At 42.9% G+C, this 544380-nt stretch overlaps 3 protein-coding genes and 2 long non-coding RNA genes across 7 annotated transcripts; 1 reads left to right on the top strand and 4 right to left on the bottom strand.

Annotated features, from left to right (window-relative positions):
- Nucleotides 1-13779: 13779 nt before the first annotated feature.
- Nucleotides 13780-59953, bottom strand: MAPK12 (mitogen-activated protein kinase 12). Its single transcript, XM_081927874.1, has 12 exons — nucleotides 59719-59953; nucleotides 53417-53546; nucleotides 47489-47547; nucleotides 42177-42288; nucleotides 30930-30959; nucleotides 30165-30212; nucleotides 23102-23216; nucleotides 18911-18982; nucleotides 17756-17835; nucleotides 16726-16804; nucleotides 15447-15620; nucleotides 13780-13970 (listed from the first exon to the last, which is right to left on the bottom strand). Exons 1-12 carry the CDS (start codon nucleotides 59832-59834, stop codon nucleotides 13900-13902), a joined length of 1086 nt encoding a protein of 361 aa, XP_081784000.1. The 5' UTR covers nucleotides 59835-59953; the 3' UTR covers nucleotides 13780-13899.
- A 5394-nt stretch (nucleotides 59954-65347) lies between these two features.
- On the bottom strand, nucleotides 65348-117416 carry MAPK11 (mitogen-activated protein kinase 11). The gene is made up of 12 exons (XM_081927873.1): nucleotides 117186-117416; nucleotides 88065-88194; nucleotides 87771-87829; nucleotides 85643-85754; nucleotides 84960-84989; nucleotides 84774-84821; nucleotides 79137-79251; nucleotides 78774-78845; nucleotides 76850-76929; nucleotides 72055-72133; nucleotides 69587-69760; nucleotides 65348-66252 (listed from the first exon to the last, which is right to left on the bottom strand). The coding sequence occupies exons 1-12, from the start codon at nucleotides 117296-117298 to the stop codon at nucleotides 66179-66181; spliced, it is 1086 nt and encodes a 361-aa protein (XP_081783999.1). The 5' UTR covers nucleotides 117299-117416; the 3' UTR covers nucleotides 65348-66178.
- LOC309379077 lies at nucleotides 66673-69580 on the bottom strand. Its single transcript, XR_014172350.1, has 2 exons — nucleotides 68761-69580; nucleotides 66673-68724 (listed from the first exon to the last, which is right to left on the bottom strand). It is a non-coding gene; the product is annotated as an uncharacterized lncRNA (long non-coding RNA).
- Nucleotides 76958-77992, top strand: LOC309379080. Its single transcript, XR_014172353.1, has 2 exons — nucleotides 76958-77625; nucleotides 77714-77992. It is a non-coding gene; the product is annotated as an uncharacterized lncRNA (long non-coding RNA).
- Nucleotides 117417-192265: 74849 nt separating the features above from the next.
- PLXNB2 (plexin B2) lies at nucleotides 192266-542523 on the bottom strand. Of its 3 annotated transcripts, none has more exons than XM_081927589.1 (38): nucleotides 542234-542523; nucleotides 437933-438103; nucleotides 359931-359997; nucleotides 299621-300737; nucleotides 297428-297610; nucleotides 295497-295619; nucleotides 288841-288941; nucleotides 278869-278995; nucleotides 274159-274309; nucleotides 271880-271991; nucleotides 267943-268045; nucleotides 267165-267266; nucleotides 261669-261761; nucleotides 260634-260712; nucleotides 252731-252885; nucleotides 249664-249812; nucleotides 248242-248350; nucleotides 240922-241058; nucleotides 237931-238101; nucleotides 237379-237514; nucleotides 234345-234557; nucleotides 233528-233704; nucleotides 230084-230220; nucleotides 228501-228601; nucleotides 224001-224230; nucleotides 222337-222518; nucleotides 220487-220553; nucleotides 219102-219248; nucleotides 214771-214927; nucleotides 213898-213998; nucleotides 212543-212627; nucleotides 207305-207459; nucleotides 205562-205722; nucleotides 203807-203954; nucleotides 202082-202146; nucleotides 200190-200265; nucleotides 198980-199054; nucleotides 192266-194716 (listed from the first exon to the last, which is right to left on the bottom strand). In XM_081927589.1, the coding sequence occupies exons 4-38, from the start codon at nucleotides 300722-300724 to the stop codon at nucleotides 194612-194614; spliced, it is 5517 nt and encodes a 1838-aa protein (XP_081783715.1). In that variant the 5' UTR covers nucleotides 300725-300737; nucleotides 359931-359997; nucleotides 437933-438103; nucleotides 542234-542523; the 3' UTR covers nucleotides 192266-194611. The 3 variants fall into 3 exon arrangements, with proteins under 3 accessions (XP_081783715.1, XP_081783713.1, XP_081783714.1); XM_081927587.1 differs by having other exon boundaries at nucleotides 359931-359999; nucleotides 437936-438103; XM_081927588.1 differs by lacking the exon at nucleotides 542234-542523 and adding an exon at nucleotides 541722-542018 and having other exon boundaries at nucleotides 359931-359999; nucleotides 437936-438103.
- Between the last annotated feature and the right edge of the window lie 1857 nt (nucleotides 542524-544380).

The following is a 544380-nucleotide window of genomic DNA, read 5'->3' as shown; positions in this document are numbered from 1 at the left end:
ACAAAAGTTTGATGCTGTGAAAAGAGCTGAAATTGGATTTAGGAGCTCCTTCCCCTGCAAAGCATTGATCAGCAATCTTCCCATCATAGAATCATAGAATCATAGAGTTGGAAGAGACCACAAGGGCCATCGAGTCCAACCCCCTGCCAAGCAGGAAACTTGTGATAAGGCCATGAGACAAGGCGATGTGTGCTCTGGGCAAAGACTAAAACTTCACATTCTTCATCAAGGTACGCTCATTACAAAATGACACAGAATTTAAATAAATATAGACAGATAGAAAATTCCCCATTACAAGTCTTCAGACAACCCTGCTAGTGATGTTAACTGCTTACAATAATCTTTCAGATATCGTATGAATTTACTCCAATCCTTTTGGAATACTTGATCGTGCTGGTTTTGGATTTTTCCTGCCAGTTCTGCAAAGTCCATCATCTTCATCTGCCACTCTTCTTTTGTTGGTACTTCTTCTTGTTTCCATTTTTGGGCTAAGAGAATTCTTGCCGCAGTTGTTGCTTACATAAACTGTCTTTTATCTTCCCTTGGTATCTCTTCACCCACAATACCCATTAAAAAGGCTTCTGGTTTTTTAAACAAAAGTGTTTTTAAACATTTTCTTTAACTCATTATATACCATTTCCCAGAAAGCCTTTACAAGGTAAGTATTTAGATTCAGGTAGGTAGCCGTGTTGGTCTGACACAGTCAAAATAAATAAATAAAATTGTCCAGTAGGCTTACCATACCCATTGAGTCAATCACCCATCTCCTACTACCCTTCTGAGACAAACCCCACTGTACCCTCCCACTGTATATAAGGGTCTGGTGATTTCTGTTTCAGTGTATCTGAAGAAGTGTGCATGCACACAAAAGCTTATACCCAGAACAAACTTAGTTGGTCTCTAAGGTGCAACTTTAAGGTGCAACTCTGGGAAGTGATTTAAAATAAGCAAGCATAGCACTGGGCTGCCCAGATGTGTTTTCTGAATTCTGTTAAGAAGGCTTAGCAAAAAAGAAGTATGACTTCTCTCAAGGAAAGTACGGTCTCTTTTAAAGCAGCAGTAATATAAATATAAGGAATGCGGGTGGCGCTGTGGGTTAAACTACAGAGCCTAGGACTTGCCGATCAGAAGGTCAGTGGTTCGAATCCCTGCGACAGGGTGAGCTCCCGTTGCTCGGTCCCTGCTCCTGCCAACCTAGCAGTTTGAAAGCACTTCAAAGTGCAAGTAGATAAATAGGTACCTCTCCGGTGGGAAGGTAAACGGCGTTTCCATGTGCTGCTCTGGTTCACCAGAAGCGGCTTAGTCATGCTGGCCACATGACCCGGGAGCTGTACGCCGGCTCCCTTGGCTAGTAAAGCGAGATGAGTGCCACAACCCCAGAGTCAGCTACGACTGGACCTAATGGTCAGGGGTCCCTTTAGGTTTACCTTTAAGGTACAACTTAACTTTTATTTATTTATTTATTTATTTTACGTATTTCTATGTGTGGAAAGCTCGGTCCTTTTACCCATGCAAATGACACAAATTAAATCCAATGTAGTGGTTTCTCTTAATTGGCAAGTGTCAATTCTACAGGTGTTTTCAATTTCCTACCCCATAGTTTTTGATCAGAGTGATGGGGTTGTGGGGGAACTGCGTGCTCTCTGCCCCATGACTTAAATCTTCCCTGCAAAGCTGTCATTAGCCTACATTGTTTTCCTTTAGAAATACTGTACTTGAATGATTGGATCTCAGAAGAAAGTCCAGCTTGCTCCATTAGTCCATGGCTCTATTTTTATTGCTCATAAATATGAGAGCCAGTTGGCTGCTAGATGCTGATAAATTGATTAGATCTTGGGGCCTAGTCTTTCCTTATCCACACACCCCCCTTCCTTTGACAGCTGTTTAAGAGACTGGCAGAGATTAACCAGGAGCCACAAATTACCATCCCATTGTAACCAAGGGACTGGGATTTTCTTCAAAGAAATTCAGGAATTTGCTTCAGCAATGGAACCTTAGAATGCCTTACATTCTAAGTAGAATGTTAGACAGCTGCGTTTATTTATTGGACAAGGAAAAAACCGTTTAGACAATTCTTAAAACAGGTGTAGGAAGGTAGCTCCTTCAACTTGTGTCTACCTGTAAAAACCCTATTGAGAAAAGTAAGGGAATTCAAATCAGATATACCAGATAACCCCTTTTCCTGCAATTCCTGAAATCCAAGCAGATGTGAATATAACAATATATTCCAGGCCAATCAATCAAGTTCATTATAGAAAATTATAATACAAATGAACAAAATCACATAGCGATTTCAATTGTTAATTCAACAATTCATTGTGCTAAGTTCAGTTAAGAGATCAGTAGAGAAAATGTTTCCCAATACTTCTAGCAAAACAACAAGCAGTTTCTTCAGTGCTTCTCAATCTTGACCAGTTTTTTTCTTGCCTAGCAACTGAAATCAAGGAAACCTGGAGTGCTTTTTTAAGGTTGGATGGTGCCCCTAATCACGATCATCTTAATTAAAATTACCATCATTGCATCCTCGCACGTTTCACCATCTGTCATCATAAATCTTTAAGTATTTGGAGCACACTAACAAATATGTAGGAACCGTTTTCCAAGTAAACAAGATAGGATCCTGCTACCTGTCAAGGCATATTTTGCAGGTGAGCACCAGTATGTACGTGAAAAAACAGGCACTAAAATGGGCTGCCCTGGACTCCTTTAGGAATATAAATCTAAATAAAATTGGTGTCTGTTCAATAAAGGGGAATCACTCTTGTAACCAGATTGCGAAAAATACTGGACAGGAGTTTAGAGATGTGATTTATCGGATAGCAAATGTTTCTACAATTTGATATTTGTATAGAATTGGAATCCATGAAATTTTTGCTATCATAAACAAACGGTGTGAGCTGTTCTTTTTTTAAAAAAATATATTTATTGCAATTTTCAAACAATACAACAAAGCTCACATTCAAAGCCAAAATAAAAAAACACACGACTAAAATAAAAAGAAAAACAAAAACACCATCACAATCAATCAGTCAATCAAAAACAGAAAAATACAGCAAAAAAACATAGAAAACAAAAAAAGAGTAAACCTAAAAGAAAAAAGAAAAATCATATATATCCAGTTTCCATTATTTTCATATCCTTCTTTCCTGACTTCCTCACATCTCCTTTTTCTGTGTTCCCTTTTTACACTATCATATTCAGCAATGCCTAACCTTTTTTGCAGATCTTCTTCTATATTGTACCTTTCATCTATTATGTCTCTAATTTTTCCCCTTATACCCTCTTACATAAGTTTGACATAATGACATTCTAACTTTTCAACCTTATTTCTCATGAAACGTTTTTACATATTCCTTTGAACTATGTCACTAATGCCACATTATCTTTATATCCTGCATCGCTTTAACATTCAAATATTTTGCAATGTTTTTGCAGATAGTCTTTAAATTTCTTCCAATCCTCTTCCGTTTGCTCTTCTCCCGTGTCTCGGATTCTGCCAGTCATTTCTGCCAATTCCATGTAGTCTATCAATTGCATCTGCCATTCTTCCAGAGTGGGCAAATCTTGTGTCTTCCAGTACTTTGCGATAAGTATTCTTGCTGCTGTTGTTGCATACATAAAGAAAATTCTATCCTTCTTTGGCACCATCTGGCCGACAATGCCCAGGAGGAAGGCCTCTGGTGCGAGCTGTTCAACCACGTAGCAGGCTGCCTTGGAAGGTGATGTTTAAGATGGATTGGTGGTTAGATGGCCATCACTGATGCTGTAGTAGTAGACTTCTTGCGTGGGCTAGGTGATATTTAGGGATACTTCCGACATTGGAGTAATATCCAATATGAGGCAGACTCATTGAAATCAATAGACATGAGTCCATTGACTTCAGTGGTCTACTCTGAGTACAACTTAGCTGGATATCACTGAGATATCACTGAATACTTGCTCTGTTCATATATGTATATGTACAGCATATATAAGCTATAAGTTATGGGGCAGCATACAGATTCTGAAAATAAATACAAAATACTGCATCCTGAAGAAGAGAGGATATCCCTGCCATGAGAGGATGGAGGGAAACAAGGCTGCTATTTCTGTTAAATCGACTGCAGGAGGATGATAACTTTTTACTTCCCTTTTCGTTAGGCCTAATATCTAATGACATCCCCAGAGATAAAAAAAATGTATTCCTCTACACAACTGCAGTGGCCAGAATATTGATCACTAAGAACTGGAAGCGGGAGAAAATCCTATCATTATTAGAATGGCAAAACAAACTGCGAATTTGTAGAAATGGCAAAATTGAAGGCAATTATTAGAGGCCACTCAAATCAGAGAATAATCAAAGAGTGGGATGGAGTGAAGGAATACATGAAAAAATACTGTTCCGGAATTGAAATATTAATAGATAATGCAAAAAACGTGCAGGGGTAAGCAAGAAAATAACAATAGAAACAATAGAATAATTATTAAATTATAACCACACAAGATGGAAGAAATAAAATATTGAGATCACACATGGGTGAAGGGGAGTGGGGGGCATGTGGGAATCTATAATATTATTTATAATATAAATTTCCTAACTGCGATGTAATTACATACAGCAAAGGGAAGCCTAGAGTAATCATGTATATTTTAATTCAGGTAATCTATGTAAGAGGCTTATGTTAGAAAACGAATATGGATTTTGAATTTTATGCTTGTATTTTGTTTCTTTTTGGTTTTGAAATAAAATTTAAAAAAGCAAAAATGTTTGACCTCCCTTACAGAAAACGAGTCACTTTATCAAATGCTTGTGTTTGTCATATCTTTGATATGCTTTGAAAAATAATGCAAACACTGCGTAGTTTGTGCAGAACAATAACAGCAATTAAAAGTGAAAACCTGTATATTCACAGCTGGAGTGTTATCCTCTCTAAGGCACCTTCTGTAGTCAGCCAGATGATTCGGAGAGATGTCAATTAGGGTTGAAGGGAGAAGTGGCTGGGCCTGCCAGAATACAGTCTGTGTTCGCTGGGGAGTTTGACTTTCATACTGATTGAGTTTGCTCTCATATCAGCCGGAGGCCAGACAGGATTGTCAGCTCTTGATGTGTGCGTGCCCTTCCTTATCCCAATCATCAGAAGCTGGCCTCAAACGGGCAGACAAAGAAAGCGCTGGGAGGCAGACAAGATGACCCTGTTGACTTTCTCAATGGACCACAAAGAGCCTGCATGCCTTTCTTGTTTACTTTCATCCAAATAAGTTGTTCCTTGGCCTTGGCACTTGTGAAGCAACTCGAGGCGTTTGTAATTCGCCACGGACTTCACAAAGCACACAAATTCAGTACGATGGGACTGTCTGGTTCTCAGCCAGATTATGGTTTAGCAAGACCGTAGGAACGTGCAGATTTCCTGAAAGGGGCTTGCAAACACTTTGCTCCTTTCCCAGTTCTTTTTCACTTTTCACTATGTTCACAAGGGGGCATGTTGTTGTTGTTGTTGTTTAGTCGTGTCTGACTCTTTGTGACCCCATGGACCAGAGCATGCCAGGCACTTCTGTCTTCCACTGCCTCCCGCAGTTTGGTCAAACTCATGTTAGTAGCTTCGAGAACACTGTCCAACCATCTCGTCCTCTGTCATCCCCTTCTCCTTGTGCCCTCCATCTTTCCCAACATCAGGGTCTTTTCCAGGGAGTCTTCTCTTCTCATGAGGTGGCCAAAGTATTGGAGCCTCAGCTTCAGGATCTGTCCTTCCAGTGAGTACTCAGGACTGATTTCCTTCAGAATGGAGAGGTTTGATCTTCTTGCAGTCCATGGGACTCTCAAGAGTCTCCTCTATCTAGCACCATCATTCAAAAACAAGGGGTGTCATAGGACTTGAATTTCTAAACAGCCCCTCCCCACCAATGCAGTGTGACAGATCACTTTTGAAACTGAAAAGAGTCTCCAAAGTGGTTTGCAATAGCCTGAGGTGGGGGCTTCGGAGGTCAAATGGAAATTCAAAGAAAGAAGTCAAAAGTCCCATTAGCTGTGCAGGATTTTTGTTAGGGGATGCAAGCCTTTTGTTAAGGGGGGAGCAGAACCTATGTTAACTATGTATTTTTTATTGGTTTTTTTGGGGGGGGAAGCTGCCCCTCCCCGGCTACACCCCTGGATGTATTTAAAACAGACAAAAAGCAGACACTCACTGTCTAGTTTGAATTATAATCGTAACTTTGGCACCTCTTTCCTTTTCTACTGTTCTTAAGTCTCCCATTTCGCTGCCCCGGGGACTCAGGCCAGGCAGGCAATTTTCTCTTGTTTGTTCTTCTTTTTCTCGCAGAATACAAGACAGGAAGCCTTTTATTCCAGTCTTCTGGAGGTTGGCTCTGTGAGAAAGCAGAGGTTCTCTCCCAAGGAACCTAACACAATCAGGTCATAGCGGAGATTTTATTAGCGGCACATCATTCCACAGGTTATTGTATGGCGATAACCTGGAAAGGATAAGGGACATGGGTGGCGCTGTGGGTTAAACCACAGAGTCTAGGACTTGCTCATCAGAATCCGTGCATTGCTCTGGTTCGCCAGAAGCGGCTTAGTCATGCTGGCCACATGACCCAGAAGCTGTACGCTGGCTCCCTCGCCCAATAAAGCGAGATGAGCGCCGCAACCCCAGAGTCAGCCACGACTGGACCTAATGGTCAGGGGTCCCTTTATCCTTTTAACCTGGAAAGGGGCATTTTTCGCTTCCGCCATCCCATTTTGGAACCCTGTTCTGCCTGCCTTTATCAAGAGAATTAAAATAAAGTTGATGCAGGATAAAATAGGGGAGGTGTGCTGGTAAACAATAAAAGATGTTCTAGTTGTGAGTATCATTGGAAAGAATTAAGAGGCTGGCTTAGAAGCAGTATAGTTCAAAAATATGTCCTAAATTTGCAAAATACGACTTTCTTCAGGTAGCACTCACTCAAACAAAACTGCACGCGGACACACACTCTTTACATATGGAGAGAGACAGATGAGAGCATTACATGAGTTAATTCTTCCATAGCAGTCTAATTTCAGAAATCCGTGGTAGAAAAACCCCCAAACCCAACCAGAAATAAAGGACTTCAGCACTGCCAGTCTAAACCAGAGGTTTTCAACCTTTTTTTGAGTTCATGGCTCCCTTGACCAACCTTTCTGTGGCACCTCTGTGGGGCTCAGGGGCCCAGTTATATCACCCCTTGCCTGCAGAGCTGGCAGCCTCTCACCCTTTTTTGAACACCCTCCCTTGTGGAGTGTTCCCTCAGCCTCCTCTCCCCTCTCTTTGGGAGTCTCTGAGCTGCCCACCTCCTGCCCCAAAGAGAGGTGTCTCCTCACACTGCCCCACAGGGGCCTGGGACTTGTCTGTCCATTCTCAACAGCAAGGGCTGGCAGACTGGCTGGCTAGGCTCCCTTGCCCGCTCTCTTGCATACTCCGAGGCCACCTCGGCTCTTGGTAACCAGCACCCCCTAGCCAGCCTCAGAGGCACCATTTGCCTGGCAAGCTTGCAACAAACAGCCATGTAAGCCTTTGAGAGGCAAAGACACGAGAGGGCATCAGAGGAGGGAGGGAAGGAAAGAAAGAGGGATGGAGGACAGTGTTGTCCATGGCACCCCTGACCATCATTCAAGGCACCCCAGGGTGTCATGGCACACTGGTTGAAAACCACCGGCCTAAACAAATGTATGTGGCCTATTTACTTAATATTTAAAACTAGGCAAGAATTTAAAACCGAGCAGCCCCCTAACCTGCAACGACGGCATATCATTCCTTCTATTATTTTTATTACTACAGTGGTACCTCGGGTTACATACGCTTCAGGTTACATACGTTTCAGGTTACAGACTCTGCTAGCCCAGAAATAGTACCTCGGGTTAAGAACTTTGCTTCAGGATAAGAACAGAAATCACGCTGTGACGGTGGGAGGCCCTATTACCCAAAGTGGTGCTTCAGGTTAAGAACAGTTTCAGGTTAAGAACAGACCTCCAGAACGAATTAAGTTCTTAACCTGAGGTACCACTGTATTATTATTATATCACAATATAATACTATATTATACAGTGGAACCTCGGTTGTTGAACGTCATGGCCGTTTGACTTCCGAAACGTTCGACAACCAAGGCGGTCGGCAAATTCCCTTTTTAAAAATGGAGAAACGTGATTCGGAATCTGTTCCGACTTCCAAAAAACGTTCGAAAATGGAAGGTTGTAGGCATTTGGGTTCCGAATTGTTCAGCTTCCGAAGCGTTTGACAACCGAGGTTCTACTGTATATGCTACATGACTACTACGGTTATTATTACCATGGCTATTATTGCTATTACTGCAGTAGCTGCAAATATTCAACATTCATCAGCCATGAATGAGGTACAGTACTATACAGAAGATAGCAGGCACTGCAATTTACAATAGAGGGACAAGAAAATGATAGGGGACAGTCCAAGAATTGATACATGAAGAATATATATTCAGTAGGGTAATTATCAGGTGCCAGCAGAGGTATAGAGAAGATGAGGCATCAGTGATTCAGGAAATACTTTAATAACTAGCTACATTCCTCCTTTTTTTTGTTTTCTTTAACGACGAGTCTTCAAGACTTGAAAGCTGACTCATGTAATTTGTGTTTGCTCTCATTAAACCTATGATGATGTCGTTCATGTTTGGATTTTAAGGAGCTACTTGGAAGATAATATTAAATTTATCTCTATAATTAGGTAAGATAGATAAATACAGATTTCTAACACTGACACATTGATCAGGATGTCTTAGAACACATATTATCAGCCGAAAATGCAGGCGCGGTCGGTAAAAACATTGGGTTGTATTCAATTAACTTTTATTCAGAGCAGGCCAGCTGAAATCAATATTTATAGCAAATATTATGGACAGTATGGAGAGATACAAAATATGAATTATGAAATAATATGCAGTTGAGAAGGTGGAAAATAGGAAGAATGGAGGGGGAAGGTGGGAAGTCCAGAGATTCGGGGAAATTTCTAAATCTGCATATGTAATTTCTATTGTTATAATCCTATATTTGTAAAATCAAATAAAAATTATTTCAAAAAAACCCCAAAATGCACAAAAATGGCACTTGTAGGGAGATCTTCTTTTACCTCAGTTTCCACTTTGATAGATTGCTAGTTGAGCCACAAAGCCAGTTAATTTGAAGGGTGGTTCTTTCCTATAATTAAAGTAAATGTGCATTCCTCCCTCTTCTCAAGAAACGAAAATAACTATACAGTGGTACCTCGGGTTACATACGCTTCAGGTTACATACACTTCAGGTTACAGACTCCGCTAACCCAGAAATAGTGCTTCAGGTTAAGAACTTTGTTTCAGGATGAGAACAGAAATCGTTCTCCAGCGGCGCGGTGGCAGCAGGAGGCCCCATTAGCTAAAGTGGTGCTTCAGGTTAAGAACAGTTTCAGGTTAAGAACGGACCTCCGGAACGAATTAAGTACTTAACCTGAGGTACCACTGTATATGGTATATATAAAGTATTTTTGCTTTTACGTTAATGATGTTCATCTTCGAAGATTACTCTTATTTTCTCTAACCACTAGATGGCACCTGTCACCCAGTGTTTCTCAACCTTGGGTCCCCAGATGTGGTTGGACTACAACTCCCACCATCCCTGAGCTCTGTCCCTGCTAGCTAGGGATGATGGGAGTTGTAGTTCAACAACATCTGCGGACCCAAGGTTGAGAAAGGCTGCGAGGTTTTATTCATTGGAATAGAATAGACACAAAGGCAGCTTTTGCTACATCCCTTGCCTTGAGTTGAAACTCTTCCGCCTCAGTCATCCTAATCCATGGGTAGGCAAATTAAGGCCCGGGGGCTGGATCCGGCCCACTCGCCTTCTAAATTGGGCCCGTGGACAGTCCAGGAATCAGTGTGTTTTTACATGAGTAGAATGTGTACTGTACTTTTATTTAAAATGCCTCTCTGGGTTATTTGTGGGGAATAGGAATTCATTCATTCCCCCCCCCCCAATATAGACATGCCCCCCACATGGCCTGAGGGGCAGTGGACCGGCCCCCTGCTGAAAAAGTTTGCTGACCCCTGTCTCATCTGACTAACCAAACAACTCGGTTGTTTCTTACAATTGTGCATGGATACAGGCAAGTTATAGCTGGTGATACCTTAACGTCAACAAAAGACCTTCTTTTCTGAAGCTGATGGAATTATCCCAGTTTATTAAACACAATCCATGCTTTCCAAATCCTAAGAGGAGGAACTGCTTGCAAGCAAAATGAGCATTGCTCTCAAATCAGAAAAGTACAGAATGATAGAGTATTCAGAATTATCAGAATTTCTAACTTGATGGCGGCGGAGAGCGGACCATGTCTAATAGAGATGGTCTTTGATTAGGAAACTGCAAAGAGCTGTATTTAAATTGCATTTGGGTGAGGGGAGCAAGTCATGAGGAAAAGTAAATAGGAATCCATAACGACAGTGGTTTTGGAGAAGCCTCAAAATGTCCTGTTTAAAACAAGCTATTTATGTCACAGATTTCAAGGTGCATTTGGCAATTAAAAAGAAAAATCCAAGTTGTTGGATTTGTTGTTTTGGTTATCAATGAATTTAGGAGAGAATCAAGCTCAGAGGCTGAAAGGAGCCAGTGTCAACATTGTTTCCTGGCTTAAGAGATTAGGAACTGTCTGTCGCTAGGTGGAAATGCTGGCTTTATGTGCTGATATAACAATAGTGGAGAGCACTGGGTGGAGAGCAGGAAAATCAGGTTTGCGTGCATGAAAGTGTCTTTCATGGAGGGTCCTTCATATCTACTCATACAGCTTATTCAATAAGTATGTCACAGCTCTAAGGAAACTTTCCGAGAGAAAACCAATAATAATAATAATAATAATAATAATAATAATAATAATAATAATAATTTATTATTTATACCCCGCCCATCTGGCTGAGTTTCTCCAACCACCCTGGGCGGCTTCCAATCAAGTGTTAAAAACAATACAGCATTAAATATTAAAAACTTCCCTAAACAGGGCTGCCTTCAGATGTCTTTTAAAGAGAAGATAGCTGCTTATTTCCTTCACATCTGAAGGGAGAGCGTTCCACAGGGCGGGCGCCACTACCGAGAAGGCCCTCTGTCTGGTTCCCTATAACCTCACTTCTTGCAGGGAGGGAACCGCCAGAAGGCCCTTGGTGCCGGGCTGAACGATGGGGGTGGAGATGCTCCTTCAGGTATACAGGACCGAGGCCGTTTAGGGCTTTAAAGGTCAGCACCAACACTTTGAATTGTGCTTGGAAACGTACTGGGAGCCAATGCAGATTTCTCAGGACCGGTGTTATGTGGTCTTGGCAGCCACTTCCAGTCACCAGTCTAGCTGCCACATTCTGGATTAATTGCAGTTTCTGGGTCACCTTCAAAGGTAGCCCCATGTAGAACGCATTGCAGTAGTCCATGCGAGAGATAACTAGAGCATACACCACTCTGGCAAGATAGTCCGCAGGCAGGTAGGGTCTCAGCCTGCGTACCAGATGGAGCTGGTAGACAGCCGCCCTGGACACAGAATTAACCTGCGCCTCCATGGACAGCTGTGAGTCCAAAATGACTCCCAGGCTGCACACCCGGTGGTCCTTCAGGGGCACAGTTACCCCATTCAGGACCAGGGAGTCCCCCACCCCCACCCCCCAAAAACAGTACTTCTGTCTTGTCAGGATTCAACCTCAATCTGTTAGCCGCCATCCATCCTCCAACTGCCTCCAGACACTCACACAGGACCTTCACTGGTTCTGATTTAAAATGCTTTGAAATACTTGCTAGAGTACAGTGGAACGTTGGTTCTTGTATGGCTTAGCTGACGAATAAATGGGCTCCCAAATGCCGAAAACCCAGAAGTGAGTGTTCCGGTTTTCAAAAAATTTTTGGAAGTTGAACATCCGATGTGGCTGTTGGCTATTGTTTCCGGGACACCGGCACCAATCGAAAGTCGTGCCTTGGTTTTCAAACTTTTCGGGAGTTGAACGGACTTCCGGAACGGATTAAGTTCAAGAACCAAGATTTCACTGTATAGCGAAACATGAGCTGGTTGCATCTGAGCCAATGGAATGGGCAGGTTTCCCTGCAAAACCCTTCACACCACCTCTCACACTTTCGAGGACTCTGTAGGAACAATAGTGCTGTTAATACGCACCTGCCAATTTTACAAGGCAGTATGAGTGCTCACTGGAAGGACAGATCCTGAAGCTGAGGCTCCAATACTTTGGCCACCTCATGAAAAGAGAAGACTCCCTGTAAAAGACCCTGATGCTGGGAAAGATGGAGGGCACAAGGAGAAGGGGACAACAGAGGACGAGGTGGTTGGACAGTGTTCTCGAAGCTACCAACATGAGTTTGACCAAACTGCGGGAGGCAGTGGAAGACAGGAGTGCCTGGCGTGCTCTGGTCCATGGGGTCACAAAGGGTCGGACATGACTAAACGACTAAACAACAATAACATAACGTAGCTTTTTGTCTTCCAATCGGGATGCTTGAGGATTTCATTTGCTCCAGAGTTTAGCACAAACATAGGCGATTCATGCCTACCGGAAAACTTCCAGATCAGAATGTAGATGTGTGGATTAATTCACAGTTATATGAAGCTTTCCTCTGCATGGCCCAGTTAACTTAAGTTTTATGATGTGGTCCCAAGTGCTGCCTTTAAAAAAGAAAGAAATTTGTGTGAAGATGCTTGAGGAAGCAGCCATGCTGTCACTTCCTGAGTAACTGTACAGAAAAACAAGATGGCTGCTTCTATGTACCAGTGGGGGCGATTATTGCCTTTCCTGTACAAGGTCCTTGCTAGGCTTGAAACTGAGGAGAGGAGAGAAAAAATAGGGCAACCTTCAAGCTTCCTTGTAAAGAGTTACTTTAAAAAACCCTAAGATTTTTATACAGTTTTTAAAAGGATTTCCCCATAAAACCCACCAAAATGGGATGGACTTCATGCACAATCTCCCTCCTCTGCCAGAAGCCTCCATGGGATTCAACGGATCTGTGTGAGGGACACCATTGGATACAAGCGCCAGATTTATTCCATGGCATAATCTCTTATCAGCTGCAGGGCTAGGAAGTATCTCGATCTTCCTATTTGGAGCGCTGCTTCTGGCTAGGGCAGTATTAGAGAGGCTGATGGATTTGACCTCGCGCAAGTCGACCTATTGGGAGTTTTAAGAGCGCATATTCTGCTATAGCAAATTGCTCCCCTGATCTTTCAAAACGAGAATTTTGATTATGTTTCTGTGATTTTCTTTCCCTTGACTTGTCGCTCTCCCAAAGAACTGTTTGTCAAGCAAACTGATGCCCTCCATTGGCCTCTCTCTCTTCAAAACAGAGCACTCTGCGAATGCTTAAAGTAGGCTGTTTGGCAACGAGAACGTAACATCCTTTTTTTTTTTTTTACACCATCTCAGTTTGAAAAGTGGTTGAGGAACTTCATTTCACACAATTTGTTTCTTGTTCATGCCAGCAAGTCCTGGTCTTGCTGCTAGGGCAGGAATTGACGTGAACTGCTTAACGGTAGAAAAAGGGTTCGGGCATCCATGTGAACACATTCCAGCAATGTTTCCTAAATGAAAAACGTAGCTTGTGAAGCAGCCCACCAGAAATGGTAGCTATACAGAGAACCTGTAACATGTTGTGAGAGCTTTGGGGTTGAGAGAAAGGGAAATACATACTGTAAGGTATAAGCAATGTGCGGCAGAAACAAAATATTCACCCAGTTGTGGTGTGTTGCTTATGATAGCATTAGGTTCCTAGCTGAAGTCCGGAATGCAAATATTCCCTCAGAAGACAGGTTAGACAGATTACATCCAGTTTATTTATAAAAAGGTTTGTACAATTAAATTATATATATATTTAAAATTTTACACCCTCCTTCCTTCATTTGATTTCTAAGGAAATTGGTCCCTGTGGTTTTACACTGCTGTCTCTTTCGACTCGGGCAACTGCGGAGGCTTAAAGTTTGTCACTTCTTTGAATGTGATGCCTGGGGAAAAAAGAAAGAAAAAGAATTGCATTCACATTCAGAGAAATAATGATTCACATCCCTATTACTTATTGTGAAGTACCACCAGACAGGGAAAGTATCCCACCCCCATCATTGACAGTGTGCGGGCCTCTGATTTAGCTATAATTAATTATATGTTAATAACATCTATATCAGGCCTAGGCAAACTCGGCCCTCCAGATGTTTTGGGACTACAATTCCCATAATCCCTGACCACTGGGCCTGTTAGCTAGGGAGTTGTAGTCCCAAAACATCTGGAGGGCCGAGTTTGCCTAGGCCTGATCTATATCTTCATTATTACCTATAATATTATATATATTATAGGTAATAATAATATAAAATATAGGTAATATATAAATAATAATATAGGTAATATATAAAACCTATTATAGGTTTTACAACAGGTCAGACTGGCTTGATGAATCAACAGCAGCGAAACCAAAACAATGCAAGAGGAAAAGGTAGATCACATGACAATTGAGTGGAGAGCCATAACTCAAGTTGTCAAGCACAGACTTTGCAAATAGAAGATGCCAGATCCTATCTCAGGCATATCTTCTTAAAATTGCAGGAATTAGGGCTCAGAATTAGGGCTTAAGACAGGAAGCTGTTCTAATGGAAACTTTCTACAATGGCTTTCTACATTACGTCTGCCATTCTTAGGCCAGCGATGGAGAACCTGTGACTCTCCATGATGTTACTAGATATAGCTGCCACCATCCTAACTATTGGTCATGCTGGCTAGGGCTGATGGGGGTCAGAGTCCAATTGCACCTGATGTCCATAGATTCCCCATCCCTGACCTAAGGCCTGTTTCCCAAACGTGGGTCTCCAGCTGTTTTTGGACTACAGTTCCCATCATCCCTGACCACTGGTCCTGATAGCTAGGGATGGTGGGAGTTGTAGTCCAAAAAAACGGCTGGAGACCCAAGTTTGGGAAACAGTGGATTAGGCAATATGTGGCAGTCTGATTTGTTGCACAATACAAATGTTGATAAATAGGTCATGAACATGGGGGAACGGAAGTAGAATGGAAAGGAAAACTATACAGAACCAATGAGGGCTGGAGGGGGGGGGACACACATAGAAATTCACTGCATCGGATTTCTAAATTCACCTGAAGCATATTTTAATTACAGTGGTACCTCAGGTTAAGTATTTAATTCATTCCGGAGGTCCGTTCTTAACCTGAAACTGTTCTTAACCTGAAGCACCACTTTAGCTAATGGGGCCTCCTGCTGCCGCCGCGCCGCTGGTGCAAGATTTCTGTTCTCATCCTGAAGCAAAGTTCTTAACCTGAAGCACTAGTTCTGGGTTTAGCAGAGTCTGTAACCTGAAGCGTATGTAACCGGAAGTGTATGTAACCCGAGGTACTACTGTATAAGCCTATTTTCCTAAGAGCCTATAGATGTTTTCTGTCCTAGCCTGAAGATTGCCAAAATGTACCAAACCTACATTTCCACTCATCCAGCGGCAGATCCATGTTGTCAAAAGTATCATCGTATTTCTCTGCTTCGGTTTCCTCTTCAGGATCGTGAATGGCTTCAAAGTAAGGATGTGCTAAAGCTTCTGCAGCCGTCACTCTCTTCTCTGCGTCTAACACCAGCATCTTCTCCAAAAGGTTCACAGCTGGATCAACAAAGGAGAGGGCAAGCACTAAGACCCAGCATGAAACGTAATGATTTTAATTTTCCAGCAGCAAGTCAGGTTTAAGGAACTAATACTGAGCTTAACTATGCTAACAGACGATCATATAGATCAGGAGTGCTTTTGCATTTTCAGAGGCCACTCAGTTCCTTGGGATAGAAGCAAATTCATCCAGTGCTATACCAGCTGCACTGGTTCCTGGTGGAGTACAGGGTCAGGTTTAAGGTGCTGGTTTTAACCTTTAAAGCCCTATATGGTCTAGGACCCTCATATTTACAGGACCACCTCTCCTGGTTCGCCCTACGGAGGACCTTACGGTCCACAAACAATCATACTTTTGAGGTCCTGGGCCTCAAGGAGCTTAGACTGGGCTCGACCAGGGCCAGAGCCTTTTTCTGGTGCAATATTACAATAAAACCAGATGAAGTATGGGAACTGTCACACAGCTTTTGAGGATATTTATTTCTGCCTTACTAATGAAACTGGGACACGGGTAGGGCTGTGTTCTAAACCACTGAGCCTAGGGCTTGCTGGAAGGTCGCGGTTCGAATTCCTGCGAGGGGTGAGCTCCCGTTCTTCGGTCCCAGCTCCTGCCAACATAGCAGTTTGAAAGCACGTCAAAGTGCAAGAAGATAAATAGGGACCACTCCGGCGGGAAGATAAACGGCGTTTCCATGTGCTGCTCTGCTTTGCCAGAAGTGGCTTAGTCATGCTGGCCACATGACCCAGAAAAACTGTCTGCGGACAAACATCAGCTCCCTTGGCCAGTAAAGCGAGATGAGCGCCGCAACCCCAGAGTCATTTGCGACTGGACTTAACTGTCGGGGTCCTTTAACTTTTAATGAAACAGTAACTTTCTCTTACACCACACCTTGTTTAAATTTGGCCGTTCTAATGGGAGATCGTTTAATTCAGATGGGGATAAATATCCTGCACAGAGCAATGTTCAGATAGAAGCAAAATTCTTGGAAAAGCTTATTAGAAAAGGACAGAAAGTATCTGCCCAACTTCAATGACACTTAATTGTTCACTGCCATGTTATACCCCACAGCTTCATTATTTGTTACGTGCATCTATATTTACTTACCTAAAGGATTTGCATACTTCAAGATAGCAGCAAAGTCTTTTTTCTGCACTTTTGGAAGGCTTTTGATATAGTTTTTTGCCTTGAAAGAAGCCAAAACAGGATGTTAACATTTACAATAAAGAAATGACATTGAATTTAGTCTCAGTGCTATCCATGGAGTACAAATTTAGTTGTGTCTCAAACTACTACATAATAATAAAAACGATCCTCCAAAACAAAGGTACAATGAAAATTACTATGAAAAAGCATATACGCCATCTCTCACCTGAACTGGTGCAATGCACATGGCATTTCTGAATTTGCACTTTGTCCTTAAGAAATCAGAGAAAGCCGGAGCTTCTCCGAGATTTGGTGTTTAATATTAAGGACTATCAAAAAAACCAGCAGAGAGGAATTGAGAGAGAATTAAGAACCTCGGATGTGAGATCTCCAGGCTGATAGTAGATTAAGACTGATGGACATTTGTTGGGGACTGAAACCGGGAAAGGGGGGGTGGAGTTTTGGAATCCAAAGGGTACATAATCATAATTTGTTCTGTTTTTATTTTGTTTTGTTATTTGTATGAATATTGGGAAATTCATGGAAGGGAATTTTGGTCGACTTTAGAAAAAATGTTTCAAGAATGAGTATTGATGTATAAGTATTGATGTTTAAGTTTGGATAAGGCAAAATTGGTTTTTTAAAATGAACTAAATTAAATAAAAATAAGGTCAGCAAAAATAAATTGAGGAAATCGATGAAAGAGAAAAAGCAAAATAATAATATGTTAAAATAAATTATTAAGTTAAAGTTGAGAAATAAGTAATAAGGATTTGCTGAGCTAATAATTTGAATTGGAATACAAGAAGGGAAGGTGCGAGGAGGTCTGAGAAATAAGTTAAAAGAAAATAAGCAATTGAAATTTTATGTGTTTTTAATTGTTTTTAAGTTTTGTATTTTTTTGTTTACTTTTGTTTTTGTTTTATTATAGAAAATGCTAATAAATATTCATTAAAAAAAAAAGAAATCAGAGAAAGCAAGAACTACTTACATCTTGACTTTGCAGTTTCTGAACAAAATCTTGAGTTGGCGTGCCTGTTACTTTCATTATTTCTGTGAGCTGGTCCAGGTCTGAATGCCAAAGTCAGGAGTCAAATCTTCAGTATGTATGTCAAAATAAAAAGCATGTTGTAACAGATCCGGTTTTTCTTGCTATTAATACTGGAACATACAACACGTGTAAAAAGGAGAGGTGTTTTAGATGGTCTTGGCTTCCACATGCCAAAGTCTACTGGTCTCTTATAACTTCTCAAAACCACAGCTGGCTAAGGATGACTTCTGAATACCATTCAGAGATAGCAATGGGGAGGACACTTCATAGTTCAGATTTGGACCTGACAGTATCACAGAAAAACATGTTTGCACAAAGACTTGAATGAGATTATCACCCCTATTTTATTGTCCTTTCCGGGTCGCCCAACCACTGCCACAGCGTCCTTTCTCTTGGCAGATCAAGATGAGCAGGTGACAGCAAAGGCTGCAAGGTTTTTAGCTGGGGCAATCAGAATAAGATCCACCATTCGACTATTAATTCAAAACCCTAAAATGTATTTTATAGAATTGACTTTTTATTTCTATTCTTTGTATATCGTATTGCTGTTTTATTGCTATGGCAAATGGCTGATGCAAATAAAGATTCATTCATTCATTCATTCATTCATTCATTCATTCATGTTTCCACAAGCTTTTATAAGCCACATTAGAGCTCAAATAGTTTTACACTTATCTTTCAAAACTGGTTATAAGAACTTTCTGCAAGTTTTGACGGCAGCCTTCCTTAGCTTTAGCTGTCCCTGACTTTCAGTAATACTTGCTGAGCTTCTATGTTGTCCCACAGCAGGGAAGGAAGGGACAGATATGAAGTTGTAAAGCATAGCTGGCAACCTGAAAAAACCAGCCCTGCGTGCCAGGGAGTCTTACAAATGTGAATTTCTACTTGCAATTAGTAATGCAAAGCAGCCGTGATGTACTATTAAGTTTCCCTCTTTGCAAATTTTGGCCAAAACACAAACGTAAAAACATTTGGAAGCAAGAAGCTAAAGGGATAATTATTTGTTTAAAGTGTTTCTGAACTCGCACACTTTTGACACCCAGATTCTTACATACTTCTACATCTTAATGCCAAGTGTTCGCCGTGAAAGGATACGATCGTTGCCTTTGAAGAGAGGCCTTCCCGTGATCATCTCAGCCATGATGCAGCCCACTGACCAGATGTCAACTGAAATACAGAAAATGATTACGTTAAATTGCTGTGCGAGACCTTTTAAGTTCAGCTTATGCCTGTGCTTTATGCAGAAAAACAAATCCTTTTAGAGGCAAGGCACATAAAGTTTGCAATTGCAAAATGTGCATTTGGTTTCTGCAAGAGGAGTAGCTCCTTGACACAACCCAATGTGTGCTTTTGGGGGAGCTGTGGAGGACTGGATTACAAATGTTCCTTTTCTACTTTCAAGAGTGAGCAACTATGGACGGACGCAGCAAGTTGTGATTCTGAGTTGGGGCCTGTGGCGTTTCCTCCTAGGTGGGTCATAAGGAAAGGGTTAAATGAGTGTGATGTAATTGGCCAGTGGGAACCCAAGGGGAGGAGTTAGAGTTGTGTGGAAGTCAGTTGAGAGTTGGGAGTTGGAGAAGGAAGAGGGAGGCTAAGTCTGTGGGTTGGTCGAGTTGTGTTGTGAGAGAGTGAGAGGAACTGTTAGGTGGAGTCAGATAAGATAATTGGGATAACCAGTTTGAAGTTGTTAGGAACGTATAGGTCAGTAAAGAAACTAAGATTAAGAAACTGACAAGAAAAATTAACTGAAACCTTAAACTTGTTCATGCTTATAAAAAGAAACTTGATTATTTGTTAATGTTAACAACTGTCTGGACTCCGTGTGTACCCGAGAGAAACGGGTTGGTGGCAGCGAAGAGGCAATCACAGTGGTGGCGCGGGGATCAATAGACCGTCAAATGTCCAGGGACCCTGTGTGATTGCCACAGGGCAATCCACTGTTGTCATTAGCTTTTCATTTATTTAATACACCTCATCATTTCTCTATGGAGCTCAAGGTCAGGGGTCAGCAAACTTTTTCAGCAGGGGGCCGGTCCACTGTCCCTCAGACCTTGTGGGGGGCCGGACTATATTTTGAAAAAAAAATATGAATGAATTCCTATGCCTCACAAATAACCCAGAGATGCATTTTAAATAAAAGGTCACATTCTACTCATGTAAAAGCACGCTGATTCCCGGACCGGATTTAGAAGGTGATTAGGCCGCATCCAGCCCCCGGACCTTAGTTTGCCTACCCATGCTCTAGGTCAGCAGTTCTCAACCTGTGGGTCCCCAGATGTTGTTCGACTACAACTGCCATCATCCCTGAGCTCTGGCCTTGCTAGCTAGGGGTGATGGGAGTTGTAGTTCAACAACATCTGGGGAGCCACAGGTTGAGAAAGACTGCTCTAGGTGGTGTGGTTAGTTCTCTCCCTGCCCCATTTTACCCAAGGGATCCTGTGAGGTGTGCTTGGTTGAGAGATGGTGACTGCCCAGGTCACCCAGTGAGCTTCATAGCTGAATGACTACTTGAGGAAGGGCAGTACCTCCGCAGTAGAGAATCCACTCTGCATGCAGAATGACTCAAGTTCAGCATCTCTAGGTAGGGCTGAGAACCTCACCTGTCTGAAACCTTGGGGAGCCACTGCCAAGTTAGGGTAGAGGAGTTTGGATTTGATATCCTGCTTTATCACTACCCAAAGGAGTCTCAAAGCGGCTAACATTCTCCTTTCCCTTCCTCCCCCACAACAAACACTCTATGAGGTGAGTGGGGCTGAGAGACTTCAGAGAAGTGTGACTGGCCCAAGGTCACCCAGCAGCTGCATGTGGAGGAGCGGAGACGCAAACCCGGTTCCCCAGATTATGAGACTACCGCTCTTAACCACTACACCACACTGGCTCTCTGGGTAGAGACAATGTTGAGTTAAGACGTTACAGCAATCTGACTTGGTATCTTAACTGCTCTGATAAATAGTGCTTTAGGCAGTTCTGCACATGATGAAGTGCAGTTCTGCAGTGATGTCCAAACTTTTTTCAAAGAGGGCCAGATTTGATGAAGTGAAAATGCATGAGGGCCGGTCAAAGTTGTTGACCTTTTTTAGGATTTTGCCCCAAAGTTGTTGACCTTTTTTAAGGATTGCTCCCCCCCAAAAAAAATTATTGGGTTGAACTTGCATTTACCTTACATTAGGCCACACCCCCTGGCCAACCAGATTGGTCAACCCAAGGAGAGACACAGGGGAGAGCTCCGTGATGAGCCTGCAACACCATTTCCATGGTGAAGAGAAATGGCTTTGGCAGAGTATTGGCTCCTGGGATGCGCAAGCTGAGCAGCAGGCGCTAGGGGGCCGCAACAGATTCATTTCTCAGAACTGCTTGTGGGGGGTGAATTAAATCGACCAGCGGGCCACATTTGGCCCCTGGGCCAGACTTTGGGCATGCCTGCTGTAGAGGGTCTCGTCAACCTGGGAAGGTAGCCCATCTAGGAGAAGGACAACACTGATCGTAAACCTCTGCTGCCTTGTGGGATATCTTCAGGAGAAGAAAAGGCTAACAAGTAAATCCTACACAAATCTGGAGTGCCGGCCCTAAAACGGTTGGATGGTGCCTTTGTACGCCTCTTTCCGGCAGCTCCTGCAGCCAGGTAGAGGTAAAGGGACCCCTGACCATTAGGTCCAGTCATGGCCGACTCTGGGGTTGCGGCGCTCATCTCGCTTTATTGGCCAAGGGAACTGGCGTACAGCTTCCGGGTCATGTGGCCAGCATGACTAAGCCGCTTCTGGTGAACCAGAGCAGCGCACAGAAATGCCGTTTACCTTCCCGCTTGAGTGGTACCTATTTATCTACTTGCACTTTGACGTGCTTTCGATCTGCTAGGTAGGCAGGACCAGGGACTGAGCAACGGGAACTCACCCCGTCACAGGGATTCGAACCGCCGACCTTTTGATCGCTGTGTTTCTCTGCTCTCCTTTGGACCACATCAGCGAGGCCAAGAAGGGGCCTTGTTTAGGCAGCCCAGGACCTCCATACAAACTGCCCAGGCTTGCGCCCCGGGGAAGTAACTTCAGTGCTGCTTTCGCAGTGGTTTGACTTTACCCCTGGAGGCACACTCCATTGTTTCTCAACACCAATCATAGAACTGTACAGTTGGAAGGGACCATTTGGAGAGGGGTCATCTAGTTTAACCCTCTGCAATGCAGGAATCTTTTGCCCATGACCTTGAGATGAAGAGTCTCATGGTCCATTGATTGAGCTATCCCAGATGCAGATTTATTGTGGAACGAGCATTCAAAGGCATCAACTGACTTTAACAGAAGTGCGGTTGAGTAGGCAACCAATGGTTAGCACTCAAGAGAAAGGAAAAGGACTACAGCAGCAGTTCTCAACCTGTGGGTCCCCAGATTTTGTTGGACTACAACTCCCATCATCCCTAGCTAGAAAGGCCAGAGCTCAGGGATGATGGGAGTTGTAGTCCAACAACATCTGGGGACCCACAGGTTGAGAACCGCTGGGCTACAGGAAAGGGTGGACCAGTACTGGAGGCAGGAACAGCTTAATAATACAGTGGTACCTCGGGTTACATACACTTCAGGTTACATACGCTTCAGGTTACAGACTCTGCCAAGCCAGAAATAATACTTTGGGTTAAGAAATTTGCTTCAGGATGAGAACAGAAATCGTACTCTGGTGGCATGGCGGCAGCAGGAGGCCCCATTAGTTAAAGTGGTGCTTCAGGTCAAGAACAGTTTCAGGTTAAGAACGGACCTCCAGAACGAATTAAATACTTAACCCGAGGTACCACTGTAATAACAATGATGATGATGATGATGTTGATGGTTTGGTCAAGCAAATGGATATAGGAACAGGAGTATCTGCCAGTATCTGCAAGACTGTATCTATTGCCTGGGACTGAAGTTGTTCTAGGAAGTTAATAAGGACACTGAGACAATGAGAAGGCAGGCTGAAAGCCAGGCATACCCTGAGGTAGCTAGATTGCCATATGGCAATACCTTGGAACCCATGAATGGTAGCAAATGTTCCTTGATTTCCCGAGGGGAAGCTGGAATTGTTTCTCAAGACACCTGGAAGGCCTCCACGGAAGTTAACAGCTGCCCTCATTTTTGTTCCAGATATAAACAGACTGAGAATTGCAATTAGCACAACAGAGATCAGGGGATTATGTACAAAGCAATACCCCTTTGGTTGGTATTCCGAGAGACAAATGTAAGCACAGGGTAGCTTTGTGTAATGATGCCACTGGAAGAGCTCAAGTGACAGTGTTAATCTGAGCACAAACACGACAATTACCTGTTTGTGTATAATGCATCCAGTTAAGTATAACTTCTGGGGCTCTGTACCATCTGGTAACCACGTAGCCAGTCATCTCGCTATCTGTATGCCTTGCTAGCCCAAAATCCAGAATCTGTTACAGAGGAACCAAAGACGCATACAATTTGCAGCTCCAAATTAGTCATAAACACATTGAAAACAGGGGTGGCAGAGAAGCAGAACGCGTTAAACCGATGTTCTAGCACTGCAATTGAAAAAATCACATTGGTAATAAGCATGCAAAATTACACTCCTGATTGCCATTATAATGCTGCGGAGGAAACAGTGCTGTTGCGCTCTGTTAAGCGAGAAGAAAAATACTTTTCTTCTTCGCTAAGAGGTCCAGATCGAGGGCTCAGTCCCAGCATCTGTTTTCAAAGCCAGAATATATGAAGCGAAAGGAAAATTAATCACTTTGAATGACGGTTTAAAGACCTATGGGGCTAAGATTCATGCTATGATAATTGGGTTGAGAAATAAGGGGCAACATTTCTCCCTTTTCCTGCTGCAGCCCCTAAGACCTCCGTTTCAGAGGGGAGAAAACAGCAAATACATGATGAAGAGAGCGCAACAGAGGTTATATTTTCTGAGAATCCTCCAGAAAAACAATCTCTCAAAGGACCTGTTGATGGCATTTTACCATTGTAGTGTTGAGAGTGTATTAACTTATGGTCTCTGTGTGTGGTTTGGGAGCTGCACGGTCAGGGAAAAACCATGCTGTCCAGGGTTGTAAAGACTGCGGAGAGAATAATTGGGTGCACTCTTCCCACCTTGGATCAAATCTACACTTCCAGGTGCCATAAGAAAGCTGCAGAGATAGCGCAGGATAGTGCACACCCCGGAAATGATCTCTTTCAGCTTCTGCCTTCTGGAAGAAGGTACAGGGTTATAAAGACTAGGACTAGCCGCCTGAGAAACAGTTTCTATCCAAATGCGATTTTGGTTTTAAACGCAGTATAAGGAGTCTCTATGGGAGTGTATTGTATTTTAAAAATGGGGTATCAGAGTTTTTAGGGGGACAACCAGGCTGGGATAGCAGGCTTGTTGGTTTTGAATGTCTTATGTAGATCCCCCCCCCCAATTTCGTTGTTCTGTATGGGACAATGACAATAAAGAGTATCGTATCGTATTGTGGGATCCTGTGGAAAAGCCAGAATGTGGAAGGAAGGTGGTGCAAGGAGAATTAGTGGAGATCACTTCTCTTCCTCTCGCATTAAAAGATGTTGCCGATAGATCGCCATTGCTTACTTAGCACCAACTAGGCAAAGAAATGTTAATCATGGGTCCCAGAAGTGGTGGCAAGGTGCATTCGATACTTCTACTCTTAAGTCTCTTATTTTAAAAAGACCATAGTCTGGGTGATGGGAACCATGCGTATCCACCAATATCTATGAGGTTGTGTGTAGGGATGATTGCGGAGTGGGGAGTGGGGTCCAGAGGGAGCACACTCCCCACCCGCAGGCAGCCTCAGTCTGCCTGCACGCGTGACCTTGGGGTGCGGAGCACACACACCCCTCACAGACAAAGCCATGCCTGTCTGAACACTGTTGCCTCTGTCTAACCTTTTGTGGTCTCAGTAGTCTGTGGTGCCCTGTCTGTAATCTTTGTCTCTGAGACCTTTTGTCTCCTTTGTCATACACTGTGCAAGGGGAAAATGACGCGGTGGAAACAGGTGCCAAAATAATTTTGTACCACCCCACAATCTCAGGACCGGAAGATGTGAAAAGGTCACAGCCCAAAATGTATCTGCCTGGTTTGCATATTTGTCTCAATAAAAGGAGGCTCCACAGGGCTGGCTGGCAGCTTGCATGCAGCTCACCTGCGCGCAGCTCACCTGCATTATTAACTCCTGCCTCATGTCCATCACTTCAGTTGTGTGTACATGCTTTCCCACTGCACCCAGTTCAATACTTATTTATGGAGGTTTGTGCTCACAGACATTATGGGATGGTCAACAGTGGTTGACAGCATCAGACCGTTAAGCACGCAAAAGAATCTTAAACACTGTTGAGCTCTCTGCTGCAAGAAGTCCCAGGGTAGGATCCTTTCATAACTTGCAGAGGCTACTTTAAAATAAAAGGATAGCAGTCTAAGGCTGTACACACAATAAGCATAATTTCGCCTGGTGCTCTGCAAACTGTCGCTGAAGCACAGGCTGCAGTTACTTGCAAGGATTTAAAACGCAGTTACACCAGATCTGTGTAATATGATTACAAAGGCTGGCTGCAGTCACAAGCCCTTCAACCCTTCGGTTAAGAGACGGTAATTTTTCCGCAGGGCTTACGCTTCACTCTTAAAATGTTTCAGGGTTAATAAGGTCTGCTTGTTTTGACAACGGTGTTTTACACTACAATTCTGTCACAGATAATAGGTCTGTGGAGCATTGCTGATTTCTTAAAAGATGGATGTGCTACAAAGCAGTCTCCTCTTGGGAACTGAATGGTGTTTTTAAAGCATGAACCGTCAATTACTCAAACTTCCTTGCATTAAAAAAATAAAATAAATCAATTTTGTAAACCTTAAGTTTCCTATCTGTCAGCTGTAGTCTATTTGTAGGTCAAAATCTGACGTTTCAACCTTGGGTGTCAAGCAGGAAGGCTGGAATCAGTTAAGGTTCCTGCTGAAACAATTAATTTCATTATTTATTATTTTATTTATTGTTTATTTAATATTTTGCTAAGGTATGATTTCATAGGATGGGGAACCACCTGACTGCTAAATCTACACAATGTCTTCTTCTTCTTAGGCGATCACTCATAGCTGAGTAAGATTGTCTTCCATAAACAAGGTTTTAACTGTGGGTCCATAAGTGACTGTGGAGGCCAATTCTGGATCCACACATCCTTCCACAGTGGGGACATTGGTTTCTGGGTGGGAGTTGATCATGGTGAGGGTTTGCCAAGCGTGCCTTCCTCTTAGCACTTTTCTCCCTTTCATCCTGAGTTCAAGTGTCTTCAAAACCCATGACACCTTTGGTGAAGGCTGTTCTCCAATTGGAGCGTTTGGAGACCAGTGTTTCACAGTTGTTTATACCACATTTATTTTAGATTTGCCTTGAGAGAGTGTTTGAACCTCTTTTGTTAACCACCAGCATGACGCTTTCCATTTTTAAGTTCGGAAGAGAGTAGTTGCTTTGGAAGACCAGCCCAACGACGTTGATGCTGAAGAATCATCACTTTGTCACTTGTGATCTTTGCTTCTTCCAGTACACTGGCATTAGTTCACCTGTCTTCCCAAGATTACAGATGACTCCCCAATTACACAGGTTTTTGTTCTGGTTCCCCCGCTTGCTAAGTGAAAATCGCCTAAGTGGAAAGCACCCTCTATAAACTCTTTAAATGCCATTCCTGCCAGTCTCTCTCCAATCCAAAAAATAAATAAACACTTGTTCTTGTGCAGAGGAATGAGCTGCATTGGCCACGGCCACACAAGTTGCCGGGTCAAACTGCCTCAGCTCCCTCAGCAGGCGTGGCGACAAGTTCACCCTGATGCCTCGCAGGGCTGGGGCTGATGCAGTTTGTTCTTCTCTCCATGCGCCGGGCACTGGTGGCAGAGGGACTCAAGAGCGGTGGTGGTTTCATTCGCAATATACAGTTTGGTGAAGGCACCATTGTGGTCTGGCCATCAAACCGGTCCCATCGATACGTCGCCCAGGCCTACTTATTTCCATCAAGAAACAGCAACCACAGACTTAGGCACACATTCTTCGACAACAAATGCAAATTGAAAACAATCTCTCTCTCTCGCTGAATCTGACATCATTGCTAACCCTTCCCAAATTTCGGCGCTGGCGACAGAACCACTTGCAGTGAAACAACTGCTTTGTTTCAGAGAAATGCAGATGTCTACTTGGTTTTAATATCCTTGTTCACACTGAAAAGCACTTTCCCAAGGATCAGGGGATTTATCTGAAAGAGACTATTCATTATATGAAGGGAATCACGGACGTTGTCTCTGCATACTAGTTGTTTCTGGCAACAGTAAGTGGCAATTCTAGTTCACCAAAGTGGTTTTGTGGTTGTTGTTTTTTGAACTGCACAACTGAATGATAAAAGGCAGCAATACTTAACACATCAGTCGGACCGATCACTCTTTTCCCACTTCCCTTTTAAATTAAACCTATTATTTTATCGAGAAAGTTGCAATTACATAGTCAATGCCATTCTATTAATGCCACAACTCAGCAGTGTGCATGGAACAGTTTGATCGTCTTCAGGTTATGGGCTTGGTTTTTTTTGCTGCTGCTGCAGCTTCCCAGTGTTCAAATGCAAATATTTATATACCCAACACTCCCTTTAGCCCTAATAGAATATAAAATGCAGCTCGGCAGTTCAAAGATCCAGGAACCAAGCGACTGCTGTTTGTGGCAAGGAGACAAGCAGGAGAGAGTAAGAGGAGAGACTTCCAATCACCTCACCATCTACAGCAGGATTCGGCCCATGGGCCGGATGCGGCACATAAAAAACATTTTACCAGCCCCTGAGCTGCCCGCTTGGTGAGTCCCCCAAGCACTGCACTAACCGACGCAGCGCAGTGTGGGGACTCGCCAAACGGTGCCGAAAATCGCACCTGCACATATACCAGAAATGTCCAGATGCCGAAAATCGCTTCTGCGCAGGCGTGATTTTCGGCATCACACTGCGCCAGTCCGGCCCACGGATGATCTCTGTGGGAGTGATCTGGCCCATGGCCGGTAAACCTTGCCGATCCCTGATCTACAGCTACCCACTCCCTGCTAGTCTTGTACCAGCTGAGCCTTTCACCATTAGGCAAGCCAGCGCCAGCAGCTGAGAGCAGCTTTGACCTCTTTGACCTCTGCACCTGCAGCCAGTCTACATCTCCTGGCTGCAGCATCAGCTACAAAGCAGAGACAGGGCCAATGCTACAATTGTTTTAACTGTTTTAAAATTGCATGGGGTTTGCATGTGGCTGGGAGAACAGTGGGGGCCCCAGTTGCAGTGGTTCAGGATTCAGGAAGATTTGGTGTGAGAGGTGGGGCAGGCCGGGTAACTGGGACAGGCAGTTAGTGACTGTGCTGTGTGCCAGACCCTCTTCCAACCTGGGGAACTGTGCCTGTCCTATCAGCCAGCTCACAGGGGCACGGGTGGCACTGCGGTCTAAACCACTGAGCCTCTTGGGCTTGTCGATTAGAAGGTTGGCGGTTTGAATCCCCGCAACGGGATGAGCTCCCGTTGCTCTGTCCCAGCTCCTGCCAACCTAGCAGTTTGAAAGCACGCCAGTGCAAGTAGATAAATAGGTACCCCTGCGGCGGGAAGGTAAACGGCGTTTCTGTGCGATCTGGTTTCCGTCACTATGTTCCGTTGCGCCAGAAGTGGTTTAGTCATGCTGGCCACATGACCCGGAAAGCTGTCTGTGGACAAACACCGGCTCCCTCGGCCTGAAAGCGAGATGAGCGCCACAACCCCACAGTTGCCTTTGACTGGACTTAACCATCCAGGGGTCCTTTAACTTTTATCAACAAGCCCTCAGGTCTGTGGCTGCCGTCGCTGATTGCCAAGTTGGCTCTGAGTAAGACTTGCCTTATCCATTATCTGATTATGAATGAGGAAGCCAATCGGGTCTGCATCACTGAGACCTAGGATGAAGTTGGTCTCACCCAGCTATGCCCACTCAGTGCAGCATCAACATAGGAAGTGAAGTTGCTTTGGTCTATAGAAGTTCTCTTTCTCTTCCTCCAGGCTCTCTGTCCAGTTGGGAACATGTGTTCCTGGCCCTGGGCAACTGGGATGGATTAGGGATTCTGCTGGTTTACCGCCCATCTTGCTGCCCAGCAGTCTTCCTGCCTGAGCTGACACAGCCGGTCTCAGAGGCAGTATTGAGGACTCCCCGACTGCTGGTTTTGGGAGGGCTTCAACAGCCACGCTGAGGTGATTGCTCAAGAGCTTTTATTGCAGGGGAAATAATCCAACTGCATGCACAGAATGAGCAATTTTAGTTTTGGAAAGGCAGTAAGAATGTTGAATTAAGAGCCTTTCCAGTTGGTTCAAAAAAATACAGATTTTCTTCTTGACACTTTAGTGACAATACCTCAACCCAGTAGCACTGTAATTCCTGCTTATTATTTCATGCAGCTAAGTAAAGTACCTCTGGCAAAGTTTATTCCACGCAAGCAAATGCTCAGCTCTGCTGTCCTCTTATAAACAATGAACCTCGCAGCATCTTGGGTGAAGTCCAATAATTACCAATGAAACCGGTCGTGCATGGCCCTCTAAAAAAGCAGCTAATTGCCTATGGTGCAAGCAACCTTACCTTAGCCAGTAATTATGAATTATGTTATTTCAGGCTTCAAGACACACTGGGCTAGTTTGGACAATCGTATCTCGACTTAATAAGCCAAGATATGAACAAGCCTTGTGGCCGCACACAGAGCCCTTCATGTGAGGAGGCAAAGCCGCAAAGTTCTCAGTTAATTATAATTTCTGGTCTGGGAAACTACAGTGGAACCTCGGTTTTCGAGCGCCTCAGAAGCCAAATGTTTCAGAACCTGGACACTGAAAACCTGGAAGTAATTGCTTCAGTTTTCGAACGTGCCTCAGAAGTTGAACGGCTTCCGAGACGCGCTTCTCAATTTTCGCCATTGAAATTGCTGACAGCCCTTTGCGCCTTGGTTGTTGATCGTTTTGGAAGACAAATGGTCTTCCAGAACTGATTACTTTCGACAACTGAGGTTCCACTGTATTAAACTTCAAACGGTGGATCAATACACTGGCTATATCAAACCTGTCAACTATAGTTTCCTGGATGGGATGAAATGGGTAACCAGAGTTAAGCAACCTATTTCTTGGCTTGCTTAACTCATTTCTGCCAACCCTTGTGAACTTATGACCCAAACACTACCATTATTCTATTACTTCAGGAGAGATTCAAAGGAACTACCACAAAATAATTATATACTACCCTGTACCACCCTCCCTTTGAAAGGCTCCTATCACATTAGTTCCGAGGTCCTACTACCAAATTCCGCCACATCCATTTTTAGATCTTCAAACTTCTGTAAGCCCAAAGTGTTCACATTTCTTACCTTCAGTTCACAGTCTTCGTTTACTGCTAGATTTCCGGGTTTTAAGTCCTAAAAACATATTTAAAAACAAACAAATCTGAGATGAAATTCTCTTCAGGAAGAACACATTTAAAATAAAAATAAAAAGTAGTACTTCTTTCAATGGAGGGCAGGCATAGGGAAACCTGGGCCTCCAGATGTTTTGGGACTACAACTCCCATCATCCCTAGCTAACAGCTGTAGTCCCAAAACATCTGGAAGGCCAAGTTTGCCTATGCCTGGTTTAGGGGCACATTTCATAGAATCATAGAAGGGAAGGGACCACAAGGGTTATTCTGTCCAACCCCCTGATATGCAGGAATCTTTTCCCCAACATGGGTCTCAAATCCACAATCCTGATACTGAGCGTCTCGTGCCCTCCAGACTGAGCTGGTAAATGTATCTAAATTTCAGGACTTCTTTCAACTGAGGGCAGTGTTATAGGTTGCCCACGGTAGTCTGTACGCAGATGCCCAAATCTCAACACATGGAGTGATGCTTGTGACTTCCTAAGCCTCTGCTGCTGGCGACCGAGCCACAAATAATCGGAAACAATCCTTTCATTTTAGCAGTTGTGGAACAGATTTTGTAATCATGATCAAGGCAAACATTAAGTTAACATTGCACTGACCCACTAGGTGTCTGTTTCTTAAATCATTCTCATGCCTTTGGCTTGCTTCTGTGAGAGAGCCATCTAAAACTACAGAAGAGAAAAACAGCAAACCGGAAATGAGATTCTTTACTTACCCGATGAATTATGCCTGACGAGTGGATATACTGCAAAAAAACAAAATTGCACTTTATTTATTGGACATTGATAAACAGAGATCACACTGAAAAGGTTTGTGATGCTATATGACTTTAAATTCTGATCTACGGAAATTAGAAACTACAACTGATTTTGCCTGCCAACAAAGTTTACTTTATTAATCACATTTATATTTCTTGACTCCTACAAGGAGCTCCAACATGATTTCTGCCCCTGCCAACCACGGTCTTCTCAAAGCTGTGACTTGCTCAGTTTTGCAAATACATAAAAAAGTGTGTGCGAGCTACTTTACATAAACACGTTAAGTCATTTTATGAAACTGTAAGAATGTTATTGGCTGAGTTCACATGTAGCACTCAGCCAAACCATGACTTAGCATGAATATATGGTCTCCCGGCAAGAGACTCCAACTGCTCTGGTCCTGCTACACTAAACCAAGGTTTGACTTACCATGCTGTCCAAATAGAACAGGGACTATCATAAGAGGAAATGTTTTCAACGTATATAATTGTTATTGTGACTTTTTATATTGGATCAAATTGCTACTATTAATGTTTGATGTTTTATTATTATTTTTATATGTGTTGGAAGCCACCCAGAGTGGCTGGGGCAACCCAGCCAGATGTGTGAGTATAAATATATTATTATTATTATTATTATTATTATTATTATTATTAATCTGAAAGATCAATCTGAAGGTGCATATAGTGCATCAACCTAAGTATGCCTGCATCTGTTCAGTGGCTAAACTTGCTGGAGGACGTGATGTCATTGCCCTGAGCTTTACAGAAAAAAAGCAGGATTTGCTAATTTATTGCATAAATTTAAGCCGTGTCAAGATCTAAGAAAAAGAGAGGGCTCAGGTTGATTTCTTCGTTTAATTATGTCTTCTTTTTCTACTTTTAATCACACAAGGTTGCACAGCTTAATGCTACAAAATCACCCTTCCTACTTAATTACTATATAAATAATCTCATCCCTGAAATGGCACCCTCCTCCTTTTTCGCCCCCACCCCTGGGAATCATCAATTCTGCTCTACGCCGATGATTTAGTTTTAGAATAAAATCTTAGGAGGATGCAGGTTAAATTTTGTCAACTTTGTAAAAAAAAAAAAGAGAGCGCATCTAAAAATTAACTATGATAAAACCAAGGTCATTGTATTTGGCAAGAGGACTACCAAGTCCAGATGAACTCTAGACAGTCACACCCTAGAGCAAGTACCCAGATTTAAATATCTAGGATTACTTATTGATGGGAAGTCATCATGGAAACCCCATCTGGAAGCAATTAAGCTAATATCTGGCCGGTCTACTGGACAGTTATATAGGTTCTTCCATTCAAATAATGGGCAGCTAATCAACCCAGCTATTAAGAGCTTTGTCTCCAAAATCATCGTCCAAGTGCTCTATGGGGCTGAGATATGGGGAACTGGTGTTAAATCTGAAATAGAGGTCCCACAAAATGAATTTATGAGGCAGATTTGGGGACTTCCCTGTGGGACACTGGCAGAGTGGAGTTGGGCCTTCCCTCGCTTGCAGTCAGAATTGATCAAGCCCAGGGGTGCCCAAACTTTTTTCAAAGAGGGCCAGATTTGATGAAGTTTTTGATGAAGCTTTCTTTAGGATTTGACCCCAATAAATAAACTGCCACAGGGGCCAGATAAAACCAGATTAGGCCCCCAAAATGGACTTTGGACATGCCAGATCCTGATCTTGCCCATCTGAGATACTGGCACAGGCTAAATACCTTCAATGATCATACTCTTATTAAGCTCTGCTGGTTAGAGCAACTAAGGACAGGGGGCTGGGCACAAAAATGCCAAGAGAAGGTTAGGACTTATAATCTTCTAATGGAGAACTACTTGTATAGTCAGTGTGGTGTAGTGGTTAAGAGCGGTGGACTCGTAATCTGGTGAACCGGGTTCTCCGCTCCTCCACCTGTAGCTGCTGGGTGACATTGGGCTAGTCACACTTCTCTGAAGTCTCTCAGCCTCACTCACCTCAAAGAGTGTTTGTAGTGGGGAAGGAAGGAAAAGGAGATTGTTAGCAGCTTTGAGACTCTTTAGGGTAGTGATAAAGCGGGATATCAAATCCAAAACTCTTCTTCTTAGCCCTTAGCCCACGTGATATTAGAAATTGGATTTTTGACCAGGATCCCAACCAAGCCAGAGCATCCATCACTGCCGCCCATTACTGTATCTGGTACCCCCAAATTAAGACCAATCACTCAAGGCCCCTTTGCCTTGAGACTCTGACCTTCCCACAACTACCCAGGGCCTTTGTAGAACTAAGATTCCAACAGGATGCCCTCATCATATTTAGAAGGGAGATATCGGGGAATGCCCCATATGGATCATATATATTGATGCAATCAGGTAGGAGACATTACACACTATCTGCTGATTTGCCCCCTGTATACAACGCCCAGAGGGGTTTTTTGTATCGCCAGTTCTTAATTGGCTTCCAAGTCGATCCACACAGGAAGTGACAGTCGAACCCCTAGCAGATAAACATCTATATATTACACACCAGGGAGCCAAATTTGCGCTGGCAGCCAAGAGGTTCTGTTCCAGCCATGAGAATGCACTCCAATCTTAATTTTTAATGCTGTAAATTTCTTTTTATGTTGTAAACTGATACAGGTTATGTTGTATGATTTTAGAGGAAAGCTTTCCTTTTATTCTCTGTCGCCTTCAGCTAGATACAATAAAACTGATGGATGACCGAATGCTACTAAATCCGTCATCCTAGCTGCATGAAGTTCTAGAGAATACCGTTTGCGTTTCTTCTTTTTCTCAGGGGAAGGGCTGCCAGATTTACCATAGAGCAGATCTTTTGTGGCTAAGACAGATGCTTCGAAGACAGAATTGAAGGGGGGGGCCAGTCTTCCAGTCCCAGTGCTGTGAGAACATATACCTTGCCCTCCAGAAAGCCTTGTACAGCTAACTCCAAGTATGATATCTATTTGCTGCAAACAGATGCTATTCTTCTATATCAACACAGACAGGAAACCACGGCCTTCCAAATTAGCACTGTTTAAAAAGCCACTTTTATTATTAGGCTGTCTGTCAGTATGCTTTTTATTATGTTTTTATCATTGATGTTCTGTAATGTGTTTTTAATGTTGTACACTGCCCTGGGATCTCTTGATAAAGGGTGGTACATTAATTGAAATAATAATAATAATAATAATAATAATAATAATAATAATAATAATAATAATAATAATAATAAATTATTTATACCCCATCCACCTGGCTAGGTTTCCCCAGCCACTCTGGGCAGCTCCCAACAGAATATTAACAATGATAATAAAAAAGCGATAAAACATTGAAAACTTCCCTAAACAGGGCTGGCTTCAGATATCTTCTAAAAGTCAGATAGCTGCTTATTTCCTTGACATCTGATGGGAGGGCGTTCCACAGGGCAGGCACCACCACCGAGAAGGCCCTCTGCCTGGTTCCCTGTAACTTCACTTTCTGCAGGGAGGGAACCACCAGAAGGCCCTCAGAGCTGGACCTCAGGTGAACGATGGGGGTGGAGACACTCCTGCAGATATACCGTAAATTTCGCTCCATAACACGCAGATTTTTCCTCCTAGAAAGTAAGGGGAAATGTCTGTGCGTGTTATGGAGCGAATGCCTACAGATGGCGGGGGAATCTGCTGCAGTTGTGAGCTGTCGGTGGCTCGCTTTGAAACAGCAAAGCGGGTGTAAGCGGCTCCTGTCAGCGAGCTGAGCTGGGGAGGAGGGAGAGAAGCAGAGCGGGCTTGGCTGCTTTACCCCGTCCTCTTTAAAACAACCTCTCTCCTCCCCACTGAGCTGCTAAGTAGCTGCAAAGCTTTTCAGCCAGCCTAGCCGGGAGGAGGGAGAGAAGCAGAGCGGGGTTGGCTTCTTTAAAACAACCCCGTGCTCTCTGTCCCTGCCTGCAGTTTTTTGCTGTCCGATGTTGGATTAGCCACTATAGGGGCTGTGTGTGTGTGCTTGAGCTATCGTTCTCCTCCTCCTGCTTCCCTTTCACTCTCCCTGCGCTCTCCCTCCGACTTTAGAATTGACACTCGTGTGTGTGTGTGTGTGTGTGTGTGTGTGTGTGTGAGAGAGAGAGAGAGAGAGAGAGAGAGAGGGGGGGGCTCCTTCTCCTCCTCCTGCTTCCCTTTCACTCTCCCTGCGCTCTCCCTCCGACTTTAGAATTGACACTCTGTGTGTCTGTGTTTGTGTGTGTGTGAGAGAGAGAGAGAGGGGGGGGGCTCCTTCTCCTCCTCCTGCTCCCGTTCACTCTCCCTGCGCTCTCCCTCCGACTTTAGAATTGACACTCTGTGTGTCTGTGTGTGTGAGAGAGGGCTCCTTCTCCTTCTCTTGCTTCCCGTTCACTCCCTCAGCGTCCCTGCGACTTCCAGCGCCCTGCGACTTTAGGGCCAGTTCTCTCTCTCTCTCTCTCTCTCTCTCTCTCTCTCTCTCTCTCTCTGTGTGTTTTGACCTCACTGCGCTTGTTGGGGGAGAGTGTTGGTCGTAATTTTTCTTGATTTCTCTCAGAGTGGTTACTATCATGGTTTCCTTGCCGGGGAGGAGGGAGAGACGCAGAGCCTGCTTGTTCTAATGGAGCAACGCCAGAGAGGAGCCTCTCCTGCATTATCAGCAGCATCCTTCTCCACACCCCCCACGCGTGCTCCTTGTCCCTTGAGTTCTTTTCCTTCCCTCCCCACTTAAAACGTGTTTACAAAGCACGGATCCACATGGATCCTCAGGATTTTTGCACTAGGTCACCCCAAATTCACCATCAGATCACATAGCATATCCATGGCTACAGCCTGCACCAAAAAACACCCACACCCACTGTTTCATGGGGCCGCAATGGTGCAAAAACGTGGTTACAAAGCATGGATCCACATGGATCCTCAGGATTTTTGCACTAGGTCACCCCAAATTCACCATCAGATCACATAGCATATCCATGGCTACAGCCTGCACCAAAAAACACACGCACCCACTGTTTCATGGGGCCGCAATGGTGCAAAAACGTGGTTACAAAGCATGGATCCACATGGATCCTCAGGATTTTTGCATTGGGCTACCCCAAACTCACCGTCAGATCACATGTCTGTGGCCACAGCATGAACCACAAAAATCATACATCCACTGTTTCGTTTAGAATATTTTTTTCTTGTTTTCCTCCTCTAAAAACTACGTGCGTGTTATGGTCAGGTGCGTGTTATAGAGCGAAAAATACGGTACTTCCGGTAAATAACAACAGCAACAACAAACAACAATAATAACAATAGTGCAGGAAACGACACAGGTCTTTGCAGATGATGTTGATCAGCTGGTTGTCAGTGCTACCAAAGCCCTGTGCCTTCGCAAATCCTACAGTGATTGTCAGTACAAGCACACCATATATCAGCTGAAAAGTGGCACCTGCATCTTTACCTGCCCCATACCTGGCCTCATACACAATGGAAAGACTAAGCAGACCACAGAAAAATACAATAAATGAGAGAGACTATCGGTGAGCTTTTCTGTAACATACTTCTCTACCTGGATTATTTTTCTGGTTTTGCCTTACAGATGGCTGTCGATGCAGCTTGCAATTACTGCTCTGTGTCCCCCTCCCCCCCACATTCAGGCATGTCTATCTTAATCTTTATCTCTTTGAGGCTCTTGTCCGGGGCCTAGGCAAACCTCTGAGGTTCCAATAAGGGAGTATGTCCCGAACATATCAAAGAGACCTTTTGTAGCAGCAGCAGAAGAAAAATCTTATCACGGGCTCATGGAGTCATATAGCAGGAGAGAGTTGCAAAGGAAATACTTCTAAGTAATTGGAGTATCCTAATGGCCTAAGAAGAAACAGGAAAAAATAGGAATTTCCTGCCAACAGCCAACTCCCTCTTCTGAGAAACAAATGTGTTCCAATTAGGGTACGCCTTCTCCTAAATATCCCTGTTATGCAGAACTAATAAAACGCATCTGCACTCAGTGAATATACCCAGAGAAAGTTCTGTCTATAATCCTAACTGCATTTATTTGCAAGGAAGTTAATTCTACCTAAGCCCAGAAGCACTTATTTTTGAATAAACGTTTAGCTTGGACTTTTAAGCATTAGACCTCGAAATAAAAAAAAAATGCAAGCCAATTTGAAACGAGTGAGGACTGCTTAGGCACCAATCCACAACTCTCTTGTTGATTTGAAGGTGAATATTCTTAAGGAGTCCAAGCTCTGTGTGCCACGTTCAAACCAAGAACTGCACTTCGGAGCGAGAGTTGCGGGTTACTGCTGAAGAAAGCCTCACTCATTTCATTTCGAAGTAGAGGCTCCTCAACTCCCCCAGAGTTTTGCACAGTTAAGAAAGTTCACGTGAGAAAAAGATTCCTATTCCTCCCTTCCCCATCTACACCAAAACCTGAACAACATGGGATGGGGTATATTAATGGGGACTGCTGGGGAAGGGGGAAATTGCTCAAAAATGGGCTTGGATCCTAAGGCAAGTTAAACTGAAGGATGTTCATGGAAGGAAAGTTTCTTGGGCATTCCTCCCCACTGCAAACTATTCCACATTGTTCAGGCAAGGTCCCCAGCATCTCCAGAGGCCTTGTAGAAGGATTCACTGGTAAAAACAAAAAGGTAAAGGACCCCTGGACAGTTAAGTCCAGTCAAAGGCGATGATGGGGTTGCGGCACTCATCTTGCTTTCAGGCCGAGAGAGCCGGCGATTGTCCACAGACAGCTTTCCAGGTCCTGTGGCCAGCAGGACTAAACCGCTTCTGGCACAACATGATGGAAACCAGAGTGCTCGGAAACGCCATTTACCTTCCCACCGCAGCGGTACCTATTTATCTACTTGCACTGGTGTGCTTTCAAACTGCTAGGTTGGCAGGAGCTGGGACAGAGCAACAGGAGATCAGGAAACAGTTTGACAGAGAGAGGCTATACAGTACTGCTTTGCTATTCTTACCAAGAACACAGGACCCGCATTTGGGACTCACTCACACAGAGAAGCAGCGATGTAAATTGCCACTTTAAATGTTCTTGTTTTGTGCATGGTGGTTTGGGCTGTTTCCAGGAGGGGTATGCAAACTAGGCCTGAGATAAGAAGCAACTGAATGCAATCAAAAGCAGCATGCGAGCTGATAAGCCTCCCGCAAAATCATGTCAAAACCGAAATGCACACACAGCATTTTGAGCTAAACAATAGCTTAAAGGTGAACCAAGGACAGTGTGAAGTGGGCTTTGTGTGATTGCTGCTCAGGCACAGAAATGTCCCTCAAGGTATCTAATCTCCTTACTGATTTCCCCCCAAGATAACTATGTTTGTTTAGGTTGAACACAAAACCAGACAACAGTTTGGACATTTAATGATGTGTGTGGAAAGCAAGGAACCAATGGATACATTACAAGCTCACTGTGCCTCTATGTGAAGTGGATTTAATAAGTCACTGACATGTAAGTCTATACAGAAAACATCTGGATCAGCGAGAGTGGAATTGGAAGTAGCGTTTGTACAGGTCACGTTTCACTGCTCTGATGTGGTGCAAATATTCCCAATAAAACTAAATGCAGTACAAAAGTGTTAAAAGCTAGATGTTAAAAGTTAACGTCTCTTAGTTGGGAATTGCGTCCTCAGGACTTTGTCTATTCTGTTAGTCACGAAAAGTAGAGGACCTTTCTTTTCCTTTTCATGTGCAAGGTTGTTTGACGTGTTTTGCACAACTGCACAATTATGTGCTTCTTCTACTCCATTTAGCACATTCTGCGTAGATCCAAGATACATTTAGAATTCAAATGGAGATAGTGGCTAGACTTGTACTCGTGATCTACACCAAACAAGGAAACAAATATTTTGGTAAGAGACAGGCCGCTATAGGGTTTTCATCAGAGGATGAATAACTTACCCTATGAACAATGAAGGCAATCATTTCTATTGCAGGTATCTGAAGATATGTGCATGCACACGAAAGCTCATACCAATAACAAACTTAGTTGGTCTCTAAGGTGCTACTGGAAGGATTTTTTTCGACTACGGCAGACCAACATGGCTACCTACCTGTAACTATTTCTATTGCAGGGTCTAGAAGAATTGTGGCAACCAGACAAACTATTTATTTCCCCTTTCCTTATAGTGATTCCTTCGTCTCTGATGCCTCACTGAAACTGAAATGCTTAAAAATATGTATTCTAGGCTGCCTGAATAACTTTATCTTCTTGCTGCTTTTCTGCCTTCATTTCTTACTGAGATAAAGGGCCAGTTCAGACAAACATGAGAGACTGTGTGAGGCAGGGAAACTGCACTGCATTTTCCCACCCACCAGGCAAGAGTGTCCTGCCTCTGAACCCATTGTGTAAGGCCCTAATTCAATGGCTGATTCCTAGACAGCACCTTTTTAAAAAAGAAAGAAAAGCAAGAGAAACAGCAGAAGAGAAATAGGCAAACAGGAAATAAAACTGTAAAACACATTGCATAGAATTGCACTAGCTGTGCAATTCTATACGTAGCTATCTACTCATATGTAAGTTCCATTAAGTTCAACAGTGCTTACTCTCAGCTAATTAAATACAAAGGATGCAGGTGGCGCTGTGGTCTAAACCACTGAGCCTCTTGGGCTTGCTGATCAGAAGGTCAGCGGTTCAAATCCCCACAACAGGGTGAGCTCCCATTGCTCTGCCCCAGCTCCTGCCAACCTAGCAGTTTGAAAGCATGCCAGTGCATGTAGATAAATAGGTACCACTGCGGCACGAAGGTAAATGGTGTTTCCGTACCCTCTAGCTTCCGTCACGGTGTCCCGTTGTGCCAGAAGTGGTTTAGTCCTGCTGGCCACATGACCCGGAAAGTTGTCTGAAGACAAACACCGGCTCCCTTGGCCTGAAAGCGAGATGAGTGCCGCAACCCCATAGTCTCCTTTGACTGGACTTAGCCATCGAGAGGTCCTTTACCTTTTTGAATTAAATACAGGACTGCAGTCTAAATCTGGACTCAGAAGTACTAAGTTGGATTCAAAGTACTGAATATGCCTGTTATGTACTGAAGTTCTCACCCTGGGCCAGCAGGGGGATACTGTAGATAGTTATGCAAATGAAGGATCAAAAGTGACGTTCAGTGATTGGATAGCTTTTGAAAGTTGCAACAGTTACAATTGTTCTGGAGCTCTATATAAGCAGGCTGACTGAGCTCCTCAGTTCAGTTCTGTTCCAGCTTACAAATAAAGAGCTGCTTTGGAGAAATCGCTGTGTCGTCTGCTATGTCAACCCACAACTTAACAATGCCAACAGTCCAACAAAACTAAGGGATATATCTGATCACAAGATACAGTTTATTCTTAATCCTTCACTCTTGTCATTTCCATCTAGCAGGCAAACTACAGATTTCTCTTTGTTGTCTTTTTTACATAGGTTTTTTTTTAAAAGGAATCCATTTGCCATTAATATTAACACCCTATTTCCTCTCTTTTGGCATGCCCTTTTCACTCAGTTTTTCAAACTTTGTAGACCAGCTCTCTTGCTCTCAGAATGGATACAACTACAACAGTAAGAACCCTGGGTTTTAGCCAATAAATCTAGGTCAAGATGCAGTCTGCAATCACATTTCACTTACGCCGAGACCTTTTTTTTTCTGAAGCAGGCCATGGTAATAAGATCAGACAGCATGCGTTTTAAAGTGGGCCCTGCCCTTTCACAATGGAATCAAAAGTCAGTAATAATATAACATTTCTGTCAAGCGGGGAGGAGCAAGCCAAGTGATCCAATATTGCCCATGACCAACCTCTAAAAGAAACAGTTGAGGAAGAATAAAGACTAAATTCAGAGACGTGGGTGGTGCTGTGGGTTAAACCACAGAGCCTAGGACTTGCCGATCAGAAGGTTGGCGGTTCGAATCCCCGTGACGGGGTGAGCTCCCGTTGCTTGGTCCCTGCTCCTGCCAACCTAGCAGTTCAAAAGCACATCAAAGTGCAACTAGATAAATAGGTACCGCTCTGGTGGGAAGGTAAATGGCGTTTCTGTGCACTGCTCTGGTTTGCCAGAAGCAGCTTAGTCATGCTGGCCACATGACCCGGAAGCTGTACGCTGGCTCCCTCAGACAATAAAGCGAGATGAGTGCCCCAAACCCCAGAGTCATCCACGACTGGACCTAATGGTCAGGGGTCCCTTTACCTTTAAGGACTAAATTCATTCCTGTGCTATGTCTTCCAAACAGCTGATGGGTGAACATGGAATTTATTTTATGGGGCTACACTCATACAGCTCTAGGTACCCATCTGTTAGGGGTCTATATTCAGAAGCCTGTCTCCACAGCCGAACTGCAGTAACTGTAATTCTAAGGAAAGAAGTACAGTTTAAATTTGATGCTCCAAACCTGCATGTCAAATCAGTAGGTTGGCATGAGAGACAGGGTCTCTTCTGTGGTGCCTCTCTAGATTGTGGAACTCTTTCCCTATTGGGCTGTAAAAGGCCCAACATTATAAGCTTTTAAAAAAATGCATTTGTTTCAGGTTGCCTTAAGATCTTATAGTGATGCTGGCTTAAGTTACTGAGCCTGAGTGCTATGTCTTAATTACTGGAGTCTAAGCTGCTGTTTTAGTCGTGATATGTTGCTGTTTTCAAATGGCTTGCTCTTAAGAGCATTTCATGCCTTACTACTGTTCTGTCAGCTGTCTGGGGAAGACTACGCTCTAAAAGAGGACCTATAAATATGTCTAGAAATAAATATGAGGGAAACTTGCTCACCAATTCAAATGTAACACTATTGCATGAGCATTAGGTAGATTCCCACTCAACTAGGGCTTGCAGACCACTTCAAACCCTGAATTTCCCCCCAATTTGCAATCCTGGCTAGTTAGTACCAGTTCAAATGTGACACTATACCAGCCTCTCCCCGCCCCCTGACCAGATGTTCAGAGCTGATGGTAGCTATAGCTACTCGGCCCTCCAGCTGTTTTGAGACTACAGTTCCCATCATCCCTGACCACTGGTCCTGTTAGCTAGGGATGATGGGAGTTGTAGTCCCCAAACAGCTGGAGGGCTGAGTTTGAGGGTGCCAGGTCTAGTGATATCTGAAGAGAAATAGATTGGGAAGAATGCGCTACACCATAGCTAACTAGACCATGAAAGGAATTGGGAATTTGTGTGTGAAGGAGCTTGCAGCACAATCCCAATTTCCTAACCACAAGATCTTAGGAAAAGTCTTGTGTATAAAGCAAAAATAGAGAGAGAGAGATGGATGAGGGGGGAGAGAGATCTAACCTTTAGGCCCTTTAACATTTGATAGACCAGGAACTGGATTCTGTCTTCAGTTAGTTTCTCATGCTTCATTATTTTACTCAAGTCTGTTCCCATAAACGGCATGACAAGGTAGCTAAAAAAAAGAAATCATTTTACTTGACAAAACAACACACCAATTCAAATAAAAACATTAATGTTACAAAACAATCATTTCTGAGAATTACTGTAGGCACTATTTTGCAAGCTTGTGTTTAAGGCAAGATTTATTTAACCAAACACCGCAATCAGTTTATGCTTTCAAAAAACGACTGTAAACATGCCACTTGCAGTCAAGCAAGAAATACTGACTGGTAGTTAATGCCATTAGTTGCCAGACACAATTTTATATTAGACATTAAATGATAAAATTGGATTGGTTCAATACAATTATAAGGGCTTCCATAATGCTTTGGATCAAAATCTCTCTTAGCTTTAGATCTCACACTGACTTGCAACCTACAACTATAGATGTTTACTAAATTTCACTGAATTTAATGGCACTTACTCAATAATAAACATGATGGAAATTCCACCCTATACTCTTCAATTATTCAAGTTCCAAAGTGGGAGCAATGCAATTCATACGAAGTGACTAAATAGGCAGAATGGGAGGTGGAGAAGCCGGAACATTTCGTCTATATTTAGTGCAAAGGAAGCAAACAAAGCTCCCTCATCAATAACTCAGATACGCAAGGAACCAAGGTTAATAATCTTCAGAGTGTGTGGGTAATCTTGAATAATGAAAACATAGATGTGTGCTCACCCCGCAATTTTATTATAGCTAATTTGCTGAAAGCTCATGAATATTTCAAAGCCAATTGGAGACAGCTCGCTAATTGCTCCTAGAACACACAGGTAGTTAACGAGAGTAGCTTGCCGAAGCTGCGTTCTGTGCGCAGGCTTTTAAATAAAAGCTTGGGGTTTGCACTGCTGTGTACACATTAAGAAGAAAATGGGAGAAACCTGTAGACCAGCTCATCTATGTATACCAAAAGACGAACCAGGTGTAGCTCCCACGCCACTCTGTTCTCTCTATCTGCATTATACGTAGGGCTGCCTCTGAAGTTGGTTAGGAAACTTAAGCTGGCGCAGAATTCAGCGGCCAGGTTGCTCATTGGAGCAAAACGGTTTGAGCATATTATACAGATCCTGGTCTGAATGCACTGGCTACCAATTAGTTTCCAGGCCCAATTCGAAGTGCTGGTTTTGAAATGACCGGCAGAATCCGAGACCTGGGAGAAGAGGCAGTGGAGGAGGACTGGAAGAAATTCAAGGACTATTTACAAAAATATTGTAAATTGTATGAGTGTTAACGGGGGACGCAGGTGGCGCTGTGGGTTAAAGCCTCAGCGCCTAGGACTTGCCGATCGAAAGGTCGGCGGTTCGAATCCCTGCGGCGGGGTGCGCTCCCGCTGCTCGATCCCAGCGCCTGCCAACCTAGCAGTTCGAAAGCACCTCCGGGTGCAAGTAGATAAATAGGGACCGCTTACCAGCGGGAAGGTAAATGGCGTTTCTGTGTGCGGCTCTGGCTCGCCAGATGCAGCTTTGTCATGCTGGCCACGTGACCCGGAAGTGTCTCCGGACAGCGCTGGCCCCTGGCCTCTTAAGTGAGAAGGGCGCACAACCCCAGAGTCTGTCAAGACTGGCCCTTACGGGCAGGGGTACCTTTACCTTTACCTTTATGAGTGTTAAGAAAGATGTAAGATTATAAATAATATGGCACCATTAAGTTAGTTGAAAGGAATATGAAGATAAGTGAAAATCTAAGAAAAGATAAATTTTGGATAAATATTATGTTAAAATTAAGCTTTTAAGGTTTGGGTAAAAATATCTAAAGTTAGGGACACAATATTGGAAAATTATAAAACAAGAATTGAAACAAGGTGATAAATTGCTGGGTAAAGTTTGATAAACTTGGAACGCAGGAACGAGAGATGCGAGGAAGTCCAAAGAAGCGAAGAAAATATGGTTATTATAATGTTATATGTTTTTTTTTATTGTATTAAGAAAATCTTTAATAAATATCTTATTAAAAAAAAACCAAAGTGCTGGTTTTGACCTATACAATGGTACCTCGGGTTACATACGCTTCAGGTTACAGACTCCACTAACCCAGAAATAATATATCGGGTTAAGAACTTTGCTTCAGGATGAGAACAGAAATCACGGGGGGGGGGCACTAGGGGTGCATTGGAAGATGGCCGACAATAACATCTCTCCGACCCACACGAGGTAATTAAGAGGCTGTGATGGGAGTATGCAGCCTCCCTGCCACCCCCAAGGAGATGGGGGGGACTGCCCTTGCCTGCTGTGCCCACATATACCACCCCCAAACTCGAGGGGGTGGGGGCACTAGGCAGAAAGCCCTTGTGTGGACTTTGGCTCTCCTGGACGCTGTCTCTGATACGCGCCACTAGCTGCAGCAACTTCAAAAGAAACAATTAGGAGGAAGCTAATGCACATATTTCAAGGAAGAATGGGGAGTAAAGACTGCTAATTGAAGGGATCTCTGATAAAGAAGACGGGTTGGATAAACAGGAATATATCATAAGAAGACACACCAAGGCTCGGTATGTCGGCAACAGGACTGGATAGGGGGGGGAACTTTCCTTTCTTTCTTTTATGTGATTAACCAATAATCCCCCCCACAAGTCAGAAATGCCACTTAAATGACCTAAGATGGATGATTTAAGACTGTGTGGAGATAATTTTTAACCAAAAGCATATTTTAAGAAGATCGTGGAAAGTACAAAAGCTTTGGGATGACGCAGTAAAAAACAGCGTCACCATTTTGGCAAGTTCTGTCGAAAGACTTATGTCTGGGAGGAGGAATGCATTTGTTTTCATACAGCGGGTGAACCTCCTCAGAGGACTAAAGAAGGCGACAGATTTGCGAAGATTAATGATGGAAAGAGTGCTTTTATTTATGGAAGTGATGATACATGGAAACCATCTCGATATGGTTATTGGATGAACGGACAAAATTCACACAGGATTACAATTTGTGTTTACCTGCTTAAGGAGGTTATCAGAAGAGATCACAAAGAAAAAAGAAAAATATATGAAAATAATAAGAGGAGATGTGGAAACAGCAAGATAGGACTGGATAGAATTGTGAACATTATTTGGACAGATTTGTGGACATTAATGCAGCCGCAAGAAGATGATTGGAATCCCCTTCGGAACTTGAAATATGGGTACCCCCAACAAAAAAATTAAAATTCGGCTTTGTAATTCGGAATTTATGTGATTTGATTTGATTGGTCGGTTAATAATTTTTTTTTTTAAAAAAAGAACAGAAATCACGTGGCGGTGGTGCAGCAGGCCCCATTAGCTAAAGTCTTCGTACCTACGGGACCGCCTCTCTTGGTATGCCCCACAGAGGACCTTAAGGTCCATAAATAGCAACACCTTAGAGGTCCCTGACCCTAAGAAAGTTAGATTAGCCTCAACCAGAGCCAGGGCCTTTTCAACACTGGCTCCGGCCTGGTGGAACGCTCTGTCTCATGAGACCAGTGCCCTGCAGGATCTGATTTCTTTCCGCAGGGCCTGTAAGACAGAGTTGTTCCGTCTGGCCTTTGGCTTGGAATCAATTTGATTCCCTCCCCCTCTTTCTTTTTCCTTTCTCCTCCTGTGAAGAGCCTGCATCCTAATGTTTTAATGTTGTATTTTAATATTGTTTTTTAAATTGTATTTTAATCAACTTGTTTTTATTATTGCTCTGAGCCTGGTCTTGGCTGGGGAGGGCGGGGTATAAATAAAATTTATTATTATTATTATTATTATTATTATTATTATTATTATTATTATTAAGTGGTGCTTCAGGTTAAGAACAGTTTCAGGTTAAGAACGGACCTCTGGAACAAATTAAGTACGTAACCAGAGGTACCACTGTAAAGCCTTAAATGGCTCAGGACCGCAAGACCTCAAGGACCGTCTCTTTCCATATGAACCTACCAGGACCCTGAGATCATCTTCTGAGGCCCTCGTACGTGTGCCTCCTCCTAAAGAGGTCCGGAGGGTGGCAACATGAGAACGGGATACGTAAGTGGCAAACCTGGAAGTATTTTACTGGGTTTTGGTGCGCGCGCATGCACAGAAGCGGTTCTCCGGTTGCGAAAACCTCGGGATCCTGCTGGACCTCCGGAATGGATCCTGTCTGCAACTGGAGGCACCACTGTAATGTAGTGGAGCTGAAATTCCTCTACCAGCTGCAATAGCAGACAGAAGTAACATACTTCCACTTCTTCAAAGTACTGTAAGCTTTACTCTTGACTTGTGAAAAACTCCAATACAGTGGTGCCCCGCAATACGAATGCCTCGCAAGACGAAAAACCCGCAAGACGAAAGGGTTTTTCGGTTTTTGCGTCACTTCGCTAGACGATTTTCCCTATGGGCTTGCTTTGCAAGACGAAAGCCCATAGGGAAATCTCCGGGGACCTCTTTTAAATGCTGGCGGTGGGGAGCAAAGCCTTCCCCCCCCGGACTTCAGAAGAGGTCCAGGAAGGCCGGCGGGGGCGAAAGGCTTTGCTCCCCACCGCCAGCATTTTAAAAGCGGTCCGGGATAGCAGGGAAGCGCTTCCCGCTATCCCGGACGGCTTTTGAAGGCAGGCGGGGGGGGGGGAGCAAAGACTTTTGCCCCCCGCCCGCCTTCAGAAGAGGTCCAGGACCTCTTCCGAAGGCGGGCGGGGGGCAAAAGTCTTTGTCCCCCCTGCCTGCCTTCCCGGGAGAGCGGGAAAGCAGCGCTGCGTTTTCCGCTCTCCCGGGAAGGCAGGCAGGGGGGAGCAAAGACTTTTGCCCCCCGCCAGCCTTCAGAAGAGGTCGGGGGACAGACTGTCCCCGGACCTGGTCTGAAGGCGGTTTCCATAGGAACGCATTAATTGATTTTTAATGCATTCCTATGGGAAACCGTGCTTCGCAAGACGAAAAACTCGCAAGACGAAAAGACTTGCGGAACAAATTAATTTCGTCTTGCGAGGCACCACTGTATACTTTTTAATGTACAAATCAGGTCAGCTAACACGCCTTACGAGTCCTTAACATGACAAATGTTAGTACATACTTGCGTGGAAAGGTAGTTGCCGTGGTGCTCCTGCTAATGCATAAATCAGGCCTAGCTGTTTTTACTTAAGGAAGACAGTCATTCTACGGATACACTTTAAAGCAAATAAAGTCAGAATCTAGCTTTTATATCACAGTGACCGCCAAAGGGCCACAAAGCAACCAGTCCTCTTGGAAATAAAATACAAATATTTATATATCATCCAAACTTTTCAAGAGAATTGTAAACTTACAAGTCATTAAATTTATCCAGGGACACATCTGGTGTGAAGACATCTAGTAGTCCAATCACCTATGAAAGGGGGAGGGGAATAATTAAAAACCCTGGCATTTAACAATCACAAAAACGGATGGATGAGAAGGTACAACAACAACAATATCACCCTATGCAAGTTATTATTCACAAGAGAAACGCTGAAATAAATGGTGGTACAGTGGTACCTTGGTTCTCAAACACCTTGGTACTCAAACAACTTGGAACCCAAACACTGCAAACCCGGAAGAAAGTGTTCCAGTTTGCAAACTCTTTTTGGAAGCCGAATGTGCTCCGTTTTGAGTGTTAACTTCCGATCTGAGAGCCACACTTTTGATTTGAGTGCCACACTTCCATTTTGAGTGTTACACTGAGGTCTGTCTGTTTTTGCTATTTATTTTGTGTTCTTGTTTTTGCAGCTCTTTTTTGTGTGTGTGACTGTGTGGAACCTAGTTCAGCTACTGATTGATTGGTTGTGTGACTGCAGTACATTATTTATTTATTTCATTTTATGGATCAATGGTCTCATTAGATAGTAAAATTCATGTTAAATTGCTGTTTTGGGGTTGTTTTTAAAAGTCTGGAACGGATTAATCCACTTTGCATTACTTTCTATGGGAAAGCGTGCCTTGGTTTTGGAACGCTTTGGTTTTGGAACGGACTTCCGGAACGGATTAAGTTTGAGAACCAAGGTACCACTGTATATCAGTAATTCTATATGTAACAGATATAGAGGGCTGGATCCCAACAACCCAGAACAAGTTGTGATTGCAGAATGGAGGTTTCTACCGCCTCACCATAGTTCCCCAACAACCTGAGGCTTGAGGGGCTCTCAAGACTAGTGTGGTAGAAGCATAGGATATGTTTGGTTTAGTATTATGTGAGCAAGTCTCATGCTTTTCAGTTGCTGCTTCCCTTCTCCTCTCTGATGTAGTTATGAGACCGATGGGAGACTTTCAATTTGTTCCAACGCAGATAAGCCACAGTTATGGTTAACTATAGTTTACTGAAACACAGTAAACTTCAAATTGTGATTTATGAAGCCGGCTTCTTTCAAGAAACTGTAATTAAGATGAACCACAATTCAGGGTTTGAGTATAACACTAAAATTGTGGTTAATTGAAAACGAAAGTAAAAACCGCCAGTCTCCCCCTTGCAGAATCACTGCTGGAGGAGATGGGAACGAACAACTGCAAGGCTCATTCATGTAGTACTAAATGGTTTAGCACTTTAGCCAAACCAGGACACTATAACCCAGAAGAAGACTGTACTTCACTGAAGAGGCACAGTAAAAACACCCGCTTTTCCTAAAATGAAACTGCTGCATTTGAGATTATATATATATATATGTTGTTTACTATTGCTTGACAAGCTTATCTGAAAACCAACGCACTATATTTTTATACAGCAAATGCATTTTGAAGCAAGATGTGCTATGTCAACTGCACTCTCAGATTCTGAATGAACTGAAACATAATGAGGGCATCTCTCTCATGTTTTACGGATCTCATCTTTTGATGTTATGCATCAAAAACCACAGATCAGTGAAGCCAAGTTGCCTTGGCAGACATGGAATATCATCAATAGTTTTTGCCTTACCAAAACCACCCCGACTTGCATGTTTTAAATTTCACAACATGTTGCATTTCTACAGTGCTGCTTACAAAAACATTTAGAGTTATCTGTATTGCCTTAATTTGTATGGCACTGTATGCATCACTACAACCACTTATTTCAAATTTTCCTGACCTCAGCAATCCAATTATATAGTCACTCTTACTCCAAAACAGCTCTTTCATTGGCTGCAATTTTCATTCCATTAGTAAGCAGAGTGATCGTAAATTTTCTTGCCACGTCCCCATTTCCTGTTGACTCTGTCTACAGGAATCCTAGAAAACCTATTGCATCTTGATATCAAGAGCAAATAGGATTATAATGATGAGTTTCAGTATCCCCATTCATGTGGTTCATCCTGCTCAATCACAGACACTGTTTGCTAGCAATAATCCCTAAGGGTCACTATTTTTGCTGTGGTTCTTTTTCCCCCTCAGCTAGTATCTCTTTTTTCCAAGATCTGCCCAGGTTGCTGCTTTTCCAGTGCATAATCCTGACAAGATACAATTCATTTCTTTACCAGAAACAGTGTTTATTAACAATTTTAGCAGTTTAACAATTTGGGTTTTTTTGGTAACAGTGTGGTATTCTCATTGTTGTTTTGAGCACAAACATTTGCATTATACATTTAAATAATCCTGGGAAATGTAGCCTCTAAGAATTGTTAGGAGACCCTTATTTCCCTCACAGAGCTCCGATTTCTAAATTCATTTGGCAATCAATTCCTCTTTCCAGGAAACTCCAATAATAATAATTTTTATTATTATTATTTATTGTGCCCTGCCCATCTGATACTCTGGGTGGCTTCCAATGAACATAAAACCATAATAAAGCAAATGTTTTTAAAAAAATCTTCCTATGTAGAGATGCCTTCAGGTGTCTTCTAAAAACTGTATTTATCTCCTTGACATCTGGTGGGAGGGCGTTCCACAGGGCGGGGGCCACTACCGAGAAGGCCTTCTGCCTGGTTCCCTGTAACTCAGGCATAGGCAATCTCGGGCCCTCCAGATGTTTTGGGACTACAACTCCCATCATCCCTAGCTAACAGGACCAGTGGTCAAGGATGATGGGAATTGTAGTCCTAAAATATCTGGAGGGCCGAGTTTGCCTATGCCTGCTGTAAGCTTACTTCTCGCAGGGAGGGCACTGCCAGAAGGCCCTCGGAGCTGGACCTCAGTGTCCGGGCTGAATGATGGGGTGGAGATGCTCCTTCAGGTATACTGAGCTGAGGCCGTTTAGGGAGAATTCCCTTGGGAGAACTGTAGCTCTGTGAGGGGAATAGGAGTCACCTAACAACTCTCAGGGACGCGGGTGGCGCTGTGGGTTCAACCTCAGTGCCTAGGACTTGCCAATCGCATGGCCGGCGGTTCGAATCCCCGCAACGGGGTGAGCTCCCGTCGTTCGGTCCCAACTCCTGCCCACCTAGCAGTTCGAAAGCACCCCCAAGTGCAAGTAGATAAATAGGGACCGCTTTCTAGCGGGAAGGTAACGGCGTTTCCGTGCGCTGTGCTGGTGCCGGCTCGCCAGAGCAGCTTCGTCATGCTGGCCACATGACCCGGAAGTTTCTGTGGACAGCGCTGGCTCCCGGCCTCTTAAGAGAGATGAGCACGCAATGCCAGAGTCGGACACGACTGGCCGGTACGGGCAGGGGTACCTTTACCTTTACTAACAACTCTCAACACCCTTAACTATTTACACTTTCCAGACTGTTTTGGGGGAAACCATGCATGTTTAAAGTGGTATGAAACTGCTTTAAATGCAGACGGGGCCACTGTACCCTGTTGTACAATGCTGTACTCCACAGAGTAATCTACATGTTAACAAGTACCTGACGAGACCCCAAACCTAAACAGCTTGAAGATACAGTATTTATCAGTAACATGATCAATAAAAAGCCTCGTTAAACATTATATGACAGAAAATTAATTGAATAACTTTCAAATAAAAGTTGAAACAAAGTTGACCTAAGTATGTTTAAAGCCTAGATGGGAAGTCCTACTGAAATGTGGACATAATTTCCAAGTAAGCGTCCAAAGGACTTGACGGTAATACTTCTGACTTTTAATTATATCAACTTTCCCCCAATATTTAGGATAAGAAATCAGGTTCCAATCCTATGCATGCTTAGTTTGGGATAAGTCCCAAGCAAATCTGCCAAGAAATCAGCCGCAAAGGGACAGAATTTTAGTGATACAGAAGTATATTCATTATTCTTCTGGACTGAGACCACTGTTTTAACTCAGTTTGTATTTTAAATCCTAAGAAAAATTGTGGTATTAATTTACTTAACTCCCTTCTCCCTTTACATTAATTCTACGTTATCTTTAACATTCCATCATCTCCATCCCTTTTAAAACACAGTGTCTGTTCACATATGATATTTCCCCCACCGAAACGTAATCTCCAGATGGGGCAAAAAAACATGTGCACAGAATAATATACTCATACATCTTCTGTCAGCATTTGCGCTGACCTCTTCCTCCTAATGTGCTCTTACGATACCGCTTATCTCTCTTGAGATTTCAAGACTGTCGGAATATCAACTTAAATTTAACTCACAGTCCTTCTGCTAAAGCTCTTACCTTCCTCTTTTGCTCTCGAAGGTGGACCACAAATTACATTTTTATCCTTATCTTGACGCTTCCGCACATGCTCTCACATTGGTAAAAGCACCATGGTCACAGGGATTGCTGCCAGTCCCATGCGTAAGATTTCAGCCTTTAGGAAGTTCAAGAAAGAAATGTTTCCCATTCTCGCCCTCCACCTCCAGCGTCCGACCTTCCCCTATTTTTAGGTGGCCCCCACTCAACTTCCCAGAGAGGATCTTCATGGAGCGCTTTGGGGTCCAGGGGCGAGGAGGAAACATTACTATTGCGAACTTTTTGGATTTAACTTATCAGGGCTACATGGGAGTAAGCTTGATTGAATTCAATGGGCCTTTCTAGGTAAACTTGTTTAGGATCACACTTTCACAGACATCTGAAGGCTTAGAAGACATCGGAAGGCAGCCCTGTTTAGGGAAGCTTTTAATGTTTAATAGACTATTGTATTTTAATATTTTGTTGGAAGCCGCCCGGAGTGGCTGGGGAAACCCAGCCAGATGGGTGGGGTATAAATAAATTATTATTATTGTTGTTGTTGTTGTTGTTATCATCATCATTATCCAAGCTGCTGCATATAGAAAGCAATTTATTGTGTGAACTGCCCTTTTTTAAAATTTCTTTTTATTGAGTTTCACTTAAATAACCAAAAGAAAAAAACAAAACAACAGTTTCAGAAAAAAGAAAAGAAAAAAAAATATCCATACATAACACAAAAATAACATCAATTTCCGTTACAGTTCTTTGTCTTATTCCTTAAATCTTTATATCTTTAGATACTTAGATCTTTCCTCTACACACCTATTGACCTCCTTCCCTCCCGATTTCGGGCTTCTTGATAAAAATTCTTTCTTTTTTTCTGCAGCTAATAATTGTTAATGGTTTGCGCATCGTAAGGTTTATATCAGACCTGCTGTAGTTTTTAAGTTTATATGGTTTCCTTCAATATATACCATAAATTTATTCCAATCGCTAATAAACTTTGTATTTTTTTGGTTTCTAATTTTTTGCGTCATTTTTGCGTGTGAACTGCCCTTAATATTACTGTGATGATATATTCACATATATTACACTCACTTGTAACAGTTAAATATATTTTGCATTATGATATTTGCACAACATGGAAGACTGTTGCAAACAGCTGCTAATAAGAGTTTAATTAAAGTTGCAAACGATAACAATAGTCAAGTCTGAAACAAAACAGAGGACACATTCACTGATATAATGGCAGGATTATATGAAGAAAACATTATGCATATGCGCTCATATGCATAAACTAAGAGGCATGAGGATGGCAGGGATAGGAACAGCAATTTCTGGACATATAATATTGGCATCTTGGCATTATTATTATTATTATTATTATTATTTGCATACTTGCAAATGTGTTTTCATCCTTTGTTTACCATGGATTTTAATTATCTTTTGAATGTTTTCACTTCAATGTTCTTTTTGTTTTTTTGAAAGCCACTCATAGGTTTTATTACAATCATGCGGCAGGCCGAGAAATAAAATTACAAACATACATCAGATTTCATATGAAACCATCCGGGTTTTTCTTTATAGAAAAATCCAGGTGCGTATGAACACATTTGAAATCATTTGAATTTAAAGCCATGCAACTCCATCACAGTGCGCAGCAGCTAACTTCCTAAAATGTGGGAAGAGAGGTTTGTTAGTGCCTCTATACTCACATTTTCATGCCTCATGTGCTTCAGGAGACGCAATTCCCGATAGGCTCGCTTGGCAAAAAGTTCCGATTGAAATGGACGGTACAACTTCTTAATAGCCACTTTTGTTCCATTCTTCCTGTCAATAGCTGAGCTTAAAGGAAACAGAGAACAGAAATTCCATGAATCAGAAGCTAGGCGAAAGGCTAGCTGCATCCTGGGAAAGAGGCGAAGCGCGTTTATTGACGCAGATAAGGAATATGCCGTATAACAGCACCCAAGCAAGGGCGACAAAATTCAGTTTCTGTGTGTTCCCAACGCCTGCCAAGCCGTGTGTGCATTTCAACAGGAGGGTGGGTATGTGAGAGTGGAAAAGGATGGATGTGGCTCCGGTCAAACTTGCTTTCTGACTCAACAAATTTAACTGTGGCATGGCAGTTAGCTTGTTCTTAAGTTAAGAGCATGGGCAGGCAGTTTCAGAAATGTACTGAAAACTGCCTCATTCCTGGACATATTATTTTTTATATCTAGCCAAGTATCATGTCCGGCTCGTGGGGTTTGTTTTATTTTGCCAAATGATATTTACAGTGGTACCACGGGTTAAGTACTTAATTCGTTCCGGAGGTCCGGAAGCACCACTTAGGCTAACTATGGGGCCTCCTGCTGCCACCGCGCCGCCGGAGCACGATTTCTCTTCTCATCCTGAAGCAAAGTTCTTAACTTGAAGCACTATTTCTGGGTTAGCAGAGTCTGTAACATGAAGCGTATGTAACCCGAGGTACCACTGTATGAGTTTTCCAAATTTTTCACAAATCAATGCCAAGTTACATAAAATTTAATATAATCCCCCCAAGCTGACTTCCTGCTTTGTCCTAGATGCATCCCTATTTTCTCTCGTTTCTGCTTGATATCACATATTTATTTCTAATTCACATTTCATTCCTTATATACAATTATCAATTATTATTATTTAATTATTATTATTTTCCCCTTTTTTCATTATCCATCAGCTGCCGATTTATAAATTTCTGCCTGTATATTTACATAATAATAACATATTCCCTTAAAGAAAAACAGAGGTTATACATCTCGTTGTGGGCTTTCCCTAGGTGGCGCTGTGGTCTGAACCACTGAGCTTCTTGGACTTACCGATCGGAAGGTTGGCGGTTCGAATCCCCACAATGGAGTGGCTGTTCAAAAGCATGCCAGTGCAAGTAGATAAATAGGCACCACTGCTGTGGGAAGGTAAATGGGGTTTTCGCGTGCTCTGTTTCCATCATAGTACTCTGTTGTGCCAGAAGTGGTTTAGTCATGCTGGCCATATGACTCGGAAAGCTGTCTGTGGACAAACACCGGCTCCCTCGGCCTGACAGCGAAATGAGTGCTGCAAACCCATAGTTGCCTTTGATTGTACTCAACCGTCCAGGGATCCTTTACCTTTAGGTAGTTGGGAGAGGAGAATTATGAATAGACAGGACTTATTTGCTCCAGCAGAACTCTTCCTGTGTCCTTAGGTAAAGGGTAAAGGGACCCCTGACCATTAGGTCCAGTCGTGACCGACTCTGGGGTTGCGGCGCTCATCTCGCTTTATTGGCAGAGGGAGCCGGCGTACAGCTTCCGGGTCATGTGGCCAGCATGACTAAGCTGCTTCTGGCAAACCAGAGCAGCACACAGAAACGTTGTTTACCTTCCCGCCGGAGTGGTACCTATTTATCTACTTGCACTTTGACGTGCTTTCGAACTGCTAGGTTGGCAGGAGTAGGGACCGAGCAATGGGAGCTCACCCCATCGCGGGGATTCGAACCGCCGACCTTCTGATCGGCAAGCCCTATTCTCTGTGGTTTAACCCACAGTGCTACTCTAATGGGAACAGGCTCTCTGGATCTCAAACAGAAATACTCCCCAATACCTGCGACCTGAATCTTTTCAATTGGGAAACCTGGGACCTGCACACGAAGGATGAATTCCATCTCTATGTGTTCTACCCAGAAAGGCACAGCAGTCTGATCTCACTGCCCCCAGTCACAGTGAGTCCAAGACTATGTTGACAAGGATGGAGAAAATGTGGCCATCCAGCTGTTGTTGGAGTCCAACTCCCATCAGCTCTAGCAAGCATAGCCAATGGTCAGGGATGATGGGAGTTGCAGGTCCTCAGGTTCTTCACACTTGCACCAGGCTAAATCACAGTTGGAATTGCAGTTGTGAGGATAAGACAGGAACAGCTTAAATCACTATGGCAGTTTTATTATGATGTTTCAGATGATAAAACACATGAGGCTAGATGTAAGTTTTTATCCCTCCAAGAACCCCATTTCCCACCTCAGGACTGCTGTGTTGCGGGGCCAGGAGATGAGAAAAACAGCTGTGGTGGTAGGCAGGAGACAACATTGTCACTGAAGGTCATCCCAGCTTGTAAATTAAGGTGCGACGCAAAACAGACATAAAAATAGCGAACAACGTTAACACCCGGTATGTGAAAAATTGACCCAGGGGCACTCCTAGAAAATGTCAACATATGGAAAGGAACTAAGACACATGGCTAAGGAACCATAACACAGTGGTACCTCGGGTTACAGACGCTTCAGGTTACAGACCCCGCTAAACCAGAAATAGTACCTCGGGTTAAGAACTTTGCTTCAGGATGAGAACAGAAATCATGCTCCGGCAGTGTGGCAGCGGGAGGCCCCATTAGCTAAAGTGGTACCTCAGGTTAAGAATAATTTCAGGTTAAGAATGGACCTCCAAAACGAATTAAGTTCTTAACCCGAGGTACTACTGTAGTAAATATTCAAGACGGGTAAAGCTTAACTCAAACTTACCGCGCCTCGGGCCGGTGTCTCCAGCTCTGATCATGCTGTGGGCTGGAGGCGGACGAGCACGTGCCCATATGCATGCAAACACGTGATTTCTGGCACACTTCCGGGTCGGAGGAGCACCGAAAATAGCATGTGCGCATGTGCACGGGCCTCCTCTGACCTGGATGTGCATTGGAAATAACGCTTGCGCAAATAATGCTCGCGCATGTGCGCAAGCTATTTCTGGTGCTCCTCCGACCCGGAAGTGGGCAGCCGCGCAGCGCCAGTAAGAACGGGCGGCAGCAGCAGGCGGCGAGGGTCGCTGCTGGCCGGATAAACAAGTCCCTCGGGCCGGCTTTAGTTTGGGAACCCCTGGCTTAACTAAACATTTTTTTAAAGGATTAATCCAGATGTTTTGGAACTACAATTCCCATCACCCCTGACCACTGGTCCTGTGAGCTAGGGGTGATGGGAGTTGGTAGTCCCAAAACTTCTGGAGGGCCAAGTTTGCCTATGCCTGCCTAAGTGAATATATCAGGCAGACTGAAAACAGTCTGGCTCCACTTGATTCTCTCATTCTTCCTCCTCGCTACAAAATGGAAATGGCAAAAGCAGAGAGAGAAGGAAGAGTGTGAGCACTGGCAAGACCCAAAGGAGGTGCAGCATTCACATGCAACTGGCGTAATTCTCCTGGACCCCCCTGCAATTACTATGGCGTTCGTGGGGATTGGCATAGGTAAAGGTAAAGGGACCCCTGACCCTTAGGTCCAGTTGTGACCGACTCTGGGGTTGCAGCGCTCATCGCACTTTATTGGCCGAGGGAGCCGGCGTACAGCTTCCGGGTCATGTGGCCAGCATGACTAAGCCGCTTCTGGCGAACCAGAGCAGCACGCGGAAATGCCGCTTACCTTCCCGCCGGAGCGGTACCTATTTATCTACTTGCACTTTGACGTGCTTTCGAACTGCTGGGTTGGCAGGAGCAGGGACTGAGCAAAGGGAGCTCACCCCGTCGCAGGGATTCGAACTGCGACCTTCTGATTGGCAAGTCCTAGGCTCTGTGGTTTAACCCACAGCGCCACCTGCGTCCCAGGGATTGGCATACAAACCACATAAAGGAAGGGTTGCAGCTCAGAGGCGGAGCCCAGGTTCAATCTCTGTCTTTTTCAGTTAGGCTGAAATAATAATAATAATAATAATAATAATAATAATAATAATAATAATAATAATTTATTTATTTATACCCCGCCCATCTGGCTGGGCTTCCCCAGCCACTCTGGGCGGCTTCCAACAAAATAATAAAATACAGTAATGCATCAAACATTAAAAGGTCTGGTAGTTGTTCTCTTTGACATCTGGTGGGAGGGCATTCCACAGGGCGGGTGCCACTACCGAGAAGGCCCTCTGCCTGGTGCTCTGTAACTTGGCTTCTCTCAGCGAGGGAACCACCAGAAGGCCGTTGGCACTGGACCTCCGTATCCGGGCAGAACGATGGGGGTGGAGAAAATGCTCCCACCTCCAAATCTGCAGACAGTACTGAGCTGGGTGGGCCTGACTCAGAAATATGGCACTTTCCTGTGCTCCTGACATTCTGGGGGTGGGTTAAATCTGCATTATTTAAGGTATTTATGTTATTTCTGGGAGAACCTTCTGGCAGTAAGAGCTGTTCGGCAGTGGAACCGGCAGTGGAGGTGTTTCCCTCTGGAGGTTGTGGACTCTCCTTCCTTGGAGAGCTTTTAAGCAGAGATTGGATGGCCATCTGCCATGGATGCTTCAGTTGAGATTCCTTCATTCCAACTCTACACTTCAATTCCACATTTTGGGGCAAGTCCACACAAGGATTCGAACAACAGGGGAGAGAAAATGTGCCTGTCTTACATGTTAAATACCCTCTACCTCACCGCAGATTACTTCACCACTGTTTATGTAGGGATGGCCAAGCCTGACAGCCGTTCTCAGCAGAATATGAGGAACAGAAGGAGCTTCAAAGACCAGACACTTGAATAGCACTCAACAAAAGGGAGCTTATCTGTGTCAAACAGTTCTTCCCTGTGCACATCCTTCTGTATCTGACAGCTGTCAGCCTCCTCTATTTTACTCTCAACACCTTCCTGTGTCAGAAACACAACTGATGCTAGAGGTGCAGTAGTAAGGAGATCAGCCCTCACACAGCCTGTTGCAGGCAATAAAATACCAGCCTCCTTCCCTGTCCACCTGAGGTTATTAGCATTTTAACACCAGCAGAGAATCGGCTGGTGAAGCCTAGAAAGGCAAATGGGGCAAAAAGTCCACAAATTCCGTCATGCGGATTCTTTTAAATGAAAGAATCCTGTGAAGGAACCCATATCAATGTCTGGGAACCCATTTGCCAAGAGTAAAATTTTGCTTCCTATCGCCCCCCCTCCAAACAGGAAGTTTCTAACACCACAGGAAGCAAGGCAATAAAAGTGGAAAAAAGAAGGCGGAGGAGAAGATATGTACATTTCTCCACGCACATTTCCACACTGCATTAGACGTGGGCTTCAAGATGTGCAGGGAACCAGGCAAGAGGGGTTTTTCCGCCCTCTCAGCAGATGTCAAACAGGTAAACAGCTTGGTCGTTTTTTCAAAGACATCTGAAGGCAGCCCCGTTCAGAGAAGTTTTGAGTTTGTATTTTAGTATTGTGCTTTTACTATTTTTCGTTGAGAGCTGCCCAGAGTGGCTGGGGCAACCCAGTCAGATATAAATAAAAATTATTATTATTATTGGGATTCCATCAATCACATGACACGGACTATGCACACCATTTGAATTGCAATGCCCTTTCACTCCCCCCCCCAAATATTTTAGGGGGAGAGGGCGGTGAAGGGACCTCGGCCCCCTAGGATTATGTTTTTATATGTGTTTATTATTATTATTATTATTATTATTATTATTATTATTATTATTATTATGTTTTTATGTGTTGGAAGCTGCCCAGAGTGGCTGGGGCAGCCCAGTCAGATAGACAGGGTATAAATAAGCATATTATGATTATGATTAAATAGGAGGTCCCTATTTTCATTTGTGAAATATTGGAGCGTATGGGTGGGTCACACTATAGATGTGCATTCCCCCCCCCCCAAACAAGCTTATCCGACCACAGACCCCCTGCACTTCCCCAGCTCTTAACCTTCAGACGGGCGAGCAGAAGAAGTACGAAGCGCTGGGTTCGAATCCGGCGCCCGCTCGCCTCCGCCGAACCGGGCGCGCGGCGAATTGGCGAGGCGCAGCTGAGAGCGCAGACGGGAAGGCGGTGTGTGGAGCGCGCAAGCAGCAGCAGCAGCACCAGCAGCGCGCAAACCTCCCCAGCCCCCTTTTCCCAGAGTCTGCGGGGAAGCAGAGAAGTTGCGAGGCGCCCATTGTTCCCCCTCCGGCGACTCCGGGATCGCTGGGGAACTTGGATAGAGTCTCTCCCCACCCCCTCGCCCCGCTTTCCTCCGGGGCTGCTCCTCCTCGCCCTCGCCCTGCACCCCGGGGTCCTCCTTCCTCCCCTCGCCCCGCTCCAGACTCACCAGACGGCGCCGTAGGCTCCGGATCCCACCGCCTGCAGCTCCCGGTAGCGCTCCCTCACCTCCCACGCGGTCTTGGTGATCTCCTGCCGGTAGAAGCCTTTCTCGGGGGAGGACATGGCAGCTTCCCGCCTCCCCCGCGCCGCCAGCTCCCGGCGAAAGAGAGCAGCAACCGCGGCGGGAGGCGGAACCGCGCGCGGAGGGGGCGCGCCTCGCCTTTGCGCGCGCCCGTCCGCCTTCTGTCTCTCTCTCTCTCTCCGCCTGGGCGTGTGTTTCTCTTTCTCTTTCCCAGCCTCTGTGGAGGAGGGCGGCTCTCGCTCCTTCGCTCCCCCTTTCTTTCCCACCATTCACCCCCTTTGGTAGGCGGGGACCGCGATGGATGGATGGATGAAGGTCTCGCAACATGCGCCCTCTTTCTCCAGGGCGTTTCCTTTCCCATTTTTATTTTATTTTGGAGAGGTCGATTGACAACGCCGCTGGCTAGCTGGCAAGGAGATCTCTCCCCCCTCCCCGCACCCGAGGGTATATTTTATTACATTTCAAAAGTTTCACAGTGCCGGATTTAGGTATAAGCTAAACAAACTATAGCTTAGGGTCCCCCTCTCTTGGGGGTCCCCCCAAAAAATTTCAAAGGAAAAAAAACCCTGGATGTATATTTCCAAAATATAATCTACTTCTATTTCAGTTCAACAATTTACTTTGATACATATTTTGTTATGTGCAAATGGCTTAGATCCATAAATTACCATATAGCATATATTCAGGGACGCAGGTGGCGCTGTGGGTTAAAGCCTCAGCGCCTAGGACTTGTCGATCGAAAGGTCGGCGGTTCGAATCCCCGTGGTGGGGTGCGCTCCCGCTGCTCGGTCCCAGCGCCTGCCAACCTAGCAGTTCGAAAGCACCTCCGGGTGCAAGTAGATAAATAGGGACCGCTTACCAGCGGGAAGGTAAACGGCGTTTCCGTGTGCGGCTCTGGCTCGCCAGAGCAGCGATGTCACGCTGGCCACGTGACCCGGAAGAGTCTCCGGACAGCGCTGGCCCCTGGCCTCTTGAGTGAGATGGGCGCACAACCCCAGAGTCTGTCAAGACTGGCCCGTACGGGCAGGGGTACCTTTACCTTTACCTTTTATATATTCAGCACAAAATACACATAGCTGTCAACTTTTCCCTTTTCTTGCGAGGAATCCTATTCGGAATAAGGGAATTTCCCTTGAAAAAGGGGAAATGTTGACAGCTATGAAAAAACAGCGACAATTTGTTGTTGACAAAGGACAGCTGGACATATAAAGGGCCCCATTACCTTCAGTAGCTTAGGGCCTCATCAAACCTAAATCTGGCCCTGTATATACACTCCAACACATAAATGTCTCTGTTGTTTTGTCGACTTCCCAACCCGTTTCCCATGGTGGTATTTTTTATTTCTCCCCCTTTGCTGCACCGTATTTTTTGTTTCTTATACCATAGGAGCCAACTCCTAGGGGCTGAGGATGTCTTTGCCCCCATAAAATATTTGAGGGAGCTGCCCCCCTAAAGTTGATGGGCATAGTCAATCAAATCGATCACATGTCATGTGATCAATTATGTGGTTCAGGGCTTACCTGGCCCTTCCTAATGTTTTCTTCAAGGTGGCACCCGGGTCTTATACCATAACAATAATCTCTAATTCCTTCTGTTGCTCATAGTTCAAATCCTGCTCGTGAATTCATCATACTATAGCATTTCTTTCAGTAATCCGAATAAGGCTTCCATTCTTCCACAAAACTATCACCATTAAGTTCTCTTATTTTGGCTGTTAACTTTGCCGATTCCACATAGTCCATCACCTTACTTACCCTTTCTTCTTTGGAGGGAACTTCTTCCTTCCATTTTTGTACATAAAGAATGGAAATGGCGGGAAAGAGAAATCATTTTGTATCTCCTCCTAAATAAGCACTATGGTTTCCACATTGGTGTTTGCGTGTGAGGGTTGCACTTTTGATTGTCAGGTGTCACCTTTGAGATGGTTGGCTAGAAAGTGGATTTTGTAATTGAACTGTCCCTGGTGATTCAAACTAAATACACATCTTGTAGTTTTAAGAGCCTCTTCCACAGTGCTCAGTCAAGGCATGAAAGCAACATCTGGTATACAGACATAATGCATCTGGACTCGGAAGCTCTACTCAGTCACGAACTTCCAAATCCAGTAGCAGTGTAACTTATTTGTCTTTATACTGTTGTTATTTTTCATTCGTGCACAGTACACACACACACACACCCTGTTAGTGAATCTGGAAATTCTTCTCCAGATACATTTTATCCATGGTATCTTTTCATGTGCCTGATTTTCCATCCCCATCTATGTCAACAAACAATGACGTTCCTGAGTGAAAATAGTGGATTAGGAACAAGAAAGAGACTTGTGGAACCTTGAATACGAATAAATTTAATTACGGTATATAATTCAAATTATTTGCAGTTTGCCAATTCTGGAACAGTCCTTCCTTCGCTGAACTGTGTGACTCATTCACCTCTAGCAATAACTGTCTGTTTTGCATAGCATGGTTAATCCACGTTAACCTTGCCTGTAAGTGGGAGGTAAAAATTGTGGCCATCACAAATAACTCACCAAAAGGGAGATTTGCCACAGGCTGAACTAAAAAGAGTGTCTGCGGTGACGCAGTATTTACAAGATTTGGCGTTGTTTCCAAATGGTTCCAGGAGAGAACCTGTTTTTAGGGTTGACTGAGACCGTCTCTTTCGACATTATGCTTTGGGCAGAGAGGCAGTCATGAAAAACATGACAAGCATGCCTTGTTTTCTGTCACACCTCTGGGCTTATAGGCCAGAACAGTTTTTGAAGTGGAAGCATTATAGGAAATGAGCTTTGGTACCATGATTGTCTCTCTGCATGGTAGCAAGCAGCACACAGTGGAAGGAATCCATTTCAGTGGAATTGGACCTTGGTTCCTAACAGCAGGGCCACCAAACTTAACAATAGCACATTGGAAAATAACTGGTTTGTTTATGAGCTATCCTTGCCAGCAGGATCAAACAGATTTTTAAAAAGCTGCATTACCGTAGGATCAATCAGGTTAACAAGGTGAGAAGGAACGATAACAGAAATACAAAATCAATCCTGTGCGTAGGAGTATATTCCAGCTGGTGGTCTGTATTTATTTGGGCACGCTAGTGTCGTTTTGGAACAAGAATAAATTCTATAACCTGCACATTTGCTGGAACATTACACACAAATAACCAACAGTTGTTGGGAGCACAAAATACAAAAGGGTTGCATAATCAACATGCGAGACAGTTCCCGTCTGCATTTGGGAAGACTGCCAATATTCATAGCTTGGACTCTTGAAGAAGCCAAACCATTTTTTTTTTTAATGACTTCCCGTTTTTGCAGCTCCTTGCTTCCAGCTGGCTTTTGACAGAAATTGTAGCAGTGGGATTTCCTGCTTCGGCACGGAGGGTGGATGAGATGGACCTTGGAGGCCCTTTGCATACTCTTGAGTGTGTGACCAACTGTTTACATTTCCCTGCTCTATGCTAGAGTGAACAGATCTGCAGAGGCAGGCACATCATACTTCTGGTGATGGGCTCTAGTCTACAAAAGCTTACGCCACAGTACACCTGTTAAGTCTTTTAGGGTGCCACAAAACTGTTGTGTATGATGGTAACCCCAGGATCAAAGATGGTACACTGAGAGATTCTGAAATATTCAACCTTGCCGAATTCTCCATGTTAAGATTTTAATATACAATTTTAGCAGCAATTCACTCCCTTTTCCAGGATGTTCAAAACGGCAAGTACTTAGAAGGTCAAACTGCCACTACATATTGGTGTGAAAGTGGCTTTTTCTGTATTCGCCGGCTTCCAGTATTTCTTTTTTTTAATTTATTTATATTTTTATTGGTTTACAAATACAAAAAAAGAAAACAGAGTTGTACATTCAAGCTTCTTAATTACCTCTTAATTCCATTCTTTTGACTTCTCTCAATTTGTCTGAACTTCCTTCATTTTATAACTTTTAACACAATCCTACTTATTGTTAATTATTCTGGTAGCTTCAATTCATTATTTATACTTATTATTAGATTTTCACATCACAGAGCTTCTTTAAAGCTTACAAACGTAATCTGGTTATCACTTAGTTTTTGCAAATATTGAATAAACTTCTCCCAATCTTCTGTAAATCTTTGATCTCGTCAATTCCGAATCCTTCCTGTCATTCTGTCCAATTCCGCATAGCCCATCATTTTGGCTCTCCAATCTTCTATCATAGGCAACTCCTCTTGTTTCCATTTCTGGGCCATCAATATTCTTGCTGCAGTCACTGCATATAAAAATAACTTATTCTCTTTCTTGTTTATCTCATTCCCTGTAATACCAAGTAAAAACACTTCTGGTTTCTTAGTAAATGTATATTTCAACATTTTTTTCAATTCATTATAAATCATTTCCCAGAAGCATTTTACCTTCTTACACTCCCACCACATATGAAAGAAAGTGCCTTCCTTTCCTTTACATTTCCAACATTTGTTACTTATCTTATACATTTTTGCTAACTTTACGGGGATTATATACCATCGATACATCATCTTCATAACATTTTCTTTTATAGCAGTACATGCAGTGAATCTTAAACCATCTTTCCAGTATTTCAGGGATGGTGAACTTGCAGCTTTCCAAATATTAGACTCCCAACTTCCATCAAAAGACAGCTGAAGGCAGCACTGTTTAGGGAAGCTTTTAATGTTTAACAGACTATTGTATTTTAATATTTTGTTGGAAGCCACCTAGAGTGGCTGGGGAAACTCAGCCAGATGGGTGGGGTATAAATAAATCATCATGACTTAGCTATGCTGACTTGAGCTGATGGAAGTTGGAATCCAACAACATCTGGAGGACCACAGGTTCACCACTCCCATATTGTACCAACAATATTCAGGTGGCTCTTGCACGGGATAGTTCAAACTGGCTCACTTGTTGGAGAACTTCTTTACATATGGTTCCCTGTTCCAAGTAGCTACTGCGCCATTATGGTATATATCCATTAGTTTATCCCAAGAGATGCTCAAGATGCTGCTGCCCCATTTTGGAACCTTCCAGCAATGAGACCAAGTGTATCTATCTCCCTGGGGAAGGGGCCACCACTGAGAAAGCCCTGTCCCGGATACCTCCAGCAAGATGGCTCTTTGTTGGAGGGCTAGAGAACAGGGCCTCAGAAACTACTCTTAATGGCTAGGCCGGCTTACATAGCAGAACAGAGCTTCGTGTGTGTGTGTGCGCGCGCGCATGCGCAATCATACAAAGACTCAAACTCCAAGGCTGCTTTTTCCAGAGGAAGCTCCTAAGTGAGAGTATGAAAGAGGAAGTGTCCCATTTATGAGTCTGCCTTTTAGAGGCAAGCAGAGACCTACCAGTCTCAGATCTGAACTAGATGTATTTAATGGACATAATGACATACACATTACCATACGCAGGCCAGAGTTGTCCACCCAGTTCTTTATACGTTCTACAGTATGCTAGATTTTATTTTATTTTGAATCCAAAGACTTTCTAGTTTCAGCTCATGCACAACACATACATTTTTACCCAGGTTAAAATTAATTGCCATCATAAAAAAAATTAAAGCACAGGAAACATGTTTTGTTTTCAAAACAGTTTATTGACAGGGGAGGGGAGGAACAGGCACTCCAAAATTACAGAGAAAGTGCTCTAGTGGGGAGCTAGATCTTCAAAGAACTTAAATGTGTGCGATAAATTCCACTGATTAGAACTTGACACAGTGGACCATTTTAGGGCTAGATCACTAGTAAAACTGTGCTCTGCAGTTTTCTACAACTATAGGAAAAATGACGGCAAACTCTAATGACAAAACAATGATCTGACTCACTGACTTCCAACTGTCGGTCAATCACTCCAGAAACTCTTAGCATGGTCATGAAAACCACTACAGGTATCTATTATGACTAAATTACTACAGTGGCCCCTTCTCCTAAAGGCACTATCTATAAATTAAAAAATAAAATAAACATAACACAACATAGAATTAAGGTAACTCTTAAAAATAATAAATTGCTTGTATGGGCTTCTATTTTTGTTTCAACATACATTCATGCTTTAATTGTACAACCTCAAAATAATATTAAAATCACCGTTTTTGGCATCACAACCAATAGAATGAGACATGCAGAGAAGACACAGTTGTTGTTTTTTTGTAAAAAAACAAACCCTCAGTGCATCATTTGTCATAATGAAGCAGTTCTTAATGTTCTGTAATTATTACATTCGTAGTACAAGGCAAAACACACCCCGGATACATTTTCCTTCAGCGCTATTTATCTGCTTTCCCATAGCTTTTCCAAGATCTTTGGATAGTAAAATCTACGCTTGTGGTATATGAAATTAAATTGCAATGCAATCCGTTTAATAGTCTTCATAGTACAGCATGGCAAAAAAAGATAAGGATCTGGATTTATTGTTCAATTTCAAGGCTATCCATCTTTAAATCGGGTGGTTTGAAGCTGATCACTTCTTCATATGTAAGTTCTTGAATGAGAGAGAAAAAGCAACATGAATATGAAATATTAGTAATTTAGATATGCATCAGGGCATTGAAGGCAGAAGGAACACACATATTCAAGGAAATGTCTGTGGCTGTTCGCTTTCTCAACACACACACACACATACAAGTTTAATATACCAAGAACCTGAACCTCAGATTTGCTGTGCCAATAACTATATACTGAAGGATAGGCTGTGCTGACTGCTGTACTGTAACAAACCATGGGTATAAAACCCTTAAAAACACATTTTTCTCTAGCACTGAGGATGAATGACCCAACTCTGCAGGAAAACAATCAGCTCCAGTAGACAGATTTCTGCATGTCTTGCCAATGACCGTTTAAATACATTTTCCCACCTGTGTAAGGATCCAAACTCCTAATGAACTGAAGTCTCGCTTTTAAAAAAAATAAAAAATTGGAATGCACAGTCCATATCAGGAACACACAGTGTCATCTGACTAGTTTGCCCCGGATACAAAAGAACACAATTTCCCCACATTAACATGGACATATCAACAACATAAACTTTCCTTAAATTTGAATGAAAGTACCTACCTGTCTGGCTATTTGGTTTGAATGATCTCATGGATGCAAAACTTTAACGTTCTGCCTGCACACAGACTGACACTGATTAAATTAAAATAGAACAGCCGAGCGTAGAAAAATGGTCTCTCTCACACTCAGACATGGTGGAGGTGATAGAGATGGGATGTAGTGTTAAAAGAACAACAACTGGTTTCTGGGTCAAAATCAAGGTAGTTGCAGTAGTGTTTAAAGTCCTAAATAATGTAGCCCCACCCCACAAAACTGAGCAACCATCTCCTTTCCCCCCTCACCCACTTAAGTGTTAAGATCAGCAGATTTTATGTTAGTGACATTACTATACATACACATTAAATTAAAAGCCCACTCAGCTCTTCTGAAAGAACTGGATAAGGCAGCCCTAGGGGGAAATCTTAGGATCTGGATGCTGATGAGAACTAATACTAACATAGTTTGAAACCCTTTTAATTTCAAAACATTGCTTCCACAACTTTAAGGTGGTTTATGGTGGAAAACAGTACAAAACCTCTAAAACATGGAGCGAAAGCTTTTATGAAACTAAGGCATTTTAAAAATCGAAACTTAAGAGAGATAGAATCAAAATGTGTTATGGTTAATGATGGTTGGCCACATCACAGCAACAATCTCTGGGAAAACAACGTATCTTTCTAAAATCGAAAGCCCAGTGTATGTAAGGATTTCACTTCTGCTTTTCTTTCTGAGTTTTGCTAGAAGGCATTTCACTGAAACATTCCTTATATAATACCCGTCTTTGGGCGAAGTGCATGCGAATGATAATAAAACCAGCTTGCCTCAACATTTCAAGTGATAGGGGGGGAAAATACAAGTGTGTCCTCTGCCTCTTTAAACCAAGGGTTGTCTATTATTTAAAGAAAGGGAGGTTACTGCATTTTACAGAAATAAATGTTGATAGCCAGTGGGGGGGGGGGATTTTTATGTAACAAAGAACGTTTTTCTCACTGTGTGAATACACATTCCCACCCTCCACCCCCACCCAGTGAATGGTAATTTGTTACAAGGTTTTGGGAATGAGGTTATTTTGTAAGGTCTAGCACAGGCTTCCTCAACTTCTGCCCTCCAGATGTTTTTGGCCTGCAACTCCCATGATCCCTAGCTAGAAGGACCAGTGGTCAGGGATGATGGGAATTGTAGTCTCCAAACATCTGGAGGTCCCCGAGGTTGAGGAAGTCTGGTCTAGCAGAAAGTGGACTCCCTAGCTATACAACTGGGCAGGCTATCTTATCCCAGATTGGTGGATAAGGATCACCATCACCAACAAGTTGTGGAAAATATGCCACAAAAATCTCTCAGCTAAAGTATTTCCATAGCACACATGTGTGCATTGACTTAAAATTCTTTTAATTGGGCCACAGGGTACATTGAGAGATTTGTTATGCACACTTACTTGGGAGCAAGCAGTATTGAACTCAGTGGGACTCACTTCCAAATAAACATGCATAAGTTCAGGCTGCTAAATGAAAGGGTGCAAGTGTTTAAACTCAACCAAGTAAGAAGAAAGTGTCTGAATACAGTGGTAACAAGCAGAAAGTCGACGTTCAGATCCCTGCACCTAAGTAGAGTGCAGGTGGAATTGTCTCTTGACAACAGTCAAAAGAGGAAAAATCAAATTGGAATGTGTGTGTATCAGTGTTTCCCAAACTTGGGTCACCAACTGTTTTTGGACTACAACTCCCATCATCCCTAGCTGGTAAGACCAGTGGTCAAGGATGATGGGAACTGTAGTCCAAAAGCAGCTGGAGACCCAAGTTTGGGAAACACTGGGGGAGTTGAAGGTGATGCCCTATGTGTTGAGCACGCAACACAATAAAAGAACACAGGCTAGAACCCGAACATAAGGTGGAAGTTCATGGAAAGAAATTTTACTGCATCCCTTGAAAATGCTCTCTGGGGATAGGGTGTGGAAGACTCATCAGAAAGGAACAAAGGTGGAACAGGAACCTTCTGTGAACTTCAATGTTGTATTAGGGCTCATGTCAAATTTCAGACAATAAATCCTGCCCTCCTTTTTCCGACTCGCCATCCCACATTGTTGAGGGGTTCTTTCAACCCTTCAGAGAGGCTTCTGAATGCTGTTAACATGGGATCCAAGCCATAGGATATTTTGCACAAAGCGAGTTGTGTGTTTATGTAATTTTCAGGTGCCCGTCTTCATTCACTTCTTAAACCTGAAACAATATCCCTTGCTAGCAAAAAAAAAAAAAAAAAAAAAAGAGTTGCCCCTGGCATTATTTAAAACTTCAAGGTGCCAATGAAAGCCTTACTCTGTTTAAATAATGTCACAGGCAACATGTTTTGCTAGCAAGGGATATTCTTTGTCACTTTAGCCTTGAGCAGAAATGAGACTATATATCTTAAGATGCTGTTAACATCCAGCGGCTGAGGTTAAAGCAAACATCTGAATTAATGCTAGCAAGAAGCTACAGGTCCCATAGTTCACAATGTACATGCCAGGGCTAGTTCCTATCGAACGGTTGCAAGTTCTGAACAAATGGCTTTTCCACTTTAGATTTCAAAATAAAGCTTAACCAAAATAAACAAAAAAATAGAAATCCCCTCAAGTCACTGATAATTGAGCAAAACCAGGCAAAGAGATTTCATTTCCTCACGCAGTCCTAAAAATGGAATCAAAGAGTTCTGTAGAAACTGTCTAAAAACCCAATTTTCTTTGGTCTTCTAGAATTTGGGGTGGGGGTTGCTCTGCATGTCAACTGCAGAACGACAGACTTCTTTACCTTTCCATTCATCTATAATCCGTTCTTTATTCTCTATTGATTCATCATACACTTCTGCCTCAGGTTCATCATCAGGATCGTGGTATTGTACAAAGTAAGGATGCGCAAGGGCTTCTGATGCTGTTATTCTTTTATCGCTATCCAGTATAAGCATTTTCTCAAGAAGATCTACAGCTAGGATTAAAAGAAAATAAAATCCAAAATTCACTTTACCACCATCATCAGGAAAACTGAAATATCTTGAGTAAAACGCTGCATGCCTTCCACAACCTAATCTCAAGGTTGCAAAATATTTATTTTTAAAAAATTAACCAAAGGAAAAAATAGCATTATAAATAAATATGTTTATTTGGTACCACTTTGTACAATGCATTTCGTATCTGGGAATCAATTCCCAGGCACAAAATGCAAACAGTCAGGCATGAAATTACAGATGAACCATGATGAAAAGAAAATAACAGATCCCTGTTTGTGTATATTTTAAAGAAAGAAAATAACGATATATTTACAGAGGCATGCTAGATAATTGATGCTTAGCTGAGTTAAGTTTCTACATACAAAACGTATAAAACATCATTTAATTACCAGCACGTTCACAGTTTATTAATTACTAATTAATAACTAGCATGATCACAGCCAATATTAAGTGCTGTCTAGTGGAAAGCACCTTATTTGCTGCAGTAATCTCAGCTGTCTTGTGACATCTGGTTGCCATTAGCTTAGCAATTCTGAATGCTACAGGGTTTGAGAGAGCCTTGAACCAGATTGCTATGTGCTAAGGGTAAACAGGGAGACCTTAGACTTTGAATTAAGAGATCCATGAGTAACCTTGGGCAACGTTTCGGTTGAAAAGCAGGAAGTCAGACCGACAGCTTATGCAATACACAATCTCATCCCCAAACCAAGGCTGCATTCAAGCCCTGCACGATCAATTCTGCTCCCTTCGCAACTGCTGATCTGTGCAAGTGCTGTAAAGGCAAGGAAGGGTGTTGGGCAAGAGGTGGAGATCCTCAAGGAGGGGGTGGGATATATAGCACAACTTACTACTATAGTAAGTACACACACGTTCACCATCCAGGGCTTTTGTGCTGGTGTATGCTGAAAAAGAGAGGAGTTAGGGACGGAGGTGGTGGTGGGGATATTTGCTAACCCAGACCACTCTACAGGCAAACAAATAACAAGAAATACTGAACCACAGACTGATGATATATACAGTGGTACCTCTGGTTAAGTACTTAATTCGTTCTGGAGGTCCGTACTTAACCTGAAACTGTTCTTAACCTGAAGCACCACTTTAGCTAATGGGGCCTCCTGCTGCTGCCGCCGCGTCGCCAGAGCACGATTTCTGTTCTCAACCTGAAGCAAAGTTCTTAACCTGAAGCACTATTTCTGGGTTAGCGGAGGATGTAACCTGAAGCGTATGTAAGCTGAGGTACCACTGTATACTGCCATTCTGGTAACAAGCAGAAGGATGCTGTATTTTTCGCTCCATAAGGCGCGCCTGACCATAAGGCGCACCTACTCTCCCCCCCGCTGCTCCCAGAGCTTGTCGGGGCTGGCAAGGGATGCCCGGGTCCCCCCCCCGCAGCCCCAGGGACCACACATTCACTCCATAAGATGCACAGACATTTCCCCTTAGATTTTAAGAGGGGAAAAGTGTGTCTTATGGAGCGAAAAGTACGGTAAGTGTCAGATAACCAGGATCTACATAGTAGTTGCTTACAAGCATTTTTAGGTAGTTACATGCAGTTAAGTCTCTGGACAACTACAGAAGGGCTGTGATGTTGTGTTAAAAAGGCAGGCATTGAACGGAAAATTCATTTTTTAAAAAAGAATTATTCAGTGCCTCGTGCAGTACTTCTGTTGCTAGTCCTAGTACAGCCATAACTCATGTTGCATCCCCTTCAGGTTGCGTTTTTTCAGGTTGCGGACTGCCGAAACCTGGAAGTACTGGTATGGGTTACTTCTGGGTTTCGGCAGTCGTGCATGTGCAGAAGCGCTGAATTGCAACCCGCACGTGCGAAAGCTGTGGGTTGAGAACGTGCATCCCGCATGGATCACGTTCGCAACCCGAGTGTCCACTGTAGGGACACGGTCCAAGGGTCCTTCATGAAGAACCTTCCAGAAGCAGGTGAGGCAAGAGTCAAAAGGGGACAGATCAGTGGAGGCAAGTATTACCTTTGTACAGCAGGCTACATTTCAGCCATGCAAAACTCAGGTGTTACCATTCTGGTAAGCAAAAGGTATTTTCACATTCTAGCCAGGCAAAAGCTCTCAAGAAGGATGCAGGGCAGAGCTTAGAAGAGACACGGTGGCTAGTTAAGAGACAGCCTCTTGGGTTGAGGTTCTCCACCCTTATACAAGACTGAAGACATTTGAAAAATTGACAACACCATACATTTTCTACCTGAGCAGACTGTACCTGTGCAAAACAAGGATAGTAAATAATAAAACCTCCAAGTTCATACCTAATGGGTTGGCTCCACGAAATACTGCTTTCAGATCCTGTTGAGGCATGTGCGGTAGAGATTCTATGTACTTTCTGGCCTGCAATAAAGGAAGGTGGATGCATGTATTTAGGAATTTTGGTTAAAAATATATATATATTCACCCTTGGAGAATCAATACACACAACTCCTTTGGTGTCTAGGCATAAAAAAATAATGGCATTTCAACACAACCAGCCATCCCTGAATATTTCCAAGGCTTATAGATATCAATCTATAAGATAAGAGAGTTAGTAAAATTGCAACTCGAAGATGAGAGGCAAACCAATTTTTTTGGTTAGCTCTCTTCATCCGTCTCACCTCTGCTAAACATGTAAATCAGATGCTATTGAAACCCTGTGACAGAAGAATTAAGTGGAAGGATGGTTGATATTAGGGGGTAACTGGTAGAGTGTTGCTGAGAAATGATAAGTGTGGAAGTGTATCTGGGTGTGTGTGGGGAGGGGAATGAGATGAGAGAGATAATGAAAGTATATGTCGAAGTATCAGACCCCTGTTATGAAACTTAAGCTAGTGAGTTAGGAAATTAGAACTCTGCCTTGTTCTGAATGTTACCTTAATTACATATACCTTATATAAATGTACTTGAGTAAAAATATAAAGGGATAGTCCTAATGCACTCTATAAGACAGCAGGTGGAGACGGCAGGTATTTTGAGTGAAGTCTGGACTCAGCAGTGTACCTGAGGGACTGCCCTGAGTGACCCTCAAGGAATATAAAAAACCACCTTATTAAATACATGACTGCAGAATCTCCACAGGTCTATAGAGGTGAACTAGAAAAGCAGCGATCAGCAAAGAGGTGTCATATCCTCTATTCCCAGTGGCAACCATATGAATCACGCAGTCATCATCGCTTTAACAGGCATCAGAAATGTCAAAATGTACTGTCACAGCAATAAAAAGGGCAGAAGTGACATTCTTGCTCATACACACTTTGAAACCTAAACTGTATTTTTTGACCAATTATATTCATTATTGTCTATTCCATGTATTCATGCTCACTTCCGTTTTTCATATGAAAAATCATTCAGGTCAGACATGCTTCATCGTCCCACACCCATGCCACTCTCATGTGCTGAAAATTACAGCCTCCCGAAGCTGCTTTTCATTAAAAGCAAATAACTACATTCGTTAGGTGCATTTGAAAAGCGAGTTTGCCTTTTAATAGGACTTTGGGATTTACTACACAGCAAATGTTTGATGCGGGTGGCACTGTGGTCTAAACCACAGAGAATAGGGCTTGCCGATCAGAAGGTCGGTGGTTTGAATCCCCGCGATGGAGTGAGCTCCCGTTGCTCGGTCCCTGCTCCTGCCCACCTAGCAGTTCGAAAGCACGTCAAAGTGCAAGTAGATAAATAGGTACTGCTCTGGCAGGAAGGTAAACGATGTTTCCGTGCGCTGCTCTGGTTTGCCAGAAGTGGCTTAGTCATGCTGGCCACATGACCCGGAAAAACTGTCTGCGGACAAACGCCAGCTCCCTCAGCTAGTAAAGCGAGATGAGCGCTGCGACCCCAGAGTTGTCCGCGACTAGACTTAACGGTCGGGGATCCCTTTACCTTAAGTGTTTGACTAACTTACTTGCAAGTTTCCACAAGCACCCTTCTTCAGAACCTAGAACACTTATAGCTGGCATTCTGGGAACATCACCAGAAACACCTCAGGAAATGGTCAGAGAATGCTATGATTGGGGAAGGATATGGCCAAGCAACCAAGAGCAGCTCTGAGTACAACAGAGAAACAGGAGGAACAGAAAACCTAAAGTAATAACTCTTGTAATTCCCTATTGAGGTATAGGGAATTCTGGGCAGCTCCCAACAGAACATTAAAAACATGATAAAAGATCAAATATTAAAAGGTTCTCTAAAAAGGGCTGTTTAGAGATGTCTTCTAAAAGCCAGATATTTGTGTATTTCCTGGACATCTGATGGAAGGGTGTTCCACAGGGTGGGCGCCACTACCGAGAAGGTCCTCTGCCTCGTTCCCTGTAACCTCACTTCTTGCAGTGAGGGAACCACCAGAAGGCCCTCAGAGCTAGACCTCAGTGTCTGGGCAGAACGATGGGGGTGGAGACACTCCTTCAGGTATACTGAGCCGAGGCCGTTTAGGGTTTTAAAGTTCAGTGCCAAAACTTTGAATTGTGCTTGGAAACGTACTGGGAGCCAAAGAAGGTCTTTCAGGACCGGTGGTATATGGTCTCGGCGGCTACTCCCAGTCACCAGTCTAGCTGCCACATTCTGGATTAGTTGTAGTTTCCGGGTCACCGTCAAAGGTAGCCCCACATAGATTGCATTGCAGTGGTCCAAGGGGACATAACTAGAGCATGCACCACTCTGGCGAGACAGTCTGTGGGCAGGTAGGGTCTCAGCCCGTGTACCAAATGGAGCTGGTAGACAGCCGCCCTGGACACAGAATTGACCTGCGCCTCCATGGACAGCTGTGAGTCCAAAATGACTCCCAGGCTGCGCACCTGGTCCTTCAGGGGCACAGTTACCCCATTCAGGACCAGGGAGTTCCCCACACTCGCCCGCCCCCTTTCCCCCCAAAACTGTACTTCTGTCTTGTCAGGATTCAACCTGAAGACAGGTAGTTCTTTATCAAGAATTAATGTGGTACATTTGAGTTAAAAACATGCAAGCAGACAACAATACTCTAATGTTATTCGCTTGGGCATTTTTCTAAGTACCTGCAAGTTTTAATTTCTCTCCTTAACGTTTTTTATGCTTTTTATAATAAAGCCACTATCACGGCAATCTAATTAACAGCCATACTTTTCATTGCTTGCCATCATTATTTGTTCACAAAATGGGTAGATAATGAATCCCTCAACTGCCCCCTTTAATCTCACTACTATTATAATCTTTCAATTATCCATTTAATCTCACCCAACATGTTTAATGGCATTTAAGTGTGTAATTTGCAAAACAGGCATTTATTCCAAAAATGCTACCGGCAAGTCTTTAACTAAACACAGAGACATATTTGACTTAGACTGTTCTCGTGTGTCCTCTTGTAATTCTGCTGAATATTTTAAAGAGGCCATTTCTAGTTGCTGTGTATTAAATAGATTCAACTTTGTAGATGCATGCAGTGGGATGAGAATCATCCAAAAGTATCGTTTGAGCAATCACCCAGGGAGCAGTAGTGGGGGAAGGAGAGTGAATTCAACCCCCACCCCTGCTGTGTTCTGTGTCAAAACAGAGTACCGTATTTTTTGCTCTATAAAACTCACTTTTCCCCTCCTAAAAAGTAAGGAGAAATGTGTGTGAGTCTTATGGAGCGAATGCCGGCTGCGCAGCTATCCCAGAAGCCAGAACAGCAAGAGGGATTGCTGCTTTCACTGCGCAGTGATCCCTCTTGCTGTTCTGGCTTCTGAGATTCAGAATATTTTTATTATTATTTTCCTCCTCCAAAAACTAGGTGCGTCTTGTGGTCTGGTGCGTCTTATAGAGCGAAAAATGCGGTATATTAAATAGCACACATTCCCCAGGATTCACACTAAAAACACATAGAACAGACAGTGATAAACCATTACTTAGTGGCTTGGTTTGCATGTCACATTAAGTCAAACCTTGGTTACAACTGGAAGGCACTAAATGATGAATCCAGGTTTCAGCCATAGTTTAGCTGAATGCATGGTGTCAACAGCAAAAATGCCTGAGACAATGCGACCATGATCTCTTGTGGGAGCCTGCATGTGGTTGCACTAACTAAACCATGGTTTGGCTTAGTGTGACATTGCAAACCAGTGTCTTCTACAGTTGTGGCATAAATTACTAAAATAATCTACAGCTAAAAAATTCAGTCTTACTCAAATTGGACTTCATCAGGACTGTGTGCTTCTTTCCCACTACAGGTGTTAAATTAACACAGCATAGCAAGAAAGTATTATCTCCGGTGACTGCATTTTTCAATGGTTTACACTGTATGAAATCTGCCTACTGAATGCAATGTCATGGGTTCAAGTCCACAAAATCTTATGCCATGATAATATTTTTAGTTCTTAAAAATATGCTTTTCTCCCTGTTTTTTTTGCCCCTAATCTAGGTACCCCCCTGGAATAAGCAACCATGTATACATTCTAACCTTGCTTAGAAAATGGCATCTATATTATGTGTTTGCTATGGCTTCCCCATTTACTTGTCTTTCATAGGTTGCTTAGATTACATTGCTGTGGTTCTCCTTTTCTTCACAAACCCACAATAAAAGGTAAAGGAGACCCCTGACCATTAGGTCCAGTCGTGACCGACTCTGGGGTTGCGGCGCTCATCTTGCTTTATTGGCTAAGGGAGCCGGCGTTTGTTTGCAGACAGCTTCTGGGTCATGTGACCAGCATGACTAAGCCGCTTCTGGCGAACCAGAGCAGCACACGGAAACGCCGTTTACCTTCTCACCGGAGCGGTACCTATTTATCTACTTGCACTTTGACGTGCTTTCGAACTGCTAGGTTGGCAGGAGCAGGGACCAAGCAGCGGGAGCTCACCCCGTCGCGGGGATTTGAACCGCCGACCTTCTTATTGGCAAGTCCTAGGCTCTGTGGTTTAACCCACATCGCCACCCGCGTCCCAAACCCACAATAGGATTGTATTAAAAACACCTAGCATCTTTTAACATTCTAAAATTCACTGCTTACACATGATTAACTGCTTTAAAAAGCTTCGTAAATTGAAAACATTTTGTTCCTGAACAACTCAGGAAACCAACATGAGACAGCAAATAGATCTCAATGATTATTCCTGGTGAAACATTGCACTTACATGCTCTGATGAGATTTTCTTGAGAAGTTCAGAACTGGGTGTACCAACCACTTCCATTATTCGTTTCAGCTGGTCAATATCTGTACAAATTTAAGAAAGCTACAGGAAACGTGGGGAAATAGCAGATGAGCCACTTGCTTACATAAATTGCCAAACCTGTGTCCAACCTCTGCTTAATCTACTCCGTTATCTAACGGTGGAAGTTTAGAGAAGTAGACTTTCCTTATGCCATAAAGCTCTTTGCAGACACAGTGCAATCTTATTCTTCACCAGACAATGGCAACTGAAACAGAGTTATACAGTATATGTCTTTAAGTGCTCGGCTATATTAGCTGAATGATCCATTGGTCGTTTTAGGAAATGATAAGAGAGTTTAGTAGAAATCTCAGATTTGGTTGTTAGAGTGTGATCCGTCACCAAATACCGAACAAAGCTTGTCATTGTATGGGTATATCAACATATATCACAGCCTACCCATACAGTTGTACCTTGGCTCCCAAACACCCTGGAACTCGGGACGTTTTGACTCCCGAACGCTACAAAGCTGGAAGTGATTGTTCCAGTTTCTGAACATTCTTTGGAACCCAAATGTCTGACAGGGCTTTTGCAACTTCTGATTGGCTGCAGAAGCTTCCTGCAGCCTATCAGAAGCCAGGATTTGGTTTTCGAATGTTTTGGCAGTTGAACGGATTCCGTTCGACTTCCAAGGTACAACACTCTCTCTCTCTCTTTCTCTCTCTCTGTGTTATATATATTAGCAACTCTCTAGAACAGCGGTTCTCAACCTGTGGGTTCCCAGATGTTGTTGGACTACAACTCCCATCATCCCTGAGCTCTGACCTTGCTAGCTAGGGGTGATGGGAGTTGCACTTCAACAACATCTGGGGACTCACAGGTTGAGAAAGGCTGCTCTAGAAGAAAAAAGGAATCACCCAACTATCCATTCCGCCAAAGCTGAAAGCCTTCACACTTCTAAGCCTACAGAGCGTGGTTTATTATGACAGTAGTCCAAGCACTAGGAGTGTGCACAGTTCCTAGTGTTGGCTTTGAAAGGTAAAGCCCTTGTTTTCAGTGAGTACATACTGTCCCTTTCCTCTTCACAAATTAATAAGGAGAGCCCTTATCCACCCATGGTCTTTGGGACCAAAGCCATCATCTCTTGTATCACTCAGTCTCTAACAGTGCCATTAATAATTGCAGTGGGGAAGGTTTCCCCAGGGTCTTGTTGTCTGCAAATCCATCTCCTTATAAAGGTACCTGCCTGCCCAGTTCCTATGGTTACCTTGCTGGAAGTGATGCTTCCAACATGAGTCACCAAACAACGATGGACACAGGATGTAAGCCTATGGAATCTGTATTCAAAACTGAACTCGGCACCTGGGATGCATCACCCCACCCATGTTGGTTGGTACCAGTGTTGAAATTCCCAAACGGGTTGCTTTCAATATGCTCCAAAACAGGAAAAGAACAGATCGTCTTCTGATAGTCCTGGGTGCTGCTAAATGAGAGAGGGATAATAATTTATATATATATATAATTGTATTATTTCCCCCAGCCATTCTGGGCCGATACCCTGTGTTTTCCAAGGGAGCTATGAATCTTTTCAGCATGTCTGTTCTCCAGCCCAGCAACCACCGTCTTTTTCAAGCTGTTTTTGTATCTGGTTCATTATTTAAATGGAGCGTAGAAAAGCAAAGATTTTAGGCAGCCTACTGTGGCTTAAGGACACAACGTTTGTTACTCTTTATGACCATTATCGCGTCCAGCTGTGGAGGAAAAAAACCAGTCACTTTAATGATTACTAATATGTTTGTTGTACCATTTATTTTTTTTTGTTAAACGGCTAACGCTGCTTTGAAAGCATATCTGTGGCACCAGCAATGCGAGACCCAGAGTATATTTGCACTTGTAGGGAGAAGGATACAGTCGTTTCCAGGGAAAAGGGCCTTCCCTTTCAGAAGCTCCGCCATGATGCATCCAACAGACCAAATGTCAACTGCCAAAACACAAAACAACCAATCAGAAGGGGCTTTCTTGCCGGGTTGGGGAGATTCTGCATGACAAAGGTATTCCCATCCAAGCCCTTAAGGCAGTGTTTCCCAAACTTGGGTCTCCAGCTGTTTTTGGACTACAGTTCCCATCATCCCTGACCACTGGTCCTGTTAGCTAGGGATGATGGGAGTTGTGGTCCAAAAACAGCTAGAGACCTAAGTTTGGGAAGCAATGCCTTAAGGTACATATTTCACAGCACAACACAAGGAGATTCCCGCCCCCCCCTCCATCTTACCTGTTTGATTATAGTGCATCCAATTCAACATGATTTCCGGGGCTCTGTACCACCGTGTTGCTACATAACCTGTCATTTCATCATCCGTTTGCCGGGCTAAGCCAAAGTCTAAAATCTACAGAATAAGAATAAGAAGGAAATTCCCATTATTTTTATTATATAAATGGTCAAGCCTATCTTTATTCTGGCTCTCATGACTCATCTAAGCCAACAACAGAAACAGCTGGTCCATATTTAACCCACAGATATAACAATTAGAGATTTCCTGCTTTCTCTCTACTACCCAGACAGATTCTCCTGCAACCAACTTGAGGTGTATCATAGAAAACAGCGGGATCATTTGGAGGAAAAAAATAATTTGTGATGTTGCTAGATAATCATGCAACCCCGCCACTTCTTACTGGAAGCCAGAAGTGAGGAGGAACACCTAGGCTCTTTCTAGGCTGTTGACTCCTTTGGCTAGTTTCTCTTTCCTTCGCTGGTCAGAAGAGGCCTAAAGTCAGTATGAATCAACTACGAGGTCATCTAGAAAACTGAGCATTTATACTGACACACAGAGCTTGGCAGATCAGTGACAGTGGTGAAGGGGAATATTTGGTATATTTTGGGAGGGTGCTAGAGAGGCAGAAGCAAGTTCAGGATTCACACATCAGTCAATCAAAACTGCAGAGTCCATAGGGAAACGCCGGCCCCCCAGATGATTTGGAACTACAATTCCCATCATCCCTGACCACTGGTCCTGTTAGCTAGGGATGATGGGAGTTGTAGTCCCAAAACATCTGGAGGGCCGGAGTTTGCCTATGCCTGTCCTAACCGAAAGCATAAAGGAAGGTGTCCCTGGATTTAGGTATATAGGAAATTGCCTCATATCTGCTCAGACTATTGATCCATCTATCTCAGTCTAGTCTACTCTGATGGGAGCAGCTCTCTGGGTCTCCTTTACATAGACAGCATGTACTGTACTCAGTCACTGAGCTATGGTCCTTCCTGAGGGCAACCTTTTTCTCCCAGGGTGTGACAGCCAGTGACACAAAGCATGCACATAAAATCAGGCAGCACAAACCAGAAGGTGATGCTCTGTATCCATTATTTTGATTATACCGTATTTTTCGCCCTATAGGACGCACCTAGTTTTTTTGGGGGGGGAATAAAGAAAAAATATATATTTTTCCCCCCCCCCAGCCGTGGCTTCAGCGCGCCCCGCGCTCCGGGCAGCAGGCTGCTATCTGCAGCCTAGGGAGCCCTGCGGGAACTCCCGGGGGCTCCCCAGGCTTGCTGATAGCTTCCTGAAGCCTGGAGAGCGAGAGGGGTCGGTGTGAACCATAGGACGTACACAGATTTCACCTTCATTTTTGGAGGGGGAAAAGTGCACCCTATAGGGCGAAAAATACGGTAATTTCTCATAAACTGCTATTTCTCAGAGTAACCCAGTATTAGCGAGGTGTGCCGGTTTCTAACCATTATTAACTTTCAGGAGGAATCTGAAAACATTCCTGTTCACCCAGGCATTTGGTGGCTGAAGAATGCTGCTCCTGGCAGCCCCAAGATCACAGGGTGGAAGAATGTTTCTAACTGTAACTAGAGGCTTTTAATTGTAATTGCTTTTACAATGCTTTAGAATGCTTCCCTCCCCCTTCCTAAATTGTGTATCTGTTTGCCGCCCTGGGCTTGTTGGAGAGGAAGGGCAGGATATAAAATCAATGATCAATAAAATCTTTGTAAGATTTCTCTTTTCCTATTGTTTGTCTATTATATATAGCCACTCTGGGCGGCTTCCAACCAAATATTAAAATGCAATAGTCCTTCAGATATTAAAAGCTTCCCTAAACAGGGCTGCCTTCAAATGTATTCTAAAAGTCAGATAGTTGTTTATTTCCTTGACATCTGGTGGGAGGGCATTCTGCCACTACTGAGAAGGCCCTCTGCCTGGTTCCCTGTAACTTCGCTTCTCAGAGTGAGGGAACTGCCAGAAGGCCCTCGGCTCTGGACCTCAGTGTCCGGGCTGAATGATGGAGCTGCAGATGCTCCTTCGGGTATACTGGAGTGAGGCCGTTTAGGGCTTTAAAGATCATTACAAGGTCATTCATGGATTATTTCCTTTCTTTGACTGTGAAACGAGGACAAAAGTGCCACCAGGTAAAAACATCTGTTTTGTATGTCTTAGTTATAGATGCAGAGGCTTGAATCATTGTTTCTTTGACTTGGGATCTTTTGAGGATACTTGATCCAGAAAGCTAATCAGTAATGAATTCACTGTGCCAGGCTTAATTTTGCTTTTTATCTGCCTCATTAAAATATTCCATGAATATTAAGGGCATAATTCAAAAGACCTGTGACTTGAGCATGTCGTGACGTAGAGACCGACGTCTTTAAGACAATGGCTTGATGTAAAAAAAATTCATCCTAAATATCTTCCTGCCATACCGATTTACATTCACTGGAAAACTGTGTTGTCCAAGGTATAGGTATCAACCTAAACATTTTAATGCATTGCAGCAGCAAGATCAGATTGTAAGGCCCTCCCTCATATTATAGTATAGTCCCATCGAGCCTTATGCTCACGGAAGTTCATTAATTCTCTGGACAGCTGTTGCGGATCTGGGATGAAAATAAAAGCATTTTCTATTAATTCAAAGCTTCTTCTAATTTATTTATTTTTAAACACACAGTACAAAAATAACCATTACACAGAGAGATTGGGTCATACTTTCAAGAGCACTTGGATAATCCACAAAGTCAATTACCATTCAATTAGACTTCAACGTTCAGGAAGTGTACTCTGACTGAAAGGATTCGGGAACATCTAAATACTTTGAAAAGTGCATCCCATAAACCAACTGACGCCAATTCAAATGTTTTCAAGTAGGTTTCTGGCTGACGTCATGACTCATGATGGTTGAGCTCCGCTGGACTCTGGGCCAGTACAGCTGTTTGGGCAGAGGAAAGCCAGGATGTATGAGGTAAAATTCCTGGAAATGCACCCGAGGTGGTTCTGGGGAGTTCACTGCATCCCGCGGTGTCGCTTAAACCCATATCTGCCAGCTTGAAAGGCAGATCGGTATGTGCCTGCCACGGATAAACCTCCATCTCCAGCATGATTTGTGATCAGTTCCTCACTAATTTGGAATGTTGGCATTAATTATGAGGCACTCCTGAAATGGCATAAAGGGCTGCAATCCATCAGCTGCCGAAAGGACTGGGTTTGGATCTCTGAAGGTATTTGAGTGATTTTTAAGAAGTGTGGAAACCCTTACAACAGCTGAGAAAGAAGGGGGAGGGACAAGACACCGTCTGCTTTCATATGGTTTCCAAATGGTTTCTTTCTTTCTTGACCTCCCCTGCAAAATGAGTGAGCCATGTGTAGTCATAGCTATTTTCAAGTCACAGAATTCAATACGGTTACTCCCATTCATACGTTTCTAGAAAAAGGGGTGCTGGAACTCACAATGGAACTCTTGTTCAATGGCACCCACCTGAGAGGTGCCGGAACTGAGTTCCAGCGAGTTCCAGCTGAAAAAAAAGGCCTGGTTACGCCCATGTTTATAAACCGCCTGAGGCAGTGCTCATCTGCACAGGGTTGAGCAGCAGGCACAATCCATCCCATTCATCACAAGATGGCCTTATACATATTCTCTGTGCTCTAATTTTTGGTGGAAAAATTGGGCGTCAGAAGCAGAACATATGAGGACGGGGTTTTTTGGGGGGGTAGGCAACAGGCATATAAAGATATACAGAGCTTACCTCACAAATAAGAATAAGGGATACAGCAAAACAATTACTAATTAGGTAAAAATTGGTCTGCATCCCCAAAACAGACCAGCATGCTTTCATTCCCCCTCCCCATGAGCTAATAATTTATTTTTGAGATAAAATAAATTTGCATTTTACACACACACAAAATGAATAGCCAGCAAATGAAATGAAACTTGGGCCAAATGAGACTCAACTGGCTCATATGTTAGAAGACATCACCTTTTTTTATATCTCACTGATATCCCAAAGATTCACAAAAAGCGATTATTACCAAGTAAGGATGTGTTTGGTAGATGCTCCACAGTTAAGAGAACTTTCTTCCGAAGTCACTAAATCCAGAACTTTAATATTTGTATTTCTTTGGATATTTATATCCCGCCCTTCAACAAATCAGGATGAATTATTAAGAACAGCTTCTGAAAACAGTGTAGAAGGGGTTTTTTAAGATAGACTTTTGCTGGTGTTTCCTCTGGCTTTGTCAGGGGAGTTTTTGTATATTTCAGTTTAATAGGAAGGGGATTCCTCTATTGTTTTGATCATTTTGATTTTTCAGCAGTGGTCTGCAGGTTGCTTCATAATATAGATTCCATCCAGGATAAGGTCCCCATAGCAGGAGGGTATTTCAAGGATAGCATTCCTCTCCACATGCTCTGCACACAATTCTGGTGGCTGTGAGACCATTTCTCATGCTGCGTTGCAACAGTAGGTGGAGTAATAACTACTCAATGGACATTGTCAGCTGCTGCTTTGAACACTACATGAACAATTTTATGTTTGCATTTCTTCTTATCACTGATTGGGATAGAGCAAATTAAAAAATCTACAATGTATAAATAAATAGAAGATGTCTTCTCTCGCTTTACAGAACGAAAAGTAGGATATAAATATAATTAACCAGGATTTCTCAATGTAGGATGAGATGTTAACTTGAAAAAAATCAGAAATAGGAGCATCTAAAAAGGTAAAAGGTAAAGGAGCCCTGGACGGTTCAGTCCACTCAAAGGCAACTACGGGGATGCGGTGCTCATCTCGCTTTCAGGCCAAGGGAGCCGGCGTTTGTCCACAGACAGCTTTCCAGGCCATGTGGCCAGCATGACTAAGCGGCTTCTGGCACAACGGAACACTGCGATGGAAACTAGAGTGCACAGGAATGCTCTTTACCTTCCCGCCACAGCGGTACCTATTTATCTACTTGCACTGGTGTGCTTTTGAACTGCTAGGCTGGCAGCAGCTGGGATAGAGCAATGGGAGCTCACCAGCTCACCCCGTTGTGCAGATTCGAACCGCCAACCTTCTGATCGGCAAGCCCTAGAAGCTCAGTGGTTTAGACCACAGCGCCACCTGCAGCCCTAATAGGGCAACACCAGTACAAACAATAAGGTCTTATAAACTGTCAAGTTAGACTCAGAGATGGTCGCACTCTGTTGGTGTGTTCATTACTATGTAACAGTTTAGCCTGTAATCCTAAATTCAAATTATCTGGGAGTAAACCCCATTGAACAGGACTTATTTCAGAGGAGAATAAAGACTGCACTGTTAGTTAATACACATCTTCCTTTTTAAAATCCTAGTTCCAAACTGCAAGTAGTTGCTTGATATCTGCAGCACCTACTATTTCACCTAGTTATCCAGGGCCTGAAATGGATGCAACACTTCTTTTGAGCAGTTACTGTAGAAATACTGCCCTAAAGAAAGGACCAAAATTTCTATAGTTGCTCATGTATTCAGAGAGCTTTCTGATCAGTTTTAAATTGGTCAGGTTTACAATTTAGTTTTTTACCAGAACAACCATTAATAACAGATGCTGGCATGACAACAGGCACCACTCTTGTGTTAGTCTTGGTTCAAAACGTACCGAAATAATCAAAATAGCATGAATCCTACCCTTAATTCACAGTCTTCATTGACAGCTAGGTTACTAGGCTTCAGGTCCTGCATCAGAACAAAAAAGTTAAGAGCATTAAAACAGGGCTAAAACAAATGAGGTGAAAACAGTCTTGCAACTATATCAGAGCAACAAGCCAAACCAATGATGTGCTCACAGTGCATTATATCCCCAGTGCAACGTACCCGGTGAATGATTCCAGCCGAATGAATATACTGTTAAATAAAAAGAAAATAGGTGAGGTCAGACAAGAAAGTCAAACGCAAGTGATCAATGATAGCTATTAGCTGTCATCCACTCAGACAGGTGTTTTTATTCTACAGTACAAAGAGATAAAGGTTAGCCTGTATTCCCACCTATGTGGCAAATGTTCAGTGATGTACGTAAGGAGCAAGCCCACCAATAAGAAAGGCTGCTTTGCAATTCAATCTGTAATTTTTGTGAGTTTAAAGGCCCTTCCAGACACACTGTTTGTAACATAGTTTGCCTCTGACACCAGGACTCCTTCACTATCATTTCTCCTGTCGCTAAAGCAGCAAAACTTAAACATATGTGCCAATTATAGAGGAACTTACAAATCCCATTAATCCACGAATTATGATTTCAGCACTGCTGACATCTGTGTGGCACATTGAGCTTGCAGTGTTTAACCAATATTTTGGTTAACTGAACAGGTTGATCAAATCAATTAACTAGGGGTTAAAATGTTGTTTTAAGCACAAGCAGGTATGGGGAAACCTATGAGTGCTTACCCAATACATAATAAGAACATACAAGTAACATGAGCAGCAGGCATTATCTTAAGAGATGTTTCATCCTGTGTTACAGCTCAAGTATGTTTTTTTTACCCTCCCTCCATAGGTTTTACCTTAAGCCCTCGAAGTAACTGATATATAAGAAACTGTATATGGTCGTCTGTCAGTTTCTGGCACTTCACAATGTTATTCAGGTCAGCACCCATTAAATTTGTGACAAGATACCTGTAAATACAAAGCATTCAGATGACATCCAAGTCTTTTCCCCCCCCCGATATCGTGGTGAGGCACTGAAAGCAGTGCTTCCAGACACTAGTAAAAATGGGTCTTTCATGCATTTTATATGGTCACAAGATTGAGGAATGGGAAAAATATGAAGACTCGGTTGTCACAAACTGTGGCTAAGGGAAACTGAACTCAGCGTAGGGTTTCTGGAATTGCAGGAGCGCACCCAGCGCTTCCTTCCTCTGACTCTTCCCACGGGAGGAAGCAAACTTTGGCTCCTACCACAGTACAGTAGCATGGGGGAACATACTTCCCCAAAATAAACAAATAAATTTAAATAAATAAACAAGCACTAGATAACGTACAGACAAGAGATCAATATCCTATGTTTATTCATTTAAAGCAGTTACGCTCCATGCTTTAGAGAAGGAGGCTCCTACCTAGAGCATCTTACAAAGATCAATAGTCCCTGCCCCCTGCCCTCAGGCTTACAATCTAAAAGGTAAAGGTAAAGGTAAAGGTACCCCTGCCCGTACGGGCCAGTCTTGCCAGACTCTGGGGTTGTGCGCCCATCTCACTCAAGAGGCCAGGGGCCAGCGCTGTCCGAAGACACTTCCGGGTCACGTGGCCAGCGTGACATCGCTGCTCTGGCGAGCCAGAGCTGCACACGGAAACGCCGTTTACCTTCCCGCTAGAAAGCGGTCCCTATTTATCTACTTGCACCCGGGGGTGCTTTTGAACTGCTAGGTTGGCAGGCGCTGGGACCGAACGACGGGAGCGCACCCCGCCGCGGGGATTCGAACCGCCGACCTTTCGATCGGCAAGCCCTAGGCGCTGAGGCTTTTACCCACAGCACCACCCGCGTCCCTTACAATCTAAAAGACACAACACAAAAAGAAAAAGACTGGGAGGGAGCTCAGGCACCAGTTTTTAGTCACCATTGTTATGACACAGTAAATAGTTCTGTCTCTACGGAGTATGGGAAGCCTGTTGCCCTGAAGATGGTGTTGAAAAACAACTGCCATCATCCCTGGCAACTGGCCACGCTGAATGGACGGGTGGGACTTGAGGTCCCAAGATCCAAAGGTTCCCCATTCTTGTCCCATACAAAGCACACACACACACACACACACACACCACACACTGCAGGTACTTGCTGTACATTTTAAACAGCACCTTCTCCAGCCCTGGTTCAGATGAAGTGAACAACAGCGGCATCTGAGCGGCTGTGTTGTTCACCTGACCTCCCACAGGCCAAGTTCCTGAAGCATCATGGAATGTGGAGAGGTGAGGTGATGGTGAGGTTGGTGCTGTGTAAATGCCTTAGCATCCCAACTACACTGCGCTGACCTTGCTGCTACCTCGCCCTTCCCCTTTCCATCCCATATACAGTCATACCTCAGGTTAAATATGCTGCAGCTTGAGCGTTTTCAGGTTACGCTCCACAGCAACCTGGAAGTAACGGAACACGTTACTTCTGGGTTTTGCTGCTCGCGCAGACACTCAAAATGATGTCACGTGCATGCGCAGAAGTGCCGAATCGCGACCCGCGCACACGCAGGTTGCGTTCTACTCAGGATGTGAATGGGGCTCTGGAACGGATCCTGTTTGCATCCAGAGGTACCACTGTATAGTCATACCTCCACTTACATAGCCCTCTGGATATGTAAACTTCGGGATATGAATGCAGCAAACCCAGAAGTATTTTTCTGGGTTTCGCCGTGCGCGCATGCACAGAACCTCTTGTTGCAAATTCCTTGGGATGCGGCCGGACCTCCGGAACAGATCCTGTTCGCAACTGGAGGTACCACTGTACTGAAACAATCCGGCTGCGGGAAGCAACGCAGCCCCACAACGCCAACACTGCCTGCTACTGCTTTCAGGGCCTACAGAGGTCAGCAGAAGACAGGTGAGCACATGCTTTCTATAGAAATAAACAAGACTTAGGCATGCATAACTCGGGCTGGGCCTTTATCTTAGCAGCTTGCCAACAAGTTTAGGTCAAATTTTACTTACACTTCATTAAAATTTTCTATTGATGCCGCAGGTGTGAAAACATCTAGTAATCCTATAACCTGAAATAGAAGAAGAGGGGTTTTTATTTTATCTGACGAAATGCATGAGGCACAGCTATCTCTACTTACCAGTTTCGAATCTAAAACGAAGGATAATGGCATCCCAGCACGGAATAAGGTATGCCAAAACCTAATAAAGTCAGTTGTGTCTAACCGATGAACATTTTAATAAAACTAAATGATTAGATGAATTACAAGCTCATTATTCGCAATTTGCACAGCCTGTTCCACTCACGTTTTCGTGTTTCATGTGCTTCAGTAATCTAAGCTCCCGGTAGGTTCTTCTGGCGTGAATAAGGGACTGGAAAGGTCTCGAAAGCTTCTTGACTGCCACCTTCTGCCTTGTTTTGGTATCATATGCTGAACTGAAACAAATCCAAAAGCAAAAGAAAAGGAATTTTACTATATTTTATTTCATAAAATTTATACATCACTTGTAAACAAACAAATAAACACTCAAAGCGGTTTGCAAAAGAGAGTAAAATCAAGAAAAAAGTAACAACTCTACTTTAAAACATTCAAAAGATTAAAGTTACCTCAATTTTCTAAGCACTGGCTTGTCTAAAAAGGAATGTTTTTAGCGGGTGCCAAAAAGAGTAGAGTTAAGGCGTCTGCTTGAGCTCAATAGGCAAGGAGTTCCAAAGTGCAGGTGCTGCCACACTAAACAATCAGGTTCCTACAAATGCCAAATAGGTATGATGTGGCACCTGAGGTAATGCCAATTCCACCAATCAAAGTGGTTGAGTGGGCATATGTAGAGTAAAGTGACATCGGTGGAGCTGTGGTCCAAACCACTGAGCCTTTTGGGCTTGCCAATTGGAAGGTCGGCAGTTCAAATCTCCACTACGGGGTGAGCTCCCATTGCTCTGTGCCAGCTCCTGCCAACCTAGCAGTTTGAAAGCACACCAGTGTGAGTAGATAAATAGGTACTGCTGCGGCGGGAAGGTAAATGGCATTTCTATGTGCTCTGTCATGGTGTTCCATTGTGCTAGAAGCAGTTTAGTCCTGCTGGCCGCATGACCCAGAAAGCTGTCTGTGGACAAACGCTGGCTCCCTCAGCCTGAAAGTGAGATGAGCACCACAACCCCGTAGTCGCCTGTGACTGGACTTAACCATCCAGGGATCCTTTCCCTTTTTTTTTTTAATTGCTGGTAAACTGGCCCCAAGTTGTTAAAGGCTTTATATACTAATAGTAACACCTTGAACACGGCCTGGTAGCAAGTTTTGCATACTTTAGTCCAGTGCTTTTTTCCCTTAAAAATGTTTAGGGGTACTCTCAAGAAAATCACCATTTTATAGTTCAAATTGGGGGAAATAAATACAGTAAATGGACAAAAGTACAAAGATTCACAAAATGTTTAGGGGTATGCGTACCCCTGCGTCCTCCCCCAGAAAAAATATGAGCTGCTTTAGTCTATATCCAAGCCAATTTTATTTATTTCTTTTTGAACTTAACTGTTATTATAATCCTTCATTCCTTTCATATAGGAAAAAAAAACAAATTTCAAATATTATTCAGGGTTCCCCACACTGTACACAAATTTATCATTAAAGATCCATTAACAAACATGCTGCTGAAGTAAAAGCAAACATTCAAACAACAAACTATTTTAGTCGGCTGCTGTTAAGGTAAACAAAGCAAGTGAACTGGGTCGTTGCTCCAGTTCAGTGTTTGTTATGGCATCACAACAAAATGATGGCCTGGCGAATTGACCCAGACCTGCACATCTGCACCCAAGTCTTGCATCGGGTCAAGTAAAAACTGAGACGAGAATGCTGGGACAGAAACAGGGAACGACATTGCTAAATATAACCCTACTGGCATCAACAGGACCAAGGACACTTCTGTACTTCTAAAACAGAAAACGGCAATAATAAACTTAACCAAACTGAGTAACAGACTTCAACATCAATAACCTCACCACACCAGCGGATAAAAACCCGGAAACAACCAGCTGCTATTGGGACAATAGCAGGCCTTTGCAGATGCTGACAGGATCAACCTTGGAGAAACAAAACAGATAAAGAGATAGCTAGCAATTCTACTAAGGTCTGCTGAGCAGCTTACAGTTTCTCTTTCATTGGCTGGACCTGAATATCTTGTTTGATGGCTATATATTTCCAAAATAAGCAAATGTCATTTGTGGGGGGAAGGTTCTTACTTACTTATTTCTTTCATTATCTTAACATAGCGACCTTTTACAGAAAACTCCTCAAATAAGTATTTCTTGTGATGACCTACCGCAAGCATTCTCCCTAGGTGATATCTGTCGCTCCCATCTGCCACGACAAACACCCAGAGAATTAGCATCATTAATTTGGCTTCCTATCTCCCAGGTCCCCAAATCAAGACTCCATAGGGAGCACTTAGATCTGGATTCTGGGCCCCTGGTGAACAGACAGGAGCCTCTATTAATTACGGAGTCTGCCACCCTGTCTAGGTGTATCCAGTGTTAATTACGTCCGCGAAACAGTGGCATGCTGCATGCAGCCTTCTCATGTGCATCGTTAATTAAAGCCAACCAGCTTACAAGGCTATAAAAGGTTGCCTTAGGCGCCACTGACAATAAACAAACCTTCAGTATAAATGCTTGAGGCTTTGATAATGTAGGCCTTGATGATTCAAAACCTTAACATTTTCTTGTCAACCCCCTTCTCCTATCAGCAGGTAGCTGAACAACACCTTTTCTTATGATGCAGATGTTGCTGTAATGATTCCCACAACCACAGCCTTACCTACGCAAAAGACAAATAATAATAATAATAATAATACCTTTACAGTGGTACCTCGGGTTACATATGCTTCAGGTTACATACGCTTCAGGTTACAGACTCCGCTAACCCAGAAATAGTACCTCGGGTTAAGAACTTTGCTTCAGGATGAGAACAGAAATCGTGCTTTGGCGGCGCAGCAGCAGCAGGAGGCCCCATTAGCTAAAGTGGTGCTTCAGGTTAAGAACAGTTTCAGGTTAAGAACGGACCTCTGGAACGAATTAAGTGCTTAACCCGAGGTACCACTGTATTGTCAATGTACAACCTATGCACAATGAAATTAACTGATCCTCCCCCCCCCAAACACTCAATCTCATTGCACTCTGTGTGCTTGTTCCACAACACACCAACCCTGAAAGTCAGTTGCACGTTACAGTCATACCTCAGGTTACAGACACTTCAGGTTGCGTTTTTCTGGGTTACAGACCCGCTGAAACCCGGAAGTACCGGAACGGGTTACTTCTGGGTTTGGGGGGGTCGCGCATGCGCAAAAGACTAAATCGCGCTTTGCGCATGTGCAGAAGCACCAAATCACCACCCGCACGTGTGCAGAAGCTCAGCTGCAGGTTGCAAATGTGCATCCCACATGGATCATGTTTGCAACCCGAGCATCCACTGTATTATTTTCCGTTCAGCAGCCTAACAGCCCACAGCCTAAATATCAAAGGTGTTTGTCCTATTGTGGTGGTGGCAGCTCAAAGAGCCACAATAAATAGGATAATGTGAACCCCGATAAATCCTTGAGTGTGCTTCTAATAGAGAAGTTATGGTAACCCGTTGCTTTATGAAACTGATGGTTTTCGCAAGTTGCCGCCCCCCCCCCCATTGGGGAAGAAGCACAGCTAATATGTGAATCACAAAGATACTGTTCATAAGCTAGAACCTAAGTTGATACATGGTGCAAATGGATACGAGTAACACAGGTTCCCAACGTGCATACTAACACAATGTAACAGAAGTTAGTATTTTAACAGAGAGCCCTGGGAATCAAAGCTGAATCAACAGAAATTGCTAACGCTTATTGCGCATGTGTATTAAACATGCAATGAGGTCATGATGTACATGATTGGTGAAAACTGAAATCCTTTTTTTGAAATGTTATAAATACCACCGCCCCAACCCTTGGGCAGGGTTGCAGTTTTGTGAAACAATTTGACTGTAACCTATTGCCTAGCAATAAACAACAATGGACTCCTAACTCCTCTTGTCTCTGAGTTTTATTGGCGTAAACTCAGAAGATAAGCCATTTTTGGCCCACAACACTATGTATCTAGCTGACTATCTAGCTGGCCTATTATGTGCACAGAATGCCTTCAAATTACGGTTACCAGATGTCCCCGTTTCCCGGGGACAGTCCCCAGATTTACAAATCAGTCCCCTGACAAAATCCATCTATTTAGTAGGAAGTTAAAAAGGACCCCAGATTCATTGAAATAAATCTGGTAACCTTAACCCAATAGGTATCTAAAGCCATTTGCACATGCAGAATGTAGGCACCCTATATATAGAAATGAGTAAACCAGTGATATTTTAGGGAGCAGGCTAGCAGGCGGGGCCCATGACTTACATCATAGGAGCCTACACAACACAAAACACCGTTGCTGTATGTATTTGTTTATTTTATTTGTTTTTTATCTTATATTTTGGAAATGTATATCCAGGGTTTTTTTCCCCTTTTAGTTTTTTTTGGGCCCCCAAGAGCGTGGGGCCCTAAGCTATAGCTTGTTTAGCTTATACGTAAATCTGGCACTGCTTCCTTCCAAAGGAGGCCAGGGTGGCATCTGCATAAGCGATAAAACATCTGAACACAGTTCCAATGCAGATACACACTGGATAGACAAAGTCTGCCTAATACTGAAGGAGAGGGAATTCCAAAGTGTAGGTGCCAGAACATGAAAAGGTTCTGTGCAGAACAGAACTCCTGATAAAGTGGGTTATCTGTGGGAGGCCCTCACCTGCAGAGAGGAGTGATTGACTGGGCATATAAGGGGTAAGATGATCTTTCATAATCTTAAATGAAATGTGAAGGCATAAATGGCTTTTCTGGCTAGAAAGCACAAAAGAGAACAAAGGCCTAGCATGGGGTTTAAACTCTGCCAATCTATCTGTACTGCAAGATTTCCCCCTTGGCTTGCCTTAACCATGTTAATTTTGACCACGTAATGGTGGCATCTGAATGCATGCTAAGCCATAAATCATAGTTAAGCAAATATGCATATCAGCTGCATGCTGGTGCGCACAAAGGCGGAGCGCTCCTACTCTGCTCCTTTATTAGTTTGAGCAAGGAAATGAGCCACGGAGCGGCTGGCGTTGGCATGACATCTCCAGCCTGTGGTTGTGGTTCCTCTCTCACCAAACAGACCACAACAGGATAACCAGAAACAAGAGTATTTCATCCCTGGTCCATTGTGTGTCGAGGTCCCCAAGCCACCCCAAATAACTCACACATCACACAGAAATTCTGTTTAAGGTTTTTGGCATAATTTTTGGCCACAACTTGATTAAAATACAAAAATGTGAGTGGTTGCTTAGGCATTGGTTGCGACTATCTGCCCCCCAGTGGGGTACAGACTGACATTTCGCAAGTCTGCGAAAGTCAGAAAAGGGGAATACATTTGGGGGTAGCGACGGAGCAGGGAACCTGGCCTCAGCCCTCCCCAAATGCAACCAGGGGCTCTTGCATGGCCCTAGCCCCTTGACAGCGTTCGGACAAAAGCAATGGTTAGCCCCTGTATTCCTTGCAGCAGCAGCATTAGAGGGGCAGGCACAGCCAATCCATGCCCCTCAACCAACCAAACCCTAAACTAATGCCTAACTGCAACCTTACAAGTTGTGATGATTTGCTACGCAGTAGGCAAAAACCAAATGGCACCAGCCAATCAGCCAGATGGACAAAATTCCTACTGGGCCCCTGCCCCAAGAGCAGACAACCCCATGACAGGCATAGCAAGGTCAACGCAAACAACCCTAAATATAGGGAGGGGGGATGGGCAATCCGATGCACGGAGCGAAAAGAGGAAGCTCTAGGCTTCATGCAGGGAGTTTTAACATTTCTGGCTGTCAATCACAGAATGGCAGCATTAACTTCATCCCAACAACAAGGGAAGCCCAATCACAACAGTGGCCAATGATCAATTAGCCCGCCCCACAGCTTTGGAGTGTCTTGTCTGCCCCCACCGCAACAAGTGCTCTCCATGAAGAAGAACATGCTTTGGTGATGGGAAGTCAGGCAAGCACTGCTGCCCTACCAACCACTACTGTCTGGAAGGAATCCCACTCATTTTCCCCCTCTAGCCCAGTGGGAGGGGGAATCCTTCTGCATCCATCCCACTGCCACAGAGTTAACCTGGAGTTGTGAAATAATTGTTTTGTCCCGTTCCGCTTCCTCTCCCTCATAGTTGGGTCAAACAACATTATCCTTAGTCATATTTACTTGGAAGTAATGGGACGCGGGTGGCGCTGTGGTCTAAACCACTGAGACTCTTGGGCCTGCCGATTGGAAGGTCGGCAGTTTGAAGTCCCACAACGGGGTGAGCTCCTATTGTTCGGTCCCAGCTCCTGCCAACCTAGCAGTTCGAAAGCATGCCAAAAAGTGCAAGTAGATAAGTAGGTACCACTCTGGTGGGAAGGTAAATGGCGTTTCCGTGCGTGATCTGGTTTCGCCAGAAGCGGCTTAGTCATGCTGGCCACATGACTCAGAAAAACTGTCTGTGGACAAACGCTGGCTCCCTCGGCCTGTAAAGCAAGATGAGCGCCGCAACCCCAGAGTCGTCTGTGACTGGACATAACTGTCAGGGGTCCTTTACCTTTTTAAAAATGGGAATTAATCTCAGGTAAGGTGCCCACTTATACATCACTAAAAGTGAAGAAATACCAGTACCTCACCACCCATTACCCGAAGAAGAAGAAGAATTGAAGGCAAAACACGCAGAGGAAAATTCAGAAATACAGTTAAGAACTTAATTTGTTCTGGACCTGAAACTGTTCTTAACCTGAGGTACCACTTAAGCTAATGGGGCCTCCCGCTGCCGCCATGCTGCGATTTCTGTTCTCATCCTGAAGCAAAGTTCTTAACCCGAGGTACTATTTCTGGGTTAGCGGAGTCTGTAACCTGAAGCATTTGTAACCTGAGGCGTCTGTAACCCGAGGTACCACTGTAGAATGGGAAGACTAATGTGTATTGTCCTGCATGCCTGTCCTGATACTAAATGTTGGACAATTTCAAGGTTCCTGATCTCCCTTCTAATGATTTGACTGGGCAGTTTCCAAACTGAGGTTGCCTTCAAAGAGAGGACTGTCCTTTGACAGCTATTCTAGTAGAAGGCTGCCCTCTGTTAAGTAGGACACATAGCCACTCTGCTTGCAAGTAAATCTGCATTGGACTGCAGGTGGAGCACTAAGCAGTACATCCTGGGTTTTTTAAGGGCTGGAAATAGAGAAAAGGGTTGGGTGTTTTACCTGCTCATGCTATCTTGCAATCTCATTGTTTATACTTATATGGTAGCTCCTAGCAACAGCAACTCTCACAAATACAAGAACCCTTTCACTTTTTGCAATGAATTTCACAAAGATCAGCACACTTTTAATGAGAAGCAAATGAAAGCTCTCACACGCAGTCTGATCATATGCATATTTACATGTAGACGAATCCTACTGAGTGTAATAGGGGTTACTCCAATTAAAGTAGTTCTAATGTGCATGAGATTGCAGCTTTAAATATTCCGCTCCTTACTATGGTTGTCATTGTAGCTGTTTCTGATGCCTTGCTGTCTAAATAAGTAGCCACAGCAATGAACAGTTGAAGGAAGGTCCATAAAATAAAGAAGGAAGAAAATTGAATTTAAACATCTCATTTAAGTTCCAAGAAAAGTGATGAGCAACACTGAACGGCAGACCTAAAACACTGATTTGTCCCTGGAGTATATAGTAAAGGTAAAGGTACCCCTGCCCGTACGGGCCAGTCTTGACAGACTCTAGGGTTGTGCGCTCATCTCACTCTATAGGCCGGGAGCCAGAGCTGTCCGCAGACACTTCCGGGTCACGTGGCCAGCATGATGAAGCTGCTCCAGCGAACCGGCACCAGAGCAGCACACGGAAACGTCGTTTACCTTCCCGCTTTACAGCGGTACCTATTTATCTACTTGCACTTAAGGGTGCTTTCGAACTGCTAGGTGGGCAGGAGCTGGGACCGAACGACAGGAGCTCACCCGCCGCGGGGATTCGAACCGCCGACCATGCGATCGGCAAGTCCTAGGCGCTGAGGTTTTACCCACAGCGCTACCCGCGTCCCAGAGTATATAGTATGTGACTATTAATTGACTGGTTCGTCAGTTAAAAGTAAGATAAAAATGGTAAAGGTAAAGGTACCCCTGACCGTTAGGTCCAGTTGTGGACTCTGGACGGAAATGACTGGCAGAATCCAAGACCAGGGAGAAGAGTCGGTAGAAGAAGGTTGGAAGAAATTTAAAGACTATTTACAGAAACATTGTAAAATTAAGGAATGTTAGAAGGGTGCTGGAATGAAGTTATGTGGTTTTAGCAGTAATGTTACAAAGGAGTATGTAAAAATGGGTTGTTAACAGGTGAGAATGTAAAGTTACAATATATTAAGATAAATTATTAAGATAAAAACAAAGATGGAAAGGATTTGCTGAATTAACTAACTGAACTAGAATACAAAAAAGGGAGGTGTGAGGAGGTCAAGGAAACAAGTAAATGAAAGATAAGATATGGAAAAATTGATTTGTTTTTAATTGTTTTTATTTTTCTGTATTTTGTATTTTTTTGTTTTATTATTTTTTCCTATTTTTGTAATTTTTTGAAACTTCAATAAATATTACTTTTTTAAAAAAAGTTGTGGACTCTGGGGTTGCGCGCTCATCTCGCTCTATAGGCTGAGGGAGCCAGCATTTGTCTACAGACAACTTCCGGATCATGTAGCCAGCATGACTAAGCCACTTCCGGCAAACCAGAGCAGCGTACGGAAACACTGTTTAACTTCCTGCCAGAACATTCCTATTTATCTACTTGCACTTTGACGTGCTTTTGAACTGCTAGGTGGGCAGGAGCTGGGACCGAACAATGGGAGCTCACCCCGTCGCGGGGATGCGAACTGCCGACCTTCTGATCGGCAAGCCCTAGGCTCGGTGGTTTAGACCACAGCGCCACCCACATCCCTAAAAGTCAGATAATCAGATTTAAAACATCCTTAACGGTTTGGCAGTCCTAGTAACAAACCCAATTGTTTGTGCAGAGTCTCAAACTTGTAATATTTGCAGATGTTTCAGTCCACTCTGATCCACTGCAGGCAAATCTCTTTCTACTCAGAGAGGAACGTGGAAGTCAGCAAATAAAGAATGCAAACTCATCTAAAAAAACAGTTTTGAAGGCAGACGTTCTGGCCAGAATAAGACTATTAACTCTGGCTTTTCTCCTAGAAATTGCAAAGGCTTATTTCTAAGGAGCCTAAGGGTTAAAAGCTGTTGTTACTATTTCTTTTAACATTAATTATCCCTTTCACAACTGCTTCTTTATCTGATGTGACACAAAGAGGAAGTGGTATTTGCCTACTATATCATGCAACACACCAGCTACACTCAGAGAAATGTGAAACGGATACTGGATATGTGCAATTTCATATTGTTTTACTGGTTTTAGTATACAGCACTCTGGTCTCCTTAGAGAGGAAGAGCAGAATAAATATTTATTAATTCCTGAGTTGGGTGGTGGTGGAATGAAGCAACTTACAAAGTTACTACAAAGTTTCATCCTTGTTTTAAGGGATGACAATGCTAAAATGACAAACAGACTGTCGTCATAAGACAGATTATGAAACTGATGTTGCACTGAACCCAATGCATAGGATTGCTTGCAATGCTTTTATCAGTAAAGTAATGGCAATGGGCTCAAATAGCCAAAGAAACCTAAAGCTAAAATAATCCAGTAGCTCAGGAAAAGGGAATCTGTGACCCTCCAGAAACACTTTTGGACTCCAACTCCCATCAGTCCCAGCCAGCAGGTTGTTTCCAACTAAATTTTGCAGTAAACCCATTACAGTTGTACCTCTACTTACATATCCCTCTGGATACGGACTCTTTGGGTTACGGCTACAGCAAACCCGGAAGTGTATACTTCCAGGGTTTGCTGTGCATGCATGTGCAGAAATGCTCAATCCCTCCACGCCCATGTGCAGAAGTGCAACTCTATTTATGTTATTTTCAGGGTGCAAATGGACCCCGGGGATGAATTAAGTTTGTATCCGGAGGGTCCACTGTAAAATTAATGGATGAAAATTAGCCAGAGCCGTTAAATTCAATGGGTCTTCTCCAAGTAGAATTGGCTACAACCCAGCATGGCCAATGTTCAGGGATTATGGGCATTGTAATCTTAAAAAGCAGAGACATCACCTTGCCAACAAAGGTCCGTATAGTAAAAGCTATGGTTTTCCCAGTAGTGATGTATAGAAGTGAGAGCTGGACCATAAAGAAGGCTGATCGCCGAAGAATGGATGCTTTTGAATTATGGTGCTGGAGGAGACTCTTGAGAGTCCCATGGTCTGCAAGAAGATCAAACCTATCCATTCTTAAGGAAATCAGCCCTGAGTGCTCACTGGAAGGACAGATCCTGAAGCTGAGACTCCAATACTTCGGCCACCTCATGAGAAGAGAAGACTTCCTGGAAAAGACCCTGATGTTGGGAAAGATGGAGGGCACAAGGAGAAGGGGATGACAGAGGATGAGATGGTTGGACAGTGTTCTCGAAGCTACCAGCATGAGTTTGACCAAACTGCGGGAGGCAGTGGAAGACAGGAGTGCCTGGCGTGCTCTGGTCCATGGGGTCGTGAAGAGTCGGAGACGACTAAACGACTAAACAACAACAATTCAGCAACATTTGGAGAGCCACAGGTTCCCCATCTTTGAAGTATCCGAAGAAGATTGAAATAGAACAAGACTGCTCTCATGGCAACACACTATTCCCCCCCTTCCCAGCTCAACCCCCCCAACTCTGTAAATTTGCATTATGTAAGTGAGCAAAGTGTAACACAAGGGTTAAGCATTTAACTAGGGTTATCTGGTAAGTTTTGTCCTGAAGGGAAATTGGGCAGTTGCAAACAATACGGAAAATGTGACACAAAGCCTCATGGCAGTAACCCTCCTAATTAAAAAGAAGACAAGGAAGGGAGCTAAAGAAAACCACAGCCTTCACACACCAAAGTTATGCATATAATCCTGGACGCACTGTGTTCCTCAAGTAGAAAAGAAGCCGCTCTTAGCCTCTCCAAGGCTGTCATGTGAACATTACTGCTTGTTATTGTTGCTGTTTATTAGATTTCTTATCCACCCTTCACTATAAGGTCCCAGGATGGGTTGCAACCATTTAAAAACCACAGCATTAAAAACAATTAAAACAGATTACAATGAAGAGAACAGGGTGGGTGATAAGATAGCTCTGTCACGTGTCAAAGGCAAAGTACAGAGGTGCATCATCATCTCACAATGAAGGTCCCAGACACACTGCTGTGGGGAGGGAATCCCAGAGCTTAGGGGCTACCACAGAGAAGCCCCCTCTCTCAGGCAGTCGCACACACCCCAAACCTCTGAGGGCAGCGGGACTACCGAGAAATGACCCCACTGCCAATCTTAACAGCCAAGAAAATACACAGGGAAGGAAGCAACCTTTCATATATTTGGGGCCGAACATTTGATGCGTCTTTAATCAAAGTCAGAGTGTTGGTCCATTTAGCTCAGTGCTGAATACTCTGATGAAGAGCATCTGTCTGGGTTCTCAGACAGAAGCCTTCCTCAGCCCTCTTGCTCAAACTCAATCTTGAGATAACTTGAGATACCTCAGTGATTCAAAGCTGGGGCTTTCAACACGCAGAGCATGTTCACTAAGCCATAGTTCCCCTGCCTTGCAAAAGTGCCCACAGGCCCCAAAAGGTGGCCGACCCCTGATGTAAAGCCAACTGCCCCTTAAGGTAAAAGGACCCCTGACCATTAGGTCCAGTCGTGACCGACTCTGGGGTTGCGGTGCTCATCTCGCTTTACTGGCCAAGGGAGCCGGCGTACAGCTTCCGGGTCATGTGGCCAGCATGACTAAGCCGCTTCTGGAGAACCAGAGCAGCACACGGAAAAGCTGTTTACCTTCCCGCCGGAGCGGAACCTATTTATCTACATGCACTTTGATGTGCTTTCAAATTGCTAGGTTGAAACTGCCCCTTAGCTGCCTTTAAAGTGACAGTGCAAGCTCCCGGTTTAATTGTTGCTGATCTGTTACATCCATATCAGACAATTCATCCAAATAACACAAATAAACAGAGAGAAGGTTGTTTTTCAATTAGCTAATGGAGAGGCCAAAATCACTGAGGCTCAAACATCTGTTTCCCAGATATTCCAATCTCTGAGAGCATGTAACAACAACAACAACAACACTATCAAATTGTTTTGCAAGGAAACGCTATTATCAGAGCTGGCCCATCCATGAGGCAGGGTGACGCACTCACCTCAGGCGGCAGAAGTACAAGAAATGGCCCGATCGCTTCTGCTGCTGGCGGCGACAGGGAGGCAATGCTTTACAGAATACCCTGGCTCTTGCTCCAAATTCCCACATACAACATTGCCACTCAAGTTTCCCTCGCCCTTGGGGGGCGAAGCTGAGCAACAACACTTTGAAGCACTCCCCAATTCCCCCAGGCTTTGGCAAGAGCCAGGGCATTCCTGCGGCAGAAATGGTGGTGGGCACGGCAGTGTGCTGGGGGGCGGGGCATGGTGGCGGTGGATGGGCTGCCCCTGTCTATTATATGAGTTGGCTGCTGTGGCAGTCGTAATGTCAGGTAACATAAACCTCCTTCGCCTGTTTTCCATGTGAAGACTTTCAAGCAATTAATAAAAATAATTTGATTATTTGTATGCTGCCCATCTGATTGGGTGGCCCCAGCCACTCTGGGAAGCTCCCAACAGAATACTAAAAACACAACAAAACATCAAACATTATTTAAATAAGAGATTAGGACTGGAATTTGTTTCCTCGGACAAAGTTAAGAAAAGAGGGGTGGTGATTTATGCCAAAGAAAAATGGGAACCAAAAATGATCTTTAAAGATGATGAAGGAAGATACCTGGCAGTAGAAATTCAAATACAAGGAGAAAAGACCTTAATTGTTGGAGTTTATGCACCCAATGAGGGGAAGGCAGAGTTTTTCAAGAAGTTGCATGAGACCTTAATGGACTTTATGGATCTTAAAATTATAATGATGGGAGATTTTAACGGAGTTGTCTCCACAAACATGGAAAAGGCACAAAGAGAAGTAATATCCAAGGATGGGAGACTACCAAAGACCTTTTTCGAACTCACTGACACCATGGACTTGATCGACATCGGGAGAACTAGGAACCCTCTGGAAAGAGAGGGAACTTTCTTCTCGGAAGCAAAAATGACCTGGACCAGAATTGATCAAATTTGGATTTCTAGCAGTCTGGCACCAAGAGTGAAAAAAACAGAAATCTGCACAAAAACCTGCTCCGACCATAATGCAGTCAAGATGGAAATGAAATTAACAACAGCTGGAACCTTCAGATGGAGAATGAATGACACCCTATTTAGAGATGAAGAAATTTATCATAAGGCCCAAAAAATATTGAAGGATTACTTTGAGATAAATTTGAGAACTGAGGTTGAAAAAAGAATAGTATGGGACGCAAGTAAGGCCGTGATGCGTGGATTCCTAATTCAGCAAAATTCTATAAAAAGGAAGAAACAAAATGAAAAGAAGGAAAAGATTTTGAACCAGATAAAGGAAGGAGAAAAGAAACTGAGATCTAAGCCGAAGTCTCATGAGATTTTAAGAGAAATAAAGTACCATCAGACCCAATATATGGAATTGATGAATCAGGAAATAGAATGGAAGATAAAGCAAATGAGACAAAGGACATTTGAATCGGCAGATAAATGTGGGAAACTGCTGTCATGGCAACTGAAAAAGAGGCAAAAATTAAATACGGTGACATCCCTGGAAATAGATGGGAAAATTATCAACAAACCAAATGAAATAAGTAACTGTTTTCAAAGTTTCTTCAAAAAACTTTATGCACAAGGGCCTATAAATGAACAAGAAATAGAAGAATTCATCAAAAAATATGGACTATCAAAGATTTCAGAACAAAATAAAAGGATTTTGAATGAAAAAATCACAGAACAAGAAATAGAGGGTGCCATCCAGAATACGAAATTGGGGAAATCACCAGGACCAGATGGTTTGACTGCAAAATACTACAAAGATCTTAAAGAATGGCTAATACAGCCATTGAAGGAAGTATGTAACCAGATATTAGAGGGGAAAAAGGCTCCTGAATCGTGGAAAGACGCATTTATCTCACTTATACCGAAGACAGAAGCTGAGAAACATCAAGTTAAGAACTACCGCCCTATATCACTCTTGAATGTGGATTATAAAATTTTTGCAGATGTTTTAGCAAAAAGATTTAAGAGAGTTTTGATGGAGGAGATTCATAAGAACCAAACAGGCTTTCTCCCAGGGAGACATATGTCAGAAAATGTGAGGAACATTATAGATATTTTAGAGATGCTAGAGGTGGACATTAATAGGAAGGCAGTTCTGATCTTTGTGGACGCGGAGAAGGCCTTTGACAATATTTCTTGGAAATTTATGAAAAAGAATCTCCAGGGGATGGGGGTAGGCCAAGGGTTCGAAAACGGTATAGGTGCAATATATTCTGAACAAAGAGCGAAATTAATTGTGAACAATGTGGTAATGGATGAGATACCAATAGAGAAAGGTACACGACAGGGATGCCCTATATCCCCTTTACTGTTTATATCGGTCCTGGAGGTTCTATTAAACATGATTAGGAAGGACCAGCTGGTAAAAGGAATACAGGTCGGATCCAAACAATATAAGTTAAGGGCATTTGCAGATGATTTAGTGCTAACTTTGCAACAGCCAGAAGCTAGTACAAAAAGAGTTTTAGAATTAATGGAGATATTCGGCCAGGTCGCAGGATTTAAATTGAACAAACAGAAAACAAAGGTGCTGGAAAAAAACCTAACAAAAGAGGAGAAAGATAGGTTTCAAAGTGAAACTGGGTTGGAAATAGAAAAAAAGGTTAAGTACCTGGGGGTAAATCTGACATCAAAAAATGTGAACCTATTTAAAGACAACTATGAAAAATGTTGGACAGAAGTCAAGAAAGATTTAGACATATGGTCTAGGTTGAAACTTTCCTTGTTAGGCCGAATTGCTGTTATCAAGATGAATGTATTGCCAAGAATGCTGTTTTTATTTCAGACGCTACAGATTCTAGACAAAATGGACTGTTTCAAGAGGTGGCAGAAAGATATATCTAAATTTGTCTGGCAGGGCAAAAAGCCCAGAATAAAATTTAAGATTTTAACCGATGCAAAAGATAGAGGGGGCTTTGCACTGCCAGACTTAAGACTTTATTATGAATCAGCAGCATTTTGCTGGTTGAAGCAATGGCTACTTCTTGAAGACACAGACATTCTTGATCTGGAAGGATATGACAATAGTTTTGGTTGGCATGCATATTTGTGGTATGACAAGGTAAAGGTGTACAAAAGTTTTAAGAACCATATTGTCAGGAAAGCATTGTATAATGTTTGGAATAGATATAAGGATTTATTGGAAAGTAAAACTCCTAGGTGGCTGTCACCAATGGAAGCGAAAGCAGTGAAAAAAATTAATATGGACTCTAATTGGCCTAAGTACTGTGAAATTCTAGAATATGATGGTGAAAGACTGAAGCTACAAAGTTTTGAGAAGCTAAAGCATAAAGTTCGAGACTGGTTACACTACCGTCAGATAAATGAGATGTTTAAGCAGGACAGGAAACTTGGTTTTCAGAAGGAGAGGTCAAAGTTAGAAACAGAATTGCTAGAATCCAATACTAAAAATCTATCTAAAATGTATAATTTGCTGCTGAAATGGAATACACAGGATGAAACAGTGAAATCAGCTATGATTAAATGGGCACAGGACATTGGTCATGACATTATGTTTGACGACTGGGAACAGTTATGGACCACCGGTGTTAAATTTACGGCATGTAATGCCCTGAAAGAGAATATAATGAAAATGATCTATAGGTGGTACATGACCCCAGTCAAACTTGCAAAGATTTACCATCTGCCCAATAATAAATGTTGGAAATGTAATGAGGCTGAAGGTACCTTCTACCATCTTTGGTGGACCTGCCCAAAGATTAAGGCCTACTGGGAAATGATCTATAATGAAATTAAGAAAGTCCTTAAGTGGACATTTGTAAAGAAACCGGAGGCTTTTCTCTTGGGCATGGTCGGCCAATTGGTATCAAAGAAGGATAAGACATTCTTTATGTATGCAACCACGGCAGCAAGAATCCTGTTGGCAAAGTATTGGAAGATGCAAGAACTACCTACTCTGGAAGAATGGCAATCGAAGGTGATAGAATATATGGGACTGGCAGAGATGACCGGCAGAATCCGTGACCAGAGGAAAGAGACAGTGGAAGAGGACTGGAGGAAATTTAAAACATATCTAAAAAATTACTGTAAAATTGTGGACTGATAAGATGTTAAGGGGTAGGAAATAAAGAACTACAGCTGTAAATTTTAAACTTTAAGGAAATTCAAAAGGGGTTTAACTAAAGACTGATTGATGAGTTGCTCGAAAAATGGTAAAACAAGGATGTGGCGAAGGGAAGGCATGGGGAAGTTTTGTTGTTTGTTTTTTATGTTTGTGTCTGTTTTGTATTGTTATTAATATGTGTAAAAACTAATAAAAATATTTTTTTTTTTAAAAAAAACATCAAACATTAACATCTTTCTTCTACAGGACTGCCTTCAGATGTCTCCTAAAAGTCAGATAGTGGTTTATTTCCAGATTTATTTCCTTACTGGCCCTGCCCCCAATGTAGGACACAGTATATCCGAAGGAGCGTCTCCACCCCCATCGTTCTACCCCGACACTGAGGTCCAGCTCCAAGGGCCTTCTGGCGGTTCCCTCACTGCGAGAAGCCAAGTTACAGGGCACCAGGCAGAGGGCCTTCTCGGTAGTGGCGCCTGCACTGTGGAACACCCTCCCACCAGATGTCAAAGAGAACAACTACCAGACTTTTAGAAGACATCTGAAGGCAGCCCTGTTTAGGGAAGCTTTTAATGTTTGATCCATTACTGTATTTTAATATTTTGTTGGAAGCCGCCCAGAGTGGCTGGGGAAGCCCAGCCAGATAGGAAGGGTAGAAATAAATAATAATAATAATAATAATAATAATAATAATAATAATAATTAATAATAATTAGCCCCACTCCCTGCTAGTGACAGGGACCAACACATGAAACTCCCTTCATGACTAGCTATTGTCATGATTTTACACACCGCAAGCAGTTTTGGAAAGGCAAGCTTTACGTAAAAGGTAAAGGTAAAGGGACCCCTGACCATTAGTTCCAGTCGTGGCCGACTCTGGGGTTGTGGCGCTCATCTCACTTTATTGGCCGAGGGAGCCGGCATACAGCTTCTGGGTCATGTGGCCAGCATGACTAAGCCGCTTCTGGCAAACCAGAGCAGCGCACGGAAATGCCGTTTACCTTCCCGCTGGAGCGGTACCTATTTATCTACTTGCAATTTGTGCTTTTGAGCTGCTAGGTTGGCAGGAGCAGGGACCGAGCAATGGGAGCTCACCCCATCGCGGCGATTCGAACCGCTGACCTTCTGACCGGCAAGTCCTAGGCTCTGTGGTTTAACCCACAGTGCCACCTGCGTCCCTTATGTACCTGACATTTATTTATCTGTTGGCCCTGAAGATTGAATTTTTGTTGTTTGCAAGCTTTGCGCAAGATGCTCCACCATGAAGTCCCCACTTCTGCGCTCCTACATTTCTAGACTTGGAGCCAAGAGTGCAGGAGCCATTGATAGAAGAGACCTGCATTTCCTTGGGGAAGCCTGTATACTTTGGGTGGTGTGTCATGACTTAGTTGGGACCCTATGTGTCTTCAGGCAACACCAGTGTGTTTAGGATCAATGACAGCCAGTGGGCACAAAACTGAAGGAACTGCAACCCTATTATAGATCCTAGGCAAAATCAATCAAGTTTATAGAGCAAGCAATTCTAAGGCTTCCAACACCGTCTTGTTTGCCTATTATTTCCCTCCATGCCATTGCCTGCTTGCAGTGAATTCTGAATGCCACACACCTCTGTATTTCCAAGATAATGAACAAGTTATTGAGTGGATATGAAAAAGATGCAACTCCAAAGTCTTCCATTATTGAGCAGCTCTTTGCTTTCTTTTCAGTTCACTCCTACCTTGGAAGCAAGTAACTGATTACAAAAAGAAGACACAAAAATATATAAATTTGAAGCACCACCCTTTTTCAAAATAATCTGCCCCTTAATGGTCTCTCTTTCCCCCCTGGCATTAGGTACAAGAATTCCTTTATACATAAAGCAATGGGACATCTGCAAACCTGCTGAGCAGTGTGTGTGAGGCACCGCACATTTCCACTTCCATCATTATGCCTGGAAAAAAATAATTGGCACTCTCACTACACGAATGGTTTTCATAGCTACATGGGCATTAGAAAACAACAACCAGGTGCAATTAGGAAAACACAAACCCTTAATGGGTAGCAAGGGATAAATCTCAGTCTCACCGGCTGAGAATTATTTGAAAGAGGAAGATTTATGAAAAAGAAGATAAGCTTCAGATAACAAGAGCAGAATAAATACCCCTAACCCAGAATGTTAAATTGGAGGCTGAATGATAAATTGGGAGGTTGACCAACTGAGATTTACACACACGTGCACCCCACAGCTACAAGAGAGAAACGTGATATAAGGACAGAGGCGGCTAATTTGTGCTCCATCAAATGTTGAAACTCCCATTTGACCGCTGGACATGGTGCTGATGGGAGTAGGGAGCCCAATGACATTTTGAAGGCCAGAAGTCCCTCACCCACACCTGCTGAAAGAACAAGAAACAGTCTATGCAAGCAAAACATTGCAACAAATATGAGGCAGAACACCAAGTAAGCCAAAGTTAATCTACACCGGGCACACAGTCTTCCCTTTTCCGCAGTAGAGTGACTGTTCCCAGAGACACAAGTAAAGAACAAGCCTTGGCCTCATACGTCTTCGGCTGACCTACATAGCGGAAACATGTAATTATTTTGTTGTGCAACTGAGCCCAATGCCTCAGCCCTAAACTTGCCACTTAGGGCCACTTAAAAGCATACCAGATTTCCAAGTAGGATAACATTTCCACGCAGCAAAGTGGGATAGCCATGTGCGGAACATCATGCGTGGCAAATGAGCACACATACTGCAGAGAGGGTTCTGAGCTACTTGCATCTTGAGTTTCAGTAGTTTGAGTAGATGCGTGGCAGATCTATGATCTTTTTGACACGTAGATGCCGAACTGCTATTGACGTAGGTAGGACATATCCGAAGCTGTTTTTGGAAGCAATTCAATAGCCTCTTGGATACCAGCTTGAGAGCCAGTGTGGTGCAGTGGTTAAGAGCGATAGACTCGTAATCTGGGGAACCGGGTTCGCGTCTCCGCTCCTCCACATGCAGCTGCTGGGTGACCTTGGGCTAGTCACACTTCTCTGAAGTCTCTCAGCCCCACTCACCTCACAGAGTGTTTGTTGTGGGGGAGGAAGGGAAAGGAGAATGTTAGCCGCTTTGAGACTCCTTCAGGTAGTGATAAAGCGGGATATCAAATCCAAACCCTTCTCTTCTTCAGCTTGGATCCTAAGCTATTCCTCCTTTCAGGTAAGAAAGTGGGAGATGGCCACCAAGCCCCCACCCAACATTTGAAGCCCATGTCCCACACTGTCCCCAATAGTCCTCCAGACACAGATTTTCAGGTGAGCACAGGCTACAGAAGGGAGGGGCAGATGGGAGAGCCCCACTCTGTGATTGTAAACTGTTCTATTCATGGAAGGAAATGACAGCTGTTGGGTTGTATCCAATACAGCACCAACAGAGTTCATTCTCCCTACACATCCCAATAGCTGCTCTGGAGCCCCCCAAATCTCTGGAAAACATTTTGAGGAGCACAGGGGCCTGCATGGAAGAGGAGAAGAAATGGAAGTTCTGTTGAACCAGTGGAAGTCCATTAGCAGAACATCAGCATTGGGTAACAACCAGCAGCAGGGATTTTAATTTTTTTAACATCAGTGTAAAAAATGCTTTCCCATCCTAACCATTTTATTTGCAATGAAATTTCATTCACCTTAAAGAAACAGAATCCAGTGAAAGTGGACACAGGGTTGCAAATTAGTTATTTCACATAATGATTCAAATTACTTGGGGGGTGGCAGGAATGGAGCAGGGTTAAGTCCTAGACAAAAAGAGAATTTGAATAGTACAAATGCTGTAAAAAATATTTATGTGTACTTTTAACGTCTTAATTTAAACTTTGGTTATAGCAGGTGCAATATGTATCTGACATCAGACAGCAGCTACTTAACTGAGACTGCTCTTTCAAAGGTTGTATGAATTCGCTTAAAAAATGATGATGACGCAAAAACAACTTGTCACTCGCGGGCAAACATTTCTACCAGAAAAGCCAGTCCCTCCATGATGTGTCCTAAAATTAAATTTTTAAGAGATGTGACACAGTTTATGAACTTACTAATTGCAAAACAGGAAGTTTGGTATATTTATTTATTGTTTAATTACCTTTTCACCCTGCCTCTCTCCCAAACAGCTAAGGACTTCATATCAATTTTGTCCTTTCAACAAAACGAAGCTGAGAGACAGCCCAGCGAGTTTCATGGTACAGGGAGGATCTGAACCCAGGTCTTAATGGTCCAGTCCAACACTCATTAGGAAGGAAATAATTCTTATCCTAAAGGCTGCATTCACTTTCAGGGTCTGCATGCCAAGGTGGGCCAGAGCAAACTGAAGGCCAAAGTCCCTTCCTCTCTAAGTTTCCGCCAAACAATCTGAGACTGCACCTGTGTGAAGCCAACTTCTCCTTTGCCCTTTCCATGCCTCTTCTGGTTCTGGGAGACCAAAGGGGATGAGTTTGTCACAGCAGGAAGGAGAAGACACCCATGCCTCTTCACCAGCCTGAATCATCCCTGCCTCTTGGTCTCCTCCCTTTCCTGCCTTAGCTTCTTCCTCTGATTCTTGACTTATCTCTGACACAGACTCGCCTCACTCACTTCAGCTTCCTACACCTCCTTTCCCCAGTCTTCTCCCTCTGACCACTCATTGTTGTCCCACCACCACTCCCCTGGTTCTGAGTCTTCTTCCTTTGGGGAAGGGGGTTCCCCAGCTGTTTCCTCACACCATTCCACTGCATCCAACCAGTCCATGATACGACATGACTGAAGAGTAAATAACATTTGGCAAAAGTCAGTGGCTTCTAGTCACATTTCTCAATCCAGGAAAACAAGAGGAATTAGCCCATTTCAAAGATCCATTCCAGGCAGAGAGAAGCACTCAAAGGAGGACACAGAGAAGGGCCAGTGAGGAGGGTGGCCTGGAAAGTCCCACAGGCTGGTTCCCAACACAGAAATCATAGAATTTAAAGCTGGAAGGAACTCTCAGGATCATCTAGTTCACCCTGCAACACTGGTGTTATCAGCTATCCAAGAACTTGTTACAGACCCTTAGATAGATAGAGATAGATGATAGATAGATAGATGATAGATGATAGATAGATAGATGATAGATAGATAGATAGATAGATCGATCGATAAATATAGATAGATAGAAGATGATAGATAGATAGATGATAGATAGATAGATGATAGATGATAGATAGATAGATGATAGATAGATGATAGATGATAGATTAGATAGATAGATAGAGATTGATTTTTACTTGGTATTATAGGTCAGGACATTAATAGGTAAGATGTTATATTGTTTTTATATGCCACAACTGCGGCAAGAGTATTGTTAGCCCAGAAATGGAAACAAGAAGAAATTCCGACGAAAGAAGAATGGCAGACGAAATTAATGTGCTATGCAGAATTGGACAAAATGACAGGAAGGATTCGAAACCTGCAGGACCAGAGATTTACAGAAGATTGGAAGTATATGAATTATTTGAAGAGCAACTGTAATCAACAAATTACGCTAGTAGGACTACAAGAAGTTTTGTAAGGAGAAATATACAAAGTGTTACAAAGTAGAAAAAGATAGAGATATTGGTTATGTGTTTGAAAAGTAATAGGGAAGATAAGAAATGCATACTGAGAGATTAGATTGGAAAATTTTCAGACAGGATTGATGGAAGTCAAAAATTTGAATAAGATGTAAAAGTATGTTTAATTACTGTTGAAAATGATATGTTAAAAAAACCTTTAAAAAAGATAGATGATAGATAGATAGATAGATGATAGATAGATGATAGACAGATAGACAGATGATAGATAGACAGACGTTTACAAGAGTTCATTATTATTTTATTTAAATTTTGAAGTTTTACTTTCCACTCAGTATTCTAAGCAATAATAATAATAATAATAATAATAATAATAATAAACCTAACAATAAGGCAACAATCTAGAAAAAAATACGAAGTACCTATTTATTGCCTCTCCAAACAAAAACCTGCGAAGCTGAACCTTGGCTGAATGATACCTGAATCATATGATTTTTCACCAGTAACTAACCCCCTGAGCTACTTTTCTGTTGTGCCCAATTAAGAGTTACCTGTAAGCTGAAAGTCTGGATGTTCTTTTATTAGCATATATCCGTCCAATTAATTGTTAGCCCTGTGCCAACATTTACGAAAGCAGTAGGAAATCTCTGGCCCATGGGCACAAATTAAACCTCCCGCAGGTCCAAAGTTGGCCCATGAACCAGTCTGTCCCACACCACACCCACAAGCCCCACACCTGACATCAGGAAAAGATGGAGTTTAAAGTTGGCTCCCGATTGTTCCTTAAGGTCAAAGTAATAATTCTGGAAAACTCGATCAGCACAGGGCTAAAATAATAATCGAGCCACGATTTATCATTCATTTCTGTAGTTTTGCATGGCAGAATATAACTCAGAGGCTGGTAGCAGGGGTAAGTCTTGACGTGAAAACGGATGGTGACCCCTCTGAGAAGCACACGCTGTTTCTCACCCCCAAATCAGCATTGTTTCCAATGATATCATTGTTCTCCTGCCTTCGTTACCCTGTTTGCCAACAGCCGTATCACTTACACAAACACAAAGGGGAAATCAAGGGAGCAAGAGAGGGAAGCAAGCCAGGGAACCAAATAACCTGCAGCAGACAGCGAGCAGCAGATTTCTGGAGCTTTTCTCAGAAAGATGTTATCAATAAGCTCTTAAAACAGTCCTGCAAATAATTCGCAGTATCGACACAGGGCTACTTTGGCTTCTCAGAAACTAAATTTCATTTCTGATTCACACAATGACTCTGCAAAATCACTGGCATTGCTACAGGGAAGAAGTCAATGTGTTGACAAGAGAGGCCGGCTGTAAACACACACACACACACACACACACACACACACACACACACACACAGTTGTTTCCCATTACTAAGAGTGCAAACCATGGTATTGTCCAACTGATGTATCCCTGTGACTTATCAAATATTGCAAACCATGCAAGCTTTTACCTCCACAATAATCTTGAGGCTAAGCAGATAGGATAAGGAAATTCTGTGGTCACCATGAGATCACTTTTTCTTCTAAGGAATTGGCATGTAAGCAATGTAAGGGGTCCGGCTGCAGAGCTTTGCATGCAGAAGGTCTCAGGTTCAGTCCCCATCATTCCTAGGCAGGGCTGGGGAACGCTCCTGTCTGAAACCCTAGTGAGCCACAGCCAGTGCACAGACATTACCAAGGAAGACGAGCCAATGGACCGACTCAGAATAAGGCAGCTCTTCTTAACATGTGGTCAGAGGCACATGAGGCCACCAAGTCTGTTGGAAGCTAAGCAGGTCTGTGTCCGGTTAGTGCCTAGATGGGAGACCTCCGGAGACCCACATGTTGGGTTCCATAGCAATACTTCAAGGAATGCCGCTCCCGACCAGGACCCTTCAGCCATCATCTGAGCCCCTTCTTCATGTGCCCTCCTACTTGAGAGTCCAGAGGGCAGCAACATGAGATCAGGCCTTTTCTGTGGTGACTCTCCCCAGGGAAGCTCACCTGGCGCCTTCATTACATATCTTTAGGCCCCAGGCAAAAATATTTCTCTATAAAACCAGACCTTTGGCTGTCTAACCTTCTATGGCCTGTGGGAGCAGGGGCTTATTGGTTTGTTCCTGTTTTATTATGTATTTTGTGTTCTCATTTTGTATTTTTTTGTTGTGAGCCTCCCTGTGAGGGATGGAGGGCAATATACAAATTTAATAAATAAAATAAGTAAATAATGAAGACAAGTATGATATAGAAGATAAATAATCAAACAAGCAAACAAACAAACAAACAAACAAACAAACAAACAAACAGATGACCACTTCCTTCAAGCATACAAAACTGCCTTATCAGTATATCCTACCTTTCCCCCCATTATTCACTTATTTTATAGTCAGTCTGTCGGTTCCTAGTCTAGACCAGTCTACTCCCTCCGTCAGAGGATGCTGCCCAAAAGTCTTTCCCCCAAATGCTGCTATTTGACATTACCTTTTTATTTGGGGATGCTCAGGGCTGAACTGTTAAGCTTCTGAAGCATGTATATGAAAAGGAACCCAACATTTCTAGGCCAGGCCTTCTCAAGTGCAAGATCATTATTAGCCTTCTTTGGTCACCATCATGAGCCTTCATGGTTCCAACCGTCTGAAGAAACATCTCTCTGGTCTTATCAGCAGTCACTGTTTAGACAGCTGAGGAACAATATGTTCTCTGCCGTAGCACTGACACACCGAGCGTGTGGAAACAGAGACACTAAAATGCTGCTTTTGTCTGCAACACACAAGAAACCGAATGCATGCACATGCCAACACAATGAATTCTGGGTTTTTCCACCACGTCATATCCCACAGCCAGGGCTTTCAACCTCCTGCACCCTCCAGACTACATGACCAGATTATACCTTTGCTTGAAGCACACCGAGTGGATTCAGATGGTGTTGTTTTTACCCACCACACAACAGCAATCTCCTGCGAATGAGTTCTTTAACACGTCCTGGACACCCGTGGCATCATAGTTTGAGCAAGCCTCATGCTTTAAGGCAGACAAAAGAGGCTAATTGAGAGCTTCCCAGTTCCACCAGCATCACACCAAGAGGTCCCAGCAAAAATCGCCACTCAATGACTGTGTTCACTCGAGTAGCAGCCCCATCGAAAACATTTGGCATTTACATAATACATTTTGAGTACTCAAATCACTGCTCTGTAATCCTTACAAAAGCCAAATAAGAACTTAAGAACATAAGAAGAGGCCTGTTCGATCAGACCATCTGGTTCATCTAGCTTGCACCTTGCTTTCAGCAGGGACTAGCAAATGCCTCAGAGAAACTCGCAAGCAGGGCTTGAAGGCAACACTTGTTCTCCTTGTAAGCCCAGCTTCTAGTATACGGCCATGGACATTCCCAATTAGCTATTCAGGACACAGAACTGCTGATATAACTATCCTCTTGAATTTCTCTGTTCTCCTTTCAAAGCTGTTTTAGCTAGCAGCCAGTACCATCCTGTGGCACCCTGAGTTCCATAAATTGATACTGCATTTTCTGAAACAGCACTTCATTTTTTGGCTGTTCTGAGCCTATTGCTGCTCAACCTAGAAGAGGGGAAAGTTAGTCTTTAACCACTTTCTCCATAATGTTCTTAATGGTTACAAAAAAATTCCCCTTTAATCCTGTATTTTGTAGACTAAAAAGCTTCAGATCCTTTCAACTCTCCTCACGGGGAAAAGATCTCCAAACTCCAGATAGAAGTATTTGTTCTTTCCTGTAGGTTTCCCATTGCTGTGAGATGTTCCACTGTTCCTCACCAGGAGAGCCATCTCACCCTCAGGTAACATGGTACCCACCCGCCGTAACATGGACGTGTGATGTCACATGCACACGCCTGCAGGTGTGTGTTTGTGTGTGATGTTGCACATCCGAGTTGCGGCGATGGCTCCTCCTCTTCCCCCTTTCCACATCCAGTGAGACACCCTTCTCTTTTTTCTTCATTTTTTATTTTTACTTTTCAAATATATACATTTTCACTAGTCTTACAATCAATTTAACATTTAAAAATTTGACTTCCTTCCCCCTCATTATTTTTTAATATCTTCTGCATATCCAAATTCATTTAGCTTGTTCATTTAATTATCTATTGTAAATATATATTCTTGTTAAACTGCAGTTTATTACAAGAATCCTGCTAAATGTTGTTTATCTGTTTGCAATTTATCTGTAAATATTCAATAAACCAGTTCCATTCTTTTATGAAAAGTTTGTTATCTTGATTTCTTATTCTTCCGGCAAGTTTCGCCATTTCTGCATATTCCATATAGTTTTGTATCCATTCTTCTTTGCTGGGTCCATGCACCTACAGCCCCCTGGAGTTGGCTCCTACGCAGAGCTGTCTTTCCCATTGGGTTTAGTGGTGTGTTGCGCAAGGGCGCCGGCCTCTCGGGGTGCCCCAGTGAATGGGGGAGCTGTGTGGCTTCGCTGGTGGCCTCCCCTTTCCGTGCAGGCCTCCCAGCTGTGCCCCCTCAACCATATGGCTGGCGGGCATGCAGCTTGCCTCCCAAGCCTCCACGGGAGGAGAGTGATCCCCTCAGAGGCTTGGGAAAAGGTTGACAACTCTGGGAAACAGGGTGTGTATGTGTGTGTGGTGGAGGGATCTTTGCACCACGGCGCCAGATATGCTTAAGACGGCCCTGCTCCAACAAAACTTACATAAAAGCATTATGAGGCCAGCACTTTGCTTTCAGCCCCTTTCCAAGAAATTTGAAACGCAAGAGTATTTCCTATCACTGCACACTAAGTTGATGCCTCCGGCAAGGTGTTTACCACAACCTCAAGGCGCATTTCCTGTACACTCACAGGACCCCGTCAGGGTGCACAGGTAACGCTGCAAATTGTTTATGACTCAGTGTTTTGGGCCCTTTGTTACCTGACTATCCTCTTTGCTGTTTTTGCTGTCAAACCGCAAAGTTTGGACAGATCCTTTGGCCGTTTTCCCCATAGACAGCTTCGGGTTTCACCCTTATGAATGAACTGGTATCATCCACACACTTCACTGCTCCAAATGGTTCATGAAGAAGCAAAACAGCAGCAGTCCCAATGCATCTTTGGGGGAAAACCAGTGCTTATTTCCCTCCATTATGGAAACGGTCAATTCACTCCCATTCTCTGCTTTCTACTGACCACACAAAAGCAGGAGCTTGCGATGAAAACCTTACAGTATTTAAAGAGGTTTAAAGACTGTCTCAAGGCAAATCCAAAAAAATGTAGTATAAACACTGACAACTGGGAAACACTGGCCTGCGAGCGCTCCAGTTGGAGAACAGCCTTTACCAAAGGTATCATGGGCTTTGAAGACACTTGAACTCAGGACGCAAGGAAGAAACATGCTAGGAGGAAGACACGCTTGGCAAATCCACACCGTGATCAACTCCCACCCGGAAACCAATGTCCCCACTCTGGAAGGATGTGTGGATCCAGAATTGGCCTCCACAGTCACTTATGGACTCATTGATAAAACCGTGTTTATGGAAGACAATCTTACTCGGCTACGAATGATCGCTAAAGAAGACAGTATTTATATATTCTTGTCTTTATTGCATTTCTGTCCTCCACACATCCTTTTCCTCCGTGGACTATGCATCGGGTTCTTTTTTTAGGGAAGGGCCATAGCTTAGTGGTAGAGCTTGGCTGCAGAAGTTCACAGCTTCAATTCCCAGCATCTCCACATAAAATTGGGAGAGAACCGTGCCTGAAACCTGGATAACTGTTGCCAGTCAGTGAAGACAATACTGAGATAGATGGACTCATGGTGAGTACCGATCACTTACCCAGGCACTCACCAGGCCCAGAGACGCTGCCTAGTTTCCACAACTTTGGTTGCTTCCGACCATGCCCTAAACAAGTGACAGCTAACATCATAACTATTGCTAAATCACAACAGAGCCAAAACAAGGCCAGCCCTCACCCCCAACGTTGCATGCAATGTCATGAGTGACTGGAAAAAGGATAAAAATATTTCAGAGTTTCTCAAACTGTTTTCAGACTACAACACCCATCATCCATAGCTAGCAGGGCCAGTAGTCAGGGATGATGGGAACTGTTGCCTGAAAGCAGCTTGAGACTCAAGTTTGGGAAACACCGTTTCAGAGGAAGGTTATCTTAAGCTGCCGTGCAATGCTTTTAAAGCTACTCAAAGGTGGTGGCAGAGAACCGGGTCTAATATTTCGCTCATCCGGAGGGGAAACCAGTCTGTATTTTCATGCGCTGCTCCCAGTTCCTAATAGCACACTTAGGACTTGACCACAATGGCTGTGCGAATAAAAGCACTGCCCTGCCACAGTCCCATTCAGCAGTGCAGTTCGGTGATGAGGAGGTGGAGGAGGAGGTCTTAAAAATAGTCTGGGGAAACCTCTTTCAATGGCTGGCATGGCCCAGGGTTACCCTTAGCAACCCACGAGGAATTCCAGGCTGAATGGCATTGTGAGAGCGCAGCTCAGCTCTGTCTCTCTCTGTGTGTTCTCCGAACTCCTGGTGGGGGCAGGGAAAAGGCAGGAAAATGAGCACAGCCCACCCCCACCCGTGACACACAGCACAGGGCTATAGGTCAACGCACACATGCACTCCATTGTATACCTATTGTTATACTATGCACCTTGCACGCAGCTGACCGCAAATACACACTCAGGCTCTGCACACACAAAACGCAAGACAAAAAAAAAAGCATTTTCTTACTATTCTATATAGGTGCTTGTTTGTGTGTGTGTACCTATGGACACGCTCCTGTTCAGAGAACCTAACCCACCTTGAATCTCTTGTTCTCTACCCCAAAATTATTATCCTGGGTGAAATATGATCGGTTTGTACATTGCAAATGCACATTTTCCTGTATGCACACCCAACGTCCACCCCCTTCGCCTGGCCTACTAAGGCACACATGTCAATCCATCACCTGTGCACCTGCTTTCGAACCAAGCAGCTACCAGGGGCGGGATCGCACCTGCCTCCCAGCGTACCTTCCTGTACGTGTACCTAACATCCCAGGTGGTCTCCGCACCCACCTACCCGGTGGGTATACAAGCCTAGGGTGGCTGGCTTTCGCCCATACATCCGGGAGGGGGGGCTTAACTAGGGCAGCTGCGTAGAACATTGCCTGTGCGTAAAATCCGCGCAGGTGTCGACCCCCCCCCCCCCCGCAAAAAAAGCAAAACACAAAACCCTGGACGCATGCAGATCCCGGGGACGCCTTGTCTATGGGCGCACCCATTGTGCGCGCTGGCTCTCCATGCACCAGGCAGGCCTAGCGGCTCCAGCGCCCAGCTGCTGGCTGGCATTGTTTGCTTCCCGCAGCTCCGGCGAGGGGAAAAACCCTTTTGCACGGCTGGAGCGGAGCCTTTCTGCCCGAGGCTCACCGCACACCTTCTGCTGCTGCTGATGCGCAGCAAAGCAGCCCCCGATTCCGGAGCAGCCTCCACCTACCATACGGAGCCGTACGCCCCCGAGCCCACCGGGGTCAGGTGCTGGTAGCGCTGGGGCACCTCCCACACCGTCTTGTTCAGCTCCTGCTTGTAGAAGCCGCCTCGCTCGGACATTTTCCCCCAGCCGGCAGCGCCGGCAGCACAAGCAGAGGCAGAGGCGGAGACCCAGCCAGGCAGCTCCAGCTGGAAGTTGCAGAGCCAGCTAGCCAGCCAGCCAGGAAGCCACCGCCGGCAGGGAGGAGGCGGTTAGGGGGAGGGGAAAAGGGAGGAGGAGGAGGAGGAGGAGGAGGAGGGACAGGATGAATGAAGTCGAGGGAAAGGGAGAAGGAGCCGAGGGGCGGGATCTCCCCTCGAAAAGGGGGCTCCCGGCTGATCAGAAGGAGCTGCCGGCCCCTAGCCTTGTAACTAAAGGTTGGTGGAAGGGAACTCCGGCCATTAAAGTAGATGTGCTGGCGCGCCTTAGGGCAGGAAGCCCCAGGTGGACCGCCAGGTAGTGCTGCGACTGGAACCTCTTGGAAGGGACCCCCAGGGTCATATACAGTGCCGAATTTACGCATAAGCTAAACAAGCTATAGCTTAGGGACCCACTCTCTTACCCCCCCCCCCAAAAAGGAAAAAAATGCATGCACATTTCCAAAATATAAGATGTTGTTGTTGTTTAGTCGTTTATTCGTGTCCGACTCTTCGTGACCCCCAGAGCACGCCAGGCACTCCTGTCTTCCACTGCCTGCCACAGTTTGGTCAAACTCATGTTTGTATCTTCGAGAACACTGTCCAACCATCTCGTCCTCTGTCGTCCCCTTCTCCTTCTGCCCTCCATCTTTCCCAGCATCAGGGTCTTTTCCAGGGAGTCTTCTCTTCTCATGAGTATTGGAGCCTCAGCTTCATGATCTGTCCTTCTAGTGAGCACTCAGGGCTGATTTCCTTCAGAATGGATGGGATATAAATATAAGAAGGGATAAAAATATAAGATAAAAAGCAAATGAAATAAAACCTACATACAGCAACAGTGTTTTGTGTTATGTAGCCTCCTGTGATGTAAGTACTGTAATGGGCTCCGCCTGCTAGCCTGCTCCCTAAAATACCACCGGTTTGCTTATTTTTATATAGAGGGTGCCTACATTCTGCATGGACTTTGCATTCTGCATGGACGTTTCAACAATTACTTTGATAAAATACACACTTTGTTATGTGCAAATGGCTTTAGATACCTATTAGGTCCATAAGTTTCCATATAGCATATACAGTGGTACCTCTGGTTGCAAACGGGATCTGTTCCAGAGGCCTGTTCGCAACCTGAAAAGAACGCAACCCGTGTCTGCACACACGCGGGTCACGATTCGCCACGTCTGCTCATGTGCGTGATGTCATTTTGCGTGCTTGCGCATGCGCAAGCCGAGTGGCGAAACCCAGACGTAACCCTTTCCGGTACTTCCAGGTCGCTGTGGGACGCAACCTGAAAAACGTATCATGAAGCAAACGTAACATGAAGTATGACTGTATTCAACAAAAAAAAGCAACAATTTGTTGTTGACAAAGGACAGCTGTACATATAAAGGGCCCCATTAGCTTCAGTAGCTTAGGGCCTCATCAAACCTAAATCCAGCCCTGCGGCAGGGTTATACAGTTCCTTCTTCTTCTTTGGCGATCACTTGTAGCCGAGTAAGATTGTCTTCCATAAACACAGTTTTAACAGTGAGTCTGTCAGTGACGGGACGCAGGTGGCGCTGTGGGTTAAAGCCTCAGCGCCTAGGACTTGCCGATCGAAAGGTTGGCGGTTCGAATCCCTGCGGCGGGGTGCGCTCCCGCTGCTCAGTCCCAGCGCCTGCCAACCTAGCAGTTCGAAAGCACCTCCGGGTGCAAGTAGATAAATAGGGACCACTTACCAGCGGGAAGGTAAACGGCGTTTCCGTGTGCGGCTCTGGCTCGCCAGAGCAGCGATGTCACGCTGGCCACGTGACCCGGAAGTGTCTCCGGACAGCGCTGGCCCCTGGCCTCTTAAGTGAGATGGGTGCACAACCCCAGAGTCTGTCAAGACTGGCCCGTACGGGCAGGGGTACCTTTACATTTACCTTTACTGTCAGTGACTGTGGAGGCCAGTTCTGGATCCACACGTCCTTCCACAGTGGGGACATAGGTTTCCAGACGGGAGTTGATCACAGTGAGGATTTGCCAAGCGTGCCTTCCTCTTAGCACATTTCTCTCTTTTGTCCTGAGTTTGAGCGTCTTCAAAGCCCATGGCACCTTTGGTGAAGGCTGTTCTCCAATTGGAGCACTTACAGGCCAGTGTTTCCCAGTACATTCTTTTAAAGATTTGCCTTGAGAGAGTCTTTAAACCTCTTTTGTTGACCACCAGCATTACGCTTTCCATTTTTAAGTTTGGAATAGAGTAGTTGCTTTGGAAGATGATAATCAGGCATCTGAACAACATGACCAGTTCAACTAAGTTGATGTTGAAGAATCATTGATTCTACACTGGTGATCTTTGCTTTTTCTAGAACACTGGCATTAGTTCACCTGTCTTCCCAAGTGAGGGCAAAATTTTTCAGAGACACCATTGATGGAATCTTCGAGGAGTTGGAGATGGCGTTTATAAGTGGTCCATGTTTCATAAGCATACAGTAAGGTTGGTAGTACAATAGCTTTGTAAACAAGAATTTTGGTTTCCCTGCGGTGCAGGAATCTTTGCCCAACGTGGCGCTCAAACTGACGATGCTGAGAGTTTCATGCTATCCCGTAACACCCATCATTTGTTACCATTGGCCCCATTGGCTGGGGCTGATGGGAGCTGGAGTCTTTGACAACATCTGAAGGTCCCCCAGCCCTGTTCTGCAAATCAAATTGTCCTTCAGCAAATCAGGATGGGGATGATAACACACACAGCACCAGCCCCCTAACCTGTTCTTAATTCCATATCCATGAAGGCATATAGTCCATGAACTAGCACCTATCATTGCCTTTGGCTAATTAATTGCCTTTGGCTAATTAATTAAATCTATGGCCTTTATCTGGGAGAGGGTAATATTTTTGTTTCTTACTATGTTATGCATTTTTATGTTTTTTATTGTAAACCGCCCTGTGATCCTGCGATGAAGGGAGGTATAGAAATTTAAATAATAATACTAGAATTAAACAATATACCAGAAAAAACAAACACCCCCTAGCTGTTCAGATTGTCAATGCCACATAAAAGCAGAGTTGAGGCCCATCAATTCTGGTTTCCTAGTGACTTCCCTAAAGTTATACTCTTCTTTGCAGGCACCTTGGTTTTCAGCAGCAACTATTGCTGTTTACATATTTTCCTCTAGAGGGGATTAAAATGGCTTGGAATACTAATGAACACAACACCCCAGAGAACATTTCCAAATTAATTACGCCAACATTTTCCACTGTCTTGTTTTATGGTGCCTTGCCATAATTGTGGATAACAAAGCCAGTGCTGTCAATGCGATGTTCAAAGTTTCTCCCCCAGGTAGAATTGTGTTTTGTCTAGAATAGCTTCAAGCAAAACCTGAACAGCCACCTTTAATTTATGTGAGTCTGAGGTCAAATTGTAGTCTGGAGAAACAAATGAATTATAAATATGGGAGACCAAAGGCCACCAGTGTTTTCTGCTTGGCAGTGATTGAGTGGAGAAGGACACATCATCTTGCTATGCCCCTCTTCTTCTGAACATTCTGAATTTACCCAGCTGGGTGGTTTTCGTCTCCGTGTTCTGTGCATCAAATAGCCAAATATTTTGAATCTGATAATGCCTGTGTGAACAAAGGTTCTGCTGAAAAAGTATTGGATAGTAGTTTTCCAGGGAACCCAATGAATCCTCGGTGACTTATTTGAATGTGTGTGTGCAGTCCCAATTATAGAAGATCAGCATGACTGTGTCAACAATATACGGTACCTACAAAGTGAATTCTGTCATTCTAAGAATTCTGGGCAATGTAGTTGCAATTCCCAGAAACCCTTAACAAACTAGTGTCCACAATTCTGTTCCTTATGATTAATCGGAATCTCCTTGCAAGTTGAATCCATTGGTTCTGGTCCTAGCCTCTGGAGATGGAGAAAACAAGGCTCCTCCATCTTCCATGAGACAGCCTTTCAGATGTTGGAAGATGGCCATCATATTTTCTTTCAGTCTCCTCTTTACCAGGCTAAATTTACCCAGCTCCTTCAACCATTCCTCATAAGGCTTGATTTCCAGACCCTCCTCTGCACATGTTTCAACTTGTCAATATCCTCCTTATTGTGGTGCCCAGGACTGGACACAGTACTCTAGGTGTGGTCATACCAAGGCAGAATAGAACAGGATTATTACTTCTCTTGATCCGGAAGCTATACTTGTCACTTTTTTCCAGGATGATGAGGAACCATTAGTGAACAGACAGTTGATATTCGTGTTGAAGGCAGCTGAAGTGAAGCTGTACCCAGGGTTTGTATCCCTTGCTCAACAGCCAAAGGTTAGCTGCTTCTAACTTGTCTTCTACAAAGGAAGATGCGTATGAATCTAAGAAGCTAGTTGTGTTCTCTCCCCAGCCCTTGTAAGTAGCAATTTTCAGTGTTGCTTGGTGCATGGTGAAAACAAATGCTTTTGGAACTGAAAGAAGCAAGCAAATCGTAACCCGGGTACTTGAAAGATTGTTTGCAAGCAGATGTGTTGCGCATTTGGTGGTTTCCTGTTTCAGGAGGCGACCCATTTTGCTTTCGTGAAGAAAGTTGTGCATTGTTATACACCACAAGATAGCAGTCTTTTCCTGGGAAACAAATTCACAGTACAGCAGTTCATGTGTTTATTGCATCAACATATTATATCCGTTCCAGATACAGTTTTTTTCAGCCTTGCTTCTGTATGTGGAGAGTTTCCACTGGATAATTTTTCAGGTGTCAAGTGCACGGACTTGTTGCACTGAGACCTGAACTTAACCTTGGCTGGATGGCAGGGACGCGGACTTATAAAAAATATTGGGGGGGCCCGGGAAAGCTCATGAATAATAAATAAGCTCATGAATATGCAAATAAAGTGGCGCCGCCTCCTCATGAGCGAATAGGGGAGAGCGTGCTGCGCCTATTAATCAGCTCCAAAGGAAATTGGGTGGAGCTTTTGCTCGGGAGGGAGGGCAGGAGGCATGCAGCCCGCCCCTCCCTGTGCATTTTGGGCTGGGGGAGGGGCGGCCCAGTCAAGTATCGAACCTCAGAGGAACCTCCGAAAACGTGGGGGCTAGCCGGAGAAGAGAGGGCGAGCCCCCTCTGCTCCGGCCCTAAATAGGGAAAGCCACGCCCCCCAGCCAGCCGATTGGCTGGCTCGGAGGCGTGGCCGGTCGGGATTCCCCTGTTCTCGCGGGGGCTGAAACCACCAGGAGGAAGGAAATTCCCCCCGGCAGTGGTGCTGCGAAGCGGCGAAACAGCGAGGATTCCCTAATCTCGCGGGGGACAGCCGGGGCTCTCCGGTTAGGGCGCGCGGCTGGCTGGCTGGCTGGCGAGGGAGCAGGTGGGGAGGAGGCAGGGGACGGCGGCGGCGCTCTGCTGGAGGGGCGCCCGAGATTATTGGGGGGGCTGAGCCCCCCCCCCAAAATTATTGAGGGGGCTCGGGCCTATGCTGGATGGAGTCGGCGCCTATGCTGGATGGTGCTCAGACAAAACAGTTGGCCATCTTGCAGGACTATGTTACGTGAATGTAGTTTGCATGTTGGGGGAATGCTGTAACATGCACAGATGTTCTTTGATTAATCATTCTCTTTAACGTGGCAAGTCATTGTAGTCCCCATTTAACAGATCATTAAGTTGTAGTGTTCTGATGAGAACAGTGTTCCTTTGCATTTATTTAGTTATCAACCTAATTTATGTTCACACACGACAGATACTGTTGGTAGGTAATGGTGGCGTTCCATCTGTTCCGGATATAACTGCAGTTTCTTCTAATGCATCAAGATTGTAGCCTGGGGATTCTGTTATAGATTTGGCCATTATTGTTGAGGCCCAAGCGGCTTCCATGGCACCAAGTGCCGTTCAACAGCTTAGCTTGGTGTGCCAGATGCAACTTCTCCTAAGCAAAGACAGACTTGCAAAAGTTATGCATGTCTTGGTAAAAGCCAGTCTTGATTGCTGTGATCCATTACATATAACACTGGTCCTTAAATAACTACATTGGCTCCCAACGTGTTTCCGAACACAATTCAGAGTGCTGGTGCTGACCTGTAAAGCCCTAAATGGCCTCGGCCCAGTATACCTGAAGGAGTGTCTCCACCCCCTCGTTCAGCCCAGACACTGAGGTCCAGCTCTGAGGGCCTTCTGGCGGTTCCCTCACTGTGAGAAGTGAGGTTACAGGGAACCAGGCAGAGGGCCTTCTCAGTAGTGGTGCCCACCCTGTGGAAAGCCCTTCCATCAGATGTCAAGGAAATAAACAGCTATCTGACCCTTAGAAGACATCTGAAATATTTAAATATTCTGTCATGAGCCACCCAGAGTGGTTGGGGAAACCCAGCCAGATGGGCGGGTATAAATAATAAATTATTATTATTATTATTATTATTATTATTATTATTATTATTATTTGCTACCCCTGTTTCAGAACTGTCCTGCTTCCGAGGTGAGGTAAATGGCAACCAGGCAGAGGAGATGATGATATGGGGTGTCTGCCAGGGACTATAAAGCGGTGCACATTCTTCTAAATTTTAGGCACCAGATTAAAAGTATTTCCTCCAAAGTTTTTAATTAGATGTTCCATCGCCTCCAGTCTGGAACTCCCTGTCCATTGACATTAGGTAGACACCTTCGCTGTGCTGTTTTCAATAACTGCTTAAAACCTTCATGTTTAGGCAAGCATACCCAGATATGTAAAGCTGACATGCATTTTAATATTCTTTTATATAATGTATGTTTTTAATTGCTGATACTATTTATATTTAGATTTTTTTAAGCTCTACTTGTTTTTCATGTCTGACTTTTTATGGATAATTTTAATGCATGTTTTATATTTTCTGTAAACTGCTTAAGCCATTTTCCCCTTTTAAACAATTAAGCAGTATTCAAATTCTGCTAAATAAATGTTAAAAAGAGGACACTGGTGGCGCTGTGGTCTAAACCACTGAGCCTCTTGGACTTGCCGATTGGAAGGTCGGCAGTTCACAGCCCCGCAATGGAGTGAGCTCCCGTTGCTCGGTCCCAGCTCCTGCTAACCTAGCAGTTCAAAAGCATACCAGTGCAAGTAGATAAATAGGTACCGCTCCGGTGGGAAGGTAAACAGCGTTTCCATGCGCTGCTCTGGTTTCGCCAGAAGCAGCTTAGTCATGCTAGCCACATGACCCAGAAAAACTGTCTGCAGGCAAATGTCGGCTCTCTCAGCCAGTAAAACGAGATGAGCGCCACAACCCCAGAGTCATTCGCAACTGGACTTAACTGTCAGGGGTCCTTTACCTTTACAAATGTTAAAAATATATATCGCACTTCCTTCTCTTCCACCATCCAAACAGACAATCAACCTTGTTGGCCTTAATAGCACTCATCACCTTCCTAAGTAATGTTCAGGTGGTGCAGAGAGACCCTACTGCTCATGCCCAGTGCTGGATGACTATAGGTCATACATAACCATCTCAAGCATTAGCCATTTGCACTGGCAGTAGAGTTCTCTTGATCAGAGCTATGGGCTAGCTGAGGCATCACAGACCCTAAACTAAGGATACCAGATTTTTTTTCCAAAGAATCCAGGGACACTTCTTTTTTTTGAAAAGAGAAAAAAAAGTTACTAAAAAAAGGTTATTTTTTTATTTATTTAAAGAAGTACTATCTTCTCTTCTGTGGTCTCCTCTGTTGTGCAGCCTTCCTCTTGGAATGCTAGCCGCAGTGGAGTAGGCTTGGGTCGGGCCTGGGCTCGGCCATGTGTCCTTGCCCGCCTGATGCTCTCCTACCTCTCCTCAGCGGCAGCAGTGGCGTGGCAAGGCCAGGGCTCCCCTCTTTTTTCTCCTTCATCTTTCTCTCTATTCCTTCTCCTTCTCCTCTCTTCTTTCTCGCTGCGTCAGCTCCAGGGTTTTCCTGGCCCCTGAGCGCTGCTGGGCAGTCAGCCGGCTGGTCCCCATATGATGTGTCTTGTACCTTTGAACCAATCACACAACATTCATCCCCTACTAATAAATCTACAACACTTAAAATATAAATCCGGGGACATTAAATGAAATCCGGGGACATTCCAGGGACGGATTTTGTCAGGGGACAGATTTGTAAATCCGGGGACTGTCCCCAGGAAATGGGGACATCTGGTAACCATACCCTAAACTGGTTTAAGAGGACCTGTGCTTTCGTAATCAATGATCAACTGCGTCAGAGGCACGAAGTGATCTGAGATCATTCAACTGACAAAGCAAAACAGGTCTGCGCAAAAGCTGCATCATTGCCCTTATTGCAGACACACTTCCAATACACTGTCTTGCGTCATTATGACATTTCAATATACATCTGACGTGTGTCCTCAGATTTGTTTACATAGCCGGTCGGTATTTTGATTCCAGCAGCACCATGATGACCTCGCCTTTCCTTACAGATGTCTACTTGGAAACCTGAACGCCGCCCCAAGGTCCGCTTGTATTGTTCTCATCTGAAAATTAGCTCAATTATTACAAGGTTGTCACTTCTTAGATACATAAGGAATGTTTTAAACATGGATTCCAGAGATGCACTCTGTATCTGACCTGAAAGGTTTATCAGGCAGTGAATGACACCACACAGTTTTACTGCGTCATCCTCAACAGATTTCCTCAGAATTAAGTCCCACTATGTTCAATGGCTCTCCCTCCTTCACGTATTTAGGTTTCCTGCCCCATTCATGTTTTGGAGGATTCAAAACATCAACGTCACAGGGCAGAGGAGAAGAAATGAGAAACTGATAATGAATATACCACGTCATAAATGAGAAGGTGAATTGTCTCCAGCCATGAGGATGGCTGAGGATATTTTTTAGGCATTTGGTTTTAGCTAATTCTTTGTTAAATTATTCAGCAGCGGCCAACTTGTCTGAAAATACACTCAGCTATAAATATCATCGGCAGGTTTCTGTAAGGAAATTGAATTGGCATGTTTGTCAATGCTTGGGAATAGCTGGGGAAATGTTTGAGCCATTCTAGCAAACGTTGCTTTGGGAATCAAATACGTACACCCAGACATGAGGAGAGTTTGGCCAACATTAATGACATACTTGGCAAACCATGACATTAACCGACGGATAACTTTTTCCATTTTATCTACCTGCTTTTACAAAATTTGCAATATGAAGAGGACATAAAGCAAAGTGCACGCAATAATATCATTCAAATTAATTCCCCGATGTATTTGCCAACTGGCACACTGAGAAATTTACTGACTGCAGAATGCTGCCCATCAGCAGATTTGCTATGTGAAGAGATGCTGAATATTTGATTTCCCCCAAATATCCACCCTCAGTTTATGCCAGAGCTCATCAAATCTGAGTACCAGAATGTATCTTTAGTAAATGCCTTGAGTGGGCTTTGAAGGTGCATTGGTACCTCGGGTTAAGTACTTAATTCGTTCTGAAGGTCCGTTCTTAACCTGAAACTGTTCTTAACCTGAGGTACCACTTTAGCTAATGGGGCCTCCTGCTGCTGCCGTGCCACCGGAGCACAATTTCTGTTCTCATCCTGAATCAAAGTTCTTAACCCGAGGTAATATTTCTGGGTTAGTGGAGTCTGTAACCTGAAGCATATGTAACCTGAAGCGTATGTAACCCGAGGTACCACTGTACTGGCATTTGCAGGTGAAGGAAAAACATCTCCAGAAGTTGTCTCCATTTTGCAGGGCTATCTTGGAAATATAGATATAATAATAATAATAATAATAATAATAATAATAATAATAATAATAATAATTTTTACCCAACCCATCTGACTGTGTTGCCTCGGCCACTCTGGGTGGCTTCCAGCATAATATACAGAAACACAACAACAACAACAACAACAACAACAACAACAACAACAACAACAACAACAAATCATACATTAAAATCTGCATCAACTCATAGCCAGCAGTTCACAAAGTGGCTAAGAGAAGTTCCTGGTTTGAACCTTGCTTCTACCATGAAACCAGGCAAGAGAAAACAATGAAGATTCTTGTGGCACCGCAAATGCTACCAAATTTATTAACCATTTTCTCTCAGCCTCAGTCTCCACATCTGCAAAATGGAGAACAGAAATTCTGAACTTATATTACGGAGTTGATGTAACGGTTACAAGTACATAATGCATATGATCTTTTGAACACTCGAAATCACTATGCAAATGTTTAGTATTAAGATAGGATCACCATATTATGCGTTTCTGGGCCTCTTTTTCCTCTGACTGAAGAAGCATATGCAAAAGGCCTACTGTTTTCAAAAGACAGCAGCCCAAACCCCACCCTCACTGGATAAAGAATGGCGCTCTGCCCACTCTGGCATGTACTGTATCTTGTATTGTTTCATGGGTGTGTTAGCCTAGGAGCCATTTTCTATCTCCACACCTGGATTTGGAATGCAAAAAAATCTGAAGGAATCCATGGCTTCTAGTACAGTTGTGTTTACAGATCAAGCAATAGCAGAAGCCCATAGGTTTTTTGGGGGGAGACACACACCACATTCTCTCTTGCGCTTACAGTGGTACCTCAGGTTACATTCGCTTCAGGTTACATACGCTTCAGTTTACAGACTCTGCTAACCCAGAAATAGTGCTTCAGGTTAAGAACTTTGCTTCAGGATGAGAATAGAAATCATGCTCCGGCGGCGCGACGGCAGCAAGAGGCCCGATTAGCTAAAGTGGTGCTTCAGGTTAAGAACAGTTTCAGGTTAAGAACGGACTTCCGGAACGAATTAAGTACTTAACCCGAGGTATCACTGTACAGGTTTGCTACAATGGTGGTTTTGCTACAATGAACCTTGAACTAATCCGCCTGCTTATTTTTGCAAAAGAATCGTTGATTTGCTTTTAATGAGCTCCCGTAAACTGGTATATATTTATCAATGGCGGGCATGGAGAGACCCGTCCCCTCCACTTTTGGTGAATATAATATTCACACCCGAGGTCCAAAATGTAAAAAAGCAAAAAGCAACAACCAAAAAGCTTCCCATCTGTCCCAGTTTCCTTTTTTGTTCTTAAAAAATACGTACAACATAGGCATAGATTGTGCAGTCTCGAGCCAGCTCCAGCCTGTTTCCAAAGCAGCAGCAACACCCACCCACTTTTCTGGGAAACATTAGCAGTGCCAGGGACTCTGTGGAGGAATGCCAATTCAGACTTCCTTTCCACAGATGGGAAAGCAAATGGGCCCCTTCTGATTCGCCCTCCTCCTCTAGGAATGGGACACTCCTCCAGGAGGAGAACATATCCCCAGCCCTCCGACGAGAAGGGGGAGTTCCTCAAGTCACAATTTCCTGAACTCACAAGTCCCATGGCCATTTTGGATCTATAATCTAATCTCGAAGGAAAAGCTTTTTACAACCCAGACATCAATGCGAAGGAAGAAAACAAAACAGATAAAAGAGCTAACAGGCCGAGGGAGTGAAAAGGAATGCTGGGGGGAAAATACAAGACTACTGTTCCGCCATCTCTCTGTGCTATGGCTTCTGTAGGCGCTAACCAGATTTCCGCAGAGATAAACATATTTTGCCCTGTGATCCCACATCAGCCATTAGCCTAGCTGCACAATAAAGAGACTAAAAACGTACACAGAGAGTATCTATGATGCTATAGATTTGATATAAATAAATGGTTTTTGTTGTTGTTTAGTCGTTTAGTCATGTCCGACTCTTCGTGACCCCATGGGCCAGAGCATGCCAGGCACTCCTGTCTTCCACTGCCTCCCGCAGCTTGGTCAAACTCATGCTGGTAGCTTCAAGAACACTGTCTAACCGTCCTCTGTCATCCCCTTCTCCTTGTGCCCTCCATCTTTCCCAACATCAGGGTCTTTTCCAGGAAGTCTTCTCTTCTCATGAGGTGGCCAAAGTACTGGAGTCTCAGCTTCAGGATCTGTCCTTCCAGTGAGCACTCAGGGCTGATTTCTTTAAGAATGGATAGGTTTGATGAGGATTTTGATTATTTGGGGCGTGAAGGGAGAAATACAAGCTGCAGAGGAATTCCTGGGATAGCATATGCACAAAACGACCTGGCCAAGCTAGGGCCATTAAGAGACAATACAGAGCCACTGAGAGCCATTGGCAATGCAAGAGAACTGTCACCCCCTTTGCCCTCAGGTGTGAACAGAAACTAGGGGTTTGGAAGGTTGCCAGGGTAACTAGGTGTGTGGTGACAGGAAGAGAGTGTTTTTAACAGGGTGTTCTGGGAAAGAGGGGGAAGAAGAAAGATTGGGATCCATCTTGGGCAGGCTGGCTGCAGGCTGGCTGGGAGAGATGCCTTGGACTCTAGGGCTGCAGTGCTGTGGGGTACAAGCTCCTCTTGAAATGATTATGTTGTAAGATCTGGACTCCCTCCATGCAGATTGAAGGTGTAAATAGGCGAATAAACTGTTATGGAAAAATCTAGGTGTGAGGCTGCTCAGTCACCCAGCTCGTCGGGCAGAGCCCGCGGGTCCCTGTGGAATAAAGGAAGGAGTCCAGCCACCAACCGGAGCAAATAGCTGTAGACCAAAGTTTATTGCGAATTTTGAACCCAGAGGATGGGGTGACAAAGACTTTTAAAACTTTCCCACCATGTCCCAGAATACAATTCATACAGGATCATTGCTACATCACTGACATGTCACAAAAGGGGAGGGGTAGACAGGGGTTACACTAGTTTAACTTTGGCAAACATGTCCAGACAAGTCCTTGGTACAAGATTAGCATAAGCAGACATGGCAGGGCAAGACTCAGGTGTTAGATTGGCATAGGCAATATCCGCCCTCCCTTCCCCACAGGTGGGCCGGGTTTGCGGCACCAAGCGAGGCTCATCTGGGCGGGTGCCACCCACCTGCTTGAGCTGGCCTTTGACCCGCCCTCGGCCAGGGAGGACAATGGACGGCCGGCCAGGGGTGGGCCTAAGGCCAAAAGAAAAGAGGCTGACCCCTGGGCTCAAGCCTCTTATGCTGTTCTTCAAGAACAGTTTCAGGTTAAGAACGGACCTCCGGAACAAATTAAGTACTTAACCCGAGGTACCACTGTACTGAGTACCCTTCATTTCCCCCAAAAAATGGCATGGGGAGGAAGGGGTTAAGCTACTTTTTTAGTAAGAGTAGACAGATGCAATGTAACATGTAGTTTGACCCTGAGGAGATGTGAATCCAGCCCTCTCTGATCCAAGTCCAAAACTCTTATCTGGTGACTTGCATCTGTCTCTCTCTCTCTCATTATAAACTTGCAGGAGGAATGGGGGGGGGATATTGTTTGCCCAGGCATTGAATGGTGGAAAGATACTGTTCCTGGCAACCTTGAAATTATTAGCTGCGAGGATCTGTGTTTGAAAGATATTTTAAGTTGTTTGAAAGATGTTTGAACTTTTGTTTTAAATATGATTTTAGATGTTTTAAATTGTTTTTTTTTAATGCTTTTATTCTATTCTTGTTTTATCACTTTGATGTTGGCCACACTGGGCTCCTTTGGGAAGAAGGGTGGGAGTATTAATTAACTAATTAATTCTACCATGCTCCACCAGCCTCCCAGTGTAAGGTATCGAGCTCTGCCAATGCAAATATGAAGGAAGTGAACAGAGATCAATAAGCAATGCTTCCTCCATAATAATGAGTTGATTTTTAACTAGAAAGCTGCTTATTATTAACTTTTCTCCAATGGAACTTCTCTTCTTCTGCCTCCCCCTCCCCAGTTCTTCAGGGGCACCATTACGGTACATGTGGGATATCTTCTCCCTGCATGTGTGGAAGGTTCCTCCACTTTGATGGGCAAGCAATTTCTTTGCATAATCGATTTAACGTAAAGACAGAGTGTCTGCGATCATGAGCAGCGCTTTTCTCCACTGGGTACAACCTAAAGCAAGTCAAAACAAAACGAAAACAGCACATGCAACTCCCCTCCCCAACTTTTCAGTTTCCTGTTCTGGCAACTGACCGGGAAGACAAACAACTTTACAAGCAAGTCCCTTGTGTGTGATAGCCAAATCATGTGCATTAGCAAAGCCTCTTGTCCTCTTAACAATTAGTTGCTTGATTTAGAGTTTATGCAGCTTGAAAGACTGCGTATGCACATCCACCGACAGAAGCTGGTTGGATACAGTTAATCCCTTTGTTGACTTTGCACTGTTTACTGGAACAAGTGTGGCGGGAAGAGTCAGTGTGTCATGAAGGCATGACTGGTGGTAAAGCTGGTCTAGATAAGCTGGTCAACTCTTGACCACACAAGCAATCCCATAGAGCTGAAGATTTCTCTTCTAGATGTCAATAATACAATCAAGCTTGTCCTTAAAATTCAATCTCCGACTGCAGTCCTGAAAATAAGCAGTACTTACTTCTTGGGGAAGAGTGGTGGTGTTGTAAACAAAGTCTGCCCTTTTTTCCCTTTTGGGGAGTCCTTACGTGGATTCCCTATTGGTAGGAGAAAATAGCAGAGGCCAACCAGAGAATATTGAGAAGCAAAGCAGCTAGTAAGCCTCATCTTTATTAAAGCTGTTGCAACAGGGTGATCCCCTCACACAAAGAAAAGGAGGCGGACCCAGAACAAAGGTGTGCCTGCCCTTATATATACATTTTAAATTCCCTGCCCTGGAGCTCAAGACCACCCCTCCATACATCATACATACATCACAGAAGGGGTGTAACCCAAGACCACCCCCCACAAACATCATACCTACATCACAGAAAAGGTGGTCTACAACAGAAATTTGAATGTTGTTGTTTTTCCTGTCTGGCAGGTTATCTGATAATGCCTTATCTGATTGCCTTTCCTGGTAGTCTGCCCATTCCATTGAGATGGTGATTACCCAACTCCTGAGACAATGGGAAGGCTCCCTGACTCCCTCCCTCCTTGCAGAGAAAACATTTGGTCAGTTTGGGAGTCAAAATGGTTTCAGGTCGGTCTTCCTGTGCTCCTCTATGTACGTGCTTGGTTGGCACATTTATGAACATTTATTATACATATAAGACCTTAAATTTTATTATTACAGTGGTGGGGAATGATCTAGATGAGGCACTAAGGGCCGAACAGGCCAAGATGTTAATTGTATGGATGTAATTAGTATATATTAAGTATATATAATTTTTATTTGCTTTTAGTATATGTTTTAACCAGTGCTTTTTTCTGGGGGTACTCAGGGGTATGCTGTACCAGCACCTTTTTTCTAGAAGAAAAGCACTGGGTGTTGTTTTTTGCTTTTGAGGAATGGAAGCCTTTTTTGTTTATTTTAAGAAATACCGGTACTATAGCATGAAGAATCCATGGGCAGGTTTCACACTATGAGCATCAGAAAGAACTAAAGATTATTGCGTTATGACAATGCTAAAAAAGAAGAAAGAGAGGGTGCTGCAAAATGAGGGATAAGAAAAACATAACAGAAAATGGGAAGGGAAGTCAACAATATTTTTTTTTTTAAAAAAATATGCATTGGAATTTTATTTGAATTGTTTGGATATACTGTATACAGAGTGTGTGGTTGTGTGTGTGAGTACAAGTGTGGCACTTGCTGTAACAACTTCATGGTGAGTACCGGCACCCTTTTTCTCAAAGAAAAGCACTGGTTTTGACATCAAAAATAGCCATGGGGGATGAATCAGTAATGCAAAGCTGTGATCCCAATCAAAGTCATTCCTTGTTCATCAATCCCATTTGCATTAGGATGATTACCAAAAAAAGAGGACACCGATTTGTATAAAGTTTGCATAATGATTTATGTGTGGATTTAGAAATAATTACTTTATAATTTGAATAGAAATACAATACATCTCAGTATAGTGGGGAAGACTGTGTTGCAGTGAACCTATCTGCGGTTCAGGTGCTGAATGTTGGCGGGCAACTTCAAGGCCTCTGCTCTCTGTTATTATGGTACTCAAAGAGCCCTTCAAATGAAACATGAAACAGCATACATGACCACTCAATAAGTGGCACCCAAGCTTTCATGGAACCTTGATCTGTCTTCACACCCTGCCCTGCTCTCGAAACTTTAAAAACTGTGCACATCAATTGCATTTACGCAATTCATGTTTCGTCTAGGTTAGCTCTTGGTCTTAAATATGCAGTTGTAGGTGGCAAAGCTAAACACAGTTTGGCTGTTTATTTCATAAAATTAATACACTATTTAAATCCAATTGGAATCAATGGAGTCTGTGTGCAAGGTGCCAGCCTTGTGTCTCAGACTAGGTAAGATCTTCCTTACACATATGTCTGGATCAGTGGTAGCCAACACAGTTCTCTCTAGATGGTACATTCCAGTGCCCATTATCCCTTGATAATTAGCCATACCGGCTGGAGCTGACAGAAGTTGGAGTCCAATAGCATTTGGAGGGCATTAATTGTGTGTTGACTACCCCTGGCCTAGATGGACGAGGAATTGTGCTTGCCAAAAAGGTGCTACGCATACAGTTTCTGACACTGCCTGAAGTTTTGGCCCACATACCGGAAGAAGTGTTGCCACCTCCATCGCTCAGCCCAGACACTGAGATCCAGCACCGAGGGGCTTCTGGTGGTTCCCTCACTGTGAGAAGTGAAGTTACAGGGAACCAGACAGAGGGCCTTCTCGGTAGTGGCGCCCACCCTGTGGAACACCCTCCCATCACATGTCAAAGAGATGAGTAACTATATAACCTTTAGAAGACATCTGTATATGCAAGTTTTTAATGTTTGATGTCTTACTGTGTTTTAATTTGTTGGGAGCCACCCAGAGTGGACTCACCACGAACATCTCCCTTGTTGTATTATAATGGCAATGGCACCCACCTGAGAGGTGCTGGAACTGAGTGAGTTCCGGCTGAAAAAAAGCCATTATTATTAATAATAATTTATTATTATTATTATTATTATTATTATTATTATTATTATTATTAAGCATAGTGGGGAGGAGAATAGGAAGATTGGCTGAGGCCTTCATGCTTATCCAGCCATTACGGGGCTCCAGCATCGAATAAAGACCAACATATTTCTTGACTGCTATCAGTATTATTTTCTTGCTACTTGATGTTACCACAGCATCAAGCAAACTCCATATTCAGGCTCCCGCTTTCACTCCTGTGTGCAACACTGAAACAAATCTTTCTTCTTTGTAGCATCTACCATAACAATTAAGACTTCTGTTTGCACATGGCTCATCTTTAACAAAGTAGCGCATCAGGATCAGTATGAGATTTGAGTGTACCCAATTAAATACAAAATGAGATGATTGTGCAGAATATGGTTTAGAAGCATAGTTTGCCAAATTCAGTACAGTACACTATATGGCGGGGGAAACATTCGTTAGCAAAGGTTTGCAGCAGCTAAAGTCACAGAAATCATGCCAGGAAAAATAATAATTGGTTCCCTTAAGGCAAAATGGCAGACTGCTAACTTGAACAGAAGAACATGTTACAAGCCAAAAGAACTCATGAGACCAAATTAGTGGCTGGGCAAGATGGCTGAAGTGGATCATAAATCTGAGGGTTTTTCAAACTGATCTGACCACATGTCATTGATTACCATGAAGGTTGACTGGGAAGGACCACGATGTTTGTTCAACAAGTCTAGAAGTTAACCTGAACTAGCTTCTAATGAAGGTCAATGCAGATTGCAATCAACTTCAAAGCTGCCAGGTAAAATAGCAACATGCTTATATCCTGCCTCTACTCATTGAGTGCATGATGAGTGTGGGGATCGGCCACAGTGTAATGTAGGCCGCATTCAGATATCATAATAATCCATGGTTTAGTGTTACATAAACAGGCCTAAATGAGCTTGGAGTTTCAAAGCTTCAAGTTGGGCTTCTTTCTAAGAAACCACAATTTAGATCCCCCCCTTGTATATACTTTTATTTATTTCCCCCTATTATTATTATTACTACTACTTTATTTTGACAAAGTAATAATGATAAATAAACGAGAATAAAAATGTGCACCCCACCACCGAGACCATTCCATTGTAACAATCCAACCTCTCCAAAATTCAACACCTCTTGCAATGGTTTGACCCCTTTCCATTTTGATAGTACAAATTCTACAAACACCCTCCATATCTCCTCAAAATAATTTCTCCTGCATATTCCCCGTCTTACCTTAACGGCACATGTTAATTTATCATTAGTAGCTATATCCCACACCTCTTTATACCATTCTTCCATTTTATATTCTACTTGCCCCTTCCACTTCCTCACTATTATAATTTGTGCAGCTGTCAATAAATTTGTGAGCAAGTCCTTCTTAGCCTGAGAACTTTCCACCCCACCGTAAACTGATAATAACGCTACCTCAGGATTTCCGGTCAGCTTTCACTCAGTGATTTCTATTATCTCCTTAAATGCACCTTGCCCAAAAAGATTGCACACATTTACACCCCCACCACATGTGAACGTGATTCCCTGTTTCCTGGCATCCCCTCCAACATAACACCAAATATTCCTTGTTTAGAAACCACAATTTAGATGTTACATGGTTGTTTAGTTCAGGTGACATGACACAAGAAGATGCAGCTAATTAAGGGATGAGATGGGTGCATGAGAGCATGAAGCTCAACAAGGCTTGCTTGCTTGTTACATTTATATACCACCTTTATCTTCCAATGATTTCAAAGTGGTGTCTATGGGTCTCCTCCTCCCCATTTTATCCCTACAACAACACTGTCAGGTAGGTTAAGGCTGAGAGGTAGTGAGTGGCCCAAGGTCACCCAGGGAGCTGCATGGCTGAGTGGGGATTTGAACCCTGGTCTCCTAGGTCCTAGTCCAACACTCTAACCATTACGCCACACTGGTTGAGTCTTAATCATGGTTTAGTGCAGGAGTGTGCACAAAAGGCCTTTCAGATTCTCCGTCTTATTTGTGGGCAGAGGAAATTGAGGAACCGTTTAACAAACTTCATTCAGAGAAAGGAGAAATTCTCCAATTGCTTCTCAAATGTTGGGACACCCTGTTAGCAGCAGCAGTAACACAGTTTTTTCCCACATGCTGCAAGTAGCAGCAGCATCAAGAGTGTTGGTAGTCTGGCCCCCATTTTGCATTTCCCCCTAGAATTAGTGCTGTTCCCGGAGCGTTGTGAGGGGGAAATGGCAGCTACCGCACAACCAAGGAACAACAATAACAACAGAGACATTTCTGAGAGAATTCCGCAAACGGGGAGCGAGGGAGAAAAAGAAACACCTCATACATTTTCTCCAAAAAAATGTCTTCTGAAAAAATGTCAGCTAACTAATTCCGTATGGTATCCAAACATGACCAAACATGTTTCTCACACACTTTACTTCCTTGCAATCTGCTCCCAACATTCACCCCTCTGATGGGCTCTCATACCAAAAATGAGTCCATGGTTTGAAAAACAACCATCACATTTAGGGATAGGGTTGCAGGGAGGAGAAGGAAGTTGTCAGGAGAGGATTCCACCTAACTCAGGAATGAAAAAAACAAAACAAAACCGGGGCCCTCCAGGCATTGCTGAATTGCAACTCCCACCATGCTTGATCATTGGCCGTGCTGTCTGGGGTTGATGGGAGCTGGAGTTTGGGGGGCCAACCAGTGGCGTAGTGTGGGTTGTCAGCACCCGGGGCAAGGCAAGTAATTTGACCCCCTAACCCATGGATTTGCGCCCCCTAACCCATGGATTTGCACCCCCTAACCCTAACCCCCAGATGTTGCGCCCAGTGCGGCCGGCCCCCCTGCACCCCCACGCTACGCCACTGGGGCCAACATCTGGAGGGGCCAAAGTTTCCACATTTCTGTATACATCTCCCTATATCACACCTTGAATATGTCCCGCACTGAACTTGAATATATCCCACAATGTCACAGATACAACACCAATGGAAATCTGTCCATGTATTCAAGAGAATCCCTAAGTTGTAATACTATGAAAGTAGGTGCTGTACATGTATGTGTGACTTGGCCTCAAGTATATGTCATAACATGTATTTTTTTTATCCTTCACCATGACTCAACAATGTTGGCATAAACCTAATTGGCCTTCTACTTAGGAGGGTGTAGGAATGCTCCTTTTGCCTCGTGCAGGATGTTGCTTTAACACTTTATCTGTACTGGGAGAACGTGACACACACAAAGCCAATGCATATTTTTAGGCTCCAGTTGGCAGGGAGCTAACAAGCTGACCGATTAAATGTATTGTGAAATGTATCATTGATAGTTTCTGTGTTGTTTGGAAAACGATTTGCTGAAGTGAGATTACGATCCCAGACTTCCTCCTTGGCATCTTGTCTTCTTCACCACAGGTTTCACCCGACAACTTTTCACATGATGAGACTGAGCGTATTATTATGAAGTCCACATGAAGGAGACCTCGGACTAAAGCCCTTGGACGTGGCTCATGGAGGTTTACCACGAAGCAGAATCTAGGTTACATCATCCATTAGCCAAAAGTGATTTCATTGACGTACTCCCATACTTCTTTCTTTATTGAGAGAACATGACTGGTCATAATATCTTTTGGCTTTTGCTATGACAAGCTAGATGTCACAAGGCTAAACATTAGACCACATTGGACTAGTCATTCTAAGCTCCGTTTGCAGACACATTGTTGACATTAAAGTTGGCATTAGGGAAACAAATCATCTATCTATATTCATAGAAGGACAGCCGGACAGGTAGGAGTCTAACTGGTGTTGTGACTAGGGATGGATGAACCTGTTAAAGTTTGGCCCATCCCAGTTCTTAGAGGGCACAACATCCCATTTCCAGGCAGATTTTTAGTGGGAAACCCTTTAAAATCCGCATACAAACACACATTTAAAAATACTTACAAGTTACAAGGTGCTTGGAGGCTTGTGTGTTGCCTTTGCCCTGCTCCATCCTCCCCACTACAAAACTTCAGGAACTATATATCCAGACACTCAAAGTTTGTGACTTCTCCTGCCCAGGAGTGCTCAAAACCAATGATGTTCCATTGCTCAGAGTGGGAACTGTACAGAGAGGCAGCCATCTTTTGGCAAGAAGCCCTGCAGGCTAGTTGCTTAGGCTGGATGAAACTTACTTCAATATCACAAATCCACAAATATTCCCGTCTTACCTTAATGGCACATGTCAATTTATCATTAATAGCTATATCCCACACCTCTTTATACCATGATTCCATTTTATATTTTGCTTGCCCCTGTCACTTCCTTGCTATTATAATTTGTGCAGCTGTCACTAAATTTGTGAGCAAATTCCTAGCCTGCAAACTTTCCACCCCAGAACAGATCTGGACCCCCCAGAACAGATTTGGAGAGACCATGAGGGACTGCAGGGAGAAGAGAGAAAGGGGAAGCTCCATCTCATCTTATATTGGCCCAATGATCCATTCTGTTTCAGAGAGTCTGCAACGCAAGGACATCATTATATGTCTTTAGGCACCAGATGAAAACCTTCCTCTTTACCCAGGCCTTTGGTCATTAAATAATCTATGGCCTGCTATTCTTATGTTGTGTGTTCTTATGCTGTGCATTATGTTATTATTATTATGCTGCATAAATTATGTTCTTAATGTTGTACACAGCCCTTGGACCTTTGGATAATGGGTGGTATATAAATTGAATGAATGAATGAATGAATGAATCAATCAATCAATCAATCAATATCAATTAGTACCTGACATTCATAATTTTAGTATTCCTGTTAGGGAAACTTGTGAAAGGAATGTCAGTTTCAATGTCACACAGCATCACTTCCTACCTAGAAAGGGTGGTAGCAGCAGCAAAGTGTGACACCACACACTGCAGTTTCTGACAAGGTGTGTGTATTCTGACACTACTCTTGAGTAGGTTTTTTCCTACTCACACCCATTCCTCTTCAGTCACACCAGTGTCACAGATGACTCATTCTTTTTTTGCGCAGAACAATTCCAACTACGTAATTTTGGAATCCACATAATTGCATGCAAGGGAGGATCCTGTAAACAGATTTCCCTACGGAGTTCCTCTGAATCAAAGATGGGGATTATCTGTGGATGAGAATATTGCTTCACATCTGGAGCTTGGAAGAAAGAAATCATAGGAAGCATTACACTGTGATAGTCCACAGCCTTTCCCACCAGAGAACGGCAGTATATTCTGTTCCTATGGAAAATATCTCTGGGCTTAGTATAAACCAAGTAAATCCACAGTTGACTGAAGCAATATGCTTACTTTGGACCGCTATTATTCCCTAACCTGTCCCCAGAGTCCCAAACAAAATGGTCAACCAGGTTTTTCATGCTTTTAGGATATTTCCAATTAAAACACCTTTGGCTGAGGTAGGTAGTCTAAGACCACGACCCTAGTCGTGGTGTAGTGGTTAAGAGCGGTAGTCTCGTAATCTGGGGAACCGGGTTCGTGTCTCCGCTCCTCCACATGCAGCTGCTGGGTGACCTTGGGCCAGTCACACTTCTCTGAAGTCTCTCAGCCCCACTCACCTCACAGAGTGTTTGTTGTGGGGGAGGAAGGGAAAGGAGAATGTGAGCCGCTTTGAGACTCCTTAAAGGGAGTGAAAGGCGGGATATCAAATCCAAACTCTTCTTCTTCTTCTTCTAGTCATGCTTGCTCAGTAATAAGTCCTATTGAATTCTGTGGAGCTTACTCTCAGGTAACTGGTGTTACCTGATTGGAACCTAAGTTTGTAGATTAACCCCTTGTGATCTGATGGCTGCTTTTTTTCATGGGTGTTCTGGTGGTATAGCTTAAAAAAGAGAAAACCTTAGAGAAATCTAAATTATCTTAAGATATTTGCACTGTGGTTAAGATAATATACTATGATAAAATGTCCTTCCTTGAACCAACATTAATGGTTGAATTTTCTTGCACTGTATTGTTTTTAACTTTTATTGTAAGCCACCCAGAGACCTTTAACTATTGGGTGTCATATGACAGTAAATAAATAAATATTAACATTTAAGATCTGTACAGTGCTTTCAAATGTTCAAGGTGCATTATCTAGTTGCAATCCTTATAACAAACCCTGTAATGTGGGTCAGTATTATTCTCCACCATATTTAATATTGCTGGTGGGGCGCCACCTGAATTCAAGGATGGAACTGGAACCAGAGACCTGCTAATGCAGACCTCAGCTGATCCACTGTGTCCATAACTTGTTTCCATGCAACCAGGTTCCAAGTTCACAAGAAGATCTGGGCGTGAAGAATAAATTTTTATCTGCAGAATGCCCATTTGTCCATGAAACTTGCTGGGTAACCCTGGAGCAGTTTATTGTCTTTCGGCTAACTGAACTCAAAGGGTTCTTTGTAACAGCTTTCGGCAGTTTGTCATTTATGCATGATGGTGTGCAGAATCTCAGTTTTAGACAGAGATTTGGTCTAGGTTTAATCTAGAAGTCTGCTATATAGTTTTCACAAATGTGAGAGACCGTAATTGCACAGTCCAAAACTAGTTCTTGCTTTTTTTGTCTTCATCTACACAGACTTCCCAAAGAGAGAGAAAAAGGCCCCTTCTTTTTTATCTTATTGTGCTTTATTACATCATTATCAGCCTTTTGTCAGGGCTGCCAGCTTTTGATCTAGCTAGGCAATTTTCCTTTACAGATATTTCCACACTGTATCCAGCTCCACCCTGGAAGCCCTTGTCCAAACACGTCCATAACAGTTAAGGAAAACTGGATTTTATTTTTCATTAAAAAATGTACTGTAGAGCCTGACATCATGCAGAAACATGTGGAAATTATTCTGATACCCCCCCTCCAATCTACACTTCCTAGTACTGTGGCAGGGCAAAAAGAGGTATTATGCTATGTTCTAAAAGAGCAGTCTGTGGGAATCTGTCTTTTCGTGGGCTGTCAGTGATCTAAAACACACACACACACACGCGCGCACACACACACACACACACCAAGCCTCAGTTGCACTGCATATGTATTTTAATTATTTTTGTATTTTCATTTTATGAAGACCACCCGTTAAGGGTGGTATAGAAATTTATATAAACATAAAATATATACTATACAATAAATGGAATAAATAGGCATGTTAATACAGTGGTACCTCGGGTTACAGACGCTTCAGGTTACAGACTCCGCTAACCCAGAAATAGTGCCTCAGGTTAAGGACTTTGCTTCAGGATGAGAACAGAAATTGTGTGGCAGCAGTGCAGCGGCAGCGGGAGGCCTCATTAGCTAAAGTGGTACCTCAGGTTAAGAACAGTTTCAGGTTAAGAACGGACCTCCAGAACAAATTAAGTTCTTAACCCGAGGTATCACTGTATGTAAATTCATGAATACTACCAAGAGCTGTGGTTTGGGTTTCTTCTTCTTCTTTAAACCAAACAAACACATTCTTATAATAAGGCTATTCTATCTGAATCCCAGTTTAACATCAGGTTTTAGAGTGACGTTTGTCCGTTCTGGAATCTGCACATTATTCGGAAATGTCTCATTTAGGCTGCCTAAAAGCTTCACCAAGTGGTCATCAGTACAGGCATCACAGCTGACCACAGCATGCCACATGTCCACACCTCAAATGACAGTCATCTCTTCCAACAAAAACCCATCAGCCTATGACAGGCGCGTCCACTGCTCACCAAACACTAGGATGAGGGATCTTCGCAAAGTTGCATCAACACCATCCCATAGAAAAATTGAAGTCAAAGAGATAAACAACGATTTGTTGTTGTTTAGTCATTTAGTCGTGTCCAACTCTTCATGACCCCATGGACCAGAGCACGCCAGGCACTTCTGTCTTCCACAGCCTCCCGCAGTTTGGTCAAACTCATGTTCGTAGCTTCGAGAACACTGTCCAACCATCTCATCCTCTGTCGTCCCCTTCTCCTTATGCCCTCCATCTTTCCCAACATCAGGGTCTTCTCCAGGGAGTCTTCTCTTCTCATGAGGTGGCCAAAGTATTGGAGCCTCAGCTTCAGGATCCATCCTTCCAGTGAGCATTCAGGGCTGATTTCCTTCAGAATGGATAGGTTTGATCTTCTTGCAGACCATGGGACTCTCAGGAGTCTCCTCCAGCACCATAATTCAAAAGCATCAATTCTTTGGCGATCAGCCTTCTTTATGGTCCAGCTCTCGCTTCCATACATCACTACTGGGAAAACCATAGCTTGAACTATACGGACCTTTGTCAGCAAGGTGATGTCTCTCCTTTTTAAGATGATGTCTAGGTTTGTCATTGCTTTTCTCCCAAGAAGCAGGGATCTTTTAATTTCATGACTGCTGTCATCATCTGCAGTGATCATGGAGCCCAAGAAAGTAAAATCTCTCACTGCCTCCATTTCTTCCCCTTCTATTTGCCAGGAGGTGATGGGACCAGTGGCCATGATCTTCATTTTTTTGATGTTGAGCTTCAGACCATATTTTGCACTCTCCTATTTCACCCTCATTAAAAGGTTCTTTAATTCCTCCTAACTTTCTGCCATCAAGGTTGTGTCATCTGCATATCTGAGGTTGTTGATATTTCTTCCGGCAATCTTAATTGGGATTCATCTAGCCCAGCCTTTCGCATGATGAATTCTGCATATAAGTTAAATATGCAGGGAGACAATATACAGCCTTGTCATACTCCTTTCCCAATTTTGAACCAATCAGTTGTTCCCTATCCAGTTCTAACTGTAGCTTCTTGTCCCACATAGAGATTTCTCAGGAGACAGATTGAGGTGATCAGGCACTCCCATTTCTTTAAGAACTTGCCATAGTTTGCTGTGGTCAACACAGTCAAATGCTTTTGCATAGTCAATGAAGCAGAAGTAGAGGGTAAATGGGACATAGCCTGGGAAGAGGAGATGAGGTCCCAAAAGCCAGAGAGAAAGGCATGGAGGGTTGTATTTGGCCTGTAGACCTGAGGCTCCACGCCACTGAACTAAACACTTAATAAATGCTGCTGCCAACCTTGTGTGTTCGTATGTGGGGTTCACAGGATTCTTGTGGGTTCTGCTTTAAAGGTATGGAGTGTACACAAGCGTCAGAAACCACAAATTGGGTTCGAATCCCAATTAGACTGCTGGTCAAGGAAATCCTTCTCCAGCTCTCCCTTCAGCTGTTCAGCATGATGAACTGATCTGGGTCTCATCCACACCAGACATTTAAAGCCTTCTTATACCACTTTAACAGTCATGGCTTTCGCCCAAAGAATCATGAGAACTGCAGTTTCTTAAACATGTTAAGCAATGTTAGAAGTTTCCTGGATTCTTGTGTGTAAGGGGGAGAGTTGTGACTTTGAAACTCGCATAAGAGTGCTTCGAATGGGTGGTGCAATCCTGCACCAGAATGAAGATAAAGTGCTGTGCCAAACATATAAAGCGCTGGAAATCCATCTGCGATGGTTGAAGTTTTAGGAGTGCATGAGTGATGGAAACACCAGAAATTATGGCCAAAACATGGCCTTGGAATGGCCTGCCATTTTAATGGCCTACCATCCCTCACAGCCTCTTTTGTCACCCTGTGATCATGCCAATTGATCCGGAATGGCTGGCTGCTTTTAACACGCCAACACTTGTAACTCATTTTCTAAAATGCTTTCTGGAGGTTGGCAGGCATACTAAGGAGTTTGTGCTTCCTGATTTACTGATTATAATTCCGCTGAACGTACAGATATATTTGTGGCATTTCCTCTGTGGGCCCTGGAGAAATGAGGAACACACAACGCCCAAGTCGCTTACTGAGGGAACCGAAAGCTGAAAAATCCACTAATGAAAACATTCTAAAGAATAAATCTTACTTGTTTTGTACTCCATCAAGCGACTGAAATTAGGCTGTGCCAAGAGACACAGGCTTTGGACGACTGATTGTCAATAGAGAGAACTCTGGGACAAATACAGCCTTCAAATACATTATTGTTTCTTCAGCCCCTCGTAGTGCAAAACCAATGTGTCTTGTATAAATGAACAAATCTGTCAATTTGGATTTCTCTTAGGTTGTAATTTTTTCAGTCTTAGGTTTGGTTCAACCAATTTCCAAGTAAGTTTTCATTATTGTAAAAAGAAAAAGAAAATAGTTTGCATTAAATCCATACACATTTTCAATATACTACCAATATACACATTTTTGTACACAATTTTGCCTAGCATTTTGCAAGTAATTTTCTTCAGATTCTGCTGGAACATAAAGCCTGAATGCACTTGTGGGAAGAGTCCTCTCCAGCATGGGACCCACTCCATCCAGAGTGGGAAAAATGAAGCTCAGCAGACCAGCTCTTTAAACTAGGCTGGGAAACAAATTGGGCTGATTTTTGGACTACAACTCCCATCATCCCTAGCTAGTAGGACCAGTTGTCAGGGAAACCCTGCTCTAGGATATAAGTGGGAAACCTACGGCCTGCCAGATGTTGTTGGACTACAGCTCTCATCATCTCTGACTATTGGATTTGCTGGCTGGTGCTGATGGAAGTTGGAGTCCAACAACATATGGAGTCACAGCTTTTCTACCCATTATCTAGGAAAAGCTCCAAGTCCAAGAGCACTACCCAAAGTAGTTGAATGATGCCACTTTGCAAATTGTAAACCTAGATCAATCAGCTCTTCTGCCAACCAACAGTACACTTACCACATCTGGATTAAGCCACACTTTGTGTGCCCACATCTGGCCTTTCACTGGGCCCAAGCATCATTATGGAACCTTTACTGCCTTTAGAAAATGAGTTAAAGTGTTGGGAGTACCCAAAATATATACATAATCTTACCGAACATTCATGTAGATGTTAAGTAATGTGGGAGACAAGATTGAAACTTGTGGATTCCAATAAATTATTATTATTATTATTATTATTATTATTATTATTATTATTATTACCACCCTTCCAACAAAAAATTAAAAACATGATGTCAAAAAAACTTTCCTAAACAAGGCTGCCTTCAGATAACTTCTAAAAGTCAGGTAGTTGTTTATTTCCTTGACATCTGGTGGGAGGGCGTTCCACAGGGTGGGTGCCACTACCAAGAATGCCCTCTGCCTGGTTCCCTGTAACCTCACTTCTCAGAGTGAGGGAACCAACAGAAGGCCCTCAGAGCTGGACCTCAGTGTCCAGACTGAACGATGGTGGTGGAGATGCTCCTTCAGATATACTGGGCCGAGGCCGTTTAGGGCTTTAAAGGTCAGCGCCAACACTTTGAATTGTGCTCGGAAACGTAATGAGAGTCAACGTAGGTCTTTCAGGACCGGTGTTATATGGTCTCAGCAGCCACTCCCAGTCACCAGTCTAGCTGCCACATTCTGGATTAGTTGTAGTTTCCGGGTCACCTTTAAAAGTAGCCCCGTGTAAAGCACGTTGCAGTAGTCCAAGCGGGAGATAACTAGAGCATGCACCACTCTGGTGAGACAGTCTACGGACCGGTAGGGTCTCAGCCTGCCTACCAAATGGAGCTCATAGACAGTTGCCCTGGACACAGAATATTTTCCACTGATGCTATCAAAATTTGCTGATAGATACAGGATGATACATTCCCCCTATCTTTCTCCTTGTGGAAGCATTGACCAGGGTTGATCAAGGCTGTTTCAGCTGCAAGGCTAGGCTGCAACCAGATGGGAAAGGATTCAGATAATCAATTTCATCAAGAACTATGGATGTAGTAGTTCAGCAGGAGGGAAATACTTGAAAGGTGAAGGAAGGCATGGGCCTTAAGGTGGTGCTAGAAATCATTCATTTATTTAATGCAGAATACCCAGTTTTCCATTCTTTATATGAAGGTCAGGTTTTTTATTATTACTATTCATTTTTAAATGGAATTTTAATATGTAATTTGTTTTAGTGCCCTGCTGTCAAAGCACCTTGGTTGTTTTTCATAAAATTAATTGCTGCCTTTGAGCACCAATTTGAGGTCCAAGTTTTCCTTAGCTGTTCTGCATTAATAGAATACAGAAACGGCTTCTCCTTCAGAGCGTTATAGCCATTGCACTAGTGGTTTATTCAGCCAATGGTCCAGCCTGAGACGATCAAGTAACAACCACCATCAAGGATGGACCAAGGTTACAACTCAGCCACTCATAGCTCAGCTCTGGCTGTTCACTTTCCACAGTGGTGCTGCTAGAGGAGGACTTCAGGGCAGATGTCCTGAGACCCACTCAGCAGAAGGAGCAGGAGGACCCCCGAAATGCAGCCAGGTTGACCTACCACATTTTATGAGTTACAAGTTTCTGTAGCCACTGCAGGTGCTGTGATTCTCCAGTGGTTTGACCCCCGATGGCACACTCCATTGTCTTTTGAGACAAGATGGATGCCAACAGACTACCCTTCATTGGCTAATGATCACAGCATAAAATGATAAAACAATACAACCATAGTCCAACAAACAACACTAGCAACAACAGCAAAAGTCACACTTGAAACCAGTATAAAGCACCTCTTGACTGGTTGGTTTTTGTGGGTGTCAATATGTCACTGCCACAATAGTGCCTAGGATCTTTGTACCTACGGGACTGCCTCTCCTGGCATGTCCCACGGAGGACCTTACGGTCTTCAAACAAAAACATCTTGGAGGTCCGGGCCACAGGGAGGTTAGACTGGCCTCAACCAGAGCCAGGGCTTTTTCGGCTGTGGCCCCGAGCTGTCACAAGAGACTAGGGCCCTGCGGGACTTGACAACTTTCCGCAGGGCCTGCAAGACAGAGCTGTTCCACCAGGCCTTTGGCTAAGGCACAGTCTTATCCCCTCCTTTGGTAATCCTCACAGAACTCTAGCCCAATGGTTGCCATTAATTTGATTTTGAATTGATTTTAAAATGAATTGATTTTAGAATGCTGTGTTACGTTTATTGTTGTTAGCCGCTCTGAGCCCGGCTTCGGCTGGGGAGGGCGGGATACAAATAAAAATTTTTTTTTTTAATTATTATTAGTGTGGTTTTTATTAAGTAGTGGGTGGACATAGCAGGCAACACAGAGATTTCTCCAAGTAGTTCTTTATAAGTAAGCTGGAACTGAACTGAACTGCAAACAGCTCTGCCAGCCTGCTTTTATAGGTAGCCGGCTGTCAGCATTGTAACAACAACAACCCAGGGTTTCCCACCTAAATTAATTTACATGGACCTGAGTGAAAACTATATACACAATACCCCTGGTGGCCAGGGTGAGAACTTCAATACATAACAGTTTTATACTGGAATTTATACACAACATTTATTGCTTTATTGGTTAGAAATGCTTCTCCAGTGGTTATGTCCCCAGGAGCTAGGAGTACAGACAGCTGCAGAGAAGGCTGGGTAGTGTGTTTACCTCCTCCTCCTGATGTTCTCAAGATGTTGCTTCAGATAGAACGTACCAAGTTTCCAGTGTTACAGCATTACTGCTGTAACACTGGATGGGCACCCAACAGAGGCAGAAACACTCTCTCGCTCCCTAAACATCTGAGGTATGAAAAGTTATGGGATTTTGGCAGGAAGCTACAGGACATTCACAGTTTGGAAATGAAGCAGTGTGTCCGAGCTGAAACGTTTGTAGGCAGAAGCAGCATTGAAAGAGGGGCTTCGTATAACTGCCCTGATGCCATAATGAGCACAAACCACCATGAATGCAGAATAAAAAGGACACAAACAAATCCCATTATTTAACACTCGGACTCAATTCTACTAAACTCTCACAAAGGGCTGAGTGAAAAAGTATTTTTCTTTTCATTTGGCAAAAAAAGGTCCCAAGTCTGAAATGTAACAAGAGACGATAAAGCTGTAATGTGCATTGGTGCCTTTGAACGAAGAGGCTAACGCTGGCTGGAAAAAATACAGTGGTACCTCAGGTTACATACGCTTCAGGTTACAGACTCCGCTAACCTAGAAATCGTGCTTCAGGTTAAGAACTTTGCTTCGGGATGAGAACAGAAATCGTGCTTCGGCGGCGCGGCAGCAGCAGGAGGCCCCATTAGTTAAAGTGGTGCTTCAGGTTAAGAACAGTTTCAGGTTAAGTACGGACCTCCAGAACGAATTAAGTACTTAACCCGAGGTACCACTGTATAGCAAGTTCCTACCCCCTCTAAAAATGATCAAGAATGGAAGACTGCCACTAGAGGGCTCTCAGTACTAGCCAAATAATAAAAAAGACGTTTTTGTGCAAGGGGAATCTGTGTTTTGCTGTGGAAAAAAATGTTGCAAAAAGTTCAGCAAGCTGCAGGTTCAGGCTGGAGATGCACTAAATTATATATTGTGCGCTACATAATGAATGCGCTGTGTGTGCCGTCAGCCCTGTTTACACCCTCAAAAGACATGCAGGGTTAATACACGGAAAGGGAAACAGGATCGCGCCCACTGTCTCCACCTTTAATCCAAATGATTTAAGAAAAGAGCATAAGCACTGGCAACCTAGCAAGCTATTAAGAGGCACCCTGAAAAATACAGCATACTTTGGCATGCATACATGTAAAACCACACAATACGAGCTGAAGGCAGAGCAATTTTGCCCTGTAGTGCAAATTGTGCTGGCATGCTTTTGGAAGATCTGAAGAAGGCTGCTACGTTGGACAATCCAGCACGGTCTGACCTGCCTTCTAAGCACTGGAAAAGGTCAAGGCAGAACAAATAATAAACAAAAGATGCCAGAAGAGCTCTTTAAAAAGCCCTGAAACTCTTGGAATGTTAAGTAGAGAAGAGGAATGTGTTGACTTCGGCTCCACTCTCTTATTTGAAGACCCTTGAGAAGTATGGGATTGGGGGAGATGGACCGAGTTCGATTTTTTAATCCTTCAGCGTCTAACTCGTTTCTTCATGCGGAGAGAAAGCAAAGTTGCAGCACGACGCCAAACAAAACCAGTCTGACAGTTCTTGTTGGCAGGTCCCATCAAATAATGAATGAATTCACTAGGATATATGCATTTGTCAGAAACAGTCTTACATGGCTCATGTGTTTGCATGTGTGGCACATTTCAGGGACTGGCATTGCTGGGCATCTGCTGAGGCCCTTACTCTGGTGTAGGAATGGGAGATAAATCCAATTCAGTTTGTATTTAAAGGGAAACTTGCCTGATTCACACTTTTAGAAACAATACACGAAGCCAAACACAGATATCCTTCGAAACCTCCATGTCTCTAAACTCTGCAGTGTGGTTCTCCAGTCAAGTACTGTAATAGGTACAAAATGCATATACTAAGGTAAAGCATGCACTGAAATGCATATATGAATGAAAACAATATGCAAAAATGCTTTGCAGAAATGTATATATCAGGGGAAATGGCACAGAAACAGGTGTAATTTTTATTTCAGATCTCATTCTCAACATCCTCTCCAGAAAGTGTAGGCATTATTCTTAAACATTTGTGACAACCTTAAAGGTATTAGATACCATTTTTGAATAAATTTGAGGAATATCTCCCTGAGCTTTGCTGACATAGCCATATATGGACATTTATCCCATATACATTCACACTGATTCTTTTTATACCCCAATCTTTTTCTCATATGCTTTTCAATCCATTTGTGTTCCCTTGTCCTCTTTTGCTAAATGCTTATACAGCCTGGATATTCATCCTTTCTCATTTTCTTCTCAGTCTAATGATATAATATATATTTCAAAATCTTGTTGGGTTTCTAGTTGCTTATTCCTTAATATGTTTTGCCTTATAAAGTTCCCAATCTGATACTGAACCATCCATGTGATACCACATTGGGAGAAATTAAAATGCTGGTGAATATTCCTGAGGACTTTAAAAAATAATATCTCAAACTGATGTGAGAACTGAATTTAAGATTGGAAATGGACCGACTGGCCCATTTCTACTCTAGTGAAGGCCCCACTGCCAGTCTCTGGGGATCCTCCATATACGTTGGCTTTTCTTTCTTGCCGCCGTCGCTTGTTCACCAATTTGGTGCAAGCGAATGACCAGTGAGGAAAATGAGCAGCAACCCCAATACACGTTGACTTTGCCCTCTGAGAGGTGGCGCATTGGTTCCTACTTAATTGAGCCAAGAGAGAGAAGCAAGTAAATGGGTGGTGGAAAGATTGAGGGAGATGGACCATTCAGTGGAGAGGGGGACACCGAGAACATCACACCAAGGGCTCTCCAACACCTGGAGCCAACACTGTGTAGGTCAGGGATAGTGCCCTCCAAATATTAGTAGACTACAACTCTTATCAGCAGTGAGCCATGTGGCCTTGGACTGATGGGGGTGGTAGTCCAATAACATGCTCTAGTTATCTCCTGCTTGGACTACTGCAATGTGCTCTACGTGGGGCTACCTTTGAAGGTGACTCGGAAACTACAACTAATTCAGAATGTGGCAGCTAGACTGGTGACTGGGAGTGGCCGCTGGGGCCATATAACACCGGTCCTGAAAGACCTACAATGGCTCCCAGTACGTTTCCAAGCACAATTCAAAGTGTTGGCCTGCAGCCCAGCCCAGGATACCTAAAGGAGCATCTCCATCCCCATCATTCAGCCCGGACACTGAGGTCCAGCTCCGAGGACTTTCTGCGAGAAGTGAGGTTATAGGGAACCAGGGAGAGGGCCTTCTCGGTAGTGGTGCCCTCACTGTGGAATGCCCTCCCATCAGATGTCAAGGAAGTAAACAACTATCCGACTTTTAGAAGACATCTGAAGGCAGCCCTGTTTAAGGAAGTTTTTAATGTTTGATATTTTACCATGTTTTTAATATTCTGCTGGGAGCCGCCCACAGTGGTTGGGGAAACCCAGCCAGATGGGCAGGGTATAAATAATAAATAATCATATTATATTATTAGCCGAGATCATCACTGTACATGTTAGAGGCTAGAATTCGACTTTTTACCTAGCTCCTCTGAAGAAATTGGTTCAGGTGCCCCCGAGAAAGAGTCTCCTAGCTCCAAACATGTTGGGTCTTAATAAGCTACCCGATTCCTATGTTCCTCCAAGGTTCCTTTCCTCTTTTTCTCTTCATTTCCTTCTGGCGAATGAGTGCTCTTTGGAGAAAGCAAGAATCTTTGCAGGAAATGAGCAAGGCCGCCCTCTAACCCTGCGAGTGGATGGTTTCTCCATTACTGAAACTGTCAAAAAAGCTTGAAATCTCCCCTCAGGCAGTTTTAAATATTAACTCGCTGGCAAGAGTCCAGTTTGAAAATTTCAAGCTATGGATAGCTTGCACCGTGAGGGAAACCTCAGCTAAGGTAGACGGGAGCATTCTGGAATGAAATTGCATATTTTGTCCTTGGGTAAACAGTCTTTTCCTCTCCTCTTTAACTGTCAAAAACTTTCCCTGTGAAAACCACGGGTTCTTTAAATAAACATACTCAGCAATGAGACTTGGGAAAGATTATTCCCCTCAACTTCCCTGTAGGGACTTCAGGCCTCGCTAACAAGGTGAATTAACTAACTGGCACAAGCAGATACCATGAGATACAGTTACAGCTGCTAATATACACATGGAAATTGTCGCTGTAGGCCCTTTAATGCCAATTTGAATGTTGAGAGTTTGCAACAGAGTAAAGCTATCTCAACTAAAGATGCATCATGCATTTTCACCCTTTAGCCACTAGCAGGTGCTGTGGCACAGCTGTAAGCTAACCAATTTTTTTTGTTGTTGTGGGTTGCTTCATACAACCATTTTATTGAGAATTCATACTGATTTATTTGCACAAAGTTGGCAGGGAATTACACAACCTCTGCCGTTTACGGAGCATTTGTTCTGATGTGTTCGCAGGGAGGTTCTATGATGTCATGTCAAGCGACTGTTAACTTCCCAATGCTTTTCGCCATCACTTTTTTTCCTGTAACACCCACCCACCCAAAGCACAAGAACTCCAAATCCTAACCTAACCAGAATTTGCCGACTTGTGGTTTGTTCAGGAGAGCTAAACCACAAGCCTGGGTTCGGATGACATGCTAAGCCAAACCAGAGCTCAACGCAGTGCAGCACAGGAGCAGAACAACCAGTGGGAAGCAAAGTAGCCATGGAAAATGTCTACTGCTATAGGCAAAAATATGGCTGGCTACCTGCAGCTTGCATGCAGATGGAAAAGTCTTGCTTAAGTCTTTTCCAGGATTAGACACAGCGATTCTTGGCCTTGGGGCCCGATTCATCTTTCTATCTCCATTTCTTCTGCTAGGCCATTTCTTCTGCAGTGTCAGGAGGTACTGTGCAGGCTGGTGCTGGCTCATGCAACATTATGCCGGGCCCCCTCAATATGGGGCTGGAACCCCTTTAAACTGTTAGGTTGTGGGTGAACATATCAGACGACACAGTGATTCTTCAAACAGCTCTTGTTTATTCACAGGCCAGAACAGAACTGAACTGAAGGGTTCAGTCAGCCTGCTTATATAGAGCTCCAGTACAACGTAACTGTAACAATTTCCTAAAACTACCCAATCACTGAACGTCACTTTTGATCCCTTATTTGCATAACTATCTACAGTACCCCCCTGCTGGCCCAGGGTGAGAACTTTAGTACGTAACACCAACAAATATTGAAGGGCCAGGAGATGCCTCCGCCCCCTAGATTTGGCATGCCAGATCCTGCTTTTCTTCTGCCATTGACCCCAACAGCATTATAAATTTAAAGCAGTATCATGCTGCTTTAAACAATCATTGCTCCCCGCCCCCAAATAATAATCCTGGAAACTGTAGCTTGTTAAAGGTGCTGAACGTAAGGTTACCAGATTTTTTTCAATGAATCTGGGGACACTTTACAACTTCAATTGATATTGTATGGGGAGTGATTTGTAAATCCGGGGACTGTCCCCAGGGCTGTGGCGATCACACAGGGTCCCCGGACGTTTCACAGTCTATTGATCCCTGTGCCACCACTTTATTCCTCGCTGCCACCACCCAGGCCCTACCTGGGACAATACTGAGTCCAGTCAGGGTTAAATTGAAACATAAACTTGTGTTTATTTATTGCAGTTTAACAAGCGTATGGTTTCATAAACGGTACAGTGGTGCCTCGCAAGACGAAATTAATTCGTTCTGCGAGTTGTTTCGTCATGCGATTTTTTCGTCTTGCGGAGCGCGGATTCCCTGGGTATTAACGGCTTTAAGAAAAAGGAAGCAAACTCGCAAGATGTTTTCGTCTTGCGAAGCAAGCCCATAGGGAAAATCGTCTTGCGAAGCAACTCAAAAAACGAAAAACCCTTTCGTCTTGCGCGTTTTTCGTCTTGCGAGGCATTCGTCTTGCGAGGTACCACTGTATTGGTCAATTACATTCATGGGGTGACTATTCAGCCCTATAACTTCCGCTACCTGCTCTCACTCACTAAACCACCTCTCAGATATTTACTTGTCTTCCTAGCTCATAACTGTTCCTGACTCAGCTTATTTCACTACACTAACTCAACCTACCCACAGACTCTATCCCGATTCACTCCCACTCCAACAAACTCCTCAATGAACTCTCCCTTTGCCCCTCCCAGAGCTGGTTTTATAGTCCCTCTGACTCCACCCCCCAGGTCCTGATTGGGTAACCTGTTTAACTATTTCACCTCCAGCACTCTCATATGTTAACATCACAAGGAGGTCTGGTAATCTTATGCTGAAGCCCTCTTCCCAAGAAATGCTCCCAGGTGAGAGATGGGAGGGAGGGTGTATCCTTCTCTGTACGGGATAAAAAATTAGGATATATATCAGTGAGAGAGGCTTCTTTTAGCTCTTTTCTTTCTTCCTCTCTTTCAAAAATAATTCTTTCAAAAATAGGGGTCTCCTATCAACTCTCCTGGATAGCTCAAGTGGTTAGAGCATGGTGCTGATAATGCCAAGGTTGCTGGTTTGATCCCTGTATGGAACTGCTGCATATTTCTGCATTGCAGGGGATTGAATGAGATATTATTATAGGGACATGGGTGGCGCTGTGGGTTAAACCACAGAGCCTAGGACTTGCCAATCAGAAGGTCGGCGGTTCGAATCCCCGTGACAGCGTGAGCTCCTGTTGCTCGGTCCCTGCTCCTGCCAACCTAGCAGTTTGAAAGCACATCAAGGTGCAAGTAGATAAATAGGTACCGCTCTGGCGGGAAAGTAAACGGCGTTTCCGTGTACTGCTCTGGTTCGCCAGAAGTGGCTTAGTCATGCTGGCCACATGGCCCGGAAGCTGCACGCCGGCTCCCTTGGCCAATAAAGCAAGATGAGCGCTGCAACCCCAAAGTCAGTCACGACTGGTCATAATGGTCAGGGGTCCCTTTTCCCTTTACCTTATCAACTCTCAGCACCTTTAATAAACTACAGATCACAGGGTTCTTTGGGGGAAGCCATGACTATTTAAAGTGGTATGATACTGCTTTAAATACATAGTGTAGATGGTGGCATGGAACCCTAAGCAGTATACTGTACATGTGGTTTTCCCCAGTCAGCCACCCATGCAGATACGGTTTAGCTTCGGGAAGGTAGCAACCTCATGAGTGTTCAGGCCAGATCTATGCCCTGGGAGTTAAGCCTTCATAAGGATGCTTAGGCTAGAATGAGGGAGAGAGGCTGGGAATATAGGATTTCTCTCTTTCCATCAGTTAACTGGAGCCCCTTTATCATTGTTATGTACTAAGCTTGGATCCAAGAACAATAGCCAAGTAGGATCCTAGAATGCAACAACTGAATGGCTTGCAGGAAAAGACCAATCAGGCTCCAGGAGGAAGTTAATCAGCCTATTAGGCTGGTATGATCGTAGAATGCAACAACTGATTGGCCTGCAGGAAAAGACCAATCAGGCCCCAGGAGGGCAAAATCAGCCAATCAGACAGTACTCATTGTGTAAATAATGTACGGTATATAAAAGCCTGAGGTTTGGGGGGCAATTCAATCACTGTTTTACAAGCTGCGATATAGAGCATGAAATCACTACATGGCTCTGAGTATATTTCAATCATCTATGGAAATGGACAGCTTGCTTTATAAACTATACAAGTAGCAGTAGTTATTTATAAAGTGCTTAAAATTTCCAGGTACCGCATGCATTACAAAATACCAATCTAGGCCTTGCCCATAGGATTATAATCTAATGGGCATGCATGGGCAAAAGGAAAAATGAACAGGGCAGGAAGAGGAAAACCAGAAAATTCAAGTACTAGTTATGACTATATATATATATATTTATTCTGACCGAAAGAAAAATCGTTGTTTTGATGACCATGTAGAAAGTGGGGACACTTGTGGGAGGGCAAGAGCCAAATTGCAGTTGAGACAGATGTAGCCAAGAAGTAGGGCTGTTAACAGAGACAGTTCTGGGAGCTAAATAACAGGGTCATTGTCACGCTGATACCCATTATGAAGTACAACTTTCCATTTCCCTCAGACTCCTGACAAGATTGAGAGAGCACTTCAGAATGAAATTGGGCATCCTACTCAGACCAGAATGGTTTGCATGCACTTCAAGTTGTGCGGCACATTTAGGTCTCCATTAAGACACATTTAGCAGGGCGGGAGTCATTTTCATTTGAAAACCCAAGCCCTAAAGCTTTTTAGCACGGTTTCCATCTACATTATGCTGGAAGAGAACGATTCTCCTTGTCTTCCATCCCTCCCTTTCTTCTCCCACATAATCCAGAACTGTTCTTCATCCCTTCTGTTTCCAAAGCTCAAAGGTGAGCTCTCCCACAAGAGAGAAATGCCAGGAAACTGAGGAAGTCCAAGATCTACAGAAGTAGAAAAAAAATAATTTTTTTAGGAGGGGGGCAAAAACCCCCTATGGGTGGGGAGAACTCTGAAATAGCCCGCTGAGGAACTCAGCACGCTCAGTAGCCATGGACTGTTAAGGAAAGCAGGAATGGAAAACAGGTGGGAGGGAGACCGCAATGGAGTGTCATGGAAGAGGGCACCACGCTGCAAAATTTTGTGGCGGGTTCCACCTGTTTCCTTACCCCTCTGAAATGCCTATCAAAGAAATGGAACTGACAGTAAAGCAGCTTCTATTGATTTTGCTATGGAAACACTCGGAGAACACACAGAAAGTTTAAAGCTTCTGCCTGGCTAACCTAGGCAGCTATTTTCTGATATTCTTCTCACAGGCAATAGAGCCGTTTTCATAACCTCATGGAAAATGACAGCTCGCTAAGACGAAATATATCCTTAGGATTGACTGCACTGGATTCAAGAGAACGGTTTTGAGCCCAGGCAGGAACGTTTAAGTCCCGTGCGGGATTTAAATGCAAATTAGCTTAGAAAGATAACCCCTGTGAGCTGTGATGCTCTCACAGGCAATGATGACCACCAATCCTACACATAATTACCTGAGAGTAATTGCTATTGAACTCAGTGGGACTTACTTCTGAGGAGACATACATAGGATTGCGCTCTACGTGGACATTGCACATGTTGTACAGCGAAACATCCCCGTAGATTTAGGTCTAGTGCATTACAAGCGCATTCATTTCATTGAATCAGAGGCACTGAACTGTAGAGTTGGAAAGGAGCCCGATGATCATCTAGTCCAACCCCCTGCAATCTGAAGTAGGCCACTGTTTATTTTATTAGCTTTAAAAATAAATAAATGTATTATAATTATTTATATCCCACTTTTCAGAATATAGTTCCTTTGAAGGAAGCTTACAAGTACCATTAAACTACATCACATAGCTCAATGAGTAAAGCATGAGACTTGTGGGTTGTGGGTTCGAGTCCTATGTTGGGCAACAGGATCTTATATTGCAGGGGGTTCGGCTAGATAATCCTTGCGGTCCCTTCCAACTTTACAGTTCTATGATATACTAACAATATCATAACCATTAGGAACCTTTCCACAAGGCACATTTGTAATGTTGAAAACACGCTAAGGGCATTGGTCACAAAATGGCTGCCACGGGAATACGGCAACACACAAAATGGCTGCCAGAGCAGAAAGGCATGGCCACAAAATAGTGAGGGCATGCCATCCCCTATAAACTGCTTCAACAATGAAGTGGGAAGGGAGCAACTGCCACTCTCTCTCACAGACTGAAGCTCTTTGCACCCCTCTCTTTTGACTGGAAAGGAGGATGGGAGTCTCATCCTGTGGAAATATGGACCTGCACAGAAAGTGCAAACCGTTGTTATAAGAAAAACTCCCTGCTCCTTTCCCCTTATCCAAGAGCCCGTATAGAGTCCTCAAGTGGGTTCCCTATCAGTAGGAGAAAAAAACAGAGGCCAACCAGAGAATATTGAGGAAGCAAAGCGGCTAGTAAGCCTGATCTTTATTAAACTTATTATGTAGTGGGTGGACATAGCAGATGACACAGAGATTTCTCCAAGTAGTTCTTTATAAGTAAACTGGAACTGAACTGAACTGAGCAGCTCAGACGGCCAGCTTTTATAGGCAGCCAGCTGTCAACACTGTAACAACAACAACCCAGGGTTTCCCGCCTAAATTAACTGATGTGAACCTGAGTGAAAACTATATACACAATACCCCTGGTGGCCAGGGTGAGAACTTCAATACAGTACATAACAAAACTGTTGCAACAGAGTGCTCACTGCCACACACAGGAGGCAGGAGGGACCCAGAACAATGGGGTGCAAGTTCTTATATAGATTTTTTTAAAAAAAATGTTTATTGAGATTTTACAAAGGCATAAATTTACCAGATATAAAAAGAAAAAAACATATGAAAAGAAAAAGATAAAAGAAGAAACCATACAAAAATACGTAAAAAATAAAAAATAAAAATAAAAATGCATAATACAAAAAACAGATAGATAAAAAAGAATTAAAAACAAATCCATTTTTATAACTTTAAACTCATTAGCTTGTTTCCTTGACTTCCTCACACCTCCCCTTTTTGTGTTCCCATTTACATAATCAAATCAGCAAATCCTTACCCTCTTTCATTCATCTTAACTCTATATCTTAACATATTATAACTCTATATTTTCATCCATTATCAATTCAATTTTGCATATTCTTATTAACTTTGTTGCTAATGCCACTTATTTTCAATCCAACATCATTTTAGCATTCATTAATTTTACAGTGTTTCTGCAAATAGTCTTTATTTATATAGATTTTTGAAATTGCCCACCCTATAGCCCAAGACTACCTCCCAAAAATCATACATACATCACAGAAGGGGGGCAGTCTACAGCAGAAATCCTGTTTCCCAGGATATCTGTTAATGGTCACTGATTGCTTTGCCCGGCAGCCTGGGTATTCTTTGGTGATGGTAAATACTTTGAAACCAGGTCAAAGGCTCATCCTATTCACACACAAATACGCCCTTAAGACAAGTAAGCAAAAGGCTTTCCCATTTCCTCCCTTCTTGCAGAGAAATATTTGAGATCAATTTGGGAGTCAAAATGGCTTCAGGATTGCTGTCCTGTATTATTTCAGACATGTGGTTTATATACGTATGTGTTTGCCTTGTACATTAATGAACATTTATTTTATATCTGAAACCTTAGAATTCTTACAACACCATCTATCTGTGCCTTGTGAATTTTCGAGAGGATATTTTCCTGAGGCAGGTGCCGTAGGAGATAGTGGCAAACACAGTATCACCACAGCAACCCCTGCAAGTCTCAGTGGGTGTCCTGAACCCCTGGCCTACTGGGGAGGGGTCAAGTCCCCAGTCCGGGGTCAATGCACATGTTGAAAGACCAAACTGAAGTCCAGTCCTGCTGAGATCCTGGTGCATCGACATGGGCAGCTGAGCAGACCCAGCTACCCCAGCTCTGCTGCCCTTTTACACTTTGCATGCTGATTGCAGCACCTGGACTTGACGAGGCAGGTGACCTCACCTGCTGCAAGCTGAGGAGTCACACCTTTCCTCCCAGAGATAGCGAGCTCCACCTGGCAAACTTGGGAGCTGGGCTAAGGGCCCTTGACTGCTTCTGCCTCTTTGAACACCACTCCCAAATGCCTCAGAGTATTTGTGGAGACAGGGGTCCTGCTGCTCTGGTTCCTGTGCAGAGACCCCCATTCCCTCATCACCTCGTGAGTATCTTCCACACCAACCTCTCCTTCCCCATCCCTGCTTGCCCAGGTGTATCCCAGTCCTGCCAGTTCATGACACTGGGATTCCCCCCCCCCCGCAGAATGGCAGGAAAACCCTGTGGGGTGGGGTGGGGGAATGGAGTGGACATTCCAGGCTCTGAAGAACTGTATTTGTGATCATAAAGCGGGGATATTAGCAATGCTAAAAAGATAAATGCAGGAGAGAGAGAGATGAAGAAATATTTTACTTTTTTATATTCCATACCCCCAAAGATCATAATCATAACAAATGAGGTGAGTTCAATCTCCTGCAGGGTCGTTCAAGCTCTTTCCATGTGAGCACATTTTAGGGTGAAATTGGCTGTGTTTGGAATTGGCTCCCAACACAAACAAAAAACCCCTTTGGTTGTGATGTCTATTCAATTTATCTTCTGAAAACTCTTCTTGCATGACTAGCAGCACGTGATTAAAAAGTGATGTAAGGCAGGAAACTGCATTTTCAGGGTGTGTGCATGTTTGAGCTGCTTTGCCAGTTGTTCCCTTTGCCAGACAAGGCTAGGAATTTCACTTTTGTAACTTAGAATTGCCAGCACCCTTATCAAACTACAATTCCCAGGATTCTTGGGGTTGTTGAGCTGTTTGTTGAGATTGTGGGTGCCTTCAGACTGTTACTATTTTGCAAGAGGGGTTTGAATGCATATTGGAGCTTCATGTTGAGACAACTGAAGTGCTCTGTTAACCTGCTCAACAAAATTACATTTGAAAGTAAAAAAATCTATTACTTTTAATGGTTTGGAAAGTGACAAGGAACTACATTTATGGGAAGGCAGGTAAAATACCCTGCAAACGAACTAGGATGAATGAAGAACAAATGTTCATTGTCATCTAACTGCCCCATAAACAAACCAGAATGAATGTTCAATAAAGACCAGCCGTAGTCTAACCACCTTGTAAATTTTGTGCAAAGAAATCAGAATAAATGCTAAATAAACAAGTTGTCTGGAGAAGCCCTATAACCTGTGGTGGTGTAAAACCAATATATGTTTGCATTATCAGACATTATTGCTTATCAGACAGACACCCCCGGGCTTATGTGAAGATCTATATGCAGGGCTGGAATAGACAAGCAGATGTAGTAGCCATTACTATCCTTTCCCCTCCTGTTCTTTCCTTCTTATGAATAATGCAGTATTAAATATACAGTACAAAACAGTAAGAGCAGCACAGAAATGTGTTCCTTCTGGAAAAGAAAGCAGTAACACCAGGGGTGAAACTAGGCTTTCTGTCACCCGCAGTGCTGGATTTACGTATAAGCTAAACAAGCTATAGCTTCGGGCTCCACTCTTTGTTGTTGTTATTGTTTAGTCCATTAGTCATGTCAGACTTTTGTGACCCCACGGACCAGAGCACTCCTGTCTTCCACTGCCTCCCGCAGTTTCGTCAAACTCATGCTGGTAGCTTCGAGAACACTGTCCAACCATCTCGTCCTCTGTCGTCCCCTTCTCCTTGTGCCCTCCATCTTTCCCAACATCAGGGTCTATTCCAGGGAGTCTTCTCTTCTCATGAGGTGGCCAAAGTATTGGAGCCTCAGCTTCATGATCTGTCCTTCCAGTGAGCACTCAGGGCTGATTTCCTTAAGAATGGATGGGTTTGATCTTCTTGCAGTCCATGGGACTCTCAAGAGTCTCCTCCAGACCATAATTCAAAAGCATCTATTCTCCGGCGATCAGCCTTCTTTGTGTTCCAGCTCTCACTTGCGTGTGGAGGTCCCCATGCCACCCCTCAAAATAATTCACAATTCACACATAATTTTAGTTTTGGTTTTTGGCACTATTTTGGCCACAACTTTATTAAAATACAAAATCTGTCAGTGGTTGCTTAGGCATTGGTTATGACTATCTGTCCCCCCGCCTGGGACAGAACTGACTATCTGAACTCCATCGGACGCCAGTAAAGGGAAAGACAATGTTGGGGATCAGTTGAGCTGAGCGACAGTCCCTCACCGGTCACCCAACCAGCTCCCCAAGACTTGCCGGCCCTGGTCCCATTTCAGGGATTGGACAAAATCGTGGCAAGCCCCAGGGTTCCTTTAACGGAATTCCCTTCCAGCACCATTGGAGGGGCAGGCGGACTAACCGCAACCTTACAAGTTGTGACGAATTGCTACGCAGTAGGCAAAAACCAGATGGCACCAGCCAATCAGCCAAATGGCAAAATTCCTACTAGGCCCCTGCACCAAGGCAGACGACCCTATGCCAGGCAAAGCAAGGTCAACTGGAACACAGGGCGGGCTGGCGGGTGATCCGATGCTCACTGCGAAAGAGAAAGCAGAAGCAGTGAGCCCCAATATTTAAAACCTATGGTCCCACCCCCCAATTTGCTACATACAATTTGCTCCAGCAACCCGGTCAGCCAATCATTGCACTAGGCACTAACCATTAAGCTGCCTGGCAACAAAGGGCTGGCTTGGCGGCCCCCACCGCAACCCGTGCCCTCGTTTTAGGGAGAACACGCTTTCCATACATCACTACTGGGAAAACCATAGCTTTAACTATATGCATCCCTTGGGCCCCCCAAAAAATGTAAAGGAAAAACAACAACTGGATGTAGATTTCCAAAATATAAGATAAAAAACAAATAAAATAAAACCTACACACAGCAACAGTGTTTTGTGTTGTGTAGGCTCCTATTTGTTATGTGCAAATGGCTTTAGATACCTATTAAGTCCATAAATTATCATATAGCGTATATTCCACACAAAAAACAGCGACAATTTGTTGTTGACAAAGGACACCTGGAAATATAAAGGGCCCCATTACCTTCAGTAGCTTAGGGCCTCATCAAACCTAAATCTGGCCCTGGTCACCCAGGTCAAAGACCCAGTTTGGCGCACACACCCCGTGCGTGTTTGTGTACATACAAACACAAGCACACCTCAACACATTTATTTGCAAAGGGCATAAAAAGTACGCAATATATTATTTGAATACAAAGGAATCCTAAGAAGTATGACCGCATGACCAAAGGGAAAATGAGCATCTCTTCCAGTGAAAGCAAATTGTTTGTCAAAAGTAGAATGTCCATGTGCAACAATTGTCTATCTGAGGTCGGGGTTTTGAATTGGATTTATTTTGTCACAGGATCATTAAAAGACTGCATTTCCATAAGATGAGCCTCTGGTTTCCTTTTTAAAATTATTTTTCTTTTTTGAGGCTTTTTGCCATCCACCCCTCATCTTGGTTCGGTGGAAGGAGTCTTTACATATAAATTTACTCCTGAGTAAGCTTCAACAAGATTCCTTTCAATCTTTTTTTTTATTATTGATGTTACTCATTTTAGGAAATGATAATTTTGTAGTCATTTTAGGTTCCGTGTACATGCTTTTTGCGAGTCTGAAGTAGAAACTGTCCTTCCATTATGGTACAGTCCGAATGCAGCCAAGCTGACCAGAGCTTGCCAGGGGAACTGCCTCTGGCAGGAAAATGGCTCACCCCCCACATTACTGTAGCTATTTAAACACATTTAAAGTTCTGAAGAGACCCCAAGGATTATCTAGTTCAGTGTTTCCCAACCTTTTTTTGACCATAGCCCCCTTCCAACCTCGTTTCCTTCCTTGGCTCCCACATGGGCATAGCAACTGCCCCTAATAAATAAAAATAAATAAACATCAATATAAATTTGAGGTTCTGCCCCTTAACAAAAAATCCTGGCTACGCCCATGCCCCCTGTCCTGCTGGCAGAAAGGTAGCTATTTAAATGTTTTGATTGTAAATAGAACATGTTTTATTTATAATTCATATAATTTATAGGAAATAAAATTACATAAAACGATAGGAACACAGAGAAATACTGTTGAAACATAAAAACATAGAATCATGGAGCACTTATTTGACCCCAGTTATTTGACACAGAGGGGGAAACCTACAGATAACAGTCCAAAATATATACAGGGAGTTCTGTATATATGGGAGAATTTTTAAAAGCAAGTGATTGTCACTGACCTGCTGCAAAAAGATCTTGTCATCTGGCTGCCTAGATATAGCCCCCTGTTAAATAGTGGGAAAGATGGACGAAGGACATAGCTCTGTTGGATTCACAGCTCTTTATTACAGCAGTTAGAACTGCTCCTGGAGTCAGACTGACTGCAGCCTAGCTGGCTGCTTTATATAATACTAAGTAACTTGTAACAGTAACAACTCACAACTAGCTAACCAATCAGTGAGCGACAGTTCTCAATCCTTCATTTGCATAGTGGTGGCCCTGAGTGAGAACTGCAGCTAATCTTTTTTTTTTAAAAAAAAGATTTTTATTAAAGTTTCCAACATTTTATAAAAACAAAACTAAACAATACAATGATACAAACAAACAAAAAATAAAAACAAGTTTAATTTCAATCCCTTATTTTCTTGTAACTTACTTCCCCAACTTCCTCATACCTCCCCTTTCTGTATTCCAATTTCTAATTTGTTAATTCAGCAAATCCTTTCCCTTATTTTTCATTTAATTTTTAGTCTCTCTTTTCTTTTACTTATCCATTACAGCTGAAAACCACATAATTTCTAAACCAACGTCATTCTAACATTCATTAATTTTACAGTATTTCTTAAGATAGTCCTTGAATTTCTTCCAATCTTCTTCCGCTGTCTCTCTTCCCTGGTCTCGGATTCTGCCAGTCATTTCTGCCAGTCCCATATAGTCAATCACCTTCATCTGCCATTCTTCCAAGGTGGGTAGATCTTCCAATACTTTGCGATGAGTATTCTTGCTGCTGTTGTAGCATACATAAAGAATGTTCTATCCTTCTTTGACACCAATTGGCTAACAATGCCCAAGAGAAAGGCCTCTGGTTTCTTCAGAAAGGTATATTTAAATACCTTTTTCAGTTCATTATATATCATTTCCCAGAACGCCTTAATCTTTGGGCACGTCTACCAAAGGTGAAAGAATGTACCTTCAGTCTCTTTACATTTCCAACATTTGTTGTCAGGCAAGTGATAAATTTTTGCAAGCTTGACTGGGGTCATGTACCACCTATATATCATTTTCATAATATTCTCTTTTAAGGCATTACATGCTGTAAATTTCATCCCGGTGGTCCACAACTTTTCCCAGTCAGCAAACAAAATGTTATTACCAATATCTTGTGCCCACTTAATCATGGCTGATTTCACCGTTTCATCCTGTGTATTCCATTTCAACAGCAAGTTATACATTTTTGACAAATTTTTAGTATTGGATTCTAACAATTCTGTTTCCAATTTTGATTTTTCCACCTGGAAACCATTTTTTCTGTCCATCTTATAAACCTCCATTATTTGATAATAATGAAGCCAGTCTCGCACTTTATCTTTTAGTTTCTCAAAACTCTGCAATTTCAGTTTGTCCCCTTTTTGTTCCAAAATTTCCCAATATTTCGGCCATTTGGACTCCATATTGAGCCTTTTCACAGCCTTTGCCTCCATTGGCGACAACCACCTTGGGGTTTTATTTTCCAACAAGTCTTTGTATCTAATCCAGACATTATATAGTGCTTTCCCGACAATATGATTTTTAAAGGCTTTATGAGCTTTAACCTTGTCATACCACAAATATGCATGCCACCCAAAAGTATTGTTAAAACCTTCTAAGTCCAAAATGTCTGTGTTCTCAAGAAGCAGCCAGTCTTTCAACCAGCAGAATGCTGCTGATTCATAATAAAGTTTGAAGTCTGGCAGGGCAAATCCACCCCTATCCTTTGCATCAGTTAATATCTTAAATTTTATTCTGGGCTTCTTGCCCTGCCAGACAAATCTAGAAATATCTTTCTGCCACTTCTTGAAACAGTCCATCTTGTCCACAATTTGCAATGTTTAAAACAAAAACAACATTCTAGGCAATACATTCATCTTTATAACTGCAATTCGACCCAACAAGGAAAGCTTCAAATTTGACCAAATTTCTAAATCTTTTTTCACTTCCATCCAACACTTTTCGTAATTGTCTTTAAATAAATTCCCATTTTTAGCTGTCATGTTAATCCCCAGATATTTCACTTTCCTAACCACAGTCAAACCTGTTTCATTCTGAAACCTCTCTCTTTCAATCAATGTTAAATTTTTCTCTAAAACCTTAGTTTTTAACTTGTTCAGTTTAAATCCTGCCACTTGACCAAACTCTTGAATTAGTTCTAAGACCCTTTTAGTACTAGATTCAGGCTCTTGTAATGTAAGTACCAGATCATCTGCAAATGCTCTCAATTTGTATTGTTTAGCTCCGACCTGTACCCCTTTAACCAGCTGATCCCTTCTAATCATGTTCAGCAAAACCTCCAGGACTGATATAAAGAGTAATGGAGAGATTGGGCACCCCTGACGTGTCCCTTTTTCAATCTTAAATTCTTCCGCAACCACATTGTTTACAATTAGCTTTGCTTTTTGTTCAGAGTATATTGCACCTATACCGTTTTCAAACCCTTGGCCTACCCCCATCCCCCGGAGATTCTTCCTCATAAAACTCCAAGAAATATTGTCAAAGGCTTTCTCCGCGTCCACAAATATCAAAACTGCTTTAGTGTTTATATTCACTTCTAGCTTTTCCAAAATGTCAATTATATTCCTTACATTATCTGACAAATGTCCTTTTGGGAGAAAGCCCGCTTGGTCTCTGTGAATCTCCTCTATCAAAACTTTTTTCAATCTCTTAGCCAAAATGTCAGCAAAGATTTTATAATCCACATTTAGTAAAGAAATAGGGCGGAAGTTCTTAAACTGAGTCTTTTCAGTCTCTGTCTTCGGTATAAGTGTAATAAAAGCCTCTTTCCACGTTTCTGGTGCCCTTTTCCCCTCCAAAATTTCATTGCAGACTTTCTTCAAAGGTTGTAATAACCACTCTTTCAAAGCTTTATAGTATCTGGAAGTCAGTCCATCTGGTCCTGGAGATTTACCCAGTTGCATGCTCTGGATGGCACCTTCTATTTCCTGTTTAGTTATTTTCTGATTCAAAACTATTTTGCTTTCATGTGAGATTTTTTTAAAATCCATTTTTCTCAAGAAATTGTTCTATGTCCAGTTCTTTCTGCGGCCCTTGTGAGTATAGTTGTTTAAAATATCTCTGGAAGCAGTTCCTAATTTCAATTGGGTTGTAGATGTTCTTTCCTTCCACTTCTAAATTTGTAACCGTATTCAGTTTTTGTCTTTTCCTCATTTGCCAAGCCAACAATTTACCACATTTGTCTGCTGATTCAAAAGTTTTTTGTCTCATTTGTTTAATTTTCCATTCTATTTCTTGATTCATCAATTCCATGTATTGTGTTTGATATAACTTGATTTCTCTCAGAATCTCATGAGACTTTGGTTTTGATCATAATTTCCTTTCCCCTTCTTTTATCTTCTCCAGGATCTTGTCTTTCTTCTCATTTTGGCTTCTCTTCTTTATTGCATTTTGTTGTATCAAGAATCTTCACATAACGGCTTTACTTGCATCCCAGATTACTCTTTTTTCAACATTGGTCTTCATATTTATTTCAAAATAGTCTTTCAAAATAGTTTTTTGGGCCTTTTTGTACACTTCTTCATCTCTAAATAAGGTGTCATTCATCCTCCATCTGAAGGAGCCAGCTGTTATTTGCTTCATCTCCATCTTTATGGCATTATGGTCGGAGCAGGTTTTTGGGCAGATTTCAACTTTTTTATCTTTGGTGCCATTCCTCTAGTAACCCATATTTGGTCAATTTTAGTCCATGTCATTTTGGCTTCAGAAAAGAAGGTTCCCTCTCTCTCAAGAGGGTTTTTTGTTCTCCAAATGTCAACCAAGTCCATATTGTCAGTCATTTCAAAGAAAGTTTTTGGTAGTCTTCCATCTTTAGTGACTACCTGCCTTTGTGCTTTATCCATATTTGTAGATACTACTCCATTCATATCTCCCATCAGAATTAAGTTATAGTCCAAATAGTCCAACAAGGTCTCATGCAACTTCTTAAAAAATTCCGATTTCCCCTCATTCGGTGCATAAATTCCTACGATCAAAAATTTCTCTCCTTGAACTTGAATTTCAATTGCCAAGAATCTTCCTTGATCGTCTTTAAAAATTAATTTCGGCAGCAATCTTTCCTTTGCATATATCACCACTCCTCTTTTTTTTACTCTGTCAGATGAAATAAATTATTGTCCCAATCTTTTGTTAATGAGTATTTTCCTATGTGACCTCATCACATGTGTCTCTTGTAAGCAAATCAAGTCCAATTGTTCTTCCTTTAATATGTGAAACATGCTTTTTCTCTTCCGGGGTATATTCAGACCATTACAATTCCAACTTAGAAGTTGCAGAGCCATGCTGGGATTATTTACTTTTCCCTCCTACTGCTCCAAGTAATTGTTCTTCTTCTGTCGGTGGTTGCAGCCCAAATGATAAATTTGCTATGTCCAGTATTCCTTTTCCTGATGAGATTGGTTCTTGTCCAGATTCCACCTCTTTCTGAAGATCCTCTTCATGGTCTCTCAAAAACTTGTCCTTGTCACTCACTGTCCTTATTCTTATTTTCCTTCCTTTGTATTTAAAAGATAGGCCTTGAGGGAATTCCCACCTGAAAAATATGCTGTTTCTTTTCAGTAAAACAACCAGATCTCTGTAATGGGTTCTTACATCCAAAATGTGCTTCGGTATATTTTTAAAGATCTCCACATGGGAATCTTCAATTTGCAATGTTTTTTGGTAGTGCAAATTCAAAATTTTATCTTTCTTCTTTTGATCTTAGAGTTATCAAACAGTCTCTTGCCTTATTCCTTCTTTGTCTTGTGCCAAGTCTAAATGCACTCACGATCTTGAATTCTTCCTTCTCCAGGCCCTGTTGCCAAAAGTCTGAGAATTCTTTTGTAAGAAAGTCTGCCAAATGAGAACTGCAGCTAATCTTAATACATAACACCCCCCCCAACCTTATCTGGGAGGAAGGCCCACTGAACTCAGTGCGACATTCTTCTGCGTAGACAGCTACCGTATTTTTTGCTCCATAAGGCTCACCTGACCATAAGATGCATCTAGTTTTTAGAGGAGGAAAACAAGAAGGAAAAAAATTCTGAACGAAACAGTGGATGTATGATTTTTGTGGTTCATGCCGTGGCCACAGACATGCTATGTGATCTGATGGTGAATTTGGGGTGACTCAATGCAAAATCTTGAGGATCCATGTGCTTTTACCTCCCCCTTCCCAGGCAGCCTCCTTTATCGCTAGTGTCCCTTATCTCCCTCCTGATCGCTTGCCGATTAGCTGCTCAGAAGCTTCGTTTCAACACCCCCTTCCCTCTTTCGCCCCTGGGCAATTCGGCTCCAGGGACCACACATTTGCTCCATAAGACACACAGACATTTCCCCTTACAGTGGTGCCTCGCAAGACGAAATTAATTCGTTCCGCAAGTCTTTTCGTCTTGCGAGTTTTTCGTCTTGCGAAGCACGGTTTCCCATAGGAATGCATTGAAAATCAATTAATGCGTTCCTATGGAAACCGCCTTCAGACCAGGTCTGGGGACAGTCTGTCCCCCGACCTCTTCTGAAGGCTGGCGGGGGGCAAAAGTCTTTGCTCCCCCCGCCTGCCTTCCCAGGAGAGCGGAAAACGCAGCGCTGCCTTCCCGCTCTCCCGGCAAGGCAGGCAGGGGGGACAAAGACTTTTGCCCCCCACCAGCCTTCAGAAGAGGTCCAGGACCTCTTCCGAAGGCGGGCGGGGGGCAAAAGTCTTTGTCCCCCCTGCCTGCCTTCCCGGGGGCTTTTAAATCGCCCCGGGACTGTCTGGGGCGATTTAAAAGCCCCCGGACGGCTTTTGAAGGCAGGCGCGGGGGGGGGGGGAGCAAAGACTTTTGCCCCCCACCAGCCTTCAGAAGAGGTCCAGGACCTCTTCCGAAGGCGGGCGGGGGGCAAAAGTCTTTGTCCCCCCTGCCTCTCCCGGGAAGGCAGGCAGGGGGGAGCAAAGACCTCTTCTGAAGGCTGGCGGGGGGCAAAAGTCTTTGCTCCCCCCTGCCTGCCTTCCCGGGAGAGGCAGGGGGGACAAAGACTTTTGCCCTCCGCCCGCCTTCGGAAGAGGTCCTGGACCTCTTCTGAAGGCTGGCGGGGGGCAAAAGTCTTTGCTTCCCCCCACCTGCCTTCAAAAGCCTCGGGGAGAGCGGAGAATAGCAGCGCGTTTTTCCGCTCTCCCGGGAAGGCAGGCAGGGGGGAGCAAAGACTTTCGCCCCCCGCCGGCCTTCAGAAGAGGTCCAGGAAGGCCGGCGGGGGCCGAAAGTCTTTGCTCCCCCCCCCGCCTGCCTTCAAAAGCCGTCCGGGATAGCGGGAAGCGCTTCCCTGCTATCCCGGACCGCTTTTAAAATGCTGGCGGTGGGGAGCAAAGCCTTTCGCCCCCGCCGGCCTTCCTGGACCTCTTCTGAAGGCCGGAGGGGGGGGGAAGGCTTTGCACCCCACCGCCAGCATTTAAAAGAGGTCCCTGGAGATTTCCCTATGGGCTTTCGTCTTGCGAAGCAAGCCCATAGGGAAAATCGTCTAGCGAAGCGACGCAAAAACCGAAAAACCCTTTCGTCTTGCGGGTTTTTCGTCTTGCGAGGCATTCGTCTTGCGGGGCACCACTGTACTTTTTAGGAGGAAAAAAGTGCATTTTATGGAGTGAAAAATTTACTAGATGCAAGTCAGCAGCGCTAGACTACCCTGCTCAGCTAGGCGCTGGGGTGGATTTCACCTCATGCCTTGTAGAGTCAGTCCAGGGAAGTCTCTCTGGGGAGGCTGTACCATAACTGAGGTGCCACCTTTGAGAATGACTCAGAACTAAGCCCCACTGAGTTTAATAGGATTTACTCTCTGGTATGTTCCTGATCATTTTCACAGTTTCTATTATTGCCACCATCACCATCACTTGCCTTTTTCCTTGAGAGGGACTCAAGGCAGTTTCCCTCTAAACTCTTATTTCATTCCATTTATCTGTGGAAGGTGTTGTACACAATCCCTTCCCTCGCACCTTTCCCCCCTTTACAACAGTCCTGCAAGGTAGGTTCGACAGAGAGTGAAATGTAGCAAAATAAACGTCTGGGCTGAAAGGAAAAACTCCAGCAGCTTAAACTTCCCCCAATCTAAAGTTACAATGCAATACTAATCACACCATGTATGGTCTTTCCTTCATTACTTATTCTTTAGGCAAGGAAACAAAGGACTCTCTCTTGTCAAATGTAGACACTTAAGAATGTTGCTTACAACCTTGGGAGTAAAGATGCTCCTAGCACAAGATAAGGCACAAGGCCTCTAGCCTGGCTAGTTAGCTGAGCTTATAGTTCTCTATGTGTATCAAGGTTATAGTTGGCTCAAGGTGATGGATGTAGAATATGATATCCATGTGTGCAGCGAGATCAAACACGGGAGAATCTTCTTGATGTAGAAAGTGTGTTCTCCTTCATGGAGAGCATGTGTTGTGGTGAGGTCTAACAGGACACTCCCTCTTGGTTACAGGGCGGGACCATTTGGATGGCCATGACTGTGATTGGGCCAATTTGGGTTGGGTTTTTTTAAGTATAATTTTTTATTAACCGACCAATCACATCAAATCAAACCAAATTACATAAATTCCAAATTACACAGCCGAATTTTAAATTTTTGTTGGGGGTACCCATATTTCAAGTTCTGAAGGGATCCAATCAACTTCTTGCTTCTTTCTTCTGTTTTAATGTCCACAAATCTAACCTTATGATTTTCACAGTACTATCCAGTCCTTTCTTATTATTTTTCCACATCTCTTGTTGTTATTTTCATATATTTTTCCTCTTTGTGACCTCTGATAGTCTCCGCAAGCTGGTTAGAACAGTTTGTAATCCTGCGTGGATTTTTTTTTATTTATCCAGTAGCCATATCCAGATGTTTTCCATATAACATCACTTCCATACATCAAAACAGTCTTAGCGTCATTAATCTTCACCAATCTGCCTCCTTTCTCAAAACCTCTGAGGAGATTCACTAGGAATGCAGTCTAAAAACAAGTCCATTCTTCCTCCCGGCTGTAAATCCTTTGGCAAGATGGCGACTCCGAATTAATTGCTGCGCCATTCCAAAAGCTCTTATTGCTTCTCAGTCTCCATAAAGCATACTCTTGGTTAAAGTTTATCTCCACACAGACCTTAATCTTTTTTTTTTAAAAAAAAAAAATTATTACTTTTAAAGATTACAGAAAAGAAAAAGAAGAAAGACAAAAGAGAAAAGACAAAAAAGAAAGGAACAATACAATACACTATATAAACAATAAAAAACACAACCTAAACACATTAAACTAAGTTAAACAAAACCCTAACCCACCCTAACCCTAAACAAAATAAGACAAAAACCATTAAAAAAAACACATACACCACAGCTTTTCCATGCTCTATCTTTCATTCCCTTGTTTCCTCGACTTCCTCTCACCTCCCTTTTTGTATTCCACTTCTATTAATTGTTTCAGCAAATCCTTTCCATCTTTCTCTATTTTCTGTCATATTATAAATATCTTAACATATTTTTTATCCTTATTTTCCATTAAAACAAAAATACTTAAATATGCTTAACTCCTTATAACATTTCTGCTAAGACCATAAAATTTCTTTCCACCAGTTTTCTTTCACTCATTAATTTTACAGTATTTCTATATATAAACTTTAAATTCTCCAATCTTCTTCCACCATCTCCTCTCCCTGGTTTCGGAATCTGCCAGTCCTTTCCGTCAATTCCATATAGTCCATCAACCTGGAGATCTTATGTCCGAGGCTCTTAACTCTTTTCCAGGTCCCTTCTGCTGATCTTCTTCATATTCTTTAATGCCAAAGAGCAGATCTCGGGAAGACTCCAACCTAACAACACTTTTATTCCTTCTGGACAGGTCAGCCAAATTTCCATAGTTGAAACTGAGGTCTATAAGATGTTTCATGACATGTTTCGAATTTCCTCCAAATCCAAAGGCCCCCAGAACTCCAGTCTCCTCCAGACCCAAGTCCATGTCCCAAAAGTCAGTTAATCCCTGCATAGAGGGATCTTTCCAACTTTCCTTCTTCCGTCCAAGCCGGGATCCAATCCTCAAAATCTGGCTTTTTCTAGATTCAATCATAGAAGGCCTCAATTTGTAATCCTCAATTTGCTTCTATAGGACTGAGGATCCTGCTTGTATTACTTTAGGCTCAACAACCACAGCTTTCTCTTTCTCCTCCACAATTTGTCCTGCCAAAGTAGATTCTTGTACCAAGTCCTGAATTATTTCTGTGTTGGTGCTCACCTCTTGTCTCCAATTGGTCACTTTTTGTTCCAAATTGTCAATTTTAAAAGACATGTCATCCGTCTTCTTATGAAGCTGTTCCAGCGAATAACTTATCTTACATAATACCGTCACAATGGCTTCTCCTATCAACATTTTGAATGGTCCAAGGTCAATCTCTGGTTCTCACAATTTCTTATCTTGCAGCTGGGATTCCCCAGTTACACTCTTGTAACAGTTTCAAAGGCTCCCTTCTAGAGGGAAACAGTCTCCACTTGTATCAATCCTTTCAAACTCAACTCAAGCCATAAAAATAGTTTCAATTTCCAGTTACTTTTCCTCTTTTTTGAACACAGAAGAGGACAATGGAAACAGTATCTTTCACTTATTTAACTAGCTGTTAAATATGTCCTGTTCACAGTCAATGAACTCTCCCAAAACTTCACTCTTTCTGGCAGCCCCTTTTCAGGTTCAGAGCAGTGTTAATTTGGTTTTTCACTCTCTCCTGCAGGCTCGCTAAGTCCAAAATCCCCCCCTTCTCCTGCTTCCAAGGGGGGGTTTTGTAGTTTTAACCGATGGAAATTTAATCCTTTGCCAAAAACTTTCAAAGACTTTAGCTTATAACATCTTTGCTTCAATCTATTTACAAAAGGGGAAGGCGGACTTCCTGTTTAAGACCTTCCCCGTTTTGATGCCAAATTAAGGTATTTAAAGATCCAATTTTCCGTTCTACTCACGGGTAGTTGTTTAAAATCCAATTGTCCACAGGAAAAGGTCAGCGCTCTCCGGCAACAGCAATGCGGCTTCACTCCGTGAAAAAAGCAGTCACTTCGAAGCACCGCGCCACTCACCCCACGTCGCTCCGGATCCCCAAAATAGGGTTTCCCCGCGAGTAGGGGAGGTGCAGAGGGTGCCAGCCGAATCCCAAGTTCACAAGCTTCTCCCGCTTGTGATTTCAGAGGGTCTCCGCCTTCGCCGTGGCGGTTCAGACCCTGCTTTCCACGGAGCCAGTTCTGATCAGAGGAGCTCCGCCATTGCCGGAGGCGCCAACCTGGAAGTCTGCCCCACACAGACCTTAATCATCCTGCTTGGGTCAGTTCAACCGACGGTTCTAATGAGGAGGGGTTCTTGTAAATCACATAGAAGGAAAGTAAAAAAGGTCCCCCCCCCATTCAGCCCCGTTGTCAACATACCCCGCCTTTGGTGTATCTTCATCGTAAAATATTCCTGTTTCTCCAGCCCCTCGTCTTCTTTCGCAGAGGTCACTTAAATTAGCAGACTTCACTCCCCTTCTTCACTTGAAATATGTGCATTTGCTTCTTTTGTAATTAATTATTCCAAATTGCTGCAGCTAGTGCGCGATCAGAGACAGCGTCCAGGAGAGCCGAGGTCCACACGGGGGCATTCTGCCTAGGGCCCTCACCCCCTTCTTTCGAATTAGGGGGTGATTTATGGGCACAGCAGGCAAGGGCAGTGTTCCCCATTTCCTTGGGGCAACAAGGGAGGCTGCCTACTCCCATAACAGCCTCTTAATTACCCCGTGTGGGTCGGAGAGATGGTATTGTCGGCCATCTTCCAATGCGCCCCCTAGTGGCCCCTGGGCCAATTTGGGTTGTTGGGGAGATTTTGATGTCACCATTTAGAGGGTTGGCCCAAGGGTTATATATTCTTGGCACGCAGCTTTTTCCAGTCTCTTTTGCTGCGTGCATCGGATCGCCTGCCCACCCTCCCTAATTTAGGGCTGTTGCGCTTGACCTTGCTGTGCCTGTCATGGGGTCGTCTGCTCTTGGGGCAGGGGCCTGGTAGGAATTTTGTCCATTTGGCAGATTGGCTGGTGCCATTTGGCTTGTGCCTACTGCGTAGCAAATCGTCACAACTTGTACGGTTGGGGTAAGGCATTGGTTAAGATTTGGTTGGTGGAGGGGTAAGGGCTGGCTGTGCCTGCCCCTCCAATGCTGCTGCTGCAAGGGAATTCCGTTAAAGCAATCCAGGGGTTTGCCATGCTAGGGGGGCTAGGGCCGTTCAAGCCCCTGGGAGCATGCAGGGAGGGGTGACGGTATGGTGCCCAGCCCCATTCTTTCCCCAATATTGTTTTCCCATACTGGCTTTTGCTGGAATCCGGAAGTCAGTTCTGTCCCGGGGCGGGGACAGATAGCCGTAACCAATGCCTAAGCATTATAAAATACATTATGTATTTTAATAAAGTTGTGGTCAAAATTATGCCAAAAACCTTAAACAAAAATTTCTGTGTGAATTGTGATTTATTTAGAAGGTGGCTTGGGGACCTCGACATGCAATAGGTTGTCCCTACTTTCATCTGAGAGTAGGCATGTTTAAAGCACATTTAAAGTGCATTACCCCCCCCCAATGAATCCTAAGAATTTTAGTTCATTAAGGGTGCTTGGAATTAGAGCTCTGCGAGGGGTAAACGACATTTCCCAGGCAGCGTTCGAAACTCCCATTGTTCTAGGCGCGTTTTGTGACAAGGAATTTCATTAGCGTGAGCAGTTTATGGGCTCTGGGCGCAGTACTGCGCCTAAGATTTCAGATTAAAACTGCAGAGTGGAAGGAAAGGAGGACCTTTTTCTGCCTCCCTGCTTCCAGCCACTCTCTGAAGACTGGAGAAGAGACCCTCTTAAGAATATTAGGGGGGCAGGCAACAGAAGCATGGCTTTGGTGTTGTTGTTTTTTTTGCAGTCTTCAGATGAGGACTAGACCATGCAAAAAATGACTATAAGATTTTAGCTGCAGTTCATTCATTTTCAGCTTTGTATTCTTGTTATGCAAAAAGTGTGCCTAGACATTCCATTGTTGCGCCCTTAACCTAGGTTAAAGGTACCATTTAGCTCCTAGCTTTTGTATCTCAGCTTCTAACCCAGTTCCCAGGTTATTTGAGGAAGCAATGTGCTTTAAATGCATCCTATTTATGCAGACCAAGGTTTCCTTTTTTTCAAATGAGTCAAGTAAGGGTCACATGAATTTGGTAAAAAGCAGCTTTGCTGCTGGAAAGTGTTTTGTGAAATATACCGGATGCCTCCCCCAGCCCACCCTTGAAATGGGTGCCATTTTCAGAGAACATAAAGGAGCTTCATGGGATATATCCAAAATAGTAAGAATGTCTATCAAGGAAAATGGAAGGAATGAGGATATCAACTCTATTTAGGCAGCATCTGTTTTCAAACACAAGTTATATTCATTATATTACTCCGTGGGTAAAAGCACTGTCGCTACATTCCTGGGTACTTCCTTACACCGGCAATTCATATGTTGCCTGCTAAGTTAATGTAATAACCGGCTAAAGCTGTTTGTTTCAGGTCCTAGAGTGGACTGAATTCATTTAAGTTCCACAGAAATCTAATTCCCTCCCTCCCATAATAAAATCCATCTATGGCACTTAGGCGGTTTTGGAAATCTCTAGCAGGTGACTGCCGACTTAATATGGTTACTTCGCATTTTGCGCGTGAATTTAATGCTCAGCAAAAGAACCAGACTGATGGCTTGGAAAGCATTTTCACTTTTATTAAAATAAATGGGGCTGAAAGAGCAGCTGTAACCAGCTCCGGCGTGTTTCAGGCTCGCAAATCCGTCAGCTCAGCGGATAAGACAACCACCCAACAGCCCAACACAACAATTTGGAGCTTTCAGCGATGATTGTCCAAAATGCCAATGGTGATGTTTGGAAATGATCCACTTTGGGGTTTTTACATGCGGCCGGCTTAAATTGGCCTATAATGCAAATGTAAAATGCACACTGGTGAAAACGGAACATCAGATTCTCTTCAGACTTGTGGCCAGAAATTTATTTCTATTTCTATTTATTGCATTTATAAAGGTAAAGGGACCCCTGACCAATAGGTCCAGTCGTGGCCGACTCTGGGGTTGTGGCGCTCATCTCGCTTTATTGGCCGAGGGAGCCGACGTACAGCTTCCGGGTCATGTGGCCAGCATGACTAAGCCGCTTCTGGCAAACCAGAGCAGCGCACGGAAATGCCGTTTACCTTCCCGCTGGAGCGGTACCTATTTATCTACTTGCACTGGTGTGCCTTCAAACTGCTAGGCTGGCAGGAGCAGGGACCGAGCAACAGGAGCTCACCCCATTGCAGGGATTCAAACCGCCGATCTTCTGATTGCATTTATATACCACCCTTTTTCTTCTGAAGAACTCAGGGGGGTGTACGTGGTTCTGCTCCCCTTCCTCATCTCATCCTCACAAAAACCCTATGAGGCATGGGAATAGCCAGGATTTAGGCAGGATTTAGGACCGAACTAGCTGCAATGTGATAGGTCAGTTCGCGGAAGCCACGCCTATTGCTCAGTCAGGTTGTGTTGCTAGAATGCGCCACGTCATCCAAGTGACCTTAGCAAGCATTTAAATTCCAAATATTCTGATTATTTGCTTGATTTGGGAGGGGGTGGCAGCTGCCCTCCTGCCCCCCTGGCTATGTGGTAGGTTAGGTTGAGAGGCAGTGACTGGCCCAAGCTCACCCAATGAGCTTCATGGCAGGGAAGGGATTCGAACCAGCTCAATTTCCCAGGAAATTCTGCATCGCAAGATGTGGGCCTTATGCTGCAAATTACCAGAGCACTGAAAAAACCTAAATACAGGCAGTCTTTTAAAAGTGATTCTTTTATATGCACAGGATCAGCAAGAGGAAAGGAGGTACTGGAACCTCAGCAGAAAGAACAGCTTCCTGGAAAAGGAGGAAGAACAGCTGTAGTAGCAGGCACAGCTGGAAGAGCTGTTGTGTAACATCTTCATGCTATGGGTCATTCTGCTGCCACGCCACGGACAAGGAGTTGGCCAGAAGACACATCACAGGCAAGTCAACTTGCTGCTTGCAGCATTACTTCTGGGTTTGCAATACCGCCTGGGAGGTTTCCACAGTCAGCGGGAAAAATACATAGACATTCTGCTATGAGAAATAGTAGGAAAGAAGCTAAAGCCCTTTTATGTAACATCATTCCATCGTGGTTCCTATTGCTGCTATGGGTGAAGAGCCAGCCAGAAGCACACTCTCTCCAACACTTCTCTGATGAAAATAGGGACGTCCTATTCCATAATATTAATAATAATAATTTTATTGTTTGTACCCTGGCCATCTGACTGGGCACTCGGCTGCATTAGTAAAGAAACAACTATTTGAATGCATTATGAACATACAACACCAGAGGGCGCCAGAGAGCAGGAATTTTTAATATGCTTTTGTTGTTGTTATAAGGATCTAATTCAGGCTTCCTCAACCCTGGCCTTCCAAATGTTTTTTGCCTACAACACGCATGATCCCTAGCTAGCAGGACCAATGGTCAAGGATGATGGGAAATGTAGTCTCAAAACATCTGGAGGGCCGAGGTTGAGGAAGCCTGATCTAATTTCTGTCTTATTTATAGTGTTTTCCCCCCTGTGTGTAGATCCACCCTAGGCAGTGGCGTAGCGTGGGGGGTGCAGGGGGGGCCGGCCGCAACATCTGGGGGTTAGGGTTAGGGGGCGCAAATCCACGGGTTAGGGGGCGCAAATCCATGGGTTAGGGGGTGCAAATTACTTGCCTTGCCCCGGGTGCAGACAACCCACGCTACGCCACTGACCCTAGGCTGCCATTCCCAGCGGCTTTCAGCATATACACAATCATAATAAAACATTAGACATGGATGTATTCTAAAGGTTGTATAGTTACTTATCTCCTTGGCTCGGGTGTCACATACCTTCCAATATTTCCCCATGAAAACAGGGATGTCCTAACTACGCCCTCCAACATCTTTCCAATGAAAATAGGGACACCCTGAGGAAAAGTGGGACGTTGCAGGATCCAATAAAAAACCAGGACTGTCCCTGGAAAACAGGGAAAATTGGAGGGTCTGGAACATCACAGCACACCAGCACCTTGAGTGTCACTGGAAGGAAGTCCATCCATAGGTTGAAATGCTATTTCCAGGGTTGGGGTGCTTTGTGGGGGGCAGGCTGGTGCAGGCAGTGGATCAGTCCAGGAGGACTAACACGAAAAGGGCCACGCATCCCTTTTGAGGTTCTCACTTCAGCAAGGGCCAAATTCATTCTTGTTGGCAGGTTCTCTGGTAGGATAGAAGGAATAGCTGGATTCCTGACCCTGTGTTTACAGTTCAGCAGCTCTTGAATATTAGAAGTCTTGGATCTTGAGATTCCCTCACCCCAATGTACTTTTTTTAAATTAGTTTTTATTTTTTTTATACAAAATTGTGCTACAAAACAAGCAGATAAATGGGGGGAAAGTACCTTTCTCCACTTTCGATTCATAGAGGCCTCTTCACAGTTTGTTTACATGTAGCTCGAGACAACTTTTGTCACTGACATCTTGTGATTCAGGGAGAAGAGAGGGGAGAGAGATGCAGGGTGTTATGATTTCGTTCTGTTGCATAGTGTAGAGATTTGTGTCAGGCTCACATGGATAAGTCCTTTGTGTATACAGTCACACCTCTTGTTACATTTGCTTCATGATACGTTTTTTCAGGTTGCGTCCCGCAGCGACCGGGAAGTACCGGAAAGGTTCCGTCACTCGCGCATGCGCAGACGTGCAAAATGAAGTCATGCGCATGTGCAGAAGCGGCAAATCGTGACCCGCACATGCGCAGACATGGGTTGCGTTCCTTTCAGGTTGCGAACGGGGCCCCGGAACAGATCCCGTTTGCAACCAGAGGTACCACTATACACACACACACACAGTGAGAGGTTAGGGGATTCAGAGCTTGGTTGGTTGCGTTCATCTGGTTGCAGTGTGGTTTGGATGGGTGCACAGGGAGGTAGGTTGTTGGGTCAGGTTAGCCATATCGATTTGTATGCTGTTGGGGCTCACCCCCAGTGTTTGTGTTGGTTGTGCAGCTGAAGCTGAGGATGTGGGCAAGATGGCTTTTTCCTTAGAGTCCGGCCCTTCCTGGTTATTGAAATAAGCTGGTACTGCCTTCCAGCGAGACAATTTCTTCTACCACTGACCCATGACTTGGATTAAGCCACAGGGTTACATTATCACAATACTTCTGGTATTAAAATAGTCACTTCTAAATTAGATTCTGTCAAATAATATTTCAAATTAAAACCCGTGTCCCACATTTCCGTATATCAACATTTCATTAGGAAGCAGATTAAAGCCCTGCCAGAAATGATTTTGTACTTAATAGAACATTCCTACATTTCAATCATCATATTGTAGATTCCTTACAGCTGCACTGCAATAAATACTGTTTGCGGCAAAGAGATCCTAATCACGAGCACTTCAGCTAACATTTGTTGAGAAACCCAGACGTACCGCTAATTTTTAAAGATTAGCATGTTTCATCTAAGATTAATCTTCTGCAGCTGAAAACAAAAAGAAAACTAAACCGCTTATGGGAAATGATAATGAAAGAGTCCTATATTATTATACACATCGTGAATTGCATTACATAATATGGTCCACTTTCAAACACACAGTTTAAGCTCACAGAATTAGGCTAACAAATCACTGACAGGGATTGGTGGACCCGACTTACATATGCAAAGACTATACAAGAGGAAGGCCTTAACCCAGCTACTTCTAAGTGAGATGCCTCAAGTTCAGACATGGTGCTTTACCATCTTACAGTGCCCAACCCCCCCACTGATTTCATGTCCATCTGTGTCTGTATTCACTGGCTCACAGAGTTCTGTTTCTTCCACTGAAATTAATGGGAACTGTCATGCATGCAATAGAGTCGCATTAATACCAGGCGTCCACAGAATATCAAGCAGGTAGGGGGCACCACATAAAATGGGATAATTACTCAATGAATCCATACAGAGTAATTGTTAGCTACAGAGATACTGTTAGCTGGCTTGGCTGTTGATGCTGGGAGAGGTGTCAAACCTGTTTCTGATAGGGCTGGACTTCCCGAAAGCAGGTTTGCAGCTTTGGGTGCCCCAGGTGAGCACGTTCTTAGATTGCCAGGTGGGGATGTTGACAAGGAACACCTTTGATCAACTCCATCTGGAACCAGTTGCATCCTTACCTGGAGAAACTGGGCCTGGTTCATAATAAAAATAATAATAATTTATTATTTGTACCCCGCCCATCTGGCTGGGTTTCCCCAGCCACTCTGAGTGGCTTCCACAAAGACCAAAAATACACTAAGATGTCACACATTAAACAGGGCTGCCTTGTCTTCTGAATGTCAGGTAGTTGTTTATCTCTTTGACATCTGATGGGAGGGCGTTCCACAGGGTGGGCGCTACTACCGAGAAGGCCCTCTGCCTGGTTCCCTGTAGCTTTGCTTCTCGCAATGAGGGAACAGCCAGAAGGCCCTCGGCGCTGGACCTCAGCATCCGGGCACAACAATGGGGGTGGAGACGCTCCTTCAGGTATACTGGCCCGAGGCCATTTAGGGCTTTAAAGGTCAGCATCAACACTTTGAATTGTGCTCAGAAACTTACTGGGAGCCAATGTAGGTCTTTCAAGACCGGTGTTATGTGGTCTTGGCGGCTGCCCCCGGTCACCAGTCTAGCTGCTGTATTTTGGTTTAGTTGTAGTTTCCGGGTCACCTTCAAAGGTAGCCCCACGTAGAGCGCATTGCAGTAGTCCAAGCAGGCATATGTGGCTGAGTCATCTTCAGTTTGGGTTACTGTGACACACTCTGTACAGTCATACCTCATGTTATGTCCGCTTCATGTTACCTTCTTTCAGGTTACGGCCCGCAGCAACCCGGAAGTACCGGAAAGGGTTACTTCTAGGTTTCGCCACTCGCGCATGCGCAGAAGTGCAAAATGACATCATGGGCAGAAGCAGCGAATCGCAACCTGCGTTTTCGCAGATGCAGGTTGTGTTCTTTTCATGTTGAGAACGGCAGCCATGGGGTTTTCCTGGGAAATATTCTAGAAACTTCAGCTCCACTGGATCACAGCAAAGGCACACAAGCAGGACCTGAACTGAATGGCACTCTCCTCACTTGTGATCTGCAGCAACTGGTACTCAGAGGCATATTGCCTTTGACAGTGGAAGAATAACATAGTCAGGGGAGGAGGAATATAGAAAAGTAGCTACTGATAGCTTTATCCTCGGTGAACTTGTCTGATCTTCTCCTAAATCCAACCCAAGTTGGTGGCCATCACCAGTGCTTTTTTCTTCTTCTAAAAAAATGTTTAGGGGTACCCTCATTTTGACTCAAGAAAATCACCATTTTATAGTTCGAATTGGGGAAAATAAATACATACATACATACCAACCATTCACCGTGCTCGGATTCCGACTCCTACTTCACACATTAAACGCTCGCTTCCATCTGAGACTCAAGAAACACGGTGACAGGAAATGAGGCTTCCATCAGGGGTGACAACGGAACTGACGATTCACTGTGCTAGAGAAGAAACTTTTTTTTAGAAAAAATAGTTTCTTCTCTTGTTAGATTCACAAAATGTTTAGGGGTATGCGTACCCCTGTGTACACCCAGAAAAAAGTACGGGCCATCGCTACTACTTGTGGGAGTGAATTCTGTAGTTTATGCATCATATGACTTTCCCCTTTATTTCCTGACCTGAATCTTTCCAACATGCAATGTCACTAATTGCCCCTGAGTTTTCCTATTAGGAGAAAGGGAGGAAAATGTGGCTTCAAGAATTCTGATAGAGTTGGTCCAGGATGTGTTTTCTGGAGTTTTCTGACAGTGACCTGGAGATCAGAGCACATTATTCCAATATTTTGCTAGCTTTATTGGTTACCAGTTTATTTCTGGACTCTATTCAAGGTCCTGGCTTTGACCCTAAATGACCTGGGGCTGGCATATCCTCAGAATTGCCTGTCCCTGAATAAACCCGAGGGAGCTCTGTTCTTCTCTGGAACTCCGTCTATGTTCCCTCGCTATCTGAGGTGTGATGGGTGGGAGCGAGAGAGAAAGCGGGGCCTTCTCAGGGGTGGCACCTAGCACTGGGTGGCATGTGATGCTGTATGATCACAGAAGTAATGAGATTTATGTGGGCAGACATTTCACATAACTGGGGCTGTGGTCACCCCGCTCCCCTGAATTTAGCAACAGAAAATATTCCAAGAACTAGCAGTGTATTCTTCTATGGAAAAGCAAAGCAGTGGCATTTGCAAACTTCACTGTCATGGTGCAGTCAGTCCTTGGCCTCCCCCCCCCCCCAGTTTGATGTTAAGGTCAGTAGGTTACAAAGAGCTAATGGCAGAAAATATTCAGGTTGAGGAGTGCAGAAGCTAGGTGGGTTCCTAAACAAAGGAAGTACTGTTGGTGGATTCCCCAGGGAAGAAAACTGGGAACCACCTACCGTATTTTTCGCTCTATAAAACGCACCAGACCACAAGACGCACCTAGTTTTTCGAGGAGGAAAACAAGAAAAAAATATTCTGAATCTCAGACGCCAGAACAGCAAGAGGGATCACTGCGCAGTGAAAACAGCAATCCCTCTTGCTGTTCTGGCTTCTGGGATAGCTGCGCAGCCTGCATTCACTCCATAAGACACACACACATTTCCCCTTACGTTTTAGGAGGGAAAAAGTGAGTCTTATAGAGCAAAAAATACGGTAATTATCCTTAGTAGACAAAACAGAAATGTACATGCGGTGCCCAGGTCTGATTGAAAACGATTTAAAGTGCTCTGCCGGCAGATTCTAGGCGATTCTAATCTCAGAAGGGCCATTTTAAAAATACTTGTGCTTTTTCCTGTCACTCCCTGCACACACAGATATATCGCTTTGTTCAATTATTGTGGCTTTTGTATTCCCCCTGTCCAGACACCGAGGTCGTTTTTAATTAAAACCTCTCCTCTTTCATTTATCTGATGTTGCTTAACGAGAATTCCTTTAGATTCCCTTAAATAACTTTCCCCTCATAGCCCTCGTTTGCTTTTGCAGTTGGCCGGCTGGCTGTACTTGTCGTTCAGTCGAATGGAAATGTTGATGACAGACATCAAACGATATTGCAGGAAGCGTGCGCTTTGGGACAGGGTGAGGGTGTTTCAAGGCCTGTCTGAACAAGTTGCCACCTGAAGTTTCACTTGGCAGGGCAGAGTGGGAAGTTTAAAATGCTGAGAACATGGAGAGCAGTGCCACAATTTCCCAGGCATATGCAGGGTTAAGCAGAATCCATCATTTCATGGCTGTATAATGTAAGTTGTAGAATTTGAGGCAAGGTGCTGTTATAATGACTTTTCCCCCAAGCAAACTGGGTTTCTTGACTTGATCAAGTTGAGACATTTTTTGACTAGTCAGTCAATCCAAGTCTGATGTGGCTTGTCACAGCATAAAAGGTGTAATTCTGCTAAAAGCAGTTGCTTCATAAATATTTACACTGGTCTATCTTTGTCCTTGTTGTTGTTTAGTCGTTTAGTTGTGTCCGACTCCTCATGACCCCATGGATCAGAGCACGCCAGGCACTCCTGTCTTCCACTGCCTCCCACAGTTTGGTCAAACTCATGATTGTAGCTTCGAGAACACTGTCCAACCATCTCGCCCTCTGTTGTCCCCTTCTCCTTGTGCCCTCCATCTTTCCCAACATCAGGGTCTTTTCCAGGAAGTCTTCTCTTCTCATGAGATGGCCAAAGTATTGGAGTCTCAGCTTCAGGATCTGTCCTTCCAGTGAGCACTCAGGGCTGATTTCCTTCAGAATGGATGGGTTTGATCTTCTTGCGGTCCATGGGACTCTCAAAAGTCTCCTCCAGCACCATAATTCAAAATCATCAATTCTTCAGCGATCAGCCTTCTTTATGGTCCAGCTCTCACTTCCATACATCACTACTGGGAAAACCATAGCTTTAACTATACGGACATTTGTTGGCAAGGTGATGTCTCTGCTTTTTAAGATGCTGTCTAGGTTTGTCATTGCTTTTTCCCCAAGAAGCAGGCGTCTTTTAATTTTGTGACTGCTGTCACCATCTGCAGTGATCATGGAGCCCAAGAAAGTAAAATTTCTCACTGCCTCCATTTCTTCCCCTTCTATTTGCCAGGAGGTGATGGGGCCTGTGGCCATGATCTTAGTTCTTAGATCTTTGTCCTTACCCCTTCTCAATCTCTTGGACTTCTCAGACAGTCTGTATGATGGTGATTCCATTAAGATTTGTCTGTGTGTGTTTTAAATTGAGGATATTTGAAAGCTGCAAGGAGGCAGCAGTTGTCAGCCTGATGGCATCTACACAGGGATGCTATGTGTGGAGGTTCTCAAATCCCATAACTTAACAAACCTTACTTGCTGAGATCACTTTTTCTGACTCCACTATTAATAATAGAAGGGTCCTCTGCTCCATTGCGTCTGGTAATTGTACAGCTGAATCAATCAATATTTGAACTGGTGCTTAACTCTGAGTCTGACACAAACTTTGCTAATTGGCATCTAACTTTACATTTCTGAATCTGGTCCATAACAAAATGTCCTGCAGTGGCTAATTCAAAAAGTGGCAGCCTTGCACAGGCTGCCCACACTTCTTTATGAACTTACTTTTGAGACAGAGCATGTGAGAGCATGCCAAATCTAAATATTGAAAGTTGAATTCATATACCATATTTTTTGCTCCACAAGACGCACTTTTTTCCTCTTAAAAACTAAGGGGAAATGTCTGTGCATCTTATGGAGTGAATGTGTGGTCCCTGGGGCTGGGGGGGCGGGGACCCGGGCTTCCACCGCCAGCATCACAAGTTCGGGGAGCAGCAGAAAGGCTGCGTGCAGCCTTTCCGCTCCTCCCCAACCTGCTCTTTGGGGCTGGGGAAAACCCGGGCTTCCCCCGCCAGCCCCAAAAAGCAGGTCGCAGCTGGCGGGGGAAGCCCGTGGCTTGCAGGGGCAGCTCTGGGGTAGCCCGCGAAGCCTCTGCAGGGCAGCAGGGAGCCTTCATCCCGCTGCCCTGGGGATGCTTCACGCGGCTATCCTTGGCTTTTGCGGGAGGTGGGGAAGGGACAGAACGAGGCTCTCACGCTTCCCCCACCTCCTGCAAAAGCCCCCAAGAGCTGCTCTCCCTTTAAAGAGCTGCGCGGAGTGTGTGTGTGGCTCTTCAGGGCTTTTCCATGAGGAGGGAGAAGGGCAACCCGGGCTGCCCTTCTCCCTCCTCGGGGAAAAGCCTGCAAGCGCTCCACACACGCTCCACACGGCTCATGAAAGGGAGCGCTGAGCAGAGCCTGGGATGCATACAGGCTCTGCTCAGCGCTCCCTTTATAGAATATTTTTTTCTTTATTTCCCCCCATAGGTGCGCCTTATGGTCAGGTGCGCCTTATGGAATGAAAAATACGGTAATAGGTATATAGGAAGTTGCCTCATATTGCATCAGGCATTGGTCTGTCTAGCTTGGCATTGACTGGGAGTGGCAATATGGTGTTGGAGGCAGGAATATTTCCTAGCTCTGCCCAGAGATGCTGAAGGTTTAACTAGTAACCTTTTACGTACAAAGCTCTGCCATTGAGCTTTGGCCTTTTATAAAACCTGATAGTTAAAGGAAGTAATTAAAGCAGGCATAATCAAAGCACCTTTCTGTCTGCCAGTGATGAGACAAATAGTAACAGAGCAATAAACAGGAGGCATTTGGATTCTGCATCATCACCCTAATTTAATTTATAGAGCAGAAGGTCGAAAAGGCACACTGCTGCAAGCTTTCTAATCATAACATGCTTGCCTCCCTTTTTAAGAGGTCCTTCTAAAATATGGCACATTCCACGTACAGATCAAAGTCTTTGTGAATCTGTCTCCCACTTAAATGAATAGGCACATGCATACCCTACTATGCCCCATTCACTTCAATGGGACTTGAAAATGAGAAATGCTCATCATGTTCAGTGCACAGCCTTACAAAGGTACTGTTGTTTTGCATCCCCAAAGCCACAACCTTGGTTAAAGGCTGCAGTGTCACTTACATAATTGCTGGATGCTGCTGCAGCTAATCTGCTTGATAGAACAAAGCAGAGGCTTCATGAGAGACAGAGAAAAATCACAGGCTAATGCACTTCTCTGTTAAATGCAGAAAAGAGGGCAAGCACACAGTCACTTGTCACTATTAAGCAGTCATTTCTGTAACACTGAGATAAAAGCCCTGGAAAGAATGAGGGATTCAGACACAGCCCGCAATTTGCCAAGTATAACAAAGCAGGATTGCTGACCTTTGTAAACGCAAGCCAAAAGGCTGGTGATGAAAATCAGGATTCCAAGAAAAAGGGGAAAACAAGCAGAAACCCGAAGAATCAGACATACCCCCTTTTTCCCCACCCTAAAACCAAGCAGAATTTTAAGGGGCAACCAATGGTATCTATGTCCAAGGACCTCATAACCTAGCCGTTAGTTGTCTCAATGAGACAACAATGAAATAAAAGCAGGGACAAAAGAAAAATCAAGGCTCAAATCTCTTTGTTATAGTTCCTTGTTTTGCAAGTTCATCGCTGTAAGCCCTGCTGACTAGTGGTGGATGCATGTCTATTGAAACCCCTTGTTTGTGTAGTGGCTTGCTAGACTGAAGCCTAGCATAGATTATGGTGTCCTGATGGATAGTGCTTTGCACTAACTCTGCCTGCACTGGCATTGTGCTTTCACAATATTGCCTTTGCTTAAAACGGTAAAGGTAAAGAACCCCTTGGACATTTAACTCCAGTCAAAGGTGACTATGGCGTTGCAACGCTCATCTCGCTTTCAGGCCGAGCTGAAATGCCACCAAATAGTGTGCAAGCTTTTGAGTTCTTCAGAACTCTTAAATCAGATAGTAATGGTAAAAAAGGACCCCTGGACGGTTAAGTCCAGTCAAAGGCAACTGTGGGGTTGCAGTGCTTGCTATCAGGCCGAGGGAGCCGGCATTTGTCCACAGACAGCTTTCCTGGTCATGCGGCCAGCATGACTAAGAAGAAGAAGAAGAAGAAGAGTTTGGATTTGATATCCCGCCTTTCACTCCCCTTCAGGAGTCTCAAAGCGGCTAATATTCTCCTCTCCCTTCCTCCCCCACATCAGACACTCTGTGAGGTGAGTGGGGCTGAGAGACTTCAGAGAAGTGTGACTGGCCCAAGGTCACCCAGCAGCTGAATGTGGAGGAGCGGAGACGCGAACCCGGTTCACCAGATTACGAGACTACCGCTCTTAACCACTACACCACACTGGCTCTCTCTGCTTCTGGCACAATGGAAACTGCTTCTGGCAGAATGGAAACACCATGATGGAAACTAGAGTGCACAGAAATACCGTTTACCTTCCTGCCACAGTGGTACCTATTTATCTACTTGCACTGGGGTGTGCTTTCAAACTGCTAGGTTGGCAGGAGCTGGCACAGAGCAACAGGAGCTCACCCCGTCGTGGGGATTCAAACTGCTGACCTTCCAGTTGGCAAGCTCAAGAGGCTCAGTAGTTTAGACCACAGAACCACCCACATCCCTTTGCTTAAGCACATTTAGACAGACTCGTGGGAAAGCAATAGGATCTTCAGGATAGGGACAAGGTTGACCTTAACTGTGCCGTCCAGGGATGCTCTCTGCCCAGGCTTTTGGCTACATAAATTGCTTATGTTTCCTGAAAACATTCATTCCTAGAGCCTTCAGAATACTCAGCAATGACGGCAGGAGTGGGCAGCATTTTTTCCACCAACAGTTGAATTCTTATGGAAGTATTCTGGCAGCAGTGGGTTTGGGACTAGAGGAACTGGACTGAAGGAAAAAACCAAAACAACAGATCTTCATCTGATGCTCCATACTTTCTTCCTGTTGCTCAGCTGGTTGGTATGTTGTTAGTCATGTAAGATTAGGCAGGGAGCCAGAAGCAACCTAGGAGTAACACAGATTATACCTACTTCTGAATTTGTGGAAGAAGAAAAAAGCAGGTTTCTTGGAGATTATCAAAGAATGAGGATGTATAAAATACATGTACAAAATGCAGTTGAGATATGCACCCCCCCCAAAGCCCACTGGGGATTGTGCATAATGGCTGGAGAATGTACAACATTTCCCTGAAATATGCACATTCCCCAAGACCTGCTGCAGATTGTGCATAATGTAATGCAGTTGAAATATGCACAAATCCCAAATCATGATGGGAATTATGCATCATGGCAGGAGAACACACAAAAGTTCAATCAAGATATGCACATTCTTCAGGAAACATGCAATTCCCTCTTCATGTATGTGTGCATTCTGCATGAGGCCTGGGGAATGTGCACAATGACCAATTGCAATGCACTTATGCACTTTAACCGCTCAGTTTCCATTCCCTTTAACACTCACCTAATTGCTGCCCGTCTGCCCTGGCACCAGGGCTACTTCCCCCCTTCTGGGTTGTGTGAGGATAGGCTATTGCACCACCGACATATATTTCTGCTAGTGCTGCTTTACTAACACCCTCCCCTCCCGCCCCGGTATATTATTATTATTGCCCATAAAGGTCAAAATTTCTCTGGCACCAGGCTACACACATCAGCTTTGATTCAGGAAGAGAATGTTTCTTTGTACAGCAGGTGCTCCAGATTCATAAAGGTGCAAATCAGAGCACAATCTAACAGCAGGAGAGGAGCAAGAGAACCGGCCAAGACCTATTTACAATGAGATTCCAAGAAAGACCCTCAAGGCAGCTTTGCAACTGGCAATGCCGCCGCGGCCACCACAAGCCTAGACGCAGCTGCAGGAAAACACATATTTTTTAATATCCCAGGGACTGGCACTCAGGCCACATAACCGCCGCAAGTGTGATCTTGTGCTGAATAAGGCCAAGCCACAGGAGAGAAAAGATTAAGAGTATCAAAGGAACACTTTTCTCTCTCTTTCACTTCTTTCTTGTTACACACTAGATTTAAAAAGAAGAAGGGGGGAAAGGAAAAGGGGGGGGGGAGAGAACCATTTTGCTCAACATTCAATTTTGAGAAGAATTAAATTAGACCAAAACATTGTTCGGAATTAGAAGAGCGAAAAGGGGATTTTGGAAACGCAGCGTGTGGCTTGGAGGTATTGCCCTCCCCTCATCAAAACCAAGCCATATAAAGCTTTTTAGAAAAGGAACTATTACCGTACTCTTGCCTAACCAACGATTCAGCTCTCTCCTTCTTCCGATAAGTACTTTTGAGGTTTATTTTCTTTAAAGAAAAACTTCTGATTCAAAAAGCAATTTCTCCCACAGATTGTATAGAAAGATGTTAGCCGAGCCATTTAATTCTGTTAAGCGCTACTGGGCTTTCCACCCCACCCCCCTCTTTCCCCTTTAAGATTGGCCATTTTGAAGTCAGCAGTGGCTGGGTATGAGTAGGCAGGACAGCAACTGACATACATTCCTTTCATTTTGGAATATATTTGCCCTCTCATTCAAGATCACCGTACAGGTCAAACTTAGCAGCATCCTTATTTCAGAGGACTGCAAGTTCCAATTGCTCTTATTTTTGAATTATTGATTGTCATTTACCTTTAGGAAAGACAGACAGAAATTAAGGGCACAAAAAAACCAAATAAATGCTGTTATTTATTCCTGTTTCTTTTTTAAAATTGGTAAAGACAGTAAATTTGAGGGAGTGTACTGAATGCATTGTTCATATAAATAAATTCCAATTCACATTCATATAAAAACCTACCTAGTTTCTCAGTCTTCTCCCACCCTTCCTCATTTGCCACCTACCAACACCCCGTCCTTACTTTGTTTTGATTTAGGGACATGGGTGGCGCTGTGGTCTAAACCACAGAGCCTCTTGGGCTTGCCGATTAGAAGGTCAGCGGTTCGAATCTGCACAATAGGGTGAGCTCCCATTGCTCTGTGCCAGCTCCTGCCAACCTAGTAGTTTGGAAGCACACCAGTGCAAGTAGATAAATAGGTACCACTGTGGCGGCAAGGTAAATGGCATTTCTGTGTGCTCCGGTTTCCATCATGGTGTTTCCGTTGTGCTAGAAGCAGTTTAGTCATGCTGGCCGCATGACCCGGAAAGCTGTCTGTGGACAAATGCCGGCTCCCTCGGCCTGATAGCGAGTGCTGCAACCCCATAGTTGCCTTTGATGGACTTAACCACCCAGGAGTCTTTATTTTTTACCTTTGCTATCTGATTTAAGAGTTCTGAAGAACTCAAAAGTTTGCACACTATTTGGGGGCATTTCAGCTGGCCAAATATAGGCAGGGTCCTAATATGAATTTTCAGCTATTTGTACTAAAGCCCCAAATCTAGAACTGGGATTTCAGACAGACTAATAAGGATTCTCCTTTCTACTGGACTTTCTGGATCTTTCCTTGCTGCTACCTCTGTGATGCTGAGCTCTCTCTCTCCCGCCCCCCATGCTAATCTCACGGCTGCAATGAATCTGGGGACACTTTAATCAATTAATTAATTACTGCCCATTCGGGACGTTGATGCTTCAGCAATGGCAGAGGGGTGGCAGCTGCCTTGACCTCAACTGCCATGTTTCCCCTTCCTCCGAGGCTTCTATCTCCTTGCTCCATGAGCCTGGGCAGCCCCTGAGTTGTTGGTTCTTCAGTGGTGGTGGTGGGGAAGCGGTGTGCGGTGGGTCAGGCATGGAAGGCGGAGGAGCAGGGCCAAGAGCGGAGGCAGCGGTGAGGCTGGGCAGTGTGATGCCTCCCTTCCCATCGGAGCAGCCCCAATCCCATTCCTACTTGTGTGCAAGCAGGAGGGGGCAGGGATCCCTCAGCTGGGAAGGGAGGCTTCCCGTTGCCTAACTCAGAGATCCCTACCCCCTCCTGCTTGTACACAAGTTCTGATAGGCAGCATGAAGCCTCCCTTTACAGCTTTGCTGTGGGGTTAGGGAAGGTGGAGGCAGCCCAGAAGCTGCATCTTAGAGCCCCCGCACAACCATCATATGGGGACTTCTGAGCAGCTCCTGAAGCCAGCCAGAGCCAACTGCTCTGGGCTCCTGAGACTGCTGCTGCTGCGTTTCCCGGGGACATTAGATGAAACCCAGGGACATTCCAGGGATGGAATTTGTCCGGGGACTTATTCGCAAATCTGGGGACTGCCCCCGGGAAACAGGGACATCTGGTAACCCTAATCTAATGTACACATAAGGAGCGTCAGGATTTTAAGATCCATGTTACTTTTGGGATGTGCTTGAGCATGATCAGTTCGTTCCTTGCTTCTGTCAGGCTGTTTGTCCTTCACCGGTCTCCTGCTATTATTGCAAAGGGGGCTTGCAATCAATCACTGTCTTTCTCTGTGGAGCAGCAATGATTTGTGTATAGGAAAGGGGCCCCATTCTAATCTATTCAGATCTTCTGCAGCTTCTGAACTGTGAGGGTATGTGGAGCTTGAAGGCGGACTAGCTATTTTGACCTCCCCTGGCAAGAGATTGAGAAGTGATTGAGATAGGAGACCCTGGTGAAAGCTGGGAGATCAGGCCACCATACAATGTAGGAAAGTTAATTGTGAAGAGCTTCCTTTGGGAATACAGTCGTACCTTGGATCCCGAATGCCTTGGTACTCGGGACGTTTTGGCTCCCGAGTGCTGCAAACCCAGAAGTGAGTGTTCTGGTTTGTGAATGTTCTTTGGAACCCGAACAGCCGATGGGCCTTCCACAGTTTCTGAACCTTGGTTTCTGAACGTTTTGGAAGTCAAACAGACTTCCGGAACAGATTCTGTTCGACTTCCAAGGTACGACTGTAGTGACAATCCCCACTCACCCCAAATGTTGTGTGTTGCCATTTTATTTCCTCGTTTGGATATTGTTCTCTCTCCTGTTTATTTTTAAGCTGTTAAGGCAGGTTAGCTTATTTGCATTGTTTTTATATGGGTTTATTTATTTATTGACATTCTGATTATCTGTCATTACTACTCTTTTTTTTAAATTGTTGCATTTATTATGGTTCATTTGATATGCTGTGAACCGCTTTGAGCACCATTGTGGAGTAGTGGCAAATAGACAAAATGATGGTGGTGACTGTTTGGGAAATCACTCTTATTCATTGGTAAAGCAAAGAGTTGGCCAGATGTTTCCTATCTTGGGCAGTCCCCTAAGTTTACTTATTTCTTTACAATTTTATTCTACCTTTTTAAAGCAACTAATGTAAAGCAGCTAACAGTGCACAGCAATATAACTGGACCCAAGTAGAATAAAGATACAGATTACCCTTTAACTTTTAAACAAAAGGGGAAGACTTCTGGGAAAAAAACCAAACCCATGATACACTGTACTGCCAGGTCCACTCAGTTCAGTTTTAAAATGTCTGAAGAACATACTTAGACAATTCAGATATTACACTTTGTGGAAAAAAGATTGTATTTGATTTACAATTCACAGGATTTACAAATAATGACAAGATAAAACAGATTAGCAAGTTTGGATACCTTTGCTGATCAGACAGAAGGCAAGTATAGAGGCATAATTTGACACAGAATTCTTAGGTAAAACTGATTCAAACTATTCAGAGTTCCTTACATTCCAGGTGTGCTGAGGAAGCGCATACAGATAAAAGCAAATGTTTAACATAAAAGGAAAGATACGAAAAGTGACACCCTGTTACTGCCTCCCTTTTTTTTGTTACTTCTATCGGAATTCACGGCTGACTACCACAGTAGCCAGTGACTTGCTCCAAAGAAATCAGGAAGAGACTTACCGATACATCTGACGATGAACATGAAGGCAACAAATTTGGATAACTCCAGTACAGGGAGAGAGGTAGCAAACTGAAAGTCTGTTACTGTGTTAGGAGCCAAGCAGGTTTAAGGTGTCACAGGACAGAAAACACCAGAGCAACACCAAAAAGATAATGAGGGTTTTGATGGCAGTGCTACATGAACTGCCCCAGAAGTATGGTGAAAAATGAATCTAACAAAGATTGCTTTTTTTTTTTTGTGCAACATAGCAATTTAAGATAACGTACCAAGCTTTATCAAATGGCCTGGAAGCTGACTAATATTGTAAACACACAATACATCTTTGACGAGTTACTTTAATTTCCATAGCTAAGTTAATGATGATTATTCCATCCATTGCAGCGTTCCAAGGCTCAAGTGGTGTTTAGATTAGACGGGGCACAGGATTTCCTTACAATGAGTATTTTACATTAACAACACAGATTCCAACAGACAAAAACCAAATAACAATCTCCCTTGGATAGTGTGAAGATTTGTTTTTTAAAAAATCCTATGAACCATTCCAACAAAAGATATACATATTTGAATCATGTCAAACAGCACACGATTGGCAATAAGCTAATTACAGGCATTCTGCTGGTCAATTTTCTCACAAAAAAGTCATCAAACCACACATAAATATTTTTGATACGATTCTCCTTACAAAACCATTCAGATCCATATAATTAGTACAAGTAAGGCACATTAGCATATGTAATAAAACTATCATTTAAAAAAGAAAAGGAAAAAAGGCCAATTTCATTTGCCACGATTTCTGAATCAAATTAGAATTTGCCACCGGTACTTTCCATCAGGGATGAGACCAGAGAGTCTTGCAACTCTGTAGGGAAGTCTACAAACTTGCCAGATCCAGATGCTTCTGGGTCTTGGATAATCGTGATATGCTACCATTCCCTTGCTTCCCCCACAACAAGAGCATCAAATTGCACTTTTATGCAGCCAAAAACCGGCTTTGCTTTGGCTGAACACAGGCTCTTCCCAGGATATTTTCCCTCAGTGTGTGATTCAGAATTCATGTGGCAGCAACAGTGTCAACAAGTGCGAACAATCACTTTGCTGAAACCTAGACAAAACCACTGTTCATTCCCAGCTGTTGCTTTGCCAGCGGTGCACTAGTTATTTGGAAGTACCTGGTAATCTTGGCGTACTGAGGACGTTAGGTACCTTGCATGCTCTGCACACTGAATACCATGCAAAAGTACTCATACATCATGGTTAAGATTTATGCTCTTAGGGGGACATGCATGCACCTTCCTAGTTAAAGGATCAGTCCATCCCAAATAATCTACAGTATTGTCCACTTTGACCCTGGCAAAGTGTGTAGGAGGGAAACAGTCACAACCACTGTTTTTAGCACTTGGTTTTCAGATATGTAAAGATGTATAGTACCAAACCCACTGCAACGTCTTAAACAGAAAAAAGTCATAGCAAATGTGTCTTTCGTTCTACTCATTATGAGTAGAACACAGGACAACTGGATTTATTTTTTTAAAAAAAGAAGAAAATCTATTTCCAATTACTGAAATTAAAAGAGGGATATTGCATTTATTTTTCCAATATGCTATTACTTTTCTAGTACACATATTGCTTAAAAAGTATAAAGAATGCTATAGGTAGTGAATTTAACTAGCGTAATGAATTCTAAAAATGCTGATGCTTCAAGATTGTACTATTTGATTAAATGAGCTATAACTTTACCCTCCCCCACCCCAGAGGACTTCCCTCATTTCCCACTGAAAATTCATTTACACACAACACAGGATTTTAATTAGAAGCATAATTTACAGTAAAAACTCTTTACATTACAGCTTTGCTATAAAAAAACCAAAATCTTTTGTTTTTCATTTAAAGTTGTAATTACACATTAAAAAATAGAACACTATTTCCTTATTAGGAAGAATGAATTTACACATCCAGATCAGTCTTCTTTATTGCAGCTTTCAAATCAGAGGTCAGTTACTTTATTCTCTAAAGCAGCTGCTATCTGTTGTAATCGAAAAGCAAGCTGCATTTTTTGTGCAGCTGGGTCCTCTTCCAGTGCATTTATGATCTAGAAGAAGAAGAAGAAAAATCAGGATTCAGGCAAGACACACAGCTTCAGTTTTAGTTTTCTGTTCAGCTATATATTACGTGGAAGAAAATCTCATGGATTTTGAAGGGTCTTATTTCAAAGTGCAGATCAGAAGCCACGTTGCTTTATTAAGACAGAATAGCGGAGAGATTAAAGAGGCAAAAATCACTAGAGAGGGGGAAGGCCTGCCATTGCAGAGTCATCTCCTCTGTGGGTGGTGGGTACTTTGCCTGGCAGTCTGCATAACCCTCAAATGCGTCCCACTGCCAGGACAGCTCTGTCCTGGCTGCCTGAAGCTACCATTTAAATGCAAGCAACTCTCGACTGTTGAGTTGCAATGGTAGATTGTGGGGTGTGTGTGTGTGTTTCATTCATATTGGTTGGGAAGTGAGCTAAGCCATTTCCCTTTTTTTTTTTTAGAATGCCTTGTGTAATGCAAACCCTTGTCCATCTCTAATTGCAGTGGTACCTTGGGTTAAGTACTTAATTCATTCCAGAGGTCTGTTCTTAACCTGAAACTGTTCTTAACCTGAAGCACCACTTTAGCTAATGGGGCCTCCTGCTGCCGTCGTGCTGCCAGAGCGCAATTTCTGTTCTCATCCTGAAGCAAAGTTCTTAACCTGAAGCACTATTTCTGGGTTAGTGGAGTCTGTAACCTGAACCGTCTGTAACCTGAAGCGTATGTAACCCGAGGTACCACTGTACCTACAGTCATACCTCTTGTTACGTTTGCTTCAGGTTAAATCTTTTCAGGTTGCGTCTCGCAGTGACCAGGAAGTGCAGGAAAGGGTTACTTCTGGGATTTGCCACTCGCGCAGACACGGGTTGTGTTCTGCTCATGTTGTGAACGGGGCTCTGGAATGGATCCCATTCGCAACCAGAGGTACCACTGTATTCAAAGATGAGCACCATTACTAGCCAATACATTTTTTAAAAGCGGGGCAAAAATAGGGAATGCTCCTTCATAGCTTGTGGTTACTGAACTCTTGTTGTCTGATGGTAGCTAGTTTATCTTATTGATGATTGCTTTTGCTGTTTCACTAATAGGTGTGCCCCTGCCTATATTTTCTTGGCAGAAGAGGAAGTGACAACTATCGTGAAAGCTCTGAAGACTGCTACAGGCGTGGCCAACGGTTGCAACATCATGGCGCCCAGTATGAAGCTCAGCACAGTAAGCCAGCTTCTCTCTCTTTGACTAATAGTCCTGAGATCAGGGGTAGGCAACCTAAGGCCCGGAAGCAAAACAATCGCCTTCTCAATCCGGCCCGCGGACGGTCCGGGAATCAGCGTGTTTTGACATGAGTAGAATGTGTGCTTTTATTTAAAATGCATCTCTGGGTTATTTGTGGGGCATAGGAATTCGTTCATTCCCCCCCCCCTTCAAAATATAGTCCGGCCCACCACATGGTCTGAGGGACGGCGGAGTGGCCCACGGCTGAAAAAAGTTGCTGACCCCTGCCCGAGATCTTTCAAGAGATAAATACCGTATTTTTCACTCTATAAGATGCACCTAATTTTAGAGGAGGAGAACAAGAAAAAAAAATTCTCTCCCTCTCTGCACAGCGCCTCTTCAGCAAAGCAGGAGGAGAAATGGAAGGGACTCAGTTTCTCCTACCGCTTCGCTGAAGGGGCGCTGCGCAGAGAGGGAAAGCTGCACAGCGCCTCTCCAATGAAGCAAAGTCAGAACAGGAAGAGGGATCGCTGCACAGCCTGCATTCGCTCCCTAAGATGCACACACATTCCCCCTTACTTTTTAGGAGGGAAAAAGAGCGTCTTATAGAGCAAAAGGGACGCGGGTGGCGCTGTGGGTAAAAGCCTCAGCGCCTAGGGCTTGCCGATCGAAAGGTCGGCGGTTCGAATCCCCGCGGCGGGGTGCGCTCCAGTTGCTCGGTCCCAGCGCCTGCCAACCTAGCAGTTCGAAAGCACCCTCGGGTGCAAGTAGATAAATAGGGACCGCTTTCTAGCGGGAAGGTAAACGGCGTTTCCGTGTGCGGCTCTGGCTCGCCAGAGCAGCGATGTCACGCTGGCCACGTGACCCGGAAGTGTCTCCGGACAGCGCTGGCCCCTGGCCTCTTAAGTGAGATGGGCGCACAACCCCAGAGTCTGTCAAGACTGGCCCGTATGGGCAGGGGTACCTTTACCTTTACCTTTTATAGAGCAAAAAATACGGTAGTTGTGGGTAGGCCTGGGTGATTTATCAATATATTGTCCAGGGACCGGTATGAGGGGCAGGCAGCAATGACAGCTTCACTCAGTGGTATATCGCTGGTGAAACCGCAGCCACTGCTGAGTCCCTCTGCCTCCACTGCCCAGCACGCTGAGGGAGAAACAAACTTCAGCCGGGAGCTGGAGGCAGAGGGAGTGGCCGTGGTTTCACCAGCGATATACCACTGGTAAAACCACACTCTGCTCTCTTACCACAGTGGAGGGAGAAGGAAATTGCATAAACTAGGCGTGATACAGCTTGTTCCTCCCTCCCGCTTCTTTAAACTGCTTGGCTGAGGAGTGTGCCACAGCCATTGCCTCAGCCAAGCAGTTTTGCAAAGCCCCAGACCCCACGAGCTAGTGGCAGGGTGGTGGCTCTGTTAAAGGGCTCCCACTCCCCAGCTGAGAGAGCCCCAGCCCCTCTCCATCACACTTTTCCATTGAGGTGGGTGTGGCTGCATGCCCCTCAATGGAGAAGTTTAAAGGAGCCCCCACCTTGCCTCTGGCTCACACAAGCCGGCAGAAGGGTGCCTCTTTCCTCCTGGGGTCGTTCACCCCAGGAGGAAAGAGGTGACGGGCCTGCACGGGCAAAGACAGTCAAATGCATGGAACCTGACAGGCTCCATGCATTTGGCTACCGCAGTGTGGTCTGTCTTCAAGGGGGCGGAGAGGAGAATAAGCTCGCTCACTCCCCATGCCAACAGTGGTGGAGGGAGCCTCGCGAAGGACCCTCAAGGTCCCTGTCGCTTGTGCACAACCAGCAGGGACCTCGGGGCTGGCTCAGCTGAGGCAAAGCAGCCCTCTTGCCCCCCCCCCCCAAGGAGGCCCAGGTCACTGTTGCTCACACACGAGCTGCACGGACATCGGCTTGCTAAGCTGGGGGGCAGGAGCCTTTCCGCCCCCCCCAGCTGAGCTACAGGCTGGGGTCGATGCAGCTTCTTTCAACATCACGGTTTATCACCAAACTGCGATGTTTGGCTGGTGGTAAAGCTCGGCGATGTTGGGTTTTCAACATCGCCGAGCCTTAGTAGTGGGGTGGGAGACCTGAAAATAATGCCAATATATTTCACATTTGACAACCAATGGGCCCGTCTGGTTTCAGATGGGTAGAAGAGTCTAAAAAGCCTGGGACACTAAGTTTCACGGGCCTCTAGCAACTATGGTGGCTAATTTGTAATCTCTTACAATGAAGTAATGTATTTAGTATTCTCTCCGGAAATGTATACTCAATTCTGACCAAACTAAGCCTCCTATGTATATTTTGATCTAGGAGGCCTAGTTTGGTTAGAATTGCGTATAGACTTCCAGAGTTAATGCTAAGTATATTACTTCTGGTAAATGAGCCACCAGAGGGCTGTGAAAAATTGTGCCAAGAGCTTTTTAGACTCATCTACCCAAGTACTGAAAGGGACACGGGTGGCGCTGTGGTCTAAACCACAGAACCTAGGGCTTGCCTATTGGAAGTCTGGCAGTGAGCTCCCGTTGCTCGGTCCCAGCTCTTGCCAACCAAGCAGTTCAAAAGCACATCAAAGTGCAAGTAGATAAATAGGTACCGCTCTGGTGGAAAGGTAAACAGTGTTTCCGTGTGCTGCTCTGGTTTGCCAGAAGTGGCTTAGTCATGACCCAGAAGCTGTCTGTGGACAAACACTGGCTCCCTTGGCCTACAGAGCGAGATGAGCGTGCAACCCCCGAGTCGTCTGCGACTGGACCTAATGGTCAGGGGTACCTTTACCTTTTACCCAAGTACTATTGATTGCCACATGTGATTTTCCACCCAACTCTCCTACCTCACTAATTTGGCTAACCTTTGTTATCAGCCCCACCAGTATTTTGGATTCTTCTAAGCAAACTCCAAAGATGTCAGCACCAACCTGCCCCTCTAACCCCCACGTATCAGAAATACAGCGCCTGTAAAAGCCAAGCACCAGGTAAGCTAGGAAATCATGTACCCAAAGTCTATCAGCCTGTTGGCTCTTTTTCCTTGCTGTGGTGACCCTTTTACAGCGTAATAAAGCCATTCTGACAGTGGAAACTTACCTCATCATAGTATTTGTTAGTATACTGGTAGAGCTGGTGTAAAGCCACAAGGGTATTTAATGAGTCTGTGTGTGCCTATTAAACAAAGCAAGAAGAAAAAGGAATGCGTCAGGGCACCATCCTGGCTGCGTACAAACTCCAATGAAATATATATAGGAGCACCAGACACGATGTAAATCCCTTTTCCATATCCCAGCACTGGTACGCAAATCTTTTAATAGCTGTCTGGCTTGGTGGGGAAGTGAAACTGACAGTTTTCAGGAACAACCCCCGCCCCCCGCGATAAGGTCTCTTGCTGGATTTGTTACAGCCAAGCATGCTGCTTTCCTCATCATAGATAGGAGTAAGCAGTAGCCTTAGTCTGGAGCAGGTTGACTCCAGATGTTTATAGAGGTCATGCGTGCAAACAATCTAAAGAACACAAATTTCATCTGGTTAAGAACATAAGAATGCTGTAGAATCAAGTCCACCAACATCTGGGAAGCCTACAAGCAAGTGGTGAGGACAATAGTCCAGCAACTGGAGTTTAGAGGCATAGTGTCATCATGGTGAATAGCCTTATCCCCTGTAAATATGGCTGATGCCCTGTTCTAAACCAATAAAAAACACGAAAAGACGTTTAGACAAGTTCCTTGTAAGTTTCATCCTTTTGTAATCTCTTACAATGTCTTTTAACCAACAGGAGCGAAGGAAACGATACTGAAGGCTCCCCACGAGCCTTTTTTCCTCTATGCCGTTTTATTCAACTAAGCTATTAGAAATCCCATCGCTTTTGTTAACATTGGGGGGGGGGGGAGGAATCACCCTAAAAGAATGTTTGAGCATCCTTTAAAATCAATAATTCACAACCAATGCAATAGATCATAATTGTATGGGAGAAAAGATTCCCCCAGTCAGAAGTTCTAATTGGACGTGAGCACAAAATGACAAATGCCAGAGCTTCATGCCTCTACAGTCATACCTCATGTTGCGTCTGCTTCAGGTTATGTGTTTTCGAGTTGCATCCCGCAGCAACCCGGAAGTACCGGAATGGGTTACTTCTGGGTCTTGCCGCTCACGCAGAAGCGCTAAATCAAGCCGTGCACGTGCGCAGACACAGCACGTCAGCTTGCGTCAGTTCTGTGTTACAGACAGGCCTCCAGAACGGATCCCGTCCATAACACAAGGTTCCACTGTATTCCCAAAGTAAGATTTCCAATTTGATACTTACCCTAGAAATCTCTGCTAAATGTGTATTCATGTCCTGGTCACTCACTTGTACCATTTGGCGAATACCCTTGTAATAACTAGAAAAAAACCCACCAAAACAACAATTTTTAGTTGATGCAGTTCATTTTAAAAATGCATTTATGCTTCATAGCAATTTTATTTTTCTGATAACTACAACATCACCAGAGGTGCTCACAAAATTGCAAATTTCCTTATGAAATGATCTGATCTGCATCTCTCTTGTTTCTTCTTTGCTTATACACACAATTGGCTTAATCCATCAAAAGCGCTGCTACCATTGATTTCAACAACCCATGAGCGAAAGGAAGAACACACTGCACAACTTAGCACAAACCAGTAAAACTTTCTGTGGGCATCTGAACAGATTAGATAGCGCCTCAATAAACATGGTTGCTTCTGCACTGCTGCCCAAATTCTGTCATGTTCAACAAGTATACTGAACTATGGGGATTACCCGCCTCATTATGGAGAACTGCCAAGGCTGGCAAAAGAGGCATAGCCAAGCAAATGTTCAGTGTTTCTTACAGTCTGATCCCACAATTGCTCTTCTACTGAGTTAAATGGAATTTAGTCCCGTGTAGCTGTGCGTAACATTGCAGTGTTAGACGTATTGGGCGAGGAATTAAACTTTATAGTCAGAAATAGTTGGAAGTTAGGAAGTGTTACAACTGGAATCGAGTGTATATTTTCATCTTCCTTTTTAACAGACTTCTAAATGAAGGATCTTGCAAACACCCACTCCCCAAATCTGCTTTCATCATTAATACTGAATTTAAAAATACACTAAAGTATAGCTTTTGCAAGCCGAAATATAACAGACAGCTCCAATGATCAAGCTTGGAAAATGTCACTAGAGACCTATATTCTAGCCTTTGAAAACTCATGCCACAAAAAAAAGTTGTTAAGCCTTTAAGGTGCTACAGGACACTTAGCACTTGTGAAATACTTCTCAACATTCTTTCTTCAACTTCTGTAATGCAGTTCACTGGATAGGACATTATAAAAACCACATTTGGAAAGGGGGGAAGGGGAAGACTAGTCTGAAAAATTAAAAGATCAAAGGCCACGAAATTAACCCCAGATTCAAAGGTTTAAAAATCATTTAACATGTTCATTAACTTGGAAAAAGCCCAACACATTTATGCCTAATTTCGTTCAGTCTGATTAAACAGATACCTGTTATGAAACTGCATATAAAGCTGTTGCAATATTTGATTTCACATCTGGACAGCAGGCAATAACGGGTGGTTATCAAGCTCAATAAGAGTGTGTGGAGCCATTTGATTAATCTAGGGTGAACTGGATTTTGTGCACCATTTCACAGATGTGTCTTGAAAAATTCAAGCAGATTTTTATTTCTAGTGTACCATTTTCTATGTACATTCTTACATTTTCTGGGGGGGAAATGCAGGGAATGTGTGAATTATATGTCTGTCTTTGCCCTTAGACTTATTCCTCTTGGAACTCTCACTATATAGCAATCTTCCCTCCAGATGTTTTGGACTGCAAGTCCCATCTGTCCCAACCAGCATGGCTGATGAGAGTTGTAGTCACATAGGATCAGGTTGGAAGGGACCCTGAGGATCATCTAGTCCAACTCCCTGCATTGCAGGAATATGTAGCTGGGATCGAACCTGCAATACTCCATAGGAACCAGGTTGGAAAAGGCCATTGTGAAGGGTAGCATTATTATTGACAGATCATGCATTCCGCCTTTGTCCAATGAGATGTTAAGACTATGTTTACCACTTCATTTTCTACCCTGTCGGTTTAATACATGGAATATTTTTTAATGAACATGTTCTGAAGTGATGATGAAATGGAATTGTTTTCCCAGTGACAAAAGCCCAGGTACAATAACTCTTTACTTACTCTTCCACCATCTTCTTATACGTCGAGATCTCTTTTGCATAGAGTAACTTATTACTCGGAGAATCCTGGGAAAAGATGATATACACAGAGCTGAGTGTTCAAGTGCAATTGGTGTGTTAGAGATTAATTTGTAGAAAATGCACTCATGTAAATAAAGTGTGTGTGCTGCTGTAACATTTGGAAAGCAGACTGCGGGTATATGTTGGTTTTGTTATATGCGAAGCTAAAAGGCCAGAGGAACCAGAGTCATAGCTGTCCAGACTGCATCCCAATCTCAGGTCACAGCATGAAAGTTGGTAGGAAGACCTATGCTATTTCCTTCTCCCCTTGAGATCTCATGGCTCGAGGCCAATGAAGCTGTTTAGCTTCAAGGGCAGCCTCTATCCCTAGAGCCCAGAGTGTAAGCCTTCGGGTCAGTCCAGGACCCTGAAACGTGCTGGGGGGGGCAGTGTCTCCAGGCTGAAATACAACTATTCTCCTTCCTGCACCTAACTGGACAAAATACCAGACCAGATGAATTTACAGTGGTACCTCGGGTTAAGTACTTAATTCGTTCCGGAGGTCCGCACTTAACCTGAAACTTTAGCTAATGGGGCCTCTTGCTGTTGCCTCGCCGCCGGAGCACAATTTCTGTTCTTATCCTGAAGCAAAGTTCTTAACCTGAAGCACTATTTCTGGCTTAGTGGAGTGTGTAACCTGAAGCGTATGTAACTTGAAGCGTATGTAACCCAAGGTACCACTGTAGTTCAAAACACAGCAGGCCATCTAGGGCCAAGCTATTCAGTGCAGAGTAGGTGAAAAAACAACCCACAAAGTTGAACAGCAAAAAAATCCTACACAGGCCTGAAGTGACCAATAAGTCACAAGTTGGGGATGGGACGTAGGTGGTGCTGTGGTCTAAACCACAGAGCCTAGGACTTGCCGATCAGAAGGTCGGCAGTTCGAATCCCCGTGACGGGGTGAGCTCCCATTGCTTGGTCCCTGCTCCTGCCAACCTAGCAGTTCGAAAGCACATCAAAGTACAAGTAGATAAATAGGTATCACTCCAGTGGGAAGGTAAACAGTGTTTCCGTGTGCTGCTCTGGTTTGCAAGAAGCGGCTTAGACCCGGAAGCTGTACACCGGCTCCCTCAGCCAATAAAGCAAGATGAGCGCAGCAACCCCAGAGTCGGCCACAACTGAACCAAATGGTCAGGGGTCCCTTTACCTTTACCATAGGTTGGGAGGGCAGGGACTGCAAAGCAAATAAGAGGGTGTGGGGAGAAGGCCAACTAGCCTTGAAATAGGGCTCTGACATTGCCATGTCCCCACGCCCCGGATGCAGAGCACCTCATCTGCCTCATTGGCTGAACAGGCCACAATGTGCCCCTCTGGCTGGTACCAAGATGGGCAGGCCTTGTGGATATAGTGCTGTGAACAGGATGATAGGAGAGACATCCATTAAGTTTCAAAAACCAACTTGCACCTTTAATAGATAAAAAATAAGTTGCAAACAGTAATCAGCTGTTATTCTAAAAGCAATAGAAAACAGCTCTTTTGAATGTGTCACTAGAGATTAAACATTGAACTTTCGCTGAAGCTTCAAAACAATATAATCATCCTTACAAGCAAAGGCAAAATGAACTGATCTATGCGCTATCTTCTATGATTACTGCTTTGTCTATCATAATGTACTTAAAACGTTCTCCCTCTCGCGCAGACACAGAGCAGAATGTAAAACACTTACCCTGCTTAATTTGTGCTCTGTTCTTGTGCAAGCATCCATGAAAGTCTGTGCAATGACTGACAAGGAAGCATCCACTACTTCGTGAACATGAACATCGAAGATGAAGTGGGGGTTTTTCAGTATGTTTACCCAGAACCTAAGCGGCAAGCTGTGAAGCAAGCAAAGAAATAACGCAGGCCCTTATTAAGGAGTGAAGTTAAAGTGTAGAAAATGAGGCCCTGGCAAGCAAAATAGATTGCTCTGCTTAAAATTGCTGCAACATTATTTTCAGTTTGATTATATGCTTAAAGCCACTAAGTGAATCAGTATCCACAGCGTGCTTCTGCATGCTACATTAGAAAACAAAAAACCCCCAAAAACAATTTGAGAGGTTTAGTCTGAAAGACACAGACGGCAGTCCCATTGCTACGTGCCCCAGAACCCCAAGAATGAGTATTTAGCAAAGCTGTATTCCTTTGTGGCAATTCCTATGCAACAATAAAGCTGGCACTACTTAGTTGAAGTGGAGAACCTTCATGCTGTTGGGGTATATCATTTCAAATAGGAAAACTAAGATTCGGGAAGAACAAGGAAAGCCATCTTGTAAACATCAAAAAGTAAGGCTGCCACATATATCTCTGTACATTTCCTACCTATTCTGTCCTCCCACCTATCTTTTTCAGGGCTGGGAACACTTTGCAACTGGCTCTGTTTTAAAGCTTTCATCTTTCTCGCTCAGCAGCTTTGTTAAGGCATTCTGGTTTTTCCCTTCATTTTAAGGGTTGCTGCCCCAGTTTTAGAGGACTGTGGTTGGGCAATAGAAGCATAAAGAACAGCTGCTTGAAACAGTGGTTATGATCCAGGAACCATCTATTATAGACAGATAGATACAGACGGACAGAGTGTTCCATTTTCCAGAGACAGTCTCATATTTACAGAAGCTGTCCTGGTTTCTGATTTGATCCCGGAATGTCCCACTTTTCCTTAGGACGTCCCTATTTTCATCAGAGAAATGTTGGAGGGTATACAGCCTTTAGAAGACACATAGGCAGCCTTGTATAGGGAAGGTTTTTTTTTTACTGTTTAATGTTTTTATGTTTCTATATATGTTGCTTAGGGACGCAGGTGGTGCTGTGGGTTAAACCACAGAGCCTAGGACTTGCCGATCAGAAGGTCAGCGGTTTGAATCCCCGCGACGGGGTGAGCTCCCGTTGCTCGGTCCCTGCTCCTGCCTACCTAGCAGTTTGAAAGCACATCAAAGTGCAAGTAGATAAATAGGTACCACTCCGGCGGGAAGGTAAATGGCGTTTTTGTGCGCTGCTCTGGTTCGCCAGAAGTGGCTTAGTCATGCTGGCCACATGACCCAGAAGCTGTATGCCGGCTCCCTCGGCCAATAAAGCGAGATGAGCGCCGCAACCCCAGTGTCGGCCACGACTGGACCTAATGGTCAGGGGTCCCTTTACCTTTATATATGTTGGAAACCACACAGAGTGGCTGGGACAACCCAGTAAGATGGACAGGGTATTATTATTATTATTATTATTATTATTAATAATAATAATAATAATAATAGAATATATTTTCAGCAGAGAAATGTTGGCGGGTATGCACACACACACAGCTTCTGCTGAGAGCTCTGAGTGAAATGTGGCCTTTTCCCTTCCACATCTGTTAAAGAGAGAGCCCTGGCTTACAGCAATAAAAAGCAATGTTGCTGGTGAATGAATGTATCGCCTTCTTCAGCCACTTCTCCCCACGAACGCTGAAAGTTCATACCTGTTCGTTTTCCAGATGTGGATAGTATCGTCATCTTTGATATCATGCTTTTCAGCTTGCTCATCAAGAAAATCAAAAAAATATTTCACAGCTGGTGGCACAACATGCTTTGAGTCAAGTACGCTGTGAAAAAAGTTATCTACAAACTGCTGAAGTGTACCCTGAAGAAGAATTAAGGGTGGGGGGAAGAAAACATACATACATGCATTAAAAATTCAGGTTATAGTGCAACTGTAGCATTTTCAAGGACATTATTTCAAATTTACAAGAATGCTTTCTAAACTGATTTATAGTCAACTGTACAGGCCTCCGTCCCAAGTGGCCAAGGAATCACAATAGCTTGAAGTGCAGCATTTCTCATCTCTAAATGGGTAGTAAATGCTCTTATGAACATCATGAAATGAACAGCCATAAGAAATGGTCCAGGGAGCTCCGGAAACACAATTCTCTACTCTGTTTTAAAGAGGTGGGGATTTCAGTATTGTTGCTCAGGGAAATGCAAAAAGCCCAACTCTGAAATAGATGGACAAGTATAGGAGGGAACTGATGGCGGAGTAATGCACTTATAATTATGCTTCCCAGATACATTCTGGTAATTACTGGCATGGACTTTTGTGATTTAGTAGCCTAATTATAATAAAGCCTTGTGTTTTATAGTCTCTCGTTCGTGGCTTAACATGAGGAAACTACTTTTGGATTTTAACCTTATGCAGAGCATGCAAGATCCCAACCTGCTTGCCACAGGATATAAATGTGTTTATGGGAAGGGGTGGGTTATGGGTTTGTTTTGTTATTGTTTTTAATTATGCATTTTGTTTTTTATTTTGTATTTTTATGCTGTGAACTGCCCTGAGGTCTTCAAATGAAGGCAGTATGCAAATTAATAATAATAATAATAATAATAATAATAATAATAATAATAGGAATCTGGTTGGCCCCCATAAGAACAGGTTGCTGGACTAGAGATGAGTCTGTTCTAATCGATCAGGGCTCTTGTGTTTCTTGGTTTCATTAATTCCACACAGCTTTGCTTTAAGGAAGTTCATGCAATCTGCAGAACACATTTCCCCACCAGCCAGATGTTTTCAGATGGTGGCAACAGTGGAAGTCAATATGGACAGCTCACATTTAAGGCTACTAGAGGCAGAAATGCAAATTAAATGTCAAGTTGGCTTTGTTATGCTTTGAGTTTAACACAGAACAGCACTGAGCTCACCGCACACTTGTATTGCGTTTAACTTCTCGAAGCTCACAAGCTAGCGGGCCACTTAGTGCTAGAAGAAGGAGAAGCACAGCCACTGACAGGGGCATGAAAGGGGAGAGGCGTAGTGTCACTGCAGGCAAATAGAACAGTGGCTGATACGCGTTATGCAAATATTTATACATCACAGAAACTATTTGGGAAATATTGTGACTTCCTCATTCTGTGAAAAATCAAAGCACAATCAGCTATCTAGCTCTGAGGTGCCTCAGGAATTGTCATGTTTCAACCGTTGTATGTGCTGGCCAATTTATGAAGACAATCCTGGGTTTCCACCTCTAATGTCTGCAACAATAAACACAAAGTATATTATTTATGTAACTAAAAATACAGACTCATAAACACAAGAGAAAGCTATTGTTTTTAAATTAAATCTGAGCCCTAAAGAAGGATTCCACACAGTGTTACTATTTACACTTAACACCCCAAATTACGAGTACCTCCTAGAGTTGATGGCAATTACCTTGATGTCTCCATCTTACCTTCACAGAGAGGAGTCTCGTCAGGTAGATTTCTGTAATAGCTTTGGTTCTCTCCTTCTCTTTCATGCTTCCTCTTTTTGATTTGCCTTCATCAACTTCATCTGCCGGCCGAACTAGATGCCAGATCTTATTTTCCTCTTCCAACAATGCACGCCCTGAAAATAGCAAAAGCGACACATTTCAAAACAATCACATTAAAATTAAATCCACGGGCCGTGTGCCGATTGCCGTGCCATGAATCATGTGCCAGAGGACTGTGACTAATCTGCATATTTAGTTGCCTGTAATTATTATTATTTGCATTTCATAAACATGAAGGTGCCGAACTAACAAAAGTGCTGATGCTTTTCTTCAACGCACTTGCTCAGGTCTTATTTGCCAAAGCGAAGAAGCCGAGTTAACCTTAAAAAAACAACACAATGCTTTAAAACACAAGTGCAGTCTACTAGAGCTCCGGGGCAGAATTGCAACTCCTGTACAAATGAGTGGGAGCTTCCTATTCGCAGCAACAATAAGGAATTGTCCATTTATCTAATGGGATTTGGAGTGTGGCACATTCAGCAATATCTATGTACAGTGGTACCTTGGGTTACAGATGCTTCAAGTTACAGACTCCGCTAACCCAGAAATAGTACCTCTGGTTAAGAACTTTGCTTCAGGATGAGAACAGAAATCGCGCAGCAGTGGCATGGCGGCAGTGGGAGGCCCCATTAGCTAAAGTGGTGCTTCAGCTTAAGAACAGTTTCAGGTTAAGAACAGATCTCCAGAACGAATTAAGTTCTTAACCTGAGGTACCACTGTATATGATGTAGAAACTGTCCCTACTTGCTTGCCCCCATGTGTGCATCAGAATTCTGCATAACTCTAAATTCTATTTGAGCGTGCCAGAACTTTCCCCTCCTAGGCATGTTTTCCCTCACTCTCTTTTCCCTACGAGGCATGCTTTCCAATTTTAACCATTTCCAGGGAGGTTGAGATGTTGGCCTGTTGCGGAGAAGCATGGGGAAGGCAGTGCTGTGCGGCATGTGGTGGTAGAGGCAGTCCAACACTCCTGCAGTGACACACCACACTGAGCTGCTCACTGTTGCGATGTACGGAAGCCCCACATGAAGCACTCGGGAGTCAAGCTGTATTTTAAGTAGGGCTTTATTCCAGTTGCAGTCTTGCAACAACATAAAGCACTCTTCTTAAGTCAACCATACCTCTTTATATGACATGGATATAGACCAACGAGGCAGCTCCCCACTCTCATGACACTGACTCATCACGTAGGGCTGTGACGTGTGTCCTGGGGGCATGGCGCCTAGCGCAGGCAGGGGGGCAACTGCGATGGCACCCCACCAGGATCACATTGCCGGGGGCGGTGTGCTCCTCCCACACTCCTCTTCCTCCGCCAGTGGCTGTTCCCCAGACTCAACTCTCAGGCCCTGGACTCTTGGCCTGGTGTCCCTGAGAGCCCAGTGCCCCATACCCCTAGCACCTATGGATAAGACGGCCCTGTACCCACAACACTCCAACGGTAAACACCAATAACCCACCCAGGCCACCTCACTGACTGCTACTGGATTATGGGGAGATGGAGATGCCAGCGAGGTTTCCTCTTCAAATCTCCTCTCAGATGACATTAGAAAAGCTGCTTTCTCTCAGAATCACAGTACACAACATGGTGATAATACCAATCTTCCTTACAAAGATATAGGCTACCAATGTAATGTACGTGAAGCATTCTGAGCACCCCAAAGCGCTACACAAAATACTTGCTTATTACTGCCAAGGCAATAAAGAGCACTGGCAGGAGAAGGAATTCGATGAAAGTCCAGACTAACCAATCTTTATTTGTGAACTGAGATGAAAAAATAAAATAAAAAAATCGGGATAAATCAAACTAATTTCTTTCCAAGTCCCACTGAAAAGAACAGGAATGCCACAGGAGTTGCACATTTGTGAAACTCCCATTCATTCCATCATGTCATTTGGCAATGCGAAATTTTACTGCACTTAATTCTCTAGACTTTATAATCAATTAACACATCACTGTCTAGAAAAAGAAAGAAAGAAAGAAAGAAAGAAAGAAAGAAAGAAAGAAAGAAAGAAAGAAAGAAAGAAAGAACGAACTATTTCTAAAGGATTTGGACATCATTCCACATTTTTTGGAAAGAGATGTAAACCCATTCTCTTTGTATATTATTAGTGGAAACCAACTTTAAAAAGTCTAGGTTCATATGAAATGACTTCAATAAAAACAGCCAAACCTAAGCATACAAAAGTCCTTTTCAAGTCATTTTTTTTTTTGTAAAATTGGCAGAGGTGGGCTCTGTATTCAGGCCTCATAACAGCATGTTGCTCCTTTTTCTGGGGTGGGGGAACATTTCTTCTCTTTTTACGCAACAAAGAACTCCACAAATCATTGTCGGTTCAAGCTCTAGCTCTCCACTGGCTCTCTAACATTTTATAGCTTTCCAAATAAACAAGCTGGCATTGGATGATTCTAAGAGACCTAAGCACTAATGAAAAGAAACATTAGCCAGGAATGAAATATTACCTTTCCAGAATTCCCCTGAAAGCTATTTCCTGTGCAAAAAAAAGGGCACTGAGTGGTTGGAAGCCTTCATCTTTGAAACTCAATAGATCATTTTTGCTACCTGATACAGCTCTCAGCATACATGTTATCAGAATTTCCTGCTTTTAGTCTATCGCTAAGTAGATCCTGGTTCAAACAGCCCCTTGGTTTCAAGATATATCTTCATCTGTGCATCTATACACAAACCCGAGAAACCTACTTTTTTCATTTTCAATTTATTTATGTAGCCCACAAAGAATAGAAACCTTTAAAAATGGATTGACAAATTCTTGAAAGCTTTTATCATCAATTTGCATTTAAGCAACCACATTTAGAAAGCAGTAACACATAAAAAAACAACCAGGCAACTGCTTTCCTCAAAGAACTGAAATGCTATTGACACACCAGTTCCAAAGAACCTTTAGTGAGAATGCCCTCTATCCAACTTGTCCCCTGTCATGGTAGGAGCCAGAGGACAAAAAGCCTCATCATATTGGGTCCCAAATAAGGAACAAATGCTAATATCCAATATTCCAGGCTCTGCCCACACAGAAAAAAAACCACAGATGTTGAAAATGCAGAAGATTTATCTGACTAACAGGCTTAAAACTCAGCCTGCCTCCCATTGACAGACACCAGGACAAGGAACCTGCTGGGATGTATCACAAAACACACTGCCTATTTCTGCACAGGTTGTGCATTTAAATTCCATACCACTAGAGGAATCATGTAGTCTCTGGTCTAAAGAATGATGCATGTGTCAAAGGCCTGAGTTATTACAGCTCAAATCAGGACCGGCCCTATCGTTATGTGGGCATTGAATCTAAGGAGATGCCTTGACTCCGGTTCCACATACCGTATTTTTCGCCCAATAGGACACACCTTTTCCCCTCCAAAAATGAAGAGGAAATGTGTGTGCATCCTATGGGACGAATGCAGGCTTCAGGAATCTATCCGCAAGCCTTGGAAGCCTGCGGGAGTTCCCGCCGGGCTCCCTAGGCTTGCGGATAGCAGCCTGCATCCCGAAGCCTTCCCCCGCGCCTGGGGGGGGGATAATTTTTTTCCTTTATTCCCCCCCCAAAAAAACCTATGGGCCGGTGCGCCCTATAGGGCGAAAAATACGGTAAATGTCTTTCCTTTACTTTCATAGGGAAAGGTAAAGGGACCCCTGACCATTAGGTCCAGTCGTGACCAACTCTGGGGTTGCGGTGCTCATCTCGCTTTATTGGCCAAGGGAGCTGGTGTGGCCAGCATGACTAAGCCGCTTCTGGCGAACCAGAGCAGCGCACGGAAACGCCGTTTACCTTTCTGCCAGAGTGGTACCTATTTATCTACTTGCACTTTGATGTACTTTTGAACTGCTAGGTTGGCAGGAGCTGGAACCGAGCAATGGGAGCTCACCCCGTCGCGGGGATTCGAACTGCCGACCTTCTGATCGGCAAGTCCTAGGCTCTCTGGTTTAACCCACAGCGCCACCCGCGTCCCTTTTATTACTTTCATAGGAAGTAATAAAAGTAGTGCCCTCGGGGGATGCATGTAGTTAGAAGCTACACCTACTTCCTGCCCCTCAGCCTAGGTTAGCACAACCTTCACTAGTGCGAGTGTGCTTATAATGTCCATCAACACACAGCTTAGTATAAGACACATTGCAGTCCCCAGGAGTTGACACAGCCCAAGTCTTCAAAACGCTGAATATTTCAGTGATATTTTAATAGCTTCAAAAACCAAATGGACAAAAACAGAGTTCCTGTACAAATTTCTAGCCCATTCCATCATGGGCCTAAGGAAAGCTAGAAGCATCTGATGCTGAGTACGGATGATGTTAAACTGGAACGACTCTAATTAGTTCCATGAATGAATATCCACTGGAATATCCCTTGAAGAATGTGATATGAAATAGTAATACAGTGGTACCTCGGGTTAAGAATTTAATTCGTTCTGGAGGTCCGTTCTTAACCTGAAATTGTTCTTAACCTGAGGTACCACTTTAGCTAATGGGGCCTCCCGCTGCCACCACGCAATTTCTGTTCTCATCCTGAAGCAAAGTTCTTAACCTGAGGTACTATTTCTGGGTTAGCGGAATCTGTAACCTGAAGCGTTCTGTAACCTGAAGCGTCTCTAACCTGAGGTACCACTGTATAGTTAATAATCTGAAGATAGTAATGTAACAGTATAGGTCAAATGCATACTTCTTTAAACTACTGGCTGATTGTTGGCAAAGTAATAACTGCCATGCGATTTCTGTTCTTATCCTGAAGCAAAGTTCTTAACCTGAGGTACTATTTCTGGGTTAGCGGAGTCTGTAACCTGAAACGTCTGTAACCCAAGGTACCACTGTAATGGCAAATGTTTAAAAAACTCCCACAAGGGCAGGACCATTGAGCAACATGCAAATATCTGAATGTTGCAGCCGACATGTTTAGGAAGCACATGGTAAAAAATGGGCACAATTGGTGGAAAGAGAAAATTTAACTAAAAAAAAAAAAAAATCAATATCCTTAGAACTTATGTTAAGTAATAGAATGATTTGGCAATCACAAAACCACTCTGTTCCTGCATAGCAAAATACAGCTTTAGCCACAGGGGCCAAATCAGAACAGGGCAACATTAGCATTACAGGCTGGTAATATGTTGAGTGCTCTTCTGGAGCCTTAAGAGAAGCAACAGATCATACTCACTTTCCTCTGGCATGTCTTGCTGATGGTCCTCTGGCTGTTGGGAGACCCCCATTTTTGACAAGATGAGAGTAGCACCATCCCGTACCTTTAATAAAAGACACAGGAGGGAATCACTAAGAACATCCAAAGTAAATCTTACTTCTGCAAAACATCTACCGTATTTTTTGCTCCATAAGATGCACTTTTCCCCTCTTAAAATCTAAGGGGAAATGTCTGTGTGTCTTATGGAGCGAATGTGTGGTCCCTGGGGCTTTCCCCACCGCCAGCCCCAAAGAGCAGGCAGGTCGGGAAGCAGCGGAAAGGCTGCCCCATAAGCCAGAACAGCTAGAGAGAGCGCTGTGCAGTGCTCCCTCTAGCTGTTTTAGCTTCTGCCTTAGCAGCGCAAAGCCTTCATCCCGCTGCCCTGGGGAGGCTTCGCGCGGCTATCCCTGGCTTTTGTGGGAGGTGGGAGAAGGGACAGAGCGAGGCTCTCTCACTTCCCCCACCTCGCGCAAAAGCCCCCAAGAGCTGCATATTATTTTTCTTCAATTCTCCCCCCAAAAAGTAGGTGCGCCCTATGGTCAGGTGCACTTTATGGAGCGAAAAATATGGTACTTCCTATTCAAGCAGTGCATACAATGTGTGTGTGTGTGTGTGGGGAATCAATTCACTATCCCTCACAAACTCATTCATTTCCTTACATCGTTTCATATTGTTTGTTAAGATGTCCACATGGAGCACTTGCAGACAAAAAGATTTATTCCTTCATTTCATAATGGAAGGGGCACTCCAGATATACAGCCATTTGTGTACACGAAGCTGTGCCCAGCTTTGAAGTGAGCTGGGAAGGATGCTGTGTCAGAGAATCAAGAGTTATAATCTAGTGACTATTTTTTTAAATAAGAAGAAAAATCCATCGCGCAACTCAAAATTCAGTCTTTCAGATTCTCCGAACTACGGGAAACTGAAACTCACTAAAGAGCAGAGAAGATGCATTGCATTCGTGAAGTATGAAAGTGTTACGGGAAGCGCATCTTGCCTTGGGCATAATTGACAGTCAGTCTTGAGTACTGGCAATATACAAAGCTGACTTTTATCCCGAGCAAAGAATATGCCTCGGTTTCAAAAGAGGCTGCATCTTGTCCTCCTAACTGATGAGGCACTCCATAATCGCCCAGTTGCAGCAAATGCCAACGTATTTTTGGAACCTTTTAGGATTTATAGTCTGGCCTTTACAAAGGCAACACAAAAGATCTACTCATAGATTTGATAGGAGAAGGAGTACACGTTGTCTCAGCCAGTTGTTTGTTTTTTTTAAAAAAAGAAGAGCTGTGTGTTACCGAAAAGCAATCAACAGATACTAACAACTTCCTTACATTATAGTGCATCAGGGTATTGATGCGTTTCCACCTGCCGTCTCTTTGGGACGTTAAATCCAAGTCGGAGAGTATCTGTGCAGTAGACCCTGGACGCCACTCTGAGGAGCAATTACGAGAAAACAACAACACATTGTATATTGTGTCGGTGTGCAACTAAACATAATTCACATCCGAAATGAGTTTTCCATTTAGTAAACCGCTGAAGCATTGCAAAGGTTCCCAATATCTGCTCTCTACCCTACCCCCAAATTAGCCCTGCTTTGAAAGAAAAACAAATCGTCTTCGTCTCCTGAACAAAATATGAAAAATGCGAAACTAGTTTGCATGCAGTGATTTACCCCAAAACACATCTCCCAAAAAACAGTGCTGTAAAAATAGTCAAAATCTTCAACAGTGACTCATAATGCAAGTAGGAAAGCGAACGGTTTATTTAAGGGTCCAGCTTTTCAGAATACATGTACAGAATTACTGAGACAAAGTTCCTTTAAGATATTTCTGTTTGTTAGTCATGATGAGTAAGCTTACTTTTGATCACTTAACTGCTTTGAGGTATGGTTGTTGTTTTACAAACAAGCAGTATATAATTTGTATGAAACAAAGAAACAAACCTGTTAACAGGCCTTTGTTCCGTTGACAACTAAGCCGAATTATAGACCATTACGTTGGATTACTTATTTGTGAATAGGTCCAAAATATTCTAAACCAAAGGCTTTTCATATAGGTCAATATTTAAAATAATTTATTAACACAAATATAAAAGAACAAGAGTACAAGAACTTGCTAAATCTAGGTCCTTCCTGTTAGTATCCCCTTTTGACACCAATGTATTTATTAAATGGCATTAATAAAAGAAGCAGAACCGAAACATACCAAGAACGACATTATCAGGCTTTGGCCAGTGCGAATGAGGCAGATTTCGATAGACTTGGTCAATGATCTTTTCTTTCACTTGCGAAATAGTATCACAGTTGAGCACTTTTACAGGTACGGATTCTGTGCCTTCATCTTGTACAATCACATTCACAGTCTGAAGGGTAGGAAATAACATGGTTATACAAATTAGACAAGGGGAGGGGGGAAATCAATGCTTGTACTTATTAATTCCAAAAGATCAAAAATTTAGACATCTGCACAAAACCTTGTATGCCCTCATCTCCATAAAAAAATAGACAAGGTGAGGAAAAAAATAAGTCAATGAGCCATTTCAGTCTCCACACCATTTTCTCTATTCCGAGTATACAGAAAAGAGCCTTCAATGGATGTTCTTAAATACAGTGTATTTCTATACCACTGATACTGGATCTTGGGGACTCCTTAAAAGCAGGTTTCAAACAGATACAAGTTATTAGAACTATCTACCATCTGCAGCTGCTTAAATAATGAATTTCTTAAACAGAAGAAATGCACATTTTTAAAATTTATTGCACTTTCAAAACAAAAGAGAAAGTGCTTGTCAGGATAGAGAAGTTGTTGAAAATATTTTTTTTCTGGTTCCAGAGACACTCCACTTCTTATAGGACTACAGAATCTTCAAGCATGTAGCATCTATCCATTTTAAATAATAGGTATTTAAGCCTGTAATTACAGGTGGCACATTTAGTCTACAGAGTCATATATTGGGTGGTTATGTGTTGGCCTTTAGATTATATTTTTTTTAAATCTTACTGCAGCTATAATTGTATTTTGTTTTTATGTGCTATAACCTGCCCTGATACCTCATAGTGAGGGGCAGGCAAGAAAACTGACAAGAAAACTATACCTTTTCTGCTCGCATATGTATCAGTATGAGTTTCATTCCAAATTACAGCTTTGGATTAACCAAGCTATTTACTATATTTACTATATTTACTATATTTCCCTATCTCTATACAGTATTTATGGTTGAATGAATTATATGAATGAATGAATTATGGTGCTGGAGGAGACTCTTGAGAGTCCCATGGACTGCAAGAAGATCAAACTTATCCATTCTTAAAGAAATCAGCCCTGAGTGCTCACTGGAAGGACAGATCCTGAAGCTTAGTCTCCAATACTTTGGCCACCTCATGAGAAGAGAAGACTCCCTGGGAAAGACCCTGATGTTGGGAAAGATGGAGGGCACAAGGAGAAGGGGATGACAGAGGACGAGATGGTTGGGTAGTTTTCTTGAAGCTACCAGCATGAGTTTGGCGAAACTGTGGGAGGCAGTGGAAGACAGGAGTGCCTGGCGTGCTCTGGTCCATGGGGTCACGAAGAGTCAGAGATAACTAAATGACTAAACAACAACATACAGTATTTAAGGGTTCTGGCTGTGCTGAACTAGCATAGGGAAATGTCCCCAAATACTGACCTTGGATCCACAAGACTGCCACTTATCATATTGGCAAGAAAGGGAGCATTTATACATACCTGATTAAATGGTATGGCAGATTAATGTTGGTAATTAACTTTGCTAGCAATTACTTTTCCTGCTATTAGGGTCCTCTGGTTTTCAGACCGAAAGGACTGGGAAAGCACGCAATTCTAATAACCAAAAAATAGACGTGGCAATATACCAGTATTTATTTTCTGTCTCCTACCCATAGACACAATGCTGAATGGTTATTCAGCACCAGCAGAACAGAACTGGGGTGGTAGAAGAAAAGATTGAGGGACTAGAGTGGGTCATCTAAAAATAAAATTGAGGGAGGGAGGGAGGGAGATAGAGACCCCAAGAGGGTCTTGATGGGTCCCTAAGTAAACTTTTGGAGTTAAGACAGTATTTGGGCCAACCCACGAATATTAGTAACCAATCAAATCGTAAAACAAAAAACCCAGCCTCTTTATTTTTATTCATTTATAGAAGTATTTATATGCTACCAATTCATGAAAAATATCAAGGAGGTATACAATCTATTCAATAAAATACTGTTAAAAAATCCAAAATAATCCAAATAATCATTAACATGTCTAATCAAGAAAATGTAAACAGCTTCAATTGATGCCTGGAAGTCATTCGTGGGTTTTCCTACTAAATCTTGGCTAGACAAGTATTCTATGGCACAGGATGGTGATATTAAACACCCAACTTCTAGCTGAGGTCAGCTGGGCTTCTGAAACATGGTGGAGAACTAACAGAGTTTTTTTTCTGGATGTTCTCAGCAATCAAGCTGGGATATAAGGGCTCAGGGCAGTCCTTAAGGCATTCTGGACCCAAGATGTTCAGGGCTCCATATATATATTAACACATGCCATATATTTATAACAGCATAAAAAGACTGAGGTATGGGGTGAGTTTTGCTTGCACTCTTCTGTTCACTCAAAACAGCAGTGCTGGCTGTTTTCCCATGCTGTTTTATTTTTCTTTTATTAAAATATATCTCTTCCCTTTCCCCTTGATTTGAACTGTCAAGATTTGAAAAGTTATATACTATGTCTAAAAGTCTTACAAACTCCTTGCTTTTCCCATACTCCCCCCCCCCAACATTCTCTTTCCTGAAAAATATATTAAAAGTGCTTTCAAACAGCACTTTGTGTTTTTTATTAAGTTTCTTCTGATGCCACAGTTGTGCCATTGCACAAGTCACTGTCAAACAAAATGAAATCGTTTCTAGTAATGCCAATAAACTTGGGAGAATTTCCCCAGCATTGTGATTTTTCTAGATGAAGAATATGACAGCACACTTCTGCAAAGTCCAGTCCCATGGTCTGTTCGTTTCCACTACGTTTTTAAATCTTTCATAAGCAAGTCAGAGCCGAACGAGATGCGATGTAGCATGTGCCTTTGTACAGAATCACAGAATTGGGACCCCAAGGGTCATCCAATCCAACCCCCTGCAGTGCAGGGATCTCAGCTAAATCAGGCATGGTGGGGGAAAATTTAACCCTTTCCTCCCCTGCTTCGGGCCTAAAGAATTTTAATCCCTCCTCTGAAGCGAATACTTGAATCCAGAGGAAATTTCCCATTGCAACCAATGGGGGATTTCTCCCCAAAACCAACTTCTCAAGAGGAATTTTTAAACAAACAAACAAACAAACAAACAAGTAAACAATCCTGCATATTTGATGCAGAGATACTTGGCTCTCAGGTAAGGGACCCCTGACCATTAGGTCCAGTCATGACCGACTCTGGGGTTGCGGCGCTCATCTCGCTTTACTGGCCGAGGGAGCCGGCCTACAGCTTCCAGGTCATGTGGCTAGCATGACTAAGCCGCTTCTGGTGAACCAGAGCAGCGCACGGAAATGCCATTTACTATCCTGCCAGAGCGGTACCTATTTATCTACTTGCACTTTGACGTGCTTTTGAACTGCTAGGTTGTCAAGAGCAGGGACCGAGCAATGGGAGCTCACCCCGTTGCGGGGATTCGAACCGCCGACCTTGTGATCAGCAAGCCCTAGGTTCTGTGGTTTAACCCACAGCGCCACCTCGTCCCTTGGCTCTCAGATTCCTCCCAAATGACGGGTCGCGTACAAACCTAACCATGCCAGTATGAACAGCACAACTCCCGCCGTGCCATCTGGCCAAGTGGGCCTTCTGCTCAATGGACAGCAGAGGGGAAGGCAGCAAAGGACTTGAGCAGAACATGCTGGCTACTGACGGAATGTGGGTTAGAAAAGTCTGGGCGGGAATGCAATTTATAATGGACCGCAAAGCTAGGACATTATAAAATTCACAGCAAATTAAGGAACAGCTTTAACACAACTCTCCTGGATCAGATCAACGGATCCGTCTGTGATCGGTACTCCACAGCTCCGAAATGAAGGCATCAACCCTTTTGTTCTACCCAGTGGCATAGTGTATCTGAACATGGAGATTCAATTCAATCAGGCCATTACGGCTAACAGCCATTGAGGGACCTACTATGTCTCATTTATCTAGCCCCCTTTTTTTAAAAAAAACTGTCTGTGTCTTCTGAGTTGTTAATTTGTGTTTATTCTTTTGGAAGAGAGACTTCACATTTGAAAATGCCATTACCTTTTCCTCTTTGGGTTAATCCACTAAAATACCAAAGGCTTCATGTCAAATTATTGTGTTCAAGTCAGGGCAACAAAATTAATTGCTTTATCGTTATTTTTTGGCCCTATAGCACTTCTCCATTATCTATATTTTACAAAAACAAAATGAAAGCAACCCCCCCCCCCAAAAAAAACCCCCACACCAGCTGGGTAATAGGGAATGGTGCATTTCAGAAGGATTCCATTTTACCAGTTTCCTGAAAGAAATGTCTATAAATGTTACACACCAGTTGTGAATACTCCACATCGTCTCCCAGCAAACCGGTGTCATTCAGTGTGTATTTGGCCTTCATTTGCACAGCATCCACAGGGCCCTTTTCCACTTGATGTTTGATAGCCTTGAATAACTTATAAAGAGGTTCTCCTGCGTTGTCCTGTAAAAATTGGTGAGGGAAGACAATGTCAATATTAGCTATGTTTTGACAGATAAACAGTGGCAGTGTCTGAGCAAACACAGAACCCTAGCCTGACATTATGAGTACAAACCTTCCGTCCTTCCTCTTGCAGACGGGGATTAGCAACTTCTGATCCCATTTTGCTGCAAACCATAAGCCATATTCATGCAGTTGGAGGCATGTGGGATGAAAGTGAGGAGCTGGCAGATCAGGCATGCAACTCAACTTACATTTATGCATGCCCTGGCTGCTCCTGACCTTCACGGGTTGAGTATGATGGTCTGAAGGCACATTAATCTGAATGCACTTAGAAGCCTCCCCACAATAGGGAAATTTGCATTATCTGGGTTTTGGATCATAGGGAGGCTTCTAAGCCTGTTCCCCTAAACACACTTTGGTTTGTCCTTTAGATCTTTATACTGCAGGAAGGCTGGAAGCAGACCTGTAATGTGGTGGGATATTGTGGGCAGGGTTTGGTAGCCTGCCACTTCCCGAATAGTAGTTCACATATGCTCACCTGGAAGCTATAGTTTTCAGTTTCATCTAAATAAGTAAGCTATGGTTTGCACTTGCCTGAAAACAACTGATGGCCTGTGCCACAAACTAGATTTAATGAACACTCACATCAGAATGCTCTCTAAATTGATAGTTACACTCTTTTATATACTAACCTTTTATGCTCTCCCACATCCATTTAATGCTCCTAACCCTTCTTTTAGATTCTATTAGTTTCTTATAGTCCTTTAGATATACCTTATGTTTTAATACTTTTTAGATTTCCAAAATGTTTTACAGATTCTAAATCAGGCATAGGCAAACTCGGCCCTCCAGATGTTTTGGGACTACAAATCCCATCATCCCTGACCACTGGTCCTGTTAGCTAGCGATGATGGGATTTGTAGTTCCCCAAAACATCTGGAGGGTCAAGTTTGCCTATGCCTGATTTAGAATCTGTAAAACATTTTGGAAATCTAAATGATTGTACCCCACCCTACTTATGCTGGTCTATGACCACAATAAAGATTTGATGATGATGCCTGAAAACAAAAGTTGCAGACCAAACTATGGTTTACTGGAACTCATCCTTCCAGAATGAGTTCCACCACGAGGGAGATGGAAGTACATGAGGCTGAGGCTTATTTGTAACACCAAACTGTAGTTTGGTTATTATGCCAAAACACAGCAAGTGTAAAGTGTGCATGCATTTCAGACTTTACCTTGAGGTACTGATATAAACATATTGACATCCAATTAGAAAGCATCCTCTCCACCACAGTTTCTGATCTGAAACAAATGAACAAATAAATGTTGAACTACATGGCTAGTGCAGCCTGAATTCATGCATTTGTCAAGAGCTAAAATCCAGATTCTTTCCTATATTCCTTACCCAGCACGTACAATCTCATGTAGATTCATTATAGGCACGTTTTGTAATGCGCATTCTCACTTACTTGTGTGCAAACATGGTATAGTACTTAGAATGTTGCATTCTTTCCCCCCTTAGCCATTTAAGTGTTAATTTGTAGGTCTTTTCCTGGCGCATCGCAAAATCTGTAGATTAAGACATGCAGTCCTCAATGCGAAGTTCTACTTTCTAATATAAGGTTGAAAATAGATGGTGTTGTGCGGATGCCTGATTATCGTCTTCCAAAGCAGCTACTCTATTCCGAACTTAAAAATGGAAAGCGTGATGCTGGTAGTCAACAAAAGAGGTTTAAAGATTGTCTCAAGGCAAATCTAAAAAAATGTAGTATAGACACTGACAATTGGGAAACACTGGCCTGTGAGCGCTCTAGTTAGAGAACAGCCTTTACCAAAGGTGTCATGGGCTTTGAAGATGCTCAGACTCAGGATGAAAGGGAGAAACGTGCTAAGAGGAAGGCACGCTTGACAAATCCACACCGTGATCAACTCCTGCCTGGAAACCAATGTCCCCACTGTGGAGGGACTTGCGGGTCCAGAATGGGCCTCCACAGTCACTTACGGACTCATAGTTAAAATCATGTTTATGGAAGACAATCTTACTCGGCTACGAGTGATTGCCAAAGAAGAAGAAGTATTTTGATACCAGTAGCGATAGGGAAGTACCCTAAGAATATCATTCAATCAGTACTAAATTAACTGCTATAACAAATATGCCACAGAAGAATCTCTAGGGTCTTTATTGTAACATAGCTATCTGAGAGAAACGTCTGGAGGAGGATGCTTTTCCTGCTGGAGAAACCACAGCTCACAACTCTGTTGTCTCTCTATCATATGACAGGAGAACATGCACCACATTCCTCCCTGAAAGGATATTTTATATCCTCTGTTACTACAAGGCAGGATAAAATGTGTATGGTTCTTCTCTTCCCATTGTATTCTCAGAATTGCACAGTAAGGTAGATTAGGCAAAGACATGAAATGATTGGCCCCAAGGTCACCCAATCAGCTTCATAGCTGAGTAGGGTTTTGGACCCAGACCTCCCCAGCCCTACTCTTACATTCTCAAACATGTACTAAAGTTCTTAGAATCCCAGTGCACAAATAGTAATAGATGTATTTGAGAAGGGAGGCAACAGGCACAATAAGTTGTTGTCAGGGAACTGACATCAGAGCGAAAGGCGGAGGCAGGGCTCCAGAGCGATGCCGGACAGGGGACCAGCAGGGGGGAAGGAATTCAGCGCAACACCAGTAGAGAAGGGAGGGAGATGGAGGAATTGGAGACTGGTCTCCAAGACCCTGCATCAGAGACTAGTGGAGAGAGCGCTGGCACACCCCTGCCTTCCCCTTACTTGCGCAGACGAGTTCCGCGCAGGGAAAGTAGGAGGAGACTTGGCGTCAAACAGCTCTTATGCTGGAGAAGGTTCAAGAAACGCCCACTGACAGATTCTGCAAGCGACTGACCGGCCACGGAGTGTGGGCTGTCAGCCAAGGCATGGTGAACCAGGCAATCGGACACAACTAGCAGGCAACTTACGCACAAGTAACCCCTTACAACCATTACAGTTGTGTTCTGTTAAAAATGATGGGAGTTTTATTTCATTTACTTCAATGGAAACTGGGCGACTAAAGAAACCTTCCCTACCTTCTGAGCATGAGTTTGGGATTTTTGGCCACAACGTACTGCTCCATCAGCTCCAAAAACAATGTCCTCATGATGTCCGTATAGTATTCTAGCTTCCCATGCAAAGCCACAGTCAAGAGAGATGCAAAATACACTTTTGCACGGGCAGAGAATTCTCTTTGGTTTTCTAATGTGTGAATGAACTAAACAAACAAAACAGAAAAAACATCAGGTATGTGATTCAGAAACTGAATTTCATTCATTTCATTCCATTCATTCATTCATTCATTCATTCTGTAACCAATTCCAAAAAGACGAATCACTGGGCCCATATTTATATGCTTCCTCATGTACAGAAACAGAAACAGGGACACACTTCTGGCCATACCCCCCGCCAACATAGTGTCCCTATTGCTGCACCACCCTCAACCTTTGCAGGGTGAACATGGATGTGTGAAAAGGGAACACTTTGCATGAACAGCTGCTTCCATAGAGGAGTGTCCACTGAGCAGGAAATCCACCATATCGGGTTTTCCACTTGTGTGAAGGTTCCCCTCTCAGATTTAACCAATGAAGATTTGAGGTGGCACAGTAGTGAGATGCAAAGAATTAGGGTCAGAAGTGTGGCTCTGATCCTGCTGCTACAAGTAAGTAACATAAAAGGTAAAGGTAAAGGTATCTCTGACAGTTAGGTCCAGCCGCAGACGACTCTGGGGTTACGTGCTCATCTCGCTCTACAGGCCGAGGGAGCCGGCGTTTGTCCGCAGACAATTTCCGGCTCATGTGGCCAGCATGACTAAGCTGTGTTGGGCAAACCAAAGCAGCGCATGGAAACGCTGTTTACCTTCCCACCGAAGCAGTACCTATTTATCAACTTGCACTTTGATATGCTTTTGAACTGCTAGGTGGTCAGCAGCTGGGACTGAACAACAGGAGCTCCCCCAGTCACGGGGATTCAAACCGCCGACCTTCTGATCGGGAAGCCCTAGGCTCAGTGGTTTAGACCACAGCGCCACCCGCGTCTCAGTAAGTAACATACATGTGAGTAAATGTAGGAATAAGGCTTTGGGCAAAATATACCACCACAGTACTAACTAGAGCTTGGCATTTTATTTTTTATTTTTTTTGCCAAATGAAGTGATGCCTTTGTTTAACTACGCCATTCAGCACTGTGTTTGTCATTTGCAATATGATAAACTTCATTGAACAATGAACTATCACACTGCCATTTGGTGCCTATGTTTGGGACACCATTTGTTAAAGGAAAAAGGCAGAAATGAGGATTTCTAAAGCATTTCTCAGTTAAGTCTCAAAGAGGATACAAATGATCTATATAAGATATACAACCTTTTACTCTTTCTCAGATTGAAATTTTATTTTAAATAACTTTTAGATCTAGGCATTTTAAAACACTGCTTTTATTTATTGTCACACCGAATGGCTAGTGCAGTGATCAAATTGGATATGAATAGTTCATGGAAGGAGCTAATAATATTTCAGCTCAATATCATACAGGGAATGACAGGAGCAGTGTCAAACTACTTGAGATATTATTTACATTGTTCACACAGCCTTTTGCAAAATATACATGGCAAAAATATGCAGACTAATTTTGTTTGTTGTAAATATATATCAGGCAAAAATGCATTTCAAGGACACAAAAGGACCTTTCACTTTTTACTTACATTAATGAGAAATGATTTACTATTGAGCAGATTGGAGAATTGATTCAGTGCCTGTTCTACGGTTTGCCGTCGAGCTTCAGGAATATCCAGCCTCCCAGTGATCATGACATCTTTTTCTCCATCTTTGGATGGAAGGAAGAAGACTCTGTCCGTATATGTTTTGTAGTCCAGCACAGGAATTCCTGCTTCGTTAACATCGTTTGTCTGATCTTCCATTTCTATCATCAAATCTACAAGAGGCAACATTTTAACGATTTCAGTGGAAAATAAACTATTGATTCAGCCTTTGCTACTTTGAAGGGGGAAACATCAATATCCTGATTTTTTAACTGAAGCACCCTTTCAACTTTACTTCCATTTCCATTTCGGTCTCATTTAGCAAGATTTGCACCTTACAGTAAAACTTGTTTTCCCAGTGGAAGCTCGCTTAACAGAATTAGTTGCATGAAGAAATAATCTTGACAGGAGTTTCAATTTAGAACACAGTTGTGAGAAAATTACTTTATTTACTGGAGAGTAAATGCATTTTGCATTCTAGTTTGAGATAAAAACTATCTGAAGCCAATGGTCTTGTTAACTGGGACAGCATAAGAATGCTGTATGGTACTTATCCTATGTACATTTCAAAGTATTATATGGACTGCTGTAGCCTTCCATACAAAACCTACTGAGACGAAGAGACTGCCATGTTGTAAGGCCCTTGAACCAAGGTCTCACTCCTATGTTAAACTCTATATCCATTAGAACTCACTGGCCCAATGTTCAGGCTGGACACTGAGGGCCTTCTTGGCAGTGGTGTCCTCCCATCAGATGTCAAGGAGATAAAGAACCACACAACTTTCAGAAGACATATGAAGGCAGCTCTGTATCAGGAAGTTTTTAATGTCTGATGTTTTATTACATTTCTATCTGTGTTGGAAGCCACCCAGCCAGATGGGCGGCATATAAATAGCAATTATTATTATTATTATTCTGCATCCACCACCAAAGGGCCTGTCAAGTTCGTATGCTTATTTCGGAAGACAATTACTATAAGAGCAAGGCATGGGACCTAGTCCAGTTTTTCACACTCTGTCCCTGCCCTGTTACCTCAAACCTAAACCTCAAGGCCTAAAGGAAATGCTTCTCCCTCTGGACACAAGAGGAGCACCACATCCTCCTCATCCCAAATCATACTTTGGAAAGTGGGGGAGAGGAATGAAGCCCAGGATACAGCAAAGCTGAACTGTTTCCAGAAGGGAAATACGCTCAGTACAACCCACTACTCCCTCCAGTGAATGTGAAACCATCTTCTGTCTTGTCCCCCATGATTATGTCTCATTGTAGCAGTGACCCCCAGCCACTAAAAATCAAGCTTCCCACTATCTGTAGAGCATCACCCTGTCTCTTATTTCCACCTCGAGCTAGACTGTGGCAGGATGCTGGAAACTGGGATGAGTGGAAATGAATTGGCTGAGTTGCTTCTGATCACCTCAGTGAAAGCCTGCTTTGTGGGATTTGGCTCTGAGGAATTTAGCACCCTCCAATGTGATCGCTACAGGGAGTTTTACCTATGAAGTTGGTTTGGAAGCAGCAACTAATGCAGAATCCACAGATTGCCTCTTTATGGGGGAAATTCGCAGGAAGAACATAACTAATATCTCAACTCACTTAGAACGAATGCTTCCGAGCCCAGTTCAAATCACTCGTGATGACTACTGAAGGTCCAAATGGTCTTGGCCCTGTGTATCTAAAGGAGCTTATGTGCTTAGAACTATGGACAAAAGCCATGTTCTGCATCCTATTCTATGCAGAGAACCTCGGGCTTGGGGGCCCAATGTCCTCTTGGACATTTTCTGAGGCCTCACCTCTCACTGGTGTTGCTTTGCACCCCAAGGGTTGTTGCTTGGTTAGAATGTGTCCTTGCACTCAGATGATGCCTCTTGTGTGTCAGGATGGAGGGCAGAGAGGAGTTTGTGAGAATATGTAGACCCTAGCCCACTGTACAAAGATAACATTGATGTTTGATGCTCTACCCATTTTGCCTCTGGCCCCATTCATCACTGCCATGTGGCTCTCAGAACGTTGTCCAGAAGGAAATGTGGCCCCCAACTTTACAAATTGATGGCAGTAAGGGCACAGGACCAACCTTTCTTCATAATGTCATACATAGTATGGAATGACCTTGATACAGGGGTGCATCTGGTCCCCTCACTGGATATAAAAACACAAAGCTATTCCCACAGGCTGTTCTGTGTTGTTTTTAACTATTGCATCATTTTAAACTGTGGAATTTCTAACAGGCTGAAAATTCATTCCAGGGCTGTTACAATTTCATTTTTATTGCAAACTACGTTACTATGTGCTACATGAATATCGGCAAATCAAGTACAAGGATATGTAAAGAAACAGAACACTGACAATTTATAACCACAAAACATATTTTATCAGGAATTCGTGGGCCAGCATTCAATGAATTTGTTACTGTGTACACACATGAATATCGTGCACACCAAGGTAAACTGCTCCATGAGATTTTTAGTGTCCAAGACTGAGCAGGAGTTAAAAAGAGAAGATTAAAGGTGTCTTAGCATGAACAGCAATGTTAATGGGTTTGGTAAGATTACAAAAAGATGGTTTCACCCAAAAGTGTTCATATGAAGATATGGCAGGAATGCATAATGCTTGGAAATGAGAGGGCAATGAAAAGCTCTCATTTTTCTTTCAATATGAAGAAGGTCTAATAACGAACAGTGGATTTTTGTGCAGCTGCTATGATTTTTTAAACCAAGGTTCTCTCTTTTAAGAACTGTAGCATTTGAGCCAAATTTCATCTCTAACAAATGTTTGTTAAGGGAAGCAAATGTGAAAAACAATCAGATTCCAAGGCATGAAATTCATTTTAAAAAATCCATCCCTAATATAGCAACTGAGAGAACTGATCAAAAGCTAGTCCGTTTATTTGGGGTTGGGACTTAGCTGCTATTCCAGTTAAGTCTGAAGTTTCTCTTTTTATCATTTTAAAATATAAATGGCAGATAGAACAGTGCATGAAGGAGCAAAGATCAATATGCAAGTACAACTAGGCTATTGGCAGGAAGGAAGGAGGTTAAATAGTTCATCCGTTATCACTGACAACACATCAGGTTGATCAAAGAGCCTTTAAGTTTTGACACAGGAGAGGATGAATCGCTTTGTCACCTTACAAAGGCACAGAACAGAGGGCTTCTGGTTTCTTGACTGACCAATACTCAGAGTCAATCAACTTGTTGTCTCAGCAATATTTTTCATTTACCCCCCTTTTCTTTGTTTTGTAAACATTCCCTATGGTCAGAGAGCAGGCTGTCACATAACCAGTGAGCACTGGTCCTTTTTTGCAAGTCCTCACCAAGCTACAAGTCAAACTCACGTCTGGTGAAACAGTCAGAACTGAAGGAAAAGGACAGAGCTGGAGAAACAGGATCAATTTTTAGGAAAAAAACTAGACAGGAGCTGGCAGAAGTTGCAAAAGCAGTTAGCTGTACTGGTCCATAAGGGTGGGGGGGAAACCCTCCAAAATCCAGAGTTGGGCAATACCTTTACTGGGACTAACCAACATGTCTCAAAAGTTTGACATCTGTTAAGTTGTTATACAAAGGAGGGGTGGGAGGAGGAAAAAACAAAGTAGAAAAGCTAGGCTGCTGTTAGCTACCAGTTGATGGGGTTGGAAAGGAATTTTACTCATATCTGTGTGCCTTATCTAAGCAATGCAGGATTTCTGCCTTCCTCGCAGCTAAGTCAAGTCTATGGCTTAAGTACATTGGTCCGTATTTCTGGCACAACTTCTCGCTCAGGGCAATTAGAGGCCTCCCGCAGGAGTAAGCAAAGATGGACTCCCTTGCTCCCCACTGGGATTAGGGTGACAATTCAAGGCCCCATTCCAGTTTGACAGCTGGCACATCTGCCGTACCCCCAAATTTCAGGACGGGACCATGGTATTTGTTTGTGAAGTGGCGAGCCCAAGATTCCTACTACTCCCAACAATGTTTTTCTAGTGTGTTAGCGTGGTTGTGCCAGTTCAGTAGTTATAGACTGCCTGAGGACTGGAACCTTGTCTAATGCCTAGGCAAACGATGTGACCAGCAGCCAATAAAATATTTTGGCCATTTGTACCCCGTTTCAGCATATTGCTCCTTCACCTGCCACCCCACTCCTGCTGTCGCAAACTGCGTTATAGTAGGAACATCTTCAGGGCAAAAGAGGCCTGACTATTTCTCCCTGTTGCCAATTTAGTTCCAGGTACTTCTTTTACTTTTACATTAAAATCAAACCCCATCGGTTCCTTTTATGTATTCTCTTTTTGACGGCCTTTGCATTTAATTGCCACATGACTATGCAATGCACATGTCAACACGCTGTAATCTAGAATGGTTGTGCCTCCTGCATATCCTCAGAAGGCAATTTAAGGCAGACAGTGGCAGCATTTCGACACATCTTGTGATTTCTCCGGAGGCCCCACAAGAAATTAGGTATAAGTCATACCTGTAAATTCCTTTTTGCACCGGTCTCTGACGCTTTCCTCCAAGCCTTCAAGTTGTGATTTAATTTTTTCGTATTCTCGTTCTGCTTGTTCGCTTTGCCGTCTATAAGGAATAGAAACAGAGAGTACAGAAAAGTTACAGGCTGTAAAAATAAATCATTTTACAACACAGCCATGCAAAAGGCCAGAGGGATCTTCTGATGTGCAGTCTTTTTCCTCCTGATCTTTTAAAACTGAGAAGGCAGAGGGGTGGGGGAGAAGAAAAGAAAACAATAGGCTGAAATTTAAGCTGGCACAAAATTAACAAGGCTTTATTGATTTTACTGCAGCCAGGCTTGTTTAAAAATTTACCTCAAAGAATGGATTTTATTCAAAAGAAAACTATTAACTGTTGAATGAAGTTGAGTAATAATTGCTGCTGGCCTGTTCCACAGTTGTTTATGAACCTGGGCTAATGGCTGTGTGCTTTATCAATACCGTTCTTAATGCTCAGGTTAGTTGCAGCCTTTCAACATTAGTCATGTGCAAGTTTCAATTTAAATCTCATTGCTGTAACAAGCACTCAGATTTCCCTCTACACAGTTAGGTGTCCCCCCCCCCCCCCGAATATGTTTTTCTAACACGTATTCATTCAGAAGGAAAACACACAATTTTGAGCGTGGGGGACTAGTTGTGAACAAGAAACACTTGGAGTATCCTGTAGGGTGCAAATGTGTTCAGACACTGCACAGAAACACAGAACCTGTGGATTTTTCATTTGTGTGACTCATATTCTGGGTTTCTGCAATTGAAACAGATTTGATAACCTCCACTCATTTTTCTGGTCTTTCGTAAGATAACTCAGATATGAAACAACGCCTCTCCTTGCAAAAATATACATTATAAAGATCTCAGACCCAAGGTCAGCATAGATTCCCACCCACCCCCAGGAAAGATTCCTGAATACAGTGGTACCTCGGGTTATGTACTTAATTCGTTCCGGAGGTCCGTACTTAACCTGAAACTGTTCTTAACCTGAAGCACCACTTTAGCTAATGGGGCCTCCCACTGCTGCCGCGCCACGATTTCTGTTCTCAACCTGAAGCAAAGTTCTTAACCTGAAGCACTATTTCTGGGTTAGCGGAGTATGTAACCTGAAGCGCATGTAACCTGAGGTACCACTGTAATGACCTTTTGTTGTTTTCAATACCATGTTAGAAAAAAAATCTGTCTTTGCTTTGACTAAAGATATACAATACATACCCACCTCCCATCATGACATGTACAGAAAATGCAAAGTAAACCACTCATCTTAATATTTAGAAACCTTCAAAAACTGGCAGAAAGAAATGCTAACCACATCTATGTTCCCCACATCCTGCTTAGAATATATCTTTGATTGTACATATGTGCAAGACATAGGATGATTAGCATCAGTGAGGGTTGAAAAAAAAAGCCCTGAAGCAATGTGATATTCTATTTCACACAGAACCGCATGTGTGAACACTGGGAATCACCACAAATAATTTTCTTCATATTTCTCTTAACCATCAGCTTTTGCCTCCGGCATTTCAATATTATCTGATGACTGATAACCACATCTTACCTGTAGCAGAAGATTGAGATGATGATAATAGCCACCATGGGAATTAATACCAATGGCAAGATCAAGCCTAGTGGTATGTCACTCACTTGGGTATACTCCACTCTTCCTAGGATCCATTCTTTGAAGCCAAATTTCACCTAGATAAATAAGTGCACTTTGTAAGTTAATAATCAGACAGCATTATTTTATTATGCGCTATGATGTTTTAGATCTATGCCCCTTTGTTCCCTGTTCCCCGGAACAACTGAGCTTACATTCCCAGATATATCCAAAGAGCATAATATATTCAAATGTAGGATAGATAAAGTCCAACCTTAAACAGTATTATGAGTGCTAGGTTAACTTGCTTACAGCATTATCCTAACCATGTCTACTCAGAAGTAAGTTCTACTGACTACAATGGGGCGTTTACACCCAGGTAAATGGGGTGAGGTTTGCAGCCTAACTAATTACCATATTTTTTGCTCTATAAGACTCACTTTTTCCCTCCTAAAAAGTAAGGGGAAATGTGTGTGCGTCTTATGGAGTGAATGCAGGCTGCGCAGCTATCCCAGAAGCCAGAACAGCAAGAGGGATTACTGCTTTCACTGTGCAGCGATCCCTTTTGCTGTTCTGGCTTCTGAGATTCAGATTTTTTTTTTCTTGTTTTCCTTCTCCAAAAACTAGGTGCGTCTTGTGGTCTGGTGCGTCTTATAGACTGAAAAATACGGTAATCCTTACTAAATGCTAACAATTCAAAATCATCAAAATGGGAGAGGATGAAGGCAGGCCAGTGGGTAAGGATAGCACAAACACAAACCACAGTGAAGGGATTGCCCAGCATAAAACATCAGGTTTAATTAGAAATTTCTACCCCACCTTTCAGGCTTAAAGGGACACGCAAAGTGGCTTCTAAATTAAAACACAGAAATAAAATAACAGTAACACCAATACAACCAAAACCAGGAGCATAACGTTGATGACAACTGCAGCAAGGGGAGAGAGAATGATAGAGGTCAAAATAAAATATAGCAAAACTACAGTAGGAGATTATAAACATAGGGAAGATTAAATGCATGGAAATCACAAAAGAGAGTCTTTATATTCTCCCCAAAAAGAGGAAGCTAACTGGACCTCTCTAGGGAAGGGGGTTCTGCCAGCGGCTGACTGCCTTTAAGAAGGCCTGCTCCTGCATTGCAGCTAACTGAAAGCAGTGTAAGGCCTCAGATGGGTGTGCAGGTTTAGTTAGTCCTTCACTTAGTATTGCCCTACCTAAATCCGACTGCTGCCTACAAAGCTTTCAACTCTATAAAACTGCAAAACTTAACCCAGACTTAAATACTAAATACACAATCAAAATCAAATACAAGACCAGCAACCAAATTATTAGATCAATCCAAATGTTTTAAAAAACAAATGTATGTTGACTAGACATCTAAAAGACAATAGCAAGGGGATCTGGTCACTCCTACACACCAAGAGTAAAAGGTAAAGGTCCCCTGGACAGTCGAAGGCGACTGTCTTTCAGGCCAATGGAGCCAGCGTTTGTCCACAGACAGCTTTCCGGGTCATGTGGCCAGCATGACTAAATGGCTTCTGGTGCAACGGAACATCCTTACAGAAACCAGGGAGCTTGGAATCGCCACTTACCTTCCCACTGCAGCAGTACCTATTTATCTAGTTGCACTGGTATGCTTTCGAACTGCTAGGTTGACAGGAGCTGGGACAGAGCAACGGGAGCTCACCCTGTTGTGTGGGTTTGAATTGCCAACCTTCTGATCAACAAGCCCAGGAGGCTCAGTGGTTTATACCACGGCACCAACCATGTCCCAATACACCCGGAGTAGCAACATGGGGCCTTCTAGATGTTATTGGACTAAATCTTCATTAGCCTCCAGCCATCATGACTAATGGTCAGGGATGCTGGGAGTTAACTGTCCACAAGCATCCTCAAGGCTCCACATAGACTACGTCTGCTGTAAACATTAAGCTGTGGCACTGTATATCCGATGGATTGAATGTGTTTTTATTGTTTTAACTTTGTAATTTTCTTTTTGGATACCACCACAATATTTGTGAATGGTGAGTGGTTTATAACTTCGTTCTTTCAATAAATAAGACCGCAGTTCCCTGGGGTGCATTTCCCAGATCACATGTTTCACTGATTCCTCCAAAAGTACTGCTTTTTTAAGCTGCTGCTTGGGGTTGCTTGTGCTGGTAGGGTGGCCCTGAATCTAGACCAGAGTTTCCCTAACATGGGTCTTCTCTCCAGCTGTTTTTGGACTACAACTCCCATCATCCCTAGCTATCAAGAACAGTGGTCAGGGATGATGGAGCAAGCTGCTGGAGACCCAAGTTTGGGAAACACTGATCTAGGGCGATGCACATTTACCGTATTTTTTGCCCTATAGGACGCACTTTTCCCCCTCCAAAAATGAAGGGGAAATGTGTGTGCGTCCTATGAGGCGAATGCAGGCTTTCGCTGAAGCCTGGAAAGCGAGAGGGGTCGGTGCGCACCGACCCCTCTCGCTCTCCAGGCTTCGCGGACCTTTCTGCAAGCAGCGGGAGCACTCCCGCTGCTTGCGGAGAGTGGCCTGCATGCCGAAGCCTGCGCGCGCTGAGCTCAGCGCGTCCAGGCTTTGCGGACCTCTCCGCAAGCAGCGGGAGCCAGCGCTGGGCTCCCATGGTTTGCAGAGAGCTGTCTATTTGGGGACTGGGGTCGGGGGAAGCTTGGGCCTCCCCCGCCCCAGCCTCGTGCCTGGGGAAAAAATAATAATTTCCCCCCCTTTATTTCCCCCCAAAAAAACTAGGTGCGCTTATGGGATGGTGCGTCCTATAGGGCGAAAAATACGGTAAGTACCAGTACAGCCTAAAAGGTAAAGGTAAAGGTACCCCTGCCCGTATGGGCCAGTCTTGACAGACTCTGGGGTTGTGCGCCCATCTCACTTAAGAGGCCAGGGGCCAGCGCTGTCCGGAGACACTTCCGGGTCACGTGGCCAGCGTGACATCGCTGCTCTGGCGAGCCAGAGCCGCACACGGAAACGCCGTTTACCTTCCCGCTGGTAAGCGGTCCCTATTTATCTACTTGCACCCGGAGGTGCTTTCGAACTGCTAGGTTGGCAGGTGCTGGGACCGAGCAGCGGGAGCGCACCCCGCCGCAGGGATTCGAACTGCCGACCTTTCGATCGGCACGTCCTAGGCGCTGAGGCTTTAACCCACAGCGCCACCTGCGTCCCTACCAGTACAGCCTAGGCCCTAGCAAAAGAAAGCTAACACTTGCTTTCACACATTCTGTTTCTAGGCAAAGAGTGGCAAACTGGAGGATGGTTTTCTTCTGCCCGTGCTCTTTGGAAGCACAAATCATGCGTAAAAGAAGGCTCTTTATTATTGCCACTTCAAAACAAGATGCCCTCTGTGCCGCACACCTTATATGTGTTGTTAAAAAGACAGATAAATGTGACCTACGCTGAATTCTGGCAGGTTATTAACCGTATCTCTCTTCTGCCTTCTCTTGGGCGGGGGCTGCACTTCAGGTGGCTCACAGTACAAATCGTTCTCCGTCAGGGTTTTGATGACGCAGGGCTCCTCTCCCACAAATGCTCGCGCCTCTTCCAACGTCATAGCTTTGTTGAGATTACTGCCCTAGACAGAAACACAGAAACACTAAACCATCTTAGCTATCAGCTCGCTTCGTGGTGTCTGGGAGCGGAGGGGAGGAGAGGGAAGGAAAAGGATAAAAGCTTTCATGATTAATACATTCATGTTTCGCACAGTTCCATCTGAAAACCAAACAGCTGGATTTGATATCGATGTGGAAGAGGAAATACCCTCAGGGTAGCTGACGTTCTGAGGCAAATCTGTAAGCCTTGTTCATGGAAGCTGTTCCTGCAGGGCAACGAGAGTGCCTGGCCTAGATTTACAATATCCAATATCATCCCCTGGTGGCAACAGGGGGTATAAATAAGGTCAAATAATGTCAGGAGAACTTGCTGATAAGGACTCAATTCTTGATTTCAGCAAGAGGAAACCCCACTGACAAGAAACCTTTAGAGGCATATGTCAGCAGGCAAAGACAGGTCTCTCTCCCCCCCCCCCCCTAAGTAGCACAAAAAAAGGAATTTATGCTCCTCACATTCAGACAATACTAGTCTTTGAAAACAGTGTTTGGAATTATTCCAGTCAACCGTTTGCATCAGATTAACACAATTAGGAAAGAAAGTGCCAAATGCAAATATGAAATGGCAAAGCACACTGGGAGAGGTCATTTTCCTGACACACTTACCTTTGCGTGAATAAGTTTATTGACTTGTTTTTTGACACCGTCAGTGAAGTTTTCAAAGGTTGGATCAGCAACATATTGAAAGTCTTTCCCCACCTGATGACCATCCATTTGGAGAACCACAGTAATTCTGTAATTTTCTGGGTCCTCCAGCACCGGTGGTGATAAGAAGACTAGAGTGGTGTCATTGATCTTTGAGATGGTTTTTCCTTCAAACTAAACAAACAAGTATTGGTGATCACTGGCAGGTAAATTTTTACATTTTTTCTTTATTCTTCCCTCCCTCCTTGTCTCACACATATACAAGCAAATTCAATGTGCAAGCTGTCACCTCTCTCTTGCAATCTCATACACTTTAGTCCTTTTTCGAAAGTTGGTATTTTTGCTACTGCAGCACTGGTAATTCATCTCTGTGTCTATCGAATTGGTAAAAAGCATGCACTACTTCATATGCATTGTTTTAGGATGGATGATCATAGGTGTATCCCAGTGTATAAACAGTGCATTTCTGAATATTAAGTTTAACTGGACTCCATTCTTGCCATCTTTGACACAATTACTGTATTTTTCGTCCCATAGGATGCTCCATCCCATAGGACGCACCTACTTTTTTGGGTGGGAAATAAAGGAATTTTTTTTTTACTTTATTTCCCCCCCAAAACCAGGTCAGGGAACAGTGGGATGGTGGCACTGCGCCTCCCCGCTGTCCCCCGAGCTTGTGGGGCTGGCCGATGTCTGCCCGGCATGAGGGGCGCTCTACTTCAGGGCGCCCCGCTAGTCGGGCGGCAGGCTGCTATCCGCAGCATGGGAAGCCCTGCGGGAACTCCCGCAGGGCTCCCCACGCTGCGGATGTCTGCCCGGCGCCATGGGCACTCTGCTTTAGGGCGTCCCACGCGCCCCCCAGCACGCAAGGCTTGCCGACACCTGTGTGAAGCACGGGGCGTCCTCCGGAGGGCACCCCGTGCTACGTGCTGCCGGCTGCCGCCCGCAAGCCGTGGGCGCCCGGGGGGAGATTCCCCGGGTGCGCAAGGCTTGCGGACACCTGCGCGAAGCACGGGGAGTCCTCTGGAGGGCGCCCCATGCTCCGGGCTGCAGGCTGCCGCCCACAAGCCTTGCGAGCCCGTGGGAACTCCCCCTGGGTGTGCAAGGCTTGCGGATAGCTTCCTGGAGCCTGGAGAGCGAGAGGTGTCGGTGCGCACCAACGCCTCTCGCTCTCCAGGCTTCAGCGAAAGCCTGCATTCGCCCCATACCCACAATAATACTACAACCAGACCTAACACGGACACTGGCACCAGAGCCTGCAATAAACCCAGATGCCAACTTTGCTGCCACATACACACGGACAACACCATTACTGGCCCCAACAACATCACACATACCATCTCGGGACTATTTAATTGCTCATCGTCTAACATTGTGTATGCCATCAAATGCCAACAGTGTCCTTCAGCTCTCTATATTGGGCAAACAGGCCAGACCTTACGCCAAAGAATAAACGGACATAAATCGGACATCAGGAATCACAAGACAGAGAAACCAGTAGGAGAACACTTCAATCTCCCAGGACATTCTATACAAGATCTCAAAGTAGCTGTTTTACTACAAAGGAATTTCAGAAATAGACTGGAAAGAGAAGCTGCTGAATTGCAACTTATCACCAAACTTAAAACCATGGAGAGTCCTGGTCTGAACAAAGACCTTGGATTCTTATCTCATTATACATGACAAAGCCATTTTTCACCTTCTCACCCCTTGCTTTTTCCTGTAAGACCTATTGCAGTCGTTAAGAGTCGTTAACAGGCTCATCACAGCTATCTGCCAATCACCCATTCCCACCACCCTTCTGAGTAATACCCCTCCCCACCTTCTCACTATATAGAAGAGTCTGGAAACTTCTGTTTCAGTGTATCTGAAGAAGTGTGCATGCACACTAAAGCTCATACCAAGAACTAACTTAGTTGGTCTTCAAGGTGCTACTGGAAAGAATTTTTTTTGTTTTCGCCCCATAGGACGCACACACATTTCCCCTTCATTTTTGGAGGGGAAAAAGTGCATCCTATAGGGTGAAAAATACGGTGATTTTGCTAATCATTTTTACACCATAAACTGTGAATTTCACTTGTAGTTTTATGCAGTGTCAGTGCTTCCTCCAAATTAACCTTTGCATACTAATGTGTGAGTTTACTGCATGGGTAGGCAAACTAAGGCCCGGGGGCCAGATCCGTCCCAATCGCCTTCTAAATCCGGCCTGCGGACGGTCCAGGAATCAGACTGTGTCCTTTTATTTAAAATGCATCTCTGGGTTATTTGTGGGGCATAGGAATATGTTCACCCCCCCAATATAGCCCGGCCCCCCACAAGGTCAAAGGGACAGTGGACTGCCCCCTGCTGAAAAAGTTTGCTTTCCCCTGGCTTACTACATATCAGATCATGTTATATAGGGGCTCATACAGGGGGGAAAACTATTCAAAACATTAAAATTACAATTAATAATGTGACTAAAACAGGAAAAAAGTAGCAACAGCACAAAGATCAAAAATCCCCTTGGTTCCTTTAACATATTTCCAGCTGGGCAAGGAAACTATCCCAGCCTTGGAGCGGGCACAGCAAATTTCCTTCTTACAGGAATTAATAGGAGGGAAATGGAGGGGAAATCTGCAAGAGCGCCACATAAACATTTTCCTTAGCTTCCTCCCTGATTGGTGTGAGCCCTGCAGGGCTTGCAAGTGGCAATTTGTGCCCCACGGACTCACCCTCTTCCAATTATGCCACCCAAAACCTATTAATTAAACCCTAAAGTTCTTGACCAACTACTGAATCCACTAAAACTAACAAAGAGAAATTTCAGGGGTTTTTGGATTAGGTACAGTTTCAGTATGAACTGACTGGGACCCTGTGTCTTTTCTATGAGAGGCCTGGAGGGTAGCAACATGAGAATGAGCCTGTGATCTTTGGCTGCAGGGTGCTATAGAAATTTAATAAATGAATAAAATACTGCCCACACTGTATTTCTGTACAAAGAAGAGACGATGGTTACCTTTTGTTCCTCCTCTGTCTGCCTCTTCCTCCTCTTCCTTGATGATCTCTCGACAAAAGGCTTAAATATAACTTTCACAGAGAAATGCTGGATGATATCAAAACCAGCTCCAACGACAGTAATATTTCGGCCTCCGCTAAAATATAAAAGCACAAATAAAACCATGTATCCCATTGTTCTCCTAATGTCTACTCAGAGTAGACTTGGTGAAGTTCAAAGACATTTTAAATGGGTTCATTAATGGGTCTTTCTTGGAGTAGGGTTAAGTTGACTGTAACCCTTAATCTGTTTCAAGTGGAGTAGGAAGAAAGTCATGAACATCTTATTAATTTGATACATTATTCTTAAACAAAAGAGAGCTCTGCCTTTCTTGAAGGTGATGACTTCTGTTTTAGAAGAAATATACAATTATGCTACATTTATTGTGATTGCTTAGACCCAGGATACTTGTTATCTAATAATTACATTGAAAGCAGAGAGGGGGGAAACCTTATAATTTCAGCTCATTAAAGTTGAAGACTTTATTTTCCTGCAAAAGAAATATTTCATTACCTGCAAATGCTGACTTCAGGTGTGATCTTGCTAACTGTAGGGTTTTCACTGTAGGTAAACGGCTCGTTTTCTATCCTTCTTTCATTGCTTCCATGCCGTACTGTTACAGGAACAGGCCCTTCCTTGCTATTTGGTCCAGTAACGCAAACTATTTCTTGCCCAAATGTGATACTAAATTAAGAAAAAAGGAGAGAGGAAAATCACATCAAGACTGACTTCTACAACCTCCCGAACCCCAGCCCACAGGAAAATGACATCTTCATTTCCTCAAGTGACACAGAGAATACCAGCATTATTTAGTTTAACATTTAGAATATAAAAATGGGGTTACATTCAATATACTGTGCTGACCTTTAAAGCCCTAAACGGCCTCGGTCCTGTATACCTGAAGGAGCGTCTCCATCCCCATCGTTCAGCCTGGACACTGAGATCCAGCGCCGAGGGGCTTCTGGTGGTTCCCTCACTGCGAGAAGCCAAGTTACAGGGAACCAGGCAGAGGGCCTTCTCGGTAGTGGCGCCCACCCTGCGGAACTCCCTCCCATCAGATGTCAAGGAAATAAGCAGCTATCCTATTTTTAAAAGACATCTGAAGGCAGCCCTGTTTAGGGAAGTTTTTAATATTTAATGCTGTATTGTTTTTAAACACTTGATTGGGAGCCGCCCAGAGTGGCTGGGGAAACTCAGCCAGATGGGCAGAGTAAACATAAATAATAATAATAATAATAATAATAATAATAATAATAATAATAATGGCTACATAAGAGAAACAGTGAATGTGTATAAGCATGAACATCTGAGAAACCAAGTTCACTATCATCCAATGCAAGTACATTGGTACCTCGGGTTAAGTACTTAATTCGTTCCGGAGGTCCGTTCTTAACCTGAAACTCCTCTTAACCTGAAGCACCACTTTAGCTAATGGGGCCTCCTGCTACTGCCGCGCTGCCAGAGCACGATTTCTGTTCTCATCCTGAAGCAAAGTTCTTAACCCGAGGTACTATTTCTGGGTTAGCGGAGTCTGTAACCTGAAGTGTATGTAACCTGAAGCATATGTAACCCGAGGTACCAGTGTACCCCTTTGTGCTGGGTATTTGGGAAGGGGGAGAAGGGGGACGTCAGGAGAGCAAAGGAGTGATGTGACCATGATTAATTGACTCTGGGCTTATAGCCCAGCCATGCCCCCCCAATAGATAGCTCTTTAGATACCTTTGCTCAGGGTAGTACTTTTGTTTCATTTTCAATGTCATAAGTGGCTGGGGCATTGGTAAGAGACCATAGTCAGGGTTGGTCTCTCCCCAAATGAACCCATGGGGAAATCTCCTTAAGGGGCCTGGTGCATATCAGTTAACAGCCCAACCCATCACGAGACTTTGCCAACTCAATGCCCGGGCTGTTGCTGTTGGGCTGCCAGAGTGGTGCTCCCAGCCAGTCTTCTTCCAAAGTCCCTCAACATGTGGGCTGCAGGTTCTGCTGCCAGGACACAGATATTCAACAATATTGGAGTGTTCCTGCCCAGATAAGGACAAATTCGCGGAAGTTAGTTTTGGACTGTTTTGACTTAATGCTTTGTATGACTTTCATCTTTCCCTGATGTCCCATTCAGATGTTTGAGGACCACCTTCACTTTAAGGTTCTAAAACAAAATGCTATGGAAGCTTGCCTATTTTTAAGTGAGATCTCTAGCCAAGGGGATCTGGTGGTCCTTTCTGAGTGTTGACGTATTTTACCAAGTAAGCGCAAAAAGCAAAGGAAGTCCTGCTTTCACTCTTCTATATACTTCTTTATGCCTCAATTAGCTTCATTTCTCTCCAATAATTTCATGTCAGTCGTAGACAACCCTACCCTCCACAGCCAAAACAAATACAAGGAAAGTGCAATAGTAAAGCCCTATTTAAGTCATCAGAGTAACAGAATGAACACGACACTTTCAGACAACACTATATGCAGCTTCTGTACAAATTACCCATTTCCCTTGTCTTTTGACTGTAACATTTAAGGTGATCTTCACAAATTTAAAGCACTTTTCTAGCTCTGTTGCTCAGAGCACTGCAATCTGGTACATGTTTTCAGTGTTTGGTGCTGACTTGTCCGTATCTGTTCACATGCTTCCTGAAATGCTATTTGGCACTCTAATGGCAATGCAACAATACTACCGCATTAGAACCTATCACAACAATTGCACTTCACATTTTAATGTGCTAACCGTGTACTAGTCATCGATGGTTCAGACCATGCTGTACTGTATGACCCCTTCTCAAGAAGGGTCACGATCCACGCTACATAAAAAGGAACAATCTAATGTATACTGCTCATGTCTTCTTCAAAGTTTGGTGATGAATAATAATCTAATAAAGGCTGATTCCATGAATATCTCTCAACTAAGACTAAAATCACAGTGGCAGCTTTTAGCTCAGTTGGTTAGAGCGTGGTGCTGATAACACCAAGGTTGCAGGTTTGATTCCTGTATGGGGCAGCTGAATATTCCTGCAGTGTTGGGGTTTCTTCATATGTACGTTGTCCAGGATATTATCACTGGGGTGAGGCCACTGAAAGAATCATTAGTAATGTTTTGTGGAACAATGCCCACATGGCGAATCAAGTATGAGCTATGAACCTTAGCTGAGTGTTCCCCTACTAAAATATATACGTGGGAAAGGAGGATAATGTGAGAATTGACCCCTCTGAGGATTGAACTTCCAAGAGCTGTTCATCTAAGTGGCTGCTTGATTCTAAAGTCATATACTGTGGACAAAATCAGTGTGAACTCACACTAATTAGATTTAGATAAAGAGAGAGAAAATGTTATATCTCCATTGCATCATCAGGATCTGCGGAAAACAGTCCATGGGGAAAACAATTTAGGTGGGGCTAGGATAATTCAGAGGACGTTAAGATGGCTGAGAGTTCTACTGACAGGTTAGAAATCTACAATATAGATGGCATGGCCACACCTAAGAGAGGAAAGGCAGCTTTATAAGTCCTTATACTTACACTTGACAGGGTACATTATCGAGGTAAACTTGAACATCTTGAATAGAGCCAGTGTCCAGGTTTGTGCCACTGATAGTTAAGAATGTCCCTCCAGCTTTGGTACCAATTTGAGGACTTATTCCTGTAGGTTCAGGATCCTGTCATGAAGAAGTCAAAAACTGGTTAAATTCGGTTTTTACTCTCACAAAGGCACTTTTCTAGGTTTGGAAATACTACCATGAGAAAAAAAAATGGACCAGCGAAGAAGAAATGAAAGAGATTATGAACCGACTTCTATTTAAAGCTTACACTACTCTAAGCTGCTATTGATTTCAAGGCCTAAGCTACAACATAATGGATTAGCTGCCTGTTCATTTTTTGAGGATTTCATTTTGGGCTTACTGTTTTCAGTCATGGTTTCAGTGCTTCTTCCTCACACTTTCCTGGAATATAACTGTTATCAGTGACAGGAGCAACAAAGCAAGGCCCTCAGCGTTGTGAGGCAACGTGAAAGCAACCGGTTTTGACATTTGCACAGAAGGCAACTGTCCCCTCCTATTCTCTGTGGGAAGTTGGCTAATTTGGAAAGTATCACTTAAAACAGGTCTGCAAAACTTGTGATAGTCTTGAGTCAAATATAGCCCAGTGCAAGCTTGATAAACTTCCTGCCTGGTGCAGCAAATGTGGGACGTTGGAAGTGGCAGGCCACATTAAATAGGTGGCAGTCTGCATTCAACTTGGTGACATGTTGTGTAGGAGACCTGACTTAGCAAGGGGCTTAGCAATGCTGTGAAAACGTACCGTTCTATGGTTCTGGGACCACCCAAAATTTGCTGCAAACTCACCTACTATCAAGGCTTTAAAATTGTAACCTAAATGTACCCTGTGCCTGATTGCACAGGGCCAAATCACAAAGGCCAAATCTAGGGGCGTCTTACCCACAGAGGCTAGTGGCTTTGGGGTGCCAGGCTGCCAAGTTCTGGAGGGTGCCAGGGAAGAGGCAGAGACTGGATGCGGCGTCTCCCAGCATCAGCTCACTGCCCTCGCCCGCCTCCGCCATGCCGCCCGCGCTGAAGCAGCACCGCACCCGGAGCCTCCATCTGGCATGGCCCCAGTGGCACGAAGTGTACAGCTGAGCTGGAAAGTGCCCCATGTAGCCTTCACCTCTTCCCTGCCAGAGGAGCTGCCCACCTCCTCCAGCCCCGCCAGCAGTGCCGTCCTCCCTAAAAAAAGGTTGACAACTCTGGGAAACGGGGGGGGGGCACGGGGGAAGGAGCTTTGCACCATGGCACTAGATATGCTTAAGACGGCCCTGGCCAAATCACATTGCAAAGGCCAAATCACACCAACTGTGTTTTAGAAGTGAAAAAGCCTTTTGTAAAATTAACATCTCTCATATTTTGCAATGTATCTTAGCAGAGCATTAATTGGTTCTATAGCTCATCCTCTGAAAACATGAGGCAATTAAGCATAATGCTATCTCGCTTTATCTGCTTTACACTTTCACGAGCCAGTTTAATCAACTTCAAACAATTAATTCAAAACTTATTCCTCTTCTGTTGTTGTTGTTGTTGTTTTATATAGCCCTCTCCCAAATTTGCAATATATTTTGACTAATTGGAATTAACTGCAGCCTTGCCCACAACCCTATCTTCTGTTGTCAGTTCCTTCATGCCCTTTATTCACCAAATTTATCAAAACTTTTATTTAATAGCTGGAATATCACGCACACCACAATCCTGTGTATGTTTACTTAGAAGTAAGCTCCGGGGCAGCCTTAATGTCTCAGTGTTTAAGAACTGTCAAAGTCTTTTCATTTGGAAATGGAATTATGTATGCAGCCTTCAGAATTCAGAGCACCTAATTTAAGAAGAGGCAGACAGCTGCATAAGATTAAAATCCTTTCTCACTTTTACAAAAATGTCAACACCAGGCATCCTGCAATATTGGTTTAGGGGTAAAGATAGTCTATGTATGTAGAAATGTGCAATTTTTAGGAGATATTTTAGATGCTCTTGCAGGAGACACAAGCTTTACATCATAAAAACTTGAGGGAATGCAATACCACGGAACCGTAAATGACATCCTTTATGTAAATGAAAGGGAGAGGTGTTTACAAATGTCTCTGCAAGCCCTTATTGATAGCTTACAACCAGCAAGACATCTTGGGGGTAAAGAACTGAATTGCACAAGGGAAACCAGATTCAAAACCTGACTTCATCATGATGTCCACCAAGAGACCTTAGATCAGTCCTACTCGCTCTCAGTCAAGCTACCTCATCACAGGGGTGTGGTGAGGATAACATAGGATAACTCCTCAAGTATGCAGTTTTGAGGTCTGGGAAGGAAGGGATGGGAGCAACACTAGGGTTGCCATATTTCAAAAAGCAAAAACCAGGACACCCCCATAATTGTTGAGCTTTTTAGGAAAACCTGAAAGATCCAGGGCAAAGCACCACCTTTCGGAAATCCCCCACACGCGTCAATTCCAATCCCATAAACTATAAGGATCATATAGATTACAAATTGACCCAAGCAAGAAAAAACAGGGAAGGGCACCTTTATTACATATCTTTAGGTGCCAGGCAGAAATGTTTCTCTATAATCTTTAGCTGATTAACATCCTATTAACATCCTATGTTTTTTTTAAAATATGCTTGCGGGAGGGGGGTTATTGTTTTGTTTTTGTTTTATGTTCTTGTTTTGTATTTTTATGTTGTGTACTGCCCTGAGGTCTTCGGATGAAGGGTAGTATGCAAATTTAATAAATAGTAAGAATAATAATGATAACAACAACAACTGGAACACACATTGAAAAGCACTCATAAAAGCACTAATTTTTCAGAAGCCCAGGGAAGCGGCACTCTCTGCAGAATACATTTAATGTTCAGCTGGATTGCCCTAGAATGGAACTCAATGCGCTGCAGTGCAAGTCGCAATGATTAACATTTTGCTTTGATATTCAAGAGTACAGCACTCTTATATAAAGCCTAAGGAGCTCTTTTCAATTTTTAATTGTATGTCAGATGGTATTTACTCCCACACTAGAAGCCTGCATTGTCTGTGTGTGTCTTCAAAAAGCATGTTTTCAAAAACTATCGCATGTTGTTGCTGTCTCGTTTTTCCTTACAGCGCCCAGAAAGGAGGCAGCAACCCGAGAAGAATGAATTGAGGCGTATGCCACGTGAGCTTCTCTTGCACCAGTCCAGCAATGAAATGAACAAAAACACTGATAACTGAGAGTGGGAAACATAGATCTAATGCAAAGTCCAGAGGGAGCCCTGTGGAATACAGGGTTACAAGTATATACCAGCTTCCTCAAAACAGCTGTTAATCAGAAGGTTGGTGGTTTGAGCCCCGTCCCTCAGAGATGTCTGTGGACTGGATTCCTGCACTGCAGGGAGTTAGACTAGATGACCCTCCGGGTCTTTTCAAACTCTAAAATAATCTATGATTCTATGAATTCAGCGGTGAGAACAGGTGCATGGACACAATGATGAAAGAGTCATGAGCTGCCCTTACTACTGAAGTGGAAGTGCATACCCCATGCACACATGTTGTGTGGGCATTAAAGCCAGGGTGTGCACCCACACCTGCTGAGTTAGATAGAATAGTTGTAGTCACTTGGATATAAATACAGAAACTACTTATACAGGATTTCCCCTTCTGAAATCCTGGAAGACCAATCAATGGATCAATGTTCTGATTCCAAGTAAGGTAACTTCTTGTGACCCTAACCATGCACATACTAAAAAAAAAACTGGTTACAAAAATTATGCGCATGAAAGAGCCCTTTTGCAACATAAAAAGAAGCACACACATCCTTGTCCTTTTAATATAATCATCTAGTGCTCAGCAAAGCTGTCTCAGCACACCTAATGTTTTCCTTAATGGGCCAATAAAGCAGGCCAATAAAGCAAGTGCTATAAATTTAATGAATGGCGCTTTTTGGAATGAAACTGCACATTGGGGTTGCATGTGAGGTTTTAAATTTCTTGCTGTTTGGTTAGATAGTGCTGATCTCACAATGAACTAGTTACATTGAGCTGGATTACCAACATCAAACAGTTTCATATAGTTATAGCTAACCAGATGGTGCAGATCTATTCTTAAAAACGGAACAGCAATGTTTTTTGCTTGGGTCAACTTGAGCTGTTCTCAGTGATTTGTTCAGTTGGGCCAATGCTGAATATGTAGTTCAGAAAAAAATACTGTCCATAATTTGGCATTAAAGGCTGCTACACATAATTCTGGTTTTGCCAGAAGCACCTTAGTCATGCTGGCCACATGACCCAGAAAAACTCTCTGCGGACAAACATCGGCTCCCTCGGCCAGTAAAGCGAGATGAGCATCGCAACCCCAGTGTCGTTCGCAACTGGACTTAACTGTCAGGGGTCATTTACCTTTTTACACATAATCTTATTACTTGCGGTGGCTACTCAAAGCTACAGGACATGTGATTATGCATGATCAGCTGCAACATCTGATAGAAAGGTTGCATTCAGAGATGAACATGCTGGAAAGATCTGCTGTGAACCACAGGATTGCACACTATCCCTTCTTCCTCCCACAAAGCAGCAAAGGAAGAGTTTAGAAGCTCGTCTTCTGATAAACTGCCCACAAACAACGCCCACAGGTGATCTCAGAAACAAAGGATGTTAAGACAACATAATACACACTAGATTGCCTGGTTTAAACTTCAGCTGCTGTGACAAAGCTGTAAAGGATCATGTCATGCTTCTGGAGATTTGAGCACCTACCACTCATAGGAATCTTAATCCCTAGTGTGAAGTGGTCTGTCTCTTCATGTAATAAGAAAGGCAAACCAAGTGAGAGGATGGCAGTAGTAGCAAAATCACATGTAATGGCCTCACTCACACGGCACTTTTAACTAGTTAAAATAGTTTAATGTGCTGGTGACTCATGCTGAAATTGCAGGCGCTTTGCTCTTTCGCTGCTCCTGCTGTGAAATAAGCTATGGTCTGGGTTAGTGTTGCAGACAAATTTCAGCAGTTTGCTTCCCCCAAACAAACCATAAGTGGTAAGCCAAGAATAAACCTTGGTCACTGTTTACAGTTTGTTTGGTAAGAATCAAAGCATGACCCTAGGTTCAGCGGTAATGCTAAGCTTGTTTGCAAGCGAACAGTGAGTGGCCTGTGATTTCAGAAGCAGGCAGTAGCACATTACCTGTTCGTACAGTTTATTTTAACTATGGTTTAACGTGACACGCAAACCAGGCCACTCAGTGCTACAGAGACTGATTGATGATACTTGACGTTCTTGTATACTGGGTGTGCAAAACCAATGGGGAAGTTAGGGCAGAGAGGGGGGAAAATATTATCTCTTCTTTCTGCCCAGTAAAAAAACAGCAAAGCTTTCAGTAAAATGTAGTTAGTTGTGTCATGCTTCATATCCTAATTCTATGGACCAAAGGAAATGTAAGTTATGGCATGATGACCCTACAGATTTCAGACACAAATTGTTATTCTGGTGTCCATTTACAGACACACCTCCAAGGTAAAAGTGGAGGCGGTCAAAGAATGTCCATCTCCTTTTAGAATAAAATTATCTATTCCTCTTTTAGCTGGGTGAGAGGAGGGGGAAAGAAAATATAATTAGCCGAGAATTGGTGTGAAAAGTCAGAGGCAGGAAAAGAAACTACCCATAGCTTGGTGACCTCATTAAATTAACAGTTCAGTTCTTTCTTTTCCTCTTACACTGCATCTTCCCAGTAACTGTAAGGGAATTTTTTAAGCTAAAATGCAAGTTATGCTTTTCAAGCCAAAAATCTTTAGCAGCTGTCATTTTGGAAAGCTAAAAGAATGGAGATCCTGGAAGAAGAAAGAGTCACATGTAACTCCACAGTAATGAAAATTAGAAATGCAATGCTGCTATTATTATTAATAGCAAGAGCTAGAGTTACACAGTGGAAGTCTCACATGCTGCAAGCTGCCCACTCCTGCCATGGACCGACAATACAGATTTGGCATGCATGCCCCTTGTTTTCCAATTCTGGCCTCGCATTCTACAAATATCCAACTCCTTCCTTCTTGTGACTTGACCACATCCACTTCCTCTATGTGGTTATTCAGCGTGAAAGCTGAAATAGCCCAGGCAGAAAAATGAATCCCCAAGAGGGGATTCAGTAACCTAACCTTGACTTTCCATATGACACATTTCACTAGTTTTGTTTTAAATACCAAAAGTGACAGCTGAATTTAAAAATAACCCTGTACGTTGTATCTATCCATGTACACTTACCTACACCTTACAAGCACTATAAGGTCCTGCGAAGGTGGCTAACTGTATCTCTCACATGACGTACATCATGCCGTCTGTGCCAGAGACTCTATTTATGGAATTAAGCAACCCAACTGAAAATGTTTTAGGATTTCTACTGTCATTAGGTACTGTTCAGTGACTATGCATCCATTCTCCCCATTAAGATTACTGGTTCAGCAGGAAGCTATGAGCTGTTTCTTGAAGTATGGCCCATTTCAGAGCCAAATATGTTTTTCTGAAGGTTGGCTGAGGATTCAAGCAGGGGTGTTCAACTATGCCAGCCACCCCTGCTTGGATTCCTGTAAGCTGAACCGAGGCAGGGACAACCCACTCTCCCCCAATCTTGTCCCTTGTGTCTCTCTGCACCTTTAGTTGTCCACTGGATGCTACTCCTCTCTCAAGGCAAAACCCAAACCTCACTTTGGGTTAGGAGGGCAGTTTCAGCCCGTGCATGGCTTCCAATGAAGACTCTAGAAGGCTGCCTGTCCAGTGGAAAGTGATGCACAGAGCATCTTCTATTGTGCAATTTCTGGATTACGAACTCCAAAGCCCTGGCCGTAAATGATGCTCTGTGCATCATTTGCTCTTACCTGGGCAGCCCCCCAGGACCCTCCAGTCTTCCCTGGCTATCTATACAAGCTACTAACATATCCTCCTTCCCCAAGGTGGGACTTCTTTGCCTTGGAAGAATTGGGTGAAGTAGCAGGCAGACGATGGCTTGAAGCTGTGTCCCTTCAGCATAAACTCAAAGTCCCTTTTTGACTGGATGAGCATTAGACCTTTAAGGGATGGAAGCATGTTTGGATGAGCACAAGGATGCCCATCCATCTCTTTTCTGTCTTCTGTAGTACAGGTGCTGTATCCACCTTATTTATAACAGGCCGTCTCTCTATTATATTTAGTAGACTTAAGCATTCTGTTTCAGCAGAACCTCCAAGGTTCCAAATGAAGGAATAAAAACCAATGCACTGTTTATACACTTACGTTTGACCCAGTGAAAAAAGGAAAACAAGATACTATGTGTTAAATAAGGTAAGCTATTGACAAGGACAGACTCACCTGATATGTAAACTGCACTTCGTTTGTTGATCTGCCTTGTTGTCCATTTACATCAACTTCAATTTCACCTTGTTTTGCTTCTGGCACGCTTCCAACCTCACATACAATCCTAGTTGGAAACAAGGCAAGCTTGTACATAACAGATCTAAATTGATATATATTTCCTGCAGTCCATTCTTAAATAAAAGAAAATCTAACTATTAAATAAGACACCATTACAGAAGCCTCAAAAGTAATACAAGGTGGAATAAACTAGAATCAGTCAGGCAAATGATTTTAAATCTCCAGGAAAAGATCACACTCAAGCCTTCATTATGTAGAAACCATTAAAAAATGGCACACCATTCCTTTTCACAAGATGAATTTACAGGTTTATTTCTCAAATAAATAGAAAAACCCAGACTCACACCTTGATTTCCCCATCGGAGGTGCATTCCCACCCCCACTGGATGGTTTTTTTTTGGGGGGGGGCAGATGTATTCTGCAACATGTCACTGATACATCAGTGATGGATTTATATGGAACCGTTCACACATCTTTTTACTTTACTAGTTCTGCAATACTTTCTCAATACTACTGCATTATTGCCATCTGGGGGAGACTCATACGCTACAGCACAACAATGGCAGGATAGAACACCCCACCCCCTGAATGTTTGCATTGTGTTACAGGGTTTTACTAGGAAGCTATGGGACAAGTACTGATGGGAAACAAAGACAGTCTCACCAACACAAAATGTTTTGCAGGTGCAAACAGTATTGAAAGCATATAACCGCCCCAATACCATCATGAGCAAAAATCATCATGAATGCACACTAACAGGATACCTGGATGCCTAACATTTGCTAAACCGAATTAAAACATTTCCAATGTTCATTTTAGAGATGTGTTTTAAAAAGGAACATAACAAAACTACCTGTTCATAATATTTGTGTACAGGATTACAAAAAGGGGTGGGTGGGGTTTTGCTTTTTTAAAAACAAATGTGTGCAAGGTTGTAAATATTTAATATATGAGACTTTCCTGCAGTGACACCATTGGAAATGTAAGCTGCATGAGATAACTTACAAATGCCTCCAGTTCAAAATAAATTAGTGCATAATTGAGTCTAGATAAACAACAAACGAGTTAGAGCTGCTAGATCATAAATATAAAGGTGGCTGTTATTACAAGTCTCTTACATAATTACATGTATAAAGTACAACAGAATAAGCATAAACATTGCAGTTGTCTCTAGAATTACAGCTAAACACATTAAATAGTTGCAACTCATTACCATACAGAAATGCTCAAGAAGTTATATATTTAAAGCAAACAACTGCCATTTTTGTCAGGACAGTTGTTTTATTTCACATTTCTATAAACCTGCAGCAAATAGAAAAACAAACAAACTGGCATTCAAGACATCAGACAATTACTTACTTGGTAGAAACAGAGTAGAATTGTTCTTTAAATATACATTCAGTGCCTGCCACTGTTATACTTTTGACATCTTCAGCATTTATGCCCAAATTAGATCCCATTATGGTCAACAAAATTCCACCGCTCAGTGGTCCATTATTTGGTTCAATCTGAGCATAAAGAAAACATACTTAAAAAGTCACAACATCATTTTAATAACCGACCAGCAGCTTAAACAGTAAGTTCACAGACTTGAAGGAGGAATGCAAATGTTTGGGGTTTAGATTTGAGTTTTGGCCAGAAATCTGGAAAATTTCAATTTTTATTCTGCTTGTAGTGGATGGGCATGCAAACTCTGAGATTATATATCAGTTGAACCCTACCCCAAGTGGCAAGGGTGGTTAGGAAATCTTGACATTTTAACCCTATTTGTGCAGTTTTTGGAATAAGGAGTTCTTGCCCTTTGTCAGCTAACAAAACCTGACTAGCCTTAGAAGTAATTCAAGTTTAGTCTGCCACTGTATAATAGCTATAGTTCAAAGATTTTTTCAGAACACCTTTGTCGCTCTAACACCCTCCTAAGACCCACAGGCATATATCCATGCACAAATGGTTTGTCTTTGTTCTCCACATAACTTTATATCTCCTGTGTTAAAAATGTACGGTGAGAGCTCAACGCATTCCTCTGCACCAAAAGGGGCATTTATCACCCTGTCAAGTTTTCAAAACCACCTCTTTTGACTCTAGAACGAATGTTTTTGTACTGTTGTCAGTGTGGACACCTTGGAGCATTTAGGTACTTCCTGAGAGCAATGATATTTTATATCCTACGGAGTACCACAAAGTACTCAACTGAAATATCAAACTGGTCTTTCTAAGAATTGAAAGGTAGGGAGCTGCAAGTCTTTGTGTTTAGGTGGTGGTGGGGAACATCTGCTCTACAAGAGTTTCATGTCCTAGGGGTATATTGAAGACTCCCATTGATATTTATTTTTCCCCTTTAAGGAGAATGATGCGTGGTTTTTTAAAATGTAAGATTTTACTATAAGGATGTACTGCAACAGAATTATACCTGTTAAGGGACTGTGGTAAAAGGAGGGCAGTGCAGAGTGCCTAAGGATGTAGATCAGGAATGGCCAACTGTGATAAAGAAATAGTGGCGATCCCCAGGCCCAAAGATAGGCCAAACAGATTTGCACAGGGCTTCTGATCTCCCTTTTCTAACTGGCATCCCTCCCTGCACTGAGGATGAACTTCAGAGGACTCTGAGGCCTGCCTTACTGCCTGTCCCTGAGAACCTGAATTTTCCAACCTACTAGGCTCCAGGTGCAAAAAGTCTGTGAAAGAAGGAAGGAAATGATAAAAATTCTGGCAGTCTGAGATCCAGCAACACTGGTAGAGCTTTCTGTGGACTTTCTGTGGCCTCTTCTGTTATGCGGCTGCCTACTCCTAAAAAATCCTAATTGCCTTTTTGGGGGGGAAAACCCTCGAGAGCCAACAATTTTTTACTGCAAAATGTCAAGTCTAACGCTCTTCCCAATATTATAAAATCAATAACAAGCTGCATCATTTCAAATACCTGACGGAAAATGGAATTCTACTGTACTTTATTACAACACCAGGTTATAACTATTATATATAGCATTCCTGCCTAGAGTAACACCTAGCATTTCATCCAGTTTATAACTGTGTTGTGGTTGCCTAAAGAACCCAATGGTGTCTCCTTTTAATAGGAAAAAATACTGAAACATTTATTTAGTTGAGTGAACTACCTCTGAAGCAGGTTTCTAACAGTCAGAGATACCTTTTGAGGTACCACTCTGCTTACAAATGCTCTTTTTAATGTTCTGCTACGAATTTAGAACTGTGGAACTAGTTAGATAAGCTGAAGGCTTCAGGATTGCCACATGTCCTCTTTTCCTAGGACACGTCCTCTTTCTGATGATGAGAGAGTTGTCCTAGAGATCCATAGTTAAAAGCAGATGTCGGCAAATGTGTTCTCTTTTTTCTCTTCAAAAAAATGGCAACCCTAAGGGGGATTAGACTTGTTGAACTAAAGCTCTTTGGAAAGCCAGAAAATGAAAAAAGCAATCTGGGCAGAACAAGGTATGTAAGGGGTGAATCTGCAGACTCTGCTGTCAAACCGTAACTGTTTTAACACAATGCCTGAACAATGTACCATATTTTTCGCTCTATAAGACGCACCAGACCACAAGACGCACCTAGTTTTTGGAGGAGGAAAACAAGAAAAATAATAATTCTGAATCTCAGAAGCCAGAACAGCAAGAGGGATCGCTGCGCAATGAAAACAGCAATCCCTCTTGCTGTTCTGGCTTCTGGGATAGCTGTGCAGCCTGCATTCGCTCCATAAGACACACACAAACATTTCCCCTTACTTTTTAGGAGGGAAAAAGTGAGTCTTATAGAGCAAAAAATACGGTAATTGTATTAGTCTGGCTTTCTACCTTATCGTCACTAGCTGCTAGCAATGTACAGTGATGATTATATCATCTCATACACAGGGCTGTTCATATGCAACATTCTTGGCTTTGTGAAACAGAGATTGTTATGTCTGAACCAGCTTATTGGGTTAAATCAGATGCTATGAGCAAGTATGGAGAGCAAAGACAGACCAGCAGTATGTCCACACATCTCGTAAAGTTCTGCCCCTTAGTGGTACAGGAAATGTAATGGCATGCCTCCTTCCTTAGCTGCTCTGGTGACACAGAGACTCTCTCATGCCAATAATACCCCTTCCTGGAATCTGAGACAATGCAGGCAAGGCAAGAAACCATGCTATGAACTCTTCCCATGTAGCCTAGGAGCAGCCTGCCATTACAGCACTACTGGAAGACACTCCTAGGATATAGTTATGTAGCCTTTTCCTTTTGGTTTCTTTAGCCCAAAAGCCAGTTCTAATGCCCCGCGAGCACAGTGATTATTCACCATCTGGATCTTAAAGAAACAGACACGAGTCTCTTTACTATGGGACTTTACAAGTTTGCAATAGCTCCTCAGAATTCCATAAATGCTTTGCAAGCTGACTTGAGTGGACTTCATGCTACGTTATGAGTGATGCAGAAATTACCATAGTAATGACTGGAGGAGGGCAGGTGGTAGTGGGAGCAGCACACCGGCCAGTGTAAACACAGCTGTCGTCACACCAGACACACCGATACGCAGGATTAGCTGCGAGACACAAACTGCAATCATTCCGACCATAGGAACAGCTGTATAGAGTCACTGTAAAAATGGAAAACAAATCATATGCATGTTTCTAGTGTCAGTTACTATTACACCACTCAGAGAAATTCAAACCCACATAAATCTTGAGGTGCACCTAACGGGGCAGCATCATTCAGGTACAATCATGGCGCTCACAAACACCACAATCTGTGATTAACCACCAATTCAGCTGCTTGGGGAAATAACTGTGGCAGGAGCACTGGCGGAAGAACGGGAGTGCGGAGGGAGCGGACCGCCCATGGCACCACTATTCCGGTAGGGTGCCATCGTGGTACCCCCCCCCCATGCAGCACGCTGCCACAGGCAGCGTGCCACACCCCCAGAACGCGTGCCACGCCGCTGCCTGCTCTCCACCGCTGGTAGCGGAGCATGCAGCTTCGCCACTGGGCAGGAGCAGCCCTGTTCTCCAACCCGGACATTGTCATCTGCTCTCGAATCTGATCCTGGGTGCAGGAGGAAGGTGAGTGTTGCTTTTTGCAAAAATGTGAGAACTGCCATGGACGGAGGAACGCAACTCAACAAGCCTCCTCCTGAGAGCATTCCAGCTGCCACCAGATCAGCTCTCCAAGGAAAGAACTGTGCAGAAGCCATTTTTTCCTCTTCCTTCCTGCCTACCCTGTCCACACACCCCAGTGTGTTATGCATTTTAGAATGTAGACTTGAGGGCATGGGACTCCCTCTCTACTGCTTTCTGTAAGCTGCTCTGGGAGCCACCACCCTTTTTTGTGCAAAAGGCATAGAAAGGAGCATAAATGCTGCAAATAAATAACGAATGAGCAACTCAATCAATCTTCGCATCTTATCACCTTTCTGACTTTCAGTAATGTAGTTAAGTGTCCTAGCCACACACAGCTTCATCAAATTATTGATACATTAATGCATTCTTAATGATTACTGTAACTTGCAGAGGAAAGTAAGATAATGGGGGTGGAGGGCGGAAAGCAAAATAACGGGGCCCTTCAGTTTTGGTTTTATTGCATTCAGCGGCCTGACCAGGCTCATGCAGAGACAGACCACCAGATCTGGGGTTGGAAATAAATTCCGTGCATATTGAAGTGGGAGAAAACCATGGAAGCTTTGTTGTTGTGTTCCCTTCCTGTGCAGCGCAAGTGTGGGCTCCTATGCTTCAGCCTTCTAGTGATACAGTGGTACCTCGGGTTACATTCACTTCAGGTTACATACGCTTCAGGTTACAGACTCCGCTAAGCCAGAAATAGTACCTCTGGTTAAGAACTTTGCTTCAGGATGAGAACAGAAATTGCATGCTGGCTGGAGGCCCCATTAGCTAAAGTGGTGCTTCAGGTTAAGAACAGTTTCAGGTTAAGAATGGACCTCCAGAATGAATTAAGCTCTTAACCCGAGGTACCACTGTACTTGCTTAGAATGTTGTACTATTTTATTGTTGTTAGCCACCCTGAGCCCGGCTTCAGCTGCGGAGGGCGGGATATAAAATATTATTATTATTATTATTATTATTATTATTATTATTATTATTATTATTAGCAGCAGCAGCAGCAGCAGCAGCAGCAGCAGATTAGGCTTTCTGCAGATTAGCACATTTTTTTCCTGAACTGTCAGGATGGCAAATAGTCGGACAGTTCTACCTTTGGGCAGGGAACTGAAAAATAAGTGACTAGAAGAAGTTCCTTTGTTAACAGTAGATTTAGATCTAGCTGAGATGTTATTTCAAATGAAATGCACATGGGTTGACGGGCAATGAGAGTTGTAGGGGTGCTATGTTTAGAGGTTTTTCAATACACAAGTTCATTCTTGTCTGGAGAGCTTTCTAATCAACCTCAGATGTCTGGAGCAAAAACAGATAGCTATTCATAGTTAACTTTAAGATAAACAGACCACACTAAAGCTTCCAAAAATTCAGCATCTTATTGTTGTGCCGTGAAAAGCAGAATTTAGACAGCCTAGTGCAATAATATATATTCACATACACGCCAAGATGGTTCAACTTATGCCTCCACCCAAGGAGTCCTGCAGCAAGGACCAAAGGTTGATGAATGGGGTCAGAGACCAGGATTGGAAGGGCACCGGGGAGCACTGGAACCATGATAAAAGATGCCCTGCCACTTCTGGTTATCATGGCCATGAATCACAGAGGAAAACAGAGCGCCTCTTAAGCCTGTAACAGCTTTGTGTTCACTGAGGGGTAAAGTTAAGAACGGAATTTGTAATATCTGGAGTCCTTCTGAGATCCAAGCCATACTCCACACATGACTGAAGAGCATCATGGCCTAATTCCAGAACACGCAGAGTAAATCCAGGGTGCTGTATAATTAGGACCATGAACCAAGTTGGAAGCAACGACTCCCAAGCCTTCGTATTTGAGCACGTTTTTGATGGGCAGTCAGATCACCATCTTAACTGGAAACTATTAGTGCTCAAGTTTACTAACTATAACATTTTAGTTCTAAGTAGCGGGTCGGCGGTTCGAATCCCTGTGACGGGTTGAGCTCCTGTTGCTCGGTCCCTGCTCCTGCCAACCTAGCAGTTCGAAAGCACATCAAAGTGCAAGTAGATAAATAGGTACCGCTCCGGCAGGAAGGTAAACGGCGTTTCCGTGCACTGCTCTGGTTCACCAGAAGCGGCTTAGTCACGCTGGCCACATGACCCGGAAGCTGCATGCCGGCTCCCTTGGCCAATAAAGCAAGATGAGTGCCACAACCCCAGAGTCGTCCGTGACTGGACCTAATGGTCAGGGGTTCCTTTACCTTTACCTAACTAAAAAATAAACAAACCTGAATATAAGGGGGGCTCCCTTCTGATTATTTGGATCAACAAAGCTATAATTAACCTTCCTGACTAGCATGGGAGGAATGGGAAGGAGTCCTCAGAGTTGACAATTTTGGGATAACTCACATTACGCTAAAAACAGTTACAGTGCATTACTGTCTTCTTTAAAAATAGCACCCACTTGCTCAGCAGGAACCACCGTGTTTATTCAAAGTAGTTAAACTTGCTAGCTGAGCAGAGGCTTGCTTATTTATTAAGTGTGAATCAGAAACTTGGGTTCTGTTTCCTTTTCAGTTGCAAGACATAATCTGCTTGCCAACCCATTCAAGGTAATACGCTTATATACAAGATGCTGAGCAGCAAGACTTCAATGCTTGTCCTGCAATCAAAGACTAACTGGATGGAAAACTGAACAAGGTTGACCAGGGCTAGTCAAGGCACTGACCGCCAGAGACTAAGCACAAGATGGCAATCCTTCCTGTCTTTCCAGATTGGTAGCTGAATCTTCTGGAAACAGGACTGAGGGTTGTCCTGCTCAGAGCAGACCCACTGAAAATAATGGGCACAACTAAATTAGGTCCATTAGTTGAAACGGGTCTAGTCTGAGTACAGTGGTACCTCGGGTTAAGTACTTAATTCGTTCTGGAGGTCCGTTCTTAACCTGAAACTGTTCTTAACCTGAAGCACCATTTTAGCTAATGGGGCCTCCTACTGCTGCCACGCCGCCGGAGCACGATTTATGTTCTTATCCTGAAGCAAAGTTCTTAACCTGAAGCACTATGTCTGGGTTAGTGGAGTGTGTAACCTGAAGCATATGTAACCTGAAACGTATGTAACCCGGGGTACCACTGTACAGTGGTACCTCAGTTTACGAACTCAATCCAGTCCGGAAGTCCGTTCTTAAACCGAAACCGCTCTAAAACCGAGACGCACTTTCCCTAATGAGGCTTCCCGCCACCAGTGCCCTTCCACCGTTCAGATTCCGTTCTTAGACCGAGGTAAAGTTCACAAACTGGGACAATACTTCCATTCTGTGGAATTCATAAACCGAATCGTTCGTAAACAGGACTGTTCTTAAACCGAGGTACCACTGTATAACTTAGTGGGATACAGCCATATATCTTTTGCTACCGTAGGCTGGCTTAGGGGTTTTTGTCAGGCTGTGTGGCGCACACACGTTTGTCTTCCGACACCCTGTTGTCATTGCCTCAGTATATCTAACGGCAGGGCCACCCCTGACCTTAACAGCTTATGCTGAGCCTACAAGGCTGACCTATTGGGGCTGGAAAAGAGAACTCATGTTAACTAAAGTGATATGGCAATTAATCTGAGAAGCCCACATTCCTCATATTATTTTCCACAAATTTACCAACTTCAACAGATAGGAAATATTTTTAAAAAGAGCAAGAAAAGGAAGAATAAATGTTTTTTCTCTCCTGATTTATCAGCTAAAATAAGAAAAAGGGATCTGCCTTTCTTAGTCTTACACTAATAAGATTATTAACTGAATGCTTGAAATTCAGATTCTATAACATTTAAAGAGGCTCTTTATTTAAATGCATGTTAGAATGTTTCCGCCCAAGTGGTATACCACTATATGTATATATGTGTGTGTGTGTGTGTGTGTGTGAGAGAGAGAGAGAGGGGGGGGGGAGATTTTTCAAATACATCCATGGGCCAGTGCCCCAAATCATTTAAGTGCCTAGGAATATGGGGTTAGCCTGGATTCCATAACAGTGAATTTGTCAATCCATAACCCCTCAAGCCATTGTCATGCCCTGCCCTGATCTCTTTTTATAGATGGTGTTAGGGCTGCCATATTTCAAAAAGTGAAACTCCAGACACAAAAGTTGAAGTTTTTTTAGTCCGTCCCCCCAATAAGAGTTTTTGAACTATTTTTAATGAAATTTGCCAAAATCTACACTTCTAACATGGGCTCCCATACGTCTGGATTTTCCCTGACATTTCACTGATTTCCACCCAGACACTGTTTATGAGGGACAAATACCGTGTAAGTCCGGAAAATTACAGACATATGACAACCCTTGGTGGTGTGAATATATATAAGTCAAAGACCAATAGTGGATACATGCTTTTGAGGGAAGTTATTTGTTGTATTTTGATTCTGGCTAAAGAATGTGCATTCACACATTCCACATCTGAAGCGAGCAGTGAGGTACTATTGGTTTGACTCAGAAAACAGACTGATGGAATTCAATTTCAGAATTCTGGATTTTTTAAAGTATACCAGCAGCTAACCAGAGAGACTGCTGTGTCTGACTAACTGATTCAATTTATATTTTTCATCTATATGTGGAGAACTGAAAACAACGTCTGCGTCTGCAAAAACCAGCACTCAAACTGCCTCTAAATTAGATTTGTAATGTATTGAAAGGCAAGCTCTCCAAGTCACACACAATACAGTGGTGGAGCTCAAAGTGTTAATCAGTTTCGTTACTGATCAGGTTGTTAAATGTAACAGCAGCAAACCAGCCATTAGATTCCAACCCTTATCCATCATCTTTAGGTACTAGCTGTGAAACCATTGATAGAACAGGACAAAGGATAAAAGGGATATATTGGATTTCATACTGCTCTAAGTCTCCAGTGGCTATAAAAATACATTAAATGCCAATGCTACTTGGTATTCTCTAAATGTGTTACAGAAAGAAAGGATTCATTTATATTTGGAAATTCAATAATTGCTCACCTTCTCTGTAGTAGCGACCAGAAGGACCAAAGTAACTATCTTTCAAAGTGTGGTGCACTTAAATTCAGCTCTATTAAGGGCCCACAAATGGCAAGAAAGTGAGAAGGGGAATTGGGACACCACTAGTACAAAAAGGTTCTTCTTCCCCAGTTCTTTTCCGCTTCTGCTTTTCATAGTAAACCACAGAGATGAACGTGGGCAGAATGGACATAAAATTGAGCTGCGCCCTGCTGATACCAACCAGACTATGAACATTAATCAATTAAAGAGAGGGAGAGGGAGAAGGAGAGGGAAAGTGTATATATAACAAATGGATAGATGACTTTGGGAATATAACAGAGCATCACTCATTTGTTAAGATGAGAAGTGTTTTAAACGAAAATATCGTCTAGTCTAGACTAGGGTGGGATGGCAGTCAATTTCTGGTTCATGCCAATTTTGTATGTGCTCATTCATAACTTTGTTCCATCTCATTTCTGCAATCTTTTTTTTTAAAGTTACACTAAAAACTGCAATATTCCTATTGTACTTTCCCCATATAGTATTCATTTGAGTAAACCACCCTAAAACACACATTATGTTACACTTTTTGAGCTATGTCACAAAATTTGGAGAGATGCAAAAACTCAAGGAAATCCAATCCAATCTACATATTAGTTTGGGAATTGCAAAGCAGGTTGGTTCGCTTAAAACGAAAGACTGGACAAAATGCTCAAGCACCCCTAGTCTTGACCTATAAAGTTTAGAACCTTTTCTGTAATTCTTTCCATTTATTCCAGGTTACTCCTGCTTGAATATGGCTGACCAAAAATGGATGAAGGGTAAGGTTGCCAGTGTGCTATTCAAATGTAGAAACACTCTGCAGTCCTTACTGGAAATGCCATATCAAATGCATTCTAGAATATCATTTGTCTTTTATGTGGCCACAATACATTAGAGGTTTGCAGTAATTCTATACAGGAAGATGATGTATATTGTTTGGGTGGGAGATATTAGCATTATAGGAAAAGAGGAGAGGTCTTGAACAATGATTTTCATTTGCAGCATCCATTAAAAAGTAAATCTATTAAATACAATACCTAAAGATTGATTTGCAGCCGTGCAAGATTGATCAGCACAGCCAACATTAGTTATAAGTGTCACTGAGTCACAGTAATAAGCAAAAGGATTACTAAAAAGCATTTGGAAGGTCATGCCTGGTTTCTTTCTAGCATAATTAGTCATTGTGCATGGACTTTTTTGCCTGCCAGGAAACACACTGGTCGCACTGGGCCTCTGCCTGGACAAAAATAGTTGCAACATTGGGACTGTAATAAGAAAAAAGCCCAAAGTTAACTACAGTGGTACCTCGGTTTAAGAACAGCCCTGTTTACGAACGATTCAATTTACGAACTCCGCAAAACCAGAAGTAGTGTCCCGGTTTGCGAACTTTACCTTGGTCTAAGAACGGAATCTGAACGGTGGAAGGGCACTGGCGGTGGGAGGCCTCATTAGGGAAAGTGCACCTCGGTTTAAGAATGGTTTCGGTTTAAGAATGGACTTTCGGAACGAATTAAGTTCGTAAACCAAGGTACCACTGTAACTGATCTAAAGCAGAGAAGGGGCAGAAGCAATAGCAGCAGCACAGAAGAGCAAGTCTTGGCTGACTCTAAATGGAGTGACAGCATTTGACTCTAGAGGAAAAAATGTGGCCATTTATTGACATGCTTGATGCAAAGCTTTTGATTAAAACTACACTGTGGTCTTGAGATCTGGCCAATTCTGCAGAGATGCAGCAGTGTTGCAGAGATGCTTCATAACTTGGGAGAAATTATCAGAAAACTTGAAGGATGGATTATTGGGTGGGTGGGGGAAAGCTTTTTCATACCCAGAAAGCAAGCCAAGACAATACATATTTAAGTTCACAACAGTAATATTCATTGCCTATTCAAGGCAACATTATTTAGATATTTTTTAAGCTGATGGATTGCTAATTACAGTCAAACCTTGGTTCCTGAATGGCTTAGTTGCTGAACAAATCGGCCCCCGAACGCCGCAAATCCGGAAGTAAGTGTTCTGGTTTGTGAACAGTTTTCAGAATCCAAATATCTGATGAGTCTTGAGTGCAGCCTACAGGAAGCTGTGCCTTGGTTTTCGAATGGTTTCAGGAGTCGAACGGACTTCCGGAACAGATTAAGTTTGAGAACCAAGGTACCACTGTATGCAATCATTAGAGCAGTGAAATGCTTTAAAAGGTGCATATAAAAGATTTTGGTACTTTTAATTTCCCCTTCCTGTACTATGTACTTACCAATCAATTTGCTATCAATCTTGCCTTGATCCGTCTTAATGTATAAGCTTAGTGGTAGTGTTTCGTTTTCAACATGACTCTGAAGGGAGGGGGGAAAGACAATGGTTATCTCTGTTAGAAATCATCTTATATCTTAACTCACTCATCCCAAATCAAGTAGCTACCTACTTCCAAGGTCATATTGTGATAGCTGTATCTTCAAAATGATGGCACAAATAACAACAACCACATACTTCTACTAGGAGATGCATTCATACGATTATAACACTTGTCAGAACAACGATAGTTGTAACCTTTCCAAAAGAATGGGAAACAGATGAATGTAACAGAAAATGATTATATATGTGTGTGTATATTATAATATCTCATTTTCAAAAGGCACATAAAGGGGAAGTGCAATGTTTAGTCATGTTTGCAGTGGGTGTTAAACAAATGTATCTTTCAAAGAACTGAGGAAAATGTGAACACAAAAACACAGAAATGGCTTTCATTCTAAAAGTACAGGATGCATTAGTGGCGACCACAGCAAATCACCCTCTCCCCGTGAGCAAATTTTAACAATCCTGTTGTGTCACTTATGTGTTTGTTCAAAGTATAGATATATTTTTGAATGCCTCAATAAAAGTGAATGGCAAAAATCGGAAAATCTCATCAACGTTCACCAGCCAAGGCCAACAATCTCAAGAACAGCACAGATCTTATCATTTCTTTATCTTAGGTCTATCACCAACATCAAGTCATAGCCAGCTTGTTTCATCTCCATCCTCATAGTATATTGGGCCAGCCCAACAAAATGGGACAATGGCTTATGTGCCTGATAATCAGTTTAGATGTAATGGGAAACTTTGGCTTAACGAAGCCGCTATCTCTGTGTCAAAGCTGGCAGTGGAGGGAAGGAGAGAAGTCTGAACACAACCAACATGTTGACTGTAGGAGGTGTAAAGGTGAGCTCATTGCTGAATGTTGCTCAGCCTTGAAGAAGTCAAGAGAGAAAGTGATCTGTAAGCACCCCACCCCACAATTTCTGATATTTACCGGTTGGATTTGAAAAAAGAAAGTTCCATCAGATGCTTTTTCCACTTTGGTCTCAAACTGAATGCGGTTATTTCCAATTCTGAAATCACTACCCTGTAAGAGAAAGATGTTGCTTAGAATACCAGCACTAGGCAAACAGTAGTTTCACTGAGCAGCTCTGGAAACAACTAGATCAAATCAAGAGCCTTAATCATTAAACTGTGGCAACCACAACTATAACACAGATCATGTAGGCATTTTAGGTAGGACTTTACAACATTTTCTGATGCTCCAAATAGATTACTCCAAACAATTTTTAATCAAAAAGAGATGGAAAGCATGCAAAACATTTCCTCTAAGTGCTTTTCCGAAGGCAGGGGAAGGCAATATTAAGGCCCCAAATCTCATCCTTACTTCTCAGAAAAATCACTCCACAATGAGCTCACAACTTTGGGGACCAGCCTTGGTGGACTGTGGCTTGATCTCGCCAACCCATCTTAAGGGCCTCTCTGTATCCACATCCTGAAGATATTTTTTCCTCCTGCACTTGTCATCACAGGAAGAGTCTAAGCCCAACCCAGTGACTCCACAATGCCAGAAAGAAATCACTGTGAGAGGGCACAACCAAAGTTTGTGACTGACAGGACTTGGTCTGTGTGCAAACTATTAAAATCACTACCACAGGAGCAGTACTTAAAGCAGGAAGAATTTTGCTTGATGCATTTTTAATCCCACCTTTCTATTTCAGCCCGGTGAGGTGGGTTAGACTGAGAGACAGTGACCGACTCAGTGAGCTTCATGGCTAGGCAAGGATTTGAACCAAGGTTTCCCTAGTCTAAGGCCTATGTACTAGCCATTACCCCACACCCAGGAAGTGCAATATAAGCAAAGGGAACTCAGATGCATCATAGTGCAGGTCTAGGGTTCCAGGCTCCAATCCCATCGCTATTCCGCTTGGATCTGAAGCTCAGTGAAGTTCACACTCTCTCAACCTTAGCTAACAGGAGAGCTCTCAACAGAAACAATACGATAGCTACAAAAACAAATGATTTTAAAACATTTTGTGGTAAACTGATTTTAATGTCTATAACCCATGCTGGGACCTTATGTTGAAGCACAGGTAAGAAATCGAAATCATCATCATCGTCACCATCACAACCAACTCTGTACTACCAGTTGTCCAAAATGATAATTTCAGCTCTTACCAAGATCTAAAAATCAATCAGTCAAGCTTCTATAGATTTACAAACACAGTTTGGAAATTAGAAAGAGCTGACAGTGGCATTTGTAAATACAGCAGGAGTTCTCTCCTTTCTGGGAAAGTGGCAGAACTCCCAAACAATAGCCAAGTATGAAGCAAGAATGAACTAAGATGAAGATGGTGGAGAAAGTGAAAGTGTAGTCACAAAATCTGCATTGTATGTGCTCTTAATGCTATTTCCCCAGCCAAAATAACCAACTTATGAACTGCCAAATGAGGAATTCCTACATTTCAGCCATGTCACAATGCTGAAAGGGGTGCTCTTGAACACACAGCAGAAAGAATTTGAGAAAGTCATTAAAAAGGCAGCTTGCTGAGAGGTTGCCGCAGAAAGACCTGAGGTGTCCCAATCCAAGAATAATTTTTTTGAGGGAAGAGTTGATTCTCTGCCTTTTCTTCCTCTCCTTGCCTTACTCATTAGTGTGGGAAACAGGGAAGGCAGACTACAGAGAGGGGTGGCAAGAAATGTCCCAGCACTCTTTCACTTTCATTCCCTTGCTTTTCATATTGCCCTTCTCAGGGGCGAGATACTTCTCCACAATACAACTAGGATGTATTTGGAAAGGAACTCAAAGTGTAAGTTGGGTTACTGAAGAGAAGAAATATTTTAATTAAAGAAATTTCGAGCAGGTAGCAGATTCCGGAAGCAAGGAGGTACGAAGGCTCTGACAGGCTCTCAGGCAAGACAAAGGTTGATGTAATCCAAAAGTTCAAGAGAAACTTTACACCCCCAAACAAGAATGTTGCAGTGATTTTAAAGGGGTGGTCCTGGAGCCATGATGGTGCCACTGAATAGTTTTGACCGGGAGATTAAATTGTAAAGTATAAAGGTGTCTAGGTTAGGTAGCATGCTAAATTCTAGATTGTTTGGCAAGCGGGAACATCCCTCTCTCTATGTTCTATTAATGCAGAAAGGTTTCTTCCATTAGCAGATCCTGTTAGTTTGAAAGGATGTATGGAGGAGACGACCTGAAAGCACGCAAATTAACATTCCCAAAGCAAAGGCTACCATCATAGAGACCCCGCAGCTGAGTACACAGAAAAGTCTGGTAAGCCGTTGTAAAAGTGTGGGTACCTGAGCAATTGATGCTTTAATAGTGAGGGGAATACTGCAAGTCACCCACACAATGATTAACTCCTCCTTCAAGTAGTTACTTGTGAATTGGACTCCCATGTCCAATTTGTAGCCAAGTTTCTGTCTGCTAAATCTTAAGAGACATGTATGGCCAAAATTGCAGTAGAGGTATGGAATGAAACATATTTTTTGTTGATCTGATCTTCCTACAACAATTGCCATTTTTGCCACCCATCTAAGACGTTGAAATTTGAGGGGGTGGGACTCAGCAGATAAAATTCCTTATGCCCAATAGAAAGTTTGGTTACCATAAAACTGGTACTAAACTGTAATTAATTCCAGTAGGTAAAATAACATGATACTCATACAATAGAATATCTCCTACTGAGTTTAAAAGTTTTTATAAAATTATTTATTTATTTTTGAAAAAGAGGAATGGATGCGTGCAATTTGAAGCTGAATGAATCTAGAATTATCTGTCAACTACATATGTATCTCTCTCTTTCACACACATTCTCTCCCCCAGGCCAAACCCAGGAATTCAGTGTAAATCAGGGATAGCGAGATTGTAAATATTTCTCCAGTAATCTATGGGTGGGAGTGACCAGTGAAAATTGAAACCTGATTGTTGTAGAATGAACTATGTTCATAATAACATTCGGGGGGGGGGTCAATCTATGGAAGCTGAGGGCTTTAGATTGTGCTTTTTGTCTTCTCCAAAGAAACCCAAGAGAGTAAAAAGCGTAGGGTAGAGTAGACAGGGTCTCCTTGCCAAGAGGTCTAAGTTTCCAGCTATAGGTATTCATGTCCGGTAACCTCCTGAGAGATATCTTACAGGAGTAGTAGACTGGAAACTGCAAACTAAAGCACTAAGGAAGCTCTTGGTTCAAAGTGAACCATATTAGAGGAACCATGGAGCTGTGTCACAAATACAAAGGACATAATAAATCTGTGGTGTGGTGTCAGTCATGAGAATATACAATAGGTGAATTGTGTCCTTCATTATTCAACATTTTGTAAATGTTTTTCAGAGAGCTTTTGGGACACGAGCTTTACGCACAGCTACCTTTGAAGCTGACTCGGAAACTATAGCTGATCCAGAATGCGGCAGCTAGACTGGTGACTGGGAGCAGCTGCCGGGACCATACAACACCGGTCCTAAAGGATCTACAGTGGATCATCATCCAGCCCGGACAACCGAGGTCCAGCTCTGAGGGCCTCATTGCAAGACATGAAGCTCCAGGGAACCAGGCCAAGGGCCTTCTTCGTAGTGGCGCCCACCCTGTGGAATGCCCTCTCATCAGATGTCAAACAGATGAACAACTATTTGACTTTTAGAAGACACCGGAAGGCAGCCCAGTTTAGTGATGTTTTTAATGGTAGATGTTTTACTGTGTTTTAAATATTTTGTTGGAAGCTGTCCAGAGTGCCTGGGGCAACCCAGTCAGATGGACAGCATATAACAGGCACCCCCAACCTGCGGCCCTCCAGATGTTTTGGCCTACAACTCCCATGATCCCTAGCTAACAGGACCAGTGGTCAGGGATGATGGGAATTGTAGTCCAAAACATCTGGAGGGCCGAAGGTTCAGGATGCCTGGCATATAACAACAACTACTACTGCTGCTATTATATTGCTTCCTACAACATGGAGGCCACAGTTGAATGGATGACTGTAGTTGTTCCATGCTGTTGCTAAATGTACTTCTTCTGGCGCTACAGACAAACCACCATCAGAAGAGGACACATTAAGGAATAACAAATCTCTCACAGAGCATCCCTGCACATCACTTCAAGGGTATGTGTGGGCACAGAGGGAACAGGATTACATATGTATTCCTGTTTATAGCTCAACACAGCTGCACTGCACTGCACCCACACCTAACCTTTTTTTATTTTTTCCTACTGCAGCCGTATCCATATCCTGTAATTAAAACCGCACAAATATTGATTGCTACATCCAAGATGAGGCATAGGAAGCCCCAAACTACACTGAGAGCAGCTGTCCATTAAATGCGAAACACTAACCTCTCAAGGGCCTTTATGACAGAGACCGTTGGGGAATGAGCAAAACCTCGCTTAATGGACTATTTCACAATAATCTGCATTTCACATAAAAGTATCACACTGTTCCTAGGCTATAAACATAGACAAACAAAGCTCCAGGAACAGTTACGTTCAGGATGCAACTTCTCAGATACGGCTCTTCTGATACAGCCATTGAGGTACAAAGCCAAAGAAGGTGTGGTGGAATTTTCTAGAAGGAATGGAGATGGCTGAAGGAGGAACAAGATGAAGAAGGAGCAGAAGGGGCAGACTTGGTTGCCTTTCTGGACACCTGGGAACACCCTCATTATTCTTCATGACTGCAAAGACTATCCTATACCCTTTTAAAATGTGGCTCTTTTCTGGGGGAGTATTATTTGGTTGTTGTTTTTATTCTGATTTTATATGTTGTGATCTTTTCTGTGAACTGCCCTGAGACCTCCGGATATAGGGCAGTATATGAACTCAATAAATAATAATAGTATTGTTTCTCCACACCAGTGAACGGTTTCTAATCCGGAGACCCAGTACCCCTTCATCCTGGAGAAAAATGGGGCAACTATGACAGCGACAGCTAAAGAACAGTTTAAGAACCACTGATTTAAGAGACACACATATAATTCGCTTACATTACACATGAGAGATGTTTTGCAACACCAAAAATGTTTCAGCTTAGCATGAGGAAGGGAGGAAAAGTAAAAACAGTTTTATCATCCCTGACAAATGTTGGGGGGGGGAATGTTTGGCAACAGAGAGAAGCTATAAAATACGGCAGACACTTCAACAAAAGATATAAACTAGACAAATACGTTTCTCTGCTCATTATAACGTTAAGTCAAATGCAACGAACACGACAAGTAAATCAAAGAACAAAAAGCATACATGTTCTTAATTATTTACCCACATCAACTGTATAATATTGAAGACTATTGTTATATTTGTGAAATATTTATGAAAGCAAGCTTAAAGAAATCATCAGTCCTGTATGCAAGGAATTGTTCAATGTCTATTTAGAACTGTGTAACTTTTTTTGCACAAGGAGTTTGTAAACAGCAGACTTCAGAAGAGGACACTGTTCAAGAGCTGCTGAGAGGTATATAATATTACAATATATTCAAGCACTTTGTGAAAATTACCTCATAATAATCCAGATTCTTTCCTTCAAAAGATACTTTTGTTGAGACTTCCATGGGTATTATTTTAGGGTTGGGATCTAGAAAGTGTGGGCATTTTTCCGCCTAGGAGAGAGAAAAACATTTTCATACGCAATTAAAACTAGAAATATTATATTGCAAAACATCTGTACCCACCTTGGACAATTGAATTTTTGTTGTTCTGAAGATCTTCATACTTAGTGACAGATTTGATTACAGTTTTTCAAATTAGACATGCTAAAAATGACTGCAGCATATGCTGAACTTTCATTCCCATTCTTGAAATTCCTTCCCAGCCATTTAAGTAAAACAGCAAAATGGACCGAAAAGAAAACATTGAACAGCTTCCCAGTCACTTCACTCCAATATTTATTTCCATTCCCCACCAAGGAGGTACAAAACCCCCAGAATTTCCCCCCCCCCTGAAGTTACTTTCCGATTGTTGCTATTCCTTTCCAATTTAATTACAAAAACAAAGTAAAAATAAAACAGAAACCACCACTTAAATACAGTGGTACCTCTGGTTACGAACTTAATTCCTTCCTGAGGTCCGTTCTCAACTCGAAACCGTTCTTAACCTGAGGCGCGCTTTCACTAATGGGGCCTCCGGTGTGCAATTTCCACTCGCATCCTGGGGCAAAGTTTGCAACCAGGAGCAACTACATCCGGGTTATCGGAGCTTCGCAAGGAGGATGGTTTATAACCAGAGGTATTGCTGTATTTAAATAAGATCTGTTCATTCTACTTTTAAAAGTTTTACCATATTTTGCTGAATCACATCTGTTTCTGAAGAAGAGTCCTGACAGGAGTGGGTTTTCCAGTCCCACTGGCAATTCCATCTACTGCTTGCACAGGAATAACACCTGTATGGATAAGCCAAAAGGTTGAGATTTGTTGTTCCTTAATAATAATAATAATAATAATAATAATAATAATAATAATAATAATAATAATATATTATTTATACCCTGCCCATCTGGCTGGGCTTCCCCAGCCACTCTGGGCGGCTTCCAAAAAAAAATTTAAAATACTGTACTACATCAAACATTAAAAGCCTCCCTAAACAGATGTCTTCTAAAAGTCTGGTAGTTGTTCTCTTTGACATCTGGTGGGAGGGCATTCCACAGGGAGGGTGCCACTACCGAGAAGGCCCTCTGCCTGGTTCCCTGTAACTTGGCTTCTCGCAGTGAGGGAACCGCCAGAAGGCCCTCGGTGCTGGACCTCAGTGTCCAGGTAGAACGATGGGGGTGGAGACGCTCCTTCACGTATACTGGACCGAGGCCGTTTAGGGCTTTAAAGGTCAGCACCAACACTTTGAATTGTGCTCGGAAACATACTGGGAGCCAATGTAGGTCTTTCAAGACCGGTGTTATATGGTCTCAGCGGCCACTCCCAATCACCAGTCTAGCTGCCGCATTTTGGATTAGTTGTAGTTTCCAAGTCACCTTCAAAGGTAGCCCCACGTAGAGCGCATTGCAGTAGTCCAAGCGGGAGATAACCAGAGCATGCACCACTCTGGCGAGGGAGTCCGCAGGCAGAAAGGGTCTCAGCCTACGTACCAGATGGAGCTGGTAAGCAGCTGCCCTGGACACAGATTTGACCTGTGCCTCCATGGACAGCTGTGAGTTCAAAATGACTCCCAGGCTGCGCACCTGGTCCTTCAGGGGTACAGTTACCCCATTCAGGACCAGGGAATCCTCCACACCTGCCTGCTTCCTGTCCCCCCAAAACAGTACTTCTGTCTTGTCAGGATTCAACCTCAATCTGTTAGCTGCCATCCATCCTCCAACCGCCTCCAAACACTCACACAGGACCTTCACCGCCTTCACTGGTTCTGATTTAAAAGAGAGGTAGAGCTGGGTATCATCCGCATACTGATGAACACCCAGCCCAAACCCCCTGATGATCTCTCCCAGCGGCTGCATGTAGATGTTGAAAAGCATGGGGGAGAGGACAGAACCCTGAGGCACCCCACAAGTGAGAGCCCAGGGGTCTGAACACTCACCCCCACCACCACTTTCTGAACACGGCCCAAGAGGAAGGAGCGGAACCACTGTATGACAGTGCCCCCAGCTCCCAGCCCCTCAAGACGGTCCAGAAGGATGTTATGGTCGATGGTATCAAATGCCGCTGAGAGATCCAGCAGAACTAGGAAACAGCTCTCACCTTTGTCCCTAGCCCGCCGGAGATCATCAACCAGTGCGACCAAGGCAGTTTCAGTCCCATGATGAGGCCTGAATCCCAACTGGAAGGGATCCAAATGGTCCGCTTCTTCCAGGCGTGTCTGGAGTTGTTCAGCAACCACTCGCTCAATCACCTTGCCCAAGAATGGAAGATTTGAGACTGGGCGATAGTTGGCCATACTGGCTGGGTCTAAAGATGGTTTTTTAAGAAGCGGTTTAATAACCACCTCTTTCAGCGGGTCTGGGAAGGCTCCCTCACGGAGGGAAGCATTCACCACCCCACGAAGCCCATCGCCCAGCCCTTCCTGGCTAGCTTTTATAAGCCAGGATGGGCAAGGATCAAGGAGACAGGTGGTTGGTTTCACTCATCCAAGCAGCCTGTCCACATCCTTGGAGGTAACAGATTGGCATTGATCCCACACAACTTGACTAGACAGGACTCTAGCACTCTCCCGCCCCAGCCCTGCTGCCACAGTGGAGTCTAGCTCTTCCTGAATCTGAGTGACTTTATCTGCAAAAAACTTTGCAAAATCATTGCTGGAGATCATGTGGCCTGTACTGGGCCCCGATGTAACAGGTGGTTCTGCTAAATTGTGAACCACCTGAAAAAGTCTCATGCTGCTGTCTGCAGATGCAATAGAGGCGGTGAAGAAAGTCTTCTTTGCCGTCGCTACCGCCACTTGGTAGGCTCGACATTGAGCTCTAACCCGTGTCCGGTCAGTTTCAGAATGAGTTATCCACCACCGGCGCTCTAGCAGTCTCAACATTTGTTTCATTGCCCTCAGATCCGTAGAAAACCACGGGGCTGTCTGCAATCGGAGAAGGCGCTTCGGAGCCAAACAGTCAATAGCCCTGGTTAACTCCACATTCCAGCGGGCCACCAGGGAATCACCTGAAAGGCCATCAACATGGGATAAAGCATCCCCTACCACTCTCTGGAAACCATTTGGATCCATTAAGTGGTGGGGGCGGACCATCCAAATTGGTCCCACCTCCCTGCAGAGGGGAAGGGTCGCTGAAAAGTCCAGTTGCACCTCTCTGCTCCTTTCTTCCCTTCTCCTCCTTTACAAGGCTACCTTAGAATTTCATTTCATATAGCAATAAACAACTTCACTTTTTCGGAGAACAAAATTGTATTGTGGATTGTCAGCTGCCACACAAACTGTCCAAAGATTGTCTCCTGGGTTTCCAGTTGAAACAGAGTCATGTGTTTTGCAAGAATTACTTAAAAGCCACAACCACCACAAAGTAAATGGGAAATTCAGAAATCTGAAAGGAGCCATGTCCCTAAGATGGCCATGTCTTTTATTTAATTTATATATTTTATTTAAGACACCACTTAATCATTAACATTTCTAATTATGGGAAGTGATATTGAAAGTTGGTCAGCTGTGGCGATACTTTCTCCTCCCATGGTAGACCTGAGAAGCACAGAAAGCTCAAAGGAAGTGGTCTGAAACCAAGATCCAGAAAGTACTCTGGATATTAGAACATAAGTTATTACTAATACAATCCAGGGACTCCTAAGTTTCATTTTTGGGTGAGTGTTCCTTAGTATGTGAAAAACAACAACAGTATGTTTGTGCCCCAAAGTGTCAAATTGACAAAAAAATGGTGGACAGAAGAAAAAAATAATAGATCAGGCATGTCCAACGTCCAAGTAGGCTGTGACCTACTATCCAGTATCAAAAACTGGCAGCAATCTACCCCAGTCTCCCATCGTCATTCTTCAGCAAGTGTTCCCTTCTCCCACCCCTCCAAAGTCATTAAAATGTATTAAATAAATAAATAAATGGGTCTTTATTTCACAGATACAGTAGTTATGTTTGGATATCATCATGGCAGAGCCAAATAGTTACTAGATTGACAATTAACTAAACAAATGAGAAGAGTCAAACAATATTTAGATATTAGGTTTCACAGATCTGAGGAGCCAGTTGGAGCACGCCAAGCTTCTCTCTCTCTCTCTCTCTCTCTCTCTCTCTCTCTCTCTCTCTCTCTCTCTCTCCCAGCCCTTTCTCTCTCTGAGGAGCCAGTCAGAGTGCACCAGGCTTCTCTCTCTCTCGGTCTACCAAAACCATGGGTAGGCAAACCAAGGCCCGGGGGCCGGATCCAGCTCAATCGCCTTCTAAATCTGGCCTGCGGATGGTCTGGGAATCAGCGTGTTTTTACATGAGTATTTAAAATGCATCTCTGGGTTATTTGTGGGGCCTGCCTAGTGTTTTAACATATCAATCAACATGTTGGACATGCCTGTCTTAGATATATTACATCACCAAAGATCAAATGCAGTAGAATTAAGACATGGTGAACGAACAACACAGAAAGATGAAGTAGGGCAGCATGTTTTTCGTAATATACTTTGTGGAGCTTGATGAAAGGGAAGCAAAAGTACTGTGCAAATAAAATAGGAACACTTCAGTTCACTCAAGAGACTTAACTATTATAATATTTGAATGCACGTTGGGTTTGCTGGATAGGATGGAGAATGAAGTTAGGCAGCTAGATACTTACGGTTCATTTTCAATACGGTTTATAGCTTCTCCACAGTCATAAAAAGGATATGTACCCGATGCAAGAAATATATTATCACCAAAGGTCAGACGCAGTAGAACCAAGACATAATCTACCAAAAAAAAAAAGAAAAAGAAAAAGAAAGAAAAGAAAAGAAAAGAAAGAGATTAATTTGCGTGGGGATGCTTTATAATGTATACTTCTTGGTACAATGTTAATGCCTGTCCAAGACATTTCTTGAACTTGTGATGGTTAGTGTAAGAACCTTCTGTTCACCCTAAATGAAAATGCATTAAGCGTCCAGGAACTAAATGGAAGAAAGAAAAAGAAAACCTGATAGAAGTATGATAAAATGACTATTAGATCAGGAAAATGCCTATTCAAAAGGGACAATGTATTCTACTACTGAAAAATGCAAGTCAGAAAAACCAAGGAAATTAAGGCACATGAATTCAGAAGATGGTGTTTTTTATTTTATTTTAATTTTTTTACACTGTCGGGGTGTGCAATTTATGAATCACACACTATGAATAAAACAAAAGGAGTTTCTGAAATAACGAGTATGTGTTCAAAATAATAAGCAAAACTTAGCAATTTGGAAAGCTGGTCAACTTCTTCCATATACTTCCTCCATTAATGGGATTCTAATCTGGATTATTGCTGAACTCAGGATCAAGAGCTATATATAAAAATGGGAAATTCCTCAATGAGGCTTCCAGCTATTCCTTTTCCGGAAATCGTTAAATCCCTCTGACAAGTTATTTCACAAGCTATTGAGCAATTTCAAACTCAGCTTTCTTCTAACAGCTTTTTGAAAGAGTGGTGACAGCTCAGATTTAAACCCACTTTCTGAAGAATTCTATTGAAAATTCCAGGTTGTTTTTCACTTTATCTCATATACTGGGGTCAACTGAAAATTGCTGCTGCTGTTGTTGTTTTTAAGTGCCAGTTAATTCCAAGTATATATGTATATATTTAAAATGCCATTTACAAGTATTCTTATTTGCATTTGCTACATCTTCTCAGGAGAAATGGCTGAGATTTCTTACAGTCCAATGGGAACTACTGACTCTCACATGCAACAATCTGTAGAAGATGGCATCATATGGTATAAAGTGTGTGCTTGCTACTGTCAATAAAAATTATGGATTGCTAACAAGCACAAAATGCGTATATAAGGCCAGAAATGAACAAATTTTCACAGTAATTATGTATCATCAACAGAGATTGCTTCTGTAAAGGTTCTCGTTTTTGGAACTTGGGTACATTGTGTGGGCATTTTATGAGGTCGTTTTTCCTTGATCTTGGGAATGTGATGGGGCACATAGCTACCAGGACTAACATGGCAACAACATCAAAATTTCCAACATAGTTTTCATTCTTCATTAACCAACAGGGGCTCTCTAGTGCTTACCAATGTTGAAGGTGAATGCATAGCATGGGGAGGGGGGCCAATGAGGCTGTTGCTGCCGCCACCCAGCCCTGACAGGAACCATGGGTTAAAGGGCACCATACTTGCCTTGCCCCGGGCATTGCCAACCCACGCTATGCCACAGCTTGTCCTTCACTCTTTACAGGTTTAGTGCAGGCGGTATTGAGAAATGTGTGGCTATTGCATGTAGCAGCTGCCAGTCTTTCTAATTAAAAAAGATGACCGTTTACACGTCTTGGGCCAATAAGAAGAGCAATGGGTTAGGTAGGGAACGTATGTGTGCTTCCAAAGCTATTACTATAAGTACCACATTTTTCACTCTGTAAGACACACCTGACCATAAGACGCACCTAGTTTTTAGAGGAGGAAAGGGGGAAAACCCCGCTTTTTGGGGGATCAGGTCACAGTTGTGCAGCTTCTTTTGCAAAGGGGAAAAGCCCCGGTTTATTTGAGGATCAGCTCAAAGTTGTTGAGCCTACTTTGCAAAGGGAAAAAATCCTGTTTTTATGGGGTTCAACTCACAGTTCTGCAGCTTCTTTAGGAAAGGAAAGGGAGCCGTTTCTACAGTTTCCAGACAGATAATCTAATCAGCCAGTCACATTTCGCTGGAGAAACAAACAGGCTCCGTTTGCAGACCATTCAACAATGGAGGCCTGGGCAAGGGGCTGGGGCCGGAAAGGGAGCCAGTGATCGACCACACATTCACTCCATAAGACGCACAGAGACTCCCCCTTACTTTTTAGGAGGAAAAAAGTATGTCTTATGGAGTGAAAAATACGGTAGATACCTTCAAAGTTGGAAAGCACAGGCATATATATTAAATGTGAAGACCTGCTCTTTTATTTACCTTGGCCTTTTGTCGTTGGGGGGATTTCAACAGGAGGCTCGCAGGTAATAGTCCCTTCTTGTAAGTCCGCCTTACGGCTCGTTTCCCCAAAATGACACCAAAGCTGGTCATCTACATTTAAAACTGGGAAATGGCTGAGAGTCAATTCTACCTGAAAATGCAAGCAAAAAGAGGTTGTCAGAAAGCAACAAATAAGAAAAAACCGTGGATTCCCACATGGAGGAGGCAGAGAGGAAGGGTAACAGGGACAGTAGCAGCAAGGAAGAGGAAAAAGGAATGGAAGCAAATATGTTGCACTGGTGAAAAAAACCCCCGAAGAAAGCTTACTAGTGCCACATGTTTTAATATTACAATAATGTCCTCTTTGCTGATAACTAGGATTCTTAACAACCTTATTGTAATTAAGGGGCCATAGTTCAAGGATAGTGTTTAGCATCTCAAGTTGAAAAAAAAGTAACATGATTGCAAAAGACCCTGGAGAGCTCCCACCAGAATAGACAGTACCAGAAAGGTTAGCAGTCTGACTGTGAAACACAGCTTTTTATGTTCAAGCCTGAAGTCAGAGGATGGGAACACAGAAATCAGGGTTACATTCAAAAGGAGTGACAAAATGGCTTTAGGCAAGCACTATGTACATTGCCTGATGCAACTGTGCACTATAGATCACTTTAGAACACACACACACACACACACAAGCAGAATAGTATTTTAAAGTAATCTATTTTTTATAATTTTTATTCAGTTCTTAGCAATATAACCATTTAACAATGCACAACACTTATACATCCTCAATCTGGATAACACAGTAACAAAAAAAGGAATATTTCTAATTGAGATAAAGTCATTTATTTAATTTAAAGTATAGTTATGAAATCAAATTACTTTCCTTATTAGGTTATTAAGAAAACGGAACCAGAACTAACATCCTACAAGACTATATAGGAGTATTTCTTCTGATATTCTTAAACTCCACCTCGCCAAGAGCAGTATTTTGAGAGGCAGCTCAATAAAGCCAAGGTAAAATAATTCCAAATGTATTGGGAGATTTGTAGCACCTAATTTGCTGTTCTCTTCTGTAGTCCTCAGAATACCATTCCTCAAAATGCAGAATGCAACATAGATCAGAACACAGAACGTAGATCTGTCCTTTCGGTACCTCCAAAGGAGGATTGCTCAAAAAAAATAAGACCAAAGCTGATTTAAAATGCATGATAATGATAGTGACTCCAAACACCCTCTCTGTTGGGCTGGGTATGTTTGTGAAGCCTGATGCAAGTCATTTCGGGACCAGGGAGCTGGTCTTGTGTCTGCTAAATCCCAAGCTGGCACAACTGATATCACATGACAATTTGCCTGCACCCTGACTTTTGTCCTAGCCGGCAAGTGGCAGGCTTGCAGGTATGGCTATGGTGCTGCCACTACCTAACCAGGAATTTGGACCTGCAGGGTGACATTTGCACAAAACTATCTTTGAAGGAGGTCACTTTAAAAAAATAACAATCTGAACACTATTATGGTTTGGGGAAGCAGTAATTTTGTTCTCCCACCCAAAAAACATTGCAAACTAGCTGTGTATACTGCAAACTGTGCAGTACTGTTCTTTGTAAATTGGACTGAAAAGCACACCATTTAAATTTTGTGGCACGGCACTTTTGATCGGTGCAGACTTCCATAAGAAGCTATAGCGTGCTTTGGTCATTCTGTCCCATTCCACCAGGAAGAAAGCCTGGGGGATTCATTGAAGTAGAAACAGAAATATCCCCAGTAAGTATTACATCCTTAACTGAAAACCCTTCTTTTCCCCTTAGCGAAAAGCTTGGCAGAGATGGAATTACACTCTGTCATCTTGTCCTAAAATGTGCTAGAAAAAAAGAGAGTGTTCTGCAGGGTTTGTTTTGTTTTGGCTTTTGGAAAGCACAAATGCAACATCTATTGAGCACAGAAGTTATTCAAACTTTTCCAACATAATTAAAGCACGTTAACCACACTGCAACAATAGCCGGAGGACACAGCAGGAGTCACAAGTCAGGCTGGAAAGAATCAAGACGCTTGTTTTGAAAGGGCAACAAAGACAAACTTTCCTCCAAAAACCCTCATTCACAATTGGAGAGATGAAGTAGAGCTTTGGGCTGCTGGGGGACAGAAATAAAAAGTTTCCTGACAAAGAGGGATGTCTGGTGGCTTCATGAGCCTCAGGGAAAATAGCCAACTGAGCATTCAAGTGTTTGATTATTTCTGTTATATAAGGAAACAAGCAGTTGGAACTAAGGTGAGAAAACAGGGTGGGTTAAAAATTTGCTTGAATTGACCGGATGCTTGAGGACACACCGAGCTATCTGCATGCTCTCTTTTTTTAATGTTCCATTCTGCTTTTGTCTGCTGTTGTGTGACTTTAGCAATTGTATGGCCTATTTCCCCCCCAACTGAGACAGTTTTCCCTTTGGGAACTGTAACATACCTGTAGCGAATAAATGAACCATACGAAAAAGGGAATCTAGCTGTATAGACAGAGTGAGAAAGTGCTGTGTGTGTGCCCTCTTGTTCTAAAATAAATCATTAAAAAAAAAAACACCTTTGTTTCCCGCCCCCCAAGCAGAACATTTTCTTTATTCTATAAAGCAGTGCACTTGTTCTGTCATCTACACAAACACATAACATTTAGGTGGTCTGAAACTTCCATTACTTCTTTTAAACTGGGGTGTAGAAACTCCGGCTCACAGATCAGAAGTGGACTGCGAGGCCACTCTGCCCAAATCATACCCACTGGTACATCAGTTGACGCTACTTAAAGGAAAAGGGTGTGTGTGGATGCTTCAAGCAGCACTTTACAAAGGCCTTAAGACAGCCTGTTGCCCTTCCATTTCAAGCTGAAATGGGAGCATGCCGTGCTTTTTATCAGGGGGTACGCAAAAGTACGCAGTAACGGCACCTCTTTTTGTTGTTGTTAAAAAGTGTGGCATGTACTGTAATAACTTCTTGGTGAGTAAGGTAAAGGTAAAGGGACCCCTGACCATTAGGTCCAGTTGTGACCGACTCTGGGGTTGTGGCGCTCATCTCGCTTTACTGGCCGAGGGAGCCGGTGTACAGCTTCCGGGTCATGTGTCCAGCATGACTAAGCCGCTTCTGGCGAACCAGAGCAGTGCACAGAAATGCCGTTTACTATCCCGCCGGAGCGGTACCTATTTATCTACTTGCACTTTGACATGCTTTCGAACTGCTAGGTTGGCAGGAGCAGGGACCGAGCAACGGGAGCTCACCCCGTCGTGGGGATTTGAAGCGTTGACCTTCTGATCGGCAAGTCCTAGGCTCTGTGGTTTAACCCACAGCACCACCCGCGTCCCTTCTTGGTGACTACCAGCACCTATTTTTCTAGGGGGGGAAAGCACTCGAAGCACGGGGGCTGTTTGGACGCCTTTGAGTCTCCTTGCATTCCCCTCTAGGACTGGGAGTTTGAAAGGGGACAGCCCTGCATCTCTGACAGGTAGGAGATGTCATTATTTGACATGAGATGTCATAATGTTATGTGATTGACAGGTGTGTGGTCCTGGCCAGCTGTCAAAATTTGAAGCACGAGGTCGGTCCTGAAAAAGATCTGGCCCATGCAGCTGTAAAAGTTTCCCAGCCCTGTGTGAAGTTGTTCAATGTGTACCTTGGGAGTCTTGTGGACCAGGAGAATAACAAGTTTTATTGTGTTAGGAGCAAAGGGAGTGACATCATGCTGAATCAGACCATTTAGCTGGGGGGCAGGATGCCTTCTGAGGCATCAGAGCTGTTCAGCTGGGGGGCGGGAGGCCTCTTCCACCCCCCCCAGCTGAGCAGTTCTGCGAAGCCCCATGCTCTTCAAGCTTGTCTTTGAACCTGAGAGGCATTAGAACTCGCTTTCTGTGTAAGGCTGTGCCATGTATCTCGGAAGAAGCAGCTGAGATAAATTCCATATACCCGCATTTAGCTGCTGGTATATCAGTGTTGAAAACAAAGTATCGCCCAGCCCTAGCACTAAACTAAATCACCAGAGGGTGAGCTGTTGTGCGAATCATAGTGACAATCTGCTTAGAGACATGAATCCCAAACTCATATGGCAAGGTTCACTGAAACCCTACCTACGAGTAGTGGGAGAGTCCTCTAAACTTGATAGTCCTTGAAAACAATTAGAAGTTCTTCTCAGTTAAAAAGTAGATGGCAAGGGGAAGGGATCCCTTACATTTTTTTAAAAAAATGATAAGCATGTGAGCTGTTTGCACTCTTTCCCCCCTCTCCCCTCCAACTGCAAGAGCCCTAAGGAACTGTGCCAGAGGTTTGTGCCCAATGCTAGTTCACTGCCATCCAGCAACTCTTTCACAAGTTTTTTCCCCTGCCTTCAAGTAGGCGCTGGTTGTGAGCAGAGGCTGGATGATCCGCGGAAGGCTTTCACTGTGCAATTAACAAGATGAGTAAGTCCCTGGCAGGGGGTGGTGCTGCGGACCCCTTGGGTGTGTTCCGCGGACCCCCAAGGGTTCCCAGACCCCTAATTGGGAACCGGTGCTTTAGAACATTGCAAAACAAATGCACACATAATTATATGCAAGGACAATTCTGTCACTCCTCACACAATGCACTATGATTTGGATTCTCTCTCTCTCTCTCTCTCTCTCTCTCTCTCTCTCTCTCTCTCACACACACACACACACACACACACACACACACACACACAGACGATCCTGTTGCACTTACGTTGCCTGTGGCTCCCCGGCTCATATTTTGAGGGTAAGCACTTGTAATATTCAGGCAAATGCCATCTGGGCTCCAGAGCCAGTGGTTTTCCTGAGCTGATCTTGCACAGTCTTTTTTCCTCGTGCATCTGGAATAAATAACAAAATTTAAAGTTGTCCGAAGTAATTACATTTTTAAAATCCGCACTCATTAACCCAAAATACAAAAGCATTCAAATGCTCAAGCACTGGCGGTGGAAAGGTGGCATAGAATGTGTGCTTAATATTTCTTTTCTTCTATTCTGTTTACTTGTTATTCTTTATGACAGGATAATTACCTGTTAGCATTTTCAAATTACAACAACAAACGTTCAAATATTTATCTTAAGTTCAATGAATTGTACACAGTGTGTGTGTGGGGGGCTAACCTAGTATTCAAGCAACATGTTAACAGAAAAGTAGTTTAGCTGTTAAGGAACAATATTTGCCTACAGAGTGTGGAAATTTGGAGTGTTTTGCTTATTTCTTAGCACACTGCAAATTTGTCACCAGGTCTTTAGTCTCAGCCTGAGGCTTAGCTCTGTCAGCTCATGCTTGAGTCACAAATGAAAACATACATCCTTGGCTATAAGATTGACTATTCCCCGCTGCTGCTGGGAAAGTGAACTCAGGGAAAATTCTTGAAATATGAAACCACTTTCAGCTTCTCTCCATCATTATACTGAATCCAGTAGATGCAGAGGTGCCAAGCAGAATTGTAGAGAGAGCAACACAAGGATACCTATTGCGGTCTCTGGATGGCTAAATATTTTACTGACATGCCTTCCTGAAATGTAAAATATCATGAAGGGCAAGTGCAGCAAACACACTGCATAACAATGGATAACAACAAGGAGTCTTCTGACATCTTAAAAGACTGACAGATCTGTTGTGGCCCCAAGCTTCTACGGCTAGAGCCGATTTCATCAAATGCATCGTTTTGTGTCAATGGAAAACTAGCAGCTCAGCATTTGCCTATACTAAACTTACACAATATTGCCTCTGCTAACCAACAGTGGTTCTCAGGGTTTCATAGAAGAGTATTTACAATTCCTATCTGGAAATGCTGGCAATCTGAACCAGGTATTCCTACAACTCATGAGTTCTATAACTACATGCTTTCTCCATCAATACAACTATTGCTTACAGTATGGTACAGGTGAGCCCTAACTTTGAAAAAATAAAATAAAAATAAAGTCATGCTGACTGCAATTCCCAAAATTGCATTTGTAAGAAAACATAACCAGAGCAGATAATTTAGTAGCAACAAAATGCAATTCGGTGACTTGTGGCAGATCAACTGGGAGGCCTGTGCTGCACTCAGAACCTTTTCCTTTCAGTTGTTTGGGGCAGCGGGAGAGTAAAGAGCCAAATATCGGATCACTGGCAGCTGCAGTCCTTGGAAAGGCCTAGGACCTCTAGGAATTTGGTGCCTCATGAAACATATATCATCTGCTGTGGATCTGCAGCCTTCATTTTGTGACTGGTACTGCAGCTGCCAAAGACACCAGGCCTAGATATTGTGTATGACAACAATAGTTGGGAAATTATTATTTTATTTTATTGTTTGCCCACTTTCTGTAACTCCAATATCCTTGAACTCGTTTCCCCCTTGTTGAAATTATAGATATCTGCATTGGGTTCTGTCAGGGAACTGACATCTAAAGCGCCGGAGGCGCAAAGGCTCACTGAGGGTGAGAGAGCAGTAGCAGCGGAAGAGGGAACCAGTAGAGGGCGAGCAAGAACTCCAAGGGAAAGTGAGTCGGAGGGATGGCTCAGAGACGCTTCAAGCGAAACCAGTGGGGAGGTCTCAGGACCTCCTATAGGGACACCCACACCTCGACGGAAACTGTCACGCCGAGAGGCCAGACGACGTGTTTCCGTTAAGGAGCTTTTATGTTGGAAACGTTTCCGAAAGCAGCCACTTTCGGATTCTACTAGTGATTGACGCAGCCATGCTGGAGGGGCTCCGTCACAGGCAGAGGTTTGAAAGCCTGATCAAACTCTGAGGGACTTGCATTTTTACGCACAAGCAGCTCATCGTCCCATCACAGCAATCCGAAAGTCTCCGAAAGCCAGCTTGTGCAGGGAGAAGCATCATGAGCAATCCAGCCGGAACCGGGGAAGCAGGAGCAGCTGGAGGAGGTCCAAGCCTGGAAGAAAGGTACAGGGCGTTGGAGATCCAGTTGGCGCTGCAAACGGCGAGGCTTGAGGAGAGGAGGGCTCAGGATGCAGAAAAGGGAAAGGAGAAAACCACCCCGCTCGCCAGAAAGGTGCCAGGATTGGTGCAGAAATTCGGGGGGGATCCCAGGAACTATCATGCCTTTAGAACAGAGATGCAATACGCTCTAAACTTGCAGTTTGATGACTTCCCCGATGAGGAATCGCGAGTGGCGTATGTGATTGGCCATCTCGAATCCGGGGCGAAAGATTGGGTTAGACCCCTGATGGCAGCGAATAATGAGATCTTAAAGGACACGAGGAAGTTTTTTCGTGCCATGGACCTGATGTTTTCCAGCGATATTGAGCAGGGGGTGGTGCGAAGGCAGTTAATGGCTTGCCAGCAAGGAAGCAGATCTGTCCGTGAGTACTGGACTGAATTTACCATGTTGATTCACAAATTGGGGTGGGACCTATCGGCGGAGCCCATCCAAATGCTTTTCGAAGAGGGGCTTTCTTCAACCGTCAAAGATGAGCTTTCCCGGGGCCCCAGGGCGGAGTCTATGGACCAGTTAACCAAATCTGCGCTGGCCATAGGAGCGCGCCAGGAGGCGAGGGCTATGGAAAAGCGGGAAGGGAAAGGAGACCGTTGGAGGGAGTTCCGCATTCCAGACATTCCAGAGCCACCTTTCCCGCCGGCAGAGCCGATGGAAGTTGGAACAGCGCGGGCGCGCGCAGTTTCAAATCCCAGTGAAGGGCGGAAAAAGGAGGGAAAGAGCGCCAAGAGATGTTATCTCTGCCAACAGCCAGGGCACTTTGCCAGAGTTTGCCCACAAAGAAAGGAATGGCAAGGGATGGCAGGAGCTGTTGGGGGAAAGGAAGAGGAAGGCAAGGAGCAAGTAAAAGCCAACGCCTGGCTGCCACCGTTGGGGCACAGCAGCCAGGCCAAAGAGCAATGAAAGTGCCCATGCCAGAACCCCCCAGACCCGCTTTAGTGATAGAGGTGTTACTAGAACTGCCAAACGGACACCCACTAAAGGTCAAGGCGCTTTTGGATTCAGGCAGCTCCTGTAATTTCATGAGTAAGGAGTTTGCAGCTGAGCACCAGATACAGACTATCCCTTTAAGTAACCCCTTGCAGGTGACTACGATTGACGGCAGAGAGCTGTTGGGGGGAGAAGTTAGCCAACAGACTGTCCCGATGATAATGAGAGTGGCAAGGCACACCGAACAGATAGCGTTTAATGTGGCCATCCTGGGAGGAGCGCCCATCATTTTGGGGATGAGCTGGCTGGCGCTACACGATCCGCTAGTGGGCTGGCATCAGAGGGTGGTCTCCTTTGGGTCAGCGCATTGCCTAGAACACTGCAAGGAGGGGAAGGTTTCGGGAGGAGACAGAGTCACCCTAGCGGGGATGGTGCCCCCGCAATACGCAGATCTGAGCAACGTATTCAGCGAAAGGGAAGCAGACAAACTGCCACCGCATAGACCCTTTGACTGTCAAATCAACCTACTCCCAGGGGCCCAACTCCCAGTAGGCAAGCTGTACGCCATGTCAGACAGGGAGATGCAGGAGCTGAGGGAGTTCATTGACAAAAACTTGAAGCGAGGTTTCATCAGAGAGTCCCGAGCGGTGGGGGGCAGCCCAGTGTTTTTTGTGGACAAAAAGAACACAGACAAACCGAGACTGGTGTGTGACTTCAGGGCCCTCAATGCAGTGTCGGAGCCCCTGGCTTTCCCTATGCCCCGAATTGATGACATTTTGACCAGAGTAAGGAAGGGAAAGATTTTTACAAAACTGGACCTGCGGGGGGCGTACAATCTGATACGCATAAGGAAGGGAGATGAATGGAAGACCACCATGTTTACCCCGTTGGGAGCCTTTGAATACCTCGTTATGCCCTTCGGTCTACAAGGGGGCTCCGCGTGTTTTCAAGCTTTTATAAACCACGTTCTGGGACCTTTGCTCTACAAGAATTGTGTGGCCTTTTTAGACGACGTGTTGGTGTATTCGGAAAATGAGGAACAGCATGTGAGGGACGTTCGAGAAGTGTTGGGCAGGCTGCAAGCCAACCAGCTGTGGGTGAAACTGGAGAAGTGCCAGTTTCATACCAAGGAGGTGGAATTCCTGGGGTACCGCTTGTCAGACAAGGGATTGGCCATGGATCCAGGCAAGGTCCAAGCGGTACTGGAATGGAAGACACCGAAGACCAAGAAGGACGTGCAAAGATTCTTGGGATTTGGGAACTTTTATCGGAAGTTCATCAAGAACTTTGCCCACTTGACGGCGCCCATCACCGACTGTCTCAGCAGCAAGAAGAAATTTGTTTGGACGGCAGAGGCGGATCGAGCCTTTGAAGAACTGAAAAGGGCTTTCGCCTCGGAAGAACAACTTCTGCATGTGGATTTACGAAAACCCATGAGAGTGGAAACAGATGCATCCGACCGGGCGGTAGGGGCGGTCCTTCTTCAACCGGGGAGGAGTGCGTCGGAGTGGAGACCGTGTGCCTTCTTCTCGCGGAAGCTGAATAAGTCCGAGAGGAATTACACGGTGTATGACAGGGAACTACTTGCCATTCACGAAGCATTCCGGAGGTGGAGACATTTATTAATTGGGGCACAACACAAGGTGCAAGTGTGCACCGACCACAAAAATTTAGAGTATTGGAGAACAGCTCGAGTGCTCAACCAACGACAAGTGAGATGGGCACAGGAATTCTCCAAATTTAACTTTGAGATTTGTTATGTGCCAGGCCCAGAAAACGTCAGGGCGGACGCGCTCTCACGCAAACCAGAATATTGGGAAGGGGAGGGGGTGATCGAAGAGAGACATGTCATCCCGGAGGACCGCTGGGTGTGTGGGGCGGCGATGGTGGGGCAACGAGAACTGGTGGAGGAAACGGAAAATGATGAATATGCCCAGGATAAGCTCAGAGGTCTCAGGGGGGAGGGCGAGAGCCCCGGAGGTTTTGAGGAAAGAAATGGGGCATTGTATTACAAAGGGGCACTGTATATACCCGAAGGTGCATTGAGGGGGAGAGTACTCAAGCAGTTGCATGATAGCCCCACGGCGGGACATTTTGGGCAACACAAGACCATGTGGTTGGTTACCAGGGAATTTTGGTGGCCTAAGGTGAGGGAAGATGTAAGGGAGTATGTAAGAGGGTGTGACCAATGTCAGCGAGCCAAAGGGGAAAGAAGGGCGCCGGCAGGGTTATTAGAACCTTTACCCACACCAGAACGGCCTTGGGAAGCGATATCAATAGATTTTATGACGGATCTGCCAAGGTCCAAGGGGAAAACAGCCATCATGGTAGTAGTAGACCTGTTAACTAAGATGTGCCACTTTGTAGCATGCTCACATGCAGTCACAGCGGAAGAAACGGCGAAGTTGTTTGTGGAACATATCTTTAGGTTGCACGGGGCTCCCTCGAGGGTGATCTCAGATCGAGGCAAACAATTTACTTCCAGGTTCTGGAGGAAGCTCATGAGCTTGTTACACGTGGAAGTCAATTTTTCAACTGCCCGGCACCCTGAAACCAACGGGCAGGCGGAAAGGGCAAATGGCATTCTTCAACAATATCTTAGGTGTTATGTCAATGACAGAGAGAACGATTGGGTCGAAAAGTTGGCGTTGGCAGAATTTGCCTACAATAATGCGGAGAATGTGTCCACAGGGATGAGTCCCTTTTTGGCTAATTACGGGTGTCACCCCAGGGCATTTCCAGGGGAAGGAGGGGAGAGATGGAGCGTCCCAGCGGCTGAACATTTTGTAGAAGAGATGGAAGCCATCCATCAGCAGCTCCAGCTCAACTTAGAAAGGGCTAAGGCACAATATAAGAAGCAGGCAGACAAGAACAGAAGGGAAGGTGAAACCATAAGGGTGGGGGATCAAGTGTGGTTGTCAACCCAAGGGTTGCCGTTCAAAGGGGGTTGTAAGAAACTGAGGCCCAGAAGATTGGGACCCTTTGAGGTGATTCAGCAGGTCAACCCGGTAGCTTTCAAACTCCGATTACCCAATCACATGAAATTGCACCCAGTGTTCCACAGGTCGTTACTGTCACCATACAGGGGAGGAGGTGAAGGGGAGCACGTCAGGGGACCAGCCTTGGAAGAGAGGGAACGCCGCAACCATGTAGCGGAAATCCTCGATTCCAGGTGGAAGGGAAATCAGGTGGAGTATTTAGTGGCGTGGGAAGGGGAACCGGAGTCAGAAAACACCTGGGTAAGTGCGCAGGAAGTCAATGACGAGGTTTTAACAGAAACGTTCCATCAAAGGTTCCCGAGGAAACCTCAGCCGATAGCAAGGTTTAGGAGGGAGTATTTCGGCACCACCGATGAGGAAGAGGAAATGGAAGGGTTCGCGGAGTCGGAGTTGGAAGAGGGAGTGGACTCTGATGACGAAGAGTACCTAGAGAGTAGGAACAGCAACAAGTGGAAGGAAGTGTTCGCGACGTCGGAAGATGAGGGAGGTTCTTTCAAGGGTTTTACCTCCTCACCGCCAGTAGGAGAGGAGACGGGAGGGGGTGAAGGGGGCCCTGGAGGGGAGGTGGATGTCAGGGAACTGACATCTAAAGCGCCGGAGGCGCAAAGGCTCACTGAGGGTGAGAGAGCAGTAGCAGCGGAAGAGGGAACCAGTAGAGGGCGAGCAAGAACTCCAAGGGAAAGTGAGTCGGAGGGATGGCTCAGAGACGCTTCAAGCGAAACCAGTGGGGAGGTCTCAGGACCTCCTATAGGGACACCCACACCTCGACGGAAACTGTCACGCCGAGAGGCCAGACGACGTGTTTCCGTTAAGGAGCTTTTATGTTGGAAACGTTTCCGAAAGCAGCCACTTTCGGATTCTACTAGTGATTGACGCAGCCATGCTGGAGGGGCTCCGTCACAGGCAGAGGTTTGAAAGCCTGATCAAACTCTGAGGGACTTGCATTTTTACGCACAAGCAGCTCATCGTCCCATCACAGGTTCCAATATTTTTCTGCTGCCTTTTAATGATTTAAATAAAGCTTGTTTACAGTGGACGCTCGGGTTGCAAACATGATCCATGCACATTCGCAACCTGCGTCTGTAACTCGAGGTATGACTGTATTTTGTTTTTTTAAACAAATAAACACATGGTGTGGATTTCTGGAAAGCGATTCCAATTCTGAATCCAGTGCCCAGACTGTGTGTGTGTGTGTGTCGGGTGTATGTGTGTGTGTCACTGAAGGTGGTTTTGGACTGACTTAGAGACTCTCATTCTGACATGTGGACCTGCAACAAATTTCTGCAGTATGGCTTATACCTGTTCACGATTCCAATCACGCCCTATTCTAGGACACTCCATTCCATTTCCCATAGATTTCTAGTCTCTATTCACCCCCACCCTACCCAAAGCCAGCCAGCATTTCATTGCCCCCGAGTGTACAATGCTCCCTGGGCTCTTTTGTGGGGAGGGGGGGGGTCCTCTTTAGACACTTGGAGACGTAATTGTCTGTAAGTGTATGTGATCAAAACTGGCTGTTTGCTGACAAAGACCTTTGGAAGTCTTTAATAATGAGGTCAGGAGTCACCATGAGAAGTCTTAAGAGAAAAGCTGAGATCCCCCCAGCCCGGCAATATGCAAATATGCCTTTGCATTCATAGGTAGTCAGCCTCTCATTCAAATTAAATTGTGTGGTTTCCAGTGCATTTCAAGTATTTATATATAGAGGGGTATTCTTCGTTTGGCTTCATGATAAGCTTTGAGGCAATTTTACTGCTGCAGTTAAGATGGTTGCAGTGGAAGCAGGATTCCTGAAACCTATCTCCTTTTTCCTGTAATTAAGTAAACCTTGTATGCCAGTAGCATGCACTTCATATCACAAAATCCCACATGGTTCTGCCATGGGGTTAATTAACCTGGAAGTTTGAAGAAGAGGAGACTGACTTAGAGACATCTTCACCACCCCTTCCTTATTTAAAAATAAGCCTCCAGCCATGCAAAAGCTTTCGTTCAGAAAATGCTAAGCCTACTTCGGAGGTATAACAGTTACGCCAGTGTGTTCAATGATAGGCCCAGGTGAGGGCCTATAATTTAATTTCAGAAGAAAAAAAAACTCACTTTCAATTTCAACTTCTCAATTTCAGAACAAAAAGAACAGTCCAAGATGGCGATGTTCCCCCAAATAATACTTTCAAGTTCAATCAGCGGTCTGTGTTCTCAACCCGTAAAGAGGTATGAGAAGTCCAGTCGCTCAAAATAAGCAATTAAAAGCAATAATAAAAGGAAAAGGAAGGGCACAAATTTGGAAATCCATGTATCCAGATTGATCTCTTTTCAGCTCATCAGCATCTTTTATTTGTATGATGCCTTTGCATAGTTTAAGTCACGGTCAAGGTGGCTGACAACATCAAATTATTTACATAAGTCGCTCTTCCAGTTGCAGAAATATAACAAAATGTAAACAGTTATAAACAATAAGCTAATTAAAACATCTCAATAAATAGGGAATAAATTTTCCCATGCAATTCACAAAAAGGCCTAACAATAAAAGCACCAAAACATTCTCCCAATAGCAGCAAGAATAATGCATCGCTGAGTTGCATCCAATCTCAGCCCAACCTGGAGTAGACAATGAAGACAATGGATGTAAAAGGCAAAAGAGTTATACCAATCTGAAGAGAAGCCAGAGTATATGGAATTGGAATTGTTATAGTGATTTGGAAAACATTTCTTCCCCCCGCTTTTTCACATTCTCACTTTTTATTTTTTATTCTAAGTTGTTTATTTTCAGTGTGGTTTTTTAAAGAAACCCTAATAATAATAATAATAATGGCGATGGACATGACTAACTTAAGTCCATTAAAGACTCCTGTTGGAATTGCAGGAGAAACCACAGCCGATCTCTGCTACACGGAACAATGGTCCAATTTGGACCATGCCTATGTGTTGTGGTTCTGAAGAAAAGCTATGACAGGCCAACACAATTTAATTTTGCTATTTAGGTGTGTTACAGCAGCAGAAAGCGTTTTAGAGAAATCTTCAACATTATGAGGAGACTTCCTCTTAAAACACTGAAGATCTCGGCTTTTATCTTGGTTTATTTTGACTTCTCATAGCTTCCAGCTTGGGAGCACGGAGGGCTAAGCAAACAAGAGTGCTGTGTTTTTTGTTCTTTTCTTTTTCTCTGTCTTTAAAATTTGTATGTTTAGCGTATCAATAAAGTTCTGACACCCTGGTAGGAAATAATCACTACCAGGAGTCTCAACTGACTTGAAGGTGTACATCGTGAAAAAGGAAATGGAAAATCTACCTCATCCATAGTCAATGTGTGTTTGGTAGAAATGGAAGGCAACTTTTTGCCACAACACCCTGAATATAATAAATTCCAGAATGTCTCTCGGTAGCAGACAAAAACTTTGTACCTTTAAAAACATCAGAAACCTAAAAGCAAAATTGAAATTCAATATGGTTCTCTTCCCTCCACCATCCAAAGATTCCCAAGTGCTGTTTTTCAGCTGGAGGGACTGTATTAAGGAATGTTTAGAGTTAAAATACTAGAATAAGACTATCACCAGATAAATGCTAGATATTCACCAGCTGTGGCTTGGCAACCACCATTTTCATGCAAATTATATACAAGCTATACAGACAAAATATGCAAATTAGCTTCCTCCCTGCTGCTCATTATATGTTTACACTGTGGTAATTTGTGATGAAGAGTTTTTCCCAGTTCTGGTACAAATGCTTTGAAGAAATCATTCAGCATACATGATATTCTGAAAAGAAGTAACATGCATAATACAATATATCCCTGTAGCATGGAATACTTACTTTCCCTCTGTTACACACCAGCCGCAATACGGATCCCGGGCTTGAATGCACAGGTCACAGGTTGAGTAACTCGTACATTCTTGGACAGGCAAGCGAAACACCTAATAAGAGTAGATACATCTAATAATAAATTATGGGAAAGTGCTTTGGTTATGAATAGCTTATATAACTCTAATGTGCTTTTCATATTTTCGTACTCCTAGCCAATTCACAATTTGTCCTGAGCCCACAGGAATTTATTTGCATCATCAATATTTGCAGTAAACTTAAGGTCATGTTTGGGGACAAACCACTTGAGGCCACTGAGAACCGCTCCTAAAAATATATAGCATTAAAAAACCCAAAAACAAATAAATTAAAAACAGCTGTGTGTGCACTCTGTAAGAGTGATGCTGAGGTAGGGTGCATTAATCCTTTTCCCTCTGCTGTTTTCCGGATATAAACCCCCGACTCCAAAGCTAAAATTTGCCAAGCTAAGGGCGCATGTGTGTGCGCACGCACAAACACCTAAATGCACACTGCTTATTATTACCAGTGTTCGAAGCTCCCATTGTTCTAGGTGCATTTTGCAACAGGGAATTTCATTAGTGTGAGCAGTTTCTGAGCTCTGGGCGCAGTACTGCGCCTAAGATTACAGATTAAAACTGCAGAGTGGAAGGAAAGGAGGACATTTTTCTGCCTCCCCACTTCCAGCTACACTCCGAAGACTGGAGAAGAGACCCTCTTAAGAATATTAGCGGGGTGGCCAGTGGGGGGACGACGACTAGACCATGTGAAAACATAATATTTTAGCTTCAGTTCATTCATTTTCAGCTTTGTAGTCTCGTTATAAAAAAAGGGTGCCTAGACATTCCATTGTTGCACTTATAACCTAGGTTTAAGGTACCATTTAGCTCCTAGCTTTCATATCTCAGTTTCTAACACTGTTATTACTCTGGTTTCAGTCACGGTGTTTAGTCCTGCTGGCCGCATGACCCGGAAAGCTGTCTGTGGATAAACGCTGGCTCCCTCGGCCTGAAAGCAAGATGAGCGCTACAACTCCATAGTTGCCTTTCACTAGACGTAACCGTCCAGGGGTCCTTTACCTTTTTACTTTTTTTCATCACCAAAAAAGTTTCAAAAGTTACTATGATGCCATGTTTGCATATTCCTCAAGGAATAGTATTTCTAACTACACCAAACAGATCTAAAAGCACAGAAATATTTTAAATAGGACATTCAAAGCATGTTATATATGCTCAGATTCGGATCTACCTGTTGATATTGGACGTGGTCCGTGAAGCTAAACACCTGGAAGTTTCGGAACAATTTTATCCCCAAGGGATTGCGTTTAGAATTTCATTTGTTTTGATTCATTGGGGATACATTCATAAGCAATTAAATATCAATGAGATGGCTTTCTGTTACCAAGGTGGTCAGTTCACATGTCTCAAAGCCTTTTGGCTCCTTTAGGTTCACTCTACATGTGACGGTGCAATGAGTGTGGGATTTTTCCATGTGTGCAGATGAAGAAAACTTTAGCATTGGTTCTCTGCTGTTATTGAAAGCCTCATAGGATTGAGAGGTGCAAGAACTCTGGATTTATGCCAGTGCCTAATTTAAGATAGAAGCCAGTTGCCAACTGCTAACACAAGCAAATGTCTCTATTCAGTCATTAATTAGCCCTGACGAGGTAGATGCTTCCTTTTCTTGTAACTGGCATTGTTCCAATGATAACTTAAAAAAAAACAACAAGCAACAACAAAACTGGGGTAGTACCACTAGCAGGTCAAAGAGAGAGAGAGAGAGGATGGAGGTAAATTCAGGTGCCTCAAAACAGTGTTTAGACTCTAGTGGGATTTTGGCGAAAATCCCTCTCTCAAGGGCAGTATAAGAGCTCAAAAACATAAATAAGAGAAGGATAACTGGTAGAAATGAAAATGGAACCAACTCCAAACTCTCCCCCCCCCCCAAGTGATTTTGGGATTGTTTCATTCTCAGGGGTTTGTTTCTAACTGGGTTTTGTTCAAACAAGTTGTAGCAGTATTGCTTTGAATGCTTGTAATATACTAACACAAAGAAACTTAATGTATCTCACTCCGTATTGATTCTGTACCAATCATTCTTTCTGTTCTACGTGGCATTTGCAACTTTACAGTATCCTTGTGGAAATATTTTCTCTGAAACCCATTGGGTACTAAATAAACCTTGTTTTGTAGCACCTGAAGTTTCTTTCCTCTTTCTGTTTGGACTGTTCTCTCTCTTATCATATCAAAAGGTTAAGCTCATCTATCTCTGCTCTTCATGAGGGACATTCCTGTTATACCATGTTCCAGATACAGTATGGCTTTTATTGGGTCACAATTCTCACATATATTCCCAAATGCCACTTGTATTGTCGTTTATCATCCAAAAAATCTGCTTTGGCCTGTGGCATCAGTCTCACTCTAGCATTCCTGTCTACTGAACATAAGTCACTTTTTGTCTTCCTTCGCCTTCCTCTTTCCCCTAGAGGGACGCTTATTCCAACCATTGCATGTCTTTAGTCTTCCTCAATCTGGTTGTTACACAGTTGTTGGTTTGATCCCTGTGGGACAGCCATGACAACAGATTGCTCCAACACCAGAGAGCTCCTTTCCTTTCCTATCACTTCCCCTTGCCTTTTCTCTGCTATTTTCTTTTGGGCCGCAAGGAGCCTTTGACTACTTGTGAACCATTTGGGGGATGTTATAAATAACTCGGGTTGCTTCCTTGGACACTATACAAGACGGGGCTCTAAAGTGATCTATGGAAGCTTGCTTACCTCCCTCCCTCTGTCATGACTCCAATGATCCACAATCTACCTCTCAATATTTGAAGCACACAGCCACAAGACTCATATCTAGCTCATGTTTCAAGCATGTCCACACAGCTTTAGGTCACGGTGAAACTCAGGGAACTTGTTCCTTCTCCTCTCCTTTGCCCCAGTGGTTGTTGTTGTTTAGTCATTTAGTCGTGTCCGACTCTTCGTGACCCCATGGATCAGAGCATGCCAGGCACTCCTGTCTTTCACTGCCTCCCGCAGTTTGGTCAGACTCATGTTTGTAGCTTCGAGAACACTGTCCAACCATCTTGTCCTCTATCGTCCCCTTCTCCTTGTGCCCTCCATCTTTCCCAACATCAGGGTCTTTTCCAGGGAGTCTTCTCTTCTCATGAGGTGGCCAAAGTATTGGAGTCTCAGCTTCAGGTCTGTCCTTCCAGTGAGCACTCAGGACTGATTTCCTTAAGAATGGATACGTTTGATCTTCTTGCAGTCCATGGGACTCTCCCCAGTGGAGCAGGTAATTATTCATAAAAATCAAAGAATTGCAGAGTTGGAAGGGATCCCAAGGGACATTTAGTCCAACCCCATGCAACACAGGAATCTCAACAAACTCATACACGACAGATGACCATCCAACCTCTGCTTAAAAGCCTCAAATGAAGGAGACTCCACCACCTTCTGAGGGGGTCTGTTCCACTGTCTAACAGCTCTTCCTGTCAGAAAGTTCTTCCTGATGTTTCCTTGAAATCTGCTCCCTTGTAACTTGAATCCATTGGTTTGGGTCCTAGCTTCTGGAGCAGGAGAAAGCAAGTTTGCCCCTCCCTCCATGTGACAGCCCTTTAGATATTTGAAGATGGCTTTCATATCTCCTTTTAGTCTTCTCTTTTCACGCTAAACATGCCCAGCTCCTTCAACTGTTCCTCATAAGGTTTGGTTTTCTAAACCCTTTATCATCCTAATCACCCTCCTCTGCACACGTTTCAGCTTGTCAATATCCTTCTTAAAGGGTGGTGCCCAGAACTGGACACAGGACTCCAGGAGTGCTCTGACCAAAGCAGAATAGAGGAGGACTATTACTTCCCTTGATCGGGACAGTATACTTCTGTCAATGCAGCCAAGAATAGCATTCCCTTTTTTTGCTGCTGCATCACACTGTTTACTCAAGTCAAGCTTGTGGTCCACAAAGACCCTTAAATCTCTTTAACATGTACTACTGGTAAGCCAGGAGTCCCACATCTTATATTCATGCAGCTGGTTTTTCCTGCCTAAGTGCAGAACCTTACACTTGTCGCTACTGAAATTCATTCTGCTAGTTTGGGCCCAGTTGTCCAATCTGTTAAGGTCATATTGGATCTCAATTCTGCCTTCTGTCTTAACTCTGGGTTCCTGCATGCAGAAATGTTATTATCTTTGAACCCAAATGTGGGTTCATTGGTCCCCCCAAGTAGTTAAGGTTAAAGGGACACTGAAATTTCCTGTATTATACAATGAACTCTGGATAAAAGGGATTCCAAATATCACACCTCATGGATTGCAATGGTCAGTGAAACATGTGAACAGGCCCAGATGTAGGCTGGCAAAACACTCATAGTCATGCGCAAAAAATCACTCAATAATCCTAGCACTAAATTGTAAGTCATTAGAGAACTACAAATTAAATTTAAATCTACTCTTCTTGCTTTTTAAAAAAATCTTGAAGAGAATCCTTTCACAGTGTTGATTATACTAATCATGCCTATTGCCCAAACAAGCACCTGTAGACGATTCTTAATGATGCTTTGAATTTGCTGAGCAGAAGATGGAGGAACAGACCCTGAGCCACAAAGCTAGCAGGAATAATGACTACTTTGTGCTGTTCTATTTTTGAAAGGGAATACTACTAACCCTCAGAGCTTCTGCATCTGCTTATGTGCCACATAAAACAAAAGAGACTATGCAGGGGAGGAATTTCCCAACCTCTACACAATACTATTGTTGTCTGGTGTATTTGGGACTGTCTTTAAAACACCCTGGAAACCTTAGTTGGTCTATAACTGGGATGCAAGATTAATAACAGGCACTGGGTGGTTTGACCATATTACAACAATGCTTCTGTCAGTTCTACTGACTCCCAGCACATTTCAGGGACAAATTAAAATGGCTGTTTTTAACCTTTAAAGTTTTAACCTTTATATAGTTTGGGACAAGGTTACCTGAAAGACTACCTTCTGTCATTTGTTCCTGCTGAAACCCCAGTCCCCAGCGCCTCTGCTGAATGAACTGAGGCAGGCCACCACCAGTGTCTTTTCAGCCTTCCCAACGAGGTTTGCCTGGCACACTCTTTTGTGATCTTTTTGGTGTCAGGCCTTTGTTCACCCAGGCCTTTTAAATAAACTGAGGTAAATGTCATCTTCTGCTGTTTGTTTTTTTTAAAAAAATCTCTTAATTTTGCAATACCTACTTGCTTTCCATTTCCCTATTTGTCCCTGAAAAAGCTGCATCAAATCCTCTTCATGTACACATTACTTGCTGGATATATATATATATATATATGCAGGTTTTGGTGTCCTCGGGTGTCTTCCCGTGTAAAAGTTGGGGTGTCTAGGCGACGTTTCGACGAGGTCTCACTCGTCATCTTCAGGCTGGTGCTTTCGGCTTCTTGTTACTGGAACAGAGCAGGATCTCAGTGTTTGAGTTCCTATAAATACTGTTGAGGGGGTGTGGTGTATAGCCTCCAATGTTCTGGGCAGAGAGGAAGTTCCCAGGCTAGTGTGCCTTTTCTTCTTTTGTTCCTTAATTACTTGAGGGATATCCTGAGTGATTTCTTGAGTGATATCCTGAGTACCACTTAGGTGGGTCATTAGGTGTGGATTAGTTGCTAAAGTCTAATCCACACCTAATGACCCACCTAAGTGGTACTCAGGATATCACTCAAGAAATCACTCAGGATATCCCTCAAGTAATTAAGGAACAAAAGAAGAAAAGGCACACTAGCCTGGGAACTTCCTCTCTGCCCAGAACATTGGAGGCTATACACCACACCCCCTCAACAGTATTTATAGGAACTCAAACACTGAGATCCTGCTCTGTTCCAGTAACAAGAAGCCGAAAGCACCAGCCTGAAGATGACGAGTGAGACCTCGTCGAAACGTCGCCTAGACACCCCAACTTTTACACGGGAAGACACCCGAGGACACCAAAACCTGCATTCCTGTACCCGTGAAAATCTACGAAAGCATATATATATATATATATATATATATATATATATATATATATATATATATGCTTTCGTATATATATATATTACACTGTAGAGTTCTTGGTGCCATAACTCTGGTCCCAGGAAGCACACAACAAACAGCTTTCAGATCACCAGAATTACCAATGATAGTCCATGTGGTCCAATAGTTTGCATGCTGGACTTGGGCTAAGGCCAAGCCGAACTACACATTACACCAGGAGATCTCCTGGGGCTTTTTGCTTTGGCCCAAGTGCATAATTAGCTGCTGCTCTACACCCAGAGTTCCTTCACATCTCTATCTAATGAGGACGAGCCATTTGCTTTCCACGAAGGAAGCTATGCTAAAGGTTGCTTTCTTTGTGCACTTGCAATGGGTCTGCACAGTTGCCTGCTGAATGAAAATAAAGAGATCGCATTGTCTTGGTGCATGTGCAGAGTGGCAGCTCTGGGAACACTGGTTAACTTCTGATTTTGTATGTGTGTGGCAAAAATATGCCTCCCTGTTCAAGGGACTATTCCTGCGTATTTCTTGTGATTTCCGTTTAGCAACACAGCTGTAGGTCCAGCTCACCCCGCAGATATGCTCTGAAAAACATGTTCAAATTGAACACAATCTTTAAAATTTCATTGCTGTTTCCAAGCATTTTGTACCTCTCTTGCAGTCATCACATACAAGTTCTCTTGGAGAGCATCTAGAGCGAGATCTTTCTGGATAGGCTTGTTTTTTTCAACAAGGACTCCAGCATATTCCTTTTCAGGATTTGACAGAAACACCTGGAATACAGATTAACTACATTATCTTAGCTATTTCAGTAAATAAAAAACATATTTAAGTTGAAACACATTTAGACATTTTCATTTTAAAACAAAACCACTCCAAGAAATAATGGTTGAGCTGCAAGAAAGGAGCACTGCTCTTCCAAAATATCAATGCCTTTTCAAAATCTCGCTCTATTCTGGTGAAATTTCAGTTTCTATCTGGGCAAAGCTCTTTGCTATTTTTTTCATGTGTTGTGATTGAGATCATAGAATCATACAACTGTACAGCTGGAAGGGCCCACAAGAGTCAAACAAGTTTCAAAATTACACTCAATATATTAATTCATAATTTCTGATCCTTATTCTGTATTAGGGATATCTATTAAGGGTTTATACTCAAGAGACCTTGCTGTTAGCCTGGTCATATTCTAACCCCTCTTACTTTTTCATTGCTTAATGAAATTAACTTGAGTTACAGATAGGTAGCCGTGTTGGTCTGCCATAGTCAAAACAAAACAAAATTCCTTCCAGTAGCACCTTAAAGACCAACTAAGTTAGTTCTTGGTATGAGCTTTCGTGTGCATGCACACTTCTTCAGATACACACATGTGTACACATGTGTGTATCTGAAGAAGTGTGCATGCACACGAAAGCTCATACCAAGAACTAACTTAGTTGGTCTTTAAGGTGCTACTGGAAGGATTTTTTTTTGTTTTGAAATTAACTTGCTATGCCATTGGGTCTGAGCGTTCTGCTCATGAGCTCCGTTTCTTGGAAGTGCTTCAATATGCTCCTTGACTTCCTTGCTCCTGGCAGGCTAATAGAGTTTGCTGTTCTATCAAGCTCTGGTATGCACAAATCATTTGCCTACAAGTTGTAACTGGAACCTTATTCAAAGTGGGTTCCCAGTTTTAGTCCGTAGGCCAAATGTAGTTTGCACAAACCATAGCTTTCCCATTTCAAACACAGCAGTGAACTGGTCATACAAGAAGACAAGGAAGAGCAGTAATATAGCTCAGCGTCAATGGCTATAGTTATCTGTTGGGAATGGGACAAAAAAGATACATTAGTATGAGGGAGAACTCTATCAGGCTTTGATTAAATGAAGACTTTGGTTGCCCTAACTCTACTAAATAACAACAGCAACAAATGGAAGGTGTTCAAGGTTTCTGCAAGGCTAATGGGTTTATGTTTATTTGAATTTTAATGCACACACAGGTACAGCTTTGAGAAGGATATACAGTGGTACCTCAGTTTAAGAACAGTACTGCTTATGAACGATTCGGTTTACGAACTCCGCAAAACCGGAAGTAGTGTTCTGGTTTGCGATGTTTACCTCGGTCTACAAATGGAAACCGAACGGTGGAAGGGCACCAGTGTCAGAAGGCCTCATTAGGGAAAGCACACCTCGGTTTAAGAACAGATTAGGTTTAAGAATGGACTTCGTAAACTGAGGCACCACTGTATTTGAACATGGTTTTATTGATTTTGGGCTGAAATATGTTCACATATTTTGATTTCATGGTGTTCAGGAATGGTTATTTTTTATGATTACTTTTAATTATGGGGTTCAATACGTCACTATTGCCACAATACATATAAACAAATTGTTTGAATATGCTTATTGAATTTACTTCATGAAATACTTTACTAAAAGTTTGTTCCGTTTAAAAGTCAAGCAAATTACCGGATAAACCTTTTATCTATGGCAGATTCATTCTGGCCATAGCTTTCTTATATTGCAAAAATAGGCCACGCTTCTTTTTTAAACAACAACAACAACAACAACAACAAGAAGAAAGCATTTAAGACATTGAGGTTACCTTCAGGATTCTGCCGTCTGATGTCCCAACAAATGCTACTGTATGCGTGTTCTCTACGGCAAAGGTCACTGCAGTTAAGTCTATACCCTTCTTCTTCAATAAAGGTTCTGTAGTAATTCCCTCTCTGCTTCCCAGAGGGTATGGTAAATGTTCAGAACCACATGGAAAGGCTTGGCTTGAATTCTAAAAAATGAAGCAAGAAACAGAAACACAACAATCAGATGGGCGATAAACTCTGAACTTTGAAACTAGGGCTGAAATCCAACCCACCCCCCTCTTTTATGCCACACTATGTGTGGATGGAGACACCCCCCTGCTCAACTTGCATCACTGCTGGTGCAGATCTCCCCTATCCTTGCTAGTTGAAGGTCCCACAGGTGGGGGGTGAGACCTCAGGTGGCTTATGATCCATCCCTGACCTAAGGTGGTTGCAGAAATATCTCAGGTATCCCCTGGACAAAGGTTCTGTGGGCTGGATATATGGTACGGGTGGCACCCAAATTCAGCTCAAACTGATGCATGTTGTGATGTGGAAACTCCTCTCTGCATATCTTAAGCAGGGCATCCATATGAAGTTGTTTGGATGTGAGGGTCCTTAGTTAGTAGGAAAGCCCTTCCTTGAAGAGGCTATATCAAGGGATCATGGCCCATGCTTGGGTTGGAAGGCACTGCGGTTGGTCTTAGGGATAGGAAGGCACAGAAAACCACCCCACTGGAAATCCTTTTTCATTTTCTCTATGGAAGATTCCCCTCCCCACCACCACCACACACAGTTTTTCAAATTGAAACATGGGATATTTAGGGGATACTTTAAAAAGTCTCCTGTGTAATATTTCCCCCTTTTAGAATGAGGGGAATCATTTTATAGCTTTTTATTTTTTTTAAAGAAATACAAGATAGAAAATATTAAAATCTGGCCACACTCAAATCTAAGGTGAATCTCTGGATGTAAAGGAGACTAATGTACATGATAGGAAGCGTTTTATTTTATTTTTAAAAGAGTCGTCCATAATTTCACTGGGTTTCAGATACAAGCTATAAAAGCTAGTACAGTGGCACCTTGGTTTACTAACTTAATCCGTTCTGAAACCCAAAGTGTTCTTAAACTGAGGCGGCTTTCCCTAATGAGGCCTCCCGCCGCCGATGCCCTTCCACTGTTCAGATTCCATTCTTAGACCGAGGTAAAGTTCTCAAACCAAGACACTATTTCCGGTTTTGCGGAATTGAGAAACCATATTGTTCTTAAAACGGACTGTTCTTAAACCGAGGTACCACTGTAATGATGTTGTGGAGAATGCGGCAAGATTTTTGAGTGACGCTATGAAATTATGTCACCATAGGTCCTGAGAGTCCATGCCTGGACAGTTTTATCCTAAAGTATCTCCTACTATGTTTCGTTATCTGTGCTGTGTTCTGATCCATGTATACAATGCACTTTTTATGCTGATAAAGGAGACTGATTGATTGATAAAAAGTTATAGATATAAGCTTTTCATAATTACACTGATGTTGTTCTCCCCACAATATTGTCTCTAAGAATGAGAAAAACTAATATCTCAATTTTAGCTTTTTCAAAAGGATTAGAAGATAAACTGATAACAAATGCCACCTTAAAGATAGAAAACCAACTCTGGGCTCCCAAACTGCATCAATGAAGGCCTGTTCAGTGGGGTCCACAGTGCAAAATTCTGGTGCTGGTTTCTGCTGTGAATGTTAGTGATCAGGGGGAAGCGGGCAATGGGCATCATCCAGTTCAAATGAAGCAATTTAAAACTGGATTTATCTCAATGTAGGTCATACAAAGCAAATCTGTCTCATTGAGACAATGACACCTTTTGACTGGATTAAGCCCACTTAAAAAGCCTGAATGGTCAAATTTACACTTTGCTTCCAAAAGTGAACACTAGGAGCATAACTATTTTTGTCAGTTGAATATTAACCTGACTAAGTACAACTTAGTATATAACAGTGCCAGGGAAGAAGAAAAAAGATTTCACATGTTATGCAAAAAATATCTGGAGCCGAAAAGACCTGTGCTGAAACATTTTAGATTCCAGCTCCCAGGTCTTACACTTTTGTTTCACAGATTTAAAATGTGTTTCTAAAAAACAGGATTTCCAACCTTTCAAATAAATAAATAAATAAATAAATAAATAAATAAATAAATAAATTATTTTAAAGCTTTCATATTACCGGGTGAGACTGAGAAGTGCACGGAGCGGTTTCTGTTCGGAAAGGCTTGTAAAACACGTTCCGTTTATCCTTCATATAGCATTGCTCCCGTTTTTCCTCCATTTTTTGGTTGATCTTCTCCAAGGAAAACACACACATGGCAGATTCCACAGAGTTATTGTCTTTGTTGATCCTCCTGAAAAGTGCAATGAGCATTTTGTCCTCTGACGAGGCGCCATCCTCTGGCTCTGATGATGCTGGATCCTGCCCAGGCACAGAGGCATAGACAGCATTACACTGGTTGTAAGCGCCACTGGCATCTTTACATTCCAAGTCCATTTCAAAGTAGGAATGGTACTGTTCATCTTCCTTGCAAAGCCGCCCAATTACTGTTCGGTTTTTAAGGGGCTGCTTTTCATACTGATTGAAAATAAAATACACATATTTGCTGTCTTCAAAGATGTACAGAAACTGCTGCGTGCTTGAGGAAGGGTAAGTTGATTTGATCACAGCAGGCTCTGCATAGAGTTCAAAAATGTCTTTCCCATCCCCGTCGAAAAGTTGCCGAGTGCTGATGATGATCCCATTGTCGCTTGGTCCATTTCCCTTTCCCACGAACATCATTCGGCCTTTTTTCAAAGAGGTGATCAGCCCCACTGTGGCTACCTCCTCGTCGTTGCTTGCAACAAACGATTTCTCCCCACTGCCGTTCTCATAGTAAACTATCTTTGAAATGTTCTCGAGCTCTCTAATGCAACAGATGCCCTTAAACAGGCTCCCGCAAACCACAATCTGTCCCTCTTGTGTGTCCAGCAAAAATATCTTATTGTAATTGTCAGTATCTTTTGCTTCGGTACACTGGTTTGCATCAATGGGAGGTGTGCACATTTTGTTATCAAGTTGTGGCCCAGTTGATACCTCATCCACGGACGGATAGGGTTTCAAGTCACTCGTAAGCTGATGAAGGGCATTTACTGCACCTAAATAGACTGTCCCTGTTTTGTGGTTCACCGTCAGGTGGTTCAGTTCTGTGTTGGTCAGAAATGAATCCCATTTCTTAGGCCTCAGTGCACAGGTCAAACAAGAGAAGCTCAAAATGCTCAGGGTCCAAATCCAAACAGCCATTTCTGTGTGATACCTGAGAAAGAAACATATGAAATATATTACTTCTAGATAAAAATGAGATTTGTTCCCGTATAATCTTGCTAAGGAATTAAGATATTTGGCAAAAAAAATCACAATCAACGAAGAAGGTTCGGTCGGCTTTGTTTATTAATAAGAGGAACTAAAACAGAGCTGCCCTCTATTGCTGCTACTTTTTTGTGGTAGCAATAGAGGTTCTAGCAATAAATTTGAGATTGCAAAGCGGTATTGAGGGTATCATGGTTGAAGGAACGGAGCACAAATCGAATCGTTTTGCAGATGATGTGCTTTGAATACTTCAGAACGCGAGCATTAAAATAAGAGTTTAAATCCCTTCTCAAAAATAACAGGCTAAAAAGAAATTATAATAAATAAGTTATACTGCCCATCAGTGTCCCTCATCAGGAGCATGCTTGGTTATATAATAATTAAGGCTTCAACTTATCATATGGTGGGTTTAAATTCTTGCCTCTAATTGCTACTGCCAAAATTAATCAGCAGTGCTGAAGAAAGTGTGGCTGGTTATTGTGTGGAAATGGTACTGGTAGGAATTGGGGTGGGGGTTTGGCATAGCACTGACATTTTCAACAGCAGCTATGTTTCTTACAATCCAAAATTCTGCCATTTATTTATTTTGCTTGTCCCCCCCCCCCGTGTATAACCTCCTCCCCCACCTTCCCCTTCTACACCAGGAGTTGTTCGAAGTGGCTGACAAATAGCAACAAAAACCAACAAAAACCCAATGATTAAAGCACAAATTATTGAACTAAAACCACAGCCCACATCCCTCACTCCTGCAAACCACAATTCACAGTCAATTTTTCTGCACTCCCTGGTGGGCAGGAAACATTGCAACAAAACAACAACACCACAAACTGGCTTATAAGTATAAAACCAAATTTACTAGAATAATAGCTAGACTAGAGATAGACTTGTAACCATTCAAACAACAAACATACTAAGGTGCCATGTGCAAGACAAAGCCTGGAGATACTGTAAACATGGAGTGGATAAATGTACAACTCTATCTTAACAAGTTACATGTGCAGTAAACGTTATACAGACTGGATAAATGAACCGTTCAACAAGTATCGTAAGTCCAATCACAGAACGGCAACCCTGCGCCGCCACAACGGCAAGGGTAGCGCACTGGAGAATATGGAAAAGTTTTTCAAAGCTTTTTCAAAGATTGAACTGGATGAGATGTTCTTCAATGGGTCTTGAGTTGGAAACACAAAGCCGTATGCATGGATCAAATCAATCACGGGAAGGCAAATCAAAGCCACCACCCTGGTGAGAATAACACAAGTGGGCAAAAGGAGACCTGTTCTCTGGATATATTACAGGTTTCGCTACATGCTTCATCAGTCCAAAAAGCCAGTAATACAAAATGGTTCGCTCAGGATAAAGAAAATATTCACAGGCACAGCAGGAAACATTGACATTGCAATGGCCTGGTTCACACAACATACTAAACCAAACTTTGGCTTTGCACAAGGGTACATACGGGTTCTTGGGAGAGGAACTTGTAGCTGCCTTGCTCTTCCTTGCCACACGAAGCTAAGCCAAGGTTTGGCTTAGTGTGCACTCTGAATTGGGGTTTGCGGTTAAACTCTCTCCACATTAACCCTAAACGGTAACCAAGAACAAAGGTTACAGCTTGTGGTTAGTGAGGCCATCTCTTAACCTCAGTTTAGAGCTCAGTGCAGCACAGTGCAGTAGCAAAAAAGGCTGGGGAGAAGCAAAGCACACGCCAAGCTCCCCTCCATGAGCCCAGGAATCAACATTTGTGCTTAATATGTTGCCCAAATAAGGCCAATATGTAACTCAGAGAGCAGCAAATGACCTACGTTTCTAAAAACCAGTTGTGTCGCTCAAATGACAGCTAGCGTTGCTTATGAGAATACGTGGCTCTCTCGTTTACTACCACCTTAGCAGTGTGTTTACAAAATACAAAATTCACCAGCAGATCACATAGCATGTCCATGGCTACAGCCTGCACCAAAAAAATCACGCATCCACTGTTGCGTGGGGCCGCAACGGTGTAAAAACGTGGTTACAAAGCACGGATTCATATGGATCCTCAGGAATTTTGCACTGGGTCACCCCAAATTCACCATCAGATCACATAGCATGTCCATGGCTACAGCCTGCACCAAAAAAATCACGCATCCACTGTTGCGTGGGGCTGCAACCGTGTAAAAACGTGGTTACAAAGCACGGATCCACATGGATCCTCAGGATTTTTGCATTGGGCTAGCCCAAATTCACTGTCAAATCACATGCATGTGGCCACAGCATGAACCACAAAAACCATACATCCACTGTTTCGCTCAGAATATTTTTTTCCCTTGTTTTCCTCCTCTAAAAACTAGGTGCGTCCAATGGCGCAAAAAATACGGTAGTTTTAAGGCAAGCCAGCTTTCTCTGCTTAACTTCCAGCTGTAATCTACGGATAATCGTACTGGCCTATCTTAAATGTATGTTTCAAGAACTAACAGGAGACGGCACACAGAACGATCTGATCATTCATGAAAAAGTACTACCCAGTAATGCTATTTTCTCAGTGCTGATCCGATTCAAGCCCAGACATGGGAGAGTGTTGGCGCCCACACCCGGTCGGCACATCTAACACAGTGATCAGCGGCAGCCAAGCTAACTCAAGCTATGTGGCTTTCCTCAAACTTGCCATACAGTACTTGGTTGCACCAAACTAATGCAAGAACCCAATGCAGGTAGCCAACGCAGGATGTTCACTGAACTACTGGTTGGCTGCCCTACGTGGATTATGTACGACAGCACTAGTGTCTCTGTTCCTTTATTAATGCAAGCATTTCTCAATCATGTTCTCAGCTTCCAAAAGGCACTGAAGTAGTATGTAACGCAAGACTTGTGGATGCCAAAAATCTTGGTTGAAATTAGCTTCATACACAAACATACACTCATGCATTAGCAAACCCGGTCTTCTTGCAGTCCACCAGGGTCGGTAAAAATAAATTACTTTTAAAAAATAAATCAAAAAATTGGATTTTTTAAAAATTTAAATTATTTTTTTTTAATTTAAATTGGATTTTTAAAATAAAATGCTTTCTAGGAAAAATATTTCTAAAGATAGTTTTCTATTTAAGTTACATTATATTTCAAAGGCTATTCATCAGGAAATAAGGATTTGTTTTAAGCTTTTCATGTGTGCTAAAACTCGCTCTAAGTTTTTTTTAAAAAACTGTCTAACCACATCAGTTAACAAACATGGATACACAAGCTATAATGTTATTGATTTAGTTAAACACATTGTTTAAATTGTTATTAAGGAAATGATTATTTTTCTCCTTCCAATAAAGTACAGCAGAAAAGCTGTCCAAATATAAAGAGTTAACTTATTAAACCTCACAATAATTTCATAATTATCTGTCTATGTATTTCTAATAGTATAATCAAACCAGTAATTTTTGATATAACTGTAAAAACTACTCTGAAAATTTATTATTCCAAAAATGAAACCTTCATCTGGTTGTAAATATTAAGATTATACCAGCAAGAATGTGTCTTTCAGTAAAAATAAAAATAAAATCAAGTCTTACTGACTAGTGATTTAAATTGATTTGATTTATATCAAATCCACCCTGCAGACCGCGTACTCCAAATCCCAGTTTTCTTCTTCTTTTGAGCAGCCTGCTTCTGCTGCCTTTCTGCATCAACAATTGCTTGAGACCCAGCTGGTTTTTTACTAAGCTCTAATATACAATCAATAAAGCCCGATTAATGAACTCGCAAGCAACATCATACAGTGGGAGTACATGCACCTTCAGGAGCAACCAACACTCCACCAGCTATTCCAGAACACTACTTCAATATGCATGCAAGTCTGGCAGGTGGTATGCTAGCAGCTGTGCCTGTGCCCATATTTAAAGCAGAAGAAATAAAGCAGGGAGAATTGGAGGTGTGGGTAGGTCCAGGCTGGGTGGAGATTAGAATAAGTTAGAGAAACCTGCAATTGGATTTCATGAACTTGACTGGATGTGGGGATTCCTGAGCACACATTCTGTGATGAGCCACAGAAACGCCTTTCGAAAATGATCCCCATACAAAAATAAAAACAACAACAGAAATGATCATCTGCATTTTTAGGCAAAATCTGCAATCAGGTGAGCTGGCAGAAATCTAGCGTCCTTTTCACAGATATCACACCCCCCCCCCCCATGCATATTCAGTTCTAATGTAATGATTTGCATGTGTAACTGCTTGGCAGACACCGTTCTGAATGATCTTCAGTAAAATGTTACGCTGGGACCAGATCCGTGATGACTGAATTTCAAGAAAATTTATACAGTGGTACCTTGGGTTAAGTACTTAATTCATTCCGGAGGTTCGTTCTTAACCTGAAACTGTTCTTAACCTGAAGCACCACTTTAGCTAATGGGGCTCCCGATGCCCCCGCGCCGCCAGAGCCCGATTTCTGTTCCCATCCTGAAGCAAAGTTCTTAACCCGAGGTACTATTTCTGGGTTAGCGGAGTCTGTAACCTGAAGCGTATGCAACCCGAGGTACCACTGTATTAGCTTTGAGGATTTCTCTGGTGTTTCAAGTGTTTCCACCCACCCACCTTTACCTTCCATAATACTATTGATGTTTTCTTTCCTCCATCACTTTAAATTATTTTACTGCACCCTGAGGAGGAAGAGGAGTTTATCTGGCAACCTAGAATATACAGTGGTACCTCGGGTTACATACGCTTCAGGTTACACACTCCACTAACCTAGAAATAGTGCTTCAGGTTAAGAACTTTGCTTCAGGATAAGAACAGAAATCGATGGCTTCGGTGGCGTGGCAGCAGCAGGAAGCCCCAATTGCTTAAGTGGTGCTTCAGGTTAAGAACAGTTTCAGGTTAAGAACGGACCTCCAGAATGAATTAACCTGAGGCACCACTGTACAGGGAAGGGCTCTTCCTCTCTCTGTGTTAGTAACCTCAGTGGCTTCCAAACCACAGATGTCCCGCCCCTTGCAAATAATGACAGGCCTGCAAAGCTATTATTCAGAGGAAGGGAAATCGGGGGAAAGACTATGTGATCCAGCAGTCTCAATTCCAATCATTAATCACCCAAGCATTCACAGCTGACATGCTGAGGAGAGGATTTGGAAAGCTCAAAGGAAGCTCAAGCCAGAACCAAAAGCTCTAGACCGGCAAAGACAAATGTCAGGCCTCAGAGACAGCAATTTAAGACAAGGAAACCTAACCTAGAAAAGCAGGGACTAACACAAGGGTGGGTGTAAACAGCACAGGGCACCAAAGGAAAAAACATGTTGTGGGGGGAAGAGAATCTGGTCGTCTGCGCCAAAACAGAAGTCTTAAGTTGGCAGAAAAGTGAACTGCTTGCCGGAGCTGCCTGACTCATCAGTTCCACTGGCTAATGAGACCAAAAAAAGTCAATATCCAATCTGCAAGAAAGTTTCAGGCAGGAGAGGAAAGAGTCATATGCCTGTGCCCATATTGACATTTCTAGCCACCCACTAATTCTACTCCTTCCTGGCAGCGATCACAGTATTTTTATGACTAGATACATAAACGGGGGTAAATGATAGTGCACATAACTTTCCTTGGGGTCTTAAACCCGGCAGCTGGAGGATAAAAAACTATGAAGGCTTAAAGTTAAGGAGAGCACCTAGTAAAGCAGGAAGATGACACACAACTGCAGCACACTTTATTATACTTTAACTTCGACAAAGGTCTGCCCAGGATACGGGAGACTTCTGAGCAACTTTGACAGCGGTCTCATCTCATCAGGCATTTGTTTACCGTAAACATTTGTCAGTCGCATTTCCTAAGGTACAGGGAACATAAAAGCAAAAATGCCACAAAATAAAAAAGAAAGAAAGAAAGAAAGAAAGAAAGAAAGAAAGAAAGAAAGAAAGAAAGAAAGAAAGAAAGAAAGAAAGAAAGAAAGAAAGCCAGCCAGCACTGGAAAGCAAGTGAGACTTAGAAGCTATGCCAGAAGCTAAGCAACAGAGGTGCAGAGAACATCCCCTTCAAAAAGGCCACAGAAACAGGGTATTATGCACTGCAAGAATAAGATCGCTCTGGAACAAACGGAGAGTTTGTCTTTCTAACTGTAGTAGCAGGGTCATAAAGGTCTTTTCTGGCAATGTGGAGGTTGGATGGTTGCATGGTTTTCAGAGGCATGCTGAGCAATGAAACAGGTCAGACGATGGAGGCGCAATTATGACCACAGGTGAGAGCTCACAATTATGCCTGACCATGCGGAAGAAATCTTATTGCCAAATGTGAGGTCATGCACCACCAAGCTGCACTGGGTGCCTAATCGCTACCAGGCCCTATTTAAGATGCCGATTTTGGTGGGACCCAAGTATCTGAAAATGCATCTTTTCCATTTCCTACGTCTTAAGGAGAAGCCCTGCTCGTAGCTCAATCAACAGTTGCCATTCACTATGTGACAATGCAGAGCAGGGCCTTCTCTGCTATGGCACCCTGGATAAGGAGCTCCCTCCTACTGGATATGCTGTTGCCCCCACTGTTAATAGTTTGATATCAAGCTAAGATGTGTCTTTTCCTTCAGGTCTATAGAGACAACCAATTTAAAGATTTTATTTTCCTGCTGCTGCTGAATTAATGTTTTGCTACATCTATTGGTTTAATTTGGCTATGTTCTATTTGCCGTGCAGCAATTTAACGAAATGCTGTGTGCCCTGAGAGCCTCTGGCTTGAAAGATGGGTGGTGATAATAGCAAAAAGCATGCACCGCAGCCCTCCATGTGCTGCCAGACTATATTCCCACCATCCCTGACCACGGGGAATACTGACTGGGGCTGAAGGGGCAACATTATCTGGAAGGCCACAGATTCCCCACCTTTGTTCTAAACTGTTGTAAAAAAAAATGTGCAGAAAAAGTATAAGAAAGTGTAGGGTTATTAAGCCTTTGGTGACTTCCTTCCTCACTGTTTGCACTCAGCTGCAACACCACACAGACTCACAGTATCAACAATTTCAACTTCACAGTAATTTCATTAAGTAGAGCCTAATCCATGAAAACCTGTGGAAAATTTCAAGTCTAGAAAGTACGTATATGTGGCAGGCGAAGGAGTGCCTCGACCCTCCTTGTGGTCCAGTATATGATTAACAAGTGATATGGATGTACACACAATGCCAGCCAATTTCTATTATTCTTCCCACTTCACAAACAGCATCATGCAAGAGATTCAGTGTTGTCCAGTGCTAGCCAGTGAGCTCTGCAGCTGAATGAGAACGTGAATCTGGGTTTCTCACAGCCAAGTTCAGCTACTGCATCTCAGGGTTTATCCACTTTTACCTTTGGCTCCTCTCTTTCCAGGTACAGTTCCATACTTAAAAGCTCAGTATCCAAGAATTTCTTTGTTGCCCCAGAGTCCTGTCCCCCTGCAAAATTCCACTCTTTGGTGTTTAACTGGAGCAAACATCAGTTTGGGTTTTCTTTGGATTGACGTTTGCTCCGATTAAGCTTTAAAGAGCGGGTTTTCCCAGGGAAAGCTCTGGAGGAAAATAATAATAATAAAATAATAATAATAATAATAATAATAATAATAATAATAATAATAATAATAATAATAATAATAAAAAAATGCCCTTGTGTCTGAAAAGAGCAGAGGAAAAGTGTGGATAAAACACCACTGATTCTTAAGCCATTCCTTCGTCTGGGATTATGTGAGAAAGGGCTGTGCAAATGACAACACATCCTTCTGTTTTCAAGTGATGGCCCAGTTAAGAAGCCTTCGCATAGCTCCTCCTTTGGAGATGGGCATGCATACCATAACTGTCACACTGTGGTTTTCATTCATCTTTAAAAGTCATGAGATGGCACCCCATATGTTTAAGATGAAATGTGGGAAGTAGACCTGTGAGATTTGTCCAAGGGACAACCTTCTCTGGAATCTGACACTGAAACCAATCTTTGTTATGCTTTGGCTCTGATGCCTTAAACTAATCTTTCCCTTCCACCCATATTCAAATCCCCAGTTCCACAGCAGTGGAAGTTCAGGGTCGCTCTCAGAAATCTCACAGAACTGTGAACTATAAAGAGCCTTTGACACAGCACCTGATTAGCTATGCAGTCCTTTTCAGCACCAAACTCAAGCTGTGCACAATTCTTTCCTCCTCCCTCCAAAACTATCAAGGCCCATCACTTGCCCAGGACATCTGCTGGGATTAATTGAATTGCAAAGCGCTCTTTCCTGAAAAACCTGTTCCTTTCCTGCCTCCTTTCACACCCTGCAAGGGTAGACTGTTACTCATTTAAAATTCCGTTTAAGTTCATTCCTTTTTGCAGGAGGAAACCCTTCAGAGTTATTTCCAAGGGTCCCCAGTAAAGGAATGGCGGCATCAAGTTACAGAATAAAAATATGCATTAATATGTTATGTACACCCTAAAAAGACCAAGGTTTCAAAGTACAGCAGCATTTTGGTGGTGCTTCCTCCTCAACAAAAGTCAGAAATGCCCTGCTCTTAAGAATAGCCTAGTAATTTTTGCATGCAAACCATTGCAGATGGCATAGTAGTTTTATCCCAAACCCTTAATCTTCACCTTTAGGAATGAAGAATGCAAGTTAAACAAAAGAAACAGTGAAATAATTTAAAATAGTTATTAAGATGAGGCAATTGTTTTCAATACAGTGCAGCAATAATATTTCTTTTTTTCCCCTGACCAGGCCAGTTTTAAGACTCAATAACATAATTACATGTTTCTACTAAGTCCTATAGCTAAACAGAATTCACAGAAGTGAACATGAAGGAAACGGGGAATGCAGAAAATGTCTCCAGAGAGCCAAGATCAGCTGGATATCTGAGTTTCAAAAAGTGCCATAACAAGCATTTTTCCAGCTGCTGGGATCAAAATAATTTATAGCATTTTCTTCCTCAGGTGGGTTGCACTGATTCAAAAGGAAAGCAGTGTGCTTTTAAGGAATGTGCCAGCAAGTTACGGGCAAGGCAGGATGAGGGCATTCCCCAGGATTTTCTTTTTTACTCTTTAGTTGGAAGAAACTACTATTCTAGGTCTACTTCTAGGTCTGTCCAGGCAGTGACATTCCACTCACATCTGAAATGCTCAGTTCTTTCCTTGGCTCCCTTCAATGTTCAATTAACCTTGCTGCCACAAACAACTTCATATCCCACTCCCACCCCACTCCACCCACCTAAAAAGCAAAATAGAAACAAATAATGAAGAAGAAACATTGGACTACACTCCAGCATTAGTATACCATTGAAGGGGGTTGGACTAGATTAGTGTTTCCCAAACTTGGGTCCTCCAGTTGTTTTCGGACTACAACTTCCATCATCCCTAGCTAGCAAGACCAGTGGATGGTGGGAATTGTAGTCTGAAAACAGCAGGAGAGCAGACCCAAGTTTGGCAAACACTTGGCTAGATGACCCTGGGAGCCAGTGTGGTGTAGTGGTTAAGAGCAGTGGACTCGTAATCTGGTGAACCGGGTTCGCTTCCCCGCTCCTCCACATGCAGCTGCTGGGTGAACTTGGGCCAGTCACACTCGCCTCACAGAGTGTTTGTTGTGGGGGAGGAAGGGAAAGGAGATTGTCAGCCGCTTTGAGACTCCTTCGGGTAGTGATAAAGCGGGATATCAAACCCAAACTCTTCTTCTTCTTCTTCCAACTCCACAATTCTATGATTCCTCTAACTCCCCCTTTCCACCCTACCAAAAAGATCAGTAGATCTGAGCTACTTTAAAGGGCTCGTGCAACACCCATGTTCTCACAGTCCTGCTTCCTGCAATATGGGTATAATAATGATGGATTTGTGCCAGCAATGGGTGGGTAATTTTAAAAAAAAATGTTTACAATCTCTCTTTTTTTTTTTAAAAAAAAAAATGAAATAGGACCTGTCAGTCATAATAAAAATGAACCCCCACTTCGTTTTGGGATACCTTTTATCTAATCAGAACCAAAGGAAGATGGCATTTGCAACCTCTCCAGGTAAGTTGAGTTTGAAGTTTGTTCTGAAAAGCAATAAAGAGGGAGACCGACCACACCAGGGCAACCCTGGGGGCCAGCACCAACAAGGCCTTGCCTGCCAATTGTAGACACATGGAGCCTTGGTGACGGAAGCTATCATGTAACTGATTCTGCCATTCCCCATTACAAGTAATTCTGGTCACAGCTGTTATCCCAGTATACCATTTAGGTTGTTCCTAATGTAAGGTTAATGCAATGTTACCAACATCCTGGGCAAACGTGATATTGTCTCAGACCTATGGCTGAGCCTCTTTACTCTAGAAATCCCAAGGGACGGATTACTTGCACTTAAAAGTAAGTGTGAATTCTAGAGCATTCTACATGAACCCATTTTGGTATGGCTCATTTCACAGTCTGTTCTCATAGTTTGTCCTGTTACCAGAGCCCTGACAGGAATCAGCATTAGCTTTTTTTCCTTTTCTTCTTTTTTAGGTAATAAATTATTCAGATCCATTATGCACTATTTATTATAGAAATCAATCTGGATAAAAATCTGAAGAAAATGGCCAGGCTACTTCCTTTATTGTATCAAGTATCAACATAAGTAATCAAATCTAGTCAGCCTGAATTTATTTCAAGGGGGAGATGTGGGTATCAGAAAAGGAATACTAGATAATCTGAAGACAATTATCTCGTGTGTATAATTCTGACAGTTAGCAGAGGAAGAACATATGCATACACAAAAGTAGGACTCCCTCCCCAAAGTATTATTTTAAAAAACAGGTGCCCTTATCCAGCGAAGAAATTATGACATCAGTTTCTAGACTAGGAGCTGCAGGAGGAAAGAAAATATGCATCCAAATTATTGCCCACATGTGAATTTTGTTTATCTGTATTGTAATTTGATGCACATAGCCATCCCATCTCAATATCACATGTAAATATACATAAACAGAACCAGATGAGGGAAAGAGCGTTTCTAAGTTTGGAACTTCACGTCAACTTATGGAAATAATGTGTCACATCCATTAATACTACTTTATTACCAACCTCATCTTCCCAGGAGACTTGACATTCCATTTTGATAGCGGAAAAGAGCTCTGCATTTTATGATGTTCCAGAAGAGCCATTATTGCACTGCTTCATAAGGCTAAGTGCATTGCCAAAAATATGCTTTGCAAGACACTGCATTACCAAAAATATGGTTTCTGAACTAATATTTTGTTCAGAATAGTTGTTCCACAAGTGTATAAACTGAACTGTCAGTGGCGGTAAGTGAAAATTAGTAATGCTTTGTTAATATACCTGAGCTCTTACATGGTTAATTAAGTTTGATTAATATGGCTGTGAGTCAGATCCTAGGGACTACCAATACTCTATTCCAGCCATTGGAAAAGGGCAGGAAATCTATGCTTTTCAACAGAAGCAGAATATTCATGTTAGTTCTCTGCATGCACAGGATCTGTTTTCTTCACTAAAATCAACAGAGCAGTCTATCTGTATAGGATGCTCATATCAGAGCACACAAAAGGACTTGGCAATGGTGTCCCATCTAAGAAACACTGTTTCTTAATATTTCCATATAATAGATTTGCAATGTACACCTACCATAGTAGATGCCTTACGCATAAATGTTTTGAATCAATGGAAAACTGGTTTTAGTTATATCTTCTCTATTTGCTACTCACTGGCTAGTAAGTTGGTACTGGAAGTCACCTCTCAACACTTAGCAGACAACTTTGGGCTCCTAGAAGACAGGAGTTCTGCCCACATCAAAGGGTAACACCTTAAAGACCACCTAGAATGGTGATGTGGGTTAAGTTTTCTACTTCCTCCAAGACATATATATATAGACCCCCTTTAAAAGTCTACAGAGGGGAAAACAGGAAAATGATGACACAAGCTTCAAGTTATTTTAATGCTATGTAGAAAAACAGCCGCGTTTTTAAAACCCTGAAATAAATCTCTCACAGCTCGAGCAACTGCTGCAAAATTCTTGTGGTAGGATGTAAATTGGGGGGGAAGAGAGTTAAAGACACATTGTGGACGGCATATTTACTACACTTATGCCCTGGACTTGAGTTGATGTTACCGCCGCAAGTAACACATACTCTTAACATACCAGCTATCAGCCATAGGCGTTTTGGTGCTAACAGCTAAGTTTTGCCTCTTCAAAAAGACACAAGAACCAAGCAGTTATGAATCTCATTTAGGAGACGTCTGAATAATAGTTAAGTGCATGCCCTGACATGTTTTGGGTGCACAGAGAAGAGACCGTCATGCAGACACAGGTCAGTGGACTAGTTCATATGGGGATAGTCTGCTTCTGAGAAAGATTCAGCCTACATAAAAAATGAAATTGATAAAAGGTGCTCCCAGCTACCACTAACATCCAGTTAACCCTGATCACATATGGAAGCTGTTCTACCCGGACACTGAGGTCCAGCACCGAGGACCTTCTGGCGGTTCCCTCGCTATGAGAAGCCAAGTTACAGGGAACCAGGCAGAGGGCCTTCTCGGTAGTGGCACCCGCCCTGTGGAACGCCCTCCCACCAGATGTCAAAGAGAATAACAACTACCAGACTTTTAGAAGACATCTGAAGGCAGGCCTGTTAAGGGAAGCTTTTAATGTTCGATGAATAAATAAATAAATAATAATAATAATTAGCCCCATCCATGGGGTCACAAAGAGTCGGACACGACTAAACGACTAAACAACAACAACATCCATCTATCCTGGAAATGACCACTCCTGCCAGATAACTGGCATTGCCCCTTCATTCTCATCTGGATTCATTTCAGCTTGTTCAAACTCAGCCTCCAAGCACAAACTAAACACAACGCAGCTGCTCCTGGATGCTTATTTAACTAACTATATAGTGTCACCAACATATTCATCACACCAGCCCCCTCAAGCTCTAGTCTCCCAGCAGATTCACACTTATATTAAACCAGTGTTTCCCAAGCTCAGGTCTCCATCTGTTTTGGGACTACAATTCCCATCATCCCCGCCCACTGGTCTTGCTAGCTAGGGATGATGGGAGTTGTAGTCCAAAAACAGCTGGAGACCTGAGCATGGGAAACACTGTCAGTTAAATAACTACTACTACTACTACTAGTTACCCATCCCTCACTGTGAGGTCTAAAAAAGGTAATACTTTAGGACACCCCCTGTTTCTATATTACCAGTGCTATTGTCAAAACTGGCTGACAGCTGCTCACCATGATTTCTGGTGCGTTTCTCTTCCAGTTCTATGTGGAGATACCAGGGATTAAACATGGGATTTTCTGTATGCAGAGCACATGCTCTACCACTGAGCTACGGTAAAACTGTGCCAACTTGGAGGAAGCCGAGCTAGCATCACAGATGATGACCTCTAGGACAAGAAAAAGTATCCAAACCCATAATTTCCTGAGCTGGTTTAGTCGAAAATGTGACTCATCGTATCCAAAGAAGCTGCTCAAGAGATTCAGAACTATAAAGAGGGGAGAATTTCTTTTGACAACTTGTGTACACAGTGCCACTGAAGCCATCTTGGCTTGGCTTAGGAGCAGTGTGTTGTCCAGATGTGTGTTCTACTATACATTCAATTACCTTCCCTAGCAAGGGAAGCTCTGAGATGGATGCAGAGCTGGTGAAATTATCCCAGTCTAAATGTGGCTTGAGGAAGTTTGCTTTTTTTAAAATCTAGTGTTCCCTGCCACTCTAGATTTTGTTCAGCCACAATCCATCAACTCCAGCTAGATAGGTCAAGACGTGGGTGGCGCTGTGGTCTAAACCACTGAGCCTCTTGGGCTTGCCAATCAGAAGGTCAGGAGTTCGAATCCCCATGATGAGGTGAGCTCCCGTTGCTCTGTCCCAGCTCCTGCCAACCTAGCAGTTCGAAAGCGTGCCAGTGCAATAGGTACCACTGCGGTAGGAAGGTAAACAGCATTTCCGTGTACGCTGGTTTCTGTCACGGTGTCCCGTTGCACCAGAAGTGGTTTAGTCATGCTGGCCACATGACCTGGAAAGCTGTCTGTAGACAAACGCCGGTACTCTTGGCCTGAAAGCGAGATGAGCGCCACAACCCCATAGTCACCCTTGACTAGATGCAACCTTTACTTTTTTTTTAATTATATAGGTAAATGGTCAGAGTAGGTGAAAGTTGTAGTATAGCAACTTTAGTATAGTATAGGTTCTTCTCCTTTCTTTAGAGAATCTTGTTTTCCCCTCTTTGAAAATAACCCACCTCTTGAGTTAACATAACGAATTTTAGGCAAGAACAACAAAAAAGGAATCACCAGCTCCCTCCTTATCCATATCTATGTATTCTGAAATGGGAGAATAATAAGGATTAGAATGCTTCTAAAATACCAAAGACAACGTATTAGACAGCTGAAGAAATACAGGGAAGTACTTCTATTTATATTTACTGCTATGCAACAAAAATTCCTAACCGTTTGCTGAATTTGCACCATCAGCAGCTAAGCAGCGAACAGCAATGTTTAGTGGTTTAATCTGTCACAACTCCAGAGCTAAAAACTAAGCTCTAATGAATTTCCTGCAGCTGAAACAGTGAATTTATTTAAATACTCTCTTTACTATGAATTGCAAAACTATAAAACAAACAGACAAACATTTGTGCTTTCAACAGAAGCAGTCAGTCAAAATAAGAAAAGAGGACATTTTTCATTTGTGCTAAAAGTTTGTCAGATCAATTAAATTATGTGAAACAGCCACACCTGATTCTAAGGTGACAGATCCTCATGATTAATATTGCTACGGTATTTGCTAAGCAAAAACAACTGCTTTCTCTAATGGAAAAAGAAAATTCTGCAAAAACATTAGGGAATCACATTTCATGCCTTCTTTTCCTTCCTTCTGAGAAACAGGGATTTCTGTCAAACAGTAGCCCCAGATCAACTTCAGTACCTGAAAATATGAAGTCATAGATCTACATTTGTTGATAACACAAGTCTTATCATAGCAGTCAAAGCTAGGGATTGTGGTTGCTCCCGACTCATGCTAAGGGAAGAGAAAAGCAGGCGCCATTGGCTTATTCACAGTAAACCATTAACTATACTTTAGCCTTCTGAAGTATTAAGTCCAACTGAAATGTGCTACTGGGCAGGGGCGCAGCAGGTCTCTACGTCAGCTGTATTGTTTAATGTTCTAACCGTCACTTTTCCAGCAGTGTTAGCATACCAGCACATCTGCCCAAGCCAAAGTTGGGTTAAGGAGGAAATCTGGCGTGCTTTGGCTACAACTAAAGTTACATCATCTCATGCCCTCTTCTACATTTCACAGATGAAATTAGGCAAAGCTACCTGAGCAACCTCTCCACAATGCATCACTGAAAACTGTTCCATGTCTGTTGTACATTGTATTAATATTTTCTTCAACAGTCCACTGGCTTCTGTAGTATGCTGTCTTAGTAAAACTGACGGTGGCACTTTTCCTCCTCTACAAAGCAGCTTGTGCTTAAAAACAATAATTGCAACTCAAAGCACGTCCAGCAATAATTTACTATGTGGCTAGGTAGTTATGGTGACATGGGAAGCAAGAGGCGCAAGAGCATTTTATGTTCAGGTGAATTCACTGTCGTGCAAAGTTTTCCTGGAACAGATGTTAAGCTAACTGGGAAAAAGTTCAATAGTTCCACCCCGGATCCATGCTTTAGTTTATTGTTACCATTTCAGTAGTGAATGATTTAAAAGGAAATCAAAAGTAATGGATTGTGGAATAGATAACTGAGTACAGTCATACCTTGGGTTGAAGTAGCTTCGGGTTGTGTGTTTTCAGATTGCGCTCTGCGGCAACCCGGAAGTAATGGAACGCGTTACTTCCAGGTTTCGCCACTCACACATGCGCAGACGCTCAAAATGACATCATGCGCATGCGCGGAAGCAGCGAATCACGACCCGCGCAGATGTGGATTGCGTTCGCTTCAGGATGCGAACGGGGCTCCAGAACAGATCCTGTTAGCATCCAGAGGTACCACTGCATTGCTGTATCCGATTGTGGTGGAAATGAATCTATTGGTGTTACAGTATCACCCCCCAAAAAAAACCCACCCCAACTTTCTATTTTGTCCATTGTGAAACATGCTGGTAGCATTTGCTCGTGCTTTCTGATGGACTTCCTGGTTTTGTTTTTAAATGCGCACGTGAACAAGTACCTACCTGCATGCATGACGGGAATGGAAAAAAAAGAGGCTGTGTACAGCAAGGGCGGGGAGTGATTCCCAGGCAGGACCAAACATTTACATTCATATGTTCTGTCATGCTCCAGAGTAGCAATGAATATGAAGAATTAAAAACAAAACAAAACAGGAATGTGCGGAAGCTAATGTGGCAATTGCACACACAGAAAACAGAATCTGCATGATCCATCTGCAGTATTGTCTGGAAGCACACTTACAGAAGGGAAATTTAAAGCCATCTAAATTCTCCACTACCGGTAAAGCAGGTTGGGTGCCACTAGCTCCATATTTCACCAATGACTTTCTTGTTTACAGTACAAATGTCAACTTTTAAAGACTACATTTGGACTAAACAAATAAGGAACAGCTTTCCATAATATGCATATGGCTCTGTCTATAAGCATGACTACACAAATAGGAAAATGTTGAAAACTGTACAACACTCCCGAGCGAGCAAGAGATGCCTTTCTTCTTCTAAATTAGGAATCACAAGAAACTAAGCACGTCCTCTGGTTTTTACCTTTCTATTGCATTAATGAAAGCCACTGTTTAAGAGATCACAGGTACAGTAATTCTTTAAACCTAGCAGTCCATTTGCAAAACAGAAGAGAACGTTTGAAACAAGAACAGAATTTAGAACAGAGATGCACCCAGTGAAGTAACAGTTTATAAGCTGCCCTGATCCTAACCAAGTTTACACAAGAGTAATTTTAACTGATTTCAGTTTAATATCCTGAAGCTGAGGCTCCCATACTTTGGCCACCTCATGAGAAGAGAAGATTCCCTGGAAAAGACCCTGATGTTGGGAAAGATGGATGGCACAAGGAGAAGGGGCCGACAGAGAACGAAATGGTTGGACAGTGTTCTCGAAGCTACCAGCATGAGTTTGACCAAACTGTGGGAGGCAGTGGAAGACAGGAGTGTCTGGCGTGCTCTGGGGTCACGAAGAGTCAGACACGACTAAATGACTAAACAACAACAACATACTTGTTACAAGTTGGTGTGCTTAACATTGCAGCCTTTGTTAGGATGAGAGCACACATTTAAAACCATTGGGGGGGTGTGAGTGACTCCCTTTGCCACAGCTGTGTAAAATTGCAGTTCAACTTTCCATGTTAAGTGGCAATTTGGCACCATACAAACCTGTAATTTCTCCCATTAATCTTTAATGAAAGGAAATGTACATTTATTAACTCACAAGTCAAGGTAAATTTAACAAATTTTACCATCCATTCTAGCATCTCTGTCAGCAGATGGATCTCAAGTCAGAAATCTCAAACTCTGCTCTCACAGTTTACATTTCCTATGATTCCATTTCCTTATCTGGGGACAGCATTTTCACTTCAGACCTGAACTGTGGTAAAAGGTAAAAGGTAAAGGACCCCTGGAGGGTTAAGTCGAGTCAAAGGCGACTATGGGGTTGCAGCGCTCATCTCGCTTTCAGGCCAAGGGAGCCGGCATTTGTCCACAGACAGCTTTCCGGGTCATGTGGCCAGCATGCCTAAACTGCTTCTGGTGCAACAGAACACTGTGATGGGAACCAGAGTACAGTGGATGCTCGGGTTGCGAACGTGATCAGTGCGGGATGCACATTCGCAACCTGCAGCTGCGCCTCTGCGCATGCGCGGGTTGCAATCCGATGCACAAAGCGCGATTTTGTGCTTCTGCACATGCGCAACTGCCAAAACCCAGAGGTAACCCATTCCGGTACTTCCAGGTTTCGGCGGTCCATAACCCAAAAAAACACAACCTGAAGTATGACTGTAACCTGAGGTATGACTGTACAGGGAAATGACATTTAGCTTCCTGCCACAGCAGTACCTATTTATCTACTTGCACCTGTGTGCTTTGGAACTGCTAGGTTGGCAGGAGCTGGGGCAGAGCAACAGGAGCTCATCCCATCACGGGGATTCGAACCACCGACCTTCTGATTGGCAAGCCCAAGAGGTTCAGTGGTTTAGACCACAGCACCACCCGTGTCCCTCATCTGCCTGAGAAATTTAAAAATCTGCCTCAGAAATTTTTTAAAAATCACTGTAAAGTTGCTCCAGCACAGGCAGAATGTAAGCTTGGAAGGAAAGCTCAGCTCTTCATTTATTATGCAAGAAATCACAAAACTGGAATATTTATTGCATTTTCCAATAAACACATTGCTTTTGCTTTTTGACTGCATGTATCAGTTGGATTTCTACAGACAGGGCAAAGGGGAATCACAGGAACTATTTGTGTGGGTTGCAGTAGGCCTGACACTTCCTGGTTTAAAATCTCACTTCAGCCAGCCTTGAACTCACTGGGTGGCCTCAGTCATTACTTTTCCTGACCCAGCTTGCAGATACACAGTAGCTACAACATAGGGAAAGTACTGGCCTTTTCCCCCAAGACAGTTGCAAGGGTTACTTATGTATAACATTATGTAACAATATTAAAGTCAAAGAGGATATAGTGTTATGATGTACTGGATGTCATCGACTTAATTGAACACTGCTCATATATGCGTGGTGGAGAAAATATACTCTCAGGCTTAGAAGCTAGCAAACGTTTACTGCCAAGAAACACATTGTTGTTGAATTGGGTTGGGGTTTTTTTTGCCCCCGCTTCCCTCTTCTATAAATAACTCACATATTTTGTCTGGCTTGCAGCTTATTAGGTCTTCTGGCTTGTTGCTCGTGTCTACTTATGTTCATCTAATAGCTTTTGGTCCGTCTAATTTTCTTTTTGAGAAGTGCACCTTATTTTCCACTTCTCTAGCTTTTCTTTCTAAGCCTTAACTACCTAATATACAGACACATTCAAAGCACTACCAAACCCTTTGTCACATAAATAGAAAACTGATTAACAACACACTGTGAGAAGCCAAGTTATAGGAAACCAGGCAGAGGGCCTTCTCGGTAGTGGTGCCCACCCTGTGGAACACCCTCCCACCAGATGTCAAAGAGAACAACAACTACCAGACTTTTAGAAGACATCTGAAGGCAGCCCTGTTTAGGGAAGCTTTTAATGTTTGATGCATTAATGTATTTTAATATTTTGTTGGAAGCCACCCAGAGTGGCTGGGGAAGCCCAGCTAGATGGGTGGGGTATAAATAAATTATTATTACAGTATTATTATTATTACTATTAATGAAACATATTATTAGAAATTAAAGTCCAGCAGATTGATCAGGAAATACAATCTATTCAGTTGTTATATTGGCAATATCCACGGTGTGGAATTGTTATATCAGTCTTGTAGTGTTCCACATGAAGATGCTTTTAAGAATTCTAGCGTTCCTTGTATGCAGGTATACATCTTAAAAGCATCTTCACGTTGAACACTACAAGACTGATATAACAATTCCACACCGTGGATATTGCCAATATAAGAAATGAATAGATTGTATTTCCTGATCAATCTGCTGGACTTTAATTTCTCATAAAATGTTTCGATTATATCATATATTGGTCTATAGAACCATGTATTTTGATATGATATGTTGAATCACATTTAAAAAGAATTTAAATAATTACATACAGCCTGTTACATTGTTTATGTTGTTATTAATATACAGATACAGCAATTGTGCAGCATCTCAGCTAGGGAAGTTGAAGTAAGGTAAAGTTTCCCTGCACTTCAACCCCACTCGGGCTTCATCAGTACAATCTGAATCAGCCAGGATGCTCCGCAACGCCCATCAGTCCACTAGCACAGAAACTGCATCTAGATCAGTGTTTCCCAAAGTTGGGTCTCCAGCTGTTTTTGGAATACAATTCCCATTACCCCTGACCACTAGTCCTGCTAGTTAGGAACGATGGGAGTTGTAGTCCGTCCACAGCTGGGGACCCAACTTTGGGAAACCTTAATCTAGACTTTCGTTACCAAAGCACCTTAAACATTACCATATGTATTGTGGGTATAGGTTTTTGTGGGCTAGGATGTACTGCAGCAGTGACATTTTAAGGGTTGTCATCAACAGGAGTGAGTGTGTACAAGCACACATGCATGCATGCATGAGCCATGTTTTTTTTCCCCCCAGCGGGAACTCACCGGAACGTCACCTCTTTTTTTAGAAAAAGCCTGGCAAACACAAACACACAGCGGGAGAGAGGAAGGGAGGAAGAAAGAAAGAAAGAAAGAAAGAAAGAAAGAAAGAAAGAAAGAAAGAAAGAAAGAAAGAAAGAAAGAAAGAAAGAGAATAGTGGGGCAAAAAGGCCCTGGAATACAAGAACACCACACAAGATTTTTCTAGGCAAAGCTCAGGCACGTACAAGGCAAACACAGTGGCTATAGAGAGTATCAGTCATTGGCAAATAGCACAACGTTGTCATAATTCAACCCCTGTAGCTGAGGAAAACACCTTGGTTCTGATTGAATCCTAACAAAGGTAGTAACAGCTTTCTGGGTCTAAAGGTCATTTCAGTATCTTATCGCGATGCCCACAATCCTTATCCCCTCTTGACTATTTCTAACACAAGAGCAAAGGAGAGCTGATGTGTCTTTCTGACCTTCACTTCTGTTTCAAAACAGAAGGAAGGGAATGTTCTTGGGTTTAAGCAGCTGGCGGTGGCTTGCACCGATCTAAATCTGCCTGTGTAGAAAGCTGGGAGCACTTACTCTCTTATTTCTATTCATCACCTTTCACTCGGAATTTACACAGCCAGTTAAACAATAACTAGCACAGTAGTTGACAGTAGCACCTACTATGCCCAACTGCTTAATGGCCTGTCATTATACTTTTTTTTGTGGTTGGGCAGTGTGACCATAAAATGAATTCCCCCTCCTTCTAAATATGTTTATTTTTTTTAAAGAAAGATGTCCAACAAGATTTTAGGTCTTTCCTCCTTTTTTGAGGCAATGAATTGTGCAAAAGTGCTGATCTAGGGAAATTTTCTTGAATGGCTCTCCTGGAGAAACTAAATTCTAAACACTACATTTTTCTTTCTTTTTTGCAATTCTTTTTTGCTCCCCTTAGATATTCAACAGGTTCTCTTTTGCCTGTGGCATGTGTGTGTAAGCAAATGAGACCGGAATAAGTGTCAGATTTGTGTTGTAAAAATTAACTCACATTGCTGGAGCCCACATGCAAAGTGAATGTGTCACCTAAGCTCATACTGAAAACGCAACCTCTCTAACGAAGTTTAAGTGGAAAAAATACTTGCTGAATAATGGCGAAGTGTTAAGATGGTGGCCCGGCATGCAAAGCTTCTCAAGGGTTGAGACTGGGTGGCAGTGGCTTGCCAAGTTTTATTTAATACAGTAAATATTAAATATATTTAATACACTGCTTGCTAGTTGGATTGCTTTTTGCTTCGTTTTCATTTTGAGGTTGCCACCTACCTCAAGGCTCTGGAGAAATCAGGTTATGAATAAAATAAACCAAATAAGTTGTCTTGATTCTTACCCATTTCATTAAAGACAACCTAGCAGTTCGAAAGCACGTCAAAAGTGCAAGTAGATAAATAGGTACCGCTCCGGCAGGAAGGTAAACGGCATTTCCGTGCACTGCTCTGGTTCGCCAGAAGCGGCTTAGTCATGCTGGCCACATGACCCAGAAGCTGTACACCCGCTCCCTCGGCCAATAAAGCGAGATGAGCGCCGCAACCCCAGAGTCGGTCACGACTGGACCTAATAGTCGGGGTCCCTTTACCTTTACTCTGGATCAATACAGAGTATTACTGCCAGATGACCAATCTGTGTTTGTCAATCATTCGGGAAAGCTGGAACAGGATTCTTTAATTTTATTTTTTAATATCAACACAGGGAAGCATATTTTGATAACCCCTGACCCAAATTCCAAATTGTGCAAATCTGCTGCCTGCAAACCCTGCCCGCGTTTCTGCTTGGAACACACTTCCCCAACCTGGTGCTCTCCCAGGTGTGATGGATTACAAACCCCATCATCCCTAACCACTGGTCATGCTGGTTGAGCATGGTGAATATTGTAGTCGAACATCTGAAGGGCACCAGATTAGGAAAAGCTAGTTTGGAGGACTGAGTTAAAAGTTTCAGAAATTCAATCTGTCCTTGGATGATGATAATGATGATGATTTTTTTGCAATGAACTCTACATCAGAGAGCACAGGCTGACCGACCTAAAATCTCATACCATTACTAACCCACTCATACTAACCCACTGTGCGAATGCCAATTTAGGAAACAACTGGTGTGTCATTGGAGTACTTATTCATAAACCTACAATGCAAAATATTGCAGCTCAGAGGCAAAACTAGCTAGAGAAATCCTCGGTGGCTCCACATCAGAGTTGCACAGGACAGCTTTCTCGTTTGATCTTCCGTTTCCAACCACCCTGAGGTGTACTTTGATTTCTTAAACTAAAGAATACAAGAACAGAAACCCAAATCCCGCTGATGCCAATGAGCTGAACAAGGCCTTATTTATGCCAGAAGTGCACAAAACGAGAGATTCGGCGTTTTGATTTAAAGCCATATGGGCTTCCGTTCAATATCTCTTTCTTCCCAGCCTTAAGCTGTTTCCTTAAGCAAAGTCCCAAATGAAGCAAGCAGAAAATTATACGTATGTGATATCATCAAATACGGACATGGGGGTCCATATTTCTAGGCGGAAAACCCTGATGTGCAGTTAAAATCCCTACCTTGACTGCGTACTTAAGTTACAGATTGATGAGCTCCCTTTCTCTTTCAAAATCTTGAATTTCTGTTTCAACACAGTGCTCACGGGTCAAAAAAGGAGACATGGATTTCAATACTAATATTACGACTACTAATAGCAGACAACGAGGGGCAGGGCCTGAGCACAGGCAGGAATAGAGAGCCTGTTGCCCACCAGATGTTGATGCACTGCAACATCTGTAGTGGCAACATGTTGCCTATCTATCATGGATGCTTTAGCTGAGATCCCTGCATTGCAGGGGGTTGGACAAGATAACCCTCAGGGCCCAACTCTATGTTTCTATGTTCCCCATCTTTGTCACATGATATGGTATATACTGAGCAAAGTGGTAACAACTGCTTTACTACCAGGTATATTAGAATTCCCCTGGCTGCAAAAAAGTGCACATATTCAAGCCTTCTTTGCAATCACAAGAGCTAAACATTTTGCTTAAATGTAAAACTATTAATGTAAAACTATTAAACCACAGAGCCTAGGACTTGCCGATCAGAAGGTCGGCGGTTCGAATCCCTGCAACGGGGTGGGCTCCCGTTGCTCGGTCCCTGCTCCTGCCAACCTAGCAGCTCTAAAGCATGTCAAAGTGCAAGTAGATAAATAGGTAAAGCTCCGGCGGGAAGGTAAATGCTGTTTCCGTGCGCTGCTCTGGTTCGCCAGAAGCGGCATAGTCCTGCTGGCCACATGACCCGGAAGCTGTATGCCAGCTCCCTCGGCCAATAAAGCGAGATGAGCACCGCAACCCCAGAGTCGGTCCCTTTACCTTTACCTTTAAAACTATTAAGATAGTGTGGTAAGGCAGCAAGATAGCATATACTATGCTTATTCCCCCCCCCCCCAAGCAGTAACTGTGTTTGTCTGCTACTGCAAAAACAACAGAGTATCCCGCAACACATAGAAGGCGAGCAAATTTATTATTATGGCATGGGATTAATCAAAGATTTCACTTGACGCCTCTGAAAAAAAGGACTCACATCAGAAGAAACTGACGAATTAGAAAATTCATCAGGACTTGTAGTCATATTTTTGTTGTTCATGTACCAGAGTTTCCAGACCGTTGCATCAGTGAAGCCTACTCATAAGGCAAATGGTATGCCAGCTGGTTGCTCCCCTTCCTCTTCGGCAGTTTTCATGGGAGTGGAGAAAAATAAAATAAAACCCTCTGGGGTTGCTAGGCAACTGCAGGGTGGGATATTAACCACTCCTGTGCCAACTGTTGATAATTTCCATGCAATCGCCAACCAACCACAATGAATTCTCCATCAATGTCAGGCACCGCTATATTGACTTTGATGGTACAGATGATCACACTCCCCATTACATGGGTATATTAGATTAGGGGGCAGGGGAGGGGAGAAAGAGGAGGAATTGTGACTGGCGGGACAGTCCTTGGTGCTCAAACCAGCTGCTGCAAAGCTCTGAAAATGGACAGGCATTTACATAATTTTTTTTGTAACAAATTGGGAGCCCACAGCTTGAGCTGATCAGCAGCTGCAGGCCATATCATTTTGTGTGTGTGTGTGCGTGCTGCAATTTAGCACAACCAAGCGGGAGAAACCCTAGGCACAATGTAAAAGGCTACAAAAAAATAGATAAATAAGCAAATGGGGCTATTTGCATGACTAGTTCCACCCTGCATGCCTAATTAGCAAGGCAATCTTCAAAAGATTTCTGGTAGGCAGTTTTAATCACAAACAACCCTATTCCCCCTTGCATGCTTCTCTTGTAAGTCTCATGGTAGAGGAAAAACTAATCCTTAAAAAAAAAAGGGGGGGGGAAGAGAACAGCATTTGCCTAGCATATCTAGTCCTACAATAACAAAACCCGTTTCTGCTTAGTTTGGAGCAGGACATTCTGTACCGTTTTGGCAAAACAAGAGTTTTAGGAAATATTCATAATGTAATCAAACATGAGCAGATATCTTATCAGAGTGATTAAAATGTATTTAGCAGTGTGCATGCACAGTTGCCACTGTCTACAAAGTTGAGTTGTTCATGCACAAAAAAATCCTGCAATTCACCTCAATTACTTTAAGCGATTATTACGTTGCATGTTTTCGTTTGAGCCGGCCTCATTTTTTTACATTGTCAGAAATTAACAGAAACTCCTGAACTAACATATAATTATGTAGATTGCATAACACCAGATTTAAGGACTGCACTGCTAACGTTTTTCCATGCTTTGCAATGAAGACTATCAATGCTGCTACAGCCTCTAGCTTTTTAAACACTACCCGTTTTGACATTTTCTCAGGGGTCTCCAACCCTTTTGGTCTAGTGGGGACTTCTCAAATTTTGAGAGAGTGCTGTAGGTGTGATAGGACACAAAATTAGAGAGTGTGCAGCCATTGTTGTTTACCTCCCAACCACCCCGGAATAACCTAAAGTCAGCTATGTGTCCTTTGGGAGACAAAAAGAGAAGGAAACTGGTTTAAAGCACCTGTAACAAGACTTATGATGCTTGAAACTTATACCCTCTCACGGGGTGCTTCGACTTACGGCAAAAACTTCCTTGTTTTATCAGGTGTATGTGGGTTTTTTAAAATCTAATGCTGCTCTTGTAATATGTTACATTTGCCTGTTTTTATGATGCTGCATTTTTTGGGGAACTGTATTTATTTTTTTGTTTGGTTTTACTTGTTAGCCGCCCTGAGTGTTGTGCAGGCACCAAGGGGGCAGAATGTACATTCGTAATATGCGTGCATGAATGCATGTATGTATTAACAAACAAACAATTTGTTGCGGTCCAAAATGTTTGCCCATCAGAAATCTCAAATGTTTAGCAATCGAGAGGTTGCTATCAGAAGCATCACCTCAGTCCAGGCCAAGTTGAACCTGGTCTATAGCATGGCACCGGAAATGCAGTACCGTATTTTTCGCTCTATAAGACGCACTTTACCCCTCCTTAAAAGTAAGGGGAAATGTGTGTGCGTCTTATGGAGTGAATGCAGGCTGCATGGCTATCCCAGAAGCCAGAACAGGGAAAGGGAGCACTGCGCAGCGCTCCCTCTCGCTGTTCTGGCTTCTGGGATAGCCCGTGAAGCCTCCACAGGGCAGTGGGATGAAGGCTCCCCGCTGCCCTGCGAAGGCTTCACGCGGCTCTTGAGGGAGGTGGGGGGAAGGGACAGAGTGCGTGGCTCTGTCCCTCCCCCCACCTCCCAGAAAAGCCCCCAAGAGCCACGCTCCCTTTAGAGAGCGTGTGGCTCTTGGGTGGCTTTTGCGGGAGGTGGGGGAAGGGACAGAGGGCAGCTTAGCCACGCGCAGCCTCTTCCGGGCAGGGGAAGCCTTCACCCCACTGCCCGGGACAGGCTTCGGCAGCTATCCCAGAAGCCAGAACAGCTAGAGGCTATCCCTGGCTTCTGGGATTCAGTATATATTTTTTTCTTGGTTTCCTCATACAAAAACTAGGTGCGTCTTATTGTCTGGTGCATCTTATAGAGCGAAAAATACGGTAATTCTTAAGCATTTGGCTGCCATAGCTTAGGCTCAATGGGAGTCATGGAGAAGTGATGCATGTAAATAATAAGAAAAACACCTAGAGACTGTGGACATTGCAAAACAGCATTGCCAGTCTCCTGTAAGATCAGTTGCCAGAGTGAATCTGCTCATGCTATGTTCGAAATATGGATTGTGCAACTATTCCATGTAATTTTTTTGCTGGATGATTCAGGCAAGGCCCCCCACTTGACTGCAGAGAAGAGGCTGTGAACGTAATTGGCAACATTCATTGGCAGTGTCTGAATCTGCTCAGAGATATTTTATTTGGAATGCCTTGCTAGTGCTGTGCTAAAAATTTCTACAGCTTAAAATAAAAACCCAATAACAATAATAAAAAAGAATTGTGTTTGAAAACTATTAAAGGCACTCTTTTCATACTACAAACCTCTCCAATGTTCTCTACTCGGCAGCCTTCTTGGGTGCCCGTGTTTCCTTAAATCACCCAAGACATCATTGGTTGGGCTTTCTTGTGAGTATTGAAAGCTGAGGAAGCTGCTAAAATGTGCCTGAAAGCTGTTTGGCTTTTTAAAAATAATAATATTTTTTTTTAAAAAAAAAAACTTTGAAAGAAATCAGCCTGTGAAGGGTTTTTAAAAAGCTAACAGGAAAGATTCCCCTAAAACCTCCCCAAATCGGCTAGTACACTGATCTCAGGTGCTCGGCAGCCAGCCTTCAAAATTTCCCATGTTTCAATTTAAGCTCAGGAGAAGGCATCATGCGGTCACTTCTTCCATGTGGCTTTTCCAGATGAGAAAGCGTAAGGCACCCCAGGAGGTTGCGGAGGGCTGGAGAAATGTTCAATTGAAAGAAAAATGCCACCACCCCCCACATCTCAGACAATGAGATAAGCTCAACCCCACACCCAGCAGAATTATAAAGAAATTCTAAAGCGCCCTGAGAAAGAGGCAGCCTTCTTTTTCCACAGTAGAAGAAAAGTTGTGAGAAATTGGTTTCAGCACAACATTAGGCATCACTGTACTTTTTAAAAATGATTATCTGGATGTGGTGTGATTTTGGAAGATGACTTTTAACTCTGCCATTTTATGTTAGGTGGTGGTTATTTTACTGCTTTTACAGATCGTGTATTTTTAATTGATTTTGAATTTTGTCAGCTGCTTTGAAAGGAGTTAGCCAAGGTATGCACAGATGCATAAACAAACAGACAAATACGCCTAGCTCTGTAAGAATTTCATGCCACTCAAAAGTAGAAGACCATTAGTATTAAACTTCTTACAATGAGTTATGGCTGGGTTTTGGAGAGCATTTTTCATACATCCCCACCCCCCACCCTCAGCTCCCCCTCAAAAGCCCAAGGTTATATGAAAGGCTGCAGAGTGGAGCTTTGAAGAAGCCTCCTCAATGTCCATATTCAGCTGAGAAGCTTGCATTCATAATCCAGGTTTGGCCAGAGCGACACTGGCAAGGAGAAACTCGGGAATATGGGAAGAATCGGGCTGGTGGATAAAGCTGGTGGCAGAAATGGTGCCCACATCAACAAAGCGTTCTCAAAGCAGCTCCATGGCTTCACACCAGAGCCTTGAAACTGACATAAATTGGATGGCTTGCATGCTTCACTTTTTGTGGATCAATGAACTTATCTCTTACAAACAGAAAGCAAAAGATACACAGATGTGAAGAGCGGTATTTGAATTAGCTGTGGCTCCTGCCAAATCGATCTGGAGTACTTAATTAGGACCCAAACCTAGCTTTGGATGAGCTTCAAACCTCTCAGAACATGATGAAGCTACCCAAATGCAGCCTGTTTCAAGGTAATACCTTTTTGTGTTTCCTGCACAGTTATTCTGCTTTAAAAAATCAAGAGAAAACGAGTGAAATGAGCACTTAGCTGATATATAGTACCTTCTCCCCCCCCCCCAGATCAGTACTTCTTAATATAAATATAATTGTATCATCCTAGCATAGAATGATGCTCCAAAGGCAAGTCTGAAATTCTTCTGAGTGGCTGTGAATAGCTATATGAACCGATATAATATTTTTATTCCTGATTTTTCTGTGGAAGATTAGACCTATCTTGGATTGGCCCAATGTGCATCTGACCCTTTGAGAGGAAATGAATTCAAAGCATTAATATAGTTATTTTCATTTGTGTAAGTAAATATAAAAGTAGGCATCATGCACACTCACACATTGTGCTATTCGCAGTACACTGCTGAAAAATTATAAACTGCATTAAAAGCAAGGATATTTATATTCTATATTTTAAAAGGGGGGGGGGTGATTCCATGACATGTAAAACAACTTATAAACGTATAAGCAAAATTAAGTATATCTGCTTACTATGCCTAAAGTTCTGTACCTGCTTGTTATGGGGACGGGTTAGCAGAGCAACAGCAATTTCTATACTCCCCAGTTTATGTCTAATATTTCACCAGGCATGCTCATATACTTGCAAGCCTATCCCCACAGACCAAAAGCACTAAAAGGTTTTAAAAGTCAGCACAGAACATCCTGGTATAGGATGTTGAGTACTGAAGCCAACGCAAATTATGCACTCAACCCCCCCATTAAACATTATGGATTATATGCTGGATAAATAAGATGAATAACTATGACACCACACAGCAACCGAATTCTTAGGCAGGTAAGTGAAGAAACTTGTTTTGCATTACTAAATGAGGAACATGAGTCATAACTGCATTTATTAGGATGGATGAATTGGAAAAAACAACCCAAACACAAACACAAATATTATTTTGGTGTATAAGCAATTAGCAATTAGCAGTTTACTTTTCCTCAAGCTGTTAAATGCTGACACCCTGCGAGTTGACAACTGCGTGAGGGTCCTAATGAACAAGAGAAAGCTGGAATATTTCCCTAGACGGGAAGCACCTTGCATGAAGAAGCTGGAAACTAGGCTGCAGTCCAGGCAAGAGCTGGATTTACATTTCAGCGACTTGCACCGGTTTCTCGGTGCAGCAAGCATCTTGACACAAGACAGATTGCTGTTGTCAACTCTGGTAGCCAAGTCAGGAGAGATCTACACCCTGTGAGCTAGAAACTGACGTGCCCACCTCTGGCGCTGTACATATTTTATTTAAATTGCACCACCCCCTATTGATGTGGGAGACACATGTCTACATCCAAGGACAGGCCCAGGTCCAGATCGGGATGCTAATAAAGACGGAGAAACTTTCATAGTAAATGGAAGAAAACTTAATCTATCTTGAACATGTGGCAGAAGGGGGGAAATAGGGGAGGGCATGACCCCGATTCTGAACCACAGAAATGTCTGGAGACTAGCACCAGCTGCCTATGCTCTGCGCAGGCATGCCATGGTAAAGATCATTCTTCCTGAGAATCAGAAATATTTGCTACCAACTAGCTATGTCAAGAATTCCATGCCACATAACTGCTGTTTACCTATGGCTTGGTGTACAAGAGCATCTATAATCCAAGCAGATTTCATTCAGTGATACAGTGGTACTTTGGTTCTCAAACGCCTTGGGACTCAAACAACTTGGAACCCAAACACTGCAAACTCAGAAGTAAGTGTTCCGGTTTGTGAACTTTTTTCGGAAGCCGAACATGCTCCGTTTTGAGCGTTACACTTCCAATTTGAGTGCCACACTTCTGTTTTGAATGTTATGCTGACGATTTGAGTAGAAGTAGAATGACAAAGCAAACATTCAGTTTGCATTTAAAGGGAAAACCACTTAATCCTCCCTACTTTCTGAAACAGCCATCCTTCAAAAATTGCACTTTTCTGAATTTTTCAAGAGTAATATTCATGAAAATAACATAAAACATTGCGTTTTTATACATAAAAGTGCTTTGAAAGATGTGTATATTATACAAAATTGCATACAAACGTGTATGTTAGGAGATTTGACTAAAATCCTGTAGAATTTCCATTACTATTGAAATGGACAGATTCAACTACCACTATCTAATTTCTGTGTTTCGAAACTGAAAATGACAAGAGTTACAGCTGAATTGTCTGGAGTCCAAACCTCCTCGTTATTTTAGGCACTTCTGGGGCAGAAGCAAGAGCTTTCCCTTGAAAACAATAAAGACGATTGGACAGAATTTCAGCATAGACTTGACAGCGGCATGTCTGCCCAGAAACAAAAGGCAGCAATAGAATGGGCTCTCGTTTCAGATATGATTTCATGCAGAAAACATTTTTAAAGCTTCAAATATTGAAAAATGCTCTGCCAATGTTAATACAGCTCATTACTCCCACACTGTAGGTCTGGAGTGAATGGCTTATTGCTGCCCTAAAATGTAGCAGACTGTTAATATTGCAAGTTAGAAGTGGGACTGAGGCTGATTCGGATTCCCAGCCAAACGTCCCTCATTCAAGACAGCCCTCATGTTGCAGCCAAGGTCAGTCAGATGCAGCCAAAGTCAATCTATTTAAAATTCTCCCCTCTGGCTCCTAGGGAGCCCAAATCCAGGATTCTGTTGCATGGAGGAAGCCTTGTAGTCCACTAACTTCCACAATGGCACTTTGTACTTTTAAACAGTCTGAAGACTCCCAAGGAAGTATCACATTTTCACATGAAATGAAGCTTTACTTAGAAGGATCTCGAACTCCTCTCTTGTATTTGCCCAAGTATGTCTGTGTTGTTCCTAGTTTTTTAAGGATCGGGGGTGTTTTTGTAAGTCTTATATTGCATTTTGGCACTGTTTCTTGGTCGCTGCTAGGTTGTAAGCTTGCTGCTATGAAACATACTTTCCTAAAAAGGAGGATGCAGAGTTAATAAATAAATATACAACGCTAAAACACACTATTTCTCAACTGCTTTCTATGGACAGCAGTGATTTCTGCCCTGGGCCTGGGATCAGAAAAAGTAAACCTGGAAGATCAGACTCCTTGTGATAGTGATAGTGAGGAAGACATGTGCTATTGCTGCCTGAATGCTGATTATTGTGTTAGTTTTCCTGGTTATAATTCAAGCACTTCTGCCCGGTTTCTAACAACTCTTTTACACTGCGTTACCTGGTGTTTTTGGACTGTGGCTTTTTGGTCAATATACTGCCATGTTGTCCTGAACATTGTTTACACCAGTAGGCATGCTGTGATAACAAGAGCAGATGCCACTGGACACTTTGCTACCCTAAACAGTGGCGTAGCGTGGGTTGTCAGTACCCGGGGCAAGGCAAGTAATTTGCGCCCCCTAACCCATGGATTTTAGCACTCGAGTCTTGAGCACGCCCCCCAGATGTTGCGCCTGGTGCGGCCGGCCCCGCTGCACCCCCCACGCTACGCCACTGACCCTAAATGCACACCTGCAATTGTGTCTCCACATGATTCACCCCTAAAAACAGCAGGAAAGAACCACACGCCAGAATACCACCCTAAATTTCGTCACATGAAAATTATAATAAACTTACAGCGCGAAACTCCCATGACTTCCCGTGTTAAAAGGGCCACAAAAAGATATATATTTTCCCCTACTCTGGAAGTAATTAACATGGACATTGAATGCTAAATTTCCACTAGACTTCCAGAAGTGGATTTTAGGCCATGTGAAAAATCACATAAAATGTGGAACTCACCAGGTAAGGAATCAAGTGCTGTCTGAATGCAGCCCTGGTGTCTCTCTCCAGAGCATGAGAGGAGAGTTGGGGCTTGTTATGGTGCTAGTCTGGTGAGATGTTAAAGTCTCTGGGCAACCAGCACAACTCAGGAAGCCTCAGTCCCTACTAGCTAGGGATGATGGGAGTTGTAGTTCAACAATAGCTGGGGACCCAAGTTTTGAGAAACACTGCTGTAGCACCATAGTTGCTGTTCCAACCTGTGGTCCTTTGCGTCTTGATACCACTCTATGCATTTCTCCCTATGCTATCCCTAGCTGCTAACACTATTATAGCACAGTAACTTTGCTGAGATACGCCTGAAAATATTTCCCACGCTTTCTTCCTGTATATTTGAAGGGACGGCTTACAACCGAACCGGAAACAGCTAACTGTGTGGATAGGGCAACAATGCACTTTTTCCTATGTACTAATAGCTTGACTGAATAAGCTATACAGTGGTACCTTGGGTTACAGACACTTCAGGTTACAGACTCTGCTAATCCAGAAATAGTACCTCGGGTTAATAACTTTGCTTCTGGATGAGAACAGAAATTGCGTGGCGGCAGCGCAAGGCCCCATTAGCTAAAGTGGTACCTCAGGTTAAGAACAGTTTCAGGTTAAGAACGGACCTCCAGAACGAATTAAGTTCATAACCAGATTACTCTTCTCAGCATGGCCCTATCCTACCTGTAAACTATTACTCAAGGCTGGATAACACAGAACAAAGAAAGGTGTATCACTAGTTCACAGAGCTTGGTGTAGTAAGAAAAACATAATTAACACTCAGTTGGCTTTAAAGTGTTTCTAGTCTGAGAGATAAAAGACAAGGAAATTATGTCTAACCAGGAACAGCCTGTCAGACAGAAGAAGCATGGGGAACTGTCTGTATGTTGCTCTTATGGCTTTTTGAAACCTTGCAATAATTAGATCCCGATAAATACAGAAACACTAATAATGAGGACTGCAGTCAGCCTAGGCTGTAATCAAGTGTGTTTTTGAGAAGGGATTTCAAAACTGCCTTTCTATTACACAATGTACTGGGTTAAACAGTGTATGGTGTGTAGTTTAATATTAAACACTGTTCGCCTTGTGATTAAACGTGTTATCACACAAGCCAAAACAAGGTCACCTTGCTCAGTCTTCTCAATTTGTAAAGCGGAGTTGCTTGACAGCAGAAAATCCAGCAGAAGAAAAAGGTTTGATTTGTTTGTCCACTTACAAACAAGAGAAAAGGAAATCTAGAGATATTAAGCTGAGAAGGCAGCGTTTTCACCACAGGCCATTATTAGATATGAACACAGTCAGGGGCAGCGGGAATGTAAGTGAACAGCTAAGTAATTAAACAAACGTTTTATCCAGATTAAAAATAGCTCTGATTAGCCGGAATGCTGCTACTCTCAAATTGTTCCTTGGCCAGAAAGCCCAAATGTTGCCTTACCAAGCCAAGTGACAGCTATGCAAGTTCTGTAGCTTCCAAAAAAACAAGGCAGGTTTTCCCCCGTCCTCTAAAAGTAATTGGGTTGGAGTGCATATTTATAATACATGATAGTTCAGTATATACAGTACTATAAGGTATTCCCTCTGCAACATGTTCAACCACTGAACCAAGCATAAGAATAGAGACTGTCAAAGAATGCATTAGAGCCCAGTGCTGAAAAGCCATGATTTATTTTTGAATCTCTCCCTTTCCACCACCCCATTAAATCATATTTGCCTCAGTTCTCCTCTCACCTTTCGGTCCTACCAATAAACTGAAAGCCATCCATCAGTTAGACCAATATGCTGTGCTGCCTCTATAACACCAAAGGCTGGCAGCCTTGTCCTATGCCCATGAAACTCCTGTGGCGAGACTGCTTAGTTTCCATCACTGGCTAATCCTGCTTACCATCAAAGGGAAAGGGCAACACTTTACAGGAAGCCACCGTTTCCCCCAACCTTTTAAATATATTATTTCCATACCACCTTGACCAAGGCTACTTGGTCAAGAGATTTTCTACCTAAGGCTGAACCTTAGTCTTGCATCTCACCTTTTGGTCAAACATGTTTAGGGAAGTTTTTAATGTTTGAAGCGTTTGGATTTGATATTTATCACTACCCAAAGGAGTCTCAAAGCGGCTAACATTCTCCTTTCCCTTCCTCCCCCACAAGAAACACTCTGTGAGGTGAGTGGGGCTGAGAGACTTCAGAGAAGCGTGACTGGCCCAAGGTCACCCAGCAGCTGCATGTGGAGGAGCGGGGAAGCGAACCCGGTTCACCAGATTATGAGACCACAGCTTTTAACCACTACACCACACTGGTTTGAAGTTTTATTCTGTTTTTAATGTTCTGCTGAAAGCTGCTCAGAGTGGGTGGGGTAGAAATAATAATGATAATGATAATGATAATAATAATAATAATAATAATAATAATCAATTGAAAATTCAGAAATAGAAAAAGATTGAAGTCACAGGAATAGGGTAGGTCCTGGAAACACACATCTCAGGTGTCAAAGGCTAGGGGCACAGAGGTGCATATGCCGAAAGCTATACTGTGGAAAACCCAGATACACCCAAATCACACAACTTAGGGGCTACCAGAAAATGCCCTCTCTTGCCCTGCTCCCCAAACCACTGAGGGAGATAGAACTACCGAGGAGGCCCTCTCTGCAGACCTTAAAACTTGGGAGGGTCTGTAGAAGAGTTTGGATTTGGATTTGATATCCCGCTTTATCACTACCCTAAGGAGTCTCAAAGCGGCTATCTTTCTCCTTTCCCTTCCTCCCCCACAACAAACACTCTGTGATGTGAGTGAGGCTGAGAGACTTCAAAGAAGTGTGACTAGCCCAAGGTCACCCAGCAGCTGCATGTGGAGGAGCAGGGAATTGAACCCGGGCGACCAGATTATGAGACTACCACTCTTAACCACTACACCACACTGGCTCTCTGTAAGGAAGGAGGTAGTCTTTCACATATTTTGGGCCTACTTCATTTAGGGCTTTAAACTCCTGTGCCTCCAGTGACCATGTTGGATACAGAAGTATCCTCAGACTACAAATCTCTTCCTTCCAAGGGAATGCAATCCTGTCCTCAACATGCTGTCTTCCTATCTCCTGAACAAGGAACTTGGAACACGTGGCATGCTCATCTCCTTGCCTGCATAACAGGATGGCTACCACAGTGGCCTTTGTTAGTTTGCTAAACATCTGTGCTTTATTAGTCAACTTTTGTTTAAGGGCATTGTTCCCCCAGTGCAACTGGTGTGTTTTGATGCCAGAGTTGTAAACTGTGATGCACTATATACAGAAATGATTTCACTTTACTCAGAGAATGCATGGTGGAAAACGCCAGTCTTCCTGCCCCTCCCACATGCTAGTTGCTCCAGACAACACTTTTGGGACACAGCCTTATCCAATTAAGTAAAAGGAGAGTTTTTGATAGGCAGCAGTAATTATCACAGCTGGCAGCTGGCCCAGTCATTGAAGTACACAAACGCAGACATTTTCAGGAAGTTAAATGGGGACTTTGCTTTGTTGTTGTTGTTGTTTTTTTGGGTGGGGGGAGAGAAGAGTATAATTTTAGCTTTAGGTCTCCTTGAATACATGAATAATGAGTTTGCATGTTAAATTAAAATGCTTTGGTGTATGTGTGTGTGTGTGTATTACACCAGCCATGACATCACCTTTGTACCACTTAGCAGTCTGTAAACTTGGAGCGGTGCATACTATTAATGTGCTCATCAGAAACTGAATCGTACAGGTACATCACCTTGAAATGGGATGCCCAGAGCAATGTTATCATCGCTCTTATGGTTGGCCCCAATGTCTTTAAAAAATAAAAATATGCTAAAAAGTTGCATTACAAAAGCCTTTTTCCTTTTGTATTGCATCTACTAAACCGTATGCCATTATTTAAAATAGTAAAGTGACTTGATTGCATTGGCAAAACGGTGGTACACGAGATAAATAAATTATAAAGGGGGGGAAGGAACCCTTCCATTTTCAAGATGACCCTAAAGAGGATGAATACTTTTGGTTCTTCTCAGAGCAATGATTCAGGGATGACAGCCAGATGTTGCTGAGATACAATGTCCAGCAGCTCCAGTATGCATGGCCAATGGTTTGGGATGATGGAAGTTGTAGTCCAACATCTTCAGGATACTACCTTGGCTCTCCTGAATTAGACCATTGCCATCCTCTCCAAAATAACACAGAAGATGGTTAGGAGGAGATTAATGTCAGCAGTCCCCTCTAGAAGGTGAGAAGTAGGATGGAGATAGCTAGCCTTTTCCTGCCAGTGCCAGAGTCAAAGGGGGAGTCAAAGGGATGCCAGCTTGGTACATGACTGGCAGGATATCGTAATATAGAAACTGCTATACCAGCCAACTCCATGGAAGATTTAAAGTATCAGTCTGGGTATTTTTAGGAACCTGTGACAGCATGTACTAAAAATATGACAGCGTCCTCAACTGATTTAGTTACCACCCCTAGGTAAAGCATCATCTAAACCTCACTTGCATTCATTTCGTTGGAAAGCACCGCTAAATCTTTCCAACAATGTGGAGCTGCCAAAAGGTGTTCTACTTTAAGACTGCAATCAAGTGCATGGATTTAATGATAATTCTAATTTGAAGTGAAGCGAGGGAGGAAAGAGGGAGAGAGGTGGAGGAAGTATGAACAGGCTTGGAGCCAGGCAGACTTATCATTTCCCAGTTCTGTAGAGTTTTGAGATGGGAGTCCCAGACAAACCCACACAAGTGAAAAGAGCACTATGCCATTTGACGAGGGGCCAAAGTTCAGGGACAGAGCACACGCTACACAAGCCGAAGGTCCCAGTTTTGATTCCCAAAGGTAAGGTGGGGGTTTACTTCCCACAATCCATTGTGGCAACCGTAACCTAGAGAGCCAGTGTGGTGTAGTGGTTAAGAGCGGTGGACTCGTAACCTGGCGAACTGGGTTCGCTTCCCCGCTCCTTCACATGCAGCTGCTGGGTGACCTTGGGCTAGTCACACTTCTCTGAAAGGAGAATGTTAGCTGCTTTGAGACTCCTTTGGGTAGTGATAAAGTGGGATATCAAATCCAAACTACTACTACTACTACTACTACTACTCTTCTTCTTCTTCTTCTTCTTCTTCTTCTTCTTCTTCTTCTTCTTCTGTGCCATTTGGCAATTAGCTTATACAGTGGTATCTCAGGTTACATATGCTTCAGGTTACATACGCTTCAGGTTACAGGCTCTGCTAACCCAGAAACAGTACCTCGGGTTAAGAACTTTGCTTCAGGATGAGAACAGAAATCATGCCCCGCGGTGCGGCGGCAGCAGGAGACCCCATTAGCTAAAGTGGTGCTTCAGGTTAAGAACAGTTTCAGGTTAAGAACGGACCTCCAGAACTAATTAAGTACTTAACCAGAGGTACATCTGTATATCTGAGTTTCTAACACTGCTTCTTGCTTGACATAAGCCTAAAGTTCCTCTTACTACCTGTGACTAACAAGTTACATTATGGGTGAGGGATTTATTTCCCATGCAAGATACAGTGATAACCAGCAAGGTGGGTGGTTTAAAAAGGGGTTTAGACACATTCATGGAGAATAATGGCTACCAGTCAGGATGGTTATGTTCTACTACCACCGTCAAGAGGCCGTATTCCTCTGACTACAACTGCTGGAAATCACAAGTGTGAAGGGTGTGATTCGACGGACCATCGGCCTGAACTGCAGGCCACTTCTTATATTCTCGTTGCTTAATTTCTTCACACCAATACTTAGCAGCTGCTGGACACAAAACAATGAAACCAGGAGCCCATTGGGTTATTTTCCTTTTCCTTTCACACAGTGTATTACCAAAGGGTCCTTTCTGAACTTAACCCCCTTTCCCCACTAGACTCTTTTGCTTTAAACTTCTAAGCTTGAGAAATGCCTGCTTCCTCCCCCTTCCCTCCCTCTAATTCATGAAATTGTCCAATCACTATTTTCCCCTATGGAGGGAAATATCACTTTTAGTAGTTTACTAACAGTACATTGGCTTTTGCGTCTCACACAGGAGGTTGGGAATTGATTTGCTGTGCCGAGTTTGACATTTCATGCCGCTGAAATAAGGCACAATTATGGAACAATTATTTTTAAATGTGTGATTGTGGTGCTATAAAAGCTCCGCAAATAAGGCCAATTTTAGGTGAAATTTATTTTTTACCGTCCCGACTTTCTCTCATGTGCACAGTTGGATGGCTAGTTACTTTTCATTGTGTTTAAAAATGTTGCCTACTGGCCTATTCTTCCCAGGATCTATATTGCTGGTGCCAAGGCAGCAGAACAAAAAACTAAATGGGGGGGGGGGGCTACAGCAAACAGCTAGCTAGAATTGTACAGTCATGCTAGAGCCTGGATAGGAAAAGCGCATTTTGCAGAATAAAGCAGGTTCTTTACAGTACTAGTCTGAGAGAGGGTCAATTAATATCTTTATTTCAGACACAGTAATATCCACATGTGCTGATTTTATCAGCAAACTAGGTTGTTGAGGGTTTTTTTTTGGGGGGGGGGAGAAAGTTAGAAGGGAAGAATTATTTAGAACGCTCCCATTTTAACACATCCAACCATTCAAAGCCCTGCTTTGTTGCTGTTTTTTAGATGGTAACTGTTGGGAGATTTTCAGGTAGATTTCAGGCAAACGCCTTTCCTTATGAATACGAGGTGCTGGAGTTACCATGTAGAGACTTTACCTTTCCAAAAAGAGATGTATTTAATCATTCCATGGCTGTAGGCCCACAATCTTAGTAGCCTACTAAAGATTGCTTGCTATAACAGCTTCCTCATACGAAGAAAAACATTTGCCTACTTTATTCAGAGACGCAAGAGATGCATATAAGATGATGATGGGGTTTATTTCTCAACCGACCTTTGCTCATATAAAACCCCCACAAAATAATTAGAAAACTTATCATTTTAAAGCATCGTTAAGATGCATTATACAGCAGACCAACTTATATATAGCCTTAACTGTCTCAGTTCCTCCCATAAGATTGAATTAATAAGTTTTCCTTAAGAAAGCACCAGAAATACAACAGTGAGGGGTATCTGTGTTGTTCTATTGTTACTAATAATGTGTTGAAGTTGATTTTTTTTTTTTAGACCCCACAACATTAATATCCTGCTTGGCTTGTGCCATGACAGGGCCTTCTTGGTGGTGATAACCCATTTGTGGAATGCCATCCTGGAGAGCTCCATCTGTCTCAATCATTAATGACTTTCAGGAGGAACTTAAAAAATATTCGTGTTTACCCAGGCATTTGATAGTGAAAAGGAAACTGGGAAATGTGAGAGTATGTGATTGCTTTTAAATATTTTTACATGTTCTAAACATTTTGAAGTTGGTTTTAGAATGGTTTATAAATGCTTTAAAAAATTATTTAATTTGGAATTGTATTGTTTTACCTTTTGGATGTTTGTAGCTCTAGGCTCTTTTGGGAAGGAGGACTGGATAGAAATTAATTGAATGAATAGACTAGGCTAGGCTAGACCAGAATGGGCCATACTTAAGGAAGAGAAAACCTCCGTGTTTGTGACCAAGGGCTTTCATCTTCTGTGACACTTGCTTTTTCAAGTTCTGCAGTAACTATATTTCTGCCTTTTTAAACATTTCAATGGTTTCTATACTATTTAGCCTTTACCACATATCAGGATTTGACCTGGACACTTTGGTATTTGGGTCCTTTGTTAGCTCTCAAAAATGTTGAGCCACAAACAACTCTCAAGGTCTGGGCCTAGAAACATCTGGAAACTCTGCTAAATAAATTATTTCTTACAAGTCTATTTTCTATCTGGGAAGAAATCCAGTGGTAACTGTTGTCTTCCTTTAAATTACAGAGAACGATTCTTGCATCCGTCTATGTAGTATTCACTGGCTCTCAAGCAGGGAAGTGGGTTATTAAATCAGTGTTCCTTAACCACTTCTTGTTTCCGAAGAGGATTCTTTCGATTACAAGTTACTGGTAGAAAGCATACAGAAACACAAATGACTTTCGTAGCTTTCAAGATAGTTTTCTCAACTGAGATAGTTTTCAAGATAGTTTTCTCAACTGAGGCTGTATACCTGAAGGAGCGTCTCTGCTGCATCGTTCAGCACTGAGGTCCAGCTCTGAGGGCCTTCTGGTGGTTCCCTCCCTGACAGAAGTGAAGTTACAGGGAACCAGGCAGAAGGCCTTCTCGGCCCTGTGGAACGCCCTCCCATCAGATGTCAAGGAAATAAACAACTATCTGACTTTTAGAAGACACCTGAATGCATAATGGCAATCAACACATAGCTGAACTGCTGTGGGATGTTTTTAATGGTTGATGTTTTATCATGTTTTTAATATTTTGTTGGGAGCTGCCCAGAGTGGCTGGGGAAACCCAGCCAGATGGGTGGGGGTATAAAGAATAAATTCTTCTTCTTCGTCGTCCTCTCCTGCTTCCATATTCCTCTGCGTCCGTGCAACTTACAATTGCAATGACACACCAGAAACCATGCAAATGGGCTGTGCAGACAATTAGAAACTGCATGCCAATTTGTAGGAACGTTCCAAGGGTAGCAAGCAACAAGCCATTCTCGATCCACCACAGCAGTTCAACTATGTGTTGATTGCCATTATGCATTCATCCACAACTCCCATAACCTTACACCGGTGAACCAAGCTTAAATTGTAAATATAATCAAAATATTTCGCCAGCTCTTTCCACCCATTGCTTCTCGCACTGTGGGTTGCCCTCCACAGTTCTAGAATCAAAGCCGGTCCATCCATGACGCAGGTGTGTTATGTACTGAAGTTCTCACCCTGGGCCAGCAGGGGGATACTGTAGATAGTTATGCAAATAAGGGATCGAAAGTGACGTTCAGTGATTGGATAGTTTTAGAAAATTGTTACAGTTACGTTGTAGTGGAGCTCTATATAAGCAAGCAGACTGAACCCTTCAGTTCAGTTCTGTCCTGGCCTGTGAATAAACAAGAGCTGTTTGAAGAATCGCTGTGTCGTCTGATATGTTCACCCACAACTTAACAACAGAAGCAACCCAGAAAAGTGGTGGTGCAGTAGCACGGCACAACTTTGCCGTTGGTTTCCTCCACCCCTAGGGGTAAGCAAAGCTCTATGGACTGCCTCTCCACATCACTGAGTTGGCGAGAAGGGAGGATGTTCCACTGCCACGCTTTGCTTCTGGGCAGAGAGCTCCAGAAAGCACTTGTCACGGGCTGGCAAGGTTTGGTGAGGGCTTCTCCCATCGTGGGGGCAGAGGGGGGCATTGTGCCTCAGGTGCCTAAACATCTCAGAGTGCCCCTGCTTAGAGAGTCTCAAGCCCCACTGTGCTTTCTCCACGTGTGTGTGTGTGTTATGAGAAAAGGTTTCGAGTCGTGGAAAAAGAGCTCAGATTGGAATGAATACTGCAACCCAAATAAAGCAAGGCCAGAGATGCTTGTGCAAAGTTGCCAGATTGCGTGATTTATACAATTGCACAATTTAGAATTTTTAACACAGTAATAAAATCAATGAGACTTGTGCACACTTAAGTGCATGAAGAACTGCAGTCTACATTATTTTCTTGACATACCCACTAAGGCCTTTACTGAACTCTTTGTTCCTTCCATTTGGGGAGCATAACTCAGCTCGACATACTAGTGTAACTATATTTTGCTCAACTGTCACAACTTAAATTTTTCAGCACTTGACTTCTCTCATATATATATATTCACTCACTGGGTGCATTTTTAAAAATACACTCCGCTAAGTAATGGATTATTTTAAAAGCCTCCCTCCTCCTTTTTTTTTTACTAAGTATTTTGGGAAAGACATTGTTATTTAAAGTCCCACCATACACTCATAGGATTCTGAGTGAGGTCCTAGACCCAAAGTTCCAAACCACCCTACCCATAGCTCATCATGTCTATGCTGATCTTTGGCTTACAGAAGAAGAAGCAGCAGTAGCAGTAGTGGCAGAGTCTTCCAAATCTGCATGCAAATATGCAAGGCACACTTAGCTTACCTTTAACCCCCTCTTCCTCCTTCCCACCTCCATTAGCCCACAGATAATCAAGAGCTCTCACAGGGATAACAGCAAGGAAGCTTCGAGTCTGCAGCATACATTTTTCTAAATGTTGCCATGGTGATCTCCAGAATGTTGATCCCCTGAGAAATCAACTCAAAACTCAGAGCAAACTGGGGCAGGACAGATAAATGACACCAATGGAGAGAAAAAAAAGCAATTTGGGGAGAGGTTATTTCTGAAAATGCATGGCTAAGAAATAGAGTGGATGGCAGCTGCATGAAGTTAAGGGAAATATTAACGAAAGAAAGAAACATTACGAAGGTACATACATCACTGGTCAAGTAGATTAGATTGTGGAGCCAATGACAAGATGAAACCCCAGTATCACTCACATAAATTTTGGAATTAGCCACTTCCTCCATTTCCCTAGTCATGGAATTGTAATTTTACTCGTTTGCTTATGGCATTTGTTTCCTGCTCTTCTGTCAAGCAGATTATGGAATTAATACACAGGGTTTCTCCACTTGGCATTAAACCTACGCTGATTGTCCTCGACAAGTGTGGATCTGAACTTAAGCACCCCTCCAGATTTCAACATCCAAGCCCTCTTCACCATTTCTCTCCATGCATATAGTCAGGGAGCAACAGGAGACACACATTGGTTTTGCCTCTGAACTTTATGCATTTAGCTGAAGCTACGAAAGGGCTTCATAGCTATGAAGCTTCATGAAGCTATGAGACTCCAATACTTTGACCACCTCATGAGAAGAGAAGACTCCCTGGAAAAGACCCTGATGTTGGGAAAGATGGAGGGCACAAGGAGAAGGGGACGACAGAGGACGAGATGGTTGGATAGTGTTCTCGAAGCCACCAGCATGAGTTTGACCAAACTGCAAGAGGCAGTGGAAGACAGGAGTGCCTGCTGTGCTCTGGTCCATGGGGTCACAAAGTGTCGGACACGACTAAACGACTAAACAACAACAACATGAAAGGGCATGCACACATGGGAATCCAGAGCCACCAAAGGTTTCTAACAGCTGTATGCATGAAATGGGCACAGAGCCCCTTTTCATGCCTTCTTCTGCACGGAGGTTAGGGATACAGTCAGAGGAAGCAATCTGCATCCCTTCTATGCCTTCAGTCCATGAACAACTGGAGGCGAGGAAAGGACTTCGATTACACTATGCTGCATTTCAACAGAATGTTTGGAAAATACACCTCTGCTGTTTGCATACAGTGCTATCAATACGATTATTCAACTTACATTTTATACAGCTGAAATTCAGCTCAAGCAACTGCAGAAAGTCTGCTTTGCCTTTTGCAACCATGTTCCTCTTAATCCAGTGAATTAAAAACGTGTATTCAAACACCAAGCCATCTATGCTGACAAGTTAACATTTGCAAATTAATTTGGAGGAGAGAAATAAATGTTTTACATATCCTCCAAATATTTATAGAAAGCCATGTAAAACAAGGGGGTTACAAAAGAACTCAGAGACTGGAGATGAAACCCACAAACTAGAAAGAACACAGATACTCTCCAGCCTCCTCAGGCATTCCTTCCAGGCTTAGAGGCATCTGCTGAACCCAGCCCTGTAATCTGCACTTCAGTAGATTCCCTGAAAGGAAACTCTACATATCTGAACCTGTACACATGAAGGGTCTACAGGCATGACTGGTGGACACAATCCCTTTTCTGCTCACTACACATACAATGGACAAATGCAGAAAAAGGGCTTTGGGCATACAAAATGACCCAAGATTTCCCACTGCAAGAGCTGAAGGGATATGGCAGAGTTCAACAAAGCCTCTATTCTAAAGCATTAGCACCAAAATATGCTGTTGGATGGCACAATGATTTTGAGGAACTGTGACTTGTCTCACATGATACAATTCTGTGCACAGAAACGGCCCTCTTCTTACACTTCTTCAGATCATGCTGGCCACTGAATCGTTTTGAGCGTTTTTCCAAGTCTTCTGCTCTCCTGCACAGCTTAGAGTGTGGGAATTTGCACACAGACCTGAGCTGTTTTCAGGTGCTTGGAGCAATTCTAAAGTTAGCAGGAGAGGACGGACCCTGCTCCTCAGCCTACATTTCTGAAGCTCACCATGGCCTCAGTTATGAGGACTTGTATCTTTCTCTGGGGTTTGAAAAGGAAGCAAGACAAAGCTGGCCAAAGCAAGTGGACCCTGTTTTTACTCAAAATTTGCAGATGCAAATATCCCATGGAATCCTGAACTCAATGCAAGTCCACATTCAGTTACAGTTCTCAAATGTCCAGTTTCGTATAATACATCTTCAATGCCCAGATCACAGACATGAAAGCAACAATTCTTTTCTTTTTACCAAACAAACCCTCTGGTTACAATTTAATCATTAGGGCAACATGTATTTTATATATATATAGAAAGGATTGCTTTAAAAATGTGACCATACCTGTTTGATTCCTTTTACATAACTTTTTACCTTTCACCCCAATTATTCACCACATAACTACAGACATATAGTAAAGTTCATTTTAAGTTCATGACCAATTCTCTGATGGAGCATTCACTTTATTGCTCCTTTGAAAAACAACCCAGTATTTCTTGCAAATGGACCAACTATTTTTGCAAGCTTTCTGATAGCCAGCATTTCTGTAGGTATCTTCCAGGAGATCCACCAACAGCATTTTGTCTCTTTCAAAACTGTATTATTACCATCCTACTCTGCAATGTGGAAGACAGCTTTTCAACAGTCACAGTGCTCTAAACTCCCCCAAGAAGCATGCTCAAAGAGCATTCCCAGATGTTTTGTCAACCACCCTAAAAAAAACAACCCTGACATATCTTGTACATGGTTGGCTTGTTTGAAACTACTCCTGCTTACAAAACAAGAGAGCTGCCATTCAAGGGTCCCCTTATTTCCAGCTCTTTCTACACATGTAGTCATTCCTGTCTTTATCACGGACCAGCCACACATTTATTATTGAAAGCCCTACTAGGGCTAGCGCTGACAAGGATGGAGAGAGTCAGGGATAATATTATGGCACTTGGTCTCCTGTATCCTTCAGAAATGGTGTTTTATTTATGAAGCAATGTTCAGCAGCCTTCAAGATGATGCACAAGTTGGGTAGGTTCTGATCATTCTTGGCAGCTGCACTTAACAGCCGTGGCGTAGTCTTCATTAAGGGACATAAAATAACTACTCCATCAGATATAAAAGTGAAAGGAACCCCTACCCTACCCCCAGTGAAATTATAGGGTAATCTAATTTACAGGATTTACTCACAGAAATACATTTTAATGATACCTGCACTGGAGCAGTTTGAAAATTTAGACCAATCTGCACCTCATGCCGATATATTCATTTTTCCAGGGTAAGGTTGCCTGGCAAGGCAGGAGCACAAATTTAACGAGGCTCAGTCACTTCATTTTAGGTGCACCCTGAGGAGTTCAGTTCTAGCAACAGCCCTAATCCACAATCTTCTTCAGAAACACAGCGCCAGAGTGCAATAGTGTATCAAAGAAAAACCAGCTGTTGCCAACAATGATGGATCGTGCCAACTGCCCAATACACCTGTGTGTTGGCCCGGTTGGAAAGTCTTCATTTTATGCAGGGGTGCTGAAATGCAAGTAAGCTTGGGGGGGAGAGAAGTTATTAAAAGAAATGCAATAAACTAATGAGTGGTGGATGGAACCCTAAGTATACTTTTTAGGATCTTGCTGCAAGGGGTGGGCTTTTGTGTATTTTTAGAGAACACAGCATTGCATACAATGAGAAATATGTTTGTCCTGGTGTGTGGTGGTGCCGCTGCTTTTCCACCCATCACTCAGCCAGCCCCAGAGCAGCTATTTAAAGGGTGTTTAGAGGGTTTCTCCACTTACATGATTTTCACTCATTTGTGGGGCTCTTCCTCAGAAGGCTGCAGGTTACCAAAACACAGATTTTTTGCTATCCTGCCCTTTTCAGTCTGCACTAATAAAGCAGCTCTGGTGGTGAAGGCAAGCAAACAGAACCGTGAGGCATTGTTTCAGACTATAGTTTGTCCTGAAAGCAACTCATGGTGTGTGTTTTTTAAATAATAGTTCTATGAAACTCGGGAATAAAGAACATTAAACGGGACACTGATTTGTGTTAAGTCATTTGGTTTTAACATACATACACTAATTTTTGAAATGTTCATCAAATAAAAAACAAGACGCGTCTTTCATTAAATGTGCTCATACGTACAGCGTAGAAGTGACAGTTTTAAGCTCCAGGCACTGTTTCATATTCAATAGCAAGCAGAAGCAAATGAAAATGGCATACTCAAAACAAACTTGTCATGTTACTATAATCTGTTCTGATCTATAATTACAATCTTTTGGGTCCACACCTGTTCACATCAAACAACAGATTAAACAGCAGTACTAGAAGAGAAAAGGGAAAGGCGAATGGCCCATATCGCAGCCAGAAAAAAATGGGACTTCAAGGCAGTCTGGCCCAATCCCTAATGCTGATCTTTTTAGCTGTGGAAAAACACTGTTATGAGTTCACCATTCCTATGGTGGTGGTTCATACGCTGGAAACTGAAGGGGCCAACAGATAACCCAATGTGCTGATAAGTAAAGGACGAAATATATTCAATAAAGTTACCTTTAAAGGCGTAATCCCATACAATTTTCTTTCTTTTTTAAAAAATTATATTTTATTAAGTTTTAACGGGGACGCGGGTGACGCTGTGGGTAAAACCTCAGTGCCTAGGACTTGCTGATCATATGGTCGGTGGTTCGAATCCCCGCGGCGGGGTGAGCTCCCGTCGTTCGGTCCCAGCTCCTGCCCACCTAGCAGTTCAAAAGCACTCTTAAGTGCAAGTAGATAAATAGGTACCCCGTTATAGCGGGAAGGTAAACGGCGTTCCGTGTGCTGCGCTGGCTCGCCAGCTGCAGCTTCGTCACGCTGGCCACGTGACCCGGGAGTGTCTTCGGACGGCGCTGGCTCACGGCCTCTAGAGCGAGATGAGCACGCAACCATAAAGTCGGACACGACTGGCCCGTACGGGCAGGGGTACCTTTACCTTTTTTAACATTTTTAACATATAAAATAAAAAAATATTACTTCCCACCCCCTTTATTCCATGAAGTTGTTTCTCCCCTTATGCTGCACCCTATCTTCTAGGTATCAAATCATAACCACAATATTATAATCTAATTACTTCTGTTGCTCATAGCTCAAATCTCACTTGTGAGTTCATCATACTGTAATACAGTAATACCTCGGGTTACAGGTGTTTCGGGTTACAGATGTTTCAGGTTACAGACTCCGCTAACCTGGAACTAGTACCTCAGGTTAAGAATTTTACCTCAGGATGAGAACAGAAATCGTGTGGCGGCAGCGCAGTGGCGCGGGAGGCCCCATTAGCTAAAGTGGTGCTTCAGGTTAAGAACAGTTTCGGGTTAAGAACAGACCTCCGGAAAGAATTAAGTTCTTAACCAGAGGTACCACTGTATTTCTTATAACTCTTATAAATTTGCTGTTAATTTTGCCAGTTCTGCATAGTCCATTATCTTACTTATCCATTCTTTTGTTGGAACGCCTTCTTCCTTCCATTTCTGCGCATACAGAATCCTAGCTGCTGTTGTTACATACATAAACCAACTTCAGCATGTTTGTGGGGATTTCTGCCAGAGAATTTTCTGACTTGAGTGACTGTTTAAAGCAACTGGACTGCACAAAAGGAGAACACTATACGATTCCGCATTTCTGGAGAACCCATTTTACAACATCCATTATTTTAGCGTGTTTGGGGGAGTGCCGGGGGGAAAGCAAGCTCAACAAAGCTTTGCCATCTCACTATCCCTTACTGAAATTCTCACAGGATGCCAAATTACTCCAGAGTTAAATTTCATTGAGCATGCAAATAGGGCAAAGGTGCAATACTAAACCATTTGCATTTGAAAAAGCACTCTTTGCTCCTTGTGCACTAGCAAGTTGAACACATCCTGTTTATCTTGGTGGTCATCCAGAGAAAAGCCGAATACATCTGAGCCTGTCTTAGTGCAAGTGTACATTGGCAACATAACCCCCTTCTAAAAGGTCTCGTGATGAATCCCTAGGCTGCTTTAACTTAGAGTTTAAAGAGCAGAGCTTCTGTGGAGCCAACTTCTGAAAAGAAAACTCTGAGAAACATCCCAAGTACACATAGGGGCTCACTTCTGAATCACAATTCTCACATGGAATGGTGGGGGGGATAAAGAGCTGGGGTGTTGCCAAGATTTAATAATAGCAACAAATTCTGGATATGAATAGAATTTTTGGATAGAATTTTTTAATGTTGGATAGAATTTTTTAATGTTGAAAATCCAACTGTTTTGAAGAAGGGGGGGCAATTGCATTCAAAAAATGTGTTAGATATTCTGTGCATTCAAATATCATATATGAGACACCCCTCTCCTAAACTGCACAAAGCATAACCATGTAGTTTTGATAAAGAGATCTTATAATTCCCATGACAGTAAATAACAAATAACATGAACAGTGCATATGAAGAAGAGTAGGAGGAGTTTGGACTTGATATCCCGCTTTATCACTACCCGAAGGAGTCTCAAAGCGGCTAACATTCTCTTTTCCCTTCCTCCCCCACAACAAACACTCTGTGAGGCGAGTGGGGCTGAAAGACTTCAAAGAAGTGTGACTAGCCCACGGTCACCCAGCAGCTGCATGTGGAGGAGCAGAGACGAGAACCCGGTTCACCAGATTACGAGACTACGGCTCTTAACCACTACACCACACTGGCTCTCGTGTGATCATGACATGTCTTGAAAGTGGCAATTCTAAACTAAGCTTAAAATGGTGAGGATTACTGACCGAGAACAGCCCACCACCCACAGATACAGGGGTACAGTTTGCACGTGACAGAAAACCAAGTTGAAAAACGATGGTTTAATGTCAACAAGTGGGGTGCATGTTGCTCAAAATGTTCCCACTCCTCTCTTTCCCTTGGAAACCACCAAGAAACAAACCAGAGTCACATTCGAACTCAGATCTAAGATTTGTATCTCTCCAAGCCAAGCACAAGCAGTTACCACATTTTTCCGTGTATTAGACGAGGTTTTTTTTACTCAAAAATCATGTCAAAAAACTGGGGTTGTCCTATACACGGATAGTGGTGTGGGGAGGAAGCTGCGTGCCGCCAGCCAGTTGATTGGCGGCCCATGCTTTAGGGAGCTTCCTGCCCGCAGTGGCATGGGGGGAGTGGCTGCCCACTTTGCCAACCCCCAGCAACGGCCCTGCTGGGCTGATGGCGCTTGTGCAATTCCCTCTTTAAAAAGCTCAACAACTTTGGGCCATCTCCCCTCATTTTCTCTAAATTTGGTTCCCCAAAATAGGCGGTGTCTTATACATGGGGGCGTCTTATACACAGAAAAATACGGTGCTAACTTACTTGTTTGGAAGAAAAAAACTACAAGTCTGGGTTGAAACATCATGGCAAGCCGTACTTGGGCTTGATTCCTGGTGGTGCAGCAGGTGAGGCGGCGACTGAAGATTTTTCAGCAGCGTGCAGTAGTAAGCTGTATTGTTCACATAAAACCACCGTTTGTTTTAAACTATAATTTTATGTGATGTGAGAACCAGGCCAGAGGGTGCTACACAAATGGGATCCAATGGCAACAACAGCAAGTGAACAAGGCAAACTCGATGTAAACAGTCAGACAATACAATAGACCATGTCTATAAATTTGAGAGATAATGTTCAGCAACATAGACTGATCACCCACATATGCAATGCCTACTTTTATTTCATTCATAAAAGTTTGAATCCCAAGAAACAACAGAAGTACAGTCATACCTCATGTTATGTTTGCTTCATGTTACGTTCTTTCAGGTTACGTCCTGCGGCGACCTGGAAGTACTGGAAAAGGTTACTTCCGTGTTTCGCTGCTTGCGCATGCGCAGAAGACCAAATCACGCTTCACGCATGCGCACAAGCGCCAAATCACGCCATGCACCTGCGCAGATACGTCACGTCAGGTTGCGGGCTTTTCATGTTGCAAACGGGCCTCCAGAACGGATCCCGTTTGCAACCAGAGGTACTACTGCATATATCAAAAATATTTTGTAGGAAGCCTAATTATTTTATTTTTGTCTGTATTATTTCAACATCACCTCCTTAATGACAAGTGGTTTGCATCATTATGCACCTTATGGATCCCACTGAAATGAAATCAACAACACAGCCCTATCTAGTTGAAGAGTAAGTTAGCTGTCAATAGTCTAATTACACAACCATTGAAATAAGGGCAAAAGAACTCTCAATAACTCAGGGTTCCAACACAACATGAGGCCTAATTCACAACGTTAATCGAGTTGCACTGAAGAATGTCCATGTGCTATATTTTTCATGGCTGGCTTTCTGTTTACATTAAGCTTCTGGTCCTTATGCATGAATAGGAAAGATGAACAGTAGGTTGGCATACTGATGCTGTGGCTCAAGAAACTCAAGTAAAACTGGAAACCGAGCATGTGAAATATAACAACAAACGAGAGATCGCCACTTGGCTACCTTCATGTTTCAATTAGGCCTAGCCTAGGATTCTTTCTAGAGTTCACATTTTCACTGCCAGGTAAGATCCGTGACCATGTTACTTCAAAACTGGGCCTTGCAATTTTAACATGCTAAGCAATTCTTTGGAAAGCACACATTTAGGAAGTTCCAAGTTTAAGACTAAAGGCAAGTAGATGTAGGGAAACACAGCTAGCCAAGATACAGAACACAGTTCCTGTTGAAAATCCAACTGTTTTGAAGAATGGGGGGGGGGGCAGATTTCATTCAAAAGGTGTTTTAAGAGATTCTGCGCATTCAAAATTCTGCGCATTCAGTTCTTATAATTCCCATGGATAGTAAATAATAAGTAACATGCACAGTGCATGTGATCATGAGATGTCTTGAAAGTGGCATTCTAAAGAAGCTTAAAATGGTGAGGATTACTTACACGGGTCATTAAAAAGCCAAGATAACCACTTTCTGCCTTTCCTGTAACTTGGAATTGGCCAGCTGCTCTCTTTCACAGAATCTGAATTTTTAAAATTGTATTTACTCCCACTTGCCTGGCCAGAAATATGGCGTATTTTTATATGCTGCTTTATTTTATTTTTATTTCTTCCGTTATCGACTTTGCTTTTTGCTTATGATTTGTTTGTTTTTTTATGTCCTCTGCTCTGGGTTAATGAAGATACACACAGGAAGGTAATGGTTGGTTGGTGAAAGACCCTGTGTGAGAGGCAGGGCAGGGAAAATCTCCCAGGTTAAAAGGATGGGAGAGGAAAGGGAATTTCCCAGATGAGGGCTGGAGGGGTTCATCCCCTTTTGTGTGAGACAGGGGTTAAGATCCACCTTTGAAAGTGGGCTTTGTATTTCCTTCCCCTTCTTTCTCTTTGTTTCCTTTTTTTTTAAAAAAAAGATTAATTTGTTCAGATTAATTTGTTTTTCATTGTATTATATGATGAAAGGTTTCAATAAAACATTTATGCAAAAGATAAAGAAGAAGAAGAGGAGTTTGGATTTGATATCCCGCTTTATCACTACCTGAAGGAGTCTTAAAGCAGCTAACATTCTCCTTTCCCTTCCTCCCCCACAACAAACACTCTGTGAGGTGAGTGGGGCTGGGAGACTTCAAAGAAGTGTGAGTAGCCCAAGGTCACCCAGCAGCTGCAAGTGGAGGAGCGGAGATGCGAACCTGGTTCCCCAGATTACGAGTCTATCGGTCTTAATCACTACACCATGCTGCTTCAGAGCTTGTGTCTACAGATTCTGCCAATACAGTACCACTATACAATACAGTGAACCCACAACTTATGTACATTTAAGTTGTGCACATTCAGCCTTATGTACTTGGCAAAATTAAAAGTTAAAAAAATTAAAAAGAGGCAGAAAAGAGGCAGGCGTCTGGGAAAAAAAGACTTTCCCACCTGCCTTTGAACCCGTGATGTGTTTTGACTCTAAATTGAGGGCTTACTGTAATATGCTCTGCAGAGCGACTGCCAATCAGAATACACTAGAGAGATAAGTAGTGTTACCTGGTGTAAGGCAGTTTCTTAATCACCTGTAGGATTGAAAGAAAATGCCCTAGTTAATTAAGGACGAGTTCACAAGCCCTTCTGTCTCGTGGCTTTGTTACCAGCTGGAACAGATCCATTCCAAGTTGGGCCAGAGGCAAACAGCATTTAATTCCTCTAAATCTGAAATCTAGACAACAATGTCAGCCAGTGTACTGGTCAATTAAGTTGACATGCCTTTGTGTCCCAGGTTTTTTCTTGCTTATGTGGCAAGTCCTCTTAGCTGACATACCTATTTTTGCTGTGGTTTTGTTTCCCACCTTCACTGCAAACGAAAAGCAAAAGAAAGGGGGGAGGAAGGGGGGGACATGCAGCAGTGAGCACAGTCTGAAGAAGGGGTGGGGTCTGGAGGAGAAACCAATGCTACAATTTTACGCTGGAAAGCAAACAAGCTACAATTCCTGTTTACAAGGCATCAGAGTACTTTTAGAGACACACATTTAATGTGTTACTACAGGCCATTTGAGGAAACTGCATATTCAACACGTCCAATTGCCTAATAAATATCACAACTCATTAAATTTACCAAAAGCGGAACAGCAAAAGAAACAAGTCACCTACACCAGCCTGATTGAGCTGACCGTGCGACTGAACTGAGCTAAGAAACTGGAAGCATAGCAGCCAGAATTTGCAACTCCTGCCAGCAGTGAGAGGTAGATAAGTTTACCTGTCAGTGCCTCTGGTTTTTTCTCCTGCCTTCATGCACCTTTCTGTATATTGTAGCCTAAAAACCTTCAAAGGAAGGTCTTCCCCGAACCTGCCTATAGTTGTGGAAATCTCTTTTTGTGGAGCCAACCAGAAGTCATTTTCTGCCCGCACATATTAAACTCATACCTGAACTCTGGCACAGGGAGAGAGAAAATGCCTTCCAAGGTTTCTAGCTGTGATCCTTTATGGCTTGTCTCGTGATTCTGAGCAAACAAGCTTCATTTCGACACCTGAAGCGGTCTAGTTCCTGTGGGTGAGTGCAGAACAAGGCTCATCATCATAAGGTATTCAGTACTTGTTGTTGTTCAGTTGTTTAGTCATGTCCGACTCTTCGTGACCCCATGGACCAGAGCACGCCAGGCACTCCTGTCTTCCACTGTTTTCCGCAGTTTGGTCAGACTCATTCTGGTAACTTCGAGAACACTGTCCAACCATCTCGTCCTCTGTTGTCCCCTTCTCCTTGTGCCCTCCATCTTTCCCAACATCAGAGTCTTTTTTCCAGAGGGTCTTCTCTTCTCATGAGGTGGCCCAAGTATTGGAGCCTCAGCTTCAGGACCTGTCCTTCCAGTGAGCATTCAGGGCTCATTTCCTTCAGAATGGATAGGTTTGATCTTCTTGCAGTCCATGGGACTCTCAAGAGTCTCCTCCAGCACCATAATTCAAAAGCATCCATTCTTCGGCGATCAGCCTTCTTTATGGTCCAGCTCTCACTTACATACATCACTACTGGGAAAACCATAGCTTTAACTATATGGACCTTTGTCGGCAAGGTGATCGTCTCTGCTTTTTAAGTTGCTGTCAGTACTACATTGCTATAAGAAGGCTAGCTGAAAAGGTCCGTTCTAAAACCTTTTATTTGCAAGTGCTGGAGCACACATGAGCAGCCTCGCTTCCCTGCAGGCAGGAGCTGAATGCACGCAATGGGCTGCATAGGCAGAAATTGCTTCCTCACTGAAGTAACAGCGTAGTATCTGCAGGGGCCTGACTCTGTGCACCAGACCGCACTGATTATCTTCTAAGGTTAAAAATTGTGCATGTAATCCTGCACACAAACACTGCAGATATAGTACAAGCATTTGTTTTTAAAACCTTCCCCCCAAAAATGAAGTTAACCATGGTTTTATTTCCACTAAATTAGTGGAAATAATATCAGTCAGTGGAACAAACTCTTGTGTTATTTGATCAGGGTGTATAGTAAGGTATACAAACCATCACATGAACCTTAGGGCAGGCAGCATAAAACTTTCCCGCCAGTTCATGAGGCCCATGAGGGGGAAAACACTTATTTCGAGGAAATGTCTGGGGTATTTTGTTGGAGGGCTTGGGGCAGGGGAATTGCCACAATTGTTTTGCACAAAAAAAAAATGAAATGAAAGGATGGAGGTTTACAGTACATTTAAATGGATTTTTAAAAAAAATAAAATAAAATAAACACACATACAGTGGTACCTCGGGTTACAGACCCTTCAGGTTACAGACTCCGCTAACCCAGAAATAATACCTTGGGTTAAGAACTTTGCTTCAGGATGAGAACAGAAATCGCACAGCGGTGGCACGGCAGCAGCAGGAGGCCCCATTAGCTAAAGTGGTGCTTCAGGTTAAGAACAGTTTCAGGTTAAGAGCGGACCTCCGGAACGAATTAAGTTCTTAACCCAAGGTACCACTGTACATTTCTCTGGACTCAAACTGGAATTCAGTCTGACTCTTATCACATTTCACTCTTCTTGCCTCCAAATAGTTTATATGTGTGCTATTTCTTACATTCCTGGAATTATTTTTCTGTGAATGAGAGATAGGATTGAATAGATTGCACGGCCCCCATATTACTGATTTTGAGTATTTCAAAGTAATTGAAACACATTGCGGCAGCAGTTTATCACTTGTGAGTGGAAATAATATGGTGCTAGATATATTTGGGAAACTCTCTGAATGATTAACCACGACTTTTTCACGCTCATACTCTCCCGCATGCAACCTATTGTCCTTCTCAGTCAATAAGAGCCCACTGGTCTGTTTATTCACAATCCTTGACAGAAAATCTGCAACATGAATGTACAATTATTGCATTATTTTCTACTACAGCTGTTCCACTCATGCTCATTTGGTCAATAACTACCAAGATATGCGTAAATTCCAGTATGTGTGTGTGTGTGTTTAAAAAGCTTTATTCAAGTACTCTCCTATTACAATGGATGCACTGCTGTAAACTATTTTTGTCTGTCATGAGAGTTGGATAATAGAAGCAGAAACATTAGTTTTGCAAATGGTTAGCTGTCCAGAGAATGCAGAGCATGTGTGGAGCATCCTTATCTAATGTACAGTAAACGTAAAGGTACCCCTGACCATTAGGTCCAGTTGTGACCGACTCTGGGGTTGCGGCGCTCATCTCGCTTTATTGGCCAAGGGAGCCGTCGTACAGCTTCTGGGTCATGTGGCCAGCATGACCAAGCTGCTTCTGGCGAACCAGAGCAGCTCACGGAAACGCCATTTACCTTCCCGCCGGAGGGGTACCTATTTATCTACTTGCACTTTGTGCTTTCGAACTGCTAGGTTGGCAGGAGCTGGGACCGAACAACGGGAGCTCACACCGTCGCGGGGATTCAAACCGCTGACCTTCTGATCAGCAAGTCCTAGGCTCTGTGGTTTAACCACCCGCGTCCCTGAACAGTACAGAGCACTATTTGAATTCTCCTGGAAATTGGCACTGTTACTATTTCTTATTTTGACCAACTGCTCAGATGTAAACAGGCCAAAAGTTGCACTGAAACTATGCAGCTTCTGATTAGATTATTTTTTCCCCTGCTGCAAAGACTGATGCTTGTGTCTATTTGGCTGCATAATGCTAAACAACGGGTTGGAACAATGGCTGAATCAGTTCCCTATGTGTAAAATGAGAATTACAGAAGTGAGGTTTAAAAATTCTTTTCTGGGTCATACCTGAAGAATATATATAACAAACATATTTTTTCCCCAACATGGTAATCTTCAAACTAGTCTCAAATTTAAGATCAATCCATCCAATTCTCTTCCTTTAAACATTCCATTTGTGTGAATATGTCAGAAACAAATTACAGGTTCAAACAAGGTGTTATGGCTCAAAACCATTGTCATTGTTACATAAAACACACACAGTGCAGCAGTATGTCAAACACGATTAAAAATTCAGCCACTCATGCATAATTTTGCTTGAAATGGGATCAAAATCTGTGTGCTCAGAGATTCTTCCTTTCCCATGTCTCAGAAGAACACACCACTGACAAATTTATGCAATGTTAACTTCGTCGAATCCTTCCGATTCACAAGATGTCTGCAAGCAGCACCTACAAGCTAATGTTCCATTACTCTACATATCTACATATATGATCTGGTGATATGCGATTTCTTTGGCTGAAAGAAACATTCCTGCACTGCAAGGGGTTGGACTAAATGACCCTTGTGGTCCCTTCTATGATTCTGTGTCTGTGGTTCTATCTCTGCAGACAACAGCAATAGAAGCAACTGGGAATGCTTTTCTACACAAATGCCTACAATAATGGAATCGTTACACAACATTTCACAAGCCTGTACGCTGATCTCAACGTGCTTCAAAATTGGGTGGGCAACATATGGTAGCAAGTCACTTTCATGCACCATGAACTCCAGAGAAAGCCAGCTTTGCATATATGTGACATGACCTCATGGTGGCTGAAAAATGCTTGGAGATGTAATGGTGATAAGTAACCACAAGTACATAAGGAAATAAAGTAAAAAAGAAAAAGAAAAAAGCAGTTCATCTTCCCATGGTATATCAAAACATCTTAGAGGCCAATTCAGTCCTTTTCCCCTTCCCTCAACATCTGATGTTATTAATCACTAAGCAGGTTTTCTGTTACTGGGAGGATGGAAGCAATAGGGAGTGTGTGGACAGAAATGGATGCAAGCAACATGGTTATCAATTGGATTGTCCCCTCAAACAAATCTGTCTCCTATTGTGCCACATGCACAAATAGTGAATAAGTGCCTTGAGGCTTGCAGAAAGCTTGCGGAGTTATCATAGCAGAAAACCCTATGCAGATATCCAATATTTAAAGAGTGCTGGGTGCCTCATGAATAAGCTGATCGGCTATACTGTTAAGACAGCCATGCCAATAACGCTCAATAAACACAATCTGCAAGTGAGCTGTGGCCCTCTAGTTGAAGGTACGTTCTCAGTGTAAAGACAACTTCTCCTGTGCTTAAAGCTGTGAGCTTGCATAATTAAATTAACAAAAGACACACATAAGCAGAGTACTGAACGGATGTTGCTGTTGTTGTTTTTTAAGGTGGGATGACAGAAAATGGGAATTGAACGGCAGACAGCAGGGAGTAATGATAAATGAATAAGAACCAAGACAAAGCTATGTGGACATCGTGACTGATAGTATAACAGATTGCAATGGACCATGGAGTATTGGGATCCCTGTTGTGACCTGTATCTCTGACCTAAAAAAGAGGAGAGTTGCTTTCTGAGAGAGGATGGGAAAGGACTGCTATCTGGGAGCAGGTCTGTGATGGCTCACATCAGAGTATCTGTGGTCTCGACTATCTACAGTTGAACAATACCCTTGTGAAAGATGCCCATCCTCTTCCCAGGGACTGAACATATTTTAGGTAAAGGTAAAGGGACCCCTGACCGTCAGGTCCAGTTGTGGCCGACTCTGGGGTTGCGGCGCTAATCTCGCTTTATTGGCTGAGGGAGCCGGCATACAGCTTCCAGGTCATGTGGCCAGCATGACTAAGCCGCTTCTGGCAAACCAGGGCAGCGCACGGAAATGCCATTTGCCTTCCCACCGGAGCAGTACCTATTTATCTACTTGCACTTTGACGTGCTTTCAAACTGCTAGGTGGACAAGAGCTGGGACCGAACAATGGGAGCTCACCCCGTCACGGGGATTCAAACCGCCGACCTTCTGATCGGCAAGTCCTAGGCTCTGTGGTTTAACCCACAGCACCACCCGCGTCCCTGATTGAATATATTTTAGATCTGCTTGCTAATGCCTATTGGTTCTCTACCTTGGGTCTGGCAAGAAGAGCCTGATCCTGAAGACCAACCTACAACAGTAATGTTTTGGGACATTTCAAAAGTTGATAGAAGTGGTGCTGGCAGATCTAAAGTGTCCCCTCTTGCCTGGTGGACTTGATGATATGATTGTAAATGGAAGGTAATTTGAAGAACTGCAGAAAATGAAGGCTGTACTAGAGAGGCAAACCAGCAAAATGCAATTTGTGCTATTGCAAAGTAAAGTACCTAAGCCATACAGGATAGGAGATAGGGACAGACCCTGACAAAGTATGATCCATTCCACACAGCACTCAAGGGCTGGGGTATGGAAGTTTGCTAGTTTAGATTGTGTAAAAACCTGAGCAGTAACTGGATAAATTGTGGCCGCCATAGGAAGGAAGGAACCGGAGATTTTTATTGGTTGGGTGGCAACGACTTCATAGCTTTTTGCCCTTAGTCTAACAAGCAGAAATATTCAAGTTAAGCATATATAGCATACTGACTTAGCCTGCATAATTTATTCAGGCCTCAGAACGCAGCTTATTTTAACACAGTATTCAAACATTTCTTGGTTGTTGTTGTTTTAAACCACAGAGAACGCACGTCCCTGTCTTACATCAAGCCATGTAAGTATACACTGAGGGCCCCTAAAATAAGGGAAAAACAACTTTCCTTTCTTCTTCTGAATTAAATTTTAATTACATTTATAAAAATCACATAGCAAAAAAAACCAAAAAAACCCCAAGAAATTCCTCCAAATACAGAACCTTATAGGTAGTATTTTGCTTCAAGTTCTGTTCAGATGTTTCTTTAAACTGCTCTGAACTGGAAAGCCAGCGATCAAGATATCCAATTTGTTTGTCTTCAGCTAGAAAGTTAATGGTGGAAGCATGCTATTCCAGCAATGTGAAAAATCATACTTTTCATAACTGTGCACAGTACATTTGCAGATGCCTGCTATGCTTTGCCTTGCCTGCATACATATGAGATAAAAACATACCAGATTGCAAGAAAAATATTCCCCAGTTTTTGTGTGCATTTCTCTGCCACTGACAGAAGGCTAGAGTTTTGTGCTGGTGTTAAACACTAGCTAACGTCATCCATACAGCTGTTGACAAACATCCCATCAATTCTCACTATTAAGTTCCATGTTTTGAACATCTCTAATCTTTATGCTCCAAATGCATGCATTATTGTTACTTAGTTTTTTTTTGCAGAAATTATGGCACAGTACAGATAAAAACACTGCTACATGCCCCTATACTCCCACAGCCAGCAATAAAAGTCAAAAAGCAAAAGAAAACGTGGTAATCAGTCTAATAATGTTTTTAGATAATTAAACTGGGCTTGTTCTTAGGCTATTTGTAATATCCCAAAGATGCCTCTTTAATTGACTTCCAAATGACTGTGCAAAGGAAATTAATATTTTTATAATCTGCAGTCCACATATGCACAGTTAAACATGCTACACTTTACATAACTTATCTTTAAAATGTCTATCATTCTGAACCCAGTGTTATCTGTTTTTAAAAGAATGAATATTCCTTGGCAGGTCTGACATACTATCAAGCTTTTCAACAGGGAGAAGTACTTACGTTCTTCTCTGGTTCTTCTTTCACTTCACTTAATTTTCCACAGGTAGCTTCTTCTTTTATTTTTTTTACCTAAAAAAAGGGGAAAGAAACATTATTCTTTTTAGTGCACTGTTATAAGCACTTCTTTCTTTTTTCCAGCCCTTGCCAATTCCATTTTTCAGAACAGAAAACATTTTTCACATTAAACATCCCAATGAATAACTATTTGTCAGGGTCAGAAGCTGTTTCAGACTCCAACAGTTCTGGTAAAAAGATCTTATGAGCAAGGCCTTGAACCAGTGCTGCCACTCAGGTCAGCTGCCTTGCATGGACCAGCAACAGTCTGACTCATTTCATTGTTACTTGAGATTTTCTTTCTCAGCTTGCCCACTTAAGAACTCAAACCTAAATGAAGCACTTTCTTTTGGAGAAAGGTTAAATACTTGTCAAAATTTAAATCACATTTATATCACATGACCTTTTGCACAGATTGAAAGTAAAGGTAAAGGACCCCTGACAGTTAAGTACAGTCGCAGACAACTCTGGGGTTGCGGCGCTCATCTTGCTTTACTAGCCGAGAGAGCCAACGTTTGTCTACAGACAGTTTTTCCAGGTCATGTGGCCAGCATGACTAAGCCTCTTCTCGCGAACCAGAGCAGAGGGAGCCAACGTTTGTCCGCAGACAGTTTTTCAAGGTCATGAGGCTAGCATGACTAAGCCACTTCTCGCGAACCAGAGCAGAGCACAGAAATGCCATTTACCTTCCCGCCGGAGTGGTACCTATTTATCTACTTGCACTTTGACGTGCTTTTGAACTGCTAGGTTGGCAGGAGCTGGGACTGAGCAACAGGAGCTCACCCCGTTGCGGGGATTCGAACTGCTGACCTTCTGATCAGCAAGTCTTAGGCTCTGTGGTTAGACCACTGCACCACCCGCGTCCCTTTGCAGAGATTTAGGTACTCTCAAATCAAGCTGGAGAATACTTTTCAATATCCAAAGAAGGCAGACTCGGAAATGACCTACTAAAATGAAGGCCAAGCCCAGGTTTTATGCTAAAGTAACCTTCCATTGATTTCAGTGGGCCTCCTTCTCCTATCTCTGGTCTGAGTGTTTCCTAGTTTTAAACCTCTGCTACAAGATTCTTTTTTAATATGAGTCACAAGAGTTTTTTCAGTGTTTTATACCAAGCAACCAGGAAGATATTGGATGCTCATTTTGTGTGTGTGCTTTTGTTTTGTTTTGCTGTCAGCTAATGAAGTGCTTGTACAGGAAACATTCACAGCAGGGCTTGTACAGAATTCCCTTTTGGCATTCCAAGTGTAGCAATAATCTTGGGGCACAGAACAACTCAATGCAAGCAGGAAGGTTACCTTAGCATAAAATCTGGGCTTCCGTCAAGTGTGCTAACCAAACTCTGACATATGCATCTCCAAGACAGTTTATCACTCTCCTGTCATATTCTTTTCACTACAGATTCCTTGAGGTCAAAGAATTAAGAACACAGATGGCACAGCAATCACGACTATTTAAATACCTAAGCAGTCCAGCAATTCTCAGGACTTGGGTAACTGGAAGGCTTACTTTTGACTAATGACTTGGACCTTCTTCTTCTTTTCCCTTTGGAGAACTACTGCCGCTCCACACAACAGTGCCAACAGCATTTTATTCTGGCACCGAGAAAATCAAGTAGCATATGGATTCTCCAAAAGGCATTTCCACAGGACTAGCCTGTATTATTTGATTTCCAAACTTAACTCCCCCCCACAGGTTATTTGAAAAAACAAAAATCAAACAAAGTGGCATGGAGGTATCAAGTAATATTTTCTAGAGCACAGGGGCGTTTTGGAAGGATCAAGTATCTAGAACCTGTTGAAGCGGAGTCAACTTTCTGCAGTCAATTCATACTTTCAAGCAACAGTTCTGCTTTGCTGCCTTTAGATCAGCCTTTCTCAACCTTGGGTCCCCAGATGTTGTTGAACTACAACTCCCATCACCCCTAGCTAGCAAGGCCAGAGCTCAGGGATGATGGGAGTTGTAGTCCAACAACATCTGGGGACCCAAGGTTGAGAAACACTGCTCTAGATAGACCTATGCGAAATGATGTAACACATAGAAAGAATGGGTCTTTCAGCAATAGCAGAAAAAAAAGTTCTATGTTTGTTTACTGCTTAGGTGCATTTTGTGGTCAGGTAGACCACAGGTAGAAGGGAAATTAGTTTTATAACTTGCACTTTTTTGCAACTTCTGCAGTGTCTCCTTTTTTTTTGGTTAAGATTTCTCTCCCGCCACCCATAAATTAAAGAAAGCAAACATAAAGCAGTAATGCTCCAATCATTAAAATGCACATCTTGGGTTGGGGTATTGTTTAGGGTTTTTTTTTTGGGGGGGGGGGTTGTTGCCGCTATGGATATTATTATTTTTGTATCTTTATTTTTAGATTCTCTGTTTTATGTGGAAATTGTTTGGTTCTATATATGTTGATGTATTTCATTTATTGTTCATGATTTTTTGGTGTATTTGTAATGGTTACGAGCAATGTTTTAACTATGGAGAAGTGGCATGCAAGCAAAACAATGTATCTATGCATTTATACAGTGGTACATCAGGGACGCAGGTGGCGCTGTGGGTTAAAGCCTCAGCGCCTAGGACTTGCCGATCGAAAGGTCGGCGGTTCGAATCCCTGCTGCGGGGTGCGCTCCCGCTGCTCGGTCCCAGCGCCTGCCAACCTAGCAGTTCGAAAGCACCTCCGGGTGCAAGTAGATAAATAGGGACCGCTTACCAGCGGGAAGGTAAACGGCGTTTCCGTGTGCGGCTCTGGCTCGCCAGAGCAGCGATGTCACGCTGGCCACGTGACCTGGAAGTGTCTTCGGACAGCGCTGGCCCCTGGCCTCTTGAGTGAGATGGGCGCACAATCCCAGAGTCTGTCAAGACTGGCCCGTACGGGCAGGGGTACCTTTACCTTTACATCAGGTTACAGACACTTCAGGTTACAGACTCCGCTAACTCAGAAATAGTACCTCGGGTTAAGAACTTTGCTTCAGGATGAGAACAGTAATCGTGCTCCTGTGGCGCGACGGCAGCAGGACGCCCCATTAGCTAGAGTGGTACCTCAGATTAAGAACAGTTTCAGGTTAAGAACGGACCTCCAGAACGAATTACGGTAAGTTCTTAACCCGAGGTACCACTGTATTTATGTAAAAGTCAAATATGAAGAGAGACACGGGCATCTGTATTCCGCACCCATTGGTGTTACCCTGTGTTAGTCACACTTGCAACAGATCCCTTAACGTCAGCGAACTTGTAGATTGATTTCAGTTCGCATACTCTGAAAATCACTAGTCTGTACATGCAGCCAAAAACTGCCCTATAAAGAGTTAATTGACCCTCAATCACTCGGAGCAAAACTGAATAAACACAGTGGAGTGGAATCATAACAGTAACAGCAGCAGCAATAATAATAATAATAATAATAATAATAATAATAATAATAATAATAATAATAATATGAATAGTATCTTTAATGATTCTCTGTTGTTGGACAAAAGGTCTACGACCTAACACAGGGGAAATAAGAAAGACCTTATCAAAATACAGTGACCGTCTGCTGCTTATTAGAGGGGGTGGAGAGAAGGTGAGTGACAAAAACTTTGATAAGGCATAGCTAAGAGCCCTTTATCCTCTTAGGACTACATACCTGCCTGCACAGCAATGACAGCCTGGAAGTCATAGCATTCTCTCAGAATAATTTCCAACCTACTGGGTAATTCTAAAGGTAAAAGCAAAACCCTTTATTGCTTTTTTTTTTGGTAATCTGTTGCTCCTGTGACTTCCAGTGAGGTTTACATTATTATTATTATTATTATAGTTCACAGTCTCAGATGACTACGTCCAGTCTGCTTTCAATTTGGGAAAAATCATGTAAAGAACATGCTCTTAACTCCAGTTCGCTAGTTCGTTATTTATTTAAAAACTGCAAAGTGCCCAAAGAGAAACTAGTAGTGGGAAAAATTAAATTGCACGCTGTGAATATGAACACAAAAGCAAACGCAAGAGAATCATGCAGTCTAAAGGTTTTCATTGCCAATTTGGTAATTTAAAAACAAACAAACAAACAAACAATATGGTATGCCTACGGTTGGCTAAGGTGGTTTCACAGTGCATATGGTGGAGCTTGCGAGAATATTCTTGCCCTCTTGTGAAAAAACGAACTTCTTCCCATAATGTACTCCACACAAGAGGTTTTGACATAAAGGGGCTTGCAAACCTTCCAAGTGTCCCTATTTTCCAGGGACAGTCCCAGATTTACAGAAGTCGATCTGGTTTCTGATTTGATCCTGCAATCTCCCACTTTTCTTTAGGATGTCCCTATTTTCATCAGATAAACATTGGAGGGTATGGAGTTATATGACCCTCAAGCCAAGGAGATAAGTAACTATACAACCTTTAGAAGACATCTGAAGGCAGCCCTGTACAGGGAAGGTTTTTTTTTAGTGTTTAATTATGTTTTTATATATATTGGAAGATGCCCAGAGTGGCTGAGGCAACACAATAAGGTGGGTGGGGTATAAATAAAATACTAATACTAATAATACTAATGTTAGGTTTGCTTCATGTTACGTTTTTTCAGGTTGCGTCCCACGGCGACCCGGAAGTACCAGAAAGGGTTACTTCCGGGTTTTGCCGCGCACACATGAGCAGTAGTGCTAAATTGAGCTTCGCGCATGCACACAAGCACCAAATTGTGCTGCGTACCTGTGCAGATATGGTGCTTCAGGTTGCGGGCTTTTCTCATTGCGAATGGGCCTCCGGAACAGATCCTGTTCGGAACCAGAGGTACCACTGTACTAATACTTATTATTATTATTATTGAATAGGACATCCCTATTTTCATCAGAAAAATGATGTATGGGTATGGGATTGGACTTGCATTTTGCAGGAGTATGTGCATGTGTTTTACATGACTCAATATGCTTCTCAGATAATTTTTGCTTGACCCAGAAAAGACAGCAGTACCTCTATGGCATCTTTCTCCAACTTTGGATCCCTGTATGTTACTGGACAACAACTCTCACCTTCCATGACCAAATACAGTGGTACCTCGGGTTAAGAACTTAATTCGTTCCAGAGGTCCGTTCTTAACCTGAAACTGTTCTTAATCTGAAGCACCACTTTAGCTAATGGGGCCTCCTGCCGCCGCCGCACCCCCGGAGCATGATTTCTGTTCTCATCCTGAAGCAAAGTTCTTAACCCAAGGTACTATTTCTGGGTTAGCGGAGTCTGTAACCTGAAGCATCTGTAACCTGAAGTGTATGTAACCCGAGGTACCACTGTATGTTACTGGACAACAGCTCCCACCTTCCATGACCAAATACTGTGTTAAGAATATAATATTGGCAGGAATACAAATGATTAACCTGAATCAAGAGGAAACCAAACAACCCACTCTCCAGGTTGAAAAGAAAAGCAACTCTCTGTTGTTCTTTTGCCCCATTGCCCCATCTCCTGCTGTAACGTTTTGCAGTCTTCAAAAATGAAGAATAATAAAAAAAAGACATGAACAAGACCAAGATGAACATGGAAAGCCACTGTTGCCAAATAACTTGGTGGAGGATCAGAAGGAACTGTTTCTGCCTATTAATATCAAAATGTGGGAAAGTTTACTTTAAGTGTTTACATCAACCGATACAAATACTTGGTGCAGGCAGGAAAGACATCGCAGAACTCAGCAGGAACCATTCTCTCTCAGGTTTGTGTATGTGTTTGTTAGAGGGCTGTGTTCAGACTTAATCGCATCTTTTCTTTTCTTTTTACACAATATTTTCCAGTTGTTACTATATATCTAAAGTACAGCCATTAACTACTACCTCAGGGGCAGAACGTATACTGAAATTGTGCTATCATCATTATTTTCGTATTATGGGTCGTGTGTCTGAGAGCTTTTCTCCCTCAAAAATACACCAGTATTTGCTCTATTACATTCATCTCCATCTCCATGTAGGTGAAGGGGTTATCACAAACATGGTATTAGCTCAAAATCCCCAGCCCAGCCCAGCTCAGATAATCAATCTGCAGGAGCTGGGATTTGAAAAAAAAAAGGAGACCATGCAAAACTGGAACCTTGCCGTTCCAGATATGCTCCGGCCCCAATGGAAGCTGAACAATAAGTGATTTCTAAAATACTTAGTATAGCTGGAAGATACTATTTTATGAAGCATTTTAAATGGCCTATGTCAACCTCCCAAAGCATTTTTATCGCAGAAGTGCACAGAGAGCCTTAGAAATGACATGTGACTATTTTTGTAATGTAATAATAAAAATAATAATAATTTTTTTATTTGTATTCTGCCCTTCCTGGCTGAGGCCGGGCTCAGAGTGGCTAACATCATAAAAACAACACAATATGCATAAAAACAGACATCAGTTAATTAAAATACATCTTAAAATTAATTCAGACAAGTTAAAATCTGGGCAGGTGGCAGTTGGAACTGAGAGTGATTAATACTGGGGGCCTCCTTTGGGCTTGTTTTATACAAAGCCCAAACTGCATCTTGCCCAAAGGCCTGGAGGAACATCTCCGTCTTACAGGCCCTGCGGAAAGATGTCAAATCCCACAGGCCCTGGCTCTCTTGTGGGAGAGCATTCCACCAGGCCGGGGCCACAGCCAAAAAGGCCCTGGCTCTAGTCAAGGCCTTTGTTCAAGCAATGTTGCACAAAACAATGCCACTAACTCTTGTCCAGTGCCACTTTTGATTTAGGGGTGGACACGGGTGGTGCTGTGGTCTAAACCACAGAGCCTAGGGCTTGCCGATCAGAAGGTCGGTGGTTCACATCCCCATGGCGGGGTGAGCTCCAGTTGTTCGGTCCCAGCTCCTGCCAACCTAGCAGTTCAAAAGCACGCCCAAAAGTGCAAGTAGATACATAGGTACCACTCTGGCGGGAAGGTAAACGACGTTTCCGTGCGCTGCTCTGGTTCGCCAGAAGTGGCTTAGTCATGCCGGCCACATGACCCAGAAGCTGTCTGCAGACAAACGTCAGCTCCCTTGGCTTATAGAGCGAGATGAGCACCGCAACCCCAGAATCGTTCACGATTGGACCTAACGGCCAGGGGTACCTTTACCTTACATTCATCTGCCTGTAAGGCAACCTTCCTAACATTTACCCAGGATCGGGATAGAATGGAGATAGTAAAAAAGGACCCCTGGACGGTTAAGTCCAGTCAAAGGCAACTATGGAGTTGCGGCTCTCATCTTGCTTTAAGGCTGAGGGAGCCAGTGTTTGTCCACAGACAGCTTTTCTGGGTCATGTGGCCAGCATGAGTAAACCGCTTCTGGCACAACGGGACAGCATGACAGAAACCAGAGCGCAGGGAAACACCGTTTACTGGCATGCTTTTGAACTGCTAGGTTGGCAGGAGCAGGGACAGAGCAAAGGGAGCTCACTTCACCACGGGGATTCGAACCACCGACCTTCCGATTGTCAAGCCCAAGAGGCTCAGTGGTTTAGACCACAGCGCCACTCGCTCCTCCCAATGGAGATAGTAGCCAGCTTTCTGCAATGCACAATGAGTATTTTCTGAATGTTATGCAATAGTATTTTAACCGTTAGATGCAGATTTTGCTGCGTGATTTTATTGTACTGAACCTTTCGGAATTTTGTTTATATGCCAATAAAGGTTTGAGATTGATTGATTGATTTGGGGGTGGTTTTCATAGGCAAACCACTTCCACGTTGAGTCCTACATATGGCCAAGCACTTGGCTTTGTTCTAGAGTAGTGTTCTTGAACCTTAGGTCCCCAGATGGACTACAACTCCCATCGCTCCAACCCAGCTGGCTGGGGATGATGAGAGAGTTCTAGTTCAAGAACACGAGGTTGAAGAACATTGCCCTGGCAGATGTGGGATTTTCCTATTTTTTTGAACAGTAGCTTTTGTCTTTTGAAAGCATCCTTGAGTAGCTTCCCACCTGGGATGGGAGGTGCTGTTGGATATGAAAGAGGACCAGTTCTCACAACAGAGTTTCAAAACTAGCTGCAAAGCAATACCCATAAGCTAAAAAGGTGTTGAAAAATGTGAAAAATGTGCTATATGTTATATAACTCCCTTTCCTTTTTCTTTTTCTTAAAAAAAACCATTCAAAGCAGAAAATTACACATCATAAAAAGGTCAGGTATTTAATATGCTGAGCACTGTGCTGGGCTCATAAGCTGTTCTAGAACTGCTTTTAGCAGCAAAGAAAAATTAAAAACTAGATAATACCACCTAGATAATAAGCACTCGGTATTAAACCTACAATCAGTCCACTGGGTAGAGAGCCTTCATAGGTGAACACAAGAAAGAGGAAGGTCAACATTTAGTTTCAAATTCTGGTTTCTTTTCTTTATACTGTACTGCTATTTGTTGGTAGTTAGAATACACTGACATTTACTAAATCTGCTGGTTCATGCTGGTGTGCATATGAACACACGTCTTACACATGTACTTAAAAAAAAGAAGAGAGGTAATTTTGGGAAATTACAATGCTACTCTTGAGATCTTTACTGTAGACAACTTGTGCACACAGAAAGAACTGCAGTGGCTACAAATACCTTGTTTGCTTTGATCAATAAGATACCAGTATTAATGTGCTTGCTTCAGAGAACCAGGAATAGCCACACCGTGTTAGAACTATATTTATAAATATTTTATATTTATAAATCATAGAAACATAAGAGTTTGAAGGAATGCAGGATTCTCAGCTAATGCATCCATGGCAGATAACCATCCAACCTCTGCTTAAAAACCTCCAAGGAAGGAGAGACCACAACCTTCTGAGGGAGTCTGTTCAGGAAAACCCAAAACAGTTTTATAAAAAGAAATAAAAACAGAAATTCAATAATAGCAGGGTCGGATCTTATGGATCATGGAAAGCCTGGAATAAAGTATATGTTTTTAGAAGATGTCTGAAGCAACTGATGGACAATGCTTCACATATTTCTAAGAGAAAGGCATCCCAGAATGGAAGGGCAATGGTGGGAAATGCAATTTTCAGGTCCATACTCTGTGATCTTCTGTAGAGCGCAGAACCATGAATAAAATTTCCCCATGAATAAATTTTCTTACAGTTTTATACAATGGCCACTAGTCCTTCGGGTAACCTGGACCCAAGTTGTACTTGCCAGGTTGGGAAGTACATTTACTCACAATGGGACTTTATGGGCTGAATTATAAGTGTTGCTTACACTGGATAGGATACTGGATTCTGTTAGGTAAGGTACTCTGTTGCTTGTAAATGTCAGGTTTTGTTTTAGTTGATTATTATTTCAAAAAGAAAAAAGAGTCAGTTCCCTATTGTAAAAGAAGTCCATCAATTTTTCCATTTCTGCCGCGGAATCAGAGTCACTCCATAAAACTGAGGCTCCTGACGAATTAGAATGCTGTTTTAAAGCCCAACTGCAGTGAAGCTAAAGTGCTTTTGCCAAGTGTATCTGCTGGTTGGGGTATGTATGTGTGGAAGTGGGGTTGATTGAGGGAGTGTGACCTTGCCCATTGCCAGCCTTGGCCCATTCAGTACTGGTATGTAGCCTTTTGAAGATGAGCAACGAAAAGGAACCACGGACCTCAGGGTTCAATAGGTTCTCCACCCCTGCTATAAATCACTTTTTGAGAATTGTGTGTTTGCAAGTTAATGGCAACAGTGCTATATATTATTACTGCTTTCCCATAATCGGGTAATTTGGGAGTTTTAAGATGATTCCCATAAGCTTGAGCACACCAGCACGTCCATACAGTGGTACCTCGGGTTAAGAACTTAATTCGTTCCGGAGGTCCGTTCTTAACCTTGAACTGTTCTTAACCTGAGGTACCACTTTAGCTAATGAGGCCACCGCACAATTTCTGTTCTCATCCTGAAGCAACGTTCTTAACCCGAGGTACTATTTCTGGGTTAGCAGAGTCTGTAACCTGAAGCGCCTGTAACCCGAGGTACCACTGTACTTAAGTCTTCCCACCACCAATTCAATTCCTGTAGCAAATCCAAGAACAGACCCATATGTTTGAAAGCCCCACAACATCCATTGTACCTTTTTACCTCCACATCTCAAAGCTTATCTGTATTATAGTGACTCTCATATAGAAACTTGGATTGTACACTGAAGCGTAATATTCAACAGACACTGTGAATTTCTGCATTTGGCTTCTAGTTTTATTCATTCAGCGTAATTTGGCTTAGTATTATTCAGCACTGTAATTAGGATTTATAAGATTTATGCCTCTAAAAGTCTCCGCAATTGCAATCATATATTATCAAGGAAAGCATCGGCGTGTTATTGCACCATCTTTCTACCTCAGACAATGCAGGAGAGAAATAAGTAGAGAGGAAGGAACATTTAAGGACAGAGTCTGTTGACGGGGCAGGAGGAGGAGGAGAATTTGATTTATATGGAAGAACACGGTGAGGGAAGTACGCAGTGAAAAGGGCGATAAAGTACAAATAATGGGCAAAACGACAGTCAGTGACAGACAAATCAGGAACCACCTCAGTGATGGGAGAAAGGGGCTGATGGGGGAACACAGAGAAGTGACAGCTTGCTAAAAGGATGCAGACAGCTGTGGTCTTGTATTGTGCATTTTTGGAAGATGGGAAAAATTGGTTTACTTCAAATGTCATTCTATTTGAAGCATGTTGGGAGAAGTTGTAGGAAGATCCAGGGCCAAATTAGCAAAATTACACCATCCAAATCTGAATGTTAACAAGTTGTTTTTTCTCTCTCACACGGGCTGATACTGTTGAAGGTGGAAGCTTAAAGGATGGTTCTGTTGCTGTGGTGTGTGTGGTTGTGTGTTATTGTCAAGATGCTCTGTAGTGTGCAAAATGCTCCCCCATGGAAGCCAGCAACAATTCAACAAGGATATTTAATCACACATATCTCCAAAGAGCACATATATAGCCATCAAAACGGTTATAGGATTCCCATCCAGGCACTCTACTGGATCAAAACTGCTATAGGTTGTATCCTCAGACTACATGACTTAAATTCTTTACTCTCCCTTCAGAATTTCAGCCACTTTAAAAGCCCAAGTCACCTGCTACCTACATGTGCAATAAAATGAAATTGGCTGCAAGACCCCGGGGTGAAAACTCTCGTTTCTCTTTGAACCAGCAAAAGGTACTCACTTCAAAACATCCATGCGATTTGACTACATTAATGGGTCTATAAGTTACACTCTGTGGTGGGAAGAAAGTACAGTGGTACCTCGGGTTAAGAACTTAATTCGTTCTGGAGGTCTGTTCTTAACCTGAAACTGTTCTTAACCTCAGGTACCACTTTAGCTAATGGGGCCGCCCACTGCCGCCACACAATTTCTGTTCTCATCCTGAAGTAAAGTTCTTAATCCGAGGTATTATTTCTGGGTTAGCGGAGTCTGTAACGTGAAGCGTCTGTAACCTGAAGCGTCTGTAACCAGTGGTACCACTGTAAATTGGAATCTTGCTGGTAGATCTCTGGATGGCTAGTGTTAGGTCGACAAGAATTTCTGACTTCCAAATTTTTAACAATACCAAAAAACAAAATGGCACCCCCGCATGTACACACACAAAAAAACCCAAGTTATACTAATGCAATGGAGGGGAGATAACCAAGAGTAGATTTTGTGTGGAAAGACTGTGAGTTCTGCTCAGTTTTGTTACTAAAAAGCAACAAGAAGTTCCCAGCCTGAAATTTCTTTAATGCTAAGAGTATGTGCCTTTTGCACCTTGTCCTGCATCTCTAGTGTCTAGCAAAAAAAATCAAAAGTAGATCTCTCTCACAAGACTAAAGTCTATGTACCATTGAGCTAAGTGACTCTAACAAGTGGTAACAAAACACTTCATTTCAGGTCCTTGTCACTTAGGCAGGCTGTCAGTATTTCTATGAAGCAGACACAAACCTCCTGCCCTGGCAACAATTCTTTTCTTAAGAACGACTTGCATACCATTCGGCAAGAAACAGTTAACCAAATGGGTTTTGCCATCAGCATCTTGTAGGACTTCCCATACATGAAGTGCTATTTTTCTAGAAAAAGAGGGGACAGAAGTCACCATGAACACCTCCCTTGTTCTCTTATAATGGCAATAAAAGGTAAAGGGACCCCTGACCATTAGGTCCAGTCGTGACCGACTCTGGGGTTGCGGCACTCATCTCGCTTTATTGGCCAAGGGAGCCGGCATACAGCTTCCGGGTCATGTGGCCAGCACGACTAAGTGCTCTGGCGAACCAGAGCAGCGCACAAAAACGCCGTTTACCTTCCCTCCGGAGCGGTACCTATTTATCTACTTGCACTTTGACGTGCTTTGAACTTCTAGGTTGGCAGGAGCAGGGACTGAGCAACGGGAGCTCACCCCATCGCAGGGATTCGAACTGCCAACCTTCTGATCAGCAAGTCCTAGGCTCTGTGGTCTAACCCACAGCGCCACCCGCGTCCCTTATAATGGCAATAAAAAAAGGTAAAGGTATCCCTGCCCGTACAGGCCAGTGGTGTCTGACTCTAGGGTTGTGCGCCCATCTCACTTAAGAGGCCGGGGGCCAGCACTGTCCGGAGACACTTCCGGGTCACGTGGCCAGTGTGACGAAGCTGATTTGGCGAGCCGGCACCAGCGCAGCACACTGAAACGCCGTTTACCTTCCCACTATAAAGCGGTACCTATTTATCTACTTGCACTTAAGGGTGCTTTCGAACTGCTAGGTGGGCAGGAGCTGGGACCGTAAGACGGGAGCTCACCCCGCCACGGGGATTCAAACCGCCGCCATGCGATTGGCAAGTCCTAGGCGCTGAGGTTTTACCCACAGCACCACCCGCATCCCCTATAATGGCAATAGTGCCCACTTAAAAGGTGCTTATTGGAAGGATTTCCTGTCATTCCAGGTTATAGCCTCAAAATAAATGTTCCTCCTTTATCACATCAAAAATCGAAATGAACATATCAACAAACTTTACCTTGGCAAAAATCAGATTACACTCTGTAAGAGAGTATGTCCCATTCAAGTGGTGAGTCTAGCTGGCAAGAATACAGAAGTGACTCAGGTTACTAAAGAGAACACCTGTTTTAATATTGTGATTCCTTGTTTTCCTAGAGAACATGTACTCCAAAGTATCTTCTGAATAAATACAAGCTTTTTATTGGTGCTTGTCAAATGAAGCTGTCAAATGTTGACCATTTTTCTACAAATAATCAACCCAAAAGAAACGAAATGTTATCAAGGGGGGGGGAATCCCCCTTGAACAGCAAAAAAAATAATTTCCCCTTTCATCTGAAAGCTAAACAAATGTGATTTTTTGCCTGCCTCCATTTGTATGAGCAGCTTCTCGTAAAAGGAAAACAATACTTGGTGCAGTTTCTTTTAAAAAAAATGGAATAATGAGAAAGCTGAAAGGAAGGGGTTAACTCACCAGGGACAGTCTGTCAAATTCTCGTAACTAATTTACTCTTCCTGTAGGCATGGAAGAAATCCACAGTGGCCACAGACATTCCTCAGTCCTTTCAATGGTGCTCTTTGTGAAATGAATGTTAATGGCCAACCAAAGTGATCCAAACCACAAACAATAAAAACAGTTTAAAAAGTGGCTCCACTGAAATGCAGAGAGCTCTTCTTCCTTGCAGGCTCCCCACCCCCTTTCCCGATTTTCTACTTTTGGTTCTCAATACTTTTTTTTGTACAGTCAGAATTTGTTCTCTGCATAATGTTTATCGCTTAACAAAGAACACACGAGTCATCAGTTTACGACCAAAGAAAATCAACCGGAACAGCAATTCTTGCAATCCACAGAGTCTGCAAGTTATCTGAATTGAAGATTTGGGAGACGAACTTTCTTAAAGTGTGTGAGGGGGGACCCCTTTGAACTCTTAAAAATTAATAAATGGTAGGATTTTGATTATTTGTGATGTGAAGGTAGAAATAAAAGCTACAGAGTAATTACTGGGCTAGCCAATGCAAAACGACCTGGCCAAGCCAAGGCCATTAAGAAACAATACATTGAGGGCCATTGGCAATGCAAGAGAACTGTCCTCCCCTCCCCTTGCCCTGGGGTGTGAATAGAGACTGGGGGTTTGGAAGGTGGTCAAGTTAAGGGGAAGGAGACAGGGAAAGAGATTCCTGAGCAAGGGTTGCTGGGAAGAAGAAGAAGGAAGGAAGACTGGGATCCATCTTGGGCAGGCTGGCTGCAGGCTGGCTGGGAGAGATGCCTTGGACTCTAGAGCTGCCCTGCTGTGGGGTACAACCCCTCTTGAAATGACTATGCTGTAGGATTTGGACTCCCTCCTTGTAGACTGAAGGTGTAAATAGGTGAATAAATAACATTTCTTATAACTATGACAGCTTCCACAATGTCTCAATTCTCCAAGGGAACACAGACCCTGGGTGCATGCCTGGAACCCCTTGGAATCTTGACGCAGCTCAGCAGAGAGTTGGGGGTGGCACCCAACTTTTTAAAACACTGTATTGTTTATCACAAGACTATAAACTTTGCAACACCCATGCCAAACAAATAGGGTTGAGGGGCGAAGTGGAGAATTGAAAACTATCTATGGATTGAATGGGATAAACAATATAAACCTGTCTACTTCCTGTTTGTCTGTACATAGACAGTATGTACTTTCTATACAAAGTTGTCAATATTGCCCTTAAGGGAACAGAATTCCCTGGGGATGAGAAGTAATTATAGTACAAGTACTCAAAAACAGATGAAGCGGTAAACTAAAGTGGTACGTCCAGTTACGAACTTAATTCATTCCAGAGGTCCGTGCTTAACCCGAAACTGTTCTTAACTAGAAGCGGCACATGATTTCCATTCTCATCCAGGGGCAAAGTTCTCAACTCGAGGTAACTCTTCTAGGTTAGCGGAGCTTGTAACAAGTTTGAGCAAACTTTAATCACAATAGTAGTAACATACACCTCATTAATCCCACATCTTCTAGTGCCTTAAAGGTTTCCAAATACAAGATGAGCAATGCCAAAACATTTGCAGTTAACAGCAGCAGTTTGTGCATTTCACACTTCTGCTTTTGTGTCTTGCTATCAACACATCTTTTGCACAATTGGGATACAGCTTATGTAGGAGTTACATTCTGGAGATCATGCCTAAACCCAAAATCCTGTATACATTGGGTTCAGTGGTGGGTGGAATTGCCAAAGCATTTCCCATTGAATGCCCACCCCCTTTTGATTTATTTTTTACCATGTTTATAAAGCTGAATGCACACAAGTTAAATGTCCGTAAGTTGTTATAAATGTATTTCAAAAGAAAACAAAGAAAAGACCATGGAAAAATCAACCAGCCTAGAGGCCACATTCCATTGTGGTTCCCAATTGGTGGTCCACAGGCCCACCCAAGGGGGTCTGTGGTACCATTCACATAACAAAAACTACCACGGAGATATCAACATTTTCAAAAGTAGAGGGTCCATGGCTGGGCTTTTGGAAAACAGGGCGTCTGCAGTACTTAGGTAATTGTGATTCACTGCCTTGTGTTCAACCTTCCAAGGGCCACATGCCAATGGACAGAGCCAGAAGCAAAAGCAGGTGGGGCAACGAATGCAAATCAAACCTTTGTAGACACCCACCCACAGCTCTCTCTATCCTACATCCTGTCAGGCAAGAGGAATCTTCAGAGTTCAAGGACACAGTCTATCCAGACAAAATGGTGCACAGCTAGTTCTGAGGGCCAAATAGTAAACCCTGGAGGGCCACATCTGGTGCTGCGCTAGGGGAAAAATCCACAGAAAAGCTTAAGGTATGTTTGCCCTATCATTTCTTGTCACCTTTTAGCTACTTCTTGTCACCTTTTAGCTACTTGAGACTGTATACAAGGTGAGGCACACCTTTGTTTGAATCTTCATTTTTGGTTTTGCTTTTTTTTTTTAAAAAAAAAATCTATTCTACCAGTTGCCTGCACATAAGCTGGGACACATGGAAACATGACATTCAATCAAGGACGACACAAAACTTTTCAGTAAGTAATAAGACGGTGGTATAATGAAGCAAAGATTTTTGGACATATTTAGGCAGGCATTTTTGCAGACTTTCCAAGGTGGCAAGAAGGATCTAATTAGCACAGAAGGTCAAATCGCTGACATCATTTTTGAAGGCAGAGTTGTGCTTTAAGAAGCTTAGATGAAATATGCAAAGCTAATGAAAGACATCCTATCGGACTTCTCACATTAAAGATTTTGCCTGCAGTCACATAAAGGCCTGTTCTGGCATGTGGAGGAAGGCAAGTGTTACGCTGCTTCGTAATTCCCTTTACTAGACTGGGAGGGCTAATCTGAACATGCCCTGCACTGTCAGAGAAGAGGAACAAAACTTGGAATAATCCTGTAACATCTACTACTCCTTCATCCATCTTCATAATAATACCTAGTACAGTGGTACCTCGGGTTACATTCACTTCAGGTTACATACGCTTCAGGTTACAGACTCCGCTAAGCCAGAAATAGTACCTCGGGTTAAGAACTTTGCTTCAGGAGGAGAACAGAAATCTTGTGGTAGCAGCGGGAGGACCCATTAGCTAAAGTGGTGCTTCAGGTTAAGAACAGTTTCAGGTTAAGAACGGACCTCCAGAATGAATTAAGTACGTAACCAGAGGTACCACTGTACTATTTTACTACATGCATACTATTTCACAACTCCTACTCCACCTTTGAAGTTGCTCCCTCATTCTACCAGACTAGGACAGTGGCACCTCAGGTTAAGTACTTAATTCATTCTGGAGGTCCGTTCTTAACCTGAAACTGTTCTTAACCTGAAGCACCACTTTAGCTAATGGGGCCTCCTGCTGCCGCCCTGCTGCCAGAGCATGATTTCTGTTCTCATCCTGAAGCAACGTTCTTAACCCGAGGTACTATTTCTGGGTTAGCGGAGTCTGTAACCTGAAGCGCCTGTAACCTGAAGCATATGTAACCTGAGGTGCCACTGTACTAGAAAACAGGAATGGGTGAATCTGTCAGTTTAGGTTTTTCTGTTTCTAATTTTTCCAATATTGTCCGGTTCTCCACGTTTCTATCAGTTCGCAATTAAAAACAACAACAACAACAAATCCCCATAAAAATTCCATCAAAATATTTGTAATAAAAATGTCTGCAAACATACGCATTTTTGTATGCAATTTCCTCTAATGTACAAACTTCTGCAAAGCAATTTTACCTTAACATGATGCACTTTTTGTATGTTACTTTCAGGAACCTATGTATATTCATGCACATTTTAGCCCTGGTATCTGCATTTCCGTACACATTACTTGACTGGGTTGCAAAATTCAGAGAAGTGTGAATTTCAAAGGATGGCTGTGTTTTGGTTGACATGTTGTTTCTGTGTAGCTTAGGTAGGTAAAAAGGTAAAGGTATCCCTGACCGTTAGGTCCAGTCGCAGACGACTCTGGAGTTGCGGTGCTCATTTCGCTCTATAGGCTGAGGGAGCCGACGTTTGTCCACAGACATCTTCTGGGTCATGTGGCCAGCATGAGTAAGCCGCTTCTGCTGAACTTGAGCAGCACACGGAGACACCATTTACCTTCCCGCCAGAGCGGTACCTATTTATCTACTTGCACTTTGACATGCTTTTAAACTGCTAGGAGCTGGGATCGAACAACGGGAGCTCACCCCGTCACGAGGATTTGAACTGCCAACATTCTGATCAGCAAGCCCTAGGCTCAGTGGTTTAGACCACGGCGCCACCAGCATCCCAGCTTAGGTAAGTAGTTTTGCTTTTAAATGTGAACTAAACTGATTCCCCCTCCCCATCCATACTAGCCAGGAGTGGACAGTAGTAAGAATAACCTATGCACAGGGAGGGCACTCTAGGGATGAGCTGCCTTTGTCAAAAAATCATGCATCTGCTCTAGGATTTGCAGCCTAAATCTTCAACATGAATTGCTAAGGCCCTGATATCAAAGAGCAGCATGTAGAAACAACATGTTCTGTTTCTCTCCTCCCACTCAAGAGTTCATAGTAAGCCTACTAGGACTGACACATGAAGAATTCCTTGGCTGCGTCTGTTGCTTACCTGGAAGGTAAATGCTATCTTAGCAATGGTCCTAAACCAGAAATTCCTCTCCCTTTTGCTTTTGATCAAGTCAATTCCGTGGCAATTCAACTACTGCTGCTTCTGCAGGTGCACCGGGAGAGGGTGGGGACTCGCTCCTCTTTAGACCGTGTCTCAGGATTTTTCCTTGGCCCCCTTCCAAAATCATCAGGAATACAAGTGAAAGGAGGTGGGGGGGAAAGGCATATTTCACCCCAGGGCTTTTTCCCTGCTGAAAGAGCAGCTGCAAAGAACAGATGTGAGGAACCTTCACAAACAATGGCCAGAAGAACGGATTACAATGGAAAGTGTAGTTGGAATATCTTAAATATATGAAACACACCATTTCTCCCATTCTGACATCCAGTCCTGAGCCCCTTTTTAAAAAATGAATCGCTACTACTCCTGTGGCTTAACTGCTTAACCTCTCTTTGCTGCCTCCCATACTGTTTAGAGTGATAATCACATATAAATTGTGTGTGTGTTTCTATGGTGCGTGTGTTTCATATGGCCAAGCCTCTATAGCAGAGCAATCCATTTGCTGTATTTCCCCCCACATTGTAATATTCAACAATGCCATACCCCAAGCTGCTTTCTACCATTGCCTGCTGATTTGTGTAGCATAAAATACATGTCCACATGGCACTGTGTTGCAAAGGGAAAACCTTTCACTTTCCAAACAAAAAGAGAGACATTGCCAATGGCTAAAAGGGTGGGGTGAAGGAATCTTTAAGTGAAATTAAATCAATGTATAATCCTACTACAGAACTGAGACAAGTCCTTACACCAAAGTAAAATGACCATTAGGAATGAATTCTTCTAATAAAACATGTCTAACAGATGCCCCCAGTCCACCAAGGTAATCTTTGAAAATACTGTAATAAGTCTGGTCTAAGGAGTCTCTAATTAGCATCATTCTAATGCAAACTTAAATGTGGTAAGGAGGGTTTTCTTTCATATGTACATGCTTTACACTAATATTAAAATGTGACTGAATGAACATTTTTCTAGTAATCAAAACACATTAATTGCTCTTAAAACGATGCATTTAATTTCCTTCCATAATTTATGGATAATTGTCGATCTCTTCTTAATCAAGCCATAAACTTTATATAAGAAGGGATAAAAAAATACAGTTTTCACAGCATATCTTATTCCCATAATAGCCTCTCAACTTCAACTTCTACATTCTTGTAGTTCTTTCAGACTTTGAAGAGATACTTGCTTGAATTTTAGCTGCTACTCCAAGATTCCTGTCCCCCCCCCCCATTTTTAATTTTTTATTGCCATGGACTACTATACAAACAAAGCAAACATAAATATAAACCAAGAAGCGTTATAGGCTAAAATTACCAATAAAGGAAATTATTATCCAGAGAAGGTAAGGTAGGTTCTAAATTTGAAACCCACTTGCAATGCTATGGTTAGAATCAATTCATTTGCATAAGGAGATCTTTGAATCTTGAGTAAGAAAGAAAAACAAATCCAGTGGAAGCCGTATAATGAATATACCATATTTTCCCATTTATAACACACACACTATTTGGGGGGACTCAAAATTAAGAAAATGGGGGGAGATTGCCCCCTTGTATAAGACTACCCCACCTTTAACATTATTTTTTAGTAAAAAAAAAAAACCTAGTCTTATACACGGAAAATTATGGTATCTTCTGTTTGTTTCGCTTTTACAATTAGCTATGCACCAGAACCCCACTGATGCAAATAAGCCTACAGTCTATCAGAGATAGAGATGTATACAATTATAAATTAATATATTACTATTCCAACTGACTTGTGTAAGAACGGTTTGTAGGAAGTTCAGGGCCTTTGGTTGCTCTGTGAAAACTGATTGAAAATCTTACAAATAGCAACTTAGTCCATTGTCGCCACCTTGCACAGACCTCAGATTTCACAACACAACAGAAACCACAAATTGTGTATGCAACAGCATGGCTATGTGAGAAAAAGAAATGTTTGCATCACCATAGTGGGTAGACACTGGGGTCTAGTGCAGAGTCTACACTAATCAGACCTAGAAGGTAGAAAGGGAGAACAGAATCATTATGCTGGGAACTGAAGGACATTTGAGCAGCAGCGTTTGAGGCTATGGGACAGTACAGAGGAAAGGCTAATGAAGTTATTTATGGCCATTGAATAGTTTACCATGGAGGAATTCTCACCTTTCTTTCCCCACAAGATTCTGAGGCTAGGGAAGATTGTTTTATTTTACCCACACATCTTTTACCCCACACTCTTGCAAAGAAAAAGCTGTAAGCAGGAAACACATTTGCAATTTTTAATCCATACTATGGAAACATGAGAGGATCAGGATGGGAAGCCTTCACTTAACAAAACTGGCAAACATTCCTGCCAACCATTAATCTCTGTTTAACTGTTCTCTCCCTCCCTCCCTCCCTCCCTCCCTCCCTCCCTCCCTCCCTCCCTCTCTCTCTCTCTCTCTCTCTCTCTCTCTCACACACACACACACACACACACAAAAACACAAAAACCTGTCCCTGAAATGTGGTTTTTAAAACACTTTAATAAAATAATAATAATAATAATAATCTGCTTTGATTGATTTCCTCATATTAACTATTGATGAAGGCTCTCTTGACCTGTTTGCAAGTTATTCCGACAGCAAAGTTTGGGAATTTAGTATCAGAATTGTATAATAAAGTTGGTTAATTTGAGGCGTGATTGTCAGACAGCCACGTGCATTATTTGTGGTCAGTGAAGCAATTTGCAGTGCAAAGGAGCCTTTGACTCATCAGCCCCACTATTTTAGTGAAGAAAGAGGATATTAAGTTGCTGAGTCATGTGGGTGCAAGATTTCGCATCACGTTCTCCTTGTTGCAAAAGATGAACGGCAGTGACTGCATACAGGCAAGAAGGAAGGAATCATGATAAACTTCTGCTGTGTACATCTGAGTCTGAACTGGTTTCTACTGTTGCTGTAGATCAAGACAAACTGTTACAAAAACATGAAGCAAAGAAGAGCATATAAAATAATAGTTACAAAATCTGAAAATGATTTCCTCAAATCACCGTGACACTTACATTCTGTGGGATCTGTAACATCCTAGTACAGTGGTACCTCGGGTTAAGAATTTAATTTGTTCCAGAGATCCGCTCTTAACCTGAAACTGTTCTTAACCTGAAACGCCACTTTAGCTAATGGGGCCTCCTGCTGCTGCTGTGCCACTGCTGCACAATTTCTGTTCTCAACCTGAAGCAAAGTTCTTAACCCGAGGTACTATTTCTGGGTTAGCGGAGTCTGTAACCTGAAGCTTATGTAATCTGAAATGTATGTAACCTGAAGCGTACGTAACCCGAGGTGCCACGGTATATGAAGAAAGATATAGTTTAATTCCTGAAACAACTTGGGAACATCAACAAGTTTCACTATCTTAGATGGTCAAAATGCTTTGGATGAAGTTCATCTAAGTTGTTGAGCAAGGTCTGCTTGAGCAATGGGACTCCCTTCCCCTTTCCCCCCTCAAACCCTCCACCAACACCCAGATCTGCTCTGGATGATTGGGAGAATCCCCTGAACTGATTGCATGACTTTGCAGGGTCTCATGGGGGAAGCAGAGGGACAGTCCCATTGCACAAATAGACCTAATCATTTCAAAAAAGCTCAATCGGTAGAGCAGGAGACTTAATCTCAAGGTCAAGGGTTCGAGCCCCACACTGGGCAAAAAAGATTCCTGCACCACAGGGCGTTGGGCTAGATGGCCGATGCATTCCCTTCCAACTCTACAATGCTGTGGTTCTATGTATTTTCCCCTGTGACTTCAGTATCCAAATACTGGGCAAACTCTTACTAACTGTCCTGCATGAATATAAATCTGGAGGATTTAATAGTTCTGGGATTAGATGGAAACCCAAACTGCAAATTCCTTTCCCGTTGTTTTGACTTGAATTCCAGTTTTGAAATAAGAGCAGAGTTGGGTGAAGGGTGACTGTACATAACCCCACTTTCTGTCATTTAGTGCTTCGTCAATGGAAAGCTTTTATACTATTTGAAATCCTCTGTTTGTTGTTTACTGTCCACTTCCACTCCCTCTTTATGTGGATACAAAAATGTTATCTATGGGCAGGATTGGTTACGTAAACCAAACTGGCCAGCACCTTAAACCTGCACAGCAAAAGCAATCATTTCCCTTCAGCTATCCATTCTGTAACTCCAGTGTGACTCAAAGCCTGGCATGCAGGATTTTAAGTACAGTGGTACCTCGGGTTACAGACGCTTCAGGTTACAGACACTTCAGGTTACAGACTCCGCTAACCCAGATATAGTACCTTGGGTTAAGAATTTTGCTTCAGGATGAGAACAGAAATCGTGCTCCGGCGGTGCGGCAGCAGCAGCAGGAGGCCCCATTAGCTAAAGTGGTACCTCAGGTTAAGAACCGTTTCAGGTTAAGAACGGACCTCCAGAATGAATTAAGTTCTTAACCCGAGGTACCACTGTACTGCTTGGTTTCAGCGGAGAGTACTGCCACATATAACTTGATTTGGCCCTTAACTTGATTTGAGAACTAGAGAGGAAACATGTAAAATATCTCAACCCGACTTCCCAAAATGCTAATTTTACCACAGCACATAAATGCCTGCTCGTGACAGATGGAGAGACAAGAATGATATGGGTAAGTTGACACAAAGGTTAACTCTTGTGATTTAGTTCCTCTCTCCCTCCCTCTCTCTCTCCACATCAGATTGCAACACATGTAGAGAAATCCTCTTGCCCAAAAGGAAAATGGAAAGCCGGGTACTTTGTGTATCTTTGTGGAAAAAGTAGCATATTTGAAAGCACTGAATGTGACTTGTGAGAAAAGTCAACAGTCACTTTACCTCTAGAAAGAAGGTCTGATACTGTTTCATACTGGCCACTAGCTCAGACTCAACATTCACACATTTTGACTGATAGCATCATGTTTCTCTAGGCAATGTAACAAGAGCTCTTGCATGGGAATTACAAGATTGCAAGTGGGAAAGAAAAACCGTGCATTCCTTCAGTCCATTACAGGGTAGACATAAAGCCAGTCATATTCTTTGCAAAAAGCTCTACAAAAATGCTGAGATGCCCCACTGCACTGGTCATTCTTTGTCAATAAGCCAAACAGGGTTCCTAACAGGCAGACATCAGCACCAAAGACATGCTTCATTACTTCACCAACTCGCTTCCCAACATGTTGCAGCAAGCAACACAATTTTGTATCCTGCAACGGTGAATGCAAGGCCTTTTTCTATGGGGCTGTCCACACAATCCTTTTCTTTGGACAGGGGAAACACACAACATGGGGCATATTAGAAATGGCCAAATGCACTTTACGTCACAGTGGGGGAAAGAGGCAGCAAGTGATTTCAACCGGCTCCACATTTCCGCAACACAATGAGGGGCCCCAAACGTTTATTTCAGTTGCTGGAATTTCTGCCGTTCCAAACTGAGATAGCAGTCACAAGAGACCAGGGCCCTGCGAGATCTGACATCTTTTCGCAGGGCCTGCAAGACAGAACTGTTCCACCAGGCCTTTGGCCAGGGTTCAGTCTGACTCATTTTCTCTTTGTATGAACAAGTACGAAGAAGGTTTCCCAGCCCGCTCAAAGGTCCTTATAATATCACTGGAAATAGTTGGTCCTGGCGAGTATTAACCACTTTCAATGTTAACCTGAGGATGGCCATTTGTCCAGTCATTTTAATTTTAATTTATTTGAATTGATTTTGGGGTACATTTTAATTGTTTGTTTTTATGTATATTGTGTTTTATACGATGTTAGCCGCTCTGAGCCCAGCTCTGGCAGGGGAGGGCGGGATACAAATAAAAATAATAATTATTGTTGTTGTTGTTGTTGTTGTTGTTGTTGTTGTTGTTGTTGTTCTCTGCACACACAAAAACAACATGTCAAGGAGAAAGCTAGCCTAGGCCTTTTTACCAGACATGTCTAAAACAATTTACATGGCTGAACACTCAAGAAACACCATCTGCATGTTAATATGGTACAATACAGCAAGAACTTTCTCTGTGAGCTTATTCACTAACACCTAGTTTTCAAACACGATACATCTATGTAAGACTGTACTACCAGACATGCAACCGGGGCTCCACTGATGGAATGACGTACTACCAGACATGCAACCGGGGCTCCACTGATGGAATGACAGTCCGTTTTAACTCCCCACAATAGACTGGGAGGAGGCTAGCCTAACCTTTCCCTTTAAATGCTGCTTTTCTGTATTAGCATAGATACACAAATATATAGCTGAACCACAATCTCCAGTGGTAAAGTTTTCCACCTTAGCTGCTGTTTTGTACAACCTAGGCTTGGGAGTCTATCTGCACAAAAAAAGATTTTTGCAGAGAGCACCTCACTGGAAGAGACTCTCTGTTAACCATTTCTCCAAAATACACTGCTGTGAGGAAATAATACCTTTTCATGCACGCTTCCCCCCTCTGCTCTTCTTTTTCTCTTTTGTCCCACGAAAAGGAGAAGTAAAAGACAGAATGGCAAATTGAATTCCATTAACGCAGCTCTTTTTATTATGAAAATGAAGCAATAGGTACAAGACTTGACAAATGAGCATATTTGAAGAGTTTGCAGTAAGAAGCACCATGACATTTAACAGGCATCTCTGACATATGTTTATTTAAGGGTGTATGTGGGTGGAAAGGGTGGAAAGAGTGTAGCTCTTTCTGATTGTTTGAAATGATTTTAAAGTATCCATAATTCATAGAATTGACTATTCTGTTGGTTCACCCCTCTGATCAGCAATTTGTTTTTATTAGGGTTTTTTTTACTGTTGAGATACAATGGTACCTCGGGTTACATACGCTTCAGGGTACATACGCTTCAGGTTACAGACTCCGCTAACCCAGAAATAGTACCTTGGGTTAAGAACTTTGCTTCAGGATGAGAACAGAAATCATGTGACATTGGTGAGGTGGCAGCGGGAGGCCCCATTAGCTAAAGTGTTACCTCAGGTTAAGAACAGTTTCAGGTTAAGAACAGACCTCCAGAACAAATCAAGTTCTTAACCCGAGGTACCATTGTTCTTGGCTGGGGTGGGCAGACCCCCCCCCCACCATTCCCCAAAATGAGCAACTCACAAGTCTCCTGACCACAGCAGCCACCTTTCTATACATTTTTATTACATTCAGCAAACTCCCTAAGTTAGGTCGCCAAGTGAGGGGCAGGCAGACTGAGCCAGCTCTGTCCCTGAGAAAAACAAAGTCAGCCAGCTACTGATCTCTAGTCTAGACAGCATACATAGGAACAATACACAGCATTTCCATAAACTTTCAAAAGCAGTGAAAGTACAGAGCGGGGGGGGGGGGGGAATCCAAGAACACAGACAATATATGGCAGGAATATGGAACTATATATATATATATATATATATGTCTGTTTAGAAACCACATTCCAAACTCTGTTTCTTTGGAATAAGCCTTCTAAAGCTGGCACATTTTTCCCTACACAGATCATAAGCCACGTGATCTACCCAAGGGATTATATTAACTACAGATGTTTTTGTGTAATAAAATAATCCATTCGGCTACAGTATTTTGACACCAAATAGTGCTCAAGCTAAACTACCCTTGTCTAATAGCTATATGCACATAATTCACTAAGTCAGCTCATTCCCAGGGTTTCCATTTCTCTAATATAAGACTGAGTGACTTTGAAGCTATCAGAAACATGTCACAAGGTAAGGACAATAGGACTACAATTTAAATGTCAGTTGTACTGACAGGCTTTGGGCATTTCAAGAATTTAGAATTGATTCTTCTCCCTTTAGGAACCAGCTGTCTTGGCAATTCACTGTTCTTCAGTGCAAATAAGATTTGCATTTTATACCTGGATACACCCCTCACTCTGTCACACACATATACATACACAATACCTCCAAGTTAACATTTATCCTGATTCCTGGCATTTTCTTTCCAAGACAGATTATTTATAGCAAAACTTAAAAGCTTTGAACACAAGCACAAACGTTTTAATCCTGCCTTGTCTTCTCTGGAATATCTGGCCCAAATATCCACACACTGGCTGTTTTGTTCAAATCAACCTCCCTCGTATGAAAATAAATTCCTGTGGTTTCACCATTACTGGAAACCAGTCAGCCTGATGTACAATTGAGGGATCATCAAAATACACACGCAGGATCAAGAATGCTTTTTGAGAGGACAATGAAACAAGTAGAACAAGTTACTGACACTAAGCAAGGAAGACATTAAATTCCTGCACAAGTCTGCCTGTTCCTTGCAACTTGACAATTAAAGTGGATGTGTTGCAGCTTCATTTTCTTTAAACACCCTTTTATGCATGTTACATGTCAGTATAATACCTTTTACTGTCAGAAGCCATATGAATTAATCGTTGCCATTTTGCAATGAATTAGTTTTGCGGTTGTCAGAAGTTAAAATCTTGGGTGTCCCTTATGTAAGAATTAAAACAATTTCCCATACAGCTCAACTGCTCTTTGGAGTTTCACCTGCCAGAGAAACACGTCAAGCTGTTTACCTTTTGCAGAAAGTCTCCCAAAGCCCAAATGTCAACAGAAACTCAAGGTGATTTGGCATTTGTAGTATCTTGAGTCGTGTGGATCCCTCTGCCCAGGCCCCTCTGCCATTGGAGTAGAAGGTATTTACAGTGGTACCTTGGTTTAAGAACAGCCCTGCTTACAAACGATTCAGTTTACGAACTTCGCAAAACCGGAAGTAGTGTCCCGGTTTGCGAACTTTACCTTAGTCTACGAGCGGAATCTGAATGGTGGAAGGGCACTGGTGGTGGGAAACCTCATTATGGAAATTGTGCCTCAGTTTAAGAATGGTTTCAGTTTAAGAATGGACTTCCAGAATGGATTAAGTTTGTAAACCGAGGTACCACTGAATTTTCCTCGGCTGCAAAGTAGCTCCAGCCATGGACCAAAGTATATGATGCAGCTTTCTTGCTGATAAGAACTGTTTCATATGCCATGTTCTCTGAAGGCATCATCAATCCCATGAGGAGTTTCCAATCACCTGTGTTCAGCAGAAGGGCATGTATACATTACGTGAAGCCCTTGCCTCACACGGTGAGTTATACTAAAATCAGGCATAGGCAAACTCGGCCCTCCAGATGTTTGGGGACTACAACTCCCATCATCCTTAGCTAACAGGTCAGGGATGATGGGAACTGTAGTCTCAAAACATCTGGAGCGCCAAGTTTGCCTATGCCTGTACTAAATTGTATACCAGTAGGGGCACACAATAGACATGCTGGTCTATTGAGCAATGTATAAAACAGCTATTTTGTGTGCCAGCCATGCACAAAAGTAATCAGGAATACCAGGGTTTCCAGGCATGCAGATATATACTTTTGCTAATAGCAAGAACTCTTGCTCCAGCACATATAAGCTGATGCTTCTGCCACTACAGCTAAACTACAGCTTTAGAATTCAGGGTTTCCGAGCTTGGGGTTCCCAATTCAGCCTAGCTGCATGCATGAGGATGATGGGAGCTGAATTCCAACAACTATCTGAAAGGGACTATGGAAGGAAAGATCTCTCTCTCTCATACCCCATCATTTAGCATTTTTCTCTGGACAGCTTAGAATGCTTATAAAAGAGTAAAATCAACCGTTCAAGTACAGTTAAACACAGCAGAACAATACAAATGGTAGGATTAAGTAGGATTAAGACCAATTCAAGTTCTGTTTTGTTTTTAGTCATCTTTGCCCAACACGGAAATATGAGAATGGGTGCCATGGAGGAGAGAATTCGATAGGCAATACTACAACAACAAAGCTGTGTCATAATGGCTCGGACCAAAGATTAGAGAAGGACAAACTTGCCCGACTTGCCAAACACATGCATACTTAATTGATTGGCAAGTCCAAGTTTGAGGCAAAGAATATCATACTTGGTGACAATACAGGTACAGTGGTACCTCAGGTTAAGAACTTAATTCATTCTGGAGGTCCGTTCTTAACCTGAAACTGTTCTTAACCTGAGGTACCACTTTAGCTAATGGGGCCTCCCGCTGCCGCCGCACAATTTCTGTTCTCATCCTGAGGTAAAGTTCTTAACCTGAGGTACTATTTCTGGGTTAGCAGAGTCTGTAACCTGAAGCGTCTGTAACCTGAAGTGTATGTAACCCGAGGTATCTCTGTATTTGCAGGGTCTTTTGTTCCTCTCTCTTAGCAGTACAAGGGCATCTTACTAATGGATGGATTTCTAAAGAAGCAGCTACATTCTCATTTTATTTTGTTAAAAGTATCAGATTTAGAAATAATATTCCTGATTCATGAGTAAGAAGGCACAGATGTATTAATCTTTACTCATGCAATGGCTCTTTCCAACTAGAATGGCATGCTACGTCACTGCCTAACAAACCTTCTAAAATGTTTATCTCGTGCATTAAATTCCATTGCAAAAGAAACTGTTACTCTTCAAAACAGTCTTCCTTCCAAATAAGGGGTAGGAGGATAAAACGATTTCTGCTTATAGTGGCCGTGTACTTCTCACCGGGGAGCTGTTTCCTTTTGTATTAACAATGTAAGATATAAACTTGCATATGGAGAGTAAAACCTTGCCCAAGGATTTTTGTCTCACATGCATAAACTTTCCAAATCTCCACATCACGCGAGAGTGATGAGTGATCTAACAAGAATGTCAGCCTTGGACTAGGGCAGTGTTTCCCAACCTTTTTTGGGCAAAGGCACACTTGTTTCATGAAAAAAATATCGAGGCACACCACCATTACAGCCCCGTGACGTCAGCGCGCAGCGTCACGCCGGGAGGGACGCACGAAAGTGTAAGTTTCAATTTTTTCCCCTCCCCCTTGCCTTCCTTCTGTGCCAACCGCCAAAAAGCCAAGAAAAAAGCCAAGACTTTAGGGCAGCAGGTCGACACGGAAGAAGCTCCTACCTAAGGACAGGTGCGACGGCCGTGTCCTCTTCTGCCACACTTGGCAGCCCTGCCTCACGGTCGTGACTCCCACCCTGATTTCTCCCCGCAGTCTGTCCCCCGACCTCCTCTGAAGGCTGGGGGGGGGGACAAGGGCTTTTCTTCCGACCCCCAGCATTTTAAAAAACCCCGGGACAGCGGAGGACTTCTCCGCTGTCCGGGGCAATCTTAAAATGCTTGCGGGCGGCATTTTAAAATCGCCCGGGACAGCGGAGGACTTCTCCGCTGTCCGGGGCGATTTAAAAGCCCCTGGGAAGGCAGGCAGGGGGGACAAAGATTTTCGCCCCCCGCCCGCCTTCAGAAGAGGTCCTGGACCTCTTCTGAAGGCGGGCGGGGGCGAAAGCCTTTGCTCCCCCCTGCCTGCCTTCCCGGGAGAGGCAGCGCGTTTCTCCGCTGTCCCGGACGGCTTTTGAAGGCAGGCTTTTGAAAGCCGTCCGGGACAGCGGAGAAACGCAGCGCGTCCTTGCCGCTGTCCCCCGACTTGGCTGGAAGGCTGGCGGGGGGAGAAGCCTGCTGCTTCCCGTCGCCAGCCCCGCAAACTCGGGGGACAGCGGGAGAGGCGCAGCGCGCCATCCCGCTGTCCCCCGACTTGGCTGGAAGGCTGGCGGGGGGAGAAGCCTGCTCCTCCCCATCGCCAGCCCCGCAAACTCGGGGGACAGCGGGAGAGGCGCAGCGCGCCATCCCGCTGTCCCCCGACTTGGCTGGAAGGCTGGCGGGGGGAGAAGCCTGCTCCTCCCCATCGCCAGCCCCGCAAACTCGGGGGACAGCGGGAGAGGCGCAGCGCGCCATCCCGCTGTCCCCCGACTTGGCTGGAAGGCTGGCGGGGGGAGAAGCCTGCTCCTCCCCATCGCCAGCCCCGCAAACTCGGGGGACAGCGGGAGAGGCGCAGCGCGCCATCCCGCTGTCCCCCGACTTGGCTGGAAGGCTGGCGGGGGGAGAAGCCTGCTCCTCCCCATCGCCAGCCCCGCAAACTCGGGGGACAGCGGGAGAGGCGCAGCGCGCCATCCCGCTGTCCCCCGACTTGGCTGGAAGGCTGGCGGGGGGAGAAGCCTGCTCCTCCCCATCGCCAGCCCCGCAAACTCGGGGGACAGCGGGAGAGGCGCAGCGCGCCATCCCGCTGTCCCCCGACTTGGCTGGAAGGCTGGCGGGGGGAGAAGCCTGCTCCTCCCCATCGCCAGCCCTGCAAACTCGGGGGACAGCGGGAGAGGCGCAGCGCGCCATCCCGCTGTCCCCCGACTTGGCTGGAAGGCTGGCAGGGAGAGAAGCCTGCTCCTCCCCATCGCCAGCCCCGCAAACTCGGGGGACAGCGGGAGAGGCGCAGCGCGCCATCCCGCTGTCCCCCGACTTGGCTGGAAGGCTGGCGGGGGGAGAAGCCTGCTCCTCCCCATCGCCAGCCCCGCAAACTCGGGGGACAGCGGGAGAGGCGCAGCGCGCCATCCCGCTGTCCCCCGACTTGGCTGGAAGGCTGGCGGGGGGAGAAGCCTGCTCCTCCCCATCGCCAGCCCCGCAAACTCGGGGGACAGCGGGAGAGGCGCAGCGCGCCATCCCGCTGTCTCCCGACATGGTTTGGAGGCTGGCGGAGGGCTTCCTCCTCCCCCAGCCCCGCAAGCTCCCAGAGCGATGCCAAAGCTGCGCGCAGCTTCGGCATGGCTCTGGGTCCCGTTCTGGGGGAGGGGGAAGCTCGGGCTTCCCCCGCCCCAGCCCCACGCCTGGCGGTGGGGGAATAATTTTTTTCCCCTTTATTCCCCCCCCCTGCCAATTTTTCCCGCGGCACACCAGGCAAAGTCTCGCGGCACAGTAGTGTGCCGCGGAACACCGGTTGGGAAACACTGGACTAGGGAGACCTTGGTTTCAAACCATGCTCAGCCGACGAGGATCATTTGAGCCAGTCACACACACACGGACTAACCTATCTCAGATGGCTGTTATGATAACAAAATGGGAGATTCTGTACACTATGCCGAGATCTTTGTGAGAAGTACAGCCAATTTTAAAAACAATGTGCATACTCTACAGCCTCACACTTGGCTTAAGTCAATTTTGTGAATGAGTATTTCCCTGACACTCATGGATTTTGCGTCCTTGTGGAGAACATTTTTTCCTTTTTTGAAAAAAGATTTTCTGATCTTAATATGCAAGCACAAAAACTGAGACATGACACTTAAGTATTTCCTAAATGTTGAAGAGCAATGAAGATTTAGCCTTCAAATTATCATGACTTCATACCAACTCCAGAACTTTGAGAAAGGAAAACCTCTTAACTTTGAAAACCTGGGTATTATTAAATGTCAGACTCTTGAGTGCCTAACTCCAGCTGTCTAGCAAGCTCAGATGGTGAACAGCAGAGTTCTCACATTTTCTAACATGCCAGGAATATTTTGTTAAACATGTAAAAAGCACACAAATCTTAACAGTTAAAAAATGTATGGCTTAACTGGAGATCAGGAGAAACTTAGAATTTCCTGTGCTGGTTAATTCCACAAGTCTTTTAAAAGAAGTTAATATTTGTGAACTGCATAAAAACAAGCATAGAAACTAAAATTCCCTCCTTGGAAACTTCAGTTACATGCAAATATAAAGTGGAATTTAAATTTAACTGCAGATTATGTAGAAAGCATCTTAAGAAATGTCAGCCTAATTTAGAAGCAATTTTCAACAAACACTCTGAAATTCAACCTAATTTCATATCCATTAGCGAGGCCCCATAGAACCCAGTGTTTATGTGTCATGTTGCATATAAATCAGGGAGACCATACTCCCAACATCATCCTGTACAATAATCGCCAACAAGCATCTTAAGACTTAGCTACTCTTGCATGGCCAACTTCACAGGTAACAACACTAAGCCAAGCCATAACTTAGCATGAACAAGCACGTCCCAGAGAAAAGGGAAAGGAGCCTTACTTCTCCCAGGGTCCTACTGCTGCTGCCTTGCTGTAAGCTAAGCCATGCTTTAGCTCATAGATTATCTCCCCAGACAAACTACTTGAGTAGGCCACTGAACAAACCCTGGGTACAGTTTATGGTTTGTTTAAAAGGTAAAGGGACCCCTGACCATTAGGTCCAATCATGGCCGACTCTGGGGTTGTGGCGCTCATCTCGTTTTATTGGCAGAGGGAGCCGGCGTACAACTTCCGGGTCATGTGGCCAGCATGACTAAGCCACTTCTGGCGAACCAGAGCAGCGCACGGAAAAGCCATTTACCTTCTCACAAGAGCGATACCTATTTATCTACTTGTACTATGATGTGCTTTCAAACTGCTAGGTTGGCAGGAGAAGGAACCAAGCAACAGGAGCTCACCCCGTCGCAGGGATTCGAACCGCCGACCTTCTGATCGGTTTAACCCACAGTGCCACCCTTATGGTTTGTTTAGAGCAAGGCAAATGATGAGCCTGGGTTCAGAAACAGGGCTGAGCAAAGCAATGTCTTGGCTCCTAGCAGCGTGCAGGCAGCAGGCCTGAAACAGAAACAAATATATTCTCTCTAGAAGCCCACATTTGCTTGTTTGGGCTAAGCCATTGTTTGGTCAGACTGGCCTGTTGTGATGCATATGCTACCCTAGCATCATCATGTTCCTTCCTTTCTAGTCTACTGTAGACCAGGGTTCGAAATTAGCAGGGCACCAGGTGCATTTTGGGCCTAAAGATTCTCCATTTGCAAGCACCTGAAAAAGTCCAGGCACCATTTTTCGTGCCTGGCTGACGTTCAAGGATTACTAAAAAGCAGAGACATCATCTTGCCAACAAAGGTCTGTATAGTTAAAGCTATGGCTTTCCCAGTAGTGATGTATGGAAGTGAGAGCTGGCCCATAAAGAAGGCTGATCGCAGAAGAATTGATGCTTTTGAATGATGGTGCTGGAGGAGACTCTTGAGAGTCCCATGGACTGCAAGTAGATCAAACCTATCCATTCTTAAGGAAATCAGCCCTGAATGCTCACTGGAAGGACAGGTCCTGAAGCTGAGGCTCCAATACTTGGGCCACCTCATGAGAAGAGAAGACCCTCTGGAAAAAAACTCTGATGTTGGGAAAGATTGAGGGCACAAGGAGAAGGGGACAACAGAGGACGAGATGGTTGGACAGTGTTCTCGAAGCTACCAGCATGAGTCTGACCAAACTGCGGGAGGCAGTGGAAGACAGGAGTGCCTGGCATGCTCTGGTCCATTGGGTCACAAAGAGTCGGACATGACTAAACAACTAAACAACAACAAAAATGTGGCTTTGAAGCCTTGGAGTATATGTTAAGGATGGGCAATGTGTTAAGGAGTTTAACAATAAAGATTACAGCGTTTGGAAAACTGAAGTATGGTACCAATATGTTTATTGTCAACACCAAATTAAACATGCATTAACAACTTCTGCCAAAAATGTGATATTAACAATGTGTCACTTATGTGAATTGACTATTAATTCATGCTTATCAAAATAATAAATAAAAAGTGTTGCCGACACACACACAGACACACACCGCAATCCGTGATGACTAGACACTTTGCTTTGGCGCCCACAACCCAGGTCCCAGAACCCATTTGGCTCCTAGCTTTTCTATCCCAGTTTTGTAACTGATTGTAAGACTACTGTGAGTCAGCATGGTGTAATGATTGGAGTGTTGGACTAGGACCTGGGAGCCCAGGGTCCAAATCCCCACTCAGCCATGAAGTTCACTGGGTGACCTTGGACCAGTCACTGCCTCTCAGCCTAACCTACTGCACAGGGTTGTAGGGGGATTAAATGAGGAAGGGAAGAACCATATATGCTACCTTGAGTACCTTGGAGAAAAAAGGTGGAAAATCAATGCAATCAATGAATAAATAGTGAGGAATTGCAGCAGCTTATAAGAAGCAGGTGAGCAGTCGTACATGCCTGGCAAAGGATGCCACAAGGCCTTCTTTGGCATCCATGCTGAAAACTGGCTATTTAAAACCCAGGGCTATCCCCCCTCTGTTTGACTGGGCCTTTTTCCTGTATCTCCACCATATGAATTAGAACTTAAAATAATCAGTACTGTTATTAAGCATTCAAAGGTACAGACAACGATGATAAATGCACAGTCACAGCAGTCATGACTTTCAGTGCCTGGCGGTATCAAATTAATTTGGACCACTTTTCAAAAATTGTCGTTTTAATTTTACATTGTCTTGAAATGTTTGCAATGATTTGTGTTCTCGTGGTCTGCTGTGACACTGCGGCACAAGAGTCTTTTCAGCAGGGAAGGTGTGAAAGAAAGCATGACATTTTTTAAAATAGCGAGTCCCCTCCCACTCTTCCCACGCCTTCATTTTTATCAGATTACAAAATGAAAATGAAAATTATAGAGGAAACGTCAAGAAATTTAAGCTAAGCGTTTTGGGAAAGAACAGGTATTGCAAAAGCAGAAGGAAGGAGTATTGTGAATCATTATTTTTAATGAATGGGTTGGAAATATTTGGACTGGATTTACATATTTACAGTCAATCTCTGTCGCTGCACATGCTGGCGAAAAAAGCTATTCCAGGATGGATTCAGCTTCAGTCTACTTTTACAGATCTCTGAAATAGGTTCAACACTGCAGCAATAGATGTAAATGCATTTTTAGTTGCCTGGTGCCCCAGCGAGTCCCCCAACCCCCTTACCATGCAGCTCTAGCTAGGATTCCTCTGTGCTATTGCTTGCACCTTCTCATTACTGCAGCTCCATGTGGATATAAATAAGTTCTCCTTCCTTCATTGCCTTCTCTTTCATTTTTTCCCAGTGGTTATTCCTGTGATTGCTGGGCAGAGAAAGGCCTTGGACCCAATCTCTTCTCCTCCTCCTTGATGCATGGAGAAGAAACGACTTGCAGAAACTTTGCTCATTTAACTAAGGTGTAAGTCCCAATGACAAACCTAGACAGCATCTTAAAAAGCAGAGATATCACCTTGCCAACAAAGGTCCGTATAGTTAAAGCTATGGTTTTCCCAGTAGTGATGTATGGAAGTGAGAGCTGGACCATAAAGGCTGATCGCAGAAGAATTGATGCTTTTGAATTATGGTGCTGGAGGAGACTCTTGAGAGTCCCATGGACTGCAAGAAGATCAGACCTATCCATTGTGAAGGAAATCAGCCCTGAGTGCTCACTGGAAGGACAGATCCTGAAGCTGCGGCTCCAATACTTTGGCCACCTCATGAGAAGAGAAGACTCCCTGGAAAAGGCCCTGATGTTACGAAAGATGGAGGGCACAAGGAGAAGGGGACGATAGAGGACGAGATGGTTGGACAGTGTTCTCGAAGCTACCAGCATGAGTCTGACCAAACTGCGGGAGGCAGTGGAAGACAGGAATGCCTGGCATGCTCTGGTCCATGGGGTCATGAAGAGTCGGACACGACTAAATGACTAAAGAGCAACAACATAAGTCCCAATGCGCCAGTCCTCCTGCCTCCTTCCCAAAAGCCTAGCTATCACTTTCCGAGCTTTGGGAAGGAGGTGGGAGGGTTCTAGGATCCTGCCAGAGCCCGGTGCTTCGTTCCCAAAGCCTGGCGCTGCTTAATGGGCTTTGGGAAGGCAGCATGGGGGCTGGGAGGCGGGCTCAAGTTTGGGCCTTGCTCCTTCCCTGCCCCACTGCACAACAAAGTAGCGTGTGGCCCACCGGTTCCATATCAAAGTACTCTCACGGCCCACTTGGTATGAAAAGTTGGACCATGCCGCTCTAAACCATGGTTTGAAAATACTGCAAATTATTGTTATGCAAACCAGGGAAGGGACAAGGAATTGGTAGGCAAGAGGCAATGGGCCTTTATGGTTTGGAGATTTTCTAACATGATGCCTGATGGGACATAACATGTTACTTATATGCCCTTAACCTTGAGAAATTCATTTTGTTTTGTAACCCAATTACTATGTGCTGCCTGTCTCTCTTACCTTGCTGCTTCCACCTCGCCATTCTCTTGTGCTGTTCATCTAATATAATTTTATCAGCCAGTTACAATGCCATGTAATGGCAATAAAATTTGATAGAGCAAACTGTCCTAATTCAATTGAAAAGTATAATATGTTATTGCTTTAACTTTGTATGAAGCATAGTAAAAAAGAAGAAGAAAGAAATATGAATTGTTCCTTTTATAGCAGATGTACTCCCACAAACTCACTTTGTCAGATATAAAAGGCATATCATAAAAAAAAGATGATTTGGTTCGGGGTGCACTACAGGCAAAGTTTGCACACAATCACATACAGGTACGTCCAATTTATGAAATTCTACCCAAACTTTTTAATGGGCAAAATATCATGCAAAACAAGGATTTGTGCATGGAAAAATTAAATCACTTGTTAGCATATATTCACATTGTTTTTCAGCAATATCAAAGCATATGTTACTTCATTCTGAAAGTGAATTTGGGGGCACCTGAGCAAGAACCTTATGTAAACTTACCTGAAACTAAGCCTCACTTACCAGAGTGGGACTTATTTCTGATTAAACTAGTATTTAGTTAAGGATAATCCTATACATTTTAGTAAACACAAAGTAATGAAGGCAGCTTCCAAGTTGAGTACTGAAGGTGGCTCCCACAATCTAAAACAGAAAGACATATTGAAGCATGCTGGCTTCTCTTCTATAGGTGCTTTAGTAGGGACACGGGTGGCGCTGTGGTCTAAACCACTGAGCTTCTTAGGCTTGCCGATCAGAAGGTCGGTGGTTTGAATCCCCACGACGGCGCAAGCTCCCATTGCTCTGTCCCAGCTCCTGCCAACCTAGCAGTTCTAAAGCATACCAGCACAAGCAGATAAATAGGTACCGCTGTGGCAGGAAGGTAAACAGCGTTTCCGTGCTCTCTGGTTTCCGTCACGGTGTTCCGTTGTGCCAGAAGCGGTTTAGTCATGCTGGCCACATGACCTGGAAAGCTGTCTGTGGACAAACACCGGCTCCCTTGGCCTGAAAGTGAGATGAGTGCTGCAACCCTATAGTTATCTTTGACTGGACTTAACCATCCAGGGTCATTTACCTTTTACCTTTACCTTTAGTTATCTACACTTTGGTGCATGTTGAATGTTTTCATCCTACTCCTTGGAATTACTAACACCACTACAATGTTCCAACCACAATAGGCCACTATGAGTGTTTCTATGAATTTCTTGCATTTAGCCAAAATTTATTGAAGCGTGCTGCATCATATATCAATAAAGTAGAAATGCTGCTACAAATGTTTTAAGTTAGTGTGAATAAGTGTTTATATATAATTTTTTTAACACAAAACTTACTTCAATCCTCATTCACCCTGCATGGCAACTTTTATTTCTCTGGATTTCTACAAGGATTTTCATTTATTTTCACCACTGGTGGCAAAATGATGATTAAGGCTAAGTGAAATTTAACTCTCCACAGCTATTCCGCACAGCAAAAGATTTCTTTTAAAAAATCATTACAACCCACAGAGTTCAGAAAACTGAATCTTCAGCAAAAGCTTGCAGGTTTTTTGTTGCTGATGCAGTGAATGAAAAGAAAATAGATTTAACAGGTTGTGCTATTACAACCAGTTGTTATCCTCATATAGAACAATGTATACTACTTATTAGAAACATCTGCTTTGGAGTACCTAGTTAAAAGTAAACAGAATTATCAGATAAAGTAATTAGGAGTGAATAGCATGAGAAAGCTTCCTTCCAATAGTGGTTTTGTGTTCCTATATTACTGATGCTTTGGGGAAGAAGCAGAACAAGGCAGGTTTTTAAACATCTACATGAATATTCAGTGGTCTTAATTATCTATTCAACAAGGCAAAAAGTGCGACAAGCATCCACTCATTAAATCTAGAAGAGTCATTCCCTCGAAAGCAATTAAAAATGACGGAATGGTAAACTCTTCAATTAACTGCACTCCTGTCATGCAAGCTCATTGATAAAAGGCTGCAGTCTTTGTATAGTTGGACACACACAAGCTCCAGTCAGGCCACTGTCTTCAGGACTGTGAACCAGAAGAAAGCATCTCACACAAGTCCACAAAAGTTGCGAGCCCCTCTGCATTGTAACTAATGTGTTGTGTGTTGGTGACTTGAAGGAAAAAATGCCAACCTCTACAATTTAGGGAGAAAAGCCTTCCCTTGTGCCTAAAGATAGACCTTTGCTCCAATAGATAGGCAAACAGCACCCTTGCCTGGTCACCTATAGGTAATTATTACTCACATATTTACAAGTTTGCCTAAAGCTATGAAACAAAACAATGGTAAAAGTGTTGAACTATAAAGAGGACACCCTAGAATCCAGTTACAGGTATGTAGAAGTATTGGTCTGCCGTAGTCAAAACAAAATTTAAAAAATCCTTCCAGTAGCACCTTTGAGACCAACTAAGTTTGTTATTGGTATCAGCTTTCGTGTGCATGCACACCCTAGAATTCAGTTTAAGTCTGCTGAAGATTCCTTTCAGTAATACACTCCTTAAAGCAGAGAGGTCTATTACAGGAGCCTGCCTAATACATGTATTTTTAAGAGGGTAAGTTCTCTTTGCTTCTTTTGAATGTATTTCAATGCCACCATGAATGTGATAAAGCAGAATGGACCGAGCAATATTTATTTAGGGTATTTTCTGAGAATTGCCACTGTATAGTTATAAAACGGCCCCTTTTCCTAAATAGAGTACAGTGGTGCCTCAGAAGTCAAACAGAATCCATTCCTGAAGTCCGAAACGTTCGACTTCCAAAGCGTGGCTTCTGATTGGCTGCAGGAAGCTCCTGCAGCCAATTGGAAGCTGCAGAAGCCCCACCAGACGTTTGGCTTCAGAAAGAACGGTCGAAAACTGGAACACTCACGTCCGGTTTTCGATCATTCAGGACCCAAAACGTTCGACTCCCAAGGCGTTCGGGAGCCGAGGTACAACTGTAGCTGTAAAGTATATAATATAATATTGTACAGGATGGAAGTTTCAGACTTAGTAAGCCAGGCTGAGATACAGGTTTTCTTCTGACAAAGCTGTAAAGTGGTTCCTTCCAATTCCACACCAATGCGGAAACAAGAACATCTCCAAGCATTTATCCAATGTGGCTTCTTTGCCTTTGTTAGAAAGAATACATTGTACAGTACTGGAATTCTGGCTATACCTTATGAATTATGTTAACAGGAGGGGAAATCACGAAATGCTACTCCAGCAGGGATGGTCAACGTCTCTAAACCTAGAAGATGCCAACCAAAATTTACTTGGACCTACCCCATTTTCCCTTACTCAGCTTCCACAGCCATTTTACCCCCCTCCTTCTTCCAACTCTACTGTGGCTCCTCAAAAGAAATCCTTATAGATAGGGGCAACTGCCTTTTGGACAAGAGAAGGTCCAAATATGTAGGTAGGGAGATTGACATTACCTAATCATCCTTCCCTGTATGAAGGGGTGTTTGGGGTTGCAGCAAAAGGCCTCCAAGATTTAATCATTGTCACAATAGACCACAACAATGTACAGTGGTACCTTGGGTTAAGTACTTAATTCGTTCCGGAGGTCCGTACTTAACCTGAAACTGTTCTTAACCTGAAGCATCACTTTAGCTAATGGGGCCTCCTGCTGCTGCCGCGCTGCTGGAGCACGATTTCTGTTCTCATCCTGAAGCAAAGTTCTTAACCTGAAGCACTATTTCTGGGTTAGCGGAGTTTGTAACCTGAAGCATATGTAACCCGAGGTACCACTGTACCCAAGTTTAAGATGATCCAATTCTGCTCATTCCAAATCAATCTGAAATTTAAGGACCCTTTCAGGCAAGCCTATTCCGAACTGAACCTTGGAAAGTTCACTCATTAAGAAACACACAGAGAGAATATAATTTCTGCATGCATGTCTGAAGCTGTGGCTTTTCCTAGCAACAGAAACGCTCTCGTGCACATACACAACATTTGAGAAGGCTGAGTCTATTGTGGATGTGTAGCAAGGAAATAAAAGATGTGAATGGCTTAAAGCCATTCAGAAATGGCTCTATGCATCTCTATTTTGGAATTGAATAACATCTAGTGAACCGACAATGCAAATATTATATTATTATATGTTCAGTAGTGACCCTCAGTTAAAAGCCGATGCCTGTGTTTACTTTCTACTAATGTAAGCAAGCGTGGTAATTTGAATAAAGCCTTGTTTGAAATTTCCAAGGAGTTTGAACCTTGGTACTATTTTACATGGAACTGTAAACACACTTCAGTACTTCTTAGATAAAACACAAAATATTGCTTGTAATTATCTGGTCTGAAAATTGCAAGCTGTAATTTAGAATAAAATCCCTACAAGAAGTTTCTCACGTTATCTCCTGGGTTCATTCATTCATTCTGCAAATGATGGGCAGAGAAAGGGAACAGAGCCATTTTTATTTGATCAAAGATTTGTGGGAAAGATACAGTAAACATCTCCCACTATTCCTCTTTCACTGATACAAAGCCATTATTGTTGCTGCTATATTAGACTCATATGTACAAATGCTTACTGTATGGTTAAGAGGATCTAATCTGAGGGCTAGGCTGTATACGCCTTAAAAGGGTGCATTTGGAAACTTAGCACTTTCTACTAAATCTATTTTCCATTAAATCACTCCAGCCCCAAAACATGTCATGATTTGTGCAATTGCACCGGACTAAAATGCTTCCAGCTTATTAGAGAGAAGACCACTATGCTACACTTATTTTCTCCTTAGCTATTTAAGCCTTCTTTACTAACTTGTTTGAAAAATAAACTGAGAGGTATTTCTCTTTAAAAACGAAGTCATTATTTCAAGTTCATCCTCTTATTAGGATTACAGATTCACTCCAGTTTGCTCAGATTCACTGCTTTAAAGTGTAACAGATGTCAACTTTTCGTGCAAGACCAAAGAAAGCCTTTCTATTCTATTCCCATCTGGATAACATAGATATAAATAAGAAATAATACCTTCTGAGAGCTAGGAATAAGCTCAAGTAGAAAAAGTAAGTAGGGAGGTTGGGTAGTTCAGCTAAATTTCCAAAAATCAGTACACCCCTTTTTCAGTTATGTTACACTGCCGCACATTTTCCTTTGAACATAATGACAGCATGAGCCAATATGATAGCATCCTATGAAATGGAGAAACTCATTTAATTTGTTCTCTGACAGGACTAAGAAGAAAATCTCATTCTTAGAACTGCAATCTGAAAACACACTTGCTCACTGATAGCTGACTGGACACTTCCAGGCAGATGGGATCAGGGTGCATAAATATAAACTCTCCAACATAGCAGCCAAGGAGTTTAAAAACAAAGGTGATCAGCTCTCCAATTCTGACAGTTTTGCAAGACTTTAGAACAGGGGTCAGCAAACTTTTTCAGCAGGGGGCTGGTCCACTGTCCCTCAGACCTTGTGGGGGGGGCCGGACTATATATTATTTTGGTGGGGGGGGTGAACAAATTCTTATGCCCCACAACTAACCCAGAGATGCATTTTAAATAAAAGCACACATTCTACTCATGTAAAAACACGCTGATTCCCAGACCATCCGCGGGCCAGATTTAGAAGGCGATTGGGCTGGATCCGGCCCCCAGGCCTTAGTTTGCCTACCCACGCCTTAGAATAACACTGATTTGTATCCAATATACTCTAAGGGTAGAATAATGACTTCAACATTGTAATGACTTCTTCTCTCAGAATAAACTTGCATATTCCCATATTTTTAAATGTGTACTGACAGAAACAGAGTTATCAAACACCATCTAAACTGGGCTTGATCAATAACATCAGGTAAGTTTTTTTTCGGGAGAAGTAGCAAAATGAACATCTAAAGCCTGCATATTTATAAACTTAAAAATGTGCATGTTCTACATCTCCTATCAAAATGACTTGCGCGAAACTCAGACCTATTCTCACAATAAGTAGGCATACTGCACTCAGGGTACATCAAAAATACTTATAACTTGTCCGCAGCTACTGGTGAAAACTGTGGTTTCACATAGACAAAGCAATCTGTTTTGGTATTCACAGAGATGCAAAAATATACACAGACTCAAAGAGAAGACAATTCTAACTTTTTTTAAAAATAAGACTACCACTGACCATGCATATAAACATGCTTCCCTATTTAAACTGAAATGGACTTTGGCTGCAGTCAATAAAAACACTTTACATAAAGGCAAACATGCTTAACAAAGACCTGATCATCCTTGAATTTAGTTTACGAATACTGAAAAAGATCGCTGCTCCACGTAAGGTAAATCAATCATGTTTCTTGCTACATTTTGAAATTCTGGGTGCTAATGTATCAACCTTGAACAAGGAAAAGAACTAACATTTATTTATTTATTATTCTTCTCTTCTCCTCACATTTATAACCTGCCTTTCTTCTCTCTGTGGTGCAATGGATCAGTATAATAATAATAATAATAATAATAATAATAATAATAATAATAATTTTTATTTATATCCCGCCCTCCCCAGCCGAAGCCAGGCTCAGGGCGGCTAACAACAATAAAACAGTACAACAGTACAACACAACACAACACTCTAAAATCATTCATTATAAAATTAATTCAGATCAAACCAATGGCAACCATTGGGCAAGAGCTCCACGAAGATTGCCAGTATAGCTGGCTGTTAACCAGGAGGTTGGTGGTTTGAACCCACCCAGGGACAGCTGTGGGCAGGATTCCTCCATTGGCTAAATGACCCATGGGATCCCTTTCCAACTCTACAATTGAATGTATGGAACCCAAATTGGCATACATATTATTGCTAAGTGGTCTTCCATCCAGGGACATTGTAGTATAGTGGTCAGAGTGTCAGACTAAGTACTGGGAGAATAGGGTTCAAATGCCCACTGGTCACTGGCCTGACATTACACAGCCCTAAATGGCCTCGGTCCAGTATATCTGAAGGAGCGTGTCCACCCCCATCATTCTACACTTCCCTCACTGCAAGAAGCCAAGTTACAGGGAACCAGGCAGAGGGCCTTCTCGGTAGTGGCACCCGCCCTGTGGAATGCCCTCCCACCAGATGTCAAAGAGAAAAATAACTACCAGACTTTTAGAAGACATCTGAAGGCAGCCCTGTTTAGGGAAGCTTTTAATGTTTGATGTGTTACGGTATTTTAATATTTTGTTGGAGGCTACCCAGGGCCAGATAAATGGTAAATTATTATTATTATTATTATTATTATTATTATTATTATTATTATTGTTATTGTTATTGTTATTGTTATTGTTATTATTATTACTACACAGCACCACCTTAAGTTCCTGTGAAGCACCCTTGTTGATGTGTCCTTCTGGTCAGGACCAGACTTGGAGGCAGGGATATTACCTGTCTCTGTGAAACAAGGAAAAAATTAGACATAACTGAGGTCACAGAGATAGAATTATGATCACCTTGGAAGAATTTAGAACACAACACAGATTAATGCTTTTTATCATGACTAAGGGGACTTATGAAAAGGAATAAATGTAGGATTGCAATCTACTAGCAATTGTAAAGGTATCAAAGCATCCCTCAAACATGTGATTAGTACGTATTCTCTCTAAATATCCGTCTGCTGTTATTTTAAATGACCAGGAAACGCAAAGTTAAATATTTCACAAGGTCCTTTCGTCATCCCCTTGTTTTAAGCTAGCCAAGTACATAACGGAGAAAAAGTTAGCTGGTATTTTGGTGCATTGAAGCTTAAATAAAATCATTTATTAATTTTAGTAAAGCATGAATTTAAAACTCGTTTTCTTTAGCAAAAATGGCAGGAAAAAGTAATTGGGCTAATCAAAACCGAGCTACTGCATAGCAAATACATTTGTTTCAGAAACACATTTGCTCCCCCATGTGATATTTATACATGTAGATTTTTCTTTATAAGGAAATTTACATTTCCCTTAACTGAGTTTTGCTTCAGATTTTTCAAATCAGTACCCCAAATAACATGTTCTCAGATAACAGTTGATTCTAGCGTTACCATTCTAGTGCTCGGAAGCTAAGCAGTAGCCATGAGTGTTATGAGTGGGGAGATCTCTTTCCACTGCAGTATCGACCACTGTTTCAGTTACTAAGATGGCAATTTATTTTCACAGGGAAGTAAGCTTGTGGTATACCTTACAAATACATCTTAATTTGTTTGCATATGATTTATGAAGAACAATGAGCAAGACTAATCAATGCAAGCTTCCGTTTTTTAAAAATTTACACTTGCACAGAGCTAGAGCTGTCCATTTGAAAGCAAAGTATGCAATCATCCATCATTATCAAATGAAATATTAAACACAAACACACACACACAACCCCCCGCCACTACTGCAGACAAAGACTGTAACCTACGAAGTCTGCGCTCCAACAGTTAGCCAACTACAATCAATATGAAGCCTACAGCTGAAAGAGCATTTTGAAAACCTTTGGAAACTTCGTATTGATCAACTGCCATGTGTTGCATCCACTTTCTAACTGCTTTCATAGGTGTACTGGCACACAGTAAGCTCAAGTGTGCTCCTTAGAAGCAGCTTTTAAATGCTCCCAGCACTAAATGGAATGCTCCACTCATTTCTCCTAGCAAATAACTTTGCTCTGGAATGCAGAATAAATGATTCAGAGAGCGGAAAGCAGAGACTACTTCAGGCTTGAGGGTTTAAGCAAACAAAACAAAACAAAACCTGGCATGCACAATGTAAAACAGATGTGTTGCAACAAGCTTAGGGGTGGAGAAGCCAGTTCACTCATGGTATGAGAATGCTCAGGAGGTGAATACCTAATACGAGGCATTTGGTATAGTTTAAAGAGAGGTAATAAACTGGTTCCATCAGTATACATGACTGAACCTGTCATTCAGTCTGGAGGTACTGAGCAGTTTTTAAAGACTCGCTTACACAACTAAGGTTACCTGAAACGGTTTGACAGGTAGTCAAGTCCGTTCACAGTTACGTATTGTGAAGTTAACAATTCCTGCCTTCATGGCTAACAAAGCCCAGCATATTTCAGCAATTTGTCACTGATCACTATTTCCTGAGTGCTTGAAGTGAATTAAAAATCCAGCCACCCGTGGAAAGCTGGAAGGTGAAGAAAATGGGTTAGTCTTTACTTACTGCATAAACGTGTAATCACACACACACACCAATTACAGTCGAACCTCCGTTTATGTAACCCTCTGGTTACGTAAACTTTGGGATGCACGAGTGGCAAACCCAGAAGTATTTTACCGGGTTTTGCCATGCGCGCATACGCAGAAGCAGTCTGTGCATGTGCAGAAGCGGTCCTCAGGTTGCAGAAACCTCGGGATTCAACCAAACCTCCGAAACGGATCCTGTCCGCAACCGGAGGTACCACTGTCTTTGCATTTTCATCAGTCCAAAGAAGAGAGAGGAGTGAATCAAGAAACCATAATAACCCCTGCACTCTTTCCCTAATTTTCAGCTCGTTTCAGCTTTGTGTACGGTGAGCAAAGAACTCTTACCGCCATGTTGACCACAGACAGGATCAGCGTTCGAAATTCCCATTGTTCTAGGCGCATTTTGCAACGGGGGATTTCATTAATGCGAGCAGTTTCTGAGCTCTGGGAGCAGTACTGCGCCTGAGATTTCAAACTGCCACTGCTGGAACAAAAGAAGGACCTTTTTCTGCCTCCCCGCTTCCAGCCACTCTCTGAGGACTGGAGAGGGTACCCTCATAAGTATATTAGGGGGACTGACAGGGGAAGTTTGGCTTTGTTTTTCGCAGTCTTCAGATGAGGACTAGACTATGTGAAAAATGAATGTAAGATTTTAGCTGCAGTTCATTCATTTTCAGCTTTCTATTCTTGTTACAATAAAGTGTGCTTAGACATTCTGTTGTGGTGCCTAAAATCTAGATTTAAGGTGCCATTTGGCTCCTAGCTTTCATATCTCAAACACTGGGATAGGATTTGTCTTAAGCAAATGCCTATACAGTGGTACCCTGGGTTAAGAACTTAATTAGTTCCAGAGGTCCATTCTTAACCTGAAACTGTTCTTAACCTGAAGCAGCACTTTAGCTAATAGGGCCGCCTGCTGCCGCTGGAGCCCGATTTCTGTTCTTATCCTGAAGCAAATTTCTCAACCTGAAGCACTATTTCTGGGTTAGCGGAGTGTGTAACCTGAAGCGTGTGTAACCTGAAGTGAATGTAACCTGAGGTACCACTGTATGTAAATTTTAGCACCTTGCTTTCTGTTGTGATTTAGAACACACAACCAATACTGGGGGTGGCCTACAGCCAGATTTATCCAGGCAACTTGACTGAATTCCCATCATTTGGTAAATGCTAAAAGTCGCCAACAACTGGAAAAGATATAAGATGATATCCAATGCTAGTCATACACTGACAAAAGCCCAGAGAGACTCACCTGGTGCCTTTATTAAGTTTCTTTAGGAGGCAAGCAAAAACATTCCACTTCTCCCAGGCCTTTGGCTAATTAAACAATCTATGTGGCCTTTTAAACTGCTTTTGTTTGTTGTTATGGTATGCATTTTTGTGCTTTAATCTTGCAAACTGCCATGTTCTCTTCAGATGAAGGGAAGTAAAGAACTTTAATAAACAACAGCAGCAGCAGCAACAACTAACTTAACTATAAAGGTAAAGGGACCCCTGACCATTAGGTCCATTCACAAACGACTCTGGGGTTGCGGCGCTCATCTCGCTTTCTTGGCCAAGGGAACTGGCGTACAGCTTCCGGGTCATGTGGCCAGCATGACTAAGCCACTTCTGGAGAACCAGAGCAGCGCACGGAAACGCCGTTTACTCTCCCGCCAGAGCAGTACCTATTTATCTACTTGAACTTTGATGTGCTTTCAAACTGCTAGGTTGGCAGGAGCAGGGACTAAACAACATGAGCTCACCCCCGTCGCGGGGATTCGAACTGCTGACCTTCCGATTGGCAAGCCCTAGGCTTTGTGGTTTAGAGCACAGTGCCACCCGCATCCCTTAAGTTAACTATGGTTCTGTACAAATAAGCCCTGGAATTTCTGCTACTAACTCTTGAGATTTCGTACTTCCAATTATCCCATTTGCTATTATGAGACAACTACAAAGATGCCCTCACGTATTGCAGCCAAATGTGCTCACATATTACTTGCCAAGCAGTGCAGGAAAGATTACATCTAACGGCATTACTGAATGCATGCTCAAAAGCCACAATTGTGGAAAATAGATATATTTCATCTGTTATGTAGTCACCACAAACAAGTTTCAAACAACAACAAGATGTAACCGTGAGCAAAAAGGGGAAATATGCAGGAAGCAGCACAACAGGTATATAAATCAATATTATTGACTTACCTTTTCTTATTATTAAATCTACCAGTCCTCGCAGGACAAAGAAATATCGCTGAAGACAGCTTCTCTGTTGAGAAATGAACCGCTCAGAGAATTTACATGTTGCCTTTTCAAGATGGGAAGTGGAAGTAGTTTCTGGAGCAAACCATTTTATTCAGGGTTTGTAGAAAAACTGTCAGATTTGTGCTACTTTCTTTTTGACCAGATAAAACTGCTCACTATTCTAATCCGGAACCCAGATCACACTCTTTCAAATCCTCTATGTTCATTTAAAGCTTTCTTGACATATGCTTCAAAAAAGAAACGGCTTCCTCCTATAACTGTTAGGGATGGACAGATCATTCAACTTCTAGTCCACGTCAGTTTCACATGTCTTTATTCATAAGTCTATTCTGACTCATATATGCTTTAAAATGCAATGCAGGGGGGCGGGATCTGCAAGGAAATTCACATCCCACTACCTATTTTCTATCCATGTTTGTATTCTGCAAACTTTTTGTTTACAATCAAGCTGTATACAAATTACGTTAACTTGCTAACTAAATTTGAATATGCACTTTGGAATTGTGTAAGCCCAGCTCAGTTGGTTAGAGCATGGTGTTGATAATGGCAAGGTTGCAGGTTCAATCCCACTCAATAAACACCAGTTTAAAATCTGAGATTTATACCTATAAAATGATACTTTATGGTACTTACATAGAGGTGACTGGGGGAGAAGACTCTTCATCATGATTCTCATCTGCTACCTCTATTGCTAATTGCTTTTAATTAATAATGTGTGAGCTTTCCTTTTTAAAACTTGTTCTTTTCCTGCTATTTACTCAAACTCGCAGATCAAAAATGGCACAGTAGTATGCACGGCATCTGCCACCATGGATGTACTTGTAATCAATGTTGCAAGCCCCACAGGGAACAGTGCGTCTTGATAGCGTGCTGTAACCGCTCAAGGATTATTATTTTTTTAACATATTTCAGGTTGTATCCAACTAAGATTTGCTCAGAGTAAACTCACTAAAATTAATGAACCTAAGTTAGCTATGTCCATTAATGCCAATGGATATTATTCATTCATTCCCCAAGAGAATATTAAAAACACTATAAAACATCAAACATTAGAAACTTCTCTGCCTTCAGATGCCTTCTAAAATAGTTGTTTATTTCCTTGACATCTGATGTGAGGGCGTTCCACAGGGCGGGTGCCACTACCAAAAAGGCCCTCTGTCTGAGGGCCCTGTAACTTCACTTCTTACAGTGAAGGAACCACCAGTAGGCCCTCAGAGCTGGACCTCAGTGTCCTGGCTGAACGATGGGGGTGGAGACGCTCCTTCAGGTATACTGAGTATGGCTAACATTGGACACAACCCATAATGCATGTACATTTTCTCCTTTATTTCCTCTTAAAGCAGGCTTCCTCAACCTTGGATCTCCAGATGTTTTTGGCCTACAACTCCCATGACCCCTAGCTAGCAGGACCAGTGGTGAGGGATGATGGGAATTGTAGTCTCAAAACATCTGGAGGTCAGAGGTTGAGGAAGCCTGTCTTAAAGTCTTAGTGGTAATTGAACATAATGTAAGATTAAATGTAAAGGTAAAGGTAAAAGGTAAAGGACTCCTGGACGGTTACGCCCAGTCAAAGATGACTATGGGGTTGCGACGTTCATCTCGCTTTTCAGGCCGAGGGAGCCAGCATTTGTCCACAAACAGCTTTACGGGTCATGTGGCCAGCATGACTAAACCACTTCTGGTGCAACAGGATACCATGACGAGTGCCAGAGCACACGGAAATGCTGTTTACCTTCCCGCTGCAGTGGTACCTATTTATCTACTTGCACTTTGACGTGCTTTCGAACTGCTAGGTTTGGCAGTTCCCCCCCTCACGGGGATTCGAACCACTGACCTTCCGATCGGCAAGCCCAAGAGGCTCAGTGGTTTAGACCTAGTTTTAATATCTTTTGCTTGGATCCACTCTTTAAAAGCAGGAGCAATGCTGGTTAAGTGTTGCCTCATCAATGCCTAATATAAGCCTATGCAGTGTGTTATAACCCTTCTTCCTTTCTGAGAAATAATGGGCAGATTAATTTTTTTAAAGAGTATACTATGTTTCCTCCTTTTCTGAACCCATTTCCTGCCAAAGCAGATGTTTTCAGTAATAAGTTTCTTAATTGCTAGCTGCAGCATAAAATATAAATATGAAGTAATAGAGCTGGGACTAATCTCCCAATCACACATTTCATCTGCATTCCATTATGAACATAGGACCTACACAAATACTCTTCAGTGACAGATAATTAACCACCCTGCATGTCTGTCCCACAGACCTTGATGGATGCTTGGTAAATAATAAAGCAAGGCAAGAGTTACACTGCTAATCAACAGAAGGCTCAATCTAGTCTAGCACTCTGCCCAGATATCCCTGGGAAGCGGAGCATACAGGAACAACTACAGATAGAACCTCTCTGTTCAGATACAATATATATCAGTATAGGCGATTTCCCACGTATGTGCATTCGACTTGCACATGACTGCATATGTGTGCAGCGCAAGGAAATGATTTCAATTTAAACTGCAGAAATGGCAAACACGGCCTTAAAAGAGTGTAGAATGTGCAAAAATGACACAAAAAAGAATGGGGGAAATGGCTAGCAATCCCAGGAGGCTTTGCAAGAGAAATCCCAGGAGCCTTTGCACCAACCTTTGAGGCTTGGAGAGTTGGGAGTCTGAAAAAGAGGATGTGGAGAGAGTGATGGTGGTGGTTTTTTTTGGCAGAGTTTGGCTTTTTAGATGGTGCTCCCAACTATACACGATTTCACATATATACATGCGGTACCTGAAAATGTAACCCCTGCGTAACTGGGGAGTCACCTGTCACACAGAGGCAGAAGCCAGGGACAAAAACAGTCAGTGGCTATCACAGTAAACTACCAAACATTATTATTAATATCTAATTCCTTTTATAATTCTGCTACATGGACCAGGGCATGGCCTGAGAGGACATGATGTCGTTACCGTTCTGAACCTATGCAAGGCTGGATCTGAACATAAGAACAGTCTTTTGCATTAGGTCAGTGGCCCATCTAGTCCACATCCTTTACTCTGGGAAGACTACAAGCAGGATCTGAGTGCAAGAACACTTAGGAATGAGAGGACACACCATTCAAAGTCTTATGAACACATGGTGATCACTTCTGCATCTGACTCAAAAGTCGCTACTGATTTTATACCTGTTTAAGAGCAGCACCTTCACACACACAAAAAGTCAAAATTATAATTTCCCCATTTTCTTCCCATGGCTGTGATGGATATACAACGGATTAACTGGGAATGCTTTTTGAAGTGAAACTTTTGCTGGTATTGGAGAAAGACAAGTACGCACCTTTGAAATAAGCACAACAGTTGGACCTGTTATCTCATAATAAATCATAATTAGATACACAGAGGTCTGCATTCACTTGGCTTAAAAGTATTCATTCTATTCAGGTATAATAGCTTCACACCCTTCTTCTTCTTTCTTTTAAAAAAAGGAAAGTTAAAAACTACTTTGAAGCACATCCGTGCTATTCTCACCTCTTTTATTCCACTCTCTTCCACTCAGTAAACAAGTGAACATACCATGAAATTGCTTGGTTCCAAATTAACCCATCCATTTAGCTACTTCATAGTCACCCAAGCTTATTATGCTGCAACAGCAATAAAGCAAGGACTTAACTGTGGAATTCTAAAAATACATTCATTTGTTTACTCAAACTAAGCCATATGCTTGATCATTACCAAAGGCAATACCATTAAAAGCAAATCTGCACTTCTCCTTTTCATAGTTAAACCTAAAAAAAAAAGGGGGGGGGAACCTTTTAAAAATGGACCTGAACTTGAGATGTTCGTTAGGTGACTATTTGATTAAATGGTCCGTTATCCATCATCAAGAGTACAGCAGTAAGTGTCCCACTATTAATTTCACAGTCTTTTTAGAAGACAAGTTCCCTATTCCATCCATTATACACGCTGCATTAAATGAATCTACCATAGATTGCATTAAGAGCTGAAGCGATGCTGACACACCAAGAAGTAAATGAAAGACTTGTGTTATGATAAAGTGCAAAAAAATAAATAGGAAGCAGGGAGGACTGAAAGTTGAGAAAATTGTGTTTGTGGGGAAAGTAGGATAAAGAGAGTCAGTAGCACCATGCATACAGTTGTGTAGCCAAAAATATGCAGATAGAAGTGGCACAGAACACTACATGTAAACACATGCAATGATAAGTGAGTACCTGCTAAATCAGGGGTGGGAAGCCTCTCTGGCCTTCAAGGTTGCTTCCCCCCCCCCCAACCATGCCCACACGCCCCACACCAGGCAACAAATGTGAAACCTGGAGGCAGGCTGACAAGCTGAATGACCAATTTTCTCCAATTCACGCAAAAAGCAGGCTTCAAGTCACCACCTATCTGTCAGGAGCTCATCCTACACTCAAGTAGGACCCTGGCAGAGACATATGCCTGACTAGCATGTTCGCTCCTGATGTGCAGGCCCAAGACAGGTGTTGATCATCATGTGAGCTGCGCACAGGTGGTCTGAAGCAAGCTACCACCATTCCTGTGGAGCCTCCTTTTATTGAGACAAATATGCAAGCTACATTTTTGGGCTGTGACCTTTACACATCTTCCGTCCCGAGATCGTGGGGTGGTACAAAGTTATTTTGGCACCTGTTTCCACAGCGTCATTTTCCCCTTGCACAGTGTATGACGAAGGAGACAAAAGGTCTCAGGGACAAAAGGTCACAGACAGGACACCGCTGACTGCTGAGACCGCAAAAGGTCAGACATAGGTGGAACGATGTACAGACAGCTGTGACTTGTCGGGGGGGGTTTCCCTGCACCCCAAGGTCACGTGTGCTCCTTCCGGACCCCACTGTCCACTCCACGATATCCCTACACTCGTTCGGGAGCTTCAAAAGCTTTCTTCTGCCCGAACATCACAGCGACCGATGCCAACAGACATCAGCACACTTAGGGATCCTCAGGCTTCGCAGCTTGCATAACAGACCTCAGCAACTCAGCATTTTGGCTAATCTACTTTATTTACATACAAATGCACACGGAGCACTGCAACATGGCTCCCTCTCTCTCTAGCATCAGGCAGCAAAGAGAAAAGAACAAAGGACAATAGTCCCACTTCACGGAACACAGTAACACAAACATCCTGTCTCCATTACTTCCCACTCCGTGGAGTCGAAACATATACTATTATGTGATAGACAAAAACCCCATGACAGCAATCACGGAGCAGGAATTCTAACACTCTCAGCTGATGGGCAATGACTTAAAGCTGGCTGAAGCCACACAACCAAATTCCCCATAAAGAGCTTGACTGCTCAACCAACCCCTGCAGAAAGGAAGCCTGAAGCTATCACCCATCAGCTGATAGGTGGTGACTTTGAGCCTGCTGAACACCATGCATGCAGGGCTTGTTGCAGGCTCTGTGGAGTGTTTTGAATTCCCAGTGATCACAACCTAATGTCACTGTTATGTCAGGTAGGCTGGCCCTGCCTACCTCCCAAATTTGGTGCAGGAGGGAGCGGTAGGGGAGATAAGAACCTGGCCCACTAGCCAGATCAGGTTTCCCACCTCTGTGCTAATGGTGGCACTGTGGTCTAAACAAAAAAAAAATCCTTCCAGTAGCACCTTAAAGACCAACTAAGTTAGTTCTTGGTATGAGCTTTCGTGTGCATGCACACTTCTTCAGATACCTATCTGAAGAATGTTACAGATAGGTAGCCGTGTTGGTCTGCCATAGTCAAAACAAACAAAAAAAATCCTTCCAGTAGCACCTTAAAGAACAACTAAGTTAGTTCTTGGTATGAGCTTTCGTGTGCATGCACACGTCTTCAGATACTTCTGAAGACGTGTGCATGCACACGAAAGCTCATACCAAGAACTAACTTAGTTGGTCTTTAAGGTGCTACTGGAAGGAATTTTCTATCTGAAGAAGTGTGCATGCACATGAAAGCTCATACCAAGAACTAACTTAGTTGGTCTTTAAGGTGCTACTGGAAGGAATTTTTTTTGTTTTGACTATGGCAGACCAACACGGCTACCTATCTGTAACTGTGGTCTAAATCACTGAGCCTCTTGACTTGCCGATCAGAGGTCAAGCTCAAGACCGAAGGTCGGCGGTTCGAATCCCCACGATGGGGTGGACTCCCATTTCTTTGTCCCAGCTCCTGCCAAACTAGCAGTTCGAAAGCACACCAGTACAAGTAGATAAATAGGTACCACTGTGGCAGGAAGGTAAACAGTGTTTCCGTGCGCTCTGGCACTTGTCATGGTGTTCTGTTGTGCCAGAAGCAGTTTAGTCATGCTGGCCACATAACCCAGAAAGCTGTCTATGGACAAATGCTGGCTCCCTCGGCATTTAAGCAAGATGAGCGCTGCAACCCCATAGTCGCCTTTGACTGGGCTTAACCATCCAGGGGTCCTTTACCTTTTACCTTTAATGGAAAGCAGGTATCAGCATCATTAGCCCAATGGATGACCAGTAGTTACCTATACAAGTTACAGGTATGAGGGGAAAACTATTGTGGTCTTTTCTGATGTATAAGTGGGTAACTGTGTAACTGAAGCTACCTGTCTCTACTGCAAATACCCATTTCTCATTTATTGATTCAAAACTAAGCAGTGTTAACATTTGCTAATTGCTCAACAACTCTTAGGGTGAAGGAAAAGACAAGTCTCGGGGCTGGGCAGGTAAATCCACTGTAATCTAGGATATTAGTGCTAATATCAGCCTTACTGATACCCATATAGGTGGGCTGGAAACAATACCGAAAAACATTTTGCATTTATCTGCAAGTCTGACTTGTATTCCAGGAAATAATAATAAAAAAAAACAATGTCAGGCAAGTGTTAGCCTTACTTTGTTATTCAAAAATAATAATTTAGGAATACATTTACTTCATTTATATTCTACTGTGAGGGAACTGGATTGTTTATATTGGGGGGAAATTTGGAGATTATGGGGTTAATTTGCTTCTTGGAGCTAATTTTGCCTGGCAGGTAAGCTCCTCAGGAGGTGTTAAAAATAATGAGGTAAAAAGCGGATTGTGGGCAGTCTGGGCTGTAGAGAAGATTAAGACAAAAGCGAACTTTTTGTTGTTTGGTTTGTGGTTTGAGCTATTTTAAAAATGTACTTCAGGATACAGGCGTAGCTCAAACCATGGATTGTGAAGATGGCTTCTTTGAAGAGGCAGTAGTTAAGGTTAATCACTGTTTAGGGTTTGAACATGGGTCATAGGTCATGGGACATAGGTAGCTATGTTTTTCATTCAAAGCATTGTAATTGCCCAGAGGCATAGTTTCAGTATTTTGGGGTGGGGTTCTTTGTTGTATTTTTGTACCACTGTTGTAATGGTTCTAGGGGGTTGCTCATGCGTAAGTTGCCGCCACTCCTGGCTAGGTTGCCTAGTTGAACCCTTTCTCTCTGGACAGCCTCTCACCCGTGGCTGTTTCAGTCGCTGGCATAATCCGTCAGTGGGCATTTCTTGAACTTCTTCCAGCAAAGAAGTTCTTTGACGCCAAGTCTCCTCCTACTCTCCCTGCGTGGAAGTTATCTGCGCAGGGAGGGTGTGGGCAGCGGAGGACCCGTGCTCTCCCCACTGGTCTCCAGTGAAGAGTCCTGGAGCCTCCTCTCCGATTCCCCCATCTGCCCCCCTTCTCCACTGGTGTTACGCTGATTTCCTTCCCCAGCAGATGGGCTGCCTCTCTCCCTACTGGGACCCTCTCCGGCATCCCTCTGGAGCCTTCCCTCCGCCTCTGGCTCCGATGGCAGTTCCCTGACACACGTACAGACTTTTTTTTTTTTGGCTAATGTGTTTATGGTGTGAACTTCTTAAGAGATTTTGTTGTATAAGTTATTAAAATGAAATCATAGAATTGTAGAATTGTAAGGGACCCTGAGGATCACCTAAGTCCAACCCCCCATATGGGGAATCAAACCTGCCACCCTGGGGTTGTCAGAATCACAATCTAACCAACTGAGCCATGCAATGTAATGACTGAATGAATGGATACAGAGCTGCTTGTTATGGGGATCAGACACATGGAAAGACACACAAGAAAATGGGAAGAACTCAGGCTTGGGGAAGGAGGGAAGGTGGGCTGCTAACTGATTGACGCGAGAGCCTATGAACTCTGACAGAACAGAGTCAAATCAAAATGGCATTGCTAAACTCGTCGTTCTGCCCCTGTTGCTCCCTTCACTATTTACACTGCCTGCAGCATGACTAGTTACATCATCGATTTGTACATGTACATATTTGTGCAAACATGCATTTCGTTAGAGGCTCCCACTAGTATTTGTATATTCAGTGGTACCTCAGTTTAAGAACAGTCCAGTTTAAGAATGATTTGGTTTACAAACTCTGCAAAATCGGAAATAGTGTCCCGGTTTGAGAACCTCAGTCTAAAGCACGTCAAAGTGCAAGTAGATAAATAGGTACCACTCCAGCGGGAAGGTAAATGGCATTTCTGTGCGCTGCTCTGGTTCACCAGAAGCGGCTTTTTCATGCTGGTCACATGACCTGGAAGCTGTATGCCGGCTCCCTCAGCCAATAAAGTGAGATGTGTGCCGCAACCCCAGAGTCATCCGCGACTGGACCTAATGGTCAGGGTCCCTTTACCTTTACCTAAGAGCAGAATCCAAACAATGGAATGGCACTGGTGGCGGGAGGCCTCATTAGGGAAAGTGCGCCTCGGTTTAAAAATGGTTTCAGTTTAAGAACAGACTTCCGGAATGGAGTGCGTTCGTAAACTGAGGTACCACTGTACTTATATGATCAGCTGCAGAGCACACAGCTTGCAGGCAAGAGGTCTCATCCCCAGGTAAAATGGTCAAAAAAGCAAATCAAAGACTGGGGAGCTGCTTCCAGGGCACTCTGGGCTACATGGACCAAAAGTGTGATTAGATATAAGCTCCCAAGTTCCTGCTGATTTTAACAAAGGACTGAGAGGAAGTTCAGGGTGAAAAGTATTTTCCTGTCTTTCCAGTATAATGATTGCTGTAAGATCTTAGGCAGTAAACTTTCTGGCGAGTTTTAGTTAACATTTTACTCATTCTTGCTATAAAGAGGTGGGCAAAAATGCCATTTAGCAGACTGCTTTTATAAACTCTGAAATCTCCTGCAGATGGTTCCCTCTTCCTTGTTGGAGTCTCTGAGAGACTCATCTTTTCTAGCTACACCAGCTGTTAATGAGACCATGGGTCAATCTACCTCCCGAGCGCCGTTATCGATGAAACTTGGTTTGACATTTATCATAAAAATGTTGGACATTTAAACACCATAATGAACTGGCGCAGTAGGGCAGACGATTTCATTTAAGTTAAAAGAACTTGCAATTTAATGCACCACAATGTTGCAGGAAAAATTAGTGCTTCGGGTTTCTTTCTTTCTCGCAGCCAGGCTAATGAAAGCAGCATGCAAGAAAACAAAATAAGGAGGGTGGGAAATGGAATAAAAAGGAAACTCCTTTTCAGAACCCCGCAGTGGGGCAATCACTCCACTTGCTGACAGAACTTACTTGAATAATATTTTTTCACATGCTTGTTTTGACTGCTTATTTCACATGAGGGAACCTATTAGCAGGATATGACTAAGCAAGAAAGTAAGCTAATTCTTCACTATGCATATTTCATTGTACACAATTCTCTAAATTTTGAATATATGAAAGCTGTGTAACTGCTAAGAATTGTTATTAATAATGCTGATTTGGATAAGTGCACCCACTTTAAGTTTAATCAGGGTAACTAGCAAATCGCTACGAAAATAGGCTCACACTCCACTAGAGAACATAATGCAGAGAGTTCTATAAGTAAGCACTACATTAACATTACGGCTGTACTTAGGGGTTTCAGTTGTGATGGCGCTTGAACACCACTGGAGTTTAAAGAACAGGAAGTTTTAATACCACCTTTTTCGTGCTTTGTTTCCCTGCGGAGGTTTACTGTAATTACAATTTTCAAGCAAATGTAAAAGCAATCAAACAATTTTTTAAAAAATGGGTAAGTTTGATACTGAAGGGAGTTTAAACTGCTTTAGTGATCTGAACCGGGAAGACAAACTGGACTGTCAGCTACAATGTGGAATCTCCAGGAAAAGCTTTGATTAAGGAGGGTCAAGAATAATGTTACTATGCGGAAGACAAAGATGAACCATTAATGACGCAGAATATTTTCATAAGTGGTTTGAAGGTCACTTTCTTCCCATACAGGAATAACTCATCCTAGTACTTTCCACAAAGAGGTCTGGATATCACTCTCAGGATAAAGTTTCGAATGCTGGTAGTATGCGCGTCCTAGGACTACAAATCACACTGCCTATCATACAGAGAAAGAAGAGCTCTTCCATGTCAGAAAATAGAAGATGGTCTACAAAAAGAGCATTTTTTTCTTGGGCCAAGAAAGCCTTGCCCCCTAACAGCAGAGGTTATATTTTCTGTGAATCCTCCGGAAAAATAATCTCTCAAAGGACCTGTTGATGGCATTTTACCATTGTGCTGTGGAGAGTGTATTAACTTATGGTCTGTGTGCGTGGTTTGGGAGCTGCACGGTCAGGGGAAAAACAATGCTGTCCAGGGTTGTAAAGACTGCGGAGAGAATAATTGGGTCCACTCTTCCCACCTTGGATCAAATCTATGCTTCCAGGTGCCATAAGAAAGCAGCAGAGATAGTGCAGGATAGTGCGCACCCCGGAAATGATCTTTTCAGCTTTTGCCTTCTGGAGGAAGGTACAGGGTTATAAAGACTAGGACTAGCCGCCTGAGAAACAGTTTCTATTCAAATGTGATTTTGGTTTTAAATACAGTGTAAGGTAGTCTCTATGGGAGTATATTGTATTTAATTATGGGGTATCGGAGTTTTTAGGGGGCTAACCAGGCTGGGATAGCAGACTTGTGGGTTTCTGAATGTCTGATGTAGATTTTCAATTTAGTTGTTCTGTATGGGACAATGACAATAAAGATTATCGTATCGTAACCTCCACATCTAACAGTTGCAGACCATGAGAAAAGGCTGCACGTGTGGCAGGAAATCTTGGCGAGACCATAATTCTCAAATGTATGTCCAGTTAGTTGTATTTGTCTTAGGCAGTGTTATGGGCAGGCTGACATGGCTGCCCCAAATGATCTGTTAATATTTTATTTGTTGATTACAGTTCTATCCCATCTCTCCTCCAGAGAGCTCTAAGGTGGCAGGCATGGTTCCTTTCCCTCATAGAACATCAATTTTTGAAATAAATGTTTATTAAGGTTCATAGAAAAAAATACAAAACTTAGCATCTTTCCCCCTTTTTTTAAACCAAACCAAGACTTTTATATAGATATAATAAAAACACAAAGGGGAGGGGGAGAGAAATAAAGAAGGAAAAATAAATTTTAAAAAGAATAGGACAGAGGTTAATAACGAAAGATAGAAAAATAAGATTTGGAAAGTAAAAAACTTCCGATTCTTCATCTGTTGGCTATATAAAGACAATATTCACTTAGTCCAATCCAATATAACACCCCACAAAGCCACTTTCTATAAACAAACATCATCTTCAATCCTCAAATCCAGGTGTCATTATTTATTTTTCAGGCAAAAAAAAAAATCTTCTCATAGCATATCCTCACAACACAGTGAGGCAGCTCAGGCTGAGAGGTCATGAGTAGCTCAAAGGCAGCAAAGGTTTAGTGGGGATTTGAACCCTGGTCTTTGATGCTCTTGACTGACACCTCACTAGATTCATTTCTGTTTCAATAATCAATAACCATTTTATCTCTTCTTTTCGCTCTCTTAAGTTTTTTTTCCCTTAAAAAAACAACCCCTGCAGAAACGTTTATCATGTTGAATGCTAACTAGGATGAGTGAATAACCCCACTGATTAAAAACCAAACCTTGTCTGTCCCCAAACTCAAATTGCTACAGGTGTCTCCTCCCCGCTCTTTATTATGGGTAAATCAGTTTCCAGCATCCCTGCAGCTTCAGCAAACATCTTTTGAGTAACCAGAGGGAACAAAGGAATCCCTTCATCTATCTCAAACAGAACACCTCATGACAACAAACTACATTAGCTCAGGAGGGGAAATTAATCCTATGAAAGGGGCCTCCTAGTTTTGAGCAAGCTTAATTAGAGCCTTCCCGGTCTGTAAAAAGAAGCAATTTTGCAAGATCAATACCATTTTCAGTTCACTATAATGAGTGCAACACAAACAACAAATGTGGCACACACCACTTTATGCATGTCAGGGGCCATGTTGAGTCAAGTAATTTCAAGGTTAAATTAGGCTGGCTTTGGAAGACATATTCGGCAGCTTTTATGTGATCCCTAATGTAAAGAAGCAACCAAAAAACCTATTGAATCTTCCCTGCTGATAGGCAAATTGGTTGGCGGAATAATCTGTCTCCCAACTGTTCAGTATTCTTCTTGTGAGGACAGTAAAGGAACTTCGGTTCACAATGAAGAAGCAGAACCCTGTGCAGTCCTCTATTAAATCTATCAAGCTTTCCCATGCAATGTGGGCCAAGCTACCCCAACTACCACAATGGGTTTATTCTATAACCAGAGGTGCCCCACATCTTAGAGGCAATTTTCAGAGTTTCTCATATTTTTAAAAATAGTGCTCGTGCCAGGTCACATGTGAGTGTGTTTTGATGATTGCATTTCAGCTTAAGGAGATGAAATACAAGCTTTTTGGGCATGTGCACAAATTCTTTATCTGAGCCAGCAAACAAAAGAGGAAGGCTTCCATTAACTACACTTTTGCATTTTGTCTAAACTGTGGCTAGCAGATTGGGGACAAGCTAGGATATTAACCCAAGCACAAATCAATGGTTTAATATCTTGTATTCTTCTAAAACTGTTAACTCGTTTATCTGAACTGGGAAACTATAGTTAACACAATACTTCCAGATTTGTTTGCACGCTTGCACAGGAATGCTGGATATCTGCTTATTTAGCTAAGATATGGCCATATGGCTTGGACCAGGCTTCCTCAACCTCAGCCCTCCATATGTTTTGAGGCTACAGTTCCCATCATCCCTGACCACTGGTCCTGCTAGCTAGGGATCATGGGAGGTGTAGGCCAAGAACATCTGGAGGTCCAAGGTTGAAGAAGCCTTGCATGGACGATTAATATGGATGAGCTTTAGGCCATATGACTCAACACCAACGTCACGTGACATGTACTATAAGTTTGAACGCAGATATTTGTTTTTGTAAAAGTAATTGCAATTCATCATGATCATGAAATTTACAATTTTCCATCATGTTGCTTTAGGAAGAACAAAATGCATCCCGATTGATTCACATGAAACAAAATGTCCAAACTGAAGTACTAACTGAATTAAAGCACAACTGGTTTGCTGGAGCTAGTTAAAGTTCAGGTCAATAGTTTTATTCAGAGACTTCTGAATCAGATTCTCTTTCTATTGTGTGCTAATTAAGCAAAAAGTAACTTTCTATTAAAAAAGAAAAAGGATTTGAATAAAGGGGAATGAAAGATTAAAAGTGAGGCTTAAAAATATTCATACTCTGGGCAAATGTGCATTAAGAGAGACCAGCAATTATTCCAGAATATTATTTAGGGGGACAGGGAATTTGAGAATCAATATATTTTTGTACTGTGTTGTGAAACAAAACGCCTGAATTAATGTTTCAAGGATAGTAGTCTACAGAGAAGTCTCAGATTTCAATGACTTTTTGAAGTTAGGTCTCTATAATCACCACTGTGTATAAATATTTGATAGCACCACTTAATACATATGTGGTTTTCAGCTTATTGTAAGTTAGAGAATAATGTGTTTAGTAAGTAACCTTGGATTTTCAACAAAGTAGATATAACTTTGGCATGGACTGTCTTGAGCAACATGGCTCGGAAACCTTTTCTTTTTTCGTTTTCATTTAAGAAAGATCAGCTTGTGAATGTTATGGGTCTGCAAAAATGCGGTCGAACTGGAAAAACACCTATCATGACCTCCCTCTCCATTTAGCAGATATAAGTATATACCAAGTAAAAACATAAATAAATCAAAAGAAAGAACAGAGGATCTTGCAAAATGCTATCACCCATTCTGGGACATCTGGGACAAACTGGACATTGGAAGATTCTTCCCTTTCACATTGCACATAGTTGGTAATGGCCGTCAACCTAGATGGCTTTAAGAGAGGACTAGACTCTCTCTCTCTCTCTCTCTCTCTCTCTCTCTCTCTCTCTGTGTGTGTGTGTGTGCGCGCGCGTGTGTGTGTGTGTGTAGAATAAGGCTACCAGTAGCTACTAGCCATGATGGCTCTCCTATGCCTCCATGATTGGTAGAAGTATGTTTCTAAATACCAATGGCTGAAAACCACAGGAAGGGATCATGCTCTTGTGCTCAGGTACTGCTTGTGGGTTCCCCACAGGCACCTAGTTGGTCACTGTGCGAACAAAATGTTGGATCAGATGAGCCACTGGCTGATCTAGTAAGCTGCTCTGATGTTCGCTTTCCAGCTTTTCACTTTCTTCCCATGTGACTTAGGGTGAGGGCTTGCCCATCACCTATCTCCTTGGCCTTTGAGACATGCCAGCAACAATGATTGCTATCTGAATTTACAGAATTCCTTGTCACCAGTGTAAGCTTGCATTTCTGAACAGAAATCAAAACAGCATTGTAAGAACCTGGTGCCTTTGTGATACTTAAAAAGGTAAAGGGAGCCCTGACCATTAGGTCCAGTCGTGACTGACGTGGCGCTCATCTCGCTTTATTGGCCGAGGGAGCCGGAGTACAGGTCATGTGGCCAGCTTGACTAAGCCGCTTCTGGCCAACCAGAGCAGTGCACAGAAACGCCGTTTACCTTCCCGCCAGAGCAGTACCTATTTATTTACTTGCACTTTGACATGCTTTCGAACTGCTAGGTTGGCAGGAGCTGGGACTGAGCAACGGGAGCTCACCCCATCACGGGGATTCGAACCACCAACCTTCTGATTGGCAAGTCCTAGGCTCTGTGGTTTAACCCACACCACTACCCGCGTCCCTTGTGATACTTAGCTCCCAGTTATTTGGGAAAATGTATACAGTGGTACCTCGGGTTAAGAACTTGGCTTCAGGATGAGAACAGAAATCGTGCTCTGGCGGCGCGGCAGCAGCAGGAGGCCCCATTAACTAAAGTGGTGCTTCAGGTTAAGAATAGTTTAAGGTTAAGAACGGACCTCTGGAACGAATTAAGTTCTTAACCTGAGGTACCACTGTACTACTAGAGGTCAACATCCCTGCTCATGTTGCCCCCCTACCACTCACCCCCTTGCCAACATCCTCCCTTTACATTTCACTCAAATACCCACATTCTTTCACCCTCCCAACCTCTCATAGCTTCTCTAGCTCCCTGCCTTCTCCAACCCATTCCGCTGCCACTCCCCATTCCTGTATAACTCTCCCCAAAAACTCCACACACACCCCGACCCAGTTCATACCCATCCCAAGATCCCACTGCCACCATTCTGAACAGAATGCCGCCTATGTGCTGTATAGGTTGGCACAACCATTCTAAACAGAGCAGAGGGGAGTGAAGAGGAAAGTGTGCTTTTCTCTTCTGCTTCACTCGCTATTCTTATGTTGGGAGTTTGCCTGGCCATCATACTGCAGCGTGACTTTTTTCTTACAAAAATTTTTTTTCTACATTTAGCTATGGAAAGCAATCATAACTATTTGGATAAGATGTGAAGTCATGGAACTTCTTTATAATTTTTGACAGGTGACAACAGATCTTTGTACTCTATTTATAGGCACTTTATTTCCCAGGGTATCCAAATGTGTATTCAATCTCATACTAGGTCTTTAAATGGCAGGCAGAAATTGATCTTTCCTTTCCTTTTGCTAAAGCTCACAGACATCTCCCAATACTCAGGCGACTGGAACAATCTAAATGCCTCCGAAGAACAATCTGCTTTACCTCTGAAAACCGGTCCAACATTTCTACGCTGAATCAACCTTTCACAACAAGCCAGTGTAATTAAAAACCACCATTTGTGGCACATGACAAGTATGTACACATCACCACATTTGTTTTATGGAAACAGCATTTTCACGGCACTGATATATTAAAGGCCACGCTGCTTGAGTTTAGCAAACACTTAACACAAACCAGCTCATCTGGGAACAGAACAGGAGCTAGTACAAATAAGCATGAGTGTGAGCTACTCTAAAGAGAAATATATAATCCAACTCAAAACAGGTTCCAGCAGAACAGACCTTACCATTTCCCTGTGTCCCTCTGAAACTACTTTCTAGAAAGAGAAAATAGAATGCCTGGTATATGTTCACTTCAGTGTACTGACTACAACTGTCCTTTGCAAGTGAGTGTACACAAGTATGAAGAGCACAGTGGCTTTCAGTTATGTTGTATAAATACCCGCTGCCTTGTGGGACATGTCCGGAGGAAGAAAAGGCTAAGGACCCTACACAAACCCAGAGTGGAGCCCCTAAGATGGTTGGATGTCTTCTTGAACTCCTCCCTCCTGCAGCTCAGCTGGTGCCAAATGTATTGCTCTGCTTTCCTTTGGGCCAAATCAGCAAGGCCAATGGGTGGGGAGGGTCAGCCCAGGACCTCCATATACACTGCCCAGGCTTGCGCCCAGGAGAGGTCACTTTGGTGCTGTGAATGCAGCAAAACCAACATGGGAGGCAGCAGTTACAAGCTACCGGTCTCTACAGCCACAGCAGGCACTGTGATTTCCTCAGCCGTTTGACTTCACCCCTGGAGGCAAAGTCCATTGTCAATAGATCGGATACAGGCAGTCTCTCTACACTATGTCCATAGGAAAGTTAATGATGTGCAGGGAACTGTATAAATGTCACATGTAGATAATATATGAGCAACTATTGCATTGCCATGTACACATATATTTTTGAAAGCCAAGCTTTCAAGCATACAAGTCATTCATTAATCTGCTTCTTGCATTCGCACAATTTCCTACATGGAAATCACTTCCACATAGAAAATGTGATCTTTTTTTGAAGTAGCCCTCAGCCTTAATCCATAACTCTGGTAGCATGCATAGGGTGCCACTCCACTAAGATTTACAGTGGTACCTCAGGTTACAAACACCTCAGGTTACAAACACTTCGGGTTACAGACTCCGTTAACCCGGAAATAGTACCTCAGGTTAAGAATTTTACCTCAGGATGAGAACAGAAATCGTGCGGCAGTAGCAGCAGGAGGCCCCATTAGCTAAAGTGGTACCTCAGGTTAAGAACAGTTTCAGGTTAAGAACGGACCTCCAGAACGAATTAAGTTCTTAACCAGAGATTCCACTGTACTCAGAGCAAATCCACTGAAATTAATGAACATGCCTATGGAAGAACAATTAATTTAAGCAGGCCTACTCTTGAGTAAAACTTAGTTGAATGCTGCTCACAATCTCTGCCCAAAGTAAACTAAGATGAAGGTAAACTAAGGATGCAATTTGATACAATTTATTTGGTGTTGTTTTATAGAGGTTATTGTTCTTATTTGTTACTATGTTATGTATTTTTGTGTTTTTATATTATAAACCACCTTGTCATCCTTGGGCAAAGGGAAGTCTAGAAATTTTAAAAAGCTGCAGCAGCTACTAAAACAAAATAAAAGTGCATATCAAAAAATATATTATTCTATAAGCTATGATCTCTTACTGCATTATGAATTTATTATTTGGCAAAACCTAAGGTTTCAAGAGCTAAGTTCCCAACGTACATAGTTTTGGATTTATTTATTATAAAAATATTATACAAGTGAAATAAATATATAAAATCGAAGAGCTGAGATACATAGCAACAACTGATGACCATATCAGAACCCCTGGTGACTTTCATAGTTGAGGCTTTAATCAATTTACAGAATTGTGCTGATGACTAAAATGGCACTACAGTTGACTTGGGTTCCATAGTTAGGCTCCAGGAATTGTTCAAAAAGCTGAAATCACAGATAGCCAGAACTCCCACATGTTTTCCACCTTACTTACTGAGCTCTGGGAGGCTCCTGTGAGATCTTGTGGGAGCCTTCTGGAGCTCTAAAACATTCTGCCTTGTGTGCATTTGTGCAATTTGTGCAATTGCATGATGCTCGGCCACCAAGCACATAAAGCTGCGATCCTGCAAGTCAGATGTGCAAAGTTCTTACTCAGATGCTGCCTGAAGATTCATTCGTTGCTTTATGTGGGAAGTTTTTTGCTTTGTTTTTTTAAAGGAAAACCATGCAGTATTTATGGCCATATGTGCAATGCTCTTATCTCATTACATGTGTTTTTAAGAGTCCTTGACAGCATCAGGAGTTGCCTTGAGGCAAATAAGTTCAACAATTACTAGGTTTAGTTACTAAGCTGCAGCATTCAGATGAAATATAATAGGAAGACATCTTAAGAAAAGTTAATTTTGGTCCTAAGCGAATAGAGATATCGGCTCTGCAAATTGTTAGTTGATGCATAATTAATTCTGAACTTATAACTACACTGCCGTCATAGAAGTCTTCTCTGTGAAGGGAGATTGGAAAGATAATGAAAACGTTTGTCGTAGAAGCAGTGAATGAAATGGGAAACAATAAAACTATAATAGTAGTACCGGAGCGCACTACACAATCTTGCCCAACACCAACTGCAGAACTAAATCAATTATATGATTTGATATAAATCATTAAACTATTTGCTTCCTTAAACTAATGGGAGTGAACGGTGTTTTTTAATGAATGTGGCTTCCATTTGAATTATGACAGCTTAATATATTGTTATATTCACAAACCCAATACAGTTTAATTTAGCTCTCAGAAATGTGGGTTCTGGTTTCTATTTTCAATAAGTTAAGTAAATCTTCAATTCGCAGGAGATCTGCTCCTCACCTTGATTTAGATAGTTCATACAGTATGAGATAAGAGATTTTACTGGCCAAGTAAATCAGCCTAATTTTTAATTGTGCATGGCAATTTCTTTACATTTATATAGGACATTACCTTCTTGAATTCTTTACCATAACACAACAAGGTGGTTCGATATTAAGGCGATCTATTGAGTTCATAATCAAGATGAGATCAAACTAGTGACTTTATTGGTTGGTAGTGCAAACTCTTTGCTACTGTGCTATGCCAGTTCTTACACCAAGGCTGCAGTCCAAAATGATTACTTGGGAGTAAGGACCTTTGAACTTAATGGAACTTACTCCTAAGCAGATAGTGATATGATTTTGCTGTTGTATTTTTTGTGCCATAAGGTATCAAACCACTGGTATAAAATACAAATGTTACTTGTTGAGACCACAGAAGGACAAGATTCCCTTCGTTGAAGATGATATGGCAGAGGGCCACACAGAGAACTTTCTCTAGCCATAGCTAGAAAATATTTGTTATTTACAGTCTGAACTAGTTTAACTAATATGGGGTGCACGTGTTTCATATACTCCCCTCGCCTGAAATGGAATTGTTGCCTAAAACTGGAATTACAATGCTGCCTGCTGGATCAAAGAAGCTCCCATTTAAATTTTTTTTTCAATTAACCACTTCTCTAACATTTTTGTCACCCCTAAACTTCAGTTAATCTTACCTACGGTTGGGGGAAAGCAGCCAGCTTTGTAAACAAACTGGATTGCTTCCACTAACATAGTTAAGACTAGCAGCAGTTTATCTAGATGACACAGCAAACTACAGTTAGTTTAAAAAAGAAGCGAAAGGTTGTAAACTCTTCCTCATGACCTCACTGGAGGAAGAGTGGTGTCACAATCTGGTTCATGGGCAATCGAAGTCCCAGCTGGGAATGTTGGAACCGGGTGCAAGATGGCGGGGTGGGAGCAGGAACGGGAGTCCAGAAGCCAGGAGTTGGGAAGCCAAGAGTCCGAGGTCAGAGAGTCAAGAAGCCAAGAGTCCGAGGATCAAGAAGCAAGGAGTCACGAAGTTAAGGGTCCAATAGTCAAGGAACCAAATGCAGCAAGGCAGGGTACGCGTTGCTGTGGCAAAAAGCCAAAGGGAAAAGCTGACCTTATATCCCTTCCCGGCTCTTGCCACCAGGTGCTGTGAGTTACCAATCGGCCTCACCTGTGTGGCCACACCTTGCCTCTACAGAACAAACTTAGGAAGGCCCCAGTCCTGGTCACAGGGCCTGGCTCCTGCACACACTCCTGACAAGTGGGTTGGGACTTGAGCCTAAGCTCACTGCAGTTCATCCTCATAACACTAACTCAGGGTGGCTAACTCAGTTGTTAGACTCCAACTCCCATCAGACCAACTCTGCTTGGTCTATTGTCAGGGATTATAGCAGTCAAGTAATATCTGGAAGACCACAGGTTAGCCCTCTTTCCAATAAACCGTGGTATAGTGTTACATCCTAGTGCAACCAGTGTTGACGCAGTAAGGCAAGGTGATAAGAGTTTCAGTAGATAAGTTACAGCAGGGGTCCTCCAGATGTTCTTGGACTCAAACTCCCATCGGTCCCAGCTGACATGGCCAATGGTCAGGGATGATGGGAGTTGTAGTCCAATAGCATGTGTAGGGGACCACATTGGCTATACCAGAGCTACAGTTTTAGAGAAAAGGGGGGGAGAATAAACAGGCTTTTATGCAAAGTCACGCACTCCCCCCCCCCCAAAATATAACTTTACTTTTCTCTCCTTCACAACCGTGTTGTGAAATCTCCACATTTTGCATCAGAGAACCAGTCTTGTAACTGGCACCAAACTGATTCACCAGTGAGTGAATCAGAGGCAGCTGAGCAAGAATCACCGTTTATTTCCAGAGTTGCTGATTTTTGAGAACTAAAAGAAGAGAACATTCTTTAGAAGCGGATTGCAAATATTGTGAAATATGACCACTTGGTTTGCTAAAAGAAAAACTGAAGTCCAAGTTCCCTGACCATAATAAGCTTGAGGGCACTCAGAGATCCTTTGAGAGTTCACTTTATTTCTGATGCCTCCGTGATGAGATAGTCGTCATTATTTTTTTGTGGTAAGCTGCTCCAAGAATCCTAGCTGGCTGGAAGAAGCATGTTGCAAATGATTTATAAATGAATTACCATTTTTTAAAAAAGTTTTAAAGCTATACAGTATTACCGTATTTTTTGCTCTATAAGACTCACTTTTTCCCTCCTAAAAAGTAAGGGGAAATATGTGTGTGTCTTATGGAGTGAATGCAGGCTGCGCAGCTATCACAGAAGCCAGAACAGCAAGAGGGATTGCTGCTTTCACTGCGCAGCAATCCCTCTTTGCTGTTCTGGCTTCTGAGATTCAGAATTTTTTTTTCTTGTTTTCCTCCTCCAAAAACTAGGTGCTTCTTGTGGTCTAGTGAGTCTTATAGAGCGAAAAATACGGTACCTGGCTGAAGCTTGGAATAGAGGCGGACTAATAAATGAAACATTAACTATAGGTATTCAGTGAAGGAAATAGATGGAACTGAGTGAAGAACTGTAACACCCGGTGCTTTGGTTGTCCAAATAATTTTGCAAAAGATTCTCTCAGCAACCCTTACAATAACCTAGTAAGGGTATCCTGTCTTGTGGGCACTTGAGGATTGCAGGGGAAGCAAATAGTATCTGGTGAAGTCATGTCAAGGTTGATGGATTTTTTTCAATGTAAGCAAGGGCAAGTTGTGTCAGGTAAGGCCAGACAAGCAGATAAAGTCAAGTCAAATGCTCTCTTCCGCAGAGGGCAGACAAAAATGGCACCTTAGACAGGTCCAAGTGAACTTTGCTACCTGAAGCACTCTATGGTAGCTATAGGATCTCAAGAAGTTGCTAAATCCAACTGAGACCTCATAAAGGCCAACAAGACCCATAGTCTGTGCTAGACCAGGGGTCAGCAACCTTTTTCAGCCGTGGGCCGGTCCACTGTCCGTCAGACCATGTGGTGGGGCAGACAATATTTTTTTTTGGGGGGGGAATGAACGAATTCCTATGCCCCACACATAACCCAGAGATGCATTTTAAATAAAAGCACACATTCTACTCATGTAAAAACACCAGACAGGCCCCACAAATAAGTCAGAGATGCATTTTAAATCAAAGGGCACATTCTACTCATGCAAAAACATACTGATTCCCGGACCATCCATGGGCCGGATTTAGAAGGCGATTGGGCCGCATCCAGCCCCTGGGCCTTAGGTTGCCTAACCCTGTGTTAGACTCTCCCTCCTACTCCACAGTGGAGCTGGTTGTGTTGTAAAAAGACCTTTGCCTGATTTAACAATCTTTGGCAACTAAAGGGCTAGGCAGAGGTTATGTCGGGGATATACTCTGAGCTCAAAAATGGCTGCCATGGGCACCTTACTGGTGAGTGGTGTCACACACACACACACACACACACACACACACACACACAAGCTGCCAGGACAGCTGTACTCTCCAATTTACTACAGTCATTCCCATGCTGTGTGCAATGGTGAACTCCTCTGATAGCAGATAATTCTGCACCGGGAATGATTGAATGATCCAATCATACTAGACAAAGCAATGCGGCAGAATTTACCTGTCCCTGGCACAAGCTGATCTGAAGGAAGGAGAAAGCGGTGAATCATACAGAGGCACAGCCACCGCCTCATTTGTGGGTGAACACTTTGGGTTCACGGGAGCCTTTTAATTAGGGAGTTTAAATGTTTGCGACATATTAGCGGTTTTCTCAGTTTCCACATTGACTGCTATACACATTACATTGTCAAACAATGAATATACATAAAAAGTGTGCAAAGCTTTTCTATTCTTATCTTGGAACACATGCCATTGTCTGATTCATGGGTCACATGTGCACCAGTCTCGCTTCCTCCTCCTCCTACCCTTTTTTTTCTTTTTGGAAGAAGGGAAAGGAAATTGAACCCTGCAATCTTGTCATCATACTGCCAGTGACTTAATGGCCGTTACTGTGAAGAGATTCTTTATGTGATATATTAAAAAAAAAAGTCAGGGTATCATTGGGTGCTTTCAAGGATAATGATGTACTTGCACCCTGCAATTAAATCAGTACAAATGTGCAGTTATAATACTAGATTCAGCTGCAACCTTTCAGTCACATGAATGTGGCTGAAATCCCATGCTTAAAAAAAGAAAGAAAATCCATTCTTTCAGGAGGACAATTATTTGTTTAATTTATGGCTCCTCGGTTCTCTCTCACTCTTAACCAAAATGCAAAATCTTTCTGAGGAGAGAGAAGCATATTAAAGCGCTACTTGCACTACCCAGAGCAGGACTCCGATATATATATATATATATTTAAAATTCCTAACAAAGAAACCCTCATTGACTTTATCAGAGATATCAATATTCTAAATAGATATGCTCACGGAAGCAGAAAACAGCTCCACAAAACACTTCTGGGACTAAGCTACAAACATTGTTGGCAAAAACAAAATGAAACAAAAAACCTGTACAACTTTTGTTTGTGCCCATTAAATAATATACTGAAAAGCATTAAGCTGAATCACTTATGTTAAGGATACATTCTCTCAATTGGGGGAAAAATTGAAACAGTACAGATAAACATTCAACATCCTGAGAATTTAAAGCTCAACAGGCATAAACAAAGAAAACGTTGAAGAAAAAGCAGGCGTGCCAAATTAAGGTGTGTGTAAATGCTTCAATTCTATCTCTTTAAGAAAGTAAAATAACACCACCAACCAGTATAATTCTGGTAGATTCCATTACTTGGCAAACATATTAGGAGAACTTGCCAAAACTAGCTGATGTCCTCTCATCTCCTAAGTCACAGTTTCCCCCTCCAGATTGATATACTGTACCCATTCTTTTTATTTTACTACCGGCCTACATAACTTCTCATTTTCTTCTGGAGAAACACTGAGAATGAAGAAGCAAATCTGCACAGTTTCAACGTCTCTCTGGGCAACACAGAAACCTAGCAGAGCAAAAATAGCATTTTTAAGGGACCTCCCCTGCAAAGGAAGGTGCGGTCTCCAAAGTGGAAGCCGTTCTAGACCATATGCTCTTACTTGACCACCATTTGCCAATTTGCATTGGTCAGTTTCCTTTTAAATAAAACATGGTACATATTTTCAGGGTACAGTTCCACCCATCAGGTATTCATATCCACTTGATCCCCACACATAGTTTCAACAATGGGAGGCAAAAAATTAAAACACAACGCAATAAAATATATTCAGTGATGGAAGTATCATAAAACAAGTCAAAGTGTATGTTCGCAACGCATGTTCAAGCCTAAATTCTATCCCCACACAAAATCAAGAGGTCTAGATATGGACAAAGATTCTGAACATAGGAACATGTTTGTTATTGTAGAGCAGTGTTCTCAAAGTTAGGTTTCCAGCTGTTTTTGGACTACAACTCCCATAATCCCTGACCACTGGTCTTGCTAGCTAGGGATGATAGTGTCGTAGTCCAAAAACAGCTGGAGACCCAAGTTTGGGAAACACTGGTGTAGGGAACGCAGGCCAGCTTGGTATTTCAGTGACCTGCATGTCATGAAACAGGAGGCAGGGGCGTAGGAAGGGAGGGGGTGGGCCGCCCCAGGTACCATTATGGAGGGAGGGGTGACAAATTATCAAGGGCGGTTCATAATGTTTTTTTTAAAAAAATGCCTGCTCCAAAGGTCTTATCTTACTACACTAGGGATTATATAGCTATATGTGAAATTTCATGCATACCACTTAATATCTTGACCCTCCTCTACAAAAATAACTGTTTACTTGGCCGTTTTCCTATGTCGTGAAGGCTGAAATTTCAATTCAGTGGAGCACTTACTGTTCCCAACCCTAACCCTGCAGAAAGTAATCTAATTAGACTTTAATTTGATTTTGACATGTTTTTAGGAGGAAATTAATTATTGTTTGGTTTTATAGCAATGTTATGTACCTGATGTTAGCCACCCTAAGCCTAACTTCGGCCGGGAAGGGTGGGATATAAATAAATTATTATTATTATTATTATTATTATTAGTAGTAGTAGTAGTAGTAGTAGTAGTAGTATTGTTATTGTTATTATTATTTCCTTTGTAAGAAAATATGAAATAACATAAAACCATTTTTGCAGGCAAAAAAAATATCAATGTGTGTGGGGGGGGAGGAAATTTTCTGCACCAGGTACCACAGAATTTCTGCACCAGAAATTTTCTGCACCAGGTACCACCTGACTTTCCTATGCCTCTGACAGGAGGAATGGCAAGTAGAGAGCAGGAGATGTATATCTTGGCCCTGTGGGAGAGACAGTACTGTTGGTGTCTGGGAAGGGCTCTGATGACTTCAGAGAAAGACATAAACAAAGCACCCACTTGCATACTAGACATTCCAACAGGAATAGAGACATGACCTGCCTTGGCTTTAAAATTAGGTGGGTGGGAGCTTGTTGTTACAACTTATCAGTTCCCTACTACAGTCTTCAGCTTCTTGTCATTGGTCCCTGGACACATGAGCCTTGGCCCTTATTCCTAGACCACATTTATCCCTGTCAATGATTTGGTTTTCTTTGTTGTAGATTCTCTTGTTGCAACTCAGCCTGGGTCCTTATGACAAAGGTGGGTAAGAAAACGAAGGAACAAAATAAAGGAAGCTGCCTTATACAAACTCAAACCACTGGTCCATCTAGCTCAGGATTGTCTACAGTACACAGACCAGCAGTAGCTCTTCTTGATCTCAAGACATAGTGTGATTTACTAGTCTCTTATTGGCTTAACCTCTTGCTTACCTCCCAAGTTCTCCACGTACAGGCAAAGCATATAATCCACAGGAGCTACTGAAAGAATTACAGCTACCACAGTTCACAGCATCTCAGCAGCTGAGGAATGGGGGTAGAGCATAGGTAGGCAAACTAAGGCCCGGGGGCTGGATCCGGCCTGGATCCGATAAGACAAATAAGTTTGGAAGCCTCTGCTCTACAGGAAACTCTGACAATGTATCAACAGTTTCACACATCTCTGTTTCATATGCATGGATTCTGAAATCCCCAGCAGAAAAGAAACTTGAAATATTTCCTTAGTTCCAAGTAGGTTTAGCAGTGTAATATCTGATTCTAGCTCTTGGAATATTGATACTAACATCCAAGAATATGAAATGTTATCAGCCCTACTTTAGGCTAATAGGAAGGTGATCTTTCCGTTTCATTAATTACTTTCTTTATTCCCCCTTCAGACAGTTCGGTTTTAATCTGTACAGACAGCGGCAGAATAATTTGCACCAAGAAAGTTAATGAAGGGTTCCAAGATTGCAGAGATTAATTTTTCCAGGAGTTCATTAATTTGCAAAGAACCAAGTTTAAGTTATTTGAGACACAGAAGTACAAACTAAGTTTATGGGATTTTATATAAAAAGTTCTCTTACAATATATATCCCCCCCCCCAAAAAAAATAGCTGTGGGGATATTGCGTCCATTCTTAACCTGAAACTGTTCTTAACCTGAAGCACCACTTTAGCTAATGTGGCCTCCCGCTGCTGCGGTGCTGCCGGAACACAATTTCTGTTCTCATCCTGAAGCAAAGTTCTTAACCTGAAGCACTATTTCTGGGTTACCGGAGTCTGTAACCTGAAGCATATGTAACCTGAAGCGTATGTAACCCGAGGTACCACTGTACTGACCAACATGGCTATATTGTTCGGCATTCTTTAGCTGTTGGAAAAAACACACCTGCACACTTACAAGCGAAAGCAGTGAGACCCCAGACCAAGTTGGTAACTTTGATTCAGAAGCAGACTTTTATTGGGTGAAGTGCACCTTATGTATTATGTATTACTGACTTTCAGAACAGTATAGCATCAAAATATAACATGTTGTCCTTGCCCCAACCTTTTTTCACATTCTAGGTAATTGATATTATAGTTTGAAGTCTTGTTTATTCTGTTATATTTTACTCCAACAAGAACCATTTATCCTAAACAGAACCAAATAAGGCAGACATGTATGTACAAAATGAATTTTTTTAAAAAAAATGTGAATCCATTAAGATCCCAAGATGAAATAACAGAAATATTAAATGATCAATACATTTTTTTGAATTTTTAAATGATATTCATTTTTAAATCACTTCTTAAATTGTTAAATTTTGCAGCTTATCTTTAAATTTTAAAGTAAGCCGATCATGCAACATATCATATTGAAACCTGTAAAGTTCTGAAGAGCTTGGTATTTTTAGTTTTGAAATACCTCAATTCTGGGCTGAAGGTTCTTGTGTAGGCCAAAATTGTCTCTCCCCTCCCCCCCTTTTTTTGAAATTTCAACCCCTCCTAACTCAAAAACAGGATGAAATAAATAATAATAATTTTAGATTTTAAACTTGGATTTGGATCATTCAGCTAGTGTATAAAATATTAGGAAAATTGGATAACATGAGGTAAAAAAATTGGATCACTTGATATGGAATGACCCTTCTGCTAACTAAGATGAAGCTAAAACAACAGACTGATGGTATTTTTCTGCCAATTCTGCAGTGCCCAACCCATCGCACTATGAGCATGTTTTATTTGCCTATTGAGTTTTCACTCCGCCGCTGCTACTGGCACTCTAGCCTGCATCCCCCGGGACCCATTCCTTCCCCATAATTAGAAAAAGAAAGCACTCCATTAGTTGGTCCTGGCATAATAACTTACTATAAATATATGAAGACTTATGTACCAGTATCTGCGAAACAGAAATGTAAAACCTTTAAAATGAGATGTTGCTAGGGGGCGAAAAGAGGATTACAACATGCATGCTGTTAAAGCATTCCAAAAAGTTAAGAGATTTATGTTGACTAATAATTTCTAATTGAAAAAAGCTGCAATACTCTTTGATGATGCTCCGCTCTTTCTCAAAGTGCCTTTGTCGAAGCACCTCCCTCCCTCCCTCCCCTCCTCCCAGCTAATCCCATCAACAGTTCCCAGGTGAAGTATTTTATCAATACCCGTTGGGATCCGAATGCATCTTTAATGTGTTCTTTTCTCAACAGCGGTAAAAGGCTGCACTCCCCTCCCATCAAATGCCAAGCAATTTTTCAGAAGCTAACGGGTGTTTTATTGAGTGCAGATTAAAATACTATTCTAAGTGTTAAAATAATTCATTTAAATATAGGAGTGTTCAAAATATTTGATAAAATAACCTTGAGAATTTGGCTCCTGTTTTCAAGGAGAGCTTTTAAAAATGAAGCTGGGAGTTTTAATCAAAGTCAGACTCGTCCTTTAACAAGGAATTCAGATTAATGAATGGAACAACACAATCCTGTAGATTTCAAGGAGTTTTTAAGGTTAATTGCATTTGACAATATTATGATTCTATTTCTCCTAGTAGGTATCAATATTGTGGAAACCTGCAGGACTTGAAATGATTTGCACACAGGGTCCATCAATGGGATCAGATGCCAAGACTCCTGAGGCACAAAAATACCCTCCGAAGACTTCAAAAGGCGATAACTAAGAGAATCAAAAGATTTCATATTTATATGAAAGGAGCCAAAAAGAAAACTATGTCATATGCAGGTGCCTCTCTTGGCTGTTTGCGTTTTCCCAAAACAAGTTTTATACTGGTCATGCCATAATGAGTAAGAGAAATTAGAGTTGCACATATAACAGAAATTGGTGTCAACTTGTGGTTTGTTTGGAGGAAAACAAACTCAGAGTCTGGGTTCAATGTAGTTTGCTTCCCTACTCACACAGCAGAGTCAAGAAATTGGGGGGGGGGCAAAGTGCTCATGAATGCTCAACCATAGTTTACTAACTATGGTGGCATGTTGCATGCAAACCAGGTCACATATGCCAACATCTCCTGCAAAGACTGATACAGAATGAGTCTTGCAAGCAGCAAATAGTTTGTAAGTTACCTCATCATTACCCCAAGCTAATGCTGAACTTACTAACCTACAAAGTGCAATCAGTTGTCAGGTAGTGACTTGTCTTGGGGCTGTGCTGTCAAGTTCAGCTTGGGATCCTCATCAGAAGCCTTTCTCCAGGTCTTTACCACCACCACTAATCAAACTTATTTTAAAAATTAAATTAAATTACATTTCTATCCCATGTTTCCTCCAACAAGCTCAAAGGATGATGAAGGGTTTCCTCCACCTCAATGGAAGGTGAATGGTTTTTATCTTCATAGCCAACCTGTGCGGTAGTTTTCAGTGGAGACATAGTGATTGGACCAAGGTCAGCTTGATGGCTGGCCAGGGATTTGAATCTGAGACTCCTATGGCCTAGTTAAGCCTTTCACAGTATTCTTTTGAGGTTCTCATGCTCCCGAAGACCCAGAGTAAAACTTAAAAATCTCTATAATTCGCACCCAATTGAGGTTATAGAAATAAAGTCAATGTTTTAAGTATTGAAAACATAGTCAGGCAATCTCTGTCTCAGTATTCTGGTCACATAGTCCTCTAAGTAAGGACTGTTAAACCACGCTCTCTGCATTTAACCACATTGTATGAATCTAGCTTCCATAATTAAATGTTCTCTTCGGTTTTGCTTGTCAGGTGCCTGCAAATTGCAGGCAGATGTTTTCATCAAATTATTCCTAAGGGGAAACTTAAACCTGTGCTGCACTATCTATACTAACACAAAAAAAGTCCTTCATATGCAGCTGGTTATGTGCTTCATGACAGAATACACTTTCTCATTAACAATCACGAACGCCAAATTCACTTAACTTTTTTTTTTGTCAAGCGTCATTTTATTCTTATGGCTGTGGCTGTTTCTTGTTCTCCATGGCTACAGTTGTCATTCCTCGAAAGACTTGGTTTATGGACTATCAATGGATTAATTAGGGATGAAAGTAAAAACGGCAGCAACCTAATAGCTAGAAGAACCTTAGACACCATTCTGCAGCCAGTGTCGTGAAACATGAAAATGGGCAATTGGGGTAGGCAGAACAAGGTGCCAATCCCTCATGAGCCTGCCAAGACCCTTGCCACTGCTTGTACATCTCCACGCTGCCAGCTGTTGTGTGGCAGCTCCACTGCAATCTCATTCTTTCAGGGCAAAAGGGCCTGACAACTACGCAGCTGGGTATGACCCATGGGACTGCATGTTGCCTACAGTGTTAATAGGACTAATGGGGACATAGCAGCAAGGGGGGGGAACTACCCTCTGAGACATACAGGTGTATGAGTGCATGCAAATAGTTATCATATTTGCACATGAATGAAATGTGCCTCAAATATTTGCCTAGGGAAAACCTTGCACCCCGATATGAAAACAGCTCCACTGGGAGGAAGGGCACGGTATAAATTAAGTAAACAAACAAACAAACAAACAAACAGGTAAAAAAATTAATGGCATGAGAATGATGTCTAGGGAGAATGATCCAGAGCAGCCTTTCTCAACCTGTGGGCCTGCAGATGTTGTTGAACTACAACTCCCATCACCCCTAGCTAGCAAGGCCAGAGCTCAGGGATGATGGAAGTTGTAGTCCAACAACATCTGGGGACCCACAGGTTGAGAACTGCTGATCTAGAGAGTCACAGGTCAATCCGTTGCCAGCTTATTATACACACTCCCCCGCTCATGTGCATGATCATCAAATCAACAACGGTCAATTCAGCTACTACTGATAAAGTATTTACAGTATACCAAGACATCAGGGGGCTCCCTGACATTCCAAGAAGGAAGCCATCAAAGAAACCTACCGTCACATATACACTACAAGTGTCTATATTGTGTATGACAACACAAGGAAGAGCTTTAAGGTCGGAAAACAGTCATACCCCTTCACACAATGAAATCCACTACAACAAGATGCCCACTATCTTAGATAGCTTTAACAGTGGTTTAGAGAAATTATTAATAGAAGATAGGATCACCAATGATTCCAATTTCTCCCCATAAAATAAAGTAAGGCAAGCAATAAGTGCTAACTCTGAAACATAGCTCAAGAAAGTTCGGGGGTGGGGGGTATCATTTATGTTAATGCATAAACACTCCTCAAAAAGCAAACAAGTTAAAACAAGTTCTTACCTGCAGTGAGTCATATGACAATCTCTGAACTTTAGTACTGGGAAGGGACTCAACCTCAGGTTTTCTTCAAATACCATAAAATGTTCTAAAAATAAGGAAGGTAGACTGATGTAACCATTTTTTTCCTTCAGGTCTCACAGGAGTCAAAAACTGTAGCTCTGGACAGATCTGCCAATAAAGGAAAGAAAGAATATTATATTATATTATTATATTATAATTATATTATATTATATTATCAAGAGCCAAATAAATGTGTGCGTGTGTGTGTGCACACCCTAAATTGTTTGTGCTCTGAAGGACCTCTTCCTGTATTGCCAGCTAGTCCATGCCTTAAGATCTCAGGGATAAGCCCTGTTCATAGTTCCACTGAGACCTATAGTTTGTGGTACAATAACAAGAAGAAGAACTTTCTCTGTTATGGAAACCTGGATGAGGAATTCCCTTCCCACAAAGATTCAGTTGCCCCTGTCATAAATCACTCCTAGGTGTCAGCTCAACACATGCCTGTTTTTTTAAAGATCTAATGTGTTTCGGTTGAAAGTTTTTGGACTGATTGTTATACTGGAATGTCAGTTATTTTTGCTATAATGTTAATGTTTTATGGTTTTGCATTGATTTAGGTATTTTATATTTTGTCAAGCCCCGCCAAAAGGCCCTCGGCGCAGGACCTCAGTGTCTGGGCAGAAAAAAACACACATACAGTGGTACCTCTGGTTACGAACGCTTCTGGTTATGAGCTCCGCTAACCTGGAAGTAGCTGCTCCTGGTTGCGAACTTTGCCCCAGGATGCGAACGGAAATCACACACCAGAGGCGTGTGCACAGCAGCAAGCCCCATTAGCGAAAGCGCGCCTCAGGATAAGAACGGTTTCAGCTTAAGAACAGACCTCCGGACGAATTAAGTTCGTAACCAGAGTTACCACTGTACTTGAGCATTGGCTAGGATGTTAATGGGAGTCAATGTGGGAGACGAGGATTCGAATCTCCACTCAGCCAGCTCCCTGAGTGGCCTAGGGCCCAGTCACAGTCTCTTTGTCTAATCTACACCCTTGTGCAAATTAATTCGCAACCAGAGGTACCACAGTATTTGTGTCATTGGCCTTTTTATACAGAAGACCTTCCTGTGCCACAAGGCTTTGAACTGAATTGCAGCTGTTGATTTTATGACGTCCTGTATTGCTTTGTATAGTCTTATATGTGGCTATTTAATTGTTTCATTACTTCAGTGTTATTGTAATCTCCTTGGCTTATATCCAAAGAACTTTGAGAAGAAAATGCATTATAATGGTATCTACAGCAACTGATTCTATTGAAGTTACACTTTAATGTGAGGGCATGCATTTATACAGTATATAAAAAACAAGATACGGATAACTTCACTTATTCCTATAACGCCACTCATTTAGCAAGAATATAGGTAAAAATACTACGAATGGAACATCTTGCCATCACTACTAACAAAAAATAATAATTTCTGTCAGCTTTCCTCGGGGGAACAAGATGTATTTATCAAGATTAATCGAACCTAAAAGCTTGACAAGACATTATGTTGTAAAAATGCAAGTAATGACAACTTTCTCATGCCTCAAATTCAGCTATTCTACTAAAAACCAGTTTCAGACAAGGACCTTTTTTACTCTATAATTCTCAGCACTAATAATACATAGAGTAAAACAGAAGCACAATGAGAAACTTCTTCCATCTTGCCCAGCCCTTGCAATCCTTCCCCTTTATTGAAAAGTCATCACCACCCTTGTCTAGCACCTATGACATTTTCCAATCAACCGCCCAGAAAAACACTGATAGAGGTAAATGAAATTGTGTATTCTCCTTTGCGCTCCATGTTCTGTCTCCAACATCAATTAAAACGAGACATGAAACAATCTGGTAGTTCAGATACCAGCGGCATTTGCTTCTGGCGTCAGATTCCACAGTCCTTTTTTTGTGTGCAAACAAAATTGCATGGTATTTGCATCAGTAGCTGGACAAGAGTGAGAAACACAGCGAAAAGCATAGACCAGACACACAGATAAGAGAGAGAAAAAACAACTGCTACCATCCTAGACTCAAATTCACTTTGAGTAAAGTCAGCTTTCAAATTTGTTCCAGAAGACTTGTTAACCAGTGAACACCATTGCAACATAATCAAGCAACATCTTACTTTCATTCATATCCTTAGAAAACACACACACACACACACACACACACACACACACACACACACACCCTTAAAGTCAACAGTAACTGTCTTTCAAGCCATCAAGTTGTATATTATATATGAATTACTGTGATCTCATTTCCTCCTCCCTCAATTGACTTTAGCCATTTCCTCTGACTAGTTCTTACTGTTTCAACACGGAGAACGTATATTTCATTGCCTCTTCGTACTAGAAATCCCCACTTCACACACACATTCTCCACCATTGTCATAATTGCTAGGCGATTTAGAAGGGCTTTCTACCATTGCTGGCAATCTAGTCTACCCCTAGAGAGAGACTTTTATCTTTAATATTATCTATGCATCTTGCATGCACACAGAAAGGGGCTAGCGTATTCTCAGTGTATGCTCAGCAGTGTATTCTGTTCCCCAGAGTTTCTTTAACTATCAATTTCCACATTGTAGTTGAGCTCTCATGTGACAAAGAAGTTGCTTTCAGGACTTTAGCAGAAAGTAGTGGAAGTTTAGCATTCATTTCCATGTTAACTGCTTCCAGCAAAATCCATTTGGAACCCCATGAGCCCAGAAAACTGGGATAATACTGTGAAGAGATTTGGGGTGGTATGTTGGCATATAAAGTGATTTCCTGACGCTATCTTGGGGGGACAGAAGCATGCATGTGCAGAAATAGTAGGGGAGTAGCAACATTGTCTGGGATGCGGGTTGTGCTATGAGTTAAACCACTGAGCCTAGGACTTGCCGATCACAAGGTTGGCAGTTCGAATCCCCGTAACGGGGTGAGCTCCCGTTGCTCAGTCTTTGCTCCTGCCAACCTAGCAGTTCAAAAGCACGTCAAAGTGCAAGTAGATAAATAGGTACCACTCTGGCAGGAAGGTAAGCGGCATTTCCGTGCGCTGTTCTGGTTCGCCAGAAGCGGCTTAGTCATGCCTCGCCACATGACCTGGAAGCTGTATGCCAGCTCCCTTGGCCAATAAAGTGAGATGAGCGCGCAACCCCAGACTGGACCTAATGGTCAGGGGTCCCTTTACCTTTAGCAACATTGTCTAATGATGTTTGTTGTTGTGTCACACCATGCCAACTGGTGTGAACGAAGTTTAGCACAATGTGCCAATATATCAGTCAAAAAGACACTGTTGCATAACGTAAGAGGCACTGTGGTGTGAAAGGAAATTAGAAAGTGGGACAGTAGCACTAGTAGGATAATCAGGAAAACTATCACAATATATTTCCTATGTCTGAATGCGCCCTGTGTGTGCAAACCTGCCTTTTCTATTGACCAGGAAGCATTTCCTGCTTGCAAAAGGGATTACTCATTCTGCATACACACCACATACTTCAAGACAGAGAATGGAGTAGCTCCTCTCCACCCTGAGCTCTCTCTGTGCATCAGAAATCCTGCACAGCTTTCAGTTATGCCCTGTGCCTGCTCACTCCTTGGTAAAAGTTGTTGTTGTTGTTATAGATGGCAGTGAGACAGGGGGAGTATAAACAAACAAACAAACAAAACATTTTTCTTTATCCCAAGTTCAAGTACCTAGCAAATCTGTTTCAAATAACCCCATAATATATTTTTTTAAAAAATTAATTCCTCCATTTTGAAAAATAAAATATTTACGAAACAAAACACCTGGAAGTTGTTAACAACTGGTTATTACATATTCTTGCTATCTGCTTTGAACCTTCATTGGGTTTCAGGCAGCTGTATTAAGCTGGCTAGCCTCGCCTTATAAAATTTCCTAGGAAATCCTTTTTTCTTCAAAATCTTCAATTGCCATCTAAATCCCCCAGCGCAAAGCATCAGCCACACAATGCTGGGACCTGAAATGGCCCACTGCAAAACATTTATTTCAAGCACAGCCACCAAATGAGTTTCAATTTACCCTAATAATCGTCAATGGAACCTGAGAAAATAATTATATATTTTGTCAGAAGAAGAAGGATTTCTCAAGATTTGCATAGGCAAGAGAACAGTCACAGTAAGGCTTGAGGCTCAGCAGGCTCTGTTAGTAGGTGGTAAATGAGAGAGAGAGAGAGAGAGAGAGAGAGAGAGAGAGAGAGAGAGAGAGAGAGAGAACACTAGCCTCTTACAGAAGGGACACTTAATCTTTGGAAAGAAAGGGAATCAGGATGGTGTATGCTAGGCACCCTGATGGCACAAGATTTATACAGCCAAACTGATGCCTGTCTTAGTGCAAGCCATTTGTTCAGCAGTTTCAGCTGCTCACTGGTGCCTGGGAAAATTAGGTGCCTAACAATGAAATATTAAAACTAGATGGCAGCAAGTGTAAAACACACATGCACAACCTCTCAGTGAGTTTTAGGTTGGAACCATTTTTATTTTTGGCACATATTCTGAAAGAGAAACCAATGAGACCAGAGGCTCATGATACTATTATGAATAATTCCCTCACTCCATAATTGCACAAAGTATTAAGACAGGTGAGTGTTTATTTAGGTGCAAGTGTTGCTGTTGTTTGTTTTCCTTGGGGAACCGCGCCATTCATTTTGTGAAACCACAAAAGCATCAGAATCAAGAAGTCAAGAACTGTTCCGTGGAGATCTGCCATTTAACCTTTCTACGTCTGATAAGGCTCAGTGGACATGTTGTGCTTAGGGAACTTTTACTACCGCTGTACATATTTCAAATAGTACAACAGAACAACTGGTTCACACACAAAAATCTGAGTCTAGGACAAACATAATGCTACATCAGTACAGCATGACTATTACAAAGAACAATGGTTCCATCTGCCAGCTGATTATCTTAATAGGACTTAATAAGGAGGGAAAGTGTTTTATTAAGCCATTTAGAAGTTGGGAAAGGGTGCTAAGAGACCGTTTTAGCGGCAGCAAGACCCCTCCCTGCAAAAAATAACACTATGGGATGTGGGTTTTTAAAAACTGAGAATAAAGATGACCTTTTTTTGGAATTTTAAGCATAATTTCATTAGGAGCAGCAAAGCAAGAGTGCACATAAGTTCATGTTTTGCTTTGCTTTGATCAGCATCTTAAACCGTTAATCCTCCAATTCAGATCTGTGGCACTGAGCAAGGAAAGGTTTACTACTCCCCCTCCCCCTCCCTTATTTCCCCAAGGAAACCACCCCCTTGACACTGTTGCATGTATGCCGGTAAGTCAAAACATACAGGTTCAAAGGTAATAACATAGGCTTCCCTCTAAACAACAAATAGCACTTTCAGACTTCTGGCTGCCATTGAAAAGCTGCAGAGGGCGAACAACAACTCCCATCCTTCCCAGTGGCATATCCCAGATCTGCTTGTAAATTTGGAAAATCTTTGAGAGGTCAGAGATTTCCTAAGTTTGACCTTCAAAGAGCAACACTGTAATATACCTCTGCTGGAACGAAAGGAGATTGCTTTGAGACCTATTGTTGAAGAGGGTTTACATTATTCAGACAGGCCAATCAATTCCACTAGATATACTTGTGGCTCATAATACCATCTTATAACTACTTTTTTGCAGTGTTGGAAACTCAAGATATATAAGCTGGGCACCAAATGGCTCCTTAAATCAAGATTACAGGCCGAAACAGAATGCCTTGTTGCCATTTGGGGGCCAGATGGCTCAAAAGCCCTATTTTTCAATACAACGTTTTGGTTCCTGAAACTCATTATGATAGTGCAGATAAAATATAACAGATAGAATCCTAGAAGATGTGTTGCTAGAGTGTGGAAACAGTCAAGATCTAAGGATCCCCAGGAATACACCTCCAGGTGGTGGAGACCTCAGGTGCCACCCTGGCACCCGGGCAACTTCACTTGTTCGCAAGTGGCTGGTAGCCAGATGCAAAATAAGCCTGGCGGATTTCAAACGTTGCCTACAGCTGTTAAGTTTGTTTTAGAAAATGCTCAATATTCATATCTTAAGGTGACAGGGACTTGGCTGGGAGTAACCTATTGCAATCCTGTTGCATAGTTCACACTGAATAGGGAAGGTCCAGGCTGAATCACTTACATGCAACAACGTTGTTGCAATACAGGTTAGGCTAAAGATGCAAGAGTAGCTTATAACAACCCTGCAGTGCTATCTATGTATGGTGAAGGTTGGACTGAGCATGATATACAAAAACCCTGCAGAGCAGCTCACTGTTTTACCCTACTGCAGGTTGAGAGGGCTCTTGCCAACACCGATTATGGCAGCTCTGCAATGCAGCCTACTATTGTGATAGGAATTTTGAGGTCTTAGATATATGTTAAATGTTCATAAGTGTACCAACCAAGCACATACATAGATCAGCACAGGAAGACCAACCTGGAACCATTTTGATTCCTAAACTGAGCCAATGTTTTCTCTGCAAGGTCAAAGTGGGAAACCTCCCCATTGTCTCTTTCCTCACAAATCCTGTCTTAAGGGCACATTTAAGATATGAATAGGGTGTGAGCCTGTGACCTGGCCCAGGAACTAAGTATTTATCATTACAAAAGAATGACCAGGCTCCCCAGGCAATCCAATCAAGTAACCTGCCAGACAGGAGATAAACAACAACAGGAGAAAAACAACATTCAAATTTCTGTTTAGATCGCTTTTTCTGTGATGTTGGTGTGATGTATCTGAGGGGTGGTCTTAGGTTACACCCCTTCTGTGATGTATGTATGATGTTTCTGGGGGTGGTCTTGATCTACAGGGTGGCAATTTCAAAAGTCTTTATAAGGCCTTGCGCGCCATTTTTCTGGGTTCCTCCTCCTCTCCTGCGGGTGAGGGGAGCACCCTGTTGCAACAGATCAATAAAGATCAAGCTTACTAGCTGCTTTGCTTCTCAATATTCTCTGGTTGGCCTCTGTTATCTTCTCCTACCAATAGGGAACCTATGTAAGGACTCTATATGGGTTCTTGGATACCTCATAAGGGAAAAGGGCAATTTTTGTTTACACCACTGTAAATATTTCAGTAACTAAGATCAGGCGCCAGGAGCATTTTGCAACTGGCTACCAGTCACTTGCAACCAAGTGAAGATGCCTGCACCATCTGGGGATCCTTGGATCTGGACCATTTTCACACACTAATACCCCATCCTGGAGAATTCTAACCATTATATTTTATCTGCACAACTGGAATGAATTTCAGAAACCAACATTCTTTTTCTGTACAGCCTGAGCAGGAGCAAGGAACAACGTTATAGCTAATTGTCGTCACTTGTCTTCACTTCCCCCACCCCTCTGCCCTGCTCACCGTTGTGAGGAATATCCTTACGTCAGGAATGGTCTGTGTCCCCATTGAGAAAAAGAGGTTGGAATAGGCCAAAATATATGTGGCCTGTCCCTGCATCAAGTCACGTTTCTTCTTTAAGTTCTCAAAGCTCATAACCTAGCTCAAGGTGTTCCTCTGAACTAGCCAGATGTTTAACTGACAGCCAGCCCATCATTTGGGCGGAAAAAGAGACTTTAGAGTCGTCTGGCCACAAAATGGCAACTAGATATTCTGTTCTGGTGACTGCAACCTTGGTTTAAGGAGCCATGTGGCACCCAGCTTATATCTGAGTTTCTAACACTAAGATGGGTCTATGGCTAGCTTGGAACTCAAATCTACTGAAACAGCGCGCACACACACACACACACACATGCCAAGACTTCCTTCTGTCCAAACCCAGCATTCAGTTACATGCAGAAGCCTCTTGCCCCATGGCTTTGCATCCAGGCTAGTGGTACTCTTAAGTGTCAAAAACATTTTAAGATTACTTATTGTGCCTTGGGCCCAAGCACTCACTCTCTGGTGCGTGATCAGAAGAAGAAGAAGAAGAAGAAGAAGAAGAAGAAGAAGAAGAAGAAGAGTTTAGATTTGATATCCCACTTTATCACTACCCGAAGGAGTCTCAAAGCGGCTAACATTCTCCTTTCCCTTCATCCCCCACAACAAACACTCTGTGAGGTGAGTGGGGCTGAGAGACTTCAGAGAAGTGTGACTAGCCCAAGGTCACCCAGCAGCTGCATGTGGAGGAGCGGAGAAGCGAACCTGGTTCACCAGATTACAAGACTACCGATCTTAACCACTACACCACACTGGCTCTCCTCATGGCTAGCTACTTCCAGTTTTGCAGAAACATGGTTGGATCACAGTTTTAAAAAGCCGGTTTCAGAGCTCAGAGTTTGAAGTAGGCCTGCTTAGAAACTGGACAGAATTCATTATAAACCACAATCTCTGTTTCATAGATAATAAGCAGACAAAATGTCCTTCTTCTGCCCATGTGAAAGGAGGAGCAAAGAGGTGGGGGGGTGAGTACACAAGCCGAAGGCTTTCCAGTGAGTCATTCCACCTGGTGTGTTTATTACCAAACCATGGTTTAGTGTTTCATACATGCCAGGACAATATTAATATGTCCAGTGATCCACAACTGGGGCTGATTTTGGCAGCCAAGCCTCAAATTGCAGTTGCCAAGCCCCTTCCAATTTGGTTTCTATGTGACCAAGGAATTATGGGTGTTTTCCTCAGACTCCAACCAAGGGTCTGTCTCCTGTTCCTGATCCAGAGCAGGAAGGAGTGGAGGTGGGGGTTGCAAGTTTGGCCCTCCATGGCCAAGGTACTCCAAGTAACTCCGTCATGCAATTGCCAAACAATGTCTTCCTCCCAGCCTAGGATCACTGGGTGACCACAGTGATGATCCCATCCTGCCACATCTGCACATACACATAGTTATAATGGAGGCAGCCAAAGCACACTTGTCATGGTGCGAGAAGCTTATATAACAAGATGATAGACATCTCATTGCGCTTAAGGCATTACTAAGGAAATTATGTTCTTGCGCTACAGTAAAAACACATGTATATAATTATGCAAAATGGTATATAATTATTTTTAGCATCCTGGCAAAAGCATTAGTGATATAAACTTATGTAAAAATATTTAAAAGATAATGGCTGTTAGCTGATAACATGCAAACGCAGGGTTGAATTAATAAGTGAAATTATATTAAAACATGGAAGCATTAGATTCCTACAGAAATGAATAGAGAAGCATGACTCAAAGAATTTGTTAACCAAATAGCAAACAGTGCTTTGCAGGCCCCAGCTTTTACTAGCTTTGCCACAGAATCTGGGTGACAATTATCAAATGCCAAAACGATCTTTTACAGTGCACACATAAATTTATATTTATTTATAGGAGTGCAAGTTCAGGTAAATTTAAAATTCAAGTGACACATTCCATAAACAAAAAGTGTATTTTACAACATGTATTCAAGTATACTAACAAGGTGGGTATTTTTGTTGTTGTTGCTAATGCTATCTATCTCCAAAAACATTACCGCACTGTAGGTGGCTCCTTAAAACTGATTGTGAAGGTCTTGTAAATCATCTTGAGCAATGAAGCTTAAGAGAAGCAATTTGTCACTTTTACTATGATCAAATGGTGGAGGGCGCCCCCCCCAAGAAAAACCTTTTGCTTTTTCTCCTCCAGAATTTTTATATTTAAATGTCATTACTGCAAGAGGGGTCAACTGGCTTATACCACAACACATAAAAAGGAGAGGCGTCAGAATGGTTATTGACAGCCATTGATAAGTGACAGCTTGCACAGCAAACTGCTTCCTTAGAAACTGGGGGTGAGCCACCATGCCTGATGTCAGTGAAGCTAGGCATTTATAAAAGAAAAGAAACAAGAAAAGAAAAGAAAAGAAAAGAAAAGAAAAGAAAAGAAAAGAAAAGAAAAGAAAAGAACTATTGGAACACAGAATGTACTGGATAATCAGTGTGCTTGCAAGGAATCATTGGGGCAAAGGGAGAATATATGTCGTAGCTTGCAGTGGTCAAAAACTGCTCCTATAGACACTGAAAACCTGACTGATATAGGGCATAATGCAAGAACAATGTCACTCACTCTCCTATCTTCGGAAGTAAGGTATGAGTGTGGTTCTGACCAGTCCTGAAGCCATATCTCAGCTTCACATCTTGGCTATCAAAAGAATTCATTTCCTAAGACAACCCATCAATTTCCTGCTACTGCGTGATCAGCTGCTAAGATCTGCCAAGAGTTTCTATTTGGCACTATCACATCACCCAGTTTGGAGTGAATCTCACACACAGCGCGGAGAACCACCCAAACAGTTCTCTTTTTGGAAGCTACTATTTGTCTAATCCAGTACGTCTATTATACCACTTTAGAGCAGCCCAGGAAAGTCCTGATATCAACAAGGCATCAATATTTTTTTAAAGAGAGTCCTGGTAGCAGCATCACCTGTAGTCAGTTTCCAGGGAGGACAGGGTGTGAGGAAAGCAACGATTTGGAAACAATCCAAGCACAACATTTTAAAACTGGATATTTTGCTGCTGTACTTTAGTCTGCAATGGAAACATTTATTTCTTACATCAGCCTTTGTTTGAGAGTTGTGAAGATGTGATTTGCTACCACTTGACTCAATATTTATACAGTTGGTATTAAAGCATTTTTTTAAAAAAAAGGGCCAACACATTTTACTTTGATGTCCTGCCCTCATCTTCAATGAGTACACACCAGATCATAATAAGGAAGTCTATCAGTACTTTCCATCGTACAAGGGCATAAGCAAAAATGAAGTCATTTTTGAAGTTCAGATTTCCCATTTGGCTCTATAGCCTTTTTATATGAAACAAAATGTACTACTGCTGATGGCTTTTCTGTGAAAAGCTTCAACGCACATACAGGTGGGTTGTTGTTTTTTAACAGCCATAACAACCCATAACAACAACAAAAGCCACATCTGCTTGAAAAGAACTCTTGAAAGCATAATCCAAAACCCATCCGAGATCATGAAGAGATTTCACAGGAGCAGCTGATACATATTTATTTCACAAACTTCCCATTGCAAACCACCCACTTCACTGCTGTATTTAAAGTCATCAATATTACAGAACCAGCTTCCAGAAATACATTTGCCTGTCACTGAGCATGCTATGACATCCACAAAGGATGTCTGGAGTTGGAAATGCCACTGGTCCCTAGGTTCAGGCTAGAAATAGACAACATGCAGACCATTTTCCGCAGAAGGCTTGTCATTCCAAAGGACTCTTCCCCTGCATGAAATGTCAGGAAACATCTATGGCATTCACTAAAGGATGTTCAATGTTTCTGTCAGAGGCCTGTTGAGTATAAAGTAATTATACTCCCCCTGTAGAGTTCATTTACCTCCCTTTGATACATGCCTTTCGTTGAAACGTGGCCCACAAAAACATCTTCTAAATATTAAATGACATCATCGTAACTATTATTGTTGTTGTTGTTGTTATTGTTATTATTATTCACTTCCCATGAGGCACACTGAAGCGATCTAAAATGTAATAAAAACCTATATAAAACAGTTAAACAGAACCAGTTAAAACAATTGCATATATAGCAGTTCAAATTCAATACAGATGCCAATTGGGATAAATAACTCAATTTAGAAGGTTTGTTGAAACAATAAAACCAGATCACTAGGTAAGATTGACAGTGGTTGGCCATATATATATATAAATATATTTTAAAGAACAATAAGCAACTTCTAGAATCATAGTGTGAGTTTGAGCACATGAGATCACTAAGTGGCTGAAGGTAAGTCAGGGTTTAGACACTGTCTAGAGGGGAGTCCTCATTTATGCCACTTTGGGTTTCATGACGTAAGAAAGGTGGAATATAATGGGATAGAATGGATGGATATGCTTTGAATACAAATAATTACAGTGCCTTCAAATAATAATAATAATAACTTTATCAATACATTAAGGAGCATCTCTAAAGTGGTGGTACGTATAGCAATAAGGTTAAATTTCCCAATACATAATCCAGTACTTTTGAAGTTCTTTTCAACTTTACGTAGCAATTACACCTCATTAAGGAGCTGCTATTTTATCTTCAGATGACAGTGCTCCACAAGTCATGCCCATTCTCATGTTTCCTGACATAGGAATGGTGTGGTGAACATGGCATGTGAAGTAACCGCAACTCAGCTACCTTGCAGCTGTCAATGTGCCACGGTTTGTTTCCCCCCCCTGCAAGTTGGACTGCAATCTGTTGGCATGGTATATCCTCTTAAAACAGGCAAGGAACACTACGCAGGCAGAAGGAAGCCAAGATATCAGTGTACAAGTGCGTAACAAGATTCTGGCATTTCAAACAATGTACCTTCGCTCCCACCCACCCAAAGTAAATATGCAGTTGATGGTAATTACACATTGCATTATATTTCACTGAACACCCTCCCCTATATTGTTTTCATGGCATTTTATGTTTTATTATATTTGCCTATTTCGTTGTGCACTGTCTTGCTATTTTGTATGTATGAATGAATGTGCTGCTACAACATCATTGCCTACAACAGGAAAGTCCCTATTTTGTGGGTGAAATGGGTTGCCAACCTTTTCCTTCTTACATCAACCAACACACCGTCAGCTACTTTTCAAAGACAAGATGCTGGAAATACTCCTGAATGGTAAAGCATAGATTCCATCAACAACACCCTAGCTACCAATACCTGAAAATGAATGTACTTTTTATTTAGAGGTTGCATTCCAGAGACACTTCATACCTCAAAACCACCCACACATTTTGTGGCTGCCCACGTCTTGACTGGATCACTAAAATACCCTCTTCTTGAAAGGAAAATTGCAATATCACTGCTGCACTAGGCCAAGATACAGTTCAAGTGTTCCATCCAGCACTTTCACCTGCCATGATAACTGCTATTAAGTTTTTGCTTTAAATTATACAGAGACGGTTCAAGCATTATACAGTGGTACCTCAGGTTAAGAACTTAATTCGTTCTGGAGGTTCGTTCTTAACCTGAGGTACCACTTATGGGACATTGGCCTGACTCAGTGGACTGTTCATATGTTCTTATTACAAGGTATGCTTTCGGAACACAGCAATGGCCCTGCTGCATCGTATCAACTAACCCAGCATCCTGTTCTCATGCTAGCCAACCAGGTGTCTCTCTGGGGAGTCTGCAAGCAAGACAAGACTGCACCCATGCTCCCCAGCAACTACTACTGATAGGCATGCTGCCCCACATACTGCAGGCAGTATAAAATCACACCTAGTAGCCACTGACAGCCTTAGCTCAATGAATCTGTCTATCCCTCTTTTAAAGCCCTTCAAGTTGGTGGCCATAACTACCTGTTTAACGATGCACTGTGTGAAAAAGTACAGTGGTACATCGGGTTAAGAACTTAATTCATTCTGGAGGTCCATTCTTAACCTGAAACTGTTCTTAACCTGAGGTACCTCTTTAGCTAATGGGGCCTCCTGCTGCTGCCACACCGCCAGAGCACAATTTCTGTTCTCATCCTGAGGTAAAGTTCTTAACCTGAGGTACTATTTCTGGGTTAGTGGAGTCTGTAACCTGAAGCGTATGTAACCCAAAGCGTCTGTAACCCGAGGTAGCACTGTAGTTAAGTTTCCAGCTCTATCTTCATATAGGAATTATCTCTTTTGCTCATCTCACCAATATGCTCACCAGTGGCGAGTTGGTGAGCGCATTTGTGCACCCTTGCTCATCTGTTTACATAGTCACAAAGGATGGTCAAGTTGATTCACAAATTGCTTATGTTGATGTGCGTGCTATCAAAATTTCACAATGTGGAGATGGGCTCATCTATGCTTGACACACGAAGGAGCTCAAGAGAGAAACTGTGCACGCATTTGCCACACAAGTGCACCCATTACCTTAATGGCGCAGTCGTCATAATTTGAATATTCAAGACTCTTCTCTAACGTGCTGTGTCAATATATAATCAAATAAGACAAATAATCCAACTAGCCTTGTTAAAAAGCAGGGGGGAATTCTCTCTGATAAAAGTAGAGTGTAATCTGTTTAAACAGCTTGGGTCCAAAGTTCAGCGTTAACTAAATCAATAGTTACAAGTTGGCTGCTGGACAATTCAATTAGGAAACAATCCAAAGGCAGGAGGAAGAAAGTAGTTTTGTGTTAAAGATTTAAAGCATTATTTAAAACGAGATAGCCACATACCCCAAGGCAATATTATGGAACCAACAAGACCGTCATTTGACAAGTAGGTCTGTAATATGTGCACAATGTACATATTTACTGTACTAATAACAATTCCTAAAAACTTGAATGCATATTTGTAAATACTCAAGCACACAGCGGTTTCTTTTTAAAAAGACTGCTGCTCACTTTGACAACTATGCATACTTATTTTCTATAGTTCTTTCTTGGCTTCTCTTTCTTTGCTAAAGGCTAGTAACAGTTTCAAAACAGCCAATGACTCAATTCAGACAATCTCAGTTTAATAAAATGATAGAGAACAACCAACATCTCACCATACAAGTAGCCCCCTCACTCCTTCACGCACGAAGTCATCAATCCAGGACACCTAATGTACCATAGTTTCATATTTCATTCAAACTGGGAAACGATTGTTCCCAACATTGGAAGAAGTTGGGGATATTAAGCCGTGGTTTCAAGTTGGTTTAATAACCTGGCTCGTGTCAAACCAGTTACCCAGTTTGGATGAAACAGGAAACTGTGGTTTATTAGAGGTTTTTTTACTTGATTATTCACACGCAAGGGGGATGCTTGCATTGGAAATCTCTGCTGATTAAGGAATATGAAGGTGAGAGGAGGTAAGAAAATATAGATACCAACTATTGCATAAGCTTACAGAATGATCAGGCAGAATAGAAACAGAAGCTGAGAGGAAGGCCTCTCACTGCGCAATCTTGCCCTCTGATGCAGCCAGGCAGAATGGCTACTGATGTCTACATAAGAATCAATCAAGTAGGGAAAACCCATAACTTTAGGACTCCAAACTCAGTCTTGCTATGGAGAGAAGTTTTCTTCAGGCTACTAAGATGCACAAAATATTCAAACATCAATGTCTTACTACATCAATACCAAATAATATCAAGCATGGGTTTAAGCCAGGGTCAGCAAACTTTTTCAGCGGGGTCCCGGTCTACTGGCGGGACTATGGGGGGGGGGAATGAACAAATTCCTATGCTCCACAAATAACCCAGATATGCATTTTAAATAAAAGGACACATTCTATTCATGTAAAAACATGCTGATTCCCGGACTGTCCATGAGCTGGATTGAGAAGACAATTGGGCTGGATCCGGCCCCCAGGCTTTAGCTTGCCTACCCATGGTTTAAGGTGAGTATATGGTTTTTGCATAATAAACCATTTTTCAGGACCCATGCAACTCAAAAGTATGCAATATGCAAATGCAGAATTCCAGACTCCCAAGTCTTCATATGATAGTAAGGACCTGTAGATCAGCCCACTAGAATGGCACTGAATGGAAAAGGAGTTTCCTATAGCAGTGGGCACCTGACCAGAGAAATAGGATCTAGGTTCTGACAAGTTGCATTGCAATTTGCAGAACAAATGTGTTGATTCTCACTAAAACATTGGATGCTGAGAGCTCATTCAGGGTGAAACCGCTACAATGAAAATGACTTGCTGGAATTACTAAGACCTCCATAGACAAATCCAAGTATGCATTTCGCCTCCTAACAATTCATTTCTATAAATAAAAAGCAAAAACGTTATAGTATATACAGACTACAATGGACTTCAAGAGAGAGTCATTTTCAGACACAATCTTCCCCAAGTAATAGGACAGTGTGATTATTCCTGTCTCCCAGCAAAACAAAACCACCCCCCCAGCAATTTTAACAAAACAAAATAAAACAAAGACCCTGGTCTGTAATACAGAATAACAACAACATCATGAACAACAACAACAACAAGAATTTATTATTTATACCCCGCCCATCTGACTGGGTTTCCCCAGCCACTCTGAGCAGCTTACAACAAAATATTAAAATACAGTAGTCCATCAAACATTAAAAGCTTCCCTAAACAGGGGTGCCTTCAGATGTCTTCTAAAAGTCTGGTAATTGTTGTTCTCTTTGGCATCTGGTGGGAGGGAGTTCCACAGGGCAGGTGCCACTACCAAGAAGGCCTTCTGCCTGGTTCCCTATAACTTGGCTTCTCTCAGCAGCCACTCCCAGTCACCAGTCTAGCTGCCGCATTCAACTTTTCCCTAAAAGCTTGCTTTCGCTGGCCACTGAATGAGCTTCCTCTCAAGTATTCACATATAGATGATCCCTAATTAATTAGCTTCACATTAAAGCCAATCTGGCAAAACAAAGTACAGTCGTACCTTGGTTCTCAAATGCCTTGTGACTCGTACATTTTGGCTCCTGAACGCCGCAAACCCAGAAGTGTGTGTTCGGGTTTGCGAATGTTCTTTGGAACCCGAACGTCCAGTGGGGCTTCCAATTGAGTGCAGGAAGCTCCTGCAGCCAATCGGAAGCTGCGCCTTGGTTTTCAAACGTTTTTGGAAGTCAGACGGACTTCCGGAACAGATTCCATTTGAGAACCAAGGTATGACTGTACTTTGTTTTGTCAGGTTGTCTTTAATGTGTGTTTTACCTAACACATAATATTTCACTTGAAGTCAACTAAATGCACCTTTTGGTAACTATTATACAATGTGTATTTTGGGCATACTAAATTAAAGCACAATGAAAACAAAGGCTAGAGAGATAGGACAAGAGGAGTTAAAGAGAGGAAAAGCCCCAGGTCCAGACGGATTTACTGCAGGTTATTATAAGGAGATGAAAACTGTCTTGATGGGACCCCTGAAAGAAATTATGGATAATATCCTAAGGAAAGGAGAACTCCCAGAGACCTGGAAGGAGGCATATATTACGTTCATTCCTAAGCAAGATGCGGACTTAACCCAGGTCAAAAACTATAGACCGATTTCACTGTTAAATATAGATTATAAAATATTTGCAGGGATCCTAGCAAGAAGGTTGAGGAGGTTGCTATTAGAAACTATCCATAGAGACCAAGCAGGATTCCTGCCAGGTCGGCAGATGAGAGACAACACAAGAAACATAATTAATATGTTGGAGTACTTATCTGTCAGGATTAATAAACAGGCTATAATGATGTTTGTAGATGCCGAAAAGGCATTTGACAATGTCACCTGGGACTTTATGCTGAAAAATCTAGAACATATGGAGGTGGGGAAAGATTTCTTTAATGGAGTAAAAGCCATATATACAGATCAGAAAGCCAAATTGATTATTAACAACATAGTGACAGATGAGATAAAGATACAAAAAGGAACGAGACAGGGTTGTCCGCTCTCCCCGCTCCTGTTCATAATGACACTAGAAGTTTTATTAAATTCTATAAGGCAGAACCAAAAAATAAAAGGAGTGCTGGTCGGACAGAATGTATACAAGATTAGAGCATATGCGGATGATGTTGTAATAATGACAGAGGAACCAATAACTGCAACGGAAGAAATATTAAAAGAACTAGAGCAGTTTGGAGAGGTGGCAGGGTTCAAATTAAATAAGAGTAAAACAAAAATAATAAGCAAAAACCTGGATCAGAAATCAACAGAAATAATTCAACAGCAAACACAAATAGAGGTAGTCAAAAAAGTGAAATACCTTGGTATTTGGATAACACCTAAGAATATAGACCTATTTAAAAACAATTACGAACCGATGTGGAGGGAAATAAAAAAAGACCTGGAAATCTGGGGAAGGTTGAAACTGTCATTTTGGGGAAGGATTAACGCAATCAAGATGAATGTACTTCCCAGGCTGATGTTTTTGTTTCAAACTATCCCTATAATTAAAGGAAGTCGAGTCTTTAAAGAGTGGCAACGAGTGCTCTCGAGATACATCTGGCAGGGAAAGAAACCTAGGATTCAGTTTAAATTATTAACAGATATAAAAGAAAGGGGAGGTTTCGCCTTGCCAGACGTGAAGTTATACTATGAAGCGGTTTGCCTATGTTGGGTTAAGGATTGGGTAAAGTTAGAGAATAGGGAGCTACTCGATTTGGAGGGCTACGACAACAATTTCGGCTGGCACGCCTATTTATGGCGGGATAAATGGAGGATACACAGGGGATTTGGAAATCATATTTTTAGAGGACCACTAATTGAAACATGGGAAAAATATAAAAATTTGCTGGAACCAAAAACGCCACATTGGCTTTCACCTTTGGAAGTAATGTGTGTAAAGACTATTAATATGAGAAGTAACTGGGCAAGATATAATCAGTTAATAATTAAAGAAGACGGTAAATGGAAGGTACGACCATACGACCAGGTTAAAGAGTATGTTTATGACTGGTTACACCATCTCCAGGTAAATCAGATGTTTAGGAAAGATCTTAAAGAAAGAGGTTATGGAGAGAGGGAATCCAAGTTTCAGACGGAGATTATAAACAAAGAAGAGAAAATTGTATCGAAAATGTATAGGATACTGTTAGATTGGAGTTTAGGAGACGAGGAAGTCAAATGTGTGATGATCCGCTGGGCAAAGGATGTAGGACATAGTATACTATTTGAAGATTGGGAGAGACTCTGGAAAGAAGGATTAAATTTTACGGCGTGTATAATGATAAAGGAGAACGTAATGAAGATGTTCTATAGATGGTATTTAACACCTATGAAACTATCAAAGATGTACAAGGTGGATAACAAGTGCTGGAAATGTAGGGTTAGTGAGGGCTCTTTCCACCATATGTGGTGGGAGTGCGGAAAAGTGAAGCAGTTCTGGGAAAAAATTTATATAGAATTAAAGAAGATCTTAAAATACACGTTTTCAAAGAAGGCAGAATTTTTCTTATTAGGTATACTAGGCCATGAAATAAAAAAAGAAGATTGTAAATTAGTGTACTATGCAGTTACAGCAGCAAGAGTAATGCTGGCTCAGATGTGGAAAAGGCAGGAAACACCAACGGTAGAGGAGTGGAGATCTAAACTACTAGATTATATGGAAATGGACAGACTTACAGGCAAAGTAAGATATACAAGAGACCAAAAATTTACCAAGGATTGGGGAAAATACGTAGATTATCTGGAACTTATTAGTCAAGGGAAAATAACGCTAAAGGGATTCAGAGACGCACTGTAAATGATTATGAGTTATTGTTTGAAGATAATGGGAGTACAAATAATGTATAAGAACAGTGTATATTAAGAAATACATATAAAAAAGTATGACAATATATACTAGGAAATGTGTAACTTAAAGTATTACTTCGAATGATTTTCAGGAAAGCTAAAGGAAGTCCTGAAAGTGATAATCACACAAGGAGTAAACGTGAAAATTAAGTCTTTGTATATATTTTTTCTTCTCTTATTTTCTTTCTTTACTGGTGTATGATTGTGTAAGATTCTTATTTTTATTTGTTTATGTGTGTGTATATATATCTTTTGTCTTTTTCTTTTTGAAGTAAGCAATAAAAAATTAAATGGAAAAAAAATAGAGAGATAGGACAAATTCACATCCATGTTCAGCACCTGCTTCCCAGTGGTAGTCACAAACCAGTTCTCTTGAAAACAACTGTAATTTGGATCATACATAAACTCTTGATGGTTATCCCTTTCAGGCAAGTCATCACTGCCCAAACCTACTGAATGCAACTCACAGTAGGCAACTCACTGCCTAACTGTGCATCCTTTCACATGACATTCAATTTTCAGCAGTAATTTCTGCATATACCGTATGACAGATAAGGTCTGGAACGTTACTAGGCAAGATCTCCAAAGACCCAATAGTCCACAAAACCCTACAGTTTAAATACATACACTATTACAGAAATCAGCATTCCATTATAGTAAGTGGGTGGTGTGTCTCCACTCACAAAAGGCTTCTCGCCCCAGCAGAGGCTGCTGTGACTGGAGGAAGACAGGCCATTGTCATCAACTCCCCTTTCTGTTGTCAGCCCTCTGTGCACCTCCTCCAAATCTGCATTGGGTGGGCGGGCTTTAGAACACCATGGGAATGGAGTGGGAAGCTGTAGGAGAAAGGAGGGATTTGCAAAAGTTGCATCCTCATCCCCCTTCCATTCGTGGAAGTCTCCACTACAGCAAATATCCTTCCATGGGTGGAAGGACACAACTACACATTGGACCATTCCAGCAAGAGAGATCCATGTGTGAGATTCACATTTCACTACTTATCCAGTCCCCACTTTCCTTCAGGTGCCACTCAATTAACCCTTCTTAATTGCTCAGCTCCTTGAAAAGAGGTGCTTTGATGTTCCAGGTGATTCCTCTTCTCAAAGTGCATTACTACCACAATACAGTGGTGCCCCGCAAGACGAAATTAATTCGTTCCGCAATTTTTGTCGTCTAGCGAATTTTTCGTCTTGCGAAGCACGAAATCCCATAGGAATGCATTGAAAATCAATTAATGCGTTCCTATGGTCAAAAAAAGTCTAAACAAAGCCAAATTTGGTACAACAACAGTTTATTAACTGCTCTTTAAAGTCACACATACTGTAAAGAGCAGTTCAAAAACTGAAGGGAAAATAAATTAACTTTATAAACAAAACATGTCTTTGTTTTTAGACGTCGCGAGACGTTTTCGTCTTGCGAAGCAAGCCCATAGGGGAAATTCGTCTTGCGAGGCAAATCGAAAACGGAAAAACCTTTCGTCTAGCGAGTTTTTTGTCTTGCGAGGCATTCGTCTTGCGAGGTACCACTGTAGTCAGTTGGCAATTACAAAGGAGACTGGCCTAACCTCTTTTCAAGATCCAGGTCAGTCTACGTGCATGCACACACACATGCTAAGTGAAGTCACCAACGTCTGCATTGTAAGCAATTAAATGTGTGTTTACACCTTGTCTAGGTAGTAAGTAATTAAATTTCCCTTGCTGAGGCTGAAATCTATGTCATCCTGGATTGTCAAACAGGAGACTCTGCCATGGCCAGGTTTGCTACCAAGCAAAACAGCATGATTACTTGAGCTATCCCTGTAACAACAGTGGAATACTAATAGGATTAAAGTGTATGCTTTAACCGAATTACTTAAATGACAGAAGCAAAGACACTCAGGGCCTTTCCGCATGACCAAGCAAAGCCGTCCACAACCCCTTTCCCCCCCTTTGTGTTATGCATGCACAAGTTCTGATATCCCATCCCTGGAGTGGAGGGTGCTAGAAGGTGGAGGAAGAAAGAAGACATTGAGGCTAGCTTTGCTGTGTAAGAAAACAGCTGTAGCACTCCTACTGGGTAAGGGCTGTAGCTCAGAGCTCATGCAGAAGGTGCCTGGATCAATGTCTGGCATCTCCAGATAAGACTAGGAATGTCTCCAGTCTGAAACTCTGGGCAGTTGGTGCCAAGTAAGTGCAAACCATAAGAGCTAGATGGGCCAATGGCCCAGTTGAGTGTAAGGCAGCTTGCTATGCAGTGGCGTAGCGTGGGTTGTCAGCACCCGGGGCAAGGCAAGTAATTTGCACCCCCTAACCCGTGGATTTGTGCCCCCTAACCCTAACCCCCAGATGTTGCGCCCGGTGCGGCCGGCCCCCCCTGCACCCCCCACGCTATGCCACTGTTGCTATGTTCCTATTCAGAATATTCATTGGAAATGCTCACTCTATTAAAATATTAGTGATGGGCTTTCCCACCGCGGAAGAGTGGATAAGCAAAGTGATGGACTATGTGGAAATGGCAAAACTAACAGCTGCTAAAATAAGAGAACCTAACAATGGTTCTTTTGCAGAAGAATGGAAGCCTTTTTTGGACTACAGTGGTACCTCGGGTTAAGTACTTAATTCGTTCTGGAGGTCCGTTCTTAACCTGAAACTGTTCTTAACCTGAAGCACCACTTTAGCTAATGGGGCCTCCTACTGCTGCTGCCGTGCCGCCGGAGCACAATTTCTGTTCCCATCCCCTGAAGCAAAGTTCTTAACCCGAGGTAGTATTTCTGGGTTAGTGGAGTCTGTAACCTGAAGCGTATGTAATCCGAGGTACCACTGTATTTATATTATGATGAATTCACGAGTAGGATTTGAACTATGTGCAACAGAAGGAATTAGATGACTATTGTATTATTGTCATGATATAAGAGGGAGAAGACAGGGGGCGGCAAGGGGGGCGAAATTAAAATCACCATGGGAAATGGGATGGGAAGTCAACCAAACAAAAGAAAAAACCTTTTATGTATTATTGGAATGTATATGTGATTTTTTAAAAAAAATAATAATAAAATATAATTTTAAAAAATATTAGTTATAGGCAACTTTACAGAGTACTATGGATATGCAAATAATGGAACTCTTCTGAATGTAAGCTAAGAAGAAATAAAAATATATCTGTTGGATCAGACCTAGATCTAGTCCCGCATCCTATCCCCAACAGAGGCCTACCACATTCCTCTTGGGATCTCACAGGCAAGGCCGGAAAGCAACAAGCTTCTGTTCTCGTTTGCCCACCATATTTGGTATTCAGGAATGTGCTGTTCTCCAAACACAGGGCTCCATTTAGCTGTCATAACTTGATGAAAAATGATAGATAGTTTTAAAAAAGGATTAAGTATAGATCTAAGGGAATGGCCATCACCATAACCTGTGCTATGGAATTCCTTAAGTTAATTATGCATTTGGAAAGCAACTTAACATTTAATTTAGAGCCATTATATTAAAGCCATATATTTGAGTCTGCAGTTGATGGCTGGCAATATATTTGTGATATCATAGCCTGTGAACATTCCCAGAGAAGTGTAGGATGCATTAGATTTCATTTCCTCTGGCAGAAGCCCCTTATCGTGTGGGTGTTCTGGGTCTGGAAGCATTTATTCCAAGCGAAACTGCTTTTCCACTGCCGACGGTTCAGTGTCTACGTTTAAAAATAACACTGTACAACTTCTGCATCCTGCTTTTTATCCACAGGCCTTGCTAGCAGTTTATGGGCTCATTTGAGATTAGACTCTCTTTTTTTCTTTTTTTTCTTGGCAGAAGTTCTTAGACTGGCAGTATACCACTGTAGAATTAATTGATTTCAGGGACATACAAGACTCAACCTTACAGTAGTTAATAGCAGCAGTTGCTCCCATTATAGTATATTGGAGAGTATTCTGCCACCAGCAGGAAGGAAATATGGCAAAATTCACAGCTAATACCACTGACGTTATGCCTCCCTCTGGTATAAACAGGTCCCAGTTTGGCTGAACAAGCTAGTGAATTACTACGAAGCACGTTGGCTTAAATAAAAAGCAGAAAAGCTATTTCAGTGAAAATAATCTTAACTGCAAAACAAAGCAGCAACCAAAAAGTATCTCACAGGTATCTGATCGATACACAAGTTTACTGTACTGAACTACAGGCAATTTCCATGGTAATTTATGCATCATAATCAATAAAGAAGATGCAACAAGTGAGAGGGAATGTTTTGAGAAATATTGAGATGAAGTGTTTTCAGCGCAGTTTTCTTTCTAAACGCCCCTCTGCAGGCATAACGTTTAACAACGGTTATGAGAAAACAATTGTATCTGACTACCTATTGTGATTTACACTGAGGTTTTTCATTATGGTTAAAAACACTATGTCTGAACATAGCAAATGTTGCTATGTCTTTGTAATCAACCCACTTACAGAGGAACAAGTTTTGCTGGCATGTCTACGTATAAACATCCCAGGGAAGGGTGATTGGTGCTGAGCAACAGACCTTAACTCAGCTTCCTTAATAATCATGGCTATGCTTTACATGTAATATGGAAAATTATAATAAAATATGGGGCCAAAAGAGTTACAAAATTAGTCTGGAATGTGTAGTCTCTCTCACACAAACAATTTCAATGAACTAAATTACTTGAGTAGAACACTCCACATTACAAGAATAAAAAAAAAATACAATAGCTCTAAAATTATATCCAATTCCAAAGAGTTGAATATTCAGTTCCTTTACAGTTTTAAATGGGAATGGCTATATGAAATAAAATACACTGTGCAGAGTGAATGGCAAAACATATATTAGGTTACAGAGATACCACAAGTGAGCTAAAGGAGTACAGCATCAAAAGACTAGAAATTGTGTTTTAAAAGATGTCGTTTCTGTAATTAGCTCTGAGAAAATATAAATGGAAAGGGAAAGTTTGCAAAATGTGTCCATATATTTAATAAGTGCTAAACTCTCTTAGATATTTAAAATGGATTAAGACTGCACGACTTGAACCACTTTACTATATTCCTCCTTCTCCCACATCTCCTTTCATGGTAGTTTAGTCTTGGCGAGTTCATCCTTGAGGCTAACTAGAAAATTTCCAATGCCCAGATCTGGGAGACATTAGGTCTTCACCTCTATGGATGTTGGTGATCTAACACTAAGTACAGTGGTGCCTCGCAAGACGAAATTAATTCGTTTTGCGAGTTGTGTCGTCTTGCGATTTTTTCGTCTTGCGGAGTGTGGATTCGCTGGGTATTAACGACTTTAAGAAAAAGGAAGCAAACTCGCAAGATGTTTTCGTCTTGCGAAGCAAGCCCATAGGGAAAATCGTCTTGCGAAGCAACGCAAAAAACGAAAAACCCTTTTGTCTTGCACGTTTTTCGTCTTGCGAGACATTCGTCTTGCGAGACATTCGTCTTGCGAGGTACCACTGTAAAAGCAAAACTAAAGAAGTGCCATGGTCAGATCACTTCCTGGTGCAACTGGACTTCTCTGTGACCCTTCCCCTCTGCAGGGAGGTGGGGCCAATTTGGATGGTCCACCCCTGCCACTTAATGATCCAAATGGTTTCCAGAGAATGGTAGGGGATGCTTTATCCCATGTTGATGGCCTTTCAGCTGATTCCCTGGTGGCCCGCTGGGGAAGAGGACTGGGTCCAAAGGTCCCCTGTTCTCCTCAGAGGTCCAGGGATCAAGCCCATTAACCATATCAACTTGGAGCTGCTGTACCTCATTCTCTCCCTCTTCCTGTGGTTAGGATTGCTCTGTGCAACAGGTAAAATCTCACCACACACCAGATCATAAAAGCAATAATGACTGCATATGCGAACTTCCTCCAGTTATTTAACTGTTAGTTCATACCTACTTAAGATGCAATTTAGAAGTTACTAAATCTTCACTCGGGTATAATATAAGAACACAGTTCAGGTTATCTTTCAGGAAACAGGATTTTGACAAATGTCCGAGTCAGGCACAGCAATTGTGGTTTTTTTCCTAAATTGGAAATGAATTGGAAACTTTGCCAAAAAAATTTGTAAAGTCACAAAAGCTATTTGTTTACAGAGCTAGAAAATTCTCATTTAGCGCAATACAGGTGGTTCTAATTGGAGGACTGAATTAATTTTCAGCATCCCCAATGAGCTGCTATTTTATGAAATTGGCACACTTATTCATTCTGACTACTAATTACTGCGGAGAAGTAAGATCATAAATGCTGCGTTCGACCTTTCAACAAGGGTCATTAAAAAATTATAAGCTTTTCTAGGATTTTCAATATTCATGAGCTGCTCCAAGCCATGATATACCATCCATGAACTACTAATATTGGCCACAACCTAATTAGTCAATCCACATGCAAGTAAGCACACTAGCCAAAGATTTATTGTGCGATTTCTCTCCAGGAGCTGCTGTTCCTGAAGAGGTAAGCCACTGGGCTATGTTTTAAGAGGCTAGCCTTTCCTGAAGCAGAAGCAGCTGCAGATTAATTTTCCTGATGTACATCTGGTTTGCTGATTCACAATCACATTATTTCTTTGGATTCAAGCCTTTAAAATGGTTCTGTAGTATACCACATAAGAATAAAATCACATCCAAAAAGGAATTATGTCAATTTTTTCAAAAACACCTCCTGCACAATAACCTACATCGGGTACCCAGGTGCCTAGGGATAAAGGGTAAAGGGGACCCCTGACCATTAAGTCCAGTTGCAGACGACTCTGGTATTGCGGCGCTCATGTCGCTATACTGGCCGAGGGAGCTGATGTTTGTCCGCAGACAGCTTCCAAGTCATATGGCCAGAATGACTAAGCCGCTTCTGGTGCAATGGAACACCGAAAGCAGAACAGCACACGGAAATTCCGTTTACCTTCCCGCCGGAGTGGTACCTATTTATCTACTTGCACTTTGACGTGCTTTCGAACTGCTAGGTTGGCAGGTGCCTATATGAACACAAATAGTTTGCTACCTCCAAATGTAAAGACACTTAAAATTATTTTTCACCATAAATATTTGCTTCATTAGAATAAAATATAAAATATATACACATTATGCTTAGATATGGAATACGATATAGTCTGACATTTCTGCAATATAGTTTTAACAGCCCGAATAGATATTTTTTTAATTTATGGCAATATACTGTGATGGAAACTCTACCATGAACTGTACAGCATATTTACTTGCAGGGAGGGAAACAAGGAAAATATTAATTTTTACAATGGGGGAAAGCTCCTGTTTGGACTACTATAGTAACATATCTGATCAACATAATAGAAGTCCATTTTTAAGAAGTTCTAGAGTAAATCCAGGTCTTCTTAATCTTCAAGTGCACTGACAGTAAAGATTCTGATTTCAACTCACTTAAAATCTTAAAGGTCAGCTTATTCCAGTCTGAACAAATGCTTCAAAGGACTGTGCAGTCTCTTTTCCAGCTGAAAATAAAGATTCTTTCCCTTCACTAATACAAGTCAATCATCCTTTGCCTCTCAAGTTCATCTTTCAAGTTGCAAGTGATCCAAAAGCTCTTTTTAAGAACACACATTCCTTTCTAGTTTTTTGGTTGTTGTTTTTTAAGTCTTCTTCGAAGACTACTCATATTTATTGACTACAGTTTTAACACGCTAACTTCAGGTGATAACTGACTAAAAATATTGTTGCAAACTTTATACCACCTGAGGGACCACTAAAATGACTGCACACTCCATGGCTCTAAATATATCAACCCTCCACGGAGGGCATCTTTTGACTATCTAGGAGCACATTATGCAAGATAGCTAGGCTATAAAATAAAGAGATGACATCACTCCGAAAATAAAGATTTGCACCAATTAACTACATTCATTCCCAGCAATGGGGGAGCAAGCAAAATTAGGAATAGCTAGATTTTATATCTTCTCAGCTACTGCGCAAACAAGATGTTATTGCTCAAGGAACAATAAAGCTTTATTCTGGATAGCAATATTATGTGGCTGGTTTGAAAACAAAACATAATAAGCATGCTGAAATCATACCCCTCCAGATCTTTTCATGAATAGGCTGTAGTAGAAGCTAACATGAACCATTTGGATTTAATAAAATCATGGAACAAGGAGGGTTAGCACAACATAGTCTGAGACTTAGGAAGCACAGACAGGCCTCTTTCCCTCCCAGAATCTCTTGTGGAGATCCATCAAAAGTGTTTTTTCAAGCACTTGAAAGATTGCTTGGCTCATACTTTGCTCCCCAGACTTTGACATCTTCTTTGGGGACCCTTCTCCAGGCTCCCCAGTCTAATGAAGTGAGGTAGGCAGCAACTTATGGACTGGCCTTCCCAGAGGTTCTCGGTGGTACCAAAGGCATGGCCTTTTATGTGCCAAATAAAGATCACTTAAGGTGCAATCCTAGCACAGCTTAATGGAGCAGTGGAGCCACCACCAAAATCCACATCAACCAGGAAAGAAAGGGTTGTGGTGGCTGCAAGCAAATGGTTGCAACTGCCTGGAGCTGATAAGAGCTTATTCCATTCTTCAACAGGCTCACTGATGTCCCGTAACGGCAGTGGAGCTGCTTTAGGAGCAAACGGAACCTGTTGGTGGAGACATAGTTTGACAGGGCTGTGCGAAAGGGGCATTGTTACCCAGTTCAACACCAGCCCCAGCCTGCTGCAAAAGGGGCTAGCACTGAACCTTTAGTGAAGGTAAAGGGACCCCTGACCATTAGATCCAGTCGTGGCTGACTCTGGGGTTGCGGCGCTCATCTCGGTTTATTGGCCGAGGGAGCCGGCGTACAGCTTCCGGGTCATGTGACCAGCATGACTAAGCCACTTCTGGCAAACCAGAGCAGCGCACGGAAATGCCGTTTACCTTCCTGCCGGAGTGGTACCTATTCATCTACTTGCACTTTGAGGTGCTTTTGAACTGCTAGGTTGGCAGGAGCAGGGACCGAGCAACGGGAGCTCGTCCCACCGTGGGGATTCGAACCACCAACCTTCTGGTTGGCAAGCCCTAGGCCCTCTGGTTTAACCCACAGTGCCACCTGTGTCCCATTGCACCTTTAATTATGATCTATTTGGTGCTTCAGGTTATGCACCAAATTCCCCTTTCTCAGGTTTTATGCTTCTGTGGTTTATTTTGTTGCTCGTGTAAACTGCCCAGAGAACTTGATACAACGATCAGTGTGCAAATGTAATCAATTAAATAAAAGAACACAATGGTCACACCCATTTATCGATAGCCAACACAATTATGAGATGGAGTGATGCTTTCCCCATATTATATGGCAGTAACCCAGCCCTTTTCAAAACCCTTAAAGCCATTTTGTATGCACGTGCCATTGGGAGAAAGGCAAGTGCCCTTATTTCAATCCAGCATTCACCTGTGAACCATAAATATTATATAGGGATGAGCTGAAATGTCTCATTGATTAAGGAACTACCAAGTAAACCTGTCACATACTAGAAGTGAAAATTGCTCTTAGAAGTCAGTGGCTAAAATAATGTGCAGGAGCATGGAAGATTATAACAGCTTGCCCAGTATCAACTTAGCATCCTTGGTATCCATCAAGTTAAAGAGAGATGCTATGTTTGTGATCCTCTCTCAAATAGGAGAAAGTTCTACATTGAACCTTATCTTGTTGCACTAAGAATATCCCGGAGGCAGAGGAAAATCCCATTACAGTGCTCCAAAGACAACCACAGTAATCAAAGTCTTACTGCACAACGCTGAGCAAAACTTAAAGGTAAACATTGGAAGAGATAACATGTGCAGAAATGACCAAGGAAAGGAGGGTTGACACCTCTTGCTAGGCGGCTAGGCTCTTTCACTCTTAAACTCAAGTGTGTGGAACTGCTAGCCATATTTCACCATATGATATAATGGTTTGCAAAGGCAGGATAATTTTATATTCAGCCCTTTGATCCCAGTATAAAAAGTCCTGAACTGCCAATAAAGCTCATGAACCTGATTAAAGCTTGCAGATTGGAGTCTCAATTCAGAGCAGGGAACTGCATGTGCAGAAAGTCTTGCTGCACAATTGAGAACCTTCAGCATCCTAGCAAGATATACTTTAACAATGACGAGAACACTTGAACAGCACCTGAGCCCAGTTCTTAACTGACTCGTAACTATTTTCCTACATATAATAGAATATATGGCCTTGATAGTGTAATGGAAATATTGTGCTATACAATATATTCTATATGCATATTATTCAGTTTTGTGCAATTTACATGGAATAATGAAGAGTAACAATAAGAAGAAAAAAAGCTCTTTTGCAATTTGTTCCACAAACTAATACTGTACATACACAGGGAACACAGAAACAAAGAATGTAAGCAAAGATTGGGTCATATTAGTTCATCAAATCTCTTCAGAACAAATTATATCAATATTTCTAATAGGATCCAGCGCCGAGGGCCTTCTGGCGGTTCCCTCATTGCGAGAAGTGAGGTTACAGGGAACCAGACAGAGGGCCTTCTCGGTAGTGGCGCCCGCCCTGTGGAACGCCCTCCCATCAGATGTCAAAGAGATAAAGAATTACCTGACGTTCAGAAGACATCTTAAGGCAGCCCTGTTTAGGGATGTTTTTAATATGTAATGCTGTATTGTTTTTAATACTGATTGGGAGCCGCCCAGAGTGGCTGGGGAAACTCAGCCAGATGGGCGGGGTATAAATAATAAATTATTATTATTATTATTATTATTATTTGGATATGACTTTGATGACACCATGGTTCCTTGACTATTGGCACTAGTCAAAATGAAGGGAAAAAATAAAAGCAAGACGGTGTTTGAATAAAATTATAGTGAAATCAAACACATCAAAAGATCATCATCTTAGGGTATGACCAACTTCACTGAACATCTTGTTGAAGTGGACTTGAAATCCATCTGAACATCTGATCGAACATTTCCCATGTTCTGGTTGTTAGGTCTTCTTCTGCATATCTTTCCAACCCGGCACTAATTATCTCCCTTTATGCAAGATTACTCAGAAGACAGTCCTACAGAATCAGTTAGTGTCCTTCCAGGTAAGAATGTATAGGATTGCATCCTGAAAAACTGAAACCATTGCCTAACCTGCCGCCTTGTGTGTTATGCAGCAAGTGTCATAAATATGCAGCATTTTAAAATATTCAAGCAACCAAGCCATGTAGTACAGAACAATTTTTACCCCTGAATCTTTACAGAAATAATAAAGGCCTCAGAGAGAGGAATCTGAAGATGCCTGCCTTCGGGGAAACTTTAATTTTAGAATCAATTTTTCATCAACTGCTAAACCAGCTGTAAACTAATCATTTTTAATTAGTAGTCGAGTGTGACAGATACTGATAATTAAAAGTATGAGTGAGAAGGAAACCAAGTAGCAAGAAATTTACTGCACCAACTTCTGTGGCAAGCTGTACAACAACTTATTAAAACCACCAGCAACGTATCACACACACCGAGAGACAAATCATGTACAGTGGTACCTCAGGTTACATACGCTTTAGGTTACACACTCTGCTAACCCAGAAATAGTGCTTCAGGTTAAGAACTTTGCTTCAGAATGAGAACAGAAATCGTGCTCCAACAGCGCGGCAGCAGCAGGAGGCCCCATTAGCTAAAGTGGTGCTTCAGGTTAAGAACAGTTTCAGGTTAAGTATGGACCTCCGGAACGAATTAAGTACTTAACCTGAGGTACCTCTGTATTTGTATATATGCTCAGGAAAACTACTGTATCGGTCCATCATATGCTGGCACCAGACATAGGTTGCACCCCTAAAATGAGATATATTCAAACTGAAACAATGTATTGTAAATCTCTGGCACCGCACAGTGCTTTTTTATGATATAAAAAAACACGTACAACCTCTGGACCAGGGTCTCCCAAAATTGGGTGTCCAGCTGTTTTGGGATTACAATTCCCATCATCCCTAACCACTAGTCCTGCTGGCTAGAGACTAATCCCTAACCACTACTCCTGCTGGCTAGGGATTCTTAACAAACCAGAGTTCCCAGGATTCGGGGGGTGGGGAGCCATGGCTGTTTAAATGGTCTAGCAGTGCTTTACATTTTTGGTTTGGGCACTATGCTTACATACAATGTGGAGAATGATGAAAGTGGAATAAAATGAATAAGTTTCCTTTTATCAACCTTCAGGCAAAAAAATGTCTGGGAAGGAACATGTGTCCAATTCTGGAATTACAAAAAACAAAAAAACACCACAGTTGTGTGTTTATTGAAGCTGTTAATTGAAATTCTTCTAGTTTGTTCTGAGAAACTTTTCATCCTATTTTCTATGGGTGAGCAGAAATGCTAGCTAATTAGTGCAACAGAAACAAACACTTTAGATAGATTTGTTTATCATACCAAAACACTGTCAGAACAATTGAGAGTAAAAAATGACTGGAAGGGCCAGGGGGTTTGGTTCCCTTCTTCTAGAAAAAGGTGTTGCTCCTAAGATTACAATTAGGGCAGAAGTAGGGGACGTGGGTGGCGCTGTGAGTTAAACCACAGAGCCTAGGACTTGCCGATCAGAAGGTCGGCAGTTCGAATCCCCGTGATGGGGTGAGCTCCCATTGCTCGGTCCCTGCTCCTGCCAACCTAGCAGTTCGAAAGCACGTCAAAGTGCAAGTAGATAAATAGGTACCGCTCCAGCGGGAAGGTAAACGGTGTTTCCGTGTGCTGCTCTGGTTCGCCAGAAGCGGCTTAGTTATGCTGGCCACATGACCCGGAAGCTGTATGCCAGCTGCCTCGGCCAATAAAGGGAGATGAGCACCACAACCCCAGAGTCGGCCACGACTGGACTTAATGGTCAGGGGTTCCTTTACCTTAGATACAGTCAAACCTCGTTTTGTGGATGGGATCCGTTCCAGAGGCCCGTCTGTGAGCCAAAAATGATGCACATCGAAGTGCCGCGTCTGCACGCGCGATTAAGCACTTCTGCACATGTGCAAGCGGCAAACCCGGAAGTAACCCGTTCTGGTACTTCCGGGTTTGCCACGCACATTCGCCGAAGTGGACGCAAGCGGAAGCGGATGCAGAACGAGGTTTGACTGTACTTGGGTTTGACACAGAGCAGCCTCCCAAAATAGCAGCTCCATTTTAATATGTAGGCACCCTTATCAATTCTGTGACATCACACTGTGCATTTCCCTCGTCATTCCCACTGGCCAATGATGTGAACCGAGGGTCAGGGAAATGCCTAATCTAATTTCACAAGGTGGGTGGGAGGAAGGAAGGAAGGTGTTAATGCCATCTAGAGCAATGTCTAACTGCACCATCAAAATGTAAGATGCACCAGCTACATGCCCTGTAGTAGGTGAAAGACTTTGGCCTACTACATAATCAAGCTCCAATACAGGAGGAGGAACAGAGCAAGTCTAGCAACAATTTCGGCAGCGGGTGATGGCCAAGCTAGCAGGCAGCCCCATACTTGTGGTGAGTAAATATTGTCTCTGGGGGACCAAAATAAAAAAGGTAAAAGGTAGGGGACCCATGGATGGTTAAGTCCAGTCAAAGGCGACTATGGGGTTGTGGCACTCATCTTGCTTTCAGGATGAGGGAGCAGGCGTTCATCCACAAACAACTTTCCGGGTCATGTGGCCAATATGACTAAACCGCTTCTGGCACAACAGAACACCGTGACAAAAACCAGAGTACACGGAAAGGCCGTTTACCTTCCCGCCACAGCGGTACCTATTTATCTACTCACACTAGTGTGCTTTCGAACTGATAGGTTGGCAGGAGCTGGGACAAAGCAACGGGAGCTCACTCCGTTGCGGGGATTCGAACTGCTGACCTTCCAATCGGCAAGCCCAAGAGGCTCCGTGGTTTATACCACAGCGCCACCCGCATCCCTGGAACCAAAATAAGCCAGCTTTTGTCTTATCTTACAGGTCATCGCTGTGCCACAAATGACTAGCATGGCCAAATGGGAAGGTGGCTTTAATGGACCTGTTGCATAGACTAATTTAACCTTACAACACGCGCACACACAAATGTGTCAGTTTTTCCATCCTGAAATTATCTTGGCTCAAGCACCAAGAAAACAGCACACAACATATTCTGAAAGGTGTTTTGTTTGTTTTACTAAACAGAAACACTGCGTAAAGATAGATAATATTCTTGATTTACCTTCTCTAACGAGTAATTGCACAGGTGCATACTGTTTTAAATGCCCATTAATGAAAGATACAGATGTAACCCATTAAATCTTAACAGCTTTTGGGGAGACATTAAACTTTATAATCAAAACCTGCTTTGAATTTTCATTAAGAGTCACTGATCCAACAGGCTAACAGCTGCAAATTGGACCTAAAAATAAAATCCAGAACAGGGGCATTAAAGACACAATTTAATGTGTTGATGAGGCAGAGGCTGATCAAATCTAATGAGCTAAAACATACCAAAAGTAAATTCATAAGAAGTACCAAATTACTGACTTTCATGCTTATAAATCGGGGGGGGGGGGTTCAAAGAGAGGCCCTAGAATTCTGAAACCCAAATGTAACACTATTCTTCACAGATCTTTTGACATTAGTTTTACCCAAAGGTTCAGACTCCAGTCAAACCGCAATTAGTTGTGACCAAGTTGTACTGAAAGCAGAAATTTCATTCAATTGTTTTACGTAAGTCTTAGCCATTAAAGGTAAAGGTAAAGGTACCCCTGCCCGTACGGGCCAGTCTTGACAGACTCTGGGGTTGTGCGCCCATCTCACTTAAGAGGCCAGGGGCCAGCGCTGTCCGGAGACTCTTCCGGGTCACGTGGCCAGCGTGACATCGCTGCTCTGGCAAGCCAGAGCTGCACACGGAAACGCCGTTTACCTTCCCGCTGGTAAGCGGTCCCTATTTATCTACTTGCACCCGGAGGTGCTTTCGAACTGCTAGGGTGGCAGGCGCTGGGACCGAGCAGCGGGAGCGCACCCCGCAGCAGGGATTCGAACCGCCGACCTTTCGATCAGCAAGTCCTAGGCGCTGAGGCTTTAACCCACAGCGCCACCTGTGTCCCAAGTCTTAGCCATTACTAATGTCCAAATGTTGGGACTACTATAGGTATGAAAATTTCCAAACTATGAAAGGATGGCACATTTCTTATAGGCAACCTCATGCCAAGAGACTTGCATCTATAGGCAATTTCCTTTAATCTAATTGCATGCTAGGGTTAACTCTTATAACACAACTCCTAGTTCCTTGCCAGAGAAGTGCTCAGGTGTTCTTATAAAGTGTTGACTCAAATAAATTAACCTGCCGCAAGGAATCCGGACCTCATTAATCTAGGAATGCCTGCCCTTGTTTGCAGAAGGAACAGTGGAGTCCATTACCTCAATTCAAGAATTAACTTTGATTGCATTTGAGATTAACTTTTTTTCCGCATGACCCAGGTCTGCTGGAACGGGGTAGTCAACAACTTTGACAAAACAGCAAGACATCTAACATACATCTGAACATGCAATACAGTAGGTAGTATGGGCTGTCCTCTCCTGTATACATTGTGAGGAGAGATGTGGAAAGCATTGTCATTATGCGGGAATTAGAACCACAGCAGGGAAAGATGAGCTCCTGGTTACACATAAGTGTCCAAAAACAATTCTCATGCCTTTAAACCATAAACGTCAGAACAAAATGCTCATCTCCTCTGCATTCAATCATATAATTTCACCCTAGAATGCAATTAGTAAAACCATACCCCCTACCAACCTTCTCCATTTAAAAACAGTAATTAACACAGGCATCACTAGCAATGTGGGGACAGGAAATTGAAAACAAACGGCATCTCCTGGAAAAGGTGGAACCCTTAAATGCTTTAAAATATAGCAGCCACCCACTACCTCAAGAGGTTCAGCAGCAGAGTTCAAGCAGTTTAAATTGGCCAAGTCTCCAAGTTTCACACCCTCTAATCATTGACAGCACTGGGGTATTTTTCAGAAGACTACAATCTACATAATTTCCTTCTCGGCAGCGAACACACTCACTTATATTATAAACACGCACTTTTATATTAAGCAGATTTCTCATGAATGCAAAATAAAAGGCAAGAACTTAGTAGGCATCGCAAAAAAATAAATAAATCATGTTTCCTTAATTTTAGACTAATTGGAACCCGACCTTCCATGCGGCAGGCTTGATTCAAATGGCAGACCTAGGGCACACTGGAGAGAGAGATAATTTTTTTAAATGTTTGCTATACTTTTATTCCAGAAGAGAACCCTTACCACAAAGTCCACAAGCGACTTTGCATGATCTGAACAGAGGCTCGTGGTTTGTTTCCATCAAATAAGCCACGAGCAGTAAGTCAAGACCAAACTGTGACACTCAAGGTAGTTTGCAGAGAAACAAACCATGAGCCTTGGTAAAGGTAAAGGGACCCCTGTCCGTTAGGTCCAGTCGTGGACAACTCTGGGGTTGCAGCGCTCATCTCACTTTAGTGGCCGAGAGAGCCAGCGTTTGTCCACAAACAGTTTTTCCTGGTCATGTGGCCAGCATGACTAAGCCGCTTCTGGTGAACCAGAGCAGTGCACGGAAACGCTGTTTACCTTCCCACCGGAGTGGTACCTATTTATCTACTTGCACTTGACGTGGTTTTGAACTGTTAGGTGGGCAGGAGCTGGGACAGAACAACGGGAGCTCACCCCATCGCAGGGATTTGAACTGCCAACCTTCTGATCAGCAAACCCTAGGTTCTGTGGTTTAGACCACAGCGCCACCCGCATCCCCTATGAGCCTTGGTAGGGACGGCTAAAGCCAGTCTCTGGTTTGTTTCATAAGCAGCACAGGATCTGAGGAAGAGACACAACAGTCAGGGACATGAGGCGTTTTAGTGCAGTAACATCTGGAGAGCACCATGGTGGCTATCCCAGCACAAATAGGTACAGATTTCTTAGCAAAGGGGCAGAATTTCTCACCATGCAGGCACTGGAAGATTAGCACAGAACCTTTCAGCTTGCAGGTGAAGTGGAAAAGATTCCAAGAACCTGCCAGACAGTGACATACTGCAAAGCAACCCACCCGTTTCGCCCAGTTCAGACCTTTCACATCAATCTGTGCAGGCATCCGTGTGCATACTTTTGAAATTTAGTTAAGGCGAGTGCACATCTTGTTCGGTGTAACTGATCAGATAAGGCAATGCGGAGTGGGGGAGAGGGAAGCCACGATGACATTATTATAAGCTTATTTCAGAAAAAAATCCCATTAAAATACAATTTGCTTCCTGAGCCTCATTTTTAAACTAGAGTAGAAAGGGTAAACACCTCACCATTTTCCACTTTGCAGCAAAACTGCTGGATTAAAGCAATTAATTGTAGAGGAAAGTTGCAATTGATGTGGAAAATAATCTGCATTTATAGAACTGTTCTGCTTTTAAATGCCTATTTTACACTTTTCTGCAGGAGGTATGACAGTTCAGCTTATTAGCAGTTTCTTTGCAGCCTCAAGTATTTTTTCTTTTAAAGTAAGCCCTAAACATCATCTTGAAATATCAAGGAAACCCTGCGGCTTTCACCCATATGCTTTACTCTTCACAGACCATACATTTATCCATGCAGCCACGTGTGGATGTACATGTGAATGGGAACGCACACGAATGTAATTAAATTAAATGTAATTGCATCTAGGGATAGAGATTTACCATCAGATATTTCTGTTATCATCCAGTTTTTAGTATCCTTATTCTGTTTTTAATCACTTCTCCCTCGGCGGAGAAAGCTACTAACCACAAGCTTCCTGGATGAAGTCCAGCAAATGTTCGACTTGTTGCCTCTGGCAGACATTTCTGCCATTTTAGGGTCCTTGAATAGCCATGCTTGGCGAGAGCAATGCTGGCTTTGCTGTGCAATGAACTGCAAGATGAACGCAAGAAGCATAGCAGTACTTGGACCATCCTCAAATATGTGCTGTGGAACATTATTTATTAGAGCTAGATTTTTATATATATATAAAAAGACTAGTTGATGGGGCAGTTTTTCTTTCTGCAAAATAACTATCTTTGGTATTCTCTCAGCAGGAACCACCCTGCATTCAAACATATCCACAGAAGGGCTGAATATATTACAGCCATGACCCAGAAAAGAATGCACAATTTCCTGGGGGAAAATAAAATGTCTCTATATCCAGCATTCATACGGCACTCATGGAGCAACCTCACTGCCAACTCTAAAGTAAGCTCTACCGAATTCAATGGGTGTATAATATTTAAACCAGTACTTTTAAAAGATCTCTCAGGTGGGTGCCATTGCCATTACAAGAGAACAAGGGAGGCATTCATAGCGAGTTCCAGTGTCACAGTCTGGTTCACGGGCGATCAAAGTCCCGGCATGGGTCAACAGGACTGGGGGCAAGATGGCGGGGTGGCAGCAGGAATGGGGGTCCAGAAATCAGGAGTCAGGAAGCCAAGGGTCCGAGGGTCAGGAAGCAAGGAGTCACGAAGTCAGGGGTCCGAGGATCAGGAAGCAGAGAGTCAAGAAGCCAAGGTTCAAGGACCAGGAAGGAAGAAACCAAATGCAGCAAGGCAGGGTGTGTGTGTGTTGCTGTGGCAAAGAGCTGAAGGGAAATGCTGACCTTATATCCCTCCCTGGCTCTTGCAACCAGGTGCTGTGAGTTACCAATCAGCCTCACCTGTGTGGCCCCGGCTTGCCTCTTCAGAACAAACTTAAGAAGTCCTATTGGTCACAGGGCCTGGCTCCTGCATGCACACCTGACACCTAGAACCTCTTTTTCTGGGGGAAAAAATAGCACTTGTAACCATGACCTTTCCCAATCTGCTACCCTTCAGATGTTTTGCATAGAACTCACAGCATCCCTGACCACTGGCCATGTTGGCTGGGGCCAATGGGAGGTGCATTCCCAAACATCTGGAGAGCATGGGGTTAGGGGAAGGTTTGTTTAACACTACATGGATGAGCCTTCATAAACCCAAGCGAAGTGTTAGTCTACCACACCACCCTCTCCTACCTTCTCCCAACCATGCAGGAGGGGAGAAGAACCAAGTTTAGCTTTTTAAGAATCTTGGCATACTTTTACACACATGAACCACATTTCCTGATTTACAATGAGCAGTGGTTAGCTGAACAAACTTCTTCCATGACCCATGGTTCGAATTTGCCTTGTTAGCAACTATCTGTTTGTTGTAAGCCAGGATACTTGGTTCTGGACTTAACGATGCTAAACCAAGTGTTATATACTGAAGTTCTCACCCTGGGCCAGCAGGGGGATACTGTAGATAGTTATGCAAATGAAGGATCGAAAGTGACATTCAGTGATTGGATAGTTTTAGAAAGTTGCTACAGTAACGTTGTACTGGAGCTCTATATAAGCAGGCTGACTGAGCTCTTCAGTTCAGTTCAGTTCAGGCCTCTGAATAAACAAGAGCTGTTTGAAGAATTGCTGTGTCGTCTGATATGTTCACCTACAACTTAACACCAAGATTCTTGGAAGGCGACACTAAACTCCGCAGAAGGTGCTGCCCATCAACACAATGCCTGGTTTCTGCTACAGATCATTGATGTAATATCAAATATCAACAACAGCTTTATCACCATAGCGCTGCTTAACAAGTTCTGTTAGCATGCTTAGCAGCAGCACCGTGGCAAAGCTACTGTTGAAATGTTGCATCCATGAGTAAATCTTTATTAGATTTTTAAAAAACTGACTGACTTTCTGCATTGGCTGATTCCTTTATTTGCTTTGGCTTCTTGGAGGTTTGTTTAAAAGTTCACAATTAACCACAAAGCAAGAAATATATTTGCTCTTTATGAAGAAGAGACTTTCTGGAGTAGAAGTTTCTTTTTTCTAACAGTTGAGCTGTTAGATCTCATAGTTTCATGCTGAAAACTGGCACAGGTAAAGAAAGCTCCAAATGAGTACAGGAAAAAGGCAGACAGTTTTGATACTGTGGGTTAAACTGATTTATCTCATTAGTCTGACTACCTTGACAGGGAAGGAACACCTCCAGGAAAAAGAAGAGTCTCTTGTCTTCCTAGCATAAAAATCAAATCAAACTTGATAACAATTTAGAATGCTTCGCAAACAAAACAGTAGGAGAGTTAGACAGTTTGCCAGCAGGTCTGATTAGTGTATTTGTTTTGTAATTCCCTGACACATTGACGAATTCCAACCATATGAGTGTTCATGCATACACACACAAGACCAATAAACACGCTCCTCGTAGGAAAATAAAATTATCTCAGTTGCCTGCTCAAACCAGATACATAGGTTCAAAACAAGAACCCTGCTCCTTCTGTCCAGCCTAAAGTTTAGGCCCTGAGACTTTTTAAAAAATAAGAGTCTTTTTCTCTTAGTATGCAGATGGTCATTTCAAAACACTACTGTACTTTGTCTTAGACCTTACCAGATAATATCTTGCAAGTCTCAGCTCAAGGTGAAATCCAGTTCCGTAGCAGAAGATGCAGAAGTCTTGCTTGTATGGGCAGCGAAAGGAGGACTAGCTATAGTGTTTCCCTACATGTAAGAACAGTGCTGCAGGATCAGATCAATGGCCGATCCAGTCTAGCATCCTGTTTCTTGTGTGTCTGGTAAGCCCACAAGCAAAGCAATATCCCATTGCCCAATGTTGTTCCCAAGGAGCTGGCATTCAGTGACATACTGCCTCTCTCATTCTGGAGACTCATTGCCACTGATAGACCTATGCCCTTTTAAGGCCAACTCAGTTGGTGGTCATCAAATCTTGTGACAGTGCATGCCGAAATAATGTGTGATGAAATACTGCCTTCTGTCTGCCCCAAGCTGCCTGCTAATCAGTTGCTTTATCATGCCCCACCCCAGAAAGCCCCTAAGCTCCTTTGGGAGGAAGTGTGGAATGAAAATAAACTCATCAAACTCAATAAATATATAAAATTCAGTGTGACTTACTTCTGAGTAGACATAGTTATGGTTGCCCTGTGCCATAAAGCATGACAGTATCACCAACTGATCTTCCATTCCAAAATGGGAATCGTTTTAATTTGAAACAGGCTTATTTATCAAGGTCTGCTAGATGCTTTAATTTATTAATTATTTGTTTCATCTATGAGATTTCTACACCACCCTTCATTTGAGGATCACAGGGCAATTTGCAATATAAAAACACAAAAATACATAAAGTGATAACAAACAAAAACATTTTTTTAAAAAACAACAACCACACACATTTTAGATTGTTTACGTAGCCAATGTTCTGGAGAAGAGGAATGTTTCTGCCTGGTACCTAAAGATATGCAATGAAGGTGCCAAGCAGGCCTCTCCAGGAACAGCATTCCAAAACAAGGAAGCCACCACAGAAAAGGTCCATGCTGTGTTGCTGCCCTCTGGATATCTTGCCCCTGAAGAAGGGCCTCAGATGATTATCTGATTGACTAATCATGAAGTACAGCGGGAATTTAATTTAATATGGATTCAGAAGAGAATCAGCTCAGCTGAACAGGACAAAGAAAGTCAGCCACACCAAACCTGTGTTAAGAAAATGCAGAAACAGCTACACCCTCTTGCTGCCTCTCTGTTACAGGTCAACTTGTATTAAAATGAGATCAGAGTCAGGAGAATGTGGATAATAGTGGCAAACTATGTCCATGTGCACACTTCAAAACTTTATATATTTATTACAATTTCAAATAAACATTTTACATACTTAAAATTTCAATGACTTCCCTTCTTCTCTTTCCATGGTTCATTTTGCATGTCTTATATCCTGGCATATTTTGCAGAAACTATTCCAATCAGTTTTCCATTATTACATCCATCAAAGATTATTTACACTGTTGAATTTATCTTAATGCTCCCAGCATTTTCAGCTGTACACACTTATTTTCCATATACCCAATAAACATTTCCCAATCTTCTTTAAATGTATGTTCTTCCTGCTCTCTTGTTCTATATGTTAAGTCTGCAAGCTGTGCAAAAAAAACCTTTTGCATTCTTAATCACCGTATGACAAAAATTAGCATATCCCATAAGGATCACCTGGAAATATATGTATCATTCAGTCAACAAAATTGTTCCAACTTCCCTTCTACAAGTAAAACTTGGGTTAAACTGATTTTTGATACATCCATACCAGTCTTCACCTACTTCCTGAATTCTGTTCAGCATAAGCCTTCATCTCCTCAGGTTTTATACTTTCTCAGCAGGTAACTATTAACACATTTCACAGGTGACTGCATATTGTAAAACTATGTGGTTCGACATGGCGGAAATACCTTGTTAAGGTATTTTTTCCAGATGCTGGTGCAGAACAATGGTTCTTCAATGGATAATCAAGACTAATCCTTGTGTGCCTTCGGAATGCCTTCACGAATCTCCCCCAAAGCTTTAATATACCAATCAGGCAAATGCACTCCTAACTTCAACACCCCTGATAGAGAGCCATTTAGCAAAATCAGGAGCTCAAGGACCGAGTCTGTGATCAAATGTTTACAAAATCAAGAAGCAGTAAACAAAGATTTTTGAAAGAAAGCAGTAGATTCTGACACACAGTATTTGCAGCAACATATGCAGTTTTGGCCCAGAAATATTTCAAAGCCATTAAAATTGGTAGTTTGTCTACATCAGGGTTTTCCCAAATTTGGGTCTCCAGCTATTTGAGGACTACAGTTCCCATCATCCCTGGCTACTGGGTCCTGCTAGCTAGGGGTGATGGGATTTGTAGTCCAAAAACAGTTGGAGATCCAGGGTTTGGGAAACCCTGGTCTACATTCTAAAGCCAATACTGGGAAACCTGTGGCCCTCTAGGCATCATTGAACCACAACGCCCACCATCACTGACCACCGGGTTTTCTAGCTGGAGGTCATGAGAAGTGCAGTCCAGTATTTGGAAGGGAACAGGTTCCCCATCGCTGTTCTGACCAGTCAGACCATACAGGGAGAGAGATTTGGCTTTTTGTGTGTGCATGACCTAATATCCATCATAGCCAAGTCCCCAACCCCCCAAATGCATTCAGACTAGCCACAAGACTAAAATTTCAAGGTAGAGGGCCTAAGGAAGCAGAACAATGCTACAAGCTTGTGTCAGGCATTGCAAGTTCCGCCCACAGCAGGGACTAAGGACGGGAGCTGGCTTTGCATCAGATTTAGACAAATTAGCCAGGGACAGTGAAGAGATAACACCAGGTCAGACAGCATTTCCCGAAGAGTTGTGAAATCCAAAACATAGCTGGGAAAAACAAGTAGATCCTCTAGGGCAAAAGCATCTGAACAAACATAAATCCTGAAAGATTTTCATGCCAGAAGAAACAGCAGCATCTTTAAAATCTAAACTAAACTCCCCTGTACTAACATGAGTTCAATTATATGTATATCTATCAAGAGGAAACAGCCTGAGGTGTTGGAAGAGTGATATTACACTGCCTATTGTTCTGTCTTGATTTTCCTCCTCTTTTTTCCTCTCAATCTGCATCTAAGCCACATTGTCATTATCTTATCACTGCATTTTTAAACAGAATCCTATGTTATATCTTGGGGGAGCCATGCTCAAATCTCACAGTTCCCAGTCAGATTGTGTGCACCTAGTGATGTCCAGTCTTCTAATTTGTTGGAGCAACCAGGTCTGTCTTGTTTTTGGTTGCATACTAAAATCACCATGCTCCTATCCAGCTCACCACATCCCAAGGGTACTGTACAATAGTTTTCTTTGAACCTCACAATGGGAAAGAACACCAGTGGTTTCCTGGCATAGTATCAGTGCCAAACAGCTAATATGAGCTACCACTTGTTCAAAAGGAACTAAGAGGTCAAAGGAAGAAAACTTATACTGCCACAGAGGCCAGAAAAAAATTGTGTCCCGTTGGTCCAGGGTCACCAGTTTAGCAACCTCCCATAGTATAAACCACCCATGTCAAAACTTGGGACATTAGTTTATTCCTAACTCATATACTTAAGATGAAGCTGACACAATAAAGAAAAAAACAAAAAAAAAATTCCTTCCAGTAGCACCTTAAAGACCAACTAAGTCAGTTCTTGGTATGAGCTTTCGTGTGCATGCACACTTCTTCAGATACGAAGTATCTGAAGAAGTATCTGAAGAAGTGTGCATGCACACGAAAGCTCATACCAAGAACTGACTTAGTTGGTCTTTAAGGTGCTACTGGAAGGATTTTTTTTTTGTTTTGACTATGGCAGACCAACACGGCTACCTATCTGTAACTGGAACAATAAAGAAAGAAAGAGTTCAAAATAGCAGTCCTTTAGTTTGATGCAAAGATTTCTCACCAGGGAACAGCACATGCCCCAAGGTTATTATAGTTTACATCTATTTCCAAAATCATTGTTAAGAGAGAGACTGCATTCAGATATCACAATAAATATCAAATATTTACAACGACTATGGTGAGCCTTTCATTTCCCCCCTACTACAGCTATAAGGAGAAGCTCAGAAACTTCTATTCTGGAGCATGCCCACATCAAATCATCATTAACTATAGTCAGTGCTCCCCGCCCCGTTAGAAAAATAGGTGCCAGTACTAACCATGAAGTTGTTACAATAAATGTCATACTTTTTAACCAAAAGGAAAAAGAGGTGCTGGTTCTCACCATGACGTTGTTACAGTAACTGCTACACTTTTAAAAAACAAAATACAAAAGAGGTGCCAGTAGTTTACCCCTCACAGAGTTACCATTCCCAGCAAGCCATAACGAACTATAGTACCCAGAATGCTTTGAGGAAGAGAATGTGCTTCAGGTGTCTTCAAAGGTACAGTATGTACACAAGATTAACCACATTGTTCAGCTGTAATGCTAAACTTTGGTTCACTAAAATAGGAAGCAAAACCTTTCAAAGCTCCTCCTTGTAGTTGTCCCAGGGAGGGAACAAACAAACTAGACGCTCAATTCCGATATCTGAATGTAGCCAGACTGTAGGAGTTTGAATATGGTTAATAGTAAATTAAATTAAGAGTTATGAGGCGCCCAAAGTTTAGATATTCTAGTCAGGGGGAAAGCGTATTGGCGAGCCCTATTCAGTAAGCCTCACATGTTGTTGCTTCCGACCTGTTAAAAGGAAAGAGGGGAAATCAGCTTCAGACCAGCGATCCAGAACTGCATTCTGCCCATTTCAGACTGTCATAAATCAGGATTGTAAAATGCTGCCAGATTAGTATGTCTAAGGAGTATAGATCAACACAAGTCAGAGCATTATTAATAAGCCACAAACCCTCGGATATAATTAACAAAAAAAAACCCCACAAAACTTGTCTTCATTGTTCTGTTGACTCATAGCGAAAACGAAAACAAATCACAAGGTGGTACGTGCTGTATATACAAGACTAACCCTGCTCCTCTTTCTAACTGGGAGGAGGAGAATTATTGTGTAAACAACACTTGGGGGGGGGAACAATCATAGCCATCAAAGAAAATCATTAGTATTAGCAAGCCATACAACTAAAGGGTCCGTAAAGAGAAGAGAAGCATGCTAAGACATGGGAGTTAGGATCCTCTATCACTTGGGCAATGCCCAAGAGATATTATCAACACCATCCCCAGGACTGAGCCCTTCTCCTCACACAACCTATCCAAACCTTCAGCACATTATTCAATGGGGGAAAGTAAGAAGTCATCTAATTATTCAACGAAGATGCATCTTCACAAGAAGTCCAAAGTATTTTTACTTAGTTTTGAAGGACTGGAGACAACGAGAGGGCCAAACTAGTCTTTCAAAACTATCCAATGGGATACAATTCACTGGCCATAACCATTTATAATTTCTTTAGGAAACAGTAGTTTTGTACTTTATGGAATGATACCCGTCGCCTGTTAAGTGAAATAAATAGCCTTTTATCTTTGCGAGAACTTCTAAGTTGTTGTTTTTTTGGGAGGTGTGGAAATTTGAAAATGCCAATGCTTTCAAATTATCTGCTCCATAATGTTCCACACATCATTTTTTAAAAAAGCATTTGAAACAGTGGTTTGTAATTCCATGTAAAGATATCCAATCACCTTATTGATTCTAGAAGGTATAAAGAACTGGATAGGTTCCTCTTTCAGAATAAAAGTTAGCAGATTAATTTTGTATGAGAATGTTGACGGGATAATCCACAGATCCATCTGTAAACATACGCAGACGTCTGGATCTGTCTTTTGTATTGATGTAGATGAGCCATGTAGGTGTGCTATTTACATCCTGTCTGGAGCAATCTACACCTTCTGCATACCTTGTGATTTTATTATCAAAGGCCTTGCATTTTTATGGCAAAAGCAGTTTCCATTTGGGAAGCTTGAAATAGCATGTTGATCACAAATCCTTAGATTAAAGCACATACATTCACAAGTCCATCTGAAGCAGAAAGACAATGGGCAGAAGCTGTGGTGGGAGCTCCACACATGTTCAGGTCCAAAATCCAGCTAGAACTGTGACTACTACTTTTTCCAGTAGTGATGTATGGAAGTGAGAGCTAGACCATAAAGAAGGCTGATCGCCGAAGAATGGATGCTTTTGAATTATGGTGCTGGAGGAGACTCTTGAGAGTCCCATGGACTGCAAGAAGATCAAACCTCTCCATTCTGAAGGAAATCAGCCCTGAGTGCTCACTGGAAGGACAGATCGTGAAGTTGAGGCTCCAATACTTTGGCCACCTCATGAGAAGAGAAGACTTCCTGGAAAAGATCCTGATGTTGGGAAAGATGGAGGGCACAAAGAGAAGGGGACGACAGAGGACGAGATGGTTGGACAGTGTTCTCGAAGCTATCAGCATGAGTTTGACCAAGCTGCGGGAGGCGGTGGAAGACAGGAGTGCCTGGCGTGCTCTGGTCCATGGGGTCACGAAGAGTCGGACATGACTAAATGACTAAACAACAACAACAGAACTGTGACACACTTGCACCAGTTATTAGGTACACCATACTGACAAAGGCCACATTAATCAGTAAGGTTAGTTAACTATGTAACAAAGATTAATGAGTCAAAGTTGGAGAAGTCTTCATTTGCACAATTACGAAATCTCCATTTAATTTGTTAAAATAACTTTGGGAAATATATAGTTTGTGTTTATGTATCCCACATATACAATTCAACTCTAAAAAAAATGAAATGACCAGGCTTACTTTCCCTGGGCACTGTCGAGCATGCCATTCAAAGAGGCAAACTGATTTATTTGATTAAATATTTCAAGTCAACCACAATTGACTTGTAACTTCAAAAGTGGGATTTCAATGGTTTTAGATCAGAGCAATAAAAAAGTCTCCCTATGAGTTGAGGTTAGAGAAACAGGGTGAGAGCTCTCAACTAAGATTCTAATAAATATTCTGGGATTAGCCCTCAATCTAGAAACAGAGAGGTGGAAAAGACACACAAATCAGTTCATATCGTAATTATTTCATGGGGAATGTCCATAGGGCACAGAAGAAAGCTGTAAAGATGTTTTGAGGGTCAAGGAAAACAAAGAGGGATTTACAAATCCAAAATCAGGAAAAAAGATTAAAGAATATTTACTCAATTTAGCACCAAATTTAGAACATTGAGAATTGGTGCGGCTGTATACAAAGTCTCACTGAGATCAGGGTTTCCAGTGACTGGCGTATCATCCCCATATTTGCATGATATCCCCCGAGCACAAAAATATTCCATTCCTTTTGCTGCCCTTAGTGAATAGATGCAAGCTTACAAACATACACCCAGCCTCTTGAGCTACCTTATACTATAATCAAACCAGAATACTCTCCGTAGTACCATTTGCTTTTCTGGTGCTCGCATTATTTTTCTCTGGTGTTCATAATATTTTTATTGCTGCTTTTAGCTATATAATTTTATATTGGTGCAGTCTTTATTCTGCTGGTGCTTTGTATTTTTATGATGTTTCGTAAAGCTATCTTGAATGCCATTGTCAGAAAGGGAGAATATACTTTTAAAAAAAGAAGAAGAAAGAATACATTTAAATTATAAGTCCAAGCCATAGGAATACTGGCCTATTCATGTAAAGAAAAAATATGACTTGATGCTGCCTGTATGTGATGGAGTGGGAGAATTAATTATTGACCTTTTAAGAAATGGCAGGGTGAAATGATATAAGGGCACATTAATAAAATCTGGATGGTAAATGCTCTCCTTCTCACCGAGCTGAAAGCTCAATCTCTCTTTTTACAGCTTCAAAATGCAAGGAACCTGACTGTTTTCATCTGGTTTGCCATGGCAAGCTGTGCCCACACCCCAAAGCAGGCCCTCTTCTCACAATTCACTGCTTCAGATAACTATTACGTATTTTGGGACTCAGGTTTTTGGGGCCTGCATCTCAGAAGGGTTTTCTGTGGCTTTTCTTTTTATGGCCTCTCTTCCCCTCTGACATTTGGCATTTCCTGTTTACTTACTTCTTTGCTGTCATCTGCAACAGCCAGCTCCCAATCCACATACACACACAGTCCACATCTGTTACTACCAGACAGCTACAGTCTCTCTGCCCTCCTCCCAACTCCCTGCAAAGCTATCCTTACTGTCTCCTTCCACCTGATCCCCACCATCCAGATCCTTAATTAAGAACCAATTTGCATATGTCCATTAAGGAACCGTTCTTGGAACTTTTGTTAAATTGAGCCCTCTTAGTTAAAAGAACAAAACCTTATTGTGTGCTGCCTGTGGCTGCCACCCTTTGACAGATGAGCACATGGAATTTTGCACAAATACTATGCATTTATAGTCTGCACCTCTGTGCTTAGGGATCTGTGGATTGGGGCACTACTGAAACAGCGGTAGCCCACCATATGCTGCTGGATTAAAACTCCCATCATGCCTGCCTGAGCACTGGCCATGCTGGCAGAGACCAATTCCTGCATCGAAAGAGAACAGGACATCTCAGATTCAACAGAAATGCAGCTGTGCAGGCCCTTCACATTCTGAAGTTAATGGGGTTCTGTGGTTATTTCAAATGGGGGAGGGGGAACTTTCCTCTTCCAATATGTAAATACAGAGAGAGAGAGGGACTCCTCATACAGGCTCCTCCTAGTAATGGGAAGCCACAAGAACTTAGTCTTTGCTTGCAAGGAAACACTCTCTAAATCCTATGCAGATCCCAAATCCTTAGCAGGTTCAGCAGTTACCTTTCCCCAACCCCCAACACAAATCAAAAAGGGATTTGAATTTTTTTGTGTGCATTTCTATTATTTGCCTTTTTATTTGCCTTTTTAGCTATCTTGCCTTTTATTTGCCTTTTAGTGGCGCTGTGGGTAAAAGCCTCAGCGCCTAGGGCTTGCCGATCGAAAGGTCGGCGGTTCGAATCCCCGCGGCAGGGTGCGCTCCCGCTGCTCGGTCCCAGCGCCTGCCAACCTAGCAGTTCGAAAGCACCCCTAAGTGCAAGTAGATAAATAGGGACCGCTTACTAGCGGGAAGGTAAACGGCGTTTCCGTGTGCAGCTCTGGCTCGCCAGAGCAGCGATGTCACGCTGGCCACGTGACCCGGAAGTGTCTCCGGACAGCGCTGGCCCCTGGCCTCTTAAGTGAGATGGGCGCACAACCCCAGAGTCTGGTAAGACTGGCCCGTATGGGCAGGGGTACCTTTACCTTTACCTTTATAGCACTACATCAATTTCCAATCCAGGTCTTCAGCAGAATTGGATATATATCACACACACACACATGCTCATGCCTTTGGCCTGATATAAAATACCCCAACAGACATGCCAAGATATCCAAGAAGTAGAGGATGTGTAGGATAAGAATAATAATTTTATTATTTATACCCCGCCCATCTGGCTAGGTTTCCCCAGCCACTCTGGACGGTTCCCAACAGAATATTAAAAACATGATAAAACATTAAAAACTTCCCTAAAGAGGGCTGCCTTCAGGTGTCTTCTAAAAGTCAGATAGTTGTTTATTTCCTTGACATCTGATGGGAGCGTGTTCCACAGGGCAGGTGCCACCACTGAGAAGGCCCTCTGCCTGGTTCCCTGTAACATCACATCTCGCAAAGAGGGAACCACCAGAAGACCCTCAGAGATGGATGTCAGTGTTCGGGCTGAGCAATGTGGGTGGAGACACTCCTTCAGGTATACTGGACCAAGGCCATTTAGAGCTTTTAAGGTCAGCACCAACACTTTGAATTGTGCTCGGAAACATACCAGAAGCCAATGTAGATCTTTTAGGACTGGTGTTATGTGGTCACTCCCAGTCACCTGTCTGGTTGCCGCATTCTGGATTAGTTGTATCCCAGGGATCCAGTGCTCAGGGATGGTGGGAGTTGTAGTCCAACAACATCTGGGGACCCACAGATTGAGAACCGCTGCCCTAGAACCAGTGCTAATGATTCCCCTTGAAAGCTGTCCTGCCCCAGCCAGGCTGAGACCAGCTGAAGAATATTTGGAGCTATCAGAGGAAGAAATGGAGCCACTTTCCTTGGAAATGCCAGTGCCAAAAGGTTTGGGTCCAAAGAGTGAGGTAGCATGTGTCTACAGATCCAAAGTCACCACATGGCTGTGTGGTCTAGGAGGCCAGAGCACACAATGTTTCCCCTCTTGAGCCTTCCTGTTGCCGCAAACAACACAGGTCTCTGGCTCCTTGCTCTTCATTCTAGTTCCTCCTCCTTGCTGTGTTATACCTTGCCTGGACTTCCTGTGATACTGACCTTGGATTATAGCATGACCTTGACTCTGGGTCACATTTTGGATCTAGGAATGATTCTGTTTTCTTGACCTTGGATTTGTGGACTCCACTGCACCTGTAACCTTCCCTATGCTGGTGAATGTTCTGAGGTCACTCTCTGGAGTGTGACAGTAACAGGGGCACACTGCCATGCCTTTGCTTCATTTGATAATATCTGTTTTTCATTTGATATTTATTATTTGTTTTAGTTGCACAAATTGGGTTCGATATCTTGCACAGTAGTAGTAGTTGCTGCTGCTGCTTTTAAATAACCAGCAACAGACTGTTATTCTAAAAGAGATGCACAAATGGTGTCAGGGATAAATGTGGATCAAAGCAGGAGGTGGACAACTTCCCCAAAGTTATTATTTAAATAGTCAATTATGATTACATTAGATTAACCATTCACAACATGCAAAAATCCTCTGTATACTTGTTGCCATGCTTTCCCTCTAAGCTAAGAGTGATTAAAATGTTGCATCTGTATTTAAATACTTTGGAGGCACCAAGGATACAATGAGGGAGAAAGATGCCACATTTAGAGATCGTAATATATTCCAAGTAACACGGGCAAAGACCTGTCTTTGGCTCCTAACACTTGATCGTTGCCAGATTAGGACACAGAATTTTAATTAAATCCTACTAGGAAGCTGCAGTGGGCAGTGGAGAATGACTCAGAATGGTAATTGCTAGTTGGTGCCTTCATGAAGGTACAATTTTAGAAGCCGTGCAGGTGTTACTCTTTTACGAATGACTCCAAAAAAAAATATAATCAGACAGTCCTCTAGGTAATTTCACAGGGAAAGCTATAAAACTTTGAAATGCATTTCTAAGGTGTCCCAAAAGAGGCATGAAAACGAGGCTGCACTTTAATGTTACCAAGCTAATTGGTTGTCAGTGCTCAAAAGCAATTCCCTTCTAGTGGAAGGTTTGGTTTCACTGATGTGTCACATAGTGGGTGATTTGCTAAGGACCTGGCAAAACCGCGCTTTTCTGTAACAGAGGTAGACAGACAGATTTCATGCCCGTTTCCAAATAAGGTTGAAAACTGAAATACACGCAACTTGAGCTACTCACTCTTTTTCGCACTCTGTTGTACTCATAATGGTTAAAGGGGATTGTTCCCCCATGTCACCACCATTTCAATACTGCCATTATTTATTTTTCAGAATGCTTACATGCTTATGGGTGACACAGCAATTCTGAATCAATGTTAGAAGCGACTGAATGCAGGGCCATGGGAATCATAGCAACTCCTCATTGCATAGCATGGGACATCACTGCAGGGAAGGATTATTTAGGTAAGCAGCCTAAGCCACCACTTAACATAGCTTAGGACGGCCCACAATCTGGCTATAGACGCCAGCAAACAGGTTTCGGGTCTGGACGTTTGTGCAAGAGAGCAGCAGCCCCAAAGCTTAGCTTCCAGAACACGTACACAAAACCTATTTGCCTGCTTCTTCTCCATTCCTACTACACCTAAACAAAATTGATACACAGAAAATGTTTCATATCCAACAGTTTATACTATCAGTCAAGTAATTGAGGAATATATATAACTTTCAGACATATTAAAAACGTACTCTCAACATTTAATCATTCAGAGCAGCAGTTCAGGGGGGACTGGAATTTTCCTTTTAAGAGTGTTTCAGCAGTTCCTTCGATTACTCATGAAATAGCTAGATGATGGAATGTTGCAAATTTTTTGCTTGGGGAGAACGGTCTCAGGAGGGGGAGAAAAGCCATTTACTCAATTTTGGCGGCAGTGGTCAGCAGTTTCCTCACGGCATCCACTGCAAGCCCCCGCTCCTGCCCCACTTGACTCTAATCACGTCTCTAAATCAACTGTCCCATTTTACAGATGAGATATTAAAGCTGAGGCACAATAATTCACTCACCCTATTCTCTTAAACGTCTGGGGTGCGGGTGGTGCTGTGGTCTAAACCACAGAGCCTAGGACTTGCCGATCAGAAGGTTGGCGGTTCGAATCCCCACGACGGGGTGAGCTCCCATTGCTTGGTCCCTGCTCCTGCCCACCTAGCAGTTTGAAAGCACACCAAAGTGCAAGTAGATAAATAGGTACTGCTCTGGCGGGGAGGTAAACAGTGTTACTGTGTGCTGCTCTGGTTTGCCAGAAGTGGCTTAGTCATGCTGGCCACATGACCCGGAAGCTGTACGCCGACTCCCTCGGCCAATAAAGTGAGATGAGCGCCACAACCCCAGAGTTGTCTGCGACTGGACCTAACAGTCAGGGGTCCCTTTAACTTTACCTTTATTCTCTTAAACAGGGACAGAACCTCCCTCCCTCTCCCTCAGTTGTACATACCATATTTGTATCCCATCACTGGGAGAATCCAACTATATGGAAAACTGGTTTATAGGGTGGGGAAAAACATCCTGAGATCCAGATTTAGATCCAGCACTCCTCTTCCAAGTTAAGAGCAGCACACTTAAAAATAACTTTTTTGCCTGTTTCTCCTCACAATTACATTGGGAAGAATAAAACAGCTGATGGTCACACACTGAGCTTCATGATGAAATAGGGACTCTAACACTGTAGAAGAGTTGGAAGGGATCCCTAGTCCAAACCCCTACAATGCAGGAATCTCAACTAAAGCATCCATGACAGATGACCATCCAACCTCTGCTTAAAAACCTCCAAGGAAGGAGAGTCCACAACCTCCTGAGGCAGTCTGTTCCGCTGTTGAACAACTCTTACCATCAGAAAGTTCTTCCTGGTGTTTAGGCAGAATCTCCTTTCTTGCAACTTGAATCCACTGGTTTGAGCAAGAGAACACAAGCTTACTCCATCCACCATGTGACTGTGCTTGAGATATCTGAAGATGGCTATCATATCTCCTCTCAGTCTCCTCTTTTCCAGGCTAAAAGTACCCAGCTCCCTCAACTGTTCATCATAAGGCTTGGTTTCCAGACCCTGTACAGTCTGGAAATTGCTTATTAACACTACAGGCTTTCTGATTCCTAAAGTAAGCTTTGCCTTTATGTAAGAGCATAGAAAATTAGCTGTTTTCATCTGTCACAGATGGGTTGCTGTACACAACCAATGATACAGCAATACTGCACACCTGGTAGAGTCATCCCCTCAATGTGAGTCACTACATGGAAAAGGACATTCTGAATCAACAGCTTTGAACTCTAATTCCTAGACCTAAATTAGCATCTGCAGTACGTTAGCCGCTCGATTAAACACTGGGTAAGCTATACGGAAGTCATCGTTGTTATTTTTTTAGCTACATGAATGATGCATCTTTGAGTTATGAGAGCCCAAGTGACAGATGGGTTCGTTTCAAATATCAAATATAGTTCTTCTCCAAAATAAAGAAAAACAAGAAAGGATTGGACTGGTGGTTATTTGAGGCAAGTATCAACATAACCCTGGGCAAGGATTCCAACAACTGAACATGTCTCTCTCGGGCGTGCCAAGTAATTCCTCATACCAGGAACGCAGTAACTAATGCCCGCAACACCTACTGTCACGTTTATCAGATGCTGATGTAATGCCTTTTAATGAAACGCCCAGATTAAAAACTCAAAGCATTTTAAGTCTTAAGTAATAAGAGAATAATTATTTATCTCTAAGGAGATAAAACCAGAGTATAGCAGAGTGAACCAGAGTACAGCCAGCCTTGTCTTCCTGCCTTGGAAACGTTTGCTTGCTTCCTACACCTTCTAATGCAGCTCACATCAAGCGCTATTAAATGCAGGTTGGGTTACGATGGATGAACTAAGCCCCCTTCACCAAACCATTCAGAACCATCCCTTTCTAACACAGCAGCTTAGAATGTTGTTGTGATTCCTGCCCATAGCTGACATGGAAAAGTGAAAAGTAGCTACTCCATGAAGTGCCAGGCTAAAAGGTATGCCACCATTGTGATATATCACCAGCTAAATATTGCAATATACTGATACAGTGGTATGTTGGTTCTCAAATTTAATCCATTCTGGGAGTCAGTTCATTTGACTCCTGAAATGGTTCAAAAACTAAGGCGTAGCTTCCAATTGGCTGCAGGAGCTTCCTGCAGCCAATTGGAAGCCGCATAAGCCGCGTTGTATGTTCAGCTTCCAAAAAACGTTTGCATACTGGAACACTCACTTCCAGGTTTGCAGCGTTCGGGAGCCAATTTATTTGGGAGCCAAGCCATTCGATTACCAAGGTACCACTGTATAATCACAATGACTGAAATGAGGAAGGAGCATTGGCTATGTAGAGGGATTCATGGTTTTCCCTACTTTGTGATTTTTGCCGAGCACGCACAAACGCGCACACATCACGATTCGCGATATATTGCTAGTTCAGAAATTATGAAACCCAATATCATGATATGGACTGCAAGCCAGTTTTGGATGGTATGTCGATATATCACCCAGCTCTCACCACCAGTTCACTAAACAAATTATGTATGCCTAGTCTTCACGCTGCTACCAAATGTTCCTAGCATGCGGTTCAACAGGAAAGTTGTTTTATTTTTATTTATTGTTGCCCCACACGTTTCCTCCTAGGAACTCAACATAATACACATGGTTCTCCTCTTCTCCTTTTTTACACTCACTTCAACCCTGTGAATATATCTCTATATTGGACAAACAGGCCAGACCTTACGCCAAAGAATAAACGGACATAAATCGGACATCAGGAATCACAAGACAGAGAAACCAGTACGAGAACATTTCAATCTCCCAGGACATTCTATACAAGATCTCAAAGTAGCTGTTTTACTACAAAGGAATTTCAGAAATAGACTGGAAAGAGAAGCTGCTGAATTGCAACTTATTACCAAACTTAAAACCATGGAGAGACCTGGTCTGAACAAAGACCTTGGATTCTTATCTCATTATACATGACAAAGCCATTTTTCACCTTCTCACCCCTTGCTTCTTCCTGTAAGACCTATTGCAGTCCTTAAGAGTCATCAACAGGCTCATCACAGCTATCTGCCAATCACCCATTCCCACCACCCTTCTGAGTAATACCCCTCCCCACCTTCTCACTATATAGAAGGGTCTGGAAACTTCTGTTTCAGTGTATCTGAAGAAGTGTGCATGCACACGAAAGCTCATACCAAGAACTAACTTAGTTGGTCTTTAAGGTGCTACTGGAAGGGAAAAAAAATTTGTTTTGACTATGGCAGACCAACACGGCTACCTATCTGTACCTGTGAGTTGGGTTAGGCTGACGGACTGTAACTGGCCCCAAGTTACCCAGTGAGCTTCATGACCGAGTAGGGCCTTGAACCCTGGTCTCCCAGGCCTTAGCCTAGCTATCTAAGCACAACACCACATTGGGCTCTCATGGGTGGAACTATTCTATAATCCAGAGTGGGGCAATACCCCCCTTTTTGGAGGAGTGATGAAATTTACAAAGGGCATTTAGCCTGATTCAGCGGGGCTCTTTGACCCTTTGGAAAACAGCAATAAACTCATATATTTTGCTTGTACGGCACAGGCTTGCTTTTGGATGCGGTTGCTTGGAGCATCTAAAAAATTCTAACTCTTTTGTGTTTTTCAGAGACAGTAATGCTTATGGCTAATTATTCACACCAACGCTCCTGACATCAGAAAGAGTGCAAAATATGGGAGGAAGGCACACAAGGGAATGGGGCAGCCAGTGTTTAAATGCCAAAGCCATCCTTCAATTACAAGTTAAATGTAATGTTAATACGGAATTAGCTTCTAATAGAGTTGGATCAGCCTTACTTGCTGGAATAATCTTAGGCCCACTTCTCCCTGGAAACCATGGCATCAGCAAGCGCTTAGGCACCTGGCAACAAAGTAACCATATTTTTTCCTAATAATGTAAAACAAAGCCAGCCTTACAGCGGTCTTATCCTGGCAAGTGGCAAAGCTGGTCAACTGAATCCCATTCCATTGAGGCACTGGAAGGTGAATTTCTAAATCTCTTATTGTTCAGCTTGAATATAGATAACTATCAGCTCGTTTTCTGAATCTTCTGTACCTTTGCTAAGCATAACTTCAGCAATATGGTAATTAATTCCTATAAATCTTACCAGAATCTGTATATTCAGCGAAGTGAGGGTGGTGTAGTGATTAAGAGTGTTGGGTGAGGATCTGGGAGACTGGAGCTCAAATCTCCACTCAGTCATGAAGTTCGCCGGGATATACTGGGCCACTCACCAACTCTCATCCTAACCTTCTTCACAGGTTGTTGTATGGAAAATGTTTTTTGGGGTGGGGTGTGGGGAGAGAATCATATACCTCCATGGATGAAAGGTGGGGTATGAATGCAACAATACATAAATAAATAAATAAATAAATAAATAAATGTCTAGATACTCTAGGAAGCTAATAGGATTTCATTTTTAACAAGCCAAGCTGTTTAACCTTGCAATTTGCAGCAGTAATTTAAAGGTCACCAGCATAAAATGTTTACTGATCCAATTATAGTACCGTAGTTCAAACAATCTTCAAAAAGTCAAACAACTATGATCACATCCAGGGGGCTGATCATTTTTTCACACCTGCAACAAACTCCATCAGGGGGAAACAGGATCGGTCCCAGAATGAAACTAATAAATAGGATTTGCACCTATGTATTTGGTGAGTTACTCTGTGACTGGAGACTGTGACTGGAGCTTTCTTTCCATCACTTACATTACAATCATTTTACTAGAAGTGGGGTTTACCAGTAGCTCGGAAGTATTTGAAGAACTGAAAATTCTCTCTCTCCTGCCACACGCATACACTTCCATAAAACCTACTTGCTATGCAGCATCTCTGCTATTCAGCTTTATCTAACAGAGAAACAGCCAAACTCCATACGAAAAAAATTCACACCCATAATTTTCTTTTTCTGATTAATGGAGACATGATGAGACAAAACAGACGTGCTTTGATTATGCCATCAATGAAAGAGCTACCTGTCTGTCACACTAAGCAATCTTCTGTATAAATACAGGAAGATTAGACTGAAATGTACAGCATTTGACAGGCTGGCAGGAATCACTTATGCCATGCTCATTCTCTTGCACAGCAGATTATATATGGTCTCTTCTTCCCTTCCCTCTTAACACGTTCCTCGACTCAAGTAGCACTTGCACTTGAATTAAAATTGGAGATGAAAAGGTTCTCTCCTTCTCCCTCCCACACCCATTATGACCCAAATAGAAGTTTTATGCAATTTGTGCTTAAATGCTCAGAAACCTGTTTGGCTGCCACACTCATGACAGGGGCTAGATATGAGGTCATTCAGAATTCCAGAGCAATGCCTACTTACCACCAAGCGTCTTGAGAAATGCCCCAAAATATTTAATGATACATTTACATTAACTAACATGCACAGCATCAACCTTGGGTTTTTACAATGCAGGGGGACAGACAACCAAATTTGGCTAGCCAAGAAGTTTAAATGATTTGCAGAAGTGTAATGGGTGGAATAAGGGACGCGGGTGGCGCTGTGGGTTAAACCACAGAGCCTAGGACTTGCCAATCAGAAGGTCGGCGGTTTGAATCCCCACGACGGGGTGAGCTCCCGTTGTTTGGTCCCTGCTCCTGCCAACCTAGCAGTTCTAAAGCATGTCAAAGTGCAAGTAGATAAATATGTACCGCTCCAGCGGGAAGGTAAATGGCATTTCTGTGCACTGCTCTGGTTCGCCAGAAGCGGCTTAGTCATGCTGGCCACATGACCCGGAAGCTGTACGCCGGCTCCCTCAGCCTATAGAGCGAGATGAGCGTGCAACCCCAGAGTCGGCCACGACTGGACCTAATGGTCAGGGGTCCCTTTACCCCTTTACTTTTACCTAATGGGTGGAATGCACACAGGTGGGAAGTGTTTTACTGTAGTTTCTTCCGCACAGCAATTTCCATCCATGCTCCAGACTCCTCTCCTTTGCTTTACACAGCTGGAGCAGTGACCCAAACAAGCTTTTTTTTAGTTTTAACTGAAAAACATGAAAAGCCGGAGATATTTAATGCAACCAATTTAAAGGTCTATAAAATAGCCATTGACTTCATGGGCTACCTTAGCTCTGAAGCCAAGGCTATCTCTCATGGCTCAGTCACAACAGACATGCGGTTCTTCCTGCCCACCCCAGGATATGGGGAGCTTGGAGCAAGTGGGAAGCAATACATTAATGTCACTTTGTAGAGAGTAGGCTCTCTCTGGCTCATCCCGGCCAGCCATGCAGTTCCTCAGGAGCTTTCCCCAGGAAGGCAGTGGTGTCAGTTTTATGTATAATCATCTTTCTAAAGGCTGCAATAAAAGCTTTTAACGATCAACCATAAACCTTGAACCAATAGGAGGAAAGCAACATTAATGGAGCAGAGCAGTGGCACTAAATATAGGAGCATATTGTTTGGAGAATAACTACTTTCATTATAAGTCTGTCACATTGGAAGCTAGCATTGTGGAGTTTTCTGCCGGTCTTTTCTACTCCTGTTCTTTGCTCCTAAGTAAAAAGTCTTCGTGCTTTAAGTCATATCTAGACTAAACCCTTATCTATAGTCTGTTTAAAAAGCAATTACAAGGGTCTCACAGATTCAGCTCAGAGCTTAAATAAAAATGCACTCTGCAAATATCTGCCAATAAAAAAAAAGTTTGTGTGTGTGTGTGTGTGAGTATGAAATGAACCCTTAGTCCATAAAGGACTTAGAAGAACATAAAACCAACATACAAATACTAAGCATACTCAACATGATGCAAACATACATAGTCTCCACTCCTATTGTTGAAAGGAGGAATATCACAATTTGGACAGGGCAGTTCCAATACAACTCTTCTAAACTGCTCCTAGTTCACAGATGACTAAGTAGGTTCCAGGTTGGTTAGCCACATCCGTGGGTTTCTCACATTCCCTATAAATTGCAAAATGAAACCTTTTTTCACAGTCGGGTAAATGCAAAGCCACCTAAGGAAGCAGAATCAGCTGGAGAGCTTCCTTTCCTTGTGAAACAAGCACATTTCGGTTAGGCGGGGGTGGAATCACTCGTTTGTCTTGCAATGCAATGACCAGCCCAGCGGCTTACAATTCCGGGTGTAGCCCAGCAATATGAGCCATTGATCATCATCAAGGGTAGATTCCTAAGAGAACTGACAGCACTTACAGGAGCAGGAGCACAACATGGGCTTTGGATTACAAGCTGATCAAGGGACAAGCAAGAACAGAGGCAATATTGATCTTTACAAAGAATACAAAATTAATAGCTGAAAAGCAAGCACTCTATTATAAATAAAAACTGCCAATAGCAAGGCACACATTTTCTCTCTCTCTCCTTCCCCCACCCCATTTCAAGCTCTTATCCCTCATTTTTCCTGCACTAATAAGTACAGTGGTACCTTGGGTTACATACACATCAGGTTACAGACTCCACTAACCCAGAAATATTACCTCGGGTTAAGAACTTTGCTTCAGGATGAGAACAGAAATCATGCAGCGGCAGTGCAGCGGCAGCAGGAGGCCCCATTAGCTAAAGTGGTGCTTCAGGTTAAGAACAGTTTCAGGTTAAGAACAGACCTCTAGAACGAATTAAGTTCTTAACCCGAAGTGCCACTGTAGCTGGGAACCTAGGAGCATAGCAATTGCAGATGAGACATTTCTTGCAAAGAAATGAATATGCTGGACAAATGATGAAAGATTTGAAGGTATGGAGAAGCTTTGACAGAGAAGTGAAACTCTTGCGACTAGGCGGCGGACAACCACATCAACAATAAATTACCAGTTAAGGGGATCTTTTTGTTTACATTCTGTGTGCTAGTAACAATCGCCTTGCTCCAGGAAGGAGCCAGTTCTTCAAGGTGGTTACAAGGTTTGTTTCCAGCATTTGAGGCACACTGAAAGTTGCTTTCATGTTACTTTTGGAAAGCAGTGCTACACAGTACTGGTGCAATCGTGCTTGAAGATAGTTGAACGCACACATGCACATCTCGCTTCCACTGAGGAACGAGAAGCCGCTCTAAGCAAGAACAGAGGTTTGGTGATGCGACATGCAGAAGAAGCAGTTTAATTAAACACAGCATGACCATACTGTGGTCTATTGTAACCTTGGGATACAGCGAAGTGTGAATTACATACTGAAAGCAAGACTCTTGTTGGAGACGGGTGGAGAACCTACAGGGAATAAGCAGCAGGCATAAGAAACAGGCCCCAGGGATTCTAACAGAATGCTGGCAACAGCAAGGGATTTTTGGAGAGCCAGTAAAGTGATGATTTCAAATATCTCATTTTTCCCCTAGCCTGTGCAACTGGATAAAACCCCAGTACAGAAGAATATTTCTTCCAAGCCAAGAGGTATGCTTTCTAAGGAACAAATTCCCACTCCTAGCTTGCGATCTCTGCTCAAATTTAGTAGCATTCTTCTGACAGAGATTAAAGATACACCTGCAACCTTTAGCAAAACAAAATGCAGTGGTACCTCGGGTTAAGTACTTAATTCGTTCCGGAGGTCCGTACTTAACCTGAAACTGTTCTTAACCTGAAGCACCACTTTAGCCAATGGGGCCTCCTGCTGCTGCCGTGCTGCCAGAGCACAATTTCTGTTCTCATCCTGAGGTAAAGTTCTTAACCTGAAGCACTATTTCTGGGTTAGCGGAGTCTGTAACCTGAAGCGTATGTAACCTAAGGTACCACTGTAAAGAGGATGAATTTAATACACAAAATAAGAAGTAGCATCCCTTGAGGTAGATCTAGAAGCACATTGGATGTTGGCACCATTATGGAACTTTCACACACACACACACACACACACACACACCAACACACACCCTTACCATGTGGTTTTGTCTGAAATCTATTTTGGGGGTTTTCCCCAACCCTGTGGAGCAGATTTGGGAAGGGTGCGTGGGGAGAGGAAAGGGAAGTGACATTCCATTGCACAAATGGAAATTCTTGCAGCTAGCAGGTCTACTTCATTGGATAATAGCAACTCTCTATTTCAGCATTGCCAAACCTTTTGCACATGAAGTGGCATGCTTGCATACCACAGGATATTGAAGTGTTGCCTGGTGTGTTCCCACAGAACAAGAGTTAGCAGTTTCCATACAGACAGAATGAGATCAACCCACTGGTACAACAGTCACTCTGCTCCCATAAGTCCCATTTTGAACACAGCACAACTTCGGAATCCAATGGTTTGGGCCTGCACTGTGTTTGGGCACTGTACTGTGTTAACCCACTGTATCACATTTTTTACTTACACTTGCACCACTGCTCGTGCAACAAAAACAGCTTGTGCAGCACCACCAACACTCCTGCTTCTTGTACTAACGTCACACGGGATCTCACCTGGAGTGGTTTTATCCAGAAACACGAAAATGGTAGTGAAACTATAGGGATTGTTTGACTAAAGGGAGAGAAATAAGAAATAAGGGATGCTATAGAATGGGTGTATCTCACCCAAAGATTTTTATTTTATTTTAAGAAGAACAGATCGTTAATATTCTCTAATCAGAAAGATGTAGCCCATAAGTGGATGAATTAATGAATTAATTAAATAATAAAATGAGTGGATAAAGCCGATGGGGAAAGCTTTCCCCTTTCTCTCATAACACTAAAACTCGGGGCTATCCAATGAAGCCGAGCATTTGGTTCAGGACAGAGAAAAGAAAGCACCTCTTCACAAATTCTTATGGAATTTCCTTCCATATAAGATGCACTGAAGGCCACCAATTTGGATAGCTTTTTTTAAAGGACAAGACAAATTCATGGAGGATAAGGCTATCAGCAGCTAATACTAACCCTCATGGCTATGTTCAACTTCTCCTATCAGAGGCAACAAGCTTCCCAAACTTGGGTCTTCAGCTGTCTTTGGACTACAACTCCCATCAACCCTAGCTAGCAACACCAGTGGTCAGGGGTGATGGGAATTGTAGTCCAAAAGCAGCTGGACACCCAGGTTTGGGAAACATTGTTGTTGCTGAAAACCACAGAAGGGGAGAATGTTGTCCCATACAGGTCCTCTTGAGAACGTCTCACAGGCACCTGCTTGGCCACTGTGAGAACTAGGATGCTGGCCTGATCCAGTAGATTCTTCTCATGTTCTAATACAAGTCGTGCAGTCATTCCAAACTCTCAGCTTTAAAACACAAAACAGTAGGTCCATTTATTCATTCAGGCCCGTTAAAAAATTAAATGTGCTAATTAAAACTCTTTATAGGCTCTGGGGAGTAAAAGGCAAGGCTGCTAATATGGCACTTCAAAAGCATGCAGGAGTCTAATTTAATTGCATTCTGGTGCCCCTTCTCCAAGAAGCACACATTCTTCTCTGAAAAATGCATCTTCTCCAACATAGAAGATCCTACAGTTCAGATTTTTAGGCAGTAGCAACGGAAGGGGACTCAAACTCTGCTATAAGTGAGAGGTGAGTGGTGGGAGGGGGGGAGAAAGGTGTGGGCGATGTTTTTGTATGATAAAACTGAGTAACTCACCCCCCCTCCTAAAAAAACCCTCTACACTTGGAGCAGCTGTTTTTAGACTATTGGGAAGTAAATACTTGATACTATACAGGATGTATTGATGCCCTGCTGAGTTTAGAGGTTGTCAAAGAAAACGCAGCACCTCTGCCTTTGTAATGACCCCTTCAACCAACAATGCCTTTTCACTTTTCTGCACACCATCTTTGCCCAGCGAATTCAGCTGCTCAGTAGGCAGCCAAGAAAGCCTGCCTACCCCTCCACTTTAACAGCTTACCAGGGGTGTTAATGAGTGCACTGACTGTTCCTACCTCCAGCCTCCTCTCCTACCTACTGCAGGAAAAATAAGTTCCCCATTCTCCTTTGCTGAAGTTTGCATTACTACGGAATACTTTGAGCAACTTGTCTGCTATGAGCGATACACTTTTCTTTTTTTAATGATCGGCTAACAGTTTTTCTCAGCGTCGCCATGTTAAAAACCAAGCTGCTACAAATTTAAAGGTTATAATAAAAACAGAAGACAAATTAGGGTACTGGTGCCAGAGGGTGTTTAATTTTTTAAAATTGCAATCTTATTTATTGGCCAGACTTCTTGGTTGATGCTACCAGACTGAGATTCTAGCTAATTTCATTCCGCTCCACGCAGCCTATCACTTCTACTCAACGCCACTCCAATGAAAGTGTAGAAATAAGATCACACAAATATCCTGGAGTCCCCATCTCCCGTGAATGTCATATGCAGAAGGAGGAACAAAAAAAATAAATCAAAAGATGCCTGAGCACAGCTGCCTGGAAATCGATTGTATCCTCTGAAGTGCCAGTGGAACAGCTGGAATCTGAGGCAGGCTGGCTAAACTGAAGAAGTGCTGTACATTGCTGGATTATAACTCAGCTGCTGCTAGGCCAAATTAAATATTTTATTCCTACAGAGAAGACTGAAGCACTGCCACAGCCAACGCAGAAGTGTACAGGACAAGGATTCTCTATTGTGAGGCAAGATTCTCCCTGGAGAAGAGCAAGTAGTTGCCAAGGCAGCGCAAGATTCTCTTCATTGTGTGTATGTGCGTGCGTGCATCTTAATTTGGAAATGAGGCACACTTTGGCCATGTCCCCGCCCACCACAAGTCAGTGCAAAGGATGATTCTGTCTGAGTAGCTTCCCCTCTAATCATCCCATGCTATTGATTTGAAAACTCCTGTGGACATTACTATTTATAAATGTCTCAGGTACACTTAACCATGATTGCATACCTCAATTGTCAGGAAAGCCCCGGGTGTCAGTTGACTGAAAGAAAGCTTCAGCACTCTGAAACAGATCCACTTGTAACCACACGAAAGGGACAATGGGTCTCTTTCTAAGGTGGTGGCCTCACAGTGATTGTCTGAAGCTGAACAGAAGTGGGGCACACCTTCCTTTCTGCAAACCAGATGTTTCTGTGGGACAAGAGAATGCGCCATGACAGCACATGTCTCCTATTTTCCACACATTTCACACACACAGCTGAAGACAAAGAACACGTCAAGGGCTACATCTGCATTTGTCAAGCATATTTACTTGGAAGCTGCTTGAAAATCCACGGCATGGGCCTCAAAGTACATGTTCTTAAGCACGTGGTGTTCATTACACCTACAGGAGATTTTGGTGAAACATACAACCTTTGCGTTTATAAAATACAATGCTCCTCCTCTAACAAAAATGAATGAAGAAAATTATTTTGCTCCAGTAAGCGGTGGCACCTGTAGGGTTATTTATATTATTTTCTTTCTGAGCAGCACTTGTATATAAGCAAGTACAGGGTTAAACATTACAACAGTCACTAAGCTTGTCCCTAGTATCACCTTCAATGGAACAAAGTATGTGACTAGACACCAAGCCATCCCCTATAAGCAAGATTTCACCAGATTTGCAGCACTGAATACACTAATGTGAGGGTCACTTAACACTGACCCACTTCTTCTTCTAAACAAATAAGCTAAGGAAATGTAACAAAATACATGTTTGTGTACACCCTCTACTAAGCACCATACCTAAACCTGTTTGGATAAACAATTATTAGTTTGTTCCAATTTACTGCAGCTTTTCTACAGCTTATTCTGCAAAGGTCCCCAGAGCTAACAATTTCCAGGTTGCCGGGAACAGTGAAAGGTAAAGGTAAAGGGACCCTTGACAATTAGGTCCAGTCAAAGACTCTGTGGATGCAGCACTTATCTCACTTTATTGGCCAAGGGAGCCGGCGTACAGCTTCCGGGTCATGCGGTCAGCATGAGTAAGCCGCTTCTGGCGAACCATAGCAGTGCACGGAAACGCCGTTTACCTTCCTGCCAGAGTGGTACCTATTTATCTACTTGCACTTTGATGTGCTTTTGAACTGCTAGGTTGGCAGGAGCAGGGACCGAGCAACGGGAGCTCACCCCGTTGTGGGGATTCAAACCGCTGACCTTCTGATCGGCAAGTCCTAGGCTCTGTGGTTTAACCCACAGCGCCACCCACGTCCCTTTTTAGAAGGATAAGAGAGCACTATTAATTAGGCATTTTTATGATGCAATATTTTCCATTCAAATACAGCCCTACCTCATTATGATTAGAAGATGTCTCAAGTTGTGGACTGCAGTCATGAATCCACTGAAAACCTCTTCATGCCTGAAACGACCATTATTCTATTACATCTAGTGGGACACTCTGCTCACACTATTTCCAAATTGCAATACTCACATCATTCCAATAAATTCTAAAGTCAAGGGGCAATGCCGCAACTGGACTTAACACTCAGTTAGAGCCCACACTAACCTGTTTCATAGTCCATGTAGGTAACAGGGAAACCAATTAGTTCAGTTCTGTTGTGGACAGTAGCTTTGCCCACATCACAACTATTCACTTATTTGTTGACTGGTTCTACTGTATCACTTAAGTAACGGCCAAGAATTACTTGGTTCAGTTGCAAAGAGATGCCAACACTCAACTACAGCTCCAAAAGGATCATGAAGCCTTGTCAGTGAAACAAATCCATGTTTAACTAATTAAGCAGCATTTTCATTTGTATCAAGAGGTGAATTCCAAGACGTAGATTTGTAAAAACGGTCCCCATTGCTCTAGTCACTGAACATATCAACATCTTTCTCTTTCTCTCTCTCTCTCTCTCTCTCTCTCTCTCTCTCTCTCTCTCTCTTTCTTTCCAGTTGCCAACCAAGGAACACACAAAGAGCACGAGGGAAATGTGTGTGGCTACAACACTTCCAAGTGGAGTACTTTGTAATGGGAGTTTTGGCTCACCAAACCCGTTTTGCTTTCTTCAATGACCTTCTGGCAAGGCTAGTCCAGTGGTAATAACAGCCATTTAATGCATAATTGTTACACTATAAGAAAAACAGGAAAAATGCCCTGTGACACTGGAAAGTCCCTGGGAACAATATGAGTAACTGAATTGCACTTTGAGAAAGACATAGCTCAGAAAAAAATGGCAATAAAAATAAACTAATCTTTAAAGGTTTGTAGGCCATGCAAATTGCAATGCTGAAATACTGACTGTTATCAGCAGTATACTTGCATATTTCCCATCATCTAAATGTTTTTGTAATTACTTGTACAGCAAATTCTTCAAAGCAGGCATATCTGTAAACCCAAAACAGCCATTGAAAAAGGTTGTTTCTTGAAATCTTGGCAATAGCTATGCATTTTCCTAAGCTGCAGGACAGCTGCAATGCCAAAGGCTTATCACATTTGAAGATTTCTTTTATTGCTAGATAATTTACTAGAGTGTCTATAAACTAAATAGGAGTCTGGCATCCAATCTGTACAGGCTTATATTCTGTATACTGGGTGTGGGTTGCCCTGAGCTTTTTTTACTGCTCACATATATGGTGGTACCTCTGGACAACTCTCAGCAAAACCCATCCTTTCAGAGACACGGCATCTGATTCGCACATATGTGTGCAAAGGACGAGAAACATTCCATCTAAGAGCATCCACCAGCACAGATCTTCAGGAAAGCTGAATTTTACACCTTAGGAGTCATGTCTGGCATTCTAAATATCATTTGAAGGTGATACTAACAAACTACAATGGACACAGCACAGAAATGGTAGACATTCTTCAAGTGAACCAAGTAGTTTGCAATGCATAAAATCTTCTATAGGAAAACATCTAGCACTCTTTGTAACTAACACAAAAACCTAACATGTTACTAGAAACATAACAAATTAACTTGAGAAATTTCAATGCCAAGCTGATATACCAAACCAATGATTGGTGTTCAACAGACTTTAGAAAAGTATCATGTCACTTTAAAGGTAAAGGACCCCTGAAAGTTAAGTCCAGTCACGAACTACTCTGGGGTTGTGGAGCTCATCTCGCTTTACAGGCTGAGGGGGCCGGCGTTTGTCCGCTCCACGGACAGTTTTTCCGGGTCATGCGGCCAGCATGGCTAAGCCGCTTCTGATGCAACAGAACACTGAAGCCAGAGCAGCGCACAGAAACACCGTTTACCTTCCCGTTGGAGCAGTACCTATTTATCTACTTGCATTTTGACGTGCTTTCGAACTGCTAGGTTGGCAGGAGCTGGAACAGAGCAATGGGAGCTCACCCCGCGGCGGGGATTTGAACCACTGACCTTCTGATTGGTAAGCCCAAGAGGCTCAGTTGGTTAGACCACAGCACCACCTGTGTTTCACCTCTGAAGGGTGAATGCTGCGTCCACTCGGTCCTAACTTGCACTGCACCAGCAATGTCTGAATAAAGGGACCACATGAATGGGCAGATGACATGTTCATGACTTCACTTGGGGTAGTAAACATGCATTTTCAAACACTACAGGTGGGCTAGGAAAACCAACCATGCAGAAAGGGCACCCACATAGCACAGATAACAGATGGGTTTAGCCCTTGGCTTAATTATCCAAGGGATGGTTCAGACTTTTCAATCTTTTATTTGCTTACCTGTAAAATAGGAGACAATACTTTGAAGTCTCCAAGGCAGTGCTATTTGGATCAATTAGATAATGTAGTAATATGACTTTGAAGTTTCCATGGCTAGCAAAGCACTGTAAAAAAAAACGAAGTCATGTATATAAAATCAGAAGTGCCGGATTAAGTGCAAACTCCCTTTGATGTCAAAAGTTAGTTTTACTTAAATATTTTGAAGTAATTAATCTTTTTGCCATACAGTGTTTTTTATGTCTGCTGCACCAACAGCTCCTAACATCTTGTCATTCAGACAGATGGGTTCTTCCAACAGGCATCCTTCATAAATTCGCCCACAATTCATAACTCAAAAATAGAATTAGTGACACCGTGATACATTTTGATGAATGAGATGCCTTTGTACCCCGCATGCTGCATTTCTCACAGGACAGAATAGCACATGCCTAACTTGGTGTAACAAATGGCTCGGGTACATTTTTTATTTTTTGCACCACCCACACGCTGCTAAATCCATTTGATGAAAGGATTTCGAAATTACTATAACCCTAATGTCTCAGTAACTATATTTGGGGCAGGCAAGAGAAGTGCCTTTATTCAGAAACTACCATTTGGCATCTCAAGCACTGTATCCATGTAACATAAACGGAACTGAATACAAAAGAGTCCTGCTGCATTTGGTGCTTCTGCTGTAAAATGCAAGCCTGGCTCATCAGTCTGTGGCAGTGCAAGGTTTCATAAGCAAATAATAATAATAATAATAATAATAATAATAATAATAATACTCCACCCACTCTGGGTGGCTTCCAGCATATATAAAACATAGTTAAACAATGCTAAGTTCCCCCATGGTCAACAAGGCTTACTCCCAGATAAATTCTTACCAGATTATACTCCTAAGCTCTTTTCGAACTGGACAATTTTACATGATATTCTCAGCTCAGTTGGGAGAAATGTGAATCTGTTAAAGGAAGGATTCCATGCCATTTCAAGGACCAAAAGGGCAAGCACATACACACCCCACAACAGTGTTAAAAGTCAGGTATATATACAGTCATAGGAAGAAGAAAGCACACCCCTCTTTGAATTCTGTGGTTTTACATATGAAGACATAAGAACAATCACCTGTTCCTTAGCAGGTCTTAAAATCAGGTAAACACAACCTCAGATGAACAACAACACATGACATCCATAGTTCCAGTTACAGATAGGTAGCCGTGTTGGTCTGCCATAGTCAAAACAAAAAAAATTCCTTCCAGTAGCACCTTAAAGACCAACTAAGTCAGTTCTTGGTATGAGCTTTCGTGTGCATGCACACTTCTTCAGATACCTGAAGAAGGAATTTTTTTTGTTTTAACACATGACATATTACACCGTCTCATGGTTTATTTAGCAGAAATAAAGCCAAAATAGAGAAATAATGTGTAAGCAAATGAAATAAGTGGTACCTCGTTTTGAGTCTGGGATCCGATCCGGAGCCCTGGACACTTGACAAAAGGGACGCTCGACAAAGCGCCACTCTGTGCATGCACGTGAGCGGTTTTGCACTTCCGCGCATGCGCAAAGCGTGATTTAGCACTTCTGTGTGAGCAGCAAGCCCGGAAGTAACCCGTTCTGGTACTTCTGGGTTTGCCACGGATGTTCCCCAAAATGGATGCTAAACAGGGTGCTACTGTACACCCTTACTGCTTCCATAGGAATTAAGAAAGAGGCTAAGTAGCAGACAGGTTCTGCTAATCAAATGCCCTAGCTTAATTGATCATCAGTAAGTGTGCCCACAGGGATGAGGGTGGCACTGTAGATTAAACCACAGAGCCTAGGACTTGCTGATCAAAAGGTCAGCGGTTCAAATCCCTGTGACGGGGTGAGCTCCCGTTGCTCGGTCCCCGCTCCTGCCAACCTAGCAGTTCGAAAGCACGCCAAAGTGCAAGTAGATAAATAGGTACCGCTCCAGCGGGAAGGTAAACGGTGTTTCCATGCGCTGCTCTGGTTCGCCAGAAGCGGCTTTGTCATGCTGGCCACATGTACACCGGCTCCCTCGGCCAATAAAGTGAGATGAGCACCACAACCCCAGAGTCGGCCATGACGGGACCTAATGGTCAGGGGTCCCTTTACCTTTTACGTGTGCCCATGTCTATAAAAGCTGAAGTTTTAGCAGTTTGCTGGTCTGGAGTATTCAGGTGTGTTTTAGCACAATGCCAAAGAGGAAAGACGACACAATGCTCTTAAGAGAAGCAATTGCTGCTGCCCATGAAATTGTGAAGGGTTATAAGGCCATCTCCAACCAATGTAAAGTCCATCCTTCTACAGTGAGAAAGATTATTCAAAAGTGGAAAACATTCAAGGCAGTTGCCAATCTTCCCAGGAGTGGACGGACGTGTCAGCAAATTCACCCGAAGGTCAGACCGTGCAGCGCTCAGAGAAATTGCAAAAAACCCAAGAGTTACATCTCAGGCTTTACAGGCCTCAGTTGGCATGTTAAAAGTTAAAAGTTCATGACAGTACAATTAGAAAAAGACTGAACAAGTATCATTTGTTTGGAAGCATTTCTAGGAGAAAGCCTTTTCTCTCTAAAAACATGGTAGCACAGCTTAGGCAGACAAATTTGCAGCTGAACAAACCACAAGACTTCTGAAACAACGTCCTTTGGACAGATGAGACCAAAGTGGAGATGTCTGGCCATCATGCACAGCACCACGTTTAGTGAAAACCAAACACAGCATGTCAGCACAAACACCTCATACCAGCTGTCAAGCATGATGGTGGAATGGTGATGTTTGAGGCTTGTTTTGCAGCCACGGGTCCTGGGAATGTTGCAGTCATTGAGTCAATCATGAACTACTTTGTATACCAAAGTATTCTAGAGTCAAATGTGAGGCCATCTGCTTGGCAGCTGAAGCTTGGCACCAGGATAAGAATCCCAAGCACACCAGCAAATCTACAACAGAACGGCTGAAAAAGAAAAAGAATCAAGGTGTTGCAGACCTCAACACAATTGAAATACTCTGCAGTACCTTAAGAAAGCTAAACAAATGCCAGCAAACATCAATGAACTGAAGCAATGTTGTAATGAAGAGTGGACCAAAATTCCTCCACAACAATGTGAGAGGCTGATGAAGTCCTACAGAAAACGATTACTTCAAATTATTGCTGCTAAAGGTGGTTCAACAAGCTATTAAATCATAAGGTGTACTTAGTTTTTCACACATGGCTTTTCCCATTTTGCCTTTATTTCTGTTAAATACATCATGACACGATGTAATGTGTCATGTGCTGTTGTTCATCTGAGGTTGTGTTTACCTAATTTTAAGACCTGCTGAGAAACAGGTGATTGTTCTGATGTCTTCATATGTAAAACCAGAGAAATCGAAGAGAGTGCATTTTCTTTTCCCCATGACTATATGTTAGGTGCCAAATGACTCCTTAAACCAAAGTTACAGTCATCAAAACAAAATGTCTAGTTGCCATTTTTGAATTATGGTGCTGAAGGAGACTCTTGAGAGTCCCATGGACTGCAAGAAGATCAAACTTATCCATTCTTAAGGAAATCAGCCCTGAGTGCTCACTGGAAGGACAGATCCTGAAGCTGAGGCACCATCTTGGCACCCAGGCATCTTCACTTGGTCGCAAGTTCTTGATAAAGGTAAAGGTAAAGGTACCCCTGCCCGTACGGGCCAGTCTTGAGAGACTCTGGGGTTGTGCGCCCATCTCACTTAAGAGGCCAGGGGCCAGCGCTGTCCGGAGACACTTCCGGGTCACATGGCCAGTGTGACATCGCTGCTCTGGCGAGCCAGAGCCGCACACGAAAACGCCGTTTACCTTCCCGCTGGTAAGCGGTCCCTATTTATCTACTTGCACCCGGAGGTGCTTTCGAACTGCTAGGTTGGCAGGCGCTGGGACCGAGCAGCGGGAGCGCACCCCGCCACAGGGATTCGAATCGCCGACCTTTCGATCAGCAAGTCCTAGGCGCTGAGGCTTTAACCCACAGCGCCACCTGCGTCCCTAAGTTCTTGATAGCCAGGTGCAAAATGCACCTGGCTATTTTCAAACACTGCCCCACAACCACACAACACGATTCCTTAAGAAGGATATCCATGACCCAGCTTTAGAACAGGATCTAATATGAATGTGTCTCTCCCTTGGGTAGAGGAGATTTCAGCCTCTATTTGCATCACACTGTCTACTGAGAAACAGTAGTTCCACCCAATGAATAAAGTTAAGCCAGCAGAGAGGTATCCCCTGGTATTTTTCCATAAGCATCTCTAAGATACGCCATAAAATTCGCTCAGAAACAGCTGGCAGCCAACAATTTCTGGCATTCCTATGAATAAAACAGCTTAGCAGTAATCCCCTATGGAATGTATCCCTTAAAAAAGAGAGAAAGAGTCAGGAAGTAATACACTCAGTCTTAGATGCTTAGTTTCTAATGTATCTGTTTCCTAGAAGCTGCATTAAAATACCACATTTTGTCCAAACTGAACAGATGCCCATGCCAAATTATGGCTCTGAAACATCCCATACTATGAAATCTACTTGTGTTATATAACAGGTCAGTTTCTTTTTTTAAAAATTATGTATGGATATCAAATGCATTATGTGAAGAAAGTTATTACAAAATTAAGAGTAGAAGTACGTAAGCATGCATTTGTTTTATGACAAATGAAAAGTGAACTGAATGGGGTCCACCACTGAGGTTAATTTCCATTCATTCCAAAATGAACGCAGAGAGGAATAAGTGTACTTCCATTCATGCCCATCCATTTCGTTCAGAGGTGGGGAGGCATTTCCTTCCCCAGCAGCCACCATTTTGTTTCCTCCAGTGCATTTAAGGAGGCAGCTTAGATCTGCCATTTCCCCCACTGTGGTGCAATAAATGGGGCATTCTGGGAAAGACAAATCGGCAACTGTGAGTGCATCACACAGTGAGACCTCTAAAAGAACATCACCCCAAGACAAATGTGACTATCCAAAACAAATGAGATTTTAACAAATGAAGAGCAGAACAAAGGAAGCGCTTAGCAACAGAAACACAAGTTATAACTGAAAAACAAGCATTTCCTTGTACATGGGCATAGCCGGGTGGGGGGCAGCTACCCCCCAATCAATAAAAATACATAGCAAACTGAGGTTATCCCCCCACCAGAAAAGGCCTGCCCTCCTAACAAAAATCCTGGCTACGTCCATGTCCTTGTACATGACTAATTGGCAGGGTCTTTCGTAGACTTCAGCCCCCGCTGGGTGCTAAATATAAAATTTATATATTCAAAAAGAAAAACTCTGTACCACTGCAATGCTCTGCACAATTACAGCTGTACCTTGGTTTTTGAACACCTTGTGAGTCGAACGTTTTGCCGCAAACCCAGAAGTGAGTGTTCCAGTTTGCAAACTTTTTTGGAAGCCGAACGTCCAACACGGCTTCTGCAGCTTCCGATTTGAGTGCAGGAAGCTCTTGCAGCCAATCAGAAGCTGCACCTTGGGTTTTCAAACCTTTTCGGAAGTCAAACGGACTTCCTGAACGGATTCCATTCGCAAACCAAGGTACGACTGTACTTGGCAGAAAACCCCACTGAACACAATGGAAAGAAGATCAGGCAACACATCACATGGCACATAATGCCGCTCCTGGAAGCAACATTCCTAAGGCAATTTTTTCCAGCATTATATTAGGTTTAACTTTCAGAATGATTCATAGGGCAGGTGGTCATTGCATCGCATGCAAATTTATGCTTCTAACGATTGCTGCTGAAGGCTTGAAACCACTCCAGGGGATGACAAGCCATCTAAAATGGTGAGCCACTCTAACAACTGCATCTGGCATGATACTGTTTCTGGAAACATCCCCATGGCAATTATAATTCCTTTTCCAGCCCCAGACTGGAAATCCAGATCATTATTCAGAAAGCAGCTGGGATATTCCCAGGATTTCCTAAAACTCTGGAAAACGTCCCAACGGCGGAAGTTGCGCTACTTGATCCATTTCACAACAGAAGAAAAAGTTGCTGAGACTTTTCGCCACATATTAAGAATGAACCGCTAAGACCGAGTTACTGTTTAGCATACGTATAGCTGTTTACAAGTTTTTGGAACGCTGGTAACATATTATTTGAGGAATGTTTCCTAAGAAAGCAAATGTAACCAGCTCTATGGCTCCCACAAGATATACAAATCTGCATTGCACTGGGTGGTACCTGCTGCACCCAGGATTAAACAAATATAAAAAGCATGCATCTACATCATCCCTGCAACAGTCCCTACAGATTATACCAAAGTAGAAAACAACTGCAGCTGCTTTTTACTGTTGATTCAAATGGGCACCAGAAAGGAGTGTGTGCCACCTTTTGCATTTTCAAATAATCATCTTCATGCTTTAATGAAAACGTCAACAAACATCTTTAAAATGTTATATGGACAGGTTTTCCTCTTTTTTTCGGCTAGCATTAATTGCTCATCTTTCTTTTTATTTACAATGCTACTGCGCTGTTTGTCAAAATATTTCCCGCCTGCAAGAAATGTTTAAAAATTCAGAGTTCCAGCTTTATGTATAAAAAATGAGCATTGTACCACTACATTCTCTGTTAGGCACTTCCCTGCTGGTTTCTAGTCTCTCTTTTTTTTTGGCACCCGCGTTGCAATAAAAGTGAATCTGTAAGAGGCAAGGCATTATAGTGTTTTGATTTATTTAATAGTTCTGTTTTCTCAAGAATATGTTATAAAATCTGTCTTGTGTCTTGGGCATCTTGTTTGCTTTTTGCAGATGAAGTTATGGTAGATGGTTGAAGCTTTGAAAGAGAGTCAGTATGCTTCAATGCACTTTAAGAAGGGGACCTTTGCACGGTATATTTCTAGTCTTGCAGAGATAGAGTAAAACGTGCTAAGCAAATGTGAAGCGGTTGCTGCTTCATCTAATGCAGAGCAGGAAACAGCCCAACTGAGAAGCAACATTCTTGCTTTGAAATTCTAGCTCTTCAATCAGCTCCTGTGTGGGAGCTTCAGGTAGCTGGGTCAGTGTTTATGGTCTCCTATTTATATTCAGCAAGCAATGTCAGAATGAAAGACGAAGAAACAATACTTATCAATATTATACATAGCTGCTCCCAGAGTCACAAAGGCATTTAGAGCTTCCATTATTTTTAAAGGGGGGAAATGAGAAGGTTATTACATCACTGCTAAATGGCATAGAGATGGGGAATACTAGAGACAGAATATCCCACCACAGAGGAGAGAAAACACTAGCAGACCACCTTCTTTCTTTTTTTATTATTATTTAGCTTTAAGCAAGGAGTCAAAGACATTCATTTTAACACACCTGTTGAATGGTCAGCATAGTTTCTATTCTCTGTCCCCCAAAATAAAATGCAAAAAAACCCCACCTGTTTCCCCACTATATCAACATGCTGCCCAGTGGGCATCCCATAATAACACACAAATGTTTAATATTGCTGTTGGAACTCACAATTGCGTGGTAAAATACAGCTTGCTTGCCATCAGAACTTAGCAATTATTGGAAAAATTAGCCTCAAACAAGTAGCAACCAACAGATATGACCAACAATAGTCCCCTGCCTGTCTCTTCAGGCTGAAGAACTACAGTCATCATACTTTCCTTGACTTATGTCTCTAGCCTTCTGGTTTAACAATGTAAAAGTCAGACCAGAATTTCTCTCTACATAGGAACGACCAATCTACAGAAACATTCTTACTGTTGGTTAGGACAAACCACTACTCAACCATCACCCATTAATAAGACTTCCTTCAAAAAGAAGGCAGAGCAGGATGTGCCCCTCTGCATAGATGGAGACCCTGTTCCAATAACCCCTGAAACACTACCCAAGACCGGTTCCCAAAAAGACACCCGGGGGGGGGGGGGCTTTGGAGCCCTACTTTACCACCCACTGTTTCAGAAGCAACAGCATACCCAGCCAAAACTCATATCCAGTGAAGCACTTCATGGTCCAAGGTCTCACACATCCAATCTACTCCTATCCATGGGTGGTACAGATCCTAGACCTTAGCCATTCTCGGAAGAGGCAATGCCATCAGGTTCTTCCCATCATGAACCACCATTACCTAACCGTTGAGTACTGAAACAACAGCTCTCAGTCTAAAGGAATGCCAGCTCCAACTGTGGGAGAGCTCACCTATCTGGGTAGAAAGGCTAAAACAGGACATACTTCTATCCAGCTTTTAATTAGGCAATCAGCTCTTGGGAAGAGTATGCCATGCTCCTGGAATCAAGTAGAAGAACAGGGTGCCCTGTATTGTATTAGTAACTCTTCCAAGGACACACTTGGAAGGTTAACTTGGAAAGTACTGTAGCTGCATTTTCCCTCTTCCCATGTGTCATGAAGATTCACAGCAGGCCACTTAAGTCGTGGCCAGTTTAAACCTGACTGCAAGAGACCTGTTCAAAGGGCAAGCTCATTTCGGAAAACATAGTTCAAAAGCTTCTGAAACTTATAACCAGAAGCGATGAAGATTCTCAACAAAGAGGTGAACTCTCAGGTGGTTCTGAGGTCTTGGAATGGGGAGAGGCACTTTTCCAAATGTCAGTATATAAAAGACTTTCATGAACTCTTCCCAAAATATTATCTTCATCAGTGTTCTAATTGTGATACAGTTGTTCTGCCAAAGACTGGAAACAGCATATTAGCGATAGCATCGTGGTTTCTCTCATCACCTTCCAAGGTGCTTTTTAATATATATATTTTTAAAAAAGACAAAAAGATTACAGTTTCACCAGTCTGGAGTGTGCCTAAGGGTGATCAGCACACACTTCAGAAGCCTGCAAATCCTCCCCCAGGAACTTGCACACTGGAAATAAGTTTATGAAAGAAGGTTTCAGGGAGTGGCAAAGCGAAAACGTGGCCTTAAAAGCAGCTGGTTGCAGCTTTTCAACAAAATGAGAAAAGATAAAGAAAGCTAATAAAGCATCTATTGAAAATGATGATTGGTCTGTAGCTGTAGCCTAGGGCTGGGTAGTGTTGAGCTTTCAACATCGCGGTGTATCGCCAGCCAAACATCACGGTTTGGTGATATACTGCCAATACCCAGCCGGCAAGATGCCAGGTGAAACTGCCACAGCTCTCTTTGTGGAGACAGAGGAATTCAAAAGCAGCGATGGTTTCATCAGCAATGTGCTGCTGGGTGAAGCTGTCATCACAGCCCCCCCCCCATATACCAGTCCTGGGTTGATATATCAATATATCGCCCAGGCCATGGGTAGGCAAACAAAGGCCCAGGGGCCAGATTCAGCCCAATCGCCTTCTCAATCTGGCCCACAGGCAGTCCGGGAATCAGCATGCTTTTACATGAGTAGAATGTGCCCTTTTATTTAAAATGCATCTCTGGGTTATTTGTGGGGCCTGCCTGGTGTTTTTACATGAGCAGAATACGTCCTTTTATTTATAATCCATCTCTGGATTATTTGTGGGGCATAGGAATTTGTTCTCTCCCCCCCCCTCAAAAAAAAATATACCGTATTTTTTGCTCCATAAGACGCACTCCCTCCCCCTTAAAATCTAAGGGGAAATGTCTGTGCGTCTTAAGGAGCAAATGTGTGGTCCCTGGGGCTGGGCGGGGGGAACCCAGGCTTCCCCCACCAGCCCTGCAAGCTCCGGGAGAAGCGGTGAGGCTGCGGGCAGCCTCTCTGCTCCCCCCCCAACCTGTCTTGGGGGCTGGGGGCGGGGAAGCATGGGCTCCTCCCTCCCCCAGCCCCGCAAGCTCCGGGACCCGACCTATTTTGGGGGCTGGGGGTGAGGGAAGCCCGAGCACCCCCCAGCCCCCAAAACAGGTATTTTTTTTGGGGGGGTTATTATTATTTTTTGAATTCCCCCCCCCAAAAAGAGTAGGTGCGCCTTATGGTCAGGTGCACCTTATGAAGCGAAAAATACGGTAGTCCAGCCCTGAGGTCTGAGGGACAGTGGACCGGCCCTTCTGAAAAAGTCTGCTGACCCCTGGGCCCAGGTCTACATTTGTTTAGGGCAAATGTATGCCAGCCAATCTCTTCAAATCAAGTTTAGAGAATACAGAGGCAAAAGGAGCATGTCACCCCCCCAAAAGAAAGGCTAAGCTTCCCCAAAGCAGAATGTCTGCACCATTATGTTTCCTAAACTACAACTTGCACTCCATTAACCCAGTCTTTGATGAAAGAAAAATTGGGGGGGGGGGGATCAAGTAAAAAAAGTGTCCCTTTTATTTAACAGCTGCATATTTCTCAACAATCAAGTCTGCTAATCCATATACGTAAATGGCGGTTAAGGAAAACACTTTTTAAATATATATAGAGAGAGGGGGGGGGAGAGGGAGGTTGAAAAAAGTTCAACAGTTTAGACTGCCTTAAAATAAATTGAGAAGGCATACAAAAATAAAATGCAAAGGTACTCTATTTATTTTACACATTCTGTGGGAAGGAACTGGCAAGGAGGCTGTTTATTTAAAAATTAACACCCCATTTGCAGGATTTAAAAGCCAAGGGTGATGAAGTGAGCTCACAGGAAAGGGAAACGAATAAGTGTGCAGCGAGTAGTACATTACCAGCTCTCTCCTTGCTAGTTAAGCAATTCCCCAAGTAGCAGGTCAGGACCTACCAGTGTGTCAATGTGAATCTTGTATGCAGGTGTTATGGAGGGGGGACCACTTTAGTTACATTTTTGGATGTGAGTTTCAAGAAAAGAACACATCATTATTTTTTTAAAGAGCTGGGTAAATTCAAATCAGAAATTTAGATGCAGTAAAGCGATCGTGGAACTAATTTGGACCTTTACAGAAAGGGTGGCATAAAAAAGGACTTGCACTGCCCATTAAAATGTAGGTTGTTAGATGTTTTAGGCACAAACCCAGCTTTTCTATTGACATGCATGCCTAAAATCTGTAGAATTAACTAGAGATTAACCGGTTGTAATACAAGTGAACCCATACCTTAAAGTGACCCTATGGGAATTGGCTGCTAGCATGGTTACTTAGAAGATACTGAGAGAAGGGACTGCTTTAGATGACTTGGGGAGGATTAACAGACAATGATTTCATTCTTAGGACAGGCTAATCCATCTGTAAATATACCTTTAACTGACATAGCATCATGGGCCCTCTACACCACATGGAATGCCTGCTCCTACAAATTCTTCCCTGCTCAATGAGGCTATCTCTGGAAGTCTTCCCCTACACATCTTCCCCGTAGAAGAAACTGGAGAGCACTGCCTTCTCTGTTGTGCAGCCCATTCTCTGTGGAATGCCATATCAAGAGAGAGATTGGGTCCACAACCTGGCGGAATTTTGCTGCTGTTTCACAAGGCATTTTGCAAGTGCTGGCTGACCGTTTTGCTTCTATTGAGTCATGTTGGGTTTCCTTTTCATGGTGTCGTACTGGTTTTTAACTGCTGTTTGAATCTAGTTGGTCTAGTTGTGTGGTCATCTTCTGACTAGAAGGGGATTAATCTGGTTCCATGAAGGCTTATATTCTGGAGGGTGCTCATCATGGGCCTGGAAATGGAGCTGGTGTCAGATGTGGCTTAAAATGTCATTTATCAAGTATAAATAGTCTGTGCCCAACGCTGGAAGATAAAAGCCCCAAGCGCTGCCATCCATGCCTTGGCAACTTTTAGATTAGATTACCATGCATTTCAAGCGGAGCCGTTTTTGGAAAAGGTTCAGAAGCTTCACTGCTCAACAATGTCATGTAGCCTGGCCAGTTTTTGAACCAGCTTAAGTTGGCTTTCATTTTGGTCCCAATTCAAGAGGCTGTTTTTTACTTTATTCTTAAAGCCATATATACCTCAGAAAGCCTTCATGATCCCCACCCACCTGAGGGAATTTAAGGATTATCCCTGCTCTTTTTTGGGATGCCTGAGTGTCATAAACAAAAAGTGAAACATTTCTGCAGTAGATTCAGGACTAAGGAATGCCCTCCCAAAGAGATCCCATTTCCCTCTATGCTCAACCCCTTTCCAAAACGGGCAAAACATTTCTCGTTTCCAGTGAGCCTTTGGAAGCTAGACTTGCTGCTGCATGTTCTTCTCTCACATACGATTTCCACTTTGATGTTTTTTTATGGGTTCTCTTTTCGTTGTAACAGGCATTTTTACTTTTCACGCTACACAGCCTCAACACAAACGAAAACTTCAAGCATGATGTGCAATTAAATCACATCATGTGTGTGTTTGTGAGCCAATCCATGGTTCACTCTTGTGGAAATGAATCACAGTGTCAGGAGTTCATGCAGGAGCCAGGCCCTGTGACCAGTCGGACTTTGCAGGACTGGGGCCTTCTTTTTTTTTTTTTTTTTAAAAATTTTTATTCATTTTAAACAGTATAAAAAACAAAATAGACAACAAAATAGAAAAAGAAAAAGAAAAACATACAAACAAACATACATGACTTCCCCAAACCTTCCCATCACTGCACCCTTATTTTTTAAATTAGCTTTAAGCAATCCTTCTTTCAATTTTAAAAGAACAACTTTCTTTAAATTTTCTTAAGTTTAGATTTTAACAGCTATAAATGCTCTAATTTCATAGCCCTTGACATCTTCTCATTCCAAAATTTTACAAAAATTCTTAAGATACACTTTAAATTTTTTCCAGTCCTCTTCCACCGTCTCTCTCCTCTGGTCGCGGATTCTGCCGGTCATCTCTGCTAGTCCCATATATTCAATCACCTTGATCTGCCATTCTTCCAGAGTAGGTAGCTCTTGAGTCTTCCAATACTTTGCTAGAAGAATTCTTGCTGCCGTGGTTGCATACAAGAAAAAAGTTCTATCTTTCTTTGGAATCGTTTGATCGACCATGCCCAGGAGAAAGGCCTCCGGCTTCTTTGCAAATGTCCACTTTAGGACCTTCTTAATTTCATTATAGATCATTTCCCAGTAGGCCTTAATTCTTGGACAGGTCCACCAAAGATGATAAAAGGTTCCTTCACATTCATTACACTTCCAGCACTTGTTATTGGGCAAATGATATATCTTTGCAAGCTTGACTGGGGTCATGTACCACCTATAGATCATTTTCATTATGTTCTCTTTTAAGGCACTACATGCCGTAAATTTGATGCCTGTGGTCCATAACTGTTCCCAGTCTGCAAACATAATATCATGTCCGATATCCTGTGCCCACTTAATCATTGCTGACTTTACTGTTTCATCTTGAGTATTCCATTTCAGCAACAAATTATACATTTTAGACAAATTCTTAGTATTGGATTCCAATAGCTCTGTTTCTAACTTTGACCTCTCCTTCTGAAATCCTAGTCTCCTGTCTTGCTTAAATGTCTCATTAATCTGATGATAATGTAACCAGTCTCGAACTTTAGATTTTAGTTTCTCAAAGCTCTGTAATTTAGGCTTTTCACCATCGTATTCTATAATTTCATAATATTTTGGCCAATCTGATTCCATATTAAGTTTTTTTACCGCCTTGGCTTCCATGGGTGACAACCACCTGGGGGTTTTATTTTCCAACAAATCCTTATAACGAATCCATACATTATATAATGCTTTTCTGACAATGTGGTTTTTAAAGCCTCTATGAACCTTTACCTTGTCATACCACAAATATGCATGCCAGCCGAAGTTATTATCATATCCCTCCAAATCCAAGACATCTGTATTCTCAAGAAGTAGCCATTGTTTCAGCCAGCAAAATGCTGCTGCCTCATAGTAAAGTCTTAAGTCCGGCAGAGCAAAGCCCCCTCTATCCTTTGAGTCAGTTAAAATCTTAAATTTTATTCTGGGTTTTTTGCCCTGCCAGACAAATTTAGATATATCTTTCTGCCACTTCTTGAAACAGTCCATCTTGTCCAAAATTTGTAGTGTCTGGAACAGAAACAACACTCTCGGCAATACATTCATCTTAATAACAGCAATTCGGCCTAACAAGGAAAGTCTTAGTCTAGACCAAATGTCAAGATCTTTCTTCACTTCCAACCAACATTTCTCATAATTGTCCTTAACCAGATTCATATTCTTAGATGTTAAATTCACCCCCAGATATTTCACTTTTTTTGTTATTTCCAAACCCGTTTCCCTTTGGAAACTATCTTTTTCCTCCATTGTTAAATTTTTTCCCAACACCTTTGTCTTCTGTTTGTTTAATTTAAAACCTGCCACTTGACCAAATTTTTCAATAAGTTCCAACACCCTTTTTGTACTGGCTTCTGGTTTTTGCAAAGTCAAAACTAAGTCATCTGCAAATGCTCTTAACTTATAATGTTTAGCTCCGAGCTGTATCCCTTCCACCAGCTGGTCTCTTCTAATCATGTTTAACAGTACCTCCAGGACCGATATAAACAATAGGGGGGATATTGGGCATCCCTGTCGTGTCCCCTTTTCTATCGGGATCTCATCCATCACCATACCATTCACAATTAATTTAGCCTTTTGCTCAGAGTATATTGCACCTATACCATTTTCAAATTTTTGGCCTACCCCCATCCCTTGCAGATTCTTCTTCATAAAACTCCAACTAACGTTGTCAAAGGCTTTCTCCGCATCCACAAAGATCAAAACTGCTTTTCTGTTTATGTTCGTCTCTAAAAGCTCCAAAATGTCTATAATGTTCCTCACATTGTCTGACATATATCTCCCTGGGAGAAAGCCTGTTTGGTCTTTATGAATCTCATCCAATAACACTTTTTTCAATCTTTTTGCTAAAATGTCTGCAAAGATTTTATAATCCACATTTAATAGTGAGATAGGGCGGTAGTTCTTAACTTGGTGCTTCTCAGTTTCTGTTTTCGGTATGAGTGAGATAAATGCTTGCTTCCACGATTCAGGAGCCTTTTTCCCCTCCATGATTTGATTACACACTTCTTTCAACGGTTGTATTAGCCATTCCTTAAGTGCTTTGTAGTACCTCGCGGTCAATCCATCTGGTCCTGGTGATTTCCCCAATTGCATACCCTGAATGGCACCCTCTATTTCTTGGTCTGTAATTTTCTCATTCAAAATCCTTTCATTATTTTCACTAATCTTTGAAAGTCCATATTTTTTAATAAAATCTTCTATCTCTTGTTCATTCTTTGGCCCTTGTGCATATAATTTCTTAAAAAAACTTTGAAAACAATTACTGATCTCATTTGGTTTACTGATGAGTTTCCCCTCTACCTCGAGGGATGTTACCGTATTCAGCTTTTGCCTCTTTTTCAATTGCCATGACAGCAGTTTCCCACATTTATCTGCTGACTCAAAAGTCTTTTGCCTCATTTGTTTTATTTTCCATTCTATCTCTTGATTTATCAGTTCCATATACTGGGTTTGTTGGTACTTTATTTCTCTTAAAATCTCTTGAGACTTGGGTTTAGATCTCAATTTCTTTTCTCCTTCTTTCATCTGTTCCCAAATTTTTTCTTTTCTCTCATTCTGTTTTTTCCTTTTTATAGAATTTTGTTGGATTAGGAAACCACGCATCACGGCCTTGCTAGCATCCCACACTATTCTTCTTTCCACATCTGATCTTAAATTCACCTCGAAGTAGTCTTTCAACGTCTTTTGGGCCTTTTTGTAAATAGCATCATCTCCAAATAGGGTGTCATTCATTCTCCATCTGAAGTTTCCAGCTGTTGTCAGTTTCATGTCCATCCTTATTGCGTTATGATCGGAGCAGGTTTTTGGGCAGATTTCTGTCTTTTTAACCCTTGGTGCCAGATTGCTAGAGATCCAAATTTGGTCAATCCTGGTCCAGGTCATCTTTGCTTCAGAGAAGAAGGTCCCCTCTCTTTCCAGGGGGTTCCTTGTTCTCCAAATATCAATCAAGTCCATGGTATCAGTCAGCTCGAAAAAGGTCTTTGGTAATCTCCCATCTTTAGAAATTATTTGTCTTTGCGCTTTGTCCATGTTTGTGGAGACGACTCCGTTCATATCGCCCATCATTATGATTTTAAAGTCCATATAGTCCATTAAAGTCTCATGCAACTTCTTAAAGAACTCTGCCTTCCCCTCGTTAGGTGCATAAACTCCTACAATCAAGATCTTTTCTCCATGTATTTGAATTTCCACTGCCAGATATCTTCCTTGTTCATCCTTAAAGATCATTTTTGGTTCTAATCTTTCTTTAACATACATCACTACCCCTCTTTTCTTAACTTTGTCTGACGAAATGAATTCCAATCCTAATCTCTTGTTTATCAATAGTTTTCTATGTATCCTGGCAATGTGGGTTTCTTGCAGACATATTACATCTAGATGTTCTTTCTTTAATATGTGAAATACTTGACCTCTTTTTCGGGGGTGGTTCAGACCATTACAATTCCAACTCAGAAGTTGCAGAGACATTTTGTTACTGGGCTTCTTTTCCACCGACTGCTCCAAGTGCTTGCTCCTCGTCTGTCGGTGCTGGGGTCAGGCCAAATGATAAGTTTGTTATATCCAATACCTCCCTCTCAGTCACGGTTCCTTTTTGGAAATCCTCAGCGTTTCTTTCGAGGAATTGATCTTTCTCATGGATTGTTTTGATTTTAATTTTCTTCCCTTTGAAGTTAAAGGACAACCCCTGTGGGAACTCCCACCTGAATCGGATGTTATTTGCTTTCAGTAGGTCCACTAGGTCTTTAAATTGGGCCCTAACTTCCAAAAAGTGTTTAGGGATATCTTTGAAGATCTGTATTTGGGAATTTTTGATGATCAAAGCCTTCTGGAAGTGAAGGTTCAATAATTTATCCCTTTCTTCTTTGGATCTCAACGTGATTAAACAGTCCCTTGGTTTCTTGCCTTGTTTCCTGCCAATCCGGAAGGCTGTGGTTATTGCAAATTCATCTTCCTCTCCTTCCAACTCATCCGTCCAGAATTCTTGGAATTTGTCTGTGAGAAATTCCCCAAGGTTGTCCTCTTCCTCCTCTGGTACCAATCTTAATTTCAAATTCTTGCTTTTTCTCTCCAATTCCAAAAGTGCCAAAGTAGCATCGTGTTCATGTACTTTCTTTGCAATAGGTGCAAATTTTCCCCTGGTTTCCTCGGCAGTGCTCCTAGCGGTCTCAGCTATTCTCCTTGTCTCAGTACTTTCCTGAATTAAACGGTTAATAGAGTCAGTATTTGAAGATATTGCCGTTGTGTTCAGGTCAAGTCTTGTTGTCAGCTCCGTCAGTTTCTTAGAGTTCTCTGTTGATTGCTTGGTAAGTGCTTCTAAGGATTGATTTATTCTGAGCAGAGCCTGTGTCATAGAATCCATTGATGCCGATGTGCCTTTTTCCTGTGCAGCCGTAGCTCCTGTTAAAGAGCCTCTTTTTTGAGCTTGCTTTTGAGCTTGTTTTGTTTTGCTTCTTGTTGATATCTCTTCCAGTGGAGTGCTCATCTCAAGGTCATTCACACAGGAAAGTTGTAAATGGAAAGTCCCACTTTCCTGCCTTGATTTTCTGTTTTAGTCCTCTAGAGGGAGAAGTTGTATCCAAATAACTGTAACAAAAAGACAGGGGAGCCAAAAGCCATGCAAAGTCCCAAAAGAAAAAGTTTATCCAACAGTCTTACTTTGTTGCTACTGAGAAGTTACAAATTTTACCCTCTAAAGTCCCGATACTTTTGTTTCAAAAGAGATCTTACTTTGTAGCGCCGCTTTCTTTTGACAGTTCTCTCCAGGCGCTCACCTCTCAGGCAGCCCGGCCAGGGGTATCGACAGCGGAGAGTTTTCCTTTCTAAACTCTCTTCAGTTGGCAGGTTAAATTCAGTCAATCTTCTTCCCCCCCTCTCCCGCTCAAAAAAAAAGGGGGGGAGATCACCTCAGATGTCAGGCTTAACAATTTTCAAAATAGGGGTTCCTTTTAAATATAGCTAGTTCCTTTCATTGCTACTTAAGTCGTGCAGTTCCGGGAGGCTGACTTCCTTACTTTTTCGCCTTCCCGTTTTCAGCCAAATCTTCTTAATTTACTGAGTCCGTTAACTTTATATTTGCCGTTCTTACTCACGGGTTGTTGTTGCCAATTAGTCGTTTCAGGAAGGAATCGGCGCTCTCCGTTAATGGCGACGCGGCTTCGCTCCGCAAGCTGGGTTACGATCCTCAGCACCGCGCTCACACCCGGTGCCGTTCCGGAGCCTTTAAAAAGGCTCTTTCACGATACCGGGGGGCGCAAAGGTGCCCACCGAATCTCCTTGTCCACAGGCTTCAGCGCCTGTGATTTTAGGGGTCCCCCGCTCGCCGTAGCGGGACAGACCCTAACTTACGGAGCAGTCCTGCTTCAGAGCTTGAAGCAAGGACCGCCATTAACGCTGGCGCCGACCGGAAGTCTCCCCAGGACTGGGGCCTTCTTAAGTTTGTTCTGAAGCGGCAAGCCAGGGCCACACGGGTGAAGCCGATTGGTAACTCACAGCACCTGGTGGCAAGAGCCGGGAAGGGATATAAGATCAGCATTTCCCTTCGGCTCTTTGCCACAGCAACATGTTCCCTGCCTTGCTGCGTTTGGCTCCTTGACTCCTTGCTTCTTGCTCCTCGGACCCCTGACTTTGTGACTCCTTGCTTCTTGATCCTCGGACCCTTGACTTCGTGACTCCTTGCTTCCTGACCCTCGGACCCTTGGCTTCTTGACTCCCAACTCTCTGACCCACGGACACTTGGCTTCCTGACTCCTGGCTTCTGGACTCCTGTTCCTGCTTCCACCCCGCCATCTTGCCCCCGGTCCTGACGTCCCCTACCCGGACTTCGACCACCTGTGAACCGGACCGTGACACACAGCAAGCCCCAACTCCATGCTCTCCTCCTAATTCTAACGAAGAGGAATTTAGAAGCTCCTCCTGCCATGTCCCTTAATTAACCACAGTAGTGTGGTGGTCACCAACCCGATGCCCGTAAGTGATGTGGCACCACCCAGGGAGGACTCACAGACTTTGAGCTTTCATCTTTTTAAGAAGTATCTAGCCTTCCTAGAAAGCAAATGCTAACTCCTTCAAAGTGAGCTGGATCTGAGCTGTTTGTTTGCACCTGCTTCTCTACTAGGTGACTCAGGAGGAGACGGCACCATACCAGATCCAGATCTGATGTCTCCTGAGTAGGCAGAAGCCCATCAATACGAACTGATGGAGGGACAGCTCTGGAGGCATCCTCAAGGCTGGAGGTAGGGCTGGCATCCAGTGGGTTGAAGCTGGGGTTGTGGGTAGAAGTGGAACTCGCCAATGTGCCTGGAACCTTCTGAGCCCCTCTCCTGGATCGCATTCCTTGCTCAACACATCTCTCTCCAACAGCTCCTATGCCTCATGGCACCTGGACACATCCTGCCCCAATGAGCTGGGTCCCTCCCTGGGTTCATCAGCTGGCAGCTCCTCAAACCCTTCCCATTTTGCCTGATCTGACCAGCCCCCCAGGATGTCTCCTTGGGGCTCAAAACAATTTGCATTAAAATTTGCATAAAATATGTGTAATAACAGCATATAAATATTTTTTTACAACAACAACAACTGGACTTATGTTTTAAGGTTCCAGGCTGATCTCTGCTGAGAGAATTTTAATTTAAGTAGATTTATTTATATTACAGGTGACAAAGTTTGGCTTGTGGCTTCTTGACATTTGAAAGGGGGGGTTCACTAAAAAATTAGCCATTGTGTATCTTTCTGAAATGTGCTTATTTATTTACAGGCCTGAGGACTGGAATAAAAAGATAATGACTAATTGACACAACTGCGAAAAGAAAATTCAAGTGTCCTTACAGGGGTATACCGGTACATGATAATCTTTGAAAAAAGCAGCAGTATAAGCAACACAGGTTGCAAAAATATAATTAGCAAGCTCAAGTGTTATGCAGCAGTTGAGATACTATGTTTTGATAACAGGATTAGCCTGTGAAAGAGAAATAATCCCTAAAGTAATCTACATTAAAATACTGATGTGGGTTTTTTTAAAAAACAAATTGCATAGAAACAAAAACTGGACAAATGCTGGGATTCTGAAAAAACAATTTAGGTAATCTTCCATATTCAGTTCACACTCAACGCACTAAACATTATACAGCTTCCAATGGAATGGTAATCCTTAGCATGGCCAGAACTACCCAGTATTGTGTTAAGACTGAAAATGCAACTACCGTATTTTTTGCTCTATAAGACTCACTTTTTCCCTCCTAAAAAGTAAGGGGGAATGTGTGTGCGTCTTATGGAGCGAATGCAGGCTGCGCAGCTATCCCAGAAGCCAGAAGAGCAAGAGGGATTGCTGCTTTCACTGCGCAGCGATCCCTCTTGCTGTTCTGGCTTCTGAGATTCAGAATATATTTTTTTCTTGTTTTCCTCCTCCAAAAACTAGGTTCGTCTTGTGGTCTGGTGCGTCTTATAGAGCGAAAAATACGGTACTTTCTTCCACAAACAGTGTCTTCTGACTACAAGAGCATCCTTTATATGCTGTATAATTGTAAGCCGTTCCACAGAGAAGTGGCACACCTTCATGATCTATGTAGCTAGGTTTCTTCAATTCCCATCTTTCGTAACTCAAAAGTAATAGATCCCTATATGTAAAGAAATGGGGAGAAAAGGAAGAGTGCCAGTCCCTCCAATCTGCACTGAATAAAAATCCAGGTGATACATGCTTCAACCTGCACTATGTTTCAATTCCAGCAGTGCGCACGCAGAGTCACACAACCACTGTTGGCACATGCTGAGCTCAGCATGCATCAACTTTCAGAAATGCAACTGCCCAATTATATCCAATTGCAACGGCGTGCTGAGAGTCAATCTGTACAGGGCTGAGTCAGAGACACCAGTGGCAGTCCTGCAAGCCCCTTAGCATCTGCTGCTGGAGGAGGAGATCACAGTGAGCGGAGGCTTTTTCAGATGGCAGATGAGACACAAACACTTGGTGATGAGGATGGGTAACAGGTACCAGCTGTACAAAAAGCTGACCTGGTGGAATTATAGCTAAAAGGAAGGGCTGAAATGTGACAAATATGCAGAGGTCAGCTGCAAATTAACGTTTGTCACATTTTTAGGCACCCTTCTTGGAATAACTGAGTCCTCTAACTAACAGAAATTTTCAAACACCCAACTCCTCAAAATGAAAAAGCTAAGCTTAGAAGTCATCAGATTTCAGGGAAGTGCTTTATTATGCAATGGATATACACACACGGATGGTTTATTTGCTTTCAAAGCCCTTCAAAAATACTGCCAACTTAATCTGTGCCTTCCTCTAAAAGTATATACAGTAACGGGGTACGGGTAGCACCTCTGGTGGGGGGCACACTGTCGTATGTGTGGAGGAAAAACTTAAAACACGTTGCAGAGTTCCCAAAAAACAACAACCCCGGAGGCAATAGTACTTCATCCAGCAGAGCTTTTCTTGTGCTGAAGGCAAATGGGCATAATGGTCCCAAATCCGAATACATTTAGGATTGGCACAGTCCATAAAAAATCCAGTTGCAGCACTTACAAAAAGATCTCCACACATCAGATAAATACTTTCTGTACTAAGAAATGCAAACTGACACACGCAGTGCTCCACCTGGTGAAGTCTGTCCACCTTTGGCCCTCATCCTGCACTCAGCTCTCACCTGTGGCTACTAGAAACTGGCAGCATTTAACAGCAGCCAACCGGGAAATGGCTTTGACTGGTCAGCTAAACTAGGTGAGGGTGGCCAATGGGTCTCAAACCCACAGTGAGTTAGGGACTTCCCCTGCGTGTGAAGACAGATTCTGGCGAATGAGACCAATGGTGGGTCCAATGGTCAAGAAGGCTGTTTCTGTAGATGCTTTAGAAGGAAGTGAGGGACACATGGGGCTCTTCAACTAGGAAGGAAGCCCATCCAGGAGAAGGGAAACTCTGATCCTAAACCTCCACTGCCTTGCGATATATCTTTGGGAAAAGAAGGTAAAGGGTACCCCTGACTGTTAGGTCTAGTCACGGATGACTCTAGGGTTGTGCGCTCATTTCGCTTTATTGGCTGAGGGAGCTGGCGTTTGTCTGCAGACAGTTTTTCTGGGTCATGAAACACCGTTTACCTTCCCGCTGGAGTGGTACCTATTTATCTACTTGCACTTGACGTGCTTTTGAACTGCTGGGTGGGCAGGAGCTGGGACCGAACAACGGGACCTCACCCCATCGAGGGGAATCGAACTGCTGACCTTCCAATTGGCAAGCCCTAGTCTCTGTGGTTTAGACCACAGTGCCACCCACGTCCCATTCAGGAAAAGAAACCCCTACACAAATCCAGAGCAGATTCCCTAAGACTGTTGGATGGCGCCTTACATGCCTCCTTCTGGCAATTCCTGCAGCCAAGCTGGTGCCAAATGTATTGCCCTGCTTTCTTTTGGACCACATCAATGATGCTGAGAGGGAGGACTTGTTGTCTGGGCAACCTAGGACCTCCATACACACTGCCTAGGCTTGCACCCGGAGATCACTGCTGCTAATGCACTCCCTTGTCTCTCAAGACAGGCAGATGCTAACAATATACAGTAATGCAGATAATGGTGTTGGGCTGGATTGGGGAAATTTTTGTTTCAATTCCATTACACCTTGAAACGCAACAGAAGGTCTTGGGCACCTAATCCTTTGTACATTGAGATGTTATACAGAAGTGATTAAATCCCACTACAAAGCTTTGCTTAGAAGGAAAACAACCCAATTAAGAGCTAAATGCAGTAACCTTCGACATCAACTGTACATAAAATACATTCTTACAAGGCATTTTAAATCAGTTCAGGTATCACTAGCCCTATATACCAGCTTTTCTCAAAACAAAAGCATAAAATGCGCATACCAAAGGTTTAACAAAGCGAGAACCCACTGAAGTCAGTTTGCATCCCAGCATCCTCTTGTGTGTAAATCTATTTCAACAAAATGAAAAGTCAAACAACGAATGGTCATATACTAACTTATCTGCAAAGAGGAAATAGTTATAGAAGCAGAGGTTTAATGGCAATATAATGGATTCAGGATCAAGAACATTCTGTTGCGTTTATTAATTGCACATCTATAAAAATATTCAGTGTTGTACAGTGGTACCTCGGGTTGCATACGCTTCAGGTTACAGACTCCGCTAACCCAGAAATAGTACCTCGGGTTAAGAACTTTGCTTCAGGATGAGAACAGAAATCGTGCAGTGGCAGCAGGAGGCCCCATTAGCTAAAGTGGTACCTCAGGTTAAGAACAGTTTCAGGTTAAGAATGGACCTCCAGAATGAATTAAGTACGTAACCAGAGGTACCACTGTATAAGGTAATAAAAAAATAGCACCAGGAGAGTCTAGTATAATATTTTTTATGAACTGCATGCATTGCTATGTTTTCCCTGGGCTTGACATCACTTGCAAAGCTTATTAATTGTCAAATCCAGGTGAAAGTTGCAGACTTTGGGGGGAAAACAACTATCCCTCCCTTCAATTAATATTGAGCAAGCCTGCTCCTGTAGAACCTAACTTTTTTTGCAATTTAGCTACAAAGGTAGTTTCTGCTTGAATAAAAGCCTTTAAGATAAAATAATTAAATGTGTGTGTGGTTTCGGGGGGGGGTTGCTCAAAAGAAATTTAAATTGTTTATCTGAATTTGTAATTTATACCGTTTTTTAAAAAAACACTGGTGTGCATTCATTACAACTGGAGCTTCCATCAGCTGTTAAGTAAGTCGCTAGGGGAAAATAAGTTTGACTGCTAATGTGGCCCACAATGCATATTAAAAACTTTTTAAAGTGCTTTCTCACTCCCACTGGAGAAGGAAATAGAACAAGGAGGGCTATGGCTCTTATTCCCTTAATATTCAAAAGGCAAAGCATAAAGTTTCCACCCTCTCAAGTTCATTCAACCACTACAGTATATCAATCATATCTGACAGGATTTAACAATTTGCGGAATTCCATTATAGATGGCAAGCGAACAATCCTCTGGTGATGTATTTAACAAAGAAATTGTATGGGTTGGCCTCCTATTGAAAACAAACAGATCTGATCTCACAAGTCATGGTAATTAGAAGGCAGTATTTTAACAACTTCATTAAATAAAAGGTGTCGATTAATATTTGAGAGATTCTTTGAAACATAACTTCACACTTCCGTTGGCAAAGAAAAGCACCCAAGGACTTACAGTAGTATTCAAATTCTGATCTCAATCTTTATAAGAGAACAATTCTATAAAACTTTGTGGGTTGAGTCACACATAATATTTATTTACTAAATACACTAGAAAAGGATTGTTTGTACAACTGCTTTTGCTCAGCAGCTACTGGGGTAATATTACCTACACACACACATACACACACAGAGAGAGATCACAGTTGTAGCCAGGAAAAATAAACTGAGGAGTAGCTGCACACTCCTGGACTCAGCCATTGGTTTAGCTAAAACAAATGGCTTAGATAAAAATCTTCCTGCCCAATTTTTCACATTGGTTGAATAAACACTTAAGTCATAATAGACAAACACCTGTTGTGTATGGGGGATTTAGGCTAATACACATGTCTGCTATGGGCTGTGTAATCAATTTGTTGTCACACTAAAGGTGTTACTTAAATCATTCTGAACCCTGCCCTTTAGCCTAAAGCAGGCATGTCCAATAGGTAGATCGTGATGTACCAGTAGATCACTGGACGTCTGTGGTTGATCACTGGCAGATCACTGGCTCCCCCAAAGATGCTCAACAACTTTGGCTCCTCTAAAAAACTAAAAAAAGCTCTCAACAACTCTACCCTGTACTGCCAGTTTTTGACTCTGTGAGTAGATCACAGTCTCTTGGAAGTTGGCCTAAAGGGTTCCCAGAAGATAAATAAAAATGTGACAGTTCTGACCAACAGGCTTACAAGAAATGCAGCACAAAAGGGATGAGAAGGGGAAATGGAAAGCAACCAAGCTCAAGCACCAGTTCATAAAGTGACATGGTAGCTTCTATGGTGGCCAACTTTAATGAACCCAGAGAGGAGAAACCAAATGGAGCTGGTCTCCACAGCAGAGTTCTGCTTCCCATCTCTCCTCTAAGGGCTGTTGCTAAGTGACAGCTGAGGGAAAAGAGGAGCCACTGTCTCCTGAAGTGCACCGGTGTTCAAAATTAGCCAGGCGCCAGGCACATTTTGTGACTGGCGTGGGTCCAATTGCACCTCCCGTGGAGATCTCTGGATTGCCTCCAGTGGAGATCTCTGGTTGGTAACAGACATCTCCCATCTGGCTGGCCCCTCCAGTTTTCTTAAGCAGGTAAACAGAAGAGCTTATTTATTACATTTATATCACACCTTTTCCTCCAAGGAGTACACGGTTCACACACACCCCTCCTCAGTTAATCCCTAAATGACCCTGTGAGGTAGGTGAAGAGGCTGTGATTGGTCCAAGGTCATCCCATGAGCTTCCTGACTGAGTGGGGAATTTGAACCTTCAACTCCCAGGTCCTAGTCCAACACTCTAACCACTACTTCACACTGGCTCCCTAGAGCACTTCTGCTATGGGACAGCTCTACAAATTAAGTAGGTAAATAAATATTGGAAAATATCACTTAGAGAAGGACCTGAAATATTTTCCTTGAAGCTTGAATTTGTTTTATTCCAGTTTGATTTGATGTTCGAGATGTTTGAGATTATTTTTCTTGAAAAGATAAAAGTGGTATAGAAATTAAAATTGATTATTATTTCTATTACTATTTCACTGATTAAAAAGAAAGGCCCATAGACATTTATTTGTGGCACCCATAACCTAGGTTTAAGTTGCCATTTAGTGATTAGCTTATATATTTGAGTTTCTAACATTGCCCAGGACTATGTTGGAGCACCAAATGCATTATGAGCAGCAATGTCAAAATCCTTCTCTCCACCCCAGTACTGCCCTTCCCCCCCTTCTTTCTGTCACTGTTCCTACTAAAGTCAGTGGGCTTTGGGGAGGAGGCTTAGCAAGAGAGAAAAAGCACCCCAAGCTGTGGTTCACTCTCCTCTCCCATTAAAACAATCAAGAGGAACTTCATAAAGCTGTAAGTTCCTCAACATATCTGCAGTCCAAAGAACAGTTTGCTGATCATCGGATTAAATAGTAGGAAATTATTTAAGAAATGAGAATGCTCTTCTTTGGCTGCTCTCACAGAAAGTCCAGCAGCGCATGACAGCATCAGCTCTCACATAAATTCATAAAACGTGTGTTATCCAAAGCATGTTTTTAATAAAATGCCAGTAACATAATGCAATTATGATTGCACTACAAGATATTGGCTTCTGTGAAAAAGCCAGGGACATTTGCAATGAGAACCTGTTTGTTATGAGACATTTAGAGAGCAAGCTAAAGGAGTTAGCTTCCCAGCATGAAGTCAGGAAAGCTGCAAGCCGGTGTAACCACCAGAGCAATTCTCAGAAGTCTTGACTGGACTGCCCTAGCCATCTGCACTACTAAAAAGACCCAGGTGTTCCTCAAGCCAATAATCATCACGATGTGGATACTAATCCAACTGGATTGGCATACCCACCCTGGAAAAGTTTTCAATTACAGGAGAGATGAGTCTCAAGAAGTCCATTTTGCATTAGTCAGCCAGACTCCACAAAAAAATGTAGTGTATTTACTGGCAGTGTGATAAACAACTGCTTGTTGCAATTGCTTGGACCTCATTGATGAGTGTCCCCTTGAAGGTGAGGACAGGATGCTTGAAGTTGTACTATGATTATATACAGCAACTGTTGTAACTGATGTATACCACATTACATATATACACACAACAACAACAAAATGCACATTCAGCCTTACAAATAACAAGTATGACAGATACCGAGGGACAAGGACATAGGGAGTTCTGTTATGCAAAACAGAAACCTAGTGAAAGGATTTGAGAAGCAGAGTCAAATGCTCCAATAGAGGAGAGAGGTGAATACTTTGGCAGCAGAGTGTACCAGATGAATATCAGTGGGCAAAGCAGTGTTATAAACTGAGATATAAAAGCTAGCAGCTAAATGGCACCTTAAACCGAGGTTATGGGTGCAACAATGGAATGCCTAGGCCAGCCATCGGCAAACTCAGCCCTCCAGATGTTTTGGGACTACAATTCCCATCATCTCTGACCACTGGTCCTGTTAGCTAGGGATCATGGGAGTTGTAGTCCCAAAACATCTGGAGGGCCGAGTTTGCCTAGGCGCACCTTTTAAAATAACAATACAAAGCTGAAAATGAATGAACTGCAGCTAAGATATTATGTTCATTTTTCACATGCTCTAGTCCAGGCACCCCCAACCTGTGGCTCTCCAGATGTTTTGGCCTACAACTCCCATGATCCCTAGCTAACAGGACCAGTGGTCAGGGATGATGGGTATTGTAGTCCAAAACATCTGGAGGGGCAAAGGTTGGGGATACCTGCTCTAGTCCTTCCCCTGCCCGCCCCCCTAATATTCTTAAGAGGGTCTCATCTCCGGTCCACAGAGTAGCTAGAAGTGGGGAAGCAGAAAAAGGTCCTCCTTTCCTTCTACTCTGCAGTTTTAATCTGAAATCTTAGGCACAGTTCTGAGCCCAGAGCTCAGAAACAGCTCGCGCTAATGAAATTCCCTATTGCAAAAAGCGCCAGAACAATGGGCGCTTTGAACACTGGAGCAAAGGAGAAACAAGCGGAACTATCTAGCCAAGGAGTCTAGCAATGGTGAAATAAATGGCCTTTCAGACCAAATGATCAATTCCTTTGTTGAGGGCAGGTAAACTCCCTCAGATATGACTACTGCATTTATGCTACGCAAGGGGCTACCTTTGAAAACGGCCCAGAAACTTTATTTCAAAATATAGCTGCAAGGCTTTGTTATGCATACACCAGCCCAGTGCCTTCCCAGAACATTATGAATGTTTTACTGACGTACCAGCTCCCAGTCTGTTTCTGGACCTAATTCAAAGTGCTCTCCTTTGAGATGTACGACTCTCAGATCTTCTGAGGAAAGGAACTTTTTTTGGTGGTGGTGACCCAACTTTGGAATGCCTTCCTCAGAAGGCTTTGCCTGGTACCTTATTTGATTTCTTTTGGGGAGTCAGGCAAACACATTTTATCTCAACTTTTAACTTAGCCAAGGGATTAGAGTTTGCTTACAAGGCTCTGGGTTCACATGGATAGACATAGATGCAGATTTCATACTCCACACCTTTGGTGTTGGATCAGCATTCCCAAGGCAGGTTGCAAACAAAATTAAAAGTATAGTATGACCAAAAAAATAAATAAAAATCCATTGTTTTAATGGCCTCACCATAAGGACACTCATAGCAGATAATAAATGCTGTTACATCTTTAGATGTTTAATCTCTCAGATGCCTTTAGTATAGACAACAATATACTGGCTGGTGTCTTAATGAGTTCACATTAGCCACTATCAATTTTTTTGTCCTGTAGAACTCAGTGGAAGTGAACCCAGGAACTTTTGTGTGCAACACAAGTGCTATCCCGCTGCTTCCTAACATAGAAGTCACATCCTGGCTGTGATGGTATTTCTGCACCAAAATGTGTCAAATATGGGTAGTAAGCCTCATATTCTTTCTTGTTCCAACAGGCTTTGGGGAACTGACTGTTTTTCAGGAAAGGGCTACTGCAATGGTTTTACTCCAAAGTAAGTGCATATAGAATTATAACTTGAACAGTGTTAAAGGAACTCCTTCAATAATAAAAACATGGTCATAAGGAAAAGCTAGTAGCTAGCAAAGTATTATCTGTTGTTCAAGAGATAGATATTTTATTCAGGTCAGCATAGCATTTCCTCCAGAGAGTACAGAGCAAGGCACTTAAAATCCAATTTTAAATTCTTAAAACACACATTATTGATTTCAATATAATCTGCATTGATTTATTCATTTTTGTAAAATCCAAGTTGGAACCATGTTAGACTTTGCATAATAATCTTTGATAATACTTATCTGCTTTAATTAAGTGTTCCAGTATGTGCCGTTATCCAAGGGTTAAAACGTACCCCCAATGATTTTCCCAAAGCAGATACAACAAAACACTGCAGGACTCCCCTAGCACATGGGAGGACAATAGCCTGAACTAAGTAACACTTCAGTTTTCTTTCCATTCAGATATAAAAATAAGAGGTAACCTAGGCTGCATCACACCATTTCAGCAATTTTCATAACGGGGCAAGTGCAACAGACACTCTACTTTCATTCTTTGCCTTTTCCTGTAGTGTCTCTTGCCTTCTTGATTTGAGTTATCCAGTAGTAGTTGTTTTCCCCCACCCCCAGGCAACCTTTCTGCAGTAATTTGCTTATGGCACACTATGGTCTGCAAAGAGAGAGGTGGATAACGGTTCTTCACAATCTCTTCATGTTCAAATATAAGATTCTGTCACTCACACAAAACCAAGCCCTCCACTGATTGCCTTTCATCGAATTAATTTCCTGTTGGTTGTAAAACAGTATAAAATGATTTCACCAGTTTCTTCATTCTGTTAAAGGGTTGGTATTAGTCAACCATCCAATGAACACAAAGGATCTCCGTTTACTCTAGAATTCTCTCTCCACATAGCATGGGAACACATGTTGCTGGTCCTAGAAACAGAAGCAAGGGTGACAAGAGACAGCAATGTGGAACACTCTTTCTTGTAGCCTGTGGCTTTTGATGTTATCTTCACAAAACTGGAGGAGCTGCACCACAGTGCTGCTCATGCCATAAAGAAAGGGCCCCTCTGGCACTTCCAGGACTAATTTAAAATAAATGGCTGCATCCAACATTAGTCCTACACAGAGCAGACCCACTGGAAATAATGGGACACAATTTGCTGAGCGCCCTTAATTTCAATGGGTCTACTTTGTGTATAACTTAAGTTGCAAACACCCCAGAGGTGTCTCTGTGCGCAGCATTCAAAATTCACCAAGAGCATTTGCTGTCAGCCACTTGGCAACCAAGTGACGATACCTGGGTGCCTGGATGGTGCCTGATGTCTCCACCATCTGGAGCTGCATGCCTGGGGATCCTTGAATCTTGACCCTTTTCACACAACAGCAACACATCCTGTGGATTTCTATGCCTTATATTTTCTCTGCACCATCAGGATGAATTTCAGGAACCCAAAGGTCATATTGAAAAATACAACTTTCGAGATGTCTGGCCCCAAAATGGCAACTAGGCATTCTGTTTCGGCAACTGTTAACCCTGGTTTAAGGAGCCATTTGGTGCCTAGGTTATATATCTGTGTTTCTAACGTTGTTTGTGTTTGTAGTTTAATTTTGCAAGGATTTTCCCATGCATGAAAATCTACTACCTGGACACTGAAGTCATGAGTTATGATCAAGTCTTAAATATGGTAACTGTGTAATTCTGCAGTGAATTTGCATAACATCTGGGGAGCTGTATTCTGTTTAGAGAATGGAAGAATAACTAGGAGAATGGCAAGCATAAAATCATTGCTATTAATATTTGTTCGGTGTAGCAGCAACTAATTTCTGGCGGCGCTCCAAGTGTTACAGAACTTCATGGCGTAAATCCTGTTTTTAAAAAATTAGCTGAAGATTTCAGAAATCAGGAAGGTAAGTGTTATCATACTGTACTGCTCCTTTGAGTTGCCAGGTAGGTTCACTGAATTAAGACTTATTTCACATTATGGCATCAACCTGCCCTCCATTTCTACCTCTCCAAACTAGGATGTACTAATGTTTTCCTATACTCCCACACAAGGCAAGGATCCAAACAGGTTTCAACAAGTTGCTGAGAGTTATTTCATCCAAATTCCTGAAGCATTATAGGAACTAACATTTCAAAGTCTGTTTGGAAACTTTCTGAAATCGTTCCAAGTTCAAGATACTTTAGACCTCACTTGCACAAATCCCCTTCTACAGTAATAGAAAGCAAGGAGGGTGACTCAGGCACTGGTACATGTTGAGATAGTCAGTGACAGCAGCTGCAGTTTCCAAACAGCTGCCCACTCCCACATCGTCCGCATGGGTGGAAAGACCACTTGAGCCAAACTGTATTCACCATCTCTTCTACCAGAGCCTGAACTAAGAATCACCATGTGAAACAGAAAGCTCAATACTACTGTTCTTCTTTGGCTTCTTGCTAGCAAATAGTTTATCAGGCCTACACAGTCCTTGAGGGTGTGCAATGGAGTGTAGCTGTGGGTCAAGAGAACCAAAAATAGGCAAAACAGCCAATGGTGAAAGTTCAAGGGCATACCTTCAACGGTTCACTATCACTGAGATCCATGAAGGTGTGGGGACAACTCACATTTGAGGGTCATGATAATTGGTCAATCTGTTTTTAAACTGAAGACATTTCCCAATTGCCTCTCCTTGTTTTCTAAAATTCAAGTCCTACACTGGAAGCAAGGAGGGCACATGCAGTAGCTACTTTTTAAAAACCATAAAGATTATTATGCACATTGTGTACAGAAAAATTTGACCAAGTACAACAGAATGAGAAGACATTCATTTAATCTTCCTGCAACCATTGTAGGACCACAAAGCTGCATACTGTGCCAGAAAACTATTTAAATATACACAAACCATAACGTCCAATCAAAAACACTACAGTGGTACCTCGGGTTACATACGCTTCAGGTTACATATGCTTCAGGTTACAGACTCCGCTAACCCAGAAATAGTGCTTCAGGTTAAGAACTTTGCTTCAGGATAAGAACAGAAATCATGCTCCGGTGGTGCGGCAGCAGCAGCAGGCCCTATTAGCTATAGTGGTGCTTCAGGTTAAGAACAGTTTCAGGTTAAGTACGGACCTCCAGAACGAATTAAGTACTTAACCCGAGGTACCACTGTATTTCTATGAATGTCAACATGGTCAGCCCTTAAATTTTCAGACAAGTCTGCCTGGTATCTTACTTTTTACTGTTTGTCAAGGGTACAGCAGTACTTTTTATTTGCTGCACTGATGATATACTGAAATCACATAAGTTCCATAATACTGAGTTATTGTGGTTCTCTCATACAACAAAGAGAAAATAAAACCAATAGATTGCATGAGGTTTTAGTTCCTTGCTTGCTTAATACTAAGCAAAACATGCAACTTAAATAGCATTCGCTTCTTCAGGAACTCTAGATTTTTGTTCATGCCAACCTTCTAATAGAGGGTTGGGCAGATGGTACATTTTGATCTATTAGCAGATCACTGGGTGATTTGCAGTAGATTGGCAAGGTTTTTTGGCTCTCAGTTAGCAAGATAAATAGCCAAAACCCACCATCCTTCTCTGCAACCCCTAAATGAGGCTGCTGGAATCTCTGTTCCATAGTAACTCAAATGTGGTTGCAAACTCATATATACAGGTTATATATGACACATCATTTTAAATCAGGCTTTGCATTTCAGACAAACACTATTTTGCAGCCAACTCCAGTCAGTGGATCATGAGCTTCTGCTTTTATTATCTACTCCATTTCTTAATCACCCTTCTTCAGTTATGATCCCAGGCCTGTTTATAAGCATATACATTAAAACAACAAAACGTAATCACCTTAAGACCATAATTAAAAACGATCAATAGAGCAAAAGGACTCCATCAGCTACAGTTAGCCTTAACGAAATCTGCGTATTCTGGAGGGCCTGGATAGCTCAGTTGGTTAGGATGTGGTGCTGATAACACGAAGGTTGCAGGTTCAATCCCATATGTGACGGCTGCATGCTCCTGCATTGCAGAGGGGTTAGACTAGATGATCCTCAGGGTCCCTTCCAACTCTGCAATTCTATGATTCTATTCACCTAAGTGAAAGCGTGTGCCTTCAAGCAGTGCTAGCAGTCCAATAGCAATATAGTAAAATAAAAGTAGATCCTGCAAATATGCCCACAACTGTCTTAATGCACACCTGACCGGCACACAAAGCTTGTGGCGACTGCTATTTATCTAGTACTTCCTGGCTGAAGCCAGTGCAAAGCAACGGGCAAATTTCTCAGTTCAATTAAAACAAACACAGCAGCTGCCCGTAGGTTGAAAGGGGAAAGCGTGCATTGTATTTAGTTACACTACTTTGGTGTTGCAAAATGCCAAGAGCAGAATAACCCTAAGGGCAGCAGAGCACAGGGCACATTTGACACATGACACATAAAATCCATTAGATTTGGCAAGTGTCATTTTTGCCTCTTGATTACACATTCTACATAGGGTTGGTCTTGAAGAACACCCAGGCTTCAACTTGTGCAGGATGCTATTGCCAGGTGTAAAAGGTAAAGGACCCATGGACGGATAAGTCCAGTCAAAGGCAACTATGGGGTTGTGGTGCTCATCTCGCTTTTAGGGTGAGGGAGCAGGCGTTTGTCCACAGATAGCTTTCCGGGTCATGTGGCCAGCATGACAAAACCGCTTCTGGCACAACAGAACACCATGACGGAAACCAGAAAACAAGGAAATGCTGTTTACCTTCCCACCGCAGTGGTACCTATTTATCTACTTGCACTGGCATGCTTTCAAACTGCTAGGTGGGCAGGAGCAGGGACCAAGCAACAGGAGCTCACCCCGTCACGGGGATTCAAACTATCAACCTTCTGATCAGCAAGCCCTAGGCTCTGTGGTTTAACCCACAGCGCCACCCACGTCCCTTGCCAGGTTTGTTAAGTAGCACCTAACCAAATGGTCCATAATTCTTCAGTTCAGTATGTTGTGCGCTGATGGCCCATTCAATTCTGACCATTAATTTCAATTCAGCTACCTTTAAAACCCTACATTGTTTGGGGGTAAATACCTGAAGGACTGCCTCCCTCCCCCCCAAAAAATATATATTCTACCTTAGGCATTGCTCCAGAAGCCCCTGCCAAATGATGTTCAATGATGTTCAATTTATGGAATGCCATTTTTAGGAAAACCTACTATGTGACCCCACAGGCACCACCTGGCTCATCAGGGAGACCTCTTGGCCTACTTGATCTGGTGTTTTTTTGCTAGCTGTTATTTCTTTTCCTGGCATGTTTGCTCTATCACTTAGTTCTAAGAATAACATTTGATGTGAAATAAAATCCATGCCATTCCGTCTTTGGTTATGGTTAACCGAAGCTTCAGAAGAATTTCTGCTGAAAAATAAGTGTCTATAAACCCTCCACTATTTGTTTCTCTGGAATCAACAGCCTGTGTTCCATATTTCTATATCAACAAGCATATCTATCACTACTCAGTAGTTAGAAAATGATGGCATACTCAGATCTCTCAATCTCACTCTGCAACCCAAGAATGTTTTTCATCCACCCAAGTACACTGAGCCCTCCTGCAGAGCGTTAGATATCTGGGATAACAGAGCAATATAACTTAATTGGTGGTGAACTTGCTGTTAGTCTGACCCCTGCTAGGCCCAAGGAGCTACCAACTTCAGCAAACATTGGAATGGACCGAAATGGATGTCAATAATCGAAAAGTTTAACTCTGTGTAAGTTTCTTGCAACTTTTTGATGAATCACAGTGACTGACAACATGAAGTGTTGACATCTTGGGTGTTAAGGACCTGATAAGTATATCATCTTTTACCTTATTAAGAAGTAAGATAGCAACGCATGTCAAAGCAGATGTGGAACCACAGGTTATTTACGTAATTGTTTTGAAGAATATACTGGAATGAGCAACGGCATGCCTAAAAGCGTGGGTTTCCCAGCTACATTTTGCCTTAGTTAGGAATTATGATCATCTACATATTAATTCCTCTAATCTTTGAAACTCCTCTAATTTATTGCTTTGTCAATGAAACTACAATGCTACTTTTAAACAGTATTGTTTTTTAAGTACTATATCTCCGTATGGTGTTTTCCTTTATGTTGCCATTTCTTTCCTCTTCAACATTTGTAACATTGTTTTATTTACAGAGATAATATTTCCAGATTTAAACATTGTGTATCAATAAACCGAGTGCTTCATTTCAGTTACTATTCTGAAATCACTGGATACAAGTTGTATCACTGGATACAACTTAAACTCTCTAACTCAAGGGTTGCTAAAGTGCAAATTCAAACCCAGATTAGATCACAAGAAGCTAATGTCATCAACTATAAATCCATTCTATATCTTTCTCCATGTAGTCCTTGGGTTGGGTTTTTTTTACACACAGTAGTGGTGCAGATGATCCCATAACCAGTTACAGTGGTACCTTGGGTTACATATGCTTCAGGTTACATACACTTCAGGTTACAGACTCCACTAACCCAGAAATAGTACCTCGGGTTAAGAACTTTGCTTCAGGATGAGAACAGAAATTGTGCTCCGGCGGCACGGCAGCAGCAGGAGGCCCCCATTAGCTAAAGTAGTGCTTCAGGTTAAGAACAGTTTCAGGTTAAGAATGGAATGAATTAAGTACTTAACCCAAGGTACCACTGTACTGTTTAGTATTCCAAATCTTAGGTTTTTTGTCCTCTTCTCTCCCCAAAAAAGCCTGTAACTCACCAAAGGGGTACACATTGTCCAGGTAAGAAGTCAAAACCCCACTTCGCAGCCAGTGCTCACCATCCTCTCTCCATTATCAGAGCCCTACTTCTCCCTTCTCTTTATGCTGGATTTGTTGGGCCAGTGTATCAACATTCACCATTTTTTACCCACTCACTAAATTTCTCCTTTCTCCTACATCACAGCATGTAACAATACTAAAGATGCCAAGCCACTAGCTAGCTTCTTTAGAGAAGCTGGTGCCACTGTGCACATTCTCAATTAGGAAATATACCAGAAAAAAACAACTCTTCTGGGGCAAGAAGGAAACATCTATGAATAAGAAACACACAGAGATTTTTAAAAATGGAACAAAACAAGAGTTGACAGTTGTAATCCTCCGTATTATTCAGGGAGGAGGAGGAAGCACCTATAAATAGGAAACTCGTAAAGATAAAAAATGAAGCAAAACAAGAGGTTACAGTTGTAATCCTTGGGAGGGAATCAGAGGGGGAGAATGAGCTCAGGAGGACATACTTTTCAGTAAACATGTCTATGGCTGGGATGAACACATGCAACTAGGTCCTGGTATATATACATCCTACATACCTAAACACTGCAAAATACTAGCTTGTGTTACTGCAACAATGTTCTCTCAGTGTCCTCCAAGACAGAAAGAGCGGTTCTTTTTTACCAAAATGCAAGCAGACATCAAGTTCTCTTTTACCAGAATGCATGCAAACAGCAAGCTCTCTCCAACTGTACATTCTAGGTTGCAGCAAGAGACACACAAAATGTTTTGCATAGGACCAGATACAACAGGTGAGCACTGGTTAGCATAGGTTAGGAGTCTTTCCTTCGGTGGCGTGTAACTAAAAACAGCCTCATCCCCTAGCCAGCTGAACTTCAAAGATGGAGACACATTAAAGAGAGAGTCTTTCTATCCTGCTAGATTTAAAAATGACAAATGAATCTTAGTCCACTATCTCAGAGTCATACTTGTGTGTGTGTGGTCCTTTTGGGTGTGTGTCCTGTATTCCAGTTTATAAATCGAGAAAGAGTTGAGCCAGGCACCTTATTGCGCACAGAAACTGGAAAGGCCAGAGTGTCATGCGTGTGAACGGACAGTCTCACTGGGATCATACTCCCCAAAGAGAATGCTGTGCAGCTCCAAAGCAAATAAACCTGAGTGAGTCACAAAACACGCAAAGAGCTCTCTGTCTGCCCAGAGCAAAAGTGTGTGCCTGCAGTCGGAAAAGAGCTGCTTTATGAAAGTTTCGAGCCATTTCTGCCCGTGACAAGACGAAACTGGACCTGCCTTCAACTCCCCCCCCCAAAAAAAATCAAGATCTGAAACCGAGACAAGGGGTCTCAAGAGCCAAGGGTCAAAAATTGTCACTGAAGCCACCACTGCCTAGCCACACGCAGCCGAACAAGAATGAATGGGATGTCAGTGAATGGGTTTTAATTATGTGAATGGTGGAGCGGCGATTACGAAACTCCCGAGGATAATAACGCACTCTAAAATCCAGCTCCGTGTTCCAGAAGCCTGGTGCTAAAAGGGAAGGCGGAGAAATCGCTCGCACATTCACTCAGACTCTGAATAAGATTGTCTTTTTTTTCCCCCCTTCCCCAACACCTTTGGCAGGGGTCTAAAAAGCTTCCTCTCCCTCCCTGATCGTGCAAAAAAAAAGAAGAAAAAAGGTTCACAAACGCAATCGGATTGAAAAGCAGCCATCGCAGCTCACCCACCAGCAGCTAGTCCTTGGGAAAGTTTCACATTTCGCAAAAGCCTCGCAGCGCTATCAAAGTCCACAGCCACATCGTTGAGCGGAAAGAGCCCAGGCTTTGCTCCTAATGGGAACCATCTGCTGCTCGAACAAGGCAGGACGAGCAATTATTGTGGTTTTGGAAAAAGAAAGAAGAGGCAGTTAACTCGAATTAAACCCGCCTGGGCAATGAGGTCCACTTTCCCCCTTCCTCCCGGGCCTCATCGCGGCTCGGCCGGCTGCTTCCAGGCGGGATCAGCTCGGGCAACTTCCTTGAAAGAGCCACCGAAGTGGCGGCCGCCCAGTGAAGGGAAGAAGCAGCGACAGGGGAAGGAAGAGTGGAGAGGGGGGGGGGAGCTCCCCGAGAGGTTGCCTGGCTGACTGGCTCAGCAAATCAGCATTCCCCGGGAGGGCTTCGAGGCTTTCAACAGGTGGAGCCGCCCCTTCGCCAACAGGGAGAGCTCTCGGGAGGAGGGGGGAGGGCGCGAAACTTACCCAAGTTGGAAGGCGGCAGACGAAGGAGAAGACGCTGCTGGTCTGTGGCGGTAGCGGCGGCGCCTTTGTGCTGCTGCCTCCGCCGCCTCCGCCGCTCCCTCTCTCCCCAAGTGGCCGCGCCTCAGCCCAGCAGCCCCCGGAGGCAGCGCGCACGACCCGCAGCAGCCAGCGGCGGGGCCGGCGGGCTGCTGCCCATATTCTGAGGGAAAGGAAGGAGGGCGGAGGCGCCGCCTCAGCAGCAGCCTCCACAAATCAGCGCGAGAGCCTCGGCGGCAAGCAGCTTCCCGAGCCGAGGAAAGGCGGAGAGAAGGAGCTGAGGGGGAAAAGCACTACTACTCCTATTCCTCCGCCGCTGCCACAGAGAGCCGGGGCGCGTCACGTGACGCGCCTCAGCGCCCGCCTCTCTCGCGCTCCTGGCCGGGCAAAAGCGGCGCGGACGAGACACACCTGTGGGCGCCGCACATATCCGTCGCGAGCACAAAGCCAGACAGGAAACTGGGAGGAGGAGGAGGAGGGAAAGAAGAAGAAATGCAGGGCAGGGAACCAGTCCGGGGAGGAGAGAGAGGCTCTCGGCCCGCCCTCCTGCCCGCCGCCGCCCGCCCTCGCCTGCTTTCCCCCCTCAGTGCGCGCGAAGGAGGGAAGCCTCCCGCGCGCTCTTGGCGAGGGGGTCTCTCTCTCCGACGCGCCTCTCCGCGTTGTTCGCTTCTCCGGCAGCCGCTCGGGCTTCCCGGGGAGCGGAGGGGGATTGGCTTGCTGACGTGACGGGGCGGGAAAGGGGGGGGGGACTTGGGGCGAGCTTCGGGCGGCGGTCGCCACGGCTGGGCTCCGGCTCCACGTTCCGGGACCTTGGAGGCGCAGCGCAGCAGCGGGGATCGCATCTCCCATCATGCCTTAGAGCGCGCTCTCAGCACATGTAAGCTAGGGAAAGTGTCTCTGAGCATGTGCAGAGAAGTTTTTTCTTTGAGGAATCGCTGTAGCGAAATCATACCCGTCGACATTTCTTAGTTGACAATAGGGACGTCATAGGGGCATCAATGGTTGGACAGTGTTCTGGAAACTACAAAAATTGAGTATGACCAAACTGCAGGAGGCAGTGGAAGACAAGAGGGCCTGGCGTGCTCTGGTCCATGGGATCAGGAAGAGTCGGACACGACTAAACAACAACAACAAGGGACATCAATGTTACTAATACAGTGGTACCTCTGGTTGCAAACGGGATCCATTCCGGAGGCCCGTTTGCAACCTGAACAGAACACAACCTGTGCGGGTTGCGATTTGCCGCTTCTGTGCATGCACGTTATGTCATTTTGTGTGACTGCGCATGCGCAAGTGGTGAAACCCGGAAGTAACCCATTCCGTTACTTCCGGGTTGCCGTGGGACACAACCTGAAGAAACACAACCTGAAGCAAACGTAACATGAGGTATGACTGTAATAACCTTAGGGATGTGGATGGCGCTGTGGTCTAAACCACTGAGCCCCTTGGGCTTGCCAATCAGAAGGTTGGCGGCTCGAATCCCCACAATGGAGTTAGCTCCCGTTGCTCTGTCCCAGCTTCTGCCAACCTAGGAGTTCGAAAGCACGTCAGTGCAAGTAGATAAATAGGTACCACTGCGGCGGGAAGGTAAATGGCGTTTCCGTCACGGGGTTCCGTTGCGACAGAAGCGGTTTAGTCCTGCTGGCCACATGACCTGGAAAGCAGTCTGTGGACAAACGTCAGCTCCCTAGGCCTGAATGTGAGATGAGTACCGTAATCCCATAGTCGCCTTTGACTGGACTTAACCATCCAGGGGTCCTTTACCATTTTCCCTTATCTTAATAATAACTTTGCTATTTATACCCTGCCCATCTGACTGGGTTGCCCCAGCCACTCTGGGAGGCTTTACATCATTTCTAAAAGCATAATAAAACATTTTTAAAACTTCCCTATACAGGGCTGCCTTCAGACGTCTTCTAAACGTTATATAGTTACTAATCTTGGCTCAGGGGTCGCATATATCCATACCCTCCAACATTTCTCTAAGGAAAAGTGGGACATTCCAGGATCAAAAGAGAAACTGGGATGACTTCTGTAAATCCGGGACTGTCTCTGGGAAATAGGGACACTTGGAGGGTATGTGAAAAGTATCTCGTTTTGAATTTGCTATG

Source organism: Podarcis melisellensis, assembly GCF_964234715.1.
Source record: "Podarcis melisellensis genome assembly, chromosome: 10".
NCBI lineage: Eukaryota > Metazoa > Chordata > Lepidosauria > Squamata > Lacertidae > Podarcis > Podarcis melisellensis.
This window is presented reverse-complemented; position numbering and strand designations above follow the sequence as displayed.

What these genes read in the sequence shown, in the direction of transcription:
- MAPK12 (XM_081927874.1), bottom strand. Translation starts at nt 59,834, where the DNA reads ATGTCCTCCCCCGAGAAAGGCTTCTACCGGCAGGAGATCACCAAGACC. An exon ending in GATGCATTATACACAAACAG is followed by an intron (nt 18,983 to 23,101) that starts GTAATTGTCGTG and finishes TCTGTATTTCAG; the next exon opens with TTGACATCTGGTCAGTGGGC. An exon ending in GAAGTATGCAAATCCTTTAG is followed by an intron (nt 15,621 to 16,725) that starts GTAAGTAAATAT and finishes TTGTTGATCCAG; the next exon opens with CTGTGAACCTTTTGGAGAAG.
- MAPK11 (XM_081927873.1), bottom strand. Translation starts at nt 117,298, where the DNA reads ATGTCCGAGCGAGGCGGCTTCTACAAGCAGGAGCTGAACAAGACGGTG. An exon ending in GATGCACTATAATCAAACAG is followed by an intron (nt 78,846 to 79,136) that starts GTAAGATGGAGG and finishes GTGTTTTGGCAG; the next exon opens with TTGACATTTGGTCTGTTGGA. An exon ending in TCGTGGAGCCAACCCATTAG is followed by an intron (nt 69,761 to 72,054) that starts GTATGAACTTGG and finishes TTTTAATCCTAG; the next exon opens with CTGTAGATCTTCTTGAGAAA.
- PLXNB2 (XM_081927589.1), bottom strand. Translation starts at nt 300,724, where the DNA reads ATGGCTGTTTGGATTTGGACCCTGAGCATTTTGAGCTTCTCTTGTTTG. An exon ending in CCCAACGACAAAAGGCCAAG is followed by an intron (nt 271,992 to 274,158) that starts GTAAATAAAAGA and finishes TTTTTTTGGTAG; the next exon opens with ATTATGTCTTGGTTCTACTG. An exon ending in ATTTAGCAGAGATTTCTAGG is followed by an intron (nt 199,055 to 200,189) that starts GTAAGTATCAAA and finishes TTTGTTTAATAG; the next exon opens with GCACACACAGACTCATTAAA.